Source organism: Anolis sagrei, chromosome 2 (assembly GCF_037176765.1).
Source record: "Anolis sagrei isolate rAnoSag1 chromosome 2, rAnoSag1.mat, whole genome shotgun sequence".
Lineage (NCBI taxonomy): Eukaryota > Metazoa > Chordata > Lepidosauria > Squamata > Dactyloidae > Anolis > Anolis sagrei.
This window is the reverse complement of record NC_090022.1, coordinates 180,419,081-180,995,796: the sequence shown is the minus strand read 5'-3', so window position 1 is coordinate 180,995,796 and position 576,716 is coordinate 180,419,081. Positions and strand designations below refer to the sequence as shown.

The 576,716-nt window shown below is 41.1% G+C and overlaps 4 protein-coding genes and 1 long non-coding RNA gene across 7 annotated transcripts; 4 read left to right on the top strand and 1 right to left on the bottom strand.

Annotated features, from left to right (window-relative positions):
• Nucleotides 1–26,355: 26,355 nt before the first annotated feature.
• Nucleotides 26,356–84,729, top strand: CACNG5 (calcium voltage-gated channel auxiliary subunit gamma 5). The gene is made up of 6 exons (XM_060763077.2): nt 26,356–26,506; nt 63,004–63,242; nt 66,943–67,029; nt 74,493–74,633; nt 76,873–77,018; nt 83,147–84,729. Exons 2-6 carry the CDS (start codon nt 63,035–63,037, stop codon nt 83,402–83,404), a joined length of 840 nt encoding a protein of 279 aa, XP_060619060.1. The 5' UTR covers nt 26,356–26,506; nt 63,004–63,034; the 3' UTR covers nt 83,405–84,729.
• An 88,805-nt stretch (nt 84,730–173,534) lies between these two features.
• Nucleotides 173,535–418,022, top strand: LOC137096110 (uncharacterized). The gene is made up of 2 exons (XR_010909275.1): nt 173,535–173,572; nt 417,352–418,022. It is a non-coding gene; the product is annotated as an uncharacterized lncRNA (long non-coding RNA).
• CACNG4 (calcium voltage-gated channel auxiliary subunit gamma 4) lies at nt 201,656–346,880 on the top strand. Its single transcript, XM_060763095.2, has 4 exons — nt 201,656–202,123; nt 309,379–309,462; nt 332,384–332,524; nt 342,525–346,880. Exons 1-4 carry the CDS (start codon nt 201,892–201,894, stop codon nt 343,061–343,063), a joined length of 996 nt encoding a protein of 331 aa, XP_060619078.1. The 5' UTR covers nt 201,656–201,891; the 3' UTR covers nt 343,064–346,880.
• Nucleotides 380,104–418,022, top strand: CACNG1 (calcium voltage-gated channel auxiliary subunit gamma 1). The gene is made up of 4 exons (XM_060763078.2): nt 380,104–380,689; nt 414,669–414,743; nt 414,930–415,067; nt 415,879–418,022. The coding sequence occupies exons 1-4, from the start codon at nt 380,446–380,448 to the stop codon at nt 416,103–416,105; spliced, it is 684 nt and encodes a 227-aa protein (XP_060619061.2). The 5' UTR covers nt 380,104–380,445; the 3' UTR covers nt 416,106–418,022.
• Nucleotides 418,023–426,438: 8,416 nt separating this feature from the next.
• HELZ (helicase with zinc finger) lies at nt 426,439–561,481 on the bottom strand. 3 transcript variants are annotated; one of them, XM_060763080.2, is made up of 31 exons: nt 561,409–561,481; nt 538,286–538,513; nt 535,292–535,328; nt 533,148–533,272; nt 530,143–530,199; nt 528,961–529,012; nt 525,994–526,069; nt 523,015–523,213; nt 521,154–521,261; nt 519,956–520,253; nt 509,692–509,959; nt 503,808–504,141; nt 496,137–496,267; nt 492,790–492,969; nt 492,230–492,334; nt 486,237–486,415; nt 485,244–485,362; nt 481,964–482,109; nt 476,076–476,223; nt 471,607–471,790; nt 470,466–470,694; nt 467,225–467,429; nt 461,899–461,950; nt 459,817–460,058; nt 453,838–454,045; nt 449,798–449,874; nt 445,634–446,204; nt 443,015–443,249; nt 440,269–440,779; nt 435,331–435,583; nt 426,439–433,933 (listed from the first exon to the last, which is right to left on the bottom strand). In XM_060763080.2, exons 2-31 carry the CDS (start codon nt 538,493–538,495, stop codon nt 433,602–433,604), a joined length of 5,871 nt encoding a protein of 1,956 aa, XP_060619063.2. In that variant the 5' UTR covers nt 538,496–538,513; nt 561,409–561,481; the 3' UTR covers nt 426,439–433,601. The 3 variants fall into 3 exon arrangements, with proteins under 3 accessions (XP_060619063.2, XP_060619064.2, XP_060619065.2); XM_060763081.2 differs by having other exon boundaries at nt 492,230–492,331; XM_060763082.2 differs by lacking the exon at nt 538,286–538,513 and having other exon boundaries at nt 561,409–561,478.
• Nucleotides 561,482–576,716: the final 15,235 nt, after the last annotated feature.

Genomic DNA, 576,716 nt, shown 5'->3' with positions numbered 1-576,716 from the left:
CAATTGAGCACCAGCTATCCTCGTGCACCCGGTGGCCGGGTGGAGCAGGAACGAGAGGGGCTAGGCGAGGCTCAAGGGCCTGGCCCCTTTGGGAAGAGGATCGCCCGGCAGCGAGGCAAGAAAGCCGAGGCTCCCCCCAGCTAGGGCTGTTGTGAGCTGAGGGGGCACTCCTCAAGTGGCAATCAAGGGGCATTCACAGAGACGCCTTTGCGCCCCTGGCAAAAAAAAAGTGTTCTACGACCACTTACTTCGCGTAATGGATGAGCCGCCCCTGCCCATATGGGACCCAAAGTGGCTTACATTACACTATGTACAAAATTTAGGGGAAAAATCTGTTCCAGGTTTGAAAGTATTATGTCCTGTTTAATTGTGTGGTACTTACTTTGAAAGTAGTGGTTGTACTCCAGAAACTTTGTTTTTTTTTGTCGGCCACAAACAATAGTGTTGAATTGATTGAGATATTCATTGAAAAGCTATAGCAAAACATGCTGCAGGATGTTCCACAAAAACAAAGTTTTGGCAGTTTAATCAACTTTCCCCATGTTTTTATGATAGAACCAATTAGGAAGTGACATTTATAACCTAGGAACAAAAATCATGTTACATAGTGTTGTCAGTGTTCTTCAATACCTGATTGGTTCTTTTTATATGACCAGAATTTTCCCCAAAAACTTGGTTAAAATCTTTTTTGTTCTGAGGATGACAAAGTGGACCTCCTAGAAAATACTTTCCATTCAGCCACGGCTTTGAATCCTTTTCAATTTTCTTATCTGAAGGAAATATGCCTCCTAATTTGGGAAATGGGAAGGAGTAATCCAAAAGAAGGGGACCCCCCCCCCGGTGATGCAGCAAGTTAAAGTGCTGAGCTGCAGAACTTGCTGACCAAAAGATCAGCGGTTCAAATCTGGGGAGTGGGTTGAGCTCCTGTTGTTAGCCCCAGCTTCTGCCAACCTAGCAGTTCAAAAACATGCCAATGCCAATGTGAGTAGATAGATACCGTGGGAAAGGTAACGGTGTTACATAGGTAAAACAATCTGTAAAAACATGTGACTCCAGGATCCACAGGGGATGCACTTCTGTGAATAATGACATTTGAATTGAAAGACTTTTGGCCCCAGAATATCATGGAGTTTTGAAAAAATGTATAATGTAGATTTCAAAGTGTGTATGTATGTTTAAAAATGCAATGCTATGTGCCAAGTGTAATTCCTGTGTGGAAAGAGTTAACTGAACCATGAAGAGGATCGGCATTCCTAGAGAGGTCATAAATCTTAGTGCAGAGAGCAATGGACGCAGCATAGTGCATCGTATGCCATACGTCACTCTGGAATGCAGGAGGTGTGGACTAATACTGATAACAGCGTGTTCTGTGTTCGCGACGTAGCAGTCGGATGGAGAAGAAGCAGTTTTATTATGTGCGTAGCTTTTAATGTAAATAGATGTACAATAAATCAGTTAATAGTTTAAAGGAGACTGTGATCAATGTGTTTCCTTGCCTTGCTGTGCAGAGATACCACTGACAATTGGTTATGACTCCCAGCAAGCTTCCGCTGCACCTAATCTGCTATGATCTGCTATGATTGATGGCGTGGGGAAGATAAGCTACCAGAAGTAACCGGACCAGTTCAAGAGTGACTGCCGTGTACCAAACTCCGAAGCATGCTGGAAGACCTAGGACAGTGATTCCTACAGTGGGTGTTACCGCCCCCTGGTGGGTGTTGCAGCGATCTGGGGAGGGGGTGTAATGGCCACAGGAGCATTTGGGGCGATGAATAACTGTAAGGGGGCGGTAAAAGCATAAAGGAAAAAAGAGAAAATTTAGAAAAAATGATTTCCAAATAGGCCAAATACGTTTGGGAACCACTGACCTAGAACATGCCTAGAGGTTACCTATTTTGTTAGATATGGATACATTCAAATTTGGATACCAGTCTCATGAGCATGGGGTACATATTGTATTCTTTTTTTAAAAAAAAAAAAGCATACAATAATAACCTAATTCAATCTAATTAAAATATTATAATATTGTTCTAAGCACATTGAAATCTGTTAAGGACCAGCCCACTGGCTGCACTGGCCCAACTAGTTTAAAGCCAGAGGTATGTTTAAACAAGAAGTTATTTGCCCACGAGTGAAAAGAGAGCAGAGAGGTAGTTTCTTTCGACAGAGAGTTCCACAACCTAATGTGCATTAAGATCCCGCTGCATAAGACTAGTAATTTCATAAACTAGAATAACCCAACTGAACCATATTGAGAACAGTATGAGGAGGAGCCAAACCTTCCCCTACTCTAAATTCCTCTCTGCTCAAGCAGCTTCTTTTCCCAGTGGGATGTCAAGTAGGTTTTTGCGCTCCTGAAGACATATTTGAAGCACTTCAGAGGAGAAACAGCAGCAGTGGGGTTTGTAGTGGGGAAAAGTCAGAAAGTAGGTGGAATTGATTTCTTCACACATCCATTGGGCCCTCCTTTAGGTTGCCATTAGTTCCATTCTCATGCCTCCAGCCTCAGCTGTTGGAGACTCTTCTACCTATTTTTGAAGTACTAAAGTAATCACTCATTGGGTTGTTAGGCATATTCTGTCCAAATTTGGTGTCAATTTGTCCAGTGCTTTTTTAGTTAGGTTAATCCCACAAACAAACATTACATTTTTATTTATATAGACTAGCCACCCGCTGCCACGCGTTGCTGTGGCCGAGTCTGGTGATCTGGAAAATAAAGTAATGGTTTGTAATCTATGTAATTTCTTTATGCTTGTGGGTAAACAGTATTTCTTGCTATTTGTTTGTCAGTGTTGATGTGGAGATTGTCTGTTTTGCCTACTCTGGAATATGCAACATATCATTGTCCTTCTTTAGGGATCTCTTTCAAATCTATGATATTATATCTATGTGTGTGTATGAATCATATATGTCTATCTATATCTATGGCTGGATGGCTCTTCCTCAGGAGGGCTTTGATTACATTTTCTTTCCCTGGTGAAGGGAGTTGGACTGGATGGCCCTTAGTATTTTCTGTTGGTCATGGGGGTTCTGTGTGGGAAATTTGGCCCAATTCTATCGTTGGTGGGGTTCAGAATGCTCTTTGATTGTAGGTGAACTATAAATACCAGTAACTACAACTCCCAAATGTCAAGGTCTATTTTCCTCCAAACTCCATCTGTGTTCGTATTTGGCATATGGAATATTTGTGCCAAGTTTGGTCCAGATCCATCATTGTTTGAGTCCACAGTGCTCTCTGGATGTAGGTGAACTACAACTCCCAAACTCAAGGTCAATGCCCACCAATGCCCATGTTGGTCATGGGAGTTCTTTGTGCCAAGTTTGGTTCAATTCCATTGTTGGTGGGGTTCAGAATGCTCTTTGATTGTAGGTGAACTATAAATCCCAGTAACTACAACTCCCAAATGACAAAGTCAATTTTTTGAGTGAAGGACATACATTGGGTTGTTAGGTGTCTTGTGTCCAAATTTGGTGTCAATTCCCCCAGTGGTTTTTGAGTTCTGTGAATACCATAAACGAACATTACCTTTTTATTTATATAGATGTGGGAAGTCTGGATGATACTTGTCCTTGCAGTACATTGTCATATCTGGAGCCTCCGGTGGCGCAGTGGGTTAAACCTGTGTGCTGGCAGGACTGATGACTTGAAGATTGGGTGAGCGGCACAACTAGTAATGCAACAAGTCACTTTTTCAACATTGTAACAATGGTAACAGGTTACCTCTCAAATACTGGAATGAGTTACTTTTTGAAAAGTAACTTTCTAGACCCTGCCTCTTTGGTTTTCCTTGCTGGGGGGGAAAGTTTTGTGATGGAGGAACCTTTGGGAGTAACCTACAGTCAGTCAGCCTTTGGGAGTAACCTACATAGCCGGGGGGGGGGGGGGGGGCTTGAGGGGCTTCAGCCCCCCCCCCCCCTCTGAAATTCTCATGGTGGTTCGCGAAAAGGCCTTACTGGTGCATTATTTAAACTGTTATGTTTATTCATATCATGATTTGATCACCATACTCAATATATCCCATGTGCATGGGGGTATTGGGGTAATGATACAAAAGGTTTGCTAGGCTAGACCCTCTTTCACTCAGACTCAACCCCCCCTGAAACTCACCCCCCCGAACCCCCCCCTGAAAAAAATTCAGCCCCCCCCCCAAAACAAAATCCTGGCTACGGGCCTGCCCACAGTATAGGCTGCATTTATGCTATAGAATCAATGCGGTTTGACATCACTTTAACTGCCATGGCTCAATGATCTGGAATCATGGGAGTCATAATTTTACAAGATCTTTAGCCTTCTCTACCAAAGAGTCAGTTGTCTCACTGAACTACAAGTCCCATGATTTCGTGGCATTGAGCCACAACAGTAAAAGTATTGTCCAACATTAATTCTACAGTGTGGATTAAGTGCATCTCAACCTGAACACCCCCGTAACTCTCAAAAATAAGTCTCCTATCTTCCAATTTATATTAATGAGACACAGATCGACGTTTTTAGAGGGAGCTCTGCAGCCATCTACATTCAGCCTGAGTCACAAAAACAAAGGAAAGAGTGTGACAGGAAGTCATACCATGCCTTGTTAAAATAGCACACATTTCTCTCATATATTTCACTCATAACAAAGGCACTAGGATGCTAAATTAAGGGTTGGTGCCTCAGCATTTCCGGAAATTGCCTAATATTAAGTGGCTGCATGAGGTGGTACCTGGCTGCTAGAATCGATTTGGAATCAACATGCAATTTTTCTCTGATGACGGCAGACTAACGGAACTAACCAGGCAAACTCAGGCTTCATTTACACTATATGTGAGTCATATATTGCTTCAGTTTGAAACATCTGCAATGTTTATGACCCTCACCATCTAGATTAGCCTTCCTCAACCTGTAGCCTTCCAGATCTGCTGGACCTCTAACTGCGATAGTGTATAGCTATGAACTTCAGGTGAGCACCAGAGCAGCAAACATTCATCTAGGGCAGTGGTCCTCAAAGTGTGCTCCGTGGAGCCCTTGGGTCTCCACAAAGCATACTGAGGGGCTCTGTGGTTCCCTCATCCTTCCCCCTCCCTTTCCTCCTCTTTCCTGTTCCTTTCTCTCCCTGCCTCACCTCCAAAAGCCTTTCCCCCCACCTCCCCCACTGCCCAAACCCCTTTCCCATTATTATTATTATTATTATTATTATTATTATTATTATTATGATCCCTAATCCATCTAAAACACAGACATGTGCCTTTCACCTTAAGAACAGACAAGCATCCCGAGCTCTAAGGATTACCTGGGAAGGAATCCCACTGGAGCATTGCAGCACACCCAAATGCTGGGAGTCACTCTGGACCGTTCTCTGACCTATAAGAAGCACTGCCTGAACATCAAACAAAAAGTGGGTGCTAGAAACAATATCATACGAAAGCTGACTGGCACAACCTGGGGATCACAACCAGATACAGTGAAGACATCTGCCCTTGCGCTATTCTACTCTGCTGCTAAGTACGCATGCCTAGTGTGGAACACATCTCACCACACTAAAACAGTGGATGTGGCTCTTAATGAGACATGCCGCATTATCACAGGGTGTCTGCGCCCTACACCACTGGAGAAATTACACTGCTTAGCTGGTATTGCACCACCTGACATCCGCCAGGAAGTTGCAGCCAATAGTGAAAGGACCAAGGCAGAGACATCTCCAGCTCATCCCTTGTTTGGGTATCAGCCAGAACGTCAATGACTTAAATCAAGAAATAGTTTTCTTAGATCTACAGAGACACTCGCTGGAACACCTCAGCAAGCGAGAGTTCAAAAGTGGCAGGCTCAAACCCAGAACCTCAATCCGTGGGTGATACCAAATGAGAGACTCCCCCCTGGGCACACAGAAGACTGGGCGACTTGGAAGGCACTGAACAGACTGCGCTCTGGCACCATGAGATGCAGAGCCAACTTTCAGAAATGGGGCTACAAAGTTGAATCCACGACATGCGAGTGTGGAGAAGAGCAAACCACTGACCACCTGCTGCAATGCAACCTGAGCCCTGCCACATGCACGATGGAGGACCTTCTTGCGGCAACACCAGAGGCACTCCAAGTGGCCAGATACTGGTCAAAGGACATTTAATCAGCTACCAAGTTTGCAAAATTTGTGTTTTTTTTTTTCATTTTATCTGTTTGTTTATATTGTTCTGTTAGAAATGTAATACAATGTTCTGGTTGCGGATGACACGATAAAAAATAAATAAAAACAAAATAAAAATTATTATTATTATTATTATTATTATTAGAATTTATTTCCTAAAAATATTTTAGAGCTGTGATTGATTGAATCTGTGAATGTAGAACTGTGGATACGGAGGGCGGACTGTCTCTGTGTTTAAGTTCTCAAGTACTCGCAATCACATACATACTGAGATAAACTATTGTATCAAAGTTTTATGTATTCATGTATTTATGTTTTATTCTGACTTTCACAACACTGTATTTCTGAGTGGCTTACATATTTTCAATAAAGCAATACACTGAAACAGCAAGAGACTCAGCAGGTAGAAATTAAAAGAGTTGTTTTATTAATGCCACAAAAAACAAACAAATGTAAGAGTTCAAAATAACTGGCAAGAGTTATCTCCAGCGCATCTAGTTGCTTATACCTCTTTGTTTTAAGACCATTTACAACATTGTTATAGCATAATGATTCAGTAGTATCCCAGAGTGCAATTACACAATGGAATTAAAGCAATTTGATACTACTTTAACTACCATGGCTCAATGCTATGGAATTATGGAAGTGACACTTCGATCTGCATCCACCACAAGCAAAAATTGTTGCCTAATTTTTAATATAATTACTGATTTTGTAAAGTTTTCCAATATTTTACCTACAATATTGTGGTCTGGCCTGGCATGGGATGAGATCATGGGGAGGATTGTTGACGTCATGAGTTACCATATTGGGTGACACCAAGCTTAGTGATGCCATTGATTGACCCCTTCTAAACTGCCATATAAAAACCAGATTATCTGCTTTGAATTGGATTATGTGGCAGTGTGTTTGTTTGTTTGTTTGTTAACAGTTTTTATATTCTGCCCTTCTCACTCTGCAGGGGACTTAGGGTGGATTACAGTGCACATATACATTGCAAACAGTCAATGACATAGATACACAACATATATAGACAAACAGAGGCAATTTAAGCTTCACGAGGGTATACTCGAATTCTAGCCACTGGGGGAGCTATAGCTTCATGGTCAGCTTGTGACACCGAGTCCTTGATGGAGTACTTCCTCATTCTTTCGCCCGCTGCTGGAGATTTTTTTTATGGCGTTGTGAATTAATTAAATTAGCTTCTCCGCATAAGCGGTAGCTAAATTTCCTACTTGGCAGATGCAAATGTCTTTCGGGCTCCAAAGGTCGACAGCAAGCTAGACAAATGGTCGGGAGATTACTCCGACTGGGCTGACTTTGAACGCATGACCTTTCGGTCAGTGGTGATTTAATGTAGCTGACTCTTAGCCAACTGCACCACAACCCAGTGTAGATTCATATAATTCATTTCAAAGCAAACAATGTACATTATCTGTTTTGACAATCTGGATTATATGAAGGGGGCTCAGTCTTCTCTTCTCCTGGCTAATTATATCTATCCCCCTAAATATTCCTCATAGGTATTGGTTTCGAAGCCTTTGATCATTTTTATCGCCCTTCCTTGTTAATATCTTCAATTAACAAACATTATATAACTCTGATATCCAGTGATAATTGGCACACTAAACAACATAGGGAGGGATTCGGTTGACACCTACCAATCACAACAAACTTCATGTAACATTCTTAACCTGCCACGGTAGTGCAGTGGGTTAAACCGCCAGGTGCAGGAAAACTGCTGACTGGAGGGTTAGAAGTTGTGACGGCGTGAGTGGCGCCACCTTTGTGTAGAACTGTTAGTTACAAGATTTTAACTGTTGTATCATGCTTAATCCTGCCTTTTTACCCTGCTTATGTATAGTTGGATTGATTGGTTATTTATAGCTGTTAATCAGTGCTGTTTGCACCAGTTAAATTGCTTTCTCAAGCTCAATTGTTTGGCTCCACCTCTTCCTGGAGGAGGGGAGTGCTTCCCTCTTTTTCATTCTGCCATCAGAGTTTCTATCAGATGGACGTGAGTAAGAGACTTGGCTCTAAAAGCCCCTGCTTAAATTATCTCTCAGCACCAATTCTAAGGTTTTTTACCCTTGGGACTCATGCCTTATGTCCAGATCGTCCTGGACAACATTGAGGAGACCCAAGTGCCTTCATACCGGTTCTTTTGGCACCAGAGGAAGGTCTTGTCCCTTCAACATAGGCCATTGAACTGGGGTTTTGTTTATTCCGATATTCACAGCCATTGAGGAAAGAGGAAACAGGAAAAGCTTCTCAGCTGCAAACTCATTGGACTTCAGAGATTGTAAAGTATATTTCCTTTATCCCTGTTGAAACATCAGGCTTATGCCTGAGAAAGATAACTCATTGTGAACAATAAATACCATTTCGAGTTACCTGTTGTGTTTTGGTCTTTGGGAGTTCCAGTTTCCTATAGGAGGGCAAGAAGCAATCCCCTGGGGAAAGCTGCCATGTCCATGCCTCTTTCACTAAGAGCTATAGCCCCAGGTGCGACGGCACAGAAGTTCAAAGCCATGAATTGAGCTGAGCTCCCAGCTGTCAACACTAGCTTCTGCCTACTAGCAGCTTGAAGGCATGTAATGTGAGTAGATCAATAGACACCACCTCAACAGGGAAGTAAAAGGGTGCCCCATGCAGACATGCCAGCAACGATTGGCTCCTTGGCATGGAAAAATGGAACAAGAGCACCTCCTCATGGCCAGAGTTAAGCATCACCTCCAGGCGCTGGAGATGGATAGGGGGAGACCTTTACCTCTGTCTGTGTATTGTATGTTGTTGTTTACTGTGTAAAAGTGCATTGAATATTTGCCTTATATATGTAAAACTAATCCGCTCTGAGCCCCTCCAGGGAGCTAAAGCGGGATATAAATAAAGTGTATGCATGTATATATCCTTTTCCGAATCTGGCTGGCCAATGAGAAAAGGGCCTGCAAAGTGAAACTCCCCCAGGCCAGCTCCACATCTGCAAGGAATCTGTACACTGAAGCACCAGTGATTTTCCGTAGCACATGCCAGCTGTGGCTTGGTTGCCCACGGTGTTCAAAATCACTGCGCTAAATTGCTGTAATGGTGTATGAAACATATTTAATTTCTTTAGGCAAGTCACCAGGTAGCTTGTCAACTTCTGCAAGGGCACATGGGGAACAATGAAGCAAAAGCATTTTGGCCCATTGTTTGTAATTCAAAGCTTCTGAATTGTCAGATCCAAAGCAAGTGCTCATTATGGCACGTTTTTGTTAAGTTTTTCTATTTAGATATTCTTGTCCTGGGAACTCTCTGTTCAGACAAATTGTATTGAAAACTTAAAACTATATTTAGTTCTCACCACTTCTCCATTTTTCTGTTTAATAAATAAAAGATCTTGCCTACGCCTGGCATGTTGTTGCCAAGGCGGCTGAACTATACGCCTCTGTAGACCTAGTTATTCAGAAATAAGAACATTTTCAAAATGAACGGCTCTGATTTTGGGATAATCATAGACACAGTCCACTCAAAATGCATGCTTATGACAATAATATTTGACAGAACCATCACTCAAGGCTATGCCTCCGCTAGACACTGTTCCTTATTTTCTTCCTTAGAGTTTGGCTGGAGTTTGATTCCACACTCTGTACCCATAACATAGCAATGTTGCCAAATGGGCTGTGGTTATCAAGATCACAGTATTTTATGTTATGGAGTTGGCCTGATATTTTACAGTAGCTCAAAACCTTTCTTTTTTCTTTTATTATTTTTTCCCCAACAGCATATGCAAGTAATCATTTTAAGAACAGTATCTAAGTCAGGAAAGTTGTTGTTGTTCATTCGTTCAGTGGTTTCCGAGTCTTTGTGACTTCATGGACCAGCCCACGTCTTCTAGTACAGCTGTACCAGGAGCTCCAAATTTGTTTGCCTTGCATTGAATGTTTGTTTGTAGTCCACAGGAGACAAGGTATTCCTTTTATTGTTTTATTTTATTGTTATTCATAGAATCATAGAATCAAAGAGTTGGAAGAGACCTCATGGGCCATCCAGTCCAACCCCCTGCCAAGAAGCAGGAATATTTCATTCAAATCACCCCTGACAGATGGCCATCCAGTTTTTGTTTAAAAGCTTCCAAAGAAGGAGCCTCCACCACACTCCGGGGCAGAGAGTTCCACTGCTGAACGGCTCTCACAATCAGGAAGTTCTTCCTCATGTTCAGATGGAATCTCCTCTCTTGTAGTTTGAAGCCATTGTTCCGCGTCCTAGTCTCCAGGGAAGCAGAAAACAAGCTTGCTCCCTCCTCCCTGTGGCTTTCTCTCACATATTTATACATGGCTATCATATCCCCTCTCAGCCTTCTCTTCTTCAGGCTAAACATGCCCAGCTCCTTAAGCCGCTCCTCATAGTGCTTGTTCTCCAGACCTTTTATCATTTTAGTCGCTCTCCTCTGGACACATTCCAGCTTGTCAATATCTCTCTTGAATTGTGGTGTCCAGAATTGGACACAATATTCCAGGTGGGGTCTAACCAAAGCGGAATAAAGGGGTAGCATTACTTCCCTAGATCTAGACACTATGCTCCTATTGATGCAGGCCAAAATCCCATTGGCTTTTTTTGCCACATCACATTGTTGGCTCATGTTTAACTTGTTGTCCACGAGGACTCCAAGATCTTTTTCACACGTACTGCTCTCGAGCCAGGCATTGTCCCCCATTCTGTTTCTTTGCATTTCGTTTTTCCTGCCAAAGTGAAGTATCTTGCATTTGTCACTGTTGAACTTCATTTTGTTAATTTTGGCCCATCTCTCTAATCTGTCAAGATCGTTTTGAATCCTGCTCCTGTCCTCTGGAGTATTGGCTATCCCTCCCAATTTGGTGTCATCTGCAAACTTGATGATCCTGCCTTCTAACCCTTCATCTGAGTCATTAATAAAGATGTTGAACAGGACCAGGCCCAGGAAGGAACCCTGCGGCACTCCACTCGTCACTTCTTTCCAAGATGATGTACTTACTTACTTTACTTACTTACTTAGGCGATCCCTCGTTTTCCGAGTATGATGGTCTTCCAATGTTCTTGTGGGTCCGTAAGTGGCTATGGAGCCCTATTCTTGCTCTGCACCTTCTTCCGCAGTGAGGGCATTGGTTTCCAGGTGGAAGGCGGTCCCGGTCGGGGTTGGCTTGACGCGCCTTCCTCCTAGCACGTTTCTCTCTTTCACCCTCCACTCGTGCCTCCTCGAATTCTGCAGCACTGCTGGTCACAGCCGACCTCCAGCTGGAGCGCTCAAGGGCCAGGGCTTCCCAGTTCTCAGTGTCTATGCCAGAGTTTTTAAGGTTGGCTTTGAGCCCATCTTTAAATCTCTTTTCCTGTCCACCGACATTCCGTTTTCCGTTGATAAGTTCGGAATAGAGCAACTGCTTTGGGAGACGGTGGTCAGGCATCCGGACAACGTGGCCAGCCCAGAGGAGTTGATGTTGGAGGACCATCGCCACAATGCTGGTGGTCTTTGCTTCTTCCAGCACACTGACGTTTGTCCGCTTGTCTTCCCAGGAGATTTGCAGGATTTTCCGGAGGCAGCGCTGATGGAATCGTTCCAGGAGTTGCATGTGACGTCTGTAGACAGTCCACGTCTCACAGGCGTATAGCAGGGTTGGGAGGACAATAGCTTTATAGACAAGCACCTTGGTCTCCCTACGGATGTCCCGGTCCTCAAACATTCTCTGCTTCATTCGGGAAAATGCTGCACTTGCGGAGCTCAGGCGGTGTTGTATTTCAGCGTCGATGTTGACTTTGGTGGAGAGGTGGCTGCCAAGGTAGCGGAAATGGTCCACATTTTCTAATGTTACACCATTAAGCTGTATCTCTGGCATTGGGGAGGAGTTGGCTGGTGACTGCTGGAAGAGCACTTTGGTTTTCTCAATGTTCAGTGACAGGCCAAGCTTCGTGTATGCTTCTGCGAAGGTGTTTAGAGTGGCTTGTAGATCTTCTTCTGTATGCGCACAGACGACATTGTCATCAGCATACTGGAGTTCTATAACAGATGTTGTTGTAACTTTGGTTTTGGCTTTCAGTCTGCTGAGGTTAAACAGCTTGCCATCTGTCCGATAGATGATTTCCACTCCGGTGGGAAGCTTCCCATCAACAAGGTGAAGTATCATTGCGATGAAGATGGAGAATAGAGTTGGGGCAATAACACATCCCTGTTTGACACCCGATTCCACCTTAAATGGGTCACTTTGGGAGCCATTGCTGTCCAAGACTGTTGCCATCATGTCATCGTGGAGGAGCCGCAGGATGTTCACAAATTTGTTAGGGCATCCGATTTTGTGGAGGATGGTCCAGAGAGCGCTGCGATTCACTGTGTCGAATGCCTTTGCAAGGTCGATGAATGCCATGTACAGAGGTTGGTTTTGTTCCCTGCATTTTTCTTGGATCTGTCGTGCAGTGAAGATCATGTCCACGGTTCCTCTGGAGGGGCGGAAGCCGTTCTGGGATTCTGGGAGGGTGTCTTCTGAGAGGGGCAGGAGGCGGTTTGCAAGGATTCTTGCGAGGATTTTCGCAGCGGAGGTTAGAAGGGAGATACCTCGATAGTTTCCGCAGTCTGTTCTTTCCCCTTTTTTGAAGAGGGTGATGATGGTGGCATCCTTGAAGTCTGCTGGGATTTTCTCGGTCACCCACACTTTTTCTATGAGCTGGTGGAGTTGGTGTGTCAGCTCAGGTCCTCCCTCTTTGAAGATTTCAGCAGGGATCCCATCCGGTCCGCTGGCTTTGTTATTCTTCTGCTGGCTGATGGCATTGCTGACTTCTTCCAAACTAGGCGGTGCTGCAAGCTCATCCCTGGTTTGTTGTTGCGGGATTTGTGAGAGGACCTCTTCGGCCACATTGGAGCTGCGGTTCAGGAGGCTTTGGTAGTGTTCTTTCCAACGTAGTGCAATTGAGTTTCTTGGTCCGTAGATGACCTTTGTGGCTTTGAAAAATCCTTGAGCATTATGGGTATCTGCCAGGTGTTGTATTTCTTCAGCCTTCTTTGTCCACCAGATGTTCTTGAGTTCTCTTGTCCTTCTTTGGACCTCGGCTTTTGCACTAGCGTAGATCTTTTTCTTAGCAGCACAGTTGATGTTTCTCTGCCATGTTTGGAAGGCTTTCCTTTTCTTGTCAATTAGCTGTTGGATCTCGATGTCGTTTTCATCAAACCAGTCTTGATGTTTCTTGGCTTGGTATCCAATAGTTTCTTCGCAGGCTTGGATGATGGAGGTCTTCAGTTTGTTCCAATGTTCCTCAACATTTTCGGGGTGTTCTGTGGGTAGATGGTTCTTGAGTGCTGTTTGGAGATGGGCTCGTCTGGAGGGCTCCTGAAGGGCTTGGGTGTTCATTTTGCGCCTTGTCTTTCTGCCTTGGAGTCTGTGCTTGGGAGCGATCTTGATGGCCATCGAGGATCGGATTAGCCTGTGGTCAGTCCAGCAGTCGTCAGCACCTGTCATGGCTCTTGTGAGGAGCACGTCACGGCGGTCTCTGGCACGTGTGATTACATAGTCTAAGAGGTGCCAATGCTTTGACCGGGGGTGCTTCCATGATGTCTTGAACTTGTTTTTCTGGCGGAAGAGCGTGTTGGTGATGACAAGGTTGTGTTCCGCACATTTGGTGAGAAGCAGGATGCCATTCGGGTTGCTGTTTCCAACCCCGTCTTTTCCTATGGTGCCTGGCCACAGGTCGAAGTCTCGCCCAACTCTTGCATTGAAGTCCCCCAGGAGGATGATTTTGTCCTCCTTAGGTATCCCCGATAGGACGGTGTCCAGCTGACAGTAGAATTTTTCCTTGATGTCTTCGTCAGCATCTAGTGTTGGTGCATAGGCACTTATGATGGTTGCCCGTTGGTTTTTGGCAAGATTGATTCGGAGGGTTGAGAGACGTTCGTTGATGCCAGTGGGTGCTTCGGACAGATGTTTCACCAGATCATTTCTGATGGCAAAGCCGACTCCGTGCATTCTTTGGTCTTCTTCAGGCAGTCCCTTCCAGAAGAAGGTGTAGCCTCCTTTTTCTTCCTTCAGCTGTCCCTCCCCTGCTCTCCGGGTCTCCTGAAGGGCTGCTATGTCGATGTTGAAGCGTCCCAGCTCCCTTGCAGTGATGGCAGTTCTGCGTTCGGGGCGTTCACTGCCACTGTTGTCCATCAGAGTCCGTACGTTCCACGTACCAAAGTTCATTTTTCTTTTTTGGCCGCAGGGTGGTGACCCCACTGGACGCGGCAGTCCAGTCAGGGATGAGAGAGGCAGACTATGTTTAGGGCACCTTTTCTAGCCCCCTCCCCATGTGGGGTGAGCAGAGTGGATCCTCAAAAGGGCTGCTCAGTCGCGGATACAGCTGCCGAACTACTCAACTGCCTCGGTCCTTGAGGTAGAACGACTGAGTCCATACCCACCGCCCATGTGCCAGTCTGTGACTAGGGGCTTCCAGATTTCACAGTCCTGCCCCCGTCGCCACTCGCTAATCGCCATGGGACTTTGGTTGGTTGGTTTTTATTTTCTTTGGAAGACGCCTGTGCGTGGGTTTTTTTAATGTGTGGAGGTCAGTGCACAACTGATCAACACACAGTCTTCACAGAGTGAGGTTCCACTGGTGATGTAGTTTAACACAATGACCGTGGCTTCTCAGTCTGTTGCAGCCTTCTTCCGCCTTCGCAGCCGTTGTGACATGGGCCATGTTATCCTCCGCCTGCTCCGCCGTTGAGGTCTTTGGGTCTTCGGACTGTTCTTGGTCTGGGACCTCCCCCGCAGCCACTCCTGGGAGTGCACGACTCCAGTTGCTGTGCCTACAGGTTCATCGGAACACGCAAGCCCCCTCACCATGGCAAGGTGACAGTCCGTCGAGGGGGCCAAGATGATGTAATAAGAAATTCAATGTGCAAATTTGATAAATGTGAATTTAAAATGATGTGTGGGAATGAATGGAAGAATGGAAGGATGTATGGATGGAGCTAATAATTTTGGAATCACCAGTATAATATTAAGGCCTGCAATGACTAACTACCTGCTTGCTGGACTTGCTAATGAGAAACCCTGATAAGAACTGGGACAGGGATAAAGGAAATGTTTGCAACATTCCTTATGTTAAGAAGGAAGTCAACAGAAGATCAACACCAATCAAGAAGATCAACATCTGGCCAGGAAACTGAGATGGATCCAGGATGGAAGACGTCTATCATTAATTTACAACTTTGGGACGACATCAACAGAATTTTCCTATAAAAGACTCAGGCTAATAATGCTCAAATGGTGGCAGACCGAGGAGTCTGATCCACCCGCCATGCTCTGCTCCATGGGAAGGAGAGAGGTGGTGTATTTGGAGAGTGTCAGATATGCTATGGGAAAGCATGATTCTGGACACTTTGGGGCTTCTTTCTCAAGGGAAGAGGAAGAAGTGCGCTTTTGGAGTCTTAGATTTTGTGCAGGGAGTCAGGTTCTGCTGTATGGAAAACAGAGGTCTGGTCCTTGGCACTATTCTTAGGGAAAGAAGTTTTGGCATTTCAGCATTTTGAAGTTATGGCGTTATGGAAGTTTTGGAACTATGCGTTGGCAGGCTGCAGGAAAGCAGGGTCTGGCCTTACAGGTGCTTCTCCAAGGAGGAAGAAAAGGATATGGTAATGTTTGGGTGCATGTGGATGAATGCGTGTACATGTGTGTGAATGCTGAGTGACAATGTAATTCCCCTATGTTTGTTTGTTAACCAATGTAATTGTGAATCCAATGTAGTTGCATAGAATCTGTATGTTTGTATGTCCAATGTCATTCTTTGTCTAAATGTTTTCTGTAATCTGATATACTTTCTCACACTGGAAATTGCAATAAAAAGAACCTATGCTTCAAAGTCATTGATAAGTCATTCATAACAATGAAGAGGAAGCATTGGTGAGCACCCTCTGGGTTCGTCCATTTAACCAATTACAGATCCACCTCACCATAGTTTTGCCTAGCCCACATTGGACTAGTTTCCTTGCCAGAAGGTCATGGGGGACCTTGTCGAAGGCCTTATTGTTCCTTTTATTGTTTCATTTTCTTCTGTATTCTCTTTTTGGGTTATCATCCTCTAAAATTTTGTATATTATCTACCCCCATTATTTGTTGTTCATGTGTTCAGTCGTTTCCAACTCTTTGTGACCTTATGGACCAGCTCACACCAGAGCTCCCTGTCGGCCATCACCACCCCCAGCTCCTTCAAGGTCAATCCAGTCACTTCAAAGATCTCATCCATCCATCTTGCCCTTGGTCGGCCCCTCTTCCTTTTTCCTTCCATTTTCCCCAGCATAACTGTCTTCTCTAAGCTTTCCCATTATACTTACTTCTTGTATCAGTTGTATCAGTTGATCATTTTCTCAATTGTAAACACTTATACCAAGCTATATCCTTTGTTACTAATTGATCTTTAATTCTTTCAGTGTTTATCATCTTTAGATTCCAATCTCTTATTTTCATTTTACTTCTTTTAAACTTTTTCTCTAATTCTTTTTTAAGATTTGTTGAGATCTTTTCTGTCATCAATAAACTACAATAAACTTCAAACGACAAGAAAGGAGATTCTGTCTGAACATTATGAAGAACTTCCTGACTGTGAGAGCTGTTCAGTAGTGGAACTCTCTGCCCCGGAGTGTGGTAGAGGCTCCTTCTTTGGAAGCTTTTAAACAGAGGCTGGATGGCCATCTGTCGGGCGTGCTTTGAATGCAATTTTCCTGCTTCTTGGTGTGTGGGTTGGACTGGATGGCCCACGATGTCTCTTCCAACTCTATGATTCTATATATACTTTTTTATAAGGACGCAGTGATGTACAGTTTTATCTGTTTAATATTATGCTGTTATTTCAGTTATGGTTAGGCATGAAATAATTTGAGGAGAAAATCAGCCAGTGCTTTATAGATTATAGCAAATCCTTTGATTTTGTAGATCATGGAAAACTGGATCCCTTCTAAAGGAAATGCAGTGCAACAATATTTGTGTAATCTATACTCAGGACTGAATATGGAGGAATAGAATAGTTTGCCATTGGCAGGTGGGTGATACAAGGCTTAATTGTATTATCTGTTTCTGCTTCATTTACATCAGCACATATAATAATCAAAAGCATGATTGACTCAAAGGGAAGAAGTGTGAACATTACTTGCAGAAATAATCAATAGTCCAAGTCAATTGGACTGCAATTAGCACCCTCAAACTTGTCATGATTCCCTAACAGAGGGTGGAAAGGTGGCAACCGAAGATATGTGAATTGAACAGTGTGAAGCAGAAGGAATTGAGGAATTGTTAAAAGAAACAGACCACATGACTCAAGTAACTAAGCCAGGCAGTGTACCTCCATGAAGTATGGCAAGTAAACTCTTGACACAATGTAGTGTATGCATTTCGGAGATAAGAAAGGAGAGGAGAAAATGCAGAAGAGGAAATACAGTAGTCGGGATTAAATTCCCTCTGAAATGAAATGATTGCTTCCTTTCACTATCTCAGAGGTCCTGTCATCTCCAAAATGTTTTTGCAATGTCTTAGCTCTAGCCCAGAAGTAAATGTTGATGGGCATTCTAACCCAGGGCGCTTCCAGGCAGTGCTAAATTGCAGATTTTTCGTCAGGGGCAAAAAAACCCCCAAAAAAACAAAACCTGGGGCCTGAGAAGAGGTCTACATAGAGTCCTGTTAGCTCCATTATCCACACTTGCTACTCCCGACTGATGCCTCTGTCATCAGTTGGGAACCCCCGGCACCAACTGCTGCTCTGGGTCAGAGTGAAGACAGAAGGGGGCAGAAAACAGTTCCATCTTGTCTCCTATGCTTTACCAATAATATACTAATCTATATCTATAAAAATGCTCTGTGCATAATGAGTACCTTAAAAACAAAAGAACCAATGAACGAAATCACACCAAATTTGGCAACAAAACGTCCCACAACACAAGGAGTGACCATCACTCAAAAAATTATGATTTTGTCATTTGGGAGTTGTAGTTGCTGGGATTTATAGTTTACTTACAATCAAAGAGCATTCTGAACTCCACCAATGATGGAATTGAACCAAACCTGGCACACAGAACTTCCATGATCAACAGAAAATACTAGAAGGGTTTGGTGGGCATTGACCTTGAGTTTGGGAGTTGTAGTACACCTACATCCAGAGAGCACTTCGGACTCAAAAAATGACAGATCTGGACCAAACTTGGCACAAGCACTCAATATGCCGAAATATGAACACCGATGGAGTTTGGGGGAAATAGACCTTGACATTTTGGGAGTTGTAGTCACTGGGATTCACAGTTCACCTACAATCAAAGAGCATGCTGAACCCCACGAATGACAGAATCGGCGCAAACTTCCCACACAGAACACCGACAACCAACAGAAAATACTTAAGGCCATCCAATCCCAACTCCCTTCATTAGGGCAAGAAAACGTAATCAAAGTCCTCCTGACAAAGAGCAATCCAACCATAGATAGATAGATAGAGATATGATTCACACACAGAGAGATATAGTATCATAGATTTGAAAGGGACCCTTAAAGAAGGACAATTATATCTTGCATGTTCCAAGGTGGGCAAACCAGACACTCTCCACATCAACACTGACAAAGAAACAGCAAGAAATACTGTTTACCCACAAGCATAAAGACATTACATATATTAGAAACCAACACTTTCTCATTACTTTATTTTCCAGATCAACAGACTGGGCCACAGCAATGCGTGGCAGTGGACAGCTAGTAATATATATTTTCCGGCATATAAGACTACTTTTTAACCCAAGAAAATCTTCGTAAAAGTCAGAGGTTGTCATATACGTGGGATCCATCTTATACGTGGGAGTAGTCTTATATGCTGAGTAGTCTTATACGCCGAGAGTCGTCTTATAGAGTGGGTGCTGAAACTTCCAATCCGGATTGGAGAATCTGTGATTGCTGCATATTGTGGGGGGAGCTCAAAAATGGCAGTGGCCACGTCCCTGCCGTATGCAGCGACTGTATGAAAGCATTAAGGGTGATGCTGTACAAGTACGGTAGAAGAAAATCAATTCATCAGGATTCGTGGACTTAATGTGGTTCCGATGGTGAGGTGAAGGGGCGTCTCACCGGGAAGGTGTAAGTGAAGGGCGGAGCAAGCTGCAGGCATCTGGGGTGCCCGGGGCATGGAAAAAAGAGATAGAGTGACTGAGCCCATAAAAACACACCTCTTTTACCTGTCTGGCCCGCCCTTGTATCCTATTACCGTACCTCCTCCTCTGCCTCTCAGATCTCGCTCCTGAAGACTGCAGTGAATTGGTGCAGGTACGCATGTCTGAGATCTGAGAGGCAGAGAGGGAGGGACACTAATAGGAAAATTACCATATTGAAATCAAATCTGATACTTTAAAAAAAATATTTGTTGTGCATTGGAAGAGGGGTAGTCTTATACGGCGAGTATATCCCAAACTCTATATTTTAACTGGAAAAGTTGGGGTGTCGTCTTATACACCCAGTCGTCTTATCTGCGGATAATACAGTAATATAATATAATATAGTATAATATAATATATTGTATATACATATAATATTTCTAATATTATAATGTAATACAATATCATACTATTACTAATAATACAATATTAGAATTATATATTTTATATTACATGTAATATTACTAATAATATTACAATATAATGGTATGGTTTAGGGTGAGAGTATTTTACAGTAGCTCAAACCCTTTCTTTTTTTCTTTTATTATTTTTTCCCAACAGCGTCTACAAGTAAGCATTTTGGAAACAGTATCTAAATCGGGAAAGTACATTCTATTTCTTTTTTTAAAAAAAGAGCGAAATTGTTGATGTCTTCATACAGCTTATACATAAAATCAGAAAATATGTTAACATTTTACATAGTTAAATTAATGTATTGATTCAAGTAACCCAGATGGGGGTGGGAGGGAGGTGGGAAAAGGGTGGTAGGGGGTTTAAAATGGTAATTAATTAAGATATACGGTAAAGGGAGTCACAATTGGAACCTGTATCCTAGACATAAAGATTGTAAGCAGTTTTTATGTTGTAAGCAGTTTTTATGTTATCTTTTAGATGGCTAAGGTTCGTATTGTATTGTTTTGTTATTTGTATGAAGAAATTATTTTTTTAAAAAGAACATTTTACATAGTTGGTAATCTAAAATAACAATGAGCGTGATAATTTATAATATTATAATGTAGTATAATCAGGGGCGGCTCGTCCATTACGCGAAGTAAGCGGTCGTAGAACACTTTTTTTTTGCCAGGGGTGCAGAGGCACCTCTGTGAATGCCCCTCGACTGCCACTTGAGGAGCGCCCCCTCAGCTCACAACAGCCCTAGCAGTCCGGGGGGAGCCTCGGCTTTCTTGTCTCGCTGCTGGGCGATCCTCTTCCCAAAGGGGCCGGACCCTTGAGCCTCGCCTAGCCCCTCTCGATCCTGCTCCACCCGGCCACCGGGTGCATGAGCAGAGCCGGCGCTCAATCGTTCTCTGCATTCGATCCCTTTCCCATGACCGGCTCCCATGACCGGCTCCACCCACCTTCTCTCCTCTCCCCAATCCGCGGGTGGGCCAAGTGGCAGAGCCGCCGCGCCTGGCCCGCTTTGGGTACGGAGGCGTGCCTGAAGACCCTGGCGTGTGCACCAAAAGTCGCCTCTTCTCCTGACTTTCTCTTCAGCTATTGGGACCGAGAGAAAGAGAGAGAGAGAGAGAGAGCCCCTCCGGCTGGAGGTATCTCCCACCTCCGCTCCCTCCTTTGTTTTTGCGCCTACCTTCAGGAAAGGTGGGCATCTCCACCTCTCTCTCTCTCTCTCTCTCTTGGTCCCAATCGATGAGGAGAAAGTTAGGAGAAGAGGTGACTTTTGGTGCATATGCTGGGGTCTTCAGGTACGCCTCCAGACCCAAAGTGGGCCAGGCAAGGGAGCAAGTGTGGCAAGTGTAGTTAATGGGATATATAGTTCACCTACAATCAAAGAGCATTCTGAACTCCACCAATGATGGAATTGAACCAAATATGGCACACAAAACTCCCACAACGAACAGAAAATATATATCAATGATTGGCTGGGGGGGGGGGGGTATACCAGAAATATAATGGTATAGGGTTGGGGCTAGTGTTAGTGTTAGGCTATTTTACAGTAGCTCAAAACCTTTCTTTTTTCTTTTATTATTTTTTCCCAACAGCATCTACAAGTAACCATTTTGGGAACAGTATCTAAATCGGGAAAGTACATTGTATTTCTTTTTTTAAAAAAGAGAGAAATTGTTGATGTCTGAATACAGCTTATACGTAAAATCAGTAAATGTGTTAATGCTTTACATAGTTGCTAATCTAAAACAACAATAAGTGTGATAATTTATAATATTATAATATAATACAATATAATAATACTACTAATAATAATCAATATTATAATTATATATTTTATATTACATGTAATATTACTAATAATATTACAGTATAATGGTATAGTACAATATAGCAATATATAATACTGATACTGTACTATGCTAATAATATAATATAATATATGTACCAGTGTTTGTTATTTTTTTTGTCCCATGATCATTTTATCTGTCATTTTCGTCTTATTTATTTATTTACAGTATTTATATTCTGCTCTTCTCACCCTGAAGGGGTGCGGATCACAGAACACATATATGGCACACATTCAATGTTGTGATACACTGACAAGACAGACAGACAATTGCACATAGATAGAGGAAGCTTTTCCATCTTCGGCATCTTGGCGGCTGTGCTTGGTTCCGACCATGGGGGGTGCTGTCACTCCACTTTCCCTGCTGAAGAGCTTTGTTTGTAAACTTCCTCCTTGATCGAATCCCTGGTATTTTTCTGGCATTTCCTTATGGGCGCCTTAAATACCTCCCTGCTTAAGTGGTACCTATTCATCTACTCACATTGCTGTTTTAGAAACTGCTAGGCAGGCAGAAACTGGGCTAAAGACCAGGAGCTCACCCTGACCTGGACTTCAAACTGTCAGCTTTTTGGTTGGCAAGATTTACTGCAGCTGATGGTTAACCTGCTGTGCTAAAGCCCTGCATCTTGGCTTTCCAAGTGGAGTCACATTACACTACGTAACACCATTTTTGTTCCTAGGTTATAAATGCAATTTCCTAATTGGGTCTATGATAAAAGCATGGATAAAGTTGATTAAATTGCCAAAACTCTGTTTTTGTGGGACATCCTGCAGCACATTTTGCTATAGTTTTTCAATGAATATCTCATCGAGTCTTCTCCACTTCAACATAGTTTGTGGCAGCCACAAAAATGAAGTTTCTGGAATATAACAACTACTTTCAAAGTAAGTACTGCCAATTAAACAGGAAATAACACTTTCAAACCAGGAACAGCAAAGTTTTCAAATTTTGTTATAGATTTGTATGGCAGCATAATAACACTGGCAGTTTTATTTTCAGCCCCCTTTTTAATGATACCTAACATAAAAATCTGCCTAGAGCACAGCTAGGCTACAGTGTTGCCAGGTTTTGGAAAAAAAGCAATAAGAGACCATTCAAATTCATGACACGTAGGCTGGACAAAAAAGAAACAGCTATTACCAAGCAAGTGTTCTACCTAAATTCCAAATGCAAGTATTGATTTCAATCAACCTAGCCATGTATTTCTCTGTAAAATTAACACATGGCCCACATTCATAAACTGCATAATGCACACCTTTCTTTCTTTAGGAGGAACTCAGATCCCAAACCTTGAGATGGGAGCTTCCAATTCTGCCTATGTAAAAGCAAAACCTTTCCAATAAGGGACACCCGACAACCATAAATGTTCACTAGGTTAATATTTGACCCCAAACCCTTTACTAGTTTCTCATTGCTAGCTCGGCCGGGATCAGCATATTGACGATGTTGAACCAGTGTGGGATTGTGGTTTGAGTGCTATGCTGAGGCTTTGAATTCTGGGCATCCTGCACATATCTCTTGGAAACCAGGTAGTACCCTCTCATTTGTGCCAGTCTTGACCCATTGCAGATGGCCATTTAAAAAGTCCTAAGTTTTACAATAATCTTCCAGGGTCAGTGTTTTGGTGGATCTGTAGGTGACTGTGGAGCCCTATTCTTGATCTGCATCTTCTCCTGCAGTGAGGGCATTGGTTTCCAGGTGGAAGGCGGTTTAGGTCAGGGTTGGTTTGACGCGCCTTCCTCTTGGCACGTTTCTCTCTTTCACCTCTTGCCTCTTCAAATTCCACAGCACTGCTGGTCACAGCTGACCTACAGCTGGAACGTTCAAGGGCCAGGGCTTTCCAGTTCTTAGTGTCTATGCCACAGTTTTTAAGGTTGGCTTTGAGCCTATCTTTAAATCTCTTTTCCTGTCCTACAACATTCCATTTTCCATTCTTGAGTTCGGAGACGGTGGTCAGGCATCCGGACAACATGGCCGGTCCAGTGGAGCTGATGGCGGAGGACCATCACTTCAATGCTGGTGGTCTTTGCTTCTTCCAGCATGCTGATGTTTGTCCTGCTGTCTTCCCAAGAGATTTGCAGGATTTTCCGGAGGCAGCACTGATGGAATCGTTCCAGGAGTTGCATGTGACAGTCCATGTCTCGCAGGCATATAGCAGGGTTGGGAGGACAATAGCCTTATAAACAAGCACCTTGGTGTCCCTACGGATGTCCCAGTCCCCAAACACTCTCTGCTTCATTTGGAAAAATGCTCCACTCGCAGAGCTCAGGCGGTGTTGTATTTCAGTGTCAATGTTGACTTTTGTGGAGAGGTGGCTGCCAAGGTAGTGGAAATGGTCAACATTTTCTAATGTTCTACCATTAAGCTGTATCTCTGGCATTGGAAAGGGGTTGGCTGGTGACTGCTGGAACAGCACTTTAGTTTTCTCGATATTCAATGACAGGCCGAGCTTCTCGTATGCTTATTTTACAATATGTATGCATCCAAGAGGAATTCCAGAGCACTGGACTACAGTTCTGGAAAACAGGGTTCAAACCTTTGCTCTGTTGCACTCTTTTGGCCTCAGAAAATCCGACTCTTCGTGACCTAATGGACCAGCCCACGCCAGAGCTCTCTATCGGCCATCACCACCCCCAGGTCCTTTAGAGTCAAGCCAATCACTTCAAGGATGCCATCCATCCATCTTGCCCTTGGTTGGCCCCTCTTCCTTTTTCCTTCCATTTTCCCCAGCATCCTCATCTTCTCAAGCTTTCCTGTCTTCTTGTGATGTGGCCAAAGTACTCCATCTTTGCCAGTAATATCCTTCCTTCCAATGAGCAGTCGGGCTTTATTTCTTGAAGTATGGTTCACCTTTAGCTTAATCATTACTCAGAACAGAGACTGCAATCATGATATTAATGTGAAGGCGAGGTGTTGGAAGGATGGCTTGGAAGGAATTAGGCAAGACCTTGGTGTGTAAAGATGGATCATTGAATACCAGTTAGGGTGGTACATGCCATTTTAGACCCCTTCTACACTCCCATATAATCCAGGTTATCAATCAGATAATCCACATTATCTGCTTTCAATTGGATTATATGAGCCTACACTGCTTTACAATCCCGTTTGTCACAGATAATCTGAATTTTATATGGCAGTATAGAAGGGGCCTGAGTTTTATTCCTACTAGGCATTATTTTTCCTGTGGATATCTTACTGTGTGATCACACCCTAATGATAAATCTACCCTCTGCATGATGGAGTGCATCTACGCTGTTGAATTAATGCAGTTTGATGCCACATTAGTGGCCTTGGCTTAATGCAATGAGATCCTGGATGTTCTAGTTTTACAAGGTTTTCAGCATTCTCTGCCAAAGACGGCTGTTGACTTCCATGATGTCAATGAACTGTGATGTCAAACTGCAGTAACTGCACTGTGTAGATGCAGCCTAGGAGAAAGGCAGAATGCGAAGGAAGAGGAGGAGGAGGAGGGAGATAATGAAAATGAAAAAGACAATAATGAGGAGAAGTAAGGCGGAGGGTGAAAAAAAAAAGAATGAGATTTAAGAAGAGGATAGGGCAGATGAAAAAGATGAAGAGAAGTAAGAAGAAGAGGAGGGGAGGATGAAAAATAAGAAGAGAAGTATGAAGAAGTCAAAAGAAGGGGGAAGATGAAAAAAGAAGAGAAGTATGAGGAGAAGTAAGAAGGAGGGGAAGATGAAAAAGAAGAAGAGGAGAAGTAAGAAGAAGAGGGGTGTGTGAAAAAGACGAAAAAGAAGAATGAGGAGAAGTAAGAAGAGGAGGGGAGTATTAAAAAGAAGAGAAGCATGAGAAGTCAAAAGAAGGGGAAGATGAAAGAGATGAGAAGTAAGAAGAGGAGGACGGGAGGATGAAAAGGAAGAAAAAGAGAAGAATGAGGTGAGGTAATAAGAGGAGGAGGAGGAAGATGAAAAAGAAGAAGAGAAGTATGAGGAGAAGTAAGAAGAAGAGGAGGATGAAGATGAAAAAGAAGAAGAGAAGTATGAAGAAGTCAAAAGAAGGGGAAGATGAAAAAAGAAGAGAAGTATGAGGAGAAGTAAGAAGGAGGGGAAGATGAAAAAGAAGAAGAGGAGAAGTAAGAAGAAGAGGGGGGTGTGAAAAAGAAGAAAAAGAGAAGAATGAGGTGAGGTAATAAGAGGAGGAGGAGGAAGATGAAGAAGAAGAAGAGAAGTATGAGGAGAAGTAAGAAGAAGAGGAGGATGAAGATGAAAAAGAAGAAGAGAAGTATGGAGGTCAAAAGAAGGGGAAGATGAAAAAGAAGAGGAGGAGGGGAGTGAGGAAAAAGAGGAGAAGAAAGACAAAGAAGAAAAGGGGGAAAGGAGTAAGAATAAGAGGGAAGAAGAAAAAGACGAGCAAAGAGAAGGAGATGAAGAAAGTGAAGAAGATTTGCACACCTTTTCCTGCCTGGCAGGAGTTTGGTCTAGATGGCTGGGCTGTGGTCCCTTCCAAGTCTATGTTAGAGGAAGAGGGAGGAGGAGCAAGAAGTAGAAGAGAGAGGAGAAGAGGAGGGGGAAGGAAAGGGACAAGAAGAGGAGGAGGAAGAAGAGGTGGAAGAGAAGTAACGGAGAAGGAGGAAAGGAGGAGGAGGAAAAAGAAAGAGGAGGGGAAAGAGGAGGAGGGGACCCTCTTCACGATCAAGATTGGTGGTGGTGACCTTGAGGGGAGCGGAGACCCAGAGAAGAGCATCCCACTGCTTTGGGATGCTGTAGGCTCCCTCCTTGAGCCAAAGAAGTCTCTCGTGGGGTCTCTGAAGGCTTCTGGAGGAGGAGGGAGGGGTCTTCCTGAGGCTCCACCCTCCCCAGCTTGCCTCCTTCCCTCGCCCCCTCCCCCGGGAGAGAGGGCCAGCCATAAAACCCGGCGGCGGAGGCGCCTTCCACCTTCACTCCACTGCCGCCCTTCCTGCGGTCCGGACCCGGCTCTGCCTGCCTGCCTGCCTGCCTTTGCAGCCTCTCGAGGTGAGAGTCCGCGGAGGGAGAGGGAGAGGGAGAGGGAGGGAGGTTCCCGCTCCGGGTTTTAGTCCGAACTCCAAAGAAGCCAATGGGGCCGGGAGGCTTGGAAAGTTCGGACCCGGAGAAGCAGAGTGGACATCATCACTGTGGTAGGAAGGCAGGTTGACCGCACATCTATCGCTCAACCCTATGGATTCTTGGAAGGCTGGGGTTCCTTCCACACAGATGGATAAAATCCCACATTATCTGCTTTGAACTGGAATATATGGCAGTGTGGACTCAGATCACCCAGTTCAAGGCAGATATTGTGGGGTTTTCTGCCTTGACATTTTGGGATATAGGGCTGTGTGGAAGGGCACAGGATCTAAATGCCCTGATCTTTATCTCACATTATCTGGCAATGGAGACTCTTATAATCCGGTTCAAAGCAGATATTGTGGGGTTTTCTGCCTTGACATTCTGGGAGATAGGGTTGTGTGGAAGGGCCCAGGATCTACAATGCCCTGATCTTTATCCCGGATTATCTGGCAATGGAGACTCAGATCACCCAGTTAAAAGCAGATATTGTGGGGTTTTCTGCCTTGACATTCTGGGATATAGGGCTGTTTGGAAGGGCCCAGGATCTACAATGCCCTGATCTTTATCCCGGATTATCTGGCAATGGAGACTCATATAATCCAGTTCAAAGCAGATATTGTGGGGTTTTCTGCCTTGACATTCTGGGATGTAGGGCTGTGTGGAAGGGCCCAGGATCGCTGAACTTTATCCCAGATTATCTGGCAATGGAGACTCATATGATTCAGTTCAAAGCAGATATTGTGGGGTTTTCTGCCTTGACATTCAGGGATATAGGGCGTTATGGAAGAGCCCAGGATCTACAATGCCCTGATCTAAAGATTATCTGGCAATGGAGACTCATATAATCTGGTTCAAAGCAGATCAGATCCTGGGGGGGCTTCCACATAGCCCTCTATCTCAGAATATCAAGGTAGGGAATCCCACATTATCTGAGTGTGGACTCAGATAACCCAGTACAAGCAGATACTTCGGGATTAGATCTAGCCAAAGTTGTCCAGGTTAGCCTTCTCTGACAAATAGTACTACAAATCCCATGATCCCATAACCTTGAGCCATGACAGATAAAGTGGGCGACTTAGGGCCCTTCCACACAGCCATATAACCCAAAACATCAAGGCAGAAAATCCCACAATATCTACTCTGAACTGGTTTATCTTAGTCCACACTGCCATATATTCAAGTTCTAAGCAGACAATGTGGGATTTTATTCAGCTGTATGGAAAGGGCCTCAGATAACCATGGGCCCTTCCACACAGCCATATGACCTAGAATATCAAGGCAGAGAATCCCACATTTTCTGCTTTGAACTGGGTTATCTGAGTCCACACTGCCATATATCCCAGTTCAAAGCAGAAAATGTGGGATTGTATTCAGCTGTGTGGAAGGGGCCCTAGACTGGATCTACATTGACCTATATCCCAGGATCTGATCCCAGAATATCTTCTTAACCTACATTATCTGGCAGTGTAGACCCATATAATCCAGTTCAAAGCAGATCAGATCCTGGGATATAAAGCCTTAGATGGAGGTGTTGTTGTTGTTGTTGTTGTTGTTGTTGTTGTTGTTGTTGTCAGCAGCCCCCCCCCCCCCCCCCCCCCCCGCTCCCAAGAGTCAATGGGTGCATCTACACTGTGGAGTGAATGCAGTGGTTTGACTTCTTTCACTGCTATGGATCAAGACTATACAATCCAGGGATTTGTAGTTTAGGGAGGCACCAACTCTCTTCAGAGGAGAAGGCTCAAGACCTTCTGAGACAAGAAATGCAATTATTCCATAGATTTTGAACCATGGCAGTGAAAGTGGGCTCAAACTGCCTTTGTTCGACAGTGGAGATGCATCCCAAGGGCACTGGGTAGCTCCACCTCCTGCTGCTGCATGGATGGAGGGTCTTCCCCGGCAATGTGGATGATGGAGACTGGTGTACTTTCCTTGAGGAATGAGTGCCAGAGCTTGCAAGTGTGGCGATGCTTGCTAAGGTTTCAGCAGCGTGGCATGCCTCCAAAGGACAAAAGAGAACGCAGTCATAGCCAACTAGGGTGGTGAAATGTAAGCAAGCACATTGTGTTAGTAAGCATCCTCTATATCTCTGATCTTGCTGATACTGCTGCCTATCTAAAGTCTATGGTTAATAGCACAGGAGATTCCACCTGAACATTAGGAAGAACTTTCCGACTGTAAGAGCTGTTCAGAGCTTGGAGTGTAGTGAAGGCTCCTTCCTTGGAGAGTTTTAAACAGAGGCTGGATGGCCATCTGTTGGGGGTGCTTTGATTGGAATTTCCTGCATGGCAGGGGATTTGACTTGATGGCCCAACTCCATTGTTCTTGTTCTATATTGCATTGAAAAGTCCTACCCTTTCTTTCGGGACACCTCTTTACCAAGCCCCTAAAGTTATGGAGTTCTCCGGAACTTTTCATCAAGCTACACAAGGGCCCCTTCTACACTGCCATATAATCCAGATTATCAAATTAATTTAATTTAATTTATTTGTTTGTTTGTTTATATACCGTCCCTCTCAGCTTGCAGGCGACTCAGGGCAGTTTACAGTTGGTGCTACATAATCTGCTTTGAACCCGATTATATGAGTCTACACTGCCATATAAACCAGTTCAAAGCAGATCATCTGGATTTTATATGGCAGTGTAGAAGGGGCCTCATTGTATTGGGTTTGTGTATTGGGCTGTGACTCTGGAGACCAGTGTTCAAATCTATGCTTGGCCAGGAAAACCTAACGAGGCTCCATCTACACTGACCCTGTGCAAGAAATCTCATTGGTCGCATCAGCGCTCTGTGGGTTTGTGTCATTGCCATCCAAGTCGCAAACTTGGTTCAGGATTTCCTGTGAAATCAGTTGCACGATGAAACTCCTTTTTTTCAATCCCTGTTTGAAATTGTAGGAAATGGTCAGTGTGGGTAGGGCCTGTGTGACCTTGAGCAAGGCACATGCTCAGCTTGGCGGTTCCAATCCAGGAAGTGGGGTGAGCTCCCATCTGTCAGCTCCAACTTCCCATGCAGGGACATGAGAGAAACCTCCCACAGGATGGTAACACATCCGGGCATCTCTTGGGCAACATCCTTGCAGATGGCCATTTCTCTCACACTAGAAGCAACCTGCAGCTTCTCAAGTCGCTTCTGACACATACACACACAAAAAATCTTCAGAAAACGTTGCTATGCATCTGCCTTGAAGGCTCACAACAATACGAACTAAGCTCAGCTTAAGGTTATGGAATGGAAGGAAGGGAAAAAATTGATATTAAAATCATGGGATTGACCTAGAGCAACCTCAGGGCCTTCTCAAAGGTCCACACAATTGTAATATTTTGATATGCTTTACCTGCCTCGACTCTTCCTATGGGATCTGGCCATTTGTAGTTCCTGGAAGCATTTGTCATTCTCACCCAGGCTGGATCTACGATGCCCTATTCCCTAGGTCTGCAAACACTTAGAAACTAATGCAGTCATCGCTAATAGTCAACACGGATTTATCAAAAACAAGTCATGTCAGACTAATCTGATCTCTTTTTTCGATAAACTTACAAGCTGGGTAGATGCAGGGAATGTCATGGATGTAGTGTATCTGGACTTTAGTAAGGCTTTTGACAAGGTCCCCCATGACCGTCTGGCAAAAAAACTAGTCCAATGTGGGCTAGGCAATACTACAATTAGGGGGATCTGTAATTGGTTAAGCAAATGAACCCAGAGGGTACTCATCAATGCTTTCTCTTCATCCTGGAAAGAAGTGATGAGCAGAGTGCCATAAGCAGGGTTCTGTCCTGGGCCCGGTCCTGTTCAACATCTTTTTTAATGACTTGGATGAAAGGTTAGAAGGCATGATCATCGAGTTTGCAGACAACACCAAATTGGGAGGGATAGCTAATACTCCAGAAGACAGGAGCAGAATTCAAAGTGATCTGAACGGATTAGAGACATAATTGGCCAAAATGAGGAAAATTAAGCTCAACAGTGACAAATGCAAGATACTCCACTTAGGCAGAAAAAATGAAATGCAAAGATACAGAATGGGGGACGCTTGGCTCGAGAGTAGTACGTGTGAAAAAGGTCTTGGAGTCCTCGTGGACAACAAGTGAAACATGAGCCAACAATGTAATGGCAAAAAGAGCCAATGGGATTTTGGCCTGCATCAATAGGAGTATAATGTCTAGATCCAGGGAAGCCATGCTACCCCTCTATTCTGCTTTGGTTAGACCACAATTGGAATACTGTGTCCAATTCTGGGCACCACAATTGAAGAGAGTTATTGACAAGCTGGAATGTGTCCGGGGGAGGGCGACTAAAATGATCAAGCGTCTGGAGAACAAGCCCTATGAGGAGTGGCTTAAAGGGCTGGGCATGTTTAACCTGAAGAAGAGAAGGCTGAGAGGAGACATGATAGCCATGTATAAATATGGGAGAGGAAGTCATAGGGAGGAGGGAGCAGGCTTGTTTTCTGCTGCCCTGGAGACTAGGATGCGGAACAATGGCTTCAAACTACAAGAAAGGAGATTCAATCTGAACATTAGGAAGAACTTCCTGACTATGAGCTGTTCAGCAGTGGAACTCTCTGCCCTGGAGTGTGGTGGAGGCTCCTTCTTTGGAGGCTTTTAAACAGAGGCTGGATGGCCATCTGTCGGGGGTGCTTTGAATGCGATTTTCCTGCTTCTTGGCAGGGGGTTGGACTGGATGGCTCATGAGGTCTCTTCCAACTCTATGATTCTATCCAGTTCAAAGCAAGTAATCTGGGATCAGATCCTGGGATACTGTCCAGTGTAGATCCAGCACTAGAGAGCCTTGGATGCAAAGTGGATGTAATGTTGTTGGATGAAAGAGGTGGTGAAGTAGGATGTGGCTTCGGGCATTCAAATGAGACTGTCCAGTGCTTGTGTTTCTGTTTGTGCTATAGTTAATATAATAGAACAGTATTTATTTCTTCCATTTTTAAAGAGTATATGTTGTTATTTGATACTGTCCTTAGCTAGAGGCAAAACGCAAATATAACTTTCTAGGTAGAAAAGAGAAGCTTGAAAGAACTAGGTAGTTTTTGCTGCAAGACGAACAAAGCCACAGATCTAAAACCATTGCCAATGAGGCCTTCCAAAAGGTTTGAGCTCCCAATTCCTATCATCTATTACACTATGTAACCAAATGTGGAAAAAAATCCATTCCTGGTTTGAAAGTGTTGTGTCCTGTTTAATTGTTTGTTACTTACTTTTAAAGTTGTTGCTATACTCCAGAAACCTTGTTTTTGTGTCTGTCACAAACAGTGTTGAATTGGGTTGTTGTAGGTTTTTTCGGGCTATATGGCCATGGTCTAGAGGCATTCTCTCCTGATGTTTCGCCTGCATCTATGGCAAGCATCCTCAGAGGTAATGTTGAATTGGTTGAGACTCAAGAGATTCATTGAAAACTACAGCAAAATGTGTTGCATGATATCTCTTTTCCATGTTTTTATGATAGAATCAATTAAGAAATGACATTTATAACCCAGGAACAAAAATCATATTGCATAGTGATACAAAGGTATTACCGAGGATGGCTATAGAAATTTGCTTTTGCCTGAGGCCCTTTTCATGCTGCCCCTATATCCCAGGATCTAATCCCAGATTATATTTTATCCCAGATTATCTGGCAGTGGAGACTCCTATAATCCAGTTTAAAGCAGATAATTTGAGATCAGATCCTGGGATATAGGGCTTGAGTGTACATGGAAGGGAAACATTTCTCCCCTGTTCTGCTCAACATGTAAACATTCAGTTCCCACATCATTTGTTTATGCATAGTAACACATTCAAAATGTTCCCCCAGGAGAGCCACATGTTAACTTTTTGTTCCATGTTAGGTACCTATATTAATATTTGAGCTGTTGGAACAGGGATACAGAGTGGGGTCTCTTGTCATTACTGCTTGACATGACATATTTTTGTTGTCACAGAGGATGTCATTTTACCAAGTATGTATTAATTTTGGAGGAGGAATTGAAATCCATGCAGGGGAAAGATTTGGAGCTACCACCCATACCAGGCCCGTAGCCAGGCTTTTGATTCGGGGGGGGGGGGGCTGAGTTTAATTTGGGGGGTTGAGTTTGGTTCAGGGGAGCTCAGGATCTACCCTAGCTAACCTTTTGTATCATTATCCCAATAACCCCATGCATATGGGATATATTGAGCTGGTGATCAGATCATGATATAAATAAATGTAACAGTTTAAATAATGTACCAGTAAGGCCTTCTCACGGACCACCCTGAGAATTTCGGTGGGTAGCTGAAGCCCCTCAAGCCCCCCCCCCTCGGCTATGGGCCTGACCCATACATTTAGGTTAGGTGCAGGTAAAACGTCTCTTATCCGGAGTTCTAAAATATTCCAATACTCCAAAATTGTCCATATGAGGGCCCTTCCACACACCCATAATATCAAGGTGGAAAATCCCACAATATCTGTTTTGAACTGGGTTATCTGAGACTACACTATCATATAATCCAGTTCAATGTGGATTTTATACAGCTGTGTGGAAGTGGTCTCAGTGACTGGGATATTAACCCTTTGGCACACTGATATATACTAATTTTGCTTATGCGCAAATGATTATAAATACTGCGTACAGTCACATTTTGTGTAAAGTGTATACGAAATATAAATGGATTTCATGTTTAAAATTAGATCCCACCTCCAAGACAGTTCATTATAGCTAGTCCCCCATATTCACAAATTTTGCATTTACAGATTTGGCTATTCATGGCTTGAAAATATTTTAATTATCCAAAAGACAAATCTTGATTTTGCTATTTTATCGAAAGAACATATTTTATAGAAGGGAATCTGTATAAGGACCAAGTAGCAACAATAAGACCATGGAACAACAGACTGGTTCAAGATTGGGAAAGGCGTATGGCAGGGTTGTATACTCTCACCCAACCTATTCAACTTGTGTGCAGAACACATCATGCAATGTGCAGGGCTTGAGGAATGCAAGGCTGAGGTAAAAAATGCTGGAAGAAACATTAACAACCTTAGATATGCAGATGACACCACTTTGATGGCCGAGGAGGAGCTGAGCCTTCTAACCAAGGAGAAAGAAGAAAGCGCAAAAGCTGGGTTGCAGCTAAACATTAAAAAAAAAACCCCATGATTATGGCAACAAGAATGATTGACAACTGAGAAATAGAGGGAGAAAATGTGGAGGCCATGATAGACTTTATATTTCTAGATGCAAAGATCACTGCAGATGCTTACTTCTTGGGAGGAGAGCAATGTCCAATCTTGGTAACATAGTGAAGAGTAGAGACATCACATTGGCAACAAAGATCCACATAGTTAAAGCAATGGTATTCCCCATAGTCACCTACAGATGTGAGAGCTGGACCATAAGGAAGGCTGAGCGAAGGAAGATAGATGCTTTTGGACTGTGGTGTTGGAGGAGAGTTCTGAGAGTGCCTTGGACCATGAGAAGATCCAACCAGTCCATACTTCAGGAAATAAAGCCCAACTGGAGGGAAGGATATTAGAGGCAAAGATGAAGTACTTTGGCCACATCATGAGAAGAAAGGAAAGCTTGGAGAAGACAATGATGCTGGGGAAAATGGAAGGAAAAAGGGGCTGACCAAGGGCAAGATGGATGGATGGCATCCTTGAAGTGACTGGATTGACCTTGAAGGAGTTGTGGGTGGTGATGGCCGATAGGTAGCTCTGGCGTGGGCTGGTCCATTAGGTCACGCAGAGTCGGAAACGACTGAACGAATGAATAACAAGAAGGGACACCAATGCAGTGTCAAGTCCTGGGATGAAACCCAAGCAACTACCAAGGGCTTACTGTATATCAATAGGTATATACAAATATGTATATTCCAAAATCAGGGGAAAATTTTCAAATTTTAAAAATACTTCTGGAACCAAACATTTCAGATAAAGGATGCTCAACCTGTGATATGTTTCAGAAGTGAGTCCTTTGGGGAGATAGGGCAGGATATAAATAAAGATGATGATGATGATGATGATGTTGATTATGATGATTTGAAACACAACAAGATTAGTACACAGCAAACAAGATCACTATGCTGGCTGTTGTATTGGATCACACGTTGGACACTTCCCAAGTGTGATGTATCGGCAAATAATGTGTGCAGCTCCCAGTAGGGTGGCCCTTTGCAATTGACAGATGGTAATTTGTTGTTTTCATTGTTGTTGTTTTTGCCAGCATGGTTGACATTCAGGGATACTATCAGTTAGCTGCTTTGTTTTTTAAGTACTGGTTCAAAATTAATTTAATATCAATCTGAAATATTAATATTAATTAATAATATTTAATAATATTTAATATTAATTTAATATCAATCTGAAAGTTTGGCCAGGGTATTAGTATCCAAAATATGGGCATCAGCTGTTACATCTGACCTTTGCTGCAAAGAGGGTATACATACACAATTAGGGAAATGTTGTTAGTACATTCCTTTTATATTTCCTCTTATGTGGCTTGTTATTTGTTGATAAGGCCCATTGACCTACATGTCTATTCTTCGCTCAGAAGGTCCCAAGGCAGTGTACGACAATAGCCAACAAATTGCCTGTTTGAAAGGCTGCCCTGGAGGCAACGTATAGAACGCAGACAGAATACAATACCATCTTCCTGAACATGTTTTAAGTGACTGCTATTGAGAGACGTCTGTCTCTGACACAGAAGGAAATCTGTTAGTACTAGGATCCTTAGCCCTACTTATGGCCTTATTGCCCATACATTTGTATTGGAATGAGCATTCCTTCTGCTACCATTTTTTTCTGTTCCATGTTTATTTATTATTTATTTATTTACAGTATTTATATTCCACCCTTCTCACCCTGCAGGGGACTCAGGGCAGATTACAATGTACATGCCAAACATTCAATGCCATAGACACACAACATATATAGACAGACACACAGAGGTTATTTAACATTCCAGCTTTTTGATGAGGGTATTCTGGCCACCAAGGGAGCTGTTGCTCCACCGTCCATTTGTGACACTGATGAAGTACTTCCTCATTCTTTGCATGCTTGCTGGAGATTTTTATGGCATTATTGTTGTGGTTCAGTCTGAGCCTGAGCTTTCTGAGCCTGAGTTTCCTCAGGACAAGGAGGATGATGGGTTACGGATTTCTGTTCCGGTTAGTGAGACAAATGAAGCAGACTGTTGATTCTGAAGAAGAGACAACATTTCTGTTCCCCAGAGAAAGGAATGTGGTTTTAGATAAAGATAGTGGAACTTCGGAGCTCCAGGTGGAAGCTCCTTCTGGGAACTCAGTTCCTCTTGGTTCCCAGGGTGACCAGGCCCTTGCCAACAAACGTGAAGCTAGAGGTTAACGTAGTGCTTTCATGTTGGGAAAACGTATTTAATGATCTGATCGAAGGGCCTTCTTTGTCAGTCCAATGTTGCTTATACCCTGTTAACTTATGTGGAAATACCTTGGCTTTTGTAGAAAGCTTCTGGCTCTTTGGGACTTTGATTTTGATCCTGATTTTTGGAGACCTTGTCTTGCTGCCATGGACTCTTGTTTAACCAATACTGAAGGACTATGCTTTATGTTATTTGCCTCTGGATTTTGGGAACTTTGCCTTTGCATTTAAGACTCTGTTTTGCCTATTGAACTTTTGCATCCTTATTTCTCTGTTTTGATTTTGTTTTCCTCAATAAACTACAAGACCTACAGCCTTGGTGTGTGGTGGTGTCTTGAGCAAGGTGAATCTATCCTGAGTTGCGACAATCGTAAATTAGTTAAATTAGCCTCCTCGCATACGCAGTAACTAAGTTTCCTACTTGAGAGATGTAACTGTCTTTTGGGCTGCAAAGGTCGACAGCAAACTACACAAATTGGTCAGAAGCTCACTCTGATCCAGGCTGGCTTTGAACTCATTACCTTTTATAGTGATCTTAATGCAGCTGACTCCCAGCCAGCTGTGCAACAGTCCCAGTGCCTGGTGTTGCAGCTTCCCTCAGCAGATTTCAAACAAATATAGGAGATTCTCTTCCTATATTCTCTTCCTAGGGATGCCTAGGCTGGACCTGAAGGGAAAGGGAAAATCAGGAGACCTCAATATGTTCTGTTTATGAGCCAACCCTTCAATGTGTGTGCCCACTAGAAACACCTTGCGTACAGCTTGCCAGCTGGCAGATCCACTACCCGCTTTCCCCAATTCCCACAGGCAGCTTTGTGTCTCGCTAAGCGCTGCCCTCTTCTGAGTTGCTCTTCACATCTTAATCACTGATCACAACCTTGTCGTAGTTTCAGCCACAGACCAATTAACTGGAAGCTTTAGAGTATAAAAACGAAATTGTGTCGCTCCAAAGGGCTACACGTTCACTACCGGCAAAGCTTGGTACCTTGGAGTGCTGTTTTCCTCACCAAACCTCTCCAAGTCATTTGACTTTCTACTCTAGATTTGGCCAAAAGCACCATATGGAAGTGTGTCATCCTTAAAAATTTGGCACAAAATGATCTCTTTGTAACTTTAACAAAAAACAGCTACATGAGAAAAGCGAGAACAGAAGGATGACAGGGAAAATGAAAGTCTTATGGCTACTAGCTGCAAAAGAGTCAAGTGATGGCCATGGTTACTGAAACTCCCTAATGGCTGTTGCTGCTATTTCTGCTGCCTTTATGCTCCCAAATTCCTTCTTAGACAAGTTGTGTTGCATGTTTAAAATAGCTGTCACAGATTCAAGCTGCTCTCTATAGCAACCATTTAATATATCTACATTGAGACAGGAGCGGCTAAAGTGGTGGGTGGGAGAAACAGCCTGGCACTCAGCAAGTCTGGGCTTAGAAAGAGGGCCACTCTTCGACATCTATCAAGGTTGGGCAGTTGTCTACCACTTTCCATGCCCACTTAGACTGTGCCATGGACTGCCCAGTAGTCAGTTCTGTACCCATCTAAGCTCCATATTTAATTGAATGTATACACATAGATGCTACAGGTTTGCTGAGTACAGATTGAGCACCCCTTATCTGGCTTTTCCAAACACCCCAAAATCCAACATTGTCATAGGTGGCTAACACCTTGGTTTCCTGATCATTCAGCATACGGAAATTTTAGCTGGATCTACACTGCCCTATATCCTAGGACATGATCCCAGATTATCTTCTTTGAACTGGATTATATGAGTCTACACTGCCAGATAATCTGGGATAAGCAGAGAAGCCCCTCAGATCCTGGATCAGTGCCTGGCCACTGTGTTGGGCTGGATGAGGGCCAACAGGTTGAAATTGAATCCTGACAAGACAGAGGTCCTCCAGGTCAGTCGTTCAGACAAACGGGGTATAGGGTGGCAACCTGTGTTTGACGGGTTTACACTCCCCTTGAAGTCACAGGTCCACAGTCTGGGGGTCCTCCTGGACTCAGCGCTGACACTTGATGCTCAGGTGTCAGCGGTGGCCGGGAGGGCCTTTACACAGTTAAGACTTGTGTGCCAGCAGTGACCATACTTCAAGAAGTCTGACTTGACCATGGTGGTCCATGCCTTAGTTACTTCAAGATTGGACTACTGTAATGCACTCTATGTAGGGCTGCCCTTGAAGAAGGTTCGGAAACTACAGCTGGTTCAAAGATCATCGGCCAGATTGTTAACTGGAGCAAGTTACAGGGAGTGGTCAACCCTCCTGTTTAAACAGCTCCACTAGCTGCCGATAAGTTTCTGGTCCCAATTCAAGGTGCAGGTCATTACCTATAAAGCTCTAAACAGTTCAGGACCTGCCTATCTGTGTGACCGCCTCCTCCCTTACGAGCCCACACGGTCCTTAAGATCTTCTGGGGATGCCCTTCTCTCGCTCCTGCTCCTGTCTCGGGCGCGATTGGTGGGGACGAGGGAGAGGGCATTCTCGGTGGTGGCCCCCTATCTCTGGAACTCCCCCCCCCCCCCAGGGAGATTAGGCAGGCACCCTCCCTAGCCATGTTCTACAAGGAACTAAAGACGTGAATGTTTCGTTGTGCCTTCGACTGATGACCCCTATGACAAACGATTGTACTGTGATCTATTTTCACTATTTATCCTGAATTCCTATATTACATCATTATTCATATATGTATGTTAAACTGAGATGATCCTGTTCCTGTCAAATAGCTCTGTTTCCATGATATCTCCTGTGCCTGTTATATTCCTATCCACCTTATTGAACTACTTACCTTTTAATCATCTTGTATGTTGGCCTCCTTCCCCCCTCCAAAATTTGGGTTGCTGTTGCTTGATGCTTGTTTATTACTGTTATGCTGTTTTGTGTCTTTTTAATTTGTTACTTGCTGTTGTTTTGCTTTTAATTGTATGTTGCCTGGGCTTGGCCCCATGTAAGCTGCCCCGAGTCCCCTTGGGGAGATGGAGGCGGGGTAGAAAAATAAAGTTCTTCTTCTTCTTCTTCTCCTCCTCCTCCTCCTCCTCCTCCTCCTCCTCCTCCTCCTCCTCCTTCTCCTTCTCCTTCTCCTTCTTCTTCTTCTTTTTCTCCTCCTCCTCCTCCTCCTCCTCCTCTTCTCCTTCTCCTTCTTCTGCTGCTTCTTCTTTTTCTCCTCCTCCTCCTCCTCCTCCTCCTCCTCTTCTTCTGCTGCTTCTTCTTCTTCTTCTTCTTCTTCCCACAGTATGGTAACACATCCAGGCATCCCCTGGGCAATGTCCTTGCAAACGGTAAATTCTCTCACACCAGAAGAGACTTGCAGTTTCTCAATTTGCTCCACACAAACTCTCTCTCTCTCTCACACACACACACAGAGCAGATAATGTGGGATCAGATCCTGGGATATAGGGCAGCGTAGATCCAGCCTTTGTTTCATGCATAACATTATTATTGTAGGAAATGACTTTCTGTCTATGTATATAAAGTGTATATGAAACATAAATGAATTTCATATCTATCCCATCACCAAGATATGTATCTCATTATGTATATATACGGGAGTCCAGATATTCCAAAATCCAAACAGTTCTCATCACAGGGATTTCAGATAAGAGATACTCAACTTGAATTGTGAAGTTACATGCTTGCTCTGTTTTCCTTCCTTACACTACACATACACATTTTAAAGATGTCAAGAAGGGAAAGGAACATTTGCAGCCTAACCTACACTGACATTTGGTATATAGTGACCTATGAAGTCCCATCACTTGACATTCCCAAACCCCAGAAGGGAGCCTTTACACTGGGGAGTTCACTGGCTACCAATGAGTGCTGCCATGGGCTCTTTTAGGAGAATAATGGGAATTTGGGTCAGTCAGCCTTATCAACAAATATGTGACCTCATTGTTAAGCGAGGTACATAGAAAATCATGCCATGCACTGGAAAGGCTGGAATCAGTGAACTGAAGCATATTGCACTGCAAATGTTGATTGTGTGTGTGTGTGTGTGTGTATGCACACCTCCAAGCTGTTGTAAATTGTCTAAGGCCACTGTCATAAGCATCCCTTAATTTGGCCAATATGAATAGCACAAAGAGAATTCTGATCTACCTACTCCTCAAGACTGCCATTTCACTTTGGCAGTTGTGGGCACTATTGAAAAATCTTTCCTTTATGGTTAATCTATATAAATAAAAATGTAATGTTCGTTTGTGGGATTAACATAACTCAAAAACCACTGGACGAATTGACATGAAATTTGGACACAACACACCTAACAGTCCAACGAATGTCTATCACCCATAAAACACACACACACACACACACACACACACACCACACACAACCGCAGCAGAACAGACTTTAAAACCCCCAAAAATACACCATATATACATGCACACATACACTCATATACATATGCACATGCACACATTCATATACACACATACGTATATATATATGCACAAACACACACAAATACACACATATACACACATGCACACACATACATATATACATATTCACATGCACACACATGTACATATCCATACATACAAATAGACATATAGACAAGCACACACAAATACACAATATGCATGTACACATATAAACACAAAAACACAAATATATATATATATATATACACACATATGTACACACATATATACACACATATACACAGTATGCATGTACACATATAAACGCACAAATACACATATATACACACACATACACACATATAACACACACAAAACATATACACAGACTGGGCCATAGCAACGAGTGGCAGGGGATGGCTAGTAGTAATAATAATAATAATAATTATTATTATTATTATTTCTTACCCACCTCTCCTTAAGACATGTTACAACATAGCTAAAACATGTAATCATCATAAACATTCTATAAAATGCACATGTTTAAAACTTATTTCTGTAAATACATATTAAAATATACAGAACACTTCCAGCCACAAGAAGCCTAGAATTGCAAAGCAGGCAGCTTCTCTTTCTGGTTTGCCACCTGAAGCATCCATTCAGCAACCTTGGATTCTCCCACTAGTTCCTTTCACCTTGTTCTGCTTCATGGAGTGCACCTACACTGTGGAATTAATGTGGTTTGACCCCATTCCAACCACAATGGCTCAATGCTATGGGATTGCGGGAATTGTAGTTCTGTCAGTTTTCTAGCCTCCTCTGCTGAAGAGGTATGGCTGCCAAACTACAAATCTCAGGATTCTATAGCATTTAGTGTGGCAGTTAATGTGGTGTCAAGCTGCATTAATTCTACAGTGTAAATACACCCGAAGTCTGATCTTCCTTCAAACTAGGCAAAGTGTTGCAGGGGGAAAGTATCCTAGCTCCCTCTGAGCTTCAGGGTATAGCTCCTGTCTCCCTTACATTTGGCTTTTTTTGTGTCTGTGTGTGTCAGGAGCAACTTGAGAAACTGCAAGTCGCTTCTGGTGTGAGAGAATTGGCCATCTGCAAGGACAATGCCCAGGGGACACCTGATGTTTTGATGTTTTACTATCCTTGTGGGAGGCTTCTCTCATGTCCCCACATGGGGAGCTGGAGCTGACAGAGGGAGCTCATCCTTGCTCTTACCAGATTCAATCCTCTGACCTGTCAGTCTTCAGTCCTTCTGGCACAAGATTTTAACCCATTGTGCCATCCATTGTCTAAAATGGTGGGGATGATGGGAGGTCTGGGAGGTGTCAGTTTAGGAAACATGCTCTATTCCAGGGGTCCTCAAACTAAGGCCCGGGGGCCGAATATGGCCCTCTGAGGTAATTTAATTGGCCCTCACTCAGGGTCAACCTAAGTTTGAAACGACTTGAAAGCACGCAACAACAATCCTATTTCATCAGCCAAAAGCAGGTTCACGCTTCCCATTGAAATACGAATAAGTTTATATTTGTTTAAATTGTTCTTCCTTTTAATTATTGTATTGTTTAAATTGTTTGGGTTTTTTTTGCACTACAAATAAGATATTTGTAGTATGCACAGGAATTCATTCATTTTTTCCCCAATTATAATCCGACCCTCCAACAGTTTGAGGGACTGTGACCTGGCCCTCTGTTTAAAACGTTTGAGGACCCCTGCTCTGTACGGTTCTCTCGGGCCCTTTCTACCCTGCCATATAAAATCCAGATTATCTACTTTGAACTGGATTATATGGCAATGTAGACTCATATAATCTAGTTCAAAGCAGAGAATGTGGATTATCTGCTATGATCATCTGGATTTTTTTTTGGTCGTGTCAGGAGCGACTTGAGAAACTGCAAGTCGCTTCTGGTGTGAGAGAATTGGCTGTCTGCAAGGATGTTGCCCAGGGGATGCCCGGATATTTTGATGTTTTATCATCCTTGTGGGGAGACTTCTCTTATGTCCCTGCATGAGGAGCTGGAGCTGATAGAGGGAGCTCATCTGTGCTCTCCCTGGATTTGAGCCTGCGACCTGTCAGTCTTCAGTCCTGCCGGCACAGGGTAAGTTTAACCCACTGGATTATAAGGCAGCGTAGAAGGGGACTCTGTTAGTCCCTCCTTGCCATTTTAAGATGGCTTTTTGGCTTTTTCCTCACCTGGTTCTCCTTCAACACAACCAAAGCTTTCCCATGCAAGCAGTTTGACGCCTGTTAGGATCAGAAGATATTCTTCTCTCCTTTACTAAGCTTACCTCCATCACTAACAGTTTTCACCACCCCTAAACCAAGTCTTGCTGGGGAATGTCTCCTATTAGGAGCTTGGTAGTCATTATGGGACCCAGTGAGTAAGTACATCTGCTGTGAGTACTTCCCCACTTGGCAGGTGTCTTTTGAAAAGCCAAGTGCCTGAGACATTATAAAGGTAAGTATAAGCAGAGCTAATGGTTCCCCTTTCTTTCAGGAAAATCAACAGCTTGCCACCAACAGCACTATTTGTCCAAAGTCTCTTTTGTTTCCATGTTTTTTTTCTCCCTTTGAATTCACATACTTGGGCTAATTTTAGTGACAACTGTGACTCTTTTGTGGGTGGAAATGTTTCACGCTGTTGCATCACGGTTTAAATTAAGTACAAGGCTAACACAGACATGTTGCCTACATTGGTACTAAGACAAGGTTAGGAGAGTGATGGAAGAATTTCGCACCCGATATCTTCTGCTGCATGAAAAGGGTGGCTCTGTGCAGCGTGACTTTGAACCAAATCAACTTGGGAAGATGCTTCTTTGATTTTGCACTACAAAACGTCTCATGGCTTTTTAAGAGACTCACACATTTTTTTATTTGACATAAGCGTTCATACATTGCAGCCCACTTGCATCTAATGCTCCACTGGTTGCCATTTATTTTCCGGTCCCAATTCAAGATACAGGTTATCACCTATAAAGCCCTAAATGGTTTGGGACCTGCCTACCTTCGTGACTGTATCTCACTCCACGCACCAACCCGGGCCCTTCGTTTCTCAGGGGAGGTCCTCCTTTCGCCTCTGCCAATCTCACAAGCTCATCTTGTGGGCACAAGGGAGAGAGCCTTCTCTTCTGTGGCTCCCCGACTTTGGAACTCTTTACCTGGGGAGATCAGGAAATCCCCTTCACTAGAAGCATTGAAAAAGAACCTCAAAACCTGGCTTTTCCACTGTGCCTTTGGTGAGTAGGTGCACAGCATTATATTTTACACCCCCTCAATGTTTTCTGCGAATGGAGTTCGTGCCCTCCAAATAGGATGTTCTGCTTCACAACTCTGTGTGTTTTATGAGTTCCATTTAAACGTCCTGCTCCTATCTTATCTCATCATAGTTGGTTAACTATTTTTATTCGGAATATGTGGCCCACCCATTGTCATCTCTATTGTGATTGTGTTTATTGGAATGTTTATTATTATTATTATTATTATTATTATTATTATTATTATTACTACTATTACTAGCTGTCCCCTGCCATGCATTGCGGTGGCCCAGTCTGTTGATCTAGAAAATAAAGTAATGAGAAAGTGTTGGTTTCTAATATATGTGATGTCTTTATGCTTGTGGGTAAACAGTGTTTCTTGCTGTTTCTTTGTCAGTGTTGATGTGGAGATTGTTTGGTTTGCCCACTCTGGAATATGCAACATACAATTGTCCTTCTTTAAGAGTCCCTTTCGAATCTATGATACTATATCTCTCTCTGTGTGAATCATATATCTATATCTATGGCTGGATGGCTCTTTGTCAGGAGGGCTTTGATTATGTTTTCCTGCCCTAGTGAAGGGAGTTAGATTGGATGTCCTTGAGTATTTCTGTTTGTCATGGGGGTTCTGTGTGGGAAGTTTGCCCCGATTCTATCATTGATGGGGTTCAGAACACTCTTTGATTGTAGGTGAACTATAAATCCCAGTAACTACAAATCCCAAATGTCAAGGTCTATTTCCCCCAAACTCCATCTGTGTTCATATTTGGGCATATGGAATATTCGTGCCAAGTTTGGTCCAGATCCATCATTGTTTGAGTCCATGGTAGTCTCTGGATGTAGGTGAACTACAACTCCCAAACTCAAGGCCAATGCCCACCAAACCCTTCTAGTGTTTTCTGTTGGTCATGGGAGTCCTGTGTGCCACACTTGGTTCAATTCCATCGTTGGTGGAGTTCAGAATGCTCTTTGATTGTAGGTGAACTATAAATCCCAGCAACTACATCTCCCAAATGACAAAATCATATTTTTTTGAGTGATGGTCACTCCTTGTGTTGTGAGACGTTTTGTTGCCCCCCCCCCCCCGGCTACATGCCTGTCCACAGTGAACAAAGTAAACTCAGTTTTGAAGCATTTCTCTTGTCTTGTCTTCTTGACTGTAAGTCTGGAGATACGGAAATGCAGCGCCGACGTGAAAGATAAACAGGGCCGGAGTTGTATACACCATATGGTATCCAGTGGCCTATTCATGATCTATTCAATTTCCCATTCAGTGCATTTCTCTGTATCTAGCGTGGTCAGGGACAGCCCAGCCCCAAAGGAGCAGAGTTCAGACTGGCTTAGGAAGCAAAATATTGTGCACACATACTCTCACACAAAACCTTGAGTTCTTGAGTTGGAAAAGACCCCAAAGCCGCCCAGTCCAACCCCCTTCTGCCATGCAGGAATATCTATTCAAAGCACTCCCGACAAATGGCCATCTAGCCTTTGCTTTAAAACCTCCAGAAAAGGTGTCTCCACTGCATTCCTTTCTCAGGAAATTCTTCCTAATCTGTATAAATAAAAATGTAATGTTCGTTTGTGGGATTAACATAACTCAAAAACAACTGGATGAATTGCCACCAAATTTGGCCACAGACATTTACTAACCCAAGGAGTGACTATCACTCCAAAAAATTGATTTTGTCATTTAGGAGTTGTAGTTTCTGGAATTTATAGTCCACCTACAATCCAAGAGCATTCTGAACTCCACCAATGATGGAATTGAACCCAACGTGGCACACAAGACTCCCATGAAAAACATAAAACACTCAAAGAGTTTGAGGGGCATTGATCTTGAGTTTGGGAATTGTAGTTCACCTACATCCAGAGAGCACTGTGGACTCAAACAATGATGGATCTGGACCAAACTTGGCATGAATACTCAATATGCCTTGGCATTTGGGAGTTGTAGTTACTGGGATTTATAGTTCACTTACAATCAAAGTGCATTCTGAACGCCACCAATGAAAGAATTGGGGCAAACTTCCCAACAAGTGACCATCACAAACACAGCAGAAGAGACTTAAAAAGCCAAAAACCAAAAGAATACATTACAATGAATGCACAAAGCCACATACATATATACACAAACACACATATACACAAATATATACACACATATATACACACATATATACACACACAAAACACATATACACACACTGGGCCACAGCAACACATGGCAGGGGACGGCTAGTGTTTAGATGAAATCTTTTTCCCCTGTAGTTTTAATCCATTGATCCATGTTTTGGGGCTCATCTACTTACTCACTGCCTGTCCCCACAACTTCAGATTGCTCTGAGGTTTGTCTGAATCTTGTCCTTATTAGAATGGATGGAAACTTGGTCTTAGTACAGTGTCTTCTCTGTCCATGTTCAGTAATATTAAGAATTCCAAGAAAGTGTGAGTCCCACTTTCAATATTCTTCTCAATCGCCCTATTTTTCTCCAAAGAAGGAAAGTTCAATGTAGGACAATATATGGCATCGAGAAAGATGAAGAGGTCACCAGGACAACTGTCCCCAATTCTGGTCGCTAAAATATAGAAAGCACTAACTTAGCTCCCTGACAATTCCCAGAAATAGTCCTTGTTTAGCTTTGGGTTTTTGTGCCTTTAGAAAATGTATAAAGATATAGGTAAACTACAACAGGCGCTCCATGCAGTCATACCGGCCACATGACTTTGGAGGTGTCTATGGACAACGCCTGCTCTTCGGCTTAGAAATGGAGATGAGCACCACACCCCAGAGTCAGACATGACTGGACTTAATGTCAGGGGACAACCTTTACCTTTTAAACTACAACTCCCATAATCATCTGTCGTTGCTCCCAAATGCCGGCTCTTTGGATTAGAAATGGAGATGAGCACCACACCCCAGAGTCAGACATGACTGGACTTAATGTCAGGGGACAACCTTTACCTTTTAAACTACAACTCCCATAATCATCTGTCGTTGCTCCCAAATGCCAGCTCTTTGGATTAGAAATGGAGATGAGCACCACACCCCAGAGTCAGACATGACTGGACTTAATGTCGGGACAACCTTTACCTTTTAAACTACAACTCCCATAATCATCTGTCGTTGCTCCCAAATTGCACCGGTAGTTGAAATTGGTCATGACGGATATGTGTGGCCCGTTTGATCCATATCCATCGTTGCTCTCCGGATGTGGGTGAACAACAACTCCTGACATCCAAGGTTGAGCCCCCACAAACCCCACCAGCACTGAAAATTGGTCATGGTGTATGTGTGTGTGCATCAAGTATGGTCCAAATCTAGCATGACTGCATTTTGTAAATGGGTGAATTATAACTCCCATCATCCTCTGTCATTGCCCCACAAACGCTGCCAGTTCTTAAAGTTAGTTATACTGGGGATTTGTGCCAAGTTTGGTTCAAGTCTATTGTTGATGTGATTTCTGGATTTATCAGGGACTTCCAAAAAACCTTTCACAATGTATGATTCTGAGAGAAGGCATCAACTCAACATTTTTTGAAGTGATGCTAGAAATTTAGGACACACATTACTTTTACCCCATTAACAGAAACTTTGAAGGATTTTTTTTTTGTCGTGTCAGGAGCGACTTGAGAAACTGCAAGTTGCTTCTGGTGTGATAGAATTGGCCGTCTGCAAGGACGTTGCCCAGGGGACACCCAGATGATTTGATGTTTTTATCATCCTTCTGGGAGGCTTCTCTCATGTCCCCGCATGAGGAGCTGGAGCTGATAGAGGGAGCTCATCCGCCTCTCCCTGGATTTGAACCTGCGACCTGTCGGTCTTCAGTCCTGCTGGCACGGGGTTTAAGCCACTGCGCCACCGGGGGCTCCTTACTTTGAAGGATCTCTGGGGCCCATGAGGAGCATGAATACAACGTGTAGATTTGGTGGCAGAGTGAATGTTGTGGCACGAAACAAACAGGGAATCCATGAAGAAAGCAAACACATCCATAGCAGCTTCCCAGCTTAGCTTTCCCAGCATCAAGGCAGCCAGCATACCGGAATTGTTCCAAGCTGCTTCTTTTCATTTTCTTTTTTTGCCTGCAAAGCATTCTCATAGTTCTTCTCATCAAGAAGAAGAAGGGCAAGAAGGCTTGCGCTTGCCAAACGTCTGTTCCCCAGCTGGCACCAGGGTCCCTAGCAAAGGAGGTGGCAGATGTTTAAGTGAGAGTTGCGACGCCAGCTCTAATGTGTACTTGGAAAAAGGGGAGACTGCAGGAATGTCATTCTACTTTGGTCCTGGCAATTCACACCTAATTTAATATTCAATGTTAACAGAGGATTAATTTCCATGTATTTTCTCAAGATATAACATTTAAAATATAGATATAAAAAGGGAAGTATCAAAAACAAGGGATTTTTTTAAAGGTCCTGCTGATTTTTATGGTACACAGTGCCCCCTCATCTATTCCAGATTTGCTTTGACAACAACTTCATGGGATGGATTTTTTTTTCATCTCAGGAGTGGCTTGAGAAACTACAAGTCGCTTCAGGTGTGAGAGAATTGGTTGTCTGCAAGAACATTGCCAAGGGGACTCCCAGAAGTTCTACCATCCCTGCATGGGAAGCTGGAGCTGACAGATGGGAGCTCACCCCACTCCCCAGATTCATACCACTGACCTTTCAGTCAGCAGTCCTGCTGGCACAAGGGTTTAACCTGTTGTGCCACCAGGGAATGGATGGGAATGGTCTAGGTAGGGCTGATCCTACCATCATCTAGGTCAGGGGTCCTCAAACTAAGGCCCAGGGGCCAGATGTGCCCCTCCAAGGTCATTTACTCGGCCCTCACTCAGGGTCAACCTAAGTCTGAAACAACTTGAAAGCACACAACAACAACAACAACAACAATCCTATTTCATCAGTCAAAAGCAGGTCCACACTTTCCATTGGAATACTAATAAGTTTATATTTGTTAAAATTGTTCTTCATTTTAATTATTGTTTTGTTTTTACATGGTTTTGCACTTCAAATAAGGTATGAGAGACGACCCTAGATAATTTTCAACGGTAAGCAAACAGTATTTTGGCGCCTCCCCCAAACCAATTACTGAAATATATTTTCTATTCGTCGTGGGATATTTGGTTCAATTTCATCATTGGTGGAGTTCAGAATGCTCTTTGATTGTAGGTGAACTATACATCCCAGTGACTACAACTTGCATATGTCAAGGTCTATTTTCCCCCAAGAGCGCATCAAGAACGCCCCTGGGCAAAATCAACTATACTGCAAATGCTTACTTCGCCTAATGGGTTGAGCTGCCCCTGATCTAGCCATATAGACACAGTGAACTGACTATCCTGAGAGCTTCCAGGAACAGCAATTCACGATTGAAACAGGTTGTGAAGCCCTTCTGTACTGTTAAAAGAACCTCCCATTTCAAAAGCAGAAATGAAATTCGAACCATGTCTTTTGTTGCTTTGTCTCTCCCTTCCCCCCTTAATTAATTGGCATTTTTGACAGTTCGTACAATCCCTCCTACTATAGCTGATGGATATCCTTAAAAAATAAGGTCACCAGAAATGTGGAAATATGTCTGTATTCTGCTCCAGGCATCTAGGTAGCTATTTTCAGCATGGTGGGATAATTTGTAAAAGAGCTCTTTGATGGAAGATGCTGCTGGGTGGAGATGGGGCTTTCAGGAGAGGAGTAGGAAGCCCTGGTGCGTTCACAATCATCGTTGCTGTTCTGTCCTCCAGAGAGAACACTGAAAGGCAAACAGAGAGCTTGCTGGACCCTCCTTCCAAACTCCATAATAAGAATAATAATAGGTCTGTTGGACTGGTAAAATTTTCATTGCACTTTGTGTAATCCCTAGGCTTTGACCTAGATAAGGTTTTGTTACACAGATAATATTTAAGTCATAGTTCACCGGGGGAAAGCAAATTTGCAGGATGCCTGGAGCGGCTCTTTTCTAGAACTAGAACTTGTTCAATATATTATGAATCCAAGAAGAGAAAATACATCCAGAAGGTTTTAATCTGCCATGTTGCATTCAGCTGAATGGCTTGAAGAACATGAAAAATAACTTTTTGTTTTTCTTTTAAAATAATGAGCAGAGCATGGCGTCTTAACATTTAAAAGAAGCAAACTCCAGACGCACTGGCAGTGCAACTCTGTATGTGTCTCTGCAGAGTTCAGTGGGACTTAATCCCAGCTACGTGTGTACAGGATTGGGTTATTCTGAAAGGAATGGCAAAAATATTCTTCAAGGACCTTTGCTTACTTTGAAAAGTTTGATATAATAATAATAATAATAATCATCATCATCATCATCATCTTTGGGTTGTTGTAGGTTTTTCCAGGCTATATGGCCATGTTCTGGAGGCAATTTTTCTCCTCAGGAACAAAATTGCCTCCAGAACATGGCCATATAGCCCGGAAAAACCTACAACAACCCATGGATTCCGGCCATGAAAGCCTTCGACAATACAATAATAATCTTTATTTAATACCCCACCACCTTCTCCCCAATGGGGACTCGGGGTGGCTTACATGAGGCCAAGCCCAACAACATATCCAGCGCGCGGCAGCCATGTTACTAACGGGAGCGGGACGCAGGGAGCACACAACGCCCTTGCTGTACCAGCTCCACTGGCTGCCGATTTGCTACCGGGCCCAATTCAAGGTGCTGGTGTTGGCCTACAAAGCCCTAAACGGTTCCGGCCCAAAATACCTGTCTGACCGCATCTCGGCCTATGAGCCCACGAGGACTTTGAGATCGTCCGGGGAGGCCCTTCTCTCGATCCCGCCCGCCTCTCAGGCACGCCTGGCGGGGACTAGGGATAGGGCCTTCTTGGTGGTGGCCCCCCGGCTGTGGAACACCCTCCCTGTGGACATCAGAGTGGCGCCCTCCCTCATGACGTTCCGCAAGAGACTAAAGACGTGGTTCTTTGAGAAGGCGTTTGTGTAAGTGCTGCAACAATTGGCAATGACGATTAGAACGGAACATGGATAATGAGATTCGGATTGTGATTCAACGATGAGACGTGGCGAATGATTTAGTGTAACTGTATTATTGATAGTGCTGTTGTTTATTGTTGATGTGTAATTGCTTTGTTGAAATTGTACCTGGTTTTATATGTTGTACACTGCCGTGAGTCGCCCTAGGGCTGAGAAGGGCGGTCTACAAATGTAGTAAATAAATAAATAATAAATAACATATTACAATAAAGTAAAACCAAAACACAATAACAACACAGTAAAATACATACAACATATGAGTACAAAAAATGATAAAGCAAAATCATACACAATAAAATAAAATAATAATGAGTGGGCTGCATGTGCAAGATAAAAACTAAGATACTAAAAATACTCAAATCAGGATGAGATAGGGATGGAGAAGATTGTTTGTCGGGGAGAAACTCATAAAAGAACAGGGTCATAAATATAGACCTTCATACAGGTTGGGAAATATACTCTGGGGACAAAAACCGTTGAGGTTTTATTAGTGCTGTAATGTCCAAACATGACTAAAACGTGGTATAGCTGAGCAATGTTGCATGTTGGGACTGTGCTTCTGGAGACCACAGTTCAATCTCTTGGGCTAGGCACATACTCCCAGCCCAAGAAAACTCTGTAATAGGTTCGGTTTCATGTTGCCATCAGTTAGAAATTATTTGAAGACAAACAACAACAAAAACAACATATACATCCATTGGATAGCCGGAGCCCCCAGTGGCGCAGTGGGTTAAACCCCTGTGCCGGCAGGACTGGAGACCGACAGGTCGCAGGTTCGAATCCGGGGAGAGGTGGATAAGCTCCTTTTATCAGCTCCAGCTCCTCATGCGGGGACATGAGAGAAGCCTCCCACAAGGATGATAAAACATCAAATCATCCGGGAGTCCCCTGGGCAATGCCCTTGCAAGCGGCCAATTCTCTCACAACAGAAGTGACTTGCAGTTTCTCAAGTCGCTCCTGACACGACAAAAAATAATAATTGGATAGGTGTGGTGTAGTGGTTTGACAGTTGGGCTCAGGCTCTGGATATCAGGCTTCAAATCCCCACTCAACCATGAAACTCTTTACATGACCTTGGGCAGGTCACATTTTCCCAGTCTCAGAGAGGGTCCTTCAAGACAGACCCTATATCCCAGGATATAATCCCAGGTTTTCTGTTTATCCCAGATTATTTGGCAGTGAGGACTCATATAATCCAGTTTAAAGCAAAAAAAAAAAACATGGCATCCAATCCTGGGCCTGTCTGGAAGGTCCCAGAAATGCAATACAAAAACTTCAACAAGAAAGCTTGCCAAGAAAATCCCATGATAGTTTTCCCTTAGAATTGCCATAGATTGAAAACGACTTGAAGGTACACAACAACAACACAACAGTGAATCCTTCACATGCCATCTTTATGGTAGACTGGACCTGAATATTTTTTTCTTTTTCTGACTAAGTTTGCACAGCCAGTTTAATGTTTTATTTATTTTATTTATTTATTTGATGCATTTGTTAACCGCCATTCTCAGCCCTTTAGGGCGACTCATGGCGGTGTACAACACATATAAAAAGGCAATTTACAAAAAGGCAATTTCAACAACATATTAACAATACAACAATTACAGAGTTACACTAAAAATCCGCTTCGTCTCATAGTAGAATCATAACCAATCTCATATTCCTTGTTCCATTCCAGTCGTCTTTACCACATTGTTATAGCACTTAATTAAATGCCTTCTCGAACAGCCACATCTTCAGGCCCTTACGAAAGGCCATGAGGGAGGGCGCCTGTCTGATGTCAGCAGGGAGGGAGTTCCACAGCCGGGGGGCCACCACCGAGAAGGCCCTCTCTCTCGTCCCCGCCAGACGTGCCTGTGAGGCAGGCGGGATCGAGAGAAGGGCCTCTCCAGACTATCTCAAGGTCCTCGTGGGCTCGTAGGCCAAGATGCGGTCCGAAAGGTATTTTGGGCCGGAGCCGTTTAGGGCTTTGTAGGCCAAAACCAGCACCTTAAATTGGGTCCGGTAGCAAATCGGCAGCCAGTGGAGCTGGGACAACAAGGGCGTTGTGTGCTCCCTGCATCCCGCTCCAGTTAGTAACATGGCTGCCGCGCGCTGAACCAGCTGAAGCTTCCGGGCCGTCTTCAAGGGCAGCCCCACGTAGAGAGCGTTGCAGTAGTCAAGGCGGGATGTGACCAGAGCGTGTACCACCGTGGCCAAGTCAGACTTCCCGAGATACGGGCGCAGCTGGCGCACGAGCCTAAGCTGTGCAAATGCTCCCCTGGTCACCGCTGAAACCTGGGGATCCCGGCTCAACGATGAGTCCAGGGTCACACCCAAGCTGCGAACCTGCGCCTTCAAGGGGAGTGCGACCCCATCCAGCACAGGCTGTAACCCTATATCCCGTTCGGCCTTGCGACTGACCAGGAGTACCTCTGTCTTGTCTGGATTTAGTTTCAGTTTGTTCGCCCTCATCCAGACCGTTACAGCGGCCAGACACCGGTTCAGGACCTCTACAGCCTCCTTAGTAGCAGGTGGAAAGGAGTGACAGAGTTGGACATCATCTGCGTACAGATGACACCGCACCCCGAAACTCCGGATGATCTCACCCAGCGGCTTCATGTAGATATTAAACAGCATGGGGGACAGTATGGAACCCTGTGGAACCCCACAAGTCAAAGGTTGTGGTGTAGAACAGGAGTCCCCCAATAACACCATTTTGTTTCCATTTTAAAAAATACTGTTCTGTTTTGTCTCCCGTGTAAACACATTTCGCACATTCTAATTCTTCAAGTGAAAACACGCAGCAGTAATAGTGTAACATGACAAATGACAACAAAATCAAAACTCAACAACGATAATATCTGTTGCCATCACTAATGCTTTGTTGCGAAAAGGAACACATTATTAAAAAATGAAATCAAATGGCATTTGTAGAATAAACTTCTTGTTTTGAATTTAATGAGGGCTTTAAGTGGACATGTAAAGGATTATAGCTTCTTCTTTTTTATGGGATGCTGCTGATGAGCTATCGAACATTAAATGGAGTAGTAAACTCTAATAAACAGGCTCAATAAAGAGAGCCAATTCAGATGCAGAGAGCACAAATAAAATGTGACACCTGGAAAGTAGGAGTGGGGAATGCATCACTTAGCAAAAGTACTAAAGGAATGTCATAGGAATGGATCTGGAATGATGCAGGTTGTCATCCATCCATCATCCTTCTGACCTTGGAAAACTAGTTTTCAAAGCTCAGTTGACAGACATGTCCCCTCCTTCCCATCCTCTCTTCCATCAGGTCCTTTACCTCTCATCCTCATTCTAGTTTTCTTCATTTGATTTCCTTCCCCTATTCAGTATTCACTTAGCCTAGAGCTGCCATTAGAGGCAAGCACTGGAAAGCCTGGGTAAACACAAAGCACTCAAGGCAAAGTGGGATTGCTAGATCACTAGACTGTAAGCACTTAGAGTATAAACGAAAAAGCTGCCCTAACAGCATGATATACTCTGGCACAGTCCCCCCCCCCCCCAAAAAAATAAAATAAAATAACTTGCTTTAATGTTTTAATTTTGCAATGTGTGACTGAACAAGATGTATTTGGGGAGTAAAGAGTAAAAGTAAGAAAGGACGGAAGTTTTCTGATAAGACTTTCAAAACACTTATTAAAAACTAAATTTGCTGTGTTTGTGTTTGGTATCTGTGTTTTTTTTTAATTCAGCACCCTAAAATACATTAGAAACATCTATACCAGGGGTCCTCAAACTTTTTAAACAGAGGGCGAGGTCACAGTCCCTCAAACTGTTGGAGAGCCAGATTATAATTTGAAAAAAACATGAATGAATTCCTATGCACACTGCACATATCTTATTTGTAGTGCAAAAAAACTCCCACTTAAAAACAATACAATAATTAAAACGAAGAACAATTTTAACAAATATAAACTTATTACTATTTCAGTGGGACGTGTGGGCCTGCTTTTGGCTGATGAGATAGGATTGATGTTGTTGTTATTGTTGTAGTGTGCTTTCAAGTCATTTCAGACTTAGGTTGATCTTGAGCGAGGGCCGGGTAAATGACCTTGGAGGGCGGTATTTGGCCCCTGGGCCTTAGTTTGAGGACCCCTGATGTACAGTATCAAAATAATTTTTTCCATTTGAGGTCTATGATTAGTCATTGAAGCAGACAGCATGATCAAGTAGATTTTTCTTTCTTATGATCTGTATGGCTTCTGCGTATTTAGAGCAACATTTTCTCTAAAATTTACATGTAAATAGTTTTAAAATGTCACGTTGCTTGTCACAACTGGTGGATTTGCAAGTGATGGAGCTGCAAGCTCCTGCTTGGCTAGAGTCAAATGCTAAGAACGGAAAGAAGGCAGAAGTAGAACTGCACTTAATCTGCAACTTCATCAGAGTGCTGAAATGTAATTTTGAATGGCTTGGGTCTTACCCAAGAGTTCTCCTCTTTGATGACTGTATGCCTATCTGGTCTTGTATCATTTTTCTCTTTGTATATGTTTTTTTTATGATTTTCTCATAAAATGCATTCTGTAGATACTCTAGTTCAGTGTTTCTCAACCTGGGGGTCGGGACCACTCGGGGGGTCGTGAGGAGGTGGCAGAGGGGCAGGGGCGGCTCAACTCATTACGCAAAGTAAGCATTTGCAGTATAGTTGATTTTGCCCAGGGGTGCTCTTGAGGTGCTCTTGGGGGAAAATAGACCTTGACATATGTGAGTTGTAGTTACTGGGATGTATAGTTCACATACAATCAAAGAGCATTCTGAACTCCACCAATGATTGAATTGAACCAAATATGGCACACAGAACTCCCACGACGAACAGAAAATATATATCAGTGATTGGTTGGGGGGTGGGGCACCAAAATACTGTTTGCTTACCGTTGAAAATTACCTAGGGCCACCTCTGCAGAGGGGTCACCAAAGACCATCAGAAAATAGTATTCTCTGTTGGTCATGGGGGTCTCTGTGTGGGAATTGAAGGTTTGTATTGTCGTGATTTATTGTACACTGTCTTTCTTTGTTGCTGTTCACCGCCCCGAGTCGCCCTCGGGCTGAGAGGGGCGGTCAATAAATGCAAGAAATAAATAAATAATAAATAAATAAATAAATAATTCTATCGTTGGTGGGGTTCAGAATGCTCTTTAATTGTAGGTGAACGATAACTCCTAGCAACTACAACTCCCAAATGTCAAGGTCTATTTTCCCCAAACTCCACCAGTATTCACATTTGGGCATATTGAGTATCTGTGCCAAGTTTGGTCCAGATCTCTCTACAGTGCTCCCTGGATGTAGGTGAACTACAACTCCCAAACCCTGATCAATGTCCACCAAACCCTTCCAGTATTTTCTGGGAGTTCTGTTTGCCAAGTTTGGTTCAATTCCATCGTTGGTGGAGATTCAGAATACTCTTAGATTGTAGGTGAACTATAAATCCCAGTAACTACAACTCCCAAATGACAAAATTACCCCCCACCCCCCCACCCCAACTCCACCAGTATTCAGATTTGAGCTTATCAGATATTTGTGCCCAATTTGGTCCATTGAATGAAAACACATCTTGCTTATCATATATTTACATTACGATTCATAACAGTAGCAAAACTACAGTTATGAAGTAGCAATGAAAATTGGGGGTCACCACAACATGAGGAACTGTATTAAGGGGTCGCGGCATTAGGAAGGTTGAGAAACACTGCTCTAGTTCATGCACGGACAAACTTTTTTGCCTTGGGGCCTCATTATGGGTATGGTCAAGAGGGCTGGGCCAGGCCGGGAGCTAGGCAAGTGGTGGGTGGGATGGGCCTGGGAGGGGGAGGTCCTGGGTTATCCTCAGGTTGTCCTTTTGGCATAAAGAGGGGGCTGCTCACTCCATCCTTACACCGGGAGAAAAACAAGACATGCGGCAACAACCCCAATCCTCCTTCCCTGATCTTTGGGCTGTCCTCTCGGCATTATGTGGGAGGAGGGCAAGACAGGTGATGGCTGAGAGCACTCCAGAACTGCTCTTAGCTGCTACGTGCTTTCTTCAGGTTGTCCTCTCAGCATAAGGATGGGGCTGCTCACACCATACACATGCCGGGACGAAGGCAAGACACGTGGTGGCTGAGAGTGCTCAAGAGGTCTCTCAGCTGCTGTGTGCCTCCCCCCCCCCCCGTCCTTTCTGCATAAGGATGTGGCAGGATACCGCAACCTTATGCCGAGAGGATAGGGAAAAAGAGGAGGTCCTGAGGTAAGCACACAGTGGTCTGCATCTGGTCCCCGGGCCTTACTTTGCCCATGCCTGCTCTAGTTAAATGGATAGATCCATGGGTGAATTGTATGAAGGAACAATTGCTGCTACTATCAGATCTTAGGGGGAAAACTACTTTCTTGAACTACAGGTCCCAGAATCTCCCAGCCAGCATGATAGCTGGCCATGATAACCAGGGGGACATATATTTCGGAGAATTATGGCACAAAATAATAATGTTTCCAACCTCTAACTAAGATTTTGTTGGTCACTGAGTTGGAACAGAAAATTCTTGAGACTCTGGAACATTAGAATTGTTTTGGGACCTTCCAGATTTGCAAATTTCATAAACAAGGTGTTTGGCAGCAACCAATTCCACCTCCGCCTGCTCTGCGCTTTCAAATTAATCACTTCCCTTCTCTGTTTAGGAATGCGATCCAAGTGTTATCAACTGTCAGTTGATTCTTTGCTGTTTTATTCACGTGTGATTCAAGAACATCTTACATAATGTCATCTCAACTATCCTTCCCTTTGGAATTAGACCCAGATGATGGACGAAAGAGCCCAAGAATTATATCTAGCCTACGATCTTCCTGTCAATTGTGTCATGGCTTCGGCAGCCTGAGGATTCCCTACCAAACAGGCATGGCCTTTGAATTAAGCATACCCACCCCAAACTCCCTTGTTGTAGCATGTCACATCTGCAGTGCTGTTTTGCTATTAATTTAACATTACACTGGAGATGGTTCATCCAATGACCTGATTTGAGATCACCTTTATTTCTCTGCTCCTTGTGGCAGCTGTAATTTGGGTTGAGAACAAGAGTTAACAATTGGTCTTGACCTCCTTACTTTTCTCTTCCCGTATGTTCTGAATTTTGACCTGGGTAAAAAATAAAAAATAACCTCCTAGCATTTAGAAATCTCTTTTTTTTTTATCTGCTTAGAAGCTCTGACAGTACCTTTGTGGAGATGTGAACATTTTTTTTGTTGAGCCTTTCTGCTTCTCAACATGGGTTGCCTTTCCAGTATTCAATTTTCACATTTGTCCCATTTTTGTTCACATTTAAAGATGACCTACTTTAGGCCAGCCAGACTGCTGTTAATTATGTGAATTCAATTAGCTAATAGTTAGACATACTGTATATCCTCGTGTGTAAGTCTAACAATGTCAAAAAAATCAACTGTAAAAATCTAGGTTGATGTATCTATAGCTCAATGGAGCTACTGTAAATTAACTCTTATTTTTTAAAAAGGGAATATCGATTCTCTGAACACAGTAGTAAAGGAGGGAGCTTAGTCCAACCTGGGAAAACCTAAAAGAAGCTACTGTCTCATCCATAGTGCTGTTTCTGGAATTACTAAATGCCTGTGCAGAAAAATATCAATAATGCTGGCACCATGAGGAAGTAGTGGTGCTTTCCCCTCTTTACAGAAAAACCCTCAACTTGTCAACTAGTCATATCAAAATCCATAATTTTGGCCCCAAAACCTTCTCTTGACTTAAACCTGACGTTGACTTCTACGTGAGGTCAATTTATACATGAGGTTGACTTGTATACAAATATGTAGAGTAACTCTTTTTATTCCTTTCTTTTAAAAGTCTCATCTCTGAGGCTGCTATTTCCATTTCTGGGCTGGGAAGCTCCATAAGATAAGTTCACCTGAAATGAAAATGGCAGCTTTTGGGGGAAGGACTTTTGCTCGAGTTGTATCCAGGTGAGAATGAAACATCCCATCCTCCACTTCTACAGTTCTGCTTTCATTTGAGTTTGGCTACTTTTTGTATAACAAAATAATGCCCTATATTGGGTTGTTGTAGGTTTTTTCGGGCTATATGGCCATGTTCTAGAGGCATTTCTCCTGATGTTTTGCCTGCATCTATAGCAAGCATCCTCAGATGTAGTGATGCTTGTCATAGATGCAAGCGATAGATGCAGGCGAAACGTCAGGAGAAATGCCTCTAGAACATGGCCATATGGCCCGAAAAAACCTACAACAACCCAGTGATTCTGGCCATGAAAGCCTTCGACAATATAATGTTAGTTATTTGCTTGAATTCCTCTCTGTTGATTTCCCCCCTTTTCCATTTCTTGTGCATGTCTCTTTCTAATCTTACCTCAGTTAAAAGTTCTTTAATTCTGACTAGAGGTATCTGAAATATATCAGACTAGATGCCAGGCTCTCTTGCATTCTCTTCTCCTTTACACTTTCAGCTTCTATTTCCATTTTTTTCGTTGCCACCCACTGCAGCAGCTGATTCACTACAGCACCTACACCTTCTCCAACTGAGGTTGATTGCTTTTGCTCTTTCCCAGGGAGACACCGAGACAGCTCTGCTGCAAAAGTCAATTTACTCCTAGTTGTGGAGATGAAAGGATAATCTCTGTAGTCTAGACCAGTCATTTGCAGGCATCCTCTCCTCAGGGAATCACTTCCCCACGTGGCATAACTGCCAAGAAATCCCAGCATGTTGCACAGAATTCGGTGACATCATAAGGTGTGTTATCAGGCAGCCGAAACAAATCAACTTCTACAAAAGACAGCAACAGAAAAAATTCCCTTCGCCATGAATGTTGTGGAGTGCCAAACAAGAACGGCGAACAGGGAACAACCAATCTTTCCAGTGAGGCTCCCTAATATGCTCACAGAAACACAATACAGTCAGCCCTCCATGTTTGCTGGTGTTAGTGGTAGAGGATCCTGTGAAATGAAGAAATTTCTTTAAAAAAATTACCAAAGAGAACAGCAGACGTTGAGCATGACTCTGTCCTCAACATCTGCTGGAAGCTGATCACAGAATCACATTGGAGGACCTAATGGTGTTCTCTCTCTGGATCCTCCAATTTGACTGGGAGAGGCTAACCATAAAGTCACACTGAAAGACATCGAGATTCCTACAGATATCATTATAATCGAATCCATGAATGATCAAATTTGCAAAAATCAAACCTGCAAATGTAGAGAGCCAACTGTAGTTTGCTAACTACTTCTGTAGATTGTGATGCTCTCCTCAATTGTACATGCTTTTCAGACATCCCTGGTTTGATGTCTGGGGAGGCCCTGCTCTCGATCCCACCGACATTGCAAATATAACTGGTGGGGATGAGGGACAGGGCCTTCTCATCAGTAGCCCCCCACCTGTGGAACGCTCTACCCAGAGACAGCAGAGTGGCCACCTCCCTCCTGTCTTTTAAAAGGAAAATCAAGACCTGGCTATGGGACCAAGCGTTCGATCAGTGAGCAGCAAGTGAAAGAAGATTTTAGCACTCACGGCAATGATTTGACCCGGACTAGATTTTGGATTCTGTGTTAATCAATTGTTTTAACTACTTTTTTAATATATTTTAAATATTTTTAATATACTGTTGACTTTTTTTTGTGAGGCCGCCCTGAGTCCCCCCTCAGGGGTGAGAAGGGTGAGGTATAAATATAGGAAATAAATAAAATAAATTGATCTAGTCACACTTCCAGTTTGGACTATCATCCTGCTGCTATGGCCATGCTGGCTGGGGAATTCTTGGAGATATGGTCATCAAAAGAATTTTTTTCCAGTTTGTGGATGCATCTCTTCTAGATTACCTAGTCTGCTACTCATGTGCTAGTTTACTTGATGCATTCAGATGCCAAGGAGGTGCCAACAGCTAACACAGAAAGACCCCTGGGTGAGCCAATGGTATGTTGAAGAGTTGCCATGTTTCCAGGTACTCTTTCAGCCTTCCCTTCTTGTTAGCAAGTTACCAGATATTTACTGGTTAGCTTGTCAGCTTACACACACTTACTTGCCCTCCTGTTCTGGGTGTATTCTTTCAGACATTTTGTCCAGAGGAAGGAGCTATTTGAAAACTTGGGTAGCAATTTCAAGCAGGTGGTTTCTGCTTTGTGGTGACCTTGGTACTGTGTCCGCATTAATTTTAATTTCAAACATTTGAGATGAACAAGACGTCTGGTCCTTTTATGGGCTAAGGCAGAATCGTGGTGCCACTGCAGAGGCCGTTCAAAAGTTGTCCTTTGTACAGCACCTTGGTTTTTTAGGTGCTTCATAAATAATGCCGATGATATCATGACGACTCTTTTTCCTCTAGCGTGCATGGCCAGTTCCTTCTAGGGAGAGAATTATGCGTCCTGGCGGAGGAAGGCAGGACAGAGAAGTGGTTCACACACTGCACGTTACCCATGTCCGAGCTTGCAATCATTTTGTGCTTGTCCCTGAGCCAATGCCAACAAAGGGCTAATTGGCTGGAAGTGAAATGATAGGACTCAAAACATTACAAGAAATATAATTTGTTGGCCTTCTTGTACTGCTGAGCCCGACATCTTCTCAATTGCATCAAGAAGCTGCTGAGCAGAGATTTTTCAGAGCCGAAGGCAGCAGACTTTCAAACCTTGTTTGCGACGTGGTGATCTGATTCTGCAGAAACATTTAGTTTTCTGTCTGAAGTAAAGTGCTCGAGACCTCGATGGCTTGCACAATCTCGCAGACAGAATACAGTATGGAATTACACTGTCCATGGGTTCTGCTTTCACCAATTCAACCATTCCAAGCTTGAAAATATTCAATATATATGAAAAATCAAGCTTTGTCTATATATATATATATATATATATATATATATATATATATAGACAAAGCTTGATTTTTCAGTTTCACCATTTTATTAAGTCATGATATATAATTTTTGACCTCCTGTCTAAATCTTATTTCATTTAGCAATTTACAGAAAAATTAAGTCACGAGCTGTTCTTTCTGATGGGAACACTTAATGCCACTTGTCAAAGGGGGCTGTGAAGCTATTCTAATCATTCCTTTTTACCTGCCTTTTCTATGGGCAAAAAAAAAGTATGATGGTGAGAAGGTCAGGACAATTAAAAAAAAGAAGAGAACATAATCTTATGTTCTCTTAAAATTAGGTGAATTTTCAGCAAGGCATTTTACAGGGAAAAGTTACATATGAAAACATGTAGTGGATTATAGTTTGGTTTTTTGTCATGTCAGGAGTGACTTGAGAAACTGCAAGTCACTTCTGGTGTGAGAGAATTGGCCGTCTGCAAGGACGTTGCCCAGGAGATGCCTGGATGTTTCGATATTTTACCATTCTTGTCGGAGGCTTCTCTCATGTCCCCGCATGAGGAGCTGGAGCTGACAGAGGGAGCTCATCTGTGCTCTCCCTGGATTCGAACCTGCGACCTGTCGGTCTTCAGTCCTGCTAGTGCAGGGGTTTAACCCACTGCGCCACTGGGGGCTTCTGTTTTATGGATTATAGTGAGATATGCTCTTTCATAGGCCTTGTTGTCTGAGGGTGCATCTACACTTTAGAATTAATGCAGATTGACACCACAATACCTGTCAAAGCTCAATGCTATGATTCCTGGGAGTTGTAGTTTTGTGGGGCACCAGCATTCTTTGGGAGAGAGAGCTTGCAAAATTCCAATATTTATTTGTCGTGTCAGGAGCGACTTGAGAAACTGCAAGTCGCTTCTGGTGTGAGAGAATGGGCCGCCTGCAAGGACGTTGCCCAGGAGACGCCCGGGTGATTTGATATTTTTATCATCCTTGCTGGAGGCTTCTCTCATGTCCCCACATGAGGAGCTGGAGCTGATAGAGGGAGCTCATCCGCCTCTCTCCGGATTCGAACCTGAGACCTGTCAGTCTTCAGTCCTGCCGGCACAGGGCTTTAACCCACTGCGCCACCAGGGCAAGTCCCATGATTCCTTAGCATTGAGCCATGGCCATTAAAGTACTCTCAAAATCATTCTGCTTGCCATATCTGAAGCCCTCATAGGGACAAAGGATATTTGTCCCAATGCAGACAAATAGATAAATGCAGACAGTCTTGTATAGTATCCTGGCTTTATCAGAGTAAAATATCTGAGGCAGGAAGAGAAGGGGAAGAAAGCTACTCCGTAAACACAGATGTCTCTGCTGGTTTCTACTTCTGGCACAAGGAGACAAGCTGAAATGTAGAAATGCGTCTTAGAAAATGCTGTTCAGGAAGCCCTTGTGAATATCCTTCATGCTTGTCTTGAAGGACATACTAGAGTGTTGCAGTCATTTGTGTTTCCAGTTTATCAGGGGGGGGGGGGGGGGTCTTTTTGTGCTGTTTGCCCAGTGATGCATGTACAGAAGCGGATGGCGCTTTAGCAAACAGCTTTAACAGAGCCCACTTTTTCTGCTAACAGGCTTTTCTTCTTTTCTCTCTCCTCTCTGCTTAGGAGTTCTCTTTTGTCCTCCCATTGGGCCCTGATGCTTTTGGGAATGAGCACTTGTGGCAGGAAAGCCCTGACTCTGCTCAGCAGCGTGTTTGCCGTCTGCAGTTTAGGGCTGCTGGGTATTGCTGTGAGCACCGACTACTGGTTGTATCTGGAAGAAGGGATCATTTTACCCCAAAACCAGAGTACCGAAGTCAAGATGTCTCTGCATTCTGGCCTCTGGAGAGTTTGCTTTTTAGCCGGTATGGCATTTTCTGTTAAAGGAAATCTGGCCTTTCTCTTGCCTTTTAGTTATTCATACTAACAAGTCTTTCTAATGATGTATTAAGACAAAATGTATACACACTGGTTGTTTAAGATATTCCTTCATATATAGATTCATAAAACAAAACTGTTGATAGCCCTTGTTGATCCCATTTTAAAGAGAGGGAAAGTACATCATTTGGAGTAATTTGGGTTGATTCGTGTATGCAGATCTGAATGCTAATTGATGTGGGTTTATATATGTGCTAAGGATAACTAACCCATCTGTTAAGGTCACCATCAAAGAAGAGGCAGCATTAAGATCACCATCAAAGAATAGTCAGTCTCCTTGTGGAGAGAAAAAACAGGGTATATTATTATTATTATTATTATTATTATTATTTATTATTATTACACAATCCAGAGCAGAAGAGAAAACTGGAGAAAGAAGGCTCTCCATGGACAGTTCCTGGGGAAAATTGAGAGCCAAACTGACAAAAGAAAAAGCATGGCTGTGGCTCATAAATGGAACTCTGAAAAAGAAGATGGAGGGCCTGATTCTGGCAGCCCAAGAACAAGCCATTAGAACCAATGCCAGCAAAGCCAGAATTGAAAAGTCGATGACAGATCCCAAGTGTAGACTCTGCATGGAAGCAGATGAAACAATAGATCAAATCCTGGGCTGCTGCAAGAAGATTGCGCAGACAGACTACAAGCAGAGGCATAACACCATTGCTCAGATGATTCATTGGAACTTGTGCCACAAATACCATCTGCCTGTGACAAAGAACTGGTGGGATCACAAGCCGGAAAAAGTTACAGAGAATGAACACATCAAGCTACTCTGGGCCTTCCGGATTCAGACAGACAGAGTTTTGGAGCACAATACTCCTGACCTCACAATCGTGTTAAAAAACAAAGTATGGATTGTTGATGTAGCAATCCCAGGTGACAAGAGGATCGAAGAGAAACAACTGGAAAAGTTGACACAATGTGAGGATTTAAAGATCGAACTGCAAAGACTCTGGCACAAACCAGTAAAGGTGGTCCCAGGGGTGATTGGCACACTGGGTACAGTGCCTAAAGACCTTGGCCTGCACTTAAACACAATCGGTGCTGACAAGATTACCATCTGCCAGCTGCAAAAGGCCACCTTACTGGGATCTGCACGCATTATTCGCCACTACATCACACAGTCCTAGACATTTGAAAAGTGTCTGACGTGTGATCCAATACATCAGCCAGTAGAGTGTCTGCTGTGGATTCATCTTGTTGTATTTCAAATAATAATAATAATAGTAATAATAATAATAATAATAATAATAATAATAATAATAGGGTGCAGTGCTTAAAGATCTTGGCCTGCACTTAAACACAACTGGTACTGACAAAATTGCCATCTTCCAGCTGCAAAAGGCCACTTTACTGGGATTTGCACTCATTATTCACCGATACATCACACAGCCTTAGACACTTGGGAAGTGTCCGACATGTGATCCAATACAACAGCCAGCACAGTCGTCTTGTCTGCTGTGAACTCATCTTGTTGTGCTAATAATAATAATAATAATAATAATAATAATAATAATGAATTGCTCTTCTATTTCTTTTCTTGCCATTGCTTTTATCATGTTAATTAGCTAGCTAGCTGTGATCAGCTTTAGATCCGTCTGGATAAAGGTGATCTGTATGGATTAGCAGGCAAGAAAGCAACATGATCATAGATCCGGTGAAAATTGGAACAAGAGGTGTGCATTTTCCCCCCACCCATCTTGCTCTGAAGTGTAACTTTCCTGTGGAACGCTGAAATCCTCTGTTAAATTTGTCCAAATCTGTTCATTTATGAAACAACAGGCAGAGCAAGTATCGTAAAGCCACACAGGCTGCCAAGGCTAATGGCAATGCAATGTCAATCTAGCCATTAAAACCCAAATCAGTTTTCTGACATTTTAGGATTCAGTTTACTCCATTGAGCACAATGAGAATTACTTTCAAGTAAACAGATGTAATATTTTGCAGTGAGAGCTCATTACACACCATCTTCAGGCTCAAGAGGCATGAGCTGCTGGAATAAATGTGACAAACTTGGCGGGTCATTGAAACAGCCTAATATCCACTTGTTCCCATTGCTCAATGTCAGTCTAAGCCCAAAACAACTGAGCCATAAGAGGCCGAGGAAGCAATCTCGCACTTTTCCCACATCCCTACACGATTCATTATATATTATCCAAACCAAACCCACAACCAAACCCACAATATTTTGCGTATTGTCGAAGGCTTTCATGGCCAGAATCACTGAGTTGTTGTAGGTTTTTTCAGGCTGTATGGTCATGTTCTAGAGGCATTCTCTCCTGATGTTTTGCCTGCATCTATAGCAAGCATCCTCTGAGGTTGTGACCTCACAGCTCTGAGGATGCTTGCCATAGATGCAGGCGAAACATCAGGAGAGAATGGCTCTAGAACAGTGGTTCTCAATCTGTGGGTCCCCAGGTGTTTTGGCCTACAACTCCCAGAAATCCCAGCCAGTTTACTAGCTGTTGGGATTTCTGGGAGTTGAAGGTCAAAACATCTGGGGACCCACAGATTGAGAACCACTGCTCTAGAACATGGCCATACAGCCCGAAAAAACCTACAACAACCCAATTTATTTTGCATTTATGACTTCATCACACGTGTGTTCACAAAAATTCTAGGACACTTGAAGCACACTTCATCTATGGAGCCCCACACCGCCCATTACATGATGCACACTCACTTCCGGTCCCTACTATAGATAAACTGTGCTACAAGCATCCTAGGACACTTCGCCCAGAATACAGGAAAATTCCTGTGTTCTGTAGGCAGCAACAGGGCCAGCACTGGGGGGCCGGGGTGGTGGTGGTGGTTGTGTGGCAATGCTTTTTCATGTGTGATGAGGAGGCATTGCTGTGGGTGATGCTGGCTGTGAGGCGGCGGGATTGCCCCTCTGCCCCATAGATTCGCCATGGGGTCTAGCAAATCCCCCTACTATCCCTCATCAATTTGATGAGGTCAGTTGTCCAGGTATGAATGTTTGTAACCCTCCAGATGCTATTTTGGACTTTGCTTGCTGTCATGACTATGCCTTCTAGGGCTGATAAGAATTTTTGAGGCACAACAACCAGCTGCCTGGTTTAATCCATAGGAGGGAGAGAGATGGGGGGCAGGGCAGAAGATGGAGATTTGGGCAGGATGGTAGCAGTGGCAGTCCTTCATTTTTCCCCATCCCATCCCCTTTCAAGGGCAGTGGGAAGGAGCTAAGCTAGCAGCTCTTGCAGTGGTGGCCCTCCATTCATCCCAGGGACCTGCACATCTCTCTCCCTTCTATGGATTAAACCAGGCAGCAGGCTGTTGTGCTCATTGACAGAAGTAGGAAGGGTTCTTCACTTCTGTTGCTTCCTCTTGTATTCATGATCCACACCTTAAGGATGATAAAGGGCCCCAAAAGCTAACACTACCCCTATCTACTTCTAGAGTGCCAGTCCTGCTTGGGCTCCTGTCTCAGTTGTTACTTACATTTTGTTTGTTTCATTTTGCATCCTCAAACATTTTGGATTTACAGATATCAAAACTGAGTAAGAGGAATTGATTAAAAGTCTGTGAGGTGAAAGAAACATGTCTATTTCATTGAAGCTATCACTTTTTCTAATAAACAATAAAACCTGGCTTTTCTCCATGCAGGTGAAGAACGTGGGAGATGTTTCACCATTGAGTATGTCATGCCAATGAATGTCCAGCTCACATCTGAATCAACAGTCAATGTTTTAAGTAGGTGGTTTCTGTTGTGTGGGTTACGGGGAGGTGGTGGTAGTGGTGTGTTTCAAGCTTCATGTGTATCTTCTAATTTTTGCTTTTCTAAGACTAGGAAAGAAATAAAACAAAAGACTTCATCCATACTTTGGATACTTTTATCAACTACAACACAAGATTGCATGAGCACAGTATGGGGTAGGGCGGGATCAGGGGAAGAGATGGAAAGTCCTTCTAGTAGTCTTCTCCCAATACTACAGAGTTGCTGATTACCAATTACTAATGTGGCATTGCTTCAGTCCACCACAATCTGAGAAGCAAAGCTGACTGCTTGGTTCAACTAAGGCAGAGGTAACTGGTCCATGAGGTCATGAAGAGTTGGAAACAACTGAACAAATGAACAACAACCTTGTCTATTTGAGCCCTAAATGCCAGATTCATCCCAAATGGATTGCTGGCTGACTTCATGACACACAGTGGCTTCCAGTGCGTGTTTGTGGTGTTTTTCAATTTCAGCTGACTTTAGCCCCTTTTACACTGCCATATAAAGAGGGATCTCAAAACCTGTTTTTTTCCGATGCACTTTTGGAGAGTAGCCATATCATCATACACATCAAACCCCTTCAACGGTTTTTGTCCCCAGCGTATATTCCCCACCTGTATGAAGGTCTATATTTATGACCCCGTTCCTTTACGAGTTTCTCCCCCACAAACAATGTGCTCCATCCCTGTCTCATCCTGATTTTAGTATTTTTAGTATGTTAGTGTTTATCTTGCACATGCTCATTGTTATGTTATGTTATTTTATTTTATTTTACTGTGTATGATTTTGCTTTATCGTCTTTGTACTCATATGTTGTATGTATTTTACTGTGTTGTTATTGTGTTTTGGTTTTACTTTATTGTAATATGCTGTTGGGCTTGGCCTCATGTAAGCCGTCCTGGGTCCCCATTGGGGAGATGGTGGCAGGGTATTAAATAAAGATAATAATAATAATAATAATAGTTATTATTATTATTATTATTATTATTATTATTATATAATCCAGATTATCTGCTTTGAACTGGATTTTCTGAGTCTATACTGCCATATGGAAGTGTAGAAGGGGCCATAGCCCTACTTTTAGCAAAACTGTCGGATACTCCAGACTTTGCTGGAAACTTCAGAATATCCTCGGGCTTTGGGGCAGTCTGGACAGCAGGATCTGGTCTGATTCTGACCAATCAACTGTCTAGATGGGCACTGGTGCCATCACATCATTTTCTGTGCTTATCAGTACAGGGAAAGTGGATGGATCATGCCCATATGGTCAGTGTCACCACTCCATATAGTCAGTGTCACCAGGGGGACGTCTGGCCCAAGAGCAGTACGTGTGAAAAAGATCTTGGAGTCCTTGTGGACAGCAAGTTAAACATGAGCCAACAATGTGATGTGGTGGCAAAAAAAGCCAATGGGATTTTGGCCTGCATCAATAGGAGCATAGTGTCTAGATCTAAGGAAGTCATGCTACCCCTCTATTCCGCTTTGGTTTGTCCACACCTGGAATATTGTGTCCAATTCTGGGCATCACAATTCAAGAGAGATATTGACAAGCTGGAATGTGTCCAGAGGAGGGCGACTAAAATGATCAAGGGTCTGGAGAACAAGCCCTATAAGGAATGGCTTAAGGAGCTGGGCATGTTTAGCCTGAAGAAGAGAAGGCTGAGAGGAGATATGATAGCCATGTATAAATATGTGAGAGGAAGCCACAGGGAGGAGGGAGCAAGCTTGTTTTCTGCTTCCCTGGAGACTAGGACGCAGAACAATGGCTTCAAACTACAAGAAAGGAGATTCCATCTGAACATGAGGAAGAACTTCCTGACTATGAGAGCCGTTCAGCAGTGGAACTCTCTGCCCTGGAGTGTGGTGGAGGCTCCTTCTTTGGAAGCTTTTAAACAGAGGCTGGATGGCCATCTGTCAGGGGTGATTTGAATGCAATATTCCTGCTTCTTGGCAGGGGGTTGGACTGGATGGCCCATGAGGTCTCTTCCAACTCTTTGATTCTATGATTCCCAACCTGCATCTTGTGTCCAAGCTTGTAGCTGCCACAAGTGCCTGTGCTGTCGCTAGAGTGGGCTCCTGTACAACCAGCAAGAAGCAAGGACACTCCTTCTAACATCAGCAGAGGAGCCCACAATAGTTAGGGTCTTGAATTGAGCTCCATGGCTGGCTATGTGCAGTGGCAACAGCATGGAGGAGGTCATATACAAGTCATCCCAGTGGAGCAGATGTGGTCTGGATTCCTGCCAAATCTGAGATTTACACACCCTTAGCAAGGATGGCAGATGCCCCTTCACAGTCCATTTCAACCATATTCACAAAATGTATAGTGGTGGAACTTATTAATGGATGAGGAAATAACAGAATGATCCCCACAATCCTAACTTGCCAGATATCCGCTGTATAAAACACAAGCTGGTGTCACTGAAATGAGACTGCTGAGACCTTTCTGCTGCAGAAGCATAGTAGTCTTGAATTCTAATAACCACTTCCTGCAGATGAGGTTTTGCAAGGATTTGCAGAGGTCAAAGCATGTTCCCAAGAATTAGTGGTACAGAAAAATAGAATATGTACATGTCTCCTGATACCTGTGAAGAAGGCATTCCCTGCCAGGTAAATCTTTCAGAGCATACTCCAGCCCATGTGGAGTGTATTGTAATGAAAGATCCTGGAAGCTACTGGAGTATGGATTAGCACAGTGGTTCTCAGCCTGTGGGTCCCCAGGTGTTTTGACCTACATCTCCCAAAAATCCCAGCCAGTTTATCAACTGTTAGGATTTCTGGGAGTTGAAGGTCAAACATCTGAGGACCCACAGATTGAGAACTACTGGATTAGCATATCAGGATCTGCCCATCCAAGGAGAGGAAATCTATATAAATAAAAATGTAATGTTCGTTTGTGGGATTAACAGAACTCAAAAACCACTGGACGAATTGACACCAAATTTGGACACAAGACACCTAACAACCAAATGTATGTCCTTCACTTTAAAAAAATTGATTTTGTCATTTGGGAGTTGTAGTTGCTGGGATTTATAGTTCACCTACAATCAAAGAACATTCTGAACCCCACCAAGGATGGAATTGAACCAAACTTGGCACACAGTTCTCCCATGACCAACAGAAAATATTGGAAGGGTTTGGTGGGCAGTGTCCTTTCATTTTGGAGTTGTAGTTCTCCAACATCCAAAGATCACTGTGGACTCAAACAATGATGGATCTGGACCAAACTCTACACGAATACTCAATATGCCCAAATGTGAACACTGATGGAGTTTGGGGAAAATAGAATCTTGACATTTGGGAGTTGTAGTTGCTGGGATTTATAGTTCACCTACAATCACAGAACACATGTGGCAGGGGACGGCTAGTTTTCTATATGCATTTAAGAAACAGAATGGGCATTCTATGCCCCCTTCTACACTTTCATATAAAATCCAGATTATCTGCTTTGAACTGGATTGTATGGCAGTGTAGACCAGGGGTCCTCAAACCTTTTAAATAGAGGGCCAGGTTTAAATGGAGGGCCGGATTATAATTTGAAATAATCATGATTGAATTCCTATGCACACTGCATATATCTTATTTGTAGTGCAAAAAACACTTTAAAACAACACAATAATTAAAATGAAGAACAATTTTAACAAATATAAACTTCTTAGTATTTATTATTTATTTATTTTGCGTATTTCCACCCCGTCCTTCTCAACCCCCGAGGGGGGACTCAGGGCGGCTTACAAAAGGCACAAAGAACATTCAATGGGAAGCGTGGGCCTGCTTTGGGCTGATGAAATAGGGTTGTTGTTATTGTTGTTGTGTTCAAGTCATTTCAGACTTAGGTTGATCCTGAGCAAGGGCCGGGTAAATGACCTTGGAGGGCTGTATCCGGCCCCCGGGCCTTAGTTTGAGGACCCCTGGTGTAAACTCATATAATCCAATTCAAAGCAGATAATCTGGGTTTTATATAGCAGTGTAGATGTAGTGTATGATTAGAATTAAGCCACAGGAAAGGCTAGGGCAGGGGTCCTCAAACTAAGGCCCGGGGGCCAGATGCGGCCCTCCAAGGTCATTTACCCGGCCCTCGCTCAGGGTCAGCCTACGCATGAAACTACTTGAAAGCACACAATAACAACAACAATCCTATCTCATCAGCCAAAAACAGGCCCACACTTTCCATTGAAATACTAATATGTTTATACTTGTTAAAATTGTTCTTAATTTTAATTATTGTATTGTTTTAAAATGCTTTTTGCACTATAAATAAGACATGTGCAGTGTGCATAGGAATTCATTCATTTTTAAAAATATTATAATATGGCCCGCCAACAGTTTGAGGGACTGTGACATGGCCCTCTGTTTAAAAAGTGTGGACCCCTGGGCTAGGGCATTTGGATTGTGGTGCAGAAGAAGCAGGTTCAAGCCTTTCAGTCCTGAAAATTCACTTGCTTGAACTATAATTTCCAGTGTCCCCTAGCTAGCATAGAATATTCTGGAGCTGTGGGTTTCAAAAAATTAGCCAAGTTTTGTGCAATTCTAATTCAGAGTCTCTCCCACACCAGCTCCTGTTACTCATAGAATGGAAAACATACACAGCCATCTGTTCTTTAGGCTACAAAAATATTTGATCTTATATAACATTTTCCCAAAAAAATGTTTTGTGTAACAAAACACTTCACACCTCCATTGTCAATTTTACAGCATTGATAGATCTAAAATCTTTTGGAATTGTCTAAATATTTGACATGTTGCAGTCAAAGACAATCTGCTCAAACAGTTAAAAAAACACACACACAACTATTCCTTCACCTGGCTCTAAAATCCTGAATTTGACACAAATATTTGAAAGAATTTCAGGAGCATCGACAAAGGCTAGCTACTGTACTTCCTACTTTCTATCTCCGAGAAAGCTTCTTCTGTTGCTATAGCAATCCATGTCTCTGTTTTTGGAAATGCTAGTTTTATATTTAATGCTTACATGAGAGAACAGAGGGATAAATATATATTTTGCATGCATTAGCATTTCATTGCACCTTCATATGCTACAGTCCTCTAATCCCTTGTATGGCAGCCCAGGAATTATAGAATGCATTGACACTGTAGAATTAATGCAGTTTGACACCCCTTTAACTACCATGAATCAATGCTATGGAATCATGGTACAATACTATGTAAAAAGAGATTTAAAGATGGACTCAAATCCAACCTTAAAAACTGTGGCAAGAACTGGGAAGCTTTGAACCTTGAGCGCTCTAGCTGGAGGTCAGCTGTGATCAGCAGTGCTGTACAATTTGAAGAGGCACGAATGGAAGGTGAAAGAGAGAAATGTGCCAAGAGGAAGGCGCGTCAAGCCAACCCCGACCAGTAGCTTCTCTGTGTAGGTGGCACAGGGCATCTTCCTTAGAAACAATAGTCCATAGTCCAAAGCATCTCTCTGTTTTCAGAGTCTAATAAGTCTCTAAGCATACTGTTCCTGCATTGAAGTCTAAAGCATACAAATAGCTTCTACTCTCTCCTAAGAGTCTAATGGCTTCTATCTCCACTGAAGTCTAAAGTAAACACTGATCTAAAATGTAGTCAGAGTCCTGAATACGTCTAGTTTTAACAAATTGAAGTTGAATCCAGACAAGACAGAGGTACTCCTGGTCAGTCGCAAGGCCGAACAGGGCATAGGGTTACAGCCTGTGTTGGATGGGGTCGCACTCCCTCTGAAGACACAGGTTAGCAGCTTGGGTGTGACCCTGGATTCGTCGCTGAGCCTGGAGCCCCAGGTCTCGGCGGTGACCAGGGGAGCATTTGCACAGCTCAGGCTCGTGCGCCAGCTGCGCCTGTATCTTGGGAAGTCTGACTTGGCCACGGTGGTACACGCTCTTGTCACATCCCGCCTAGACTACTGCAACGCTCTGTACGTGGGGCTGCCCCTGAAGATGGCCCGGAAGCTGCAACTAGTCCAACGCGCGGCAGCCATGATTCTAACAGGAGCGGAGCGCAGGGAGCACACAACCCCCCTGTTGCACCAGCTCCACTGGCTGCCGATTTGCTACCGGGCCCAATTCAAGGTGTTGGTACTGGCCTATAAAACCCTAAACGGTTCCGGCCCAAGATACCTATCTGACCGCATCTCGGCCTATGAACCCACCCGGACTTTGAGATCTTCCGGGGAGGCCCTGCTCTCGATCCCGCCAGCCTCTCAAGCACGGTTGGCGGGGACGAGAGATAGGGCCTTCTCGGTGGTGGCTCCTCGGCTGTGGAACGCCCTTCCTATAGAGGTTAGGCTGGCACCATCTCTCATGACATTCCGTAGAAAGTTGAAGACCTGGATGTTCATGCAGGCGTTTGAGTAATTCAGTGCAATTCTGGTAATTTGAACTTAGGAACGGAACAATGGACGACGAATTTGGATCACGTTTGGATGAAGAGGCGATTGTGATTATTGTGTATTGATGATGGTTTATTAGCTAGTAATGTAAATGTGTAATTTAACTGTTTTGCATATTAATTATTGCTGTTTTTATTGTCTTTGCTGTTTGCTGTCTGGAAACCGCTGTGAGTCGCCCTCGGGCTTGAGATACAGCGGTATACAAGAATAGTAAATAAATAAATAATAAATAGTTCTGATCACATGGTCTGCAGCCTCTTCCGCGACAAAGAGGTTAGGTAAAATTGCAAACCAATGTGAACATATAATACAGTTAGCAATTATATACATAACAAATAACTAGTGGAGGCTTGAGAAGGTTGCTGTTTCAAACAGAAGAGGCTTCAAAGTGTAGATCCTGGTCTCCAAGTCAGAAGACTTGGAGTCAATAGGAAGAGTTGATACAGCCAGAAGTGACTCTGATGTTAGTTGGATGGAGGAATTCAGCTCAGTAGCCATGGAATGGGATTGCAGTAGGATATTGAAGAGCACAGCTGCCTTGTTTCCTTTATTTCTTGGTCCAGCCTTGCCTACGGTCCTGTCTGTGCTCTTTAGCAATCATAGGACTGTAATCTTTGTCATCTTGATGAACCCTAAAGCCGAAAATGAACATCTCCTTTTGTGTTAGCAGAAATTGAGTAACATAATTGATGGTTAAAAGCCATGGAAAATAGGGCAAAAGCAGTCTTTCTCTGTATTTTCATATTTTTGTGTGAGAAGTAGAGTGTGATATGTTAAAGGGGGAAAGCCTCCAAAGCCCCATCTATACTGGGATATAATCCAGTTTCAGAATACATCTTTACTGCATTGAACTGGATTATATGGCGGTGTAGACTCATATAATCCAGTTCAATCTGGAGTCTACACTGACTATTGTAATATAGTTCAAATTGCATAATGGGGTAAATTGGGCCAAAGATCAATGCATTACATATGCAGAAAATGCTTTTGCTACTGATAGTGTTGTTTGTTCTTTTCTGACTTGGAAGCACTCATATTTTTTTTTCTCCTCGTTGCCTTCAACAGAGATGATTCGTTCTGCCACTCCATTCCCACTGGTCAGCCTCTTTTTCATGTTTATTGGATTCATCTTGAGCAACATTGGACACATCCGGCCCCACAGAACTATCCTGGCCTTTGTGTCTGGAATCTTTTTCATTTTGTCTGGTAAGTTTTAAGACATATATACACACATTTACCAACTCCCTATACTGAATTTGAAGTCAAATATGGTGCCATTACAGCATTTAGCCCAGATTCAATTGAGAAAGTGCATCTTTAGTGCTCCCCACCGCCATTATGGGACACCTGCTCTACACGCTACGTTTTATCTAGACCAGTGTTTCTTAACCTGGGGGTCGGGACCCCTGGGTGGGTCGCAAGGGGGTGTCAGAGGGGTCACCAAAGACCACCGGGAAAAAGTGTTTTCTGTTGGTTGTGGGGGTTCTGTGTGGGAAGTTTGGACCAATTCTATCGTTGGTGGGGTTCAGAATGCTCACTGATAGCCTATTTTCCCCAAACTCCGCCAGTGTTCATATTTGAGCATATTGAGTTTGGTCCAGATCTCTGGATGTAGCTGAATTACAACTTCAGAACTCAAGGTCAATGCCCACCAAACCCTTCCAGTATTTTCTGTTGGTCATGGGAGCTCTGTGTGCCAAGTTTGGTTCAATTCCATCATTGGTGGTGTTCAGAATGCTCTTTGATTGTAGGTGAACTATATATTCCAGCAACTACAGCTCCCAAATGACAAAATCAATCCCCCGCTCCCCCAACACACATATACAAATTTGGACGTATCGGGTATTTGTGCCAAATTTGATCCAGTGAATGAAAATACATCCTGCATATCAGATATTTACATTACGATTCGTAACAATAGTTAAATTAGAGTTATGAAGTAGCAACGAACATAATTTTATGGTTGGGGGTCACCACAACATGAGGAACTATATTAAGGGGTCGCGGCATTAGGAAGGTTAAGAAACACTGATCTAGACTTTTAGCACCATGTTTAGTTTTATCTTGACTTTTCAAATTTCAATCTTGGGCAACAAATCTTTTCTTTGGTAGGACTTTCAGTGTTGCCCCAGTGTTGCTCCGAGTTGAATTCTAAAGAACCTCTAGGGGGAGGTAATTCCAAATTAAAAGCAGATACTAGCATCTTACTCAACTGCTGAGTATGCCTGCCCTTTTTGGCATAGGTCTGCCCATGCAAAGCAGGTGAACATAGCATTGAATGAAACATGCAGAATAATCACAGGATGTCTTAAACCTACATCTGTTGATAAACTCTACAAGCTAGCTGGCATTGCCCCCCCCCCCCCCCCCCCATGTGTGACGGGAAGTTGCTGCTAAATGAAAGCCATCCACTACATGGCTACGAGCCTCCTCCCAGTAGACTCAAATCAAGGAAAAGCTGTATGAGAACTACCACTCCTTTTGGGGTCCTCCCAGCAACAGCAAGGGTATCCCTCTGGGCAGCTAAAATAGGAAATCCCAACTGGATGGCATCCCATGAGGGTCTTCCTTCAGGGGCAAACTAATAATGGGCAACTTGGAAGTCCCTGAACAGACTCAGAAGTGGAGTGGGCCAACCAAAAGACAACCTGGCTAAATGGCACTACCTAAAAGCATCCCACACTTTGTATGACTGTGGAGCAGAACAGACAACCTCGCATCTGTGTGCTTGTCCACTATGCCCAGAGGAAGAATTGTTGGAGGCTACAGACAATGCCATTACTATTGCCCATTTTTGGTCAACAGATATTTAGCCGCCTGTGCTCCTTCTATTTTTATCAGTTTTATACTAATTTATGCAATGCTTTTGATACGAAATAAATAACTAACTAACGTATAACCAATAGGATAACTTGGTTTGACATTAAAGCAGGACCACTTCAGCTCCATGGAGCTTTAGACCGTGGCTTTTGTGTGTACCAGCGATGGCCTTGAATCGGTGGAGATCTGAGACGTGAGCAAGTTTCCCTATGAGAGGAGAAAACCATGTTTTATTCATAGCATTAAGGGAATATTAAACAACCAAATATGACTGCGGAGCTTAAAAGCTTCTACTTACACTGAGCACTTGGAGTTCAAAAGATTTGCATCGGAGAATATAAATCTTTTGCTTAATTCAGCGCAGGGAGCTCATTTCTCCATGAGTGACTACTGAAACAACTACAGCCTAATGGCTCTTGCGTACCTCACCCCATTCTTCTGGTTTCATGTATCCTTTAAGAACATGGACAGGGAACTTACAACCTTGCAGGCATTGTTGGAATTTTGTTCCCATAAAACCCCCAACAATAAATGGTGATGCAACATGTGGAGAGTCTCAGGTTCTCTGATGTCTTGGTTTTCTGCAATTTCCCCGTCTTTGACCCCAGGGTCCTTTCCTTTCCAGGTTTATCTCTGGTTGTGGGCCTGGTCTTGTACATCTCCAGCATCAATGATGAGATGCTTAACAGAACCAAGGACTCCGAGACTTATTTCACATACAGATATGGATGGTCCTTTGCTTTCTCTGCGATTTCCTTCCTCCTGACTGAGGTAAGATCGGTTATGAGCCTACTGGGCTGCCTCAAGATAATGCGAGCAGAAGGCTATAAATGTCTCCCCCATATGTGAATGTTGGGAAGGAGCAATAAGAGTAGTAGCATCAGCAGCTTGGTCCTATTTAGCATCCGCTCAAGGACAATTAGATAATTTTAGACTTGGGTTAACGATCTTATGAGGGGAGCCCTCCACCCTCTAAGGATGCCTTTGGCTAAATAACAACTCAGATAGGTAACAAAAACAAGGATGTACAAAAATAAGATCATTCTCCAAATGAAAGTGTTCTTTTAGAGCATTGAAGACCTTTCAGAACAGGAAAGCGGGTAGTAGCAGCATCAGGAGGGGGTTATATTTTAACCCCCCTCCGCAATTCTAGCAGATGGTTCTGCTCGAGAAATAATAATAATAATAATAATAATAATAATAATAATAATCCTTTATTTATACCTCGCTAACATCTCCCGAAGGACTCGGTGCGGCTTTCAAGAGGCCGAGGCCCAACACATTAGTAAAATAACAGCAAAGCCCTGAACAGTTTGGGACCACCCTACCTGCGTGACCACATCTCCGTCTATGAACCCACACATTCACTCCGGTCATCTGGAGAGGCCCTGCTCGTGATCCCGCCCGCGTCGCAAGCGCGCTTGGTGGGGACTCAAGACAGGGCCTTTTCTGTGGTGGCTCCCCGACTCTGGAACACCCTCCCAAAAGATCTTAGACAGGCCCCTTCGCTGGCAGTCTTCAGAAAGAATTTGAAGACCTGGCTGTTCCGATGTGCCTTTTCAGATTAGGAACCCCCAATACCAAGTCCTAGAAGCACTTTAGTAGAACTAAGATCACTGCACACCGCACACTGCACTTACTTTATAATCCTACATACCTCCTGCCACATCAGCACTTTTAATCTTGTACCCATTACTCTTGCCTGGCCCAGTTTTATAGTGTCTTGACGTCTCGATGTATTATTATTGCTGTTGTTTATTCTGCTTAACTGTTTTTAATTTGCTCTAGGTATTGTATTGTTGTATTGTGTTTTGTAAGCTGCATCGAGTCCTTCGGGAGATGCTAGCGGGGTACAAATAAAGTAATAATAATAATAATAATAACAAATACAACAATAAATAAACTCATAAAACAAGCAATAAACATTAAAACAATAGCAATAAACATTAGACAATAATACCATGACACATTTAAAACTAAGCCTGGGCCAAATGTAATGATTAAAATTTTAAAATGCTGAACATGACAGATGAGATGGATAGGTTTTTGGAGATAGGTGCGGTGTGCAGACAATCTTAATCTCTAGTAAAGTGCAATTGGGACATGATGCTAGGAGTTTCCTATTCTGGGAAGGCACACTGGAACAACCACGTCTTCAAGCTCTTCCTAAAGACTGCCAATGGGGCTTGTCTGATGTCCTTGGGGAGAGAGTTACAGAGTCGGGGGGGGCACCACGGAGAAGGCCCTGTCCCTCATCCCCACCAATCGTGCTTGCAACGCAGGTGGGATCGTGAGCAGGGCCTCTCCAGATGATCGGAGAGATCGTGTGGGTTCAAATACTCCTGTAGGTGAAAAAGAAGTGATATACAACCCAAAGAAATTATATTTATTAGGGTGCAGCTACACTATGGAATTAACGAAGTTTGACATCATTTCATTGCCACTGCTCATTGCTGTGGAATCCTGGGATTTGTAGTTTGCTACAGCACCCTTTCGCAGAGAAGGCTAAAAACATTGTAAAACCACAACTCCTATGATTTCCCCCCCCCCCCCCAATATTTTTACAAATTTTGTTGTTTATTCGTTCAGTTGCTTCCAACTCCTGTTGACTTTTTGTTGACCATCTATGGCCACCCCCAGCTCCTTCAAGGTCAAGCCACTCCCTTCAAGGATGACATCCATCCACCTTGTATTCTTGGTTGGCCCCTCTTCCTTTTTCCTTTCATTTTCCCCACCATCATTCATATCTCCAAGCTTTTCTGTCTTCTCATGATGTGGGCAAAATACTTCGTTATCAGATCACTACTGACTGAAAGGTCATGAGTTTGAAGCCAGGTCAGAGTGAGCTTCTGGCCAGTGTGTAGCTTGCTGTCGACCTTTGCAGCCCAAAAGACAGTTGCACCTATCAAGTAGGAAAATTAAGTATTGCTTATGCGGGAGGCTAATTTAACTAATTCATGACGCCATAAAAATCCCCAGTAAGCATGCAAAGAATGAGGAAGTACTCCATCATTGTCACAAATGGACAGTGAAGCGACAGCTCCCCTGGTGGCCAGAATACCCTCATGAAAAAGCTGGAATGTTAAATGACCTCTGTGTGTCTGTCTTTATATGTTGTGTGTCTATGGCATTCAATGTTTGCCATGTATATGTACATTGTAATCCACCCTGAGTCCCCTGCGAGGTGAGAAGGGTGGAATATAAATACTGTCAATAAATAAATAAATAGCATCGAGTTATGGCAGTTAAAAAGTAGTGTCAGACTCCATTCTTTAAAGTAAATGCTCCTTAAGTCTCCTTCTATATTGTCTTTCCTGGACCAGCAAGTGACTAAATACCTTTATATTACAATTTCCCTGTCTACTGAGAAGAAACAGCTCTTGGAATGGTTTGGAAGGAAGGTTGAACTACATTTCCCATTGTCCTCCAGCCAACATGGCCAAGTCCCAAACTCTGGTTCTTTCCTGTTTACTTTCAGAAGCTTCCTCTGAAGTTAATGAGATTTCTTTTGCAGGATTCTATAAGAATCTGTAATATTTTAAAGTAATGTGTGTAAGGGTAGTAGCAATAAAGAATTAGGTGTAATAACTTGAATTTAGTGTGGTGTGTCCCCCTCCAGCCCCTCAACCCTCTTCTTCTCCAGCAATATATTAGATATATAGGGAATGGTGGTGATGTTGTTATAAACACAGAGATGGATTAGACCAGGCTGTTCCTTTGCTTGAAGGGGAAGGTTCACCTATTTACCGTTCCTCACTTCAGCCACACTATTACTTACTTTGAGTCCAATGCATCAAAACTCTCAAGAATGCCTTAAACTGTATACATGAGTAGACTAATGGAGCAATGAGCATTCCTAAAGCTAAGCAATCCCCTAGCTCTTTGCTGCACCTCCACGCATTGCAAAATTGCAAAACCTTAGCAGATCCATAAGAATGTCAAGCCAAAATATGAACTGGCTTGATCGTGATGGATTACTTTTCAATTCCATTTCAAATGAACTGCTTTCCGAAATTACATTTAAATCACAAAGGTATGCTTGGTGGCAGAACCTTTGTGTCCCTGGCAAGAGGCACGGCATTGCCAGATCTGAGAAATTGCAGTTAGTACATTGAGGAGGCATTTTGACCATGTCATTCAGCAGAGAGTATCTGCTTATTTATGCACACAGGTCCAGGAGTGGCGGCTTTTTGCCAAGAGCTTAACATGGTACGTGCAGAACAAGATTTTATGGACTGCAGGCAAGCTTGCGCTCCATAAAAGTACATTTTAAGAACACCTCACTTGGCTTCCTTGTTGTTCAGACTTGATGCACTTCACCGTTTCCGGATCTACTGACAAGCTAGGGGTGTGTTGACTTTTCCAGTTTCCAGTAGACTTGTGGTTAGTCTACTGTAAAAGTAGACTGACCAAAGTATGCTCACTACCTTTATGTCACAAGTAAGCTCCCCTTAGTTATGCTTACTTAAGCAAAGAGAACTTTTATCTCAGCCCTCTAGTACAATTCAAGAAGTAATTCAAATAATCCTACAGAAAGACCCCAGTGATTTCTTCCTTTCCACCAATATTGGTGGTTTCTGACAACTGGTGGACACAGTTTGAATGCTTAGATATGGTAGAGGTAGAGCAGTGTTTCTCAACTTGGGGGTCGGGATCCCTGGGGGGGTCGCGAGGGGGTGTCAGAGGGATCACCAAAGAGCATCAGAAAACACAGTATTTTCTGATGGTCATGGAGATTCCATGTGGGAAGTTTGAGCCAATTCTATCGTTGGTGGAGTTCAGAATGTTCTTTGATTGTAATGAACTACAACTCCCAAATGTCAAGATCTATTTTCCCCATACTCCACCAGTGTTCACATTTGGGCATATTGAGTATTCGTGCCAAGTTTGGTCCAGATCCACCATTGCATGAGTCCACAGTGCTCTCTGGATGTAGGTGAACTACAATTCCCAGACTCAAGGTCAATGCCCACCAAACCCTTCCAGGGTTTTCTGTTGGTCATGGGAGTTCTGTGTGCCACGTTTGGTTCAAATCCATCGCTGGCAGAGTTCAGAATGCTCTTTGATTATAGGTGAACTATAAATCCCAGCAACTATAACTCCCAAATGACAAAATCAATCCTCCCCCAACCGCACTATCATTCACATTTGGGCGTCTTGGGTATTTGTGCCCAGTTTGGTCCAGTGAATACATCCTGCATATCAGATATCTACATTATGATTTATAACAGTAGTAAAATGACTGTTATGAAGTAGCAACAAAAACAATGTTATGGTTGGGGGTCACCACAACATGAGGAACTGGATTAAGGGGTCGCGGGATTAGGTGGGTTGAGAACCACTGAGGTAGGGTAAGAATTATGCCCTCCCATTCCAATACTCTTCTTCTGTACAGCCAACTATTACCAACAGTCAGAAGGAAATAAAGTAAAGCCCATAAAATGAGATTATTTATTGTTGTTTAGTCCAGTCAGATTTATTTTATTATTATTTACAACATTTTTACCCCACCCTTTTTAACCCCCAAGGGGGGACTCAGACCGGCTAATTGCCAACAATTCGATGCCGCAATATCAATATAACAATAATATAAAACCACAAATATGCAATAGATTAAAAACAATAATATTAATTATACAGTCATATAGCCGTTTCCATTATCATAACAACTATGGTCCAGTTCAGTGTCCAAAGTGCCGCTGTGCCTGCTATCCGAAAGACTGGTTCCAAAACCACGACTTCAATTTTTTCCTAAAGGAAAGGAGGGAGGACACCGATCTAATCTCATTGGGGAGCGAATTCCACAAGTGGGGGGGTCACCACCGAGAAGGCCCTGTCCCTCGTCCCCACCAGACGCATTTGGGGAGGCTGGTGAGACCGAGAGCAATGCCTCCACAGTGGATCTTAAACTACGAGGCAGAACGTAGAGGGAGATACGTTCGGACAGTAAGCTGGGCCGGAGCCTGCCATGGAATGCCTTGGCATATCTTGTGGGATCAAGGGCTAAGATCCTACATAGGATTTACATAGCATAAATCTCTGCATGCCAAATTAACATGTTACTTGTGCTATGCAACCATCAGCATTATTTTTTAATTATTACATTTGGCCCAGCCATAGGTTTATAAATGTTTGTTGTGCTATTGTTCATGTTTATTACTTATTTTGTTTATGAGATTTATTTAAATTGTTTTGCATTGCTTGTTGTTATTGCTTTTGTTATTGATGTGTTGTGGGCTCAGCCTCATGTAAGCCACATCGAGTCCCTTGGGGAGATGGTAGCGGGGTATAAATAAAGTTTTATTATATGATGATGATGATGATGATGATGATGATGATGACTATTATTATTATTATTATTATTATTATTATGCTACATCAATGGCAACATTGTGCAACTGAAGCAAGATGACAAATTCATATTCAACTGCAGTATGCACCTATGCATAGATGGGCAATGCATGATGTGGATCCAACATTCCTGCATATTCATAGAGAATGTGCATCTGTATGCACAAGGGCACTGCATGTGCTGCTCTGTTTCTGCAGACATCTTACATGGGTCTTTGGACCATAATAAAATGTTGGTGATGTTATAAAACACCAATCAAGGGGTTTAGTCACAACAATCTCATGCTGAAATGTTTTTCTGATGAGTAGATATCTGCAAAATTCTCTCAGCAGCCTCTCCACCAAAACAATTCTCCTTCACCCCCAGGCATAGACCAAGCACATATGTGATTACGCTCTCATGCAAAGGAAAGTGTGGCACTATGTTGGAAATGGAAATGAGGTTGAGGAGAGATGTATCATGGACCACTGACCTGTTTTTCCTGTCACCAGTGACAATTACAGTACTTTCTAATGCCATGAGTTTTTCCTCTCTGTCTCTCCTTCAGAGTGCAGGTGTCATGTCTGTCTATCTGTTCATGAAGCGATACACAGCTGAAGAGATGTACCGGCCTCACCCTGGCTTCTACCGCCCACGGCTCAGCAACTGCTCTGACTACTCGGGCCAGTTCCTCCACCCGGATGCCTGGGTCCGTGGGCGCAGTCCTTCGGACATCTCCAGTGATGCTTCCCTCCAGATGAACAGTAACTACCCTGCTCTGCTGAAGTGTCCTGATTATGACCAGATGTCCTCCTCCCCCTGTTGAAGGACAAAGGACAACCTCTCCATTTAGACATGAAAAAGTTGGCGGAGGATGTTATGTCCTGAATTTTGTACTTTTTTGTTTTTAAAAAAGCCATTCGTACAGGACAGCCCCTCTCTGTTTATAAATTTAGTGAATGATATTATTACTTAGAGGTATGGGGAGGGGGGTGGCGTTCTCCCAGTTGTACCTGCGTGTGCGTCTGGTAAAAGGCAGGACTGGTTTTGATCCTGCAGCTGGTCCATAAGCCCAGATCTCTTGGACGGAGAGAGAGAGAGAAAGATTGCAGGTATGGAAGAGAGACAGGATCATTCTCAGTGGAAGCCCGATGCCAGAACGGCACCAGTAAGAAAACAAATAAGTATCCTGTGATAGGCCACAAAGGTTTGTGGATTAGCATCCTTTTAATGTCAAACATAGAACAAGGAGTAGATGTATATTGCTAACATATAACCATAAGGATGGAATTTTGTTTTAATAGACATCTCTGATCATGGCATTTCAAACCAACATGAACAGCATGGCCCTACTCAGAAATTGCGTTCAGTGGAATTTGCTGGCAGGTAAGCAGGTGTAGGATTGCCTCCTAAGAACCTTTCCCCTTGCCTTCATTTTATTATCATATAAGGCTGGATTTGCTCTCAGAAGCAGACGATAAAGCTCACCAATCATCACTTTCCACCCTGATTCTGCTGGGCCTCCCTCCAATTTGGCAAGTTCACAACTAGGTCAAACCCTCTGCATTACAAATGCAGTCTCGAGGGGGGAAAGTGCCTGACGCTCTGCTACAATAAATGATTTCCTCTCTCTCTCCCAATAGCACATTCAAAATATTATAGATTAGATACTGTAAGAATGGGTTAAAATCCATTCAACTCGTGCCGTGTAGATGGACGTTGAAATCGTCTCATTCAAAACAGCCCGAACAGGATTTATTATACTCATTTATTTATATCCCCCCTGAATCAAGCCCAAATTCTGTGGCATGACTTTTATTAATTTTGCTCTTTCCATTCTTTGAGGCATTTTTCTTTCCAGCAGGACTCTTTGTGTTGTTCGCTTTGTACCTAAGAGGATGGGTCATGTAGCATTCAGCTCTTCTCTTTGTAAGTAAAGTATGCAGAAAAGAAAGACTCATATTTATGGTGTACCCCATGTATATAATAACCTGCCCGAAGAATAAGATTGTTCAGAGAAATGCAGTGTGTGTGTGTGTGTGTGTATGACTATCTATCTATCTATCTATCTATCTATCTATCATCTATCTATCTATCTATCTATCTATCTATCTATCTATCATTATCTATCTATCTGTCCGTCCGTCTGTCCATCCATCTATCTATCTATCTATCTATCTCCTATCTCTATCTATCATCTATCTATCTATCTCTATCTATCTATCTATCTATCTATCTATCTATCTATCTATCATCTCTGTCTATCTATCTATCTATCTATCTATCTATCTATCTATCTATCTATCATCTTTCTCTCCATGAAATACAATGTGTGTATGACTATCTATCTATCTATTTATCTATCTATTAGGGCTGTGCGGTTTCGTTCGTTAATTTCGGAATTCGTTAATAATTCGTATTTAAAGTGGTTTACGATCCGATATTGAACCATTCAGGAGCAACTAAAAATCGAAACGAATTTTTAAAATTTATTTCGTAATTGTTTCGAAATTGTTTCGTAATTGTTTTCGAAATTGTTTCGTTATTATTTCCGTATGTCTGGTGCAAGTTTTATAGTTGTTGTTGTTTTATCAGTGATAAAAAAATAAATTATCACACCAACAGTCAACAACAGAGGGAGAGGGAAGCTTCAGAAGTTCCCCCTGTCCCATTTGGAGGGTTTTTTAGCGTATTGTGCAATCGCGTCCGCCATTAACGAATCGATTCGTTATTGTCTCGAAATTGTTTCGAAATTGTTTTGTAATTTCCGAAATTTCGTAAATATTGAACTTTTTTAAAGAAAAATTTCGGAATTCTTTTAAATAACGAAACGCAAAAAACCCCTAAAAACGAATCGAGTTTAGAAACAAATTTTTCCGTGGTTGCACAGCCCTACTATCTATCTATCTGTCATCTTTCTCTCCATGCATTCACAAACACACACACAATCCAGTCTGCTGATATTTCATTGCTTTGCAAAATACTGCTGTACAAAGCTTTATGTATATTCTTTTTTTTTTTGTCTTCTGGGTTGTAATCAAATGCCGATTTCCGATCTGTTCACAACCTATTTGTATTGTTTCCCATTGTTTCATTTTTTTTTAACACATTAAAGGATCTAAAAGCATTTGGGTCTTTGCAACCAGGATTTCTGTTCTCGCTGAATGTCATATGCAAATGCACAGGTGTATACTTTGATGCATTCTAACCGTATATGAAATACACATGCTTAGTAGTTTCTCACTAGATGTGCCAATTGAGGATGTGTCTTGGATGCGTATGGGATAATGGAACACGTCTTCTCGTTGTATCGCTGCTTAACTTCTAGGATTCTAATTTTAAATTTCAGGTATTGGGTAAAACATGTGATATGTTTTCTAATTAAATCTAAAATATGGAAATAACTGTAGTTTGAATAGATAATATGACATTGGGCACAAAGAAGGATGGCTTACTTCTCTCTCTCTATCTCTCTCTATCCATCTATCTATCTATATATATAGATACACACACACACACACACACACACTCATTTAAGTTAAAGGTGGAGGATTAAACCACTGAGCTGCTGAACTTGCTGGCCGAATGGTCAGCAGTTCAAATCTGGAAAACGGGATGAGCTCCTATTGTTAGCCCCAGCTTCTGACAACCTAGCAGTTCAAAAACTGGGTGGGGGGTCACAAGGGGGGGGTCAGATGTGTCACCAAAGACCAAAAGAAAACACAGTATTTTCTGTTGGTAATGGGGGTCCTGTGTGGGAAGTTTGGCCCAATTCTCTCATTGGTGGGGTTCAGAATGCTCTTTATTTGTAGGTTAACTATAAAAACCAGCAACAATAATTCCCAAATATCAAGGTCTATTTTCCCCTAACTTCACCAGTGTTCACATTTGGGCATTTTGAGTATTCGTGCCAAGTTTGGTCCAGATCTTTCATTGTTTGAGTCCACAATGCTCTCTGGTGAACTACAACTCCCAATGCAAGGTCAATGCCCACCAGACCCTTCCAGTATTTTCTGTTAGTCACAGGAGTTCTGTGTGCTAAGTGTGGTTCAATTCCATTGTTGGTGGAGTTCAGAATGTTCTCTGATCATAGCTGAACCATACATTCCAGCAACTACAACTCCCAAATGACAAAATCGATCCTCTCCCAACCCCATCAGTATTCAAATTTGGGCGTATCGGGTATTTGTGTCAAATTTGGTCCAGTGAATGAAACTACATCCTGCATATCAGATATTTACATTACGATGCATAACAGTAGCGAGATTACAGTTATGATGTAGCAACGGAAATTATTTTATGGTTGGGGGTCACCACAACATGAGGAACTGTATTAAGCGGTCGCAGCATTAGGAAGGTTGAGAAACACTACTCAAGATCCTCTAATGCAATTTTATGTTCACCTTCTAGTAGAAGTCGACTACAGTCATGCTGGAAGACCTAGAAAGTTCTAGCAAGTAAAAAAAATTAGCAATTTCCTTCTTTATGGCTTTTCACTTTCACAGGGGATCCTGTGCCCCTGACACCAGCAAATGTAGAAGGCAGACTGTAATAGTACAGAATATTTTTAAAGCATTCTGTGCCCTCCCATTGGGCTGCATGCTTCTTACCAGCCTCCCATGGAGAACTGCACATGTACTCATACCTAAATCAATACCACCCATTTGGATGACATCTGGGGATTGATGGCATTGGGAGGCTATTCTGCAGCTCAGGAGAGAATGAGGGCACAGCAGGTACGAGACAGATAAGGTTGCAATGTGGGAAGAAGCTGTGAAGTCTGGCAGTGACATGGAGCTTCGCTACGGATGCAGTTCGGGGTTAACCATAGACTGTGAACAGCTATCCAAGTGTTTCTTCCTTCCCTGCATTCATCAATCTAAAGTACTAAGCCAGGTAGGGATATACTCTCAAAGGGCATTCAGAAAAGGTATAGAAAAGAGCTATTTTCACACTCGTCACAAAGCATTAAATAGCTTAATATAAACAGAGGACAAGGGAAGAAAAACTGAGAGAATGTAGACTAATATTTAAAACTAACCTATTTTTGTTTTAGCATGAGCTTTCATAGCTATAAACTCACTCCTTCAAATGAGGAAATATGGAAATAACTGTAGTTTGAGTAGATAACATGACATTGGGCACAAAGAAGGATGGCTTACTTCTCTCTCTGTATCTCTCCCTCTCTCTCTCTCTATCCATCTATCTATCTATATATATAGATACACACACACACACATATACACACACACACACACTCATTTAAGTTAAAGGTGGAGGATTAAACCACTGAGCTGCTGAACTTGCTGGCCGAATGGTCAGCAGTTCAAATCTGGAAAACGGGATGAGCTCCTATTGTTAGCCCCAGCTTCTGACAACCTAGCAGTTCAAAAACTGGGGGGGGGGGGGGGTCACAAGGGGGGGTCAGATGTGTCACCAAAGACCAAAAGAAAACACAGTATTTTCTGTTGGTAATGGGGGTCCTGTGTGGGAAGTTTGGCCCAATTCTCTCATTGGTGGGATTCAGAATGCTCTTTATTTGTAGGTTAACTATAAATACCATGGTTTATATCCATGAAAGCTCATGCTTAAATAAAAATGAATTAGTCCTAAAGATGCTACCATCTCCTTTTATTTTGCTCTCCACATCCCTCTATTTTCAACTGCAATAGCCGAACACAGCTATTTCTTTGCAAACTATTACAATATACTGGATTGTTGTGGGTTTTTCGGGCTTTATGGCCATGTTCTAGAAGTTGGAGTTGGGTGCCATCTCTATGCAGATGACACACAGCTCTACTACTCATTTCCACCCAATTCCAAGGAGGCCTCTCGGGTGCTGGACAAGTGCCTGGCCACTGTGGCTATCTGGATGAGGATGAACAAGCTGAAGATTAATCCTGACAAGACAGAGGTCCTCCTGGTCGATCGTAAACCGGATGAGGGTATAGGGTGGCAACCTGTGCTGGACAGGGTTACACTCCCCCTGAAGTCACAGGTCCGCAGCTTGGGAGTCCTCCTGGATTCATCACTTACGCTTGAGGCTCAGGCGTCGGCGGTGTCCGGGAGGGCTTTTGCACAACTGAGACTCGTGCGTCAGCTGCGACCGTACCTTGCAAAGGCTGATCTGGCCAGGGTGGTCCATGCCTTGGTCACCTCTAAACTGGACTACTGTAATGCGCTCTACATGGGACTGCCCTTGAAAACGGCTCGGAAATTCCAACTAGTCCAGCGAGCGGCGGCCAGGATGTTAACTGGGACTCCTTACAGAGAGAGGTCAACCCTCCTGTTTAAGGAGCTCCATTGGCTACCATTTATTTTCCGAGCCCAATTCAAGGTGCAGGTGCTTACTTACAAAGCCCTAAATGGTTTGGGACCTGCCTACCTGTGTGACCGCATCTCCATCTATGAACCCACGCACTCTCTTCGTTCATCCGGAGAGGCCCTGCTCGCGATCCCACCTGCATCGCAGGCGCGGTTGGTGGGGACGAGGGACAGGACCTTCTCTGTGGTGGCCCCCCGACTTTGGAACATCAGACAGGCCCCCACGATGGCAGTCTTTAGGAAGAATTTGAAGACCTGGCTGTTCCGATGGGCCTTTCCAGAATAGAAAACTCCAGCAAGCACTTTACTAGAGTCCCAGAAGCACTTTATTAGAATTTTAAGATTCTCTGCACACTGCACTTCCTTGAAATCCGATAGATCACCTGTCACACCCAGCACTTTTTAATCTGTACCCATTACTTTGGCCCGGCCCTATTTTTATTGTGTTATTTTATTTTACTGTTGTTGCTTTAATGTTTTGATTTGCTTTGTATTGTATTTGTTATGCTATTGTTTGTTGAGGCCTTGACCTTTGTAAGCTGCATCGAGTCCTTCGGGAGATGCTAGCGGGGTACAAATAAAGATAATAATAATAATAATAATAATAATAATAATAATAATAGAAGCATTCTCTCCTGACGTTTCGCCTGCATCTATGGCAGACATCCTCAGAGGTTGTGAAGTTACAATATATATAGTCGTGCATCTGTGGGCTAATGCACAGAATTGCTAGCTGCTAGGCTATTTATTTGCTCCAAAGCAGGAAAGCAACATTCTCAGAAAACAGTTTAGTCAACTGTATTGGCTCTTTTTCTTCTTTCCTTCCTTTTCTACTAAATAGATAAATATGGCTGCTTCTTTGAAGGATTATTTGAAGCTTGACTCTTTGTTGGATTTTGACCTCTATTGCTCACATCTATCTATGGAAACTCATTTTTGGTAATGATATGTAGATCCCTTCTCCTACCCCATCCGTGAGCCTTCCTAGATATTATCTGCCTCTCTTGCTTTCAGCCAATATGTGGAAGCAAATAGTAGATATCCAAGTGGCTGCATATTGCAGACTGATCTGTATAAAACAGTATACTGTAAAGAGATTTTAAAACCAACTAACCTACGAACAAAATCACGGTGCTGCCAATTCACTACTGGAATTTATTTATTTATTTATTTATTTATTTATTTATTTATAGTATTTATATTCCACCCTTCTCACCCCGAGGACAGATCCAAACGACTGGATCCTTCTGCCTTCAGGAATTATGTAACGAGGGTATTTGAATAGGTATAAATTGTGTGACAAGTTCCATCATCAAGCTTTCCCTTTTATTAACAACTCTTTTCTAATAGTAAACTCCAGAGACAAGCCTTCAACAAGCTCAGGAAACAGGAGTTGATCTCAGCACCTAAATGTAGTCAGACTGGAAACTTGACTTTAAGCATAGAGCAGTTCAAGCATTGCTCCAATTTGTCAACAACCCAAAACATTATGTTTTCTCAGACCTTACTCCTCCATCTCTCTTGTACCAAGATTCTCAGAGGAAAGACCTTGGCAACTCATAGCTCGGTTTTCCTCCCCCACACATCTGCTCATTGCCCCAGGCTGGAAATTTTTAAAAAAACATCCTTTTACCAGCATCACTAGCTGTGCAACACATCCCATCATCCTACATAACAAAGCATACAGAAAAGAAAGACCAGACAGCATGATAAAACCTGTGTCCCTGAGATTTTGGAAGGTATTGCTATTATTCAAAGGCCATAATCAAGAATGTCAGCTAGTAACTATTATTTGCTCGCAGAAAGAGAGAGAGAGAGAGACTTTCTGAGAAAAAGAGAAAAAAGTAGGTCATTGTCTCCCTCGACAAGCTGTGTTCATTTCATGTAAACACATTTATTGCAATTAAAAATGCAACAGATATCTCATTTGCATCACCACAGATAGAAGGCCAATGAAACTGGGTCAAAACAGGCTGGGAAATTTGGGAAACCAGGCTTGCCCTTTTGAAGAAGCTGGGGTTTGCAGCCATTTTTCAAGATGTTATTTCTCGCTCATATTTTCGACTGTGGCTTCAGCATCTTCTCAACTTACAATTAACAAGCAGTGACAGAGCCCAAATGTCTCCTACCCCACCCTCTGTTCAAACAAAACATGATAAAGATAAGCACACACTAGATCTCGGTAAAATGTGGTATCCATATGGTGTTATTCTGTGCTACAAGTTCAAGTGGGATTGTGCTCTATACTACTAAAATAGAGGGCAAAATGTGGCACATAGAAGCCTTGTCAGAGAGCAGTGATTGCGGTATGCTGAATTTCTGCTACTGAAATCTTGCATAGTACCGTACTGAATTTCTATGCCGTCGCGCCTGGGGGCTATAACTCTTAGTGAAAGAGGCATGGACGTGACATCTTTCCCCCAGGGGATTGCTTCTTGCCCTCCTTTAGGAAAACTGGAACTTCCAAGGACCAAAACACTGTAGATAACTCAAAATAGGTTTAATTGTTCACAAAGAGTTATCCCTTTAAGGCAATAAGCTGGAAGTTTCAAAGGGGGTAAAGGAAAATATACATTACAGTCTCTGGTTGTCTTGGGTCCAAGGAGTTTTGCAGCTAAGAAGCTTTTTCAGGTCCCTCTTTCTCAATGGCTCTGAATATCAGAATAATCACAACCCCAATTCCAATGGCCTATATTTTGAAGGCACAAAGCCTTCCTCTGGTGCCAAAGAACTGGTTTGAAGGCACTTGAGATTTCTCAACGTCATCCAGGTTGACCTGAACATGAAGCATAAGTCTCAAGGGTAAGAACCTCAGAATTGGTGCTGAGAGGTAACTTAATCAAGGGCTTCAGAGCCAAGTCTCTTTCTCACGTCCATCTGATAGAAAGTTTGATGGTGGAATGGAAAAGGAAACACTGTCCTGCTCTCTAGGAAGAGGTGGGGTCAAACAATTGAACAGGAGGAGCAATTCAACTGGTGCAAACAACATTGATTGACAGCTATAAATAATCAATCTATACATTTACAGGGTAAAAAGGCAAAATCAGGCATGATACAACAGTTCAAATCCTGCAACTTACAGTTCTACATATAGGTGGTGCTACTCATGCCGTCACAATTTCAGTCTGTTGAGAATAACAGTTTCCTATTGACAAATATTTAGTGAGTTTCATGAGCTGTGCATCTCATAACTTTACAGAAATTAAAACAGTAAAAGCATAATAACTGACCTGATCACTGTGGCACAGTCAAAAGGAGGGGGATTCAAAATTACATTTAGCAATATTGGGACTTGAGAATCATAGAACTGTTGATCACAATCAGTCCTGCTGTTGAGCAGTTCTTATCATCCAGAGGTTTTTCCTAATCATTATTTGGTATCTACTTTCTTGTGCTTTGAATCCATTGGTTTGGAGCAGCCAGAAAAAGAGCCTTCTCCATCTTCCATGTTTGAAGAAAGCTTTACTCCAGACTAAGCATGGTCTTGTTATACAAAAGCACACACAACTGCAGTAGGATCCAGTTTACCCCAGACCAGACTCTATTGACATATTTACTGCAGATACTTTATGCAGCTACCAGGCCTGTAGCCGGGGGGGGGGGGGGGGGGCTTGAGGGGCTTCACCCCCCCCCCCCCAAATTCCCAGGGTGGTCCGCAAGAAGGCCTTACTGGTACATTATTTAAACTATTATGTTTATTTATATCATGATCTGATCACCATGCTCAATATATCCCATATGCATGGAGTATTAGGATAATTATACAAAATGTTTGCTAGGGAAGATCCTGACCCCCCCCTCCCCCCCCCCCGGTATCAAACTCAGCCCCCACCCCCCGAATCAAAATCCTGGCTAAAGGACTGGGTGCTACAATCCAACACTGATTGCTTTGTTCAGTTGATTATTCATGTTAGAACCTGTTGTGTGGTCCCATTTGTTCCTCTGGACCACCATATTCAGTACCTTCAGCCACATCTTTCTGGATTAGCTGGATGAGGATGGGCACCACGGACCATGGTTTTTAGTAGTTCCAGCTCTTTCTGTTGCATTATAGTCTCCACATTCTGTTTTTCCCATTTATTCTGTTATGAGCATTTCTGGCTGCCTGGCACTAATTTTCTTTTTAATTGAACCTTTAAAATGGACAATTTCCTCTCATAACCAGAACACTTTCATTTATTGCTGAGCAGGTACAGTGCCATTTAGAAAGAAAATCAGCTCCCCATTTCATTTATTGCTTTCAGAAAATAAACTGGGGAGAGGAAAAAGAGTAACAGAATAAAGAAGTTCTAGTTTGGAAAGATAATGAAAGGCTTGCCATAAAAGCAACAGATCAATTAAGAGATTGTAGTGCAGGCCGCCTACACATCTTTCCCCTCTGGTGCTTTGTGTGTGTGTGTAAAAGCAAGGATTGTACTTGCTTACAACAGATTGATAAAATAAGAATCTGAGGATCAAGGCATAAATACCCAGAGTTGGTAGATTCCCAAAAAAAGCCATTATATTAGCAGTTCTGTTCTAAAAGGGGATACTCCTCTATCTGATGGGCTCTCCATCTACCTTCTGTCTGCTTCTAGTAGAGGGTGAGCCCTGTGCCTCAACTGGGAGAAATGGAAGAGGTGAATATATAGGACTCCGACTCGAGACTCTTCGTACATCACAAATCAGCTAACCATCCAAATTATAGAAGCCACTGCTCTACTAACTGAGCTGAAAATTTGCACTCATGAGAATGTTCACCCTTGTCTCCCACCTCCTTCAAGATGAACTGAACCACCTCAACTGGGCTCTACAGGCCAATGGATATCCACCTCAGACATCAGAAGAACTGCAAGACCGAGAACAAGCCACGAGAATAAAGATGAAGATCCACCCAGAGGAAAAGTGTTCTTGCCATACATCAAGGGAACCACTGACCGCATAGGGAAGCTGATGAGGAAACACAATATACAAACTATCTACAGACCCACCAAGAAAATCCAACAAATGCTACGTTCAGCGAAGGACAAGAGGGATCCTCTCACCTCTGCAGGAGTCTACCATATACCATGCAGCTGTGGAGAAGTCTACATAGGGACTACCAAACGCAGCATTGCCCAAACACGAATCAAGGAACATGAAAGGCACTGCAAATTACTTCAACCAGAGAAATCAGCCATAGCAGAGCACCTGATGAACCAACCTGGACACAGCATATTATTTGAGAACACAGAAATGCTGGACCACTCTCACAACCACCATGTCAGACTACACAGAGAAGCCATTGAAATCCACAAGCATGTGGACAATTTCAACAGAAAGGAAGAAACCATGAAAATGAACAAAATCTGGCTACCAGTATTTAAAAACTCTAAAATTAGAACAGCACAACAACAGAGAGGAAACAAACAAGGACATCTAATTATTACCTCTCAACAAAAGATTGCTCCAGGCACCGCCAGGCAATCAAATGCTAATCAAGGTGATCAGTTGAAACATTCACACCTAGCTCCAGAAGACAAGAGTTCTTTGTCCCACCCTGGTCATTCCACAGATATATAAACCCATTTTCCTAGTTCCAACAGACCTCACTACCTCTGAGGATGCTTGCCATAGATGCAGGTGAAACGTCAGGAGAGAATGCCTCTAGACCATGGCCATATAGCCCGAAAAAACCTACAACAACCCAAGGTAGGTGTTACCCCAAAAGGGCTGATTTCAAGATCTCTGTGTCATGCCCCTATTTCACTCCTTGGAAACCCATCTTCATGAGACAAATCAGGCATAGAGAGGAGCCACAGCAGATGCTGAATCGCCAGCCAAGTTCCTGCTTCTGTTCTCTAGACCAGCTACCACATAACACTAGAGAATGAACCCACTTTAAATCCGATTGCTGCCTCCTGCAGAATTCTGGGGTTTGTAGTTTAGGGAGGAGGCTTTAACAGCCTCACTTATCTACAAACCCCAGAATTCTACAGGAGGCAGAAACTGGATTTAAAGTGGATTCATACTCTAGTGTGACAAAGTAGTAGGTATTGCTCAGAGCAGAAACATGCTACAGAAGAGAGCCCCCACTATCCCAGAAAAAAAGTGAAGGTTCTAGTATCTGTCCCAAACCCTTCCTCAGAGATGAGTGAGAAGTTCCAATGAAGGCACAGGGTGGAACACTCTCCCTAAATACTGGCTGGGATTTGGGCAGTTACAATATCAGTTACCTGCTCAGACTAACTTTGGCCTTCCTTTTCACACACCAACTGATAAAAATAGGAAAGTACATCCTCTGGACTAAGGACCTCATCACATGGAGGTTCTTAAGTCGGGGGACAGCAGGGGAATGCATCAGGCAGTGAGATAAATCCATGGGGCAGTGGAAGGAAATGCTTAGCAGGGCCATACATTGCCTTCTTAACATCACATGTGGTTTCCCATCTGTCCCTGCCTTGGTTGCACAAACGTGGTTTCCCATCCATCCCATGTTCTCTGGACTGCCTCTTAGTATGCTGCTGCGATGCAGCATGCATGGAGCCAGAATGGAGCCCCACCAGAAGTAGCCTTGCATTGTATGAGGGGCTCCGTTCTGGCTGCATCTTGGCAGCGTCCTGTTGTTCATTCGTTCAGTCATCTCCGACTCTTCATGACCTCATGGACCAGCCCACGCCAGAGCTCCCTGTCAGCCATCACCACCCCCAGCTCCTTCAAGGTCAGTCCAGTCACTTCAAGGATGCCATCCATCCATCTTGCCCTTGGTCGGCCCCTCTTCCTTTTGCCTTCCACTTTCCCCAGCATAATTGTCTTCTCTAGGCTTTGCTGTCTCCTCATGATGTGGCCAAAGTACGTCCTAGGATGGACAAAAAGCCCCATGTGATGAAGTCCTAAGTTACCACAACTCCTTGCAATTCAGATTGTCACTTGATCCCAGATGGTTTGACACTAATTATCCTTTGCTCCTGATGATGGTTACTAGTTTTTACTGATAATTGCTTATAAACTCTGGACCTCTGAACATTGTTTATGGTTAAGAGCAGGGTCCACTGGCTCACTGGAGTATTTATGTCTGGTATTCAGGCAACATAATATTTCTTGTCTGCCTGTCCTTTTTTTTTTTTTTTTTTTTTTTTGAAATTTTGATTGTTACCTTTGCTTTCACACAGATGAAAAAATTGCTCTTTATAAACATATCAATTGTGAATTGGTACCAGCTTTTTAAACATCTTGTTTCTATATACTGTTCTATCTACATGAAGCAACTAGCAACACACAGGGCTTTGGATGAACTACTATTTGTCTCAGCATATCGGCCACAGTTGGATGACTGTACAGCGACTCCTGTCCTGCTCACCCCACACAGTAGCCCACTCAGATGAGCAATCTCTAGTGCAACAGCCAGAAACATAGCTCCCTCTTGCATTGAAGATCACTCGCCAGAGGGATGATGGTAATGTCAGTCAGCTGAAAAACATGGTCCCTTGGACAATCCACTCTTTGCCTCAGCATATTGTTCTTTAAGGGCACCGCTGATTTAAAAAAAAAGATATGCATTGAGGGGAGGGAAAAGGTTATACGAAGGGCTGCTGATAAGTCTTTGGCTTTACGCAGAAAGAAAAGAGATAGGAAGATGAAACTTTACATTTATTCCACATACTCTCCACTGATATTAACACACTTCTTACATCAATATTCCAGGTTCTGTAAGCCTTGCAAAAAGAAGGATTTCAGTTGTGCCTCAAACCAGTCATCCGTAGCAGCCATGGTGTGAAATTTGGTACCCTTGAGGAGTTTCTTCAGGTTTAGAAACAGATGATAGTCAGAGGGAGTTAGATCTGGTGAATAAGGTGGGTGGTCAACCAGCTGGAAGCCTAGCTCCACCAGTTTTGCCATGGTCACTTGTGCAGTGTGAGCGGAGGCGTTGTCTTACAGGAACAGGATTCCTTTGGACAGCTTGTCATGCCTTTTGGCCTTCAGAATTGCTTTCAATTGGTCCAAAAATTCAATTTAATACCTTGCATTGATGGTGGAACCACTTTGAAGGTAGTCCACTAGCAGCACACCCTCGTTATCCCAGAACACAGACACCATCACCTTAGTGGCTGATTTTTGCACCCTGATGAGGAGAATCACTGTGCCTCCACTCTTTTGACTGCTCCTTGGTTTCAGGGTCATATAAATAAATCCAGGTCTCATCTATAGTGGCCAGTAGACCCAGGAAGTTCTTATCAGTATGGAAACACTGACAAATGGACCGGGAAGTTTTCACTCGCATGCTTTCCTGATCTGTTGTCAAACATTTGGGGACCCACTTTGCAGAGAGCTTCTTTATGTTCAAATGTTCATGGATAATGACACGAACAAATTCATGAGAAATCCCCATGATGTCTGCTATCCTGAAATTCGCCGATTCTCCAGGATGAGGTTGTGCACAGCATCCACGATCTCCGCAGCAACCACCACTCTCGGTTGTCCAGGATGTTCCTCATCACTGGTGCTGAAAAGGCCCGTTGTAAATTTGGCAACCCAGTTCTTAACTGTGGAATATGAAGGGCATTGATCCCTCATTGTCTGCAACATATCACCATGAATATCCTTTGCAGACTTTCCTTGCAGAAACAAGAAATGCATCACTCCTCTGCTTTCATTTGCTGTGAATATCGCCTTAGACTCTGCCATTTTATTTTCCCGCATGCCTAGATCACTGTTGCCATAAGCTACAAACACAAAATTTTGAAAACATATATTAGACACATAAGGCTTTCATGTGATGCAACATTCGTTACCATAGAAACAAAACAAGAACACAAAGCCAAAGACTTATCAGCAGCCCCTTATATACAATACTAAGAGTGCAAGAGATGTAGCTGTATATCAAGGAAAGATAAAGACAAGGTAGAAGAAAGGGATTTCTATAGCATTACAAGAAATGAGTTGCTATAGATTGGTATTAAGGATACAGATAAGAATCCAAGAAAGGATCAAGCTTCAAATAGTCCTCAAAGGGACAGATATATTAATCTGTTCACTATAAAAGTAGGGGAGGAAATAAAAGAACCAATACAAACAACCAAAGCTTCTTTTTTTTCTTTTCATATTTTGAGAAAGATATAGAGTTACACTCACAATTTGGAGAGAATTAATAGCCTCACAATTAGCAAATCTGGGTATGATCATTCAAACAAAAACACACACACACACAGAGGTGTTTTCTGTTTGGAAATCAATACAGAAATCTTATGTAAGGCAGTCTTCCCAGATCAATTAGGAGATTATTCCTTCTTCTTTAGAGAGATGGAAAAAGGACCATTTAATCTGTCTAACTCTGGGCTCTTGGTATTTGTTTGGAGTTTGTTTCTAGGACTTCTGTGGGTACACAAATCCATGGATGCTCAAGTCCCATTATATAAAAGGACATAAGTAAAATGCTATCCTATATATAAGAGGGGAAAAACAAAGTTTGCTTTTGGATTTTAAAAACATATTTTTTTCAATATGCTGACAAGGAATAAGGAAAAGGCAGAACTACTTAATGCTTTCTTTGCCTCAGTCTTCTCACAAAAAGAAAGTCATCCGCAACCTCAGCAAGATAGATTGGATGAGGGATTAGGGGAAATCCAACCCCAAATTGGGAAACAAGTCATGCAGGCTATTTTAAACAAATTAAACTCCCCAGGGCCAGATCAACTACACCCAAGAGTATAGAAGGAACTAGTGGAAGTCATTTCGGAACCATTGGCAACCATCTTTGAGAGTTCTTGGAGAACGGTAGAAGTCCCAGCAGATTGGAGGAGGGCCAATGTGGTCCCAATCTTCAAGAAGGGAAAAAAGAATGGCCCAAACAATTACTGTCTGGTCAGCCTCATGTTGATACCAGGCAAGATTTTGGAAAAGATAGTTAAGGAAGTGGTCTGCAAACACTTAAAATCATCGCTAATAGTCAATATGGATTTATGTATGAAAAACCATTCATGCCAGACTAATCTGATTTCTTTTTAAAATAGAGTTACAAGTTGGGTAGATGCAGAGAACACAGTGGATGTAACATATCTGGATTTCAGTAAGGCCTTCGACAAGGTCCCCCATGACCTTCTGGCAAACAAACTAGTCAAATGTGGGCTAGGCAAAACTACGGTTAGGGGGATTTGTAATTGGTTAAGCAAATGAACCCAGAGGGTGCTCACCAATGCTTTCTCTTCATCCTGGAAAGAAGTGACGAGCGGAGTGCCACAGGATTCCATCCTGGGCCCAGTCCTGTTCAACATCTTTATTAATGACTTAGATGAAGGGTTAGAAGGCAGGATCATCAAGTTTGCAGACAATACCAAATTGGGAGGGATGGCTAATACTCCAGAAGACAGGAGCAGAATTCAAAACGATCTGAACAGATTAGAGAAATAATTGGCCAAAACGAAGAAAATGAAGTTCAACAGTGACAAATGCAAGGTACTCCATTTAGGCAGACGAAATGCAAAGATACAGAATGGGGGAGGCATGGCTTGAGAGCATTACGTGTGAAAAAGATCTTGGAGTTCTCGTGGACAACAAGTTAAACATGTGCCAACAATGCCATGTGGCAGTAAAAAAGCCAATGGGATTTTGGCCTGCATAATTAGGAGTATAGTGCTAGATCCAGGGAAGTCATGCTACTCCTCTATTCTGCCTCGGTCAGACCACATCTGGAATACTGTGTCCAATTCTGGGCACCACAATTTAAGAGATGCTGACAAGCTGGAATGTATCCAGAGGAGGATGACTAAAATGATGAAGGATCTGGAGAACAAGCCCTATGAGGAGTGGCTTAAAGAGCTGGGCATGTTTAGCCTGAAGAAGAAAAGGCTGAGAGGAGACATAATGAGGGTCATGTATAAATATGTGAGGGGAAGTTATAGGGAGGAGGGAACAGGCTTGTTTTCTGCTGCCCTGGAGACTTGGACATGGAACAATGGCTTCAAACTACAGGAAAGAAGATTCCACCTGAACATTAGGAAGAACTTCCTGACTGTGAGAGCTGTTCAGCAGTAGAACTCTCTGCCTTGGAGTGTGGTGGAGGCTTCTTCTTTGGAGACTTCTAAGCAGAGGCTGGATGGCCATCTGTCGGGGGTGCTTTGAATGCGATTTTCCTGCTTCTTGGCAGGGGGACGGACTGGATGGCCCACAAGGTCTCTTCCAACTCTATGATTCTATGATTCAAACCATTGAAGCAGAATCCATGGATATGGAGAACTTACTATTTTATTTTATTTACAGTATTTATATTTTGCCCTTCTCACCCCGAAGGGGAATCAAGGCAGATCACAGAACATATATACAGCAAACATTCAATGCTGATTATACAATGACAAGACATACAACAGATATAGGCTTTTCCACATCTTTTGATATCTTTGGAAGCCATGCTCGGTTCCGGCCACAGGAGGGGTGCTGTCACTCCATCTCCTTGCCAAAGTACTCTGTTAATAAACTTTACTTCTTTTTCTGATAAAAATGCTGTGCCTAAAATACTTCCCCGCTTAATGCGGTTCCTATTCATCTACTCACATTACTGTTTTCGATTTGCTAGGTGGGCAGGGCAGCTGGGCTGAAGGTTAGGAGCTCACCCTGACCCGGCTTCGAATGGTCAACATTTTGGTTGGCAAGATTTACTGCAGATGCAGCTGATGATTAACCTGCTGTGCTAAAGATGGCCCATACTTGCTTGTAGCCAGAATATGGATACAGAGCAGAGGTTAAGCCCTCTGGAAGTGGAGGAGGAAGCTAACTAAATAAATACATCGATCTGCAAGATAGTCTTTGCAAGTTGCAATAGGAGAGCAGTGACTATAACAAATTGTAGCCAGTTACCTGTTTATGATCTGCCCTGGACATTTTGACGCAGAAGACATCTGTCTGAAAAGGGGTTGGACTAGATTACTCTATGATTCTATGATCCCTTGATGTTTTGAAGCAGAGGCTGAATGGCCATCTGTTGGGAGGGCTTTGATTGGATCTTCCTGCCTGGCTGAAAGGGGGTTGGACTAGATGACCTCTGGGGTCTCTCCCAAGTCTATGATTCTATGACTTCTTCCTAGGATGTTTTGAAGCAGAAGTTGGATGGCCATCTGTTGGGAGGGCTTTGATTGAATCTTCCTGTCTGGCTGAAAGAGGGTTGGACTAGATAACCTCTGGGGTCTCACCCAGCTGTATGAGTTAGAGATCTGCACAAAGCCCTTTTCTTTTACCTGGAGTTGAGCCCACAAAACTAGAAAATTTGAGCCCCCTTCTCCCATGAAAACTGGAAACCTAGGGCCATGTATTAACACGTGCAAACTCTAGATACACAACAGATGTGATTGAACTCCAGGTCTCATAATCCCTCAATATAACCCATGTTGACAAAGGTTGCACCAAGATTTACAGACTAATGACAGTTGGAAACTACAAAGTGTACTAAACACAATCCACACCCACATTTTAACACCAAATGTGCTCTTTCTCCTTTAGGGATCTTCACCAATGGGCATGAGGAGGAACGTTGAGGTTGGAAAGAAATAATATTTGTTTTTGCAGCAGTTACTATGATAGCCTCACAAAGCCTAACTTCCAGAGATGCTCAAAGTTAGGATACCTTGGTACTTCTAGGCATGGAGATTACCTGCCTTTTCAGTGTGCCCGCTGTGCCGCTTGTTGGCAGGAAAGGTTTTGGATAAAATATTCATGACCCAATAAGGGCCTGTACATTCTTAAAAAGATTGCTTTGCTATCTTGCCAAAGGATGACATTTATGAGCCAAGAGTCCTTTGCAATCTTTGACACATCTAAGTAGGGTGGCGGTGGGTGATGGGGAAGATGAGTATCGTAAAAACGGATGATTGAAGCATTAAAAATAGACCAGCCAAAATATAAATCAGACATCATGTGGAGGTAATCCTCGTTTCTCAAGAAGATGACTGTAGCAATGTAGGACTTTCAGCCTTTGGGCTCTCTGAAGCACTAATACTGAAATGCGGAAAGATAGGAAACTGTTTTAATTCAGATGATGGCATCCCATTTAGTAATGTTGGCCCTTCCTGGTGCAACTTTCTTGCTTTTTAGAAAATAATCTTTCCTAGCCTTTTGCTGGAATTGAAGCCAGGATCTTTTGTTTGTTGAGCATAAGCCTTACCACTGAGCTCAGACCCTTTCCTGATGTCATTGTGATCTCTGATGTCACATGAACTTGCATCCAGCTTTCTGTAGAAAGCTGACACACTCATAACAAGGATTTTATGAGTATGGGAGCAAATGCATTATGACTTCTTTCTGTGTAACATTAGAATAATAGAATCAGATATCATGACTAATGGATGAGAAAATCTAGTAATTGCTCCATATTCATGATTCCTACTGAATCACAATTGTGACACGATTGGCACTGTCATAAGTCCATCCCCAAACTTTATCAGGTGAAGGAAGTACATTCTTTCAGCAAAAGGAATGTGGGTTAAAAATATTTCAATTCATCACATAGGCTATCAATTGTCTTGGTGGTGGATTCGCAAATGACTGTAGAGACCTATTCTGATCTGCGTGGTCTTTTGCAGTGAGGACATACATTTCCAGAAGGAAGGAGGTCTGAGTAAAGGTTTTCTTGATGTGCTTTCCTCTTGGCACATTTCTCCTTTTCATTCTTTATTTGTGCCTCTTCAAAATCCACAGCACTGTTGGTAACAGCTGACCTCCAGTTAGATCGCTCAAGGGCCAAGGGTTCCCAGTTCTTGGTTCTCGATGTTTATGTCTCAAGTGGAAGGTGTCTAGCCAGAAGTTACTTAAACATTCATAACCTTATTTCAACAAGACAATTCTGTTTTCCTGTTTTGAAAACTAGAGACAAACCTTTGAATATCTCTGACTTTTATTCTGAGTTGCTGATACAGGATTCTAGCAGAAATGTATGAATTATAAGATAATACATAACAACAAGTTCAGAAATTGGAAGTACATTTTACTATACATTTAAACCTAACATGATCTGTGTAATCATTGAAACTACTTGATAAAGTTGGTCCTCTATCAGGTGAGTGCATTGGCCATAACATATAAGCACATACTTTTAATAATAATAATAATAATAATAATAATAATAATAATCACAAACTCCTCTGTGACTTACGGATTCTGACAGACAGAATTTTGGAGCATAATACTCCTGACCCCCCAATCGTGTTAAAAAACAAAGTATGGATCGTCAATGTCGCAATCCCAGGTGACAGCAGGATTGTAGAGAAACAACTGGAAAAGCTGACATGATATGAGGACAGGCATGTAGCCGGGGGGCAAAAAGGCGGGTGGTTCGCAAAAAGGCCTTACTGGTGCATTATTTAAACTGTTATGTTTATTCATATCATGATCTGATCACCATACTCAATATATCCCATATGCATGGGGGTATTGGGGTAATGATACAAAAGGTTTGCTAGGCTAGGCCCTCTTTCACTCAGATAGCCCCCCTTCCGAAACCCAGCCCCCCCGAAACCCCCCCTGAATTTTTTTTAGCCCCCCCTCCCCCGAAACGAAATCCTGGCTACGGGCCTGTATGAGGATTTAAAGATTGAACTGCAAAGATTCTGGCACAAGCCAGTAAAGGTGGTCACAGTGGTGATCGGCACACTGGGTGCAGTGCCTAAAGACCTTGGCCTGCACTAAAACACAATTGGCACTGACAAAATTACCATCTGTCAACTGCAGAAGGCCACCTTACTGGGATCTGCACGCATTATTCGCCGATACATCACACAGTCCTAGACACTTGGGAAGTGTCCGATGTGTGACCCATTTCAACAGCCAGCAGAGGGTCTGCTGCGGACTCATCTTGTTGTGTTTATAATAATAATAAACTTTATTTATAACCCTTCACCCTCTCCCCAAAGGGGTACTGCACATGCTATGCACATTACATACTACACATGCTATGCACATTGTCCAGAAAAGAAATCTATTGTCAAAATATAGAAAACCTTATTTCAACAAGACAATCTGTTTTCCTGTTTTGAAAACTAGAGACAAACCTTTGAATATCTCTGACTTTTATTCACAGAGACATGTAAAGATTGAAAGATTAATTTCAGAGGCTGCACCTGGTTTAACCACTGTTTTTTGCAATTTTAAGGTCTTCAATTGATTTTTCTGCAAAAATCCTCAGGCAAGCTTTCTGCCTACACCATTGTTTTTGGTGGGGTTGATGGGTCTTTTCGTCCAGATTGCACACACACAGGGAGGGAGAATGTTAGTCCTTTCCACAGTGAAGTCAAGAGAGGACCTCCCTCCCCAATTCCCAATATAAAAATATTTTAAATTCCTTTATGGATGTTTTTTTTTTGCAAGCCACATAGTTCATACATTTTATATAATTAGTCCTTTATGGTCCCCTTTGGTTTGTATGGATACCAGAACTAGCCATCAAAGGCATCTTCTGAATCAAACTTTGAAGGATACAATTCACCTAAATGACATGGTGGTGCTGGGGATCCTTTTCTATTCTGAATGCTGTTTCGGTTATTTCCCCTCTTGAACAATCTCTTGGAAGTGTATTTTCTCCCTTGTGCTTGTTTTACAGCACCACCACCTGTGCCAGAACAGCAACAGCACATTGCAAATTGTAACATCCTTTCTAGAATTGCCTTCAACACATATCCATCTGTTTTTATATCTGTGCTATTATAGAACAAAGAGAGTTAACCTAAGATTTCAGAATTAACTTTTATTGCTTAGCATACAGTTAATTTCAAAATGTTTTCTAAGGGCAGCACATTTGGGGAAAATTGAATGGGAAGAGTTGAATTATTATTACTTGAAACACAACAAGATTAGTACACAGCACACAAGGTCACTATGTTGGCTGTTGTATTGGATCACACGTTGGACACTTCCCAAGCTATTATTATTACTATTGCTGTTACTATTATTATTAGTAGTAGTAGTAGTAGTAGTATTAGACATCACACTGGCAACAAAGATCCGCATAGTCAAAGCCATGGTATTCCCTTTAGTAACCTACGGATGTGAGAGCTGGACCTTAGGGAAGGCTGAGCGAAGGAAGATCAATGCTTTTGAACTGTGGTGTTGGAGGAAAGTGCTGACTGTGGCCAGGAAATCAGGAGACACTTACTTCTTGGGAGGAGAGCAATGTCCAATCTCGATAAAATAGTAAAGAGTAGAGACATCACACTGGCAACAAAGATCCGCATAGTCAAAGCCATGGTATTCCCTGTAGTAACCTACGGATGTGAGAGCTGGACCTGAGGGAAGGCTGAGCGAAGGAAGATAGATGCTTTTGAGCTGTGGTGTTGGAGGAAAGTTCTGAGAGTGCCTTGGACTGCAAGAAGATCCAACCAGTCCATACTCCAGGAAATAAAGCCCGACTGCTCATTGGAGGGAAGGATACTAGAGACAAAGTTGAAGTACTTTGGCCACATCATGAGGAGACAGCAAAGCCTAGAGAAGACAATTATGCTGGGGAAAGTGGAAGGCAAAAGGAAGAGGGGCCGACCAAAGGCAAGATGGATGGATGGCATCCTTGAAGTGACTGGACTGACCTTGAAGGAGCTGGGGGTGGTGACGGCCGACAGGGAGCTCTGGCATGGGCTGGTCCATGAGGTCATGAAGAGTCGGAGACGACTGAACGAATGAACAACAAAGTAGTATTAGTATTGGTATTATTATTATTATTATTATTATTATTATTATTATTAGCTACCTTGGCAGCCACCTCTCCACCAAAGTCAACATCGACTAAGAATGTTAAAATTTAGAAGCAGCACTCTTTATAAATATGTTAAAATTAGAAGCAGTACTCTTTATAAATATGCTTATCCAAACATACTTATTTAGAGAATAAGGAGAAATTGCAGACCCTCCTATAGGGTTCAGATAAAAACTCTATTTTAAAATTGACCCTTTTTACGCAAAAAGCGCTGGCCATCTGCAAGCAGAGAGAGGTGACCTTGTTGCCATCAACAAAATTCAAACTTAAAAATTTAATATGGATATGCCATTAGTTTTACCTACCCGCGCTCCAGCCCAAACCCCACTTTAAGGAATTAATCAATTTTTAATCTTTTAATCTTTTTATCTTGTAGTTGAACAATCATTTAGGAGTGGGTCGACAGGCCAGCAGGCCGGGATGCCTTGTATTCTTATATGGTTTTACTGTATGTATGGGCAAGTGTGTATGTTTTGTATGTTTTGCATGTTTTGATATGGTCAAAATTGACTAATCAATAAAGAATCATTTGTTTGCTATCCAAAAATGCAAATTTCATACATAGCAGTGGGAGAGAATCCTTCTCCCCTTACTTTGCATCTTGTTGGGGGGGGGGGGGGTATTTAAAGGTGAACAATTTAGCATGCACCTTACATCCACTCACCTTTAACCATAAATACATAGTACAGTGGGAAATTCTTGGTGACATTTAGATTTCAGGTGTTAGAGTCTAGCTGTCAGATGCTATTATTTAGTGCTCTGTTGAACCCAGATGCTCATGATACGGGGATCTTATTTTTATGCTGTTGCAGAAGTGGAATTGCACTAAGGTCTGAGCTGAGGAAACCTTATAGAATCATAGAATCATAGAATCAAAGAGTTGGAAGAGACCTCATGGGCCATCCAGTCCAACCCCCTGCCAAGAAGCAGGAATATTGCATTCAAATCACCCCTGACAGATGGCCATCCAGCCTCTGTTTAAAAGCTTCCAAAGAAGGAGCCTCCACTGCTGAACGACTCTCACAGTCAGGAAGTTCTCCCTCATGTTCAGGTGGAATCTCCTCTCTTGTAGTTTGAAGCCATTGTTCCGCGTCCTAGTCTCCAGGGAAGCAGAAAACAAGCTTGCTCCCTCCTCCCTGTGGCTTCCTCTCACATATTTATACATGGCTATCATATCCCCTCTCAGCCTTCTCTTCTTCAGGCTAAACATGCCCAGCTCCTTAAGCCGCTCCTCATAGGGCTTGTTCTCCAGACCTTTTATCATTTTAGTCGCTCTCCTCTGGACACATTCCAGCTTGTCAATATCTCTCTTGAATTGTGGTCCCCAGAATTGAACACAATTTTTTTTGTTCTTTTGAACCACAATTTGACATGCTGGCTGGGAGACTCTGGGAGTTGTAGTCCAAAAATGTAACTTTTCTCAGTTCTATGCTGAATCACCAAAGACATGTTTTAAGGTTTCAAAGCAAATAGCTGATGCTGGTCCTCTCTTGTTTGCGGATGGAAAGCTTCTAATCATTAGTGGGCTGGTCCATGAGGTCACAAAGAGTTGGAAGTGACTGAATGAATAAACAACAACAATGCTGATCATAAATCTCATGCTTTAAATGAGACCATTAAGAGAATTCTAGTGATTAAAGTAAATATTCATGTGATGAAGCTGTTGCGTTTTCTGCACAATTTTGGCATAGCAGACTTATCTCCAGAGTCCTCCATTGTATAAGGAGACATCACTTTAATACATCTTAGAAGAACATTGAAATGTTCTTCTAAGATGTATTGAAATGTTCTTCTAAGATGTATTGAAATGTTCTTCTAAGATGTTGATATAGCATGTGGGGATTTTCAGCTTCGTTTCCTTGCTCCCCACTACCACCAAGTAAAGAAAAGTCACCATAGGAACAAAGGCAACTGTTCCCAGATCCCCCAAAACATAGATCTTCCCTTACTAAAAGTACAATATCCTTCAAAGCAACATCACCCTATCACTTCCAACAATGACTGGGCCATAAATTGTTGCATGAAAACAACTGCAAGTAGTTTTTCAATTAAGTAATTGCTTTTTTATATGTTATCTTTTCCCCAAGACAGGAAATCAAGGTGGCTTCCATATTCTAGATCAACTACAAAGTTAAAATATGCAATATAACCTTATCAAACAGAGGTCCATAAGGCAAGGGATGGCAGGGGAACCCATGGAGCAGTGGGACGAATCCATGGGGCAGTGGGAGAAACCATTATCCAGTGCACCACATTGCCCCCTTATCATCCCATAGCGTTTTTCATCCGCTCCGGCTTTATCCCGCACTATCCCTGGCTTAGTCAATGGGAACATAGGTAGTCACCTGTGGGCAGCCTCTGAACACGTTGCCAAAACAGTGCTGAGATGGAGCCCCACTGTAAGTAACCCTATGTCATGTACTGGGCTCCATCCTGGCTGCATCTTGGCAGTGTCGTAGGACAGGAAAAAAGCTCTGCATGATGAGGTTGTAGGTAAAATCTCCTGGCCTGATACATGCCCCCTCTGCCTGACCTAGCAGCCAGGAATTGAATTGGGTGAAGGAGATCTGAGGCTTGGGATGCAAGGAGGATGAAATTTCTGGTACCCTCTTACCAGTAAGTGAGGCTACAACAAGGAATAATGATCCTTCTTTTGAATATTACAGTCTCATTCATTCATAAGAAAGGTCCAGGAACATCCTCCTCCTTGCACCTCAATTAGCAGCTGGAAGGTTCTCCTCTGCCCAGGCATGTAGCCGGGGGGGGGGGGGGCTTGAGGGGCTTCAGCCCCCCCCCCCCGAAATTCTCAAAGAAAGTAGCACACAATTAAACAGGAAATAACACTTTCACATCAGAAACGTATTTTTTTCAAATTTGTTAGATAGTGTTATTCCATGTTCTGTTGTCTGCAGTAAATGATATTATTGTCTTTATTTAATGCCACATGATTTGTCTTCTGATGGTGCAACTATGTTTGGATGAACAATTTTGTTCAATGTGAAACAAACTGTGATTCATCAATTTAGCTAAGAGCAAGAGAGTCTCCATGTCATTTTCTATTGCTGCGATGAGCATGTTGTACACTCCTGTCTCCATTCTTCCCTTGAAGGAAACTCCTTCCTTTGTCAACAAACCAAGAGTATAATGATTGTTAGCACATACACAGCTTGTTTTTCAGTAGAGACCACATGCCAGATGCGGCAGATCCTTTCTCTGTCCAGTTGGGTTTGCAAATTATAACTGAAAGGTTGAAGGTTCTCCACTTCCTCCCAAAGGCATTGATCTAGACTGTGGGTTTCACTGGTTTCTAAGCAGCTGTAATACTGGGAGGTGCAGCGAATTCTCCAGTATATACTCCACAGGCTCTACTACAGTGTTTCTCAACCTGGGGCTCGGGACCCCTCTGGGGGTCGTGAGGGAGTGTCAGAGGGGTTGCCAAAGACCATCAGAAAACAGTATTTTCTGTTGGTCATGGGGGTTCTGTGTGGGAAGTTTGGCCCAATTCTATCCTTGGTGGAGAACAGAATACTCTGATTGGAGGTGAACTATAAATCCCAACAACTACAACTCCCAAATGTCAAGTTCTATATTCCCCAAAACTCCACTCGTATTCACATTTGGGCATATTGAGTATTTGTGCCAAGTTTGGTCCAGATCCATCATTGTTTGAGTGCACAGTGCTCTCTAGATGTAGCTGAACTACAACTCCAAAACTCAAGGTCAATGCCCAGCAAACCCTTCCCATATTTTCTGTTGGTCATGGGAGGTCTGTGTTCCAAATTTGGTTCAATTCCATTGTTGGTGGATTTCAGAATGCTCTTTGATTGGAGGTGAACTATACATCCCAGCAACTACAACACCCAAATGACAAAATCAATCCTCTCCACAATCCCACCAGTATTCAAATTTGGTTGTATTATTGGATATTTGTGCCTAGTTTGGTCCCGTGAATGCAAATATATCCTGCATATCCGATGTTTACATTACGATTCATAATAGGAGCACAATTACAGTTGTGAAGTAGCAACAAAAATAATGTGATGGTTGGGGGTCACCACAACATAAGGAACAGTATTAAGGAGTTGTGGCATTAGGAGGGTTGAGAAACACTCTACTACTAAGTAGAATGAGGCAGATATGGGATAGTATGGAAGGGGACACAGGCCCCTGAGTATTCTCTTCAGTTAGAGGGCAGAACAGTATGTCCCATAAGCCTGCCTTGCATGCAGGAGCAGTTGGTAGCTTCCATCACTGGGATCCCTTCCACACAGCTGAATAAAATCCCACATTCTCCGCTTTGAACTGGAATATATGGCAGTGTGGACTCAGATAACCCAGTTCAAAGCAGATATTGTGGGTTATTTTGCCTTGATATTCTGTGTGGAAGGGCCCTGGGATGATGAATTTGTTCCAGATTTTAATATTAAGCTCAAAACAGCTGTCCTTGGTGCTGATCCCTATTTAGTTAGTTAGTTAATTAGTGTATATACCGCCTTTCTCAGCCCTGGGGGGACTCAAGGCAGTTTACAACATAGTAGTAGCAAAAATTCAATGCCAACGTACAGTAACACAAACAAATCATAATAACTAATTACTATAATAATAATAATAATAATAATAATAATAAACAACCTTTATTTCGATACCGGTCTATCTCCCTGAGGGGACTCAGGGTGGTTTCCAGCATGGTAAAATATTGCAATGACCAACATAAAAACATACAAAAAGTCATTATAAAAAGTATATAGTACTATATAACAATCGTACATATTTAAAACTAAAAAGTGAGTTCAGTACTAATTACATTGGGCAGCTCAGCTTCCAGTGGCCAAGATTCCATAGCGGGCCTTGACAACTATGAGCGGGCTGGGCTAGTACAACAGACTAGGGCCTGGGGAGTGGGTAAAGTGCAAGCATGGCCTACCCGATGGTCAGGGTAGGACCTGGAGCTATTTATTGCCAAGATCTGCTGCATAACCACAAGAAGACTGGGCCAGCAGGGAAAACATAGGCCCGGAGAAGTGGATAAAGTGTATGACAAGGCCCTAACTAATGGCCAGGGAGGTGCCTGGGGCTCGTCATTTCCAGGACCTCCTGAATAGCTATAGTAGGGCTGGACTAGGGCTCGTAGCAAGGCTGGGGAAGTTTGTGGAGTACAGAGTGGGACCTAACTGTTAGCCAGGAGAGGAGCCTGGGATTAATCATTTTCAAAAGGCTGCTGGAACCACCAGATTTTCAGGTCCTTGCGGAAGGAGGCAAGCGACGGTGCTTGTCTTATACTATATATAACTTTGACTTAAAATCATTAAAACCAAAACATTAAAATCATTCTAGTAGGTAAAGGTTGTCCACTGACATGTAGTCCAGTCGTGTCCGACTCTGGGATGTGGTGCTCAATTTCTAAGTCAAAGAGCTGGCGTTGTCTGTAGACAGCTCCAAGGTCATGTGGCTGGCATGACTGCATGGAGCGCCATTACCTTCCCGCCGGAGCAGTACCTATTGATCTACTCACATTTGCATGTTTTCTTTGATGCTATTATGTTTACTATATTTGTGTTGAATTTTCTACTGTTAGCCGGCCTGAGTCTCTCTTCGGAGGTTGAGAAGACCAGGTTATAAAAGCTCTAAATAAATAAATAATAAATGTTTTCGAACTGCTAGGTTGGCAGAAGCTGGGGCTGACAGCAGAAGCTCACCGCACTCCCCAGATTCAAACCTGCGACCTTTTGGTCAACAAGCTCAGCAGCTCAACGCTTTAGCCCACTGCAGCACAGGGGGCTCCTAGTATCATCCTAGTATAAATAATTAAATCACATAATCTGAAAAAAAATGTACACCATAGCCATTCCAATTGTCATGGCACATGTTCCTTAATTTTTCTTTGTACTGTGTTATTTTACTAGCCAAAGGCTTGATCCCACAATCACATCTTTCTTCTTAACTTTTGCCCTACATATTGAAGAGCAGCAAATGGCAGCCCATGGTTGTAACCACAACAGCAACAACCACCCAGCATGACTATTCCACGCAGGGTTGCCAGGTGTCCCAGATTCACCTTGGATTGCTCCTATAAACCTTGGGAATTCAAATTATGTACTATACTCCAAAGAGGATTCCCTGCCTCTTTGACATGGAGTATCTTAGGGTGTATCTCCTAAGTTTGTTTATTACCCTCAAGTGTGATGAAGGATGTTTTTCCACTGCGAGTAAGATACAATGGCAGGAAAAAAGACAGTGGATGAGTGGAGAAATCATGTTCTCTGAAAAACAATTTCATTCTATGGACAGAAGGTGGCAGAAGACATCACGCTGAAAAAGCAGAAACTGCAGGCAAAAATGCTATCTGGAGTTTGAAATATATTCCCCGCCTCGCCAAATAAAATGAGCACAGTCTCTTTGTACTGACAGTTCAGTGCTCTCTCTTCAAAAAGCATTAATCTCAGGGGTTTATGAGTTTTTATTCTTGGGTCTCCAGCAGCAACAGTGAAAAGATCATCTATGCAGTTGATGCACTCGGTAAAATATTCCAAAACTGTTCCCACCGCCTGTGAAGCTATTTGGTTAAGCTGGTTTCCTGGTAATCATGTGAAAATGTTCAGGTTGCAAAAATGCTCAGTAGTGGGAGTCCTTCTCCATGTAGACAGCTTCAATCAAAGGTGGGTTTCATTTAAAGAGAGCATCAGAGAAGGGAAGGGTGTCACCATTTCAGATTTCTTCTGATGGCTTACCTACTTGACCAACTCAACAGATCTATACCTTGAGTGACAACTATTATTGTTCATGCTTCTATTAAAGCCCTAAGAAGTGGCTTTCTTCTATTTTAATTTTGTTATTAAAATGATTGCAAGATGAGATCTACAGATAGATGAGATTTAAACACTCTTAAAATATGCTGATTATTTTGCGATTTATTAAATCTTTGAATTTTGCAAGATCTGGGGTGGATCCACATTGCAGTTATACCAGCTTGACGCTACTTTAGCTGCCATGCTCTGTCCTTAGCAATTCTAAGATTTATAATTTGGTGAGGTACCATATATTCCAGCAAATAAGATGACTGGGCGTATAAGATGAACCCCAACTTTTCCAACTGCCCCCGGTGGTGCAGTGGGTTAAACCCCTGTGCCGGCAGGACTGAAGACCGACAGGTCACAGGTTCGAATCCGGGGAGAGGTGGATGAGCTCCCTCTACCAGCTCCAGCTCCTCATGCGGAGACATGAGAGAAGCCTTTCACAAGGATGATAAAAACATCAAATCATCCAGGCGTCCCCTGGGCAACGTCCTTGCAGACAGCCAATTCTCTCACACCTGGAGTCACTCTTGACACGACAAAAAAAAACCCTTTTCCAATTAAAATATAGAGTTTGGGATATACTCACCATATAAGACTATCCCTCTTCCAACACACACCAAATAAAAATTTTAAAAGCATCAGATTTGATTTCAATATGGTAATTTTCCTATTACTGTACCTACTTCTCTGCCTCTCAAATATTGCACATGTGCACCTGCACTACTTCACTGCAGTCTTCAGGAGCGAGATCTGAGAGGCAGAGGAGGAGGTAGAAGAGGAGGTACGGTAATAGGATACCAGAGCTACTCCTTTTTTCAATGCCCCGAATACCTGCAGCTTGCTCTGCCCTTCACTTACATCTTCCCGGTGAGGCGCCCCTTCACCTAACCATTGGGACCGCATTACGTCCACAAATCCCGATGAATGGATTTTCTTCTACCATACTTGTACAGTGTTGCCCTTGATGCTTTCATACAGTCACTGCTAGGCCTGGGCGGTTTCGTTTCGTTAATTCGTAATTCGTTAATAATTCGTTAATTTTTCCAATTACAAAACGATAACGAACCATTCTGGAGCAATCATTAAAAAAAACGAATTTTTAAACACGTTTTGTAAATGCTTCGTATTTCGTTATTGTATTCGTTTCATTATTGTTCTGAGGTCATTTCGTTATTATTTCCGCATGTCTGGGCCAGTTTTATGGTTTAATTAGTGAAAAAAAATTATAATATCACACCAACAGTCAAGAACAGAGGGAGAGGGAAGCTTCAGAAGTTTTTGGAGGTTTTTTAGCGTATTTCGCGGTCGCGTCCGCCATTAACGAATCGATTCGTTATTGTTTTGGAAATTGATTCGTTAATTTTTTACCATTTACGAAATTTTGTAAATATCAAACTTTTTAAAAGGAAAATTTTGTAATTATTTTAAATATCGAAACAAAAAACCCCCCCAAATACAAATTGATTTTAGAAACAAATTTTTGCGTTGTTACCCAGGCCTAGTCACTGCATATGGCAGGGACGTGGCCACTGCCATTTTTGAGCTCCCCCCCCCCCCCACACACACACACAATATGCAGCAACCACAGATTCTCCAATCCGGATTGGAAGTTTCAGCACCCACTCTATAAAATGACTCCCAGTGTATAAGACGAATCCAGCATATAAGACAACTCCCATGCATAAAGCTACTCCCGCGTATAAGACGACTCCCATATATAAGACCACCCCTGACTTTTGAGACGATTTTCTTAGGTTAAAAAGTAGTCTTATACGCCAGGATATATGGTACTTAGAATTCTTCAATGCTCTGGTACACAGAGTGGCACCATGAGTTGCCTCACGAGGTGACACCAACCCTAGCATGCTACTACCTTCTCTCCCTCAGATTTTGGGAATTGCTAAGGATCACCTTACCCTGTTCTAATACTATCCCAACAAAATGGCTGTAGTACTGAAATGAAGGAGCCCCCGGTGACGCAGTGGGTTAAAGTACTGAGCTGCTGAGCTTGTTGATTGAAAGGTCGCAGGTTCGATTCCGGGGAGCGGCGTGAGCTTCTGCTGTCAGCCCTAGCTTCTGCCAACCTAGCAGTTCGAAAACATGCAAATGTGAGTAGATCAATAGGTACCGCTCCGGCGGGAAGGTAACGGTGCTCCATGCAGTCATGCCAGCCACATGACCTTGGAGGTGTCTACGGACAACGCTGGCTCTTCGGCTTAGAAATGGAGATGAGCACCACACCCCAGAGTCAGACATGACTGGACTTAATGTCAGGGGACTACCTTTACCTTTTACTGAAATGAAGGTGTTTTGAATCTGGCATGAGTTGCCTTCTTCCTTACTCTCCTTTTTTCTCTGAGATCCTCCAGCACAATTTACTTCTGAATGGATACACAGGGTACTGCTTTGTTTGGTAGACGGGGTTTGGTCTAGTTTCTGTGGTGGTACAGTATTTCAAATGGAACACAAAGGCACCATGATTTTCCTCAATCTAGACACTAGACTCCTTTTGATGCAGCCCAGAATCCCATTGGCTTTTTTAGCTGCTGCATCACACTATTGGCTCATGCTCAACTTCTTGTCCCCGAAGACTCCAAGATCTTTCTTACATGGACTGTTGTCGAGCCAGGTATCACCCATTCTGTATCTTTGCATTTCATTTTTTTTCTATTAGGAAAATGATTGCTGGAATCCTGCTACTGACAGATGTCCACATACTTTGGGGTTGTGTGTATATGCCTGTTTTTGCACATTGCACAGGAGCGAGTCACTAGTTCCTCTTGCAATATGCAAGCCTCCTTTCAAGGCATCTGTCAATCCTGCTATCTGTGACTGCTATGGCCAGACAGAGTAAGGAGACAGGTAACTGAAAAGTCCCAGGCCTGGCTTCGGTTTTGTAGCTTGGAGAGCAGAAATAAAGTTTTGTTTTTTGTTTTTTGTCATGTCAGGAGCGACTTGAGAAACTGCAAGTCGCTTCTGGTGTGAGAGAATTGGCCGTCTGCAAGGACGTTGCCCAGGGGACGCCCAGATGAATTGATGTTTTTATCATCCTTGTGGGAGGCTTCTCTCATGTCCCCGCATGAGGAGCTGGAGCTGATAGAGGGAGCTCATCCGCCTCTCCCCGGATTCGAACTTGCGACCTGTCGGTCTTCAGTCCTGCTGGCACAGGGGTTTAACCCGCTGCGCCACCAGGTGACTTGCCGGAATCCTGTGATTGACAGCTGAGAGCTATCTGGTCACCTCCCTGCTCCCAGCAAGTTAATGGTCACAGCTGTGCCTTCAAAGCTGCTTTGTGGCGGTGGTGGTGGACACAGAGTTCCAAATCTACAGTGTTATGTTGTCCATACTTCACTTGAAGACATTGGCCAAATAGTATCACCCACATATCTGTAGGGGATGCCTTGTTGAACTTCACATGAATATGCAAAAACTCCAGATTGTAGCTAAATCTATTGAAATGAAAGAGCTTTGGCCAAAGAATACCACAGTCATGCCAGATGACCTAGAAAAGGTCTAAAGAGGAAAACATTGTCAGATGTGGATTTATTGATTTATTTATTTACAGTATTTATATACCGCTTTTCTCACCCCTAGGGTGAATGAAACTGTAGGTACCAACAAAGAAAACTCCCTCACATGTTGTATTATTATTTGATGGATCAACTTCTTTGAGTTCTCTGTCAATCCACCCCAGTTTTGTTAGAAAAAGGCAAAGCTTCCTGAGCAAACCAAATAAAAAGCTACTCTGATGGCAACTCCAAATTTTCACTGTTTACTAGCTATTAGACTGACAGGTGAATGACACCCAAGGAAATTTCTGGTTTTCTGCAAGTGAAAAGGGTTTTCTCCTCCCACTCCTTGACTGCTAGCTGATAACCAATTGATGTGTATTTCTATCAGAAGATTGCAGCCTCTGGGCTGTAAGCACAGTGGGAACCAACGTTCTGCCAGCCTTCATTATAAGGCTTTCAAACATTAAAAAGATGTTAGACAACAAAGATGCAGAACTGGGAGTTGTGCCACCATTTCAATAAACCTTTCTGCTCCCTAATTATATATGTATTTCAAGACTGGGCTTGCAAAGCTTATGCATGTGTGCATCTGTACACGAACTCTCTGGACACAATCAAGAAAGGCAACAGATCTCCTTCCCTTTGCATACATTTCTCTGATGCGCCCGAGTATGGCTGTGTTTTTAAAAAATACAAACACATAATTTCCCCCTTTACTATAGTCTCCATTTTGACACTATCAGGTCAAATCTCAGGAAGATGCAATGTGCTGTATATTCATTATTGACTCAAACTTCCTGCTCCTTTGCTTGTAAAATTTCATCTCCTAATAATTTTTCTCTCCCCATATTAGATGCATTTTTCTTCAAATAGGTAGGGCATATATAATAGGGGAGCAATACTGTTTATTAGATTTGGCTGAACTACAAAATTCAGACAGAAGCAGGGAGCTTTGGGGCTGAACGGAAAGCTTCTTGGGTCAAAGGAGGCTCAACCACAGTGCACTCACCTGTTGGAGCATGCAAGGAATCTGTGTGTGTGTGTGTGTGTGTGTGTGTCAAATGCAAAGATACAGAATGGGGGGTGCCTGGCTTGAGAGCAGTACGAGTGAAAAAGATCTTGGAGTCCTCGTGGACAACAAGTTAAACATGAGCCAACAATTTGATGTGGTGGCAAAAAAAGCCAATGGGATTTTGGCCTGCATTAATAGGAGCGTAGTGTCTAGGTCCAGGGAAGTAATGCTACCCCTCTATTCTGCTTTGGTTAGACCACACCTGGAATATTGTGTCCAATTCTGGGCACCACAATTCAAGAGAGATATTGACAAGCTGGAATGTGTCCAGAGGAGAGCGACTAAAATGATCAAGGGTCTGGAGAACAAACCCTATGAGGAGCGGCTTAAGGAGCTGGGCATGTTTAGCCTGAAGAAGAGAAGGCTGAGAGGAGATATGATAGCCATGTATAAATATGTGAGAGGAAGCCACAGGGAGGAGGGAGCAAGCTTGTTTTCTGCTTCCCTGGAGACTAGGACGTGGAACAATGGCTTCAAACTACAAGAGAGGAGATTCTATCTGAACATGAGGAAGAACTTTCTGACTGTGAGAGCCGTTCAACAGTGGAACTCTCTGGCCGGATTGTGGTGGAGGCTCCTTCTTTGGAAGCTTTTAAACAGAGGCTGGATGGCCATCTGTCAGGGTGATTTGAATGCAATTTTCCTGCTTCTTGGCAGGGGGTTGGACTGGATGTCCCATGAGGTCTCTTCCAACTCTTTGATTCTATGATTCTATGATTCTAACTGTAAAATAAAATGCATGAAGCTGATTGGTCAGGCAATGCCCAGGGAGATGGCTGAGCCTGGAACATTTGGTTATTGTTACATTTTTGTTCAGGCTTGAGCTGTGCAGGTGGTTAGAGACAGAGAGAAGAGAGAAGCAGAGAGAGACGGAGTTTGGAGTGTCCTCTCGGTTCATGAGCTGTTGAAGGAATTTATCTACATGGACATTTTAAATCTCTCATAAAAGGACATTGTGTGAGTTGATGCAACTGATCACATTGTACATATGTTATTCTGAACTATGAAGAGTAAACTACTTGTTCTTCACTGTTCACCTGCATGGCATATTTTCTTTCTCTGGCAGGGCAGTATGTGGCTGATCAAACGTGAACTACATGTGGTTTATTTTACATTATGCCACATAACCCACCAAAGGGAACATGTTCTCTATGGGAGATACCTGGGCATGAGAAAAGTGGGAAGAGAATGAATAAGGCTGGGTGATTGGCTAATTGACTGGTCAGCTTTCTAATCTTTGGACATGTTTTATCAGGGGTTGTAAATGTTTTGGGAAAGATTATGACTTAATAAAATATTTGGGAGCTGTCTTTCCTCTCTGTTCATTACGTTGTAGCAGTAAGAAATGTTTTAGTGTGGGGTGAGGTTGACATTGGATGGTGTGGTGTGGTATGGCCTTAGCTTCTGTTCTTTCTTTGTTGTGTGTAGAATGCATTTTTTTCAGTCAGTGACTCCATTTCCTCTTCAGTAGGAATATATATATATATATGCCTGTGTTATTATTATTATTATTATTATTAACTTTATTTGTACCCCGCTAGCATCTCCCGAAGGACTCGATGCGGTTTACACAGGCCGAAGCCACAAAACAACAATACAATAGAGAGCATAACATCACAATAGCAAGCAAATCAGCAATAAACAAAATAGCATAACACCACAATAACTAAGCAAATCAAACAATAAGCAAAATAACAACAATAGCAGTACATCAAGACATTATTAAAACTGGTTCGGCCGGCGCACTGGGGTACAAGGGTTAAAAGTGCTGAAATGGCAGGAGGCACGTGGGATTAAAAGTGCAGTGTGCAGCGACAATTAGTTATGCTAAGGTGCTACTAGGACTTGGGGTGGGGATTCCTAGTCTGAGAAGGCACAACGGAACAGCCAAGTTTTTAAATTCCTTCTGAAAACGGCTAGAGTGGGGGCCTGTCTGAGATCTTTTGGGAGGGCGTTCCAAAGTCGGGGGGCCGCCACAGAAAAGGCCCTGTCCCGTGTCCCCACCAAGCGCGCTTGCGGCGTGGGTGGGATCACGAGCAGGGCCTCTCCAGATGACCGAAGCGAGCGTGTGGGTTCGTAGATGGTGATGCGGTCACGCAGGTAGGGTGGTCCCAAACCGTTTAGGGCTTTGTAGGTAAGCACCTGCACCTTGAATTGGGCTCGGAAAATAAATGGCAGCCAGTGGAGCTCCTTGAACAGAGGGGTAGACCTCTCTTGATAATGAGCCCCGGTTAGCATCCTGTGTTCTATTGAATAGAATTTTATCAAAATGACTGTATATTACACTACATGGTGAAGTGGTTTAAGTGTTGGACTACCAGTGTTCTCCTCCAAAAAAACGGGTGTCCTAATAAATTTGTGAACATCCTGCGGCTTCTCCATGATGACATGATGGCAACAGTCTTGGACAGAATGGCTCCCAAAGTGACCCATTTAAAGTGGAATCAGGTGTCAAACAAGGATGTGTTATTGCCTCTACCTTATTTTCCATCTTCATCGCTATGATACTTCATCTTGTTGACTTCCACCAGAGTGGAAATCATCTATTGGACAGATGGCAAGCTGTTTAACCTCAGCAGACTTAAAACCAAAACCAAGGTTACAACAACATCTGTTATAGAACTCCAGTATGCTGATGACAATGATGTCTGTGCGCATTCAGAAGAAGATCTACAAGCCAGTCTAAACACCTTCACAGAAGCATACGAGAAGCTCAGCCTGTCATTGAATATTGAGAAAACCAAAGTGCTGTTCCAGCAGTCACCAGGCAACCCCTTTCCAATGCCAGAGATACAGCTTAATGGTGTAACATTAGAAAATGTTGACCATTTCCGCTACCTTGGCAGTCACTTCTCTACCAAAGTCAACATCGACACTGAAATACAACACTGCCTGAGCTCTGTGAGTGCAGCATTTTTCCTAATGAAGCACAGAGTGTTTGAGGACTGGGACATCCATAGGGATACCAAGGTGCTTGTTTATAAAGCTGTTGTCCTCCCAACCCTGCTATATGCCTGTGAGACACGGACTGTCTACAGACATCACATGCAACTCCTGGAACGATTCCATCAGTGCTGCCTCCGGAAAATCCTGCAAATCTCTTGGGAAGACAAGCGGACAAACGTCAGCATGCTGGAAGAAGCAAAGACCGCCAGCACTGAAGCAATGGTCCTCCGCCATCAACTCCGCTGGACCGGCTATGTTGTTCAAATGCCTGTCCACTGTCCCCCAAAACAGTTGCTCTACTCTGAACTCAAGAATGGAAAATGGAATGTTGGAGGACAGGAAAAGAGATTTAAAGATGGGCTCAAAGCCAACCTTAAAAACTCTGGCGTAGACACTGAGAACTGGGAAGCCCTGGCCCTTGAGTGCTCCAGCTGGAGGTCAGCTGTGATCAGCAGTGCTGCAGAATTTGAAGAGGCACGAATTGAGGGCGAAAGAGAGAAATGTGCCAAGAGGAAGACGCGCCAAGCCAACCCCGACCGAGACCGTCTTCCATCTGGAAACCGATGCCCTCACTGCGGGAGAAGATGCAGATCAAGAATAGGGCTCCACAGTCACCTATGGATACACAAGAATACTGATCCTGGGAGACTATCCTACTTGGCCAATGAGGGATCGCCTAAGTAAGTAAGTGACTAGTGTTCAAATCCTCACTTGGTCACGGGAATCTATTGGGTGACCTTGGGCAAGCCACATTCTCATAGCTTTAGAGGAAGGCAGAGGCAAACTTCCTCTAAACAAATATTGCCAAGAAAAGCCCATAGTTGGTTCACCTTAGAGTTGACGTAAGTCAGAAATGACTTGAAGGCACACAACAACAACCATTAACAGTTGCAAAATATTCTTTACCTTTGTATTTGTTACTTGTATAGTCCTCTCCTAAAGAGATATTAAACCTACCCATTTCAGGTCGTTCAGACTGAGAGAAAGCATTATATCAATTTAGATAGCTATTGATAGCCAATATGAGTCACAACTTAAGAGTCAGTTCTTGAGCTGAAATTGACTGTCTTCAAATTGGCCTGAGCAGAAGAACTAAAGTATAAAACGAATATGCAGGTTCATGCACATCCCTGTGTGGGAAGATAGGGGTTAGGGACTAGATTGGGATGTGTCTTCTGCTCCCATTGGTTGTGCCCCTCCTGGTACAAAAGTAGCTATGCCAAAATATGAAGGCCACTTTTTTTCTAATAATTGCTACATCTGATGCACGATTGTACCATTTCTTAGTTCAAACAATCCACCCAAGATTGCTCTCTCTACGTATCACAATGGCCCAAGTTTACTATAATTTGTAGGAAGAACTTTGAGAGGAAGGAGAGCAGCAGGAACTCAATCCTTTCATCACTGGCCATTTTCTGACTTCAAAATACTTCCCAGAAAGCTTTTTCATCCCAGCATATAAACACCTAAATGGAATACTCCACACCCTTGAATATTAAGCCCTTGCTTTACACCAGACTTTCTAGTTCTCCATGACTACCAATGGATTAAGTGGTGTTTTGGGTGTCTGAATTATGCTTGCAGAGTAACCTTCCACCATCCAAGGTCTATGTTTTCCATCAGCTCCTGCCAGCATGGCTCATGCCCAGGGATTTTGAAAGTTATGTTCCAAACCATTTGGGGGCCACAAGCAGAGGCGGCCCTAGGTAATTTTCAACGGTAAGCAAACAGTATTTTGGTGCCCCTCCCCCCACAACCAATCATTGATATATATTTTCTGTTCGTCGTGGGAGTTCTGTGTGCCATATTTGGTTCAATTCCATCATTGGTGGAGTTCAGAATGCTCTTTGATTGTAGGTGAACTATACATCCCAGTAACTACACTTGCCACACTTGCTCCCTTGCCTGGCCTGCTTTGGGTCCAGAGGTGTGCCTGAAGACCCCAGCATGTGCACCAAAAGTCACCTCTTCTCCTGACTTTCTCCTCAGCCATTGGGACCAAGAGAGAGAGACAGAGAGAGAAAGAAAGGTGGAGATGCCCACCTTTCCTGAAGGTAGTCACAAAAACAAAGGAGGGAGCGGAGGTGGAAGATACCTCCAGCCTCTCTCTCTCTCTCTCTCTTGGTCCCAATGGCTGAAGAGAAAGTCAGGAGAAGAGGCGACTTTTGGTGCATACGCTGGAGTCTTCAGACACGCCTCTGGACCTGAAGAGGGCCAGGCACGGGGGCTCCGCCCCTTGGCCCACCCACGGATTGGGGAGAGGAGAGGAGGTGGGTGGAGCGCCGGGGGATCAGGAAAGGGAGCCGGTCATGGGGAAGGGATCGAACGCGGAGAACGATTGAGCGCCAACTCTGCTCGCGCACCCGGGGGCCGGGTGGAGCAGGAACGAGAGGAGCTAGGCGAGGCTCAAGGGCCCGGCCCCTTTGGGAATAGGATCGCCCGGCAGCGAGGCAAGAAAACTGAGGCTTCCTCCGGACTGCTAGGGCTGTTGTGAGCTGAGGGGGCGCTCCTCAAGTGGCGGTCGAGGGGCATTTACAGAAGCGCCTCTGCGCCCCTGGCAAAAAAAAAAAAGTGTTCTGCGACCGCTTACTTCGCGTAATGGATGAGCCGCCCCTGGCCACAAGGATGCTTGTTGGTTTTATAGCAATGTTTGATGATAACAACTGATGATAATTAAGGACTCCATCACATGCACACACCCCCCCCCCCCCCTGTCTCTCAAGACAAACTATCTTGGAGCCCATCACATTACGTAGACAGACTTACAACTGTGATCCATGGGGTTTTGTCAGTGAATTGTGGAGAAATGGAAGGGAACTAAAGCTGGAGATAATTCATCTTCTGAGCTTCTGATGTGCACAGAAATGGGAGGAAGCACTTCAAAACACATGGAAGGTCAGATTTGCCCAAGTTAAATAGCTTCAGTGACATGAAGAAATGGTTCCTTTGGGCAGTCTCCTATGTTCCACATCTTTTACAAAGTGCTTCTGCATGAGCTTGGAACAGCAATTTTTTAAAAAAATTAATGTAATCCTAAGAAATAGAGCAATTTTAAGATATTACCACTTTACTTCTGGTACATTTTCTCCTTCATACTTGCCAGCTTTTTAACTTTTTTGTTCCTTTTTTATAACCAACTATAGGAAGCAACAAGTTCAAATTACAGAAAAGGATATTCCACCTGAACATTAGGAAGAACTTCCTGACCGTACGAGCTGTTCAACAGTGAAACTCTCTGCCTCAGGGTGTGGTGGAAGCTCCTTCCTAGGAAACTTTTGAACCAGTGGTTCCTAACCTGTGGGCCATGGACCACTAGTGGGCCATGAGGATGAAAATCTGGTCCGCGAGCCTCCTTTGCCTTTATTTATTTATTTATTTATTTTATTACTGCCCCTTTCACACTGCCTGCCACTCCTTCCTTGTCGCTGACAATGGCATATGTTCTGTATCAGAAACCAGAGGTGATATAGTCTATCCAATGCAATTTTCTGAATCAGCACCCCAAACCAAATCTAAAGTTGATCAAAAACTGATTCATAACTCTTTTGGTACTAATGTTGGAGAATGGTCTCTAGTCAAAGTGGTCCCAGGTTAAAGTGGTCCCTGGCCAGGTGGCTCTTGGTTTAAAAAAAAAGGTTGGAAACCTGTTTTAAGAAGAGGCTGGATGGCCACCTGTCAGGGAAACTTTGATTGTGCTTTTTCTGCATAGCAGGGGGTTGGACTGGATGGCCTATGTGGTCTCTTCCAATTCTACTTGGGTCTCCTCTAGAGTAACAGGATTGGCAGGACAAGTAAAGGGACCCATAGAAGTGGTGTCTTAAGTAGGCCTGGGTAACAACGCAAAAATTTGTTTCTAAAATCGATTTGTAATTGGGGGGTTTTTTTGTTTCGATATTTAAAATAATTACAAAATTTTCCCTTAAAAAAGTTCGGTATTAACGAAATTTCGTTAATATTTACAAAACATTTTGTAAAGATGGCGCCCTTTTTTTTTCAATATTTTTTAAATATTTTTTTAATTTAATTATTAATTTAGTAGAATAGGGAGGAGAAATTAAAATTATTATTAAGGAGGGAAGGCAGGCACTCACTCTGGCGGGCCCTCTCGCTCGCCGCTCGCTCGCCGCTCGCCCTCTCGCTCGCCGCTCGCCCCTCTCGCTCGCCGCTCGCCCTCTCGCTCGCCGCTCGCCCCTCTCGCTCGCCGCTCGCCCCTCTCGCTCGCCGCTCGCCCCTCTCCCTCGCCGCTCGCCCCTCTCGCTCGCCCCTCTCGCTCGCCGCTCGCCCCTCTCGCTCGCCGCTCGCCCCTCTCGCTCGCCGCTCGCCCCTCTCGCTCGCCGCTCACCCCTCTCGCTCGCCGCTCGCCCTCTCGCTCACTGCTCGGCCCTCTCGCTCGCCCCTCTTGCTCACCGCTCGCCCCTCTCGCTCGCCCTCTCGCTCGCTTGCTCAGCCGGCGCCAAGAGAGGAGAGCTCTCCAGCAAGCATCGCCAGGTGGCCATCTTACGTATTTCCGAAATGGACGGAAATACAAAAATTTTTGGCGCCTGCCGTTTCGATATTTAAAAACACTTCCGGGTTTAAAAATAAGTTTTGTAATCGTTTTGTAATTGCTAAAATTAACGAATATTTAACGAATTACAAAATTAACGAACGAAACCGCCCAGGCCTAGTCTTAAGAATGGTAGCTTGGGTCTCCTCTGTGTGATTGGGATAAGTAAATTCTCCATTTTCTTTTAAGATGGAATCCCAGACAAAAAAGATGATGCCATACACAAAGAAGATGATTTACCCCACTTTTCCCTGCTTTCCCCAGCTCTGTCTGATGAAGTCCTAAAACAGATTGCTCATGTTCTTCAGAAATCTGGAGCCAGAGGAGTTGACCTCATGACATCTCTTATGTCATTTACAAAATACTGATAAAATAACTGTGCTCTATTCTGATGTTATTACTCATTTAATCTGCAGACTTCAGGCACCAAGGAGGTACACTTTGGATCCAAACACTGACTGAAACAAAGAGGCATTTTCTAAATGGAAGCATGAATAACTTGTTCTGTCAGGCAGGCTCAGCACACCTAGCAGGGAAGGCTGCTTATTGAGGAGGCTAGCTGGGAAATGAGTGCAAAAACCCTGGTTGTTTGTGGGGATGATTATCTCAGAACAGACAGGTGAGTAATGCTGCTAATTCTGCAAGGCTAGGTTGCTGTAGCCCTTTCGCTAAAGTAATTGCCTTACTGGATTCAGAGGCCACTTACACACAAATACACAGAGATTTCTGAATTATAGCCATGTTTTTCATCCTGCCTTTATGTCTATACTATTGTAAATATTAAAATCTGAGATTCATTTTAAATTGTGTTGTATATTTATGTACATCTCTCTCTTGCTTACTTGCTCGCGCATTATAAGGCAGCTAAAGGCAAAATTTCAAAGGGGAGAAAAAGAACCATTGTGGTTGTGGAAGACACTTCAGAGGTTCTCAACCTGTGGGTCCCCAGATATTTTGGCCTTCAACTCGCAGAAATCCTAACAGCTCGTAAACTGGTTGGAATGTCTGGGAGTTGTAAGCCAAAACACCTGGGGACCCACAGGTTGGGATGCTCGGGAGTTGTGGGCCAAAACTGGTTGGGATGTCATGGAGTTGTAGGTCAAAACATCTGGAGACCCACAGGTTGGGGTGCTCGAGAGTTGTGGGCCAAAACTGATTGGGATGTCATGGAGTTGTAGGTCAAAACATCTGGGGACCCACAGGTTGGGATGTCTGGGAGTTGTAGGCCAAAAAAACACCTGGGGACCCACATGTTGAGAACCACTGCACTCAATGCTACTGGGGTATTGCATGTAATATTGTCAGTTGATGATGGTTGTGTTCTGGAAGTATTTAACAATACTCACTATGTGATCCACTATTTTTATCTCATGATGACGAAGATAGTAGTGATGATGATTGTGGTGATGGTAATGGCAGTGATGGTAGATGTTCTAGTTGTGATGATGGTAAGGTAAAGGTTTTCCCCTGACATTAAGTCTCGTCATGTCCGACTCTGGGCTGCTTTCCTTCCTAAGCCCGTAAGCTTCCTAAGTGCTGGCTTTGGCCTATAAAGCCCTAAACCAGTGGTTCTCAACCTGTGGGTCCCCAGGTGTTTTGGCCTACAATTCCCAGAAATCCCAGCTAATTTACCAGCTGTTAGGATTTCTGGGAGTTGGAGGCCAAAACATCTGGGGACCCACAGGTTGAGAACCACTGCCCTAAACTGTTCTGGCCCAACTTACCTGTCCGAACATGTCTCCCCTTACGAACCATTGAGGACTCTAAGATTGTCTGGGGAGGCCCTGCTCTCAGTCCCGCCATCATCTCAAGTACATTTGGCAGGGACGAGAGACAGGGCCTTCTCAGTGGTGGCCCTTCGGCTATGGAACACCCTCCCTAGGGACATCCCTCCCTCTTAATGTTTCGGAGGCAAGTTAAAACATGGCTGTTTGAGCAAGCGTTTACAAATGCAGAGTAGCTAATATAGGAAATCGAACAATTTGACAATGGAACTGGACAATGCTTGGTAATAATGAGACGCTAATGATGTTGTTTTTATTACTTTTGTGGTGTTTTATATTGTTTAATGTTTTAATCTGTATTATGTTTTTATATGTACTGATTTGTTGAAAACCTCCTTGAGTTGCCGATTGGCTGAGAAAGGCAGTGTACAAATACAGTAAGTAAATAAATAAATAAATAAGCCCCGTTCTTAAGACATTTCTGTGGGCTGCTTTCCTTCCCAAGCCCCATTCTTAAGACACTTCCCTGAGCTATTTTCCTTCCCAGACCCCAACCTTTAAATGTACATGAAGTGTTCTATGATGGGGGGAAACCTCAATGTGATGAGGTCCTAAATAAAAGGTGATAGAGCTGAAGTCACCATGGTTAACCTGGGAAGTGATACTTGGATCATGACAGATCCAATGAAGACATCAATGTAGTATGCAGCATCTGAGAAAAAGGCAAATTCCATGCTAAGCATTAATTATTTCGAGGGGGATATAAAAATTTTAAAACCCAGCCTTGTCTTGCCTTTATACAAATCTAGGGGAGGGGGATACAGCTCAGTAGCAGGGCTCCAGTGGAGTGACCTGAATCCACAGAGAACTGCAACCAGACAAAGTAAGCAGTGTTTCTCCAGCTATGGGCTAAGAACTACCAGTTGACTTCAGTCTCATTTCAGCTCCTTTTCAGAAATATATGGAAAAAGTTACTTTCCAAAACAGCAATTGTGACAGTCATGAAATACTTTGTAATATGCTGTTGAAGGCTTTCATGGTCAGAATCACTGGGTTGCTGTGAGTTTTCAGGGGTCTGTGACCATGCTCCAGAAGCAGGCAAGTAGCCGGGGGGGGGGGGGGGGGGGGGCTTGAGAGGATTCAGCCCCCCCCCCCCCAAAATTCTGATGGTGGTCCGCGAAAAGGCCTTACTGGTGCATTATTTAAACATTCATGATCTGATCACCATACTCAATATATCCCATATGCATGGGGGTATTGGGGTAACGATACAAAAGGTTTGCTAGGGTAGACCCTCTTTCACTCAGACTCAGCCCCCCCCCCCCTGAAACAAACTCAGCCCCCCCCCCCCAATCGAAATCCTGGCTACGGGCCTGTCCAGAAGTACTTTGTAATGGCAATGGACTACTTGGGGAGATTTGATTTGATACTTAGCTAACTCATAATTTTTAAAGTAATTTTTCCAGTTCTGTTCCAAGCAAACACATTTGGTTCACGCAAGCCTTTTTAGTGGCCAAACAGTGTGAAAAGGTAATTCTTCACCCCAATATGAACAACAGAAGAAGAGGTGTTGGGCCAGATGGGCAAAGACAGATGGGAGGGAGTTAAGAGACAGCCAGACAAGTGTAAGGCATATGGCACAGTTTTCTGGTTCTACATGCCAATTGTAAGCTCTTTGGCACACCTCCTTTATATGCCATCTGTACATTCTGCAGACATATTTCATCCCATATCCAGACGTTTTGAGTTCACCTGATAGTTGTCTGTGTGCCTTACAGCTGGTACTTTCTGGTGGAGCCTTCCTTTGGTCCTGCCCTTTTCACAGGCATAACTGGTGGGGATGTCATAAAGGACCTACATGGTGCCTCCTCTCAGGCCAGGCATGTAGCCGGGGGGGGGGGGGGGCTCGGGGGGCTTCAGCCCCCCCCCCCTGAAATTTTCATGGTGATTCGCGAAAAGGCCTTAATGGTGCATTATTTAAACTGTTATGTTTATTCATATCATGATCTGATCACCATACTCAATATATCCCATATGCATGGGGGTATTGGGGTAATGATACAAAAGGTTTGCTAGGCTAGACCCTCTTTCACTCAGACTCACCCCCCCCCCCCCCGAAACGAAATCCTGGCTACAGGCCTGTCTCAGGCTCTGGCACTTGTTTCTACACTGACCATTTAATGTGGCTTCAATCCAGCATTGAACAACATGGTTACACTATGCAAATTATTATACAGGAAATCCTGAAACCAGTCTGAGTCCCAGATGGTGATGACACAAACCACACAGTGCACTGAAATGGCGTTCTTTCACAGACTTCTGTGAAAGTTTGTTGTCTAGCTTCTACAGTTTGAAACTGCATTAAATGGTGAGACTGGGTCAATGAATTTTGTTTCATCAGGTCCATTTACAATGAAAGGGTTTCTAATAAAGTGCTATTTCTCAGAAATTTGGAGAACTAAAAATTGTCAAACCTGCTTGATACAATCATATTTTGCCCCATCACATAGCACTAATTCAGTAAAAGTTTTAACCCATTGTGCCAGCGATGGGAGAGCTGTAGCAAATCTTATCATTCAATAAGGAAATAACAACGCAAATATCTTTTTTTAAATCATTTTTTTTCAAATGAATATAAATAAACAATGCTGAAATATGATTGAATGGTAGATTCCCCATATTTTTGAGCACATGTAGAGTGGCATTTCTTAACAATATTACTGGTTATGAGAAACAGAACCATGTGAGAGCAGTGACTGCAGACAGATTTATGTTTCAGAAAAATGCAATAGTTGTGTCACAAATGTTTGCTACTTGCTTGGTCCCCTTTGAAATAATTGTTGGTGCCCTACCATATTATTTATTTATTTACAGCATTTATATTCTGCCCTTCTCACCCCACAGGGGACTCAGGGCGGATTACAATGTACACATATATGGCAAACATTCAATGCCAATTAGACATACAACATATATAGACATACACAGAGGCTATTTAACTTTTTCTGGCCACCAGGGGAGCTGTCGCTTTCATTGTCCACCTGCGACACTGATGAAATACTTCCGCATTCCCCGCATGCTTTACTGGTGTGCTTTTTGCTGGAGTCTTTTTATGGCCTCATAAATTAGTTAATTAGCCATATTAGTAAAGCTAAAGGTTTTCCCCTGACATCAAGTCCATTTGTGTCTGATTCTCGGGGTTGGTGCTCATCTCCATTTCTAAGCTGAAGAGCTGGCGTCGTCCGTAGACACCTCCATGGTAATGTGGCCAGCATGACTGCATGGAGCGCTGCTACCTTCCCACTGGAGCGGTATCTATTGATCTACTCACATTTGCATGTTTTCGAACTGTTAGATTGACAGAAGCTGGGGCGGACAGTGGAAGTTCACACCGCTTCCCGGATTTGAACCTATGATCTTTCGGTCAACAACTTTAGTAGCTCAATGGTTTAACCCACTGCGCCACCGGGGGCTCCTACCATATTACCTCTTGGTTTATTATAACTTTTCAATGTACTGATTCATTCCATGGAATCCAAAAAAATCCATTGTCCAAGAGTCAGATACAGGAGGGCTTCTGGCTCCAAATAACAACTTGCCCGCTTCTGTATCTGAGCAGCTAATGGCTAATGCAGCTGGTGCAGCTGATGAGGAACTTCAATGGGATGAGACATCTGCCCTTGCACTATGCTGCTGAGTACGCATGCCTAGTTTGGAACACATCTCACCACACTAAAACAGTAGTTGTGGCTCTTAATGAGACATGCCGCATTATCACAGGGTGTCTGCACCCTACAACACTGGAGAAATTACACTGCTTAGCTGGAATTGTACCACCTGACATCCGCCGGGAAGTAGCAGCCAGTAGTGAAAGGACCAAGGCAGAGACGTCTCCAGCTCATCCCTTGTTTGGGTATCAGCCAACACATCGACTTAAATCTAGAAATAGTTTTCTAAGATCTACAGACACTCGCTGGAACACCTCAGCAAGCGAGAGTCCAAAAGTGGCAGGCTCAAACCCAGAATCTCAACCAATGGCTGATACCAAATGAGAGACTCCCCCCTGGGCACACAGAAAACTGGGTGACTTGGAAGGGGCTGAACAGACTGCACTCTGACACCACGAGATGCAGAGCCAAACTCAAGAAATGGGGCCACAAAGTGGAATCCATGATATGCGAGTGTGGAGAAGAGTAAACCACTGAACACCTGCTGCAATGCACCCTGAGCCCTGCCACATGCACAATGGAGGACCTTCTTGCAGCAACACCAGAAGCACTCCAAGTGGCCAGCTACTGGTCAAAGGATATTTAATCAACTACCAAACTCGCAAATTTTGTATTTTGTCTGTTTGTTTGTTATGTTCTGTTACAAATGTAATATAATTGTTTGGGTGCCCTGACACGACAGATAAAATAAATGGGATGAGCTCCTTCTTCAGCCAGAGCTGAGGAACAATAGGGAAGTACACTCATTTTTTCTGGAACAAGACTGTGGCAATAAACAGCAATGGAGGAGCCAGTGCCTCCAATATAAGAAACTCATTTTCTAGTTAGCTATAAACCCCAGAGCTGCTGCTGGAACTTTTTGATGTTCACAACTCTTTGTTGTCCTTTCTGCTTGTGGCTCTCTGGATTCTCAATCTCTGCAGTTGCTTATTGTATCTTCCCTTTGTGACATTACTTATCAAAACTGTCTCAGAGTGAAGTAGGCTTCCTTGAAGTGTGGTAGTCTCTGTTTCTGTAGGATGCTGGATGGCCATTTGTTGGGAGTGTTTTGATTGTGTTCCTGCATAGCACAATGGGGTTGAATGGCCCTTATGTTCTCCCCCAACCCAAGAAAGCTACGATGTTATGGTTCTATGGCTTCTGGATTCTGGAATGGCTGAGACCTTGGTATTACATTTCCTTTCATCCTTGGTAAACCCCCATGGCTACTGTTGGCCAGGACTGGTAGGGGAAAATTATAACTGACAACTGGAAAATAGAGGGAGAAATTGTGGAGGCCATGACAGACTTTGTATTTCTAGGTGCAAAGATTACTGCAGATGCAGACTGTGGCCAGGAAATCAGAAGATGCTTACTTCTTGGGAGGAGAGCAATGTCCAATCTCGATAAAATAGTAAAGAGTAGAGACATCACACTGGCAACAAAGATCCGCCTAGTCAAAGCCATGGTATTCCCTGTGGTAACCTACGGATGTGAGAGCTGGACCTGAGAGAAGGCTGAGCGAAGGAAGATAGATGCTTTTGAGCTGTGGTGTTGGAGGAAAGTTCTGAGAGTGCCTTGGACTGCGAGAAGATCCAACCAGTCCATCCTCCAGGAAATAAAGCCCAACTGCTCATTGGAGGGAAGGATACTAGAGACAAAGTTGAAGTACTTTGGCCACATCATGAGGAGACAGCAAAGCCTAGAGAAGACAATTATGCTGGGGAAAGTGGAAGGTAAAAGGAGGAGGGGCCGACCAAGGGCAAGATGGATGGATGGCATCCTTGAAGTGACTGGACTGACCTTGAAGGAGCTGGGGGTGGTGACGGCCGACAGGGAGCTCTGGCGTGGGCTGATCCATGAGGTCACGAAGAGTCGGAGACGACTGAACGAATGAACAACTCCCCTGCTGTAGCCTGTTTTTCTTGTCCCTTCCTTCCTGTAAGCTCAGGAATCTTAAGGGCAATTTCCTAAGGACAGATTGAAATATCAAGAGCAGCTAAGGCTCGCATTGCATTAATTCATATGGGCCCTGGCAATGAATTGCTAGAATTATTATAGTCTGCTTCTGCTAACTGATCATTTCTGCCCAGAATCCTCAGCTTCTCTGTGAGCTGCTTAGTTAAAAAACAGACACGGCAGGCTTGGGGATGAATTGTGCTTCCAATACTTTTAGGCATTTGACATCCTATAGCCAGCTCATTTGTTGCTCTCCCTTTTGGTCTATGAGTGTATGATTAAACTAGTCATATTTAATGCACTCTGACGGGCTTATCTGTTGATGGAGCTAGAAGGTAAATGCGTATGATTGATGTATTGCTGCAGAAAACCTCCCAGCAGCCTGTTCTCTTTGGATTTGTGATAAATTATAAATCAAGACAGAGACTTCCTCTATCTTGTAAAGTTGCTTTGTACAGACAGAGGCAACTCGGAGATCAAGGTGTGGTTGTACAGGAACTATAAATGCTAGGTTGAATCAAGCACACCTAGTTTGCCGTGTGTTATTTCTAAGTTCTTGTCTGAATATGAATGACAGGAAGTTGCAGCAGAGCAATGAGGAGTATCTGCCTTCCGATGGTGGAACTGGGAAAGCTGTTAGCAAAGGATCATTATTTATGCTAGCTCGATTGATGGCATCCTTTTTTCAGGCTCAAATTCCTCAGGTGCCATTCATCAGGGTCTCTAACATTAAATTTCACTTTGGGTCATGACAGATCAAAAAATACTTCTATGAAATTACTAAGGATAAAAACTTTAAGTAGTGGCTGAGGGAACATTTAAGTGTTGGCTGAGGTAGGATTGCTGCAGAGACTGCCCTTGAGATCATGGATGCAGATCTCAAGAGCACCCCACACCTGCAAGGATTCTTATTGAAAGGCCCAGATCTTTTTATGTGTTTTTAAATCCAGAGTAAATATGGAAATCCAGGTTTATTTATTTATTTTAAAGATTTATATTCTGCCTTTCTCACCCCGAAGGGGACTCAGGGCGGAGCACAGCATATACACGGCAAAAATTCAATGCCGGAACACAAATCCACATACAATACATAAACACTAAAAAACATTTATCAAAATATTAAAATACACCATACAAAACCATCCCAGTCATCCGCATCAAATCTAATATTTTGGCCTGGTCATCTTTCCTATTGCCGCTTTATTGCCCTGTCCCGAAAGCTTGGTCTCACAGTCAAGTTTTTATCATCCTTCTAAAGGACAGGAAAGAAGGGGCCAACCTGATCTCACCAGGAAGGGAGTTCCATAGCCGGGGAGCAATCACCGAGAAGGCCCTGTCTCTCGTCCCCACCAATCGTGCCTGTGACAATGGCAGGGCGGAAAACAGGGCCTCCCCGGAGGATCTTAATCTCCGTGATGGTTCATAGGGGGAGATGCGTTCGGACAAGTAATTTGGGCTGGGGCCGTTTAGGGATTTATAGGCCAAAGCCAGCACTTTACTCCAGGTTAAACCAGATTAGCCTGAAGCATTATTTGGATGCTTCAGACTAATCTAGAAAAAGAACACAAGCTTTAGGCCTATATAGATGCAGGCATGTAGCGGGGGGGGGGGGGGGGGGGGGTTGAGAGGCTTCACCCCCCCCCCCCCCAAATTCTCATGGTGGTTCGCGAAAAGGCCTTACTGGTGCATTATTTAAACAGTTATGTTTATTCATATCGTGATCTGATCACCATACTCAATATATCCCATATGCATGGGGGTATTGGGGTAATGATACAAAAGGTTTGCTAGGGTAGACTCTCACTCAGACTCAGCCCCCCCCCCAACTCAGCCCCCCCAACCCCCCCCCAAAAAAACTCAGCCCCCCCCCCAATCGAAATCCTGGCTACGGGCCTGTATAGATGGGGTCAGAGTTGTTCTTCCTAAGTGGAAGGGCTAGAGCCAGTGAACTTGTTATTTTTAATGATGCCTTTGGAAAGAGGGCTGTCCCCAGTCACCATTCCAAGCAAAATGCTTTGGAGAGCTAGGAGGATCTTCTGTAGGCTTGTGCATTTCAGCTGAATCTCTGCTGGCTGAATTTCAGGAAACCCTCGGATCTGTTTTTGGGCACCTCCTGAAAATAGGAGGGTAACCGAATAGCCGTTTCCAGTCTGCAGCCAAAAAATGTGACTAGATCTGGCCCATTGATGGCAATAGGGGGGCTTCCCGGGCTCCCCTTCCTGTCATTTTTAGGGCTATCAGGAAGAAAATGCCCACACTTTGAGGACATCTACCACTGTTAGCCCACCAAGTTTCATAACATTTGGGTCATCCCCTCATTTTTAGGAATTTCTTTTCTTTTTAGAAGTAAAATCTTTAAAAATTCCCCAAAAGGTAAGCTCCGCTGGCCCCACTCTGTAACTTCTCCAAGAGCAGCAACAGGGAGGGCACCATTACTTCCTACTAAATGTCAAAAGTGCACTTCCACATCATACAGCCCAGTGCCCCACGATTACACTTTCTTCTTTACTAATAAAAAAACAACAACAAGCAACATCTTCCAAAGCCTTCGCATTTCTTGTTTGCACTTTCCCAACTTCCAGTCCCACTAAAAAGAATCAAGAAAATCAAGGAAAATAAAAAAAGATTCAATGCCAGAGAGAAGCCAAGCCAAACCAAAAAATAAAGCTAAGAGCGAGCAGCAAGGCAATCAGACTGAAGCACATTTCTGGAGCCAGGACACAACTGAGAGCAATGGAGGCTCTCACCCCATTAAATAGACACAACTTGGGTAATACATGTCATGGTGTTCTTCTATTCTATTTGGCTCAACAGCCAAGGCTCACAGAGGAACCCTGTGTGGACTCGTAACAGCGTCTTCACATGCTGTGTGATGCCGAATAGGAGAGGAGAAGCTATGACCAGCTGCTACGTGGCCTGTTTCAGCTAAAAATACATGGTGGCTGAATCCTTACCATTACGGCCAGCCAAACAAGCCAGATTGGCTGAAAGGAACCAACCAAACGAAATCCGTGCACAAGCCTAATCTTCCAGGTTCATCCTGCCCCTATCAGTGTTCCAGAAGGGTCACTCACTTGTCCAAAGCAGCTTTTCAGTGGGTGTAGAGCAGTGTTTCTCAACCTGGGGGTCAGGACCCCTGGGAGGGTTGCGAGGAGGTATCAGAGGGGTCGCCACAGACCATCAGAAATTACAATATTTTCTGTTGGTCGTGAGGGTTCTGAGTGGGGAGTTTGGCCAAATTCTATCGTTGGTGAGGTTTAGAATGCTCTTTGATTGTAGGTGAACTATAAATCCCACTAAATACAACTCCCAAATGTCAAAGTCCCCCCCACCCACCCCAAATTCCATCTGTGTTCATATTTGGGCACATGGAATATTCATGCCAAGTTTGGTCCAGATCCATCATCTCTGGATGTAGATGAACTACAACTCCAAAACTTGAGGTCAATGCCCACCAAACCCTTCCAGTATTTTATGTTGGTTGTGGGAGTTCGGTGTGCCAAGTTGGGTTCAATTCCATCATTGGTGGAGCTCAGAATGCTCTTTGATTGTAGGTGAACTATAAATCCCAGCAACTACAACTCTCAAATGTCAAGATTTATTTTCCCCAAACTCGACCAGTGTTTAAATTGGGGCATATTGAGTATTCGTGCCAAGTTTGGTCCAGATCCATCATTGTTTGAGTCCACAGTGCTCTCTGGATGTAGGTGAACTGCAACTCCCAAGCTCAGGGTCAGTGCCCACCAAACCCAGTATTTTCTGAGTTCTGTGTGCCACGTTGGGTTCAATCCCATCATTGGTGGAGTTCGGAATGCTCTTTGATTGTAGGTGAACTATAAATCCCAGCAACTACAACTCCCAAATGACAAAATCAACCCCCCTCCCCGCAAAACTCCACCAGTATTCAAATTTGGGCATACTGAGTATTTGTGCCAAATTTGGTCCAGTGAATGAAAATACATCCTGCATATCAGATATTTACATTACAATTCATAACAGTAGCAAAATACGGATATGAAGCAACAACGAAAACAATGTTATGTTTGTGGGTCACCACAACATGAGGAACTGTGTTAAGGGGTCACGGCATTAGGAAGGTTGAGAAACACTGGTGTAGAGGGTTCGAACTAACTTTAAATCTGCTGTGATTGCCACTATCCCTGACATTAAGGCAGATTTCCCATATCCATTTGCAGCACTGAACCAGGCAGCCTTGACATTTGCAGATATTGTGGATTTTTAATAGGGTTTTTCGCTTGTGTGAGCAAATTACACTTCCTTTTTAAATAATGCATTCTGGCCTGTGTCTGAATGCTGCTAATTACTCACGTACTGGCTGATTCGAAACTTCATTGAGACAAGCTCATAAAGTTTCATTAAAAATTCTTAATGTTGATGTTATTCCATTGTTCCATTTTGGTTGTTTTTTCACAAGCCCAAAACTGCTTTCAAGTAAAAAAAAAAGTCTAACCTGGTCACAAAAAATAATTTTTCACTAAACTAATTATTGGAGTGGAAGATGCTAAGCTTTTGCCAACTGTGTCTCCTCTGCTGGCATGCAGAAGGGTCATGGCTGTTTGGAAAGGCTTTGCTTCTCTGTCAGCAGAAAGAATGTAGATCTCTACTCTGCTGACCCCTATTTATTCTTTTTCTGCAGAACAACTAATGACCTCCTGCTAGTTAGTTAGTTTCTCTTGTATTGGGAAGATCAAAACTCTGGTTTTATTTTGCAAGGAAGAAAACTCTACTCAGCACATGAAATAGTTTGCCTGTCTCCAGTTCACCCATCTTTAAAAAGTGCATCATACATAGCACAAATTCTATTCTTTTGTTCTTTATTCGTTCAGTCGCTTCCAATTCTTCGTGACCTCATGGACCAGCCCACGCCAGAGCTCCTTGTCGGCCATCACCACCCCCAGCTCCTTCAGAGTCAAGCCAGTCACTTCAAGGATGCCATCCATCCATCTTGCCCTTGGTTGGCCCCTCTTCCTTTTTCCTTCTATTTTCCTCAGCATAATTATCTTTTCCAAGCTTTCCTATCTTCTCATTATGTGGCCAAGTACTTCATCTTGGCCTCTAATATCCTCCCTCCAATGAGCAGACGGGCTTTATTTCCAGAAGTATGGACTGGTTGGATCTTCTCGCAGTCCAAGGCAATCTCAGAACTTTCCTCCAACAGCACAGTTCAAAAGCTGTCAATGAATATAATTTGCAGATCCCAGTAAAGTGGCCTTCTGCAGCTGGCAGATGGCAATTTTGTCAGTGCCAAATGTGTTTAAGTGCAGGCCAAGGTCTTTAGGCATTGCACTCAGTGTGCCGATCATCACTGGGACCACCTTTACTGGCTTGTGCCAGAGTCTTTGAAGTTCGATCTTTAAATCCTCATATCGTGTCAGCTTTTCCTGTTGTTTCTCTGCAATCCTGCTGTCACCTGGGATTGCGACATCAATGATCCATACTTTGTTTTTTAACATTATTATTATTATTATTATTATTATTATTATTACTACAAAGGCTGGATGGCCATCTGCTAGGGGTGCTCTGATTGTGCTTTTCTGGCAGGGCAGAAGAGGGTTGGACTGGAGGGCTCCTGGGGTCTTGCACTGAAATACTGTTAAGTATATTGTATTGTTCTTTATTTCTTGATTTCTATTTTACACTGTAAATTCCTATGCAGTGTGCCTAGGAATTTGTTCATGTTTTTTTTCAATTAGTTTACACAAACATTCTCCATCCATCTGCCTCTGGCCCGGCCCATGTGTCAAATTTTAAAATACAATGCAGTCCCTGTGTCCAAAGGTTTTCCTATGCCTGAAATACATACATTATATATTATATATCATACATTATATATTATATAAACATTATTGGGAGCTCCACAATAAACTACTGTTTCAACAAGGGCACCGCAGTGGAAAAAGTTTGAGAACCCCTGCTCTGGACTTTAAAGAGGCACATACACCAAACAAAGGAAATAGTCTAATGCTTATTAACAGATTATACAAAAGCACCAGAACAGTGGTGCAGTGGATTTAGGGCTTCAGTTAGCCAGCTCTCCCAGGTTCACTTGTTTCCCCCAAGTGGACTGGTATTATTCCTACTAGGATGAGTAGTCTAAATATTTATTTAACACCCCATGTCATACTGCCACTATAAATATTTGCCATCTGTATGCACGCCTCCTCTATTAGCATGAGATCTAGAATCAGGCACCATATTTAATTTTGAGTTACTGCATCTTTAAAATATGTTTAATTGAAACAAAGCAAATGTCCACAGCTGAAATTTCAGAAATGGTTGGGGAAGGAGGACTTCAGATAGTTGGGTAGTACAGAGTAGATTCCATGCTTTCACATCTCTGCATCAAAACCAAAAGCTCCTAGGTCACATTCCCCTTTTATAGCCCTTGTTATTCTTTGTTGCTGTGTTGTAATTGTGTGCCCTCAAGCTGTTTCTAACCCCAAGGGGAGCCTATCACAGATTTGTTCGAATTCCACAGCACTGTTGGTCACAGCTGATCTCCAGTTAGAGCACTCAAGAGTCAAGGCTTCCCAGTTCTCAGTGTCTATGCCAGTTTTTAAGGTTAGCTTTAAGCCCATCTTTAATTACTTCTTCTGACCACAACATTATGTTTTGCATTCTTGAGTTGAGAGTAGAGTAACTGCTTTGGGCGATGGTTGCTATCGTTTTTTGTTTCATCCCATTTTTCCAAAGAGGATTTGAGACTATAGGGGAAAAAAACATCCAGAAGCAATAGCAAATGTGGTCAGTTCTGTAATGGTCTTCCAAGTATTTGGGACTTCAACTCCCACAAAACCCCAGCCAGGGCCCACCCACCTTCTTTCCTTCCTTCCTTTGCCTTCCTTCCCTCCCTGCTTCCTCTCTCTGCTTCTCCTCTGACCAGGTGCTGCTACCACTACCAAGGAGGAGGAGCTGCTAAGAGCAGCTCACAAAGTCCAGCCTGGATCACAAAACCCCACTCTTATTCCTCCTTGCTCTCCTCCTAGGAGTGGAAGCGCCTTCCTTGCTTCCACTGCTCAAGGGGTGCTTTGATTGTGCTTTTACTGCAGCCAGGTCCACCCCTGCCAGGTCCACCCACCTTCTTTCCTTCCTTCCTTCCTTTGTCTTCCTTCCCTCCACTGAAATACTGTTAAGTTTATGTTGGTTAAAATTGTTCCTCATTTTACATATTATAATGTTTCTTTCTTTCTTTCTTTCTTTCTTTCTTTCTTTCTTTCTTTCACACTATAAACAAGAAATGTGCAGTGTGCCTTGGAATTTCTTCATGTTTTTTTTCAATTAGTTCACACAAACACTCTCCATCCATCTGACTCTGGCCCAACCTGTCTATCAAATTTTAAAGCGTGATGTGGCCCCTGTGTCCAAATGTTTGCCATTGCCTGATATATATACATGATATAATATATAAACATTTCTTGGGGGATACACAAGAATTTTTTTGCTTCAAGAAGGGCTCCACAATTGAAAAAGTTTGAGAAACCCTTCTCTTGAGCACCAAAGTTTGGGAATCATTATTTTAAGGAAACCACATTATATCTTTTGGGAGGAAAACAAAATCTCCAGTATATTCATACCGTTTATAAAATTAGGAGATCAGACCATTTGTCTCTCTAGCCATAGTATGATCAACAATAGCTGAACACATAATTGCAGACAGGATTATTTCCTGATGCTGTTTTTTTATGATCTTCTACCTAAGTACTAACCAGGCCTAGTACCACCAAGGATCTAAATTCGGATGAGTTTGGGAGATTCAGGTGATGGGAAGTAACAATTAGGTGTTATAATGGCACAATTAAGTATTCACTGAGAACCATCCGAAAACCTGTTTCTTTTGGAATTTGCAAGTAGAACGCCACATCCCCAAATGCAGCATTTTATATGAACTTGGCAAAGCAAGAGGGTAGTATGGGAAATAATAACTTTTAACTTTGTCTTGTAGCCCCGAAGTTTCTTTGAAGTACAGCCTTAATTGACTCTCGAACAGATGTGAATGGGTATGAGAGAATTGCATATGAGGCTCATGAAAAGTACCTCCAAATGTGCATCTTACATTTTAACTATAAATCAACAGACAAAGTTACACACAAAACAGGGAAATGTATACTCATGAGCACATCTCTGTTTCAAGGTGACGTGGGCACAAAACAGTTTATGAAACTCTCTAAATTCAAATGGCAGTTAGATACAGCAGAAAGCCATGCATTGCATTACGTAACTAGCTGATTAGGCCAAGAGAAAAGCTACATGCATAATTTTAAGAGAGTCAAAGAGAGAGAGAATATGCAGAACAGCTTAAATTATAGCTTGAGGTTTGATGTAGAAGAGACCACATATCTTGCTCAAGAAAACGTGGGTTCCCTACTTATATGTCATAAACCCCTTTTTGAAGATGATAGAATATAAATCCGGATGAGTGTTCATCACATAGCTTATCTCAGTAAGAGCCACCATATCAATATATACTTACTGGAACGCTGTATAGCAAAACTTCTTTTTCTCAGAACTAGTCACACAGCGCAGAAAATGCTGAAGCCCTTTGCATAAAATCCTTCTGAATATTAATATCGGAGTGGAATTTCTCACATACATCACACATTCACAGCAGCTTAGCAGTTACATTGTCTACCACTGTTGAATCATCAGATCTGGATGCGGCTGCGGGAGATCTTTTGGATGCCCAATTCTTATTAATATTAATGGAGACATAAAATCATAAAAGCGCCCATCCAAAATCCAGGGTGAGACTGACACTCAAAACTATCTTGTCACTTGAATGCTCACTTTGCTGCTCTACAACTTCCTATAGTGTTCTTGTCATGCACTGTGTCCCATTATTACTTGCCACATGGACATGGGCACATGTCAACCAAAGAGAACCCTTCATGCTTTTCATGGGAAAGGCTACTCACCAAATTCTTCTGCTACCAAAAAGAACCCCAGAACTCTTTTATCATTAAAATGCTACAAGACTGTTGTGACTAACATTCATTTCCATTTGTTCAAACCAAGGTCTTTCCAGACAGGCCCTATATCCCATGATCAATCAATGGGTACAGATGCCCAACCACCATCTCCCAAAGCAGTTGCTCTACTCCGAACTCAAGAACGGAAAACGGAATGTTGGTGGACAGGAAAAGAGATTTAAAGATGGGCTCAAAGTCAACCTTAAAAACTCTGGCATAGACACTGAGAACTGGGAAGCCTTGGCCCACTCCAGCTGGAGGTCAGCTGTGACCAGCAGTGCTGCAGAATTTGAAGAGGCATGAATGGAGGGCGAAAGAGAAATATGTGCCAAGAGGAAGGCATGTCAAGCCAACCCCGACCGTGACCGCCTTCCACCTGGAAACCAATGCCCTCCCTGTGGGAGGAGATGCAGATCAAGAATAGGGCTTCACAGTCACCTATAGACCCACCAGAACACTGATCCTGGAAGATTATCCTACTCGGCCAATGAGGGATCGCCTAAAACTCAGGTGGCTTCCCTTGGTTTGCAATTATAGGGCCAATAACCTGTCTATCACTGTTAAGTTTTGGTTCCGCCTCTTTTTTTAGGGCTCCGGGAGGGAAAGGGAACCATTTTTAGTTCAGTCTTATAGTGAAAGTTTAGCTACAGGATGTGGATCAGCTCTATCTGTAGACAAGCTTCGTTTCTCACAGCATCTGGGGAAAACAGAAGCATCCGGGGGAAACAGCTCCACATCTTCCGTGGAAAAGATCCAAAAGAACTCCAGCTGGAGAATCTACAAAACCTTGACTGGTAGGTCTACTCGGGTAACCAGAAGCAATTGGAGCTGGGAGTAGAGCCCACGCCAGCAAGCATAGAAAGTAGATTGCCTGGGAGGAGTTAAAAAAAGTTTTCCTTTTAAAGAAAAGAAACAGTTCATGAAGCCAGTTACCTGTCCATTTGGGCAAGTTAAGAAGCATTTGTTTGACTTGTTGAAGATCTAAGCAATAATAAAGGACTTTGTTAAACTTTTCAAACATCTAAAGACTTTTGTATAGGAAAATCCTTAGGGCCTCTCAGCCAAGGCAACCCGGCTTCCCACTGGGCACAAAGAGCACGTCCTGTTCAAAAGACAATTATTATAGGCCTAGCGCGTGACAGCACATCTACCCTTCCTTTTCTTGTATTTGGTACTTTTTGGAAGGAAACCACAAGTTTGTTCTCAATTCTGTGTCCTTTGATACACAAAGTAATCGACACACTATAATTACAAAGTTTTGAGGTGAGGAGGGCTTAGCTTGTATGTGGACGCATTATGGGAGAAAATTGTGCAGTTCGAAAGGTGATATGTTTGCAACTGGAAAATGCCAGGAAAATCTGAGATACAATGTTTATTGAAAATATAGAGAGAGAACGGAAATGTGTGACAGCAGAATCTTAAATGAATAGTGGTTGTCTAGTGAACAAGAACTGGTGACCCCAGTAGCAACTGCCACTGGTACAAATGTAAGCAAAAAGGAAAACAATGAACTTAGTACCTTTGGAATTTTAAAAATTGTGATGTGTATGATAAGGCATATATGGAGTTGAAAATTCTGCCTTTTTTAAAAAAAAACCCAAAACCAGACTATTATTGATCTAAAGGTTTATTGTGATTGACCTTCTATGCACATTCAAGTGATAGTTGTCTCAGAACAGCTGCTGCCATTGCTTTTTGTATGTAGGTAATTATATCCTATTACAAAATACTTAAAGAGTACAGAAGTTGTAAAGTGCACATTCATGTAGAGACCATGTTTTGACAGTTAAATCCTTTGCACTTTCAAATCCATTCTATTTCAGGTAGAAAGATCGCACAACTGGAAAGCAGCTACATCCAGCCTCCATATCAATGGATTCATATCTACGGATGAAACCATCCATGGCTTAAAAATATTCCACAAAAAACCCACAAAAAGCAAACCTTGCCCTCACTATTTATATAAAGAACTAGCTGTACCCGGCCACGCGCTGCTGTGGCCCATTGTGGAGAACTGGGAAAGAAAGAAAAGAGGAAGAGCTGGTTTCTAAGCCATCAATACACAACTGAAGTGGCAAAGTGTCAACCTAATATAGGCCCATTTCAGTCTTCTCGACTGCAATGGGTTATATGGATGTGTGGAAGGCCCTTGGGTTGCGTGAGTCCGCACTGCCATATATCCCAGTTCAAAGATATTATGTAGGTACTATTAGTATTGTTGTTATTATAGACATATAGATATTATTATTATTATAGACACAAATATTATTATTAAAGGTATATAGGTATTATTATTATTATTATAGATGTTATTTATTTATTTTGTATCAAAATTATTGCATAAATTAGCATAAAACTGATAAAAATAGAAGGAGCACAGGGCTAAATAGCTTTCAAACAAAAACGGGCAACATATGTATGGATATTATTACAGACCTAAAGATATTATTATAGACATATAGATATTATTATTATTATTATAGATACTATATAGCTGTTATTATTACCGATGTATACATATTTTTTGTGTTGTGTCAGGAGTGACTCCTGGTGTGAGAGAATTAGCCGTCTGCAAGGACGTTGCCCAGGGGACGCCTGGATGATTTTTTAAAATGTTTTTATCGTCCTTCTGGGAGGCTTCTCTCATGTCCCCGCATGAGGAGCTGGAGCTGATGGAGGGAGCTCATCCGCCTCTCCCCGGATTCGAACCTGCGACCTGTCGGTCTTCAGTCCTGCCGGCACAGGGGTTTAACCCACTGCGCCACCGGGGGCTCCTATGTATACATATGATACGTATATAGATATTATTATTATTATTATTATTATTATTGACATAGATATTATAGACATATAGGTATTATTATTATAGATGTATAGATATTATTGGCAGACAGATATTATTATAGGCATGTGGATATTATTACAGACCTATAGATATTATTATAGGCATATACACATTATTATTACAGACATACAGATATTATTATAGACATGTAGATATTATTGTTATAGACAAATAGATATCATAGACATATATATTATTATAGACTTATAGATATTATTATGATAGATATATAGATATTATTATTGTAGATATTATAGCCCAGGGTTGCTATAAAGTAGAAATGGATGGCCATCTTTCGGGAGTGTTTTGATTGTGCCTTCCTGGACAGCCTTTCCTAACTCATAGAGCATGCATTTTTGGTTTTTGTCCTTTCTTTGAATACTGGACTTCATTCCCCAGAATTCCTTCCCATAACTCAGTATGGGTGAGCTTTCTGGGTACACACACAGACACAGAATCCCTCCTGTGTGAGCTCCCAGCAGAGGCACCTCCATGCTGCCAACAGTGGGTAAAGAAAGGAAAGGAAAGGAGGGGGAGGGTGGATTTGGAGGAGGGTGTCCCCCCTCTCTCTCCCTTCCTCCCTCTCTCTCAATCTTTTGGGAAGAGAGAGACAGGGGGTAGTGAGAGGTATATATGGGCCACCTTTCCCTCCCTCTCTTAAGACGCCTCTCTCAGCTGTTGGTTTTTTCTTTCCCCTGTGCAGAAGGGAGGGGCAGGGGGTGTTGTTTTAATGCATGCTCTGTATAGTCATTTAGCTTTGTAGGGGGTTTAAGTTCTTTCTGGTTAATTTTTCTTGGGTCTTTTTGAGTGAAGGACATAGATTGCTTTGGCTGGTGTCTTGTGTCCAAATTTGGTGTCAATTCGCCCAGTGATTTTTGAGTTCTGTTAATCCCACAAATGAACATTACCTTTGTATTTATATAGATATCATTTGAATACACAATCTATCTATATAAAAAAATGCTCTGTGCATAATGAGTACCTTAAAAACAAAAGAACCAATGAACGAAATCACACCAAATTTGGCAACAAAACGTCTCACTACACAAGGAGTGACCATCACTCAGAAAATTATGATTTTGTCATTTGGGAATTGTAGTTGCTGGGATTTATAGTTCACCTATAATCAAAGAGCATTCTGAACTCCACTAACAATGGAATTGAACCAAACTGGGCACACAGAACTACCATGACCAATATAAAACACTAGAAGGGTTTGGTGGGCATTGACCTTGGGTTTTGGAGTTGTAGTTCACCTACATCTAGAGAGCACTGTGGACTCAAACAATGATGGATCTTGACCAAACTTGGCATGAATACTCAATATGCCCAAATATGAACACAGATGGAATTTGGGGGAAATAGACCTTGACATTTGGGAGTTGTAGTTACTGGGATTTATAGTTCACCTACAATCAAGGAGCATTATGAACCTCACCAACAATGGAATTGGGCCAAACATCCCACACAGAACCCCCATGACCAACAGAAAATTCTGTGTTTTCTGATCTTTGCTGACCTTTCTGACATCCCCCTTGGTGACCCTCCCCTGAAGTCTTGACTTTCCAGGTTGCGAAATTCTGCCTTAAGGCCACCCATTCAAACTCCCTTCACCAGGGCAAGAAAGCATAATCAAAGCCCTCCTGACAAAGGGCCATCCAGCCATTCACACACACACACACACATATGTATATGACAGATGCAGTATCATAGATTTGAAAGGGACCCCTAAAGAAGGACAATGATATGTTGCATGTTCCAGAGTAGGCAAACCAGACAATCTCCACATCAACACTGGCAAAAAAACAGCAAGAAATACTGTTTACCCACAAGGTTCTGTTCATTTTTAGTGACATCATAACGCAAAAACCACTGGACGAATTGCCACCAAATTTGGACACAAGACATCTACTAAACCAAGAAGTGACCATCACTCAAAAACACCAGAAAAAGCAAAAGGGACTTTTAAACCCCCAAATAAAAATACATTACAACTCATGCATAAATCCCCCCACCCCCATGTGAAGGAAAACCATCACATAGAATCTTTTCTGTGCTTCTCTGCACTGGTGGCACGTTACTGTCACAGAATCCCCCAGAGCCCATCAAATCACACAGGGATATTTCCAGTAGGGCTCTGTGCTAGCAGCATGCTGACAGTGCCATGTACACCCGATTCCAGGTAGAAGAAGCCAGGGAGGATACAGGAGGAAGCCAGGGACAGTGGGGAAATGTCATGGAAAGGGATCCCACAACTAACGACAGTAACAGCAGAAAGCGATACGCTTCCCCACTGTTTCCCCCCCCCCCCCCCCCCACTGTCTCCTGACTTCTGGACCACAATGTGATGAGGTCCTCTATCAGGATCAGTATACAGAACTGTATATTACAGTGTGGGATGTTACTATGCTGTAGGATTTTCTGAGTTCGATTTTTTAAAAGATCACTCTACTCATTAGAGTCATTTGCAAGTTTTCATTCATAACAGACCACGTCATCAAATGATAGGTAAGAAGCACTGTAAAGATTACAAAGAGGTTGAATAGCAACAGCACAATAGAAGCACAGCATGCCTTTATATCCACTCATAATGTTCTTCTCTGTTAGAGAGCAGCTATTAAGCACAGAGAAAGAGCAGCTAACTTCCAAAGCTACTCTCTCACAGCATTGAGTTCATTTTTGGATTGGGGTATATTCTGCCACATTATGTTAGATCAAGTGACATGCTATGATAGAGGCTAATGCACCATGCTAGAGATGTGAATGTAAAACAATAAACCATTTGTCATTTGGTTCATTAATCACAGTGGCTGTTTCCAAGAATAGAAATGACATTTGGGGAGATGAGAAGCTGCATTAGGTAGTTTGCCACAGAATCAGTTTTAAAATGAGCACTCATTCATTTCATTGCCCTATGGCTGGCGCCATCATCCAAGACCAGGCTTCAGCATCTTTGCTTCTTCTGAAACCCAGTCTTGGTTGCTAATGATGTGGCTTCCTTCTTCTTCAGGCCCACTGACAACCAAGAAAGTTCTCGCCCATTCTTAACACAAGTAATTAACCTCTTATAATTTCTCACAGACTTAACTAGACTTTTAAGGTTCTTATACATTTAGCTAATCCATGAATTTCAGGTTCTGACTACTGTCTTCCAGTTGACAGAAGAATGGGAGAAAGTATTCTCACCTTAAAGTGTATACCAGGGGTCCTCAAACTATGGCCCAGGGGCTGCATACGGCCCTACAAGGTCATTTATCCAGCCCTCACTCAGGGTCAACCTAAGTCTGAAATGACTTGAAAGCAAACAACAACAACAACAACAACAATCCTATCTCATCAGCCAAAAGCAGGCCAACACTTCCCTCTGAAATACTAATAAGTTTATATTTGTTAAAATTGTTCTTCATTTTAATTATTGTATTGTTTTAAAGTGTTTTTTGCACTAGAAATAAGATATGCGCAGTGCGCATAGGAATACATTCATGCTTTTTTCAAATTATAATCCGGCCCTCCAACAGTTTGAGGGACTGTAAACTGGCCCTCTGTTTAAAAAGTTTGAGGACCCCTGATCTAGATAGTCAGAGCATCAAGGGGACAGGAAAGCTGTGCATCTAGACCAGGGGTTGTCCAGACGTGAACACAATGATGGACAGGGTATAGGGATATTATCTTTGAAGATCCCCACCGCTGTCACCAATTGTACAGTTATGCACGAACCAATTGTACAGGTGTGGATGATTATGGAGGGAATTAACTCAGGCCTCAATTGTGTATAAGAATATATTATAGAGGAGGCCAAATATTACTTGTGAATTAAGGTAACTGCCACCAACGTGAGGTATTTGAGGTACCACCGATGAAATCTGGCTTCACAGATGCAGATTAATTGAGATGAGACGGTCTTCAACAAAAGATAACAAGTTTATTGTGTACAAAGCGTATGGTTGCAGGCTGTTAAATAACGTATAGAACTTCGAATATCACTTGGTTTGTAATACAGTCCACTCTTCCAAATAACACAGCTCATGGCTAACTTTTACTGAGGTGAAGCTCTTTAGTGAACAACGTTTCCTGCTATGAATAGCCTTCCAATTTGATCTTTCCTTGATCAAATCTCTGATCTCTAGCCCTTCCTTGACAAACATCTTAACAAACTTCCTTTAGTCTTCCTTGACTAAAGAAACTGGCCAGGTTTTTCTCTTCAGCCCTCCTAGACTAAAAAAACACCAGCCGCTCACACCCAAGCCTCTTTCTCAGGCCTTTTCAAGCCTCAACTCTGCTGCTTTTTAAAACGCACATAACTTTTTCTTGCTTGGCTCCGCCCCCTTCTCCCTCCATGAGCTAGTCAGCCTCGTCTCCTTGGCAACGCTCACTGTGGATTCAAACCAGATGACTCCAGTTTTAGCTACTGTTACAAACACAAATATACACTCTAACAGTTAAACACAAACATAGTATCAATTACTTCTGCACAGGGTCCTCAAACTAAGGCCTGGGGGCTGGATACGGTCATTTACCTGACCCTCACTCAGAGTCAACCTAAGTTTGAAATGACTTGAAAGCACACAACAACAACAACAACAACAACAACAACAACAATCCTATCTCATCAGCCAAAGGCAGGCCCACACTTCCCATTGAAATACTAATAAGTTTATATTTGTTAAAATTGTTCTTCATTATAATTATTGTATTTTTAAAGTGTTTTTTTGCACTACAAATAAGATATGTGCAGTGTGCATAGGAATTCATTCATTTTATTTCAAATTATAATCCGGCCCTCCAACAGTTTGAGGGACAGTGACCTGACCCTCTGTTTAAAACGTTTGAGGACCCCTGGTGTATACCATATATTGCAAGGTGTCCTTCTTTTTTCCAGACTCTGCATTAAACAGAAAAGAATGAAACTTTTTCCATCTTTGCAAGTCACAGACCATATGTCACACCAAAGGAGCCCCCAGTGGCGCAGTGGGTTAAACACTTGTGCAGAGAGAAGAATACAAATCTCAACACTCTTTACTTCTCAGCTCATAATTGCTTTATTCATAAGAGGCTTTCCAATGGCAAACTGATGTGTTGCTTGCATGCACTTGTAGGAAATGTACCTCTCAGTCCTTATGCGTATCTTAAATGCACATCAGCTATTATCAGACTTGATGTTTGTGTGCCAGCATCTAACGGTTGCCAATTGTGAGCTGCCCTGAGTCCCTCTTTGGGGGTTGAGAAGGACAGGGTATAAATGTCCAAAATAAATAAATAAATGATGTCAAGACACTCCTGAGAATTTTTGATGGAATCCATTTAGGCCCTATTCACAGGCCTACACACTCACACATATGTTCAAACCTGAGCCCTGCTACATGCACAATGGAGGACCTTCTTGCGTCAACACCAGAGGCACTCCAAGTGGCCAGATACTAGTCAAAGGACATTTAATCAACTACCAAGTTTGCAAACTTTGTGTTTTTTATCTGTTTGTTTGTTTGTTTTGCTCTGTTAGAAATGTAATACAATGGGCTGGTTGCCCCTGACACGATAAATAAAAATAAAGAAATGTTCAAATATTGCCAACTGTGTGAACTCACCATATAAACAGCTGTACATTGGTTTCTATTAACCAACAATTTGCCTCAAAATTGGAAATAATGGTATGAATTCAATTTTTGATGCACAAACTAATAGGTTCACTTGCTTAGCAGTAGCCACACAGCTGTGATGATAAACTATGGGTTAGGCAGATATTTGGAAAGGTTACTTTGGAAATGCAACTTCCAAGATCCCTCCACCACTGGCCATGCTTGCTGGAATAGTCTAGAAAATGTAGTCCAAAAAACTATTTTTCCCATTTTTATTGTATCAAACAATGGAAGAGAGATAAATATCTATGCAGCTAAGAAACAAAGCACCTTTTTTGTTTATAACTGATCATCTTTCTGGATCTTCATCTTGGACATTTCATAAATGATTTCATTTGTCTTTCTTGGACATGCCAACTGGAGAGTTCATATCTGACTCAGGCCCCTGAATAAAATCCCACATGTTCTGCTTTGAACTGGAATATATGGCAGTGTGGACTCTGATAACCTAGTTCAAAGCCAATATTGTGGGATTTTCTGCCTTGATGTTCTGGGTTATATGGCTTTGTGGAAGGGCCCTCAGTAGCACATCCATTCACACATTTGGTGTGACTGCAGCAACCACAGCCAGCTCCTATTATTTGTATCTTTGCCCTCTCAATATTGTCTGTGAGTATTTGAAATAGGGGGCTTGATCGTTAATTAATATTGACTGACTTACATAGCAACTGACTTAGCAACAGCATGCCAGCTAACAGCAATTAGCGGGTTTTAACAGATATTCCACATTAAGCCGAGTTGTGTGAGAAAGAGAAGATGTCAGTTGGAATGGTTTTTTCCAGTACCCTTTCCATTGTTTTGATACTATAGGAATAACTGCAAGAGGGACAAGTGTTCATAGTAATAGTCATGTTTACAATCTCATCTATGGGTCGTTCCACACAGCCCTATATCCCAGAATATCAAGAAAGAAAATCCCACAATATCTATTTTGAACTGTGTTATCTGAGGCCACACTCAGATAATGTGGGATTTTCTGTCTTGATATTCTGGGATATAGGACTGTGTGGAAGTGCCCTACATTTACCAAAGGAGCATGTGTGTCTATATGAGTAAATAATTGTTATATATCACTGAAAAAATTAATATGCACACATAAAGTCACATGCATAAAGTTTCACAACTCAAATACACCGTATAGTTAGTCTGATACCACTTTAACTCTTTTTGTTTCATCCTATGGAATTCTTGGATATGTAGTTTAGATAGAAAGTGAGACTCGGGGCCCTTCCACACAGCCATATAACCCTAAATGTCAAAGTAGAAAATCCCACACGATTTACTTTGAATTGGAATATCTGAGTCCACACTACCATATATCCCAGTTCAAAGCAGATAATGTGAGATTTTATTTAGCTGTGTGGAAGAGGCCACAGACTCTTTCCAGTGCTCCCATCAGATGTACAGAGAGAATTCAAAGTTTCTATCACTATCTGAAAGCAAAGATGTCACTATTGCAACCACCCATGTGAACACTTTCTGGGTTTTGGAGTATTTAGGATTTTGAAATTCTGGATTAGGGATGCTCGCTCAGCTTGCAAGTATTCCAGCTGCCAGACTGAAAACTGGAGAGGGCTTGTGTAGAAGAGGGGATTTCAGCAGATGTAGCTTTTTACCTGGTTGCATGTCAAGCACTACCTGCTGAAATTTCCTCTTCCACACCATCATTAAAGTATGGAAATCTCTCTAATTTTCCAACTGGCAACTATATTGTTACAGTAAGTCAGGGGTCCTCAAACTTTTTAAACAGAGAGCCAAGTCACAATCCCTCAAACTGTTGGAGGGCCGGATTATAATTTGAAAAAAAAATGAATGAATTCCTATGCACATATCTTATTTGTAGTGAAAAAGACACATAAAAACAATGCAATAATTAAAATGAAGAACAATTTTAACAAATATAAACTTATTAGTATTTCAATGGGAAGTGTGGGCCTACTTTTGGCTGATGAGATAGGATTGTTGTTGTTGTTGTTGTTGTGTGCTTTCAAGTCATTTCAGACTTAGGTTGACACTGAGCGAGGGTTGGGTAAATGACCTTGGAGGGCCGCATCTGGCCCCCGGGCCTTAGTTTGAGGACCCCTGCAGTAAGTCGTAGTAGGATCAAGTGTGTGTTAAAGAAAAACCTTATGATGTTAATTATTATGTACAGCTGGTAATGTAGGTCAGCCAGCATGTTTGAGCTGCACACGGTAGGGTATAACTGTATGGATTTGAGAATACAGTTTGGAGAAGCAATACACTACTCTGCAGAGAAACAATATGCTGTAGTGCTGCTATGCTCTAATAGCGATGTTCTTTGCTATGGTGGAATAGCTATTTACTAGGCTTGGGCGGTTTCGTTCATTAATTTCGTAATTCGTTATTAATTCGTATTTAAATTAGCTTACAATCCAATATTGAACCATGCAGGAATAGTGTGAGGAGTAAATTAGATTCGAAACATTTTTGTCAATTTATTTCGTAATTATTTCGTAATTATTTCAAAATTATTTCATAATTATTTTGTAATTATTTCGTCATTATTTCGTAATTATTTCGTAATTATTTCGTAATTATTTTCGCATGTCTGGTGCAAGTTTTATAGTTGTTGTTTGTTTTATCACACCAACAGTCAACAACAGAGGGAGAGGGAAGCTTCAGAAGTTCCCCCTGTCCCATTTGGAGGTTTTTTTAGCATATTACGCAATCGCGTCCGCCATTAACGAATCGATTCGTAATTTTACAAAATTTCGTATATTTCGAAATTTTTAAAAGGAAAAATTCGGAATTATTTAAAAAAACGAAACGCAAGGGCCCCCTAAAAACAAAACTAGTTTAGAACCAAATTTTTCCATGGTTACCCAAACCTATTTTACTCAAGGTTTATGTTTTGCTCTCTCATTTGAATGAAGATGAAGAAGCCTTATTCTGTGTTACTTACAAGGCAGAAGCGGCCCTAGGTAATTTTCAACTGTAAGCAAACAGTATTTTGCCCCCCTCCCCCCAAACCAATCACTGATATATATTTTCTGTTCGTTGTGGGAGTTCTGTGTGCCATATTTGGTTCAATTCCATCAATGGTGGAGTTCGAAATGCTCTTTGATTTTAGGTGAACTATATATCCCAGTAACTACAACTCACATATGTCAAGGTCTATTTTCCCCCAAGAGCGCCTCAAGAGCGCCCTTGGGCAAAATCAACAATACTGCGAATGCTTACTTTGCGTAATGGGTTGAGCCGTCCCTGTTACAAGGACTATGTAAGTTTGTTGCACCGTTTGATTTTGTATGCAACATTGCAAGTTTATGCCTCTGCTGGTAAGAGTAAAGTTTTTCTGTTCCTTCTTTCCTCTTGTTTGTGTGTCTTTTGAATGGGACTTAGCTAAAACATGCTTTGCACAACATACATGATGTCAGAGAATCACATAGTTGGACCTTCTTTCGGCTGATACCATTGGCACGCACTGGGTGTTTTGACAGCAGCCTCACATCTGCACAAGCTTGGCCCAATGGGCCCTTGCCTCCACTGCCAATTTGTTGTGAGCCTTGGTAGAAAGGGCATAGAGACTTTTCCCTACTGAGTGATGCTTTTACTGCTCACCTCACTCCACTAACCTTTGCTGCAAACAAGAACTCTCAGAATTATATTCTAGCTGGTTATGAAATATTTAGAACGTGCATTTTTGTTCTACTGTGAGGATGTGTAAAAATGTACCTTTAAAAAGTATTATTAATTAATCAGGGGCATGATCCAACTACTTAAAAATCCTTGCATCCCATGGAGAGCTTTATGGACTTAAATCTTCACGAGTGAAATCATTGGGACTCAAAAGATCTTTGGCTGGATCGTGCCAGAAATAAATGGGCACAAGCATGACATGCATGGATAATTTATAGCAAACTTACGCCCTACATGCATGCACACGCACATTTTGTCCCTGTTCTCATTAGCGAGAGAAAAATTGTGCATAAAGCATTTTCAGAATCAGTATAATAATAGGAAACGGTATTAGGGATATTGATACATTATTGTCTACTATGTCAAAATGAAAAATCAGATCAAGACATATGAAAAACAATACATCATATTGTCAGGTTACTTACTCAGCATGGCTCTTTGAGACAATACACACAATGCATCAAAAAGTGTATGAAATTAAAAATGATACCGATTTGTATCTCAGTCATAGAGATAAAAGGGGGACGCACATCATCATCATTGATGCCATTTCATCAGAAATTGCTTGGGCAATTTACTGGCATCTTTTCCTATAATTACATGTTTCTCAGAGAAGAACCAGGGAATATATTTTAATGCCAGTGATACTGAAGGCTAGCCATGCCCTGCCACGCGTTGCTATGGTCCACATGGGGGTTCTGTGTGGGAGGTTTGGCCCAATTTTATCGTTGGTGGGGTTCAGAATACTCTGTGATTGTAGATGAACTATAAATCCCAGCAACTACAACTCCCAAATGTCAAGATTCTATTTTCCCCAAACTCCACCAGTGTTCACATTTGGGCATATTGAGTATTCTTGTAGAGTTTGGTCCAGATCCATAATTGTTTGAGTCCACAGTGATCTCTGGATGTAGGTGAACTACAACTCCAAAACCAAAGACCACTGCCCACCAAACCCTTCCAGTATTTTCTCTTAGTCATGGGAGAACTGTGTGCCAAGTTTGGTTCAATTCCATCATTGGTGGGGTTCAGAATGCTCTTTGATTGTAGGAGAACTATAAATCCCAGCAACTGCAACTCCAAAATGACCAAATCAATTTTTTGAGTGAAGGACATATATTGAGTTGTTAGGTGTCTTGTGTCCAAATTTGGTGTCAATTCATCCAGTGGTTTATGAGTTCTGTTAATCCCACAAATGAATATTACATTTTTATTTATATAGACTAGCTGTCCCCTGCCATGTGTTGCTGTGGCCCAGTCTGGTGATCTGGAAAATAAAGTAATGAGAAAGTGTTGGTTTCTAATATATGTAATTTCTTTATGCTTGTGTTGATGTAGAGATTGTCTGGTTGGCCTACTCTGGAGCATGCAACATAGAATTGTCCTTTTTTAGGGATCCCTTTCAAATCTATGACACTATATCTGTGTGTGTGAGAGTCATATATATATATCTATATCTATGGCTGGATGGCTCTTTGTCAGGAGGGCTTTGATTACATTTTCTTGCCCTGGTGAAGGGAGTTGGACTGGATAGCCTTAAGTATTTTCTGTTGGTCATGGGGGTTCTGCGTGGGAAGTTTGTCCCAATTCTCTCGTTTGTGGGGTTCAGAACGCTCTTTGATTGTAGGTGAACTATAAATCCCAGTAACTACAACTCCCAAATGTCAAGGTCTATTTTTCCCAAACTCAATCTGTGTTAATATTTGAGCATATGGAATATTCGTGCCAAGTTTGGTCCTGATCCATCATTGTTTTGATGAGGAGATATTGGAAAAATTGATATTTATTGATTGATTTATAAATTGTATGTATTTCACAATGCTGAAATGCATAGGATTTTCAAGTTCTCTGTGTAAGAAACCCAAGCTGACAAGCAGGCTACATCCCAGGCACTCACTTCCAGAAGAGAGATAAGACACAGGCTGGTACGAAAGGCCCAGTGTCTTCCTTAAGCCTCTTGACAAGTCAGAGAGGGCCCCTTTGTTTGATGAATGTAAGCACAGCCAAGAAGAAGGGGAAACATTTCTATGCTTGCTCTTCAGCAAGACACAGAGACATGCTTTTTGCATGTAGAAGTTAGAACCTGATATTCTTATGATGCTCAGATGATGTAGGGATGATGCTGATTGTATGACGATGTATGTACTAGCATGTTTCTTTGTTTGCCTGGACCTGGCATCTATAAAAGGGCAGTCCGTGCCTGTTTCATTGCTCTGGTTTTGCTTGGACGCGAGTCCCACCAGAGTCATCAGCTGGAAATAAAGCCGTACCTTTTCTTAATCTCCAGAAAGGATGTCTCTTGGTATTATCTCTCCTTTCCTCAAAAACCTATTTCTCTGCCATTTCAGTTTGAGTCCATGGTAGTCCCTGGATGTAGGTGAACTACAACTCCCAAACTCAAGGTCAATGCCCACCAAACCCTTCTTGTGTTTTCTATTAGTTATGTGAGTCCGTTTGGTTCAATTCCATCACTGGTGGAGTTCAGAATACTCTTTTATTGTAGGTGAACTATAAATCCCAGCAACTACAACTCCCAAATGACAAAATCTTTTTTTTTTAGTGAAGGACATACATTGGGTTGTTAGGTGTCTTATGTCCAAATTTGGTGTCAATTCGTCCAGTGGTTTTTGAGTTCTGCTAATCCCACAAACGAACATTACATTTTTATTTATATAGATTCTTGTTCTAGTTCTCCAACTCAGAGTTTCCCTGGTTAATGCCAAGACCTGTAGGGAAAAATATTTACTTTCTATCTCACCATCCCATTTACAGGAAAAGGTCAGGGGTGTCAGGATGGTTAAGGCTTTAAAGAAGATGGGAGATTGTGTGCTTCAGGAGAATACATGGAAGAGATGCCGTTTTCTGCACACAACCAGAAGGCTGCCGATATGTCTTCAGAGCCTTCAGGGCGAGCTTTGCTTCTTTTTCAATTGCCAGAACTTGAAATTGAAAGACAGATGGTTTCTTTGTTCTTTTTTTCCTTTTTTAGAAGGGGGAATACTTGAAGAATTGCAATGGGAAGCAGAGCTTCTGCTCCTCAATACAATACATCCCACTCTTACAGGAATAGGAGTCTAGTTCTGGCAGTTTCCAATTACTTCATTTCATGTATGAATGCTTAGGATAACATATTTTACTCTTCTGGCATGATATTTTCGGATTAGAAACACAAATAAAACTTACAAATGGGATTATATTCAGATTTATGTCAAAATATTTAATAATACAATATTGTAAACCCTTCGTGTTCTTGGGTGTTGGTAACATTAGCACATAGAGCAGCAAAGTATCTGTATAACAAACAGTACGGGTTGTGCTTACTGTGGAGCCCCCGGTGGTGCAGTGAGTTAAACTGCTGAGTTGCTGAACTTGCTTACCAAAAAGTCACAGGTTCAAATCCGGGGAGCGGTGTGAGCTCCCGCTGTTAGCCCCAGATTCTGCCAACCTAGTAGTTAGAAAACATGCAAATGTGAGTAGATCAATAGGTACAGCTTCTGCGGGAAGGTAGCAGTGCTCCATAAAGTCACGATGGCGACAAGATCTTGGAAGTGTCTATGGACAACACTGGCTCTTCGGCATAGAAATTGAGATGAGAACCACCCCCCAGAATCGGACACGACTAGACTTAATGTCAAGGGGAAACCTTTACCTTTGTTGGGGGTTGTAAATGTAAATAAACAGAAGCTTTTCCATAGTTACTGAACCAAAATATACCCTGCAATATAATAATGTGTCACTCAGATTTGTGTAACGAGTAACAGTAACTTTACTTCAGTTCAAAATGTTAAACGGACCCTACCAAACCTTCCCCCCTCCCCCTGATTACCACATTTTACTCAAAGATATGTCGATTGACACCCTCTTGATGTATATCCTATTCAAAAGCTTTAATTAAAATTATTTTTTTAAAGGTCAAACAGAGCAACAATATATACAGCAGTCTCTCTGAATTCTTACGGAGAACAGAGGGAATAAACAGTTCTTTTCCAATAGTCTTTAAAATAAGTGTCATGCCTTAGAAATGATCAGGCTTCAAAGAGTTGGCAGCCATTTCCTTCCTGGCTGTTCCCAGTCAGTGCTCTCTTCACTCTCCAGGTGAAAATTGCAGTTAAATCCGTTTGTCTCAGCAGCAAGCTAGAGATAGTGGCCAATCAGAATTCTAGCTCCTGACATGCTCAGCCGATCAGCTGCTGACACATGCTTTCCAGTCAACCCATTACATCATGGTGTCTTTTACAAATCCCCACAAACTTTACCTATGTTCTCACTTGTTTACAGTTGTTTATTGTTTTCTTGCACTTTAGGGCCACTTTGGTTGTACATCCCCCAGGGAGAGAGGGTGGGAAGGCAACAGCACTCCATGCAGTCATGCCGGGCATGTGACCTTGGAGATGTCTATGGACAACGCTGGCTCTTTGGCTTAAAAATGGAGATGAGTACCAACCCCCAGAGTCAGACACAACTTGACTTAATGTCAGGTGAAACCCTTTACCTTTTAAGGGTTGTGTATCTCACTGTGTTCATTTTGTGGCACAGTATAAATAGATTAATAATCACAATGACAGTTCTGAGAAATGTAAGTACTATCTTAGAACTATACACAGAGCTGACCTTACTAATAGGTAAGGTCAGGAAACAGAAGGACAGTTTATGGGAAATGACTGTTTACCCTAAAGAACTCTGTAGCACGCTATCTACTACCAAGGTTCAAGGGAGGTTCAATTACTAATCCAGATAGCTACTATACATTATATGGAGAGGCACTCTCTTGTCCTTTGCATCTGGAACTGGCCCTGACTATTTATTTCCAAAGAGAGTATTTAGCATAGCCTAGGTCAATATTTCTCAACCTTTCTAATGCCGCGAGCCCTTAATATAGTTCCTTATGTTGTGGTGACCCCCAACTATAATATTATTTTCGTTGCTACTTCATAACTGTAATTTTGCTACTGTTATGAATCATAATGTAAATATCTGATATGCAGGATGTATTTTCATTCACTAGACAAATTTAGCACAAATACCTGATATGCCACAATTTGAATATTGGTAGGGATTGATTCTGTCATTTAGGAATTGTAGTTGCTGAGATTTATAGTTCACCTACAATCAAAAAGCATTCAGAACACCACCAAGGATGGAATTGAACCAAACTTGACACACAGAACTTCCGTCACCAAGAGAAAATACTGTAGGGTTTGGTGGGCACTGACCTTGAGTTTGGGAATTGAAGTTCATAAGACACCTAACAACCCAATGTATGTCCTTCACTCAAAAAAATGATGTTGTCATTTGGGAGTTGTAGTTGCAGGGATTTATAGTTCACCTATATTCAAAGAGCATTCTGGACCCCACCAACGATGGAATTGAACCAAACTTGGCACACAGTTCTTCCATGACCAACAGAAAATACTGCAAGGGTTTGCTGGGCAGTGTCCTTTGGTTTTGGAGTTGTAGTTCACCTACATCCAGAGAGTACTGTGGACTCAAACAATGATGGATCTGGACCAAACTTGGCAGGAATACTCAATATGCCCAAATGTGAACACTGGTGGAGTTTGGGGGAAATAGACCTTGACATTTGGAAGTTGTAGTGGCTGAGATGTATAGTTCACCTACAATCAAAGAGCATTCTGAACTTCACCAATGATAGAATTGGGCCAGACTTCCCACGCAGAACCCCCATGACCAAGAGCAAATATTGTGTTTTCTAATGGTCTTTGGCAACCCCTCTGACACCCCCTCGTGACATTCCGCAGGGGTCCTGACCCCCAGGTAGAGAAACACTGAACTAGGTGATCATAATTTCTCTGGCATTTGCCTTGTTTTATCTAGATCCTCCCAGTTCTCCTTTATGTTAATTAACAGATGGCCATTACAGTTGATTTCCTCTCCATATTTACAGAGTTTAGGAAGTGCAAAACATGTGGATATCACGGCCTCCCTCCCCACTTCATGATTACTATAGGCTCTTTGTCAGCTGCCTTGACTTGCTACTCCATTTTCAACTTTCCTAGTAGAAGGACTAAAGGGCTAAAAGGACTGGCATGTGATGAGGTCCTAGTCCAGTAGTTCTCAACCTGGGGTCCCCAGATGTTTTTGGCCTACAACTCCCAGAAATCCCAGCCAGTTTACCAACTCCCAGAACTTCTGGGAGTTGTAGGCCAAAAACATCTGGGGACCCCAGGTTGAGAACCACTGTCCTAGTCTAACATTTGGGGTGCAGTGGGTTTCTAATAATAGGCATCAGTGAGTTTTATACTTCTAATGACCCAAAGATTGTTGCTGAAGAAGGAACCTGCATCCTGAAGTATGTAGTATGTTTGGTATAAATCTCCAAAGTTGACACATTTGGGAATAGGCTTTTGTTTTCTCTTTCGTCTTTTGACTTCAAAATAGAATGCCCTTTTTGGATATTTTTGCTTGGTTTTTTCTCATTTAAAAAAAAACACTCTAAAAGGTTCTCATGCAACCTAAATTCACCTTTTCCCAAATGTGCTACTATGTGTAAATGCCTAGTTTTGAGAAGACTAGCTATATCAACTTTGAATCTTTCACCCATTACCATAAACTTTTTTGTATTTGTAGACCTGTGGTAACAGGGATGCTGTACAGCAGCCAGACGCCCCTGCAAATTAAATGCTGCTTTGAACATTTTGCAGTGTGTTCTGATGAGGTGCCCAGTTTTGCCTCGAGACAGTCTCACACATGCAAAATATAGTAAATAAAACAGTGCTATCTGTCTAAACACACAAAAAAACTCACACGCAATTAGTGTCTCTCAGAATGAAAACAGTTCCTGGCAATCTCCTTTGCAAGCCCACAGCTCCGTGTAATTGTTGAGCCACAGCATCAGCCAATACTCATTAAAAGAAACTTTCCTACCTATCCAGCCCTATTTGGCTTGTCTAACCCACTAAACTGCATCCCATGATTCTGAAGACTGAAAAGCTTGAGTGTGCTCTCATTACTTTTGGAGTTTGGCCTCCAGAAAAAGATTGTAATCCATTTTGTACAGTACAGTCATCAGAGCATGCCAATAACCATTTCACAAGTGTCCATTAAGCCCAGTGTTTGTGAAAGTCTAATGAGGATTTGCATAGTGGGAAATGACCAACAAAGAAAACGAGTGCTATCAGTTGTCACCCACGAGTCTCCAGAGGCTGTATTTGTGCCAGGGATGTTGTAGTAGATTCTGGTAGAATTTGGAGTGGGATAAAAAAAGATTGAGCTTCGCAATCTCAATAATGCATCACCTTAATTAAAGCTTTATCACCACCATTTGAGAAATCAGAAAAAGACTTAGAAAGGCAGCTATGAAGGTGACATCGAGAAATCAGATGCTAAATTATGAATTATATGAAGTGTATAAATAATAATATGTGACTCCATTGGGACATACAGCAAGCACATACACCTTTGACCTACAGTAACCACTCTAATGAATTGTCTGAAGAAACAATCCCTCCAGTTTCCAGAGAGACTTGAAAGGAGCACACAATGAATTTGTGTCAGAGCTCCCGGGTTTATTTCCTGTTCCTTCCTGATACGAACAGGGCTATCTGTGGGAACAATCCATCTCCCATGCCCTGAGCCAGCCTCACCCTTATAGCACCCATTGAAATGATCATCACCTTCAACATCCATTATGTACTTTGGACTAACCTTATTGTGTCCACCGGAGCCCAACCATTAAGCCTATCATAGACCTATTGTTGATTGCCACACCACATTTATTTCCGATTTTTAAAAATGGACTAACACTTCAAATGCTCCAATTGTATTAAATTTCCCACTAACATGGAGACCCAACCAGTGATGACATCATATGGAGTCCTGAACCACTCAGGATATGGATCCTAGCTGGGCAGTTTCTCAACTAATCAAAAGCTGGCATGGGTTCCTTGAATAGCTGTCAAACGAAATTAAATGAAATGCTCTGTATTTGCAGTTGGGGTGTGTCACTACTTTGGAGTGTATTGTACTCTGCCTTTTGCCATTGAGGATAAAAACCTCTACTTTTGCCTTCTAGGAATGGAGCTGTGAGCAGTATCTCAGCAAGCTCACTGAACACTGAGACATCTCTGTGGGCTAATCAATCACATATAGTTGAGAAATACTTTTTCAGAAAGGAAAAGGACAGATGCAAAACCCTCAAGACTCAAAAGATCTCACCTTCCTCACTGAAACAAGCGAAGAGAAGAGGGGGAGATGGAGACGAAAGCAGCTCCAATTCACTTCTTAAAATACCATATTTACACAAGGCTGAAAAAAAGAAAAGAAGATGCCCTTAAATCTGCCATACATTTACCAACTTCATTGACAAAAAACATCTCTGGAAGGTAAACTGCATTTTTTTCCTTAATTGGATTTTTTAAAAATCTAATTAAAGGTACTATTTAAAAAAATTCTAAGTCCACCTGATGAAACTATCTGGTGAGATGAATTACAAAGGGTGAAAGTTGATTAATTTGTTAAATATTATGCTATAACTACTGTGGGAATTAATTTTTTTAACATATCTAAGAACTTGATAGCCATAACATCCTGGGACCATATAGAGCTTCTGGACTGAGTCCAAACAGAAAGTGACCATAGAAATGAATCATAGAGATTAATCATAGAGACAAAACAATAGAGAAAATCATAAAGAAAAACATAGAGCTAGAGATACAGCTTAAAATACAGAAAGCACAGAAACAATTAAATGGTAAAATAATTTAAAAGTAAAATAATTTCTTTTGCAATGGATATTTTGCACATGCTTAGAGGCACTATGTCCCTAAAAATACAGAAACTGGTTCACTTGTTCATGCTTCTTAATGCAACTCTTCAACATGCATTTCTTTTGCTCTACTGAGCACTCCCTTTGCTTTTTTTGCAAAGCATAGCCACTCCCTCCATGACCTGGATAGTAGAGTTTGTGGATTTCGAATAATACAGATAAAATGGAACCGTCTTCAGTGAAATTATCTACTCCTTTCATGAAAATATCAGTGCCTATACACAATGTATAGTGCATCTGAATACTGTTTCTGAATGCAAAGATCAATCATTCTTTTCTTCTGCATGACTATTCACACGGAGAAAGAACAAAATCAATGGCAAGGCTTTACCTTTTGAGCTCTCTTCCCTGGGGAATTTGCAACACATTTTAAAGTGTACAATTTGCCATTGTCTGCTACAGCCTTTGTTTCAGTTCATTCTTTTATAACACGTTGACACCACTGTCTGATTTCCTATTATGTGAATAGTCTTCATGAGTATAAGAAGGAGTCACAGTGCTATCATTATTATTATTAGCAGATCATTTCATTGACAATGAAATGCTGGACAGTAAAGTCCATAAAATCCATCCAATTTTATGTTGCCGGAATAGAAACAACAGCTTTATCTTCATGCTTTTGCAAGATTCCTGCACAACATGGACTAAGTCATGAATTGTTCATTGCAGCAGGAGGCATTCATACTGGGCAATTTGTTTATTGTGGCAAGAAAGCTCAACTCAACATTGGCAATGTCTTGCTTGTTGATACTATGCCTGAAGGCACCATTGTCTGCTGCCTTGAAGAGAAGCCTGCAGATCGTGGCAAACTAGTGCGTGCTTCTGGAAACTATGCCATAGCTATCTCCCACAATCCTGAAACCAAAAAAACAAAAAAAACAACCCAGGATGAAACTGCCTTCTGGTTCTAAGAAGGTGATCTCCTCTGCAAACAGAGCAGTTGTTGGTATTATTGCTGGTGGTGGCCATATTGACAAGCCAATCTTGAAAGATGGACATGCGTACTAGGCCTGGGCGGTTTCGTTTCGTTAATTCGTAATTCGTTAATAATTCGTTAATTTTTTCAATCACAAAACGATAACGAACCATTCTGGAGCAATTATTAAAAAAATGAATTTTTAAATACGTTTTGCAAATGCTTCGTATTTCGTTATTGTATTCGTTTCGTTATTGTTCTGAGGTCGTTTCGTTATTATTTCCGCATGTCTGGGCCAGTTTTATGGTTTAATTAGTGAAAAAAAAATATAATATCACACCAACAGTCAAGAACAGAGGGAGAGGGAAGCTTCAGAAGTTTTTGGAGGTTTTTTAGCATATTTCGCGGTCGCGTCCGCCATTAACGAATCGATTTGTTATTGTTTCGGAAATCGATTCGTTAATTTTTTACCATTTACGAAATTTCGTAAATATCGAACTTTTTAAAAGGAAAATTTTGTAATTATTTTAAATAACGAAACGCAAAAACCCCCAAAAATGAATCGATTTTAGAAACAAATTTTTCCATTGTTACCCAGGCCTAATGTGTACCACAAATACAAGGCAAAGAGGAACTGCTGGCCATGTGTCCGTGGTGTAGCTATGAACCCTGTTGAACATCCCTTTGGTGGGGGAATCCACCAACATATTGTCAAGCCTTCAACCATCAGGAGGGATGCTCCAGACAAGGTCGGTCTCATTGTGGCCCGGCGTATGGGCAGACTGCATGGAACCAAGACTGTCCAAGAGAAGGAGAATTAAACCTCCAGTTCAATATATTCATACTGAAATAAATGTCATCTTTTGTGTAAGACTGAAAGAAAGAAAAACACGGACTAAATCACAACAGTTTGCTTGCTTCCTTCTTCAAACACAGCATGTTTGTTTGCTCATTTCATTACAACAACAATTCTTTATTGATTAGTCAATTTTGACCATATCAAAACATACAAAACATACACATACAGTAAAACCATATATGAATACAAGGCATCATGGCCTACTGGCCTGTTGACCCACTCCTAAATAATTGAGGAATTACAAGATAAAGAGGTTAAAAGATTAAAATTTGATTAATTCCTTAAAATAGGGTTATTTCATTAGAATTATATATCGACTCAAATACTTTGAGGGGGGACTCTACTTTGTATACAAATCATTCCTCTAGAATACTGGTTTCTAGCCTTTTGGCCCTTCAGGTGATTTGGACTTCAGCTTCCACAATTCCTAACATCTGGTAACCTGACTAAGATTTCTGGATGTTGAGTCCAAAACACCTGGGGGACCAAAGGTTGGGGACCACTGCTTTAGACTGAGGCAGTGGTTCTCAACCTGGGGTCCCCAGATGTTTTTGGCCTTCAACTCCCAGAAATCCTAACAGCTGGTAAACTGGCTGGGAGTTCTGGGAGATGTAGGCCAAAAACATCTGGGGACCCCAGGTTGAGAACCACTGGACTAAGGCAATTAGTTTTCCATATCCATGGATTCTGTATCAACCACCCACATCTTGAAAAAAATTCAAAAAGAAATCCAAAAAGTACTTCTTGATTTTACCATTTTATATAAGGGGCACAATTTTGCTATACCATTGTATATATAGAATATGGGCAGTCCTGGAATCAAACACCAGTAGATATCAAGAATCTACTGTACTTTTTTGAGCTAGAGCCTTTGGGAACCACAAAATATGACCTGGGAGACTGAATTGATGTAGTTTGCAGGTAAATCCTTGCCCTAAAGCTTTAAAAATATAGGGTGGTTCTACACAGGTAAAAATATGGCCCCAAACTGGTATGAAACAGAGGTTTGGGACCACATTAGGGCAAGATGGAGCACTGCCCACTGCCCTCACAGCAAGACAACAGCCCCACACCACAGTTGTTCTGAAACAAGTTTGGCATGGCTGGGGATGGGGTCAGATTCTAACATTCCCCCTCCCAAGTACCACAATCCCTCCTCATCCCCAAGACAAAAAATCAGTACTTGTCTGAGCTCTGGGATGATGACTTTCTGGTCCCTTTCCATATGACTGAGCACAGAAACTTTGGAGAATGAGTCCTCAAAGTATGGCCCACAGGCTGGATGTGGTCCTCCAAGGTCATTTACCCAGACCCCACTCTAAACTTGATACTTAGGGTCATCCTAAGTCTGAAATGCCTTGAAGGCACACCAACAATAATCCTAATTAACTTGACTATCTCATCAGCCTGAAAAAGTGGGATGGCAATGGGCATTGGCCTTCAGCATTGTGGCAGGTGGTCTCAAAAGTCAATTGCCACAATCCCAACACCTCAATAGTAAGATCCAGATCTGTTGAGGTGTTTTTTTAATCCAGATTAAACTCGAAAATCCTGGGAAATCCCAGTTTACTTCACATTTATCTAGATTAACCCGAGACATCATTTGGACACCTCAGGTTAATCTGCAACCCATCAAGGTTTTGGACCTGCATGGAAGGGTCCTGTAATAATACATAATAAAACTTTATTTATCTACCATTCTACTCTCCAAAGAGACTGTATCAGCTTGTAAAATCTATTCACTCTTTTAATGTTGTAGCAAATAGCAAAGACTTATCAAGAAGACAGGACAGAGCAGAATTTCCTTGTAAGTTATCTCAAAATGCTTATTGGCCTAATAGGCAGTAAACACTCCAATGATCATTGACTTGCTTCAGTCCTCTAACTAGTGATGACAATCTTCAGATGAGAGAACACAGTCATGTGTTCCACACTGGCATCCTATTTACTTCCTAGTTTTAAAAAAGACCTCTGCAGCCTAAAACATCCCCCCAAGTGGAGAGAAAACCAATAATGTTGGAATGCTGGGATGTGCTGTTCAGGGAGGGTCATTCAGCCAGAGAACTCCTCCTGTGCCTCTGGTTCTATGGACATTAAAGCAGAATCATTGTGTATTGTCGAAGGCTTTCATGGCCGGAATCACTGGGTTGTTGTAGGTTTTTTTGGGCTATATGGCCATGTTATAGAGGCATTTTCTCCTGATGTTTCGCCTGCATCTATGGCAAGCATCCTCAGAGGTAGTGAGAATCATTGTTTGTTTCTTGTGTAGTGTGAAAGAGGTCCAGCACAGAAGTAGCCCTTCCACTGCACTTGCTGCTGTGCCATTAATGTTTCAACAGTTCTCTGATTATTACAGAAGCAAAAGGAGGCTATTCAGTGGAAAATGTGTCTGCTTGCTATTGTCTGGCATGTTCCAAGATCTTGGGAATAAGTACATGAGCCCCAAACCCTTTCTGATCAGTGCAGACCTGTGTTGGGATATGACATGATTTCTGGATGCTCCCATGATGTCCCCTTATTCCCAATGAACATCATAGGCATACTTGGAAGTGTTTTGAAAACTCCAAGGTCTCCTATGGCTTCAAGGAAGTCTGGAAAATGGGACTGGGTCTGATTTGGACAGGTCCACTGTCTTATCAGCTCAGGGAAATGGGGATGGATCCTGCCTGTGTTGCCACTGTTGCAGCTCCCAGCCTCATACAGATGTCCAGCTGAGTTCCTGGTCATCATGGACAACCCATTTTGACATCAACAATAACAGAAGCAGCTGCCCGACCAGGAGGAAGGTGGGGAGATAACACACATTTATGCTCTGTACTGGCTAAAGATTTAGTGGTCAGTATACACTTGCTCTGTAGGAATCAACAGGAATTTCAATTCATCTCCACACTAATAAAATTATTTGAAGTTTTTCCTGTATATTTATCTTGCTATGTTCCATCCACACAGGCAAGCATGAGTTGAGAATAGAAGAGCACTCGGCAGGAAAGGCTGGATTTACCTGAGCAGCAATCTGAATGACAAAAACATTCATGCTATCTCTATTTTTTAGGCACCAAGTGGCATTCACTTGTTTTTTCATTGTGTGCCTCCCTGTGTTCTCATATTTTGAACCTGTTCAGGCTTCTTTTTTAGTAAACACATGCATAATTAATAGTTCTTGGGTAGTTTGCTTTCCTAATTCAACGGGCAAAGAGCTTATATAGCTTTTCAGATAAATAGACCTGGCTGTTCCTTCGAGAGTACATTTCACTGCTAGGAAAGGAAACTAGTGAAATCCCCAACCTAAGTCTTCACGTCTCCCAAACTTTAGTAGTCTACCTATCCAAAAGTTACTTGTATTGAAAGAAAAAAGGGACATTCCCACTCAAACAAGATTTCTCTCCCTCATTAAGTGTCCCTTCAGTCCTCCAATTTCTAGCATTGCAGACAGAGACACTGAAAATAATTTTACACCTATGGCTCTTCTACTTTTGGTGTGAAAATTTCCTTGGTAACTTTCTTCTCTTTTCTTCAGATGCCTGGCTATATTTCTAATTGATCAACTGAAACTTTAATGCTTGAAATTTGGGGACTGAAGGAAGGGAGAATTTTTATAGGGCAAGTCTTCATTTTGCCTCACTTCCATAGCTACTCACTCGTCTGCCTGCATGTCATACTGGACTTTTCTGGCCAGTGACTACAGCCAATTGGGATAAGGATTTGGTGGAGTTTGGGCATTTTCAACACCTCCACAGAGGAAGCAAATGGGTAAGAAACACAGTACTGACCTCCTTCAGTGTGTGTGTGTGTGTGGCAATACGGTGATAGAAGATTGCCATCACCTCTATAATGAATCCACTGAAGTAACAAGGAAGCTAGGTTTGGCCGTTTTATTATTATTTTACTGACAAAAACACAATATGTCACAGCAAATGAGATATATATTCTTGATTTCGTATCACAAAATCACAAATTGAACACTTCCCAAGTATCTAGGACTGTGTGATGTATTTTCAAATGATTTGTGCAGATCCAAGTAAGGTGGCCTTTTGCAGTTGACAGATCATGACTATTTCAATGTTTATTGTTTCCAAATGCCGGCTGAGATCTTTTGGCACAGCACCCAGTGTGCCGATGACCCTGGGACCACCCGTACTGGTTTATGCCAGAGGCTTTGCAATTCGATTTTGAGGTCCTGATAACGACTGAGTTTTTCCTGTTGTTTTTCGTCAATTCGGCTGTCACCTGGTATGGTGACATGAATAATCCAAACCTTTTTCTTTTCCACAATCGGGATGTCTGGTGTATTGTGTTCCAAAACTTTGTCAGTCTGGATTTGAAAGTCCCACAGTATTTTTGCGTGTTTATTTTCCACTACCTTTGATTATGTATATATATATAGTTATAGTTATAGTTTGTTTTTGTTTTTTTTGTCATGTCAGGAGCGACTTGAAAAACTGCAAGTCGCTTCTGGTGTGAGAGAATTGGCCGTCTGCAAGGACGTTGCCCAGGGGATGCCCGGATGATTTTTGATGTGTTTATCATCCTTGTGGGAGGCTTCTCTCATGTCCCCGCATGAGGAGCTGGAGTTGATAGAGGGAGCTCATCCGCCTCTCCCCGGATTCGAACCTGCGACCTGTCGGTCTTCAGTCCTGCCGGCACAGGGGTTTAACCCACTGCGCCACCGGGGGCTCCTATAGTTATAGTTATAGTCATAGTCATAGTCATAGTCATAGTCATAGTCATAGTCATAGTTATTTATACCCCGCTTTATCTCCCCCAAAAGGGACTCAAAGCAGCTTAACATAAAATAATAATCATAACCATTTAAAATATACAAATATACAAACATTAAAAGGGAATAAATATAGACAGTATCAAAAATTCTCAGTTAAAAACCATTAAAATAAATTCAAAGTTAAAAACCCCAGCACTCCCTCAATTGATCTTCTTTAAATGCCCTTTTGAAGATGTTGTTGTGTCAAATGTGGTATTTCAGCCTATTTTTTTCCTCCTCTCTTTGAAGTTTGGTCCTGTTTTAAAATCACTATCTAGGGATGGGATGTGTGTGAATGCTCCCATCTCCACATCCTTTCATTCTGGCTTTTATGTTAATGTGTTTGCCTCAATTCCCTTTGCAATGGCACTGGACCTTTGGAGAATGTGGTGGCATCCATTTCTGCAATGCAGGTGGCTGATTACTCTGGATTTTAAAAGTCTGCTTTTCTGTGTTGCTGAGAGGATGCCATTGTGAAGATGATTACTATCATTCCACTCACACGCCCCCACACTTTGCTTTGCAGGCATGATCTTTAAGTTCACATGCCTTGATTTTTTTTCTTTCCATGCAAGGCATTGCTGGATGCTGTAGATTCAAATCATGATTACTCGTCTGTGTTGTTTTGAGGCTGTCATCCCTATTATTCAGAAGCTCCAATTGTAATCATTATCTGCCTAGATTGACTGCTTGATTGTCTTCAGTGCCCCTTGGCCTCTGCCTCACTAGCCCTAGTAGATACTAACTCACACAGGCATTACTCCAGAGCAAAGTGAATCTTTTAGAGAACGATAGTGGGGTTTAAAAGCTGAAGTTTAGAATAACAGCCAGTCCTCCACATTTGTGCATTGCGCACAGATTTGATTAAAATTGTCAACTACGTATCCTGCTTTGAAGCTAGTTTGAAAATGGGCCAAGGAAGTGTGACATCCAAAACTACCTAGATCTGGATGGCAACTGCCTTCTAATACAACTATTTAAAATAGGGATCCTCAAACTATGGCCCACGGGCCGGATACAACCCTCCAAGGTCATTTACCCGGCCCTCCCTCAGGGTCAACCTAAGTCTGAAACAACTTGAAAGCACACAACAACAACAACAACAACAACAACAACAACAATCCTATCTCATCAGTCAAAAGCAGGCCCACACTTCCCACTGAAATATTAATAAGTTTATATTTGTTAAAATTGTTCTTCATTTTAATTTTTATATTGTTTTAAAGTGTTTTTGCACTACAAATAAGATATGTGCAGTGTGCATAGGAATTCATTCTTTTTTTCCCTTCAAATTATATCCAGCCCTCCAACAGTTTGAGGGACTGTGACCTGGCCCTCTGTTTAAAAAGTTTGAGGACCCCTGATTTAAAACATATTATAAACTAGCTTAGGTACCCAGCGATGCCTGGGTTAGGTCTTTTGTAACATTATTTATTTATCAGAATAGTAATTGTTTGGTTTATGGTTTTATGAATGGACCCATTAGAAAAGGCATAAGGATGTGGGTAAATTACAACTCCTATCATCATCTGTCATTGCCCACAAACTGCACCAGCAGTTAAATTTGGTATTGATGGGTATGTATGTCAAGTTTGGTCCAGATCCATCATTGGTAGACTTCACCAACTTTCTTAAAGTTCTCCGTAGATGATCTGCATTTCCTATCATCCAGAGTCAATAACTCCCAAATTCCTCCGGTACTTTCTATTGGTCATGGCAAGACTGTGTGCAAAGTTTGATCCAGATCCATTGTTTGCGGGAGTCATATGGCTCTCTGGAAGTGGAAGCCATATTGGAAAATACCTATTTATTTATTTATTTATTTAAAACATTTATATTCCACCCTTCTCACCCCGCAGGGGACTCAGGGCGGAGCACAACATATATACGGCAAACATTCAATGCCGGGACATAAAACCATAAATATATACAAACATTAAAATCACTTATATCTACATTAAAATCAGTTGCTTAAAAACCATCTCAGGACACCATTTTGCCTCATTGGACTGCACCAAAGGCTTGGTCTCACAGCCAGGTCTTCGCCATCCTTCTGAAGGATAGGAGGGAGGGGGCTGATCTAATATTGCCAGGAAGGGAGTTCCATAAATGGAGGGCAATCACTGAGAAGGCCCTGTCTCTCGTCCCCGCCAAACGCGCCAGTGATGGTGGAAGGACTGAAAGCAGGGCCTCCCCAGAAGATCTTAGTTTTCACAATAAAGAGACATGCGTTCAGGCCTACACAGACACAAACATATTTTCACCTGTATCGATGGATGGATAGATAGATAGATAGATAGATAGATAGATAGATAGATAGATCACTCTTTCAGTCCTTTCACAGTAGATAGATTTCGGGTCTATTTTAATCAAAACCTTTTAATGTGTGCCTTAACATTGTTTCCAACTTATGGTGACCTCAAGGCAAACCTGTCATGGGGTTTTCCTGGTAAGATTTGTTCAGAGGGGTTGTCATTTGCCTTCCTCTGAGGCTGAGAGAATGTGATTTGCCCAAAATCACCCAATGAGTTTCCATGGCTGAGTGGGTAATTCAAAATCTGGTACAGAGCTACCTCATTAGATGGGCCAATTTGCTTGACGTACACTGCTTCCCCTTCATTTTTGGCTTAAAGCCCTTCATACAGGTTCTGGCCCAACTTACCTGACTGAATGTATCTCCCCTTACGAATCACTGAGGACTTTAAGAACATCTGGGGAGGCCCTGCTCTCGCTCCCGCCTTTGTCACAAACATGTTTGGCGGGGATGAGAGACAGGGCCTTCTCAGTGGTGGCCCCTCAGCTATGGAATGCCCTCCCTAGGGAGATCAGATCTGCTCCCTCCCTCTTGACGTTTCAGAGGCAAGTTAAAACGTGGCTATTCGAGCAAGTGTTTACAAATACAGGGTAACTAATATAGGAAATCGAATGACCTGACAATGGAATTGGACAATGCTTGAGAATAATGAGACGCTGATGATGTTGCTTTTATTGCTTTTGTGATGTCTTATACTGTTTAATGTTTTTTAATCTATATTATGTTTTATGTATACTGATTTGTTGGACACCGCCTTGAGTCGCCAATTGGCTGAGAAAGGTTGTATACAAATACAGTAAATACATAAATAAATAAATAAATAAATACAATGTACAAGCACTTCTGGTTGCACTCTTTGCCAAAAAGGGAGAGGAAGCAGCACACGCTACCGCTGCAGCAACACGAGAGCCTTCCCAGCAATGGGTGGAAGCTGGGCTGCAACGCTTCCCCCCATGTGATGAGGAGGAAGGTAAGGCAGGCAATGCAGGGCATGGAGTAGCGGTTTCTCCATGCCTCCACCAATGCAGGGTAAATCCATGAGCCTTTTTGATGAGGTCCCTAGGGTTATGGTACAATATTCAGACCACTATCTTTATAACGATTAGAAACAGTTCAGTCAGGTGATTCCTTTTGTAGTTTATATGAATCGAATAACTTCTTTTCCAAACTGCAAAAAAACCCTTTCTTTTACAGAAGATATTTTTTAAAAGGAAGAATAACAAAAGGATATGAAAAGCTCTAATGCTGCTTTGTTTGTACTCATAATGGAAGACTATTTTCACTTAAGATGATGATGATAAGTAGGATGATGATCAGTAGGATGCTTAAGCATCATGAGCTGATTTTTGTCCTCTATCATCCCCGAAAAAGAGCTTAGCAGAAAGAGGATTTGTTGTCATATGCCTTCAAATTGTGTCATTGTTAATTCAGCATAAAGTTACACTTGGGAGTTCACTATCATCTGATTTGCATTTAATGGGAGGTAAATGGCGGGGGAGGAAATCAGGAAACATCATGAAAAATACAGATAGCTATCTGGTGTTTCATTAGTTAGCCCTAGTTAGGACTTGGGTGGAAGGCAGCCAACAAATCCAGTTACTGCAGGCCAGGCCCGTAGCCAGGATTTCGTTTTTTTTTTTTTCAGGGGGGGTTTCAGGGGGGGCTGAGTTTCGGCGGGGGCTGAGTCTGAGTGAAAGAGGGTCTAGCTTAGCAAACCTTTTGTATCATTACCCCAATACCCCCATGCATATGTGATATATTGAGTATGGTGATCAGATCATGATATGAATAAACATGACAGCCTAAATAATGCACCAGTAAAGCCTTTTCGCGAACCACCATGAGAATTTCGGGGGGGGGGGGGGCTGAAGCCCCTCGAGGCCCCCCCCCCCCCCCCCGGCTACATGCCTGCTGTAGGCTATATTTCAAAGGAAGGAACTGGCAAAATCACTTCTGAGTATTTCTGGCTGTGAAGAAATCCTATGAAATTCATGGGGCTGCCATAAGTCAACAGGTGACTTGAAGGCACATATTCACTCAAATGGGTTTCTGTGCAACATTCAAAGCCACATGCATTAGCTTTCTTATTTTCCTATTTTGTTATTTGAATGTGTCAATCTGCATTTCCCTACCACAGCTTTTGTACTGACTTCAGTCTCTGATCTTTCCCCAGAAGCTATGGATGCAATGTAATACGTAAATGTCCAGCTGGTGCACATGGCTTTCAAAGCGACAGAGAAACACAAGTTTGTGTACAGGTGTGCCTTCAAGTCATTTGTTGACTCATAGCAACTGCACGATTTCTTAAGCAAGGAGGTGATTTTGCCAGTTCCTTCCTCTGAAATACAGCTTGCAGCAACAATTGGCTGCCTCACATCCAAACAACAAAAAGGGCTGACTATAAAACACTATCTATCTGTCTGCATCCTTCATGGTGCTTCCTATTTTTCTTTTTTCTTTTAACCCCTGTTAATTGCAAATCAGATGATAATTAACTCCCAAAGGTAACTAATGTTGCACTTACAGCACTGCAGCCCCTTTTTGCTCTATTAACCTTTTCCACTGAGACAACAAATAAGGCAACAGTGACGTGATAGAAGAATATTTTACATTTAGGCTCTTGTTTTCCATTCTGATTCTGGAAAGTCTGAAAAAGATGTTTTAATATTCCTAAAATCCCACAGCCATGCCCCATCTTTCAAAATGTCTCATTATCTAATTTGAGCAGGCTATTAATTATTATAATTTAGATCTACATATTTAGCTGTTTCTCTCCTAATTTTGTTTCACCCATTGAACCATTTAAACCTAAGAGGTGATTCCTCTCTTTCTACAGCCCCAACATCCCTACCATATTGTCTTGTTATAATATAAATGCCCCAAAACACACCCTTGTGCAAAAGACAAAAAGAGATAGTTGCAATAATAATAATAATAATAATAATAATAATAATAATAATAAATGGTGTTGTAACAACAATAAAAAAACTGCTCCTCTTGGTCATTGATGATCTCTACACCTCACCCCCAAAAACAGGTTTGTGCAAAAAAAGGGAGGGGGTGATCCTAATGTGTATAATGGCTACCATTTGGATGGTGTGCCATCCTGGGACTTAGGAATCTTCTACTGATAGCTAAGGAAATTTAGATGGTCATTATGTGTAGTCACACTTCATTCTTAAATGAAGCTGTCAAGTAAAAATGTTCACTCTATTGCAGAGCATACACATGGGGCTGAAGGAATAGGCTGCAGTGAGAGACAAGATGTAGGGCTAAGGGACACTTAGGACAATGGGAATATAAAATATCTAAGTGAAATCAGTGGCCATGCTCCTTGCTCACAGACATTTATTGTCTACTAGCCATCCCCTGCCACACATTGCTGTGGCCCAGTCTGTTGATATGGAAAATAAAGAAATGGTTTCTAATCTATGTAATTTATTTATGCTTGTGGGTAAACAGTATTTATTGTTGTCTCTTTGTCAGTATTAATGTGGAGATTGTTTGGTTTGCCTACTCTGGAATATGCAATATATCATTGTACTTCTTTAGGGGTCCCTTTCAAATCTATGATATTATATCGGTGCGTGTGTGAATCATATATATCTATCTATATCAATGGCTGGATGGCTCTTTGTCAGGAGGGCTTTGATTAGATTTTCTTGCCCTGGTGAAGAGAGTTGGACTGGATGGCCTTAAGTACTTTCTGTTGGTGATGGGGTTCAGCGTGAGAAATTTGCCCCAATTCTGTCATTTGTGGGGTTCAGAATGCTCTTTGATTGTAGGTGAACTATAAATCCCAGTAACTACAACTCCTAAATGTCAAAGTCTATTTCCCCAAACTCCATCTGTGTTGATATTTAGGCATATGGAATATTTGTGCCAAGTTTGGTCCTGATCCATCATTGTTTGATGGATGTAGGTGAACTACAACTCCCCAACTCAAGGTCAATGCCCACCAAACCCTTCTAGTCTTTTCTGTTGGTCATGGGAGTCCTGTGTGTCACCTTTGGTGGAGTTCAGAATGCTCTTTGATTGTAGGTGAACTATAAATCCCAAGAACTACAACTCCCAAATGACAAAATTAAAAAAAATGAGTGAAGGACATATATTGGGTTGTTAGGTGTATGCTGTCCAAATTTGGTGCCAATTCCCCCAGTGGTTTTTGAGTTCTGTGAATATCACAAACGAACATTACATTTTTATTTATATAGATGATGATGGAGAGTGGGAGGAATTGGACCAATCAGTGGCATTCAAAATCGACACAATCTGGAAAACCTGCTGTAAAGAGGCGTTAATCCCACCGCTTGTCAACCAAAAATGTAAAGAAGCAGCGCTAATCTCACTAGATGCCACCAAAATTATGTGAGGAAGCTTCTTTTAAATATCAATTAAGCTGCCACCAATATGTTTAGAGACGCTGGATTATGTCTCTGTTTATCTTTAGTTGTGTTGTGAGGTGACTTTGGTAGTGTGGAATGCACCAAGCATAAAAGCAATGGAGGAGGCAGGTTTGAAATACAAAGAGAACAAGATTTATTGTTAACAGAACGTAATTGTTGCAGTTTTGAGAATTTGAACTTGGCACAAGGCTTGATGTTACAAAATGGCTGGTTTGAGATACATGCTTCTGATGATACAATTCTACAAATTTCTTCTTTAGTGAAGTGCTTATACTACTTCAGAGTTCCCTATTGTGAATATCCACACGGTTTGCCCTATACTCGGAACAAACCACTGATCACCAGTCTTTCCTTACTGGCAATCCTGAAAACCCCCTCTGTTAGATTCTTTTAACCTAAGCAATCTAACAAGGTAACACCTTCAGCTCTCTTGCTGAAGAAATATTCACAAATTCTAGGAACTACTGAATTCTCACAGCTTCACAACAGAGCCCTAACTGGCTCTCCTCTTCCCCGGGTCTCATCCACCGGACTGGAGCTTAACTGCCACTTTCAAACCTTTTCCTCCTTAAGCTCCGCCCACCTCCTCTTCTGCCTTGTCTTGTCACCATGGCAACCTATCCCTCACAGCTAGGCCATGGCAATAAATGTAATACATAAATGCAGTTTAAACACAGTACATTAAACACTCTATAATAAACATTTCTCTACACCTTCCCCCCCAGAAAAATATTTTTGCACATTTCTTAATCCTAGAATAGCAAAAATAATCCTACATAACATTTAACAATAAATATACATATACATCAATTCTGAAAGGGAAACATATTAGGGTTAAATACATTTCAATTATACATATATACAAACCTTTAACCTATGGAATCCTTGATAAGGCGTCCGCAACTACATTTTGTTTACCTGAAACATGTTTTATGTCAAATATGAAATCTTGTAAACCCAAACTCCATCTTAACAGTTTGTTATTGGTACCTTTTACATTATCTAGCCATCGTAAGGGAGCATGGTCTGTTTGCAAAGTAAATTTCCTACCCCACAAATACGGTTTCAGTTTCTTGACTGACCAGATAATGGCATAGCATTCTTTCTCAATTGTTGACATACTATACTCATTAGAATGCCATTTTTTACTTAAGAACAATAGGGGTCTGTCTTCTCCTTCTACATCCAATTGGCTTAGGACAGCTCCAAGCCCAGTATCTGAAGCATCACACGTCAAAATAAAGGGCTTGTCAAAATCTGGTGCCATTAGGACAGAATCTGAAGTAATGGATTTCTTCAATTGATCCATGGCAGTCTGACAATTTGGAGTCCAAATTACCTGGTTCGGGTTCTTCTTTTTAGTAAGATCCGAAAGAGGGGCTGCCAGATTACTAAAGGATGGGATAAATTTTCGATAGTAACCCGCCAATCCAAGGAATGCCCTAACCTGTTTTTTCGTTTTGGGCACTGGCCACTGGTGTATAACTGCCACTTTAGTAGGATCAGGTCGAATATGACCTCCTCCCACTAAATGTCCTAAATATTTGGTAACCTTATATCCTATCCTACACTTGGAAGCTTTAACGGTTAACCCTGCTTCCCTCAACCTGTTTAGCACCAGATCTAAATGATTAAGGTGATCTCTCCATGAATTACTAAAAATCCCTATATCATCAATATAGGCTACACAGAAAGACCCCAGTCCACTCAAAACACTGTCCACTAATCTTTGAAATGTGGCCGGGCTATTTTTTAGGCCAAAAGGAAGGACATAAAATTCAAATAATCGATTTTGGGTCCGGAAAGCGGTCTTGTGACGGTCTTGTGGTGCCATGGGCACTTGCCAAAACCCCTTGGTCAAATCAATGCTACTAATAAAGTTGGCCTTCCCCATCCTTTCCAGTAGATCGTCTAAACGTGGCATAGGATAGGTGTCCGTCTGGGTCACTTTATTTAACCTCCTATAGTCTACACAAAACCTAATTGTTTTGTCAGGCTTCTGCACTAAAACTATAGGTGAAGCCCAAGAGCTAACCAATGGAGCAATAATCCCTAGGTCCAACATTTCCCTAATTTCTTTTTCAATACATTCATTAATTCTCCCCGTAACCCTGTAGGGTGGAGATACAATAGGAGTAGCATCACCGGTGTTTATTCGATGCTGGACTCCTTGGACCTTTCCTGGCAAGTCCGAAAATATGTCCCTATATTTATTTAAAACCTCTACAACCTCTCTTTTCTGAGGTAGGGACAATTCTACATTCACATCTACCCGATCTAAATTCCTGTACTGTTCACGATCACCATCCCAAAAAGAAAAGGGACCGGATTCCTCTTCTGAAACAACAAAACATACATTTGCAGATCTTACAACATAAGGCTTCAACATATTTACATGGACTCTTCTCTCTACATTGGATTGTTCATCAAAAATATCATAGTTTATGTGGTTGTGTCTTCTGATGACCTTCCATGGTCCAGACCAATCCAATTGAAGCTTGTTGGCCTTGTTGGGAGATAAAAATAAAACTTCATCTCCGATGTCGAAGACCTTTGGCTTAGCAGTAGAGTCATAATAGTCTTTCTGTTTCTGCTGAGCCGCAAGCAAATGTTCTTGAGCTATGTCTCTAGCCAGCTGCATTGTTGCTTGAAGATCTCTTAAATACTCCGTCACTGGAACAGGATCCTTCGCCGGACTTTCTTCCCAATATTCTCTTAACAGATCTAACGGACCATGAGCTTTCCTTCCATACAGCAATTCAAATGGACTGTAGCCGGTGCTGTCATGAGGGACGGTCCTGTAGGCGAACAGCAGTTGTTGTAACTTGACGTCCCAGTCATAAGGCCTTTCCTGACTGTAAGACTTTATCATTTTGACTAAAGTCTTGTTCATATTCTCAACCAGTCCATTTGTTTGCGGATGATATGCTGTGGAAGTCAGGTGTCTAATTCCACATAACTCCAGCAACTTCGACAGAAGCTTGGAAGTAAACTGGGTTCCCAAGTCCGAGACCAGTTCTCTGGGATATCCAGTTCTTCCCCAAATGGACAGCAGGGCATTTGCAATTGTAGTTGTTTCGATGTTAGTCAGAGCTACAGCCTCTGGATATCTTGTGGCGTAGTCAATCATGGTTAAAATGTAACGGTAACCACGTCTGCTTGGTTTACAGAGAGGACCTACAATGTCAATGCCTACTCTGTAAAATGGTTCTCCAATTATTGGCATAGGGATCAATGGAGCTTTAACTTTATCCCTTCCAGTGCTCAATCTCTGGCAGATGTCACAGGATTGGCAAAACTCTTTGATCCTCTGGAACATGCCAGGCCAATAAAAGTTTTTAGTGATCCTTTTCGTGGTTTTTCTTATGCCTAAATGTCCACCTTGAGGGTTTTCGTGTGCCACCCTCATCAGCTGTTCTCTAAAACCTTGAGGCACTACAATTTGACTACATGTCACTGATCTTTCTGTCGAGTTTACACTTTTGGATTCTCTATATAGGACACCATTCTTCAGTATAAACTCGGAGGGCTGTTCTTCTGGCAATACTGTGGGGTTTTGAGCTAAAGCAAATAGAGGCTTCAGAGATCCATCGGCTCTCTGTTCCTGCCGAATCTCCTCAACTCCTCCCGTCTTCTTAACAAGCTCAGCCACTGTAGCGCTGGTTTCTGGACTCTCGTCCCCATCTTGTTGTATGGCAAAACACAGGGCTTTCTGTTCAGGGCTTTCATTGTTACATTCTTTCTCCCTACACGCCATCTTACAGAATTTAATCTCCTCAGCCAAATCATTTCCAATTAAACATTGATATGGTATGTCAGGATTGACTGCAAAATCCCACATACCCTTCCATCCTTTATATTCTATCAGCAAAGTCACCACGGGTGTTGGGATCGCGGGACCTAAACCTTTTAATTTTATTTCAGAGGTTGGCTGTTGAAATTTCTGAGGTATTATTTCAGGGTGCGCTATGCATACTTCGGAACCTGTATCTCTGAGTCCTTTCCTGCCTTTGTGATCAATAGAAATGGTTTCTAAGTAGTCCTTAGATGGGCTGCCTGACAGGATGAACAGACATTGTTTCTCTTGAGGCTCTGAGCTTGAACTCTCCTTTGCAACAGTAACCGGTTCTGCCTTTGGTGTTTCTTTCATTTTATTCACAAAGAGGGTTGTTTTCTCTTTCCTTAACAAGGGACATTGATATTTTAAATGATTCCATTCTCCACATTGAAAGCACCGTCGTTTTACCTCAGGAGCAGTTGGTCTTATTACACTCTGCCTCCTACAGGTGGTGTCTTCTAAGTCAGCACCCTTTTCTTGCTGTGGGCGCTTTTGTTGTGAATAAAATGGCTGCCTGTTTGTTCTTTTGTCCCCTGGCAGATCTTCCCTTTTAAATCCTTCTTTCAAGGTTGTTATTTGATCTGCCATACCCGCTGCCTCTACAATCGTGGATGGCTTGCGATCTTGAATCACCCAACGAATTTCATAAGGAACTAATTGGAAAAATTGTTCCAATTTCAAAAGTTCCCTCAGCTGTTGATAATCTTCTACCTCAGACGTCTTTATCCAACTATCGAACAGTTGAGACAATCTAGAGGCCACCTGAGCAAAACTTTGTGTTTTATCTTTCTTCAACGTCCTGAACTTAAATCTATAATATTCAGGAGTCAATCTATATTCCTGTTGAACCTGTTTCTTAAACAGATCATAGTCTCTACAAGACTCCTCCGGCATCTGTCCATAAATCTGCAAAAGTTTCCCACTTATCTGTGGCCTAAGGTATGTCATCCATTTTTCCTTAGCCACTCCAAAATCACGACAACATCTTTCAAAAGATATTAGGAATTTCTCTGGACAATCCTCCTTGGTATATTTTGGGAATTTCTTCATCACATCTGGGGTATCCCCTCCAGATCTCCCTTCCTGAACATCACTGGATGTTTGAGACAAAGCCAATCTTTGTTTCTCTAGCTCAAACTCCATTCTCTTCAATTCTAACTCCTGTTCTAATTCTTTTGCCTCCATTTCCAATCGTTTCATCTCCAATTTGTACTTAAAAGCCATTTCTGTCATAGGCACTGGCTCTGTCTCTGACCCAGAGCTCGAACTTTCTCCTTGGTCTCCCTCTCTTTCCTCAGCCAGCTTTCTCTGCCGCCTGGTAGCCATGTTTTCAACAACTTTTACCTCACAACTTATTTTAAAATTAAACTTAAGGCACTCGATTAGTTGTTACACGAATCCCGTCATCTGCCACCAAAAATGTAAAGAGGCGTTAATCCCACCGCTTGTCAACCAAAAATGTAAAGAAGCAGCGCTAATCTCACTAGATGCCACCAAAATTATGTGAGGAAGCTTCTTTTAAATATCAATTAAGCTGCCACCAATATGTTTAGAGACGCTGGATTATGTCTCTGTTTATCTTTAGTTGTGTTGTGAGGTGACTTTGGTAGTGTGGAATGCACCAAGCATAAAAGCAATGGAGGAGGCAGGTTTGAAATACAAAGAGAACAAGATTTATTGTTAACAGAATGTAATTGTTGCAGTTTTGAGAATTTGAACTTGGCACAAGGCTTGATGTTACAAAATGGCTGGTTTGAGATACATGCTTCTGATGATACAATTCTACAAATTTCTTCTTTAGTGAAGTGCTTATACTACTTCAGAGTTCCCTATTGTGAATATCCACACGGTTTGCCCTATACTCGGAACAAACCACTGATCACCAGTCTTTCCTTACTGGCAATCCTGAAAACCCCCTCTGTTAGATTCTTTTAACCTAAGCAATCTAACAAGGTAACACCTTCAGCTCTCTTGCTGAAGAAATATTCACAAATTCTAGGAACTACTGAATTCTCACAGCTTCACAACAGAGCCCTAACTGGCTCTCCTCTTCCCCGGGTCTCATCCACCGGACTGGAGCTTAACTGCCACTTTCAAACCTTTTCCTCCTTAAGCTCCGCCCACCTCCTCTTCTGCCTTGTCTTGTCACCATGGCAACCTATCCCTCACAGCTAGGCCATGGCAATAAATGTAATACATAAATGCAGTTTAAACACAGTACATTAAACACTCTATAATAAACATTTCTCTACACCTGCCTATAGGTGAGGAGTATAATTGTCCTGTTTCTTCATATTTTCTCTGCTCTATACATTTTCGACTATGCTGCTGAAGAATGAAGGAGCTTCTCCCAGAGGGTCTTGCAGTGCCCCAGATGACCAGCCTGAAAAACCTGTTCCTCCCCAACAAGGATGATGAAATGAGCATGAGGAGGTGTCATACCCCGCTGTGAAATCCAACTATGCACAGAAAGGATGCTATCTACCCTCTCTGCATGTTTAGAAAAGCTTAATGGGTGGGAAACCTGTTGCTAGTGGTTGGCTATGGTGGATTGAAGTTGGGAAGATATGATAACCCAGCCTGCAATAGAAGTTGGGTTGGGATCAGTCCCTTCCTCTTTCCTGGTCATGTGGTTGTCTCTGCTGATCTCTAAACAGGGTGCCTGCAATGGTCAGGAGCTCAAACAGAGGTCACTGACCAGTTGAGGACAGTTATAGCAACATGAAAGGTGAGATGACACTTCAAGAGGGTTTGTGCCATCTCAGTCCAGCTGGACCATGTGGACACCAACCCATTACTTCAGCAGCTTTGGCAGGGTTCATATGACTGCCTTTGGGACCATCCAGAGGATTTCTGATCTGCACCAGCTGCAAATGTACTAGTAATGTAGACCCATCCTTTGTGTTCCTCCCCTTGACACTGCTATACCTGTGAGAAGCACCTCAAATAGTGTAGGGGACCAACAGGTTCTTGCCATTGTAGAATCCCATAGGCAGCATGGCCAGTGAAACAGCTGGGATATTTAATCTCAAGCTCAGATGGTTTTGAGAGTTTGAGAGGTGTATTGCTTCAAGTCTTTCAGGTCTATGGCAACCTTAAGATAAGCCTAACCCAGTATTTTCTTGACAAGTGTTGTTCAGAAGAGGTTTGCCATTATCCTCCTCTGATGCTGAAAGAGTGTGGCATGCCCAAGGTCACAAGAGGGGAATACAAATATTTATGCCATTTACTTCAAACATTTTGCCAGCTATCTCTTCTCAAGATGCTTCTTTTACTCCTTCAATTCAAAGGTGAGATTTCCAGAAAATGTCCTTGTGTGTGGCATCAAAATAAAAGTGTTGTTTGAATTTACCACTCTGTTCAATTAAAAACAATTGTTCCATCCAGCAAAGCTTTAGATATAGATATATTCTGACAACCACCATAACTAAGATCATATTTCCAGCTCTCCAAGCCCTTTCCAAGCTTTTAGCTGTATGTGTCCACTCTATCTTGCTCTGTGCCCATGTGTAAATTAGTCATCTAAAGAAGACCCTAAAGCTATCAGCACATGAGTGTAACTGATTGTTGTCATTTCCTTCAGGCTTTGATATCTTTCCGATCTAATTTTATGCCAGTTATTAGGAAATAAATCATCCTTAAACACTTCTTTCTAATTATAGTTAGAATAAAGAGATGAGAAATGTATTTTATGTCTCACAGACAGTACATTCTGCAGTGCTAGGCTGGACTCCTTTCATTTCTGTCAATGCTAATGGGAAAAGGAGGTTACTCCCAAATAGCAAAGGTTTTGTACAGAAGGAAATTAAGGAAAGGTTTTCTTTAAAAAATAAATAAATTCCTAAGCCAGCAATTAAAATCAAGAGAAAAATCCTGAGATCTTTAAAAATCATATAAAACCCTAAACCGAAGAGATCACAGCCTGTCAAAGAGAAGTGGTTACTCAGAACCCAAAAAAGCTCAGATGTTAAACCGAACATGGTGGAAAAAGTAGTGTTTGTCAACATGTTTACAAATGACTTAGATGACAGAAAAGAGGTGTGGCAACAGTACAGATGAAAGCGATCTAAAAGTCTCTGGAGAATAACACATAAATCTCTAAAAATGAATCTAGTATTGCAAACCAATCTCTGGTTTCATCTGGGGCATACCAGGATACCCTCTCATTTTATTACACATATCCCAAGCTCTTGAAGAAACCAGCAAGCATGTTTAGCTTGCCACATCTGCTGGGACTTGTCAATGTGCTACCCATTTGTTCATGCCCCACAAGCTGAACATTCTGGTCCAGGTTACCTGTCCGAACGTATCTCCTGCTATGAACCATCACGAAGCTTAAGATCATCAGGAGAGGCCCTCTTGAACCCACCTCCTTCGCAAATGCGGTTGGTGGGGACGAGAGACACGTCCTTCTCGGCAGTGGCACCCTGTCTGTGAAACTTCCTCCTTAAGGATATCAGGTTGGCCACGTCCCTCCTGTCCTTTAGGAAACAACTGAAGACCTGGCTCTGAAACTGGGCGTTTGACTAGAGGGGAGCAGCAATATGAAAGAAAATTTTGGACATTGCGGCAATGGATTCTCCAGGCTTAGTTTTGGTGTATTGGCACATTAATTTATTGTTAAATACTTTATTTGTTGAATCTGTATAATGTTTTAAATGGATTTTATTTTTTTAATTGTAATTTTCTGGTGTATATGTTGACAGCATCATCGGATGCTTATGTAAGGCCGCCCTGAGTCCCCTTGTGGGAGAATGTCGGGATAGAAATGTAATAAATAAATAAATGTAATAAACATGAGTCAAGAGTGTGCTGTAGCAGTTTTAAAAAAACCAATGGGAGTCAAGGCGCCCCCGGTGGCGCAGTGGTTAAAGCCCTGTGCCAGCAGGACTGAAGACCAACAGATCGCAGGTTCGAATCTGGGGAGAGGCGGATGAGCTCCCTCTATCAGCTCCAGCTCCTCATGCGGGGACATGAGAGAAGCCTCCCAAAAGGATGATAAAACATCAAAATCATCCGGGCGTCCCCTGGGCAACGTCCTTGCAGACGGCCAATTCTCTCACAACAGGATGCTCCTGACACGACCAAAAAAACAAAACAAAAGGCTGCATATAGAAGTATTGTGTCTAAGCTGAGGAAAGTAATAGTCCCATTCTATTTTGCTTTGCTCATACCTGATTTGGAATAGTGTGCCTGGTTCTGGGCACCACAATTCAAGAAGGTTATTGACAAGTTAGATTGTGTCCAGAGAAGGACAACCCAATGAAAGACTTAGGGCCCTTCCACACAGCTATATAACCCAAAATATCAAGGCAGGAAATCCCACATTATCTGCTTTGAACTGGAATATATGGCAGTGTGGACTCAGATAACCCAGTTCAAAGCAGATATTCTGGGATTTCCTGCCTTGATATTCTGGGTTATATGGCTGTGTGGAAGGGCCCTTAGGGAGCTGGATATGTTTAGCTTGGAGAAGAGAAGGTTACAAGGAGACATGATAGCCATGTTTAAACATCTGAAAGAATTCCATATTGAGGTCTCAAGCTTGTTTTGTGCCCTGGAAACTGGGGAGCTCGTCACATGAAGCATTTTCCCCATCATAGGACACTTTATCTCCATTTCAAGTGTCTACTCTCTGGCATAGACACTGAGAACTGGGAAGCCCTGACCCTTGAGCGCTCCAGCTGGAGGTCAGCTATGACCAGTAGTGCTGTAGAATTTGAAGAGGTACAAATAGAGGGTGAAAGAGAAAAATGTGCCAAGAGGAAGGCGTGTCAAGCCAACCCCAACCGGGACTGCCTTCCACCTGGAAACCGATGCCCTTACTGTGGGAGAAGATGCAGATCAAGAACAGGGCTCCACAGTCACCTACAGACCCACCGTCAGGACACTACACTTGGAGGACCATCATCCTTGGGCTACGAGGGATCGCCTAAGTAAGTAAATAAGGCACAGAGCCCATCACATGATGTTTGTCTACTTCTGGTTGTCATCTGTTGCCCTTCATCCTTGAAGTGGAGAGGAAACACGCGGAAAGGACGGAGCTCAGAACATGAATAATGGGGTTCTGAGCCCCTGGCATGAGCCAGCACCGTCGGTAACTTGAAAAATCACATGTGATGGGGTATGACAGAAACATTTCAGTGATGTGCAGGAATGGGCATTCCTTATCACTTTGCTACCACTGCATTTTCTATTTCATAGCAATCTAGGCTCAAAAAGGCTAGCTTTTAAACATAACACTGGTCTAATGGAGAGAAGGAAACCCTAGAAGGAGGAGATCATGGCAAAGTGGTTTGTGATTACACTAATCTAATGAAGGGAAGCACAGCTTTGCAAGATGGGATGGTTGCAAAGGGTTTAAGATTACACTGGTCTAAGGGAAGGAAGGCATGGGAAAGACTTATCAAGCCAAAGGGTTTTTTAATTCCTCCCCCCATGGGGTGCGCTCCATATTAATCTTGGCTTTTGATGTTGAAATTTTCCCTGAGGATTCTCCATGTGACAGTTCAAGCGCAGGCAACAACTGGGGAAAATGGGGGGAAATGGAAGAATTTGAAATTGGATGATTGGGGATTGAAAGGTATGATATTCTTCACAAAGCAGATGGTCTCCCACATTTCTCAAGGTCCATGGGTTCAAACTAAAGGAAAAGAAATTCCACCTAAACATCTGGGGAAAAAATCTTGATGTAATAGCTGTTTGATAGTGGAATCTGCTGCCTCTGAGAGTGGTGAAGTTTCCTTCTTCGAAGGTTTTTAAACAGAGGGTGGATGACCATCTGTTAGACCAGTGGTTCTCAACCTGAGGTCTCCAGATGTTTTTGGTCTTCAACTCCCAGAAATCCCAACAGCTGGTAAACTGGCTGGGATTTCTGGGAGTTGTAGGCCAAAAACATCTGGGGACACCAGATTGAGAACCACTGTGTTAGAGGCACTTTAATGCGTATTCCTGCATTAAAGGAATACTAGAAGACTGGATGGTATTTCTAGTCTCCTTCAGCTCCAAGATTCTATGAGACTTCCACTAGGAGAGCCACCACGAAACCTCATACAATGGGTTGTGTAGTCGTCCATCCATCCATCCGTCCCCCCCGGGCCTCTCCATTCTGGCAATGCAGAATGGAGGTCAAATAGACTGAAGTGTTTGGAAAACTGCATACTGTACTTCGAGTGCTAATATTTTTCAAGTTTCTCCAGAATCCAAGTGGAATTAAATTTAGGAGGGCCAACCAAACAATAGGAACATTGGGTTGCTGTAAGTTTTTTGGGCTGTATGGCCATGTTCCAGAAGCATTCTGTCCTGGCATTTCACCTGCATCTATGGCAGGCATCCTCAGTGGTTGTGAGATCTGTTGGAAACTAGGAAAATGGGGTTTATAAGTGCCAGTGTTACAGCCTGAAAAACTTAAAGCAACCCAGTGATTCCAGCCATGAAAGCCTTCGACATCACAGTAGGAACATTAGTGGAGCAGAAGAAGGAATTTACCTTAATCTTCAGCTCCCTAATTTGACTCACATGGGAAATCCTGCCTTCCAGGCAACAAATTGCCTTCTGGTACATGCAGACTATTCAATTCCACTTGCTCCCATTTACTGTCATGAGCAGCTACAATTCATTGAAAAATAAGACATCCCCTGAAAATAAGACCTAGCACATCTTTGGGAGCAAAAATGAATATAAGACACTGTCTTATTTCAGGGGAAACAGGGTATGAGAGACCTCCAAGAGCCCTGGACATCAACTACTCTGCTCAGGTCTTTCAACCTCAGGGCTGTTGGGCATTCTTCCTCTTTTCCTATGGCCTTCCACTGTATCAAACGTATTTTTCATCTTATATTTCCAAAGTACAACAGACTCAGTTTAGTTTAGTTACAAAATCTGTAGAAGGAAGGCATTCTCTGTTATCATTGTGTGAAATAAGATTGCTCACTGCCATGTCTTTGTATTTGAGCACAAGATTCCACACAGCTCTAGATGCCTATTCAAAGTGTTCTGTGTTAAATGGGAAAAATGTTTTTCAAAGGTCAACTGTTTTAGCAAAAGAAAAAGACATCATTAAGCTGAAACCCTGAATATCTTTCTGCTGTTTGGCTTTTTAAAAAGAATCTGTTGCAGTCTACTATACAGACAACAGAATTGTTCCCGAAGGAGCTGCAGCAGCAGCCTTCCTACTCCCTGATTCAGATTCTGAACTGGCAAGTCACCATAGTCACGCCATCCAAATATTGACCAATCTGAAATACATTCCATTCATATGATTTCTAATTCAGAGGAAAGTTGTAGCAGATTTATTAATTTATTATGCTAAGACCTTAGACAAGAAAAGGGGGAGAAAACAGAACAATGGCTGGAAGTTCAATCCAAGGTGATGCTGGGAAGAGGAGAGATTCTGTCTTTTCATGACTGATGCCCTCAAAGATATTCTCAGGTCTCTTCTACACTACAATCCATACTATCAAATCAGATAATCCACATGATCAGGATCCAGTTCAAAGCAGATAATTTGGATTTTATATGGCTTACTTATGTTGACTTTGGTGGACAGATGTTGACTTTGGTGGAGAGGTGGCTGCCAAGGTAGCGGAAATGGTCAACATTTTCTAATGTTACACCATTAAGCTGTATCTCTGGCATTGGAAAAGGGTTGGCTGGTGACTGCTGTAACAGCACTTTGGTTTTCTCAATGCCATCTGTCCAATAGATGATTTCCACTCTGGTGGGAAGCTTCCCATCAACAAGATGAAGTATCATAGTGATGAAGATGGAGAATAAAGTTGGGGCAATAACACATCCCTGTTTGACACCTGATTCCACCTTAAATGGGTCACTTTGGGAGCCATTGCTGTCCAAGGCAGTGTAGAAGGGGCCCCAGAAAGCTTCTTTGATCACCAACCCTTGGCTGATAAAAAAATCAACCCTTTTCTGTTCAATAGTCAACTGTGAGAATTTTGAGATGTCTCATACATATGTCAAGTAATCAATCTGAAATTGTATCTGCCAGGGCACTTAGACTGAAATCTATTTTAAGGAAAAAAACTTTGCTGCTGCTTCTAACAATTTTACTATTCAAGAAGGTAGTTGTAAGTAGAAGAAGACCCACTGTACTCTTCTTTCCTGCCAAGTCCCCTGCTTTCACGCCTTCTAACATGCAAACAAAACCTTGGAGAACAGGGTTGGGGGCATTTTTGTGAGGGAGGCCAAGGGTCCCGTGACACTACCTTTGTAGGGTGACTGAACATGAATAGTGAGAAATTTGCTGCAGTGATTTGCAACATCTTTCTTTACTTGCCTGCAGGTTGCAGGAAATGAAACCTGGTTGGACTGTTGGAAGTGAAGGTAGAACAACATGAGGCCTCCATGTCCACACGGACCACTTCATCTCATTGAAGCAGGGAAGTGTCAGGCAGAGTATATTACAGAATGTGCTTATGTATGCTATGTTTTTACAAGGATCATTGCCTGTATGGGTGCGTGTTGAGGAAGAACACCTGGACAATCAAGCAATTAAGCTTGAGCCACTTCCTGAAAGGAGTATATCATGAGGAGTGCTTCATGGTGTATTCAGATGGACATGGTGATCAGATGATCAGGAAGAGACTGGATGGGATTTCTATACTACAGGACTTGCTGAAGATCCTGAACAATTTACTACAAGACTCCTTGCACCTATGAAGAAGAAGAGAATGCATGTTTTTAATGCATTGGACTTTTGTGTGAGTTATTTTGCTGCAATGGACTAAGTTTATTTTCAAGGCTGGTTATTTTGTAAAGCTGCATATTTATCTCTGACTACTCAAGAGTAAATTTTGTTTTTCCTTTTACTCTGACTCTGTGTGATTCAACTAGATGGCTGGGGCTGGGAAGACTACTGGATAGTGGATAGCTTTCGCATAGACTGATAAACCGCAACAGAGTAGAGCTCAGTCATACTTCATATGGAAATGAAACGATAATTTCCCTACCTTCATCACACTGTTAAATTTAAACAATGTGGCTCAGTTGTACTCGGTATTCTTTCAGTTCATTTGCCAACACACTGTAGAGATTTGGCCCTGCTCACAGTGTAGACTAAGATAATCCAGTTCAAATCAGATCATGTGGATTTTCTACTTTGATAACCTTAATTACCTGGCAGATTAGAAGAGGCCTGAGAAAGTGATGATATCCGTTAAAACTGAACTATCTGCATCTGATGAAACGAACCACAAAAGCTTATTCCTGCTAAACCTTGTTAGTATTTATGGTGCCACAAAATATTTGTATATCTTTAAGCAATCCTTGGCACTTCTAAATTTTACATTCAGAATGTATTAAGCAGCTGTAACATTGCTCTGTTCATTTTCCAAAGACTGAGTTGTCTCCCAAATTATTATTTCATGATGGTACATTGTCTTCTGACTAAGGAGCCTACCCTTCCAAGTTCTTATTTGCTTCCAGCTGAATGATGAGCATTCACTTCTAGTCTGTGCAGTTTTCTCCCTCTCTCTTTTTCTCTCCCTCTCCAAACAATCACACAAGTCCCCAAATGACAAACAAGCCACTATATGACAAGTGAGCATGAGCAAACCTGACAAGTCTAGGAATACAAGAGAAGTAAAGAATGTTTGCCACTCATTTATTATTCTGCGAACAGAGAATTAGTCCCTGTTTCTCTGAATAATAAGGTGAACAATAAGAACCCCCAACTGTTCCCCATGTCTTCTGAACCTCTGTCTCTGCCTCTCTCTCTCCCTCCCTCCCTCTCCCCCTCTCACATGCATTGCTACTGCTGCTAGTCTTTATTCCACGAGAGTGTAGGCTGCCATCCTAAATGGATTTCCTTGGGATTCAGTCCCACTGAAATGGAACCTACTTCAGCAAACTTGATCGAGATTCTGTGATTGATCTTTCCATCTATATATATAAATTTGTTAGGGGCATCCAACGAGGAAACAAAACTCAAAAAAAACCCAACGAAACTTAACCAAAATTCCTATGCCCATAACACAACCCACAAGGTACAAACATATCTACTCAAAATGAAAAACAACACAACAACACACTCACAAAACGGCAAAACAACAAAACTCAAAAATCCCCCAACGAAACTTAACCAAAATTTCCATGCCCATAACACAACCCACAAGGTACAAACATATCTACTGAAAATGAAAAACAACACAACAACACACTCACAAAACGGCAAAACAACAAAACTCAAAAATCCCCCAACAAAACTTAACCAAACTTCTCATGCGCATAACACAACCCACAAGGTACAAACATATCTACTCAAAATGAAAAACAACACAACAACACACTCACAAAACGGCAAAACAACAAAACTCAAAAATCCCCCAACGAAACTTAACCAAAATTCCCATGCCCATAACACAACCCACAAGGTACAAACATATCTACTCAAAATGAAAAACAACACAACACACTCACAAAACGGCAAAACAACAAAACTCAAAAATCCCCCAACGAAACTTAACCAAAATTCCCATGCCCATAACACAACCCACAAGGTACAAACATATCTACTCAAAATGAAAAACAACTCACTCCAAGCCCCGTCGCGCCACTTCCCGCACACACACACCCCCTGCCGCACACACACACACAACCCCACACTCCATCACTCCCCCCGCCGCCGCACGCACACACGCAACCCCACTCCCCCCGCCGCCGCACACACACACACGCAACCCCACGCTCCATCACTCCCCGCCGCCGCACGCACACACGCAACCCCACTCCCCCGCCGCCGCACACACACACGCAACCCCACGCTCCATCACTCCCCCCGCCGCCGCACACACACACGCAACCCCACACTCCATCACTCCCCCACCCCAATCTTACCTCCTTTTACTTCACGCCACCTCCAAACCCCACCCTGCCCCTTCCCGCCCTGTCAAAATCTAGGAAAGACAGGAAGGAAGGAAAGAAGGAAGAAAGAGAAAGGGAGGTAAAGAAAAAGGGGGAAGGAAGGAAAGTTAGAGAAAGAAGGAAGAAGAAAAGGAAAGAAAAGGAAAGATGGAAGGAAAGAAAAGAGAGACAGCAGAAAAGAAAGAAAAAGGGGGAAGGAAGGAAAGAGATAGAGAAAGAAGAGGAGAAGGAAAGATGGGAGGGAAGGAAGGAAGGAAGGAGGGAAAGAAGGAGAGAAAGAGGGAAGATTGGCCACAGCAACACGTGGCGGGTAAAGGTTGTTATTTCTATTATTATTATTATTATGCTATTGTTCCTATGAGACCCTTTTAGGGGGAATGGGAGAGGTGTCAGGTCCCAGAGGCAATGTATTGCATTATTGTTATTGTTATGATGGTGGTAAAATAAAAGGAAATAAAAAGTGAAAGAAGGAAGCAAACAGGGAGGGAAGAAAGGCAAAGGAAGAAAGGGGGAGGGAATGAAGGAAAGAGAGAAGGATGAAACCAAGTAGTGAAAGAAGGAAAGAAAGAAAGAGGTAGAGAAGGAAGAAAGGAGAGAAAGGGGGAGGAAAAGGGGGAAGGAATAGGTAGGGACCTCTCTTTCATAATAGTCCAGATATCTACCTCAACTTTGATAAGTTTTACTATAGGCCACAGCAACGCGTGGCAGGGCACAGCTAGTCCTATATATAGGGAATTCTCTTGTGACCTGTCCCTCGTTTTCCTCTAAAAATCTTAAGTCTCTCTTGAAAGGATCTAAATGCCCTAAATACAATTGATCTGGGATACTAAGTAAAGTCAGCCCTACTTATTTATTTGTGACATTTCTACCCTGCCTTTCTCAACCTCGGAGTGGACTCCAGGCAGCTCAAGAACATTAAGCAACTATTCAATACCTTTGAAAACAATGTAAAATTAAAATAAACATTTAAAATAGGATTATAAATACATCAAAACATTTAAACCAATATCACCACTGTTAAATCACACTGTTCATAATCGTAATACGGGCCATTCAAGTAGCCCTTACACTTAATTCTCCAAAGGCATGATCAAAGGGCCACTTATTTATTGAAGTTCAGGAGGAAGGAAGCTGATCTAATATCCCTGAGAGGGAGTTCCACAGCCAAGGGGCCACCACTGAGAAGGCCCTGTCTCTTGTCCCTGCCAGTCCCACCTACGACGAAAGCGGGACCAAGAGCAGGGCCTCCCCAGATGATCTTAAACTCCGAGATAGTTCATAGGGGGAGATCCGTTCAGACAGGTAAGTAGGGCTTTATAAGCTAAAGCCAGCACTTGGAATTGTGCTCGGTAGCAAACTGGCAGTCAGTGGAGCTGACGCAACAAGGGGGTTGTGTGCTTCCTGTACGCCGCTCAGGTGATCAATCTGGCTGCTGCCCATTGGACCATTTGAAGCTTCTGAACAGTCTTCAAAGGCAACCCCACATAGAGCGTATTGCAGTAATCTATTCACGATGTAACCAAAGCGTGGACTACCATGGCCAAGTCTGACTTCCCAAGGTACAGACACAGCTGGTGCACAAGTTTTAATTGTGCGAATGCTCCCTTGGCCACCACTGAGACCTGGGGTTCCAGGCTCAGCAATGAATCCAGGATAACTCTCAAGTCATGAACCTCCATCTTCAGGGGGAGTATAACCCCATTCAATATGTCCACTTTCCATTCCCCCCCCCCCCCCCCCGCCGCCTGTTTTCTGTTCTTGAGTTGGGAGTAGAGTAATTGCTTTGGGAGACAGTGATCGGGCACTCAGACAATGTGGCCAGTCCAGTGGAGTTGATGGCAGAGGACCATCACTTCAGTGCTGGTCAAATAATAGAATGTACCTCTATTTCCTGTGCTGGTCAATGACCGAAATAAATGATTTGATTTGATTAATAGAATGTACCTTTACTCCTCTAGTAAGATTCATTTTTAAGGCCACTAATGGAAAACTCAATCTATTTATTTATTTATTTATTTATTTATTTTGGGCTTTTATATCCCATCCTATCTCAACCTCCGAAGAGGGACTCAGGACGGCTAACAAATCGGCACCCCAAGGCGCCCACATCAGAAAAACATAAATATACAATTTAACAGTAGGATAATAATAACAGTATAAAACAGTATAAAACAATATAAAACAGTATAAAAACAATCAAGCAGTCAGCGGTTACCAGTTTGAATCAACATCCAAGAGGCAGTTAGTCAGTTCTATATAAGTTGTCATGTCAGCCAGTCAGCCGAATATACAACTGATCCCATAGCCAGGATTTTATTTGTTTCCGGAAGGTCAAGAGTGATGCATCAAATCTAATTTGACTTGGGAGGGAGTTCCATAGCTGAGGGGCCACCACAGAAAAGGCCCTGTCCCTTGTCCCTGCCAGACACGACTGCGACAGTGGGGGAACAATGAGCAGGGTCTCCCCAGATGATCTTAGGGCCCTAGGTGGATCGTAGCAGGAGATAAGTTCGGAAAAGTAAACTGGGCCAGAACCGTTAAGGGCTTTATAGGCCAAAGCCAGCACTTTGAATTGTGCTCGGAAGCTGATAGGCAGCCAGTGGAGCTGGCGTAACAATGGTGTTGTGTGCTCCCTGTACCCAGCCCTGGTGAGCAACCTGGCTGCCGAGCGTTGGATTGGCTGAAGCTTCCGGGTAGTCTTCAGAGGCAACCCCACGTAGAGTGCATTGCAGTAGTCTATTCGGGATGTAACAAGAGTGTGGACTACCATAATACTGCTGTATTTAAAAATATACCAAGCTGATTAAAATGACATTTTACATCTTCCAGAAATATTGTTGCTGCTCAGCAAATGAGATTGTGGGGGGGGGGGGGGGACACTTAATCATCCCATGGGGGGAATGTACATTTGTATGCACCTTTACAGGCTTTCAGACTATACAAAGAAACTAGGTTGTTGTAGGATTTTTCGGGCTATATGGCCATGTTCTAGAGGCATTTTCTCCTGACATTTCGCCTGCATCTATGGCAAGCATCCTCAGAGGTAGTGAGGATGCTTGCCATAGATGCAGGCGAAACGTCAGGAGAAAATGCCTCTAGAACATAGCCATATAGCCTGAAAATACCTACAACAACCTAGTGATTCCGGCCATGAAAGCCTTCGACAATACATTATACAAAGAAAACAAATTGGGTATCTGAGTGAAGGCCTGGCAGCTGAAAGAAGCAGAAAATTTAGAGAAGATAACCAGGCCACTGAGACAGAAGGAAAGGGGGCTGATCAAATGGGAGGTCAAGGGAAAAGGCATGAAGTCAAGAGAGGGCAATGATATATAAAGAGGATGTACTCACTACTGTGCTCAAGAAGAAAAAAACACAAGTGTGAGTGACATCATACTTCAATCAACGCCCTCTCTTTCTGTGGTTGCAAAGGGGTTTTTTTTTCTTTTTACAACTTTGCTTCCGCCTACTTCATGACATACTTTATGAACTATTTTATTGGCCTGGCTTCCCCTTTTCCTTGGCTTTCTGCTCTTTCTCTAGGAAAATTATCGCTTCCCAGGTTATACACCCTCCTCCAACAAAAACCTTTTCTTTCCAGGATTGCGACTATAGAGGGATGTCTGCTCCTGATCACATTTTTCGCACCCTCACCAAGTATTCTTATATGTTTGCATTTCCTACCGCATTTTTCTAGCTATACTATTTCACAAGTCACTTTGTGTCTAGGAGTCATACCTTCCCCATTCCCCCTCTTACAGAATGCAGTTTTTTTCCAAATGTCCACCCTCATCCCATAGGAGATAACACTTGTTTCAAGAAAAGGGACACACTTTAGGATGTACTACTGATGAAGGCAGGACAAAATGCGGACACAGATTTTATCTTCATTATCCCAAATTCTAGCATTGTAGTTAAACATTTAGTAAGGAAACTACGTATGCAGTTTTGCTTGATTTGTGCCCAGGGGAAAATGGTCTCTTTAGGTATTTTGTAGGTCCTCCGGGTGTTTTGATGTATGTACTGGAGGATCGAGCCAATTTCTGGGGGAATCTATAGGTCGGTGGTTCTCAAACTGGGGTCCCCAGATGTTTTTGGCCTTCAACTCCCAGAAATCCTAACAGCTGGTAATCTGGCTGGGATTTCTGGGAGTTGTAGGTCAGAAATATCTGGGTACCCCAGGTTGAGAACCACTGCTATAGGTTCTACAATGCAACACCATGATTTGCTAGGATCAGAAATAAGGCAATTTTATGGCTTGAGTTATATCATATAACTGTGGTCTGGCTGGGAATGTACCTCCCCGCTTCCCAATGGATATGGGGCTCTAACTGTAGTGACTGGGATCCTGTTGGGAACTGGTGTCTATAGAAATAAGAACTGGCATGTCCCATAACATTCACATCCAGTAAAGGGCTACCGCTAAATCACTATGTAGAGGACACAGCGGGTTAAACTGCTGAGCTGCTGAATTTGCTAATCAAAAGGTCGGCAGTTCAAATGCAGGGAGCGGGGTGAGCTCCCGCTATTAGCCCCAGCTTCTGCCAACCTAGCAGTTCAAAAACATACACGAGTAGATCAATAGTATTTATTTTTATTTATTTACTTTATTTCTATACCGCTTTTATCAGACCTTAGGCGACTCTGGGGGGGAAGGTAGTAATGATCCATGCAGTCATGCCAGCCACATGACCTTGGAGGTGTCTACGGACAATGCCGGAGAGGAGCACCACACTCCAGAGTCGGGCACAACCAGACTTAATGTCAAGGGTAAACCTTTATCTTTTAGAGGACCAAGGAATTGACTGAGGTACACTGGGTTTTCTCTGTACCAAGTTTGGAAAGTCCAGTTAGTTCAAAACACAGTGGAGAGATTGGTTTTGGAAACATCCAGGCGTAAGCATATCACACCTATATTAAAGTCACTGCCAATTAGTTTCTGGGCAAAGTACAAACTATTGGTTTTGACCTTTAAAGCTGCAAGGGCAGGGGGGATCAGGTTACCTACAGGATCGCCTTCTCCTGTACAATCTATGGCTCCTTAAGACTTCCTTAGGAAAGAAGGCAAATGTAAACTTTAACACCTTTCCTTCAAGAAACAACTAAAAACCTACTTTTGTACGTTAGCCGGTGGAGAGAAAAAATAGTTAACTATTGATCCTACCTCATCTAACAATGTTGACAACAATTATTTCAAAGATATTGTAACTGTTCAATGTGTAATTTATGATTCTTGACTGATTTATATGTTTTAGACAAGGTGTTTATTTTTAACCCTGTTTTAATGTTTTATTGTACATGGCATTGAATGTTTACCATTTTTCACCTTTGGAAGCCACCCTGAGTCCCTCCAGGGAGAGAGAGTCGGTTAAAAATAAAGTTTATTATTATTATTTAAAACACAACAAGATGAGTCCACAGCAGACAAGATCACTCTGCTGGCTGTTGTATTAGATCACACATCAGACACTTCCCAAGTGCCTAGGACTGTGTGATGTATTGGTGAATAATGCGTGCAGATCACAGTAAGATGGCCTTCTGCAGCTGGCAGAAGGTAATTTTGTCAACGCCGATTGTGTTTAAGTGCAGGCCAAGGTCTTTAGGCACTGCACCGAGTGTGCCGATCACCACTGGGACCACCTTGATTGGCTTGTGCCAGAGTCTTTGCAGTTTGATCTTTAAATCCTCACATTGTGTCAGCTTTTCCAGTTGTTTCTCTTCAATCCTGCTGTCACCTGGGATTGCAACATCAACAATCCGTACTTTGTTTTTTAACACGATCATGAGGTCAGGAGTATTGTGCTCCAAAACTCTGTCTGTCTGAATCTGGAAGTCCCAGAGTAGCTTGACATGTTCATTCTCTGTAACTTTTTCTGGCTTGTGATCCCACCAGTTCTTTATCACAGGCAGATGGTATTTGTGGCATAAGTTCCAATGAATCGTCTGAGCAAAGGTGTTATGCCTCTGCTTGTAGTCTATTGTTTCTATGTGATCTATTGTTTCATTTGCTTCCTTGCAGATATTATTATTATTATTATTATTATTATTATTATTACAGCAAGGATAACTTATTAATATAAAGATAAGGGTAGGTTATTTTAATGAGATATTATTAAGGGTAGAGGGAGGGGTGGGTTTGGTGGACAAATGTATACATTTGGTGGACAAATGTATTTGTATTATGTATATTTGATTTTTCCCCTTGCTTTTGCATTTTCTATACCACATTTACACACATATACACCATTAAAACAATAACATAAATTAAACAGTCATAGTACTTAGGCAATCCTTCGTAGTCCAAGGATGATGGTCCTCCAAGGTCGGTGTTCTGGTAGTGGGTCCGTAAGTGACCGTGGAGCCCTATTCTTGATCTACATCTTCTCCCGCAGTGAGGGCATTGGTTTCCAGGTGGAAGATGGTCCTGGTCAGGGTTGGCTTGGCATGCCTTCCTCTTGGCACGTTTCTCTTTCGCCCTCCATTCATGCCTCTTCAAATTCTACAGCACTGCTGGTCACAGCCAACCTCCAGCTGGAGCGCTCAAGGCCAGGGCTTCCCAGTTCTCAGTGTCTATGCCACAGTTTTTAAGGTTGGCTTTGAGACCATCTTTAAATCTCTTTTCCTGCCCACCAACATTACGTTTTCCATTCTTGAGTTCAGAGTAGAGCAACTGCTTTGGGAAACGGTGGTTGGGCATCTGGACAACGTGGCCGGTCCAGCTGAGTTGATGGTGGAGGACCATCACTTCAATGCTGGTGTTCTTTGCTTCTTCCAGCACGCTGACATTTGTCCGCTTGTCTTTCCAAAGGTATGCAGGATTTTTCAGAGGCAGTGCTGATGGAATCGTTCCAGGAGTTGCATGTGATGTCTGTAGACAGTCCACGTCTCGCAGGCGTATAGCAGGGTTGGGAGGACTTTATAAACAAGCTCCTTTGTATCCCTATGGATGTCCCAGTCCTCAAACACTCTCTGCTTCATTCAGAAAAATGCTGCACTCGCAGAGCTCAGGCGGTGTTGAATTTCAGTGTCAATGTTGACTTTTTTGGAGAGGTGGCTGCCAAGGTAGCGGAAATGGTCAACATTTTCTAATGTTATACCATTAAGCTGTATTTCGGGCATTAGAGAGGGGTTGGCTGGTAACTGCTGGAAGAGCACTTTATTTTTCCTGATGTTTAATGACAAGCTGAGCATCTTGTATGCTTCTGCGAAGGTGTGTAGAGTGGCTTGTAGGTCTTCTTCTGAATGCGCACAGACAACGTTGTCATCAGCATACTGGAGTTCTATAACAGATGTAACCTTGACTCTGGTTTTCAGTCTGCTGAGGTTAAATAGCTTGCCATTTGTCTGATAGATGATTTCCACTCCGGTGGGAAGCTTCCCATCAACAAAGTGAAGTATCATAACAATGAAGATGGAGAATAAAGTTGGGGCAATAACACATCCCTGTTTGACACCTGATTTCACCTTAAATGGGTCACTTTGGGAGCCACTGCTGTCCAGGACTGTTGCCATCATGTCATCATGGAAGAGCCGCAGGATGTTCACAAATTTGTTAGGGCACCTGATTTTTTGGAGGATGGTCCAGAGAGCATTGCGATTCATGGTAAGTAGCCCTTTCCATGATCATAACAATCATCACATGGTCCAATTCAATGTCCAAAGTGCCGGCTAGCCAAAAGCCTGGTTCCAAAACCATGATTTCAGTTTTTTTCCTAAAGAAAAGGAGAGAGGGCACACAGTTTACACCCATGTTTACAATTGAAAAGCAGGTGGGATGGGAACCATCACTGTTCTGTTGCCGCTGGACCTGAAATGAAGTGCTTTTAAGAGAGGATGTATGGCTTGGATCCAGCGGAAAGCCAGGGGGCCCAAAAAGAAGCCTTTAAAGAAATTTCCCTTAGTAAACAGTCTTTATGAGGCTTGAGCTTAAATATAAAAGTCTTTTATTGATGAACAAACAGGAATTGTAAAACTTTCTTAACAATCTCTTGGCTCTTGCAATCTTGTTCACAGGGAACAGGCACTATCCTCAAAAACCTTGTTTAAAGGAAAATTCCCCTTTCTAGCTCCTCCTAGGGTGCTGTGAACCTAAACCTGACTGATTTGAATCCACTACCGGCTGAACTGCGTCTCAGAACCGAGCAGACGTACCAGCAGGCCTGTAGTCACTTAGCTGCTTCGATGGTTAGAGCTGTTGTTCCCTCCGGAATTCCTCAGGGCTATAAGGCTGTTTCCCCGGAAGCTTTGGGAATCTTCAGAGGCTCTCAAGACTGTTCTCCCCCGGAAAGTCTTAAGGGACGAAGCCTTTGCACAGGAGGACGTCTGTATACATCCTCTGCATTGACTTCCTTTGCTGAGACTAACTGAAAAATGGCCCTTCCCTCCAAAAAACCAGAGAGGGGCGGGACCAGGGATCCTAACTGTTATTGACAGGTAGCTTGCCCTATGAATGCAGCCAAAGGAAGCCACCTATCTGCAAAGTCCCTGCAACTTAGGACTATGAACAAACACTCAGTGCAAAGCACAAAATTGGAACCCCTGGAACAGCCGTTCCAGAACAATCACAGTTTCCTGTCCTGTTTCATTGCCGAACCATTAGCAATGGTTTTAACCTGGATCACTGCCTCTTGTTTCCTATGGCAGTGGTTCTCAACCTTCCTAAGGCTGTGACCCCTTAATGCAGTTCCTCATGTTGTGGTGACCCCCAAACACAACATTTTTTTTTGCGACTTCATAACTGTAATTTTGCTACTGTTGTGAATAGTAACGTAAATATCTGATATGTAGGATGTATTTTCATTCACTGGACCAAATTTGGCACAAATACCCAATACGCCCAAATTTGAATACTGGTGGGGTTGTGGGAGGTAATTGATGTGGTCATTTGGGAGATGTAGTTGCGGTGATTTATGGTTCATTTAAATTCAAAGAGCATTCCGAACTCCACCAATGAGGCAATTGAACTGGACTTGACACACATAACTCTCATGACCAACAGAACACACTGGAAGGGTTTGGTGGCCATTGACCTTGAGTTTGGGAGCTGTAGTTCACCTACATCCAGAGAGCACTGTGAACTCAAACAATGATGTATCTGGACCAAACTTGGCACGGATGCTCAATATACCCAAATATGAACATTGGGGGAGTTTGAGGAAAATAGACCTTGACATTTGGGAGTTGTCGTTGCTGGAATTTATAGTTCACTTGCAGTCAAAGAGCATTCTGAAGCCCAGCATTTACACAATTCGGCCAAACTTCCCCCACAGAACCCCTATGGCCAACAAAATATACTGTGTTTTCTGATGGTCTTTGGCGACCCCTCTAACACCCCCTCACGACCCCCCCCCCCCAGGGGTCCGGACCCCCAGGTTGAGAAACACTGTCCTATGGGCTTTGATGCAGAACTCTCGGATTCCATGGAAAGCAATGGTTTTAGCCTGGATCACTTCCCCTTGAATCCTATGGGCTCTGATGCAGAAGCATGGGATCTCATGGAAAGCAATGGTTTTAAACCTTTGCCAGGCTCCTTAAACAGCTTTCAGATACTGTTGTTTCTCCGGGTGAAAAACAACAAAATCATTGTGATGAATGTAAAAGAGGAAGGTATTGCCAGCTCCTAAGTTCCCAGGTGTGAGTGGGATGGGGAGGGAGAAGGCGAAAGGGGAGCTGCTGGCGCTCGAAGAGGGGCGCTTCCCTCCTCTCCCCATGCTTTCCTCCCCTGTCAATGGGAAGGCACAGAGGGGGGAGTGTCTCGAAGCGCGCGCTTCCTTCGCGCGGATGAGGCGAGGTGCGCCTCCGGGGAGGAGGAGGAGGAAGGCGGCGGCGGGGTGCGGGAGAGGAACCCCAAACGCCCTTTCCCCCTTTTTTTGGATTCATCCGCCTCGTCTCGGGCGAGGGGCGGGGCCGGGAGGGGCGGGGGTCGGCGGCGGCTGCTGCTGCTCCTCGAAGCCCCTCTCCGAGAGGCGCCCCGCCCACCGCCTCGCCTTCCTGTCTCGCCTTCCTCCCCTCAGCCCTCCGCCTGAGACGAGGCGGCGGGAGAGAGGCGCCCCTTTGGAGAGAGGGGCGTGGGGGGGAGGAGGAGGAGGAGGGGAAGGAGAAGAAGGAAGGGAATAAAGAGAAGAAGCAGAAGAGGAGAAGGAGGAGGGGGAAAAGAGGAGGAGAAGGGAAGGGAAAGGAGAGGAGGAAGGGAAGAAGAGAAGGAGGAGGGGAAGGAAAGGAGGAGGGAAAGAAGAGAAAGAGAAGAGGAGGAGGGAGAGGAGAAGAAGAGGAGGAGGAAGAGGAGGAGAAGGGAAGGCGAAGGAGAAGAAGGGGAAGAAGGAAGAGGAGGAGAAAGGGAAGAAGAGAAAGAATAGAAGGGGAAGGAGAGGAGGAAAAGAAGAGAAAGAGGAGGAGGAGAAGAAGAGGAGGAGAAAAGGAGGAAGAAGAGGGGGGAAGAAGAAGAAGGAGAGGAGGAGGGGAAGAAGAGGAAGAAAAGAAGAGGAGGAGGGAGAGAAGAGGAGGCAGGGAAGGAGAGGAGGAGGAGGGGAAGCAGAGGTGGAGGGGGAAAAGAGGAGGAGGTGGAGAGGAGGAAAAGGAGGGGAAGAAGAATAAGGAGAGGAGGAGAAAGGAAGGGGAAGGAGAGGAGGAGGAAGAGAAGAAGAGGGAGGAGGGGGGAAGTAGAAGAGGAGGGAAAGAAGAGAAGGAGAAGAGGAGGGGAAGGATTAGGAGAAAGAGAAAGGGAGGAAGAGGAGGAGGTGGAGAAGAGGAGGAAGAGAAGAAGAAGAGAAGAGGCAGAGGAGAAGAGGAGGGGAAGGAGGAAAAGGAGAAGAGGAGGAGGAAGAAGGAAAGAAAAGGAGGAGGGGAAGAAGAGAGGGGAAGGTGGGGAAGAAGAAGAGGAGGAGCAGAGGAAGAAGAGGAGGAGGGGAAGGAGAGGAGGAGAAGAGGCGGAGGAGAAGAGGAGAAGGAGGAAGGCGACTGGCTTCTCTGCTTGGCCCCTTTGCCTCTCTCTCTCTCCCGCCCCTCCCTTCCTCGCAGCCCCTTTCTTTCCCGCCTCTTTCCTTCCTTCCTCTCCCTTTCTCCTGCCTGATGGAAGGGAAGCGCTGTCCTCGGGCTTCCCTCTCTCGCTCCCTTCTTCCTCCTCCTGCTTCCTCCCGGAGCCGGCCGTGTGGAGCATGAAGCACCATGGTGTGGTGCGACCGTGGGGTCCAGATGCTGCTGACCACGGCGGGCGCCTTCGCCGCCTTCAGCCTCATGACCATCGCCATCGGGACGGACTACTGGCTCTACTCCAGCGCCAACATCTGCAACGGGACCAACGTCACCGCCCCAGACGAGAGCAGCGCCCAGGCCCAGCCCAAGAAGCCCAAGGGGGACCTCACCCACTCGGGACTCTGGAGGGTCTGCTGCATCGAAGGTAGGCTTGGGCAAAGAGCCACAAAAGCGGGGGACGGGGGTAGCAACAAAGAAGGGGGAAAGCAAGGCGCGGAACAAGTGTCTCAACTTCCTCCACCGCTGGGGAAACAATGAAAGTCTTTGGCGGCTCGAGCGTTGCTTCGAGGGGTGTGTGTATGTTTCTATCTGTGTTTGTTTGTGTGCTGGAGGATGCCCCCCCCCTCTTTCTCTCTCTCTGAGCGCCCCCTCCCCTTTTGTGCCTCCACATCCCCGCGCACACGCCCTCCTCGCCAGATGCAGCGGAGTTGTTGGTCCCTCTGATCTGATGCTGTCTTAGGCGGGAGGATGGGGTTGCCATAGCAACCGGTGTCTCTCTCATTGCTATGGGAACCGGAGGGAGGGAGGGGATGCTTCGCCCAAGGTGGAGGATGCTCTACTGCTGCTGCTCTTCTTCATCTTCTCCAGCCCTTGCCCTTTTCCCTAGGCGCCTTGCTCAGGCTCTGAGTTTCTTTATCTCTCTTTCTCTCTCTCTCCTGGGGGAATGGAAGGAGATCTGGCTCCTGCTTTTGTTTCAAAGGGGAACTCATTCCTGCGCTCCCGAAAGTAGAGCTGTCACTTTTTATCTACGAATTGTGCATTCCCTCGCATGAGACAGAGCGCCGTTTTGCTTTTTCTTGTAGGGTGACATATCTGGGACTTGGAAAAAGGGGTGTGTGGTTTTGAATCCAGGAATCGGTCTGATAATGGGGTTGAAACACTCTTCCCTGGTGTTTCAAAAGTGACTAATAATAATAATGCCTAAAGACCATGGCCTGCACTTAATCACAATCAGTGCTGGCAAGATTATTTATTTATTTATTTCTTGCACTTCTACCCCGCCCTTCTCAACCCCCGAGGGGGGACTCAGGACGGCTTACAAAAGGCACAATTCGATGCCGGCACACAACAAGGTAAAAATAAACATATGTAAACAGTAATTGAGCCCCCCGGTGGTGCAGTGGGTTAAAGCACTGATCTGCTGAGCTTGTTGATCGAAAGGTCGCAGGTTCAATTCCGGGGAGTGGTGTGAGTTTCCTCTGTCAGCCCTAGCTTCTGCCAACCTAGCAGTTCGAAAACATGCAAATGTGAGTAGATCAATAGGTACCGCTCCGGCGGGAAGGTAACGGCGCTCCATGCAGTCATGCCAGCCACATGACCTTGGAGGTGTCTACGGACAATGCCGGCTCTTCAGCTTAGAAATGGAGATGAGCACCACACCCCAGAGTCAGACATGACTGGACTTAATGTCAGGGGACTACCTTTACCTTTAAACTGTAATTAAAACAATTAAAACAGTCCATTATACATCACACATCAAAAACATCACATCATCAAAATCTATAAAACGAAACCAATGCACAGCGTTTGCCAACTCAGAGTTCATAAATTCAGTTCCACACAGTCAAGTCCATCAGTTGTCGTCACTAGTTCTTTGTCTATCTGCCAGCTTACCCAAAGGCCTGGTCCCAGATCCATGTTTTTAATTTCCTTCTAAATGAGAGGAGGGATGAAGATGACCTAATTTCCCCGGGGAACGAATTCCACAGGTGAGGGGCCACCACTGAGAAGGCCCTGCTCCTCGTCCCCACCAACCTCACTTGTGATAGAGGTGGGGCCGAGAGCAGGGCCCCCATCTGCCAGATCCATTACTGGGATCTGCACATATTATTCACTGATACATCACACAGTCCTAGACACTTGGGAAGTGTCCGACGTGTAATCCAATACAACAGCCAGCAGAGTGATCTTGTCTGCTGTGGAATCATCTTGTTGTGTTTCAAATAATAATAATCAACTTTATTTCTATCCCATTCTCTCTCCCCGTGGGGACTCAGGGTGGTTTTCAATACAAAGCGGCAAATATTCGATGTCCTAAAGTGCAGGGAAATAATAAACAACCGTAAACAGGTGAGAACATAGGTAAAGGTAAAGGTTTCCCCTTGATATTAAGTCTAGTTGTGTCCGACTCAGTGAGTTGGTGCTCATCTCAATTTCGATGCTGAAGAGCCAGCGTTGTCGATATACACTTCCTAGGTCATGTGGCCAGCATAAATGCATGGATTGCCACTACCTTTCCACAAAAGAGAGGTGGAGAGGAAAAGAAGGAGAAAAGAAGGAAGAGAAGAGGAGGAAGAGAAGAGGGGGAAGAAGAGGGGAAGGAGAAAAGGAGGAAGAGGAGGAGGGGAAAAGAATCATAGAATCATAGAATCAAAGAGTCATCCAGTCCAACCCCCTGCCAAGAAGCAGGAATATTGCATTCAAATCACCCCTGACAGATGGCCATCCAGAGAAAAGGAGGAAGAGAAGACGAGGAGGAGAGAAGGAGAAGGAAAAAAGGAGGAAGAGGGTTACCTATTGATCTACTCACATTTGCATGTTTTCGAAGTGCTAGGTTGGCAGAAACTGGGGCTAACAATGGGAGCTCACCCCATCCGTGGATTAGAACTGCCGACCTTCCTGTCAACAAGTTCTGCAACTGAGAACATATTAAACAGCAGTATCAAATAGTAATAGAACCAGACGGTAAACAAACATTACTAACATGCACAATTAGGCAATATGCAATCAAAACAGGATTCAATAACTAAAACTATTAATAGTTAAAATAATAATAATGTTTAAGTCATTATAACAAACCGTTTCCATATTCCAATTCCATTTTGCTTTGCCAGATGTGTTTATAACATTTGAGTAAGGGCATATAAAACAATAATTTGGTCTTAATATGAAGACAGTTATTACCAAGGCACTGTGAGTCCCCATCGGGGGAGATAAAGCAGGGTACAAATAAATACTGAGGAGATATTATTGGGGCAAAATAATAATAATAATAATAATAATAATGGGACTCAAAGTGGCTTAACATAAAACCATTAGTGTACAATGTAAAATATACAAATATACAAACATTAAAACAGAACTAAACACAAACTGCACTAAAAAAATTCACAGTTAAAATCCATCCAACCCAGTTGTGGATTTATGGGGGAGGGGGCAGGGCAACTGGGAATACGACTTTCAGTGGGTCCCCTATCTTCCTCATCTGTCCAACCTAAATAAATCTGTCTCCTCTACACAACACACCCCAAAATTCAGCTGCTTTGGGCTGGTATATGGGCCAGGTGGCAAAATGTGTGCTTTTCCCCTTTCTGGAACAATGTGGAGAATTGCCCAAAAAGGGGGAAAGGGATGGTGAGGGAGTGAGGGAGTGAGGGAGTGAAGGAAGGAAGGAAGGAAGGAAGGAAGGAAGGAAGGAAGAAAGGAAGGAAGGAAGGAAGGATGTTTCTCTCTGGATAACATTCATCAGAGTGAGAGCAAAGGGCCCTAAATAGGTTCATGCAAGGACAAAGAGCATCCTTCTACTCATTCAGCTGTGCTGCTTTCCAGTGTGTGTGTGAGAGGGGAAGGGGGGCATTGCTGGGGTTTCATGGTTGCTGACTAAAAGAAACAGAGAAGGACATGCAAGTTGAGGTTGTGACCACTCCTCCGAGGAGTGTCCTCTTGATTGCTTTGAGCAACAGTATGGGTGGCTTAGACAATTGCCCGAGGGTGCATCTACACTGTAGAATTAATGCAGTTTGACACCATTTTAACTGCTATGGAATCCAGGAATTTGGGGTTTGGTGAGACTCTTCGGCAGAGGACTGACTTACTTAGGCGATCCCTCATAGTCCGAGGATGATAGTCCTCCAAGTGTAGTATCCTGGGGATGGGTCCATAGGTGACTGTGAAGTCCTATTCTTGATCTGCATCTTCTCCCACAGTGAGGGCATCGGTTTCCAGGTCCCGGTCGGGGTTGGCTTGACGCGCCTTCCTCTTGGCATGTTTCTCTCTTTCACTCTCCATTCGTGCCTCTTCAAATCCTGCAGCATTGCTGGTCACAGCTGACCTCCAGCTGGAGTGCTCACAGGCCAGGGCTTCCCAGTTCTCAGTGTCTATGCCAGAGTTTTTAAGGTTGGCTTTGAGCCCGTCTTTAAATCTCTTTTCCTGTCCTCCAACATTCTGTTTTCCGTTGAGTTCGGAGTAGAGCAACTCCTCTGAGAGATGGTGGTCGGGAATCTGGACAATGTGGCCAGTCCAGCAGAGTTGATGGCAGAGGACCATCGCTTCAATGCTGGTGGTCTTTGCCTCTTCCAGCACGCTGACATTTGTCCGCTTGTCTTCCCAAGAGATTTGCAGGATGTTTTGGAGGCACCGCAGATGGAATCGTTCCAGGAGTTGCATGTGACATCTGTAGACAGTCCACATTTAACAGGCATATAGCAGGGTTGGGAGGACCATAGCTTTATAAACAAGCACCTTGGTATCCCTATGGATGTCCCGGTCCTCAAACACACTCTTCTTCATTTGGAAAAATGCTGCACTCGCAGAGCTCAGGCGGTGTTGGATTTCAGTGTCAGTGTTGACTTTTGTGGAGAGGTGGCTGCAATTGTAAATTGCAAATTGTCAATTGTAAAGTTACAATTGACGTGATCCCATAACCTTGAGCCATGGCAATTAAAGTGGTGTAAAACTGCCTTTTAATTCTACAGCATAGATCAGGCCAGAAGCAGAGACTAAAAAGAGGACTCTTTTTGTATGGTACAATGGAAACCGAGCATTATTTGATGAGAAGCAACCAACTTGCTTGTTACAATATATCTTCCCCTCTCCTTGTGGCAACAGTTCAGGTGGGTTGGGCCCATTTTGTGTTGCAACAAGTGAACATTAGATTCTTGTGACTGCCATTGACTTGTCTTCTTTCATAGATAGAGAGTAGCAACACTTCCTACTACCTAAATTGTGAGTGGGAAGAGAAGGCAGTGGAGAAGAGCAAGTGTGCATATGACACAGCAAGAGGACATAAGGTTGTCTCTCTCCACCCTTCAGTCCAGAATAAAGGAATGGGATCCTGCATCTCGGGAGTACCTATAACACAGTGGTTCTCAACCTGTGGGTCCCCAGATGTTTCGGCCTACAACTCCCAGAAATCCCAGCCAGTTTGCCAGCTGTTAGGATTTCTGGGAGTTGAAGGCCAAAACATCTGGGGACCCACAGGTTGAGAACTACTGCTGTAACAGAAGCTCAAAGCTTAGAAATAATTACTTTTTGGACTACAACTCCCAGAATGCATTAGCCAGCATGACCAACATTTGTGCTTGGTGGTGGATTCTGGAAACTTCGGTCCATACAATAACATCTTTACCAAGGTCTCAGTGTCTGCCCAGCATCGTCCCCACAAGGATCTTAATCCATTTTGGGTTTTAAGGGAGACACCAGCTGTACTGAAGCTCTTTTGTGGACAGGATTCGGTATTTTGATTAGTTTTTTTTTTAAAAAAACTCAACTCACTGATAGAGACCACTGCCAAGTTTGCTGGTATTGAGATCAACTAGAAAGCACAGGACAAGGAAGTACATGGGGTGCTGAGAAAATGCAGCAAGACACACTCTGTGAGTCCTGTAGAAGGGAAGCAGTGTCTTCTGGCCAAATTCATGACCCGGACACCTGGCTCTCTGGCAAATAAATCCATCACAGTAAATGCTCCTCACACATCCCTATCAAAGAGTCACTCGGGTCCTCAGCAGCACTTGTTCCAGCTTCAATGGTTAGTATTCCTCCCATGTTAAGAGAGTCAATAGGGACTCTGTGATGAAGGCAGATAAGAGAGAAGCTTGGAGGGGAGAAAGTGTTGACTTTCTGCTTCACTTTGGCTGCTTGGGTTGAGGCAAGCCTGGTTGATGGGGGTGTGTGTGCACATTTTTCTTTTTATATTAACGAATGCACTTGGCTTATCAGCTTCAGTGCACTTAATTCAATCATCACAACTTAGCACACACAAACTTTGCTAACCAGGTTTTCGAGCTTATTCTAAATGACAGTTGGTGCAGAAGTAGCACAAACAAAACCAGGAATAATTCAGAGACCTTCCTTTATTTTAGAAGGTTATAAAATTTCAAATTTGGTTATTAAAAGGCAGCAATTGAAAAACACAGACCAGGGTTAAATGTATTTATTTAGCATTAAATGTGGCTTCATTCAATTGGACTGTTATTGGAGTAAGTATGCACAGGAATGTAATCTTAATGTAAAGAAGAAATCATTATTTTTCAGGTCATTTAAGCCTGAAAAATAATGATGTTTCAGGTCATTTAGGCAGGAGCCCCCAATGGGTTAAACCCATGTGCTGGCAGGACTGAAGACTGACAGGTTGGAGGTTCGAATCCGGGGAGAGCATGGATGAGCTCCCTCTGTCTGCTCCAGCTCCCATTGCAGGGATATGAGAGAAGCCTCTCACAAGGCTGGCAAAACATCAAAACATCTGGGTGTCCACTGGGCAATGTCCTTGCAGATGGCCAATTATCTCACACCAGAAGCAACTTGCAGTTTCTCAAGTTGCTCCTGACTTGAAAAAAAATGGTAATTTAGGCCAGAATGCCTGCAGTTTATTAAAGAATACAATACAAGTAGTCCCCAAGTTAAACACATCTGACTTAGAAATAACTCATGGTTAAGAATGGGGGTGAAACAACAGGAAGTGAGAGAAATCTACCCCTTGAAAGGGAAATTCACTCTTGAAAGAGTTATCAAGGGAAAAAGTGAAGCTTTCTTGCCAATCCTTGTTTCCACAACATGCCAATTTTTTCAAAATCCAATTATCACAGAGACAGAAAGTGAGGTGAAATCTTCTAAATGGGCACAGACAGCAAAACAAACCCCACAAGGATGCCCACTCTTCCCTATGCTATCAAAATCACACACACACACACATGTATGGCTGGAGTTACATTTTTAAAATGTACCTGTTACAACTTACAAACAAATTCGGCTTAAGAATAAACGTAGTCATTATTTGTAACTTGGAGATTGCCTGAACACGTATTTTAATTTAAAGTAGGAGTGGGTGAATTTCCTCTGATTCACTTCATAATTTGCCTAGTTTTTCCAAGCTTTCCTCATTCCAAGAGATATCACAGGAAGATCCGGTCCAAGTGAACTCAGCTCCCCTGTCATGGACACCTTGGAAAGTAAGGATGAGGAGATGCTAGTGGAAGGCTCAGCTGCCAAGCTAGAGCCCAGCAGCTCCCTCAGCCTAGGTTTGAAGCTGCCACCCATGGAATGAGGTACTTCTTCTCAGCCTGCAGGACAAATGAAAGCAAGTTCCTCTGAGCAGGCTGAGAAAGAGTTGATTGTTCCAGCTTTTGTGGATCTGCGAAAAGAGGTCTCAGTTGTGCAGGTCCTTGAGATTAGCTGAGAAGAGAGCCAGCAACAGGTAACAACTGTGGATTTAGGCTTTTAGGAGCTCAGGGTGCTAAAAACCCTGAGCTCCTAAATTGCTGGTTGCCATGTTAGTTCTAAAAGCTACAACCTTGGACTCTTGCTATCTTGTGTTCCTGAAGTCTGGACTTACCTATGGACCTTGACTTATGGATTTTGATTGGACCTTGTACTCTGGACACTTTGATATTTGCCTTATGTCATTAGAATGGACATTCAGCTCCTCTATTGTGTTATTGTGCTAATGTTTGCATCTCTGTTGGTCCATCACAGTGGTTCCCAATCTGTGGTCCATGGACCACTAGTGGTCCCCAAGACCTAAAATATGGTCTGTGGCCTCACCGTTACTACAGCATTGCAATGAGAGAGACTGGTGTCACGAAACCCTCTTATAGTGCTGAGGCAATGAGGATGTTGGTAGGGGAGAGGCTGACTACCCACAGCAAGCCTCCTGACTGCTGCTTCCCCTCCTCCTCGCTCCGTCAGAGCGGAGCTGTTCCTTGTAGTGCCTGGAAGCGGGGGCGCCTTTGTATCTTCATTTTTAGGCCTGTTCCTGGGGTTATTTGGGGTGCTGATTCAGAAAATTGCATTGGATACACCACATCAACTCTAGATTATTAGATATGGTTTTCTGTGGGTGAGCAGATGGTGACAACTGGGTGGCATATGTTCTGTATCAGAAACTAGAGATGATGTGGTCTATCCAATGCAATTTTCTGAATCAGTACCCCAAATAACCAAATCTAAAGTTGACCAAAAACTGATTCGTAACCCTTTTGGTACTAATGTTGGAGAGTAGTCCCTGGTCAAAGTGGTCCCTGGTCAAAAAAAGGTTGGGAACCACTGGTCTATTGGTTTGACTTTGGACAGCTAGTATTGGGGGTTGAGGCATCTGACATCCCCAGTCAAACTTCATTTAATATACTTCCCCTGAAAAAAGGAAATAGCAGCAGGAAGGTTTATCTGGAGGGAAATTATCTCAAAGACATTCTTGCCCTGCAGCAATTGATACTGGAAGTAAAAAATGTATTCTTGGGTCAATTGAGCATCTGTTGGCTCTAGAAGGCACTGGAAACTGCATCTCACTATGGCCTTGAAAGAAGCCACTTGTAATTGCAGAACATCGACCCTGAGCCATCCTTTGATAGGACAGATTTGAAGCTGTTTTTGATCTCCAATGGCAATTGTGGGATGGAGAACTACCTAACATCAAGAACATTTAGGATCAAGGATTTAAAGTGGACACACACATACATCTGTTTGAAACCATTTGTTCATTGTGAGCCAAACATTCACATGTCTAGCATCATTTATAGCTATTAAAACCTGTCTAATCTTCAAAAGTTTTGGACTCAGCTCAAAATAGCTCATTGGTCACACATTGAGATGGACAGTCACTTCCAGATATTTAATAACTTAAAGAGTTAAAAGAAATGAGTGCGTGGGGTTAAATCTTGAAGAACCAGATGTTTGGCTATTCATTCAGTTATGTCTAGAAGGTGTGAAGATGAGATGCCAAACATCTTTCAAAAATGGGTGTGATCTCCATGAATTCCAAGTAGCAATGGAACTAAGTTCCATCTTCCTTTGTGAAATCAGAATCTCAGGAGTTTTTCTTCAGTTTATTATAATGTTTATTTAAAAAAGTATTCAATATCTTTTGCAGAATTAGTTTCTGCATCTCTTGTGTAAAGCTCCAGGAATTTTAATAGTAAAATTACAGGTAATTCCATAGAGACCAGGTTTCTCTTCATCTTGCAAGGCTATAAACCAAGCACCAAGTGAAAAGTAGTTTTACTGCATTTTAGCAGAGATGATTCCATTATAGCTAAGATACACTCAGAAACAAACGTAGTATTAACGTTCTACAGTTGCAGCTCTCCTAGGAGAACCTAGAAGAGCTTCCAAAGATACTTAATACTGATGTGACAGAGAGTCATGATACATCCCTTATAGTATACAACTGCATAAAATGTTTATTTGCAGCTCATTTTTCCAAAAGAAGTTGATGGGAATGTTTTAAAAGTATGACCTGGATTGATTGTCTGCTTTCTCCACTGATTCTAAAATGAAGGGTGGTCTGATTAAGCGTCAGGTAGAAGTCTTGTGTATTGCTCCTTCCATAAGAGCCTGCCAGAAATTTAAGATCTTCAGAGGAAACCCTGCTGTGTGTCCAAACACCTCATAGAGTTGGGTTGGTGGATACACATAACAGAGCTTTCTCTATAGCATCATTTTGATTGTCCTTATTCGGGTAGGGTACGCTGGCCCCATCTCCTCTAATATTCCTTCTACACTGCCATGTAATCCAGATTATCAAAGTAGACCAGGGATCCTCAAACTTTTTAAACAGAGGTTCAGGTCACAGCCCCTCTAATTGTTAGAGGGCCAAATTATAATTTGAAAAAACATGAATGAATTCCTATGCACACTGCACATATCTTATTTGTAGTGCAAAAAAACAACAACACAATAATTAAAATGAAGAACACTTTTAACAATACAAACTTATTAGTATTTCAATGGAAAGTGTGGGTCTGCTTTTGGCTGATGAGATAGGATTGTTGTTGTTGTTGTTGTGTGCTTTCAAGTCGTTTCAAACTTAGGTTGATCCTGAGCAAGGGCTGGGTAAAGGACCTTGGAAGGCCGTATCCAGCCCACGGGCCTTAGTTTGAGGACCCCTGAAGTAGGCAATCCACATTTTCTGCTTTGAACTGGATTATATGAGTCCACACTGCCATATAATCCAGTTCAAAGCAGAAAATCTCGATTTTATATGGCAATATAAAAGGGGCCTAAGTTTCTAGCAGGCAGCCAGAACAATGCTATTCTGTATGGCCTTCGCCTTTTGCTTTTGCTCTTTGCCTGTCCTTAACTACTTGAAGAGTTTCACTAGTCATTGACAAAGGCATCATTCTTTTAGGCTCCATACAGAGAATTCTTAATGGAATGTTACCTATTGGTTTTGAGTGTTTGTGTGTGATAGATACATGCATTAAAGTCAATTCAGTAGTTCAAATCTTAGTGAAAAGTGTATCAGCAGAAGAGTTTTTTCTTAAATTTATTTTGGAACTCTGATTTCTCAAACACTAGGAAGTGTTTGAAATATGGATTTGAGAAATGCTTTCAACATACATGTAAGGTTTCTGGTTGTAAAGGGACTTGCTGTTGAGTATGTATGCTTAGGATTGTAAAATGGATCTAAAGAAAATAAGGAAAACATCATTTAAAGGCTGAAAATTTCTCAGATTGCATGTTAAATCGATATTGACTTGAACAACAGCAGGAAATGTAAGTTCATTTCAGGACAACTGACATGCTGTGTTTAAGTGCTTCGCATCCTCATTTATAAAATATTGGTTTGAAAACTGTTGTAGGAAATTAAAAAAGGATTGCCAAATGTTTTATATGACATTCATATAAAATTCTAATTCTGTTCTCTACTATCCAACTTTGCGGGTTTTACTCAGGCATAAAAATTAAATGAGCATGATAGCCTTATTTACTTTCCATTCAGGCTGAATTGAAAGCTATGTATTAGATGACACACCACATTTAATTTTGTAAAAATTCAAATTCTGTATTGTCGAAGGCTTTCGTGGCTGGAATCACTGGGTTGTTGTAGGTTTTTTCGGGTTATATGGCCATGTTCTAGAGGCATTTTCTCCTGACGTTTCGCCTGCATCTATGGCAAGCATCCTCAGAGGTAGTGAGGTCTCTCACAACCACCATGTCAGACTACACAGAGAAGCCATTGAAATCCACAAGCTTGTGGACAATTTCAACAGAAAGGAAGAAACCATGAAAATGAAGAAAATCTGGCTACCAATATTAAAAAACTCAAAAATTACAATAGCAAAACAACAGAGAGTAAACAATCAGGCACATCTAATCACCCCAGGCACTGCCAAGCCATCAAATGCTAATTAAGGTGGTCAGTTGAAACATTCATACCTAGCTCCAGCAGACAAGAGTCCTTTGTCTCACCCTGGTCATTCCACAGATATATAAACCCATTTGCCTACTTCCAACAGACCTCACTGCCTCTGAGGATGCTTGCCATAGATGCAGGCGAAACGTCAGGAGAAAATGCCTCCAGAACATGGGCATATAACCCGGAAAAACCTACAACAACCCAATTCAAATTCTACCTTTTCTCAATGCACCACTTGTCTACTTTCTGTCTACTTTTGGTGCCTGGTATTGGGGAGAGGGGTCCCCAAAAATGGAAATGAAAAAGAGACGGGACCTTTTTTAATGGTAAATTATTTTTGTTTATAATTGCTGCTTTTTCAAAATAATGAAGGCTTTCACCATTTGCTGTTTATTGTACTAAACTTAATTATTTCACAAGCACATAGCCATAGACAACATTTAACATATTACCCTTTCATTTAGTGAAATAGCAATGAATAAAGAAATACATAATACAAAGTAATTACAGCAGTAAGAAATGTATTCCAAAGGCAAAGGATCTGATGCGACATCTCATCAGTGCTAGCAAAATGTGACCACCAGAGCAGAGAAGTAGGAGTTGTAGGCTTACTCTCAGTAGTTTTCTCCAAATTAACACTACTGCTATTAAGGCAGTGAATGTTATTCGGATCATGTAGTAGTCCCCAGATATGCGCCTTAGCTAATGCTACCTTTTACTGGTTAACATATCCCGCTCCCCTTTGAAGAATGCTTTAGGAAAAACATAAAAGTAACTGTCCATGGTGTCCCCAGATGCATTATGATCTTATGTACTCTTTTCAGCAGCTTTTCACTGCTCTGTGTATCCCCAAAGTGAATGCCATGCTAATTTGATGTATTCATTGCTACTTATTCAGGGGGAGACAAGTGCAATCCCTTGGTTTGGAGTTTTCCAGTATCTTTCACATACTTACCTGGCAACTCCCTTATTCATCTAACATAAACAATACATAGACTTGAATTAAGAACAATTTTGATTTAACTCTAAAATTATCTATGTGTTTATGTTAATCAGATGAGAAATACTCTAAAGAAACCAAATCCTGTCTAATCTTGAATGCTAAGCAGGGTCAATTCTGGTTAGCTCTTGAATGAGAGGCTGTCAAAAATTACCAAGAGCTCCAGGCTATATTACAGAGGAAGGAACTGGCAAAACTGAGTATTTTTGCCTAAGAAAACCTTATGAAATTGCCATAAATCAACAGGCAACTTGAGGCATATATAAACAGAGAGAGAATGCTGTTTTGGAATGGATTATATTCCATTTATACAGCTTCCTCGAGTTTCTTTTACATTTACAGTTGCAATAAGCGGAATAATTTACAGCTGGTAAGCAGCTCATGCGTCCACTGATTTTTTTTTATTCCAAGCTAAATAAAAAATGTGCCATGCCAATTCTTGCTATTTATCATCTACTAAACACATTGAAAATATATGCAGCAGTAACTCACAAACCAAGTAACAGGATGAAGCTGTAGGATAAAATAATGGAACACTGTTATATGATCCTAAGACTTGATTTACTGCCAAGTCATCCAAGTAATATAACAGCCACTTGATTTTGACTTGTTTTCAGATCTTGTTTTCAAGAGTAAAATAGGTTGGTACCTTTGCAGGACTGAAGAACATTTGACCCTCTAGATCAGGGGTCCTCAAACTTTTTATACAGAGGGCCAGATCACAGTCCCTCAAACTGTTGGAGGGCCGGATTATAATTTGAAAAAAATGTGAATGAATTCCTATGCACACTGCACATATCTTATTTGTAGTGCAAAAAACACTTTAAAACAATACAATAATTAAAATGAAGAATGATTTTAACAGATATAATCTTATTAGAATTTCAATAGGAAGTGTGGGCCTGCTTTTGGCAATGAGAAAGTTTTGTTGTTGTTGTTGTGTGCTTGCAAGTCATTTCAGACTTAGGTTGACTCTCAGCGAGGGCCGGGTAAGTGACCTTGGAGGGCCGTATCCGGTCCCTGGGCCTTAGTTTGAGGACCCCTGCTTTAGATCAACATTTCTCAACCAGGGGGTTGGGGCCCCTGTGGGGGGTTTATGTGGGGTGTGTCAAAGAGGTTGCCAAAGACCATCAGAAAACATGGTATTTTTGTTGGTCATGGGGGTTCTGTGTGGGAAGTTTAGTGGGGTTCAGAATGCTCTTTGATTGTAGGTGAACTATTAATCCTGGCAACTACAACTGTCAATGTCTATTTCCCCCAAACTCCACCATATTGGTTGTTTGAGTCAACAGTGCTGTCTGGATATAGGTGAACCATAATTCCAAAACTCAAAGTCAATGCCCACCAAACCCTTCCAGTATTTTCTCTTGGTCCTGGAGTTCTGTCTGCCAAGTCTGATTCAATTCCATCATTGGTGGAGTTCAGAAGACTCTTTAATTGTAGGTGAACTATACATCCCAACAAACTACAACTCCCAAATGACAAAATCAATCCCCGCCCAACCCAACCAGTATTCAAATTTGGGCATATGGGGATATTTGAGCCAAATTTGGTCTAGTGAATGAAAATATATCCTGCATATCAGATATTTACATTACGATTCATGACAGTAGCAAAATTACAGTTATGAAGTAGCACCAAAAATAATTTTATGGTTAGAGGTTACCACAACATGAGGAACCATACTAAGGGGTTGCAGCATTAGGAAGGTTGGGAACCACTTCTCTAGATGTTGCTAAATTTCAATCCTCAGCTCCAGTCAGTTTGGTGAGTTGTGAAAAGTTCATAAAAATACTGAAGGTTGAAGGTTCCTTTCTTCTGTTTTACAGCAAACGCAATTGTCCATAGCTATGTAATTGTATGATGTGTGGATCTGTTGTTTATTTCAGTGATATCCTGTCTCTCTTCCAAGAAACTCAAGATAATTTGTGTTTCTTTCTGCACTGTAATTTTATTCTCATAATGCAACCCTCTAATGTAAGTTATCCTGAGAATGGGTGGCTGATACAAGGATGGCAGTCAGCTTTATGGCTGAGCAAAATATGAATGTTCAATCTCTCCTCTCCCAGTCTAAGCATGGTGCTTTGGTGCATCTTTGTTCACACAGTACAGAAAGGGATTGAGATGATATGTGATCTGGACTCGACAAGGAAGAAGAAAAAGGCTCATGTGTTTGTAGGATTATATGTATTTCTATAGTGATCACATGATGATCTACCTACCTTGAGGCCAAATGATGATCTACATATCTTGAGGCCAAAGAATGTGAACATAGTCTAAGTCTTAAGTGCAAGGTAATTGTTCTTGAAAGCCCTTGTGGTTTGGGAGAGTTGCAAGTGGTCAACCTCTAAACTGGATTGGCAGTTTTGTGAGGAGGTTAAGAACTTTTTCCCCACCACCAACCTCTCCCAGTTCTCATTTGGTCTTGAACTGTAGTACTACAAAAGAATTACCGCTGGCATGCTACTCCTGCAGCAAAGAACACAGGTTGATGGTGTTCACTTGTTGATGGTTGATGGTGTTCACATCTTTGCAAAGCTGCTCAATTTTTATAAAATTGACAATTTTACTAATTCATTTCTTTAATCCATGCAACAGATTCAGTAATCTTTCCAGATGTTGCTCATTCCTTGTCTGCTCATTCCTTGTCCAACACATTTTGACCAATCCTTGGTCTCATCTACACTGGCTGGTTAATCTGGAATAGGCCTGTAAATGCACCAGATTGGCCCTGGAGGCAGCTATGTGCATTGTCTTGAACCCACAACAGCAGTGAATCAGAGTCAAGTCAGTGCAGAACCACATCCCCATTGGACTGTTACCTTACCGCCCATGCTGCCATCTCCACTTCCAGATGTCTGCAGAGTCCTGTGTGAACTCCTAGCTGCTGCAGATGCCTCATGCTGAGAGGTGCCCACACAACGTTGTGTGGATCCCTCTGCTGATGCCAACATAGGACATTTGCAACAGCCAGGAGCTCATGTGGCACTCTGTGGCCATCTGATAAGCTCAGGAAAGCGGGGGGTGATAGCAATGCCCATGTAGATAGGGAACCTTTCAGAATTAGAGCTGATCCTGCTGTCCTTGCTGCTGAAGCTGTAGGGTTGCTTGAGAGTTTCAGGAAAACCTTGGAGCATCCCTCAACTTCTCTCAACACATAGCTAAAATTGTTTATCCTAGGTCTCTTCCATACTGCCCTATATCCCAGAATATCAAGGCAGTGTGGACTCTGATAACCCAGTCCAAAGCAGATTTGGGATTTTTTGCCTTGAAATTATGGGATATAGGGCTGTGTGAAAGGGCACCTGGGTTACCCTACTGCAGTGATTCCCAACCTATGGATCCCCATATGTTTTGGCCTTCAACACCCAGAAATCCTAACAGCTGGTAGTTGTAGGCCAAGACACCTGGGGACCCACAGGTTTAGAACCACTGCCCTACTGTATGTACCAGAAATTAAAGAATGTTTAGATGGCAGCCGGGATCAAACTAATGGTGAGTATAGGTTATTATGTTTGTGTAGCTGAACTCTATGTAAAGACAAGTTATAAACTAAGTTAATGTGTTAAATACTTCTTCACTTGTAGCATGTTCCAACAAGGACATGATTAGTAAGGCTTCAAAAATATTTCTCCCGTGCTCATATCTAACATTGTTTACTTTGTTTATTATGTGTGTGCTTTTGTCCAGATGTACAGCAATATAGGAGGCTATGTAAATTATTTCAAATAGCTCATCCTACATGTTGGCTGACAAAATATTAATTTGCTTTGTAATTATGACATCTGACAAAGGTTTTAGGGAAAGGTCATTGCCAGCTTTCTTGTTGATCAAGGCAGAAATCATGATTTTTGCTGCAGGTAATAAGAGTTCAAATACTATGTGTGGTTTTTCAGGTTTTGTTATTAGGAGCGAAACTTCAAATCAAGCTTTCACTGTGTCTTCATTGTTACAGCTACCAGCAGTCTTTTCAAGAATTTCCTTACTTTCCCAAAGCTCTGCTCCTTACTTCTGAAAGGAAAAGATGCTCTTTTTGGCATGTTTTTATCAAGATGTCTTAGCAATTTTGGGCTGACGTTTCAAGGCTTTGTTGGACAATACATTGTAACATACCAGACAGAAACCTAGTCCTAGGGCTCTTCCACACAGCCCTATATCCCAGAATATCAAGGCAGAACATCCCACATTATCTGAGTGTGGACTCAGATAACTCAATTCAATAATGTGGAATTTTCTGCCAGGATATAGGGCTGTGTAGAAGGGCCCCCAATCTACACTGCCATATATTCCAGTTCAAAGCAGAAAATGTGGGGTTTTATTCAGGAGCTTCATATAATATAGTTGAAAGCAGATGATCTGGGATCAGATCCTGGGATTTAGGGAAGTGTATATCCAGCCTCAGTCTCAAAATGCAAATTAAGTGGTTATGTACAAGGGGCTGCTGATAAGTCTTTGGCTTAAACCCAGAAAGAAACAAGATAGGACGATGAAATTTTACATTTATTCCCCATCCTCTCCCCTGATATCAACACACTTCTTACATCAATATTCCAAGTTCTGTAAGCATTGCAAAAAGAAGGTTTTCGGTTGTGCCTCAAACCAGTCATCCGTAGCAGCCATGTCATCAGAAATAGTGTGAAATTTGCTACCTTTGAGGTGTTTCTTCAGGTTTAGAAACAGATGATAGTCAGAGGGAGATAGATCCGGCGAATAAGATGGGTGGTCAACCAACTGAAAGCCTAGCTCCACCAGTTTTGCCATTGTCGCTTGTGCAGTGTGAGTGGAGGCATTGTCTTGCAGGAACAAGATTCCTTTGGACAGCTTGTCAGGCCTTTTGGACTTTAGAACTGCCTTCAATTGGTACAAAAGTTCAGTGTAATACCTTGCATTGATGGTGGAACCATTTTGAAGGTAGTCCACTAGCAGCACGCCCTCTTTATCCCAAAACACAGATGCCATCACCTTAGTGGCTGATTTTTGCACCCTGAACTTCTTTGGACGAAGAGAACCACTGTGCCTCCACTCTTTTGACTGTTCCTTGGTTTCAGGGTCATACAGATAAATCCAGGTCTCATCCATAGTGACCAGTCGATCCAGAAAGTTCTTATCAGTCCGGAATCGCTGGCAAATAAACTGAGAAGTTTTCACTCGCATGCTTTTCTGATCTGTTGTCAAACATTTGGGGGACCTACTTTGCAGAGAGTTTCTTCATGTTTAAATGTTCATGGATAATGGCAAAAAAACCAAAAACAAAACACATTCATGAGAAATCCTCATGATGTCTGCTATTCCTTTAGCCGAAATTCGCTGATAATCCAGCATGAGGTTGTGCACAGCATTGACAATCTCTGGAACAACAACCACTCTCGGTCATCCAGGACGTTCCTCATCATTGGTGCTGAAGTGGCCCATTTAAAATTTGGCAACCCAGTTCTTAACTGTAGAATATGAAGGACATTGATCCCCCAATGTCTGCGACATATCACCATGAATATTCTTCGCGGACTTTCCACGTAGAAACAAGAATTTTATCACTCCTTTGCTCTCATTTGCTATGAATATCGCCTTAGACTCTGCCATTTTGTTTTCCTGTGTGCCTAGCTCACTGTTGCCATAAGCTACAAACACAAAATTTTGAAAACATATATTAGACACATAAGGCTTTCATGTGATGTAACATTTGTTACCATAAAAACAAAACAAGAACACAAAGCCGAAGACTTATCAGCAGCCCTTCGTATCTATCAGTCTATACTCAGCACTCTATATACTTACTAAGAGCATGCCTATATTAAATATTAACTGGAGGTTGCTACTACTTTAACTTTCATGGTTCCATTGTGCAGAATTCGCTGCTTGAGAGAAAACTAGTCAGCTTCCCTTGCACTGGTAGAACTCTCTAGAGGAACAACACAACAAAACTATACAGGCAGTCCCCAAGTTATGAACAAGCTAGGTTCTGTAGGTTCTTTCTGAAGTTGAATTTGTATGTAAGTTGAAACAGATACATTTTAAAGCGTAACTCCAGCCATATCCATCCATCCATCTCACTTTAGATAGTATAGGGAAGGGTCAACACCCCTGTGGTGTTTGTTTTGCTACCTGTGCTTATGTTCAGCAGATTTCACCTCACTTTCTGTCTATGTGATAATTGGATCTTGAAAAATTTGGCTTGTTTAGAAACAGGGATTGGTGAGAAAGCTTCAGTGGACACACCTTTTCCTTATAACTCTTTCAGGAATGAATTTCCCTTCCAAGTGTTAGATTTCTCTCATTTCCTGTTCCTGAGTAGTTTGTAAGTCGAATATTTGTAACTTGGGGGCTGCTTGTACATCCCAGGATTCTTTAGGATAGAATCACAACAACTATAGTGACACGATACTGCTGTAACTGGCAGTAGTAGGTACACTGTACACTGTAACCAGCCTCTCAGCTTCATTTCACACAACAGAAAGCTTGGTTGTAACTCAAATCTGTCCATACCTCATGATTTTGCCATTTGTTTACATTAAAGAGAAGCAGTCTAAATATACTATTTTACAGAGTATTAGCCAAGGTGTTATGTGTTTTGTTTCTAAGAAGGTAATACTACAGTGATGGTGAAATGTAGATGTAAACACAAATTAAATAGTTATAATACAAATAGAGAGTTGGTAACCTTCACAATTTAGCAATAACGCTGGCACACAGGTGCATGTTTGGCTTGCAGTGGCATGGCAATTTTTGTATGCATGTGAATAATTGCTGCTACGAGAGAGCAAGGTAGGTATTGGCAAAACATTCGGCTTTCACAGATGTTCTAGTTAACCGAAAGTAATTGCTTGAACAAATGTTTGTGACAAGCTAATGAAATGGAATGAGCAATTAAAGTGATGCCATCAAAGAAAGCTTGTGAGTTTGTTTAACCAAATAAGTTCTGAAAACCTACACCTCGTAGATATAAACTTATGCATACTTATAAGACTAGCAACGAAAGAGCAATTGAAGTAAAAGACATTTGGCTAAATGGCATAAGCAGCTTGGTCTTAATTTTAACTACTATTTAAATTGTGTTCTCCTCCATCCACCTGTTATATTCTCATAGAAACCCTATGAGGTAGATTAGTCTGAGGCCCCTTTCACACAGCTGAATAAAATCCACATTGAACTTGATTATATGGCAGTGTGGACTCAAATAATCCAGTTCAAAGTAGATGCTGGTATTATCTACCTTGATATTCTGGGTTATATGACTGTGTGGACGGGCTCTGACATACAATAGTTGTTAACCCATTCAATCAATTGTTAACCCATGGAATTAATTGTTCAGTGGTGAGTCAACACATAAGCAAATCTGGTTGATTCAATGTCTCTGTTTTGGTCAGAACCAGCAATACGATACAGACCATTAATTGGTACTGTATTGCCCAATGAGTTTTTGGTTTAATGGGCATTTAAACCTAGAACATCCTCATCCTAATCACAGTGGCATTCTGGGAACAAAGGGTACATTGTTGTTGTTGTTGTTATTTGCAGGTTTTTTTCTATTTATGCTTTTAAAAAATTATACATAACCATAATTACCACGCTTTTTTCCCCTTTTTCATTTCCTTGTCCCTCCCCACCCCCACCCCTCCCTCTTCCCTGTTGACAATGTAATCCTTTTGTTTCCCATTACATTAGTTTATTTTGATTCTATCCAATTTTTTCTTCTAGCTTTCATCATCTGGTTTAACAACCAGTAACCAAATGGAGTCCAAATTTCTTTAATTTTCTTCTGTTTGTCTGACCATTTTTTTTGCTTCTTATAATGTCCATAATATCCAGTTGTATTTGGTCCCACACATATTCATATCATTTTTCAAGTGTCCACTTCTTTTTATCTTTCCACTCTCAAGCCATTATTGCGTGTACTGCTCTAAACATCATCATCATTCATTCTTGGTCCTTAACTCTTCTATCACCATATATCCCTATTAACAAAATTTGCATGTTTATATCCAATTTTATTTTAGTGTGTAATTCTACCTGGTTTAGAATTTGATTCCAGAATTTTTGTATCTCTTCACACTCCCACCATACAAAGGGTACATTATGACATCATAAGTCTGACAGAGAATATAATTTTGGAATGTGGAAGTTCATAAGAAACCCTCTTTGAGTTATTTACGAGCAATGATAGTGGAACCAGGGTGGACTAATGGGCCACTGATGTCCTGGTCTATGCCATCATTTGCCACCACCATCAACCATCCTAGTTTCCTAAAGATTCCTCAACCTCTGAGGATGCCTGCCATAGATGTGGGTTAAATGTCAGGAGAGAATGCTTCTGGAATATTGTCATACATCCCGGAAAACTCACAGCAACCCAATATCATAATAGCTTACCAACAGTCAGGCCCGTAGCCAGGATTTTGTTTCGGGGGGGGGGGCTGAGTTTGAGTCGGGGGGGGGGGGGGCTGAGTGTGAGTGAAAGAGGGTCTACCCTAGCAAACCTTTTGTATCATTACCCCAATACCCTCATGCATATGGGATATATTGAGCATGGTGATCAGATAATGATATGAATAAACATAACAGTTTAAACAATGTACCACTAAGGCCTTCTCGCAGACCACCATGAGAATTTCGAGGGGGCTGAAGCCCCCCAAGCCCCCCCCCCCCCCCGCTACATGCCTGCCAGCAGTGATCCTTGTGACTCCTTTTCATTCCAAAGCAAATTTCCTCCTGTTAAAGTGAGGCCTCTGGCAGATAGTACTGGGTTGGGGTGATGGAATACTTTTCTCGAAAATGCCTATATACAGGGTTAGTCAAAATGCATAGGCCAATAAGCCATTCAATTGAATGGCTTATTGGCCTATGCATTTTGACTAACCCTGTATTGTCACAAAGATGTGTTGGAATGCTATTTCCACAATCTTTTGAGTGACAAATTCAGCCTGGAAGTTTTCGGGGGGGGGGGGGTTCTATTTATTAGAGAATCCACTCCTCCAGGAGCAAGGGAGAGACAACTCATTCTCCTGGGGTTTTCCAGACATTCACACTATTTCAAGATACCATTGGTTGGTTTTCCAATTCTAAAAGATAGAATTACCTCCCCTCGGGCTTAATTACTGTCAGAAATGGAGTGGGCAGATCAAAAGACAACCTGGCAAAATGGCACTACCTAAAAGAATCCCACAACTTATGTGACTGTGGAGCAGAACAGACAACTCCGCATCTGCATGCTTGTCCACTATGCCCTGCCTCATGTACAGAGGAAGAATTGTTGGAGGCTACAGACAATGCTATTGCTGTTGCCCGTTTTTGGTCAAAAGATATTTAGCCATCTGTGCTCCTTCTATTTTTATCGTTTTTATACTAATTTATGCAATGCTTTTGATACGAAATAAAAAATAAAGTAAGAGCAATAAGCAAAAATACGGTGGTTATTTTGGTCCAACCTTTTCATCTTTGGCTCTGTCCACCACACTTCTTTATTATTATTGTTGTTGTTGTTGTTATTATTATTATTAGTATTAACTTTATTTGTACCCCGCTAGCATTTCCCGAAGGACTCGATGCGGCTTACATAGGCCAAGGCCTCAAAAAATACTTCTTTCTAGGCATAATGTTGATCACGCCATCTGTGCTGGTATAAGCTGTAAGAGCATTGCCAGTAGGATAAAATATTCAATCTGAAAATCTGAGGAAGGCACTTTGCATGTAACTGTGTGACCTTTAAAAAACTGTTACCTTAGGCCAGGCACCCCCAGTTTAATGCTGTCCAGTTATTTTAACCATAACACTCATTAGTCCAGATAGCATGGCTAATATCATGGCTACCAGCCGCAGGATACACAGAAGAGCATTCCAGGTCTTTCCCCTAATTTTTCCTCGAGAAGAAATCATTTTTTTCTGCATGTGAACTGCAGAATGCATGCAGTTTGGCACCTCATTAATTACCATGTCTCAGCACTATGGAATAATGAGAATTGTAGTTTTGAAAGGTTTCTAGCTTTCTCTACCAAAGACTATTGGTGCTTCACCAAACTCTAACTCCCAGGATCCCATAGCATTGAGCCATGGCAAATTAAAGTGGTGTCAGACTGGATTTCTACAGTTTAGGTGCACCCCAAGTAATGCTCTAGGTCCCCGGCATTACTAGCAGAGGAAAACCCTAAGAAAAGATGAAGCCTTGCCCTTTGAAGTGCCTTGGACATTTATCACAGCAGGTGTTCTCAGTCCAGTCCAATAAGCTTGCTGCCACTGAGAACAGTGCTGTCAAACAAGGCTTTGAAGACTTAATGACAGAGCAGAATAAGACCTTTTAAAGCCTTTGACTTCTCTTTCTACCTTACACACAGGTGTGTGTGTCTATATATATAGATAGATAGAGAGAGAGAGAGAGAGAGAGAGAGAATATATCCATAGTAAGCCTTGTTCTCACCTCTTTTTGGTCAGGCTCATGCCCACAGTCTGCAGCTTATGAACTCTAGCTGTCGTCTGGCTTGCCCGTAAATCATAAATCTTCAGTAAGCTATGCAGCATTACAGGCACCACAGCATCAGATCATCCCCTCTGATCTTGGAAGTTAAACTAAGCCCTGGTTAGTACTTGGATGTGAGACTGCCAACTAATCCCAGGTGCCATGGGCTATATTTCAGAGGAAGGAATTAGCAAATTACTTTTGAGTATTCCTTGCTTAAGAAAGCCCTGGGGGGAAAAATTCCTAAGTCGACAGGCAGGCCCGTAGCCAGGATCTACCCTAGCAAACCTTTTGTATCTATCCCAATACCCCCATGTATATAGGATATATTGAGCATGGTGATCAGATCATGAGATGAATAAACATAACAGTTTAAATAATGTACCGGTAAGGCCTTCTCACGGACCACCCTGAGAATTTCAGGGGGGAGGCTGAAGCCCCTCAAGCCCCCCCCCCCCGACTACATGCCTGTCAACAGGTGACTTGAAGGCAGATACATGCGTGCACACAATTTCCTACTTCACCTTTTTTTCTAGATCAAGGCTTCAACAGGATCACTAGCTCTATTTCCCCACCGTTCAAACATTCATCCAATTTCACAATTCCCTGGGAGCAGACCACCTTAAATAGCTTCAGCCATGTTGGGAAGGGTCTCCTATGTTGAGTCCAAGCTTAGTAAGGAAATTATTTGATCCAGGCACAAACTTTTCTCGCTGCAAAAGGATGTCAACACATTATGAAACATTGTGAGATATTTCACATTTTTTGGATTTTCTGCAAAACAGGGGCATGAGTAGCAATAAGTGTTGGTTTCCATAGGAAATCAACTGGGAACAATGTATTTGCCCAGACACACACACTTTTCCACTGCCTACACAAAAATAATGGCATTTATGTATGTTCAGATTTCCCAGAAATAGAAAGAATCATTAAAATGAGCAAAACCTCTTGTAATGTTGCCCAGTAGAAAAATGGGGAATCAGATATTTCATTCTTAGTTGCAACAATGGAAAAAAACTAAGATTTATTTACATCCATACCTTGAATAAGAGAAAATCCATCGTCAAGATCAATGTTCAAAGTCCTAGTGAATACTTGCTACTAGAAGATTGCTCCTTCTAACAATCTTTTAATCACTGAGTCTTTTTATTATTATTTTGCTTATTGTTCTTGATGCTTTAAATAGCACTTTGTCTTCATTTACATTTTCTTGGAAATGATTTACCCATGCTTTTAAATAGTGTTATTTAGTAATTATTCATCCTTAAAAAACAGGAACCAAAGAAGGTTTTGAAGAAATTGTGGGGATAAAGGAGGGAGGTAAAATGCTCCTTTTGTGTCTGAAAACTGATGTATTATACCTGAAATATAGGTTTGCATCTAGAAATGAAAGATTACCCTGTTAAGATGTTGTTCGCTATAAGGAAATCTGAAATAAATTATTAGATGAATGGAGCAGCATGAGGCACTTCCAGCTTCATGGGGATGCATAGCCAAAATGTCCTTTGGAAATATCATATCAGCAGAATTTGACACATATGCAAGGAGTTTTACTTTCAATACGTCTGGATAATCCTAGAGATTACAGGGAAATGAAATGTTTCCTATCTCCTTTTTGTTAAAAGGCATTCATCCAGGCTCCACTTATATCAAGAGTGGCAAGCTGATCTGAGAAGTGCTTGGGAACATTTATTTTTCAAAAATACAGCTCCCAGAATCCCACATGTTGGCTGGGAATTCTGGAAGTTGTCCAAAAAATGTAACTTGTGTTTTGTAGCTGTCAGGGAGATGACATCAACAAAATGCAAAAGTGTTGTGGTGAAAGATACAATAATCAGATGACCATTGTTTTCATCCCAGAGTCATAAATGCCCTTCCAAAAGATCTCCGACAGGCCCCTACTTTAGCAGTTTTCAGAAGGAACCTAAAAACCTGGCTGTTCCGATGTGCCTTCCCAGATTAGGAATTTCCCCCTTCCCAAGTCCTAGAAGCACTTTAGCACAACCGATGTTACTGCACACCGCACCTTTTAATCCATGTTCCTCCAGCCATCTCAGCATTTTAACCCCTGTACCCCATTGCGCCGGCCGAACCAGTTTTAATTGTGTCCTGAGGTAGTTATTGTTGTTATTTTGCTTGATTGTTTTGATTTGCTTTGTTTATTATTGTGTTATGTTCTATTGTATTGTGTTTTGAGGCTCTGGCCTGTGTAAGCCGCATCGAGTCCTGCGGGAGATGCTAGCGGGGTACAAATAAAGTTAATAATAATAATAAAATAATAATAATAAAGGCCTGGAGCAGGGCATTTAAGCAATTATAACTTCAGTTTCAAGTCAGATACTGATCCTCAAATCCCATGTTCAGGAGAGAGGATTTTTTTAAAAGACTCTTCAGATTCCTCAGACAGGAACTCCCCAAAACCCTCTCTAGTGATTAAAATGAAGATTTCCTTGCTGTTTTGAAAATGGGGATCCTGGGGGACAGGCAGGGATTGACATCCCACCTCCCCAGGCTTCTGAGCCTTGGGAGTATAGGATGACTATGGGGACACCGTGTCTTGGATAACTAGGACAGTGAATAAGAGAACCCATGCCTGGTGAGCGTATGCTATACCAGAAAGGCCAAGACAGAGAAACCAACTAACCAGGTTGAAGACAAGCCACTGGTTTATTATGGTTTGGCCAAAACCCATGCAAGTACAGTAATTTGCTTCAAGCATAAGCATACAGAGAAATACAAAAATCTTATACAGTTCTGAAAGCTATTCAGACTTCCCACCCCCTCCCCTGTGTGGCCAGAAAAGAGGCTGCCTAGGATCCATGTCCGGATTGCCTGGGAGGGAGAATAGTAGGCAGGGATTGGTTAGAGCAAAGGATCAATCAGCTGCAGACTGGCCCGTAGCCAGGATTTCATTTTGGGGGGGGGGCTGAATTTTTTTTCAGGGGGGTTTGGGGGGGCTGAGTTTCGGGGGGGGCTGAGTCTGAGTGAAAGAGGGTCTAGCCTAGCAAACCTTTTGTATCATTACCCCAATACCCCCATGCATATGGGATATATTGAGTATGGTGATCAGATCATGATATGAATAAACATAACAGTTTAAATAATGCACCAATAAGGCCTTTTCGCGAACCACCATGAAAATTTCGGGGGGGGGGGGGCTGAAGCCCCCCGAGCCCCCCCCCCCCCCCAGCTACATGCCTGGCTGCAGAGATGCCCCCTGGGAGGGCACATCTCTGCAGCTGATGTGCATATGTTGATGGGCTTTAGATTAGCTTAGATGTCCAGTTCTGTGTCAAACAAAGGTATGGATCTTAGGAAACAAAAGTGCAAAATGCAAGGGACAAAGGTGCTGATCTTGGGTAATCAAGGGCTTGGCTATCAATAAATGAGGTTTAACAAATACACATACTCTGGTCTTCTGTTTCTATGGGCAGCAATCTCTCAGCTTCAAATGAACCATGGCCCTTTCTACACAGTTGAATAAAATCCTACATTTTCTGCTTTGAACTGGAATATATGGTAGTGTGGACTCAGATAACCCAGTTCAAAACAGATATTGTGGGTTTTCTTCCTTGATATTCTGGGTTATATGGCTGTGTGAAAGGACCCCTTCTGACCAGACAAACAGGTTTGGGTTTATCTGGGCTGACAGAGAAATCACCCATCTCTGCAAATACATGAACAATGGGTTTTGATTGTTGCCTGGCTGGGAAATAGCTAGAGGGATTTGCCCAACATTCTTGTTCTCAGGAAATTTCTCAGGAGGGTTAGGAAGAGGTGATTGTCTCTGGGCTTTTCAGGTTACATTTTGGTAAAGTAGTTTATACATTTTATATATAAGAAATAGATACAGTACACTGAAAGATACAAGTTATACAAAATGTCATGAGAAATAGATACAATTAATTAAAGGGTTAGATATATAGTTTAAAGATTTACAGCAGCAGCTGGTTCAGTTTTGATCTTCTGATGCTTTGAACTTGGACAAGTTCAGAAAGGGTCTTTTAAAACAAAATAATTATATATTTATTTCTGAGCCCTTGGTGGACTATAATAATGGTAAACCTGAAGGTCAATAACACCTTGATCCCACATAGGGATCTGGGATGGCTATCTCCACTGCCTCAACATGGGAAGATCCTAATCCTACTGCAGGTGTTTTTTTTTTAACCCAGTGTTCAGTTGCATTAAGTGACTTACTCTGGGTTAAATCATATTAACCTGTGTCTGTTGTATGGATATACTAGGCCAATGTGATTACCACACTACATAATATGATTTGACTCATAGATAAATCTTGCCAGATTGTTTTGTCTTGATTTTCTGACTAAAAATTCTAAACATATACATGAGTCTGTATAGTGCATTATTTGTTGAAATCCTTCAGAAGTCTACACAGGTCTGTGATGATGATATATAGCCTATGGCAATAAGGACATGGCCATCCATTTTTCCAGTACCCACAGTCTACTCTCAACCTACCATAGAATGGCCATTATGGAAAGGGGCAGGGGCTTAAACTACTAAAATGTGGGTCCAGACAGAGCTTTGGCCATTGCAAAAGATGGTAAAGAATACCATCCTCCATCCCACACAAAGCCACACTCCTGCATTAAGTGGATATTTCTGTATATGGTCCTAACATGGTGCTAGCCATAATGCATACTTGTATACTCCTTGTGTGTCAGAGATTTTGCCTTGACTCTGACAGTGAGTGTAGCTTAGCCGTACATTGGCAATGCAAGGTACCACATGGAGATACATAGAACAGTTTAGCAAGAGTGTATGCACTTGTGAGAGATGGTTCACTCTAGTGCAGAGTTTCTCAACCTGTGCGTCCCCAGATATTTTGCCCTTCACCTCCCAGAAATCCTAACAGCTGGTAAACTGGCTGGGATTTCTGGGAGTTGTAGGCCAAAACACCTAAGGACCCACAGGTTGAGAAACACTGCTCTAATGTTTCTCTATGGGTTTGGTAACAAGTTAATCATAATTTGAGTAACTGCTCATCTGCCTCCCATCAGATCACAAATGTTCTTATTTATGTTAAATCTGTATTTTCCTTTGTCCCTGCTGTAGTATATATGGATTGATGTCTCCATTTCCCAGGTTTCCTTGGCTGCTACATATGTTGGCCTGCATTTTACCCTGTTTTCCCAAAATACACCTGTTTATTTCTGCTTGACAAAAGAATAAAAAGCAAGCAGATGGCTATGATCAGTGTTTTTAATTCAGAATGGCACTCTGAATCATATCAAGTGACTACTGCTGGTCTACTCAGAACCCAAGGAATGTATGAATAGATGTTTATTGTTCCTTCCCTATATGGTTCTCTATATGATGGTTTCCTGCTGGCCACAGAAGCCTTTGGATTAAATGAATCAAAGTCAATGAAGATATATATATATATATATATATATATATATATATATATATATATCACACTTATGTTGACCTAATTGCCATGCAGTCAGTTCTCAGAATACATTTTCTTTTGTTGTTCCATTTTGACATCATTTCTGACATTCTGTCCCATTCAGTAACAGGCTTTTGGGATGAAAACCATGGACCTAGGATTTCATTAACATAGATTCCACCCATTGTGGTCTCCCATTTTACCCCACATATTACATGCCCTGCCAATCCTGTCTATTATTGTGTGCCAGAAACTGAACTGGTGATTGAGGCTTCTACTTGTATGGCTGTATTGATGACTTACATTGCCTGGAAAACATCTTGGTCGGTCAATGATGCCTAGATAGGAATGCTTCCATGAGTGCCACATTGCCTTTTGTTCAATCCTAAAACGTTATTTTAAATTATTGTGCCAGTTAATAATGTGAAAGTATGGTTGTGAAATGCTTGTGGATGCAAGACAGCTAAAAAACAAAATGAAGTTATCTACCATTCTGGAATTGATTGGAATTCCAGATGTCTTCTTCAGACTTTAAAAGATTATTATATTGCAGTGCAATACCCTTATCCATCGTTTTGATATTCATAGTTTCACTAACCCACATTTCAAAATATATACCCCCCCCCCCAACTCTTCCTAAGTGTTTGTGGACCTCTCTACATTTTCCAGGATATTCTGCGGTATACCCCCTAGGCAAGTATAGTCAAAATAAGGTTCAACGTTATCTACAGTTTCAGATGAACATGGAGGGTTTTGGAACATATCACCTGCAGATACAGGGCTGTGCTGTATTGTAGTTGGTTCCATAAAACCAATGATGTTTATGACACTGTTTAAAAATTTAATATCTTCCTAACCTTGGTGGCATAAATCTGCCTTCTGTTTCAAATGGCTCTGGTGTATACAGCTTTTGCATTCTAGTCACATGTTGTCCCTCTACATTTGCTGTTTTCACTTTTGAATATTTGATTATGCATGACTAAAAAAACTATCTCTAGGGATCTCTAGGTCCTCCAATGTGACTCTCCAATTATGCTGGATTATCTAGAGATTTCTAGAAAGAACACCTCTTTAGGGACCTCATCAGACACAGGAACCCCCCCCCCCCCCATTTCTATACACAGTTTGGAGTCCCATGGAGCTCATCATATGACGCAAAGCTACTTCCACCAGTTGTCCATGGAACTCCATCTTAAAATGTGTTTGAAGTGTGTAGAAACAGAGGTTTTTGGAGTTGGGGAGCAGTTGTATTCAGAGTGCATGATTCATGCAGAAACAGCTAAAGGCACATATTTTAACATGGGATGGGAACTATCAGAGCGCCCTACATTTGATTGTTATAGTGATGGAAAAGACTGGGCATTCCTGTGGGTGGTCTCAAAATGTGACTCAGTGCTAACTTTTCTCACCAGTAATCCTCTTGCAAGAAACTTTTACAGTATTTTTTTAAATCTCTAGGAGTTGTGCAATGTTGATATATCACCAGTTTGCTGTAGCTATGTTTTTCCTTTTCTTAAAATCTTGGAGTTCCAACTGTTAGCATAGCATGTCAATTATGCTTTCCCCCTTTTATATTACAAATAATTGGAAAAGCCAGGGACATGCTTCCTGAAAGCTCTCAAAAATTTGTAAGTATGTAATTGGACTTTAATTTGTTTGCATTTTTTATGTATAGTTGTAGATACAGGTCCCTTTATTTTCATATACAGTTGAGAAATTTCCTATCTATCTATCTATCTATCTAGCTATATGAATGTGGAATGGGCATGAACTATACTCATCTATGTGATAGTTCAGAATGCAGAAGAAATGGACAAAAGTACATGACGTGTGATGGGGTAAATATATTATCCATTTTCCTTATAAACAGAATGCAACACTACAGTAAAAAGACAGTTCTCCCTGCTTCCCACCCCTTCTGGGACGAGGTCCTAGGAATCTCTGGGACTTGTTACGATTCTGTAGTTAGCTTCCAGTAGAAGTTGACCACAGAGCTGGAAGACCTAGAAATTCCTAGGGCCCTTCCACACAGCCCTATATCCCAGACTATCAAGGCAGAAAATCCCACAATATCTGCTTTGAACTGGGTTTATCTGAGTCCACACTCAGATAATGTGGGATTTTCTGCCTTGATAGTCTGGGATATAGGGCTGTGTAGAAGGGCCCCTAGAGAAATGTTCTCTCAGGTTAAAAATGCATTTATTTGCATAATTTATTTATTTGCATTTTTTCACTTTCATGGTTTTTCACTTTTGCAATGAATATGGAGCACTATATAGCAACACGATATATACGGTACACACACAGAAACATGGTTTTCACTAGGTGTAGATCAATCAGGGTGGTGTCGATTAAAACAAGCTTTGGGAGGTTTGAAGAATCTACATGAAGAATATATTTGTCTTTCATCTAGTAGTGGGATGATTTTACTTTGCAACTATTCTACATATCCAGTTCTAGAATTTACAATTCATAGAGATGCAAGCAATTATGTTCACATTTAGCCACTGTTTTCTAATGACAATTTTCTGACCCTTTTAGGTTCAATCAAATAAAGAATATTTAATATGTGAGAGTTTTTCACTTTAATCTGAAAAATTATGGCATTCCAGATGTTTTTAAAAAACCCAAAAGTGTCAAATTCCTCATTGTCAAGATAACTTTTTTATAAGACAACTGGGCCACATTGTTTTTGATCTTCAGTTGAAAAATATTCTTTTCTATACCTGTAGGTATTCTAGTTTGCTTTGTTCCTGTTCCAGTTTAAATACATCCATCCTGAACATAGACCCAGTAAAACGCATTCCCTGAGGTTTTGTGAAGATTGAAATATGGTCAAAAAGTAGTTTTCATTTCATTTCTCTGAAGGATGGTGTGAATTTTGTTTGACAGTTTGCCTCATCAATTCAGGATAATCTCAAGTGTGTCTTAAAGAGAAGGGATATGATTCTAATCTTGTTAATAAGTATGATACCCCCCTTGCCCCAGATTAAATAATTGGATGCTAAATCATATGCACATTTAGCTCGGAATAAGCACTGCTCACTAACTTATGTGGAAAATTACGTAGGATTGAATTTATGGAAACTGATTTTGTGCACGCATCTTCATAGCGAAATGAATTTCAGCCTCTGTGTCTTCTAATGAAGAAGAAATAAAGAAGAGTAGATGGGAAAGACATGTGAAGGAAGAAAGGAAATGTTCACTTTCTGTCAAGATCTCTGGTACTCTACTTAATTTACATTTTTAAACATTTCATTCAGCTATGCCCTTTGAATTTTTCCCATTTATTTGGTCTTATTACATTGGTAGTAAGGGGCATTTCAGAGATGCTCAGCAGAAGCTAGTGTCTGCATTTCAAGTCATTCTCCTTCAATTGTTTATAGTTGACCAATAATAATGACAATTTCTGATCTGCTCTTTTGTGTTCATAGGGCTTAAATAAAACATTTTGCTAAACATACAGATGGTTGAACATTTGCTCTTGTCCCAAATTGTAACATTCAGCAAAGTTAAGATAGCATTGATGTCATCTTGGATTCCCAAAGGCATAACCATGTATTACTGACTTATCTAACAGATACTGTGCCTTATACTGTAACACTTAAGATGCTAGACAAGATATTGAACTCAGAGGTAATCCTGAAATTAAATCTAACATGAACTGCACCACATGCATGTTTTATGGCACAATGAAAGATGCTTTGGGAACATCTAGACCAGTGGTTCTCAACCTGTGGGTCCCCAGATGTTTTGGCCTTCTGCTCCCAGAAATCCTAACAGGTGGTAAACTGGCTGGGATTTCTGGGAGTTGTAGGTCAAAACACCTGGGGACCCACAGGTTGAGAACCACTGATTTAGGCTGACCAATTTCCCCAAAAGTGGGGGCTCATTCGCTTCATGGTGGCTGGAATTGATTCAGATTAACACACCATTCAGCCATGTTAACAAAAGTCACTGGTTGCTCTGAATTCTTCCCGAATTAAAATTAAAAACTCCACATGATGATTCCTACAGATTTCTATTGGGGAAAGGCATCTGTTGGAGTTTGATAATGTCTGAAGCAGTTCAAAGGCTGAATTCTCATATTTGATTAAAACACTGAATCGCCATTTTCCCCTCCAATCCCTGACCATTGGCCAAAACTGCTGAGACTAGTGGGAGTTGTAGATCATCAACATTTAACAGGTTCAGTTCTTGTGGGTTTTTTCGGGCTATATGGCCATGTTCTAGAGGCATTTCTCCTGACGTTTCGCCTGCATCTATGGCAAGCATCCTCAGAGGTGAGGTCTGCTTACAAAAGCCCTTTGTCTCACCCTGGTCATTCCACAGATATATAAACCCCTTTTTCCCCATTTCCAGCAGACCTCACCTCTGAGGATGCTTGCCATAGATGCAGGTGAAACGTCAGGAGAAATGCCTCTAGAACATGGCCATATAGCCCGAAAAAACCCACAAGAACTGAGTGATTCCAGCCATGAAAGCCTTCGACAATACATTTAACAGGTTGCCTACTTTGATGCATGGAAGTCTCTTATGGTTTTCTTTCTCTTTTGTCTGTTGTTGGTTATATGACTGAGATGTTGAGAGATCTGTGAATGATTTGTCATCTTCCTGAGGAGAGCATAGTCAGATTGTCATCTATTTGTGATCACAAATAATCTGATCCATTGCCGTCTCACCCCTTGGTTTTAGTATTAGTATTTTATTCTGTACATGCGGCCCACCTACTGTTCTGTGTCATGAATGATTTTATCACAATTTTATATTGGTTGCTATACTCTTGTGGTATATGTTTTATGTAATTTATTATGTTGTTATTTGTGTTGATTTCATTTATTGTATTGCGTTGTTGGGCTTGGCCTCATGTAAGCTGCCCCGAGTCCCCATTGGGGAGATGGTGGCGGGGTACAAATACAGTCTATCTATCTATATAAAAATGCTCTGTGCATAATGAGTACCTTAAAAACAAAAGAACCAATGAATGAAATCACACCAAATTTGGCAACAAAATGTCTCAAAACACAAGGAGTGACCATCACTCAAAAAAATATGCTTTTGTCATTTCGGAGTTGTAGTTGCTGGGATTTATAATCAAAAAGCATTCTGAACTCCATCAATGATGGAATTGGACCAAACTTGGCACACAGAACTCCCATGACCAATAGCAAATACTGGAAGGGTTTGGTGGGCATTGATCTTGAGTTTGGGAGTTGTAGTTCACCTACATCCAGAGAGCAAGGTGGTCTCAAACAGTGATGGATCTGGACCAAACTTGGCACAAGTACTCAATACGCCCAAATATGAACACAGATGGAGTTTGGTAGAAATAGACCTTGACATTTGGGAGTTGTAGTCACTGGGATTCACAGTTCACATACAATCAAAGAGCATTCTGAACCCCACGAACAACAGAATCAGGGCAAACTTCCCACACAGAACCCCCATGACAACAGAAAATACTTAAGGCCATCCAACCCAACTCCCTTCACCAGGGCAAGAAAACGTAATCAAAGTCTTCCTGACAAAGAGCCATCCAGCCATAAATATAGAGATATATATTTGATTCACACACACAGAGATACAGTATCATAGATTTGAAAGGGATCCTTAAAGAAGGAAAATGATATGTTGCATGTTCCAAGGTGGGCAAACAGACACTCTCCACATCAACATGGACAAAGAAACAGCAAGAAATACTTTTTTACCCACAAGCATAAAGAAATTACATATATTGGAAACCAACATTTTCTCATTACTTTATTTTACAGATCACCAGACTGGGCCACAGCAACACGTGGCAGGGGACAGCTAGTTATTATTAAAGTAACTGCAATGTTTCAGAAGCGAAACCATTCTCTTTAAAAGCATTTATTTGGTCAAAGTCCAAACGAGAAACCGTTTATTCACATGCAATCCCATTGCAGTACTTTCTGGTCCATATATGCTTTCCTGAAATCAAGTGTTGTATTTTAATATTGTGGAAGGATCAAAAAATTAGTGCCATCAGTGCCACCTTGAGCAAGTTCAGAGTCAAAGTGAACACAGGCCCAACTGGCTTTTAAACTCCCTCTGGACTTACTTCCCTTCCCCTCTGGTAGCTTAGCATTTTTGGCAAGGTTTTAAGTGTGTGCTTAACTCTGGTGCATGCAAATAACTCCCATGAAAGGTTTGCATGTGCTTGGTTTTGGCATGGATAATATCAGCAGAAAAAACAACACTGCAATCATAGCTGCCAAGTCCTCTCCCAGCCTCCCTGAAGACTTGAGGATTTATGTAGGGGTACATACTCTCTTGGGTCTATTTTGCAGCTGGAGGCGGAGAGGAAATGTGTATATGACGATCAAAGGACGTTTCCAGCACAAATCACACCCACTAGCTATTTCTGATGTTGCTGTGGATGAGAAATATGCACCAAGCTACAGCAGACCAGGATATGGACTAGTGCATGTTGGCAATAGCCTACCTGTGTTGGCGGCCAGCAGCTAGTGAATTCCAATCAAAAGTTGGCTTTAAATCCCTCTGTTAAAATAAGCATTATATTCAGCTTGCATCAAATACACCATTAAGCACCTGCAGGATAATGAACATAATGACTCCCCGATAGTAAGTTAATAACCCCTTTTAAAAAGAAACATATGTGTGCGCGAAATGGACTAAGAACCTAGCAAGGGTACTATGGCACCGGTTTATAATTAAAATGTAGTGCTTGAAACTGAATGTATTGTAAGCTTCAATTAGCCAGCATGACCCTGCTTCCGGCTTTACTCCCCACTGAAAAGCAACGATAACAAGCTCACATTTATGATCAGAGTGGATTCTCCATTCACCACCCCCTCTTCCCACTGGAGCAGCGCACTGAAACATGCTCACATCTGAGCCCTTTCACTTGAGACAGTTTTTCGCTTCAGCAGCTTGGCATGCTGTACAAAGGCTTCTCTGATTTTTAGCAATGTTCACCTCCTCTGACATAAAAATCATTTCTGTTTCACTATACAGGCATATTTTTGTGGTGGTGCCCAGGTGCATGGGATACCCAAACACTAAATGGGTCATTAGCTGCTTTTATTACAGTCTAATAAGCAGGGTTTTCTTACCAAATTGTGCATTATATAATCAACAGAAATACCTGTAATACGAAGGAAATCATTGCCAAAATACAGGGAAATAAATGCCTTGCATAAAGTCCTTTCATTCCACAATTTGCAGAGAAAATTATGATCCACAGTTACAAGAAATGCTAACCGTTATTCTCCCTCCTTAGCCTTTGAGCCTATATTCAGTATAAATTATCTATAGATCTTGGCCTTCTTCATTTCTCTGCCCAATTATTTTAACTTTTTTTCTTATCTTCCATTATCTATTATTATTAGATATTATGGGTCACCATAAATCGGTAGGTGACCTGAAAGAACATATATGCACAAAGAGAGAGGGCTAGAGAGTTGTATGTTAGTCTTTGCTTCTGCAAAAAAAAGTCTTCTGGCACCTTAAAGACCTTTATTTGGTGAAATCCTTTTGAATTGTTTAGATGCATGGTTAATTCATTCACCTATTTGCAGATTACACAGGGCAACAGACATTTGGTGCCCAAAATGTTAGCCCTGTTCCTGAGTATATTTGGCCTTCTGATTCTAAAATAGTGCCAGTTTCCCCCTATGAGTCCCCATTGGGGAGATAGGGTTGGATAGAAATAAAGTTATTATTATTATTGACAAAAAAGCACAGTACGTAACAGCAAACTAGATCTATATGCTAGATTTTGTATCACAAAATCACAAGTCAAACACTTCCCAAGCGTCTAGGACTGTGATGTATTTTCAAATGATGCACGCAGATCCAAGTAAGGTGGCCTTTTGCAGTTGACAGATTGTGATTTTATCGATGTTTATTGTTTCCAAATGCCGGCTGAGAGCTTTTGGCACAGCACCCAGTGTGCCGATGACCACTGGGACCACCTGTGCTGGTTTATGCAGTTTGATTTTGAGGTCTTGATAGCGGCTGAGTTTTTCCTGTTGTTTTTCCTCAATGCGACTGTCACCTGGTATGGCAACATCAATAATCCAGACTTTTTTCTTTTTCACAATCGTGATGTGGTGTGTTGTGTTCCAAAACTTTGTCAGTCTGTATTATTATTATTATTATTATTATTATTATTATTATTGGAGCCATGCTGGTGCAATGGGTTAAACCCTTGTGCGGGCTGAACTGCAGGGGCATGAGAGAAACCTCCCACAGGATGGCAACACTTCCGGGCATCCCCTGGGCAACATCTCTGCAGACAGCCAATTCTCTCACATCAGAAGCGACTTGCAGTTTCTCAGGTCGCTTCCGACATGATAACGATGATGATGATGATGATGATGAGTTCTAGTTTTTGAGATACAGAACATATGCTCACCCATAGAAAACCATGATAATCATATCTAAGAAACTATAGCTGATGTGGCCTATCTAGTGCAATTTTCTGAATCAGTGCCTCAAATAACCCCAGGAACAGGGCTAAAAGCCAAGACACCAATAATTTTTTTTGTTGGGTTGTGCATACATTCTTAAGTTGATGTGTGCATCAGTGTGAGATTATTATCAGAGATATGAGAGGGAAATCAACTCTAAAATGTCATTTACCCAGCCCTCACTCAGCCCTAAGTCTGAAATGACTTTAAAGCACACAACAACAACAACAACAACAACAACAACAACAACAATCCTATCTTATCAGCCAAAAGCAGGCCCACACTTCCCATTGAAATACCAATGAGTTTATATTTGTTAAAATTGTTCATCATTTTAATTACTGTATTGTTTTTAAGGGGTTTTCGCACTACAAATAAGATATATGCAGTGTGCATAGGAATTCATTAATTATTTTTTTCAAATTGTAATCCAGCCCTCCAACAGTTTGAGGGACTGTGACCTGGCCCTCTGTTTAAAAAGTCTGAGGGCCCCTGCTATTGCTCTCCCATTTGTTAGTTGATTGGACTGTTATTTATTGTGTTAATTCTACTGTGTAAATGCATCCTTAGTCTTCCTAAAGCAGTGGTTCTCAACCTGTGAGTCCCCAGATGTTTCGGCCTTCAACTCTGAGAAATCCCAATAGCTAGTAAACTGGCTGGGATTTCTGGGAGTTGTAGGCCAAAACATCTGGGGACCCACAGGTTGAGAACCATTGCCTTAAAGAGACAGTGTCAATGACCAAGAAGTTCTCTCTGTGTCTGCCAAACATGCCTGTGAATGTGGTGGGACTGAGAGGAAGGTTTCCCTTTGGAACAGGGGAAACCTTCCTCTGTTGGAACAGGGAAATTGGTAAACTCAAATAGGGACATATGGTCCTTTGAATATGTTGGATCCTGTGTAAGAGCCAACTTTACTCAACAGCCAACTGAATGTGACACTTGCTTATGGAAACAGCTAGAGATCATCCCAAGTAGCATTGCGTGTCCCATATTTTAAGCAGCAGACTGCTCTTTAATGCAGAGGGACGCTGCTGTAACCTTTAAGGTTTAAACTTTTAGAAGTGACTTGTCTTCCTATTCTTAGTTCAAGAAGTGACAAACGGCATGAGTTAAAGCTGGGGATATGCTGTGTTTCATTTGTGTTCTATTTCCGAAGGAGAGGAGGATGACCTCTATGGCACATGCCAAGCAGCAGTCGTTTCTCTTGACTGCATTTATTAACTAACCATGGAGAAAATTACACTTAACAGAAAAGGCCAAATTCATCCTTGGCTTAACCTCAGTGACGCTGGTAAAATTAAACTCAAGAACTCAGCCAGCAGCTCTTCCTCCAAGAAAGCCCAGCGGGTGGTCTTTTTTTTAAAAAAAATCTGCCTGTAGTGCTCCCCACATACACACACGCACACACTTATTAGCCAAGTATTTATTTTGTGTTTTTGTACACGGACTACAGATAAAGTGCCGTGAGGTGATCATTAAATATTTATACAGCATCACGTTGGCACATTCCCTCTAATCATAACTTCCTTTCTATTATTCCAAAAGAATCATCTTTATTTTCCTCCCTGCATTGTCTTATATGATCTGCTCTGTATTTATCCTAGCTAGAGAACTTTTATATGCGCACACAGATACATACTATGGAACAATGAAGATGTCAAAATGATGCTCAAAGGCATTGTGGAAATCTAATTCTTGAAACACCGCTGCTGTTGCTATGGAGGGAATGCACTCAATAGAGCACTGTGCCTCTTTGCAAAGCAACAGGATTAAAGGACCCTTATCTCCCCCTTAATAGGCCACATCAATACATCAGGGCAGCAGTAAACTGATGCTGTTTAATTTAATTAACCATGGTTCATATTTTCAGGGCAAGGTGCATCTGTGCAGGCATGCAGAGATCTGGAATACACTACTGACTGGAAATTTCAGTTCTGCATAATAAAGACAGAAAGAAGAATTAATGTTGGTTTAATCCACTAATTTATGATACAGATGTTCAAGCTGGGTTTAGAAAAGGCAGAGGAACGAGAGACCAGATTGCCAATATCCGCTGGATAATGGAGAAAGGCAGGGAGTTTCAGAAAAACATCTACTTCTGCTTCATTGACTATTCTAAAGCCTTTGACTGTGTGGATCATAATAAATTGTGGCAAGTTCTTGGTGGTATGGGGATACCAAGTCACCTTGTCTCTCTCCTGAGGAATCTGTACAAGGACCAAGTAGCAACAGTCAGAACTGACCACGGAACAACAGACTGGTTCAAGATTGGGAAAGGCGTACGGCAAGGCTGCATCCTCTCACCCAACCTTTTTAACTTGTATGCAGAACACATCATGCGATGTGCGGGGCTGGATGAATGCAAAGCTGGGGTGAAAATTGCTGGAAGAAACATTAACAACCTCAGATATGCAGATGACACCACCCTGATGGCCGAAAGCAAGGAGGAGCTGAGGAGCCTTCTAATCAAGGTGAAAGAAGAAAGTGCAAAAGCCGGGTTGCAGCTAAACGTCAAAAAAACCAAGATTATGGCAACAAGAATGATTGACAACTGGAAAATAGAGGGAGAAACCGTGGAGGCTGTGACAGACTTTGTATTTCTAGGTGCAAAGATTAGTGCAGATGCAGACTGTGGCCAGGAAATCAGAAGACGCTTACTTCTTGGGAGGAGAGCAATGTCCAGTCTCGATAAAATAGTGAAGAGTAGAGACATCAGACTGGCAACAAAGATCCGCCTAGTCAAAGCCATGGTATTCCCTGTAGTCACCTACGGATGTGAGAGCTGGACCTTAGGGAAGGCTGAGCGAAGGAAGATCGATGCTTTTGAGCTGTGGTGTTGGAGGAAAGTGCTGAGAGTGCCTTGGACTGCGAGAAGATCCAACCAGTCCATCCTCCAGGAAATAAAGCCTGACTGCTCACTGGAGGGAAAGATACTAGAGACAAAGTTGAAGTACTTTGGCCACATCATGAGGAGACAGGAAAGCCTAGAGAAGACAATTATGCTGGGGAAAGTGGAAGGCAAAAGGAAGAGGGGCCAACCAAGGGCAAGATGGATGGATGGCATCCTTGAAGTGACTGGACTGACCTTGAGGGAGCTGGGGGTGGTAACGGCCGACAGGGAGCTCTGGCGTGGGCTGGTCCATGAGGTCACGAAGAGTCGGAGACGACTGAACGAATGAACAACAACATGATACAGATGAGCATTAATACAGTTCATGTCAATCAATCAATCAATCAAATCATTTATTTCGGTCATTGACCAGCACAGGAAATAGAAGTCACATTTTCATGCAAACTTGGTATGTTTGGTACATTAAAAATATAAAAAAAACAACTGAAGCACAGTATGGGTGAGGGAGTAGAAGGGGGAAACAGGGTAAAAACATACAATGCACAGATCCATCACCAAATTGTAGATTCAGGGAAGAAGATTACTGGACACATAGTTAACTTTTGGGACAAGTCATCCCCTGACGGATTTTGTATGCTGCTGCACAGGACTTTGCAATATTGTAGGTTGTAGCCGAATTAGTATCTGCAAGTATCATGGAGGTATAAAATTGTCCTGACTGGCCTGGGTGCTTGTATATCAGAGGTAAGATAAGCCTGGCACGGATATCCCTGTAGAACGGGCACTGGAGGAGCACATGTTCTATTGTTTCTACATGACCCGAGTCACAGGGGCAAAGTCTCTCTGGGAAAGGGATCTTCCGGTAGCGACCTTCGAGTACAGCTGATGGGAGAGTGTGGCATCGAGCCAGCGTGAAAGCCCTTCGATGAAGAGGAACCTCTAAGTTTGGGTTGTTGTAGGTTTTTCTGGGCTATATGGCCATGTTCTGGAGGCAATTTTTCTCCTGACATTTCGCCTGCATCTATGGCAAGCATCCTCAGAGGTAATGAGGTCTGTTGGAACTAGGAAAAATAGGTTTATATATCTGTGGAATGACCAGGGTGAGACAAAGGACTTTTGTTTGCTGGGGCTAGCTGTGAATGTTTCAGCTGATCACCTTGATTTGCATTCAATGGCTTGGAAGCGCCTGGGGGGAATCTTTTGTTGAGAGTGATTTCATGTGCCTGTTTGTTTCCCCTCTGTTGTTTTGCTGCTGTAATTTTTGAGTTTTTTTTAATACTGGTAGCCAGATTTTGTTCATTTTCATGGTTTCTTCCTTTCTGTTGAAATTGTCCACATGTTTGTGGATTTCAGTGGCTTCTCTGTGTAGTCTGACATGGTGGTTGTGAGAGTGGTCCAGCACTTCTGTGTTCTCAAATAATATGCTGTGTCCAGGTTGGTTCACGTGCTCTGCTATAGCTGATTTCTCTGGTTGGAGTAGTTTGCAGTGCCTTTCATGTTCCTTGATGCGTGTCTGGGCGCTGCGTTTGGTGGTCCCTATGTAGACTTGTCCACAGCTGCATGGTACACGGTAGACCCCTGCAGAGGTGAGTGGATCCCTCTAAGTTTGTTAAATATGCCATGGGGGGGGGGGGGGCAAGATATCTGCTGCCTTCATTGATAAGGAAGGCTGGAACCGAGGCTAGATCTAGTTGGCGCTCTGTGTCTGTGATACGTTGTTTAATAAGTGTTTGGCTTGAATGTAATCCATAGCAAATAGTAGACCTGAAGAAAATCCCAATGAGGAGATTTTGGATGCTACCACCTGCTTCCATATGGATTGGAAGTCATCCTCCATGGTTAGTGGGGCAAGACCAAAGGGTGCACGGGATAGTCACAGTTCATGTCATATCCCTCCATTAAGACTCATGCCTTTGATGCTTTCATTGATTGAAATGGAAATCTATCAATGCTATTTCTTTTTTTAAAAAAAACCACTTTGCATCCCAGTTTGCAAAACCCTTGTGAGGCTATTTGATAGTTCTTACATTTTGAGCGAGATGCCAGGGTAGAGGAGAAGGAAAGAGTGGATGTTAGGAGTAGAAAAAGAAAGAAATACAATATGTCATCTCTCTGACCTTTTAAGAAGTGTTTTTAAAATGCTTTTGTTGCATTATTTATGTATAAAGTGCCCAAAGCTCCCTTTCTCATGGAAAAGGGATGAGAAAGAGGGTTGTTTCTATGGAAAATAGATTTTGTAAACACATCCTGATGGTTTAAAAAATGCAGAATACAGAAGTAAGAGAGTTCAAAGATTTCAGATGGGTTTGAGACTAATCCTTAATATATAAAATTTGGTTGCCCAAAGGTTAGCATTGGATCTATTTCCCCATGAACTCAAATAGGGAAAGAGGTTCTATATTCCTTCCTGTGTGCTGCAACGAACTGTAAGTTATGAAGCTGCAGGGAGCCTTGTGGCTGGAGGTTATTGCTGGCAAGGCTTGAGCTCCAGAGAGCAATCAGGGAGAGTTTCCACATGTCAAGAACTGAAAATGATATCAAAAGAAGAGGAAATTACATCATATCAACAGACAACTTATTTTTGCCATTATATGAGGCAGCCTGCCTGCCTAGACTAAAATTAATCATTCTTGAACTGCCCCTCTGCTTTCTTCCCTGCAGTGGTGAGGTAGCCCAGATTTTGTCCAATTACAGAGGGTCCTAAGTATCTGCACTGTTTTTCAACTGTCCAACATGAATGGACACATGCATTATCTGCAGATTTGTTGCCATCATAGATGTGTGGGTATTGTGATTTATTTATTTATTGTGTCAGGAGCAAACCAAACAGTTGTATTGCATTTTAACAAACAAACATACAAACAAAACACAAAGTTTGCAAGCTTCGTAGTTGATTATATGTCCTTTGACCAGTAGCTGTCCACTTGGAGTGCCTCTGGTGTTACTATAAGAAGGTCCTCCATTGTGCATGTAGCAGGGCTCAGGTTGCATTGCAGCAGATGGTCTGTAGTTTGCTCTTCTCTACACTCGCATGTCGTGGATTCCACATTGTAGCCCCATTTCTTAAGGTTGGCTCTGCATCTCGTGGTACCAGAGCGCAGTCTATTCAGCGCCTTCCAAGACACCCAGTTTTCTGTGTGCCCAGGGGGGAGTCTTTCATTTGGTATCAGCCATTGATTGAGGTTCTGGGTTTGAGCCTGCCGCTTTTGGACTCTCGCTTGCTGAGGTGTTCCAGCGAGTGTCTCTGTAGATCTTAGAAAACTATTTCTTGATTTAAGTCGTTGGCATGCTGGCTGATACCCAAACAGGGGATGAGCTGGAGATGTCACTGCCTTGGTCCTTTCACTATTGGTTGCTACTTCCCGGTGGATGTCAGGTGGTGCAATACCAGCTAAACAGTGTAATTTCTCCAGTGGTGTAGGGCGCAGACACCCCGTGATAATGCGGCATGTCTCATTAAGAGCCACATCTACCATTTTAGTGTGGTGAGATGTGTTCCACACTGGGTATGCGTACTCAGCAGCAGAGTAGCAAAGCTCAAGGGCAGATGTCTTCACTGTGTCTGGTTGTGATCCCCAGGTTGTGCCAGATATTGTGATAAACAGATGGAAGACAATGGTATTTGGCATTCTTTAGACATCAGTTGCACCACTTATGAATAATTTGCTAAAGCAGTGGTTCTCAACCTGTGGTTCCCCAGGTGTTTTGGGCCACAACTCCCAGAAGACCCAGCTAGTTTACCAGCAGTTAGGATTTCTGGGAGTTAAAGGCCAAAACATCTGGGGACCCACAAGTTGAGAGTCACTGCATTAGAGCTATTAGTAAGGATAGTCTGGGGAATGTTATGATCCTTACTTTTGCTACTTTCCAGATGCTATTCATTTGTGACAGATTAACCCTGGTGTAATCCCAGTGATCCGTAATCCCAGTGCATCACCCCATGGTGTTTGTAAGCTTTGACAAACACATATTTGATATCTTGAACAAGAATCTTGTAGCTGCTTAAAGACTGCTGAGTTTTATTTGGGGTAAGATTTTTTGAACATCACAGGTAGTTCCTAAAAACAGTTATCAAGACTTATTGGTCTTTACAGTGTCACAACAGTCTTGCTTTTTTAAACTAACTTGATTCCCACCACCCCACCCCAATCTTTGGAAACTTTGGCCATGTAGCAAAATATAACACAACCAACATAACTGGTTGGCAATGGAAACCCGTATCCTTGGGATTTTCAGCCACTACTACATAACACATAGGATTGTGCCACTGATACTGTTTCAGATTAAGCATACCCAATGAGGAATGTATGAAGAAATGATGTCCTAACTAAGCCTGCAGATGCTGCGGGTCTTCCCTCCACAGCAGTGGTTCTCATCCTGTGGGTCCCCAAATGTTTTGATCTACAACTCCCAAAAATCCCAGCCAGTTTTCCAGCTGTAAGGATTTCTGGGAGTTGAAGACCAAAATATCTGGGGACCCACAGGCTGAGAACCACTGCTATACAGCAATCCTCTACTGTGGCTTCATGCAGCTGTTGACAGATTAATTTGCATTTGAAGGACTGGCTTTTGTAAAATATGCAATAACTTCTTTTATAGTTCTAGCCATGTTGAGAAACTATTCAAGTCTGTGAACTTCAGCTAGGATTAATTTGGCCCAGTGGGAGTTGTATACCAAGTCAAAGCTCCCTGCCGTTCCTACAGGTGGAGAGAAGACTCCCAAGAAGTGTACAGTGTTGGTGCTTGAAGATTTTCTCTCTTGTGCAGCACTTGTTCAAGAGCATGTTTCTCTCTTTGGCAGCCTTTTAAAAGATAACATTCCTTTACAGAAACCACAGCCAACAAAGAGGATGGAATAGAAATTAAAAGACATGTGGTTGATAGCAAGTATTTTGTATTGCAGTAGATTGTTCAGCTTGAACTGGAGAAGAACGGCTTCGGGGTCCCATTCAGCCATGTAAATTGTGTGGCCTTGTGCAAAACACTTCCTCTTAGTGTCTACCTGAGTCAAAGCAGGTTGACAAGACTGTATACCTAGCATAGCTACTTACGATATATGTAAATTAATTTACAGAAAATATGCTGAATATTACTAGTCCATCATCTCAGGGCCAAGTCTGACAAGACATTAAGATCATTCACATTCAAGGCTGTGCTTAAATAGTTCATGGCTATTTGTCATGAATATGTTGTTATTGTTTATTCGTTCAGTCGCTTCCAACTCTTCGTGACCTCATGAACCAGCTCATGCCTCAGCTCCCTGTCAGCTGTGGCCACCCCCAGCTCCTTCAAAGTCAATTCAGTCACTTCAAGGATACCATCCATCCATCTTGCCCTTGGTCAGCCCCTCTTCCTTTTTCCTTCAATTTTCCCCAGCATCATTGTCTTCTCCAGGCTTTCCTGTATTCTCATTATGTGGCTGCTCACTGGAGGAAAGGATATTAGAGGCAAAGATGAAGTACTTTGGCCACAACATGAGAAGGCAGGAAAGCTTAGAGAAGACAATGGTGCTGGGGGAAATGGAAGGAAAAGGGAAGAGGGGCCGACCAAGGACAAGATGGATGGGTGATATCCTTGAAGTGACTGGCTTGACTTTGAAGGAGCTGCGGGTGGCCACAGCTGACAGGGAGCTCTTGTGTGGGCTGATCCATGAGGTCACAAAGAGTTGGAAGCGACTGAAGAAATAAACAACAACAAAAAGTTTGGTCCCAAACCACGTTTTCAGTTTTTTTCCCCCCCTAAAGGTTAGGAGGGAGGGGGCTGATCTGACATCACTGGGGAGGGAGTTCCACAACCAAAGAGCCACCACTGAGAAGGCACTGTCCCTTGTCCCCACCAACCGCACCTGCAAAGGAGGTGGGACCAAGAGCAGGGCCTCCCCAGATGATCTTAATTTCTGAGATGGTTCATAGAGGGAGATAACTTTAGATAGATAAATAGTATAATATATCTTTTCAAAAGCGCTGAAATTAAAATTCATGGTTAGATATTATGAAATTCTGTAAACATGTTCTCACTTATTGCAATCAAATAAAATCCCCAGCCACTTTCATTTAATTTATATTTATATAGAATCGAACTGTTAAAGTACTTAAACTTACTTAAATCAATTATATTGACTACAATATTGACTGTTCCATTTGACTATAGTGAATTTAGCTCTTTTTCCTGTTGACAATGGCACTTGTAGCAGGGTTAGTTGGTTTATTTTGTGAGGACGTCTTTCAGATGCAAGCCGTACTTTTAATTAAACAAAATCCTAAGACTCCCTGACAGAAAGGGCTTGGAGGACTGCATTTTGGCCACCCTGGGTTAGTGGTAAGGATTAGACTGAATCCTAAGCTCAATAATACCTGACAAATACATAATTATATCTTACTTAGTGAAAATGAAAAACCTGTGTTCTTACACACAGTAGCCTCAACCAAACCGAAATTTTCATGAATTTTGCCATTTTTGGATGCACTCAATGCTGTCTAAAGTGTTGCTAACTCGAAATTTTGGGTTCTTAAAAAAATGCTAAATTTGTCTTGTGAACATATTGCCTTCGCCTTACTCCATGTAGCCCTTGGCTTCATCTCAAAAACTGTCTGCTAACAATTCAGTTCAACCCTTTGACAAGAGCAATCTGTCCTTCTGCCAAGCAATTTACTGAGCCAGAGGGGAAGGCGGGAGAGATAAATTAAAAACAGAGAGAGATAAAACGGGCTGCCACCTCCCACTTTGCTTCTGTGCCCACCCACCATTGGCTTCAGCCTCACCCACCATATAGCCCACCAAGGGAACCCAGCCTTCCCCTTCTGAAGGAGAAAAAAGGCTGTCCCATCTCTGTCCTATCAGAAGAGCCATTGGAAAAAAATTGGCAGGTCTGTTGATGAAGAATTCCCTGGCCCTTCTCCAAGTGATGAATGTCTTCAAATCACCTGTTAAGGCAGCATTTCTCAACCTGGGGGTCGGGACCCCGGGGGGGGGGGGTCACCAAAGACCATCAGAAAACACAGTATTTTCTGTTGGTCATGGGAGTTCTGTGTGGCAGAACTCCCATGGTTCAGTTTCATAATTGGTGGAGTTCGGAATGTTCTTTGATTGTAGGTGAACTATAAATCCCAGCAACTACAACTCCCAAATGTCAAGGTCTATTTTCCCCAAACTCCACCAGTATTCACATTTGGGCACATTGAGTATTCATGTCTGGTGCAAACCGGGCGCTACTGTAACATCCCAAGAAGTGAGAGATTCTGCGTCTGGGGAGAACAAACTGTGGAAGATATTGAACATTTCTTAATTGACTGTCCAGCATATACCGAACTGCGAGGCAGATATTTACATCCAATATTATCCAACTGCAGGTCCCCCAACAGAAATGATATTCTGACATCCCTCTTGCAAGGGCAGGAAAGATCCAGCATAATCAGAGTAAGCCTTTTTATTCTGAAAGCTATTAAGAAAAGAGCAGATTTCCTAAAAGAAGAACCAGGAAAATAAGATTCTGACTATAAATAGAAGGTCAGCTGCTGTCCTTAGCTTTTTGCCTTGTTTTTTTACTCGTGTTCTATTTTGAAATGGTCATATGACTGATCAAATAAATAATAATAATAATAATAATTATTATTATTATTATTATTATTATGTCAGGTTTGGTCCAGATCCATCATTGTTTGAGTCTGCAGTGCGCTCTGGATGTAGTTGAATTACAGCTCCCAAACTCAATGTCCTCAAAACCCTTCCAATTTTTTCTGTTGGTCATGGGAGTTCTGTATGCCAAGTTTTGTTCAATTCTATCATTGGTGGAGTTCAGAATGCTCTTTGATTGCAGGTGAACTATAAATCCCAGCAACTAAAACTCCCAAATGACAAAATCAGCCCAATTTGGACATATCGAGTATTCATGACAAATTTGGTCCAGTGAATGAAAATGTAACCTGCATAATAATAATAATAATAATAATAATAATAATAATTTATTTATTTATTTATTTATTTATTTATATACCGCTCTATCTCAGAGCGGGACTCAGAGCGGTTCCCAGGTAAAAAACACAGAACATACAAAGTATCAGATATTTACATTATGATTCCTAACAGTAGCAAAATTACAGTTACGAAGTAGCAACAAAAATAATTTTATGGTTGGGGTCACCACAACATGAAGAACTGTATTTAGGGGTCACGGCATTAAAAAGATTGAGAATCACAGTTGCATGAATTTCACAGGGCTAAAAATACACAGGAATGACTTGCCATTGTCTTTCTCTGACATACAGCCTGCAACATCTGGCTTCCCATATCAGTCTCCTTTTCAAGTCCTAATGAGACCTGACCCTCCTTTGCTTCTGATATCAGGTGGAATCCAAAGCCTTCAAGGTGTTTAGACTTTCTGCCTAAATCATATCGGACATTGCTTGGGTGGGGTGGCAGCTGCTGAGAGGCTGATCAGATCTTTATTAGAGTCTTCTTGATCTATGAAGCAGTCTGACGTTCTTTGTGTCCAAATCCATTTGAAGTGAGTCAGAACTACTCACAGGTTTAGCTGAACATTCTCCGTGGTGTTGAAACATCACCACTGTGACCACTCAGTGGTATTTCACACTTCTAACAGAATTTTTCACTTGCATTGCCCTCTCTTGCTCTCACTTTCCATGGCCTTGCATAACTTTTATAGCAAAATCTGGTTGCAGTGAAGTATGCCAACATAACAAGAGATGATGCGCTTGCTTTGGCTCAGAACAGTGACATGTGAGATACAAAAGACCGAGTCCTGACGAAATCTACCACCCTTTTCTAGGCAGTCAGAGCTGAGATTTTACCATTCAACTGAAAATGCTGGCTGTGTCAAATAAATCCCAAGGAAGTGTTTCTATGCTCTGCATGGGCACCACATAGAAGTGGCCAAGTTGGCGATTGTGGGGGGAGTATCAAAAGGAGAAGGGTATCTTCCTATGATGAACAGATGTCACACTCAACAGACTTGTTAAATTTTTTTGGATATTTTTATTAGTGAGATTTTAAGGTAAAAGAAATGGAAATAGAAAGCAAGGGTCTTGCTCCAAGTGTTATGGAATTCCCTCCCTCTGGAGACCAGCATGAAAATCAATCACTTAGGCACCATATACACTGCCATATAAAATCCAAATTATCTGTTTTGAAATGGGCTATATGGCAATGTATAGGATACAAATAAATTATTATTATTATTATTATTATTATTATTATTATTATTATTTGACACAACAAGATGAGTCCACAGCAAACAAGATCACATAATGGACACTTCCCAAGTGTCTAGGACTGTGTGGTGTATCAGCGAATAATTCATGCAAATCCCAGTAAGGTGGTCTTTTGCAGCTGGCAGATGGCAATTTTGTCAATGCCGATTGTGTTTAAGTGCAGGCCAAGGTCTTTAGGCACTGCATGCAGTGTGCCAATCACCACTGAGACCACCTTTACTGGCTTGTGCCAGAGTCTTTGCAGTTGGATCTTTAAATCCTCATATCATGTCAGCTTTTCCAGTTGTTTCTCTTCAATCCTGTGTCGTTTGGAATTGCAATATTGACGATCCATACTTTGTTTTTTAACACGATCATGAGGTCAAGAGTATTGTGCTCCAAAACTCTGTCTGTCTGAGTTCAGAAGTCCCAGAGTAGTTTGATGTGTTCATTTTCTGTAACTTTTTCCGGCTTGTTATCCCACCAGTTCTTTGTCGCAGGCAGATGGTATTTGAGGCACAGGTTCCAATGAATAAGTAGAGCAACGGTGTTATGCCTCTGCTTGTAGCCTGTCTACGTTATCTTCTTTCAGCAGCTGAGGATGTGATCTATTGTTTAATCTGCTTCCTTGCAGAGTCTACACTTGAGATCTGTCGTCAACTTTTCAATTATGGCATTGATGGCACTGGTTCTAATGGCTTGTTCTTGGCCTGCCAGGATCAGGCCCTCCATTTCCTTTTTCAAAGTTCCACTTATGGGCCACATCCATGTTTTTGTTTGTTTGGTTTTTTTGTTTGTTTTGGGGTTTGTTTTTGGTTTTGTTTTTTGTTTTTTTTTTTGTGGTCAATTTGGCTCTCAATTTTCCCCAGGAACTGTCCATGAAGAGCCTTCTGTCACCAGTTTTCTCTTCTGCTCTACATTGTGGTTGTATAGTATTCACTCTTTGTCTTTTGCACTTGAAGCAGTTTACTACTATTCACTTCCTTCAATGTTGGTTCTTGGCTGCCTTTCACATAATCTGCGAGTGCATGTTTCTCATCTTCGACCATTTATTTCACTTGCAGTAGCCCTCTGCATCCTGATTTTCTGATTTTCTGATTTACTATTATTATTATTATTATTATTATTATTATTATTCATACAATCCAGTTCAAAACAGATAATCTGGATTATCCAATTTGATAGTCTGGATTACATGGCAGTGTAGATTCAGCCTTACTCATGCTCCAGAAAATACTCTCTTTCCAGGTTCTCTAGTGATTCAATTGTATATTTCCAGTCCAAGTATAGGCAAAATATAGGGTTCACCATTCTCCATGGAAGTTTTGGAATATGTCCCCCATGGGTACGGAGATCATATTGGATCTGCCTTTGAGTTCTGTATTCTCTTGGATGACAACGCATGATAAATTGAACTGGTTTAATTGCCCCTTTCCTTTCCCAGAAGCTAAACCATTTACTTACTCTTTTTTTCAAAAACTGTAACCAATGGAATCAACTAGTCATTGGACCATGGTTAAGAGGCTTCACTTCAAGTGCTGCATTTTACTTCACCTGGCCTCTAAAACATTTAAAAAGAGAAATAAATGACAGTTCTTTTACAAAAGATGCTACTGCTTCAATATTTCAGTCAGCCAAAGAAAGCGGGCCTACAAATTCTACAGCACATGGGGGAAATTACACTTAAAGAACCTTCAGCCTGTCATAATCACATGTTTTATATTTTTTTATTTTCTCCTATTCTCTCAGCATTTGCAAAACTATCAACAAATCACAGTGTCCAACTGAGCTTTGCAGTGAGCCCATAAAAGCCTGAAAATGCATAATTAAGGATGCCATTTCAACCTTTCTTTCATTGTACTTCTAAATATTAACACTATATTCTTCCTTTAATAGGTTCTGGGCACCATGCCAACCACATCATAGCAATAATGTCAAGCCATTTGCATGCTGGCACTGCTGAGATCAGCATCTGGTGCTGTAATGTGGAAATTCTTGAATGTGTCACTGATCTTTTTTCATTGGACTGCATGAAAAATACAGTTTGTGGCTAGACAGGGTGGTTAACTGCCTGCTTTTCTTAAAGACATGGGTCTTCAGCTGAGAAAAACAACTTGAATTGTTAAAAGTGCCAGATGTTCTTCGAATGATATTTCTTAAAATAATAATAACGACATCTCTTGGTAGTTACCTTGTATGGAATCTCAGACTGTTGATCCATTCAGTCCAGCGGTGTCTATATTGACAGGTAGCCTCTATCTGGGATTCTAGACTGTCTCTCAGCTGTGCCTATGGTGAAGGATTGAACCTTCTGCTCGCAAAGCATATTGTTCTACCAATAATAATAATAATAATAATAATAATAATAATAATAATAATCCTTTATTTATACGCCGCTACCATCTCCCGGAGGACTCGGTGCGGCTTACAAGAGGCCAAGCCCAAATACATCAATAAAACAACACAGCAATACAGACAATAAATAAACTCATAAACAAAGCAATAAACAATAACAGTAACACCACGACGCATTAAAAACCTATGGCAGGGCCAAATGTAATGATTAAACATTTTAAAATACTGGGCATGACAAGGTGTCATATAACTAGGATAGGTATTTGGAGGAAGTGGAGCGAGCAGACAATCCTAGATCATTAGTAAAGTGCGATTAGGGACATGTTGCTTAGGGTTCCTTATTCTGGGAAAGCACACTGGAACAACCACATTTTCAGGCTCCTCTTAAAGACTGCCAGAGTTGGGGCATGTCTAATGTCCTTGGGGAGCGAGTTCCAGAGTCGAGGGGCCACCACCGAGAAGGCCCTATCCCTCGTCCCCACCAGTCGCGCTTGCGATGGAGGTGGGATCGTGAGCAGGGCCTCTCCAGATGAACGAAGCGATCGTGTGGGTTTGTACACAGACCTTATCAAATGCAGTCTTCTTTGCATCTTTTTCCTGTTTCGCTACATTGTCAAAATGGAGTTCCACAGAACTCATCACATTCAGGACAACTTCTGACAGGACTCTGTGGGACTTCGTTTTGTCAACATGGAGAAATGGAGAAGATGCCTATGAAAGAATCAGGTAACACTCTCACTGGAGAACATGAGAGGAACTGCGAGGCAATCCCAGAAGACAGGGAAAGATAGTAGGAACCAAAGAAGGATGGTTCCCTCTACTTTCACCCTCTTTCCCCCTGCCTGTCTGATGAGGTCCTTAGTGGCACCTATTCACATCTCCTAGGCCACAATTCTCTTACTGAAGTTTTCTCAGTAATATCATTCAGTGTGCTTGTTCCACATTGCCTATGCAGTCTACCTTGTGCTTGGCATGCGAAAAGCTACAGTTTTCTCCTATTAGAAATCTCTCAGGTTGTTAAGAAGATATGGACATGAAATGAACGGATACAATGAAATCCTATGATTTAGCCTATCGGGAGACTAGTAGTTCTGCTCTGTAGAACACGGGCTTACATACACAATCTGTATTGGAGGTGATGATTATGGGGTACAGTGTGTAGGAAGGGGAAGGTTACTGAACATCCATTCAAACTGTCCCCTGCTCGCCCTCATGTCACAGTGGTCTCCAGCCACAACACAGGATCTATCTCTCTCCTATTATATTCCTGAGTGATTGACACTGAGGGAGAAGAGGAATTTCCCCTTCCGTTCTCCCCTTGCTCCCTAGTGTTCCCTACAACACTGACTGATGTGAAGGCAAATGATGGGGAAAAGTAGATCATGTGTTGTGGCTGGAGACCATTGTGACATGGGAGACAGAGGGAGGAGATTGCCATTCCATGTCCCTGGGCATCAGTTTGGGGAATGCACAAGCTGAGTGAGAAGAGTTCACCATCAAGGCTTTTGAAGAAGTCCCTGTAAAGACACAATATAGGCTTGATCCAGTGTTCAGAATGTTGGGTTGGGCCTGTATCAGCCGTCGGCGTAGAAGGGCGCTGAAGTTTTTGTTTCCTCGTGAGCTCAGTGAAGAAGATAGACTACTATGGCCCCACATACACTGCCACATAATCTAGTTTCTGAATCCAGATTACCTGCTTTGAACTGGATAATATGACAGTGTAGACTCATATAATACAGTTATAATCTAGATTCAGAAAGTGGATTATATATCAGTGTAGATCAAGCCTTGATGGATCCCTTCTCCATGGACCTCTTCACACAGGCCGCTGGAATCGGCATGCATCATAGCGAATCTGGTGGTGCCCTTTGTGGGGAACTCATTGCCCCACGTCTCGCATCGCCCAATTCAACAGTTGCCATTTCCTACAGGAGGGGGGAAGCGTCGCACACCTGACTTTTCCCCCATTGTCTCAAAGGCAACTCAGGAAGCCTTGCCACCAATGCATGCCACTGATGCATCCTGTCAAAACCAAGCCTGTCTGAAGAAGTCACATCTATGTAGATAAAGAGCAGCATTTTTTAGATTCTTGCCCCCAAATGTTGAATTTAACCTGCTTTTCAGTGAAGTGGCAAACTTGCAGCTTAGTTGGACTACCTTGAATGGAGCCACAAGGAGTGTTCCACACTTGCCTTTACCCTAACATTTTTATTTCTATCTACAGGATTTATCTGTTTGAAACGTTTCAGGAGATGGAATATGTAAGAGCGTATGTTGATATGGTGCCTATGCTTGTCCGTTAACTATTCAAAGAGCCCAGATGCAGATGAAGCGCCTTATGCCATGGTGCTGAACCATAATTTAATGGGACATTGATAGGACAAAACTTAAATGAAGTGCATTGATTCTACTGTAGCTGGAACAAATGATTGGATTTAGCGCAAACCGAAAACTCAGTTTAGTGTTACACACAAACCAGACCAAAAAAGCATTGTCCTTTGCTTGTCAAAACTGGTAGGCAGTGACTGATTCCAGCCGGCATCTTTTTCTTGCTCTTAGAGAACGATGCAGCGAGCCTTGCTTGAGACAAGCTTGATTTTTCATTTCAGTACAAATCCCTCCAGACAGCAGAATTTTGCCTTGGGGCTCAAGACTTAAGCCAAAGTTTGTCATCCTTAATTGTGGCCGTGAGGATAAAGGAGAGGTGGTCAAAGCAGTGAATGCCATTTTCTGACCATTCATATGATCCTCCCAGTGCCTACGAGCTATATTTCTAGTGTTGTGTAGAGAACATGGAATAGGCAGCCTTTTATCACCTAGATGAACATACAACTTGTATTTTCCTAATCTCATTTATGTGTTGTTGCTATGTGCCTTCCTGTCGACTCCAGCTTATCGCAACCTTTTCTTAGGGCTGTATTGGCAAGATTTATTTGAGGAGACTTTCTGCTGCCTTCCTCTTAGGATGAACAAGCATGACCCGCCCAAGATGATTCAGTGGGTTTCCATGGCTGAGCAAGGATTCAAACCCTAGTTTCCCAAAGTCTTAGTTAGACATTCAAACCAAATATGTGTGCTGTCTATTTGCTAGCAGCCAGTGAACTATCTGATAAAACTTCATTGAAGTGTGAGCTGTAGAACTGGGCTTGTGAGATCAATTGAGGAGAATGCTGCATAGTTACCATAAACCCCTGTAAGGGTTACATTATAATTGTTAGGCATATGGAATAAGACAGCTTATGCTGTTCAGGTTATAAGCATTTTTTCTAAAGTGTCGCTGTTGAAAAATCGTATAGTATTTGTTCTAATAATCATAATGTGGAATGGACCAGCAATGGAAAAAGCAAACTACAAGAAGGGAGATTCCATCTGAATATTAGGAAGAACTTCCTGACTGTGAGAGCTGTTCAGCAGTAGAACTCTCTGTCCCGGAGTGTGGTAGAGGCCATCTGTCGAGGGTGCTTTGAATGCAATAGTCCTGCTTCTTGGCAAGGTGTTGGACTGGATGGCCCATGAGGTCTCCTCCAACCCTATGATTCTATGGTTCTATGGATTGGGCTTCTAACACCTTTGCTTCCTTTCTCAAGAGCTTCCCCTCCTCTGCCCCTTCCTCCCTTCCTTCCTTCCTTCCTTCCTTCCTTCTTTCCTTCCTTCCTTTTGAAAGCTTGTGTGGACTTGCTCTCATGCAACGGGGTGAGAAAACGTTGATAGGGAAAGTAAGCACACTTCTGTGTCTTCCTAGTAGGACACAACCTCTTTTCTTACAGAAGCAACTGCACACAGAAAGAGACACAGGCTCGGACTGGGCTGTGGCACAGCTGGCTAGGAGTCAGCTGCATTAAAATCACTGCTAACCAAAAGGCCAGCCCAGGTTGGAGTAAGATCCCCACCATTTGTCTAGCTTGCTGTCGACCTTTGCAGCCCAAAAGACAGTTGCACCTGTCAAGTAGGAAATTTAGGTACTGCTTTATGTGGGGAGGCTACTTTAGCTAATTTACAACACCATAAAAAATCTCCAGCAGATTTTGCAAAAGAATGAGGAAGTACTCCATCAGTGTCACAAGTGGATGGTGGAGTGACAGCTCCCCCAGTGGCCGGAATATCCTCATGTAGCTGGAATGTTAAATAGCCTCTGTGTGTCTGTCTATACATGTTGTGTGTCTATGGCATTGAATGTTTGCCATGTATATGTGCATTGTAATCCACCGAGGGCCAGGTCACAGTCCCTCAAACTGTTGGAGGGCCAGATTATAATTTGAAAAAGACATGAATGAATTCCTGTGCACACTTCACATATCTTATTTCTAGAGCAAAAAACACTTTAAAACAATACAATAATTAAAAAGAAGAACAATTTTAACAAATATAAGTTTATGAGTATTTCAATGGGAAGTGTGGACCTGCTTTTGGCTGATCAGATAGGATTGTTGTTGTTGTGTTCTTTCAAGTAATTTCAAACTTAGGTTGACCCTGAGCAAGGGCCGGGTAAATGACCTTGGAGGGCCGTATCCGGCCCTCGGGCCTTAGTTTGAGGACCCTTGCTGTAAATAAATAAATAAATATAAAACAGGGGGGAAACTGAGTGCTAAATCTGAGTAGGAACCTAGAATATGGTTACCCATTTTTCATTTGAGCCAGCCATATATCATCTCAGAAGTTTGATTCTCCTCTGTCTGTATTTAGACTCCCACCTCCTTTTTAAACTGTGCCTACTTTTTCAAAAAAAAAAAAACTCAATGTGTGTAAGGAGAAGGACAATACTTCTGAAAATAAGTATTTTATTTAAAGCTTCTGGAGAAAACTTTTAAAAGTCCAAAATTAATATCTTTTTACTGCCAATAAAGCTTTTAAGAGGTTAGAATTCATTTTGGAAAACTTCACAAGGAATCTCAGTTTTAACTACTGTGCGTATCTCAGTCTTTTGGACTTGGAAACTGAAATGTTAAATCGTGACAGGGGTCAAGCAATTTTTAAAGGGCATTGAAACAAACTCTCCAGAGCAATGCCTGGTGTTCAATAGGAGAGTGAGGCCAACTGAATATTAAGTAAAGCAAACACTTGATATTGGAGGGCTGCAAAAAGACAGACTAGAACTTTATGGAGTGGTTTTGACACATGCAGTATTTCCTGCAATAATTGACTGCTTCATAAATAGCAGCGCCAGTTTGATTCATCACAAGGAACTCACAGGGAAACTCAGCCATGTATGTATTACATGGGTTTGTTGGAAGGAATCCATTTTCATTAAAAACAGGCTCGCACACCTTGTTGTCACCTGCCCAAACTTGCTATATCAGCAAAGCACTGTCTGCTGTGTTGATTCTGTGACTTAGGCCTTATCCGCACAGAACTGTAGTAGTTTGATACCACATTAATTACCATGCTCAACTGCTATGAAATTCTGTGATTTCTAATTTTGTGACAGATGTCCCTTTCTTGTTAAAGAACTCTGGTTGCCACCACAAACTCTAAATCCCATGATTCCATAGGGTGCAGCTATGACAATTAAAGTGATGTCAAGTTGCTGCGATTCTGCAGTGTGGATGGGAAATTAGTCTAGAGCAGTGGTGTTCTGTCGCCGCTGGGCTTAAAATGAAGTGCTTTTAAAACAGGATGTGCAACTTGAGCCCAACGGGAAGCCAGGGGGCCCAAAGAGAAGCCCTTAGAGAATTTTCCTCCATAAACAGTCTTTAGAGGGCTTGAGCTTAAATACAACAAAGTCTTTTATTGATTGAACAATCAAACAGAAACTTCTTTTGTCTTCAAAGGTTAAACAAATGCTTCCAGGCTTCAAGCAACTGGTGGCTTCTAACTGTTTCTTTGCTTTAAAGGAAAATCCCTTTCCAAACTTCTCCCAGGCTAACTGTGAACCTAAACCTAGCTGATGTGGATCCACTACCGGGCTGAATTGCATCTCAAAACCGATTGGACCTACCAGTAGGCCTGTAGTCACTTAGCTGGAGTTCTTGATGTTTAAAGCTGTTATTCCCTCCAAAATTCCTCAGGGCTGTAAGGCTGTTTCCCTGGAACCTTTGGGAATCTTTAGATGCTCTTAAGACCGTTCTCCCCCGGGAAGTCTTAAGGGTTGAAGTCTTTGTACAGGAGAAAGTCTGTACACATCCTGTACATTAGCTATTCTTGCAGAGACTAACTAAAAATGGCTCCCTTCCCTTCTCTAAACCCAAAAAGGGGGCGGGACTAGAGAATCTAATGATGATGAACAGGTGGCCTGCCCTATGACTGCAAACTTTAACAAGGAGCCACCCTGCTGCAGAATCCCAAGCCTAGGATTGCAAGCAAACATTTAATACAAAGCAAATAAAGTGCGAGCTTCTGGTACAGCTGTACCAGCACAAGAGGTTCCCAAACTGATTTAGCCTACTGCCCCCTTTCCAGAAAAAATATTACTCAGCGCCCCCAGAAATTTTTTTTATTTGAGATTCGAATCCATGAATAGCATGGATGAGCTCCCTTTGTCAGCTCCAGCTCCCCATGCATGGACATGAGAGAAGCCTCCCACAAGGATGGTAAAACATCAAAACATCTGGGCATCTCCTGGGCAATCTTGCTGATGGCTAATTCCCTTTGCTGATGGCTAATTCTCTCACAACAGAAGTGACTTGCAATTTCTCAAGTTGCTCCTGACACAAAAAAAATTTGGAGCAGTGTGTTTTACTGGGATATCCGCTTGAAAAAACCACAATATTTTGGGGGACTAAATCTCCCAGATCTTATACCCATTGCTAGACAGCTGTGGGCCAAACAAGTAACATTTCCAAACTCCAAGATGAATGTACTTGTGGTGTGTGAGTATGTATGAGTGCACCATTACAAAGAATGTTACATGAAATATGAGATCAAATGATTGCAACTCAGGGCACTGAGTCCCAAGTCCCTTCTACACTGTCATATAAAATCCATATTGAACTGGATTATATGGCACTGCAGAAGGGACCCTAGTTAACCACCTGAAAACACTATTGAAACCAATGCAAACCCATACAGAATGCCCGATAAAAGGCCATTGAGTTATCTGGTGATGAACAACATATACATATGCATGTTCCTTTAAGGGTGATAATTCTACTGGAGAGAATTAGAGTGGAAATCATACACTTCTCAACATATAATTGTCGGAACCCAGAAGCCTTAAAGAGCCAAACACAATAATGTAAACAAATCAACAGTTTGTTAAATCAAAACAAACAAGACTCAGAGACACTTCCTTCAGTGTCTCAGGCCAAAACTCAAAGTTTGCAGCAATTTGCATCTTAAAAAACAAACTAAGCAAATAAACTGGATTAAACTGGCAAATAATCCGGATTAAACAAGAGTTCAAGCAAAATGCACCAAAATCACACAGTTCAAAGATAAAGCCAAAACAAAACGCTGTGAAGAGAAGCTGTTGTCCAAAAGCAGTCCAAGGTCGAAGAAGTCCCAGTTGAAGATATTAAAGTCCAAAAAGCAGCGTCATCGTCAGAAACAGTCCGTGGTCAAGGAGAGGGGAAATCCGCATTTACAAGAGCCCAAGCCAGTCAGCACACAAAGAATACAGCAACCTGCAGTTCCAGGACCCAAGCCCAACAAGAGAAGCGACAGAAACAAAGCCCAAGGCACGTATCCAACACTTTGCCTACTGCAAAGTTCCAAACTTTCAGTGCCTTCCTTTATCCTACAACTCATCATCCGTTGATGAGCTGCCCTCCGCCCTCTCTTCATTACCGTCAGCTGTCTTACCCATTACAGCTGAGCGCCAACACCCATCTCTCCAACTCTTCCACCTCTTATCAAGACTTAAATCTCCCCATGAATCTCTGGTATCCTCAGACTTCCAATTCCCAGAAAAGCCCTCAAACGTATCACTGGATGTGAGTTGCATGCACACATTCCTGACTTCTTGCACTTGAGTCCAATCCAATGGTTCCCCTTCATCCTCACTACTCCCAGACCCATTACTTCCAGCAAAGCCCATGAAATCCTCATCTTCAGTGGGAGCACTATGTATGTCCCGGATCCTTTTCCTCTAACGTTCTTCATTTGACTCCTGCTCTCGAGTAATCCATTTGACATCTACTCTCATCTCCCTCCTCCTCCTCACACATTTCACTCTCTGAAAAATCTTTGAAAGAGTCTTCATCTGTGGGAGACATAAGTATCTCCTGGATACGCTTCCTTTGTTGTTCTTCCTCAGGCACTTGAGCACCTCATTTGCCTCCTCTACTACTCCCACTAGTAGTAGTATCATTGCCAGCAGACTCTACTACAACAATAATAGTTTGGACAGTAGTGCTGTCATTTCTCACCATTGGCTAAATCCAACTTTAATTGTATCTTGTATAAAACCATCAAAATTAATGGAATTTAAGCTAATTTTGAATAACTGGTGCTATTTGTTTCACTGGGTCAGGATAGAAGTAATATTGGATTTCACCTCTTTTTCTGAGATTTTTTCCCCTGAGAAATTGCTTTAGGAGACAGGGCACAGAAGCTGCTTGACACTCAGGCTTCTTAGCTCAACCTGTTGCTGACAGTTACGACTCTATTTGTAATTTATTGAGTCTCCTGGTTCTTACTTGTTACTGGAACTATAACAAAGAAAATGTTCTTCAAAAACCAGGATTACTTGAGGAAGATAACTGGATTCTCTAGGGTTATTTTGTCAGTTCCCATTAATTGTCAGGCAGTACCTGAATGTGTATGGTTTATTTTGTGGGCTTAATTACATCTGTAGCATTCCTTTCCAGTCCCAAATAAATGCTAGGGGACACATTGCTTAGGTCACTTGCCCTGCTTAGCATCTATCGTGTGGCATCTGGCTGCATGGGTCTGTTTTTGAGATCTCTAGGCCCACTCAATAGACCTCCAAACATTTTTGCCCTATATAATACAACCCCTATATTCGTGTGGGATATATTTTTGGGCTTCACCTGAATACACAAAACCAAGAATAATATCAAAGACTATTGAAAGGATGGCCTGCCAGGTCAAGAGTACCACAGATATAGAGGACCTAAAAATGCTTAGAGAAGACATTTTATTGGGTGTGATCCCCTAACTTCCAGTTTAGTTTCTTGTTAGAAGAAGGCCTCTCTCCCTGGACTTGGAAGGCCAGAGGAGCCACCAACACGCAGTAGTTTTTTTTGCAGAATTTTAACCCTCCTCTCAACCCATGTTTCCTTATGAGGTTTTGTCAGTATAAGACTGAGTTGACACTGCCATATAATCTAGTTTCTGAATCCTGATTATGTGCTTTGAATTGCATTATGTGGCAGTGTAGACTCATCTAATTCAGTTCAGAGCAGAAAATCTGGATTCAGAAACTGGATTATGTAGCAGTCGAAATGCAGCCTTAGAAGTAATTTATAAACTACTTGTTGTCCTTGTGGACAACAAGTTAAACATGAGCCAACAATGTGATGTGGCGGCAAAAAAAACACCAATGGGATTTTGGCTTGCATCAATAGGTGCATAGTGTCTAGATCTAGAGAAGTAATGCTACCCTTCTATTCTGCTTTGGTTAGACCCCACCTGGAATATTTTGTCCAATTCTGGGCACCACAATTCAAGAGAGATATTGACAAGCTGGAATGTGTCCAGAGGAGGGCAACTAAAATGATTAAGGGTCTGGAGAACAAGCCCTATGAGGAGCGGCTTAAGGAGCTGGGCATGTTTAGCCTGAAGAAGAGAAGGCTGAGAGGAGATATGATAGCCATGTATAAATATGTGAGAGGAAGCCACAGGGAGGAGGGAGCAAGCTTGTTTTCTGCTTCCTTGGAGACTAGGACGCGGAACAATAGCTTCAAACTACAAGAGAGGAGATTCCATCTGAACATGAGGAAGAACTTCCTGTGAGAGCCGTTCAGCAGTGGAACTCTCTGCCCTGGAGTGTGGTGGAGGCTCTTTGGAAGCTTTTAAACAGAGGCTGGGTGGCCATCTGTCAGGGGTGATTTGAATGCAATATTCCTGCTTCTTGGCAGGGGGTTGGGCTGGATGGCCCATGAGGTCTCTTCCAACTCTTTGATTCTATTATTCTACGAATCCTTCCTTTTGCACAGTACAGCTGCTGTTACTGGAGACCCCATCCACATTGCCATTATAATGCAGATTGAACTGGATTATATACTCACATAATCCAGTTCAATGCAGTTCAGTCTGCGTTATATGAATCTGGACCAGGCTGTGGTGCAGCTAGTTAGGAGCCAGCTGCATTAAATCAATACTAACCGAGAGGTCATGAATTTGAAGCCATCCTGGGTTGGAGTGAGCTTCTGACCATTAATAGTGTAGCTTGCAGACCTATGCAGCCTGAACGACAGTTGCATCTGTCAATGTGCCGTCGCGCCTGGGGGTATTATTCTTAATAAAGGAGGGATGGACGTGGCATCTTTCCCCCAGGGGATTGCTTCTTGCACTCCTATAGGAAACTGGAACTCCCAAAAACCCAAAACGCTGTAAATAGCTCAAAATAAGTTTTATTTATCACAAAGTCATTTCTTCAAAGCAATGAGCTGGAAAACTTTAGAGAGGTGAAGGAAAACATACTTTACAGTCTCAATTAGTCCTGGGTCCAAGGGGTTTGAAGCTGAGAAGCCTCACCAAGTTTCCTTTTTCCTCAATGGCTGTGAATGCCGGAGCAAACCACAACCCCAGTTCAGATGGCCTATGTTTTGAAGATTCAGGATCTTCCTTTGGTGCCAAAAGAACCAGCTTGAAGGCGTCTGGGTTTCCTCAATAATTGTCCAGGACGATCTGGACATAAAGCATGAGTCCCAGGGGTAAAAAACCTCAGAACTGGTGCTAAGAGGTAACTTAAATCAGGGTCCTTTAGAGTCAGGTCTCTTACTCACGTCCATCTGGTACGAACTCTGAAGGCAGAATGAAGAGAAAAAGGAAGTTCTCCCCTCTTGCAGGAAGAGGTGGAGCCAAACAGTACTGATTGACAGCTACAAGCAACCAATCCATACAACAATACCTAAGCAGGGTAAAAAGGGGCAGGATTAAGCATGATACAACAGTTTAAATCTCACAACTAACAATTCTATACATAGGTGGCGCCACTCGCGCCGTCACAGTCTAACCCTAACCCTAACCCTAAAAACAATAATTTTTAGTCACAGTCACTATGTGGGGAGGTTAATTTAACTAATTTTCAATACCATAAGTGGACAGTGAAGTGGCAGCTCCCCCTGTGGCCGGAACTGAGCATACCCTCATGAAGCCAGAAAGCTGGAATGTTAAATTACCTCTGTGTCTGTCTGTATATGTTGTATGTCTTATGGCACTGAGTGTTTGCCGTGTATGTATGCATTGTAATCCAGCCAGTGTCCCCTGCGGGGTGAGAAGGGCAGAATATAAATACTGTAAGTAAGTAAGTAAGTAAGTACGTACGTACACAGACCATATAATGCAGTTCAAACTACATTATATGACAGTGTACATGAGGCCTGAGAGAGTCTCCAACTACTGCTGCTGCCTAGTAGCCTTTTGGCACATTTTGTATGGGTCCTATGTTCATAGCCTCTTGTCCCATAAGAGCATGCAAAGTCAACACCACCGTGCAAAAAAGTCCTTTTTAATGGAGGTGGTATGTCTGACCCACAAAGTTCTCCTTGGGGCAAAGGCAGCTCCCCAATTCCTGGCCATTGTCCACACTGATCTACCTTATTGGCACACAACACAGAAGCTCCACTTATTTTGTGCATGTATTTAAATATTAAAAAATGGATTAACCTCATTTTTTCTCAAGTTGTATTCAGGTGTTGATACAGAAGTGTGTACACACACACGCACACATACTGCACTTCTGAGAAAAGGGAGCAGAATATGTTAGAAAAACAGAGCCTTTATAAAATTCAATATGAAGGCACACTTTTAAATTGCTTTGTCTCAGTGGAATAGTGAGGCCTTTTGAATAAATTGCTGCAACATGTTAAAATAGATTCTGCTGAAAACATTTATACAGGGGGGGAAATAGGCAAATTTTCAGTACAGCAATTTCTTCACCGTCACCTTTTCTGAACAAGGATAGTTACTTATTCATGTACATACATGTCATCACTGCAGGGGTTTGAGGGGTACAAATTCCAGTAGAAATTCCGTTTTCTTTTTGACCTACTGTACATCAGCACATCCCAACACTGAATTCTCAATATGTTTTGGACCTCAGCTTCCAGAGCAACTCCTGAAGCTGGCTGGGACTTCTGAAGTCAAAAATACACCGAGGAGCGAAGGTTGGGTACCACTGACCTACATAATAGCCAATTCCACACATAATTTGAATGCCTGAAGACAAGAGTCTGTTCTTCCCAACACAACTGACTTTCTACAGATTTTTTTAGTCATGTTAGAAATCCTCTGGCAAAGATGACAAGGCATCCACATATGTAAATAAGTGGAAGACAATGGATTCATGCTAGAAGCCCTCCTGATCAGTAGGCGGCTACATGTGCGAGAAAATGATTAAAAAATTATTAAAAACTGATTAAAAACTTGGATGAGATAAAAGGAGAAGCAGGTTAATTGCAGAGAGGGGTTCATTAAAATGAGGATTGTGGATAAATGATAACCCCCCCCCCTTCCCACTATAGCCTTTAAAAACAAAAGAAATGCCCCCATAAGAGCCAGGAGGCTTGCCTTACCTTCATGGAGATTGAAAATTAAGCCAGAGCTTTAATTTCATTTTCTGAACCCAGGTAGATAAGGCAATGCTTTTGTCTCCTAGGGGAGCTTTTGTTTTGTTTTAAGGGCTGAATGGGGTGCAGTGAGGGGAGACTGACATTGCCATCCAGCTTATAGGTTATTACCTATAAAGCCCTAAATAAACCAGTGTTTTTCAACCTGGGGGTCGGGACCCCTGAGGGGGTCGCAAGGGGGTGTCAGAGGGGTCACTGAAGACAATCAGAAAACAGTATTTTCTGTTGGTCTTGGGGGTTCTGTGTAGAAAGTTTGGCCCATTTCTATTGTTGGTGGGGTTCAGAACGCTCTGATTGTAGGTGAACTATAAATCTCAACTCCCAAATGTCAAGGTCTATTTTCCCCAAACTCCACCAGTGTTCACATTTTGACATGTTGAGTATTCATGCCAAGTTTGGTCCAGATCCATCATGGTTTGAGTCCACAGTGCTCTCTGGATGTAGGTGAATGACAACTCCCAAACTCAAGGTCAATGGCCACCAAACCCTTCCAGTATTTTCTGTTGGCCGTGGGAGTTCTGTGTGCCAAGTTTGGTTCAATTCCATTGTCGGTGGAGTTCAGAATGCTCTTTGATTGTAGGTGAACTATAAATCCTAGAAACTACAACTCCCAAATTACAAAATCAACCCCCTCCCAAGCCCACCAATATTCAAATGTGGGCGTATTGGGTATTTGTGCCCAATTTGGTCCAGTGAATGAAAATACATCCTGCATTTCAGATATTTACATGACGTTTCATAACAGTAGCAAAATGACAGTTATGACAAAAATAATTTTATGGTTGGGGGTCACCACAACCTGAGGAACTGTATTAAGGGGTCGTGGGATTGGAAAGATTGAGAACCACTGCCCTAAACGGTGCTGGACCTGCTTATCTTCGTGACCGCATCTTCCCCTATGAACCAACAGTCTCTAAGATTTTCTGGGCAGGCTTTCTCTTGCTCCCATCCCCATCACAGACATGGTTGGTGGGATGAGAGAGAGGGTATTTTTGGTGGTAGCCCCCTGGCTCTGGAACTTCCCTGCCATGGAGATAAGACTAGCACCCACCCTGTCTACCTTCCGCAAAGATCTAAAGATGTGGGTCAACTAACCACCTTGATTAGCATTTGATGGCCTGGCAGTGCCTGGGGCAATCTTTTGTTGAGAGGTGATTAGATGTCCCTGATTGTTTCCCCTCTGCTGCTTTGCTGTTGTAATTTTTAGTTTTATTTAAATACTGGTAGCCAGATTTTGTTCATTTTCATGGTTTCCTCCTTTATATATTGAAATTGTCCACGTGCTTATGGATTTTAATGGCTTCTTTGTGCAGTCTGACATGGTGGTTGTGAGAGTGGTCCAGCATTTCTGTGTTCTCAAATAAAATGCTGTGTCCAGGTTGGTTCATCAGGTGCTCTGCTATGGCTGACTTCTCTGGCTGGAGTAGTCTGCAGTGCTTTTCACGTTCCTTGATTCGTGTTTGGGCAATGCTGCATTTGAAGAATTGTTGAAGAATTGTTGAGGAAGAATTGTTGGAGGCTACAGACAATGCCGTTGCTGTTGCCCGTTTTTGGTCAAAAGATATTTAGCCACCTGTGCTCCTTCTATCTTTATCAATTTTATACTAATTTATGCAATGCTTTTTGACATAAACAAATAAAATAAGCGCCTGAAATAAATCTAAAGAACTTGTGTCATTGCTAATCTCTAAAGTCTGAAAGGGATAGAGACAGGGACCCAACTTTTCTTTCAATTGGTGTCAACAGCGCAAGCCTTTTGACATTAATTCCAAACATTTTTGATGATTTTTGCAAATGAAATTTAATAATTGATTTGCACAGTTTTACAGCTTTTGCTGCCTGCTCCCAATATTAATGATAATGATAATGATAGTAGTGGTGGTGAGCCAGTGTGTTTTTCATTGTTTTAACTATATTGGGACACCACTCTAGTCTTTGTGAAAGGGAGTTTTGAAATTCATAATATATATATTTCTGGTTCTCAAATTCATCTTTGATGTCTGTTCGTAATGAGGTCTAATTCACAAATATGTAAATTATATCTTTAAAAATAAAGCAAAGCAGCACCCTGAATTATTTCAGAAGTTTCTGCCCACAGAGCCATTTGCATCCTCAAGAGATTTTCATCCAAAAGGCTGGTTTCACTCGCCAGATGAGCTACTTACATCAGATCTTAGAAGGGGATCGAAGGGAATGCAGCTACATTCAGCTGCTCGCTCTACCTTCTGGGAAATTCTGACCTGAAAAACATTAGAGATCTTAGGATGAATAGAAAGGGTTTTTCACAAGCTTGTTCTTTAGAGACCAGAGGCAGAGGCCTTTCTAGCTCAGCAGGTGAGGAGGCAAAGAGGACTTTGTGGCTTAAATAAGTTTATATTTCTTTAGAGCTCAGCATTCTGAAAGCCACCCTATGGTGTAGGATGAGTTTTTAAAACTTGCGTTTTCACTGACCTTTGGACCTGGATTTTTTAAAATTCTGATTGAAATCCAAATATTCTCTCAGGGGAAAAAAGGGTTTTGAAGCTGATGAGAAGACTTTCATATGCATTCTGTCTTTACCAAATATGCTAAGATTCACCAGGAAGACCATATGGGAAGGGGGAGATGAGAGTTTGTGTAGAGCTAAGATGGGAATCCAGCTCCCTCCAGATTTTTTTCATAGGCCCCTTCCACACAGCTATATAAAATTCATATTATCTGCTTTGAACTGGATTATATGGCAGTGTGGACTCAGGCTGTGAAACAGCGACCAAATTGGTCACTTTGGTGGATGACTGGACAGGGGGATTTGTCCCTCTTGGTTCTGCTGGACCTTTTGGTGGCTTTTAATATTATCAACCATGATAATATCTTCTAAGCCACCTCTCGAGAATGGGACTTGGGGGCAGTATTCTGCAGTGCTTTCGAAGGGGCAAACTGAGGCCCCTTGTACACCTGTATAAAATCCACATTACCTGCTTTGAACTGGATTTGAATCATAGAATCAAAGAGTTGGAAGAGACCTCATGTGCTATCCAGTTCAACCCCCTGCCAAGAAGCAGGAATATTGCATTCAAATCACCCCTGACAGATGGCCATCCAGCCTCTGTTTAAAAGTTTCCGAAGAAGGAGCCTCCACCACACTCCGGGGCAGAGAGTTCCACTGCTGAATGGCTTTCACAGTCAGGAAGTTCTTCCTCATGTTCAGATGGAATCTCCTTTCTTGTAGTTTGAAGCCATTGTTCCTTGTCCTAATCTCCATGGAAGCAGTAAACAAGCTTGCTCCCTCCTCCCTGTGGCTTCCTCTCACATATTTATACATGGCTATCATATCTCCTCTCATCCTTCTCTTCTTCAGGCTAAACATGTCCAGCTCCTTAAGCCGCTCCTCATAGGGCTTGTTCTCCAGACCCTTGATCATTTTAGTCGCCCTCCTCTGGACACATTCCACCTTGCCAATATCTCTCTTGAATTGTGGTGCCCAGAATTGGACACAATATTCCAGGATTATATGGCAGTGTGCACTCAAATAATCCAGTTCAAATCATATAATGTGGATTATCTGCCTTGATATTCTGGATTATATGGCAGCATAGAAGGGGCCTTTGACTACAAGTCCTAGCAGCCCAAGACAGCATAACTAAAAGTGAGGTATGTTGGGAATTGCAACCCAACATGATTTGAAGGATTGTATCATTCCCATCTCTCTCCAACAGCATGTTTCCCCCAACATAGACAACATTTTTATTCATACAAGTGCTTGACAATCCTTTCTATGTCAAATCTCCTACTTTAAAAAGCAAAGGAGAAAGAGAAGGGACATTGGAGCGTATCTGCTCTTTAGCTGCAACATTGTGCATATAAAAATATTTTCTACAAAATCCTTTTTCCTGTCCAAAAAAATGCATTCTATACAAACACAGTCTTATTTCTTGCACAAATGAATTTTCTCAACAAATCCTAAAATGTGAACATACACATTTCACCAGTTTCCTCATAGGGTGTCTTGTGGTATTGAGAGAGCCTTTCTTCTAGTTTTCTTAAAAGATGGTGTGGGATCATCACACACACACAAAGAGGTTTCATGTGCATTGCTTTTCACAGTGCAGAAGTGTAATATCTCTAATATAGCCTGAAATGGTTATTTAACAAAAAAAAAAATAACAATTAAAAAAATCCTTCGGGGAACAAGCATATTATTTTGTTTTTCTTTTTGCAATTATTTTTGTACAGGCTTGTGCTTTGGCACCACAAGAGTCTCACTGAATACAGAATCAGTGTATTATTTAGGTGCAAATTACAGTACTAGCATATTAAATATTAAACTTCTTTGCATGCTGAAACAGCATGAGATAAGGTATCTTCTTCTGGCCATGAAAACAATTATTCTGGTTTGGTTTGGCTTGGCTTTTTTCTTCTACAAAAAATGGAAACACATGAAAGACCAGTTTAATTTTGAATTTGTTTATGACAAATAATTGAAAGCTCAAGCGTTCCTGGGGAAAGCCTACATACCCTTTCCATAACTCTTTTTGTGTGTGTGTGTGTAAGGAGTGACTTAAGAGACTGCATGTCACTTCTGGTGTGAGAGAATTGGCTGTCTGCGAGGATATTGCCCAATGGACACACAGATGTTTTGATGTTTTACCATCCTTGTGAGAGGTTTCTCTCATGTCCCTGCATGGGGAATTGGAGCTGACAGAGGGAGCTCATCCGTGCTCTCTCCAGATTCAAACCTCCAACCTGTCGGTCTTCAATCCTGCAGGCACAAGGGTTTAACTCAATGGTTCTCAACCTGGGGTCCCCAGATGTTTTTGGCCTACAACTCCCAGAAATCCCAGCCAGTTTACCAGCTATTAGGATTTCTGGGAGTTGAAGGCCAAAAACATCTGTGGACCCACAAGATGAGAACCACTGGTTTAACCCATTGTGCTACTGGGGGGGGGGGGTACTCATAAAAATAGGCCTCCTAGATTAAACCATAGATCAGTCTATTCCAGGGGTCCCACAAACTATTTAAACAGAGGGCCAGGTCACAGTCCCTCAAACTGTCGGAGGGCCGGATTATAATGTGAAAAAAACATGAATGAATTCCTAAGCACACTGCACATATCATTTGTAGTGCAAAAAACACTTAAAACAATACAATAATTAAAATGAAGAACAATTTTGACAAATATAAACTTATTAGTATTTCAATGGGAAGTGTGAGTCTGCTTTTGGCTGATGAGATAGGATTGTTGATGTTGTTGTGTGCTTTCAAGTCATTTCAGACTTAGGTTGACCCTGAGTGAGGGCCGGGTAAATGACCTTGGAGGGCTGTGTCCGGCCCTCGGGCCTTAGTTTGAGGACCCCTGGTCTATTCCAACCACTTGGACTAAACTTCCCAGATGTTTCCGATTTGGCTGCTGTTGGAAATAAAAGAGTTAACCAGATTGGTGTATTTTTATTCTTCTGTTTTAGTCTGTGCTTTGTTGTTTTGCATTGTATTCTTAGTTTGTTTCATATATCCACACATAAATCATCCAAGGGATTATTACTTTATTTTGAAAAGGAGAAATGATGACCTTTTGCCTGAAACCTGTGTCCATAAAATACTGACAGGGCCTAATTGAGTACCAATAGCCCAACTGCTTGAAAATCGTGTCTCCTTTGAGTGGGCTGGGGATCTGGAAGCCTGCCCTTCTGGTGACTGTTCCCAGTAAGACTGTCTGTCAAGGCAATTACTCAATGACAAAGTGAGGGAGATGTGCCTCGGAATAGTATTCATGCTGCTCTTAGTCTCAGCATGTTGAAACCTGAAGGACCCGGTTGCTCACAGCCTTTCTCTCAGAGCAAGACAAATTAGATGTGCATGAAAATAGCAGGGCTGCAAACTTCAAGGAAGGCTTGGAGGAGGAATGATCCACACTTCTACTTCCGGTGCACAGCTTTCTTTCTGCCCCTTTGCCCTGTCTTCTGCTGATTAGAACAAGAAGCTTTACCTGGGAGGAAATCAGTGGCGCAATGTGGTCTGAACACACTTTAGAAAAAGGTGCCATTATTGATTCTGAAATGACATTCTGCATAAATTGAGGTGGACTACAAATGATTTAAATTGGGAAACGTCTGCAAAACCCCTTGAGGAATTTGATTGGGTTTTTCTTCTGAAAAGGAATTAGTTGTCTTGTCCTTTTCCAGAGATCCAAGGACAACCTGGTTCTTTTTAAATTAAGGAGCAATAACAGAATTGTGGTGGAGGCTGGATCTATGCAATGGTTATGCTGGGATTCAGTGTTTATATAGTAGCTGTTATCTATATAAATAAAAATGTAATGTTCGTTTGTGGGATTAACAGAACTCAAAAACCACTAGGTGAATTGACACCAAATTTGGACACAATACACCTAACAACCCAGTGCTTGTCCTTCACTCAAAAAGAACTGATTTTGTCATTTGGGAGTTGTAGTTCCTGGGATTTATCAAAGAGCATTCTGAATCCCACCAATGATGGAATTGAACCAAACTTGGCACACAGTTCTCAGGAGAAAATACTGGAAGGATTTGGTGGGCAGTGTCCTTTGGTTTGGGAGTTGTAGTTCACCTACATCCAGAGATCACTGTGGACTCAAACAATGATGGATCTGGACCAAATTCTACAAGAATACTCAATTTGCCCAAATGTGAACACTGGTGGAGTTTGGGGAAAATAGAATCTAGACATTTGGGAGTTGTAGTTGCTGGGTTTTATAGTTCACCTACAATCACAGAGCATTCTGAACCCCACCAATGATAGAATGAGGTCAAACCTCCCACACAGAACCCCCATGTGGGGTACAGCAACACATGGCAGGGGACGGCTAGTGTGTGTGTGTGTGTGTGTGTGTGTGTGTGTGTATATATATATATATATATATATATATATATATATCCAGTAACAAGTCAGTAACATAACTCTGTATCCATAAAGTTACCTTTATCATTTCATGTGCAAAGGTTAGCTTCCAGTAAGACCAAATGCTATCATTTTGAATGAAATAATGAGGAATACACCGTATAACTGAGAAGTCAGGAAAGCTTAGAGAAGACAATGATGCTGGGGAAAATGGAAGGAAAAGGGAAGAGGGGTCAACCAAGGGCAAGGTGGATGGATGGTATCCTTGAAGTGACTGGCTTGACCTTGAAGAAGCTGGGAGTGGTGATGGCCAACAGGGAGCTTTTGCGTGGGCTGGTCCATGAAGAGTCGGAAGCGACTGAACGAATGAACAACAACACACCGTATAACATCTTTTACTCTGTTCATATACAGTAGTTACTAGATTAGGATCACCATATAGTCACCACATCTGTCATTACATCTCTCTGAGTACTCTGACCTCATACATACCTAGGAAATCTTAGGCAATCTATCAGTCTGGTTTTAGCTGTTCTAACAAGGAATCTGTTTAGTTTTCTTGCATTTCCCCATAGCTTGGGCGGGGGGGGGGGGGGGGGTTAATTCTAAAAAGAGAGGAAAAGTTTGTTGATTGTTATGTTTTAAAGCTATACATTATTTGAAATGCAACAACACTTTCCACTGATGTGTGAATAATGCCACAAAGAATTAGTTTGAGTGACCTGAATATCCTCCCTCTACCTATCCTAACCCATCTGTGATCTGAACTGATAGCCTTGGGGAATGTTTCTTCACCTCCTCTTATTCCTATGAGTCCTCTCTCAACCTTCCAAAGGCCCTTCTACACAACAGAAAATGTGCTGAGTTTAATCCTCTAGTTTTCTGTGCATTTGCTAATGACACAGGGGACCAAAACCTCACCTTTTTGATGAAAGAGTGGTTAGATACCCATCTATGCTCAACCAGCATAGGCACAGGCAGAGAAAGCCAAGACCTCTGACCTCCTTCACCCTCTTTTTAACCTTTAGAAGATTAAAAAAGGGGCTCCTTACCAAACCTGGAAGCTTCTAAGGCAGACATGGGCAAAATTTTTAACTTGGAGGCCACATGATGGGCTGGGGCAGAGTGGGCAAGCTGGAAGGGAGGGGGTTCTCCCCAAGTCCCCTCTCTGCCATGCCCTTTCCTCCCCTTCCTCTTCTCTTTCAGAGGCAGAAAGTCGAGGAAAGACAGGAAACATTTGGATCCTAAAAGGTTTGGCCTTGGTCAAGATGAGATACTGGTGTATCCATTAGACCCCATATTGCCTACTCCTTATATAGAACCCTAGAACTGGAAGAGGTCCCCAAGGGTCATCCAGTCCAACCCCCTGCCATGCAAGAAGGCACGATCAAAGCACTCCCAATAGTCAGCCTCCGTGGGAAAGCTTCCAGAGAAGGAGACTCCACCACACTCCCAGGCAGCTTATGCCACTCTCCAACAGTTCTTACTCTCAGGAAGTTCTTCCTAATCTTTTCAGTTGAATCTCTTTTCCTGCCATTTGAATTCATTGTTCCCTTGTGCCCTGGTTCTCTAGAGCAGCAGAAAGTCAGATCCTCTCCCCCCAACCCAAAAAATGGGACACCTTTTTAAATTTTGAAACATGGTTCTCATGTTCCCTCTCTACCTTCTCTTCTCCGGGCTAAACATCCCCTAGGAAGAAAGGAGGAAGGAAAAAAAGAAGGAAGGAAGAGTGGAAAAGAAGGGAATGGAGGGAGGGAGAAGGAAGGAAAGACAAAAGGAGAGGGAGGAAGGAGAGAGGGAAGGAGGGAGAAAAAAGGGAAGGATGAAAGGGTGGAAGAGAAGGAAGTATGGAAGGAGAAAGAGGGAGGTAAGAAAGGGAGGGTGGGGGGAAAGAGAAGGGAGGAAGGAAGGAAAGAAAGAAGGATAGCCTGGTGTGAGAGAGGAGGGCCTGAAAAAAGAGTCCAAGGGGCTGCATCTGGCCCCTGGGCCTGGGTTTGCCCAAATATGTTCTGAGGGTTCTGTTTTGCATCTAGAGAAGATCTGGAACTTAGTGAAAGGTCTCTCAAAGTCTCCCAACCCTCCATTTTGTAAAAAAATTATATGTTGGAAGTTTAGGAGCAATTTATACAGAAAACCCTCCAACTGCATGAAGGATACAAATTCCCCTCATACCCCAGAATATCATATCATGTACCCAATATCACTGTTTTCCTGGTTGCCATGTTGATATGTTTGCAGAAAAACAAAGGAGTTGATGTGTTTCCTGGTAGTCTGTAGGAGATTCCGGCGGGAAATTAGCCTCTCTTTCCCAAACCCAAATAGACCAGCAATGTGATTCAACAACAACTGTTATAGTTTCTAGTGACTGATAATATTGAAAAAAAGAAGTCCACTACAGATGCCTTTATGTTTGCTTCCTTTATATGGGACAGGCTGGAATATGTGCTATGCTACTCAGCTGCTGAGTATGCATGCCCAGTGTGGAACACATCTCACCATGCTAAAACAGTGGATGTGGCTCTTAATGAGACATGCCGCATTATCACGGGGTGCCTGCGCCCTACACCACTGGAGAAATTACACTGTTTAGCCAGTTGCTAATCTGACATCCGCCGGGAAGTAGCAGCCAATAGTGAAAGGACCAAGGCAGTGACATCTCCGGCCAGGCCCGTAGCCAGGATTTTGATTCGGGGAGGGGGCTGAGTTTGATTCGGGTGGGCTGAGTCTGAGTGAAAGAGGGTCTACCCTAGGAAACCTTTTGTATCATTACCCCAATACCCCCATGCATATGAGATATATTGAGCATAGTGATCAGATATGAATAAACATAACAGTTTAAATAATGTACCAATAAGGCCTTTTCGCAAACCACCATGAGAATTTCGGGGGGGGGGGGCTGAAGCCCCCCAAGTCCCCCCCCCCAACCCGGCTACATGCCTGTCTCCGGCCCATTCTCTGTTTGGATATCAGCCAGCACGCTAACTACTTAAATCAAGAAATAGTTTTCTAAGATCTACAGAGACTCGCTAGAACACCTCAGCAAGCGAGAGACCAAAAGTGGCAGGCTCAAACCCAGAACCTCAATCAATGGCTGATACCAAATGAGAGACTCCCTCCTGGGCACACAGAAAACTGGCCGACTTGGAAGGTGCCGAACAGACTGTGCTCTGGCACCACGAGATGCAGAGCCAACCTTAAGAAACGGGGCTACAAAGTGGAATCCACGACATGCAAGTGTGGAGAAGAGCAAACTACAGAACACCTACTGCAATGCAACCTGAGCCCTGCCACATGCACAATGGAGGACCTTCTTGCAGCAACACCAGAGGCACTCCAAGTGGCCAGATACTGGTCAAAGGACATTTAATGAATACCAAGTCTGCAAATTTTGTGTTTTGTTTGTTTGTCTGTCTGGTTTTTAATGGAATACAACTGGTTTGGTTCGCTCCTGACATGATAAATAAATAAATAAAGGCTGGAATATGGGAGAGATTTGTTTTGTTTTTAATCTGAAGTGTCGAAATGATACAAAGGAAGCTCAGAATGTCTCTGAGTTGCCATTTTAATTCAAAGTATGTCAATAAAATATCGTCCTAGTTCCTTTGCCTCTTTTCACTTTGGATACATTTGATAGTTGAAAACAATGCCTAGGAATGTCAGGAGGGAGAAACATCCATCCATCTCTGATTTTAGGCCTGCGATGTAAATTCACATTTCTTTTCATGTGCCACTTACTTGCAACTAACTCAGATGGATTATATTGTTTCAGAGGCATTAGCTGTAACTGGAAGGGCTTCTGCAAATACAATTAGATTCCTGTGTACTGTTTCATTTCTTCGATGGTTAGCACAAACCAACACGCTGACCCAGAAGCAGTATGGTTAAAAGCAATGCTCTGAATCTCTGCAGGAAAAGGAAAATGAACTCATCCGATGAATAATTAAAGCTAAAAGGGCACATGCTGCTTTTTTTGCTGTCTTTTGTTCCTATATGGAGCATCGGAGCTTGTATTAAAGGCAGCATTTCATACCAAGGATTCCAGTGTATGCTATTTCACAAAGAAGGACCTGTTGGCACCGTGTGGTCAACTGTTGTTTCACTTGTTAGCTTTAATGGTTTAATTTAACTGTCAGGCATGGGGAATTAAATGCTTCATTCTCAGACTGTTAATTAGCAGTGAAACAGTAATACAGCCAGTTATATGTAGTGATTCATGGCACTGTGAGAACAGAGAAAGGAATGATTGCTGAACAGCGGTGGGAAATATTTGAGCAAATTGCCATACACACATGCATGTCACAGGGGGAGGCTGGATAAGGAGAAACCCAGGGACCAGAGGTTGCCATCTGATGCTCTTTCCACAGGCACTGTTTCATGCCATGTTGTCGCTCTCCATACCCCATCATGAGCTTTTCCCTTAGATTTTACCCAGAGGATCCTGGTGCATATATGAACATTGATTACACAACCTGTTAAATACAGAGTGAGCAACACAAAGACTAACAACCCAGGATAAACACTGTGCTTCATTCCTATCTTGAAGGTGTTTTGCAACAATCCAATTGTTAATTTTTAATTTTTTGCATTCTTGACAGATTGAGAACTTTTGTAGTAGTTTTTTTTGTTTTGTTTTGTTTGTTTTTTTGTCTTTTTTGTCGTGTCAGGAGCGTCCTGTTGTGAGAGAATTGGCCGTCTGCAAGGACGTTGCCCAGGGGATGCCCGGATGATTTTTGATGTTTTTCATAGTAGTAGATACACAGATAATTTTAAAATAGACATCTGTTAGAAAGGCGCCGATTGCTGGTTCAGTTACTTCTGAACAAGTCTTCCTAAACAAGTCAGATTACATACAGGTGGCAGAGAGACAACGGTCCGACACCAGGTTGTTTTAGGTTTTTCAGGCTGTATGGCAATGTTCTAGAAGCATTTTCTCCTGACATTTCGCCTGCATCTGCGGCAAGCATCCTCAGAGGTTGTGAGGTTTGTTGGAAACTGGAAAATTGGGTTTATATATCTGTGGAAGGTCCAGGGTGGGAGAAAGAACTCTTGTCTGTTGGAGTTAGGGGTGAATATTTCAATTGGTCACCTTGATTTGCATTTGATGGCCTGGCAGTTTTTAGGTTTGGCTTGTTACTGCCTGAGAAAATCCTTTCTTGAGAGGTGATAAAGTGTTCCTGATTATTTCTTGTCTAAAGTGCCCCTGTGTTTGAGTTTTGTTTTTTATTTACTGTTATAGTTTTAGAGTTTTTTTAGTACTAGTAGCCAGATTTTGTTCATTCTCATGGTTTCCTCCTTTCTGTGAAATTGTCCACATGCTTGTGTGTTTCAATGGCTTCTTTGTGTAGTCTGACATGGTGGTTGTGAGAGTGGTCCAGCATTTCTGTGTTCTCAAATAATATGCTGTGTCCAGGTTGGTTCATCAGGTGCTCTGCTATGGCTGACTTCTCTGGTTGAAGTAGTCTGCAATGCCTTTCATGATCCTTGATTCATGTTTGGGCAATGTTGCGTTTGGTGGTCCCTATGTAGACTTGTCCACAGCTGCATGGTATACGGTAGACTCCTGCAGATGTGAGAGGATCCCTCTTGTCCTTTGCTGAATGTAGCATTTGTTGGATTTTCTTAGTGGACCTGTAGATAGTTTGTATGTTGTGTTTCCTCAAGGAACATGAAAGGCACTGCAGACTACTTCCAGGATGTGTAAAGGGCTCCAGCAGTCTCCATCCTGGCTCCTCCGTCCTGGAAGCATCATAGGATGGAGCAAGAAGTCAGTGTGATGAAGTCATAACAGTTACTTCTTTGAAATCCCAAAGATGGTGAATGGAGAATCAGAATCAGATTGATGGGGAAATATTAGGCTTATATTAGGACTACATCTATCACCATACTGCTTGGGACCAGTAGGAGTTGTAGGCCAAACCATCCAGAGGAACAAAGTTGAGAAGATTATTCTGTAGTGTAAGTACTATGGGATAAAATTATTGGTTTCACTTACCCTGTTCACTAATGAGACCAGTGGTTAGACAGTAACACCAATGGGTTGCTGTAGGTTTTTTTGGGCTATATGGCCATGTTCTAGAGGCATTCTCTCCTGACATTTCACCTGCATCTATAGCAAGCATCCTCAGAGGTTGTGAGGTCTGTTGGAACTAGAAAAAAGGGTTTATATATCTGTGGAATGACCAGGGTGACCAGATATATAAACCAATTTTCCTAGTTCCAACAGACCTCACAAACTCTGAGGATGCTTGCCATAGATGCAGGCGAAACGTCAGGAGAGAATGCCTCTAGAACATGGCCAAAACCTACAGCAACCCAGTGATTCTGGCCATGAAAGCCTTCGACAATACATAATAACACCACTTATAAAGCAACCATTTGTTTGAGGCATTCAGTTAGCATGGTTGACACCCTTGGGTGCTTCTAATTTTTAGGACACTTTATGTATAGACACCTTATTTTCTGTATTTAGTCACTGCAAGCCACACTAAAAAAAGATTCTGCAGTATTTAGCTCAATTTATGAGAACAGACAAATAGGAGGCAGATATAACTGCTCAGGCCAGAACTTAATAAAGGTCAAGGATCAGATCTGAGTTTTCCTATCAGCCTTTGCATTTTAAATTCCTTACCCTTCGTTTAACAGAAAGCATGGAAACAGAGGAAATGCCCCATCAATCTAATTAGTCTTTATTTCACTATTTTCTAAGTTATCGTCTAGAGTTCATGCTTTAACTCCAGTCCAGGGCACGTCAGAGACCAGCCTTAGGCCATGCCTTCTTTTTTAATCTGCAATACATTTACACAAATCTTTCAGGAATTAAATTAATGAATAACCCTCAGATCCATAGCTTGCAGTATAAGAAAAAAGGGTATTTCTCAAAAGTTTCCTCTTGAGCTGCAGGGAAGGCCACGATGATGTGAGATTTAAATCCCACTGACCTTCGTTGGTTAGTGCTGTATCCCTTCCTTTATTTTTATTTTATTTTATTTTCCTGCAGAACATCTTATGTCAGCAATCCTTAAAGGATGTACCAACCGGAAGCTATAGAAACAGGGGGGATGGGCCAAAATCAAGGTCATTCCTTTATTAATCCAGACAGCATATTGAAGGCATTTCTTTCAATTAAAATGATTTATGGTTTGACAACTTCCTATAACTTCTCAAGTGAAATAACCCTTTCAAATAGTGCTGATATCTGGTGATGGATTGCCCAACAGGAGAGAAGTTTCAGAGGAACACGTTCCTAATCTGGTGATAAATGTGCTTATGTATAACAGTGTCTTATATTTAGTAGACTACTATATACCTAACATCTAACATATACCGTAAATACTTGAGTATAAGATGATCAGAATATAAGCCGGGGCACCTAATTTTACCACATTAAAAAAAGATAAGTGGGAAAACTTATTGACTTGAGTATAAGCCGAGGGCAGGAAATGCAGCAGCCACTGGTAAATTTCAAAAATAAAAATTGATACCAATAAAATTACATTAATTGTGGCATCATAAAATTGCATAAAATATTTGCATAAAATTGTAATTTAAAATACGACTCTCCAACTATGATTAAATCATTATTCTAATCTTTAATGTAAATGTGCTTATGTATCCTTCCAGTAATCACCAGAGTTTATTTTAACTATACATTGTGGAGACAGTGCTTTGTGTACATGAATAAGGAAAAGTGGGAAAAACTGGCACCGAGAGAGAAGGAGAGGAAGGTGCACGCTGCACCGAGAGAGGAGGAGAGGAAGGAGAGCTGAGTTGCCGTGCGGAGAGGTGAAGGTCCTGGCAAGAAGGCTTGGGGCTGAAAGAAGCCCTTCTTTCAGCCCCAGGTCTTCCTGTCAGGACCCTCAATCGAGGATAAGCTGAGGGGGCTTTTTCAGCCTTAAACAAGGATGAAAAACTAGGCTTATATTCAAGCATATACAGTATGGGGTGTTGTAGGTTTTTTCAGGCTTCGACAATACATATACAGGTTCTGGCCCAAGTTACCTATCCGAACGCATCTCCGCCTATGAACCCACTAGGACTTTAAGATCTTCTGGGGAGGCCCTGCTCTCGATGCCGCCTGCAACTCAGGCACAGTTGGCGAGGACGAGGGACAGGGCCTTCTCGGTGGTGGCCCCTCAGCTGTGGAACGCCCTACCTACAGACATCAGATCAGCTCCCTCATTAATGGCATTTCGGAAGAAAGTGAAAACCTGGTTATTTGAACAGGTGTTTGAATAGGCAGTGCAATGAATTACAATGAATATAGGAAATCGGAACAGCGGATGACAAGCTTGGATTATGATTTTAGTTATGAGACGCTAGTGAGTTGTTTATTGATGTTTATTGATGGTTATTGATGTTAATTGCTTAGTGTATTATTGTGTTAATTGTTTTTTAAATGGCTGTATGATGTTTGCATTGAATTTTTGCCGCTGCTTGTTGTTAACCGCTCTGAGTCGCCTAATGGCTGAGAAGAGCGGTATACAAATAAAGTAAATAATAATAATATACAGTATGTTTGTATTTTATGTCAAAAGTTCCCATATCTTAAACTTAAAAATATAACCACCTCGTTTAAATGATCGCACACAAACTACTATGGATATACTTAATAACTGGGAGCCCCCAGTGGCGCAGCGGGTTAAAGCACTGAGCAGCCGAGCTTGTTGATCGAAAAGTTGCAGGTTCAAATCCAGGGAACGGCGTGAGCTTCCTCTGTCAGCCCAGCTTCTGCCAACTTCGCAGTTCGAAAACATGCAAATGTGAGTAGATCAAGGTACCGCTTCCACCAGCCACATGACCTTGGAAGTGTCTATGGACAATGCCGGCTCTTCGGCTTAGAAATAGAGATGAGCACCACACCCCAGAGTCGGACACAATTGGACTTCATGTCAGGGGAAAACCTTTACCTACTTAATAACTATTCTTTTTTATTGAATTTTTTTTTTATCCTAGGCCTTATCTACACTGCCACATAATCCAATTCAAAACAAATAATCCAGATTTTATATGGCAGTGTAGATGGGGCCTTAAAGTAGATGTCATCATACTGGTAACTGAAGAGAGGTAGAATACCCATCCCCATAACCATTCCATTACTTGCCAGAAGGAAGTTCGATAATGACAGCAAAATCTATCAGGGATTTATTAAGAAGACAGATCATAGAAGCATAGCGTTGGAAGAAACTGCAAGTACCAGTCAGCCAGATCCCATTCTGTCATGCAGATACACATAATCAAAGTACTCCTGACAGCTGGCCATCCAACTTCTGCTTTAAAATCTCCGAAGACGGAGATTCCATGACACGCCAATATTCATATTCCACTGTCAAAAAGGTAGAAACTTTGTTTCCTGCAATTTGAATCCATTACTCCATGCCCTGGTCTCTGGAACAGCACAAAGCAAGCCTGTTCCATCTGCGGTATGATCAAAATGGTAATCATGTGCCCTCTTAACCATATTTTCTCCAAGTTAAACACACCCAGGGCAGAAGAGAAGCTCTACTATTGTGGGAAGTGGCTCTGGGAAACATTACTAGCTATTCCAAAGAAAAAAAAGGTTTGCAGTCCTCCAGAACAGACTGACAAGGAAGCCTGTCACTATGTTTACTATAACCGATATTAATGTAGTAGAGGTATATGAGCTGTTGTACACAGTTTTCTATCATATTGCTGTAGAAGTGGATTAAAACCCAGTTCTTTTGGAAGTTAAGTAGAGCCAGCCCTGATTAGTACTTGGATAGGAGGCCACCAACATATAACAGGTGCTGTAGCTATATTTCAGAAGAAGGAACTGGCAAAATCACATCTGATATTGACTAAGAAACCCATGTGAGATCCAAATGGTTGCCATAACTTGACAGATGGCTTGAAGGCACATACATGAATACCTTGGTCATTTTAAACTTTGGGGACATTGGGTTGTTGTAGGTTTTTTCGGGCTATATGGCCATGTTCTAGAGCAGTGGTTCACAGCCTTCCTAATGCTGCGACCCCTTAATGCAGTTCCTCATGTTGTGGTGACCCCCCCCCCAACCACAACATTATTTTTGTTGCGACTTCATAACTGTAATTTTGCTAATGTTATGAATCATAATGTAAATATCTGATATGTAGAATGTATTTTCATTCACTGGACCAAATTTGGCACAAATACTCAATACGCCTAAATTTGAATACTGGTGGGATTGGGGAGGGGATTGATTTTATCATTTGGGAGTTGTGGTTGCTGGGATTTATGGTTCAGTTAAATTAAAAGAGCATTCTGAACTCCACCAATGATGCAATTGAACCAGACTTGGCACACATAACTCTCATGACCAACAGAAAATACTGGGAGGGTTTGGTGGACATTGACCTTGAGTTTGGGAGCTGTAGTTCACCTACATCCAGAGAGCACTGTGAACTCAAAAAATGATGTATCTGGACCAAATTTGGCACAAATACTCAATATGCCCAAATGTGATCACTGGTAGAGTTTGGGGAAAATAGACTTTGACATTTGGGAGTTGTAGTTGCTGGAATTTATAGTTCACCTGCAATCAAAGAGCATTCTGAAGCCCACCAATGATACAATTCAGCCAAGCTTCCTGCACAGAACCCCCATGGCCAACAGAAAGGACTGTGTTTTCTGATGGTCTTTGGCGACCCCTCTGACACCCCCTCGCGACCCCCCCCCAGGGGTCCCGACCCCCAGGTTGAGAAACACTGTTCTAGAGGCATTCTCTCCTGACATTTTGCCTGCATCTATGGCAAGGATTGCCATAGATGCAAGCGAAACGTCAGGAGAGAATGCCTCTAGAACATGCCTCTAGAACATGGCCATATAGCCCAAAAAACCCTACAACAACCCAGTGATTCCAGCCATGCAAGCCTTCGACAATACATTTGGGGACATTGACAGACAGTAGTAACATGGTCCTGTTTAGAACATGCTGCTGGACAAAAAAATAAATGTGCTGAATATTTTCCAGAGGCCACCATGAAATGCAAGGGTCATGTGAGCTGAAGAGGAGGAGTAAAGACAGTTGGCTTCATGCATGAAAATAAAAGCAGCAAGGAAACTTGAAAATAACTACATGCTCAAGGTCTTTCAGAAGTGGCAAACTAGGAACCTATTGCCTAACTGGTGTCTGAGTATACCAAAAAAAGACCTTTTGGAATGGCATGTCTGTCAATTCATTCATCTTTTCTCTTGATGGCTTTTGATAGCAGCTGAAGAGATGGGCCCATCAAATCTTGGGTGATCACCATATTAATGAGAGAATGGATAGTAGAAACCAAAAGGATGACAGTCCACCCCGAAGGGAGACACAGTACTGGCATTGCTGTCTCAGTGGACACTTTGACAACATGAAAATAAACATGGATTGTCACTTGGAGCACAACAGTGCCTCATCCAGCAGGGTGACTACCCACTTGCATGAGTTTCATCAAACAAAGTTGGATGTTTCCTGATTTTCGTATATCAAATAGACTGACAGAAACTCATGTGTTTTTTTCTACAGAGGAGACATGTCCTGATAGCCATCGTGACTAATGATGAGACACAAAGAAATAAAAAAGGGTTTGATTAGAAAGGCCTATGGTGTGCTGGGTCCTCACTGTGAACTTGGGCAACTTGCACTCTTAGCCTTAGAGAAGTGGTTCCCAAAGTTTTTTTTGACCAGGGACCTCTTTGACCAGGGACCACTCTCCAACATTAGTACCAATAGGGTTACAAATCAATTTTTGGTCTACTTTAGTTTGGTAATTTGGGGTGCTGATTCAGAAAATTGCTTTGAATAGACCCCATCAGCTCTAGTTCCTGATACAGAACATAGGCCATCCAGTAGTCGCCGTCAGCTCGCCCACAGAAATCTGTATTTTATAAACCTCAGCACTATAAGGGGGTTTCACGAGACCAGTCACTCTTGTTGCAATGGTGTAGTAACGGTGAGGCCGTGCACCATATTTTAGTTCTTACAGATCACTAGTGTTCCATGGACCATAGATTGGGAACCACTGCCTTAGAGGAAGGCAATAGCAAACCCCCTTTGAACAAATCTTGCTAAGGAAACCCCATTAAAGTTTCAATTCAGTTAGGCGATCCCTCGTTGACTGAGTAGGATAATCCTCCAGGGTTGGTCCGCAGGTGACTATGGAGCCCTTGGTTTGTTTTATTTTCCCTTGGAATACGCCTGTGTGTAAATTTTTTAAATGTGTGGAGATCAGTGCACAACTGATCAACACACAGTCTTCATAGAGTGAGGTTCCACGGGTGGCATAGTTTAACAAGACGGCCGTGGCTTCTCAATCTGTTGCAGCCTTCTTCCACCTTCACAGCCGTTGTAACATGTACCATGTTATCCTCCGCCTGCTCCACCATTGAGGTCTTTGGGTCTTCGAACTGTGCTTGGTCTGGAACCTCCCCCGCGGCCACTCCTGGGAGTGCACGACTCCAGTCGTTGTGCCCGCAGGTTCATTGGAACACACAAGCCCCCTCACCATGACAAGGTGACAGTCCATCGAGGGGGACCATACGTTTAAAATAATTTGAACGCACACAACTGCAACATTTTCAGATAAACATTTATACACGTTTGCAAACATATATTTAGTAAATGTTACTTTTTACTGTAAATATTTGATCCACGTGCAAAACAATATATGAGTGCAAACTGGATATCAGCAGAGGCTGTGTCCAGAACCCGATGTGAAACCATTTCAGTCTCACGAGGCTTAAAAATTAGAGCTAATGAATTCATGCTAATGAAAATGAAATACAAATTAGCCAAATGCAAATGTGAAGTTCAGTCCAATTCATCTTTACTCCTCTTTATTCCAGTAAGATTTTCCTAAAAGAAAATAATAAAGACTCTTTCAAGAGTAATCTTAAAAATATATGGCATCTCTCTGGCCATTATTGTTGTGCCCACAGAAACGAATGCAGTGATTTCCATGGTAGTTTTTTTCCCAGTATACAGAAATGATATTGTTCAGGCAGTGTTATCTGGTAGCTTTTACATCAGTGAGGCTGACAAATTCTCTCTGGGTTTTAGCATAAACTTTCAATGAGTTCTCAAAGGTATTGTTGGAGAGATGAATCCTGTAAAGCAAATTCCCCAATCCACCGGCAAAAAAGCCATCAACTGCCACTGTTTGGGGGGAAATTATAGCCAGTGACCCTTTCTAGCTGGGGAATTCTGAGAGCGATGGTCCAAAAAAAGAATGTTTTGAGCACTATTTTTTCCCAAGTGAGCATGTGTAAGATTTTGGTCATAGCCTCTACTCACAACTTCGAAAGAGTGTATTCAAGATATTGGACACACAGCACTTGAAAAATACAGTGTAACCTTTTTGCATTCTACAGCCTACATCCAATTGCCTGCTCCAACTAGAGTAGACCCACTGAATCTGGTTCATGCAGTAATTCATGATTTATGAGAGCCGAGTCTACTCTGGATGTGACTGGTAATCAAATGTCAGTCTCAAATACGTGACAATTGCATTAAGATCTAAAATAAGCACCATGAAATATAAGTAAAAGTGTTGGGTTAATTTATTTAAAAACCAGTCTGCCCTGTAAAAGGGAAGCTGTTTTAACTTGGAGAGCTTTGCCAGTTGCATTAGAGTTCTCCCTATAAAGAAACTACAGGGATTATGGAAGTACTTTTTATGTAATTAGAAGTGGTTTTACCATAGGGTTGTTGTAAGTTTTTCGGGCTGTATGACGATGTTCCAGAAGCATTCCCTCCTAACGTTACACCTGCATCTATGGTAGGCATCCTCTGCAGAGAATGCTTTTGGAACATGAACAAACAGCCCGAAAAACTTACAACAACCCAGTGATTCCAGCCATGAAAGCCTTCGACGATACATTGAACATCTCTATAGTTTTATCATACACTGTAATTTGTCACAGGGTGAACAACAAGACCTCTTGACCAGGGCTGGATCTACACTGCCCTATATTCCAGGATCAGAACCCATATTATTTGCTTTGAACTGGATTATATGAGTCTACACTCATATAACTGGATTATATGAGTCTACACTCCGATAATCTGGGATAAGAAGATAATCTGGGATCCAATCCTGGGATACAGGGCAGTGTAGATTCACCCCAAATGGTAATTTAGCTGGTTAAGGTATTTTTACCCAGTATCAATTACAAACCATGATAGATTAGTACCAGGTGATTCTCACCAACCTATTTTCCCTGTAAACCTCCCTGGCTAATGATGGGGAAGGAAGGAAGAAGTTTCACCATTCACCCCATTTCTCCCTCTCTTTCTTTCTCTCACTGTTTCCTCTTGGGAAATATAATATGGATGTTGCATTTACGATCTTTGAAGAAATTTTTCAGCTCTCTCTTTTTTTTCCTTGTCGATATCACTATTTGTACCCTATGACATATTGCTATGAGGTGAACCATCCTAGTTCACTCAGAGGTCCCTTCTACACTGTCACATGATCCAGATTTTCAAATCACATAATCCATATTATCTGCTTTGGATTATATGAGTCCGAACCATCAAGATTGTTAAGATCTTCTGGAGGGGCCCTGCTCTTGGTCCCACCACATTCGCAATCGCATCTGGTGGGGACGAGAGACAGGGCCTTCTCTCTGGTGACTGACCCCTCGGCTGTGGAACTCTCTCCTGATGGAGATCAGATCTGCCCCTTCCCTCCTGACCTTCAGAAAGCTAGTGAAATCCTGGCTCTGGAACAAAACATTCTCAGAATAATTGGTTGAGTGCAGCAATAACCTAATAATTACTGACCACATTTGCAGACTGAGTTGAACTTGGCGATTTGGCTTATATGTATTTATTCTGTCTGTATTTTAACTTTTATGATGTTTTTAATTGTAATTATGCATTGAATTTCTGCTGTTAGCCGGTCTGAATTCCTCCACAGTGGTAGAGAAGATCGGGATATAAAAGTTTTAAATAATAATAAATATAAATGCACTGCCATAGATTGGCAGTGGGAGTCCCCGGTGGCACAGTAGGTTAAACCGCTGAGCTGCTAAGTTTGTTCACTGAAAGCTCGCGTGTTCTAATCCGAAGAGTAGCGTGAGCTCCCGCTGTCAGCCCCAGCTTCTGCCAACCTAGCAGTTCAAAAACATGCAAATGTGAGTAGATCAGTAGGTACCGCTCCGGTAGGAAGGTAATAGCGCTCCATGCAGTCATGACCTTGGAGGTGTCTACGGACAACGCCGGCTCTTCGGTTTAGAAATGGAGATGAGCACCAACCCCCAGAATCGGACACAACTGGACTTAATGTCAGGGGAAAACCTTTACCTTTAACTTAAACTGCTTTGAGTCCCCCTCGGGGTGAGAAAAGCAGTATATAAATACTGTAAATAAATAAATAAATAAATAAATAAATAATTTACACTGCCATATAATCCAGTTCAAAGCAGATATTTTGGATTTTATATAGCAGAGTAGAAGGAGCCTGAGTTTAATGGGTCATAAAGGATCCTGCTCAAAGAGGTAAAACGGTGTTTGGGGGAAAATAGATTTAGACTGAGCAGAGAGACTGAAGGAAAGAGCTCCTAGCAAAGAACACAAGCTAAGAGATGTACAGAAAAATGGAGTAGTGTTTACCCCCTGCTAGCATCAGCTAATTTGCAGTTTGGAAAGCTGAGGTGGGGGGATGACAAGCAGGTGTAAGCCTATATGCAGAGAAAAAGACATCTTGAAGTCCTGTTTCATCATCCTGTAATGCAAACAGTATAGACAAAGTCAAAGCAAGGTGTTAAAAAGTGTTTGAAGTGTATGGGTATTATAAAAAGGGAAGGAAGCTAGAGGGAACAGGAATAAAGATGAAACAGATGCTGTCTATGAGGCCAGGCTGCAGGAAAGGCTCGGAGGAAGATTTCATTCTAGAAAACGAGAGGACACTTCCTTCCCACCCCTTTCCCAAAGATCTGATAGATTCGGCGAATAAAGCATCTCAGAAGGGAACATTTCAGAATTAGTAATGGGCATACAAGGCAGGTCATGGCAGTTTGGGGTCAGAATTCCAGCGTTAAAAGAAAAACATACTTTTTGAGAAAGGAAAGAACGTAGAGAGAAGTTCCAGCAATATTGTCAGGTTCTCAATTAAGACCTTGAATTTTATAAAATGAGGTGGAAAGGGAATACAGCCAATTCCATATTATTGGCAAAAAGGTTATTATGAGGGTGTGATTTACTATGGCAATTATATTACAGCATCACAGAAGCATTTGCAACCATACTATACTAATCATTTGGGCCCTGTTCATAATATAACTCAAAACAACACACAGAGTGGAAAGTGCTCACAATGGCTACAGCAGCTTTATACTTACTTACTTACTTACTTATTTACTTAGGCGATCCCTCGTAGCCTGAGAATGATGGTCATCCAAGTCTGGTGTCTTGGTGGTGGGTTTGTAGGTGGCTGTGGAGCCCTATTCTTGATCCACATGTTCTCCCAACATCCGTGGTCCTGGTCAGGGTTGGCTTGATGCGCCTTCCACTTTGCATGTTTATTCCTCATGCCTTTTTGAATTCCGCAGCACTCCTGGTCACAGCTGACCTCCAGTTAGAGCGCTCAAGGGCCAGGGCTTCTCAGCTTTTGGTGTCAACACCACTTTGTAATAGCAGCTTTATACCCACTACAAGCACACACAAAAAATACTGCAACAGCTCCTAAGACCACCCAGGGCTTGTGAGTCATAATGAATGACTAATGTCTTTTCAGCTATCCCTTTCATTGCTATATTACATTTTGTAAAGGCTAAACGGCCTAAAGACACCTGATCTCATCCGATCTTGGAAGTTAAGTAGGGCCAACTCTGGTTAATACTGGCAGGGAGAATGCCAATGAATACCAGACTTTGTGGGCTATACTTCAGAGGAAGGAACTGGCAAAACCACCTCTGAGTATTTCTTGCTTAAGAAAACCTTATTGACTCCATGGAGTCACAATGAGTCAACAAACAACTTGAAGGCACATATACACATTTGTAGTTTATGACACCCTATATTCAAAGAAACTGTAGGTTTTGAAATCATTTCTGTGGTTAAAGGAATTTGAATGTAGTGAATTACTAGAGGCAGAAAACTACATGGCTTAGGCCCTCATCACATGGAGATCCTTGATGTGGGGGAAAGCTTGAGAATTCATAAGGCAGTATAGCGAATCCATCGCCCAACACCCTCCGTGGCTTGTATCACCTGCTTGTCCATCACATGCCAGAAAGCCTCCTTTCTGGCATACTCCTACACTGTTCCCATGATTTTCAGTCTGAATACAGGTAGTCTCCTGTATTCAGAATTCCCCATCTTAGAAGACTTCACCAATGCAGCCATCACAGAGCTCCACCAGAAGTAGCTGGCATGGTGGGCTCTGTGCCAGTTGCATTGGCAAAGTGTTCTAGGACAGGGAATTTGCCAAAATGTGTTGAGGTCCTTAAATGGTGGTTTGTCCTAATGATTACTTATGTTGTAGTTACCTAAATAACTATCAAGTGGATGGAAAGAGATACAAAAACAAGGCATGCATACTAAGCATGTTGTCATGAAAGAGAGCATCACTGCTCTATGTAGTGATTGATACTGTTCTACATCTGATTCTGGAGCATAATCTGTAGTCCTCGTGCCCACTAGCCACTGAGATAGCTTGTCAACAATAACAATATCTTGTGGTGGTGCGAAATCCCATCTTTAAGTGCTGTGCAAAGAAGTACTTCCCTGTGTCTATACTTCATCTCCTAACATTTAACTTTGCTGGATGAATACCTCCCGATCAAGCTCCTCCATGCATACCTGTAGGCACTTTTTCCTGTCCCCTTTTCCCCATGCCAGATCTTTCCTCATAGTAAAGTTTGGAGTAATATTTATGCCATTTTCCTTCTCTTTTTCCAACTATGCTATATATCCTTCTGGTGCTTTATTGTCCAGAATGATACCCCCCTAGTTCAAGTGTGATTGAACCACAACTATTATACGTTCAAGTGTGGCTGCGCTACCATTACTATCAGGGTGCCATGATTGTGGCCATTTTAGCTTCAGTTTCCCTAGTAATGATTCCCAACGTGGTAATTGGCCTTTTTACAACTTCTGCACGCCCATAGATCTCTGTCTGATCCATCAGTACCATCTTAAATACCATCAGTATATCTGTGAACCTAGGATATTATGCTTTTAGGGTTTTTATCGCCATCATAAGGCCTGCTATGAGTCCACAGGATGCACAGCTGTTAATTCATGTCAGCATAACATGGGATTTATTCTGGAACTTCCTGGAAGCTCCAGGCTGATCCTGCAGTTTCAGAGTTGTGAACAGCAGTATCGTGCTATACCTGGCTCGATCTGTCATCCACTCTGCCAATGGACCCGTCGTTATGTCATTGCCAGCAAGCAGCACTCTCCCAGATAATTGCTAGTGATGTCACATTTCTGTTGATGTCATGTTGGATGCTAGGCCATGTGACCAGAAATGCATAATTGACAGCACGCCTCTGGGATGTACCCTTCAGTGTACCCTTGGATCAGCCAGCCATGTGGATGGCCAAAGGGCTCTAGGGGTGCACAACCAGGAGGGCCTTTGCACAACTTAAACTTGTGCATCAGATGTGACCATACCTCCTGAAGTCTGACTTGGCCAGCATGGTCCACACCTTGGTTACATCCAGATTGGACTATTGCAATGCGCTCTACGTAGGGCTGCCCTTGAAGACAGCCCGGAAGCTCCAACTAGTACAACGGGCAGCAGCCAGGCTCCCTACTGGAGCAAGCCATGAGGAGCATACAACACCCCTTTTAAAACAGCTTCACTGGCTGCCGATAAGTTGCCGAGCCAAATTCAAGATGCAAGTTATTACCTATAAAGTCCTAAACGGTTCGGACCCCGCCTATCTTCGCGATCGCATCTCCCTCTATGAACTGGTGCAAACTTTAAGATTTTCCGGGGAGGCCCTCCTTTTGCTCCCACCACCGTCACAAGCACAGTTGGTGGGGACGAGTGAGAGGACCTTCCCGGTGGTGGCCCCCTGTCTCTGGAACACCCTCCCTGGAGAAAGAAGACAGGCCCCATCCCTCCCCTGATTTCGTAAGAGCCTGAAGACCTGGTGGTTTAAACAAACCTTTGAGAACGACTAGTTCTAGCTCTGCCTCAGATACTGTTGAAATTGGCCATATCTGTTTCTACCAATTACCTAGATCACTGGATTTTTTCAATTATGCATAGACACACTCTTTGTCAGTACATTTAGTGTCATCAGCCACCTTTTGCAAACTCCTTAATTTGCTTCTTTTTCTTTTCTTTTGTAAAGAAAAATTCAGAAAGACATTAAGAGGACTGGAGGTATAGTGCTGTAAGTAAAAATTACAAAATAACTACAGGAGACATGCTCAATTTTAAGACTAGGGATGTGGACAGTATTCTGAAGCCATGCAATGGGCCTTGGATGACTATTTCATAGAATCCATAGTTTCATGATATGTGTTCTCCAAATAGAAAACCAGGAATTATGCTGGCCTGTTGATGAAGCCATATATTCACAGTATATTGCCACAAATAGATTTCATAGAATTGAAAGATTTCTTGAAATGTGAGGGATCTTTCAGAAAGTCCCAAATTTGCTCATTGCTTGAGAGCAGCCAAAGATGATGATGCGGATGAATACAAAATGAAGTAGATTGCATGTGAAAGGGACCAGTTCATTCAGAAGAGCACACATTCTTAATTCAAGATTTCAAGGATGAGTAAGTGCTAGATGGATATAATGATCCTTTCTCCTTTTCCCATTCAAAGACACAGTGGGTTTTTTTTCCAGGAGAGCATTAGAACCTGTAATTGGTTTGACTAGTGAAATAATAGGGAAGCTTTAGGTCTTCTATACTCAATAACCAACAAAGTACTTCTCCAATGATCTGTTAAAGCTGCCACGTAGATGGCAGCTACCCAATAATTAAGGTAAATCAGCCTCTAATTTGAAGCTATAAAGTAAGTGCTTTAGCATAGTTATTATTGAAAATTCTGAATTATATGGATTGATGTGAACTTGTCAGTTTCTTCATGATAGGAGGATTGATAGGATCAGCTTAAAGATGGTGACTTCAGTTCTCCAAGTGACAGCTTGTACGTGTGCAAGGACGTTGCCCAGGGGACGCCTAGATGTTTTGATGTTTTACCATCCTTGTGGGAGGCTTCTCCCATGTCCCCACATGGGGAGCTGAAGCTGACAGAGGGAGCTCATCCACACTCTCCCCAGATTCGAATCTCAAACCTGTCGGTCTTCAGTCCTGCCGGCAAAAGAGTTTAATCCACTGTGCCACCTTGGGCTCCAGCTTGTATGTAAGTCTTATTATAGCTGAAATGGTAAACCCAATAGGAAGGTAGTGGCTAACTTGGTCGAGCATTGAGATTTATAGGAGTTTAAATCTTTTTCAAAGAATTATGCTGGAAAGCACCCCATCAGAAGAAGCCCAGTGAGGATGAAGCATGCCCAGTTCCTACAAAATATTGATGATTGATGAAGGAGTACACAATGGAAAGGAAAGATTGAGCGGGAAGGGCAATATTTGAGCTGCAAGAGGTTTCCCCTCATCCTGAAAAACAAGGTTTTGCAACTGATGTTTGGAGTGGATTATTAGTGATAAGGTACCCAAAATGGTACCTTACCATGAACAGCGGGCGGGGGTAGAAGCACCCAATACTTGCAGAAATCCACAAAATATTGAGGGGTGGACTCTGAAAGGGAGCATCCAAAAGGTCTGATTGTCAGAGAAGATAGAAAATCAGATGGGAGAATTGAACAAGGTATCCTTGGAAATGGGGTGGCTAGCTGAAGAAACACTTAGTCTACATCACTATGTTTCCTTAAACACCCCCACATTTTGGAGAGCTTGGACACTGTTTTTGCTTTCACCAGGAGGAGCTCTATTTTATTTTGCTATGGGTCATATTTTGTTTCTGTTGTAATAGGTCTTAGCAGTTTTCAGGTTTCATAAATCAGTTTATGAAAATATACGCACAAGCCTGTAAGCTCAGGGCATTGCATAGATATTTGTTTATCATTTCTCTGCTGCCTGATGGCAGGAACCTCAGCAAGAGGAGGTATAGCAGGTTAACATGTGCCGCCACTATGAATAATTGTGTGTTCACATGCACACAAACCACATAATTCATGGTAATTTGGTTGGCAAATGCCATGCTTTTATTGAGAAAAGGGTAAGAGAGAAAAACAAGGATGTGTATTTGGAAATCCATGTGTTAAAACTGTTGATAGAAGATGCAGTATGACAACTGTGTACTTGGAACAATGAAATCTAATTGTTTGTGACATGCCAGTGTTGCATTGTCCGTGTTTTGAAAGGGCATTCCTTTGCATTGGAGTACTTGCTTTAAATTTTGTTATTCTTGTAGCTTGTGAAATTGCCACAAGGACTGGGAACAATAACAAAGCTAGACTACAAAGGCTCAGATCTGAGTGATGGGACAAAGGAAGGTGTCACTGAGCCACTTGTATTTATAAAAAGGTTATCAGACATCCAAATTGTGTAAACTCAAGTTATACAGGCTGGGAGGGAGGAAAGCACTGTGTATTTTTAAAAGATTTGTTACACCAGAGTGATAGGTCCACTACTAATTTCACTTCAGGCAAAGAAGTCTCATACTGTTGAGTTAGGAAAGTGGCTCTATGTCATCTAGTGCTCCTAGAAGAGACCAGTGGAAATTGCCTTAACCCAGTGTTTCTCAACCTTCCTAATGCCGAGACCCCTTAATCCAGTTCCTCATATCGTGGTGACCCCCAACCATAAAATTATTTTCCTTGCTACTTCACAACTGTAATTTTTCCACTGTTATGGATCGTAATGTAAATAACTGATATGGAGGATGTATATTTTCATTCACTCAACCAAGTTTGGCACAAATACCCAATATGCCCAAATTTGAATACTGGTGAGTTGGGGGGGGGGGGGGTTATTTTGTCATTTGAGAGTTGTAGTTGCTGGGATTTATAGTTCACCTACAATCAAAGAGCATTCTGAACACCACCAATGATGAAATTGAACCAAACTTGGCACACAGAACTCCCATGACTAAGAGAAAAACACTGGATGTGGTGGACATTGACCTTGAATTTTTGGAGCTGTAGTTCACCTACATCCAGAGAGCACTGTGGACTCAAACAATGATGGATCTGGGCCAAACTTGGCATGAATACTCAATATGCTGAAATGTGAACACTGGTGGAGTTTGCAGAAAATAGACCTTGACATTTGGGAGTTGTAGTTGGTTGGATTTATAGTTCACCTACAATCAAAGAGCATTCTGAACCCTACCAAGGATAGAATTGGGCCAAACTTCCTACTATTCTGTTTTCCGATGGTCTTGGGTGGCCCCTCTGACATCCCCTCGCAGCACACCCAGGGGTCCCGACCCCCAGGTTGAGAAACACTGCCTTAACCTAACATAAGCAATCAAGTGCACAAAGTGAGACCAGGTTTACAATATTGTTTCAGGGTACAAAAGTATGAAACCCCATATACTAGGAAAGTATAAGGCAGTAATGGCAACCTTTCTAGAGACTGAGTGCCCAAATGGGGAAGAGCTCAGGTGGTGGCAAGCAAGAGAGGCAAATGGGGAGCGTGGGGAGGGGAAAGCAGGTAAGCGGGAGGCAGGATGACAAGTAGGATTGGGCGATGGTGCATGTGCCATGAGAGAGGGTGTTGCGTGCCCCATAGGTTCGCTACCATTGATATAGGATATACCCTGATCACACAAGCTAATGTATTTGCCTGTGTATACCTGTGGAACTCTCTCCCCAGCAAAATTAGGTCAACTGCTTCCCTCCTATCCTTCAGGAAAAAGTTGAAAACGTGGCTATGGGACCAGTCATTTGGATAGTAGGTTGATAAATGATGACAATGCTGTGGTAAATGGATTAAGGACAGGCTTCGGACTAAGTTGTTGATTGTAGAACTCAGATTTAGATTTGGCCAACCAATTCAATTTGCATTATTTTCAATTGTTTTAATTTAAATTAATGTTTTATCTATTTTGTAACTGCTGTTTTATCTGTTTGTGTATGGGAGGCATCAAATTGTTGCCAGCTGTAAGCCGCCCTGAGTCCCCCTTCGGGGGTAGAGAACGGCGGGGTACAAATATTTGAAATAAATAAATAAATAAATAAGTCAACCTAGGTCCAGGGAAGTCATGCTACCCCACTATTCTGCCTTGGTTAGACCACACCTGGAATATTGTGTCCAATTCTGGGCACCACAATTAAAGAAATATATTGACAAGCTGGAATATGTCCAGAGGAGGGCGACTAAAATGATCAAGGGTCTGGAGAACAAGCCCTATGAGGAGCGGCTTAAAGAGCTGAGCATGTTTAGCCTGAAGAAGAGAAGGCTGAGAGAAGATATGTGAGATAGCCATGTATAAATATGTGAGAGGAAGTCACAGGGAGGAGGGAGCAAGATTGTTTTCTGCTTCCCTGGAGACTAGGATACAGAACAATGGCTTCAAACTACAAGAAAGGAGATTCCATCTGAATATTAAGAAGAACTTCCTGACTGTGAGAGCTGTTCAGCAGTGGAACTCTCTACCATGGAGTGTGGTGGAGGCTCCTTCTTTGGAAGCTTTTAAACAGAGGCTGGATGGTCATCTGTCAGAGGTGCTCTGAATGCAATATTTCTGCTTCCTGGCAAGGGTTTGGACTGGACGGCCCATGAGGTCTCTTCCAACTCTATGATTCTATTATTCTTGAATAAGATGAGGGCAGGTTTGGGGACCAAAATTATTTTCATCTGATCTGTGACTTAATGACGTCATCAGATGGTCTTTGGGCACTGTTTCCTTGTGCTACGGAAACAAAGCCCCACAGGAGTCCCACAGAGGCCATCAGACGACGTAACGGTACTTCTAGTGGGGCTTCATTTTCACAGCACATTGAAACAAAGCCTGAAGACCATGTTACCCAACTCCTGAATGTGAAGGAAAGCGAGGGAAAGATGGGGTGAGACACAAAAAGGACATGGAATGGCTTATACATAAGAATATGCAGAAATGGTTGCAAATCTTTCCAAAAGCGATGCTTCTTGTATAGACATTCTGGCCACTACATCTGAATACCCAAAGTATTCAGAATTGTGACACTACAAAGCATGTGAGAGCCACTGATGAAGTCCTGGGATCTCCTATCCACTCACCTCACCAGTTAAATGAGGACCAGGGGATATATTATTATTTCACTGCTGCCAAAAGTAGAGAGGAAGTAGTTTTCTCAATAGGAGTTCACTGAAGTAACTGGTTGTAGTAGTAATAGTAGTAGTAGTAAGAATTTTATTGATTAGCCCTTAGGCCATATCATAATATCAAACAAAACAACAAAGCTTGATATGACTTGATTGCACTCTGTGGTAAGTTAAAATAAGACACTTATAACAATACAGTAAGTCAGTGGTTCTCAACCTGGGGTCCCCAGATGTTTTTAGCCTACAACTCCCAGAAATCCCAGCCAGTTTATCAGCCGTTAGGATTTCTGGGAGTTGAAGGCCAACTCCCAGAAACCAACTGGGGACCCTAGGTTGAGAACCACTGGAGTAAGTAAATATGGTGAGATATGATAAAACTGAGTATGTACATCATATTTCCTTATCACCCCTACAAGATGAAGTACTTTGGCCACATCATGAGAAGAAAGGAAAGCTTAGAGAAGACAATTATGCTGGAGAAAAAGGAAGAGGGGCCAACCAAGGGCAAGATGGATGGATGGCATCCTTGAAGTGACTGGCTTGACCTTGAAGGAGCTGGGGATGGTGACGGCTGACAGGGAGCTCTGGCGTGGGCGGGTCCATAAGGTCTCGAAGAGTGGGAAACGACTAAACGAATGAACAACAACAAACCCTACAATTTACCCCGATCAGCCCCACATAGTAACTGGTTGTACTCACACCCTTTTCCGCGCACTTGGCTGATCACCTTTTCCTGTTACAATTGATAGTGAATCACTGTTTCCTTACTGCTAAAAAGAAGCAGACATTCATGCCATCACACACCCTTCCCATTGAAGAGATGTTTTTTAAAAACCTTTTATTAATTTCTTTCCATAATTACTTAGCTTTCGGTCCAATAAAGTCTAAACATTTTTACAAGCAGCACCAAATTCTAACTTAACTGTAGACCAAGAGCTTTGCAAACGCACTCACATTCACAACTGAAACACATCAATGGAAATAGTTTTTAAGTTCCCTGGAGATTTTTTTTTTCTTCCAGGCTGCTGGCAGGAGCAGGAAGGAAAGACTCAATTGGCCAAATAGCTCTTTAATTCCAGATCTTTTATCTTTTGGATCAGACCTTTTTAAATTTCTATTTGGGGGCAGGTTGTGATGTAGCTTTGGCTCAGATCTGTCATTTTGAGAAATCTTTTACATTTGGCTGACATTTTGTTCCTGCGGTAACAGGATCAGTAGTTGCTCTTTCCCAATTATAAAATGAACAAGCTGCATATATATATTTCCTTACGGCTGGTGTGTCAAAGTCAAAATGAAAATAGGCACAGCTCTGCAAAATCAAGCATTACTCTCTTCAGAACAACGTAAAATAAATTTTCCATAAAAAATATTTACAGAATAATTATGTACCGTATATACTTGTGTATAAGTCAACCTTATGTATAAGTCAAGAGCAGGTTCGGAGGCCAAAGTTATGGATTTTTGTATGACCCATGGGTAAGTCAAGGGTCATTTCTCAGAGATGGAAAAGCACCAATGTTAATTGATGGGGCCAACTACTTGTGGCTATCACCATTTTTCTTCCCAGGTGGAGAGAGTAAAGGGAATAAGTGCTTCTTTTGGGGTCTCCCAGGACACATTAAAGTCTTGCTTTGCATCACTCTGTTCAGATAAGGGGATGGTTCCTTTTAAAATGAAAGTTTATTTTTTATTTACTACTAGCTTGGGGACCGGGCGCTGCCCGGGTTATTTGAGAAAGTGGATAATGGCGGTTCTGTATGGCAAGCTTGGTCTTTATTGGTCAATGGATGATGGTTGCATTGTTTTCAGGAAGTGAGTGAAGGTATTTGAAGTCCCATCATCCATGGTCCATCCTCCTCCAAACTGCAGCAGGATGTAGAGTGGGTCATGGGCAGGGGCGGCTCATCCATTGCGCGAAGTAAGTGGTCGCAGAACACGTTTTTTGCCAGGGGCGCAGAGGCGCCTCTGTAAATGCCCCTCGACCGCCACTTGAGGAGCGCCCCCTCAGCTCACAACAGCTCTAGCATTCCAAGGGAAGCCTCGGCTTTCTTGCCTCGCTGCTGGGCGATCCTCTTCCCAAAGGGGTCGGGTCCTTGAGCCTTGCCTAGCCCCTCTCGTTCCTGCTCCACTTGGCCACCGGGTGCGTGAGCAGAGCCGGCGCTCAATCGTTCTCTATGTTTGATCCCTTCCCCATGACTGGCTCCCTTTCCTGATCCCCCGGCATTCTCCTCTCCTCTGCTTCGGGTCCGGAGCTGTGTCTGAAGACCCCAGCGTGCGCACCAAAAGTCACCTCTTCTCCTGACTTTCTCTTCAGCCATTGGGACCAAGAGAGAGAGAGAGCACGAGCCCCTCCGGCTGGAGGTATCTCCCACCTCCACTCCCTCCTTTGTTTTTCTGCCTACCTTCAGGAAAGGTGGGCATCTCCACCTCTGTCTCTCTCCCTCTCTCTCTGTCTCTTGGTCCCAATGGCTGAGGAGAAAGTCAGGAGAAAAGGTGACTTTTGGTGCACACGCCGGGGTCTTCAGACACGCCTCCGGACCCAAAGCGGGCCAGGCAAGGGAGCAAGTGCGGCAAGTGTAGTTACTGGGATGTATAGTTCACCTACAATCAAAGAGCATTCTGAAAACCAATGATGGAATTGAACCAAATATGGCACACAGAACTCCCACGACGAACAGAAAATATATATCAATGATTGGGTGGGTGGGGGGCACCAAAATACTGTTTGCTTACTGTTGAAAATTACCTAGGGCCGCCTCTGGTCATGGCTCTGTGTGCCAAGTTTGGTCTTGATCAGTCATTGGATGAGGGTCGCAGTGGTTTCAGTAAGTGAGTGAAGGTACTGCAAATCCCATCATCCATGGTCCATCCCCCTTAGAACTGCATCAGGATATTTATACCCTGCTCTTCTTACCCCAAAGGGGACTCAGAGCAGCTTACAGATCATGGCAAAAATTCATTGCCACACTATAGAGTTCATCACATTATAGAAAAAATCCACTTAAAATACGTTTTTTGCCTCCTGATGAATTCTGGGGTTTGTAGTTTAGTGAGGCTGTTAAAGGCTCCTCTCTAAACTACAAACCCCAGAATTCCACAGGAGGCAGAAACTGGATTTTTTTCTCTCTAGTGTGATAAGGCCCATGGTATACAAAGCATAATAAATACAGCATATCAATTTAGAAAATAATTAAAACACATAAATACAATAAAACAAATTAAAATATACATAGTGCTGAGTCCTGATTTTCCATACATCTTGATTTTCCCATAGTAATTTTCAGACTGTTACATTAAGGTAGAACTCCATATGAGCGTATAGTGTACACATTGACCTGTGGATGGGTCAGCCCAGTTTTGCTGGATTTTTAAACTAAAAGTTCTAGACTTATACATGAGTATATTAGTATGCTGCGGTTTGGAGGAGGGTGGACCATGGATGATGGGACTTCAAATACCTTCACCCACTTCCTGAAAACAATGCAGCCATCATCCATTGACCAATAAGAATAACAAGATAGGACTGCTTTGCTTTCTTGGGGCTTTAGGGACCTAGGAAGACTACCAAGCAAAACACCAGAATGACCAGTTCAGGTCTACTTTTAACATGCCTATTTTGGCCAAGATAGGGAAAGATGCATCCTGAACCAATTCTTCTTCCAAAGAGGATCTTGCAGGATGTAGCAATTACTGCATTGAACTGATGTATAAATCTATATTTAAAAAAAGGCACCCCAAAAAATCTGGACATACCCACATTTGTGAATACAGTATTTTAACTCTTATATATAAAAAAGCAAACATCTCAGAGATGTTTGCTTTTTTAAAGATGAGAGCTTAATCAGACCCGAGAAACTGGAAAAGAAGAACTGACCCATCTATTCTCTCTACTGTGGTGCCACTTCTGACCTTTTTGAATGCCTGAAAGGGGAAATGGCTGTGGAGGCCAGGGGCATTCCCTTCTCCATAGAATGATCCTTGACTTATGTACAGGCCATATCAAATCCATAAGTTTAGCCCCAAAACACACCCTCAAGTCAACTTATTCATGCATGTTTACAGTAGCTTTCTCAAATCCACTATATCCATGGTGGGTATAGTGCTCTTTTTTGCAACAGCCACCAGTTCAGATTATTGTCATATTTAAATGGCTCCTCACATACACAACATTTGATTTATTTATTTATTTGTGTCAGGAGCAAGCCAAACAGTTGTTTTGCATTTTTAACAAACAAACAAACAAAACACAAAGTTTACAAGCTTGGTAGTTGATTAAATGTCCTTTGACCAGTAGCTGGCCACTTGGAGTGCCTCTGGTGTTACTATAAGAAGGTCCTCCATTGTGCATGTAGCAGGGCTCAGGTTGCATCACAGCAGATGGTCTGTAGTTTGCTCTTCTCCACACTTGCATGTCGTGGATTCCACTTTGTGGCCCCATTTCTCAAGGTTGGCTCTGCATCTCCTGGTGCCAGAGTGCAGTCTGTTCATCGCCTTCCAAGTCGCCCAGTTTTCTGTGTGCCCAGGGGGGAGTCTCTCATTTGGTATCAGCCATTGATTGAGGTTCTGGGTTTGAGCCTGCCACTTTTGGACTCTTGCTTGTTGAGGTGTTCCAGCGAGTGTCTCTGTAGATCTTAGAAAACAATTTCTTGATTTAAGTCCTTGACATGCTGGCTGATACCCATTTGACTGAAGGTAGAGATCTTGTAGAACAGGTTTACTACAGTGTAATAATGCTTCAGCTTCCTCGGATGGAATAAAAACACCAAGACTAAATCCAATTGCTTGTCTGAATTAGAGTAGACCATAGTTAAGATCAATCATGGGCAGGAGTTGGAATGCAAGCTACACTGTGGTAAACTAAAAATAAATACCTCTGCTATTCCTTGTAGCCATGATGGAGGAGGAGAGACACATTCAGATTTACAACAAATCATAACGTATCACCAGTATAGTCCTCACTACCTCTGAGGATGCTTGCCAAAGATGCAGGCAAAACGTCAGGAGAGAATGCCTCTAGAACATGGCCATATAGCCCGAAAAAACCTACAACAACTCAGTGATTCCTGCAATGAAAGCCTTCGACAATACATATCACCAATATTGGTGTTATTTTCTGGTAAAATACAAACTTCTGTAAATATACCTCAAAAGAAAATGTGTGGACAGGCACATTTGTAAGAGTCTCAACTTCCAGGGTGCCAAACGTCAAGTGCCAACCACTTACAGTTTGTGTATTTTTCCTCAAGGAAACTTTATTACTTGCCTTAGTCAGAAACCACCTGCTCTCAAAAATGTTGAGACAAGATCGATGTGCATTTTACCTCCTGATGTTTCCTTTTCCCTCTGTCTCCTCTTCCTATTTCTAGACACTTGTCTCCCTAATTGCCACCCTGTCGTAATGGCAGCATTACATATCTCCGGACAGAGTCTCTCAAAACTAATACTTAGTCTAGACACTTAAATGAAAGCCTATGTTAAATAATATCAGGAAAGTAACAGCCTACCTCCACATGGGGTAGGCAGGGAGACAAGCAACCTGAAGGAGACCTGCTGTTGTTGTCAACTGAGATTGTGGATGCCACGCAATGCAGAGAAAAACCAAGTGGGTTGTTGTAGGTTTTTTCAGGCTATATGGCCATGTTCTAGAGGTAGTGAGGTCTGTTGGAACTAGGAAAATGGGTTTATATATCTGTGGAATGACCAGGCTGGGACAAAGAACTCTTGTCTGCTGGAGCTAGGTGTGAATGTTTCAACTGACCACCTTGATTAGCATTTGATGGCCTGGCAGTTGTTGGGTGTGGCTTGTTGGTGCCTGGGGCAATCTTTTGTTAAGAGGTGATTAGCTGTCCCTGATAGTTTCCCCTCTGTTGTTTTGCTGTTGTAATTTTAGAGTTTTTTAATATTGGTAGCCAGATTTTGTTCATTTTCATGGTTTCCTCCTTTCTGTTGAAATTGTCCACATGCTTGTGGATTTCAATGGCCCCAAAAAACCTACAACAACCCAGTGATTCCGGCCATGAAAGCCTTCGACAATGCATGAAGCAAAGATTAGAGCTTGTCATTCTGTAATGGACATTCAGTAATTAACACTACCGTGAAAGCTTAGTCAAGATAAACTGCTTGTCACTCTCTAGCTCCTCATCACTATTGCAACCACACTAACATACAAAAATGCACAATGCATTACATGATGACGAGACACAGTGCATTACATTACAATATGTGAATACAAAATGTAACATTATTATCACAGATTCAAGAAGCTAGTTGAAGAAAAATCACCCAAGCATGTCAGCATCATTTCCCCAGAGCACATCCTGGAATGCAGTTTTTAAAAATCCAGAATTCGATGAGGGACACCTTATACTAAATCCAATTGCTTGTCGCAATTGCTTGTCCCTTGTGCGATGAGGGACACCTTATACTAAATCCGATTGCTTGTCCCTTGTGCGTACACATTCCCTTTTCAGGTGTTAGGAGGGTAGTTTTCTCTCTCTTCCCACTACACCTTCCAAGCCCTCCCCTGCCCTCTGTTACTGAAAATCTCTGAAGCCATGCAGCCTCATCCATTCCATTCTTTGAGAGAAGCTTGGAGAAGCATATGATTACATCCCCATAGCCAGATGCAAATTGATTGTGCTGGGATCTGCCAGGTTCCTCCAGAGTCTTAATGATGCTTTGATCACTTTGTATCTGGCTATATCGTCATAACCAGATGTTTCTCTTAAGACCCTTCCACACACCCCTATATCCCAGAATATCAAGGCAGAAAATCCTACAATATCGGAGTCCACACCCAGACAATGTGGGATTTCCTGCCTTGATGTTCAGGGATATATAGGACTGTGTGGAAGTCTGCTTGTTGACAACAAATTAGGGAATGGCCATGCAAGGTAGCTTTAGGGGTTTATCAGTAAGTTTGGGACAGTACATTCAACCTTCTCTGTGCCCTTCCACACAACCATATAACCCAGAATATCAAGGCAGAAAATCCCATAATATCTGCTTTGAACTGGGTTATCTGAGTCCACACTGCCATATATTCCATGTAGGATTTTATCCAGCTGTGTGGAAGGGGCCTCAGTCCACAGGTTCTTCACCCATGGATTCAACCAACCATTGATCATAACTATTGCAAGAAAAATACGCCCCTCCCAAAAAATGATTTTGTTCCATACTTACGTGTAGGCATGCCCTGCTGTAGTTCTCCACCATTTCACAATTCATAGGCTCTTTCTGACATTCATTTTAGTTTGTACTAGCCATCCCCTGCCACGCGTTGCTGTGGCCCAGTCTGTGTATATGTGTTTTGTGTGTGTGTATATATATGTGTGTGTGTTTGTGTATATATGTGTAGGTTTGTGCATGCATTGTAATGTATTTTTTGTTTTTTGGCTTTTTCGGTCCCTTCTGCTGTGTTTTTCGGTGTTTTTATGAGTGATGGTCACTCATTGGCCTGATAGGTGTATTGTGTCCAAATCTGGTGTCATTCCGTCCAGTGGTTTTTGAGTTATATTAATCCCACAAACGAACACTACATTTTTATTTATATAGATTGTCGAAGGCTTCCATGGCCGGAATTACTGGGGTGTTGTAGGTTTTTCAGGCTGTATGGCTATGTTCTAGAAGTATTCTCTCCTAATTCTTCTAGAACATGGCCATACAGCCCGAAAAACCTACAACAACCCATTCATTTTAGTTGTCTGCCATTTTATATAAAGAATGCCATTTGTATGTAAAGAGACTTGAGCATCCACAAATGTTGATATTCACATAGGATTCTGGAACCGAACCTCAGTGGATAACAGGGGTCCATTGCCTACATGTATATAGTTCAGTGTTGCCTAGATCCATATGCAGATATTTAGGACAAATCAGGTGGTGTAGGCACAATCCTACGAAGTTCATGTACTGTGATGTTCTGCATGGTTGGAGCACTCAGTGTGAGAATGCCATTTCAGTAGCAACATTGTGCCTCTCATAATTTGAAGACCATAGTAGGGAGTAAAAAATAGTTAAAGCAATGGTATTCCCCATAGTAAAACATGAATGTGAGAGCTGGACCATAGGGAAGGCTGAGTGAAAGAAGATAGATGCTTTTGAACTGTGGTGTTGGAGGAAAATTCTGAGAGTGCCTTGGACCGCCAGAAGGTCCAACCAGTCCATACTTCAGGAAATAAAGCCTGACTGCTAATTGGAGGGAAGAATATTAGAGGTCAAGATGAAGTACTTTGGCCACATAATGAGAAGACAGGAAATCTTAGAGAAGACAATGATGCATGGGGAAATGGAAGGGAAAAGGAAGAGGGGCCGACCAAGGGTAAGATGGATGGATGGCATCCTTGAAGTGACTGGATTGACCTTGAAGGAGCTGGGGGTGGTGATGGCAGACAGGGAGCTCTGGCGTGGGCTGGTCCATTAGGTCACGAAGAATCGGAAGCGACTTAACGAATAAACAATAAGTAGGGAGTATTTGGCACCCCAAAGGTTTTGGGTTACACTTCTCTCATAATCTTTTACTGCTGACCATACTGACTAGTCACTAGAGCCTCTGGGAGCTGGAAATGATAATATTTGAAGGCCAAATGTATCATGTATAGTTACAGTACATGATTAAGCTGCTTAAATTGTAAATGTTTATGTAATCTAACAAAACACGCAATTCCCTTGTTTCAATTCCACTGGCTACTAGTCTGTTTCCAACTCAGTTCAGAGTGTTGTTTATGACCTGTAAAGCTCTATGTGGTTCAAGTTAAGGCTATCAAGGACTGTATTCTTCCTTACAGATTTTGATATCTTCAAGGAGGATCTATCCCTCTATTCATCCACCTTCACAAAAATAATTAGATTTGCAAAGAACACTCCAAAATGTTGTGATGGTTTCTCACCTGTGGAAATAGCATGCTAAGGGATGACTGGGAACAGTTATGAGGCAGTATTTTTGTCTGAATAAGGAATGAACATAGAAACGTGAACATGGAAGAAAGCCTATTAACATGTTCGACATAGATTTTCATGCACACAATCAGCTTCAGTAATGGAAAGCTCTTTATATGTACCTTGAATTTATACTTCAGACTGTTCAACTGCAGAACCCATTACATCCCTTAAATATTAGTCCACACCAGGACCTCAGGGGGGTGTTGCAAAATTGTGCCCTTCGTGCCTCCTAGAAGGCATTTGGGGCAAATCAGGATTTTGCAGATTATGGAAGGCTCCATTTACACTGCCATATAGTACAGTTTCAAACTGCATTATCTGGCATTGTAGATGGAACCAGAGACAGAAGCCAAAAATCCTGTGATTCAATCCTAGCTCTGTTCATTTGTGCTCCATTTACTGCATTTTGTGTCAATCCCCAGGACCTCATTTTAGACACCCTACTGGTATCACTCGGCTACCAGCATTTGCTATTTTATGTATATCGTGTGGCAGTAAAACATGGCCATGAATAAAGCCTGGCAGCACCAGAGCTAAAACAGCCCCATGCCAATCTCAGCGTTGTGTTTAGTAAGCCCACAAAGGATTCTGGAAATCCTTGGGATTAGCATCTTCTCACAGCTATTATTGCAAGCAGTAAAGTAAATCCACAAGCTATAGCCTGACCATGTGCACCTAAAGCCCACATAAGGCAGCACTGCGTTGATTGAGTTCACGTCTTCTTAAGCTAGAACTGAAAGTGCTAAACGCATGAAAGCTACCAGAGAAACAGTTGACACTGGGAAATAAAATGAATTCCAATATTGGATTTTCATCTTTTATAACTTTTTTCAATAGTTGTGAAAAAGAAAGGGGGGGGAGATAAAATGTTAGGTCTCCATTGTGGATTCATGTGCAATATTCCATGATGGGAGCCTCATGATTCTAAGGACCTCATCACATTGAGGTCCCCGATCTGGGCAATAGTGGGGGGAATCACCAGAGATTGTGGCAAATCTGGCAGGGAGTGAAGGGAAATCAATATCATGTGATGTGATCCGGTGGGCTCCCCACCTGAATAGAGGTCCAAGTGTCATAGGACAGGCACTTTTTCCCATCTGATGAAGTCCTTGATCCAGGTGTGACTCTAACATTAGACTGAGTGGGGCAACTCTTTGTGGCAGCAGATGATGAATGGGGTAGGAGTGCCTCCCTTCTAAGTCAGCCTTAAATACAATGGGGATATTATGCCATTTTCAGTAGTGAAATTGTACTGTTGATTCATGTTCAAAGATTACTATGCAAGGAAAAGGATGACAAATTTCATCCATCTCTGTTTTAGACTAAGGACCTCATCACGCTGACCAATTTAACATGTGTTATAGTCCTAACACCAAAAAAAAATCTATCTACAGAAAGAGAGAACAGTTTACTAACACTTTAGCTTCCATAGCTAGTGCCTACAGAGTCCTGGGATTTGTAGTAATTTCTAAGTGTGACAGACAAATGTGAGTGAAAGGAACTTTCTAATTTTCTAAGAATCTCACCAAACCTCCCAACCCAAGATTTCATGAGGCAGAACCATGACTGTTAAAGTGCTGTCAAATTGCTGTAACAATGTAAATATATCTCATAGATCAGTGTTTCTCAACCTGGGGGTCGGGACACCTGGAGGGGTCATGAGGGGGTGTCAGAGGGATCACCAAAGACCATTCTGATGGTCTTAGGAACCCCTTTGGCAGAGAAGGCTAAAGATCTCTCCACCTGCCCTTCTCTTCCTTTCTGGTGTTGGTGAACTACAACTCCCAGAATTCAAAAACACCCCCCCCCCCCATGCCATCAGTATTCAATGTTGGCAATGTTGATAGTGTGCCAAGTTTGGTGCAGATCCATTGTAGGCTGGGTTCAGAGGGCTCTTTGATTACAGGCTCATTATAAATTCCAGCAATTACAACTCCCAAATATCAAGGTCGATTTTTCCCAAACTCCACCATATTGGGCATATTGAGTATTCATACCAAGTTTGGTCCAGATCCATCATTGTTTGAGTCCAGAGTGCTCACTGGATGTAGGTGAACTACAACTCCAAAATTCAAGATCATTGCCCACCAAATCCTTCCAGTACTTTCTGTTGATTATGGGTTCTGTGTGCCAAGTTTGGTTCAATTCCATCGTTGGTGTAGTTTAGAATGCTCTTCAATTGTAAGTGAACAATACATCCCAGCAACTACAACTCCCAAATGACCAAATCAGCCAAATTTGGATGTATCGAGTATTTTAGCCAAATTTGATTCAGTGAATACATCCTGCATATCAGATATTTACATGGCAATTCATAACAGTAGCGAAATTACTGTTATGAAGTTGCAACGAAAATAATTTTATGGTCGAGGGTCACCACAACATGCGGAACTGTATTAAGGGGTCACAGCATTAGGAACGTTGAGAACCACTGCTATAGATCCTACAGAATTCTGCTGCCTTAGCTGAGAATACCAGTCATGCAACCCTCTATATATCATCTACTAACATAAGGAGCTGGAAATGGGCTTCAGCTTTCTCTCACTGAGTTTTCCCTCAACAGGAAGGACTACCTTCAGCAAATGAAATGTATATTTTAAGTACTGGTCTCTTAAAATTGATGAGTCGAACCATCAAGTGTAGTTTGAAGAAAACTAAAGGAAGATATGGGGCTACTTTCATGCAAAGGGCATCAGCTGATGTTCATTTGGTGACTTGGTGCATTGTTTCCTCTCTTATTTGTGGCACTAGAAAGTGAGGTGCTGCTTTGAGGGGTTGGCTCAAGATGCAAAATATATACCCGTATATTCTGGTGTATAAGACTAGTTTTTAACCCAAGAAGATCTTCTCAAAAGTCAGGGGTCGTCTTATACGTGGGAGTCATCTTATGCACGGGAGTAGTCTTATACACGAGGGATCGTCTTATACGCTGGAGTAGCCTTATGCGTGGGAGTCATCTTATATGCGGGCGTAGTCTTATACGCCAGGAGTCGTCTTATAGAGCGGGTGCTGAAACTTCCAATCTGGATTGGAGAATCTGTGGTTGCTGCATATTGTAGGGGGAGCTCAAAAATGGCAGTGGCCGTGTCCCTGCCATATGCTGCGACTGTATGAAAGCATTAAGGGTGATGCTGTACAAGTATGGTAAAAGAAAATCCATTCATCAGGATTCGTGGACTTAATGCGGTCCCGATCGTGAGGTGAAGGGGTGCCTCACCGGGAAGGTGTAAGTGAAGGGTGGAGCAAGCTGCAGGCATCCGGGGTGCCCGGGGTATGGAAAAAAGAGATAGAGTGGCTCTGGGCCCAGAAAAACACAACTCTTTTACCTGTCTGGCCCGCCCTTGTATCTTATTACCATACCTCCTCCTCTGCCTTGAAGTATCAAGGGAGATGCAATCCAACAATGCTTGGAAGTTCACGTGTTCTCCATTGCTGCTTTAATAAGAGAAGCCAAGGATCTCTGCCAGAAGAAAGCATTTTGTGCAACCTTTGGCTCCTGCTTGCTCTCCCCTTAATAAAGATGAAAGAACTGACAAATCTTCATTGTTTCATATCAGAAAGGCTTTCCCCCCAAGCATTCTAACCTGGTGTTTGTATTCCTTTCCAGGGATATATAGAGGACATTGTTTTCGGATCAACCACTTTCCTGAAGACAATGACTACGACCATGATAGCTCAGAATATCTTCTCCGTAAGTAAAACCATCAGATACATCCTTAAGCAAGCATTGGAGGCAGAGGCGGGAATTGCTTACTATTTATCTCTTTTTGGAATGAATCTGTTGGATGTGACACTTGGATTTAACAAACTTGTTATATATAAATAAAAATGTAATATTCATTTGTGGGATTAATGTAACTCAAAAACCACTGACCCAATTGACACCAAACTTGGACACAATACACCTATCAGGCCAACAAGTGACCATCACTCATAAAAACACTGAAAAACACAGCAGAAGAGACTTTAAAAGCAAAAAATAATAATAAAATTATAACTTATGAGCAATACCACATATTATTTATTTATTTATTTATTTACGACATTTATATGCCGCCCTTCTCAGAGCGGCTTACAAGTAAAAAGTAAATACAATATATTATATAATTACAATAGCACAATATTAATATTATATATTACATTGTACTATAACGTACTGTAATATTATTAGTAACTAGCCGTCCCCTGCCATGCGTTGCTGTGGTCCACATGGGGGTTCTGTGTGGGAGGTTTGGCCCAATTCTGTTGTTGGTGGGGTTCAGAATGCTCTGTGATTGTAGGTGAACTACAAATCCCAGCAACTACAACTCCCAAATGTCAAGATTCTATTTTCCCCAAACTCCACCAGTGTTCACATTTGGGCATATTGAGTATTCGTGTAGAGTTTGGTCCAGATCCATCATTGTTTGAGTCCACAGTGATCTCTGGATGTAGGTGAACTACAACTCCAAAACCAAAGGACACTGCCTACCAAACCCTTCCAGTATTTTACGTTGGTCATGGGAGAACTGTGTGCCAAGTTTGGTTCAATTCCATCGCTGGTCGTGTTCAGAATGCTCTTTGATTGTAGGTCAACTATAAATTCCAGCAACTACAACTCCCAAATGACAAAATCAATTCTTTTTGAGTGAAGGACATACATTGGGTTGTTAGGTGTCTTGTGTCCAAATTTGGTGTCAATTTGTCCAGTGGTTTTTTAGTTCTGTTAATCCCACAAACATTTTTATTTATATAGATATTACATTTAATATAAAATATATTATTATAATATATTATTAGTAGTAGTATATTGTATGACATTATAATATTATCAATATTATATGTATATGCAATATATTATATTGTATTGTATTGTATTGTATTGTATTATAAGCACAGTGCAAGAGACAAGATGGAACTGCCTTCCTGGCCCCTCTCTTCATTCTGATCTCAGAGCAGCAGTTGGTGCTGGAGGGGAGGGCGGCTCCCAACTGATGACACTGGAGGCAACATATACACAAATATATACACAAACAAAATACATATACACAGACTGGGCCACAGCAATGCGTAGCAGGGGATGGCTAGTACTAGATAAATTGCCCCTGGTGACCCAGTGGGCTAAACCCTTGTGCTGGCAGGACTGAAGACTGACAAGTTGGAAGTTGGGAATCCGGGAAAAGTGCAGATGAGCTCCCTCTGTCAGCTCCAGCTCCCCATGCGGGGACATGAGAGAAGCCACCTACAACGATGATAAAATACCTGGGTGTCCCTTGGGCAATGTCCTTGCAGATGGCCAATTCTCTCACATCAGAAGCGACTTGCATTTTCTCAAGTCGCTCCTGACATGGGAAAAAAATCTAATTCTCAAAATCTGGATCCAACAGGCTTTGAGATTCTAATTTAGACTTCAAAATTCCAACAATCTGAATTGGTCCTGAAAATACATAAAAGGGTAGATCAAAAGGTTTTGGAATTTTCGTCCTTTCATGAGAGTTCATTTATACCAGTGGAGAATAAAAAAAAAACTGGAAGGTGAGTTGTTGTAGGTTTTTTCGGGCTATATGGCCATGTTCTAGAGGCATTCTCTCCTGACGTTTCGCCTGCATCTATGGCAAGCAGCACTACCTCTGAGGATGCTTGCCATAGATGCAGGCGAAACGTCAGGAGAGAATGCCTCTAGAACATGGCCATATAGCCCGAAAAAACCTACAACAACCCAGTGATTCCGGCCATGAAAGCCTTTGACAATACATCAAAACTGGAATATGTTCAGGATAACTCTAATTTGAATATTAAATTTGGGACAATTACAGATATGTCATCTGGCTTATAAAGGCCAATAACCCATCCCATCTTCTTTAAGTGCTTGGAATTATTGCCTTATCTCTCACCATTTACATGTAACTCACGAAAGCACAATTTTAATTAACAGTATTGTGTTTTATTGAAAATACACATTTCCATGATAGAAACTGTATTCTGTCTTGATACAGGTCTTATGAATATTTCAGCACTGTATGCAGGCAATGGCATGAACACAATAACATGCTGTGTCACAATATTGAGGATATTGTGCTGATGAAACATAGTACAGAGATTAGCAACCAGTTCCGCCTTAGGCCATGTTATGAATGCTTAAAAACAGAACCACGTGCCTTTCTCGTGCTCTCAACCCTTCAGGATTCAAGATTAAGGGGTAGAGGAAAATGTAATTTAAGTGGGATGAAGAAGAGAATAGATTCTCTTGCCTCTGGACACAGTGATAAGCCTTACACATCCCACTCAACAATGGCAGTGAGAATTATGGAATCTGCCTGCCGTTTATTCACAATTGAATGTGAGGCAGAAAACAACATTTATAAAATTAGACTTTCCGTGACTTCGATATCCCATTCTCGAGCAATGAGTTCCAATTGCCAATGGATAATAGTGCTCATTTTTCACGCATTGAGACTGCAGTCAGATAGATATTAGGTTAGCATAGAGTAGTTGGGGCTTTCATGTCAACACAAGGGGGGGGGGACTGAAAAATCAAATTATCAAATTCTGATTACACCATATGATAATATCTCTCTCTAACAAAGAGGTAAATATCCCACTACAGTCAGTGAGAAGAACTGGATGTTACACTCAGCACAAGGCGGCTGCTCAAAATCAAAATCTTGTATAGTGTTGTCCACATATCTTTTTAGCATCCCCATATTGTGTTGTTGAAGGATTTCATGGCCGGAATCACTGGGTTGTTGCGAGTTTTCAGGGCTGTATGGCCGTGTTCCAGAAGCATTCTGTGCTGGTACGGCTGTACCAAAAGCTTTAACTTCCTTTTCTTTCTTTGAGTGTTTGCATGTATTCCAAAGTTCCATGCATTTTGCAATAAGGTGGCTTCCCTTGGTTTGCAATTATAGGGCCAATGACCCATCAATCATTGTTAAGTTTTGGTTCCGCCCCTTTCCCCAGGGCTCTGGGAGGAGTGGGAGCCATTTTAGGTCAGTCTTGCATTAGAAAGCTTAGCTACAGGACGTGGATTACAGCATCCGGGGGCGGGGGGGGGGGGGATAGTTCCAAAGGACTCCAGCTGGAGAATCTACAAAGTCTTGACTGGTAGGTCTACTCAGGACCCAAGAAGCAGTTTGGAGCTGGGAGTAGAGCCCACACCAGCAAAGTTTAGAAAGTAGATTGCCCAAGGAGGGGTTAAAAAGGGTTTTCCTCCTAAAGAAAAGAAACAGTTCACGAAGCCAGTTGCCTGTCCTTGTGGACAAGATTAAGAAAGCCACCAGTTGATTCAAAGCCTTGAAGCATTTGTTTCATTTGTTGAAGATCTAAGAAGTATTTGATTGTTTGTTGAAGACTTAAGCAATAATAAAGGACTTTGTTAAACCTTTCAAGCTTCTAAAGACTCTGTCTAGGAAAATACTTAGGGCCTCTCACTTGAGGCACCTCGGGTTCCCGCTGGGCACAAAGAGCACGTCCTGTTCAAAAGCCAACTGCTATAGGCCCAGTGCGTGACTGCCATAGGTGTGTTTCACCCACATCTATGGCAGGCATCCTCAGAGGTTTTGAGGTCAGAACTCACAACCTCTGAGGATGCCTGCGATAGAAGTGGGCAACACGTCAGGAGAGAATGCTTCTGGAACATAGCCATATAGCCCAGAAAACTCACAACCTCCCCATATTGGCTTCCTAACACTGCCTACATCAGTCAGTCATTTAGTTTGGAGAGCACAGGAGAGTACAGTCAGCCCACCAAATTCACTTTGAATTAAAAGCAGAGAGCCCTGGCAAAAAGGATTTTTAAAAACACTTTTTTAAACCTGAGAGAACATCTCTCTATCTCTCTAGGAATCTATAGTCGTCCCCCCCCCCCCCCTCCCAGTGCAGCTTTTTTGTTAACTTCTGTCAGAAGTTAGCCATAGAAATAAATAATAATCTATATAAATAAAAATGCAATGTTCGTTTGTGGGATTAACATAACACAAAAACCACTAGACAAATTGACACCAAATTTGGACACAAGATGCCTATCAGGCCAATGAGATACCATCACTCATAAAAACACTGAAAAACACAGCAGAAAAGACTTTAAAAGCCAAAAACCAAAAAATACATTACAACACATGTGCAAAACCACATATATACACAAACACACAGATATACACATATTCACAAATATATGCACACACATATACACATATAAAACACACAGACACAGACTGGGCCACAGCAACATGTGGCAGGGAGCGGCTAGTAGTAGTAGTAGTAGTAGTAGTAATAATAATAATAATAATAATAGTAATAATAATAATAATAATAATAATAATAAACATTATTTCTATCCCACCCTATCTCTCCAGTGGTGACTCAGGGCAGTTCACAACATAGAGTAGCAAACATTCAATGCCATAAAGTGCGACCAAAAAAGCAAATAAACAAACCATATATTAAATAATAACATGTTAGACATCAACATCAAACAATAGTGGTACAATACAACAAATTAGGCATCACACAACTGAAAATTCATGTTGTGACAAATAAACATTTAAAACAAAATATAAAATTTGAGACTAATAACAGTTAAACGTTAAAATTTAAAAGCCAGAGTAACAAGCCATTTCCATATTCCATGTGCCATAATGCACTGGAGGACCTGCAAATGCCTAGAGAAGTGTTCTCTTGAGCAGTTTCTAGGTTTTATGGTTAACCTCTTCCAGACGGTGACCGTAGAGTTGCAGTTGAGGACCTCAAGATTCCTAGAGAGAGAGATTGTAATTAATAAAATCTGCAAAAGTGAAACCTGCAAATGTGGAGGACCAACTGCATTATGATAATGTCATGACATTTATGAGTTATCTGCAAACATTATAGGTCAAAAAATTGAGGCATTTCATTATATTAACATCTAGTTCCATCTAGCATTTACAGATTTCCCAGTATTTTGTAACATACCAAAAAAATATATATGAAATTTTCATAGAAAAGGAGAAACTGGGAGATAAAAGAAATGCATGTGAATACTATGGGGAACAATGAATCTTTCTGTCTGTTTTTCTTTCTCGAACTTGTAAGAACTCTTGTCTCTCCCTCGCTGTACTTACAATAATGAGAGTCAGTAAGAGCATCTAGAGAGGTAAGATGATGTTCAAGTGCATACTTGGGGCAGAGTTAAGGGAGTGAAGGGACCATGTTTACAGGTGATCCTTTCAGCATGGAAGAAACACAAGAGGACGGTGAGGGTTCCTCAAGGAGTTCTTCAAACAAAAGCCTCGCTACATGGTGCTCTAAAATGTGCCCGTCAGCTATGTTTTTCTCCAACATAATGCAAAGTTAAATGTGCAGAACCCAATCCACATTGGCTCTCTGGTAGGAAGGCATGGGGTTGGATGTAAACAATTTGACCTCCATATGTGGCCCTGATCTAAATCAGATTTGTTGCACCTGCATTTTGCATTGCCAAAACCAGTCTTCTTCCTTTGCACAGGGGCCCCTTCTACACTGCCATATAATCCAGATTATCAAAGCAGATAATCCACATTATCCACTTTGCACTGGATTATGTGAGTATACACTGCCATATAATCCAGTACAAAACAGATAATGTGGATTTTATTTGGCAGTGCAGAAGAGACCAGGGACCTGTTTTTTAGGGTCGAGTGCCTTGGTAATACAAATAGGAGGTCCTGATCCAGATTCAACCACAGAAGAAGGCAAAATGTTTTTTTTTACTATGTTTATTATAATTTTGCTTACAAATATTTTAAAAGTAGAAAGAAGATCGCAATGGGGGAGGGTGATTGGGCAGGGTTAGGTATAAGGGTGTGCAGGGATGGGTTAGGGATGTATTGGGGAGTGGGGGGAGAAAAAGTCGAAGATAAAGGAGAAAAAGAAGGGAAGGAGGAGGAAGGAAAAGAAAAAGAAAAAAGAGAGAAAAATATATAACAAGTAAAATTCAGGTTTGAAGTAGGTTCTATTCGTTGACTTCCACCTTTATCTTCCCTGGGTAGTTTTAGTTTTCACACTGGTGCCGTACTTTTGTTTGATGTTGGTCACTTCTTTTTTGGATTTTTCAAATCTCTATTTTCTTGTTTTCAATTATATAACTCGTACTCACTCAGGAGAATCAAGTCTTCGTGGGCTTCATTGTAATTCCTTATAATATTTATAAAGGGTCCAGTCTGTTGGATTTATAGATTTGCCCTCCGGGTCTTTTAGGTAGTATGTCAATAGGTCCATATCCATAATTTCGGATACCTTAGTTTCCCATTCTTCTTTGGTTGGCAGTTCCTTTAGTTTCCACTTCTTAGCATATATTATCCTTGCAGCAGTTGTCAGGTAGGTGAATAGTTTGTCCTTATTTTTTTTAAGCGCAATGTCTTCATCCGTAATGCCGAGAAGGAAGTATTCTGGTTTTAATTGTATTGTTGTTTGTAGTATCTTCTGAGAGGCTTCCTGTATTGTTTTCCAGTATTTTCTAGCTCTGATGCATGTCCACCACATGTGGTAGAATGTCCCCACATGTGTTCGGCACTTCCAGCATTTATTTTGGATATTTTTATACATTAGACCCAGCTTCTGTGGGGTCATGAGCCATCGAAAGAACATTTTGTACCAGTTCTCCTTCAGATCAGTTGAATATGTGTTTATTAGTTTCAATTTCCATAATTGTTCCCATTCTCTTAAATTTATCGGTCTTCCAATATTTCTGGCCCATTTGATCATGCATTCTTTTATTAGTTCGGTCTCGGTGGACCAAAGAAGGCAGAATGTTAAATCCCTTCTCCCTCCTCCCTCCCAACCATTAGTATTTGGTTAAGATGCCCATGTTAACTTTTGAGTAAAGAAGAAAAGATATAACTTTAAAGACTACCTTTTGATCCAGGGCAATTAAATGCAAAATCAGGCTGAGTGTAGTGAGAGTAAAGCAACATAGTTATTTATTATTTATTTATTTAAAACATTTATATTCCGCCCTTCTCACCCCAAAGGGGACTCAGGGCGGAGCACAGCATATCTACGGCAAACATTCAATGCCGGGACACAAATTCATATACACATACATAAACATTAAAAACATTTATCTCAATGTTAAAATAAACCATTTAAAACCGTACTTGAAAACAAAAGACAGAATTATGTTGACGTGTTACACCAGTATAGTCCTTTTCCTAGGCATTGTGCATAGTCATATCCAGTACCTTTCTCTACGATAGTTTTGATTTAGCTAGATAACCAAAAAACAAATGGCTTTCAGGTTTCTTTTGGGTAGAAAAGACTATTCATAGAATCATAGAGTTGGAAGAGACCTCATGAGCCATCCAGTCCAACCCCCTGCCAAGAAGCAGGAAAATCACATTCAAAGCACACCCAACAGATGGCCATCCAGCCTCTGTTTTAAAGCCTCCAAAGAAGGAGCCTCCATCACACTCCGGGGCAGAGAGTTCTACTGCTGAACAGCTCTCGCAGTCAGGAAGTTCTTCCTCATGTTCAGATAGAATCTCCTTTCTTGTAGTTTGAAGCCATCGTTCCACGTCCTAGTCTCCAGGGCAGCAAAAAACAAGCTTGTTCCCTTCACCCTATGCTTTCCTCTCAACTATTTATACATGGCTATCATGTCTCCTCTCAGCCTTCTATTCTTCAGGCTAAACATGCTCAGCTCTTTAAGCTGCTCCTCATAGGGCTTGTTCTCCAGACCCTCGATCATTTAAGTCACCCTCTTCTGGACACATTCCAGCTTGTCAATATCTCTCTTCAATTGTGGTGCCCAGAATTGGACACAGTATTCCAGGTGTAGTCTAACCAAGGCCAAATAGAGCATGGGTAGCATGACTTCCCTAGATCTAGAGACACTATACTCCTATTGATGCAGGCCAAAATCCCATTGGTTTTTTTTTTTTTTTTTGGCCACCGAATCACATTGTTGGCTCATGTTTAACTTGTCCACGAGGACTCCAAGATCTTTCTCACATGTATGGCTCTCGAGCCAGGCATCCACCATTCTGTATCTTTGCATTTTGTTTTTTCTGCCTTGTTTATTTGTTTGCCTGAATATCAAGCAAAAAGTGGGCGCTAGAAACGATATCATACGAAAGCTGACTGGCACAACCTGGGAATCACAACCAGTGAAGCCCTTGTGCTTTGCTACTCTGCTGCTGAGTATGCATGCCCAGTGTGGAACACATCTCACAATGCTAAAACAGTAGATGTGGCTCTTAATGAGACATGCCGCATTATCATGGGGTATCTGCGCCCTACACTGGAGAATTTCATTGTTTAGCCGGTATTGCACCACCTGACATCCGCCGGGAAGTTGCAGCCCGTAGTGAAAGGACCAAGGCAGTGACATCTCCAGCTCATCCTCTGGGTATCAGCCAGCATGTCAACGACTTAAATCAAGAAATAGTTTTCTAAAATCTACAGAAACACTCGCTGGAACACCTCAGCAAGTAAGAGTCCAAAAGTGGCAGGCTCAAACCCAGAACCTCAATCAATGGCTGATACCAAATGAAAGTCTCCCTCCTGGGCACACAGAAAACTGGGTGACTTGGAGGGTGCTGAACAGACTGCGTTCTGGCACCATGAGATGCAGAGCCAACCTTAAGAAATGGGGCTACAAACTGGAAACCATGACATGCGAGTGTAGAGAAGAGCAAACTACAGACCACCTGCTGCAATGCAACCTGAGCCCTGCCACATGCACAATGGAGGACCTTCTTGCGGTAACACCAGAGGCACTCCAAGTGGCCAGATACTGGTCAAAGGACATTTAATCAACTACCAAGCTTGCAAACTTTGTGGTTTGTTTGTTTGTTTGTTTGTTAAATAATGCAATAATGTTTGGTTTGCTCCTGACACAATTTAAAAAAAACTCTACATAACATTTGCTTTTACTTGACACAGTAACACCAAATCAAGGCCTACAAAGCAGTGTTGTAAGACTTTGTAGATTCAATGAACTGCATCATTAATGTATGGAATGCATGCACTATAAATGGAAAAACATGATTTGAACTACCTGGGAATGTTGTCAAAATCTACTTAAGCAATAGACACTGATCTGCAGGGCTGCAGATGATGTTTCGTTGCTTGAGGCAGCTTACATCCAGAAAATTCAAGATGCACAGTACCCAAAGCAAGCCAGGTTACCTCACCATTTTAAGGTAAAAAATAATAGACACATACTTATCCCCATTCTAGGTAGTAAAAAATAATAATTAGACAGCAATAACAAATGGAATGGTCTAAAATTGCTGTCCTTGTGTGCCAAGCAGAATGGGGTGGCCAAGGTGGATACCTCATTCTGCCTGGTGGTAATTCTAGATTCACTTTCCATATGATTTCTATTCTGTCTTTTTCTACTCCTATACGTACTGTATTTTGGAAACAAAATGTTCTGGTTAAGGCTTTGAGTAGTCTTCCCTTTTTACCATCTATGCGTCTAGCTACATCAGCCACAAATGACATATGTGGCCATTCTTCCTCTTCAGTATGGTCTATTCCATCTTGCATGGTAACAGTATGCTCTGTGATCTTTACTGCACACACACACACAAACTATCACCATCTTCCCTTGCCTGCACAAAGCCTCAACTGGCATTAGATCACTTATTACCATCCCGAAATGTATTCATTAGTCTGCAAAATGATTTCAGAGGCAGCCAAAGTGAAAGAGCTGCTGCTGGACATCATGAAAAGAGAATCCAATTTCTCATTTTGATTGTAGCAGGTGCAACTATACTAGAAGCAATCTCCTTTTGCTTGTGATGTTGGCTGTATCCAGTGTCTGTTGTTAGATTATGTCACTTGCATGTCTTGGTGGATCGAGTAAATGGCAAGCTTTAGCCACACATCTGCTGTAGTCTGGAAGGAAACAGAATGTTTGAATGAGATTTTCCTGCTTCTTGGATGTCCTACGGGGTCTCTTCCAACTCCATGATTCTATGATTTTAAGAACATTCAGCTGCCACGTTCTGCCACAGATTTGTAGTGTGTCCCTTCAATGGGACCTTTACTGGGGAAGGATTTGCCCACACTCCTTGTTTGCCAACCAATCCTGCATAGACTTTTTAGCAGAAGCTGGTGGTGGCTGGATTACATCTCGTGGGGGGGGGGGGGGGGTGGTCATGTCAGGAGCGACTTGAGAAACTGCAAGTCGCTTCTGGTGTGAGAGAATTGGCCATCTGCAAGGACGTTGCCCAGGGGACGACTGGATGTTTCGATGTTTTATCATCCTTGTGGGAGGCTTCTCTCGTGTCCCCGCATGAGGAGCTGGAGCTGATAGAGGGAGCTCATCCGCACTCTCCCCAGATTTGAACCTGCAACCTGTTGGTCTTCAGTCCTGCTGGCACAGGGGTTTAACCCACTGCACCACCGGGGACTCCCATTTCAGTGGGTACAGAATAGGGAAAACATATGGCTTCTGGAATTGCTCCTGTTTGTCTCATGGTAATGGGCCACATGGCTGTAGTCTTCCTCATGAAAGTATTTATTTGTTTGTTTCAAGCATTCGTACCACGCCCTTCTCAACCCCCAGAGGGGGGGCTCAGGGCGGCACAACTGGATGCCACTACATAACAAATAATACATACAGCAATTACCTATGAATAAATTGGTTTAAAATTTGTTTAAATATAAAAAGTACAATGATAAAAGTACAATAATACTGGCTGTCTAGCCTTATCTAGAAACAAATTCAGCGAACACAACACAATTGGAAGCCTATCCATAGTCCATTTTCCATAGCCTTATCATCATTGTCATTGTCAATCATCTGCAAGCTACCCAAAATCCTAGTCCCATAACCATGTCTTCAATTTCCTCCTGAGTGAGTTCCACAGGTGGGGGCCACCACCAAGAAGGCCCTGTCCCTTGTCCCCGCCAAGCATGTTTGCGCCAGAGGTGGGACCGAGAGCAGGGCCTCCCCAGAAGATCTTAAACTTTGAGGTGGGACATAGAGGGAAATACATTCAGACAGGTAAGCTGGGCCAGAGCCATATAGAGCTTTATAGGTTAAAACCAGCATTTTCAATTGTGCTCGGAATTGGACCAGCAGCCAGTGGAGCTGACATAACAGAGGGGTGGTATGTTCCCTGTATGATGCTCCGGTGAGTAATCTAGCTGCCACCCGTTGGACTAGTTGGAGTTTCTGAGCAGTCTTCAAAGGCAGCCCCACGTACAGTAGTCTATTTGAGATATAACCAAAGCGTGGACCACTGTGGCCAGATCAGGCTTCCCAAGATACCGGCACAGCTAGCGCACAAGTTTTGGTCCTTAAACCCAGGGATCACCTTCAGGGAAGAAATCTAGCTCCATCCTGCTAAATCCTCATTGCTAGAACTTCCCATTATGATTATTTATAAAGTACCTACACGTCTTAGGTGCTATACAAAGATTAAAATGAAAAGAAAGAGCTTGCCTGCAGGCTCATGATCCATTTCTTATGCAAATGTTTTGACAGCAGTCTTAATACTTTGGGGGCACTCGGTTGTATTCTTTAATATAATTTGGTCATGACAGGAATATTACACACAGCAGAGCCCTTGTTTTACAGATTTCTAACAAACTTAAACAGTAAAGCAACCAATACTGGTAGTAGAAGGAAACAGGGTGCCATACAGGGAAAATTTGCTCCCTCCGCCCCATTTTGTTAACACTTTTATAATATTGAGGATGAGGACGGAGCCTTTAGCTCCAACATATGTATTCCCAATACCATGAAACTTGACTTACAAGTGATAAGAAAAAATATCACAGAAGGGATTACGCTTTTCCCCTTATGAATAAGATGGCTAAGTAAACTCAGTTTGATAGAAAATCCAGTAGATTGCATTTAAAATCTAAACACATCAGATTTATTTATGTATGTATTTATGGTGTCAGGAGTGAACCAAACAGTTGTATTGTATTTAAAACACACACACACACAAAGTTTGCAAACTTGGCAATCTATTAAATGTCCTTTGACCAGTAGCTGGCCACTTGGTGTGCCTCTGGTGTTGCTATAAGAAGGTCCTCCATTGTGCATGTGGCAGGGCTCAGGTTGCATGAGAGTAGGTGGTTTGTGGTTTGTTCTTCTCCACATTCGCATGTCATGGACTCCACTTTGTAGTCCCATTTCTTAAGGTTGGCTCTGCATCTCGTGGTGCCAAAGCACAGTCTTCCAAGTCGCCCAGTTTTCTGTGTGCCCAGGGGGGAGTTTCTCATTTCGTATCAGCCATTGATTGAGATTCTGAGTTTTACCCTGCCACTTTTAGACTCTCGCTTGCTGAGGTGTTCCAGTGAGTGTCTCTGTAGATCGTAGAAAACTATTTCTTGATTTAAGTCGTTGGCGTGCTGGCTGATATCCAAACAGGGGGTGGCTTGGAGAAGTCACTGCCTTCGTCCTTTCACTACTGGTTGCTACTTCAGATGATACCTTAGGATTATTTACAATATTTTCCTCAGCCTTCAACAACCTGGTTTCTTAGTGCCTTGAAATGCATTTCCCATCATATCCAAATAGCAGGATCACAAGGAATGGTGCAAGCTATACAACAATAAGGACGTTCTCACATTATCTTCTGGATTTGCCATGCATTGTGACAAATATATGAGTTCCTGTCAGAAGACATGGGAAACCCTTCACTTGACTTGCCTGGGATCCCATCCCATGGAGGGAAGCTTCTGCCATCCGCCCCTCGCCACCGCCATTGTTTTAAAAGCAACATGGGAAGCCTCCCATGTTGCTGCCATGATGGCATGCACCACTTACTCTCCCCTTTCACCACAGAACCCGGCTGGAAGTACACATGCATTGTGTAATGGGGTCCATGGCAAAAGGGGAGAACAAGCAGCATACAACAGGCAAAGTAGCCTGTCTGATTGGGTTGTATGTCTAGAGCATTGGTTCTCAATCAGTGGGTTCCCAGATGTTTTGACCTTCAACTCCCAGAAATTCTAACAGCTGCTAAACTGACTGGGATTTCTGGGAGTTGTAGACCAAAACATCTGGGGACCCACTGGTTGAGAACCACTGGTCTAGAGGGCAACATATTGGAGAAAGTGGATCTTCAGTACAGGCCTGAATCCAAATATTTTCCCCAAAAAGAAAGTATATTACAAGTAGAATAAGCACATCTCCATTGGTGGTATTTTGCAGATTAAGAATTGAATATACATTTTAAATGTGCGAGCCTTCAGCATAATTTAGTGCATTATGTTGCTACTAGGAGGTGTGAGAATGTTATCTCTGCCTAAGGCAGAAGATCCCATCTGATCATGGAAACTAAGCAAGGTCAGGATGGGAGACTGCTTATGAATTTCAGTTTTATGGCCTCATCAGATGGGCAAAATTGACATCATAATTGACGGCTTGTGGCACAGAGCCCACCCCATGACGTAGCTCTACTTCCGCCAGGGGTGCAAGTGAAGAGGGAGCATTGTAAGCCACAAGTGAAGAGGGAACATTGTAAGCCACCACCACAGCAATATGGGAGGCTTCCAGTGTTGTATAGGCAACAATGGGGGAAACCTGGACGGACGACTTAAGCCTGATTTCTTGTAAGCACTTTCCTTAGAATTTGTAAAATTGATCACAGTAGGCATTACATGTAAGCAAAGGTGAACAGGATTGTACTGTAGAGCCAGGAAGGCTTTCAAACACTTTGTAATGTGATTACACACATGCCATCTCTGTGATGCCTACAGGGTACGGAATTCTTGCAATACAGGATTTTGGTCTCTTTCTCTTCTTGAAACACGTTCATTCATCCTGAGATAAATTCCTCCTCAGATCTGAGATCTACTTCAGAGTATTCATCTTTCTAGCCACAATGTTTGCTTTCATTGAAGCTTTTCACACAGCCGGTATTGGCCCAAATTCAGGTCAGTTGTGGGTCCTCTCTATTTTTGGTAGACTTCAGGCACTATTGGTAGAAAAGGCTTTTATACATGGCTTAAACGCAAACATGAGAGGTAAAGGGAACAGTGCTCTACTTGGATGAAACAATATGGCCTGGATATCTCTCAGCAGTAAAGCATGGAGGCATTCTCTTTGCATGCCAAAAGGTCCAAGCTCTCTGTGATAGAGAAAGGAAAAACTCCCATCTGAGACCTAAGGGAGCCACTGTCAGTACTGAGCTAAATGGGCCAGTGCATGGATGGCTGGTAGCTTTGCTGCTCTAGCAGTGACAAATCCACTAGTGCAGTGGTACTCAACCTTCCTGATGTTGCAACCCCTTAATATGGTTCCTCATGTTGTGGTGACCCCCAACCATAACACTATTATTGTTGCTACTTCATAACTGTTATGAATCGTAATGTAAATACCTGATATGCAGGATGTCTTTTCGTTCACTGGAGCAAATGTGGCACAAATTCCTGATTTTGTCATTTGGGAGTTGTAGTTGCTGGGATCTATAGTTCACCTACAATCAAAAAGCATTCTTTTTTTTTTTTTTTTTTTTTTATAAATATTCTTTATTGAAATTTTCATAAAGCATAAAAACATAGCGAGGGGAAAAAAAAAAAGGGGGAAGGGAAAAAAAACCAAAAAAAAACAAAAAGGAATGAGAAAGAAAAAAAAAAAGGTAAAAATATAAAAATAAAGGCAGGCCACGGGAACTGGACGAAAACTATAAAGAAAGGGAGAAAAAAGAAAAAAAAGAAAAAAAAATTAAAATTTGACCTCCTGGTATCTTCGGAAGATCTTATCAGCCTTCTTGCTGTTTATGTCCTTGAGTTTTCTTCTTTCCCTCTTTTTGGCGTAATTCAGTCTATTTTTGTATTTCTTATAATACTATTTCTTTTTTCTTCTTTTTCAGATATTCTGTAACATCACTCCAATCCGTTTCTTTCCTTTTGGTTTCTTTATTCTTTAACAGTAGAAAAGTTAGCTTGTCTAGGTTTCTTATATCCAATATTTTTGTTACCCAATCATTTATCTCTGGTATCTCTTCTTGCTTCCATACTTTGGCGTAGCACATCCTTGCTGCTGTTAATATCAAGAATAGTATTTTATCTTTATTCTCATCTAAATTTCTATTATACATCCCTAACAAAAAGATCTCTGGTTTCAATGGCAATTGTATTTTCATCATAGATTGAGTTTCTTTGTGTATTTCCCTCCAGAATTTTCTCGCTTTGTCGCACGTCCACCATGCATGGAAAAAGGACCCTTCTTTATTTTTACATTTCCAGCAGGTCGTGCTCGTGTTATTATATATTCTGCCCAATTTCTTCGGTGTCAAATACCACCTTTGCGATATTTTTACCCAATTCTCTCTTAGTTCTATTGCATATGTAAATTTTAGTCTTTTTTCCAAATTACCTTCCATTCTTCTTTTCTAATATTTCTTTGAATATTTTCGTTCCATCTTCTCATGTAATTTTTCTCCTCATTTTTTTCCAGATGCCATTCTAGTAGTTTTTTGTATAATTTGGTTATTAATTTTCTTTCTGTTTTCATGATGGTATCCCAGAATTCGTCTCCTTGTGCGAATCCTAATTTCCTATCCAGTTTAAATTTTTCTTTAATTTGCCAGTATTGGAACCATGATATATTTTTGTCGATTTGGACTAGTTCTTGTTGTTCTTTTATTTCTATTTCCCCTTGTTTAGTTTTTAGTATTTCTTTGTAAACAGGCCAGTCATTCCACCCCAGACACCTTCTTTGCGTTGCCTCCAGAGGTGATATCCAAATTGGTGTTTTATTATACAGTTTTAATTTATATTTCTCCCACACTTTTAGAATTGCAGACCTTATAAAATGATTCCCGAAGTTTTTTTCTTTTTCTTTCCCTTTATACCAAATATAATGGTGCCACCCTGCTCTTAGATCTATCCCCTCTAATGTTAATAATTTCTTTTTCTTTAACATGGTCCAGTCTCTGGCCCATGTTAGAGCACAGGCTTCAAAGTATGTTTTTAGGTCCGGTGCAGCCAATCCTCCTTTTTCTTTTTGTTCTATTAAATTTTTATAATGTATCCTTGGTTTTTTATCATTCCAAATGAATTTAGAGATATCCCTGTTCCATTTTTTAATCTCATTCATGTTCCTGATTATGGGCAAATTTTGAAATAGGAATATCATTTTTGGTAAGACTTTCAATTTAATCGAGGCAATCCTTCCCATTAATGATAAATTTGATTTTTTCCACTTTTTCATATCCTCTTTAATTTCCCTCCATTTATTTAAATAATTATTTTGTAAAAGATGTAGATTTTTTGCTGTTATCTGGATCCCTAAATATTTTATTTTTGGGACAATGTGCACATTCCATTTCTTTTGTATCTCTTCCTTTTCTCTTTCTCCAATATTTTTTGTTATTGCTTTAGTTTTTTCCAAATTTATTTTAAATCCTGCTACTTCCCCATAGTTTTTAATTTCTTCCAGCCAATTTCCTGTTTTTTCTTTTGGGTTCTCTATAATACAAATTATATCGTCGGCGAACGCTTTGTATTTATAGTCCAGTCCTTGTATTCTAGCACCCTCTAGGGTCTTTTCTTCTCTTATTCTTTTTAGCAGTACTTCTAATGATAGGACAAATATTAACGGTGATAAGGGGCAGCCCTGTCTAGTTCCTTTTTCTATCTGAATCTTGTCTGTTTCCTGTCCATTAATTATAATTTTGGCCTCTTGTTCTTCATAAATTGCTTCCACTGAATTTTGGAAATAGTACCCCATATCAATCTCCCTCATTAAAAATTTGAAAAAATCCCAATTGACATTATCAAATGCCTTCTCGGCATCCACGGCCATAAACATTACTTTCTTTTGGTGGTAAATTTCATAATACTCGATCAAATCTATTACTGTCCTCACGTTATCTTTTTGTTGTCTATTGGGTAGGAAGCCCGCTTGATCTTCCTCTATATATGTTTCCAAAATTATTTTTAATCTTTCCGCTAGGATACTGGAAAAGATCTTATAATCTACATTAAGTAGCGATATGGGGCGATAATTTTTAACCTCTTCCGGGTCCGAATTTTCCTTGTGTATTACAGATATATTTGCCTGTCTCCAGGAATTTGGTATTTCTTTATACATTCTTATATTATTCATTATTTTCTTCAGATATGGTGTGAGTTCTTGTTGGAAAATTTTGTAGTAGCCCGATGACAGCCCATCTGGGCCTGGAGCTTTATTTGGTTTTAGATTTTTTATCGCCGTTTTTATCTCTTGTTCGGATATTTCCTTATTAAGTGTTTCCCTTTGTTCGTCTGAGATTTTTTGTATTTTTTGTTTTCCTAAATATTGGTATATCTTTTCCCTATCTATCTTCTCATTCTGATATAATTTCTTATAAAAATTAAAGAATTGATTTCTGATCTCCTTTTCTTGAGTGTATATTTTATCTTCGTCTCTTATTTTGGTTATGTGTATTTTCTCTCTTTTTTTTCGTAGCTTATTCGCTAACCATTTTCCTGATTTATTTGCATTCATAAAGTAATTTTGTCTTAAATATTTTAATTGTTTTTCTTTTTCTTCTAATTCCAATAGGTCCAATTGTTTACGTAAATTTTCTAATTTACTATTTATTTCTCTATTTTTTGGGCTTTTTTTGAGGTTCTGTTCCTCTTTTTCCAATTCTTTCTTGATCCCATTCATCTTTTCCATTTTTTGTTTATTTCTGGCTATTTTTTGCTGTATAAAATGGCCCCGCATTACTGCTTTACTTGCTTCCCACAGATTTAGTGTATTTGTTTCCATATTATCATTTAGTTCAAAATATTCTTTTAGTTTATTTCTAATTCTTTCTATGTCTTCCTCTCTTTTTATCAAATTTTCATCTAGTCTCCATCTTCTTATTTTGTCCCCTAGCTCTATCCTAGCTAGGGGACAAATCAAAAAGCATTCTGAATGCCACCAATGATAAAATTGGGCCAAACTTGGCACACAGAACTCCCATGACCAACAGAAAATACTGGAAGGGTTTAGTGGGCATTGACCTTGAGTTTTAGAGTTGTAGTTCACCTACATCCAGAGTTCATCTACATCCAGAGAGCACTGTGGACTCAAACAATGATGGATCTGGACCAAACTTGGCACGAATACTCAATATGCCAAAATGTGAACACTGGTGGAGTTTGGGGAAAATAGACCTTGTCATCTGGGAGTTGTAGTTGCTGGGATTTATAGTTCACCTACAATCGAAGTGAATTCAGAACTCCACCAATGATGGAATTGAACCAAACTTGGCACTCAGAACTCCCATGACCCACAGAAAATACTGGGAGGGTTTGGTGGGCATTGACCTTGAGTTTTGGAGTTGTAGTTCAGCTACACCCAGATAGTGGAAGGAGGGCTTTTGGTGGGAGGATTGGCCGTTCGTTTCCAAAAAGGAAGAGAAAGATAGGCGGAGAGATCTTCATCGTTCTCTGCCAAAGGGGTTCCTGGACCATCAGAAATATATGTTTTCGGAAGGTCTTTGGAGACCCCTCTGAAACCCCCCTTGTGACCCCCTTAGGGGCCCCAACCCTCAGGTTGAGAAACACTGCACTAGTGGCTTTATGCTGCTGCTTTTGCAGTTGCCCCAAGTAATTCAGCCTCCTGGTAATTGTGATAGACCGAGGGCCATCAAAGGTTTGGCAAATTTCAGAGCTCTCATGCAAAACCAGGACAGTTGTGAAGGGAAAAGCAATAAGATCCAACGTGGATTCACTGCCCGTGCAGATTCACTACATTTCCCAAACCACTGGTCTTACTCTCTATGATCATATTCCTACTGAAACAGTTTTGAAGTGAAGGGGAGAAAGGATCTGATAGAGCCTTTTAAACTTACTGAGATTATTAAAATGGAGAGAAAGGGGTGTTTGAAATGTAAATAGAAATGCAAAACGTGCTATATGTTGATGGAGTGACAAGTATAGTCTTGATTATAGTAATGAATACTAGTTCAAAGGCAAACATGGATGATTGGTTTTGCTTACCAGCATATATAAGCAGGTGAACTCATATCCAGTAAAGAGAAGTCTTGATAAGTTATTGAGACAAGGTGGTGGACCCTTGGTTTGGTACCATAAGAGAATAGAGAAGGCATAAAATAGTCTCTTTGTCAAGTTAGTTTTTGGCAGTGTTTCTCAACCTAGGGGGGTCGCGAGGGAGTGTCAGAGGGGTTGCCAAAGACCATCAGAAAACATAGTATTTTCTGTTGGTCATGGGGGTTCTGTGTGGAAAGTTTGGTCCAATTCTATCATTGGTGGGGTTCAGAATGCTATTTCATTGTGGGTGAACTATAAATCCCAACAACTACAACTCCCAAATGGCAAGGTCTATTTTCTCCAAACTCTACCAGTGTTCACATTTGGGCATACTGAGTATTTGTGCCAAGTTTGATCCAGATCCATCATTACATGAGTCTACAGTCTGGATATAGGTGAACTACAACTCCAAAAACTCAAGGTCAATGTCCACCAGATCTTCCCAATATTTTTTCTTGGTCATGGGAATTCTGTGTGCCATGTTTGATTCAATTCCATCATTGATGGAGTTGGAGCCCCCGGTGGCGCAGTGGGTTAAACCCCTGTGCCGGCAGGACTAAAGACCGACAGGTCGCAGGTTTGAATCCGGGGAGAGGCGGATGAGCTCCCTCTATCAGCTCTAGCTCCTTATGTGGGGACATGAGAGAAGCCTCCCACAAGGATGATAAAAACATCAAAATCATCCGGGCGTCCCCTGGGCAACGTCCTTGCAGATGGCCAATTCTCTAACACCAGAAGCAACTTGCAGTTTTTCAAGTCACTCCTGACACAACAAAAAAAATTGATGGAGTTCAGAAGGCTCTTTGATTTAAGGTGAACTATAAATCCCAGCAACTCCAGCATTACCAAATGACAAATTCAATCACCCCCAACCCCACCAGTATTCAAATTTTGGGCGTATTGGGTATTTGTGCCAAATTTGGTCCAGTGACTGAAAATACATCCTGCATATCAGATATTTACATTACAATTCATAACAGTATCAAAATTACAGTTATGAAGTAGCAACGAAAATAACGTTATGGTTGGGGGTCACCACAACATGAGGACCTGTGCTAAAGGGTTACGGCATTAGGAAAGTTGAGAACCACTGGTCTATGGTAATATTGGCCATTTGAAAACACCCCTTGGCCTTGTTACACAGTTTATTTAACCTGTAAATCTTTTTTAGCTTGTAGGAGGCCTTCTCACGAGCCCTGGACTGGGGCAATTTTCTTGAGAAACATTAAGCCTTTATGGAGCGATTGCAATATATCCTTTAGGGTAGCAAAGAAAACGGTGCCAATTAAAATCCGCCAAAAAGAAACCAAGAACAAGCAAGTGAAGATCAGACCATTGATCTCTTGTGCTATTGTCGATTTTCTAGGCTTTAGTTTTTGTGTGATCTCTTTCTTCAAAGCCTGGTGTGTTGCCCTCTTCTGGGCTTTCCGGCATCAATGGTCCTTTCTTGTTCTTATCTTTGGCTGTACCCATGGTCTTGGTCTCCTTCGATCGCCTCCATTCTTGTTGGCTTCCCCATGCCCTTTCTGTTGCTTCCTCCCTTGTGCCCCCACAACTCCATTGTTGAATTCACCGAGGAGGAAGGGGGAGCTGGTGTATAGAAAGAAAGACGTGAAGGCTGGGTTGAATTCTGTGGGCGAGAACAACAGGATTCGGTATCAGTCATCCAATTCTGCAAGCGAATGAGGGACAAAAGATTCTTAAGTGCTGCTCACAAAGGGGGTGGAGGTGGAATCAAATGCTCCTTATAACTGCCTTGTAAACATCTTTCTTCTTAAAAGACAGGGTGAATGTTCCACATGTCTAAGAGATGAGTAAGTGGGGTGGGGCAGATTCCAGGATCCCTGTCATAGAGGTATTGGGCTTAATTATCCACATTTGCATATATCAGGGGGCTGCTTGTAATGCTGCTTGTGTGGCATTACACAGCCAGTCGCCATCTCATACATTTTTCATTGCTTTTCCCTGCATTAATTTGTGGGTTATTCTTCATAACCTCTTCAGCTGGTAGCTTGTCAGAATATGTTTCCACACACAGTGGCTTTGGAAAGCTGATTATGCTAATAACCCCACATTTCCAGGCAGAAATTGTGAAACACATACGGAAAGCAAATGGACGCCATATTGCTTTTGTGCCTCATTTTAATTTTTTGTTACACTCGTTACTTGGGGGTTCTCTGCTCCAAGCGTTTCTCCAAATATAAGTATTATTTTTCGTGCTGATTTCGTAACTTTGCCGTTGTTGCTCATTTCAATGCATTTGTTGTTATGGTGTTTTTAATATTTTATTCTAAGCTGTCCTAGTAATGTACGTGAGGGGCTCAGTGTTAAGTCACAACAAATAAATTGTCACCTTGTATATTTATTTATTTCTCGCATTTCTATCCCGTCCTTATCAACCCCCGAAGGGGGGACTCAGGACGGCTTACAATGGGCCCCATTCCGAAGCCATTACATAACAAATGACAAAATTAAAACCACAATTAAACATAAAAGCATAATTAATAATACATTGTATTGTCGAAGGCTTTCATGGCCGGAATCACTGGGTTGTTGTAGGTTTTTCCGGGCTATATGGCCATGTTCTGGAGGCATTTTTTTCTGAACTGAACCACCTAAACTGGGCTCTACAGGCCAATGGATACTCCACCTCAGACATCAGAAGAGCTACAAAACTGAGAACAAGCTACGAGAGTAAAGATGAAGATCCACCCAGAGGAAAAGTGTTCTTGCCATACATCAAGGGAACCACTGACTGCATAGGGAAACTGATGAGGAAACACAACATACAAACCACTTACAGACCCACCAAGAAAATCCAACAAATGCTACGTTCAGCAAAGGACAAGAGGGATCCTCTCACCTCTGCAGGAGTCCACCGTGTACCATGCAGCTGTGGACAAGTCTACATAGGGACCACCAAACGCAGCATTGCCCAGACACGCATCAAGGAACATGAAAGGCACTGCAGACTACTCCAACCAGAGAAATCAGCCATAGCAGAGCACCTGATGAACCAACCTGGACACAGCATATTATTTGAGAACACAGAAGTGCTGGACCACTCTCACAACCACCATGTCAGACTACACAGAGAAGCCATTGAAAACCACAAGCATGTGGACAATTTCAACAGAAAGGAAGAAACGATGAAAATGAACAAAATCTGGCTACCAATATTTTTTAAAAAACTCTAAAATTAAAACAGCAAAACAACAGAGAGCAAACAATCAGGCACATCTAATTACCTCTCAACAAAAGATTCCCCCGGGCACTGCCAAGCCATCAAATGCTAATTAAGGTGGTCAGTTGGAACATTCACACCTAGCTCCAGCAGACAAGAGTCCTTTGTCCCACCCTGGTCATTCCACAGATATATAAGCCCTATTTTCCTAGTACCAACAGACCTCACTACCTCTGGGGATGCTTGCCATAGATGCAGGCGAAATGTCAGGAGAAAATGTCTCTAGAACATGGCCATATAGCCCGGAAAAACCTACAACAACCCAGTGATTCCGGCCATGAAAGCCTTCGACAATACACTAACAATACATTGTTAGGATGGTGACAATAGGCTTTGTATTGGCCAGAAAATTACATTTAATAAAAGGTTTAGAGAACTAATTGTAAGGTTGCCCAGGCCTTTTTCTAGCTTTCCCTCTCTTTCTCTCTCCCAGGCATTGTCCGTGCCTCCAGTGTATTTCCTATCCTAAGCACAATATTACTCTTACTTGGAGGGCTCTGCATTGGAGCTGGCAGGATTTACAGCAGCAAGAACAACATCATCCTCAGCGCTGGGATCCTTTTTGTTGCAGCAGGTGAGTGATCTCTTGCAATCCTCCTTTTCATCATTAATTTTCAAACTGATGTTCATGGGTGGAGGGAGGGGAGCTGATGATCCAGAAATAGTACCAGCAAATAATGGATTATTATAGGAATTCTGTCAGCAGTAAAGGAAGTAGATGCAGTGGTACTTCTCTCCAATACCATCAACACTCCTTCCCAGTCTGGTTTTGTGGCACTGGGGTCTGTGGAAGAAAGAGTAGAGGAAAGGAAATAATTGATCCATAACTTTTACTGGATCTCAGCTCTTTCCTCATACGGCATTCTGATTGTGAAGGGAAAGAGTTCTGTCTAATCATGTATTTTATCAAGAAGCTTGAGCCCCCGGTGGCGCAGTGGGTTAAACTTTTGTGCCAGCAGGACTGAAGACCAATAGGTCTCAGGTTCAAATCTGGGGAGAGTGCAGATGAGCTCCCTCTATCAGCTCCAGCTCCTCATGCGGGGACGTGAGAGAAGCCTCCCACAAGGATGGTAAAACATCAAAACATCCAGGCGTCCCCTGGGCAATGTCCTTGCAGACAGCCAATTCTCTCACACCAGAAACGACTTGCAGTTTCTCAAGCCACTCCTGACACGCAAAAAGAAATAATCAAGAAGTTCAATACCCCATGCTCAATCACATTGGGCTACTATCTTTTGACATAACAGCTAACATAACATTTTACACATGTAGTGCATTATAACCCACATACACACAGGGATATGTCCCAAGATAACATACATGTAGATACCCAAAACTGTGGACCTATATTTTGACTATACTTGGGTCAGAAGCATACCATAGAATCATACTGGTAAACCTAGAGAAGCCCATAAACACTTCTGGGGTGCAGATATTTTTTGGAATGTGGGTAAGTGGATAAGGAAAGGCATGTAAGACTCCACAATAGAGACTGTGGTCGGGTTAAAGAACATTGATGGAGTCCATCTGGTTTAAACACTACAATAGAGTCACCTCAAGGGCCTTTCAAGGATTTCTCAGGGTTCCCCGAGGATGATGGACACAGGGTAAAAAGAGGAAAATAGCCAGACACTTTTCTGCTGCTTTCCTTGGTATCTTCTAGTCTATAAATGGACACCTTGGTCAGTTTTTGCATTAAAAAGTAAGTCATTGGTAGACAGAATATTTAAAAATATTGGTGAATTGATCAAAAACCTGTTGTTTTGAACTCTGACTAGACGAATCCGGGGCTGACAATAATCTCTGCAGTTCAGGACTTATTCTGCACAAAGTACACACATGGCTGTTTTTGTGCAAAAACAGCCTTTTCACAGGAAGTAATCAATACATTATAGCAAAAATAATGATGGTTCCAGATTTAGATCAGAGCTTGGAATAATTACTTCTTGGATTCTAATTCCAAGCGATCATGCACACTGGAAGAATCTGTGATTTGTTGATCCAAAAAAGAAATTTCCAAGTTCTGGTGCAGACATTTATTTATAAATGTCTGCATGTGGAGCTGCTGTTTATTTATAAATGTCATTAAATGCAAATGGAAGGAAAGCTTCTGATTTCCTCCTTCCAGCTGTGCCAGAAAGAAAGAGTGCGCACACCTAAAGTTCACTATGGGTTGTTCCAGTCACAATAAATCTTGGTTTGTCATGATGTCCAAGTATAAACAATGTACTTTTCAGTTATATGACTACTTTAATTGTGTGGTTGTGTCTCCTAACCTGATTCTCCCCTTCCCCCAACCTACTTTATCTGGCATCAGTCACAAGCATAAAAGTTGGTTCATTCTCCTGAAGATTGGGATGTGGATGAATGACACCTCCATCCCCTTTGTTGCATTCTGGCCTGGAAGCACCTCTGCGCCACACAATGCATCACACAAGACTCCAGGATTTCTAACTAAATAGTTTAAAAGCAAAAAAGTATCAAAAGCAATGTCCAAAAAAAGCAATAGAAGAAAAGGGTATTAATAGGCAATAGTCCACACATAAGAGTTCCAAAAAGACAAGATACATGAAGAAATCAGAATTCAAAACATAGGCATAAATCCATGAACTGTAATCCAAATCACAGGTAAAAATCCATGAATAGTAATCCAAATAGTATGTATGAATTCATAAACATGAAAACCAAGACTTGACTTAGGCAAAAATACAAGAGACAAGATTCATGAACATGACAGCTAGCCTAGGAACTTGACGGTATTATTTATTTATTTATTTAGAGGTTTTCTATACCGGCCTTCTCAACCTCGACGAGGGACTCAGGTCGGTTTACAGCATATATAAAGTACAATCATATAAAAGAACAACAAGTACAAATCATTACATATTAAAATAGTACAACACAGTACAATAAAAACTTCATCATCACATCATTACGGTAAAGGAATATTGCCTGCTCTAACTCCTTGAGTAAACAATGCTTTAACTTAAAGAACACAAAGCCATGAAGTCATGCCTTTGGCATTTGCTTTGTTGTTTCAGGGATTTCTCACTCTGTTGTTTCTCATGAATTCTCTGTGATCTCCATAATCTGGCTCCCTCCCCCCCGGAGGTCAAGCTTAAACTGCAACTGACTATAGGTGTGTTCCCAGGGGGAAGATCCTTTTCCTCCAGTTCCTTATCACCCATTGCCAAGGAACGACTAGGGAAAAAGTTGTCCCTATCTTCTGTTGTCTCAATAATTCTATCCCCGCTCTACTCTGAAGCCGTTTCTCTCTGATCACAGACACATGTTCCCAGTCAAAATTGTGATCCTCATTTTCCACACTGGCAAGCCCATTAGTCCCCTCACCCTCATCCTCTGGCTGAACCACAACACCCGGCCAGTGAGGCAGCAACAAGGAATCCTGCTTCTGATCATCATAGGGCCCTCCCAGACAGGCCCTTAGAAGTGAGAGCTCCTGCTTCTTCAAAAGGCGCGTCCAGATGACGTCCCAGAGAAAAGCAAGTGCATGCAGCACAAGGAGGAAAACTCTCCTTTGTCCTGAGATTATTTTTTTGCTGGAAAGACACGGGTCTTTCAAAAGAACCAGTCTTTCCAGTTTTGGGAGCTGTGTGGATTGGGCCCGGGGAATGCGTCTCAATCCACACAACTGTCTCAGGATTTTTGGGCTGCTGAAGTCCAAGAAACCCAAAACAGCCCCCATCCCCTCCCCTTTAAAAGCCTTTTAAAAAACAAAATAACTCACCAGGCCTCCATTGTCCCTTCTCTGACCCTCTCCTGGGTCATACCAATGACACTCCTGGAAAAGGGGGATGAGGAGAAAAATCGCTCTCCCTCCCCTCCCCCCTTTTCTAGGCCCGTCATTGATACAACCCAGAAGAGGGCCGAAGAAGAGAAAATTGAGACCTGGTGAGTTATTTTGGTTTTTAAAAGGCTTTTAAAATGTGTTTTATTTTCTATCCAGGTGCCCTGCTGGAAAGCCCAGCAGGGCATCTGCACACCCACCCCAGAAACATGCACTTTCAGATGAGGGGGTGGACTAGAAACCAGGAACTTGCATGTTTTTAAAACATGATTGTTCCCGGTTTATCCTGCTGTCCGGAACTGCCCATAATCTCAGGGCCCTTGCAGACAGGGCTAAATCCTGGGAGGAACTGAGATATTCAACCCTCCCATGTAGCCAGTACTGCCTCCTCACCTCCTGATGTGTCATTTGGACACGTCAGAAGCTGTCTTTGAGTGGGTCTGCACATGCATCCAGGCACCTCTGGTAAGTTTTGGGGGCAAAATGGAGGGCTGGCAGAGGACGATGGGGGTGCCACCCCGCTCCTTCAATCATGAATATTTAGGGATTATATGATTAAAGATCTACTGTGGGTTTGTAACACCAAAATACGTATCCATAGGTCTGGTCCTGAATGCCAGCCAGTATCTTTATGAAATCTTTCCCCTTGTCACTACAGATTTTACTGGTTTAAAGGCGCTATCCAGGCTACTAAGTCCTATCCTCAATATCCTAACTGGGATATCTCTTTTTAAGTTAAGCTAAAACCCAAAATAGCCTCACTAGAGTGACAGGGAAGTCACCAGCCACTACTCTATTTTGAATGACAGACTGAATGCAAAATTGATTTTGAGTCTGAGTTCTAGTAAGCCCTGGGTGAAGTTTCTGAATTCTGCAAGCAAATGGCACATGCTTTTTAACGATTGATACCTCAGAGCTAGGGCAAAGCCTGTGGCCATTCACTAACTCATGCACTCTTCGTTGGTAGCTTTATGAGCATAATTTTAGCCTCAGGAACGTTCTGGCCCCAAATTATTTTTGTATGAGCTTTCCTGTCAGAGTGCTAACACGTCACCCACGGAAAATCCCCAAAAGCATGAATGGAGTTTTGTCAGATGAAAACACACAAGAAGCCTGAATTAATTGCATCAGCTCATAAGTGTTGACTTGCCATTTAGCAATTGACTGAGTGGGGATACGCTCACTCAGATTAGCAACTGGATTAAGCCAAAGACATGCAGATTCCTAACGCTAGTAGGCCATGTTTTTGTTTGTGTGTCCTTGCTCTGCAGAATGTACTGAGCACATCGGAAGCCCTAGTCACACTTACCCGTTGCCTCTTTTGGAGCCATTTGCCTCTGGCTCTATTGGATGCACCCACAAAACTTCTATATTCACTCAGTTGTGAGTGAAGTGTGAGGAGATGCTGGCAAGAAGTCAAACCTGCACTGGTGCTACATGGTAATGTGCATGGAGCACTTCAGACAAAAAAATCATCTTCACCAGTTTTGCAACTAAGTTGCATGTCTTTTGGTGATTCAGTGTTCCCGCACCTTATCCACATTCATTCATTGTGAATGTCAGCTCGGAGACATTCCTGGTGTTGAAGTGATAGAGAAAACCCTTGTGTGTCCAGTAGCTTCACAATCCACTTACACACATTGTTCACAAGCAAGGGATAGCTGGATAGGGGACAGGTATCTTGATTTGTTGCTGTTCATTCATTCAGTCATTTCCGACTCTTCGTGACTTCATGGACCAGTCGGTCGTCACCACCCCCAGCTCCTTCAAGGTCAATCCAGTCACTTCAAGGATCCCATCCATCCATCTTGCCCTTGGTCGGCCACTGTTCCTTTTTTCCTTCCATTTTCCCCAGCATAATTGTCTTCTCTAAGCTTTCCTTTCTTCTCATGATGTGGCCAAAGTACTTCATCTTGGCCTCTACTATCCTTCCCTCCAATGAGCAGCTGGGCTTTATTTCCTGGAAGATGGACTGGTTGGATCTTCTCGCTGTCCAAAGCACTCTCAGAACTTTCCTCCAACACCACAGTTCAAAAGCATCTATCTTCCTTTGCTCAGCCCTCCCCATGGTCCAGCTTTCACATCCATAGGTGACTACGGGGAATACCATTGCTTTTACTATGTGGATCTTTGTTGCCAGTATGATGTCTCTACTCTTCACTATTTTATCAAGATTTGTCATTGCTTTCCTCCCAAGAAGTAAGCGTCTCCTGATTTCCTGGCTGCAGTCTGCATCTGCAGTAATCTTTGCACCTAGAAATGCAAAGTCTGTCACTGCCTCCATGTTTTCTCCCTCTATTTCCCAGTTGTCAATCATTCTTGTTGCCATAATCTTGGTGTTTTTTTATGCTTAGCTGCAACCCAGCTTTTGCGCTTTCTTCTTTCACCTTGATTAGAAGGCTCCTCAGCTCCTCCTCACTTTCGGCCATCAAAGTGGTGTCATCTGCATATCTAAGGTTGTTAATGTTTTCACCCCAGTCTTGCATTCCTCAAGCCCCGCATATCGCATGATGTGTTCTGCATACAAATTGAATAGGATGGGTGAGAGTATACAACCCTGCTGTACACCTTTTCCAATCTTGAACCAGTCTGTTGTTCCATGATCAGTTCTTACTGTCACTACTTGGTCCTTATACAGATTCCTCAGGAGAGAGATAAGGTAATTTGGTATGCCCATCTTGATATCTTGGTATCTTGATTGCTATTGCATAATATATGATAACAGTCTTTTCCGACCTCATACCATCCAGTTGTCGTAGGTTATAGTTCCCATAATTCCCAGCCAGCATGAACTTGTTGTATCTATTTATTTATTTAAAACATTTATATTCCGCCCTTCTCACCCTGCTGGGCACTTAAGTCGGAGAACAATATATATACAGCAAACATTCAATACTGGGACATAAAACCATAAATATATGCAAACATTAAAATCACTTATATCCACTTTAAAATCAGTTTCTTAAAAACCATCTCATGATTCCATTCTATTATTGCTTCACTGCTCTTCCCCAAAGGCTTGGTCCCACAGCCAGGTCTTCACTATCCTTCTGAAGCACAGGAGGGAGGGTGCTAATCTAATATTGCCAGAAAGGGAGGTCCATAACAGGGGGGCAATCACTGAGAAGGCCCTGTCTCTCATCCCCACCAATAGAGAGAGAAAACCAGGTTGGGATAGTTGCATACTCACATACTTTCTCACATGCACACTTTTAATACTCTGACTCTCAAAAGCGAGAAGCTTAAATATATTTGAGGGCATCTAAACTATGGAATTAATGCAGTTTATCACCACTTTAATTACTATGTCTCAATGCTATGGAATCTGGCATTGGTAATTTGGTGAGCCCCAGCACTCTTTGATGGAGAAGGCTCAAGGCTTTGTAAAACTACAACTCCCGTGATTCTATAAAATTCAACCATAGCAGTTAAATTAATGTCATAACTGTGTCCATTCTACAGTATAGGTGCCTACCCAGTTGGGAGAAAAGAACTCAGTGAAGAGCAAAAGTATAATTAATACATATCATATGTGAATGACTTGTCTGCCACCGTCCCTCTTCTGAAAGTTCAACAGTGACAAATGCAAGACACTCCACTTAGGCAGAAAAAATGAAATGCAAAGATACAGAATTGGCTCGCGAGTAGTACATGTGAAAAAGACCCTGGAGTCCTTGTGGACAACAAGTTAAACATGAGCCAACAATGTATTGTAGCGGCAAACAAAGCCAATGGGATTTTGGCCTGCATCAATAGGAGCATAGTGTCTAGATCTAGGGAAGTAATGCTCCCCCTCTATTCTGCCTTGGTTAGACCACACCTGGAATATTGTGTCCAATTCTGGGCACCACAATTCAAGAGAGATATTGACAAGTTAGAATGTGTCCAGAGGAGGGCAACTAAAATGATCAAGGGTCTGGAGAACAAGTCCTATGAGGAGCGGCTTAAAGAGCTGGGCATGTTTAGCCTGAAGAAGAGAAGGCTGAGGGGAGACATGATAGCCATGTATAAATATGTGAGAGGAAGTCACAGGGAGGAGGGAGCGAACTTGTTTTCTGCTTCCCTGGAGACTAGGACACGGAACAATGGCTTCAAACTACAAGAAGGAAGATTCCATCTGAACATTAGGAAGAACTTCCTGACTGTGAGAGCTGTTCAGCAGTGGAACTCTCTGCCCCGGAGTGTGGTGGAGGCTCCTTCTTTGGAAGCTTTTAAACAGAGGCTGGATGGCCATCTGTCAGGGGAGCTTTGAATGCAATTTTCCTGCTTCTTGGCAGGGGGTTGGACTGGATGGTCCATGGGGTCTCTTCCAACTCTTTGATTCTGTGATTCTATGATTCTGTGTGGGGATGAGAAGGAAAATTCCCCAGATGCCAGGAGATTTGAATTCAATCCTCGAAGCACTAAGTATTTGTTACACCAAGGAGACCAGAGCCCCCAGTGGCGCAGTGGGTTATACCCCTGGGCCAGCAGGACTGAAGACCGACAGGTCACAGGTTCGAATCCGGGGAGAGGCAGATGAGCTCCCTCTATCAACTCCAGCTCCTCATGTGGGGACGTGAGAGAAGCCTCCCACAAGGATGATAAAAACATCAAATCATCCGGGCATCCCCTGGGCAACGTCCTTGCAGATGACCAATTCTCTCACACCAGAAGCGACTTGCAGTTTCTCAAGTCGCTCCTGACACGACAAAAAAAACCAAGGAGACTACGACAGTTCCATTTTGCAGACAGCCTGACAATAAAACATGCACCACACATGCTAGAAGTGACCCTAGATACCAAGGTGCTTATTATTCTAGGAATATATTAGTGGATTATTTTGCTTTCCAAAGCACAGGGCTGCTTACAAACATCGCGTGGGTGTAAGAGCTTCGCCTTCAGTGCCAGGGGCTTCAGAAATCTCCCTGGATAATTATGTAACTCCTAGCTCTTCAGCAGCATTTACTGATACACACACAAAAGGGGGAAAGTGTTACTCCTTGTCATTCCCCGACAAGGTGCCTGTGCGTCTGGGCTTGGCTTTCCCCTCTGTGATTTACCGCAGCACACTTTTCAAATGGAGCAGATGGCTCGCTGTTTAGAAGACAATCTTATATATTGTTATGGATTTGACTTGCTTGATCCACCAGTACTGCCTCCCGTTTTTTTCTTTGCTTTGCATTTTCTGCTTTCTAATTTGGAAAGCTGGTGTTCTGCATCTTCCTCTTAGGGTCCGAATATCTTGCTGGTCTTCCCCTAGGCTGTCTTCATCATCCTCTTACAGAAGGCATGAGTGAACAGGATGCAGCCAATGCTCCATACATAAACAAAAAAAAGCCATTGAGGATTTCTGCCAGGAAGCTTCTTTTGTATTGGCACCACGGTGCACCTCAGAGCCAGCAACACTTTGTTCTCAGGAAAGTCTTAGAAGGCATAAAAAAAGGTTTGGGACAGCAGGTAGAGGATTTAGGCAGAGGGAATTGTTTACCACTTTGCTTGCATTGATACACTCTACAGCAACATTCTTTAAACCATTTTCCTTACAGAAAAATTTAAATCAAGGATCAGAGTATTATGTATCGGAATCTGTAATACTCTCCCCAGAGAAATTTACAACATTAACATAATTTGAGTGTTAACCAGTAGTGGGTGCTGGCTTCTGTGTCGTTGACATGGTAAATCCACTCTGGGTTTTATTTTAAACTTTAGAGGGGCTATACAATATGAAAAAAATGTACTGGACATTTCACTTAAAGTTTGGACTAAAAAGTGGAACAAACTCATATCAATCAACATGGAAGCTATGAGCTGAGACTGCTATTGACCTTTTCCTGGTCTTTTTCTATTAAATTTGAATCATAATCCGGGTCAGAGAAGTGGAGCAAAAAATTGCAGGATCTAATAGCAAGCCCAAACACAGACCTGCCCTCGGTAAATGGTCCCCCCACCATACTGACATCTTTGTTTGTAACATATTTTAGACATCCACAAGATAGCCGGGGGACATACGCTGGGAGTTTACTTAATTTTTTAAAATTTACTCTCTGAGGTTCCCTGGGCCTTATAGGCGCTAATGCTGATATTTAAATGTACACACAAGCAGATTTCTTATTATCTCTCTGTACCTTACTGTAAATTCAAGCTCTGTTTAATTTCATAAACATCAAAACAAAGGAATGATTTTGGAGAGTTTTCATGGGAATTGCTTTCCAATTGTGATTCCATTTAGCCACCTGTGTGGCCATGGTTCCATTTAAAATGCAGACATGCATTATAGCAATCCAAACGAGCATATAGGAATGGAGTCCAGTGTTTTCCTTAACTGTAGGGACATACAATCATGCAAATGTGCTAATTTTTTTGGCCGAAATTGGGTTTTAAGCACCCATTTTTAACACATGTTTTTCAGCTATTAATCCAAATAATCTTGCATTTTACTTAACCATCATTTAGCCACACACACATCCTTTTATCCTCATTTCTTCCACATTTTAGGGCCTGTGTAGAAGGGGCTCCAGTTCTTTGTCCCAGCTAGAACAAAAGCATTGATTTAGTGGGAATCACACATAATGTTTGTGAAACAATTGATTTGGTTTGGCAGTTGGATTTATTGCTGGAGTGAAGGACCAAGCTTGCTCTTTCCCAGCATAATACCTGAATTATCACAAATGGTCATTCCATGTCACTTGAGGGTAAAGTATATCTGCTCCAAACTTGAGAGTGATGATTATTGTTCATTGAAATGATTCCCCTAACTGAACTATTTTTATCCCTTACTTTCCAGGTTTAAGTAACATAATTGGGATAATCGTCTACATATCCAGCAACGCAGGTGATCCTAGCGACAAACGGGATGAGGACAAAAAGAACCAATACAATTACGGCTGGTCTTTTTATTTTGGAGCGTTGTCTTTCATTGTGGCAGAAACAGTTGGAGTTCTAGCTGTGAACATTTATATTGAAAAAAACAAGGAACTGCGGTTTAAAACCAAGAGGGAATTCCTCAAGACTTCTTCTTCTTCTCCATATGCCAGAATGCCAAGCTATAGGTATAGGAGGAGGAGGTCCAGATCAAGTTCTCGGTCCACGGAGCCTTCTCCATCCAGGGATGTTTCTCCACTGGGCCTGAAAATGGCCGGCTCCATCCCCATGAATGAATTCTCCATGTACACCCTCTCCAGGGAACCCTTAAAAGTTACCACTGCTCCAAGTTACAATATGGAACAAGATGCTGGTTTTCTTCAAGTCCACAATTTCCTTCAAAAGGAATTCAAGGAAGGACTTCATATCAACATGGTCAACAGGAGAACCACGCCCGTTTGAAGAGATTGGCTGCCTCTTTAATTAAAAAATGACACAAAATTCAGATCTTTTATATATGACGAGGGGGAGGGCTGAAAAACAATCTTGCATACCTCAAGATAAAATCACAGCAAGAGGTTGCAAACAGAGATACTGAAATAGTGAAATAACCTAACACTGCTGAACTATACATTTCTAGCTGGTTTTTATAAACTCTTTTGAAAATTTGTTTAATTCAGATTCTCAGTGTCTCACATACGCATATACAAGAAATTGAAATCAGCAGCTCATATCCCAGCACTTTTGTAGTACGTGTAGTGTAACGTGTGACAATGGAAACATTTTAGCTGAGGTAGGTTTTTAAAATTTTCAATGTGGGCTTTTTCTTTCATCTTTTCTTTCTTTCTATAATGCTGTCCCTTGATGCAAACCCAAACCAGTCACATGCGTTCCTTTGAGCTGAACAAAGAGGGAGTAGACCTTTCTGTAGAAACAACCACCTCTTCTTAAAGAAAAAAGCAAACTATCGGGAATGGTAGTGGATCATTTCGTTCTGGAAGACTCGCTATCTGCAGACTCTTGGAATGGAATCAGGAAAGCAATGATTTGCGTGAATCATGGTTCTACTATTGGGACTTGTGCACACTGTAAAGAGACATATAGTCTGGGTACTTAATGAAACTGTTTATCTCTATATGGAATCCTTGTTTAGTGAGAGACCCAAGTGATGTTTGACTCAGTTGTTCTGTTACGGGGAACATTTTGCTCTCCTGCCCCATAAGCCTGTTCAGTGTCATTACATTTTGAATAATACTTTGGTCTGTATACCACTTGAGTAAATAACATTTTAAGATAAAAGAATGTGATGCAAATAGACCCCCTTCTTCAAAAATAGGGAATAGACAATTTGACTTACGACCTCATCACATGGGGGATAAATCAGCAGCATGCACCAGTGCCTTCTCCTTTCAAATGGAACCCGTTGGTTTCCATTATACAATGTATTGCGGGGCTCCATCTTAAAGGAGAAGGCAAACCGGTGCATGTTGCCACAGCAGCAGCATAGGAGGCTTCCTGTGTTGACTTGGATCAATGGGGGAAGCCAAGCAGCAGATGCTTCCGTCTGTGAGATGAGAACATGGGTGAGTCAACCGATGCGGGTTGTGGGGCAAGGGGTTCCCCACACCGCCGGATGTGAACTCCTGGAATTGCCATGATCTGTGGCAATTCCACAGTACGTGTGAAGAGGTCATTAATTTGAAGAGCCAGGAAAAGATACTACATATCTCAAAACATCATTCAACAATAAATCTATCAGCGCCTCATTACACATTTCAAGTATTTGCAGGAGAAGACAACGAGAATCCCATAAAGTTCGTGGAATTGAAATATAACCATTCTGATTCTTCCTAAACCAAATGACATCACCAGCCTATTGACTTTCCTGGTGCCTTGGACAGAGATTTTTCCCAGCCCGGTTTCCTGAAATTCTTTATCCAGAATTGTTTCCTCCAGATGTTGGACTCCAAATCCCAAAAATTGGCCATGCCAATTTGAGTTTAATGGGAATTTAAATCCAACATTTAGAAGAGCCATGTTTGGAAACTGTAATGGAAAGCTATAGGACCACCCTAAAATGTGGTGTAATGAACACAATCAGAAAATATAACTCAATGGATTATGTAATAACTGAAGATTTAGAGCACCTTTTTCCCCACCGATATGTGGGGGAAATGTCAACCAGAAGCAACTATTTGAAACAATCAAACTATACATATACACTCTTAATTGTATTATAAATACCACCAAAAATAAAGATGTAATGCCTGAGATGATAATGCTGGGGCATTGCCAGTTCCAGAAACTCTGACTCCTTGGATTGGGTTTTCCAGACTAAAAGGAACACAACTGTCCCAAGTGAAACAACATATTGCCTACTCCTTCCATCAGGAAGTATTGTCTCCCATGTATAGGAAGGTTGATCACTCCTCCTGGAAAAATAACTGCTCTCATTGCCAGTCATTCCTTCCTTTGAGAGTAGCTATTTCCAGAAAAGTCTGGGAAGGTGAAGCTAGATCTACACTCCCATATAATCCAGATCACCAAAGTAGATAATCCATTTTATCTGCTTTGAACTGGATTATATGAGTCTGGAGTGCCACATAATCCAGTTCAAATCAGATAATCTGGATTTTATATGGCAGTGTAGAAGGGGCCTAACACAGCTACTTGTTTGAAATCTCAAAGATAGTGATTGGAGAATCAGAATCAGATTGATGAGGACATCTGGGCTTCTACACTGCCGTATAAAATCCAGATTATCTGCTTTGAACTAGATTATATAGCAGTCTAGGCCCCTTCTACACCGTAATATAAAATCCAATTTATCTACTTTGGATTATATGGTAGTGTAGACCCGTATAATTATCAAGGCAAATAAAGTGGGTTATCTGTTTTGAGAATCTAGATTATATGGCAGTGAGGGAGCCTACACTGCCATATAATCCAATTCAAAGCAGATAATCTGGATTTTATGTGGCAGTGTAGAAGGGGCCTAGGACTCCTTCAATTCTCTCACACTGAGTTCAATTTCTAGTTCACAATGTGAGCTGACCTTAAAAGAGACAATTTTAGAAACTTTCACGGTGCTTGTGCTCTTTTGTCAGCTCAGAGATGCTTTCCGGAAAGAAGGAAGGAAGGAAGGAAGGAAGGAGGGAGGGAGGGAGGGAGGGAGGGAGGGAGGAAGGAAGGAAGGAAGGAAGGAAGGAAGGAAGGAAGGAAGGAAGGAAGGAAGGAAGGAAGGGAAACAAATTCTGACAGTACTGGATGTCAGAGTAGTTTTAATGCATCTTACGAACATGAAAAACAGAGATGGAGGGGTTGGGATGGAATTGACTACAGCTCACAAAATTCCCTAGGTTGATGATACTGGGAGTTGTGGGCCAAAAGAGTAAATATTTTATGCTGAGAGAAAAATGCCTTGCCAAAATTCATTGGCTCCATCCTTCTTGTCCTTGGTACAAACTGGAAATGCCAGACCCAACGAATATAGCAATCCCCTGTTGTTTTCCACAAAGTGATCCATCTACTAATAACCATTGATTCAGAGTCCTATCCTCTGGGATGGCGTAAAAACATATCATTTTCCATGACTTTTGTCCTTTTTATAAGCCATCTCAGCTGGTGGTCAGTATCACATTGAATTATAATTATATTTTAATTCCCCAGGCTCTTATCCTTTATGCCAAGAGTACTTTTCTGGTCTGCCCTTTTCTGTCTTCCTGATTGAAACTAAGTCCCTTTTCTTCTTTTTCATTTTTGAAAGAAACGAAAAGTGTATTTCAAGATTTGCTAAAAATGCGAAGTCGTTTGTGTGTGCACACGCACTCACGCACACACACCTGTGTATGTGTTTATGTTTTCACAAATAAATGTCTTTCTTTCTTTGGGAGGCTTCCTTAAAAGTTAAAGTAATATACTGTGATGCGGAGTAGGAGCGTACATTACAGAGTCAACTTTGTGTGTCATACTTAAAAGTGCTTACTATTTTATACCTCTTGTCACTGTATTTTCAAGTGCGATTTTCATGAATTATTATTATTATTATTTTTTATCCTCCTTTTGTGTTAGTTATAGCTAACAGGTAGAATTGAACCCTCATTTGTAGTTGTTGTAATTAAAAGATCCATAGCTATAGATATTGTTCCCTTTTCCGAGCAAAATCTTGATGTAGAGTTACCTTTCTAAGAATTTTCTGCATTGAAATGAATGCTATCTTGTGAAATTTGAATTTGTTGGATTTTTTTAAAAGGAAATATACAGAACGTATTCCTCCGGTGGCAGTGTTTCTGTTACTATTAGAGTCGAATTTGCCAACACTTGTCTGTATCTCTGTACCATTTTTTGTTTGCGCTGATGTCTAGTGGAAATCATGACCATTGTGGGGTAGGCTGCAATTTCCATAGCTATGAAACAAATGTTTGTTGCTCCGAAATTCAAAAGATTCTCCTCCCTCAATCAAAACATCTACCCAACAAAGCACCCAACAATACAACTATCTATATATAAATAAAAATGTAATGTTCATTTGTGGGATTAACAGAACTCAAAAACCAGTGGGCCAATTGACACCAACTTTGGACAGCATACACCTAACAACCCAATGTATGTCCTTCACTCAAATTTTTTTTTTGATTTTGTCAGTTGAGAGTTGTAGTTGCTGGGATTTGTAGTTCACCAACAATCAAAGAGCATTCTGAACTCCACCAATGATGGAATTGAACCAAACATGGCACACAGGACTCCCATGACCAACAGAAAACACTAGAACGGTTTGACCTTGAGTTTGGGAGTTGTAGTTCACCTACATCCAGAGAGCACTGTGGACCCAAATAATGATGGATCTGGACCAAACTTGGCACAAATATTCCATATGCCCAAATATGAACACAGCTTGACATTTGGGATTTGTATTACTGAGATTTGTAGTTCACCTGCAATCAAAGAGCATTCTGAACCCCACAAACGACAGAATTGGGGCAAACTTCCCACACAGAACCCCCATGACCAACAGAAAATACTTAAGGCCATCCAATCCAACTTCCTTCACCAGGGCAAGAAAATGTAATCAAAAAGCCCTCCTGACAAAGAGCCGTTCAGTCATAAAGATAGATAGAAAGATAGATAGATATGATTCACACGCACACAGATATAGTATCATAGATTTGAAAGGGACCCCTAAAGAAGGACAATTATATGTTGCATGTTCCAGAGTAGGCAAACCAGACACTCTCCACATCAACACTGACAAAGAAACAAGAAATACTGTTTACCCACAAGCATAAAGAAATTACATATATTGGAAACCAACATTTTCTCATTACTTTATTTTCCAGATCACCAGACTGGGCCACAGCAACGCGTGGCAGGGGACGGCTAGTATAACATATTTTCACATAAACGTACTTGAGCACAATGTGTCAGGAGCCCCCGGTGGTGCAGTGGGTTAAACCCCTGTGCTGGCAAGACTGAAGACCGACAGGTTGCAGGTTCGAATCCAGGGAGAGTGCGGATGAGCTCCCTCTGTCAGCTCCAGCTCTCCACGCGGAGACATGAGAGAAGCTTCCCACAAGGGTGGTAAAACATCAAAACATCCTTGCGTCCCCTGGTAACATCCTTGCAGACGGCCAATTCTCTCACACCAGAAGCCACTTGCAGTTTCTCAAGTCACTCCTGACATGACCAAAAAAAAAAAAAAAGCACAGTGTGTCAACTCAATAAGATCTGTTTAATGCAGTAAATTCACTACCAGGTAAATGAATATAATAGTGCAGCTTTGCTCATTTTTTTCCAAGTAAGTATAATGTTTCTTTTTCAGCCACCATGAAAAGGAATCATTAAAGCTTCTCACAGTTGGTTTTGTTACTCTTCCCTAGTATTGCATATTGCCAGGACTTCATCCCATAGTCTTCGGGCTTCATTTCCATGCACTTGGGAAGCAGAGCCCCATAGGAGTCCCCTGGACGACTTCTGCCAGGAGTTGGATGTCAATCGACTCCTGATAGAGAAAGATGGGCTAAAGCATAGGAAAGATGGGGGAATGTGAGGTAAGTAAATGAGATGGTTGGCCATCCCTAAAGACAGGGCAGGTGGGAAGGAAAGATGTAAGACGGTTCCCTCTGCTTTTCCCTGCTTTCCCCCACTTTCCTGGCACTAAAAAAGGGTTGTATTTGGGAAGAATCTGAAAATTGGAATGAGTGTCATGGGGAAGTCAAACCCTTGGATCTTCAAAGTTACAATCCCAAGACAAAGTAAGTTCTGTATGAGTTACTTCTGAATACTGTGCCACTTTCTCCTACCTGGTGATCTTCAGATGTATGAGACTATCCCTAGCTAGCATGAACATTGGTAGGAGTTGGAGATCAATAAATCTATAACATAACTGGTCAGGAAAGGATTCACTATCTAGATCTAGGGAAGTAATGCTATCCCTCTATTCTGCTTTGGTTAGACCACACCTGGAATATTGTGTCCAATTCTGGGCACCACAATTCAAGAGAGATATTGACAAGTTGGAATGTGTCCAGAGGAGGGCAACTAAAATGATCAAGGGTCTGGAGAACAAGCCCTATGAGGAGCGGCTTAAGGAGCTGGGCATGTTTAGCCTGAAGAAGAGAAGGCTGAGAGGAGATATGATAGCCATGTATAAATATGTGAGAGGAAGCCACAGGGAGGAGGGAGCAAGCTTGTTTTCTGCTTCCATGGAGACTAGGACATAAAACAATGGCTTCAAACTACAAGAAAGGAGATTCCATCTGAACATGAGGAAGAACTTCCTGACTGTGAGAGCCGTTCAGCAGTGGAACTCTCTACCCTAGAGTGTGGTGGAGGCTCCTTCTTTGGAAGCTTTTAAACAGAGGCTGGATGGCCAACTGTCAGGGGTGATTTGAATGCAATATTCCTGCTTCTTGGCAGGGGGTTGGACTGGATGGCCCATGAGGTCTCTTCCAACTCTATGATTCTATGACATCCCAGGAAGAAAGCGGATAACAGAAGGAACTGTCTTACTCTGTTCCCCCCCGTCGAGGTTCGTCTTCTGAGATGGCCAGTCATCCACATATATTTCTCATCTAGATCCAGGTTTCCCCTGCTTTCCCCCATTTGGAGACAGGAAGCACCTCAAAACTCCCCAAAATGCATTCTGGGCAACGTTTCCATACGCTGTGGAAATTGAATCCCACCAGAAGTGCCCCTACATCATGTGAAGGCCTCTATGGGACTTCTATGCGACTCTGCTTCTTAAAAGCATGAAAACAGCCCAGAGTCCATGGATGAGGTCCTTAGTCATAGCCCAAAGTGTGGCATTTCAGATGTTGGACTGCAGCTCCCACCAACCCTTTCTAGCAAAGTCAATAGTGAAGATTGTTCTGTCGTGCGCTGGGCCTGTAAAGAAGTTCCTTTAGAACAGGATGTGCAACCTTTGCCCAGCGGGAAGCCAGGGGGCCTAAAGAGAAGTTCTCAGAGGTTTCCACCACAAACAGTCTTTAGATGGCTTGAGAAGTACAACAAAGTCTTTTATTAATGAACAATCAAACAGAAACTTCTCTTGTCTTCAGTGAAGTTAAGCAAATGATTCCAAGCTTTCAGGCAACTGGTGAATTCCTAATCTTGCCCACGAAGGACAGGCAACTGTCTTCAATAACTTCTTCTTTAAAGGAAAATCCCCTTTTTAACTTCTCCCAGGCTGACTGTAATCTAACCCTTACTGATGTGGGCTCCGCTACCAGGTCGAACTGCGTCTTCAACGCCGAGTGGACCTACCAGCAAGGCAGTAGATGTTCTTCAGCTGGAGTTCTTTGGTCTTTAGGGCTGTTTTCCTGGAAATTCTTTCCCTGGAAATTCTTAGGGGTTGAAGCTTTTGTACAGGGGAAGCTTACACACGTCCTGTACATTGGCTTTCCTTGCTGAGACTAACTAAAAAATGAGTCCCTTCCCTTCCCAATTGCCCTGAGCAAGGGATGGGACCAAAACTTAACGATGATGGACAGGTGACTTGCCCTATGACTGCAACCAAAAGAAGCCACCTATCTGCAGAGTCCCTGAAACCTAGGACTGCAAGCAAACATTTACTACAAAGCAAATAAAGGTGGAGCTCCTGGTACAGCTGTACCAGAACAAAGATACTGGGAGTTGCAGTCCACTGGCAACTGAGGACTTTGCGCATCTCTGTGGTCATCCAAGAACAGTGGGGGGGGGGGTGAAAAAAAATCCAAATGTGAAAGAAATGTCAAATACCACCTTATTTTTTAAAAGAAAACTATTAAATACAATTGTTTTGGAAATGTCATCTCTCTCAACAAAAGTGTTGATGGGCAGAGCGGTTGTCTTTGGAAACATCTGCAGTTTGAAGCTCTCTATGTTTTTCTAGTTATGTTTTGCGACAATCTCTATCCAATCCAGTCCTTGAAATAGATACCCACGGGAAACACCAGTTTAGCCAACCAGTGGTCTTTTAGCAAGTGGCCCCACTCCCATCAGAAAATATGTTCATCTATTAAATAAATAACAAAGTGAGTTAGAAGCACATGTTTAGTCTCTGCTATATTTTTCATTCTTAACAGCATCCATCTTATTAGTGATTAACTCCCAAAGAAATAATAATAATAATAATAATAATAATAATAATAATAATAATTTAAAAACTTTATTTATACCCCGCCACCATCTCCCCAAGGGGACTCGGGGCGGCTTACATGAGGCCAAGCCCGAGGAGATTCCATCTGAACATTAGGAAGAACTTCCTGACTGTGAGAGCCGTTCAGCAGTGGAACTCTCTGCCCCGGAGTGTGGTGGAGGCTCCCTCTTTGGAAGCTTTTAAGCAGAGGCTGGATGGCCATCTGTCAGGGGTGATTTGAATGCAATATTCCTGCTTCTTGGCAGGGGGTTGGACTGGATGGCCCATGAGGTCTCTTCCAACTCTTTGATTCTATGATTCTATGATTCTATGAATACATACATCAGTAAATCAATACAGCAAAAAAAATCAGGTAAAATAAAAAATAAAACACAACACAAAACCATTATAAATAACATATCAGGAATAAAATAAAACATTTAAAGCATAAGGATCCAACACTATGGGCAGGGCCAAATCTAATAGATTAAAAATTTAAAACACTGGGTGTAAACAGCAGTAAAATGAATCTAAGCAGGGTTTTTAGAGGGTAAGGTAGGGTTGATCGACCCAACGGTAGAATAAAATGCTTTAGAGGACATTTTGCAGAGAATTGGTCAGGACAGGGAATTATTATTTATTCAGGGAAGGCAAATTGGAACAAGTTTTCAAACTCCTCCTAAAGACTGCCAATGTGGGGGCTTGCCTGATGTCCTTGGGGAGTGAGTTCCAGAGTCGGGGGATCACCATAGAGAAGGCCCTGAAATATTTAAGATAAAAACAGACACTGTTACCTAGTAAGGTTGTGATTTTACCCCACTGGAAATGTCTTTCCTCCCCCCTCCCCCTGCCTCTCATGTACATACCATAAGACTTACAGTGTTACTCTAACATGAGAGCTCAGGAAGAGTTGTATCTTCATTGGGAAGAAGTAGAATAAGAGGACAATTAATTGGGAGTTAAGTGACCAGACTCTTAAATGATGGATCAACTCCTTCTATGTCCCACCACGGAGTTTAAGATCTTCTGGGGAGGCCCTGCTCTCGGCCCCACCTTTATCACAAGTGAGGCTGGTGGGGACGAGGGACAGGGCCTTCTCAGTGGTGGCCCCTCACCTGTGGAATTCACTCCCCGGGGAAATAAAGTCATCAACATCTCACCTCTCCTTCAGAAGGAAGCTGAAGACATGGATATGGGACCAGGCATTTGGGTAATCTGGCAGACTAACAAGGTAATGATGACTAGAGTTGGAAAGGACTATGGTAATGCTAAATGGATTGACGGATTTTAGAACTCGATAAACGCAGGCTGTAGATCGGCTTTTTAGTTGATATTGTATTAATTGTATGTTTTAACTATTGTTTCTATTGTTATTGCAATTGTTGGCATCGAATTGTGCCGGATGTAAGCCGCCCTGAGTCCCCCCTAGGGAGTGAGAAGGGCAGGGTAGAAATATCCGAAACAAATAAATAAATAAATTGAAGTAAGAGAGCTTACATATGGATAGGCCATGGGATACTGCATAAAGAATGCGTGGTGAATGTGCCTAATGGAAAGTGGAGTATCTACTTGTGATCCTGTTGTTGAGGATGGTCATGAGACCTCAAAAAATTATATTGGACACATTTAGTAGATAGCAAAGTTGTTACCAGGTAGTCCCACAAAGCTCTTTAGATAAGTTGCTCTTCAAAGCTTTGACTTGCGTGCTCATCTCCAAGCAAATCCTATAGTCCTTGTCTTGCATTTCAGATGAAGACCAATTATGGCACATGCTCCTTTGAAGACAGCCAGCACTTTGGAGTGAGGTGTTATTGTTTTTTGCACTTTGCTTAGTAACATATTAATTGCTCTTTGGCACGTTTATTAATTATTATTATTGCTGTAAAATATTGTGTATATTTCAGAAGTGTATTTAAAACTGTGGAGAAGTGGTCTGAGCATTGGACTATGACTCTGGCGACCAGGGTTTGGATCCCCACTCAGCCTTGGAAACTTATTGGGTGAACTTTGGGCAAGTCAGGCTCTCTTTTTCGGCCTTAAAGGAAAGCAAAAGCAAATGCCTTCTGAGAAAATCTTGCCAAGAAAATCCCATGACAGGTTCCCCTTAGTGTCACCAGAAGTCGGAAATGACATAAAGGCACACAACAATTCTTTTTCTGTTAGACATGGCAACTCAGCCTGGAGTGTTTGCCTGGGGTCAGATCTTGCAAATGTGAAGGCCATTATAAATAGGATGTACTTTTGTGCCGGCATTTCAATGATCTTCTTTTTGATGACCGGCACCTCCCTTGCCTTCAGATTTTAGAAACACACTTCAAAAGGACACAAAAATAGCAGGCTTGATTTTTGTCATGAGAGTTAAAAGAGGTTTTCACATTGAATGGGTATAGTCTGTTAAATGTGGAAATTGCTGAGATGTACACAGGTCAATTTTAAATGGATGGTGCAGAATAAAAACAAAGCATTTACTAGCCCACTAGAATCCATACATACACCTCCGCACACTGAATATCATGATCAGTCTATCATTGAACCCTTGACAGGCTCCACTCACTTCTGAATACTCAGAATACCCATATAAACCATTAAGATTTATGTTCTGATTGCGTGTCACATCTCGCAACATGCTGTGTTCTCTGGTGGGAATCACAGGGATGTTACTCCTCATGGCATGCAAGCACCACCCAGTACATCAGCCAGCTTGAATATTTGAATCACTAAATGTTTCATGAGAAGAAAGGAAAAATTAGAGAAGACAATTATGCTGGGGAAAATGGAAGGAAAAAGGAAGAGGGACCGACCAAGGGGATGATGGATGGATGGCATCCTTGAAGTGCCTGGCTTGACCTTGAAGGAGCTGGGGGTGGTGACGGCCGACAGGGAGCTCTGGCGTGTGCTGGTCCATGAGGTCACGAAGAGTCGGAAACGACAGAACGAATGAACAACAACAACAAAATGTTTCCACCTTCACTGATCCACCTTCTTGTTTGCTCAGATTTAAGACAGAATTGGAAAGGGGGTATCTGGTATTAGAAAGGTCAGAGGCAAGTGAATCTTTCTGTTCGGGACAGGTACATTGCATACGCTTGTTCATTAGTCCTATAAACAAATCATCTGTTTACTTGATATTATGTTTTATGTATTCACGATCCAAGGAGAAAAAGAAAACTTTTTGTGATTGTCCCCATCCTAAACCTGGGGTGGGTAAGTGTGGATGGCTAAGGAGCTGCATTAGTCTCCTTAGACCCTAAGGTCACATCCACCCCACCCCCCGACCTAATACATTGCAACCACTTTAGCAAATTATCTTTTGCTACCCAAACGCCCTCTAGCAGACACTTGAACAGGCTTTTGGCCTTTCCAGGTCTCTAAAGGTCAGTCTGGCTCATTTGGAATAATTTTTTAAAATTAAAAAAAATTACAATTACAAAACGATTAATAAGGTTTTAATCGGGGGAGCCCTAAACATACTACGATTGTGCCCACACCTCCTAGAGGTCAGGGACATTCCAGAGCAAAAATAATTTAGGGAGAATATTTGCTCTCCAATTTTGTTGACTTCTGAGTGGCACTGGGGAAGCACAAAAACAGCCCTGGGGGCACATGTGGCCTGGAGTCCATCCTTGTTCCAGACTATTCAGGAAAGAGTAGGGATATATCACCTGCCGGGCTGGATCCAAACACTAGCCAGTCCATTAAAATAGATTCACCACAGCCAGCACGTTGGAATAGGGCTAGGTGACCTCGATTCAATGCCTCATTTGTCAACAAAACTCCCTGAGAGACTCTGAGCCAGTCATCACCACTCAGCTTGTTGTGAGGATGAATATGGTGATAGAAGAACCACCTGGAATTTCTTGGTGGAAAGCTGGGATCAGGCCTGTAGCCAGGATATTGATTCGGGGGGGGGGGGGGGGGCTAAGTTTGATTTGGGGGGACTCAGTTTCATTCAGGAGGGGCTGAGTTTGATTCGGGGAGGGGGGGGGGAACGAAGATCTACCCTAGCAAATATTTTGTATCATTATCCCATATACTGAGGATATATTGAGCATGGTGATCAGATCATGATATGAATAAACATAACAGTTTAAATAATGTACCAGTAAGGCCTTCGCGCGGGCCACCCTGAAAATTTGGGGGGCCTGAAGCCCCCCCCCTCCCAGCTACATGCCTGGCTGGGAAGGAAAGAAAGAAAGAAAGAAAGAAAGAAAGAAAGAAAGAAAGAAAGAAAGAAAGAAAAAAGGAAGGAAGGAAGGAAGGAAGGAAGGAAGGAAGGAAGGAAGGAAGGAAGGAAGGAAGGAAGGAAAGGCTCATCACAACTCTCTTGTGTCAATTTGGTACCTAAGTGGATCAACTTTTTCTTGATTCAACCCCGTAATATATTTATCTATATATATATTCTGCATAAAGGTAGTTTCTACGTAGTAATGCATATTTGCTGTGGTGCTTGAAGCATCATCTGATAGGAAGACGATGTGCCATTCTTGAGATCCTGTGATATATATGTGTTTTCCTAAGCGAAGGTAATTTGATATGTTGGAGAGGGGGGAGTCACATGCGAAGCAGGCTTAAGGGCCCTGTTACCGGTGGGTCACTTTACGAGGAAGGAGGGTCTGATGCTCTCACAGACAGCACTTCTATGTGGAGGTGGTTGCAACTGCAGAGGGAACAAGCTCACTGCTGTTAGAAACCGGCTCTACACTGAAGAATTAATGCAGTTTGAGACCACTCAAATTGCCATGGCTCAATGCTCAATGCTGGAGCCCCCGGTGGCACAATGGGTTAAACCCCTGTGCCAGCAGGACTGAAGACCGACAGGTCGCAGGTTCGAATCTGAGGAGAGGCGGATAAGCTCCCTCTACCAGCTCCAGCTCCTCATGTGGGGACATGAGAGAAGCCTCCCACAAGGATGATAAAACATCAAATCATCCAGGCATCCCCTGGGCAACATCCTTGTAGACGGCCAATTCTCTCACACCAGAAGTGACTCCTGACACAAGTCTCTTCTGACATGACCAAAAAAATGCTATGGCACCCTGGGATATATATTTGGGTGAGACACTGGCACTCTTAGGCAGAAAAGGGTAGAGAACCTGGAAAACCACAGCCTTCATGATCCCATAGCATTGAGTCATGGCAATTCCAGTGGTGTCAAACTGCATTAATTCTACAGAGTAGATGCACCCAGCATGAGGATGCCAAAGGAGCCTTCCCACCTCAGTTCAAATTGTGGCACCTCACAGCAGAGAGAACCAGCCTCGTGCCACACCGGCGCAGCCAAATACTGATGGCATCGTGTTTTGCCATTTTGTTTTGCATCAGATGATTTGTGAGATTCGTGTGCCGCTCTGTCATATTATCCACAATCAGTTTCTTCCCTTAAGGCTGACAGTCTTCTCCAAGTTTCTAGTACGTGTGGTTTCCAATGTGTTTCAGTTTTTCCCCATATATTTGCAAAGTGTATCCTGTACTTATTATAAAATTAAAAAAAAATTTAAATGCATCTGTCTGTGTCTATGTACCGGAAACGCCTGGTGTCGAAAGAGCAGTATTGGATGGAAAATGGCCAGACCCATGTTGCATGAAATTGTTGGTGGACCTATGCCCTTTAATTGCCTTTTCCAGGGATTCTTTAAGAAGTTGTTTTGGTTTTTTTAGCCACTTGTGTCTAATCGGTTCCAGTCAAAAGGGCAATCCAGAACAAATCTGATTTTCAGCTTGTCAAGCCATGGAAATTAAGATGAAGGGTTTTCTCCTCCATGGTTCAGCAGCTTCTACTAAACAAACAGTTAACTATTTTAAGTTTTGGGGAAAGTGTAATTCTTCCTCCACCGCCTTCTGCAAGCAAAGCCAAAGACAGAGGAACTCCAGACCTTGTAGTAGTCCCAGACCTAGAGCACTATCTCACCTTGAAGTTCATCTTGACTGGTAGCATCCGGTCAATAACACTATGTAACAAAATTTGGGGGGGGGGGGGAATCTGTTCCTGGTTTGAAAGTGGTATTATCTGTTTCATTATGTGCTACTTATTTTGAAAGTAGTTGTTCTACTCCAGAAATTTCGTTTTTGTGGCTGCCACAAACTATGTTGAATTGGTTGAGACTTGATGAGATATTCACAAATGCGTCTGGTGGGGACGAGGAGCAGGGCCTTCTCGGCTGTAGGATGTATCTAAGCAGGAGGGTTTTAAAGGATAATGTAGGGAGACCAACCCAACAGGTAGTAAAGTGCTTCTGAGGACAATTGCAGAGAATTGATCAGAGCAGGGTATTGTTTCCTTATTCAAGGGAACAGCCACATTTTCAGGCTCCTCCTAAAGACTGCCAATGTGGGGGCTTGTCTGATATCCTTGGGGAGTGAGTTCCAGAGTCAGGGGGCCACCACAGAGAAGGCCGTCTCCCTCATCCCCACCAATCGTGCCTGCGAAAGGGGTGGGAGCGAGAGCAGGGCCTCTCCAGATGATCGAAGAGATCGCGTGGGTTCGTACATAGAAATGCGGTCATGCAGGTAGGCAGGTCCCAAACCATTCAGGGCTTTGTAGGTAAGAACCTGCACCTTGAATTGGGACCAGAAAATGAAAGGCAGTCAATGGAGTTCCTTAAACAGGGGGCATTGGCCGCTCCCTGTAAGTTGCTCCAGTTAGTAACCTGTCTACCGCCCGTTGTACCAATTTAAATTCCCAAGCCATCTTCAAGGGCAGCCCCACGTAGAGTGCATTACAGTAATCCAATCTGGAGGTGACTAAGGCGTGGACCACCCTGGCCAGATCCGACTTCACGAGGTACGATCGCAGCTGGAGCACGAGTTTTAATTGTGAGAAGGCCCTCTCAGCCACTGCCGACACCTGGGCTTCAAGCGTTAGCGATAAGTCCAGGAGGACACCCAAGTTGCGGACCTGTGACTTCAGAGGGAGTGCAACCCCATTGTTCTGTTGCGTGCTGGGCCTGTAAAGAATTGTCTTTAAATTAGGACGTGCAGCTTGAGCCCAGCGAGAAGCCAGGAGCCCCCAAAGAGAAGCTCTCAGGGATTTTCCACCACAAATAGTCTTTAGATGGCTTTGTGAAGAATAACAAAGTCCTTTATTACTGAACAATCAAACAGAAACTTTTCTTGTCTTCAATAAAGTTAAACAAATGCTTCCAGGTTTTTATGCAACCGGTGGCTTCCTAATCTTGTCCACGAAGGACAGGCAATTGTCTTCAGTAACTTTACTTTTTAACTTCTCCCAGGCTGACTGTAATCTAATCCTTACTGGTGTGGGCTCCGCTACCGGGTCGATCTGCTTCTCGAACACTGAGTGGACCTACAAGTAAGGCTAGTAGATTCTCCAGCTGGAGCTTTGTGGTCTTCCAAACCGTTTGCCCTCCGAAATTCCTCAAGGAATTTAAAACTGTTTCCCTGGAAATCTCTGGAGATCTTTGGATGCTCTTAAGACTGTTCTCCCGCGGAAAGTCTTAAGGGTTGAAGCTTTTGTACAGGGGAAGCTTGCACACGTCCTGTACATTAGCTTTCCTTGCTGAGACTAACTAAAAATGGCTCCCTTCCCTTCCCAATTGCCCTGAGCAAGGGGCGGGACCAAAACGTAACGATGATGGACAGGTGACTTGCCCTTTGACTGCAACCAAAAGAAGCCACCTGTCTGCAGAGTCCCTGAAACCCAGGACTGCAACCAAACATTTAATACAAAGCAAATAAAATTGGAGCTCCTGGTACAGCCGTACCAGCACACCCATCAAGCACAGGTTGCCACCCTATACTCTGATCCGGCTTACGATTGACCAGGAGGACCTCTGTCTTGTCAGGATTGATCCTCAGCTTATTCATCCTCATCCAGACAGCCACAACGGCCAGGCATTCGTCCAATACCCGAGGGGCTTCCTTGGAATTAGGTGGGAAAGAGTAGTAGAGTTGCGTAGAGATGGCATCCAACTCCAAAACTCTGGAATTTCTCTGGTTCCAGTCTAATCATGCTATCCTGTATGCACACACTTCGAAGTAAAATCCATTGTGTTCAACTGGCCTTTTAAAAATCCCCATTAAATGCATGGAGTTTCCATACGTCAGCAGACAACTTGAAGGAACATACACACAGAAATGCAGGTAGGACTATAGCCAGATATTGGAGCATCCAAGTTGTTTACTTGGAAAAGTTCCAGAATAAGTGGATTGCTGATTGCTCTCTTGGACTGGCACTTGTCGTTCAGCATGTGTTTAAGCCTTTTAATGAATTGGACCTGTCTAGAAGAATATTTGCAAATACTGAGCAAACAGCACTGCAGGTCATTAATTTAGTGAAAGCGAGAGCAAAGGAGCACGGATTTGGCCTAAGACGTCTCATTTAGCTCTTACTCCAGGAGAGAAACATAATTGCATGTCACACAAACAGCTGCTAAAGTTCAACTAATTATGCCCCCTTCTGTGCTTCCCAACAGGTACTCATTAATTGTATGTTTATATTTCACAAGGTATTGTTTTGTTTTGATTTTTTTTCATGCAAACAGATTTGCCTACAGGAGAAAAAGTAAGGACTGGAACCATTAGCAATTATTTGCTTGCAAAGGACTTCTATGAGGATTGGGAGCTAACATTTTCTCCTTTTTTCTGCTCTCTCACCCCAAATCTGTATACTTCAGAATACAAAGCCTTGGTATAGGTATTCAAATCATAGTAGAAGATTTGAAGAAAGTACCTTGATCTCCATAAAGGAAGTTCTCTGCCTTTGGTGAATGGATGAAGTGTTCTCATTCTGCTCCTCTCCAGATGTTGTAGACTACAACTCCCATCACTCAATGGTCTTGGCAACAAGGTTGATGGTCTGGAAGGGGCCAAGCGGAGAAGACTGCTATCATGGTAGAATGGTGACAACCTCTCCAGACAAAAAAAAAATCCACTTTCTATTGGAAGCCCCTCCTAGGAAGATGGAAGCATTAGGACCAGGCTGTGGTGCAGCCAGGGGCAGCTCAACCCATTATGCAAAGTAAGCATTTGCAGTATAGTTGATTTTGCCCAGGGGCGCTCTTGAAGCGCTCTTGGGGGAAAATAGACTTTGACATATGCGAGTTGTAGTTACTGAGATGTTTAGTTCACCTACAATCAAAGAGCATTCTGAACTCCACCAATGATGGAATTGAACCAAATATGGCACACTGAACTCCCACGACAAACAGAAAATATATCAGTGATTGGTTGGGGGGGGGGGGGGGGGATACTGTTTGCTTACCGTTGAAAATTACCTAGGGCGGCCTCTGGGTGCAGCTAGTTAGTAAGCAGTTGCATTAAGTCACTTCTGACTGAGAAGTCATGAGTTCGAAGCCAGCCCAGGTCAGAGTAAGCTCCTGACTATTAATAGTCTAGCTTGCTGTTGACCTATGCAGCCCGAAAGACAGTTGAATCTGCCAAGTAGGAAATATAGATTTCGCTTTATGTGTGGAGGCTAACTTAACTAATTTATGACACCATAAAACCTTCCAGCAGCGTGCAGAAGAATGAGGAAGTACTCCATCAAAGGACTCGGTGTCACAAGTGGACAGTGAAGCGGCAGCTCCCCCTGTGGCCAGAATCGAGCATACACTCATGAAGTCGGAAAAGCTGGAACATTAAGTGCCTCTGTGTCAGGCATATAGCCGGGGGGGGGGGGGCTTGGGGGGCTTCAGCCCCCCCCCCCTGAAATTCTCTTGGTGGTCCATGAGAAGGCCTTACTGGTGCATCATTTAAACTGTTATGTTTATTCATATCATGATCTGATCACCATGCTTAATATATCCCATATGCATGGGGGTATTGGGGTAATGGTATTGGGGTTTGCTAGGCTAGACCCTCTTTCACTCAGACTCAGCCCCCACCCCCCGAAACAAACTCAGCCCCCACCCCACCCCAAAACAAAATCCTGGCTACAGGCCTGCTCTGTGTCTATCTATATAGGTTGTATGTCTAAATGGCATTGAATGTTTGCCATGTATATGTGCATTGTAATCTGCCCTGAGTCCCCTGCGGGGTGAGAAGGATGTAATATAAATACTGTAAATATATATATATATATATATATATATATATATATATATATGCTCTGTGTATAATAAGTACCTTAAAAACAAAAGAACCAATGAACGAAATCACACCAAAATTGGCAACAACACCTCTCACAACACAAGGAGTGACCATCGCTCCAAAAATTATGATTTTGTCATTTGGGAGTTGTAGTTGCTGGGATTTATAGTTCACCTACAATCAAAGAGCATTCTGAACTCCATCAACGATGGAATAGAACAAAACTTGGCACACAGGACTCCCATGACCAAGAGAAAACACTAGAAGGGTTTGGTGGGCATTGATCTCACTACCTCTGAGGATGCTTGCCATAGATGCAGGCGAAACATCAGGAGAAATGCCTCTAGAACATGGCCCTATAGCCCGAAAAAACCCACAAGAACCTAGTGATTCCAGCCATGAAAGCCTTCAACAATACATTGATCTTGAGTTTGGGAGTTGTAGTTCACCTACATCCAGGAGCACTGTGGACTCAAACAATGATGGATCTGGACCAAACTTGGCACAAGCACTCAATACGCCCAAATATGAACACACATGGAGTTTGGGGGAAATAGACCTTGATGTTTGGGAGTTGTAGTCACTGGGATTCACAGTTCACCTACAATCAAAGAGCATTCTGAACCTCACCAACGACAGAATCGGGGCAAACTTCCCACACAGAACCCCCATGACCAACAGAAAATACTTAAGGTCATCCAATCAATCTCCCTTCACCAGGGCAAGAAAACGTAATCAAAGCCCTCCTGACAAAGAGCCATCCAGCCATAGATATAGATAGATACATATGATTCACACACAGATACAGTATCATAGTTTTGGAAGGGACCCTTAAAGAAGCACAATGATATGTTGCATGTTCCAGGGTGGGCAAACCAGACAATCTCCACATCAACACTGACAAAGAAACAGCAAGAAATACTGTTTATCCACAAGCATAAAGAAATTACATATATTAGAAACCACCACTTTCTCGTTACTTTATTTCCAGATCACTAGACTGGGCCACAGCAGCACGTGGCAGGGGACAGCTAGTAAATAAATAAATTTAAAAAATATTGCACTGAGGACTTGTCCTCCTCACTATATGGCCAGTGGGGAACAAACTACACATGGTGAGGGGGGGGGGGGGGGGAATCTATGTAAGACAGTCTATCCTAGGCAAAGTGCAGCTATCCAGATGATATTAGGCTGCACCTCTGAGCATTGTCTTAAACAGAGGGGAGTTGCAGTCTAACATATTTCCACTCCTCCTCTAGCCTAAATCCATCTGCTAATTGTAGGTAGAACAGATCCATTGAATCAATAGATGGGTAATACATCAATACCTCTAGTGGCGTCTGGCAGCTGGATTTAGGTATCTTAATCTTTAAGCTAATGGAAAGCTGAAATGTACACATTTTATTGATTTCCAAAACTGCCCATAACTTCTATGGATATTCAATGCTCCAGCTGCTTTAAGTACAGTTCATTGGGTCTTTGATATCCACTGACACTTTGTTCCAGGACTCTCTGTGAATACCAAAATCTGTGAGTTCTTACCCTCCATTATATACAACGAGGCAGTAAAATTGTATCCCTTATATACAATAGTAAAATCAAGATTTTGATTTTAAAAAAATTCAAGCTGTGTATAATTGAAACTATGGATATGGAGGGCAAAATGTAAATAGTGGGTTGCTGTAAGTTTTCCTGGCTCTATGGTCATGTTCCAGAAGCATTCTCCTGACGTTTTGCTCACAGCTATGGCAGGCATCCTCAGAGGTTGTGAGGTCTGACAGAAACTAGGCAAGTTAATGTGGAATGTCCAGGTTGGGAGAAAAAACTCTTGTCTGTTGTATTTGGTCACCTTGATTAGCATTTAATGGGTTTGAAGCTTCAAAGCCTCGCTGGTTGCTGCCTGGGGGAATCCTTTGTTGGGAAGTGTTGGCTGGCCTTGATTGTTTCCTGTCTGAAATTCCCCTGGTTTTTTGTATGTTGTTCTTTATTTACTGACTTAATGTTAGAGGTTTTTTTTTTAATATTGGTAGCCAGATTCCGTTCATTTTCATGGTTTCCTGCTTTCTGTTGAAATTGTCTTCATGTTTGTGAATTTCAATGGCTTCTCTGTGTAATCTGACATGATGGTTGTGAGAGTGGTCCAGTATTTCTAAAAGTATTTATAGAAATCTCTTGAAGACACTGAATGAGATCAGGGATCTAGCCAGCTTGTTATTGTCAACTCCAACCAGCAGGAGCCCTACCAGGTCTTCGTCCAGGCAAACACCTTGAGTTCCTGTAACTGGAAGTACTAAGGAATGATCTCAGGAACTTCTCTTATTTCTTTCTAAGCCTTCTTATTATAGGGCAAGAAACAATATATTTTTGTATATCAGCAGAAATTATAATAGAGAGGCATTTCTGGTGGAGAAGATTTATAATACACAGACAGTGCTTCATTATTTTGCTTGTGATACTAACTCCAAAATGTATATGTCTATGTTTTTTTAATGAAAATTTGGTACCAAGTTCCTTTCTTCTAGGACCTTGTTGCATAATTATCATAAAAATGGTTGCCCAAGATAATTTGTTTAGCTGTAATATCACTTTAGTCTCACTCCATGAAGTTGCATTGGCTGAATTGCCCACCATTTGCCAAGTTAAAAGGGAGCCGCACAAATTCTCATGGCAATTGTAACATGTGCAGATTGGCAGCTGATGGGCCAAATACAACAGCAATCATCCCATGAGTAGATGAATTATTTACTAGTTTTCCAAAGATTTCAAAGCAGCATACAACTTACAAACAAGCTGAGTGCTGCTTACGTAACCCACTCTTCCATTCTGTATCAAAGCTGCATGTTAATACAGCTTCCTACATGCTGTAAGAAAGCCTATATCCTTACATCTTGATTTGTGTATTGTTCATTTGTGGATCCAAGGGTAAATGTTGAATACACATAGACACTATAATGGCAATGTTCCATAAGCATTTTCTCCTGACACTCCACCTGGATCTATGGCAGGCATCCTCAGAGGTTGTGAGGATGCCTGCCATAGATGCAGATGAAGTATATTACAATAAGTCGTAACAGGATCAAGTATGTGTGTGTGTTAAAGAAAACTTTATACTGTTGATTGTGTAGCTGCTAATGTAGGTCAACTAGTAAGTTTGGACCACACCCGGTGGGGTATAACTGTATGGATTTTAGAATACAGTTCAGCTTTTGCTCTGAGGAGCCTTTCCTCAGGCATTTTGCTCAACCATTTCTACTGCTCTCTCATTTGGATGAAGATGAAGAAGCCTTATTCTGTATTGCTTTCAAATCTATGATACTATGTGTGTGTGTTTGGATCATATATATCTAACTATAGCTATACCTGGATGACTCTTTGTCAGGAGGGCTTTAATTACATTTTCTTACCCTGGTGAAGTTGGACTGAATGGCCGTAAGTATTTACTGTTGGTCATGGGGGTTCTGTGTGGGAAGTTTGGCCCAGTTCTATCGTTGGTGGAGTTCAGAATGCTCATTGATTATAAGAGAACTATAAATCCCAGCAACTACAACTCCCAAATGTCAAGGCCTATTATCCCTGAACTCCACCGATGTTCACATTTGGGCATATGGAGTATTCGTGTAGAGTTTGGTCCAGATCCATCATTGTTTGAGTCCACAGTGCTCTCTGGATGCAGGTGAACTACAACTCCCAAACTCAAGGTCAATGCCCACCAAACCCTTCTAGTGTTTTCTGTTGTTTACGGGAGTCCTGTGTGCCACATCTGGTTCAATTCCATTGTTGGTGGAGTTCAGAATACTCTTTGATTGTAGGTGAACTATAAATCCCAGCAACTACAACTCCCAGATGACAAAATAAAAGAAATTTGAGTGAAGGACATACATTGGCTTGTTAGGTGTACGCTGTACAAATTTGGTGTCAATTCGTCCAGTGGTTTTTGAGTTATGTTAATCCCACAAAAGAACATTACATTTTTATTTATATAGACTAGCTGTACCTGCCACGGGTTGCTGTGGCCAACCTTCCCTCTTTCCTTCTTTCCCTCCTTCCTTCACTCCCTCTTTCCTTCCTTCCTGTCTTTCCTTCTCTTCTTCCTTCTCTCTTTCCTTCCTTCCCCTTTTTCTTTCTCTTCTGCTGTCTCTCTTTTCTTCCTTCTCTCTTTCCTTTCCTTCCCTCCCTCTTTCTCTACATCTTCCCCCCTTCCTTTGTTCCCTCTTTCCTTCCTTCTTTCCCTTTTTTCTTCCCTTCTCTCCTTCCTTCTTTCTCTAACTTTTCTTCCTTCCTCCTTTTTTCTTTCCCTCCCTCTTTCTCTCATTTTTTCCTTCTCTACCTCCTTCCTTCTTTCCTTCCTTCCTTCCTTCCTTCCTTCCTTCCTTCCTTCCTTCCTTCCTTCTGTCTTTGCTTCCATGCTTCTCCCTTTCCTTCCTTCCTTCCTTCCTTCCTTCCTTCCTTCCTTCTTTCTTTCTTTCTTTCTTTCTTTCTTTCCCTCTTTCCCTCCTTCTTTCCTTCTTTGTTTCCCCCCCCTTCCCTCCATCTTTCTTCTCTTTTTTTCTGTATTGTCATTTAGCTTTTAATCATTTACCTTTTGGGGAAATTTTAAGTCCCTTCTGCTGTGTTTTTCAGTGTTTTTTGAGTGGACATACATTGGGTTGTTAGGTGTCTTGTGTCCAAATTTGGTGTCGATTCCCCCAGTGGTTTTTGAGTTCTGTTAATCCCACAAACGAACATTACAATTTTATTTATATAGATAGCACTAGAAAGCTCAGTATTACATCAGTTCAGATTAATTTCAAAAGAAGCAAAAGTAATAACTGAGTTAAACCAAAATTGAATTAATTCCATACATATGGCAGGCCCCATTTCTCCCCTTCTCTGATGCAGGGCAGCGAATCCTGGGGTTTTCTTTCTACCGCACCAAATAAGGCTGCCAAGCCCATGGAGATGGCAAGATCTCATCCGAAGCTGCTAGCATGATGGTTTGTCAAGTAAAGGAGAAGGCGCTGACACCAACCACAGCTGGAAGAAATAACTAATGGCTTCACAGCAACTGTTGCCTGGTACGATGCAATTAAACTAAAAGCAAAGCAGCTGACAGTCTGTTTTGTCAAGTGGTGAAAGCTTGTTTGGTGAACCCACGATTGCAAATACACATTAACCCAAGTAGATCTGGCTTGCAAGGAACCTGTGGCATTTCCAGCATCGAGGGGAGTAAAAGCAAAGCAGGGATGTGCTTCATAAAACCAACTCATACCTAGGAGAGAGAAAAAGAACAAGAGGCCACTTCAGAAGGAGACGTTATTAAATCTTTAATGCGTTCTTAGTCTGTTTCAGACTCTGCTTTTTTCCCCCTCCAGCCTTCATAAAATCTCTTAGCAGCAGTTAAAGGAGGGTGGGGTTCGAGAGAAACAGCAATGTAAACTGCTATAATATCTCTCTTTGTGTATCTGACATGATTCCATTTTTATGCCTCAAAAGGCATGGGGCTGTTCAGCCATTGGAAACATCATTTTGTTCGCTGGAGGGAAGGGATTAGATATGCTGCATACATCGCCATCCAGGGAATAAAGGCTAAACTGAATATAATTAAGGGGCCCTTTTACCTCTGGTAAAACCAAAGGTTTGCTACAAACGGACACAGAAGAAGTCCGCTGCCCCGAGAGCCTATTAGGATCAAGACTAACAACAAGTGATGGCAGCTCAATTGCACCTCTTGTCCATGAATGTTGTCGACAGCTCTGCAAAAAGAAACGTCCCCTCTACAAAGAGGTCAAAACAGAACGATGGTCCCAAATTTACACAGGGAGAAAAAAAAGATTTGTAATAAATGAATACTTTTTCCTTGGGGCCACATGAACACATTTGTTAAATTAGTCTGGGAAAAAGTACGGCGAGGGGTAAAAGATGACATTTTCATAGGCCATGTTGCATGAGCCAGGCACATTTATTCCTGCGGGAGGAAGAGGGGGAGGAAACATCTCTTAGAAGGAAAACACGATAGTAGGTTCTTGTGGGTTTTTTTCGGGCTATAGGGCCATGTTCTAGAGGCATTTCTCCTGACGTTTCGCCTGCATCTATGGCATGCATCCTCAGAGGTAGTGAGGTCTGTTGGAATTAGGACAATGGGTTTATATATCTGTGGAATGGCTGGGGTGGGGCAAGGAGCTCTTTCCTGCTGGAGCTAGGTGTGAATGTTTCAACTGATCACCTTCATTAGCATATGAAGGCCTGGCTGAGCCTGGGAAAATCCCCTGTTGAGAGGTGTTAAGATGAAGGTGATCAGTTTTTTTTCGGGCTATAGGGCCATGTTCTAGAGGCATTTCTCCTGACGTTTCGCCTGCATCTATGCAAGCATCCTCAGAGGTAGTGAGGTCTGTTGGAATTAGGACAATGGGTTTATATATCTGTGGAATGGCTGGGGTGGGGCAAGGAGCTCTTTCCTGCTGGAGCTAGGTGTGAATGTTTCAACTGATCACCTTCATTAGCATATGAAGGCCTGGCTGAGCCTGGGAAAATCCCCTGTTGAGAGGTGTTAAGATGAAGGTGATCAGTTGAAACATTCACACCTAGCTGCAGCAGGGAAGAGCTCCTTGCCCCACCCCAGCCATTCCACAGATATATAAACCCATTGTCCTAATTCCAACAGACCTCACTACCTCTGAGGATGCTTGCCATAGATGCAGGCGAAACGTCAGGAGAAATGCCTCTAGAACATGGCCTTATAGCCCGAAAAAAACCCACAAAAACCTAGTGATTCCAGCCATGAAAGCCTTCGACAATACAAACACGATAGTGTTACTGCAAAGGCAAAACTGCTTTTGACTCCAGCACAGAAGCCTTAAATCAACCTACATGTTGGGCTGATCAGGGTAAATTGTAGGGGTGATAAGGAAATATGATTAATTGTTTTGTCACGCGCTGGGCCTGTAAAGAATTGTCTTTAGAACAGGATGTGCAACCTTTGCCCAGCGGGAAGCCAGGAGGCCCAAAGAGAAGTTCTTAGGAATTTTCCACCACAAACAGTCTTTAGAGGGCTTGTGAAATATAACAAAGTCTTTTATTGAGGAACAATCAAACAGAAACTTCTCTTGTCTTCAAAAGGTTAAACAAATGCTTCCAGGCTTTTGTGCAACTGGTGGCTACTAACTGTTACTTTACTTTAAAGGAAAATCCCTTTCTAACTTCTCCCAGGCTGACGGTGAACCTAAACCTAACTGATGTGGGCTCCACTACCGGGTTGAACTGCGTCTCAAAGCACTGAGTGGACCTACCAGCAAGGCCTGTAGTCTCTTCAGCTGGAGTTCTTTGATATTCAAAGCTGTTTTTCCCTCCGAAATTCCTCAGAGCTTTAGGGCTGTTTCCCTGGGAATCTTTGGGGATCTTTGGATGCTCTTAAGACTGTTTCCCCCCGGAAAGTCTTAAGGGTTGAAGCTTTTGTACAGGGGAAGCTTGCACACGTCCTGTACATTAGCTTTCCTTGCTGAGACTAACTAAAAAATGGCTCCCTTCCGTTCCCAATTGCCCTGAGCAAGGGGCGGGACCAAAACTTAACGATGATGGACAGGTGACTTGCCCTATGACTGCAACCAAAAGAAGCCACCTATCTGCAGAGTCCCTGAAACCCAGGACTGCAACCAAACATTTAATACAAAGCAAATAAAGTTGGAGCTCCTGGTACAGCTGTACCAGAACATGTATATACTCAGTTTTTCTGTTCTATCATATCTTATATTTATTTACTGTATTGTTATAAGCGCCTTATTTTAACTTACTACACAGAGTGCAAGCAAGTCTTATCAAGCCTTATCAAGCTTAGATACTTCCTACCTCTGTTCACACCCAGTATTTATTTTAAAATTTTAAACTATTACATCTGGCCCGGCCATAGGTTTTTATTGCCTATATGTGTTGCACTCCAGAGCAGGAAACAGGGCCCTCTTGTCATTAATACACCACACCTTGGTTTCAGGAAAAATACAATGATAAGAATAATCAACAAATTCATTAAAACAAAACATTAAATAAACAGTTGTTGAAACACGCCAATTAAAATCCGGGTCCGGGTCAATTCATTGTCACTTTGAACAAGCCGCTGTTCAATGGTCAAATGCAAGGTCCCACAGCCAAGTCTTGAGTTTCCTTCTAAAGGACAGGAAGGAGGTGGCCAGTCTGATGTCTTTGGGGAGGAAATTCCACAGATGGGGAGCCACTGTTGAGAAGGTCCTGTCTCTCATCTCCACCAATCGCGTTTGTGACAGCAGTGGGATCGAGAGCAGGGCCTTTCCAGGTGATCTTAAACTTTGTGATGATTCATAGTAGGAGATACATTCGGACATGTATTCTGGGCCAGAACCGTTTAGAGCTTTAAAGGTTAAAACCAATACCACAAATGTGCTCGTAGGTCCGTAGCCAGGATTTTGATTCACTGGGGGGAGGGGCTGGGTTTGATTTGGGGGGGGGGTGAGTTTGATTCGGGAGGGAGGGGCTCAGGATCTATCCTAGCCAACCTTTTGTATCATTATCCCAATACCCCCATGCATATGGGATATATTGAGCATGGTGATCAGATCATGATATGAATAAACATAGCAGTTTAAATAATGTACCAGTAAGGCCTTCTCGTGGACCACCCTGAGAATTTGGGGGGGGGGGGGCGAAGCCCCTCAAACCCCCCCACCCCCACCCCACCCAAGCTACAGGCCTGTGCTCAGGAGTAAACCCCTTTCAGTAGAGTTGGGCTTACTCTCAAGCAAGGTTGTAAGCAAAGTTACTTCAGTGTAGGACATGACTGGATAAGGGTTTTCAAAGCCATTAGTAGCCAAATTTCCAATTCTTCTCCACAGGAAATATCTCACCACCACGCCACTACTACCCCACTCCGGCTTCCATTCAAATACTGTTGTGGAGAAAGAGATAACTTCAATCAGGGTGTTTCACAGAATCATTTAGAGAGCTGGCATTCCTTCAGCTCCTGCTGGGACTGCTGTGAGAGAATGAGTACTCCTTGCCAAACTATGCTGGATGTTTTGACAGTTCTTTGATAGTTTCTTCTGCTATTATTAACAAATTGATCCAAATTGACATGGTGCAAACTGAAGAACTTGGCTCTTAGACTACTTGGTCTCCATGAAAGGTTGTTTGGAGTAAGCTATTTATTATTATTTTAAGTAACTTGTTTCAGTTTTTTAAAAGGAGATCATTCTTTAAGTTCCTCATTAAATCATTCTCCTAGGACATCATCCCATGAGCCGGGAAAGCAGGGGGGAATCATCTTCTTGTCGTGACATTTGTTTCCGTTCTGTTTGTAAGGAAGAGGAATAATATTTTCAACTGCATCACATGCGATGCATTTTGACTATTTCTACTACAATCCTCTGCTTTCTGAGCTATCACATGGGTGAGTGTACTCCATGCCTATTCAACATTCATCATCATCATGATTATTATTGTTGTTGTTTATTTGTTCAGTCATTTTTGACTCTTCATGACCTCATGGACCAGCCCACACCAGAGCTCCCTGTTAGCCATCACCACCCCCAGCTCCTTCAAGGTCAATCCAGTCACTTCAAGGATAACATCCATCCATCTTGCCCTTGGTTGGCCCCTGTGGTGAAGTATGGGGTTTAATCTACAGTTATGTATAGTAATAGATAGGTGTTTATAAGGGTAAGTATTTAAACTAGCATAACTGGGGGGGATGGTAGCCAGCTCAGCTGGGTTGCCATGGAAAAAGGGGTGGAGCGAACAGCCATTTTAAAACAGTTAGTCTGTAGTCAGTGAACTACAGAGAAGGCTGGTTCTGTTGTGTGTTTCCGTTCTGTTTGTAAGGAAGAGGAATAATATTTTCAACTGCATCACATTTGAAAATATGGTTGAGAACCAGTAAGGTAGTCTGTAGTCTAAGAACTACAGGGAAAGGCTGATTCTACTGTGTTAAGAATCAGGAAGGTTTTGGCTTTTAGCCTGTGTAGTTTAGATAGGTCGAGTTGACTTATTTATCTTATTAGTCAGTGTATGAATAAAAGGGGGAGAGAACCCTAATAAGAATCTTTACTGCAACAGAAATAACATAAGGAAAGAATAAGCTGTACCTGAAGTAATCTGTTAAAGAAAGAAACACATTTTGAAGGAAAATAAGTTTGAAACCTGTTTAGTAGAAGGAATAGTCCTCTTAAGAGTTGTTTTATGAAAAGTTATAAATGTAACCTCTGAAGATATGTGCCTCTTAAGAGTTAAGAAACATTTAAACCATCAAGCTTCTTCTACACTTCAATAAACTTGTTACAGTTTCTTCTAAAGCCAAGTCTCTGTTACAAATACTTTCAAGTTAAGCCACGGTACACATTGAAGAAAGCACAAATCAATATTAAAAGCCATTAGTTGTGTTATCAATTTGTTAAGTCCTTACAAAGTGGTGGCTCTTTTACAAACATTTACAAATTGGTGCCTTCTTTACAAATTGGTGGCCTTCCTCACAAATTGGTGGCCCTCTTCACAGCCCCTCTTCCTTTTACCTTCCATTTTCCCCAGCATCATTCTCTTCTCCAAGCTTTCCTGTCTGTCTTCTCATTATGTGGCAAAAGTACTTTATCTTCATTATTATTTATACCCCGCATACAATTTAAAATATGCAAATATGCAAACATTAAATATAAACAGTATTAAAAATTCCCAATTAAAAACCATTACTTCTGAACTGTGAGAGCCGTTCAGCAGTGGAACTCTCTGCCCCGGAGTGTGGTGAAGGCTCCTTCTTTGGAGGCTTTTAAGCAGAGGCTGAATGGCCATCTGTCGAGGGTGCTTTGAATGCAATATTCCTGCTTCTTGGCAGGGGGTTGGACTGGATGGCCCATGAGGTCTCTTCCAACTCAATGATTCTATGATTCTGTTAAAACATATTCAAAGTTAAAAACCACAGCACCTCCAACTTGATCTTTAAAACCTTAATCTTTCAAAGCCTGCCTGGATAAAAAGGTTTTTCTTCTGCTTTTTAGAGGGAAAAAATAGGTTTCCCCAAAAAAATTCTGGTGAGAAAAGGAACATTGAGGCTCATTTCGAGACCACTCAAAGAAACACCTACTCTAAACATTACTAAAACAAACTAAAACGGGCAAATCTGACAGTTCCCATCTCCTGTGTAAATAAGTTGTTTCTGCGTGCACTGTGAGCTCTGAAGACTATTGTTCGCTGACTCCAGAATCCTCCGTCTCCAAACACATCTGAAACAGTTTATAGATGGGAGTCCCACAGGGTGAATGGTGGAAATAGTTTTGTGTTGTATGATGGGCTCCTTGGGACTCCGTCTGTAAACTGTTTAGACAGTGCATAGAAATTGGGAGTACCCTGTGTTTGATGAGTCCTTAGTGTCTTTCATGAAAGGCAACCTTCCAATCTTGGAAATGCCAACCCGAATTCCTTTCCATGTATGCTTGAATTTTTCCCACCTTTTGGACTTCCACTGGAAGGAGAAGGAGAATTCTTGTTATTACCTACTAAGGAAAGTCCTGCATAGCCAGCCTTTTTGGGTTTCAGAAGTTGGCTTAAAATATTGAGCAAACTTGTCTGAAGCAGCAGGCATGCTGAAAATCAGTTGCCAGCCAAATGGAAAATGTCTAAGTTATTTAAAATCTAGAAAATGAGGATTGATGAAAAGTCTTTCCTAACTAAAGTTTAGCAATGGCAGCAATGCCGAGATCACTATCAGAAAAATGAAGTATTGGGAGATGGTAAATTGCAGGAGGTAAAAGGAACACTCCCCCAAATTTATGTTAATCCTTAGACAATTGATGATCGTATCAACTGTTAGAGCCAAATTAAGCAGCTCTACTGTTAAGCTCTGCACCCTTAGCAGATACCTCAAATAGAAAAGATCAGAGTGTGGTGCGCACATTTTATCCTAACGAAAATATTACCAGCCCCCGTCTGCTCTTCAGAATATAAATGGAAAAAAACCACAAGGCAAATAACCATCACTAGAGGACCCTGAAGGCCTTGTCCCATTTCTTCCATTAATCACTCAGATGTCTACAAACATCAAGTGAGAAATATATTGTATTGAAAGAGAGTTGTGTATTTGCTGAGAATAGCCCAAGAGACCATATATCTGAACTCTCTGACACACACATTCGGTATTTCATATGGCACAGAGCAGAGCCTCAAAGCATGGTGTTGATGGGCCTCTAGGAGAAACCAGCAGAACTAATATCCCCAAATGACTTATGCCAGTGACCCAAGAGATAGGCAGCTCACTGGGAGAAGGTGGAAAACCCCCAAGGTTATTGCTCAATCCAGTTTGAGGGAAATGGCTTTTCTGACCTTAAAGTCAGTCATAGCTTAAGCATGAGTAAGATCCACCTACTGACCATTCCTGAGGAAATGTGGGATGGACCTTCCTTCTTAAAACTGGATTTAGCGATCCATAAAAAGGAGAGCAGAAGAACCCATTGGGAGTAATGGAGCCCTGCCTTAAGACCGATGACACCTGTCTCCTTGGGAGTGAGGGAGATCAGAAGACCCTATGGAGAGAAATGGGGTCTGCCTTAACTACACTCACTCATGTGATAAATCTGATAATGGATAATTTTGGGAGAAAAGGCAAGAAACAACACTTTGTGATGGGTACCAATATATTATACTACAGTAGAGTTTGGCTTATCCAACCTTCACTCATCCAACATTCTGTATTATCCAACACAGTTTGCCTCCCACCCGGATCAACAGCTGTTTCAATACATTGTGATGTTTTGGCGCTAAATTTGTAAATACAGTAATTACTACATAATGTTGTTGTGTATTGAACTGCTTTTTCTGATGATTTGTTGTAACATGATGTTTTGGTGCTTAATTTGTAAAATCATAACATACCTTTCTGGACCCCAATGGTCACTTGCCCAAGCTTGGAACGAGAAGAAGCCCCTTACTGCTTTATGCAGATGATGCTGCCATCATCTCACGCTCCAAGGCAGGTCTAAACTACCTACTAAGGAAAGTCCTGAACTACTGTTCCCAGAATGACCTAAAAATCAACTATGCGAAATCTAAAATTCTGGTATTTGAAAAAATATTTCCCCCTGCTGCTGGTCTCTTGATGGGCATACCCTAGAACAGGTCAGAAGTTTCCAATATCTGGGGCTTTTTTTTTCACCACCGACTGTCCTGGTCTACTCATATTGCTTCCATTACCCTCAAGGCTCAAGAAAGCAGTTCTGCCATTCTGCTTTTTACTGCTACTGAAGCGGGGAGGTTCATACCTTCAGCAACTAAAGTATTTAATGCTAAGATAGCTTCCCAGCTGCTGTATGCTTCCAGCATCTGGATTGGGGGCCTAACATCAAAAATAGACTAACAGCAAGCAAAGTTCTTGTGGGCCATTTTCCATCTCCCCAAATGTGTGCTATCCTGTGTCTTACTACTTGATGCACCCCTGTCAATAAAAGCCTGGTGGAGGGCACTTAAATATTGGATCGAGATCAGAGTTTTTAGTTTAGGGTCCGGTTTGATGCATCACTTAGCTCAGGATAAGTATATAAGCAGTCAATCTAAGAAAGCCGCCTCCATTGGCCTTTCCATATCCCTCCTAACTCATTTGGGTTTTGACATGGCTCTCAAATCAATCAAACAGAGACTGTGTGACATTGCCTTTTGTAAGCTGCACTCCTGCTCCTATGTATCCTGCTCTCCTAGTGTCCTGTCCATACATTATGTTGGGCCTTTTCATGCAGAAAACTATCTAACAGTAGCTAAACATCGCTGCCTATTTTCCAAAGCTAGGTGCAATGTGCTCCCGTCTGAATTGCTGTGTGGCAGATTTTCAGGTACTCCATACAATGAAGTATGGCCGAAAGCGAGGAGGAGCTGAGGAGTCTTCTAATCAAGGTGAAAGAAGAAAGAGCAAACGCTGGGTTGCAGCTAAACATAAAAAAACAAAATTATGGCAACAAGAATGATTGACAACTGGGAAATAGAGGGAGAAAACGTGGAGGCAGTGATAGACTTTGTATTTCTATGTGCAAAGAAATACAAATGCAGACACAGACTGCAGCCAGGAAATCAGGAGACGCTTAATTCTTGGGAGGAGAGCAATGTCCAATCTCAATACAATAGTGAAGAGAAGAGACATCGCACTGGTAACGAAGATCCGCATAGTTATAGCAATGGTATTTCCCATAGTCACCTAGGGATGTGAGAGCTGGACTATAGGGAAGGCTGAGTGAAGGAAGATAGATGCTTTTGAACTGTAGTGCTGGAGGAATGTTCTGGAGTGCCTTGGTCTGCGAGAAGATCAAACCAGTCCATACTTCAGGAAATAAAACCCGGCTGCTCATTGGAGGGAAGGATAGTTGAGGCAAAGATGAAGTACTTTGGCCACAACATGAGAAGAAAGGAAAGCTTAGAGAAGGCAATGATGCTGGGGGAAATGGAATTGAAAAGGAAGAGGGGCCGACCAAGGGCAAGATGGATGGATGGTATCCTTGAAATGACTGGATTGACTTTGAAGGAGCTGGAGGTGGTGATGGCCGACAGGGAGCTCTGCCGTGGGCTGGCCTATGAGGTCACGAAGAGTCGGAAACGACTGAACGAAACAACAACAACATACATACAATGAAAGACTCTGCCCATGTAACAAACAGGAAGTAGAGTGCATCTACCACATTCTACTGTCGTGTAGTTTCTATGAGCAGGCCCGAGCAGACATAATCAACCCCTTCTAAGGAATTTACCAGCAAGTTCAGTGAAACTTAATGTAAAGTTTCTACTTAGTGACAACCTTCCCCCATGTTATTCTGATGGTATACATCTCAGTTACTCCTGAGTGTAATGACCAGGAATTGCTTGCAAGGCTATTTGAAGATGGGAAGCCACTCTTAAGTAGGGCGGAATGCCTTCCCTGGGATGGACCATTGAAGCACACTCGGGAACTGGAATTTGAAAACGGGGAGTGGTATCATATCTGTCTCGCCGGAATCTCTTAGAACTGTAGATGCCAATCATCAAGGCATTTTGATTTCTGTGAGGGATACGTGTGTGTGGAGTGGGGGGGGGACGGGACTATTTGCTATAATTGAGCTACTTCTTTTTCTTACTGCTTTTTCTTCCTTTTATCTGAAATCATAGTCACCTCGGGTGACACTCTCCACTTTCCTTTGTGAATGCAGAGCGCAGTGCAATTGAAATGAAAGACCTGAGTCAGAAGCGCCCTAGTTCCTTTTGACAGCCGTCTTGGTTGTTTGGGAATCATATGAGGTTTGTTGAAAATTGGTCTGCCAAGCCCTAGTGGAAAGGAAAGTAACTAGGAGTGCATCCCCACTGAAGGATTAAGGCAGTTGGATTCCATTTTAACTATGCTATGGAATCCTGGGATTTGTGGTTGGGTAAGACATCAGCACTCTTTGGCAGAGAAGTCTAAAGACACTGAAAAATTACAATTGTCATGATTCCATAGCACTGCACCATGGTAGTTAAAGTGGTGCCAGACTACATTAATTCTACCAAAGCCAACCTTAAAAACTCTAGCATAGGCACTGAGAACTGGGAAGCCCTGGCCCTAGAGCGCTCCAGCTGGAAGTCAGCTATGACCAACAATGCTGAAGAATTTGAAGTGGCACAAATGGAGGGTGAAATAGAGAAACATGCCTAGACGAAGGCGCGTCAAACCAACCCCGACTGAAACTGCCTTCCACCTGGAAACCAATGCCCTCACTGCGGGAGAAGATGCAGATCAAGAATAGGGCTCCACAATCACCTACGGACCCACCAGCACACTGATCCCAGAAGACTATCCTACTCGGCCAATGAGGGATCGCCTAAGTACGTAAGTAAGTAATTCTATCAGTGGTTCTCAACCTGTGGGCCCCCAGGTGTTTTGGCCTACAGTTCCCAGAAATCTTAGCCAGTTTATAAGCTGTTAGGATTTCTGGGAGTTGAAGGCCAAAACATCTGGGGACCCACTGGTTGAGAACCACTGACACCCTAAGTTATGATTAGAACAATCCTCCCATGAAGTAGTAATGATTGCATCAGAAGTAGAAAGAGAAGGATAAGAAGAAAAATCCTCTGAGGGTGGATCCAGACAGGTCTTTATCCCAGGAGAATCCGCATTTTTAAAATGTGGATTTTTCTGGGGGCCTATCCACTCCCACCCCAGAAAACGCACACTTTCTGGGATGGGTGTCCATCTGGAGGCACTACCCCCCTCCCCCAATGCTCTCAGACCCCTCTGAAAAGTAAAATAAACTTACCCAGCCTCCAGTGCACTCTTGGAGCAGCTCTCCTGGTGCATAGTAATGACATGCCAGGAAAGCGGGAGGGGGGGTTTCCTCCTCCCCCCTCTCCTGATGTGTCATTTCTACGCCCCTCTTTGGGGGAAAGGGGTGGGTATTTCCACAGTTTTCCGGACTAATTTAGTCCAGAAAACCGTGGAATGATGTCTGGACTGCAATCCAGACACCAGAAATAGTGGGTTTATCCCTCGCCTTCCAAGAAGGCATGGAGTAAATCTATTATCTAATTAATTCGCTACAAACCAGGGTTTTCATGGTTTGTAGTGAATTAATTCGAAGCTGTCCAAAGCGTTGTCTGGACAGCCCCTTCTTTATAAAAGTACTGTGTGGACGGGTCCTGAAATGCAAAAATACTATTGGGGTTACCAAAATATGCATGGATTTCTGAGAACCAGAAAGGTAACAAACATTTCTTATTCCTTTAATTTGATCTACTTCTGGTAACAAGGAAGTTTATGAAGTGTTTATGAAGCGTTGTGGTTTTTTTACAACTGTTTCTCAAACAGAAATAAGGTGTCATACCACTCCAGAGGAGTGACTTTTGTCTGTGGCACAGCATGGAAATGTTACATTCTGGATTTCAACTTGGGATGTCTGTTAGGGAGTCCTGGGAAATTATAGTCAAAAATGTAACTTTTCTGAACTCTGTTCAAGGCAAGAGAAGCACCCAAAACTTAACAGACTTACTGTAGCAGACCCTTTTGGGAATGAAAGTGCCTTCAGTTCTTGAAAGCTTATGGTACAATAGATCTGTTCATTTTCAAGGTACCATAAGGCTCTTTGGCACATTCCTGAGGCATGAGTGTAAGAAAGGATCAACAGGAATGCCATAAGAATAAACCTTACATTGCTTCCTCTGGTAGCTCACACTATCCTTGCAGCTTAACCTGTGTACATTTTCCAACTTTAAATAAGCTTGGGTTGTTGTACGTTTTTTCAGTCTATATGGCCATGTTCTAGAGGCATTCTCTCCTGACGTTTTGCTTGCATCTATATTGTATGTTCTTGTATTATTTTGCATATGTGGAAACCGCTCTGAGTCCCCTAGGGGAGATAGGGTGGTGTATAAATAAATTATTATTATTATTATTATTATTATTATTATTATTATTATTATTAAAGCACTTTCCTGTCATGTAATATAAAAAAAACCCACTTTACCATGACTGAGTCTGCATTCACCTCCTTCATAGTTATTTTTTATTATTTCAAAAACAATGGGGGAGGGGGGGGGGGACTAGAATTGGGAGGACTATGTAGAAAAGGATCTGTCACTACTTCTGTCCACTGAAGTGAACAGCAGATTTCCTTCAAGGACTGCGGGTAGGGAAGGGTTGTTACTGCAGTCTGAAATTGGGGAAGAACTAGACTTCCTTCCTAGTATAGTGTGGTCCTTGTTTTGAGTCCTGCTGTATTGCTTTTGAGCTGTGGTGTTGGAGGAAAGTTCTGAGAGTGCCTTGGACTGCGAGAAGATCCAACCAGTCCATCCTCCAGGAAATAAAGCCCGGCTGCTCATTGGAGGGAAGGATACTAGAGACAAAGTTGAAGTACTTTGGCCACATCATGAGGAGACAGCAAAGCCTGGAGAAGACAATTATGCTGGGGAAAGTAGAAGGTAAAAGGAAGAGGGGCCGACCAAGGGCATGATGGATGGATGGCATCCTTGAAGTGACTGGACTGACCTTGAAGGAGCTGGGGATGGTGACAGCTGACAGGGAGCTCTGGCGTGGGCTGGTCCATGAGGTCACGAAGACTCGGAGATGACTGAACAAATGAACAACAATAGCCCTGGGTTCTTATATCAGTTACAAAGCCATCTTTACCATCTTGGTTTATGCACAATCAGGCCCGTAGCCGGGGGGGGGGGGGGGACAACTTGAGGGGCTTCACCCCCCACCACCACCCCCAAATTCTCAGGGTAGTCCGCGAGAAGGCCTTACTGGTACATTATTTAAACTGTTATGTTTATGGGTTGTTGTAGGGTTTTTAGGGCTATATGGCCATGTTCTAGAGGCATTCTCTCCTGACGTTTCGCCTGCATCTATGGCAAGCATCCTCAGAGGTAATGAAGTGTGTTGGAACTAGGAAAATGGGTTTATAGGTCTGTGTTATGTTTATTCATATCATGATCTGATCACCATGCTCAATATATCCCATATGCATGGGGGTATTGGGATAGTGATACAAAAGGTTTGTTAGGGTAGATCCTCATCCCCCCCCCCCCCCCCGAATCAAACTCAGCCTTCCCCCCGAATCAAAATCCTGGCTACGGGCTTGTGCACAATGTATGGGGGAGAACCCCATGTGGTAACCAGGGGATTTCCAATACCATTCATTACTCTTAGTCCCTCCCTATGAATAGCAATAGCAAAATAAATTGTGTAACAAGAAGTGTGCACACCCAAACACACAAGCACAGATTGCTGAATTCAACCTTTTCTATTGCCTTATTTGGTCTGCTTGCACAGAGGTTTCCAGCATATGTGTTAGTATTTATAGCTTTCAGTTCATACATCTACACAACCCCCAGCCTGGTGCTTGCTATAGGGGTGGTTATTCATTCCCTTAAGTCCATTTTGCTCCAAGACAGCCTTTGGAATTCCCAGAGCAAATCCCGGCAGCCGTAATCTGAGCAGCCTATTCCTTCGCCCAAACTGTGCATTAATAGAAGCCTCACTCACAGCCCGACTGGTCATCTGATACATCTCAACAGCTGTAAGTGCTGCTGCTTGCCTCCCCCAACCCTCTCCTCGCTACTCCTCTTTGCCACTGCAGGGCTGACATTTGAACATGCTTAGATACGCCAAGACTTTGGAAGACAACTCAGATGACTTGCAGTGTTCCTTGTCACCAGCAGATTAATCCAGAACCGGCCTGCACTACTGCGTCTTGGCCTAAGCCTCCCAGCCATGACCGAAGGCAAGGCTTTGAAAGTCCGGGTGACTTTTACCATCATTTTGATAGGCATCGTCTTAATGTTCACAGCGGTGGTGACGGACCACTGGGCCGTGCTGAGTCCTAAGGTAGAAGAGTACAACGCTACCTGCGAGATGGCCCACTTTGGACTCTGGCGGATCTGTATAAAACGGATCTTCATGAAAGAAAATGAGACGGACAAAGAGCAGGGTTGTGGGCCATTAAGCCTGCCAGGAGGTAGGTGTCCCCATATAACCGCCTGACAATGCGCTGCAGAATACCTTAAAACAGCAAGGCAGCTTGAATGTGAGAGGGCATGCTGGGAGAATGGAAATGTCACTACCAATGCTGCTTTTGAGCTAGCCCAAAGCGATGTTCTTTTTTCACACTTCCCTGAGGATCTTTCTGCTTCCTTGGCATGTATTGTGTTAATGTTTGGTGCTGTCCTACTCTGAAGGGAAATGATGGGGGGAGGTGAAAAGCAAAGAGGAGACAGAAGACGAAATATGCTTTCTCTGGAGCCTTTGATCACAGGAGTGTCAACGAACCCCGCCTTGCCAAGTCTGACATAAATCTTTATCCGAATGGCAAGGGTGGGGGGAGATTGGCTTATATAACCCCTACAGTTTCAGATCACGTACTGCCAGCATTTCCATTAAATAGTGCTCCTGATTTGGATAATTATGTAAGCGGGGAGAAGAGGGGGGATACATCAAAATATAAAACTAGTTTATGGCCAAAAGCTACTCTGAAGAACTTTTAATTGCTTAAGATAATAGAGGACTGTCGGCAATGAGCCATTTCACTGCAACTAAAACATCTACAGGTACATCATAGCTAGAAGTAATCACATCTATGTACATCGTCATGTATGACAGTAGAAAGCAACACAGATAACAAAATCCCAGGAGTTGCTTACATGAGGAGTGCTGTAGTGATCTGGCATGTCTACTGTTGTTGCTTGACCTAGGACCAGGGGCGGCTCAACCATTACGCAAAGTAAGCCTTTGCAGTATAGTTGATTTTGCCCAGGGGCGCTCTTGAGGCGCTCTTGGGGGAAAATAGACCTTGACATATGCGAGTTGTAGTTACTGGGATATATAGTTCACCTACAATCAAAGAGCATTCTGAACTCCACCAATGATGGAATTGAACCAAATATGGCACACAGAACTCCCACAACAAACAGAAAATATATATCAGTGATTGGTTTTGGTTTTTTTTTGGGGGGGGGGGCAAAATACTGTTTGCTCACCGTTGAAAATTACCTAGGGCTGCCTCTGCCTAGGACCTCAACTTTATTACGCAGAGCCCCTCTTCAAGTAATGAAGTGATCAGATCAATAGGTCTGGGTGGTGGAGGTAGACTGTGGTTGTAAAAGCTGATTTTCTTGTTGCCTCTGTGCATTGGTTCAAGGTTTGAGTTGATCATGCACATGCATGTAGAAGTGACTGGCTCATATAGGCATATCGGTTCCACTCAGACTATTGATAAAGGCACATGTGTATGGGATAGTGTTGATCAACATACTCTCCCATCCTCTACCACAGTGGTTCTCAACCTGTGGGTCCCCAGGTGTTTTGGTCTACAACTCCCAGAAATCCTAGCCAGTTTACCAAAATAGCCAAGGCCAAAATAGCTGGTAAACTGGCTAGGATTTCTGGGAGTTCTAGACCAAAACATCTGGGGAGCCACAGATTGAGAACCATTGCTCTACCATGTGCTTTTCCTAACTTCTGTGCATTTAGGTTCCTGGGTTGGTCTCTGACAGGACTCTTCTGCTCCACTAGATCTGAACAGAGATATCCAGGCAGGTTGAATTGGGCTCCTTCCACACAGCTGTATAAAACCCACATTTAACTGATTATATGGCAGTATGGACTCAGATAACCCACTTCAAAGCAGATATTGTGGATTATCTGCCTTGATATTCTGGATTATATGGCTAGGTGGAAGGGTTCTAAGATATCTCAGGCCTCATGGGTTCTGGACTCTGGGGTTACCCAACAACTCTTCTTCTTCTTATGGGCTTTGAGAACTGGTGACAACCCATACCACACTATGGGGTGGAGTTTATAATGGAATAACCTGGACATGAGGAAGGCAATGGCTCTTTGCACGTTAGAAAGGAGTAGAGGGGATATTCCCAGAAAGGATGGCACAGCTTTTGTCCTCTGGAGATTTGTATTTAGGACCTTTATATTTTTTTTATATGGGAGCAAAACTATAGGTGGGAATTGTGTTTATTGGTTTACTTTATTTACTTTATGATTATCCTTCATTTCTCCCAATATAGAGACTCTAGGCAGCTAGTGTGTATGTGACTATGTACATCTATGTAAATAAAAAATGTAATGTTCATTTGTGGGATTAATATAACTCAAAAACCACTGGGTGAACTGACACGAAATTTGGACACAACACACCTGTGAGGCCAACAAGTGACCATCACTCATAAAAAACACTGAAAAACAAGGCGGAAGGGACTTCAAAAGCCAAAAAAGCAAAACGACACTACAGCACATGCACAAAAATAACCCTCCCTAGCAAACAAAACACAGAATAGCACATCCACACTCTCTTCAGGACTATAGCTCCCAGCATTCTCTAGACCAGGACCTTTAGGAGAGGACCATGATCCAAATGCACTGCTTCCAAGAGGAAAGCTTGCTTCTCCTTGGATTTCTTTGAGAGCATCCCAATCCCTGCATATTTCCTATTCCTGGACTGCAACTCCCAGCAATCCTCCAGATAGATAAGATAGATGGATTAGATAGAGATAGATAGGTATGTAAATAGATCAATTGATCAGGAGAACTGTTGGGAGTTACAGTCCAAGAATAGGTAGAGAAGGAAGAAAGGAGAGAAAGGAAAAGGGAAACATAAAGGGAGGTGAAGGAAGGAAAGAGGTAGAGAAGGAAGGAAGGAAAGAAAAAGAGAAGGAAGAAAGGAGAGAAAGAAAGGAGAGAAAGGGGGAGGGAAGTTTGGCCACAGCAACGCGTTGCGGGTCTTTGCAGAAAGCTCCCAACACAACATCAAGGTTGTCATATTCTACTTCCTCAAGTCTGGGCATTTGAGATTGACTGTGTTATCACACTAGAGCTGAAAAAGTAGGCAAAGAGTATGCATCTCATCTGAAATCCTCCTACAGAAGTCTAAGACATATAGTTCAACGAGACTCAGGAACTCTTTGGTTGAGAATTTTGAAGGCCCCTCCTCTGAACTTCAAGCTTCGGAATTCTGCAGAAGATAACCACAGGATTTCAGATGGGATGCACACTCTTTCAGCTCCAGTCTCATACCAAATATCTGCAAAATAATTTGTCCTTACCTCATGCACATAGTGTTTCTCTGTTTTCAAAATGAAAATGCCGTTTTTGACCTTTAATTCATTTAAAAAACCTTTTGATCCTCAGTTTTCAGGGAGGGGGATTTTGAGGTATTTTTGTTACATGTGTCTTGCACCCCTAATCAGATCCAGGGAACATGATGGGGAGTTGAGTTTGGAGGGTTGGGACAGGTTTGGTTGTCTGGGTCTGGCAAGTGTGATGTCTCCATTACCTTTTAAAAAAAAAACATTTGGTGGGAAATAGGCAAAGTTCATGGTGGAAAGAGGCATATCTGAGATCTCAGATTATTAAATATGTATTGTTTTATTAAATTTTGTTAAATGCAGCCATCCTTCTTCCTGTTGTTGAGTGAGAAGCAAAATTCTAGCCCTGTAGCATATGATTTCATCCACCATCTTCTCCACAAGAGCAGCTGAATCTACACTAAGGAATTGAAGGAAAAGAAAAAGGGACTGAGTAGAATCTGTGGGTGCTAACCTTGGACAGGGGAAGAGGAAGGAGCAGGAAAAAGGAGGGTAAACTTGGAGGAGGGGGTAGGGGTAGGGAACCACAAAGCCCCCAGTATGCTTTGCAGAGTCCCAGGGGCTCCACGGAGCACACTTTGAGAACCACTGGTCTAGATGGACCAAAGGGAGAGAGACGGCGAGATTGGATTGGATTGTCTTCATCCAGCACAGTGGTTCCAAAACCTGTGGTCTGTGGACCACCAGTGGTCTGCAAGAACTAAAATATGGTTCGTGGCCTCACCGTTAAAATGAGAGTGTCTGGTCCTGTGAAACCCTCTTATAGTGCCGAGGCAATGGGGATCAGGATGGGAAAGACTGACTATGCATGAAAGACTGACAACAAGCCTCCTGACTACTGTTGCTTCTCCTCCTCCTCCTCCTTCCCCCTGAGCAGAGGGGCACCTGGAAGCATAGGAGCCTTAGTGTCTTTGTTTTTAGTCCTATTCCTGTAGGTATTTGGGGTGTTGATTCACAAAATTGCATTGGATAGACCACATCAGCTCTAGATATGAGCCATGGGCTCAAAGCCAACCTTAAAAACTCTGGCATAGACACTGAGAAGTGGGAAGCCCTGGCTTGTGAGCGCTCCAGCTGGAGGTCAGCTGTGACCAGCAGTGCTACAGAATTTGAAGAGGCATGAATGGAGAGCGAAAGAGAGAAACATGCCAAGAGGAAGGCGCGTCAAGCCAACGCCGACCAGGACCACCTTCCACCTGGAAACCAATGCCCTCACTGCGGGAGACGGTGCAGATCAGGAATAGGGCTCCACAGTCATTATCCTACTTGGACAACGAGGGATCGCCTAAGATAGAGTAGAGAGAGAGCGGAGCCCCCGGTGGCACAATGGGTTAAACCCTTGTGCCAACAGGACTGCTGACCGAAAGGTTAGCTATTTCAAATATGGTGAGCTCCTGTCTGTCAACTCTAGCAGCTCATGCAAGGACATGAAAGAAGCCTCCCATAGGATGGTAAAACATCAGGGATCCCCTGGGCAACATCTTTGCAGATGGCCAATTCTCTCACACGAGAAGCGACTTGCAGTTGCTCCTGACACTAAAAAAAATCAGCTCAATATTATTAAATATGGTTTTCTATGGGCGAGCAGACTACTGGATGGCATATGTTCTGTATCAGAAACTAGGGTTGATGTGATCTATCCAATGCAATTTTCTGAACCAGCACCCCAAATAACCAAACCGAATTTAAAGTTGACAGAAAACTGATTTGTAACCCTTTTGGTACTAATGTTGGAGAGTGGTCAAAGTGATCCTTGGTAGAAAAAAAAAGGTTGGGAACCACTGATCCAGCAGAACCACCTTTTCCCTGCACTATACTCAGCACTGCTGTAGCTACAATCCAGCTTAAAGTTGTTGTGTGCAAAAAAAATCCAAACTTTCCAACAGCTCAAAAGAAAGGTATAAAGTAATGGAGAGATGGGTGGGAGCACCCTCTGTCTTGTGTGTGTGTGTTTGTTGCACCTCTTTATTTAGTTTATGGCCAGAACCTTTAAACTGTTCTTTTCACTCCTTCACTCAGGGCAGGAAGAGAGAGCTCGGGAGACATGCAACGGGAATGCAAGGGACAGGAAAACAAGGATATCAATCAATGGGTTTTTGCATGCCAAGTGGGAAAGTAGCAACTGTAACACCCACAGGTGTTACAGTTGTGTGACCTAAAACATTCTGATAAAGTAAACACACAATGATGCCAGAAATGCCCTTTTGTTTCGAGGTGGCTTCAAGCAGCATGTGAACTATATAGCTTTCAAGACCAATTTTAATTTGGACTAAGACAAGTGAGTGTTTAATGAGATCAACCCCAAGCAGGATAACACTATTTGGAGCTGGAACACAGTCCTTGCGTGAATTCAATCTGATTTGCACGTTTTGCAAATTAGTCTAGTGATGGAAATTTCATTTACTGTCCATAACTGTAGATTTAGCGTGTTAACTGTTGTTAATTGTTGCATGTTTTCCCCATTATATTTAAATTTTCAATTTTTTTCCTATATTTACAATTGATCTGAGCCCCTTCCACATATTGAACTGGATTATATGTCTGAATGGACTCAGATAACCCAGTTCAAAGCAGATATTGTAGGTTATCTGCCTTGATATTCTGGGTTATATGGCTGTGTAGAAGGGCCCTAAGAGAACTAGTACAGATAATAATAATAATAATAATAATAATAATAATAATAACTTTATTTGTATCTCGCTACCATCTCCCCAAGGGACTTGGTGTGGCTTACATGAGGCCGAGCCCACAGTACATCAGCAAAAACAACAACAACAACAGCAATACAAAACAATAAAATGAAACTCATAATCAAAAACAAGCAGTAAACATTAACAATAGCACAACAATGCTTAAAAACCTATGGCTGGGCCAAATGTAATAATTAAAAATTTAAAAAATAATGCTGAGCATGACCAGGTGAAATATATAACTAGGATAGAATTTCGGAGAGGAAAGGGCGTGCAGACAATCCCAGATCATTGATAAAGTGCATTTAGGGACATATTGCTGGGAGTTTCCTTATTCTGGGAAGGCACACTGGAACAACCATGTTTTCAGGCTCCTCCTGAAGACTGCCAGAGTTGGGGCATGCCTGATGTCCTTGGGGAATGAGTTCCAGAGTCGAGGGGCCACCACCGAGAAGGCCCTTTCCCTCGTCCCCACCAATCGTGCCTGCGATGGAGGTGGGAACGCGAGCAGGGCCTCTCCAGATGATCGAAGAGATCGTGTGGGTTCATATACAGAAATGCGGTCAGATTAATATTCAAAGTTCTGGATTTGCAATAGGGAGGCAGAAATCTCTGCTTCGTCAGAAAATCTGCCATGTGACCCTGATCTTCACTGCTTCTCAGCAAACTTGCCTTTTTGGGTTCCATCATCCACATCAATCAGCAAACTCTGATTCCCATTGCTCCCTGTACTACCTCGCCTCACACTTGCAATGTATCTCTTCCTTGCTTCTTGCATGCCACAGATCAAACGGCCCTGTTTCCTACTTTCCCACTCTCTTCTTCATCGCATGTTGCAATCTCACAATGTATGGGTTGCATTTCCCCAAAGGCACCTCTCTCTCTCTCTTCCTTTGATTCAGAAAGGTAGGGGTGGGCTTGCTTCTTGCCAATCAATTTGACAGAAGGGGAGACCCACCTTGTGTCCTATATCTTGGTTTTTACAAGAGCTAGCAACATATCTTTTTTTAAAAAAAAAAATCGAATTCAGGGCAAAAGACAATCCAAGCAATTGCCAGGTGATATGGCAAGAACCTGGGTAAAACTGGGCCAACTGTCTGGTATGGCACTAGGCAGGCATGTAGCCGGGGGGGGGGGGGGGCTTCACGGGCTTCAGCCCCCCCCCCCCCCTCCAAAATTGTCAGGGTGGTCCGCAAGAAGGCCTTTCTGGTTCATTATTTAAACTGTTATGTTTATTCGTATCATGATGTGATCACCATACCCAATGTATCCCATATGCATGGGGGTATTGGGGTAACAATACAAAAGGTTTGCTAGGGTAGACTCAGACTCAGCCCCCCCTCCCCGAATCAAACTCAGCCCCCCCCCCCCGAATCAAAATCCTGGCTATGGGCCTGGCACTAGGAATACATAAAAACTCCCCATTAATTAGTCAATGGGAAATTTTTGCCCGACTATCAACTATTTTTACTGTTGATTGTTATATTATGTTGTAAACCGCGTTGAGTCGCCGGCTAGGCTGAGAAACGGCGGTATATAAATATAGCAAATAAATAAATAAATAAATACCATTCAGTGATTTCTGTGTTTGATCTATCTTCCTGCCCCAGGATGCCAATATTTATTTATTTATTTACAGTATTTATATTTCGCCCTTCTCACACCACAGAGGACTCAGGGCCAATTACAATGTACATATACATTATTATTATTATTATTATTATTATTATTATTATTATTATTTACATGGCAAACATTCAATGCCAGTTAGATATACAACACATATAGACAGACACAGAGGCAATGTAATATTCCAGCTGTGCCCAAGCTTTTCTGGCTTCATGAGGCTCAATTCTGGCTCAATTCCGGCCATAGGGTGAGCTGCCGCTTCACTGTCCATTGTGACAATGAGTCCTTTGGTGGAGTAATTTGTCATTCTTCTGCACACTGCTGGAAGGTTTTATGGTGCTGTAAATTAGTTAAATTAGCCTTCCCGCATAAAGTGGTACCAAATTTGGCACAAATACCCAATACATCCAAATTTGAATACTGGTGGGATGGGAGGGATTGATTTTGTCATTGGGAGTTACAGTTGCTGGGATTTATAGATCACCTACCTACAATCAAAGAGCATTCTGAATTCCACCAGTGATGGAATTGAACCAAACTTGGCACACAGAACTCCCATGCTGAACAGAAAATACTGGAAGGGTTTGGTGGGCATTGACCTTGAGTTTTAGAGTTGTAGTTCACCTACATCCAGAGATCACTGTGGACTCCAACAATGATGGATCTGGACCAAAATTGGCATGAATACTCATTATGCCCAAAAGTAAATACTGGTGGAGTTTGGGGAAAATAGACCTTGACATCTGGGAGTTGTAGTTGCTGAGATTTATAGTTCACCTACAAACAATGAACATTATGAACCCCACCAATGATAAACTTGGGCCAAACTTCCCACACTGAACCCACACACAGAAGACATTGTGTCGTCTTATGATCTTTGGTGACTCCTCTGACATCCCCTTGCGACCCCCACAGGGTCGCGACCCCCAGGCTAAGAAACGCTTGTGTAAGACATTCAACAGCAAGGTGGGCTGGTCACAAGGAGGACTGAAGTTGCTTTCAATACCAGTCAGGACACACTAGCCTTCTTTTATCAAGCTGATTCAGCTCCTGCTAGTACCATGTAATGAATCCCTTACCTTAGCTGGCTGCCTGAAGCCTGGGGGAGTGGGCCTGGCAAAGCCACGGCATCCATTTTGGAAGGGGGAGACAGGGAGAAACCATTTTGGTTGGGTTTGCCTTGAGGGGGCGTGTTCAAATCTTAGAGGGAAAATAAGAAGGCTAGGATTGGCTAGAAAGATGGGAGCGGAGCCTAAGTGTTCTAAAGGGAAAAGGTGTCCTTTTAAACAGAGGCTTGAAGTCCCAGTTAGTCATTTGGGTTTTGGGTGTTAGAGAGAGAAGAAGAGTTGGTGTTAGTGAGAGCAAGTTTGGGTTTGGAGAAGAAGATTGGATTAGTCTTTTGTGAAGTATTCAGGGTAGCTATTGAGTAGATAGCTAGAATACTGTGGAGGAGCACTACCTAGTTAGTGGTCTGTTCAATTCCTAAGGAAGTCTAGATCAGGGTATTTTTGGCTAGATTCCTCAGGGACATTTTTGGGAGTTACTTTCAGAGATTCATTTCCTGAAGTAATTTTCTGTGGTGGAACTTTGAAAACTTGTAACCCAGAAGTTTTTAAGATTTTGACTCTAATGCAACCACAAGCTTTTTATGCCAGTATTTTACTGAAACCATTAAGCATTTGTACCTGAATATTTCAAGCCTGTTCAATAAACATTCTAATTCTTTTATCAACTTATACCAGCCTCAGTGTGTGTACCTTTGGGGTCAAAGTATTACTAAAAGTCCGCTTCACAGCAGCCTCTAAGAAACTATAGTGGCACAGTGTGTGTTACAGAACAAACTCTCAATATTACCTCAGCTTGATTATTATTGGATTGGTGGCAGCGGAATTCATTTGAAGAAATATTTTAAATCTCTCAGTTCTAGTGTTTCCCAATTCCTAAATTTTAAATATACAGTTGGTTCAGCAACCATACTCCCTCTTCCTTTTGATGGATTCATATTTTTGGTGAACAGCACATTCATATATATTTTTAGGAGGTGCCTGTGTGTGTTTTGTGCGCCTTTGTGTGGGTGTGTTATATACCACATTTCAAATAAAGAGCCTTGTATGGGATCCCCTTAGTTGTCCATGGGCAACCAGCTAGCTAACCTACCAGGCTACCTTGTAGAGAATCATGTAAAACTCAACTGCATGTTAAGAGTCCATTAGCAGATCTCTTCCCGTACAAAAAAAAAAAACAGATCGAGAATCTTCCTTCCTTTCATTATCCCAAAACACTAGGTATCAATCATTAATATTATCACACCATCGGTAAGAAAGATATGACACCAACAATTCCATTCACACTTAGTTCCTCGCCCTAATTGCCAGTTAGGAAGCAGCAGCAAAGATAACTCCAGCAAGATGTGTTTTGCTAAAGCTGAGTAAACAGAGTAGAAAGAGCTGTCATGCATTAATACATAAATCAAAGTGGAGATTAACCATTTCATTGTGCCTTAATAAAGGAGCAACGAGATCAACAAACAAGAGATTCTTTTTAAAAAATGAACCTTTTACCTAAAATTATGTGACAGCCATGGGCTGTAATTCTGTGAACGTTTTTAAACGGCAGCTTTGGAGATAATTGGAGTGGGTTCATTTGGGTATTCAGTGTTTAACCAGGGTCTTTCCCACTTTTGGCGTGCCTGTGATTAGGAGGTGAAAGCTCGCCAGAAGACAAATGGAAAGCTTTCAATTTGTTAAGAGAAACATTAGCAGATGATTGCAAAGCTTCCGCACTTTAATTTCGTATTGTGTACAGCCCTGCACAGCCCTAGATGTCTTGAGAGCCCTATAAAAATAATAAAAGATAATTGCTGGGCATAGTAAATTACAATATCTGCCATTCAAAAGAAATGTGAGGATTTACGAGAGTCTCGGATGACAGGAAGCTGAGGGAGGGAGAAAAAACCACCCAGAGATGTTATTTACAAGGCAGTTGGATAAAATTCCAAGAATGCTCAGCAAACCCGCTCTATAGACTAACCCTTCCACTCTCACTTACCCACTCCCTCGGACGGGTGCCATAAATTTGAGTTACACTTCTCTGCCTTGACTCACAATCTCTATAATTGCCTATTTGTTTACTGTGCACATTTGCAGGAGAGGGGCGTGGAGGGCTCAGCTATGTTCCATCCATGCAGGCACATGCTGACATCCATCAAGGGCGGCGAATACACTTTAGTTTCATGGGTTATGAATCTGTTTTATTGAGACAGCTGGGTGTTTATGGGCTTCAGATGGATTTCAGCAACATACAGGGGTAGGCAGATTTCTGCATTTCACCCACATTCACCCATAAAGAGAACTCAGTCGCCCATACACAAATAGGAGGTGTTTGTGCACATCATACACGTACACACACATGTGGCGGTTGATATAGTGTCATACTTAGCTATTCCAAGAACTAATGCATCAAATAGACAAGGCCTCCCCTCTATTTTCAATATCGAAAGTGGTCAGAGCAGCGACAAATAACCCTCTTGGAAGCCCGGTTAACAATGACATCATTTTGGTGCCAAGCTGAAATATGGCTCTTTACCAAAGAAAGTCTTTGGGGTCGAAGCATCTCAGCTTGATTGAATTGTTGTGTTCAGTGCTAGGATATGATTCTCAGCTTTTCTAAATCATATGAAGTCTTTGATATGCTTTCGACGGTTTTAAATTGTTTTAAATTGCTCTAAATCTTTTTAATGTTCTCTTTTTAATGTTTTAAATAGTTTGAATCTTATAATATAGGGCAGGATAATAATAATAATAATAATAATAATAATAATAATAATAATAATGCAGGTACAACTGCACCAGGATCTCCAATTCTGTTTGCTTTGCATTAAATGTTTGTTTGCAATCCCAGGTTTGGAATTTTGCAGCAGGGTGGCTTCCTGTTATAGTTTGCAATCATAGGGCAAGCCACCTGTCAATTATCATTGGGTTCAACCTTTAAGAGCTCCAGGGAAAGAACGCCAGGGAAGCATTCCCACAGCTTTAAGGGTCTCCTAAGAACTCCAGGGATTCCTTCCTACAGCCTTGGGAGTTTCCAGGAAGACAGCCTTAAACTCTAAAGAACATTCATTGCCTGTCTGGTAGGTCCTCTCGGTGTTTCGAGAAGCAGTTCGGCCTGGCAGAGGAGCCCACACCAGTGAGGGTTGGATTTTAGTTAGCCTTGGGAGAAGTTAAAAAGGAGAATTTTCCTTTGAAGAAAGTTATTGAAGACAGTGCCTGTTCCCTGTGGACAAGTTTGAGAGAACTGATGCCAAGAAAGCTTTACAATTCCTGTTGGATTCATTAGTAAAAGACTTTTAAGCCACTTGAAGATTCCTTTTGTAAAGGAAGCCTCTGAGAACTTTTCCTAGGGCCCCTGGCTTCCCGCTGGGTAAAGGTTACACATCCTATATCTAAAGTCAACTAGCTATAGGCCCAGCGGCGACAGAATAATAATAATAATAATAATAATAATAATAATAATAATTTATTTATACCCCACCACCATCTCCCCAAGGGACTCGGAGCAGCTTACATGAGGCCAAGACCAACAACCCATCAATAAAAACAACAAGCAATAAACAAATAAACAATGCAATTAATATAACTCACATATATACAAAGCACATAGAGATTTAAAAACCTTTGACCGGGCCAAATGTAATAGTTAAAACATTAAAAATAAACGCTGGGCATGAACAGAGGTAGGATGTATGTAGTAGGAGGGTTTTAAATGAAAAGTAGGGGGAGCAACCCAACAGGTAATTAGAATAATAGAATCAAAGAGTTGGAAGAGACCTCATGGGCCATCCAGTCCAACCCCCTGCCAAGAAGCAGGAATATTGCATTCAAATCACCCCTGACAGATGGCCATCCAACCTCTGTTTAAAAGCTTCCAAAGAAGAAGCCTCCACCACACTCCGGGGCAGAGAGTTCCACTGCTGAACGGCTCTCACAGTCAGGAAGTTCTTCCTCATGTTCAGAAAGATAGAAACAACCCTTCTTTCTACACTGCCATATAATCCTGATTATCGAAGAAGATAATTCACATTATCTGCTTTGAACTGGGTTGTATGAGTCTACACTGCCACATAATCCTGTTCAAAGCAGATGCTCTGGATTATATATGAGAGTTCCACTGCTGAACGGCTCTCACAGTCAGGAAGTTCTTCCTCATGTTCAGATGGAATCTCCTTTCTTGTAGTTTGAAGCCATTGTTCCTTGTCCTAATCTCCATGGAAGCAGTAAACAAGCTTGCTCCCTCCTCCCTGTGGCTTCCTCTCACATATTTATACATGGCTATCATATCTCCTCTCATACTTCTCTTCTTCAGGCTAAACATGCCCAGCTCCTTAAGCCGCTCCTCATAGGGCTTGTTTTATTGTTTAAAGTGCTTCTCAGGATATTTTGCAGGGGATTATGTTCTTTATTCAGGGAAGGCACACTGGAACAGCCATGTTTTCAGGCTCCTCCTAAAGACTGCCAATGTGGGGGCTTGTCTGATATCCTTGAGGAGCGAGTTCCAGAGTCGGGGGGCCACCATAGAGAAGGCCCTCTCCCTCGTCCCCACCAATTGCACCTGCAAAAGAGGTGGGAGCGAGAGCAGGGCCTCTCCAGATGAACAAAGAGATCGTGTGGGTTCGTACACAGAAATGCGGTCATGCAGGTAGGCGGGTCCCAAACCGTTCAGGGTTTTGTAGGAGTATTTATCATTTCAAATTAGCAAGTTAATACATAAATACTATAGAAACATGAATTTGGGGATAGGAAATTGGCATATCTGGCACTGATTCTTCCCCACTTGGAAACCTCCACAGGTTATAGAGCACTATCAAATATGCCCAAATACAGAAACAGTAAAATAGAAGGATCCAGAAGTAGATAGGGCTAGCAAGCTATGTGAGAAGTGAAATCGCACTGACAGGGGCTTCCAGAAGAGGCAATCCACACACCTGTTGTTTTGGGGAGGAGACCAAAAAGTGCAGCCTGGATTACTGGATTTTGCTCACTCTGCTTTAATAGGGTCAAGGCAACAGGATGATGACATACATTTTGTACCTAGATAAATGATGTGGAAAGTACTTATAGTGGTACAACTAGTTGGTATAATTTGTAAAATAACATGGAAACACAGTCAAATGTTCAGCTCATTCCACCTTGGGTTTTGTTTGTTTCTTTGTTTTTTAAAGGATTGATTCCCTGTCTATGATAAATTCAAAATTAGTTTTTGTTTATAATGCGGTAGCTCTCACTGGAAGCCAAAGTGAGGGGGGGGGGACATAATGCTTCAAAATGCTAAAATACAAACATTAAAGAATATGTAAAGGGTCACTGCAAGTTGTGAACCATGCCATAATAAATGAGTGCTAGCATTCAGTCAGTAAGAACTGACAATGGAACAACAGACTGGTTCAAGATTGAGAAAGGCCTACAGCAGGGTTGTATACTCTCCCCCAACCTATTCAACTTGTATGCAGAACACATCATGCGATGTGCAGGGCTTGAGGAATGCAAGGCTGAGGTAAAAATTGCTGGAAGAAACATTAACAACCTTAGATATGCAGATGACACCTACTTTGATGGCAGAAAGTGAGGAGGAGCTGAGGAGCCTTCTAATCAAGGTGAAAGAAGAAAGCGCAAAAGCTGGTTTGCAGTTAAACATAAAAGAAAACAAGATTATGACAACAAGAATGATTGACAACTGGGTAACAGAGAGAGAAAAAGTGGAGGCAGTGAAAAACTTTGTATTTCTAGGTGCAAAGATTAGTGCAGACACAGACTGCATCCAGGAAATCAGGAGACACTTACTTCTTGGGAGGAGAGCAATGACCAATTTTGATAAAATAGTAAAGAGTAGAGACATCACACTGGCAACAAAGATCTGCGTAGTAAAAGCAATGGTATTCCCTGTAGTCACTACGGATGTGAGAGCTGGACCATAAGGAAGACTGAGCGAAGGAAGATAGATGCTTTTGAACTGTGGTGTTGGGCAAGATGAATGGATGGTATCCTTGAAGTGACTGGACTGAACTTGAAGGAGCTGTGGGTGGTGACGACTGACAGGGAGCTCTGGAATGGGCTGGTCCATGAAGTCATGAAGAGTCGGAAACGACTGAACAGCAAAGCATTTGGTCACCATGCCACTTTGAATGCTCTCCACTCCGTCTGATTTCAGTAACCCAAGACAAGTCAGTCCTGGCTAATCTTGGGTGGGAGAATACTCCAGGTAGGGCTAGGAAACAAACATAAATTAATCCCTGAAAAGCCACTGCTAATACTTGAAGCCTGAGGAATGAAGTTGCATGGGCCTTAAGAAGCATTGCTAACAACAAGGAAGCAGGAGACGATGGGATCCCAGCTGAACTGTTTAAAATCTTGAAAGATGATGCTGTCAAGGTGATGCATGCCATATGCCAGCGAATATGGAAAATACAAGAATGGCCATCAGACTGGAAAAAATCAACTTATATCCCCATACCAAAAAAGGGAAATGCTAAAGACTGCTTAAACTTCTATACAGTGGCCCTTATTTCTCATGCCAGTAAGGTAATGCTCAAGATCCTGCAAGGAAGACTCCAGCAATACATGGAGAGAGAGTTGCCAGATGTTCAAGCTGGGTTTAGAAAAGGCAGAGGAACAAGAGACCAAATTGCCAATATCTTCTGGATAATGGAGGAAGGCAGGGAGTTTCAGAAAAACATCTATTTCTGTTTTATTGACTAAAGCCTTTGACTGTGTGGATCATAAAAAATTGTGCCAAGTTCTTGGTGGTATGGGCATACCAAATCACCTTGTCTGTCTCCTGAAGAATCTGTATAACAGTGGTTCTCAACCTGTGGGTCCCCAGGTGTTTTGGCCTACAACTCCCCGGAATCCCAGCCAGTTTACCCTGCTGTTAGGATTTCTGGGAGTTGAAGGCCAAAACATCTGGAGACTCACAGGTTGAGAACCACTATTGTAGAAGGACCAAGTAGCAACAGTAAGAACTGACCATGGAACAACAGACTGGTTCAAGATTGGGAAAGGCGTATGGCAGGGCTGTATACTCTCACTCAACCTATTCAACTTGTATGCAGAACACATCATGTGATTTGCGGGGCTTGACAAATGCAAGGCTGGGGTAAAAATTGCTGGAAAAAACATTAACAACCTTAGATATGCAGATGATACCACTTTGATGGCCGGAAGTGAGGAGGAGCTGAGGAGCCTTCTAATCAAGGTGAAAGAAGAAAGCGCAAAAGCTGGGTTGCAGTTAAACATAAAAAAACAAGATTATGGAAACTAGACTAATTGATAACTGGCAAATAGAGGGAGAAAATGTGGAGGCAGTGAGAGACTTTGTATTTCTAGGTGCAAAGATTACTGCAGACACAGACTGCATCCAGGAAATCAGGAGACACTTATTTCTTGGGAGGAGAGCAATGTCCAGTCTCGATAAAATAGTGAAGAGTAGAGACATCACATTGGCAATGAAGATCCGTATAGTTAAAGCAATGGTGTTCCCCGTAGTAACCTACGGATGTGAGAGCTGGACCATAGGGAAGGCTGAGCGAAGGAAGATAGATGCTTTTGAGCTGTGGTGCTGGAGGAAAGTGCTGAGAGCGCCTTGGACTGCGAGAAGATCCAACCAGTCCATCCTCCAGGAAATAAAGCCCGACTGTTCACTGGAGGGAAGGATAGTTAGGGGCAAAGTTTAAGTACTTTGGCCACATCATGAGGAGAGAGGAAAGCTTAGAGAAGACAATGGTGCTTGGGAAAATGGAAGGAAAAAGGAAGAGGGGCTGACCAAGGGCAAGATGGATGGATGACATCTTTGAAGTGACTGGCTTGACCTTGAAGGAGCTGGGGGTGGTGACGACCAACAGGGCGCTCTGGTGTGGGCTGGTCCATGAGGTCACGAAGAGTCAGAAGTGGCTGAACGAATAAACAACAACGACAACAATACTTGAAGCGGACCAATGCTCTGGTTCAGTATCTTAGGATGACCATCTTTAGAAAGCATTTTGTAAAGTTGTGCATCTGTTTTTTTCATTACTTTCATTACCTTTGGGAGCACGTAATGGGAAGCCTTTACCCAGTACAAAAATCAGCTCAACACGAAAGCAACCAGGAGCCGATCCCAGTTCCTTGTCTGCTTTTCATGAGCAGCTTCCTTACCTCTGAATGAGAGCATGTGTGGCACGCAGGCCCAGAAAGTGCACACACCTGCCTGCAGCTAAACGCCTCTCCTTTAGAGTAGAGAAACACATAAGAGAAGCCTCCTTAAAGCGCACGCCTGCAAACTGAGTGCGTATCCTCTAGAGTTGAAACAGTTTAATTGCCTAAAATGGTGAGAAGGGGAACTGGAAACTTGTAACATGAGTTTATGCAGAGAAGACAGGGAGGCAACTAAGGAAGTAAACTGCCTTCCATCTCCATTGCAAGTGCCTCTCCCTGGGACCTCCATGTCTATGAATGGAGCTTAGAAGCATAATGTCGAGAGAAAGGGACATTGTATGTCCCAAAAAGGATATATGCTTATAAATCCCAGGCAGGGGCGGCTCAACCATTACGCAAAGTAAGCATTTGCAGTATAGTTGATTTTGCCCAGGGGCGCTCTTGGGGGAAAATAGACCTTGACATACGCAAGTTATAGTTATTGGGATGTATAGTTCACCTACAATCAAAGAGCATTCTGAACTCCACCAATGATGGAATTGAACCAAATATGGCACACAGAACTCCCATGACGAACAGAAAATATATATCAGTAATTGGTTGGGGGGGGGGGTGCCAAAATAGTGTTTGCTTATCGTTGAAAATTACCTAGGGCCGCCTCTGATCCCAGGTTGCCCCGGGTAACATAGGAATAGCCCACCAAAATGATTCTGGTCAGCGATAGGCTCACAGTTCTAAAGATAGAAATAACCCTTCTGGAGCTCTTTCTACACTGCCATATAATCCCGATTATCGAAGCAGATAATCCACATTATCTGCTTTGAACTGGGTTGTATGAGTCTACACTGCCACATAATCCAGTTTAAAGCAGATGTTCTGGATTTTATATGGCCATGTAGAAGGGGCCTGAGTCTTCTGATTTTTTTAAAAAGCAAGCAATGAGGCAACAACTTGTGTTGTTGAGATGCTAAGTTGTTAAGTTGCACACATTATGTTCCTATCAATGCCAAAAGGAAATATTTTGCTGTCTCAGAAGTGAAGAGAAAAAAATATTATGGTTTCCTGTTCTCACGAAGAAGAACAACTCAAATGGGGATTAAAATCCCGAAAGTAAACACAACAATTTTACAGTAAATCATACACCAAGATAGCAGCTTGATTCAAAAGGGTCAGGTTCTTGCCACATTAACATACACTGTACACAATCATCCTTGCTCCATAAGGTCAGCTCTCAATTTGTTTGAGAGGCATAAACATGTATAACTCACCACCTGGCAATTAAAGACTGTAATATATAGCAGTTTTTCATGAATTAAGAATAAGCATTCCTGACTTAGAATGCAAGACAGCAAGTTTAAAAAATCACAACATTGTTTTTAGGATTTGTATGAAATTAACTGTCTTTGTTCTGCTGAGCAATAAGGGATCCTGCTCGGGAAAGTACTCCCGGGTGCAGAACTGAGTCATGCCTGAAACCACCTTTAAACACTAATGTTTTAATCTTAAATAGGTGCATTGTAGAGTATTGTTTTGCTCGTTTCATCACAATGTATTCAAATCCCCAACAATCCTTCTGGTTCTTATAGTACACAAGTGCCTCCCCAACCTATTTTGTGATGCTGTACTTCACTATGGAAGTTAGCAAGGATGCCAACAGCATAGCAGTGCAGGAAGCGGATCAGGAGGCACTGTAACTAAAGAGGTCTTATAAACCCATCTTGGGCCTTGCAATTCCTCTTTGGCACCTTCTACGCTGCCATATAAAATCCAGATTATCTGCTTTGGACTGGATTATATGGCAGTGTAGACTACATAATGCAGATTAATTTGGATTATTTGCTTTGATAATCTGGATTATATGGCAGTGGAGAAGGGGAATGACTTCCCTGTGCTAGTGATCCACTACAGTCGAGACCAGGGGTCCTCAAACTAAGGCCCGAGGGCTGGATGCGGCCCTCCAAGGTCATTTACCCGGCCCTCGCTCAGGGTCAACCTAAGTCTGAAATGACTTGAAAGCACACAACAACAACAACAACAACAACAACAACAACCCTATCTCATCAGCCAAAAGCAGGACCACACTTCCCATTGAAATACTGATAAGCTTATATTTGTTAAAATTGTTCTTCATTTTAATTATTGTATTGTTTTAAAGTATTTTTTTGCACTACAAATAAGGTATGTGCAGTGTGCATTGGAATTCATTCATGTTTTTTTTCAAATTACAATCCGGCCCTCCAACACTTTGAGGGACTGTGACCTGGCCCTCTGTTTAAAAAGTTTGAGGACCCCTGGTCTAGACCACTGCTTCTTAAACAATGAGTCCTGACTCCATATGGGATCCCCTTAGCTCACTGTTCTGTTAGATACAACATGACATAGACAACCCGTTCACCATCTATATAAATAAAAATGTAATGTTCCTTTGTGGGATTAACACAACTCAAAAACCACTGGACGAATTAACACCAAATTTGGACACTATACCCTTAACAGACCAATAAGTGACCAACACTCATAAAACCTCTCCAAAAAACAGCAGAAAGGACTTAAAAACCCAAAAGTTAAATGACGAAAAGCTAAATGACAATACAAGGGAAGAGGGAGGGAAGGAAGGGGAGAAAGAAAGAAAGAAAGAAAGAAAGAAAGAAAGAAAGAAGGGAGGGAGGGAGGGAGGGAAAGAAAGATGGATGGATGGGAGCAAAGAGCACAGGAAGGAAGAAAAGAGGTAGAGAAGGAAGAAAGGAGAGAAAGAAAGAAATAAGGAGAGAAAGAGAGACGGCATGAAAGAAGGAAAGAGAAAAGGAAGGAGAGAAAGTAGGAAAAGAAAAGGGGGGAAGGAAGGAAAGAGAAGAGGAAGGAAGGAGAGAAAGAAAGAAAAAGGGAAGGAAGGAAAGAGGGAGCGAAGGAAGGAGAAAAAGGGAGGGAAGGAAGAAAGGAGAGAAAGAGGGAGGAAAAGAAAAAGGGGGAGGAAGGAAAGAGGTAGAAAAGGAAAGAAGAAAAAGGAAGGAAGGAAAGGAAGCAAAGGAAGGAGGGAAAGAAGGAAAGAAAGAGGGAGGGAAGGTTGGACACAGCAACACATAGCAGGTACGGCTAGTCTATTATAATTCAGAAGTTCAGATATTTTGAGCAATCTTTCTTTTTAAGGCTGAAGAGGAAAACTGTCAAATATTGTTGAAAAGAATATTATATTGCTCTGTTAAATACTAGTCCAGATAATACACTTGACTTTACTTAATTAATTTATAACCCATCATTTTCTCATCTTGGTCTCCAAGGCAGTATGCTATGTTTTTAAAGTATCATATAACTTTAAAACTCTTAATACAAAAAGCCTGCTATTAGATCCAAAGAAGCCCAGACTACAAACACCTTACATTATATATACTCCTTGATGAGTCAGAAAATAAATGACTAAAAACTGCCCCCTCAAAAAATGGTTCAAATTGACTGAAATGCTGAAATAGGAAGCCTACATGAAAATAAAGGTGATAGGTTCTCTTTTATAGGGGAATTTTCTGCCTTAATATTCTAGGTTATATGACTGAGTTGGTTATACGGCTCTTCCGCTCAGCCATATAACCCAGAATATCAAGGCAGAAAATCCCACAATATCTGCTTTGAACTGGGTTATCTGAGTCCACACTGCCATATAATCTAGTTCAATGTGGATTTTATACAGCTGTGTGAAAGGAGCCTTACTTAAACCAGAGACAGAAAAGTAGCCTTTCCTCCTTTGCTTTCTTTATTAGACTGAGCAGAGTTTACCAATAACGTGGCGGAGTCATTTTGGTCATTTGATGTGGAATGGCCATTTCTAATGAAAACATAAAACTTTCTGCAGAGAGACTGTAATAGTCATTTTTAATAGGGTTAAGACCTGAGCATGGCTGGGTTGACAGTGGAGAAAAACAATATTTTGAGTAATTCTGGACCCAAGCAATAAAGGGAAACTGTGCCTGGAAAGAAGGCATTAGCTTGTGCAGTGATTGCCATAAGGGATTGTGTCTTTTATTAAGTTGGTCCCAGTTAACTTTCTGGGTGCAGATTTTTGGATCAGGGGAAGTATTTGTTCTTCACAGGCAATACTGCATAAAGTAATAACAAACAGAGTATAACTGAGGGCCATGCCATACAACTATATAAACCAGAATATCAAGGCAGAAAATCCCACAATATCTGCTTTGAACTGGGTTATCTGAGTCCACGCTGCCTTATATCCCAGTTCAAAGCAGATAATGTGGGATTTGATTCAGCTGTGTGGAAGGGGCTAAGGCTGATCTGATATCTCTAGAAACAGGCAGAGCTGATGCATTATTTGTAACTGAAAATTGCGACCAGAAAATTGCTGATTCTTCCAAATGCTACAACATGTAACATATATTTGGGGCAGTCTTAGACAAAGCAAACTGAGATGACATTTTTGAAGAGTACTGTTTGTTTGCCTGGTTGTTGCAATTGCATATACTGAATTGTATGCAATTTACCTTCCCAAACTCATTAGGTTTAAATGTGCCTTAGCTAACTTGATCTCACTGTCTTTAGTTGTGTGTATTTGCATCAAATGAAGAGGAAATTACTGTGCTTAGAGTGTTACTGTGCTGTTTTACTTAAGCAAAGCTATTAAGAGACAATGTCAAAAGTGTTCCTGATCTTTTACAGCCAGGAGCTGAAATGAAGCTATTTACAGTGCAATGCTAGGTGTACCTACTCAGAAGCAATCCTCATTCAGTTCAATAGGGTCTTTGAAGGACTACAACATTCAGGTCACATAACTTCTTTTTGCTTGAGCCAAAATAGTTGTTTTGTTCATCACCACCACCTTTGAATAACAGACCCATACATACTGCTGTGGTACATCACCAATTGCTTTGGAAATGTCCTATTTCAAACCAAACATGCTTTGTCACAGCCATCTTTAACCTGCTGCTGCCTTTTGGTTGTACTGTACTACCTCCATTATTCCAAGTCATTTCCGTTCCATGTGGGGTGATATGAGATGTATTCCAATAGTTTAGAAAGTGACAAGTTGACAGCTCCCCCACCCCCGCCTCTCTGTCTCTCTTGACTTCATCCCAATGGAGAGAGAAAGCGGATAGAATCATCTACTTTGCTTGGCATTTCATGGGGTTTAAAGAAAACGGAGAATTGACTCCCCCCCACCCATCACACAAGATCACCTCCTCCCCTTTCTAACTCAACCAATTTAAGGATACCAGCACACTTTCTAAAATAGTCTCCTTTTTTAAACACCACTTTCCATGGGGTCATTCCTCTAAAGCCCCAACACTAAAGAAGTCAGGCATGCTTTTTAAACACTTGTTTCAATAGGACCCACAATGTCTTTCAACCCCTAATGCAATGGTTCTCAACCTGTGGGTTGGCCTTCAACTCCCAGAAATCCTAACAGCTGTTAAACTGGCTGAGATTTCTGGGGGTTGTAGTTTTTTTTTTCAAAGCCACAACAGTCATCTATGGAAACCATGGTATACAGCCTCTACACTCATCAGATGGAACCAAATTTCTGAAGGCCAAAATTTCAATTGCACTACACTGGAAAGAACACTACCAAAGCCAACTGAATCACAGCTCCAATGTGGCTGAAGAGGTTCTCTCACAAATCCCGCAACAACAAACAGGGATGAGCTTGCAGCACTGCCTAGTTTGGAAGAAGTCAGCAATGCCATCAGCCAACAAAAAATAACAAAGCCAGTGGACCTGACGGGATCCCTGCAGAAATCTTTAAAGAGGGAGGATATGAGCTGACACAACAACTCCACCAGCTCATTGAAAAAGTGTAGGTGACCGAGAAAATCCAAGCAGATTTCAAGGATGCCACCATCATCACCCTCTTCAAAAAAGGGAAAAGAACAGACTGCGGAAACTATTGAGGTATCTCCCTTCTAACCTCCGCTGGGAAAATCTTCGCAAGAATCCTTGTAAATTGCCTTCTACCCCTCTCAGAAGACACCCTCCCAGAATCCCAGAATTGCTTCTGGCCCTCCAGAGGAACAGTGGACATGATCTTCATTGCACGACAGCTCCAAAAAAAATGCAGGGAACAAAATCAACCTCTGTGCATGGCATTCATTGACCTTGCAAAGGCATCTGACACAGTGAATCGCAGTGCTCTCTGGACCATCCTCCAAAAAATCAGGCGCCCCAACAAATTTGTGAACATCCTGCGGCTCCTCTGCCAACTTAGCAATTTGGAAACATGCAAATGTGAGTAGATCAATAAGTACCACCTTGGTGTGAAGGTAATGTCACTCCATTCATCATACCGGCCACATGGCCTTGGAGATGTCTACAGACATTGCTGGCTCTTGGGCTTAGAAATGGAGATTAGCACCAACCCCCATAGTCGGTCACAACTAGACTTAATGTCAGGGAAAAACTTTACCTTTACCTATGTGCAGAGAAAGGAATGGAGTCGATGTCTGCTTGTCTTTGAAATTCTCCTGTTTCTACACACTGTGAAGACAAAGTCCCAGGAGCAACCACAGGAAGCAGTTCTGCATTGTTTGATAGGCTCTGTGGGAGTCCATTTTTGAAGTGTCTAGAAACAGAGGAAACTGGCGAAGTCCTCTCCCTCTCTCTCTCTCTCTCTCACTATATATATATATATATATATATATATATATATATATATATCACTATATATATATATATATATATATATCACTATATATATATATATATATATATATATATATATATATATATTGTCCCCTTCCACGCGTTGCTGTGGCCCAGTCTGTGTATATGTGCTTTGTGTGTGTATATATGTGTATATGTGTGTATATGTGTATATATGTGGTTTTGCGCATGTGTTGTAATTGGTGGGTTTTTTTGCTTTTTAAGTCCCTTCTGCTGTGTTTTTCAGTGTTTTTATGAGTGATGGTCACTCGTTGGCCAGACAGGTGTCTTGTGTCCAAATTTGGTGTTAATTCATCCAGTGGTTTTTGAGTTATGTTAATCCCACAAATTAACATTACATTTTTAGACAGACAGACAGACAGACAGATAGACAGACAGACAGACACCATTTTAATTGGGAGACAACAAGGCTAATAATATGTCTTGAGACAGAAATAAGACAGAAAAACCCACAAGTACTTTTTCCAATTTCTGCCAACAAAAATATAATGATAACACATATTTAATAACGAACAACGTGAAGGTTTTTCTTACATGCTGTGCCTTCTACCTGAGGCATCTGCCTTAACCTGTCTAGTAGTAAGGCCCGTCCGACACTACACTGATTTCTTTCAATTCTGTTCATCTTATTGCTCCCCCACCCAGGTCATTTTCTCTTAACCTATAAGCCACCACTTCCTCATAGGAGCAGGATTCAAAATTTTCTTGACAGATTAGAGAGATGGGCTAAAACTAACAAAATGAAGTTCAACAGTGACAAATACAAGATACTCCACTTTGGCAGGAAAAACACAATGCAAAGATACAGAATGGGGGATGCGTGGCTCGAGAGCAGTACGTGTGAAAAAGATCTTAGAGTCCTCGTGGACAACAAGTTAAACATGAGCCAACAATGTCATGTGGCGGCAAAAAAAGCCAATGGGATTTTGGCCTGCATCAATAGGAGCATAGTGTCTAGATCTAGGGAAGTAATGCTACCCCTCTATTCTGCTTTGGTTAGACCAAACCTGGAATATTGTGTCCAATTCTGGGTACCACAATTCAAGAGAGATATTGACAAGCTGGAATGTGTCCAGAGGAGGGCGACTAAAATGATCAAGGGCCTGGAGAACAAGCCCCAGGAAGAGCGGCTTAAAGAGCTGGGCATGTTTAGCCTGAAGAAGTGAAGGCTGAGAGAAGACATGATATACATGTATAAATATGTGAGTGGAAGTCACAGGGATGAGGGAGCAAGCTTGTTTTCTGCTTCCCTGGAGACTAGGATGCGGAACAATGGCTTCAAACTACAAGAAAGGAGATTCCATCTGAACATGAGGAAGAACTTTCTGACTGTGATAGCTGTTCAGCAGTGGAACTCCCTGCCCTGGAGTGTGGTGGAGGCTCCTTCTTTGGAGGCTTTTAAACAGAGGCTGGATGGCCATCTGTCAGGGGTGCTTTGAATGCAATATTCCTGCTTCTTGGCAGGGGGTTGGACTGGATGGCCCATGAGGTCTCTTCCAACTCTATGATTCTATGATTCTATATATTGAAATAAAAGTATTTGTCCCAGGGCAAGAGGAAGATGAGCTGCTTCTTTCAACACTTATTTTATTCTCAGGCTAATTAGGAATACAGTGCAACTGAAAAAGAATACATAAGTCAATTGTCTAAGCCAGAACGGCATGTATTATATCAAGGTTCCCATGCCTGTTTTCCTGACATTAGTGCTATTCACTTACTATAAACAAGTAGTACAGAAGCATAAATAATGTGCTAAGGAGCAGCATTAAACAATAACTATCAGGCCACACAAGCATGAAGGCACACACAGCAGAAAGCCTCAAACATTTTCTCCTTCATTCCGCACTAGCAATTTAGTAGAGTGTTTAAAATGCTATTGATCCATAAACCAGTTGACAGAATATTCTTGATGTAAGTTGCCCCGGGGGGAATTCTGAGCAGGCTCGAGTCCTCTGCTGCAGATGTTGCTTTCTTTCCTTCTCCCCCTTCTCACTTTGCTCTCCCAGTGCCATCCGCAGTTGCCTATGCCTTTAGATACTCAGAACCCTAAATGGGCAGAAATGACATTGAACAGGTCGGGTGGGCAGGCGGGCAGGCGGGCAGAAACTAGAACACTCCTGGAAAGAATGGGGAAAGCTGTGTTATGATAAGGCTCTCCCCACATCTCAACTGCCACTTCCCTGGCATCCAGAATAAGGGAAGAAAAAGCAGGCATATTTCCATCATGCCCAGGACCAGAAGAAGGTGAAGGGATTCCTGGATGAGGTTGATGAAATAGATATAGCTCTGGCTGCCTTAGTGGGTGATTTATGAGAGATTGACAGGGAGAGGGTGACCCTGCTAACTCTCCTGGACCTCTCAGCGGATTTCAATATCAAACGGTTCGGGCCCCGCCTATCTCCGCGATTGCATTTCCTTCTATGAACCGGCACAAGCTCTAAGATCTTCCGGGGAGGCCCTCCTCTCGGTCCCACTACCATATCAAGCGCGGTTGGAGGGGACTAGAGAGAGGGCCTTCTCAGTGGTGACCCCCTGTCTCTGGAACATCCTTCCAAGGGAAATAAGACAGGCCCCATTCCACCCCTCCTTTCATAAGAGTTTGAAGACCTGGTGGTTTCAACAAGCCTTTGAAAATGACCATTTCTAACTCAGCCCTACACATTGTCGAATACGGCCTTATTCTTCCTACCAATTACCCAGATTATTTCCTCTAATTGGCCCCAGAATGAACAGCCACAGACCCGTACCTAATATTATTGTTGCCTGCCATAGCATTGCACTTAATTCCCGGGCCCAATAGAATTTTGGGGCTTGCACAAATCTTGGCCCGGCTTTTAAAATTTTTAAATTGCCTTGAACAGGCAGGATTACTTTTAATATATGTGTGTTATGGCGACAATTTTTATGCTTGTATTTTGTTTTGTTAATCTTATGGTTATGTTGTTTTCACTTTGTATGTTTTGTGATGTTACCTGGGAACTGCTCTGAGTCCCCTCGGGGAGTTGGAGCGGTAAATAAATAAAGTTTTATTATTATTATCATGGTATCCTTCTGGGAAGGCTTGAGCAGATGGGGCTAGGAGGCAGTGTGCTATAGTGGTTCTGGTCCTTCCTCGCGGACCGGTCCCAGAATCTAGTATTGGAGGAGTCCTGCTTGACCAAGGCTGTGGGATCCCACAGGCAGGGGCGGCTCAACCCATTACGCAAAGTAAGCATTTGCAGTATAGTTGATTTTGCCCAGGGGCGCTCTTGAGGCAATCTTGGGGGGAAATAGACCTTGACATATGCGAGTTGTAGTTACTGGGATGTAAAGTTCACCTACAATCAAAGAGCATTCTGAACTCCACCAATGATGGAATTGAACCAAATATGGCACAAAGAACTCCCACGACAAACAGAATATATATATATCAGTGATTGGTTGGGGGGGGGGGGGCGGCAAAATACTGTTTGCTTACAGTTGAAAATTACCTAGGGCCGCCTCTGCCCACAGGACTCATCCCCAGTGTTACTCATCCAGTTCAAAGCTGACAATATGTATTTTTATGGCAGTGTAGATGGGGCCTTAGGGCCCTTCCACACAGCCCTATATCCCAGAATATCAAGGCAGGAAATCCCACATTATCAAAGTGTGGACTCAAGCAACTCAGTTCAAAGCAGATATTGTGGGATTTTGTGCCTTGATATTCTGGGTTATAGGGCTGTTTGGAAGGATCCTTAGTCTAAATTTCAAAAGAGCTCTCCAAGGTGCTAAAAAAATTGAGGCATGGCTTCCTATCTGGGAGGGTATGAAAGAACCAGCTGCATTCCCCAGGCAATTGGAGTCTGTGATCGATGATTTGTAGGCTGTGGAATCACAGAATGGAAAAGGTTAGAACAGGGGTTCTCAAACTTTTTAAGCAGAGGGCCAGGTCACAGTCCCTCAAACTGTTGGAGGGCCGGATTATAATTTGGAAAAAAAAAAAAGAATGAATTCCTATGCACACTGCACATATATTTGTAGTGCAAAAAAACCCACTTTAAAACAATACAATAATTAAAATGAATAAATTTTAGAAATATAAATGAAGTATTTCAATGGGAAGTGTGGGTCTGCTTTTGACTGATGAGATAAGATTGTTGTTGTGGTTGTGGTTGTTGTTGTTGTTGTTGTTGTTGTTGTTGTGTGCTTTCAAGTCATTTCAGACTTAGGTTGACCCTGAGCGAGGGCCGGGTAAATGACCTTGGAGGGCCGTATCTGGCCCTCGGGCCTTAGTTTGAGGATCCCTGGGTTAGAAGAATGTCTACTTGCTTCTACTGAAAGTCTTCACTTCCACATAGCTAGTGAATTGGGGCAAGTGCTGCCTGCAGGCCACACAACACTCCCTGGGTCTATTTTGAGGGGCCCAAGGGTCTCCACTACATTCTAGCATGGAAGAGCAGCTGTTTCCATCTCCCCTTTCCCTATCTGTTTCTATGGCTTCCCATCTCTGGGGCTCTTAAACCTGACAGTGAGTTTTTATAGCTTAGCTATTGCCTTTCTTGGAGGACTGGCCTTGGAAATCTGCCCTACTGCAACCATCTTTCCTTTCTCCAACTTGGGTCTCCTACTTCTGGCTTATTTATTGGATAATCTGTTCGATTAAAGATATTTTGGGGCAATGCTTCGCTAATTGTTTTAGCTCTGGGCAGAGATACAGAGACTGGTGGGAGTGAAAGTGGAATGGAAAGGAAGCTAAACGGGATGATTCAAACATCTGACCTACGCCTATTTGGAGTACGAGGTTCCTGGGAGGGCTTAAACCAACTCTTGTGGGTGTAGTTCTATACATATCTACTACCAGACGTAGATCCCATTGAGTCCATTTAACCAAGTATAGGATTTCAGCCTCAAGGAGTTGAGAGTCTCAGATCGAGAGTCTTATTTTAACTTCTATGACTCACCCTATTCCCTCTAACAACCGCCCCTCCCACACACACACACACACACACACATAATACTGAGTGGACAAGACGAAAACAGGCTGAATTCTATGTCCTTTCACCCATTAAGTAGAGTGCCGAGTTTGCTTTCGTGTTGCCTCATGTCTACATTTGCAGGGCCTGGTTGTGGAAAGCCCAGATGGCAAAGTTAGCCGGCTGATCCCACTGACCCAATTGTCATATTATTTCCTTTCAATAAAGTTGTGGCCTGTTTGAAATTCAGTGATGCTGAAATCCCTCCTGCTTTCTCCCTGAAAGGATTAACTGGTATAGAGTTACCTGCACCGGATTGCAGAATACAACAGAGATTAGTTGTTTAGACTTTCATTCGTAGAATCCTTCAAGCAGCTTGGTCCCTAGTTTTTTATCACAGAAAGGTAACTTTCCTCATCTCTGATTGATGCTGCAGTCGTATTCGTGTCTTTTTTTGGCAAGGATGCACACAATGAGTTCAATGGGAAAGGCTTTTGGGTATTTGAATAGATTCTAGGACCTGAATTATCCCTAAAAGCCGAGATGACTAAACTGAGGTTATATTGTGTACTAGCCATCCCCTGCCACACATTGCTGTGGCCCAGTCTGATGATCTGGAAAATAAGGTAATGAGAAAGTATTGGTTTCTAATATAAGTAATTTCATTATGCTTGTGGGTAAAGAGTATTTCTTCCTGTTTCTTTGTCAGTGTTGATGTGGAGATTGTCTAGTTTGCCTACTCTGGAACATGCAACATATAATTGTCCTTCTTTAGGGGTCCCTTTCAAATCTATGATACTATATCTGTGTGTGTGTGTGTATGTGTGAATCATATATATCTATATCTCTGGCCAGATGGCTCTTTGTCAGGAGGGCTTTGATTGCGTTTTCTTGCCCTGGTGAAGGGAGTTGGACTGGATGGCCTTAAGTATGGGGGTTCTGTGTGGGCAGTTTGCCCCAATTCTGTTGTCAGTGGGGTTCAGAATGCTCTTTGATTGTAGGTGAACTATAAATCCCAGTAACTACAACTCCCAAATGTCAAGGTCTATTTCCCCCAAACTCCATCTGTGTTCATACTGGGGCATAAGGAATATTCGTGCCAAGTTTGGTCCATACCCATCATTTTTTGAGTCTACAGTGCTCTCTGGATGTAGGTGAACTACAACTCCCAAACTCAAGGCCAATACCCACCAATCCCTTCCAGTGTTTTCTGTTGGTCATGGGAGTCCTGCGTGCCGGGTTTGGTTCAATTCCATTATTGGTGGAGTTCAGAATTCTCTTTGATTGTAGGTGAACTATAAATCTCAGAAACTACTACTTCCAAATGACAAAAATCAATTTTTTGAGTGATGGTCACTCCTTGGGTTAGTAGGTGTCCTGTGACCAAATTTAGTGAAAATTCATCCAGTAGTTTTTGAGTTATGTTAATCACACAAACGAACATTGCATTTTTATTTATATAGATGATAAGGTAAAGGTTTTCCCCTGACATTAAGTCTATTTGAGTCTGACTCTGAGGTGTGGTGCTCCTCTCCATTCCCAAGCCGAAGAGCCAGCGTTGTCCATAGACACCTCCAAGGTCATGTGGCTGGCATGACTACATGGAGCACTGTTATCTTCCCACCAGAGCTACTCACATTTGCATGATTTCAAACTGCTAGGTTGGCAGAAGCTGGGGCTGACAGCAGAAGCTCACGCTGCTCCCCAGATTTGAATCTGCAACCTTTTGGTCAACAAGCTCAGCAGCTCAGCAGTTTAACCCACTGCACCACCGGGGGCTCCATTATGTATGATATAAATGTATTACATCTTTGGAAGATATAATGATTCACTAGAAAACGATAATGCTTAGTAAAGTGAAGTGCAGTATCCACATTCCAAGTGGATACACTCAATCAAGAAAGTCATGGCCCTGAGGCCCCTTCTACATGGCTATACAATCCAGATTATCAAGAAGATAATCCACATTCTCTGCTTTGGATTATATGAGTCTACATTGCTATAAAATCCAGTTCAAAGCAGATAATATGGATTTTATATAGATGGGACCTAAGTCTGTAAGATCTGAGCAGAGCTACTGATAATAGGATGACTAGGGGCCCTTTCAGACGGGCTCTATATTCCAGGATCTGATCCCAGGTTTTCTGTTTATCTGGCAGTGCGGACTCATATAATCCAGTTTAAAGCAGAAAACGTGGGATCCGATCCTGGAATATACGGCCTGTCTGGAAGGGCCCTGGGAGTTCTCTCATTCTTATTGTCAGCTTCAGTCAAATTGACTTGAATGTAATTAACAACTTTTTATATGATCGTTCCAGCAGATGTATAGTTACATTTGATTACAGATTTTTATATTATCTTCCTCAAAAAAAAGAAAAAAAAAGAATGGTGGATCCAGAATCCATATAGATCTGTGTATCTTCTGTTTGGCCAGCCTTTTGACAGGTGACTTGAAAGCACATACACACAAATGTGGATGGTGCTTTTTGGTAATCAAAGGGAGGTGAATTTGGCCCAGTGTATTGTTGGTCCACATGCAGATATTTATGCTATGTTGCAGGACTTAGTTCCAGAACTTAATTTATGATGCATATATTTTTCTCCACCATTTTAAGATTATTATTTTTCTATTTATATAGAAAGGATCACAGGACAAAAGACCATTCCCAGTTAAGCTTTGTTTGAGAGACCTCACTGTATGTGCAACATCCCTCCAAATTAGGGTTGACACATCAGAACATGGTCTGCTAAATCTCTATGCATGTGACTCATTCCCACTTACTTTCCCCCTTTTCTCTAAGAGTTTACACACTCCAGATAGAGTACTGCCCACAACCATTCAGCCAGGCATTATGAGCCATTCATCTGCTAAAATGGAAAGTGTTTGGATGGCTTGGCCTCTGTTTATACTTACTCTTCTTATGCTAACAGTGATTCCATGTGGTTGCCTGCAATATTATGGTCTTGGTCAAAAGATTTTTGTAGAAGAGCTGTAGCTCAATAGCAGAGACACGACCAAAAAAAATAGCAGAGGCATGCTTTCCACATACAAGCTCTGAGGCCCAACTCCTGGTGTCTTGTGGAGTCCCACAGGGTTCAGTATTGTCCCCAATGTTATTTAATATCTACATGAGGCCGCTGGGGGAGATCATTCGGAGTTTTGGAGTAAGATGCTATTTGTACGCAGATGACATCCAAATCTGTCACTCCTTCACACCTGTTACTAAGGAAGCTGTCCAGACTTTGAATCGGTGCTTGGCTGCTGTGTCGGACTGGATGAGGGCTAACAAATTGAAACTGAATCCTGACAAGACAGAGGTCCTCCTGGTCAGTCAAAAGGCTGAACAGGGCATAGGGTTACAGCCTGTGTTGGATGGGGTTACACTCCCCCTGAAGACGCAGGTTCACAGCTTGGGAGTGATCCTGGATTCATCACTGAGCTTGGAACCCCAGGTTTTGGCGGTCGCTAGGGGAGCTTTTGCACAGTTAAGACTTGTGCGCCAGCAGCGCCCATTCCTTGGGAAGTCTGATCTAGCCATGCTCTTGTCACATCCCAAATAGATTACTGCAACGCACTCTATGTGGGGCTGCCTTGGAAGACGGTTTGGAAACTGCAGTTAGTCCAATGGTCGGCAGCCAGATTACTAACAGGAGCTACATACAGGGAGCATACCACCCCCTTGTTGTGTCAGCTCCACTAGCTGCCTGTCCACTTCCAAGCTCAATTTAAAATGCTGGTTTTGACCTATAAAGCTCTATACCAAGGGTCCACCATCCTTTTAAACAGAGGGCCAGGTCACAGTCCCTCAAACTGTTGGAGGGCCGGATTATAATTGAAAAAAATGAATGAATTCCTATGCACACTGCACATATCTTACTTGTAGTGCAAATAAACACTTAAAAACAACAGAATAATTAAAATGAAGAACAATTTTATCAAATATAAACTTATTAATATTTCAATGGGAAGTGTGGGCCTGCTTTTAGCTGATGAGATAGGATTGCTGCTGCTGCTGCTGCTGTTGTTATTGTTGTGTGCTTTCAAGTCATTTCAGACTTAGGTTGACCCCGAGTGAGAGCCGGATAAATGACCTTGGAGGCCCCTGGGCCTTAGTTTGAGGACCCCTGCTCTATACAGTTCTGGCCCAGCTTACTTGTCCGAACGCATCTGCCTCTACGTCCCACCTCGTAACTTAAGATCATCCGGGGAGGCCCTGCTCTCACTCCTGCCAACATCATAAATGCGGCTGGTGGGGATGAGAGACAGGGCCTTCTTGCCCATGGAACGCACTTCCAAATGAAATACGATCGACCCCATCCCTCCTGGCGTTCAGGAAGAAATTAAAATCTTGGTTTTGGGACCAGGCTTTTGGACAATAAACATAAAGCAGCACTTGGACTGGAAATGGATTGGCAAGACGATATATATGAGGATACGGTTTTATTGTTCTATCAATGGGTTTGTAGACTGAGTATTGTTTTAATGATTGTTATGATAATTTGGTTATAATTAATTGCTATTGCTTTAACTCTGTATGTATTTATGGTTTTATACTGTGTTATTGATTTGTGGCATCGAATTGTTGCCTTTGTTAGCTGCTCTGAGTCTCCCCCCCCCCCCGGGGGGTTGAAAAGGGCGGGGTAAAAATGCTGTAAATAAATAAATAAATAAATGGTAGGAAGAATCCTGCCCAAAACCCCAAAGAGCTGTTTACAGTCATTGCCAAGAGCATTTGTGTAGGGCAGTGATTCTCAACCTGTGGTCCGTGGACCACCAGTGATTCGCAAGAATGAAAATATGGTCCGCGACCTCACCATGACTGCACCCTTGCCTTGAAATCGCATGGCAATGAGAGTGACTAGTCTCATGAAACCCTCTTATAGTACCAAGGCAACGAGGATATCAAGAGGTGAGATGTTGACTACCCACAAAAGATTTCTACTACCATATCAGCTCTAGATTATTAAATATGGTTTTCTGTGGGTGAGCAGATGGTGACTACTCGATGGCATATGTTCTGTACCAGAACTAAAACCGATGTCTATCAAATGCAATTTTCTGAATCAGCATCACAAATAACCAAACTGAATCTACAGCTGACCAAAAACCGATTCGTAACCCTTTTGGTACTAATGTTGGAGCGTGGTGCCTGGTCAAAGTGGTCCCTGGTCAAAAAAAGGTTGGGAACCACTGGTATAGGCAGACCAGTAGCATGAAAACAGTAGACAACATCTCCTGTGTTCCTATATATAACCAGTATATAGAAGGAGTCAAGAAAGAGTCCAGATTGCTTCCTTTCTTTTACAGGTAGTCCCATAGTCCAGTATCCAAACAGGCACTTAGTATATATAAATCCCTCATATGTAGTATCTTATATTGAAGTTACTTTTCTTGGATTACATGGGAAAGTTACTTTTCTTGGATTACATGTTTCACAATCATATGTAGCATATATCATTCTGTCTGAGGACCCTTCATTGGCTAGGAGTTGTCCACATAACATTACCTTTCCACATTCTGAAGAAGAGAAATGAATGAGCAAACAATGCTTTAAAATTGCAAAATTATGCCTGTTTACTTAGACAATGTAACTGCGTGAATTAACTTCTGAGAAAACATACATCCATTGGATGTTGCAGTGTATTTTTCAAGCCCCCACTCTGTTTTAACTCACAGCCAAGAACGAAATAATGAAGGAAATCGGCTAACATTTTGCCTTCATCTCTGCTTGTTTTTTTTTCCAGAACGCAACTGTTCATATTTCACACACTTTGTCTCAGGAGAGAGCACGGAAATATTTGAAGTATCAACTCAAAGAGGTAAGACGCAATTTTCTTTGTTTTGGTTGTCATGCACTGTACGAACCCAGTCGACGGAGAAAAAGGCCATTCCAAGAGCAACAATAGGAAGCATTTCCTGGAATTCCATCAGGTGACATTTCTAGGGAATGAGATCTTGCATATCCTTCAGAGTACTGACTCAAATCTGCTGTATTCTCTTGCCAGAATACAGCATTTCTGCAGCTGCCATTGCCATCTTCAGTGTCGTCTTTTCCATCATTGGAACGATTCTTGTCCTGCTATCCTTCAGGAAAAAGATGGATTATCTCCAGAGGCCAGCTTCCATGTTTTATACATTTTCAGGTAGGCCATCCTGTGCAGATATTGCAACATTAATGTCATGGTACGCATCACATTTGAAAATGGATGGGAATGACCAAAGAGGAAAACTGGACAGGTTTCCCAACAAAGATACAGTTACTTTCTTCACCCCTATTAATGTGTCAGGGGAGGGTATGACTCCAGTTGTGAAATTACCTTGTTGGTTCTGTGTGTTGCAGCAGGACACATCTTCAATGGATTGCCATGGTTCATTTCATTCTCTGGGAGTTATTAGCCAGGCATAAGAAAAGTTAGTTTGCAGAAATATATAATTGGGATTGTGTGTTCCTCTAAAAGAAAGGCAGCACAAGTTGGTTGCTAATACCTCTCCGAGACCACGTTCAGTGCATTGGGCAACAGTAAACTACCCAGTACTTAAGTGTAGCTCTTTTTGGTACTGTTCCATTATCTGGGTGGAGGACACTAGAGGGCACTATAAAGAGAGAAATAGTCAATTTTACAAAGAGGGGGTTGAAGGAGGAAAACCATTTCCCCCATTTTTGCTCAATATCCCACCTCCCCCTTCTCATGTCATACACAAGGGTTGTTTCCACAATGACAACATGGGGGGGGGGGGGACGGAAAAAATAGGGGGAAATGCCTGTTGACTTTATGTCCAGTAAGTGAACCTTCCATTGGAATGGTAGACTAGATCCGCCATGGTGCTATACCATCCCAGCAATGCAAATCAGTCAGGAAAGAAACCTGGGATTTAGGTAAATCACGAAACCTAAGGTAGTGATTCTGAGATACCTTTTTTCAGCCATACTTTTTTTTATTTTTCACCCTCCAGGCTTGTGTATTATTGTATCTGTGGAAGTCATGAGGCAATCTGTGAAGAAGATGGTGGACAGCGATGATACTGCCTGGATTGAGTACTACTACTCCTGGTCTTTTGTCTGTGCCTGTACTTCTTTCATCCTGCTCTTTCTCTGTGGAGTTGCTCTCCTCATCATCTCCTTGCCTCGCATGCCTCGGAACCCATGGGAGACTTGTATGGATGCTGAGCCAGAGCATTAAGCCACGGCAACTCCTATTGCCACTTAAGTAACATCATATCCTCCTTGATTGCCAGAAGGTCAGCTATATATAGATATTTGAACAGACCTCTGGACTCAGTGTTCAGTGCCTGAAACATTTTGGGGTAATACCTGTTTATAGAATCAAACCAGAGTTTAACGCGAAGATATTTTCTAATGTGTTAAAATTGCCAGCTGTAACAACTTTTATAAATAATTGTGCTCTTAGGCATCACCAGTTTGTAATGCTGACCCCTGAATGTAGTTGAAGACAGGGCGATGTTATTCTCCAGCCAAGAGGGAGATGCATTTTGTCCACCCACTCTTGGCAAAGTATATGTGGAAGTGAGATGTGTAATCCATATTCTGGCCACCATGTAGACGATTTATTTCATCTGGCGAGGGGACAACTCAATGAGTGAACATCTGTAAATAATGCTACTACCAGTTGGTGGAACATGTGACATGTGATGTATTTGAGTGCATTATAAATAATAATAATAATAATAATAATAATAATAATAATAATATGTTCTTGAAAGCTTTCATGACCAGAATCACTGGGTTGCTGTAAGTTTTTCGGGCTGTATGGCCATGTTCCAGAAGCATTCTCTCCTGATCTCACAACCTACATGCACAATGGAGGACCTTTTCATAGTAATACCAGAGGCAGAGGCACCCCTAGGTAATTTTCAATGGTAAGCAAACAGTATTTTGGCGTGCCCTCCCCCACAATCAATCATTGATATATATTTTCTGATCGTTGTGGGAGTTCTGTGTGCCATATTTGGTTCAGTTCCATCATTGGTGGAGTTCAGAATGCTCTTTGATTTTAGGTTAACTAAACATCTCAATAACTACAACTCGCATATGTCAAGGTCTGTTTTTCCCCAAGAGCACCTCAAGAGCGCCCCTGGGCAAATCAACTATACTTCAAATGCTTACTTTGCGTAATGGGTTGAGCCGCCCCTGACCAGAGGCACTCCCAGTGGCCAGCTAATGGTTAAAGGACATTTAATCAACTACCAAGCTTGCAAACTTTGTGTTTTGTTTGTTTGTTAAAAAATGCAATACAACTGTTTGGTTTGCTCCTGATACGATAAATAAATAACCTCTGAGGTTGCCTGCCATAGATGCAGGCGAAACAACAGGAGAGAATGCTTCTGGAACATGGCAATACACCCTGAAAAACTTACAACAACCCAACGATTAATAATAATAATAATAATAATAATAATAATAATAAGTCAAGGCTTTGGATAACACTGGGATGGAAAAGTTCTCTTCGACACATTGCAATGTTCTGCTACTTTGTGCCCACTTTTATGACCTACTTCTTGTGTCCATTGAGTCCATTGAGATATCACAGTACAAGGAAATGCTGACGGTGGTGAAATTATACTGCTCAATATGCCATTATTTTTTAGCAGTATCAATATATGCCAGGGTAGGTGTGCTGGATCCTATACTTGCAAAGAGGGCACTGCAAACATTGTGTGATTTCTGGTTGGTTCCCCATGTTCCAAGTCAAAAGGGATGGAGGATAGTGGGGTGTGTGCTTACCAAATGACTTGCTGCATTGAAGAAGGCATTTGAGCAACATCAAGAGAAATGATTCAACTGCACCTACGCAAGGCTCTAGCTACTTCTCTAGTTGAAACACTGCCGCCTCCTCAAAGTCTCATTTTTCTAAAGCGCATGCTGAGCAGCAATGGAGAATATTTGGGCCTCCAAATTTTGTTGAACTGTAATTCCCATTATCTCTCATAATTGGTTATGATGATTAAGGATGTCAGAAGTTGTGTTTCTGTCTGTAAAATTATACCTCCCCCATTCTTTATTTACCAGGGGCAACTACAAAGTTGACATTAGCTTGGGGAAATATTTCATCTTTTATTAAAGTAGTTGGATATCGCCACTCAGCCTGCCAGAACCTCTCTTACAATCAGAAGAAAATTCCACTATTTTAAGACTTAATACTATTTGTGACTTAAAAAAAAATAAAGTGTGTGGGCACGTAACTGCTTAGGGCTACTTGGGTGTGGGATCGTGGCTCTGAGACCAGCAAACAGGGTTGGACTTCAGACAAGCTGGCAAAAAGGACTATTTGGAAGGCTTTCTGAAGACAGAGATACCACAAATCATTTGGTGCATGTACAACATAGACACCTGCACAGATGACGTGGGAGACACCACGGGGCTGAGAAAAGTGGGGCATCAATTAAGCAAATAAATACATATTTTTCTACTGTATGCCTAATTGGCAGATGACACCCTCACATGTCAGAGCATCAGGGGTGTTGTGATGTCACTTCTGACTGCCAATTTGGCCAGTTTTCAGCCAAGTTTACAATCACTTTGATGTTCGGGGAAGTTTGGGGGCTTTAGAGAATCAAGAGAAGCACGTCACAGAAGTCTGGACAATTATTGTGTAGTTTTCAGGCAAATAAAAATCCCCATGAAACACTAGTCTGTGGATTTGGAGAACTTTGAAAGAGCCTCATGCCTGCACTTAGGGGTCCCAAGGACTACATGTTGCCACATTTGAGGTGCAGGATGACAGGTGTTAAATCATGTTTGGTGTTGTTCATTCGCTCAGTCATTTCCGACTCTTTGTGACCTCATGAACCAGCCCATGCCAGAGCTCCCTGTTGGTCATCACCACCCCCAGCTCCTTCAAGGGCAATCCAATCACTTCAAGGATCCCATCCATCCATCTTGCCCTTGGTCTGCCCCACTTCCTTTTTCCTTCCATTTTCCCCAGCATTATTGTCTTCTCTAAGCTTTCCTGTCTCTTCATGATGTGGCCAAAGTACTTCATCTTTGCCTCTAATTTCCTTCCCTCCAGTGAGCAGTCGGGCTTTATTTCCTGAAGTATGGACTGGTTAGATCTCGCAATCCAAGGCACATGTTTGGTAGTTTGGGCATAACCAGGGCATTCAGAATATTCCCAAAAGACAAAATTGTGGTGGGAGATTTTGTGTCTCATTATGGGAGGAGTAATAATAACTTATGTGATATTTCTTGCTCTCTGGATCCAATTTAGAGTGCAAAGCATATTAATGAGGCAGGAATTAAATGATCAGCATTACTGTAATGCAATATATGACCTAAAAAGAATTTAACAATAGAATACCTTGAAAAGTCTGCTGTGTAATTGTATGTTCAGCCCAATTTTAGTGCACTCTCTGTGATCTCCACTAATTGGCTGCATACATAGTGCCTCTTTCCAAAAAACATAATGCAGTGCATATTAATCTAACAATGCTATAGTTGCACAAAGGGCTAAAGTTTCCCTTCTTGAGATTAATTCACAGAAACTCGTTGTTGATTCTGGAAGCCTTGCCTGCCCAGTCAAGGCCTAAAAGGTTATCTTTAAGTGGGAGACCCAATTTACAGGCAACTGAAGTCTAGGTTATAAAATAAGTGTCTGTATGCAGCGATAGACAGCTTGATACACAGAAAATGCAAATTGAAGACCTAACATAAATACATACAACAGGTTCCAAAATTGGTTGGTATTTTGAGTTCTGAGAATATTAAGGTCTCTTCATCTTGAGCTGAGTTTTGTGGCTTTTGTTGCATTTACCAAGAGTTTCCTTTTGTATTTACACATTTTGGTTTGCATCACACAAAGAATATATTTCTGGTTTTTTTCCGTTGACATACCATACTAAGAATCGCTGGGTCCTGGACAGGTTCTGGCACCTTAACAGTGCTGCCAATGGCATAAATGCTCTGCAATGCCAACTCTCACATTTTTAGCATACATTACTAGCAATCCACTATTCCCACTTTCAGAATTCTGTTGAACAAATCAAAAAATGATTTTTTTCAGCTGACACCCTAGGCTGGAATCCGTTACAGCAGTGTAATTGGGAGTTGTATTTGCATAAGTACTTCTTTGGATGTTGCACAAGTTGGTCGGTAATACCGCTCTGAAGACTAGGGGGCGCTGGTGCTTAGCTTTTACGGTGTTGCTAAAGTTCTGGTAGTGAAAATTTCAGAACTCTAACAAAACTTTCAAAATTTCATTATAAATGGCAGTTCCTAATTGGTTCTGTCATAAAAATCATCAATAAATAATAATTAAATTTTGAAAGTTTTGTTAGAGTTCTGAAATTTTCACCACCAGAACTTCAGCAACACTGTAGAAGCAAAGCACCAGCACCCCCTAGTTTTGTAAGTACTTTAGAACCATTTAGAACCATGGATTGCCCATGCCTATTAACTATCCAGTACTTAAGTGCAGCTCTTTTTAGTACTATTCCATTATCTGGGTGGAGGCCACTAGGGGGTGCTAGAGAGAGAGAGAGAGAGAGAGAGAGAGAGAAATAGTCAATTTTACAAAGAGGGAGTTGAAGGAGGAAAACCATTTCCCCCATTTTTGCTAGTTATTCCCCCTCCCCCCTTGCCATATCATAAACAAGAGTTGTTTCCACCATGATGACATGGGTGGTGGGAATAACAGAAAAACGGGGGGGGGGGGGGTTACTTCAACTCACCCTCCACCTCCCATAAAATGGACCATCCTTCTCTGTCTAATGCCCCCTAGTGGTCTCTGCCCAGATGATGAAACAGTATGCTCTGGTTGGCTACAACATACTCTCCAACTGTCCTGCTTTGGCATGGTCAGCCCAATTTAAACCTGTCTTCCCACTTTTTAAGCTGCTTTTCAAATGTCCACATTTGTCTCTCCTCCTCCCCGCTTTCACCCTTTGTCCTCAGTTTATCTGTTGTTGCAAACTGAAATCCAAGTGCAGAACTGGAGAAGTGAAATCTGTCCCTTCCCAGTAGCCTCAGGCAAAGGAAAACTGCTGAAACTTCTCCTAGTTTGTGCATTCATCTGCATTCATAACTTTTGCCACCATGACCTCTCTCATGTTACTTGGCCATATGTTTCCTGGTTTTCTTCTGTGAGATATTAGGGGATATGCTCAAGCACTTTGCTTTCCAAAATCTTTAGCAGAAATGTCTGGGTAGGCTTGAACATGCTATTAGCCTTAAGCGGGATTTGGGCCCTACCTCTCCATCACACTCATGATTCTTAAGGATGGCAGACGAAATATGAACAAATCAGTACAAGTTGAGCATTCCTTACCCAGAATCCCAGAATCCAAAACACTCTAAAATCTGAAATTGTCTCCATGAGTGGTTGAGATCATGAAACCTTTGCTTTCTGATCGTTCAGTGTACAACTAAATTATTAAAAAGATTGTGTATAAAATTACCTTCAGGTTAAGTGTATAAGATATATATAAAATTTAAGTAATTTCCATGCCTAGTCTTGGGTCCCTATCTTCAAGGTATCTTGTTATGCACAAATATGTAAATACAAGTACTCTAAAATCCCAAAAAAACAAAAACAAAACCTAAATCCATAACATTCTGGTCCCCTGCATTTCAGATAAGGGATACTCAGCCTGTATATACATGGACCCATTTTATTTCTTTCGTTTGACGGAAGCATGAATTCATTTTCTGGACACTGAAGGTCATACACAGAATTTGGTTAAAAAATAAAAATAATTAATCAAGTACAGTCATCCTTTCATATTTGCAGCTTTGACTTTTATGGATTACTCAGGTTTGATTAAAACATTCAGTGTGATTCTGTGGTCAACTTCCTCCAGTCATGCTGGAGGACCTAGAGATTTCTAGACGGAATGCTTCTCTAGGAATCTCTAGGTCCTCCAGTGCATTTCTGTGGTCAGCTTGCAATGGAATTCCACCATAAAGTCAGGCTGGAAGACCTGAAAATTCCTGGAGAAGGGTTCAATATGGTAAAAAAGTAGTAATTTAGGTATTCAGTTTTTTCACTTTCATGGGACCCCTGTGTTCCTAACTGCAGTGAATGTGGATGACTGTACATCTGAACACAGTGTGGAAAAAAGTAGCTACACATTTTACAATCAAATCAAATCATGTCACCAGAAACAATGGCAAGCTTAGCAGAACAATCTAGTCTTCATGATCCATCTAAAAACAGAACAAAATGGCAAGTTTGGGGCTACTCTGTCCACAGCCTGTTTCCTTACACCGAGATCTTGTTGCATCAAAAAATCCTGTGGCATCCTTACCTTAAATGGCTTTCCCATTCGCTTCTATAAAGTCTTACTCTGTTGGACACATAAAGAAGCCAACACAAAAGGTTCTTCCCTGTTGTGGAGAATGGATGCTGACGTGCATATTGGGATCACGCTATGCTTTCAGCCAAGGGAATGCTTTGTAGCATGTATGCCTATTTTGAAAAGAAGTCTTCCTATTGAAGGCACTATAACATCAATATTTACTGAGATGGGAAGGCAGTGGGGAAGATGATCACCAAGGCAAGGGTCTTTTCCATGGGATTCTGAATGCCTTTGATTGCGGTATTTTTCAATAAATTGCCATAATACTGAGAAGGAGCTCACTTCTGGAGGCAGTAGGAGACATTTCTTAAAGTCCACTGCAATAGCCGCTGTATGTTTAGTTCTGCCAAATGAATGTCCTGACATTCCCGATGGGGATATATATTGGAGAAATGTTAATGAAAGCAAACTGGTCTCAGTAAATAGAACCTAAAATATTATGCCTGGAGGAAAGTAAACGTAACACCAACTGCAACGAGAAGTATCTTTACGTAACAACTGAGGTGAAAATAAAATCTGTCTGCTGAAGAACATGGAGGAACATCCAAGGCAAAGCATATATGGAAACACATTATTTGGCATGTGCTGTTCGGCAACGGGTTGGACTGGGTTACCCTTGTGGTCTTTTCCAACTCTACAGTTCTATGATCCCTCATACAATGATACAGTTAATTTACTTATTTCCCTGCTTTTCTTCCAAAACCAGGACTCAAAGCAGTTATTGTTGGGGTTCCTTAACAACCATGGCAGCCTTCTATGGAATTCTGTTGTTGTTTTTAGTTTGTGCGGCACTAAAGAAGGTCTCTGACATAGAATTTATCCGGCTCTAATGTGTCAATCCCAGGACTTCACAGGATGAAATTATGGCTGTTATGGGGGAATCACAGTACAATAATTGTGTAGTGTGAAAAGGCCCTAGGCTTCTGTCACCAATGCAAGGTCAAGATTAAATGTCTCAAGGAATGGATGAAAGTCACTAGCATCAGAGAGTTTATTACTTGCTTGTCCTCACTGGGCAACCACTACCCCCTCTGAGAGTATCTGAGGTCTTTGGGGGGGGGGGTGCCCTTAGTGTTGTTGAAGTGGGGAGAAAGGTCTTCCTGACATAACTTACTGCTCAATTCTGTGCTACCACCAGGATGCAAGAAGTTTTTTTAGGGTAATGGTGTAGACCAGTGGTTTTCAACCTGTGGATCTCCAGGTGTTCTGGCCTACAACTACCAGAAATCCCAACCAGTTTACCATCTGTTCGGAGTTGAAGGCCAAAACTTCTAGGGACGCACAAGTTGAGAACCACTGGTGTAGACAGAGATCTATTTATAGGTTTCAGACATCTATGTATCTGAACATAACGTACAGTAAGTATTTTAGAAATCGTACATTATAAGCTATCCAGAAACAGGTTACTTTAGGTCAAGCACTTGGGAGGCAATCCATATATACACATATTGAGGAGCTGAGAATAAAACAATGGACAATGGAATTTCATGATGCCATATTCTGCATAGCAAAAATTTATATCTGCTATACATCTTTGCTACTTTGCTTGACAAGTTAATTTTTTAAAATACAAATTTCAAAGGGAAAATTGCAGCCCACCTTTTGAAATTCACGCAACGAAGTGCTTTTTGGTAAGATAATGGGATATAGCACTTACTGCTAATTCTCTGAAAAAAAATTGGCATTATGACATATTTGAGTTTATGGTGAAAGCAAAGGCGTTTCTTGCTTCACAGCAACTATTAAATACTTCCCACAGAGGCCCCAATCCAGTGGAAGTTCTGCCACAAAAAAAGAGTTGCATGTGAAATAGAGGTATGAATAGACATTGCCTTTACTCCCCAAATGTATAGAGGACATTGCATAAGGGATCTGAATCTCCATTAAGTAAAACAGAGCCACTAGTAGTCTTTACCTAATTTATACACAAAGAAAGCATGCTATACTCACGGGGTCAGTCATATCTTCTCTTTGGTGCCACAACAATCCCAGATTGTCACAATTACTGCATTTCCATGTACAATTAGTATACTTCAGTTAAGGAGAAAGATGATTCAGAGTTTCTTCTTGATTTTCAGTTTGTTTACCTATTAAACCTATGTGGATTTGGAACTCAAGGTTGTCAATGTAGATTTTTCAACATGCATATCTCTGATAGTCATCTGCCTTTAGAGGGAAAGTGAAGTTGTACTTTGTGTATGATTTGCCTCAGCCTTTATTATTTACTAAAACTCCATATGGAACTTTTCTTCTTTGGGTGAGAAATGAAACGTCTTGCGTCAACAAGGAAAACATAGCACTTTAGAAGACAGCCACTCTTAGTCTGTGACAGACATTCACTGCCTGTGTGCTGCCTGAAAGACAGACTTGTTTACATCCCCAAGGCACCAGGAGACAAGAAATAAGCTATAATTAACATGGTTGATGCAACCATGTATCCCTTGGTAGCAATTGGGATGATTTTTGAAATTACTTTAAATGAAAGTGAAGGGTTACTTTTCCTTAAGAAAGGACATAACAGGAGAAGAAATTAGATTCAACGAGAGAGAGAAATCCAGTGACAATATACTAACGTCCTGGATGTTCTGCACTTGCATTTATATAGATCGGAATGTATCTGAGGTCATTATACCTCTGGGGAAAAACATTCTTAACAACCATTCCTACTATGTTCAATAATGTGTTGGGTGGACGCTACATAGTGTACTTGGAATCATTATAGCAATACGTTAGGAATACATTGCAGATTATATTCTGGTAAATCAGCATTTTGGCACCACATGTTTACCTGTCAGAGAACCATGGCCAATCCCAACTCTGAGGTGAGTGAACCTTTGACAAACATTTGTGGTATTTATACATTACAGTTTTCATTTGCATACAAAAATATTCAATCATGATGCACTTAAAAAGAGAACTGCCAGTATGTGAATTGACCTCAGATGTTTTATTACAATGGGAAACATGTTTACACTACAGTGTATTGTACTTGCAACCATCCATCCATTCGCTGTTTAGGGTTGTTTTCCTAATAATGGCATCATAGTGCATATATTTGAGAGCCAATGTGGTGTAGTGGTTGAAGACTGGATGAAGATTCTGGGAGACCAAGGTATGAATATCTGCTCAGCTTTGGAAACCCACTGGCAAGCCATACTCTCTCTTCCCCAACTGCAAATCCCCTCTGACCAAACCTTGCCAAGGATTTCCTTAGGGTTGGCATAGGTTGGATACAATGTGAAGCCACACAATGATGAATGCATGTGTATGTTTGGCTATTACATTTGACTGCTAAGCATCAGACTCAGAGTAAACATTTTGAAGCAAACAATGCTAGCTTTGCCCTATTTCCAAACCACAATCCGGTCTTGGGCCAGCAGCCAACAAACCAGTATAATTTCTTGTTCGATCTCCCCTTCCCAAATTATCAGAGTATGGAAAAATGTATGTGTTCAGAAAATCCATTAAAGGCCACTCCGAGGGGGGATATACAGCATTCCAAAAGACAAGAGTAAGGAATAGGCTTCTACTTCCAGTTAAGTGAATGGTGAGAAAAAACCAACCAAGATTACAGCGAAGAGTGCTGCCAACATCTCAAATTCATAGAGCTCTGTGGCAGTTCAATTGGTTTTCGGGATATGTCATTCCCAGTTATGGCCTTGCTAACCATATCCATGCTCCACCCAAAGATGAAGCTTCAGGATGAAGTACAAAACTCTTTTCCAACCTATGGCTCCAAGCACAGTCCTTCATTGCTCAACATTTTTATCCCTAGGCACACCTTCTTTGACAACAGAAATACTGTGAAGAGCAACACTAGGAATATCTGTTGTCAAAATGTTGCTGCTTTTAATAAGCAGTAACATATTTAGTCATGCACATGTTTATGCCTTGGTTGTGAAACAAATGTTTGTGCCATTCTTGAATGCTAGTACACTAGACTTTTAGACAGAATTGTTAAACTTGCATGTCAACAAACTCCTGAAAGATACATGAAACTGGTTTCACGTTAGATGAAAGACCAAACATTGATGGAACTATTTTGGCCAAGGACAACTGAATGGGCCACTCTCAAATGTAGTTCAGTGTGTCTTTCCAGCTTTTAAAAACTTATTTCAAACTAGTGCTGAACCCCAACATGTGTTGTGCTTCTGAGCTTTTGAAGACCATCCTTCACCATATACTGCAAACATAATGCACTGGTAAATTGCAATAGTATTTATTAAAAAGGCATCTTTATTATAAATACATCTTAAATGTAGCAGTAAAATACATTTTGTGTTACCATTAATTTTTAAAAATAAAGAGTGCACCAAGACAATCATTACACTTGAAGATAGATACTGTTAAGACTCCAATCCTCAACGCAGTTTACAAGAAATCACAAAGGTTGTTGAAACAATTGAAAAGCACCTTCTGGATTTAGCAATCTGGACCACTAGTAGACAATTAATTCAATTTCATTGGTGAAAGAGTTAGACCACTCTTGGTGCTTTGCAGCTCTTCTGAACTACATTCAGGAGTTTCTGCTAATACTAGAAGTACTGACTTTAATATATAAGGCCATTTTCTTTTCTAACTTAACCTATGGTATTGTTTCAAACACAACAGTTTCATTTCTGTTAGCAAGGATGTAGTCTTGCCTCTGAAATAATGGGATTTTAGAGATTTGTATAACGACTTTAAAACAGACCATTTGCACTAACTTTTTTTATTTTATTAATAGATCCACACAACATTAAAGGTGAATTTCACCACACAATCATACGCAGATCTTAGTTCAAGTTGTTCCTTCTCACCCATAGTTTCACAGTTACAAGCACTTGTGTCTCATTAAAATCAATGGGGTTTACCTTTGCATAATTGTACATCGGGGCCACACACTGCAGGTCCAACCTTTCCATTTTTTCCTGGTTAGAGCAATAGTTTGTGGGTGGCAGAAATTTGGCTTTGGGAGCAAAAAGAATAAGTAGAGTGAACTTTTGGGTGTGTTACTCAAGGCAGATTATTATGCGGGCAAAGCACAAGTTACTTAGAATGCAGGACACTGCAATAAATGGGATGGCGGATCAATCACAGACCTGGATAACATATAGGAGAAGCTGGGAAAACACACCGGAGACATAAGCAATCCCATAGGATCACTCCAGGATGGACATTTTAAAGCAAGTTGTGCTGATACAGCACAACTTGATACTAACAGTTCGAATATGGATGATGATCCTTACAAGTCCAAGGGGTAGGTAGGAATCAAAGGGTCTGTGTATATGGCAACTCACAGGCCAATATCTGTTGGGCAACATAAACACAACTTTGAGCTAAAAGCTATCTTTCTTTTGTGGTAGCTTCTCTCACACTCTAAGTTCAGAATTCAACTTACGGTGGAAATTGCCATCTGGATAGACACAATGCCTTTTAGAAGGACATCTGGAGCTTTAAGATATACTTATGTCCATATTTGCATCCAATTTTTTTCAAGCAGGACGTTTTGTTCCCACATGACAACCTGTAGATGTATGTATGAGTTTACAAGCTGCTGGGAGACGTATGGAGGCACCGCTTGCATAAAGTGCTAGGGCCTATATATGTTTCAGTCATAGTTAGTTTCTTCGGAGTCGTAATTGTAGTGCAAATCACAGTGTCCATGTGCATAGGACCCACATGGCACCTCCACCTGATATATGCTAGGTAGCTAAATTCTTTAGCAACTTTGTGCCCGTCCACAAATGATCACATTGAATCCTGCTGATTGTTGAAACTGGGCTATAGTTTTGCACATTAGCCCTGGGTTGCATGCAATAACAGGTTTCAAATGGCTTTTATATGATAATCATAGGGACAGCCTAATGCTCAAGTACTGACTTCTAATGGCAGACTCTTGTGTAGACATTTTTATCTGCCTCCAATGTCCATAGATCATTAAAAATCAGTTCCATTTTAACAAAGGCTGACTCCAGAGGTAGAACAATTATTATTGGGTAGATCACTAAAAGTTTATATTTAACACTGGGCAAAAACACCCAGGATGTATTGTGGCAAAAGAGAAATTTTGCCTCTTAAAAATATCCCAGGGCAGTTGGCGATGGTATGTTTCAAGAAGAGAAATGGACAATTTTTAAAAAATCAACAACACATAAAATGTGATATTATGTGATGTCTAAGTATCAGAAGAAGAAAAAATTGTGAGCATTTCCACATCGGACTAACAATGGCCATTATCAGATAGATATGGAAAGATGAATAGGCAGTACGCATGAACAGAATAGTGCAAAAGCAAGATGAATCACCCTGAAACAATGACTAATAAAATAAAACTGGTAAGATATCAATTCTGCATGAAAAAAGAAATGCAATGCCCATCTAGAGGGAATGACCTGTCTGAATGGAAAATTTCTACTCATCTGAATAGGACATGAAGCAGATCCAAAATTCACCTTATCACTCAAATCTATCCTTTACTTATTCATTAATTTTAATCAATTTAAAGCTGGATCCTAAGAGAAACCAATATTGTATAAAGATGGATCAACAGTCAAGTGACTCTACTAAAGCTATAGTGCTGTGCCAGTTAACAAAGTTTTTCACATATATCAAATGCATATACATTTTGTGATGGATACACTATTAGATCCAGAACTATTAGCACACGTTCTCACAAATTCACGTTATTTATTTAGTTAAAGCAACTTGGGGCCTTCATAACCAGGAATTTATAGCAGTATAATGCTTGGGGTATAAGACTACAAGGAAAATCTGATGCTCCCAAGTGTCGCCTGTTTTGTTCATAGTTGTTTAGTTAGTGATGCAACACAAACACATACAGTACACTGATTAGAATCTGATATTGGCCAGCTTCTCCAACCACACACTGCTTCCCTGCTCATATTTTGGGGCATGGGGTAAGGTTGGGATTTGCAGGCTTTGGTGCAATAATACAGGCTAGCTAAGAAACCCAGCACTGTGCAAAATATGAAATGGGTGAAAGTAAGGAAAGTTATGGCTAGTGATGTTTCAATACTGTGTTCTCTATACTTCCTCTGGCAAATGACCAAAGAGTAGAAGCAAATGTTAAAGGAGAAGATGTGTGCAGCTATTTGAGTCCTACAACCATCCAACTTCTACTGAAACTTTTCAGATGTGCCTTAAATAGCTCAGAGTTCTGACAGAGTGTGTGTACGTAAGTAAAATTCATTATAGGAATACACACACATACATCCTTAGAATAAATGTTAGGACTATACAAAACATTGGGCATATTAGTTGAGAAGTTCTATATTTTTTTCCCGTGGCTTTCTCTGTGCTCCAGACTTTGAATCTCTTAAAATCTAGGGTCATTTGTTACACAATTTCCATAAAATATGATGAATCCCTCTATCTATTCCCAATATGTGCATATAACACCACTGGGCTACAGCTCTCCTCAGCACAGCCAATGATCATGGAAAGTGGGAGTTGAAGTCCCAAAGACCTGGACAACAGCATGTTGGGGAAGGCTGCATTAAGTGATGAACTGCCATACACACATTTAGGATCTGAGATCACAGTGGTAATGTACCACTAAGAGTGTTTCCATACCTGAAAGTACATTCTAATTTACTGAGGATAAATCGCAACAAAAATGGAAATTCTGTACCATCTGGGATGTCCTTCATGAAGGTATGGCGAGCACTTAATGCGAAAACCTTTCGTCAGTCCAACAAGTCTTGTATTGGGATTCTCAATCACTGGCAAAAACATTTTAAGAAGTGAGCAAAGGGGAAGTTGACTGAAAAATGATCTGGCAAGGTATACTGTTAAATTTAGATCAGTTAAGTCACCAAAGGGAAATTTCATCATTAGCTAACTAGTACACAGCTACTGGGCAAGGAAACAGAGGTAGAAAAAAATGAGGCATGGAGAATCCAGTGTGTACCCAACACCATAATACAATTAAATGAGGTTCACAAGTTAAATTGTCCTAGCATCAGGAACCATCTAGTTTTCTAGGTTCATGTCACAGTATGCAGAATTTCTCAGTTACATCATTCTAAAATTTACAAGACTGAATGCTCCTTCAGCTACAAGAAAAGAAAAAAAATATTCTAGCTAAGATATTCATTATAAGGACAACCAACATGGTTCACATGTCAAAGACAAAGTAGCCTTTTCTTTCAAACATTACTGACTTTGAGCAGGTTATGCCTTCTAGCTTCAGTAATGTATCCTCTTTAAATGCATTGATCGATGACATGAATGCTTGTTCCCATGAAAATAATATATTTCGTTCCTGAAAACATGAAATGAAATAACGATGGAAAATCTTATTACTTTTGAGGAGATGTGGAACATTAAAACTATATTATAAATTTGGCATAAACAAGGCCCACATTTTAAGTATGTACCAGCTCCAACAATTGAGTTGTAAAAATGGAGTATTATTTTACAGTCATTCACAACACATTAATAAAGCCTTTATTAATAGAACAATCCACTGACGATGGCAATTCCACCATGACGGAAATCAATGAAAAGGTTGTGATTTGATTATAAGAAAAAAAAATCCCTAGTGTAAGTATAATTACATACTAGCAGTTTGAAAACAGGGCAATAAAACTAAGGTCTAACGTGAATGGAGAAACAAACGGAAATGTGGAGCTTTTCTTCCCATGCAAAATCAACTCTACTTCTGAAGCTGTCAATTCTCTAATGTTTCTAGAGAGAGAGAAAAATATTTTAAACCTCAAAAAACCAATCTGCTAAATCCACAATATGTCTGTTTAAATCCATCATGGATTGAAGACTACATCATCTTCCTCATCTTACTGAAACCTTACTTTAATTGCTGAATTCTGAAAAGATAATAATTCTTCCAAATGGAGGCGTATGCATCTAACTTCACTTACTGATGAGATAAAAGACATGCTTCAACAATGGTAATAGAAGAGGTGGAAAGAGAAAAAAAAGGAACAATGTGCTTTAACGTTTTTAGGAAGTTGTTTCTGCAATGAAAATACTAGTGTGTGATAGTTTAAAAGCAATGCAGTTGGATATGAATGACTGTTCTTCAACTCACAGAATAAAATAAATGAACATGTAGTTTTAATTTTTAGTTTAATGTTTAAATGACATGAACAAATTTTGTGTGATTTTGAAACTCCTAAAGTGAGAGTACTGACTTGACCAACAGCTTCTGAGCTCTAACTAACATGTCATCTTAATTTTGCACAGGCTACTAATATTTCTTTCTTGTGCCCCCATAAAAGAGACCTGAACGGCATTCCTGCCATAAGTTATGTCTACGTAGCTCTCACTGCCTTCAATACTCTTCTTTTACCACGCTGTAATGAGAAGGATTTCATCTTAGAACTTTAGGATAATAACTATCAGAAACAGCTTATTTCAGAGGGATCCAAGAAGCATGTTATTCTTAGACCATTATCTTGTTATTGGTGACAGCAAAGGTCTACTGAAAATCCCTTGGCCTTCAGCTCTTATGCCAAATGCTCAAATGAGAGGCAAAACTGAACTGGACCTTTCTCCTTCACTTTGGCTGGGTTTAACCCTATAGCTATGCATCTTTACCCTGAACTTCTGAGCCATGCCTCCTATAGCCATGAAATATTACAGGGTGCACTGATCTTGTAGAGAGAAAAAACATTTAAGTGAAATCCTGACCTATTTAGGATCAAAAGAAAAATGACATTGATTTCAGCCAAGCTGAGATTTTCACCATCACGATTTTGCAAGACCCAACAGGAATAAATGGATTGTAACAAGAGCAAACATCGGATTGAATACAGCAGCAAGTACAGTAGCTCAGCAAAAGGCTGTGCATCGATCCCAATGATTTCAAAGCTGTGGGGAGAATGAACGATACTACCTTTTCAAAATAGTACTCTTGACTCTTACAATGGGAAATCAAAATAAATAAATGGGTGATAGTAATGAATGTCCCCTATCAAAGAGATCTTTTCAAGTGTAAAGGAGGACAAGTGCCTTTATAGAAGCTATAAAAGATACATCCCTTACTTCAAAAGTATGAACAGTGTACAAGACCACAACCTGAAAGGTAAACATTACCCTATTTTTTTCCAAAATTTTCTTACATATTGCTGTATAATTCTTTATAGATTTCAATATATAGTGGTAAAAGACCAGGCTTGTGGAAAACCTCAGCAGAACATACAAAGATAAAAACAACCATGTCAGAGCACATCTCCTTCCCCCTCCCTCCCCCACAATGTTACTCCCCCAAAATTTGGATTAATTTGGATACAGCTTTGACAAACATAAAAATCTTCTTTAATGAAGTTCCTCAAACAAAACAATTAGCAAAATAGTTGAATATCTGTGTATAATGTCACATTTAATGTAAACATCAAATAATATACCAAAAGGATACGGGGGGTGGGGAGGATTTAAAACGGCACAGTTCTTTATACCACTAAAGAAACCAGAGGGGGAGAAACCAGATTACAAGCGATTTACACATGCATAGTTGGGAGCAGGATCCAAATATTTTACTAAAATCACTCAGTTTTTTTAAAATAGTTATTAAACTACAAAGCACCCAACATAACAAAAATGGGTTTTAATTTCATGATTCTTGTTTATAAACCTATCAATTCCACATTTCTAACAAGCTAAAATTAGCAGCTTGTCCAAAAATAAGATGTGTAGGTTTTTTTTTTAATTGACCACTGTTTTTCCATTTTACTTTGAAATTTTAACAGTGGCGTCTGGATCTGCAAAGAAGGTCTTCACTTTATCCTACAATCAAAGGAGATTACTATGCCACGCCATACAGTTTCTAAAACTATGAAAGTCTTAGAATGCAGCATCCCTTCACAGAAAGCTGATAAAAGTGAAAGTAATTAGAAGCTGCTGCACTTTTATTTAAAAAAAATAAACAATTTAAGCAGACATAACATACATTTGTACATCGACTGGCCATTTCTGGTACAGAAACCCAGCACAGTATGCTAAATGTTATTGAATAAATGTAAATGCTACTTACATTTCTTTTTAAATACAATTTAGACAACTTTTTTTAAATTTTTGTATATTTTTTTTAAAGTTGCACAATCAACTTTCCAGCTGCTAGCTTTAATGCAACACATATATAAAGTTACATAATTTTTTTAAGAGTGTGTTTTTCTAGAGATTTTTTTTTCAAACTTCTGACCCACATCAAAAAGGAAAAAAAATTAAGATAATGGAACATAACTTAAAAAGGTTAGATTCAAGTCTAGCAGCAAAGCAATTAAACCAAGGTATGTTTACTAATATAAACAAAGACAAATGGTGGCAACTGCAGATGAAGCCCCGACTACCCTAAATCTACAGACACAAATAGAAACTAAAATTTCTCTACAAAAATATTCTGATTATTTAAAATAGGAGTAAAAGCCATTGCTACCTGATGAACTACCTAGACTAAGTTCCTGAAATAAAGACAAAGGATCACTATTCTTTTTTGCCTGCTCAGGAGGGGCTTTGGGCTTTGGGGGAGCCCGCAGAGCACTTGCGTACGACATGGCAGGTTTGTTGACGCCAGCGCTTGGCTGGCTGCTGCTGTTGGACTCAGCAATCTGCTTGTTGGGCATGAGGGGAGGGAACTGGCCAAGATGTTGGAGCACGTTGTAATTAAAAGAAGGGGACAACTGGATGTTTTCAACCTTCAGCTGTTCCTCGGGGGATTTGGCAGTCTTCGATGGAACTAGATGGAACAAAAAAAGAAACCATGTTCACTCAGTTATCCAAACAGAGAAAAGACCAAGTGGGTGAGAAAGATATCTATTAGGTTCACCTTCTTCAAGCCTAGGTGAGTGAAATAGGAGGAAATGACAAGACATTTTATCCCATGGAAACTCTAAAGTCAAATCACAGTACATTTTTGAAAAACTGGATATCTTGACAATCTCAAATTATCTAAGAGACATCTTAGAGAACAGCTCAAATAATGAGTAAGATCCAACCATACAAAAACTAAAACCACAAATATCATAAAATAACATTCACCTCCCTTCACATATCAGCACAACACTACCATGGGGCAATACCTCAGGGAACTTCTAACAGCAGAAATGAAAATGTGGGTGATTCTTTTGCTTGGAAGCAGGGAGTGTATATTGTTCTACACACACATGTGCAACTTTGGATCCTAGGTTACAGTCAAATTGATTCTAACTAGATTATTCTGGACTAAGTTGACCTGCAGCTTCATTTACCCATCTTCACTCTGAAGTAGGAACATGGGTTTTCTCATCAGACACAACAAGAATGGCTAAAAGTAAGGGATTTTGAAGAGTCACAACTCAACAAAATCCGAGGTGGGTGGAACAGTTTCCCACCCATGCACTGAGGTCTCCTCTAAGATTGAATGTCAGCTTCTTTAGGAGTATAATAATTTCAGTAGCAAGAAACTTGACAATGACATGCATGCATGATTCATTCAACCTCCCTTTAGTAGCAGCAACCCCTGAAGAAGAAAGCACTCAGTACGCAAAGGAGGTATATTTTGTACGTTTTCAGACTCACTTGGAATTTCATCTATTAGTTTTAAGAGTCTGATCCCCCTCCCGCCCCCCTTATTTTCATCTTTAGTTGTTCCTCAAATTCCTATCAGTTTGGGGGGGAAATCCAACAAAGATTTTTTTAATAAAAAGCTTATAAAGCTTTGCTTTATTCAGGGTGCCCTACATTACAGAACAACCTTCGTTACCAATGGTTGTCCACTATGCGCATGCAGCAGTGTCTGGAATCATTTGAAAGCAACATTTACTACTTGTAGGTTTATAGATCTCATATTGTACAGAATGGTCTGAAGGGACAATAGACTAAATCTTGCATTGTGCGGATCCAGAAGATACAAGCTACGTATTTATGCTCTCCCCACTGTGACTGCATCCATAGATGGACTTGACAAAAGTCATTTTTTCCAAAGTACAGTTTCTTTATAATCCAGGTTGCTAAACATGTGTGAGCTACCTCTTCAACTGGAAGGTCATAACTGATCAAAGCTAAAGGAAAAGAAATCTATAAATGCTAGAAACAAAGCAATGAAAATTGACCAATCAGCAACTGGGGCAAAGACAACAAGCAAGTACCACTTACCTAACAACTCTCTTGGTTGGCCTGCTCTATTGGATCCATTACATGGAATGTTCTGATATGGGGCTGATGAAGTGGAGTTTACCCACATTTCAGGTGATGAATAATTGAAAGAGGGTGGGTTACTGTGGTCCTGAAGCTCTTTACACTGTCCAAGGCCATCTTGAGGAGTGTTTAAATCTTCAGAACAAGCCTGGGCTGAACTAGATGAAATTCTTCTTTGGTACAATGGCCTGCCTGGTCCTCTTGGTTCATACTATATAAAAGAAAAGAATAGGCAAGGAAAGACATTGCTTTGCTAAATGATACTTCTAGCCTCAGTTTGTTTTGCAACTGTAAGTAATGTATTACATTTAACTGTCTCCCCCTTTTACAATGATCTCTTGCTTTCTAATTTGTCACTTTGTCTTCTCTCTTAACTTCTCCCTGGAGTGCAAATGTACAAGACTTTAAGACACTGGTATATTTGTTATACTTTCATGGTAGATTTAGCTTAGCCATATTAATTTAATTCATCTTTTGGAAATAATTTCTAGATAGCATACAGCCCATGATCAAATTAAATCTGTTATTTTGTTTAGCAAACATTACCACCGCAATGTTTTAATACTACTACGACTTTGTTCTAAAAATCAAAGACAAAAAAGAAAGCGAATAGAATATGGATAAATAGCAAAGTTGAATTCAAAACCTGTCATGATCTGAGCAAACATTAGCAACACATTTGGGAACAGGGCATGTACCCTGCAATATGGAAACTGTTTATCTAATGCCATACTGAATCCACATGAGGGATATATCCAGCTCCAATGCACAATATCCTATTCTGTCTTGACTCTGTTACATCCACAATGAACTCAAAATGTTCTTGAAAGCCACACAGTTCACACCCCTGAAGTCAACTTGGAATCAAAGAGATTTCGGGCATGTTCATGAGATCAATGTACCGGGGAACCTCTCAGAATACATGCAAATATATGTATATATGTATATATATGTATTATCCACATATCCATAGCAATAGTCTTTCTTGTTTTCCTTTCAATCTTACCACTCACCTGCACTCCCACTGAATCGCTCCCTCACTCCACTTTTACCTCTGTAACCCCATTATGTGTGTTGGGAGAATTAAATGCCTCCTTGCTCAGTTTAGGCCATGTCTTTAAGTTTCCTCAGACACTCAAATAAGGAGAGAGGATGGGGATGGGGTGGGTGGATGTCAATTACACTTCGTAGTACGAATTTGTTCTTTACATTGTCTTTGAATTCTACAGGGATGTTCTTCACCTTGTGCCATATGTAGGTATAATTTAGTATAATCCTTTGTCTTTGCTTTTTGGAAATTAGCAGTTCATGACGAGTGTCACACTCCATGGTTTTTGCTTCTCTATCAGATGCGTCTAATTATGTATTCTATTTGATTTCTGTATTGGCCATACAGTGACATTTACATATATAGCCACCAGTTTGGCTGCCAGAAGAACATGTTTGCAATGAATAACTGTTGGCCTCACAAAATTCTATAAGTCAATTCTTCTGCTTCATTGCTCACATCTCCTAAAATGCCAAATTCCCCTAAAATGTTGATTATGCTCTTTTTCTTTCTTTTGTGTTCCAACCACACATGCCTATCAACACGTCCTACTGTGGTGTGACTGGTTTCCTCCTGGACCCCTGCACAGAATCCTATGATTTCTTCTTCTCATGTTAAGAATGCAATTATAATGATGGGTTTCCCATGAAGTGTAATTGATATTATTTAGGCAACTTCACATTATAACCCAACTAATTTTGCTAGATTTTGCCTTCCCATGACTGTCAAATAACTTTTTGTTAGATTGTCATTTCCAGAGCAAAACAGTGATTTAAACTGTTCTATTCCTATACACTATAACTCACTCACACAAAGCATTGCTAATGCATTTTATTTCTTATTTTATGATTCCTAGCTTTCCCTGATTCATGCTTCCTGCGCTTCACATCTCTCTTCTATTTGTTGTGAAATTGCAGACTTTCCTTTCAAATATAAGCATGTCAGCATTTGAACACTGTTTCGGCTTAAGTCCACTTGCATCATCAGTCACAGCGCTGACTTCTCCTTTGCTCTTCCTTAGCAAGTTTCCACTTGCAATCTGGCACATTTTCCAGCACTACCTCTTACTTATGGATTGTGAACAACTTATGGAGGGTTCATCCTAACAACATTTTCAGAAGAGATGTACCAATGAATTAAAGTATCACTTCCATTGTTGAGGGAGTCCACAAGTGTCACACCAAATAACTCCAACCACTACTCATTAGCTTAAACCATCGACATCTTTAACTTCACATCATGTCTCCTTTCATTGTTTCTATGCACACACGCATACTGCCAGCTCTCTCTATCTTCTTTCTGCTTTATATCATTCTTTTACATTCTACTTTCTGAAGCTATCATTAAATTTTAAAAATGCAATTGTGCCCTGGTGCTGCCATTTTAGTTTAATGTTCAACCATCACTGACTAAATTACATTAGAGACATGGCTTCTGAAGAATAAAATACTATCAATTTAGCAAAAGTGATATTTCACAGCTTGAATATAATGTGCTACAAATAATGATTTTACCCATATAATACTAAAGCTTGAGGTGGCGATGGTCTATATTATATTTGAAAAATAATGTAGCAATCATTTTATAACCTCTAAAATATTGGAAATGAGGAGGTCCGTTGGGGAGTATTTTAACATTTTTTGTACTTTGAATATATATTTGTAACCATCGTCATCATGTTAAAATTAACATGTTTGCAACTCAATTGCTAACATGGCCCTCTAAAAATAAAGAACTAGTTAATTTTTCAAAAGCAGAATTTTAACATGAAACATTACATTTAAAAATTGTAGTCCAAGGTCTGTGATGTGTTTAATACATATAGTAATATTAAGTGCTCAACACCACCATGGTTTAACTTATAAAATAGCAACATCATCACTTAACAAACAGACCACTAGTAACCAATGCAGGCCTTGAGATCTGCTGGGGAGGCCCTTCACTCGGTCCCACCACCATCATAGGTGTGGTTGGTGAGGATGAGAGAGAGGGCCTTCTCGGTGGTGGCTCCCCGGATATGGAATTCCCTTCCGTAGGGAGATTAGGTTAGCCCCAAATCTCCAAATCTTTCGTTTGAGCCTAAAAACATGGCTATTTACACGGGCCTTTGATCTGAAGTAATGTACTATGGTCATGTAATGACATTGACCATTGTTATTTGGCACTTTAGTTCGTGTTTGAAAAAACCCAATGACCCACAAGTATGACTGTGTTTTAGAATTTTAATTTTTTTAAAATTGTATCAATTGACATTGTCCATTGTTTGTATTCAGTCAAATTGTGTATTGTTTTGATGATATGTAATTCTATTTTATGTGTGACACCTTGAGTGCTTTGTTAGCTGCCCCGAGTCCCTTCGGGGAGATGGTGGTGGGGCACAAATAAAGTTTTATTATTATTTATTATTAGGAATTGATAGTATATATTATATTTTCCTGTATCATTTTAGGTGGTTGATGAATCACTTCAAATAGTTCAGTGAGAAATTAAATGGCTATGTTCTTTTACATTCAAGAGCTAGTAAACTCAAAAATATATTAATTTTATATTTCATACTGAAAAAATATAGATGTACAGCATATAAGCAAAGCCTAATTTCAGTGTGTTGATCTTGTATCAAGAATCTATTATAAACCACTGAGTCTAGTTTTCAAGAAAGCAAAATAAAACCAGGGATATAGGGGCTTTGGGGTGCTGACAAGAAACAAACAAGAAAACATAAAAACAAAGATTTGCTGAATGCATTTTCCTGTGTCTGTCACAGCAATTTTCCAATTCCCAACTGTGTTTCTGAAAAAAGCCTGAAATTATCAGCCTTCATTGTTCTTGTTTTCTCAGTTAGCCCAGTTCAGTCTACTTTTAGGTCTCCCCCCCCCCCCCATTTATTGCTAATGACCAAATGTAAAAGCCATCATAATAATGTTGTCATTCTTGACAACGGAATAGAACTATTAGATATGGCAGAATAGTCATTGATAGAGATGCAAGCTGTGCTTCTGACCGTCATATCATTTGGCTGTAATCAGTACATTAATTAATCGTAATGTCACTGCATAGGATTCTACATGTATTCCTACATGGCAGAATGGGGTTGGTCTGAATTGCCCTTGTGGTCTCTTCCAACTCTATAATACTATAATATATTCTCTTCTATGATTCTACATATCTGAGTTTAGGAGACAATGGAGAAGCCCTGCACATACGTAATTCCTAGAGACAAAGACGTTCAGAATATACTGTCGTTCAGAATATCCTGTGGCTCTCAGTTCTCTTCTAAACAGGGACAGATAGCAACCATAAGTTAGGCTAACAACTTTGTTCTCCCTAATAGTCTCTAAGGTACTACAAGATATTCCAGATTCACATTCACAAGGAACTATCTCGATACTAAGACACTACCTAAAGAAGCATGATATTGTTTTGATTTATTTAAATTAGCTAACTGCACAAATATCACTATGAAATCAATTATAAATCATACTATAATTTTAAAGACTACAGAACAATCAACCTGCTATTTCTGACAAGCTTTTCTTCATTAAAAGTTATGTTTAAAATCAACAGTGTAAATAGCAAACAAGCTCACACCCTACTCCATACTTGTGGGGCTGTTTTTTCTGTAACTAAAAATATTAATCAATACATCAGTCGGAAATACAATTACACACATAATATCTGATACGAATCCAGCAACAGTACAACTATAACAATTAGAAAGGGTCTGGGCAAAAGCTACCTACTGTGTTAAGCAGCTTGAATTTGGTACCATAAAATGTTTAATCAATAAGCACATAACTATTAACTCAAAATCAAAACGAACATATATACAAAGGATGAAACCCACATACCTCTTCTAAGCTGTGTAACGAAGAAGCAGACACTGCTCGCGAAGTGAGGGAGTGAAATGGTTCCTGACCAACCGTGTGCTGATGGTTCTGCATTTGTATAAAAGGGTTCTGTTGTGATCTATGAGGCAATGGAGGTATACCATAATGAAAACCTTGCCCCATTAGATGACTCTGGTGTAGATTAGCGTAGGTCCATGATCCATCAGGCTGCAGATATTTCAGGGGAGGTGGGGCTATGTGTTCAGACGGCATGGTAAAGGGTGGATTATACATTTGAGGCATATGCTGCTGAAAAGCTGGGTTGTTGGATACTTCAATGTCCCTGTTCTCAGAGAAGTTAGGAAAATGGTTGCTGTGGCTTGAGTTGCATGAAGGCAAGGGGAGTGCTGGCGGGCTTCTGGCCTGCACTTGTCTGTATTGCAAAAGTCTTGACTGAGGTGGTGGCATTTCAACTAGGTCCCTGCTTTCATTTTGATCACGGTGTGACAGTTCTCGAAGCAAATCTTGGAACCTATAATAAAACATAAAACATAATGTCCAGGTGAGAAACAAAGTATACAATTTGAACCTGTTCACAAAAAAATCCTAAAATTCAAGGAATCACAGTACACACAACATGCAAGATATATTTTAAAGAATGATCCAGGGCATGTATTATGCCACCTTAATATACATCCATTATAGTTTTATAAGTCTTGAGTTCATAAATTCTCAATACTTAAGACTTTAAGAATAAGTAACAATAAAACTTTATTTATATACCGCTCCATCTCCCCGAGGGGACTTGGAGCGGTTCCCAGGTAACATCACAAAACATACAAAGTAAAAACAACATAACCATAAGATTAACAAAACAAAATATAAGCATAAAATGTCACCATAAAACACATATATTAAAAGTAATCCTGCCTGTTCAGGGCAATTTAAACATTTAAAAGGCCAGGCCAAGATTTGTGCAAGCCCAACAATTCTAGGGGGGCCGGGAATTAAGTGCAATGCTATAGCAGGCCACAATAATATTAAGTACGGATCTGTGGCTGTTCATTCCGGGGCCAGTTAGAGGAAGGAATCTGGGTAATTGGTAGGAAGAATAAGGCCGTATTCGACAATGTGTAGGGCTAAGTTAGAACTGGTCATTTACTCTATATTTGAAACCAGGGGTACCTAAACGAAGGCCTGCAGGCCAGATGCAAGGTCACTTACCCTGCCCCCACCCTAAACATAAGCCTTAGGGTTGCCCTAAATCTGAAACGACTTGAAGGCACACAGCAATAGCAACAACCTAATTAACTTGACTATCTCATGAGCCAAAGGCAGGCCCACATTTTCTATTAAAATGCTGGCAACTTTATGTTGTTTAAAACTGTTCTTCATTTTAAATATTGTATTTTTGTGTGTTTTTGCACTACAAATAAGATATGTCTAGTGTGCTTAGGAATTTGTTCATTATATTATATATATATATATATATATATATATATATATATATAAAAGAGAGAGAGAGAGAGCATATTATATATATATATATATATATATATATATATATATATAATGAACAAATTCCTAAGCACACTAGACATATCTTATTTGTAGTGCAAAAACACACAAAAATACAATAGTCTGCCCCCCCCCCCCAATAATCTGAGGGACTGTGAAGCGGCCCTCTGTTTAAAAAGTTTGAGGTCCCCTGTTTTAAACTAATTTATGATATGTTAAAAGGCAGTTATGTGCAGCTATGTTGACGAAATGATTGCCTGAAGGGAACCTAAATCATCTTAAACCTAAATCAGCAATTCACCAGTAAGTGTATGTACAGTAATGATCAATCAGAAACATAAAAGAAGCTAAGCCATTAGAAAAAGTACAATATGACATGTGTTACAGACAACCTCCATTTTCCTACAAAATCCATTGAAACACATAACAGGTTTCTGATGTAGTCTTTTCTATAAGATAAGCTTCCCCATTTTTTTCCTAAAATGGATCTGACTGATCCTCACAGCAAGCTTCAAATGGAGAATATAAACCACAAAAATATCTGTGAACTGGGCCAACTGTGCTTATAGATAAAAATCCTTTTCAGCATTGTGAAGCTGCTACTGCATGAAATCCACAAACTAAAGTTAGATGGATAGTAGAGATCTGTCTTAACACTGGGGATGATCATCAGGAAACAGTCAGTTAAATACAAAGATGAGAGTGGGATATTGCTCCCTAAGGCTTGTCTTCCATAGTCTTGTGTTTCCAGCCCAACAATGCGGACTTTTTGAGAAGGAGCTCCAGATAGGCAGCTCTCTCAGCAGCTAAAGTTTTTTCTCTCCCTTTCTCACAGATTATAGATGAAAGTATCTCGGTTTGCTCAAGAAATTACCTTCAGAAATGTTTTGTTTTGCCTTTGTTTGTTTATGTGTATGGCTCATTCATTTCATTGTTAGTTTTCTTAAAATGAACAGCATATTATAACTTAATTCCACTCCATTGTTGATACAATTGATATTGTATATGTTCAACTGTCCGGCCGATATATCTTAAACTTTTGGTGCATTTAAAATGAAATGCTATGACATAAATACAACAATGTCCATGTATCGTAACTAAAATGTCTTGTTTTTGTTTACTTTCTAAAACATAGTATGAGAAATCAGGAAGGCAAATAAGCTTAACTGACTATGACATTGCAATGACAGAGAAATGCACTCCATGTCTATCCAAATGTAACCGTTTTGAGAATTAATTCCACAATTACCTTGAATATGTTGCCTCAGATTCATCTTCTGCATTGTTGGCAAATTTCCAGTTTGCCCTAACTGGCTGCTGATGCAATCCAATTGGCTGCTGAGAAAGGTGGGATAAGTGAGGGTGGTGATGGTGAGAATAAGGAATATTGCCCTGACTGAGATAGGCGTTATGCTCATTCCATTGCTGTAGTCTTGCTTGCTGTTGCCTTAAGGTTTCCAAAGCTAAATTTCCATGAATACGATCTGTAAAACACGTTTGGGGGAAAAATTACCCAGCTTCTGTATTTAAAATGTTTATGTCAGAAAATTGTATTTCGCAATATCACACGGCACCTATGAACAAGGGTCACGTTCTTTTCCTTTTTGTGACTGTGAGGTGATACTGTCCTAAATATGTATCAGCAATTATGGGTCTGTATAATAAAAAAAGGTCTGCAAATCTAATAATAGCAATTTTAAAGGTGCCATTATTAATCAATTTGTTAACTTTTTAATATTTTAACACATCCTCATAGGACATTTCAAACCCAAACATCTTGCTTTAAAATTCTTTGTCTTTTAAACCAGGAACAAGCCAAAAGCTTTCTTCTTTTTGACATGGACCACTTGGTCCTTGTCCATAAGAAGGGTTAGCTGGTCAATGCATGATCACTTTCATGTTCATCCAGGTAGATGAACAAACATTCTTTCATTCAGTGCCTTAATCTGGAATGTTATCCACTCAAACCCTACATAATAATTTCATTCACAGTTTTGTGGTTGAAAAAAACAATGTTATTCTATAATAACCAAACACCAAGAATAAGAAAATATATATTCACATGAAATGGAAAAATTGTTTTAAGAAGCTCTTAGCTCCTCTAGTGGGCAAAAAAAGGGGGAACCAATAAAAAGGCTATAGATATTTACTCCAGCTATTTCTGTTTGGTAGAAGAGGAGGAGGAGGAGGAGGAGGAGGAGGAGGAGGAGGAGGCAGTGGAGGAGGAGAGGTTGGTGGTGGTACTCATGGAAAGTGGCTTAAATTCTGAAAGTTTGATTACAATTACTCAGATGATAATGTTGATAGGTTTAGGTCTGAAACAAAACATAACTGTTGACAACTAACATTTCCCGTTGTGCCTGGATGAAGGTAAAAACACAGTTCCTTATTGAATGAAAAATAAAAGGGAGAGGCTGAGGGTTGTGGCTTAATACGTATGACCTTAATCCATGACCTTAAAACCAAATGTCCTCATTAATAAACTGATATGAAACCACACTTGCACTTGAAATCCAACAACAAACTGTTTACTCTAATTCTCAGCAATGTTATATTCTTTCAGACTGTTCTCTCAACTTAGACAGGAAGAGTAATCATATGGAAAGACAAAATACTGGGATGAGTCGAGCACATGGATAAGAGCAAGCATAAAAGGACCATTCCAAATAAGACCAAAGTGGGGGCTAAGCAGTTGGTGGCCTTCACAGGGTTTACAATTATATCAGGGTTTCTCAATCAGGGTTTCCTGGGACTTTAGAGTGCTATAAGAGGTTGCAAAGTGTTCCACAAAAAAGCTTATTGGAAAAATATTTTTCTAAAACTGTAAATATAATAATATGCAGGGGTTCCTCAAGGCCTGAACCTTATTCCAAGGTATCCTCCAAGCTAAAAAGATTGAGAAAGGCTGGATTACACCTTCTATTACATTTGAGCTTTGACTGGGACTTCATTAATAGGACTTCATCTGGAAGGGTAAAGATTCACCAGCTCTCAGCCAATCCAAGCAGAAGGCCATCTATCCAAAATTGAAAAAGGGGAATATACACACTGTGCCTTAACAGCACAATGGACAGCAGCAGCAGCTGTTTCCCAGATCAGCAGGAGACAGCCCCTAAAGGGCAGTGGTTTGTGATTAATGCAGGTAAGATTTGCTTACGAAGTGCTTAGAGTTTAACCCTTGAATGTTTGTGTTGAAAGAAGACTGTTAGAGGTGTACGACTCCTCAAAGCAATGAGACTGTCATACACAACTGCTTGGGTGTAAAACTGTTACGAATGTGAGAAGGGACAAGATTGCAAATATGTGAAAGTCTTTACATATTGTCTATATATTTGAAAATGTGTATATACAAATCACCTGCATAATTCAGAAGACACTATGGAAAATAATGTGACTAGGGAGAACCTAAATGGGAAAGAATCTTGATTTTAAAAAATACAAATATGTTTTTCTTGTTATTAATCATGCCAAAAAGGGAGCAACCATTTCCACCCAAAAATCCTAAAAAGAAAGATTTTGATCACCCTGCAGAAGGCCATTAGATATGGATGGAGGGTCTCAAGCATTTTTAGAAGGGAAATCCAGAACACAGGAACGAACAGCACAAAGATATTCTAGTCTACTTTCCTGCAACTTCTCTCAGAGCTTTGCAAAAATCTACCCAACACAGAAAACACTTTCTGTAATTCAAAAGCATTACTGGATTCCACAAAAAAAGAGGGTTTCTTTCTTTCTTTCTTTCTTTCTTAGAATTACTTACAAATTTGATTTTGAAACTCTCCAGCTTATCAAACCTGAGGTGAGAACACTTTTCAGTCTGGGACAACTGTATTTCATTCCCATTATAAAATGTGGCACAGATACTTACCTAATGGTTCTCCTATAGGCATTCCTGGAGGATTTTCTTCAATGAAGTGGTTCATATGGGGTGCCATCATTGGGTTATGCTGTGCAATGGGCCTCAGAGGGTTACTGACATCTTGTAAAAGGGATGGAGGGTGGTGCTCGGAAACCACAGCATCTACACCAGGAGAATGAGGTCTGTGTGGAACTGGGTTTTTAAAGAATGATTGGTTGGGGCCTGTTTGATAGGCAGGGGAAAGCTGTGAAGGTTGCTGTTGTGGTTGTTGATTTAAATGGTTATGCTGCTGTACTATGTGATTTTGTTGTGGGTGCATTTGGTTTTGCTGTTCGGACAAATGGTTTTGTTGCTGACTTAAGAGGTTTTGCTGCTGTTGTACAGGGTATGGCTGTCTCGGGACTTGGGGAATTTGCGGGAAGGGACGATTAGGAACAGCGTACTGAGCATGAGGAGGGGTGAGGTGAAGATTCAGCTGCCTGGGGTTAATGTTATCTTTGCGATGAAATTTAGAATTAGGATAAGCAGCGCTGGAACGTGACTCCGGGCTTCTATTTTGGGAATTTGCTTCTAAATCAACCTGGAGGAAATTATACAAATTATGTCAGTTAAAAATAATTTAAGAACACAAAGTCAATAAAATCACCGTAAGCTATGCATTTCCCATGAAAACTGCTTCAATACTGAACCAAACATACAACAGCTAAAGGTGAAAAAAAAATCACAAGTTAAGAAAAGTTACTGTAAATTTTAGACACATTTTCTTTTGCCCAGTAGCTGTAAACTTAATTTAACTGGTCATTCTTGCTTTATCTCTGTAACCACAAATTGCCCAGGAATTAAACTCTCACCCTTTGAAAGGATGAACGACACTAAGAGTTTAAATTGATTACCACCAAATAACCTCTTCCAGTACACAAAGAGCCCTAACCTCAGTCGTTTTTCAAGATGGAGACCCCGAAACATAATGCCTAATAAGACATTCTCCATTTAAAGAGCTGTTTTTTAAAGATTTGTTACTGTCTCAAAATGTTTAGTAAAACTTTGATAACTTGATAATTTGTTAAACCGTTTGTAACTTTCTGAGTAATTGTAACATGTTGCCATTGTGAAATATACTGCTTGGAAATTGGGTCCATCATTTTGAAACACCCTATAGTTTTCAATTTGAATAGTTTTCTAGCCAAAATAACTATAAAAATGGGTTGTTGTAGGTTTTTCCGGGATATATGGCCATGTTCTGGAGGCAATTTTTCTCCTACATTGAACTATAAAAATATTTGAAGAAATTAGAAATAAGGAAGGGTGCCTCTAATACTGTAGTATTAGTGTAGTTCAACACCACTTTAATTGTTATGGCTTAATGCTATGGAATCCCAGCAGGTGTAGTTTTATAAAGTTTTAGCCTTCTCTGCCAAAGAGCGCTGATGCCTCACCAAACTACAACTCCCTGGATTCCATAGCACTGAGCCATACCTAGTTAAAGTGATGTCAAACTGCATTAATTCTACAATGTAGATGCACCTAAAAACTACTGTCAAATATTATTTTAAATCTCTATTCTTAAATTTAAACTCACACTTTCTCATCAGTGGAATTCATTTCAGCAACTACTGTTACAGCTGCTTCCCTGTGGCCATACTCTATTTTGTTATAGATACACAACTATTGTGATTGCCTTGCTTCTTGGAGGGGGTTGGACTGGATGGCCCATGAGGTCTCTTCCAACTCTATGATTCTAACTATCAAGCACACAGCTATTCACTTTCCCATCAAAACAAAGGCATTCCATATTTAATGAATATCGCTTTATTTGCAAGGCATCAGCTCCCTTGGGGTTGCTGCCCTTAGCTGGTGACTCATTCTTTGTAATTTCTGCCATCACGTTCATTTGAAAACATTCCTCCTTATGATGTGCAGGCATACTTTAATTTTTCACATCAGTGTAGGTGTTTATTTTCTATACACCCTGAAAGGTGAATGGAAACATATAAAACAAAACTGAAATCAGCAACAATACGCTATCCAGTTTTCACAGATGGCAAAAGCAAATAAGAGAATCTTGGAGCTGAAAGGAAGCTCGAGGGCCATCTAGTCCAACACTGTGCCATGCGACAAAGGCGTAACTGAAACATGCCTATCTTGCAGACTTTTCTTTAGAAAGGGACTTCAATGCTTAACATCGCAAAATGAATATATAATCTAATTTCAATTGACCAAGTGAAGCAAAACTATAGAACAAAACAAAGAACAGAGAAAAGACTAAGCGTGTCGATTCAGGAATGCCATCCTTCCATTTTTTGATCCCATTAACTGTTTCTTTCTTCTTCCCTTCATAGTCAAACAACAGTCATCAATTCAGTTCTAGCAAGTTCTAAAGACCTTTCTACTTAGACATGGTAAGGTGAAATCATGACATACCTGAAGTAAACTCTAAAGGGCACATGTCTATGAAATAATACTCCTGCCATCTATTTAAGCATATTCAAACTGATGAACTATGCTACATGATATGTATTACAGAAGATCTCCATTGACACTGACTCTTCAAGAAAATTCCTGAAAATTCCCAAATTGCTCAGGCACAGCTTTCCCTCCTGGAGGACATGCAGGAGTCCATGAACATCCTCCTGGCCCAGCAGGAGAGGAACAACATTGTAGCTACCCGACCCCGGTAGCTACAATGGGTGCCTCCGTCTGGCTCCGAAGCCAATCCGGATCATACCCCGATCCCCTCTTTCTTATGGCACCGCAATGTACAGTCTCCCTATATGAGCATCGCCCCCAATAAATGCAGTTGTGGTCGGAAAAGAAAAATCCTGAATTGACAGAGTGTCAACCTACTACTGTGGGTATAGTGGTTTCAGTGCTGGCTTACGACTCTGGGAAACCAGGGTTTTAATCCCCATTTGGCTAAAACAACCCCCTTCTGGACCAATCTTACCAAGAAAAACTCTATGCTTTAGGGTCACCACACATTGGAAATGATTTGAAAGCACCCAACAACAAATCACCACCCTGAGTCCCTTCGTTGAGATAGGCCGAGTTAGATAAAGTTTTATTATACTATTATTATTAAATCAAGGTCAGAACTACTGGGAAGTTCATGATGGGCTGAACTGTAAGAAGCGCCTATAACTGTTAAGCGCCAATATTGGCTATAGCCACATGAGCCTTGAAGTTCTCCCAGTGCTGGAGCCTAGAAGGCTGTGATTAGCACTTGCTCTTTAAATTTCTTCATAATGCATCAAGGGTCACAAAAAGAGAATGCACAAGAGTGATTCTACTTCAGGGAGTCGCAGGTATTGCAGGCAAATGAAAACTGTGGGTACAAAAGAAGCAGAAGAAAGGCAAGCATGCACGATTGTAATGTCTTACGTAGGAAACAACACTGTTGGCAACTCAGAAGAGGGCTGCTCTAAGAGCTTTGCCAAACTTGGCACTGATCAAGTGACAGTCATTCCCTGAGTCTTTGCAGGCTATGACTTGAATTCCTATAGTCTTAATTTCAACCATCTATGGCAGGGGTCCACAAACTTTTTAAACCAAGGGTCACAGTCCCTCAAACTGTTGGAGGGCCGGATTATAATTTGAAAAAAACATGAATGAATTTCTATGCACACTGCACATATCTTATTTGTAGTGCAAAAAACACTTAAATGCAATACAACAATTAAAATGAAGAACAATGTTAACAAATATAAACTGATTAGTATTTCAATGGGAAGTGTGGGCCTGCTTTTGGCTTGTGAGATGGGATTGTTGTTGTTGTGTGCTTTCAAGTTGTTTTAGACTTAGGTTGACCTTGGAGGGCCGTATCTGGCCCCCGGGCCTTAGTTTGAGGACCCCTGATCTATGGTATTTGCGTCCCTTTCTTTAGATGTGGAATCTTAGTAAAATACTTTGTGATTTGGATTGCAGTGAGTTTTCTAAGCTGTATGGCCATGTTCCAGAAGCATTCTCTCCTGACATTTCACCCACATCTATGGCAGGCTTCCTCAGAGATTGTGAGGTCTGTTGGAAATGAGGCCTAGTTTCCAAAGTGGCCAACTGCAACATTCATACTGCCTCAAACAGACAAGAGTTCTTTCTCCCACCCTGGACATTCCACAGATATATAAACCTCACTTGCCTAGCTATATAAAAAGAAAGAAATGAACAAGGAACATATACCTGTTTGGTTTCTATAGGCTTTTTCTCTGGTGTCCGGATTTTATTCATTTCAGGTCCAGTGCCAGATTCATTTTTGCCTAAATATATAAAAAGCACAAAATATATACATAGAACAAAAAGAAATATCACCTATTTTCCATGCTCATCTTAAAGGATATCCCCCATAAACACAATTATGGGTTTAACAAAGACAGTGTTTTATCTTCTGCTGATGAACATTTGTAGCATAGTCACCTTTTTAATGAAATTCTATAGCTTCTTCTGTTTAAACTAATAATCAGGAAGCAACGCCTCAATAGAGAACATTATATGAATTATAATATTGGATGGTGCAAGATTTCAGTGCCTTGGACTGATAGTAAAGTGACAATTCTCAAAATTACACATTTTCAATTGAAATTCTATAAAGAAGAGGCAGATTGTAGAAGTCAGGGGACCATTTTCTTATCATAAAATGTTTTTAAATTTCACACCCTAGAAATTAAAATAATGCAGATAACTTTAAAGAGCTACTCTTACTCATATTTTAAAATGCAAAGCACTTCTGTTTTATAAGATAATATAGGTGAGGAAGAACACTGAAACTTTTTTTTCAGAGTTGATACTTTTAAAAAGAGAAATCCAAGAAGGCCTTTAGAATCATGGGTAAATAATTAGATTATTAAAAAGTAACTAGGAATCATGGCAAAGCATGTACAAATACTTGTCATTAGCATCTGAAAATAGAACAGTCTTTTAAATTTACATGATCGCACTCAAATATGAATAGCATCCTTTTTCTTTTTAATTGCCTGCTTTGAAGGATCAAATCTTGGCTTAATAAAGCAAGATATGCAAGAATCTCTTGGATGTTATGTCATTAATTTTTCCTTTGCACAAGCAGCAACACAAGATAACAGGACAAATGTATCCATAGCTTCCTTTTACGTATGAAATGGGAAACTATGTTTAAGTGTCTTAACTGAGTCCTAGTATGAAGATATGGTTTAAAGATGGCTGTCATATTTAAGCTTGTTTAGAAGCCCTGAGACCATAGTTCAGATGTAACAAGAGGATCATTAGCTGTAGCTCCATGGCTTCTTCATTAACTGCCTAGATCCCATATTGGGAGAAAGAAGGCATTTAAAATATATATAAATAAGGTGAAAAGTGCCAATTAGACACATCTCAAGTTATTGAGCTAAAAATTTGATTATCTCAAAGCAGTCATTGACGTCAGTAGTTGTTGTTCTATAAAACTACAGATCTAAAGAGAACATTATTTAAGACAAATATGCAGTGCCAAGGCACCATGACGTGTTTTTTAGTTTTTTATATAAAACTGGTGAAAAAGAAAAATAATAATAATTAATTATATAGTAATAAATTTTCCTGGTTAATTGGGAACACTTCTCAATGGTCATGAATAATACAAAATATTATCCAAGACATGAGAACTTATTACTAGAACAGCTACATAGAAAAATAAGAAAACAAAGGCAAGGAAACAATTTCAATTGCTCATTCCAGTTATTATAAACGATGTAAACACACACACGTGGTTGGGGGGGGGGGGTTTGGAAAATTATCACATAATTTATCGTAAAAGAAAGATATATAAACAGTTACACACTACTCGGCCAATGCCATCCACTCTTGCTTTCAGTAATATATAGCAGCTCCATATTGCCTTAGCTACAAGGTATATGATATCAATGAAAGAAGGACATTACAGATTGTTTTGCTCTTGTATCACCAGAAAATGACCAATTACTGTGCCAAGTTTATTCCTCTCCAGAAAATACTGGCAAACCAGACAAAGTGGGCCCCAAGCATGCCAAACTATAAAGTCCACCTAAATTGAGTCCCCACAGGGAGAAAGATGAAGTATAATAATAATAATAATTATTATTTGAAACACAACAAGATGAGTCCACAGCAGACAAGATCACTCTGCTGGCTGTTGTATTGGATCACACGTCGGACATAATAATAATAACAATAATAACAATAATAATAATAATAATAATTGTCAGATGATTCTTATTTTACAAATTAAATCTAAGTTGTTTGAAAGTAAATTTTAAAAGAATATATATTAAAGATATTTAGCAGTTCTTTTATTGGAAAACCCTAATAGCTATACTTTTCTTCAGAGACACAGGAGTTTATGTTCAGTGAATTTCACAAGATTGCACTTATTCAGTTCCACTGTTAAAAATTTAGGAAACGGAACTCCCCTATCCAATTTGTTTCCTACTCTCTTCCACCACAGGGATTACAATGGCAGAAATTAAGGATGGCATGTCATATTTGCTTCTGGAATTATCTCAGCTTTCATGAATTTAAATAAGTTTCTTCATGCGGCTATATCCATGAACTAGTTAAGACTTCAATTAAGTTTTGAATAACAACATCGTCTGGCATTGTACTGTGACAACTCATATATCTACAATGTTGGGAAACACAGGAAGCTTCTCATATATGCACCCCGGCACTTCAAGCTCTCAACACACAGATAACTCTGCTTTTCAGGGAGTTAATGAGGCAGATTTTGGAGCTGCATAGTTTATGGGAAGTCATTCTAACAGCACAAATGGAATCAAAGCAATTTCAATTTTGATACAGTAGTCAGTCCTTCACATTAAAAAGCTGGCTTGCTCTGAAATAGATTTTATGCTAATGATATTATGGAGCTCTATGCGCATTGTTTCATAAGGATCCATCAGATTTGTTTTCCAATTTAAGCCAAAGCCTACTTATTGAAAGGCAATGGAGCTACCAATATCAGTGCAGTAAGTACAATTTGTCGTTTTTATTTAAAAATTGTTGCTTTATGTAACAATGAAGCTATTATGGGGTGCACATGGCCCAAAGGACAGCTATATGTGCAAAGGCCATTCTTTTCTCTTCCAGTATTAGGGAATATCCTGCATGCCCAGGATCCTATGACCCAGATGACGTATTCTCCAATTCAAAATCAGAAAGTCAAACAAACTATGCAGGCATAACCCTTACTTTTTTCTTGCATCTATGCAGATATCAGGTGCTGTAGGTTATATTTCAGAGGAAGGAACTGGCAAAATCATCTCTTGAGTTTTCCTTGCCTAAGAAAACCCTATTATGGGATCACCATCAGTCCACAGGTAACTTGAAGGCACATACCCATATTTCTGAGAAAAGGATGCTTTGAACTTCAACCTTGGGTGGTTGGTAATCACTGGGTCTTGTCTACCAGAGGTAATTTTTCTCTCTTTTTATTTATTATTATTTATTTAAAACATTTATACCTTGTCCTTCTCATGGAGGGACTCAGAACGGCTTCCAAACAGGCAACAATTGATGCCAAACATAAAATAAAACACATAATAAATACATCCAAAAATTAAAATGATTCTAAAAATACATTAAGAACCCATTCGCCAGATTAAAATCACCAGAATTAAAATTGTCATCCAAAGCGGTCCAAGTCCGGTCCAATATATCTTGTCTTTTCCAGAAAACAAACTATTATTTCACCTTTCCATGTTATCAGCGGGAAAGGGATCTAGCTAACTTGTGGATGCATTATTTTTTCCTTAAAATAATCCACATCATCTTAGTATTTATTTATTCTTTTGTCTATACAAGGAGTATCGCAGTTTCTGGACAAACAGTAGTCGCTTCCTGCTGAGCATATCAATCTTTTTTTAACTCAGAGAAACGACAGGAAGACGTATTTACATGTCCATGTTTTTGTCTGACAGCTCTATAAAACTTCCATCCAAAACATTGCTTCTTTCAATAATGAAGCAAAACATAATATACTATTGCTCTACTCTGTATGCCAGTGGAGGACATAGAGAATAACCTCATCTTCTCAATAAAGAATATGCCAGCGACAGAACAAAGAGAGCTGGGAGATTAAGAAAGGGTGTCTAAATTATTGCAACCAAGAAGCATGGAACATGACATGTTCCAGCTAGCTTTCTCATAATACAGTGTACTGATTTTCAATAGACAAAACAAATAAATTAAATTTCTGAGCCATGCCAGGAATATGTAGAGATATAACCACTCACTGGTACGATTTTGTTCAAGTTGTTCTTTGTCTGAATTCTGCAGCTGCTGCTGTCCTATACTGACTGGTGAATGATGTCCAAGACCATAGGGTATAGGAGATCCACGTCCATGGGCTTGTAACAAATTCACATTATATGCCATGGCTGCTTGATGAGTAATGATTCGAGGATCAACAGCAAACCTACTTTGATAGCCTGTCCATGGGACCTATGTAACAAAAAATATGAACAATGTTTACAGTTTGGTAAGTATGCACATTTTTAAAAAATACAGTGCCAGTGAAAACAGAATCGACAGTATTCTGCAAGGCCACAAAACAACTGTAAAAAACAAGGAGGCGTGAGGATACTTTCAGAAACAAAGAATATTAGTATACAAAAGGGTTTCAAAGTTAGAAATTCACTAATGAACTGAGCAAAATTCATCATCCCTCAGCCTAGAATACTTTACTGGGTTGTTGTGAGATTAATAAGGTACAAATGATAAAACTCTTCATATACCAGTATGAGCATTTTCAAAACTATTTCAAAATGTTTAAGAACAGGGATATAAATAGCATTATGACTGTGGGAATCCACTTGTCTATAAAAAGGCTAGAAATCATTAGTGCAAGAAGATGAATCAAAAACAGGCAGGAGGGCAGGTAAAGACACAACTTGGTTTCAGGTTTCACCATGTTGCTTTCTGAGAAGACAACTTAATATATTTCAAAAATGAATGGAGGTTGTTTCTACTACAGAAACCAAAGAACAGCATGTGTGTTACTAGAAAAATATAAAGCACAATAGTAAAAGGAGGGTAAAAGGAACAGATGTTTCAATACATCTTTTCATCATTTTAGTGTCTCAATTCCATGACACTCCACTGAATTTACAAAGAAACATGACAGAAAAGTATGCGGATTAATGAATCTACTCACACTCCAGGATTAGGGCCTAAGGTTAAATATTTAAGGAAAGCCATAACATTAAATAATGAGAAATTACACTAAACATCATCATAGGCAGTCAACTTTTTATGGTTAGACACATCCTTACATTACTATGATAAAGATAACTTTTTAGTAATTGCAATGCTTCTGTAGCATAGAATATTTATCTCTTAAGGGAAACAATTTATCTCTTGAATGTCACAAAGACAAAAATTGCTACACTTGAAATATTCTGATGTTTCTTATACAATAAAAAACATATAGCCTACATGTCTTTACTATACAGGTAGAAAAGAGAAGGAAAGAACATGGAAATGTTCCAATTAATTAAAAAGTTCATATTAGAAAAAATATTTTTTTTTTCTTTTCCCATAAGTAATGATTATTTGTGTCAAACTATTAAATTGTCGCATGGAAGTGTGGCATATCATCATTGTTAGCCATGTAAAAAAATTATGAACTCGTTTAAAAAAACAACACTAAATCAATTGTTTTTTTTAAAAATCAGTAAATGCAGGACAAGTCTTAGACCTCTGTCCCATTGAACAAATGCCACTTAAATGCCTATATCCCTACCAACTCCACTTATCCTAACACAATCAAGGATATCCTTGCTGGCACTTTTCTTTCTATTGATCCTTCTCTGCGGGTAAATAGAATTTTTTTTTGCACTGCTAGCCCCACCTTTTATTCTATCCTAGTACCCCTTCCCTCTACACCCAGGACAGACAACATGTGGCCCATAAGGAGGTCTCCCAGACCCCACAGTCATGAAACAGCATTAAAATGTAATGCTTTAAAGTAAATCAGTGCATACATGGTTTTATCTTTTTAAATCTGTTACCTTGTTTCAACTTGTTACATTATGTTTTAGCCTGTCTTATTCTTTAATCCTTTTAAATTTGAAATTGTTTTAAATAGTCCATGCTGTTTGACTTGCATGGCACCTTGCAATCCCACAATATAGGTTAGAGATTTATGAGCAATGACAACCTGGAAGATAGTGCCCTACACTAAACAATATTTCAGGTTGCTTTAAAAATAATTACAATTAGTTTTAATTATAGCTCATGTTGTTGTTGTCCCACTACTTAGTTGTACTTTAGTAAAAAAAAAATATAGGAGGGTTTCTAGAAGAGAGATATTGCTTGTGTTTTTGTTTTTTTACTTTTTTTAATGGGATTAGCAAATGGGAATTTAATAATTGTAGTATTTAGTTCTATTTTAATATTTATATTTTGCTGGTTTTTAAATTGTATTTTTTTAATGTTGTGAGCTGATTTGAGTCTAAGGGAAAAGTGGGATAGAAATAAATAGAAGAAAGAGAAGAAGGAAGAGGAGCAGCGGCATAAGTAACAACAGCATATCTCCCATGAACAAGTATTCAACTTAAGTTCCAAATGTTTGAATAAAGGTTTATATGCCTTGTAATAAAAAGGTATCAGAGTCTATCCTCTCTTAGCAAGAAGTTTCAGAGTCTGTGATCCATCCAAAAAATTAGAGAACAATAGGGTTGGAAAGAATTCAAGAAGAGTCATAAAGGCATAAAATCCACAGCAGGAGTATGCCTAATAGTGGGCCATTCAATCTTTGGGTTTCTTTTTTGTGTCAGGAGTGACTTGAGAAACTGCAAGTTGCTTCTGGAGTGAGAGAATTGGCTGTCTGCAAAGACGTTGCCCAGGGGACGCCTGGATGTTTTACCATCTTGTGGGAGGCTTCTCTCATGTCCCTGCATGTGAAGCTGGAGCTGACAGGCAGAAGCTCATCACGCTCTCTGGATTCGAACTGCCGATCTTTTGGTCAGCAGTCCTGCCGGCACAAGGGTTTAACCCATTGCACCATTGGGAGCTCCAGCTCTTAAATCTTTGGTTAAGACACTCCAACTAGAGAAAATTCTTCCATTTTCCAAGGAAGTCCCTTCTATTATATACACATTCAGCATGTCTTAAAGGCTGAGAGCAATAGGGAAACCCCCCAAACAATCTTAAAACCAAATCGGGTTCATAAGATAAAAAAACAATGAAAGGGATCTAAAGTTTTAGGGCTTTTATAGAGACAAATGAATCACTCATGAATCTGTTTTAACAAAGGATTCACATGGTCCCTGTACATGGCCTCACTCAAAACTCCAGATGCATCATTTTGGACAAGTTGAAGTGTTACAACTACCCTCAGCCAAAATGATAGGAAACACTTTTTACCAATGATTTCTTTTCAATGTTTTTTTTAGTTTAAATAAACTACCTAAAACAATCATTATGTTGTTTTCAAAACAGCCCCTTTACACCAATTTAAACATTTCAGACTAATCTGGTGGACTTTAGCTTTGAGCCATCTGGTTCCTGAGATAAAAATTTGTATAATCACAAACAATTGTGCATATATTTCTTTTTATAACATCTCATTAACTATAAAGGATCAGGTACTAATTACATATAAGCTTATTCCCCACAGGAATAAAAATAGCTTTTCTTACATTACAATTATATGAGTAAACAAGTATTTACATTATTTGGGTATGTTAACAGAAAGCAAGCCATCATTACAAAGATACAGCTGCTAAGCAACATGTTTCATTTCACTGTATCCATTAAATTATGCCTCTTGGTAACCTAATTAGTAAAAAAAAGTTTTTAGAAAACCACTAAAATAAATGGAAGCCAAAGGTTTCACTACATTAGCAAAAAAGGTGCCATATGGACTGAATGGGAATAACTCCAAGTAGATGTTAGTAAGATAAGTCCAAAAATAAAACAAAATGGTGATATATAAGAATATCAAATTTATCAGCCTCGATATACTGATCCCTTCTGAAATTAGTGTTTTGTAAACAGTGTGCCAGACCTTTCTGTGAGGTCATGGAAAGCCTAGGGAATGAGATCACAAATGTGAAAAAGTGGGAAATGTCACAAGGGCTGGGTCCCATTAATACCCTTAATATAGAGAGATGAAACAGGAACTGAATGTTTTAACAGGATCAACTGAGGTAAAGCTGGGTGCTAAATTAGTGGAAAATGCATCAGACCACACACGATTAATTCCAGTGGTTGACATGGTAATCTACAATAAGAAAGAACACAACTAAATGCTAAAAAGTGTCTACTGTGGAATGAAAGAAGGACATCCTAACAAACATACAAGCACTGGAAAACACTTACCATATATACTCGAGTATAAGCCTAGTTTATCAGCCCCCTTTTTAGGCTGAAAAAAATCCCCTCTGCTTATACTCGAGTCAAGGTTATTTATTATTTGCTATTAGTATTATTTTATTACATTTATTATTTTTCTCTATTATTACTACATTTACATTATTTTACTGTATTATATTATTTATTGCATTTATTATTTTACTCTATTGTTATTAATGCATTTATTACTTTATTATTATTATTATTATTATTATTATTACTATTATTATTAAATTTCCACTATTTACTCTATTATTATTTTTATTACATGTTATTACATTTATTATTTTATTCTATCATTATAGGTAATAGGTAAGCACAATTACATTGAAGGAGGTTAGAATAATGTTGAAAACAGAGTTGGGCAGTCTTATCTTAAATTACAGTTTTGTGTAAATACTCAAAAACATTTAATTTACCGACAATTACCAGTAGCAGCTACATTTCTCACCCTCAGCTTATACCCTCAGTTTTTCCAGTTTTTTGTGGTAAAATTAGGTCCCTTGGCTCATATTCGGGTCGGCTTATACTCAAGTATAAGGGATTTTAAATTTTACGAGGTAAGATTTAACCTTTAAATAAATATCCTGTGTATACATTACCCTAAACTAATTATTATTACCTTATTCAGCCCATAACCTGACTGTTAATGATCCTTAGCAATTGGGCAGGATCCACTGCAATGGCTGACCACTGTCAACAAGTGTTTGAATAAACTGCAATATTGCTGTAAAAGAAAACTTTCTTTCCTCCTGTTTCTGAAAGGATGTTCTAGGGAAAGGGCTATGGAGGGCTTTATAATACAGAAGAGCAATTTGGCAGAGAGAGCCAATTTTGGCAACAACTGAGGTGCTAGGAGGAAATTGTTCAAGGACATCTGTTTTCAGATATCTCCAAGGAACCGTAGTGAGTTGTGTGATGGCCAATGCACTAGACCATTACCAACATGTTGCCCAGTTCCCGGAAACCGCCTCCATCCCTTCCCTATGGTCCCAACAGGAGGAGCACTTGCTTGAGGTAAATAAGGCCAGAGAGAGGTAGAGAGAGGCAAAAAAAGATGGGAAAGGCTTTTCTAGGTTTCTCCTCCAAAAGACGGCCCCACTGGGAACTCACTTTCCCAGCAGCACTTTGCAGTGAAGGAGCCTCTGCGTTTCCTCCAAGGACATAATGAGAACTGAGGTTTTTCTCTGTTTCTCACGTTTCTTTCTCAGCCAATTAGAGACCTAGTTGACTGTGTCCATTCTCCTCCCCTCTTGTGGCACGCACTGGTTGGGACTTCAATTCCCAGAACCCCCTCTTGTGTGTGTGTGTGTTTTTAAAAAATGTTATGGTAAAAACTTTTTTAAAATTCCCAAACACCAATGGATTGAAACATTCTGAAACTTGGCCGTCATACATGTGGCCTACAAGTGAGGCAATTTTCATCCTGATAGGTCTAAAAATGGCAGACAAACGAGTCTCTAAAGTCTCCCCATTGGCACCAATGGACCAAATCTTATTGAAACAAAAATGGCACCCCGTTCCAGATTTTGGGAATTTCTTGGGAAATGGAACTGGGGGTGGGGGGAAGGAGAGAGAGAAAGCTGAAAACTGTATAGTTTTTGGGCTTTGTGCACACTTCTATACCCTAGCATTTCCCAATCTTCCCCTAAGTAATATGGAGAGATTTATTTGTCATGTCAGGGCAACCAGTCAATTATATTACATTTCTAACAGAAACAAAGCAACACCAGAAGCACTCAAAGTGGCCAGCTACTGGTCAAAGGACATATGGAGAGATGATCACATTTTAAGCATAGCAACAAGAAATGGTTTCAGGGTGAAGAGGCTGCCATTAGGTAGAAATGTATACTTACTGGCAAAGGCACAGACATGACCATATTTCCTCCATAAACGGCAGGAACATAAAGAATGCTTGTCCCAGTATGGGGATCTATTCTTTGAACAGGACTAGGTGATTTTCCAAGGTTGGGAAGAGGCCCAGGAGGAGGAGGAGGTGGTGGTGGTGGTGGAGGTGGAGGAGGAGGCGGCGGTGGTGGAGGTGGAGGTGTGTATGCTCTGATAGGATTTCCAATTAAGACAGAAGGATTAGGCTGAACTGGAAAATAAACAAGAAAACCAAAAAAAAAGATGTGAAAGTCATTGTATGACAGTCCTAAACTCCACAGTAAAACTCTTATTTTCTAAACACTTCACACAGTAAAATGATTAAAAATGAGATTCTGTCTGAAACAAAATCAATATGTCAATGTGGTCTATATTTCCTCATATGTATAAGGAGCACTATTCCATTATTCCACTATTATATATAGCAGGCTTTTACAATAAAGCCTTACTTAGATCACCAGCAGATAACATGTGGCACATTAAATGTCGGCCTATAATTCCCATTCACTCTAAAAAAACATAGCTTATGGTGAGGGATAATGAGAGTAACTGTTGCAAAATTAATTCATCTTCCACCTTCATCCTACCAAAATGGACTCAAAGCAACTTGCAAATTAACATATGTACAATACATCAAAACCCACAGAAAAGATGAACAGTAAAATAGATTCCCAAAGCCTAGGAGTAATTACCGAAAAGGCCCTATCTTGTGTCTCTACCTGCCATAGTTTTATAGGTGATAGAGCTCAGAAAATTGCATCTTCTGACAATCTCAGGCTCCAGCTCATATGGGGATGTAACTTGGACTGAAGATGTATAGTGCTTTATAGATCATAACCAGCACTGTAGGGTTTCTGTACAAAATACGTTGTATGATTCCTGTAATCAGCAGTACTTAACTGAGGCTCTTTGTACCAACAGAAATTTCTGAACACTTTTCAGGTATACCCAAATAAAGCACTTTGCAACAATCAAAATAGCATGTAACTATAGCATATATAATCATCAGATCTAGGATCACCACCACTAGCACACTGATTTTATGTGAGCAGTAATGAACTCCTTGCCACTGCAGAACTCTAGGCATCCCAAATCAAGGCTGAGTACACTCAAACTGCAAAACTGCATCTTCATGGGGAGTAACCCCAATCAAAACAGTTTGAATCCCTATCCTCTGGCATACTTTGCGACACCCGACAAAATAAGCGCATTTATGTCTCTTGTGGATTAAATGTTAGTTTGATATCTGTCATTCAGTGCATTGATGATACCAGACACCAGTTTAGAATCAAAATATCTTCTTTGGAGTTTGGCAGAAAAGAGAAACAGAGTTCAGTATTATCAGCATACTTAGGCTTCTGGGCAACCTTTCCCAGTGGTCTGTTGAATAACAAAACAGAACCCCAAGGGACAGCATAAGCCACTAGTTAAAAAGCTGAACAAGGACCCTCCAGCATTGCCTTTTGGTCATCCCCTTTCCAGCAGAAGCAAAGCCAACATAGAACAATATCTCCAAGACTCATCCCAGAGAGCTCGTTCAGCAGATCCCCACAGTTGATTGTATTAAAAACTGAACTGAGAGGTCCAGCAGAACTAACAGGAATATATTTATCAATCAAATTTCCAGCACAGGCCATCCTATATGACCAGAGATGCTTCCATCTCATAACCAACCATGAAGACAGACTGAAATGCATCTAGATAACCCATCTCATCAAGGAACCCTAGAGGAATGAGGCAACTATACAATCAAATATCTTGTCCAAATATAGAACTTATACGTAACAGAATGAGTCAAAGAATGCTTTTTCAACAGAGTCATTACAACTGCCTCATTTGGATGTTCTGGAATCCTACATTGATGTAAAAAGGCACTGATGATCTCCTTTACCCACTTGGTCAATCCTCCCCTGTCCTACATAATAACCTGAGAAGGGCAATTTCTTTTTCCTGAAAACCCACTGCTTACTTTCATTGAGAAAGTAAGCAAATGTCAAATCAATCATAAGAACTGATTTGCATCAACAATAAATACATTGCTCGACACTTACCAATTCCGTCGTTCTGGAAATGGTCATTCTGGTTATGATGATGGCCTTTCACCTTTTAAAAAGAAGTGAACCAGAGTTAAAGAAATACAACTTGCATATTTATTTAATATCAAGTGAGGCTAAATAAACTCAAGTATAGCACAGATGTTCTTCTTAATACACACACATATATAATTTCTCATTTAATTGTGTTGGCCACACCATCAAAAATTCCTAGCTACTGACCTTTCCCCTTGTTTACACCCAACATTCTGTGCTGTTATGCAATTGTGACTTTTAGCATTAAACAGCAATAACCAGGGAGAAGCGGAAAGTAGTCAGGAAGATTAAGGCCTTCTTGAGGCCTGTTTTTCATTATGTTGTTAGGCACTAAATTGTATAAATCACTGATGTTTAAGAACATAGCTTCCCCCCAAGGAAAAGATCTATGCAGTTTTCCAAAGTCACACCACATTAATCTGTGGTCAATACTGGTCAATATATAAAATGGATATATTAAAATTGATATATAAAATTGATTAAGACAAATTCCCTACTGTTTAACTAACTATAACAAGAAGATACAAAATTGCCTTCTAAAGTTTATAAGCAAAGAAAACAAATGATATATCAAGTGTAGAACCTAAAATATTCTTTAACCTTGAACCTTCGTATCTTTTATATTTTTACAAGTACATAAGAGAGAAGCCCTCAAACTTGCTTTTGTCATTTATCATATTTGCTTTAAAATAACCATTTAAATTTAAGCAGGCAGCCTTTGAACAAAAGGATCTGCAAAGTTGTCTTGTTCATATCTTTTACCTGACCCTAACCTAACACTGTACCACCAGAAAAAGGCAACACCAGAGGCACTCCAAGTGGCCAGATACTGGTCAAAGGACATTTAATCAGCTACCAAGCCTGCAAAATGTGTGGGTTTTTTTATTTTTTTTTATCTGTTTGTTTGTTTTGTTCTGTTAGAAATGTAATACAATGTTCTGGTTGCGGATGACACGATAAATAAATAACCAGAAAAAGGGGAGGTAATAATATTTTCAACCTTCTTTTTTCCTTTTACAATGCCATTTTGCTCTTTAAAATAGTTTTGTGGAGTTCAATGCCTGTAGTCACTCGTTGATTTCTAGATCAAGCGGACTTGTATTAAAAGTTATAAAAGAAATGTTTTTTAACTCCAATCTGTCAAAGCTTTAGTTGATAACATTAAACTAGATTCATTCTGGCTTTGCTGATAAACAGCTACCAAAAAAATTATTTTAAGGTAACTTCTTTTTGCATTTCTTATTGGAAGAACTGCATTCACTTTCGCAATGTCTTTATAAATAGGTCACATTACTTTTTTCCCCTGGCACCTGTCTGATACCTCACCGTGACAATCATCAAGGAATTAGCTTGTATCCAAAGGTATGTTTCCAGCAACAAAGAAGTGGGAACTCAGAGCCTACTATTATTTCATAATCCCCCTCTTTCCTTTTGAAAAGGCAACCAAAATCTGTCACCTTACCTCACTGGGAAAAGTAAGATTAATATAACAGCTTCCATGGTAGCTGTCACTTCACAGTTAACTAGACATATTGAAATAGCAGTTTCTGGATAATTTGTGATGTCTTCACTTTCCCCAGGTATAGAGAGCCAGACTGAGCCATTACCTTGCTTAGTGCTCCTTGAGATAATGGCTCAATTGAAAGCAATAGGTTGAAGGCAGTCCTGGAGCCTTTAAATGGTGCCTCCAGAAGGATAAATTCCTTCCTCACATTTATAAGACAGCTCGGTGAGAACATACATATTTGTTGGGGGGGGGGGGGGAGAGGGATTATGACATAGTAGGCTCTGAGTTCCTACTTCTTTGTTGCTGGAAACATATCTTATGTTGTAGGTTGTTTGTGCATTAGAAACGGCTGTCGACCTTTGCAGCCCGAAAGACAGTTGCACCTGTCAAGTAGGAAATTTAGGCACCACTTATAAAAATCTCCAACAAGCATGCAAAGAATGAGGAAGTACTTCATCAGTGTCACAAATGGATGGTGAAGCGACAGCTCCCCTGGTGGCCAGAATACCCCATGAAAAAGCTGGAATGTTAAATAGCCTCTGTGTGTCTGTCTATATATGTTATGTGTTTATGGCATTGAATGTTTGCATGTATATGTACATTGTAATCTGCCCTGAGTCACCTACAGGGTGAGAAGGGTAGAATTTAAATACTGTCAATAAGTAAATAAATAATCTTGTGGTAACTCTATGATCCACCCATTCAAGGGATAAGGGTTTTATTCCTGGGTGGTTTATGGTTGCAGAGATCGAGTGATTTCAAATCGGGTCCATCTATTTGACACATCCTATATTTTGGGGTGTTGTGTGGTTTCCGGGCTATGTGACCATGTTCTAGCAGCATTTTCTCCTGACATTTCACCTGCATCTGTGGCTGGCATTTTCAGAGGACCATCTGAAGATACCAGCCACAGATGCAGCAGAAATGTCAGGAGAAAATGCTGCAAGAAAATGGCCACAAAGCTCGGAGACTACACAACACCCCATGAAGGCCTTCCACAGCACATCCTATATTTTCCCCTTCTATACACAGACTCTTGACATCCCAGCCGCTGTTTTATTAAGGAGGTATTCTTTTATTCCCTTTATCCTACAAGCAGGGAGGTTTACTTCAACATTGCTTTAGTTGTAAAGAAAAGTGCTTGAACAGACGTTTTGCAAATATAGTTCATATATGTGTATATATGTGTGTTTGTGTATATATGTGGTTTTGCGCATGCATTGTAATTTTTTTCGGGGGGTTTTTTTGGCCTTTTAAGTCTCTTCTGTTGTGTTTTTCAGTGTTTTTATGAGTGATGGTCACTTGTTGGCCTGAGAGGTGTAGTGTGTCCAAATTTGGTGTCAATTCATCCAGTGGTTTTTGAGTTATGTTAATCCCACCAACGAACATTACATTTTTATTCATATAGATATAGAAATCTAGTGGCATATTTAGCACCATTACCATTAAACCATAGCTCTAACATACTGGTTGTGTTTGGATATTTCTCCCAGACTTCATAAGCAATCATGTATGGAGTTATAAAAGAAGCACTAAAACCCTGCACTCTTTCCTCAGATCCTAGGTTGAAATTCAAATGTGCTGGCCACTTGAAAGTTGGCCACTGAACATGTATTTATCAATTCTTTTATTGCTGTGTCAATGAGATAAGAAAGAAAATAAGTCTTTGGGAAGACTGTAGGTTTCAACTGGAATTTTATGATCAATCCCTTTAACATAATTCCGTTAAGTCTCAATTTTTTTTTCTATTATGCTAAAATGCATGTCAGAATATTATGCATTTCTAATTACTAATTAAAAACCAAGAGGACAAACTTTCTGACTCCAAAGTGCACACCATTTAAAAACCCTCTTTTGAAATGGGGATGTTATTAATATATGGATCTTGAAAGTGAAAAGTAATTTTGAGGCAAGCCATTTCCTAAAAGCCTAACATTTCAATGCATCATCAAGACTTTTTAAAAGCTTCACTGCAGAAGGCAATGAATTTTGATAAACTAAATTAATTTTTCCAATTATGAGAACTCTTCTGCCAAACGACAGCCAAGGAAAAAGCTTTTTCTTTCTTTTCTGTCAAGTAAAATCTGAAAAATGTGAATCAAAATATCATTAATTTGAAAAACTGATATAGAGGATAACTTGAAAAAAGCTATTTTTTAAAAAAGGAGATGGGGGGGGGGTGCTTCCTAGAGGATTGAAGCCAACCCCTTTTAGTTAAAACTGAAAACATGATCAATTAAAGTAATATATCTTCTTTACTAATGTCCCCGGTTAACTAAATGTAAGAGCTCAACATTATTATTCCCAAACACATTGGAGGGGGCACTGCAAACTTTTCATCATTCCTGCCACTATTAATTCCCTTAGGAACAGTTTATCACCACTTTGTAAAAGAAAGATGTTTGGCATCCTGAAGATCCCTATATTAGCACCACAATGAGTAAAAGGGAAATACCGACAGTCCCCAAGTCCCTATATTAGCACCACAATGAGTAAAAGGGAACTATAGACAGTCCCCAAGTTAGAGACAAGATAGGTTCTGTAGGTTTGTTTCTGAGTATGTATAACAGGATAGAGAGGTGATGTTGAATATTTTGGTGAACATGCCTAAAAACTATACAGGCAGTCCCCAAGTTATAGACAAGATGATTCCAAAGGTTTGCTCTTAAGAGGAATTTGTATGTAAGTCAAAACAGGTACATTTTCTAAGTGTTACTCCACACACACACACACACACACACACACACACGTGTGTGTGTGTTTGATATTTGTATTGGTGACAAAACATCAGTGGAGACGTGGTTTTCTCCATGATAACTTTTCCAGAGTGATTTTTCCTTCCTAGAGATAGATTTCTCTCACTTCCTGTTGTCTCACCCCCATTCTTAACTATGAGTAATTTGTAAGTCGAATGTATGTAACTTGGGGACTGCCTCTACATCAGTAGAATCATAGAAGTTGGAAGAGATCACATGAGCCATCCAATCCACCCCACTGCCATGCAGGAAAAGAACAACCAAAGTACCCTGATATTCTCCTGCAAAATGTAAGATAGTAACTATCATTTCATATATCCATTTTAACAGCTGTTGGCTGGATTACTGCAATTACGTCTTTAGCCAACTTTCTCACTTTCGTTGACCATCAAGCTTTTCCTGGCACTCATTTGCGTCATTTGCCATTCTATATAGGGGACAACATATTACTAAAGGTAAAAGGTAAAGGTTTCCCATGACATTAAGTCTAGTTGACTCCAACTTGGGGGGAGGATGCTCATCTCCATCTCCAAGACCAGTGTTGTCCATAAACACCTCCAAGATCATGTGACTGGCATGACTGCATGGAACACTGTTACCTTCCCACAGAAGCAGTACCTATAGATCTACTCACATTTTCATGTTTTTGAACTGCTAGGTTGGCAGAAGCTGGATCTAAAAGCTGGACCTCACCCCGCTACCTGGATTCAAACTGCCAACCTTTTGGTCAGCAAGTTCAGCAGCTCAATGTTTTAATTTCCTGCACCACCAAGGGGCCCCTAACGTATTACTACATAACTGTATATAATGGGACACGAGGACTCACAAATGTTGGTATCCAAAATCTGTGGAACTAACCCCAGCACACTGTACATTCTACTGCATTACATCACAATGTGATCTTGGAGTCCAGTGATGTTCCTACAGTATGTTATTGCAAAGAAACAATAGAATCGATATGTTCATTTTATTCTTGACAGATACTTGATTGCTCTCAACAACTTCATCATAGCGGACACATTACCTTGGGGGGAGATTGCAGTAGTTTACTGGTGTTAGATGAATGCTGCTGTCGCAGAGCTCGTGGAATGAATTCAGGAGCCAGTGGGTTCAATACATAGGTTTTCTTTAATTCCAAAGCTTCCAGCTGAGCTTTGATCTGGTCAAACGTGATGCCGTGAAGACTTTCATTATCATGGCACAGGGCGATAAACCTTTCCCAAAATTTCCTAAAAGAAGCCAGTACAAAATGGGATAGACTTGTTTGCTACATGCACATTTCCCAAATTTAGTCTTTGAATAGAACATTATACAATATTTCAGTATATCCCTCTGAACCATTTTATTTGGAGACAAGTGCTGATTGCAAAAATACGAAATAAAATAAACATCAATATTCAGGCATTAGGAAAGTTTATTGACAGTTGCCTACAGTGTATTAATATAGCCATCAAGCTTAGTATCAGAACTCCAGAAAACTATGCATATTTGCTTTGCACAACACCCCAGGCAGCTTCTTCACTCATAACACACTTACAATAGAATTGTAAGGAGAAAGAAGCGAAAATCTGTCAGCTCTGCTATGCAATATACACTATTTTTAAGTTTTGTTTAATCTAGCACATCAAAAGAACTTTGGCCTAGGCATATTATTGCTGCAGATTATTTTTATTTACAGTACTCTGACAGATTTTAGAACATTTATGAAAGCCAAATTTTTATTGTTCTTTTTATCAGAGCAAGTGGAATTTCCCATATGAAAACAGCATCGTGCTAAAAACAACACACACGATCTGCAACTCAGAAATTGATGAAAACTGAGCATGACTTCGAAAGTATGGCCTTTATACAAGAAGTACAACTCAGTTGAATTGTTTATTTGAGTAAAAAGGACACAAGTGGAACAGATTCTGCTTTAAGCATTTTGCTTATAAAACATGAACCATCTGTTTTATGGTGGCTTTTGCTTACATATATTCCAATACACACATCCCCACACATACAACAAATATGAAATCACAGCATATTCCCATATTTTTCTATTTAGTATAAGAATATTATGCTGAGGTATTAATGAATTCCCCCTGCCTATGTTTTCGCACCAACTCAACATTGAAAATGATGACACAGGACAGGCTTCTCATCCACAGATTCAATATCCATGATTTCACTTATCCACGCTCCAATTTTTTTTCTCCACTCCAGTCATTTGTGGGTCTCTTTAGTTTCCCCAGGACAATTCTGAGGTATGTCCTCAATCAAAGTATATCCATGAGGGGTCCTGGAATAAATCCCCTAGGGATACAGGGGTTGTACTGTGATTTTAAACTTATATCAGAATCAAATGTATCTATTTATTCTGTATCCCTTTTTTCTCTCAACGTTTCTAAAAGATAAACATGTAAAAGACACAAAATCATGCAGTTAAGCATCTCTTGATCACACTTTCATATTATGTGACCAAGAAAAAGTGTTCTTTGTCCTGCCTGCCACATAGGAAATTCTCATCCAGGACATGACATTTCGTGTACTTTAGAAGGAATGCCTACTCCACATTCTTATTAAAAGGGTCATAACCATGAAAAACTACACTCAAAATATTCTAGATTACTGAAACCACGTCACATTTTTCACCTTCTCATTTGCTTAAACCAAAACACAGATCAGGAACCCAAGTGGCGTCACAACAAAGGTCATGTTTTGATTCTTCAAAAATAAAATGCTGTGCCTGGGATGAAAAAGATATCATATGGATGATGTCATCTAATTTTGGTCAATGATGCTATTTACTTGGTAAAGGCTGCACACAATAACATCCTGTAGAAACTTACTGGAAGTGCATGGGGTGCAGACCCAAAACAATAAGATTATCAGCCCTGAAGCTGTCTTGTTCAACTGCTGAATATGCCTGCTCTGTTTGGCACAAGTCTGCCCAAGCGAAGCAGGTGAATATAGCACTGAACAAAACATGTAGAATAATCACAGGATGTCTCAAACCTATACCTGTTCATAGACTCTATAACCTATCTGGCATTTGCCCCCCCCCCCCCCCCCCGGGATGTGCGATGGGAAGTTGCTGGCAACTGCAAGAGAAAAAAGGTTGAACACTGTGAAAGCCACTCACTGTATGCTATCAGCTTCCTCCCAGTAGACTCAAATCAAGGAAAAGCTTCATGAGAAGCATCACTTCTATTAATGTTTCCCCAGCAACAGCAAGAGTATCCCTCTGGGCAGCTAAACCAGGAAATCCCAACTGGATGCCCCTCTCCCCCCCCCCCTCCCATGAGAGTGTTTCTCCAGGGGCAAGACCAAGAATGGGCAACTTGAAAGTCCCCATACAGACTTAGAAGTGAAGTAGGCAGATCAAAAGACAACCTGGCTAAATAACACTACCTAGAAACAGCCTCCATGTCATGTGACTGTGGAGCAGAACAAAGAACTCCACATCTGTATGCTTGCCTGCAATGCCCTGCCTCATGCACAGAGGAAGAATTGTTGAAAGCTACAGACAATGTGGTTGTTGCCCGTTTTGGATCTAAAATTATTTAACCACTTGTGCTCCCCCTATTTTATCAGTTTTATACTTGTTTATTTATGCAATGCTTTTGACACAAAATAAAAAATGGGTAAAAGTTGGAAACTGATCTGAATATGATATAAAAACATGTGAAGCATCTTTTCCTCAACGGCATGATTTCTGACTGGTTTCTGTGTACATAAGGCAACACACTCAAAAGCTCCTTCCTCACACACTGCACTTACACACATATACACAAAAAGCCAGCAAGTCAGAAGAAAAGTTAGTTGAGAATGCTTCTCTGTGATATGCTATTTTTCTTATTAGCAAGAAAGCTTTTTTCATGAAAAGACATTAAAACATGACATTTCTACACTATAAAACTGAGGGAGAATATACATACATACACACATACACACACACACACAGAGAGAGAGAGAGAGAGAGAGGCAAGTAGACTAAGAGACTGCTGCTAGAGCATAATTTTAGCTTTACCTGATAAATCAAAAAAGGATTCAGATCTTTAAGAAAGATCTTAGCATCAGTAAAGGGTACAAGGACATATATTGTTTTGCTTCTAAAGCTCTACATTGATCACAAACTAATTGAAAAAGACAAAGACTCAATGTCGGCAGAGCACTATACATTGACATGAATTACTTTCTGAATAATGAACTCTCAATTACTAAATATAAAATATTTTCATCACTACTATTTACTGGTTGCTCATACCACATGTTTGGTGTACCTGCATCTTCCAATGGAACATAAAGCAATAGGATCTCCAACCACAGCTACTAGGGATTGTGCTCTCGTGATGGCTGTGTTGAGAAGTTTATAATTGGACAGAAAACCATAATCCAAATCTTCTGTTGAATCTTCCAATAAATGCTCCTTTCGTTTTATTGGTGTTTGCTTATGTTTGCATGTATGCCGTGTTCGTACTGTGCTGAGAAATAACACCCGAAATTGTTTTCCTGAAGAAAAAGGGAAAGTATAGAACTATTTGAGCTATATATATATTTGCACATATAGGCATCTAATGGTTTCACAGACTGACTTAATTAATATATGTAATTATGGCAAGAGTATAGCTATTCCTCACTTACAGAGCGCTGTGTTCAGAGGATAAAAATAAAGACACATTTACAGGTGAGGTTTTCATCATTTCTCTTTTATCAGAAATATATTTAGGTTGTGCAAGATATATTTCTTTCAATTCTCATCTACCCATACATAGTCATATACATGTAAAATGGAACCGCATATTTTGCTAACTTGTTATAAGACAAAGTGCCTCATTGCAAGAATCAGAATGCTATGAAAGAGATTCAGTAGGGGGAGAGAGATAAGAATCCAGTTTCAAGGTACATCCTTTTTGCTGATATAGACAATACAAGTATGGATGTATTATCTAAATTAGATTAACAACACAATGGTTAAAAAGAAGGCATGAGATGGAGAAAGCCACACAAAATGAATAGGGATATGTCACTCAAAGTGGGGGTCCATGAGACCAGAAGCCATCAGGTGCCAATCTCTGGTGTTTTCGGGAAAGAAAGAAACATTGTAACCAATATGGTACTGGTTCATGATATACTGGAAAAAAATAATATGTATGCCGTATAATGTATGAGGAAATGAACTACAAACAAGGGGAAAAGGTGCTTCTATAACTCTGGCTTTTATACTTATAACCATGCCTATATTCCACGTATTACTTAAGTTACCACAAAATACAAACTCAACGAAAAAACTCTTTGTAATCATGTTCTTTTACAATTGGATCCTGAATAAACTACTAAACACAGAAAGCAGCTGATACTGTGGGAATGCTTTCAAATTCTCAGCTCGGTTCACAGAACCACAGGTGTTCATGTGCTACTTACCCTGAACATTTAGCACTCTTTCAACACTGACTTCAGACAATCGCTTTTTCCGAAGCTCTGCCCGAATTCGGAACACTTGATCAGCATATGGTGTTACAACACCTATACTGCCATCATCCAATTTTCCCCAGGCAACTGGCCACTTTCTCCTCAATTCTTCAACACGTTCCACCACTTCAAACACCTTGAAAGGAGAAATTCATATCATACTAAGAAGAATCAAGAATAGAATTTTAAAAGGCTGGTTTTATTCCTTTGGATAAAAAGTAATGTTTCAAAAGAAGATGTAAGAGAAGCATATTATGTAAGCATTTTTACAATATTAATTCATCTACAAATAAACTACCCCACTTCCAGACATTTACAACATAGCTTTTAGGCATGTTTACCACAATACCCAATATCACCCATGCATTCTGTTATACATAATCAGAAAGATTTGAAATCAGTGCGCACTTAAGACAATTAAAACAAAGTAGAAACAATTGCAACTTCCATTGTTAAACTAGATGGAATTAATGTATATTTATGGGAGATTATACATTCTGATTAAATGTGTCTTCTCTTTATTCAAAGACTTGAAAGAATACAAAGCATTCACCATAGAACTGGGTGATACAGAATTCTGCAGCTCATCAGTCAACAAAACTATATTCATTTAGCTTTTTTTATGTCAGAAGTGACTTGAGAATCTGCAAGTCGCTTCTGGTGTGAGAGAATTAACTGTCTGCAAGGACATTGCCCAGGGGACGTCCAGATGGTTGATGTTTTACCATCCTGTGAGAGGCTTCTCTCATGTCCCCGCATGAGAAGCTAGAGTTCGACAGACTGCAGTTTATCCTGCTGCCCGGATTCAAACCACCAACCTGTCGGTCGACCAGGGACTCCGATTTATTTAGCTGAAAAAACTTTAAACTGCCATTTCACTAGGGTGGTGGGATGGGAGAATGTGCATCCTTTTAGATGCTGGAATACCATAGTTGCTATAGAGGAGCATGTCTGCTATGAGATGTCATGTACTGTGATGATGCAATATTGTAAAATATTGATCTGCAATATTTTTGTAGATCAATATTTTAATAATTGTAAAATATTGATCTGCAATATTGTGCTCCTCATATACTCTCAGGTGCCACTGCACAAGATGAGTTCTACTATACTCCGGCCACCATGAGGCAGGTCAGACACTAAAACAGATTGAAAACTAGCAACACCACTTCAATTCCTGCAACCTCTTCCAAAATAGCAAATATTTCAGATTGAACAACAATATTTGCACATTAAAAAAAAAAACAAGCTGTACATCATAAAGACAGAGGGAAGTGCCGATATTGTAAATAATACTCTTCTTCTCCATAATGAAATTTTAAAATCTACATAACAGAACTTTGAAAATGACCATATGCACTGCTAACACTCCACGAGATCAGAATAAATTATAAACCTTCTATTGTATGTATAATCTCTCACCATAACCATACTTGACATTTTTGTAAATAGCTGGCTAGAGAGGCACCTTGGACAACTGAGAAGGGCAACTCAAAAATGAATAAAAAGTATTAAACTTTCCAGATTTTTTTTAAAAAAAACTTCCTACCTGGAATCCTGAAAGCTGCTGTAAGTCGGTAAAACATTGAGCAACATAGACTGATGATTTGACTTGGTTTAAAGCAGCTGCTAATGCTCATGGGTTTTATAGGGAAACACTCAATTCAAAGACAATGTCTATTACACATCTGCCTTAGTCAAGACTATGCACAACCAAGGAACATTCTGCCATTGTGTTTAAGTCATCAGATCAGAGCAAACCCTTAATACGGTATAATGGAGAGTGGGAGGAAATGTTGGCATTATTGAGGTGGATCGAGCAGACAAACCCTTAAGGGGGTATAATGAGGTGGGAATATTAGCATTATTGGGGAAGGAGAATCCTTTGCCAGATTCACAACTTCTTTGCTATCAGGCTTTGATGCAATGTTATGGTTGAGTTAATCTAGCTGGCAAATCTGTGAAATTTGTTTTTAAAATGTATTCCAACAGAAGAGAAAACTAGATCCATTTTCTCTGCACACATATTGTGTTCAGTTTTTGGGAGAAGGAACAAGGGGTCAAGATTTAATCATACATTCTTTAAAAAACAGTAGTTGCTGTCATATCTAGATGGAGAACTAATTGAAGGGGAGTCTATATTGAAGAAATATGGGTTCAGCATCTTTTCTAATATGCAAATTTTTTCTCCACATGATAAATAATAATCTGTCGACGGGCTGCGCATTATCTGGTGCAGACACAGTTGCTGTCATCTTCCAAAATCAAAGGACTTCTCTACGCTGCATATAGTCCAGATTATCAAAGCAGATAATCAACTTTATCTGCTTTGAATTGGATTATGAGTCTTCACTACCATATAATCCAGGTCAAAACAGATAATCTGGATTATATAGGGCAGTGTAGAAGGTGCCTGTGGCTAAAACTCCTAAAAGGAAAATAAGACACCAACAGAGCTGCAGAAGAGAGGGAGACGAGCTGGAGCTACAATGATCTATATCGCAGGATCTGATCCCAGATTATCTGCTTTAAACTGCATTATATGAGTCTAAACTACCAGACAATCTACGATAAGAAGATAGATCCTGGAATATAGGGCAGTGTGGAAGGGGGCCCAGTCTTCATCATGCCTTTTACAAAATGTTCTGTGCATTCTTCTAGATCAGTGTAGTTCTCAATCTGTGGGCCCCTAGATGTTTTGGCCTTCAACTTTCAGAAATCCTAAAAGCTGGTAAACTGCTGAGATTTCTGGAAGTTGTAGGCCAAAACACCTGGGGACCCACAGGCTGAGAACCACTGTTCTATCTAGATTGTTTCTAGCACATTATAGCAATATGGGACCCAAAAAAGCCTAGCATTTGAGTTAAGAGAGGCTTTGGCTTTCCAACATGTTTCTGTAATGAATGTTCTTAGTTCTTGGGTTCCATTTAATGGAAGTAGCATAGGACTTTCTCGAAGCAACATACACATTTGAAAGCAGCAGTAGAAAGGAGCTCATATATCAATATTTATTGGCATCTGGCTTTGACTACACATGACTCATCCAAAGGGACACAAATGTGTAGAGATGTCAATCAATGTTGATATATGAGCTGCTCGCCAATGGCCAAAAGGAGAATAGCTGATGTAATAGCGAATGGTACCTGACATGATCTTGAGCAAAATGTAATTATCACATGAATAGAAAATTCAAATTTACTCCAAAATATAACAAATGGATGAAAGGCACATTTCCTCTGTTTCTAGTTGATCACAATAATGGTCCTGCAGAAGTTAGTAGCTGAAAGGAGCAGCATCCTTTGGAAGAAAGATGTGTGTGTGTGTGTGTTTATGTTTGTGTGAAGAAGAGAGAGGGAAGGAGGAGAGAAGCACAACTGTGTTCATGGGGTTTTTGTGTCTCGTGGGAAAAAACAGATAAGAAACTTCAAAAGAATATAAAATAATGATCATGACACTGCTCCAAAGAAGAAGAAAAACTCAGAAAACCTAGGAAAGCAGGCTTTTTTAAAAGCTGCTTTTAAAACACAGGGATCAGACAGACTTTTAAAAGCTGGTTTGTAAGTTCCCAGCAGTTCAAAGATGTGTCTTAAATCAAAGGGAAAGGTATTGACAAAAAAACAGCAGGGTGCAAAAAGCCTGCCAAAGGAAGATGGCAAGGCGCCTCTAGATTTTTAGGTTTTGGACATGACTAGGCAGCTGTATGATCTGTGGAAATGCTGCCCATCTGATTTAGCATGATGTTGAAAGCAATGATAATACAAAATATGGCTGAATGTTGTTGATGGAAAATTATAAGAGAAAGGACTGCTAAGTAACAGAATTTCTGAGATGTTATGATGCACATGTATTTTCAGGAAATCAAAATAGCCAAGACAATAAAAAAGTGGCTGTTCCAATATATAGAAACAAACAACAAAATTATATTGTTCAAATTACTCTATGTTTTACCAAAAAAAACAAACCAATTTTCTATTAGTCCAATGGGATTTAGAGCTTTATTATTTCAAGTGTTTTAAGAATAAATTTTGTTTTCTTTTTGTCAAGAACAGAACTGTGAAAAATTGAATGGCAGTGGGGTTCTTGGGGCCTGCATACTGCTTTACAATCAGCCAGCTTGAAGGGCTATCTAATTCTTCCACTTACAAGACTACTTTATATTTAGAAGCCACAATTCGTATTGTCAATATTATTTTGCCAAAGAGTAATACAGCTGAAATACAAAACTGCGGCAGCTAATATTAAAGCAGTCATGTGAAAAGGCTTTTGACAAATCATACTAATTTCCAAATTAACATTTTTAAGATCATCATCTAAAACACTGAAGGCATAAAATAAAAGCTTTCTGGGAGAGCTAAGTTAATGACATGCAGCAAAAATTACAATGATCAAGAAAGCAATTAAAGGTGAAACCCAAGTGCTACCTCAGCATTGTTGTAAAAAGCAGTACTGTTTTTTTCTTGCACATCTTCTCCTCGTGCTGTGAAGAAAGTGAGTGGGTAGAAATCCTTGTGTGCTGGCTGTTTTCCACTTGCCATCAATTTGCCCTCATAGAAAAGTTCAGAAGTATAACTGCAGTGAAGAAAACATTATAACTTTAAAACTCAATGCCAAATAAAATTTAAAAGTGTTGCGCCGCAGTGACACAACAAGTTAAACCACTGAACTGTTGAATCTGCTGACCTCAAAGTTGGCAGCTCAAAGCCACAGGTTGGGGCGAGCTCCCACTATTAGCCCTAGCTTCTGCCAACCTAGCAGTTCGAAAACATGCAAATGTAAGAAGATTAATAGGTACCGTTTTGGAGGGAAGGTAATAAAGGTGCCCATGCAGCCATGCCACCAACACAACCAGGAGATGTCTATGGACAACAGGCTCCTCAGCTTGGAAATGGAACAAGAGAACCTCCCTATGGCCAGAGTTGAGAACTGCCTCCAGAAAGCAGGAAATGAAAGGGGAAGCCTTTACCTTTGTTCTGTGTGTTAGTATGTCATTGTCATTCCACTGTATTAAAGGCATTAAATTTTTGCATATCTGTGTATGTTGTAATCCGCTCTTAGTCCCCTCAGGGAAATAGAGCAGAATATAAATAAAGTATTGTTGTTGCTGCTGTTATTGTTATTGTTGTTGTTATCATCAATGTGTAAGATCTCCAGCTGATCCACACAGAGACAGTGGAAGTGAGATGGAAACAGATACACACAGAGGTAAGAGGATGAGAAAGGCACTAAAATGCTAGTCCCACAGACAGGCATGTAGCTGGGGGGGGGGGGGGGCTTGAGGGGCTTCAGCCCCCCCCCCCCCCCCCCCGAAATTCTCATGGTGGTTCGCGAAAAGGCCTTACTGGTGCATTATTTAAACTGTTATGTTTTTTCATATCATGATCTGATCACCATACTCAATATATCCCATATGCATGGGGGTATTGGGGTAATGATACAAAGGGTTTGCTAGGCTAGACACTCTTTCACTCAGACTCAGCCCCTCCCCCCGAAACTCAGCCCCCCTGACCCCCCCCTAAAAAAATTCACACACACACCCCCCCCGAAATGAAATCCTGGCTACGGGCCTGCCCACATAAACAGAAGGCAAACATTCTTCAGCCTGCATTCGGTTTCTCTCCCTAACCCACAGACTGGAAGAGCAGCTTCCTCCTCCTTCGGTTCCAGTAGGAAATATCCTAAAACTTAGTTTAGGTATTTATGGCTGGAGAACGAAAAGAGAAATAGCCAGTCATGACACTTGCATGTCTGCATTTCCTTTTCATACCAACAAAGACAAGAACAACAATAAGAAGAAAGGAATTTCTGCAGAACTCAGTGCTGTTCAGGACCAAGGACGGTGCATATTGCCAAGCAGTGCTACCCAGGCTGATTTGAGTTTTGTGACACTTCTGCACTTAAATTAGGGTGAATACGTCATGGTGAGAAAAATTACTGTTATCTGAGATACAATATTAAAGCACATTCTGAATATAAAACAGCTGAGAACAGAGAGAGTTTTGAAATGATGCCACAAAAAGCTAGAGAACAAAAGACAAGGGCAACAAAAATATATTGAAGGGTACTTGATATTCTCACATAAAAGAGATATAACATTTAAAATAACTAAGTGGGACAGGTGAGGAAAAGGAAAAGTGCATATGCGCACACACACACACACCTCTGAAGCTGAGGTGAAAGTCTGTAACATGGCCTAGATCAGGGATCCTCAAACTAAGGCCCAGGGGCTGGATACGGCCGTCCAAGGTCATCTACCTGGCCCTTGCTCAGGGTCAACCTAAGTCTGAAACTAATTGAAAGCACACAACAACAACAATAATCCTAGATCATCAGCCAAATGCAGGTCTACACTTCCCATTGAAATACTAAGTTTATATTTGTTAAAATTGTTCTTCATTTTAATTATTTATTGCTTTTAAGTGTTTTTTGCACTACAAATAAGATATGTGCAATGTGCATAGGAGTTCATTCATGTTGTTTTTCAAATTATAATTCGGCCCTCCAACAGTTGGAGGGACTGTGACCTGGCCCTCTATTTAAAAAGTTTGAGGACCCCTGGCCTAGAGACTGAAAATCCCACTGGACAGACTATTCTCCGAGGGCATAGCTACACTGGCTTTTTTGATCCAGGCCAAAAATGAAACAAGAAAACATAATTATTCAGAACAAAACAAGTCAACAGTTAGACTCCGAGCTAAACCGCCTCCAAGATGGTGATTGTTCTGTTGCCAATTCAATTGTGAACGGAAAAGCTTTGAGAGGAAATGTTTCCAGCAACGAAGCTTCTTGGATGCCTGTGCACAGCAGCACAAGTGCAGAGGAACAAATGAAGCAGGACAACTTGATTTCAATCACCATCCTGAACCCTATCCAGGTATTTTTGGCTACAAATGTGACCTGGAAGTCACCTTTTCAATTAAACCACCCATTTTTCCAACCTCATTTCTGTCCAGTTTGGCGATTACAGAGGGTTGGCAGTTGTTTTGAGGCATATTCCACATATTCCATACAAACAAGAGGAAAGGAGTATTTGTCCCACAGGCCACTCTTACCTCCAGGAAAACAAATATATTTTGTCTAGTCCTTCAAATGCACCTCATTGCAGCTGTTTCATCCTGTGCCAACCACACACACATGCACAAAGTCCATAGTCCTGCTGCATTATGAGTAGTTTCCTCATTTTCAATTTTTAGAAAATAAATAGGATATGGAGGCTTAATGGCCAGGGAGGAACTTGGGCCACAAACAGGTTGAGGCCACACGTCATTTGCCCTAACCCTGCAGTAATAAGTCCAGTACTCCACATGCTCCCTTACAAAGGCTTTTCAGTAAACATATGTAACTTTTTTCATCTTCTGAATCACGTAGACCAGGGGTGTGCAAACTTTCAAAACAGAGGCCCAGTTCATGGTCCCTCAGGCTGTTGGGAGGCCAGACTATAGTTTGAAAAAAACATGGACACATTCCTACATACACTGCATATGTCTTATTTGTAATGCCAAAAAATGCCCATGAAAAAACAACACAATACATAAAACGAAGAAAATTTTTAACCAACATAAACATACCAGTCTTTCAATGGGAATGGTAGTTAATTAGGATTGTTGTTGTATTTATTTATTATTTATTTATTTACAGTATTTATATTCCGTCTTTCTCACCCCACAGGGGACTCAGGGCGGATTACAATGCACAGATACATGGCAATATTCAATATACAGACAGACACAGAGGCAATTTAACATTCAAGCTTTCCGGCACCATGAAGGTAATTCTCGATTCCAGCCACAGGGGGAGCTGTCACTTCACCGTCCACTTGTGACACCAAGATCTTGATGGAGTACTTCCTCATTCTATTGCATGCTGCTGGAAGGTTTTATGGTGTTGTAAATAAGTTAAAATAGCCTCCCTGCATAAAGCTTTACCTAAATTTCATACTTGACAGATGCAACTGTCTTTCGGGCTACATGGTTGGGAGCTTACTCCGACCCGGGCTAGCTTCGAACTCATGATCTCTTGGTCAGTAGTGATTTAATGCAGCTGGCTACTAACTAGCTGCACCGCAGCCCAGTCCAGTATGTTTTCAGTGCCATAACCTGCCTCAGAGTCTGGTGGGATCTCCTTCACAGGAGATTTTTCAGCAGAGGTGGCATGGCCATCTGTCGGGAGGCTTTTGATTGTGGAAAGGGCGGCTTATAGTTGCTGCCTGGCTCTTCCCTTTTCTTCCCATGGGAGGAGCCACAGGGAAGGGCAGCTTTTTTGGAAAACACAGTGACTGCAACATGGGATGTAGGCAGGGTGGAGAGGAGAAGAAGGGAGGGAGGGAAGCCAGGCAGGCACTTGACCTCTGTGGCCTATCCTTCCCAGCCATGCAGCAGCAGAAACGGCAACACAGCAGCAGCAGTGAGCACCTGGGGCAATCAGGACAACTGGGGAGTCTTCCTTTGCAAATAAATAAAGAAAACGTTGTGGGGCAAGAGGGAGAGAGACAAGGAGCCACTGGAATGGGGTGCCCAAGGCTGGAACCACGTAATTGGGGTGAAGGAATGCACGAGGTCATTATCTCTCTCTCCTCCTGAGGAACCACCTTTTCAGAGACTCTGATGCCCAAGAAGGAAGGGAGGGAGGCTCAAGAAAGGGAAGAAGGAATGAAGCAAGAGAGGGAGGGGGAGGCCTGGAGAGAGAGAGCCACTGGAATTTTGAACAGGAGCCACAATTGGCCCCTGGGCCGGACTTTGGACATGCCTGACATAGACTATGCATGTATCTCTCAATATGTACACACACACACACACACACACATCAACAAATAATAATAGCTACTTTCATTTTTACTGATTTTTGGATGACTGGGTGCTGCAGTCTGTCATGGGATCACTGGGAGCCCTTCCACACAGCCATATAACCCATAATATCAAGACAGAAAATCCCACAATATCTGCTTTGAACTGAGTCCATACTGCCATATATCCCAGTTCAAAGCAGAAGATGTGGGATTTTATTCAGTTATGTGGAAGGGGCCTGGGTTGAAAACTTGCTCCCATACTTTCACAGTTGCCCAGCTATTTTTAGATAAATGTATTCATTCTCTAGTACTTCAGGATCTACATGTTTTTTAAAAAAGAAAAAATGGCTTACTTTTTATGCTTGTACTGATACTAATGGGTTTATTCCAAATCATTTCCAGGGATTCAGCAATACAATAAGCCTGCAGAGTATGACTAGATAACACATCAAAGAAGGGGAGACCACACATTCTTGTGATCTGCTCCTAATAATTTAATCATGGCTGAATTATTATTAGCTTTCTAATCTGTCAGTAGAAAAGCTTCAAGAATAGAGAAGATCCTAAATAAAAAATAACGCTGTAACTTGTCTTCTCGTTATTCAACATAAGCAGTGTCATTTTCTGTCCCCATTAAGCTTCATGTTTATCCATGAATAGTAAGCAGGTAAAAATGTTGTCACTCTCACACAGTGCCTAGCCAAAAAACTATTGGTCTGCTATACTGGCAATAATAATGCTAACATGGAGAGAACCGGGGAAGGGGGTGGTGTACGGATGTAGCGCCATAAAACAAGAACACTACTGTAGAAATTGGCCGCTGAAAGCTGGCTGATTTTGTGTCTTCTGAGAATGGCTGCATTTCTCTGCATTTTGGTAGCACACTGCACTAATACTAATCTATCCTTTGCCTCTTTTCAGCACTCACCAGATCCACCTTTATTCCTGTCGATCTCCTGCACCTTTAATATGCTTTTGCCTTAGACCCCTGGCACATTAGATACACTGCTTATCACATGTTATCACATGACATCTAGATATAAGGACTTCAGTCTCAAAGGATTAACACCCTTCCAGTTGACACAAAACATGATTTATTCTAAACACCCAACCAATCCGGATGTTCCCCACTGGTCAGCAGGTTCCATTTGGGGGGGGGGGGGGGGGGCACATAACAAAACTATGCTACCTTCCAAGAAGAGGTATTATTTTTTCAGCAGGCTCACAAGAGTGAGAATGGAGACATGAGTTAGGAACCAATTAAATCAACATTAGATCTCATAAAAAGAATATGTCAGCCAGACGACCACAATGCTCTTTACAATAAGCTTTCCCAGTCACACGGCAAAATAATGTTCGTAGATATTACTGTTCAAAATAAAGAAACAGTGCCGCTTTATTCTAATACAGGTTTTATGTGATTAAACTTCTTCTCTTTCCAATTATAGCAAATAATTTTTGAACGCTCTACAAGATACTTGCAAGAGCCAAGCAAAACTGTGATACAGTGAAAAAGTTCACACCTACTTGATGATAGCTTCATGGGAGCGATAGTTCTCACACAGCAAAATTCTGCATGGAAATTCTGCAGGGTAATGTTCATATAACCGATCAAGTAGCGAGACGTGAAGATTTCTCTCTCTGGCAAATTCACTATAGACAAATGGACTAAGCTGAAATAGAGAGGGGGGAGGGCAAAAGATGGTGTTGTTTATTTAACCTGATCACTGAATATCTAGAAAATTATCTCATGCTGTGTTGTAAAATAGCAGGAACGCTAATGGCAAACAATATTAAGCGCTACTGTTTATCTATGCTACTCTTCTGATTTTGTGATTTATGTTGTTTCACACTTTTTCACTTATTGACCCAAATTAGAGTAGACTTGTTCATTTGAACTTAATTTATGGCACTTTCAGTTAGCAGGACATATTCGTTTTGATCGCCCTATAGATAGAACTGTTAGATGTAGCTTAGTGCCTTTACCACTTTCTCATTTCTTTTCATTTGATATTTGTACCTCTCCCCTCCATTTTCTAATTTATCAATCTCTGTTTGACAGTTGTATTTGTCACCAACTACTCTCACTTATTCCACCTGATCTTCAATTACAGTTAGTTTTGATCTTCATTTCCTACTCTTGGAATGATTTTAACATGCATGCTAATTGTATTGCTGATTTAAGTACACAGCATTTTCATGACAGGCTCTTTCTGCTTCGCCTTTAGACAAATGATCTTATTCAGTTATTGATATCTAAATCATCTTAGATGACTTAAATCTTTAAAGTTTTTAACCCCAGCAGAGGTTAAGCTTTTCCATTTGAATTTCAACTGGCATGTGTTATCTATACGAGACTCCAGATATAACAGTACAGACTTCTTGAGAAATTCAAAGTTCTCTGCCTAAGAAAGGAGCAATGAGCTCTACACAGGACAACATTTGCCTAGATCGCAATAGAAGTTTCTTTGCTGATTATTATTATTATTATTATTATTATTATTATTATTATATTTAAACCCCACTTTATCTCCCTAAAGGGGACTCAAAGAGGCTTGACACAAAAGCATTGGTATCCAATTTAAAATATACAAATAAACAAACATTAAAACAGAATTAAACACAAACAACATTTTAAAATTCAGTTAAAATCCATCAAAACATATTCAAATTTAAAAACCATAGCATCCCCCGACTAGATCTTAAAACACCATCTTTAAATGCGTGTTTGCATAAAAAGATTTTAGCGTGCTGCCAGAAGGTCAGAAGGGAGGGGGCCATTGTGACTTCCCGGGGCAGGGAGTTCCAGAGTTGAGAGGCATCCACCGAGAAAGAAGGCCCGCTCTCTCATTCCCACTGAGATTGTGATAGAGGTGGGACCAAGAGAAGGACCTCTCCTGAAGATCTCAAGGGCCCAGGCAGATTCGTACATGGGAATGCACTCAGTCAAATCGCTGGACCTGTACTGTCTAGGGCTTTAAAGGTCATAACCAGCATTTTGAATTATACTTGGCAACAAACTGGCAGCCAGTGGAGCTGCTGCAACAGAGGTTATTCACTCCCTGTAGGCAGTCCCAGTGAGCAACCTGGCTGCAGCTCTTTGGACCGGCTGAAGCTTCCAAGCACTCTTCAGAGGCAGCCCTACATAAAGCGCATTACAGTAATCCAGACGGGATGTAACTAAGGCAAGTACCACGGTGGCCAGATCTGGCTTCTTAAGGAACGGACACAGATGGCACACAAGTTTTAATTGTGCAAAGGCCCTCCTGGCCACCGATGATACCTGGGCCTCCAGGTTCAGCGCTGAGTCCAGGAGAAACTCCAAACTGTGGACCTGTGTCTTCAGGGGTGAGTGCGACCCCATCTAGCACAGGCTGAATTCCCATTCCCTGATCTACCTTCTGGCTACCTTGTCTGGATTAAATTTCTTCTTTTTTTTTTTTTTTTTTTTGCCCTCATCCATCTATTAGAATCATAGAATCATAGAATCATAGAATCAAAGAGTTGGAAGAGACCTGATGAGACACTGGATTTGAAATTTGCCTGTGTTTGACTACTCTTTGTCCATGGTCCCCATATGACCAAGAAAAAGAGTGGCCTTCACCTATATTGATATCTCTCAAGACCAGTTTTCCAAACTGTGTCTCACAACATCTGAGTATGTCAGCTACAGTGTGCAGGTATGTTGCCTGAACGTACAAGAAATGACAAAAGTCTTGGAACTCTATATTATCTTACAAATCATATGTTTAAAAAAATATAAATGAGACATTTTTATGTGATATGTTATGTCCCCATATATTTCATTATTACAGTTTAGGTCTGTATCTTTTATAAGGGGTTGGCTTAACTTCTAGTTTGCTAATAAAATTGAATGATTATATCACCAAGTGATGCATGTCTAAAAAGTGTGTCACCAACATGAAAAACCTGGAAAGCTCTATCCTAGAGTTTTCCATGTTGTGACAACAAAAACATAAGCCTGTGTTTAATGTTGTCACATGTCTTCTTCTGTACGATTTTTAACATGTCTTCCCAATGAAGAAGCCAGTGAAGTCTCAAAAATCTGCATTATTATGTTGTGGGGTTTTTTTGGTTGGCCCAATAAGAGTATCACTGTTTTGTAGACTTTGGATTTGGGTACATCATTCACCACCAGTGAACACAATCTGAATTTATTTCTCTATTTCCCTTTTGGCTCTATCCATCAATATTCTATTTAAATATTTCCATCTCTTCTTATATTCATTCTGATCATTTTCTCATATTATTCGTTGGACAACAATCTTTAACTTTCTTCAAACATATGTTTATTTATGTATTTATCATTTTGAATTTCATTCTACATTATCCCAGAAGTATCCTATCAGATTATGTATGTTAGAGAAGAATTAATTTTAAATGTAGATGGCAACTTAGTCAGGGGTTGCTGTGTTTTTAGTTTGAATATGTATTTACAATTTTAACTGCATTTTAATACCAATGATATTTAATTCTGTTTTAATCTTTATATTTGCAGATTTTAAATTGTATTGAAATGCTTTTAATGTAAGCCGCTTTGAATCTCCTTATGAAGAGAAAAAGCAGGGTATAAACCAACATAATAATAATAATAATAATAATAATAATAATAATAATCTAAAACAGTAAAAGAATGGCTTGTCAAATGCTAACTATTGGATTATGTTTCATTTCCTTACCTACTATGTCATACTGCATGTCTAAGAATGTAGTGCAGAGCTTTGCAGGTTGTGAATATAGATTACACTTCTTTGGTTATCTTATATAAGCTAAGTTCAAGACTTACTTGCATATGATCTCCAGCCAAGACGATTCTTGTGTATTTATTTGCTAGTGCTAGAGGCATGATAGTCTCGCACTCCATTGCCTGTGCAGCTTCATCTAACAGTATATGTGTAAAAAACCCTACAAAATCAGACAAAATCAGACAAAATGTTAATTACAAAGTGATCGAAGTGGTGACAATCCTACGAAAACAACTAGATTCAGTTCTGTGAATCCAGGTGAAAACTAATTAACAACAATAACATATGCTGTAAAATGGGTGGATTAGCAAGTCATTTTTCGTTAATAAAGAGCAAGAAGTAACAGCTTTTTCTTGCCATCCAAGATGAGATCAGCAAAGCTTCAATATTAAAATATTCCCTAAAACAGAATATAGCTCCTGATAATTTTTTTCCACACAGATTTTCCAAACCCTGCTGGAAATTATTAAAAAGTAAGGCAAGATCTGTGTGTTCTGTCAACATGTATACAACAAGTCCTGAAAGACTTGGCCAAAAACACCCATCCATTTCAAATTCATACAGTGAAATAAATCCAGACTTCTCACACACAATGACATACAATGTATGTGATTTTCCTGTATGAACATGGGTCTAATTCAATTTGACTTGGAAAGAGAATTCACAAAACCACTGATCTGGAATTATTACACTACCATTTGACAATTATTCTATAGTGCTGCCCCCCCCCCCCCCCCCCCAATGCTGATGAACACGTATATGCAAACACTGTGGCATCAAACATCTGGGCATCCTCTGGGCAATTTCCTTGTAGATGGCTAATTCTCTCACACAGAAGCGACTTGCAGTTTCCCAAGTCGCTCCTGACATGCAAAAAAAACCAAAACACTGTGGCAGCTTAACTGGAAATGTGGACTGAGGTGTTACCAGTTAACAAATCTACTTAACCACTTTGGATAAAAAAAATGAGATTTCAAAATGTATGACTTTCAAAGAAAGAAACAGAGAAACATTTATTATGCACATTTCCTCACCTGGCTCAAGATCCAGCTGACACAGATATTGCGAAGTATTCAAAGTAACCACTACAACTCGCTGCTTAAGAATGTCTTCCTTTTGGGGCATTAGAAAGGTGGAATGTGTGCTTGAAATCAAACAGTATTGATGCACCACTGGGTGGACAGTTTTTACCCAGCGATTTCGAAAATACACCCTGGAAAAGAGGAGAAGCTCTTACTTTGTGACGAAACACACATGTAATTAACTTTCAACTTTTTATGTTATCTACTTCTAATACCATCTAATGCATTATAAATTGTGTTCTCTAATGCACATTCCACATTCATTTAAATTATGTTTTAATATAGGTTATCCCATAACAAGCCATACCATTTTAGCCTGAAACTTCCAAGTATTCACAATGTATTTTGGATACCTACTTCTGTAATATGTTAAAATATTGTCACAGTGATCAACTATAATCATGCTATTAGTAGAGGTGATGGCTAGAACTTATAGTTGTGAAATTAAAAACAAAACAAAATATGTACAGACTGAAACTACCATACTTTATTTCAGTGGTGTCAAATTTGTGGCACACTGAGTTCCTAGCTATTGGACAAGCTGGGAAGGGCTTCTGGGAGTTGGAGCCCCAAATCCCTTGCCTTTATAGCCACTCCTTCATCAACAGAATTACAGTAGAGTCTTGTCTATCCAACATAAATGGGCCAGCGGAACATTGGATAAGCAAAAATGTTGGATAATAAGGAGGAATTAAGGAAAAGCCTATTAAATGTCAAATTACGTTATGATTTTACAAATTAAGTATCAAAACATCATGTTTTACAACAAATCAACAGAAAAGGCTGTTCAATATATGGTAACGTTATGTAGTAATTACTGTATTTACAAATTTAGCATCAAAACATCGCAATATATTGAAATAGCTGTGGATCTGGGCTGGAGACAGACTGCGTTGGATAATAGGGAACATTGGATGAGCGAAGGTTGGATAAGCGAGGCTCTACTGTATCTCTGAACAAAAAAAGCATATACAAGCACTATGGGCTACTGGGAACATGTGTTCAAAATCATTTAAGACGTTAACAATGAGACCAGAAGAACAGAAAACCTGGTAGAATGCATTTGTGCAAACACTCCAACTGTCATAAGGATGCAGGGCCTAAGATATCCCAAAAGACCATCTAGGTATGAATTGTAAAAACTGATTGTCATTCATAGCCTAGCTGTGTATCTGCTCTATGAGGACAGGGCGCTGGCTGTCTCCAGCAAGAGAAGTTGATCCTATTGTTTAGGATGCATATATAAAACCCAGCAGTATGCCCTACATGTCTTAGGCCCTATTTTCTGACTGGCCCATTTTTCTACTAGCTTTGATGGATGAGATTCTCTTTGAAAATGACTCCAATAAGCTGCTTCTGGCACTGAAGGATGTCTCGAGACCACTAAGTTTAGCAATTGTATTGCTGTGGGCATCATTTAGCCTTAGATAAGATGCTCCTATTTCACCATACTGAAATACATTCTTGCTTTTCCATTGTTAAGCCTTAGTAAGAACTATTAGTAGACTTTAACATTTTCTTATCTTGTAAAAAAAAAAAGGAATACTTAAATATACTTTATTATGTAAATGCAATGCTGCAAGCTGCTTTACCATGGGAAAACAACACTGATGGATTTCATAAAGACCAGAATATATCAACATTTTACTATTGAAAACTGGACTTCAAAATGATGAACCCCATAGTCCGTAGCCCAATAGGGATGAATTAGGGTTATTTTCATTCAACTCCCTGGAGCACTGCACAGACACTCTACGCACATCAGACTACAGGATATGGCGACACCTTAGTTAACATAATCCCCTCACAATACCCCAAGAAGACATATGAAACATATAATCAGCTTATGCAAGAGCCTCTGGGTCTTTTCCTGTTTTTTCCTGACATGATCTGGTTTATTCTTGGGAATGTTATCTCTCTCAACAAATCAGACCCCCCCCCCCTTTTCTGGGGTTCCAACTGAAATTATCAATATCCTGAATATCTTTTGTTTACTTGGCTGGCAGCCATTGTATTAATTGGAGCTGGAACATCAAAACTCATTTTAGGCCATTATCATATCTCCTACCTTACTGCATTCCTTTTTGCTCTCACCCCTCTCATGGGTGGATCAATAAATGAACACAAATCTTCTATAGGATAACTATTTAATATGGCAAGACTTCAGAACCTTGGACCTATCAGGAAGTGGATCCTTGCCGACACCATTTCAGACTAATCAGGAGCCAGCGCGATAGACTTAAAAGGCTATGGAAGTACTATAAATAATTCTGTACATCAGTTCCTTTGGAGTGCTATATCTGCTGACATCCTCTTTGGCCATTCAGAATAAAGCCTGAAAAAGTTTAGCCTATTTTCATGTTGGCCTTTACCTACTGCCAAATTGTGCAGGTCTAAGCTAAATGATCCCCCCCCCCCCCAAGTCTAGCATAGTTATGTCTCAAAACTGTAGTCAAACAATTATCTGAGTGTATCCTTTTGAGCACCACCCCCCCCCCCGTGGCACAGTGGGTTAAACCACTGAGATGTTGAACTTGCTAACCATAAGGTTGCCGGTTCGAATCCGAGGAGCAGAGTGAGCTCCCACTGTTAGATTCAGCTTGTCAACCTTGGAAATGTGAGTAGATCAATAGGCACTGCTTCTACAAGGTAATGGCACTCAATGCAGTCATGCTGGCCGCATGACCTTGGAGGCTTTCCATGACCTTGGAGGCGTCTATGGACAACACCGGCTCTTCGGCTTAGAAATGGAGATGAGCACCAGAATTGAATGCGACTAGGCGTAATGTCAGGGGAAACCTTTACCTTTATCTTTTTGAGAGTTCAGAAATTAATAGATTCCATCCCATAGCTTAAAATTGTGTTTAATTAAAAATACTCCTTTAAACCATGCATACCCATACCCATATGTATATATATATATCTAACGAGAAATCCAAAAAGGAAGGAAACTCTCTACATTAACTCAACATAACTCAGAACATATGCTGAAAACAGTCAAGACTTTGTGATAATTATAGTCCAACTGTAAGGTCATATCTAAAAAGCTATTTGAGTATTTCCCATTTTAGGTTGCATTCAACCTCATTCTTACTGTTTGATTCTTTTGGTTCTCAGTGATCACAGAGTTTCTTGCTCTTCAAGACTTTCTTGCCTTCCTTTTAAGAGCACACAGTTTGAGCCTATTATTCAGATTTACTGTTAGATCACTGTCACTTTTTTCTTTAAAATGTCTGTCTGTGTTATCCTGCCACATTCCCCTCTCAACTCATTTCCTCTTCACTTTCAATGCTAAGAGTTTCTTCCAAGCCCTCTTTTTGATGAGTCCTTTGTTGATCTAGATTTGTGTCTCTGCCCTTTTTCTCAGTTCTCTCTTTGTATTTAACTTTCCTTCGGGTTTCTCTCTTTCTGTTTATTAACCTTCCTTGCCACATCAGCCAGGTCAATTTCTTGGTATCCAGCTTCCTCCTTGCTAGCCAAAGTGCTATACACAGGGTCCTAAGAGCAAAGACTGCTTTTCTCCCTAAATAGCTGGATTTTCCAGACCATTGTACAATGTTAAGACAGATTCTCAGATGAGAAGATTTACTAAAACAAGTGAAATACTTTACGGACTGAAGCAAACATGTAGTAATCTTTTAAATTATTTCTTTAATTTACAGGAGAAAGAAAAGTTGGATTATCTTTTTAATACAGATTATGTATTTACTTCTGCACATTTTCCAAATATACTCCATCTAATTCAAGGCTTAAAACTAGGCCCAGTAGTGTGCACTTAAAAATCTGCAATACTATCCTCTTTTGAGGCTACTATCACTGGAAGGCAACAGCAAACCCTCTCTGAATAAAACTTGCCAAGACAAATCCAATATAGGTTTATTTTAGGGTAATAATTAAGTCGGAAATGACCTTAAGACACACAACAACAACAACAACAACAACAACAACAAACAAAACCCATTTCTCTTGGAATGGCATTAAAAGATGAAATGCATTCATCATATTGACTCTAGAGCAGGGGTTCTCAAACTAAGGCCCGAGGGTCAGATACAGCCCTCCAAGATCATTTACCCGGCTCTCGCTCGGGATCAACCTAAGTCTGAAATGACTTGAGAGCACAAAACAACAACAATCCTATCTCATCAGCCAAAAGCAGGCCCACATTTCCCATTGAAATACTAATAAATTTATATTTGTTAAAATTGTTCTTCATTTTAATTTTGTATTGTTTTAAAGTGTTTTTTGCACTACAAATAAGATATGTTCAGTGTGTATAGGAATCTCTTCATGTTTTTTTTTCAAATTATAATCCCGCCCTCCTACAGTTTGAGGGACTATGACCTGGCTCTCTGTTTATAAAGTTTAAGGACCCCTGCTCTAGAGGATAGGAAGAGCATTTTCCACTGTTATTAATAAACAGATTTGCCCCTTCCACACAGCTGAATAAAATCCCTCATTATCTGCTTTGAACTGGAATATTTGGCAGTGTGGACTCAGATAACCCAATTGAAAGCAGATATTGTGGGATTTTTCTGCCTTGATATTCTGGATTATATGGCTGCATGGAAGGGCCCTTAAAGGACATTTATTGATCTGAAATACTCCCCATCAGTGTAAAACAAAATTTGATGCTCTAAAGATCAACTGCCACTATAAAATTATATCTGATCATGTGGCAAGAAACACTCTAAGAAGAATTCCAGTTTCTCAGAAAGAGAGCCCTTAATGGCTCTGTTTTCCCAGTAGGCTACAGATGAGGCAGGGATTCTGATTCTAAGGTATTCTTAAAGCAGAAGATGGCATACTTTGCTAGGGATCCAATACTGCCCTGAGTGTATGTAAAATTATGCCAGTGTACTAATGATACATGTTTGCTTCACTCCCAAAGCAACACAACTAGCAGGCAATAGGGCATATTCCAACAGTGGAGCAGAAGTATAGCTAGAAAACAGGAGATGGATATCTGGAAGTAAGGTGGCTGTTTCTTTCTCAATGCTGTATAACTTACAGACAGATACTGCCCAGGTGAGGGCTGCGTCAACTACTACTTGGTCATGGAAACGCACATCCAGTGCTGTCATATTGCAGTTGCATGGAAGAGGCTTGTGTAAGAAGGCAATGTATATCTTACTCAATAACATCCCTGAACATAAGCTCTGATTATGCCAACACATACCACACTATCCTGGCTAAATAGCAATGTAGCATCCGTCATTACCAAAAGAATGAATACTACTATCACTTCCAATGGAATTCTGTCTTTTAAAAAATATATACTTTTCTAAAATCAGGACAGTGGCATAGCATGTTTAATCAAACTTAACAGGAGGATTGTCAAGTAAATGAACTCTGATCTTAAATTCAACATTTGCCTATTATGAAATTAAATTTTACATATTCTAGATATACATAAATATGTAGCAGGGGAACGGAATCATTTCTGGCTCGCAAAGGAAGGAATTAAACTCTCCTCTGTGATTTCCCCCTTAATTCCCCTAATACCCAAGGCAACTTCACTTAAATACATAAATAGCTTCATATAAATTTGCATTCTTCTCTAAATATATAACAACTCTGACAATCATTTTCCCCAGATTGACATTTTCCCCTGATTTAAGAAACATATTTTCCAAAAACAAAATGCAATTGCTATCAGATTTCTTGTAAAAACTGGAGCTTTTTAGAGGATAATAATTCACTTTCTTCAGTTAGAAAAGCTCATATATCCACATTAGAAAGGCTTAAAAAAGGATGTCTTTATCTTTAATGCATGAAAAACATACACACTAAAATTGTTCTGTTTTGCATTTTTGTCTCCAAGTTATGCAAACAAACTGTTTTTAAATGCCAAAAAGCTTGAAAATGCTGAGGCTTTTCAACACTATTCTGAGTAGACACCTTTTCTTAAGATAGTGTAGAGATACATAATAAACCTTAAAAAATACCTGAGAGGTCTTGCCTCGGGATTGCCTGCTTCTACATATGGATGTAAATAATCCTTTATGTAGAGATCAGCAGCACTATTAGAATGGGTGCAAATGAGAATCCTGCTGGAATAAATGGTGCAAATAAAAAAGCAATGAAGAAACAGAAATCATTAAAAGCAGTAAAAATACAAAAAATAGTGACAAACCCCCCATTCCAGTCAAATTAATCTGACAATTTTATGGGTAAAAGACCACTTTTAATTTCTGTGGGAAATTTCAACACAGCTTTAAAACTCACTTTACATTTCGAGTGGTTTTAAAATACTCTATATTGTTGTAACTTTATATAAGGCACAACTTTCTAAATAAAACATTATACAGTTGTTCCACTAGTCTCCAATTTTAATTCATTTTTCCAAGAGGAGACTACTCCTTCAGACTATTGAATTCTTCCCTCAATATCTACACAAAACAATGAAGGATGGAATTTTTTAAAGCTGGATGGAGATTCTGTACTGCTACTTCCCCCTTAAGTATAGAGTATCAATTATTTCCAGTTAAATACCACCCCATCTCACCTAGTCTCATGCTGCTGGAGTATGTGTTTGACTGCCTGAGCCAAAGTGAAGGTTTTGCCTGTCCCGTAGGGACCGATGATAAGAACAGGAGGCAACTGTATTGTGAGTGGAGTTGTGATTGCCAAAACAGCCTCTTTTTGCTTGGCATTGAGCCTAGGATCCAATTGTTCATCCCACTGTCTGCACAAAAGAAAGTAGAACACTTTGTAATATAAAAATGCGATACATTAAGAAAAAACAACTTCCTATATAGGTTGAGTATCTCTTGTCCGAAATACTTGGGACCATAAGTACTTTGGATTCTGTAACAATTGATTCAACCATCTGTGTCTTGGAGGATGGGGAGAACATTTAAAAAAAAAACTCTGACTTTGCCGTTTTTCCTATGCCATTGTGTATAATGGGACATTCCTAGATTTCGAGCATTCCTGGATTTTGGTATCCACATGTGGCTCTGGAACCAATTCCCAGGAAATATCAAGAGTGCACTTTATTTGAATGTGTGTACATAAAAAGATATCTTGGAGATGGGTTCTATGTCTCAACACAAAATGTTTCATGTATACATTGCTCACATAGTCTGTACACAGTTTTATACATTATTGTTTTAATAATTTATGTTATGAAACAAACTTTGTGGGCATTGAACCATCTATCACAGTGGTTCTCAACCTGTGAGTCCCCAGATGTTTTGGCCTTCAACTCCCAAAAATCCTAACAGCTGATAAACTGGCTGGGTTTTCTGGGAGTTGTATGCCAAAACACCTGGGACTCCCAGGTTGAGAACCACTAATCTATCAGAAAGCAAAGGTTTCACTAAACAATTTTGGAGGATTCCAGATTTCCAGATAAGCATGCTCAATTTGTATCAAGCAGAGATGCATCTGAATCAAAACTATTCCAACACATTCCCATTCCATTATTATTATTATTATTATTATTATTATTCTGAAGCAAAAACACAGTATGATACAGCAAATGAGATATATATGCTGGATTTCATATCACAAAATCACATGTTTATGGGATAACTATTTAAATACAGCAAGCTAGCTTTTATATGTGTACTAGGAAGATGAGTATTTTTTTTAAAGACTGGCACTTTCCTCCACAGAATGACTTCTGACTTACTTATTGGTCACATCAAAATTCACACTTTGGGCTCCCAAATGTGCTCTTTATTAATATGTGAGGTCAACTTATATATAGGCATATACGGTAAATTCCATACATGCTAGTGTTCAGACATGACACTAAAAAAAAGAAAGTAAAGAAGCTACCACCCATTAACATGCATATCACTACAATATGAAGTCTGCAATAATTTTATGTGAGTCTTTCTGTATAATCCCTGGAAGCTACTCATTTTCATTTCTCCTGAATCCCTTTTATGCCTCTCCAAGACCTTTATTGGAAGACAGGAATATGGATTATCCTTTTTATAGAAGGACCACTAGCAGTGCCTTCTCTTGTCTCATGTGAAAAACTAAGCAATTTAATGCTGCAAAAGCATAGCAAACACAATTGTTTTGGCTGTGGCATTGTTCAAACCAATTTACTTATTACAGGACCAGCTCTTGCCAAGTAGGCCTTATATTATCTATTATGTGTGCACATATAAACGGCATAAAATAGCATAGAAATTATTCATAAGTAATCACCCTGTTAGGTGCTTGCTAATTTATCCTGCTTAATGAACATATTTTCTGGAACTGGGTCATCCCAGTATACAACTTATTAAATAAAGTTGCTAACAACAAGAAAAGCAACAATAATAGCCAGGTGATCTGGTTCCATCCAGGTGTAATAGGCTGAAAAGGTGTTCTTTTCGTAATTAACTTTCAAGACTTTTCTTCCAATATTTTCTAATTGCACTAAAATCAGAGTCTCCCACTTAAAAAAATACCTGGGAAACAATACAGGCTTTAATTATGATAATTTTATGTGGCAGATCTTACATTATGAATGAATGTCCACTAGTTAACAAGACTATCTCTTCTCCCCGCAGCTCCCTATGCTTTATTAAAACCTTTCTGGATGATCCCCAAACATCTGGAACAGATTTTGAAGGAGTGTGCAGGACTGCAGTCGAGAGTGGGGATCCCCACCTCTGTACTAGAAGTCATACTGAAAACAGGAGGAAATTAATGAATTCTATAGTATATTTTTCCCATCCATTTATTTCTCTGGATTACACAGTTTTACCCCATGTAAGTTTATTTTGGGCAGAGCCCAATGCAGACATGAGCATGAACCCAGGGAGGCCTGTTTACATGTCTATCTAGGAAAAATGTCATGTTCTGGGAGAAAACACCATTCCCTCTCACATTTTTGTTAGTTTTTTGAATGATGTTCTTATTTTACTTTAACACCTGATTACTCACATCTCAGAATTGCTTACGTTTATTATTCTAGACAAAATACTTGCACATTAAATATATATATACACTAAAAGCTTTCAGCAATTGTTAAAATTCAGGAGTTGTTAAATTTGCTGTCCTATATCAATTGAATTGAAGTTAAAATGAGCTAAATTGGACACTTTTCTTTACAGCTTGTTCCTTTTTGTTCTGCCAGGATTTGTTTGTTAGGGCTTGTAGTTCTTTGACATCCTTGTTTTGCTCTGGTTGTTTTTCTACTTGTCAAGAAACACTCCACATGGTAAGTGGCTGAAACTGTTTGTAATGTTCAGGTGACAGTACTGCAGCAGTGCGTGGGGGGAAAATGACCAAAATGTGGCTTTGGGGGACTAGAATGTCCCATGCCAATGTGTGAGAATGACATTTCTTTCTGCCTCCACCAATTAAGTATCTGAGCTTACAAAGTAAACATGATGTGGCACTGATTAAAAATAATTCTGTGAGGCTCACTACATCCTAAATTGGAGAATGCATGACTAGATCAGTTAGATGATTAGCCATAAGATGCACCTATCTCCACCAATTCAGTCTGTCATTATTCTTCCAGTTTAAACAGATTGAGATGCCAGTCTGTTTGACTAGACTGTCATAACAACAATACGCCCTTGAGATAAGACAAACATGCAAAGGTAATTATATATGTAGACATTATTTGCAATGTGATATGGAAAGGTGAATGCATTTTCTAAAGCAGCTTCACTCATAAAGGTTGTAATTAATTGCAACTTCCTTTTCATAAGAATAGAAGAAAAAGATTTCATGAGTCTAAGGTTCATAGGCTAACTCAGACTTAATGTTGACAGTCTTTTTTGTTACAGGAGAAGAGTGTCATATACCACAGAAGCATGCATGAGCCATCTGCTACTATGAATGCAGAATAGTATCGATTTACCACCTTCCAGTATTAAAGCATTCTCATGTTTGTACCTGTTGGGGCTCCAAGGTATTGTGGGAGTCATGCTGATATCTGGAAAGAGAATACTGTTGTCCTTGATCCTATCCAAAGCATAATGCATTTCACAGAGGGGTAAGCGGTTTAACTGAAACTGAAGTTCAACCTACAGTGCATAAAAATTAAAAAAAGAATGAATGAGAGCTGTGCCAGAAAACAGGCAATTGCAAAGTGTAATGGTGAGAACTTGGTTCAATAAAACTACTGCAATTACCTATGCCAATATATTCATGAAAATTATGGGCAAAATTGGGGGTGGGATCCTTATTGGTTTTTTTATAAAATTTTCAGTTATGAGAACATTATTGTGTGGCTTTCTTTAACTAATAGAATCTATTTAGCTCTTTTATAACTCAGCAATGTATATTATCATACAGAAAACACCCTTCTCAGGGAAAAAACACATTCAGAACACTTACAGAGTCAAAACCCGATTACTCACAAACTCAAAACATTCTTTAAAAATGATTCAATGCAATAAAACTTATCAACAACATGATTCAGTGTACCTCTGCAAAACAATTAATTTTTTACAAGGTAAAGGTAAAGGTCTTCCCCTGACATTATGTCCAGTCGTATCCGGCTCTGGGGGTTGGTGCTCATCTAAGAGCCAGTATTGTCTTTAGACACCTCCTAAGTCATGTGGCCAGCATGACTGCATGGAGCAGCGTTACCTTCCCACCTATTGATCTACTACCATTTGCATGTTTTCGAACTGCAGAACCTGGCGCTAATCCCCAGATTCGAACCTGCGACATTTGGGTCAGCAAGTTCATGAGCTCGACACTTTAAGTCACTATGCCACCAGGGGCTCCAAAGTGACTTTTGCAAAGTCACAACTAAATGGGAAAATATTTTTGAAGGGCAATAAATACAATAAAAAAATTTTTTTTGCATCCATGTAGGAATTTGGACCTACGGGAAATATTTAATGAGATTAGAATAATGAAAGCTGGAAATAGAAATTAAAAATAAAATAAAATTACTTATAACCTAGACCAGGGGTCCTCAAACTATGGCCCGGGGGCCGGATATGGCCCTCCAAGGTCATTTACCCGGCCCTCGCTCAGGGTCAACCTAAGTCTGAAATGACTTGAAAGCACACAACGATGACAACAACAATTCTATCTCATCAGCCAAAAGCAGGCCTACATTTCCCATTGAAATACTTTTAAGTTTATATTTATTAAAATTGTTCTTCATTTTAATTATTGTATTGTTTTGAAGTGTTTTTGAACTACAAATAAGATATGTGCAGTGTGCATAGGAATTTGTTCATGTTTTTTTAAATTATAATCCAGCCCTCCAACAGTTTGAGGGACTGTGACCTGGCCCTCTGTTTAAAAAGTTTGAGTACCCCTGACCTAGACGGTCTTTCTGGCATAGATTACAGTTTATATAAATAGTTAATGTCACTGTAAATATAAAGAAGTGGTTATGACTTAATTATAACAAATAAGTATCCAAGAGAAAAAACACATTTCCAGAAATATTACAACTTACAGAAATACTAACATTTTAAAAACAAAATTTAAAATGAATTTGGAAATTAATTCAAACCACTATATTGCTAACAAACTGAAGAAACACAATTTCTTTGAGAAATTCAGTAAAAACACAGTGATTGTTCATAAAAGTTTGAAATGAACATAGCATTAATTTTACATTATTACGTAAAAAGACAAATTTTCGCAATCAAGTACTGAATGAAAAGTTCCCTCTGAAACAGAAAAGTGTAAACACTGATAGTCAGTTTTAGAAATATTGTGAATAGACTTAGTAATTATTTCTCTAGACTTAGTAGTTATTACTACAGCCACAATTTAATTTTACACAATTAAGCAAAGAATTACAACCAATATTTTGGGTATTCTGCTGATGCACGGAGTGTTACCCTTAATTGATAATTCATTAGATTGGAGTACAAGGAGATGTTTAAAGGGTTTTTTTCCTGGTACACTATGGAAAAAATCCCACATGTCTGTATTATTTATCTGTGATCTAATTAACTTATAACAATCTTTTGTTTAACCATAAAGTGTTTGGGTTGCTGTGTTGCCTTGTTCCATTTTTCCATACAGCCAGAAAAACTCACAGTAACCCAGTGATTCCGGAAAGGAAAGCCTTCGACAACATAAAGTGTTTATCCACAATTGCCAAAGTGCCAATAAAAGAATGTGTCATAGGTCATTGTTAAATCAAGCCAAAGTAATTTTAGGATAACAAGAAGCAGAAGCCTCTATTAGATGAACTCATCACAAAAATCAATGTTATTTTCAGTCCTCATTACTATCGAAATATTTGATAACAGCATTAAAACAATCATTTTAAAATAGGCAACACTGAAGTAGGCTATGAAATCTTGAAAAGAAAAAAAATAATATAGATCAAGGTCAGAGTTCTTTTGAATGCAGTATTTTAAAAATGAATGTCCTTTCCAATGCAATCCCGCAGAATTATAATAAGTGTAATAAGGTACCACAGAAAGATGTCTCAGTTTGGGGCAACACAATCCCTTTAAAATATACTGCCAAATTTGAAAAAGAAAGTAGGTTAACTCCTTACATAAAAACACCTCCAAACAGAAACTATTTATTAACAGAAAGGAGCACACACCTCAAACTGTCCCTTACATTTCTAATTCTATTAGTGTTACTTTTCATTTTTTCTCACTGCAAAAGTGCACCTGGCCTACCTTATCCCAAACCCTTAAACAGACAGAAAGCTAGAAAGGCGTGGGCATCTGTGGGAGAAGATTCACAGTGTGTTCTAGAAAAATATGCTGGAGAGACTTTTAAGTGGAAGGAATTTGGTAGCCCAAATTCGTTGATCAACTAACCTGAACTAGAAGAAGGTACATATGTAATTCACTTACCAGCAATAATGTCTCACAAATATATCCAAAAGCTATCATGCTGTCAAGATCCAGTGATCTACAGGGATAACTATAGTTATGGACTAGACAATTTAGAAATTTGGCTACTACATGCAGGGACAGCAAAGAATTTAATAAAGAAACCAGCCACAGAGGACATTGTGCATATTTTGTTTGATAGTTGTACATATGCCAAGCTGAGAGCTCAATATTTACAATCGCTTTTGGTCAGAACAACCAACTGGGACCTAAATGTCAAACTGTCTTATTATCTTTCTGGGAAGAAGAATAATACACTTTAATTTTCAGGGGAGAATCTACATTTAGTACATTGCATAGCTAAATTCATTATAAAAGCCGCCCACGTCAGATTTCTTTAGCTCACAATAGGGTCTCTTGTCATGGTGATGAACTTACTTAAAATCTCTGACTGACTCTTTTATACTCATAACTCTACTACCCTTGGTTCCTCGTAATTTAATCACATTTTGCCAAACTTATTATTTAATCAAGTTTTATTGTGTTTTAATGTATTTTAGTTCACTATTACAGGCGTTTCAGCATAGTGATTAGTGTCTATTTGTGTATTATTTTTTTCTTTTATTAATGGTATGGTCAGTGGATTAATCAATAAAATAGATTGATTAACCAAGTGTTTTTATTATTTAAAATATGGAGGACTACATTTTTCTATGCTTTGAAACATAGTGCTCATTACATCTGTCTGGTTTCTATTAACAAAACACAGGAACACCATCAAGAAGTTGAATTTCACAGTAACTATTTACAATAAGAAAAAAAACCTCTCAAATAATAATATAAATGAGTTCATTTCATGCTGTAGTCCACTGACACTTCCTGACACAGTGAATTAGTCATCTTTGTTGTTGTTTTAGCAAATACACACAACTCTTCTGCCAGGGCCAAACTGACAAGTTGTACAAAAACCGGACCCTATTGCTATTTTTTCCTGGTCTGCTCTGCTTTATATATTATGACATCTAGCAATCAGACAAAATGCATTCACACAGAATTTGTTTCTTACAAATCACTTTTCCATCTATGCACACTATAGCTAACATAAATAATGTTTTATTAAAATAGATGGATTGTCCTAATTTGGTCACCTGTAGACAATATTTTGAAGGAACTCAACATATGGCATTTACTGAAACATATCATGAAATCATATCTCAATTGAAAGATTAAAGTTTAGCAATGTAATTAATTGCATTTACTTCCTAACACATTCCTTCAATGGAACTTTAGAAAGGCTTACAAAATCTTTACAACAATTCTGTAACAGCTGGCTGTTAAAAGTATAGTCACTGTACCTATAAAACAATAAAAGCACAGAACAGAAAGATTAAAAGTTCAATTTAAAATAGCATCTGTTCCTCCTCCAAAAGGCCTGCTGGAATAAGATCTCCATTAATTTCTAAAAGCAGAATGTGAGAACGGAAATAGCAGTAAAGATAGAAAAAGAAGAAATTCCAAAGAGCGATACTATAACTGAAAGGGTCATATACTCATTGATGATGAAATGATAAGACTTCTCCTTATCATAATATAAAGGTTAGAAAACATATATCCCTCAACTAACCAGGGCCAAGGTCAATTTGGGATTTTACAAGGTCAAAATCGGTAGATTCAGTCTACTTAGAAAAAGGCTGGCAGGAGTATTTAGGAATAGTGAAACAACTCAGTTAATGTTCATACACACCAAATTTAAATGGAAAACTTCAATTTGAATTAATTGACATTTCCAGCCATGCATCAAAGATCTACCTTTCCTTTAAAGAATACATACACAAAGTCAAACAACTCACTGGTGATTTTGTGTTCATGTTTCTATAGAGAATAACATGTAACCTATCATAGTGTTGAGTAAGATTTAAAACCATCTTGGTATAATACTTCTTGAACCCAAAAAAAAAAATCCAAGGAGACATTAAACACACTGAAAGTCACTAAGAATCTGTGATGATAAACAGTTTCATCCTGAAGTTCTTGGTTTGTTGTGCTACTATGCATTTGATCACTTTTTCTCCTCGACACAAATGGTAAGGTCATAAACTGACAGGTAATTCTTCAGGTCAAATTCACCTAAATAATTTTCGACCAAGGACAGTAAATTGTTTCTTTCAAAAGAGCAGGATCTATCCCTTGCTTTAAAATATTTCTTTGGGGAGGGAGGGAGAGCAGGGAGGAAAAGTCATGTTAACAACAATAAAAACCCAACAACGTTGTTGAGAACTTCAACATAATAGGTAGGACTTTTCCTTAATCGCGTGAATCCATTAATATATAATACTGTTCTGTATATCAACAGAAATTCTTTTCTCAGGTTGAAATATTATTGGGGCTTTACAGCAGTGTTTCTATGCCTAGTTAGATGGCACCAGCTGGATGAAAAATAGCCAGTGGGCAGAAAACAGATACTAGAGAAAGAAATGAGGAAATTTTGTTTACTTTTCCTGGGTATCACAGTATGATCTGGGAAAAGTACAACCACTAACACTGCCCAACAACAGAAGTTGAGCCTTACTCCACAGAATCCAAGGTGTCTACAAAAAAAAAATCCCAGGAAAAAAAAAGATTTAACATCATGAAAACCTATTTCATTTTGCTTTTCTAAAAGATAGTATCAATGGTACTGAATGGGAAATTATCGAAGCCAACAAGGTATTCTGAACCACAGCCCCCAAGTTGTTCAAATAATCTAAAAATATAATAATAACATAACTAGCACAATATTTGTGATATTTTTCTTTTCTTTATTTTTTCATTTTGAAGATAATTAATTTTTAAAAGTATTGTTTTACTGGAATTTCATTCATTTTCAGGGCCAAATATTATCCTAGGAAGTCCTGAATCCTTTGAGCCAAACTAATACAAGGATCACCACCTTCTGTATATAGATGACAGATCATATCTTCCTCTTTTGAGACCTTCAGATGTCCCTCTCCAATGAAATGAGGTGGCTGGCCACCTAAAAATTCCTTTTCGGATTTGACAGGCTGCTCATAGAATTATCCCCTCAGACTACAGCAACTCACCCAGCACTTTCCTGTGGTCTTTCTAGTGCCAAATGAAGAACTTTATTTTCACAAAGTTTTTTGTTGAATGCTTTTCAAGTTTTTTGTACTATGGTTGTCTGTTTCTGGTTATAGTCTAGTTGTTTTAAATGTTCTAGATTTTATTTCTTTTTTTTCTATTTTAGAATTACAATTTTTATTTTTGAACCAGTGAGGAAACATTTGATGATGGATGGCATCAAAATGTGTGCAAAAAAGAAAGAAAGAAAACTGTAAGCATAGAATAACTACAGGACAAATGAGTGTCCATAACACTCCATGGTGGATTAACAATCCTGGAGCCATGATACTGTAAGTTACTACAGGAGTCTCTCTCACTATGCTCCCTATTTTTTTAAAAAATAATGTGTAACATTATAACATTACCATCCCATTGTTGCACAATAATATCCACCTTTTCAATTGGTGGTAGAAGATTTGTGCAATAATATGGGCGATAATATAGAATGCTCCCTTTAGTTATGGTGTGATAATCGCTCTCCAGTGAACTCACCCTTAGCATAGAAGAGGTTGTTAGACACATAGGTTAGAGCAGTTTCAATCAGTGGAGATGACTGAAGCCAGATTTGTGGGGGTCAAAAAGAGTTGGTGAGGATAGGTCACAGCCACAGGAACAGACAGCATATTTAGTGATTTGGGAAATAAAAAGGAAAGAGGGAAACAGAAAGAATTTGGCTTTAACAAGAGCCCAGAATGCATGCTTCTTACAGATTTACAGAAACAAAGCTAGTGGCTCCACAGTCCATTACAATTTTCCTATGATCATTAAAAATTGGGGGAAAATGGGTTTTGCTGGCAAAGTACTGATGCTCAAAGGCCTGAGGAAGCAGAGGCACACATATATCAATATCAGACAGGTTTTAATTTAGAAACAAAACTCTGTAAGATGCAGTATTCTTTTATTATTATTTTTTTAAAACTATGTATATATTGGTATAGAAAAAGGTTTAAAACATTACATTTTGTTATGTACAAAAGCAGAAAATACTAAAGAAGATTATCATCAATGTTACAAAAAAAACTTTAAGAACTCTTCTTCATTTTATTTACACATACACAAGATCTGTATTGTACTTACAGGCAAAATTGTTAAACTTATATGCAAAAGGAAAAGCAATGCTTGCAACTATTTCCACTACCATAGCTACTACAATGTCTGATCCTGGCTAATCATATTAGAGCCATCCAGTTGTTCACACAACCTAGCATTTTCACCTAAAGTCCCCTGACAGTGTTGTCAGTTTTCACCAATGCCATGCAGACCACTGCCTTGCTCTCTGTCCCTGGCCACAGCAACTGCAGAAGTGCAAGAAGTTGCTTTCCAGGCTGCTCCCACTGTACTGTACAAAATAGAACTGATGGAAATGGATCCTGGATCTCATTTTGCAATACTCCACTGTATCAGCAGAAAGAGCTGACAATGTGCTTCCATCAACATATGGAGTCTAAATAGAGAAATATAACTTCTTTGCTCCATCACAAATTCATTACGCTGTGCAACATGGTGCAAACCATTTAACTGCTCTTTAGGTCTTCTATTTTTAAAAAGTATTTTGTGCCATATTTCCTGTCATCATTTAGTCATACGCTATGACTGTCGTATGATGAGATAACAATAAAGAGAGCAAAATGTAATGGAAGGAGGTACATAGGACATTTCTTTTCAAGCATACCTGCATTTCACAATCTGCTCGAAGATTAAGTTCTTCACAGCATTCCCTGGATACTCTCAAAAAGATATAATCTTTTGTTTTTTCTTCAATAGCTGCTTCATACACCTTCTCTTTGGTTCCTTGGGTCAGTACTGATTTCTCTTTAGTTACCGGTAATAAATAAACAGCATTGACTTTGGTCATCACCAGTCGCCCTGCCAAAGTGTCTTCAGAAAGTGTTTCTGTGAGCTTAAATCGTCCAAATAGTTGTCCATTTTGGGCATACTTTGCACCTCCAGAAACACCGGTGAGCATGAAGTTTGCTACAATCTGCAATTGCACTTTTATGTTGAACCTAAATCAGAAAGCATACAGTTAATTCTGTTAAAGAAAAACCCTGACTTTGGTATTAAGCAAAAACATTAAAACAAAAACTGAAAACAAAAGTCAGAGACGATATGGAAGATGAGTAGACACTAAATACATCATGGTACCTAAGTTATTTTTGAACCCAATATTGAGCTAAGAGAGATCCCATTTTGGGGTCAAGAGTCACAGTTTAAGAAGCAGTGGATTAGGTAACCAATTTCTTAAATGAGTTGCAGTTGTTTAAACAACAACAACAACAACAATATTCTCATACTCCGCCACATCTCCCCAAAGGGACTTCGGGCAGCTTACATAAAAGCAAAACAATCCATTGAAACAAAAACAATTAAAATACAGCATAGTAAAATATAACAATCCAGAGAAAAACATAATAATAAAAGTACAAATGTGTGCTAAAACACTCAAAAAGGTTTTGTAAAAATGCAATTAAACTGTCCTGTGAATTGAAACCATTTAAAATAAATCAATTTAAGGTCAAAAGACAAGCAGTAGTAGAATACACACGATTAAAAATGCTTGTAAACTATCTCTGAAAAGCTTTTTAAAATAGAAAAAGTTTCATTTCCCCCAGATCTTGATTATTATGAACTTGATAAGTAAAAGTGATAACTGGTGTCTTTCTGAACATCTGGTGAAAAGATGGTCACTGCTAATCATCCTATGATCATTAAAAATTGGGAAAAAAAGCTTTAACCCAGAAGTTAATTCATAAACAGATGAGCCCTAACCACTGCGTTCACCGCTTGTGGAAATCAGCCGTTTTATATGACAAAAACATTCTCAGAGACTCTGAAGTTATGTAATGTTCCAATCAAAAGTCTCTTCCCAACAAATAATCACAAATCTTCTAATGTTTACTTTGCTAAGAAACATGAAATAATTTCATTGCTTTACAGAACACTTAACTCTTGTCACGCTGACACTTTCAAGTCTGTTATTCAGTATGATCCCTCCTGCCATCCACCTTAAAAGTATTTTGCAAGGAGAAAGGAAGGGATTGTTCCTGCCTGCTATAGATCTCCTTCTTTAATGTGCGCATTGTCACAATTTAAAGGGTGAATATTTTATCCCTGTTCTTGTGCTATATTCTACTGAAATACCAGGGTAGGGGTGGCTATTTGGCAAATCTAAAAGGCCTGACTCAATTACAAGTCAGTCACATATTCAATAAGTTTTACAACAAACGGTTTTCCTGCATGTAGTACTTTACTCAATTCCACCTTCTCGTGTCCCAAATGCTCCTTAGAACTATGTACAGAGTGAAGTAGAGAAGTGCATTTAAAAGATTGTGCATGTCTGTATAGTTTTAGAGGGATTGTTGTACCTATGCAATTTACAGATTTACTTCTCTTTGCTAGATCATCACCTTGTCATGGTGAGAGGGCTTGTGCATTCCAGTGAACCTGTGAGCAAAGCCATCAGGAGTCAGGTACTCCCAGTGGGGCCACTCATCCCAGCAAGATCACAGGAGAGGAACGAGACCAAACACAACCTGAAGACCTCAATGTCAGGCAAATGAAAACATGGTACGTGTTACAATGGCTGTGACTGTGGATGTAGGCTGCAACAGATGAAGGGCCAACAATTGTTGTGTTAAACATGCCATTGGATCAGAACCTCTTTCTGTGTATTGGTCGCTGTGCAACTATCTCCACATATAAAACAAATGTGTGCACCAGTGCCTTCCAAGACAAACCAAAACCATCAAAAGTCCCATGGCAATCAGCATGTAGCAACAGAGCCATCCGGAAGACACTAACCATGGACTAGTACATGGTGGTAGATATGGATTCAGTTGTTCGAACTCATGGTCCATTCAACAGCTGTATCCAAGACTGAGCAGTCCTATTCTTGATCCACTTTACTCACTCCACACAGGGAGGAGGCTAGAAAGGTGACCCAAACATAGTTTGCCTCTTTTATCTATCCTTGACTGGACTACTGCATCCAGAGGGGTCACCACCTTGCAGTCAAAAAGGACAAATGAACTGTGGAACAATTATCCTCCTGGATAATTTTAATACAAGAGTTGGGCAAGATTTCGACTTGTGGCCAAGGACTATAGGGAAAGATGGGGTTGGAAACAGCAACACAAACGGCATGCTAGTCATAACTAAATGTTGGAACCCAGCCTTGTCAGCACCAACAACCATTTCCACCAAAAATATAAGTTTTAAGACATAATGGAAGCACCTCTAATAAAAGCATTGGCACCCCTTAGACTATATAATTATACGTACCAGAGACTGCTGCAATGCACTTCTCACAAGAACCAGAACAAATGCTGATGACTGCTAGACAGACCACTGAAAATTCAATCCACAATGGCTATCAAGACTGCACCCAAATGAACACCCACGCTCTTCAAGAACCCTCTAAATCTATTCACAGAACACCCTGAAAATGTTGAGGGACATTGGATAAACTGAAGACCTCTATCATTTCAGCCTGTGAACAAGCAATTTGACAATAAACTAAAAAACATCAAGACAAGTTTGACGAGAATTAAAACGAGATTCAACTGATAATCGATAAGAAAAAGAAAGGCTTCCAAGCACAGCAAAGAAATATCAACTTTGTTGCTAAGAAAAAAAATGCTAGTGCAAAAGCTGAGGTCCACAAAATACCAGAAAATTAAAAAAAATCTGCTGGACTAAAAAGGCATAAAGACCAACAAATCATGGCATATACCTTCTAAGTTCATCAGATGGAACTAAACTTACAAAGGGCAAAAATATTTTACTATATTGGAAACAGCATTATCTCAACCTCCTTAACCATAGTTCTAATGTGGCTGAAGAGGTTTTCTCGCAAATCCCGCAACAACAAACCAGGGATGAGCTTGCAGCACTGACTACTTGGAGAAAGTCAGTAAAGCCATCAACTAACTAAAAAAATAACAAAGCCATCAGACCTGATAAAATCTTTAAAGAAGACAGGCCCGAGCTGACACAACAACTTAACAAGCTCAGTGGAGTTCAAGCACATCATTATCATGAAGCTTTTAAAAAAGGAAGAACAAACTGAGGAAACTATCAAGGTACCCTTTAACCACAGCTGGAAAAACCCTCACAGGAATATTTGCAAACTACCTTCTACCTATCTCAGAAGACATCCTCTCGGAATCCCAGGGGAAAAGTGGACATGGTTTTCACTGCACAACAGTTTCAAGAAAAATGCAGGGAACAAAATCAATATTTCTACATGGCATTCATCGGCGTTACAAAGGCCTTTAGCACTATGAATAGTAATAGTTTCTAGAGCATCCTTTTAAAAAATGCCCTGATAAACTTGTGAACATTCTGCTGCTGCTTCACAATGACATGGAATGTCGATGGACAACAAAAGAGATTTAAAGATAGGCTTAAAGCTAACCCTAAAAATGTGGCAAACACTGAAAAGGGGAAATTCCTGGCACTTGACCATTCTAGCTGGTGGGGAGAAATGTGCCAAAAGGAAGGCACGGCAAGCAAACCCTTGTCCTGACTTCCTTACCTGGAAGGAAGTCAGGAAACACATGTCTTCATAGTGACAGACCATGTGGATCTAGAATAGGTCTGTAAAGTCACTTATGGACCCACTGCCAAGACTTCACCCTTGGAAGACAATCATATTCAGCCATAAAGGATTGCCTATAGTAACAGTATAGTATAAGTTTACTTACTGTGCTTTTAAACAGCTTGACAACAAACATTATAAAAAATATTTACAAAACCTTATAAAATATCAAATATAAACACATAAATATGTACAGGGGGAACACAATAAAGCCAAGATTTTGAAAGTTACAACAGTAAAAAATGCTTTCGCATATAAAAACCAAGCAAAAATAGCTGCAAATGTAAATATTAACTCAAAGCAGCAGCAGTGAACCCATTTATCTTTGTAGTCAAGTGGGCATCATGTTGAGTTAGAGGAATTTACGATTTGCTACCAGGCAGATGCTTAACAATAAGGCTTGGAAAACCTTTCTCTTGCTTAAAGTATCAAGAATCCAATGATTATGAAACAATGAACTGAGGTGGAGGTTGCTGTAGATCACTGCATCTCAACTTAGCTAATGTGGGGGTACAGCAGGTTTTCTCCCTGCAATAGACCAGGGACCTGCACCATATCTGTTCCTGTTAGCTAAACTGCTTCTTTGCTGTAAACTCACTTTAAACCAACACCAGCCCATAAACTATCATGTTGATCATCAGTACTACCTTTGATGATAAGACATGTAAAAGAGAAAAACTATTAATGTCATTTATGATCAGTATATAAAATCACTTACAAGAACTACTGACTCCAAGAGCTACACACATTTTTAAAAAAGGGTTACTGTCTGGGCTTGATTTTAGAAGATTAGAATAGTTTCTAGATTTCCTTTCATCTAATGTTGTATTTCATTAGGAGAAAACAAAGAAAAACAATATATATCTAGGCAAAAGGAATGGGGGGCTAGAGCCATAGTGTGGAAGCAAATCAGGCCTGTAGCGAGGGGGTGGTTTTAGGGGTTCAACCCCCCCCCCCCCGAAATGTTTCAGATTTTTTTTAAAAAACCTGGTTTACTTATGAATTTTAACTGGTTAACCAAATCCCCATGCTAAGTCTATGAGATGCAAAAAATTAAGAGTCCCTCCAGAACTGCAAGCACTATCTCAAGCAAATATTGACAATTTATTCACACTGTCATTACTTGCAGCAATAGCCGATGTAGTGAAGCAACCAAGTTGGGGTGTGTGTGTTGAATGCTCTCATTAAGGAGGCCAGACTTGGTGGAGGTGGTTGACAGGGTCAGAGCTACAGGCTATGGAAGGCTGCTTTGCTCCCTGCTGTGCTCTTTGCTTCAGCGTGAGCTAGGAGGCAGGTTTCAACCCCCCCCCCCCCGAAATTTTCAACTCTCCCCGAAATTTTCGACCCCCCCCCCCCCGAAATTGTCAACCCTCCCCAAAAAAATTTTCTGGCTACGGCCCTGAAGCAAACAATCATTTAGACAATGATGTCTTTAAAAGAGTCTCTGGGAGATCTTCTGGAAGAACCTATGTTGTTGGTGACCAGGGTGAATGAAGGGATGGTTATAGTAGGAGAAAGAAGTAGACAGATAAAGTGTTGCCTGTACAAAATGACTTTGCCTAATTTTTACCCTTCACAATGCACTGCCTTGTATAGTCTACCCAGAGTTATAAAAACAGTTTACCACACTGCAAAGGAGAAATGGTTAAGCATCATTGCGCAAATGGTCTTTTCATTCAAACATTTTTGGATCCAATCCAGTGCAGTCCTAAAACTAAAATTAAACACAGACTGCTAGATAATCATTTATTAAAAACTACACCCGAATAATTAATTTAAGACAACAGTATTCTTGTATCAAGAATAGGGCTCCACAGTCACCTACGGATCCACCGCCAGGATACTACACTTGGAGGACCATCATCCTCGGACTATGAGGGATTGTCTAAGTAAGTAATTTCAAATCCCACAGCAGGATTAGTATGTGAAGGAAATCTTCAACAGAAACAATACTTACTTGCTGACTTCTTTATATTGTGCGATTTCTTCAATATAAAGGAGATCATGCAGTCTTGACTGATAGTTACTCTTGGTCAATGACTTATCCAAGACAGACTGTGTAAATAGCTGGTCAGCAGACAGAGGAATTTGGTATCTGATCAGAAGGCTCTTATCCAATTCAGTAGTCTCATTTGGCTCAAATTCTACAATAGTCTTAGAAGTGGAATCCCAACGCTTGGCTGTAGTGAAAAGCTGTTGTCGTGCATTCATTCGATATTCAAGATCTAAATGCCAGTAGGTAAATATGAAGAAGAATCAGACACATGTTTTCTTAAAATACAATAAAAATTGCTTTGATTACATTTATGACACTTTCAAAAAACCTATGTAAGCTAAAATGGAAAAAATGAGATAGCTAAATGATGTGACCTGTCTCTTCAATATGTACCAGGAACTAAAGTGACTTGAGTTCACTACCTTCAAGCAGCAGATATAACTTGGACAGTTTCAAAGAAAGTTCCACACTTACTGCTCTACATTTCTGAAGCAAATTACAACATATTATACTGATGGCACTTGGAGGTAGCATACAGATCTGGAAAGCAAAGATACAGTAACGCTGTGGCTTCCATTGCAAATGGGTATCCCATAAACTGTTTTTAATGTGTCACATTCTGCATATTACTTATTCTCATTCAATCTAACAGGAATGAAATTACAGAAACTAAGTGATAGGAACTATTTTTGTTTTAGGAAGAAATTTGATCATAAACATAGGTGAATTGTATTTAAAGTAAACTGGAATAAGTAAAGAAATACAATTAGAATAGTACCAAGTATGAAGACAATTGTTTTTTTTTGGAGATGTTTGTTCAATTTTTTTTTAGATTTTATGAAGACCTCCATAAAATTGTTTGAGTCTAACTGATCTCTTCAAGAACTGGAAGTGGAAGCATTGGTTAGGGGCACTTTTGTCCATGAAGGTTATGGTTAGTATATCATTGTGTGTATTCGTTCTGGTAATTTTCTTCTCAATTGATACATTTTAGTCAGCTCTGGCTTATGTGGCAGTCTTGCCTTTTCTAGTATGCACGCTAAATAAATTAGGAAACAGATTGTTCAATATTGCTAGTTTGTAAGTCCAAACAAGTCAAGAATGGTCAACTAGTAACAAATCCTGGTTTGCAATTCTGGATTGTAAACCACAAGACAAGTTTTGAACAATGAACTAAACAAACCTTTCCTAGTCTGTTTTAGTAGTTGCGTAATCAGGGAAGATTAAAACAAGCCCAAAAAAAAGCTATGTGGACTAGCATAGTCATAATTATCTAGAACTCTACCTATACAGACACCTTCTGTTTCCAAGCAACACTAACAAATGTCATTAATGTTCAGTATATAAAACAATAAACTAGATTTCAAATACTACTAGAGATTGCACTTTTCTTTAAACACATATTCCTACACCTTGTGCTGCAGTGGATGCCTTTATTTATTTATTTATTTACCCTTGAGCTCTTTAAGTAATCAGCGCTAAGAACACTTGGTTGCTGAATTCGAAGACTTAGATGTTTCTGAAGATGAATCAGTTCAATCACGGAAACAAACTATAGGATATTTTTTGGTTTTCAACACTATTAAAACAGAAACATGAGGCTTCTCAAGCAGTATGCACTATTTATCAATGCAATGTCTCTAATTAGCCACATTTCAGATAAGATAAACAAAAGCCACAATCATCCCACTAAACAATATTTCCATTTCTTGTTAAGCTGTACTTTGCATTGCAACAATAATACAACAAAAACCGTCTCCTTGCTTTAGGCTACAACAATTCACATAATCTGGAAAGAGCAGTTCATGAACTGTGGCATTTGCTTTACATCGTTTGTTCTGTCAGTGCTGAAAATGTAAATCTGTTCTACATAACTAAAGAATAGGATGAGAAAGAAAGTACCTGCAGTTCTAACCAACCCAGTTTCAGAATACACAAGGTTTTATTCTACTGCAGAAATATTAGTTCTTTTAAGTCACCACAAAGATCAAAGTGAGTGCAGTGTGCTACAAAACTGGCCACAGCTTAATACTATAAGGACAAAAATACCACTCAGTGACAAGCAAGCATTAAAGCATTAAATCAAGCATTAAAGCATTAAATCAGTCATATTTGCATTCATATCTTTGTCATACAATGTGAAACTGTATTGTACTGTACTGAGTTTACTTACACTACAAAGCCATTTACGATTTTTAAATGGAAAAAATACACAAAGGAGCTTCATATTGAGATTTTATCACGGAGACAAAAAGCACAATGAAAAGGGATCTTGTAGCACCTTTGAGACTAATTAGTGCTAACCCTTTTCATACTGATCCAGAATAGCATGGCTATGTCTTTTAATTCTTCAAAACAAACACAAGTAAAATCTACTCATAATAGCACTGAAATAAATATCAGTATGCATGCATCTTAAATCACATATCCAACTATATCAAATTCATTAAATCAGGGTTAATGGAGCTTAATTACACATTTACTAACAAAGCTCACACTGACACACAGTGTCTAATGTTGGGATTAACAACTGAATATAGGTCACAGTAGTTTATCAACATTATTGATTTGGATACTGATATTGTACCCATTCATTCAACTTTTTTCTTCTAAATCTAGATCCTCTTAGTCATGGCTCCTAGAGAAGATGACTTGTGTTTCAACTTCCAACTACCTCAACCTGCCAAGGAAGCTACAGTGGACGAACAGGCAGGACCAACCAATACGGTAGCCAGCATTCCTTTAGAGGCAACAGGCATTTATCTGCACTATACTTCCTGTAAATGAGACTATATGACATTAACCCTTGTTTATGTTAACAGCTGCGCAATATTTCAAGATGGTTAAGTTAAGTTAATAGCTGTTGTTATAATGTTAGGGAACGCTAAATGATAAATCAAATGTGAACAGATCATGGGCTAAATCCTGTTGCTAGTTCTGACTCTCTCATGGGCAATCACTTTGACTAGAGTAAACCCACTGAACGTGCTGACTCATAATTTAATGATTGACTGAATAGATCTATTTCTATTTGAGAATAACCAACAGGATTCCTGCCATGGGTTACTTGTGTCAATTAATTCTGTGTATGTTCTAATGAAAAATGGGGACAAGGCTACAATCTGAATAATGTCACAAAAGGTGTCTAAAAATAATAATAATAAAACTTTATTTATACCCCGCTACCATCTCCCCAAGGAACTCGGTGAGGCTTACATGAGGCCAAGCCCACAGTACATAATAACAAAAGTAATAACTAAAACAATCAATACAACACAATTAATATAAATCACATAAACAATAAACAGTAAACAATAACACATAAGCATTTAAAAACCTATGGCCCGGCCAAATGTAATAGATTAAAGATTTAAAAAAATAACACTGGCATGAACAAGGTAGGATATGACTGTATAGAGCTTCCAAGGAGAGATGAGGGAATGCAGTCCGTCCTAAATCAGTGGTAAAGTGCATTTAGAGGGCATATTACTGAGAGCTTTCCTGATTCTGGGAAGGCACACTGGAACAACCAAGTATTCAGGCTCCTCCTAAAGACTGCCAGAGTTGGGGCATGTCTAATGTCCTTGGGGAGCGAGTTCCAGAGTCAGGGGGCCACCACTGAAAAGGCCGTCTACCTCGTCCCCACCAATCGCGCCTGCGAAGGAGGTGTGAGTGCGAGAAGGGCCTCTCCAGATGATCGAAGAGATTGTGTGGATTCGTACACACAAATGCGGTCACGCAGGTAGGTGGGTCCCAAACCATTCAGGGTTTTGTAGGTAACAACCTGCACCTTGAATTGGGACCAGAAAATGAACGGCTGCCAGTGGAGCTCCTTAAATAGGAGGGTTGACAGCTCTCTTTAAGTCGCACCAGTTAGTATCCTGGCTGCCGCCCGTTGTACCAATTGAAATTTCCAGGCCATTTTCAAGGGCATTACAGTAATCCAATCTCAATAATGAGAACCTCTCTCAATAATGAGAACCTTCAAGTTGGATCAGGTACCCATCCAACTGAATAGGAATAGGAAGAAGGGGATGCTTCAGTCATTGCACACCACATGTATGTGGATAATATGTTGTTAAGCCATGTGCAGATGTAACGGGTTCTAAGTCAGAGTTCTGTAGCTCACTAGTAGCACTGTGAAACTATCCATCTCACTACTCATCTCTGAAGATGCAAAAGGATCTGAAAGGTAAAAACTTTCTTCAGAAAAATATCATATTCAGACTAGACATCAATGTACTCATGATCACTTTCTTCTATACTTGGCAATGAATTTGACCTTATTGAGGGGCTTAAAATAATCCTGATGCTTGCATCCATCCAAACAGTAAAAGGGTATTTATTTCACTGTTGGATAGTATACAATATGCTGCTGCTATGCAGTGACAGTTCATGATAATTTCAGGATGTTGATCTTTAACTTAACAATATGGCAACATGGTGGATGGGAAAGGAGTGCGGGGCAAATAGAAAAGGATAAAAGTTGTAAGATGTCAATTGAAATCCAAGAAAGTTAAAAGTAATATGGGCAATAAAAGTTTTTTAATGATGCCAAGCAAACTTTTCCCACATCTCAGAAATATTTTATTGGAGTACCCGGCATCCTACACTCTTTGGAAAAGTTATCCCAGTAAAATAACAATGAGGATGAGAAAAGTATATCAGCAAAGCTATGGCAACAGGCCTCAATTTTATAGCATAAAATTCCGTTGTTTTGTTTTTTTAAATGAACTTTTATCAGCACAATTCTGTGAACTGCTAAAGCTCTAAAAGTATCATTTTATGTATTTGTAAAGAACATTATAAGGAAAAGGAAATGATGCAAAGACATAACAAAAAAACTAATTATTAACACTTCAATTAATTTAAGATACTTGATTGCTTTCATAAGTTCCAAACAAAAAGGTCCCAGCTGTAACAAGAGATGTAATCAGCATTGAGTTCTAAAATTCATAGACTTATGCTAGGATGTGCCAGTAAATGGGCTTCATCTTCATTATTCATTCTTTTCGTAGTCAGCTTAGTCAGTGTTTTACTTGTTCACTGTCTGTTGTATCTCATTTTTCTTTTCTGATTGAAAGAGGGAGTTCCTTGGATATGGTCCATCATGTTTCTGCAGTGTTTGAGTTTTGTGTGGAACAGTACAGCTGGTTGTATGTCTAGTCTACACCCTGTGAAAGAGATGTCTAGACAGTGGTCCTCAATGTTTATGAGTTCATACACAAAGAAGGATGTGTGCATGTCTAATCCTGTTGACATAAAAATGAGGGCAGGTGAAGTTGTCACTGCTCCATCCTGCCTTTGCTCTGCAGACTATCTGCCCACATCTGACTCAACTGCAAGCTTGTGGTATTGCTGCATCAATACAACAGTTCAATCCACAGTTACAGAACAAACCCTTATCTTGGGCCACCACAGTGAGACAAAGGTCCCATTAATAGATCATGGTAATTACATTTTACCAGTCGCCATAGATATATATCCTGCCTTCTTTACATAGTTTTTTTTAATCTCTCTCTCTCTCTCTCTCTCTCTCTCTCTCTCTCTATATATATATATATATATATATATACACAATATACAATTACCTTACCATTTCTACCCTTGTACTGAAAATTTCTGCTAAGTAGCAGGTTTTGCATTATATTGTTTTCATAAAATGGAAATATTCCTTTCTTATACATTTTCTTCCTTCTCCTGAAGACATACACATTTGTTGACAACTGTCTCATAACAAGGAAGAATTTGAAGTCTTGCCTTGTTATTTACAATGAGGTCTGCATATAGCCATATTCTACAAGGAATATGATAATGTGATATCCATGGAAACATATAGTTCAACAGCAACTTGTGTCAAACAGATAGTTTGTTTGTGTGTGGGGGGGGGGGGAGGGGTTTCATAACACTTAATGACTAAAATCTCAATTTTCTTTCTTTACTTTTTTTACGCTGCACCAATTTTTCCCCAAGAATGCAAATCAAAGTTGAATATAATAAAATTAAATAAAGCAAATCCTGTACAATTAAAATATAACCTAAATGCAAGTGTAACAAATTTAAAACACAAGAAAACAGAGCATCAATCAATTCAAAAGCAAGATCAGTAAATATATACCTTGCAAAGTAATAAGTGTTTCCTGTCCTATGCAGGCAAACATATGGCTTTTTAAACAATGTTGATGTTTTTAAAACCTTTTATTTACAACTACACTTGTAGTCAATTCGAAATTCAAATGCTATTAAAGTAAAAAAGAAATCCAGTATTTCACTGCTTGCTAGTCACATTTTAATACTTTTGGGGGAGAAAGAGAGGGAATGCAAAGAAAAAAATTATTGAGCCCTCTGAGGAAGCCTGCCACAGGTGCAGACGAAACATCAGGAAAGAATGCTATAACATGGTCATACCAGTCCAAAAAACTCACAGCAACACAGTGATTCCAGTCATGAAAGCTTTCAATAACACAAAAAGGTGCCTTAAGTTTGCTGGTTTCTGGTTTGTTTGTTTTTTGTTTTGTTTTTTTTTTAAGGAAAAAAACCTGTCTTAAGTCTGAGAAATAGTAAGACAGGGTTTTTTAAACAACAACAACAACAATAAACCGGAGACTGAGGAGGGAGAACTCCCCAGCTAGCTTCAGTTTTTTTGGTGTTGTTTTTTTTTTTTAATTAAAGAACTTTTTTTCTTCTGAGGAGGGAGAGCCTCAGCCCTAGCCAGTTTTGCTGCAACAATTATATATAGAAGGCAAAGAAAAAAGAAAAAAAACCCACCCCATTCTGGAACCTGAAATGAATGTGGGCAACGATTACATAGGGAAACAATGCATTTGAATCTTATAACGTAATTGTGTTTAAAATCTAATATTGGTTAAATTTGGAGAACAATTTAGTTATATTATTCAAAGAACTGAATTGTGTTTCAAAAGATCATGAAGATTAGATTATTACAACCTTTTTGAGGTATCTGTAAAAGAAAAAATATTCTCAGGATGTATAGAATTTGACTTCATTCTTTCTGTCTTTTCAGCAGTCAAGTTCTTTTGCTTGACGCAGCGTAATAGAGGATTGGAGATGGTGGAATTTCAGCACAATGCATTTGGAGAGCCACAAGTTGGTAAAGTCTGCCTAAGTAAATGGAGATTTTAAAAACATTCCCAGCTTCCTAATAGCATCTGAAAAGGCCTTGTGGTCAGCATATTTTGCCTGTTGCCATAGGCGAGAACAGAAAGCCAAACTATAATTATGATTCTTATTCTTATTCTTATGTTTATGTTTATTTATACCCTGCTTATCTCTCCACAAAGGAGACTCAAAGCAAGTCAATGCAATCATTTGCAATAGCGGCTCAAATACCTACTTTACAACTTTCAAGCACATTCACTGCTGGCAATTTGCAATGCAGAAATTATGAATGGAAATCATGAATGGAAACCTGCCTTTGTCCATCCATTTATCCCTAAAGGTGTTTTTCTTCCACCATGATTGCTTGTTTGTCTCACATGGGCATGAGTATGGACTTCCACAGGAAACAGAACAAGTAAGAAAAATTACTTTCTTCTGCTGCAAAATTGTCCTCCTATAATCTTTATTATGGTTTTCCACACATAGTTTAATTAATAGAAATAGAAAGCAAAGAGGAAAATAGGAAAGAAAAAACAAAAGGAAAAAAGGAACTAAGACAAAACAAAAACTAACCAAAAAAAGGAGAGAGAGAAAATAAAAATAGTTGTGTGACGTTCGGTCATCATTGATGCAGTTTAATCTTTCAACTTCTTTTCTTCCTTCTTTGCACTATTTCTCCCCTCCTTTTCACTCTATATCCGGGGGAGGGTTTTTTCCCTGTTATTTGTTTCTTCTTGCTGTATCATTTACTTCTTATTTTCTTTTGTCATATAATCATGTATTAGACTCCAATCTGTTTCTTTTTGTAATTTCCCTTGATGCTTTGACATTAGGTATGTCAATCTGTCTATGCTTTTATCTCTGATATTTTGACCATCCGTTGTTCTGTTGTGGAGATTTCATTTTGTCTCCAAACTTTGCCATAGATAATCCTCACAGCTGTTATCATGAAGTTCAGATTTTTTTCCCCACATTTTTTTTCTAATTTCTGATCTGTCATTCCAAGCAGCTATATTTCCAGCTATATCTGGAATTTTATGTTCAATATTTTTTGCGTCTTTTTGTGTATGCTTTTCCAATATTCTCTGCTTTTTTCCATAACCACCACATGTGATAAAATGTCCCTTCATGTTTCCCGCATTTCCAACACTTTGTTATGTACCATCTGTGCATCATCTTTAGCCAATTCTCTTTTAAATCACATGCATGTATTTTAGTTTTCTGTTCCAAATTTCTTCCCAGTCCTCTATTTGTATTGTTCTTCCAAAATTTTCCTCCTAAATGTATAGAGTCATGAAGAATAATTGGCCTAACATTACACGTGGTCAGAATGTAATGTGCAGCTTGTCTCGCATGTCTAGGTCTTTTACTGGACGCCAGTGGACTGGTACAACTTAATTCCTCAAAATACGTAGTTAAAACTGCTAAGCCCGGATTTGACAAGCATTTAGTTTTGCAGTTTGTAATTTGCAATTGTTGAATGTGATATTATTTTCTGCAATTCATTATTCTGATTTGATTGTAAGTCTCTGATTTTATTTTATAATGCTTTTATGTGGATGAGAACATCTTTAACAACTGAGATGGGCATGAAAAGCTCACACATGGCCCTCAGCACACAGAATGGGGCACTACTATCTCTCAGCCTACTGGGACTCCCAAAAAAATGCCGCAAATAAAGTCCAGCTAAAACAAGTATTATTCAAATACAGACAAAAATTGTAAAAATACTTTGTAAAAACACATATCGACAAGAATCAAGCCAGCAGCTCAAGAGGAACAGAGCTAGCCTAATGTCCTTTGTATGTCAAAATCAAAATCTTGAAATAAACTTGGAAATACACTTGAAGCCATTGTACTTGGTACAGAACTGGCAATTTGGGGTCTCCAGGTACACAAGGATGCTTTTTTGTGCAACTAACATTCTTGCCTTCAGACTAATGGCCAAGATCCGATTTGACGCTGTCAGCATCCTTGTACACACATAGACCACGTATCACCAGCCTTGTACCAACTGCAATTGCTCAAGGTTTTGTTTTTTTTTTACAATTGCTGTGTAAACTAAGGAGCAAAAAATTAAACACTGCACTTATACAGCAACCAGAAGGAAAACTTTCAATCACTATTTAAACAACAGTAACAGGGTTTGGGGATTAGAGTTATGTATCACTTGATCTGTTGGTTTATCCTTATTTCTTTCTTACTCTTCTTTCCTTTATATGCTCAGCAAGGGTTTAGAATAATCAAAGTAATTTAAAAAATTACAATCTCATTATGCAGCCTTCTCGCATCAGACAGAGGTTAAAGAAATTATTTTTCTTATCACAATGATATAGCAAAAGTATTTCTGTTTTAAACATGACTATAATAAATTACAATGAAACTACAACTTGGTTTTTAAAAAACAAAATTTGTCTTATCAGAAGTCCCTATGAATTTTCAGAGCTAGGAACATGAAAACTACTATTATGCAAAGATAGTCTCAGGTTACGAACAAGATATGTTTGTTCTTCACTTGAATTTGTATGTAAGTCAGAACAGGTACATTTTTAAGTTAATGCCAGCCAAAAAAAATATTTTTAAGTTTTGGATGGCATAGGGAAGGGTTAACATCCCTGTAATGTTTATTTTGCTGTCTGTGGCACTATTCAGAAAATCACTTTCTTTCCCTGCGACAATTGGATTTTGAATGTTTTGAATTGTCGTGGAAGCAAGGACTGGTGATAAAGCTAAAGTGAAGACATTTTCCCCATGATAACTCTTCAGGAGTGAATTTCCCTTCCTAAGGATAGTTTTCCTCTCACATAATAATAATAATAATAATAATAACAACAACAACAACAACAACAACAACAACAACAACAACAAAACTTCATTTATACCCTGCCACCATCTCCCAAAAAGGACTCAGAGTGGCTTACAGAAGCACACACTTCCCGTTTGTCTCACTCCCATTTGTAACGAAGAGTCATATATAACTTCAATGTTTGAAACTTGAGGAGTGTCGGCATAAGAATAAAACAACATACTGGAGACAACTTATAACAAAACAAGCAATGTAATACAGGCAGCAAGCATATTCACTGAAAAAACGCATAAACAGTACCTTCCGTTGAAGCAGCATCAATCATTACTCGTTGCATCAAAACTGGTTCAGTCCCAAAATCGAATACCACAGTTTGGCGAAATGTCCCAAAAATTTCTGTTCTAAAGGCTATGTTGATTTTGTACACAGAGTGATCTATTCCATTTTGGGCCATATTTCCTCCTATCCACTCCTGGCAATTTGCTGGAACTTCTTGAGATACCTGGGTGGTGCTATCTCCAGCAGATATTGCTGTGATACTGAAATGAGGACGATGGGCATCATAGAGCAATGCCACCCGATACAACATTCGTGCAGGCTAGGGGGAAAAAAACACTGTAAATAACCATGTGGCATTGAATGGGTTTTCTTTCATCCAAACTATTAGACCAACACATCCAACATGGAATGTGAATATTCTTAATAACTGATGGGCCAGGTATAAGATCATTACATCTGCTGCAAAGATGAAAGGTTTGCACAAAACATGCTTGTGGATTCAAGATCTGCATAAAATTTGATAACAAGCTCACCATATTAGATGCTAAATTCCACCATTTTATAAAGCTTAATTCTTCATCTATGATTCTCTATAATTCATAGCCAAACATTTGAATCCTGAGACAGGGTAGCAATACCATTTTCTACAATTGGTATAAAGCATAAATATGCTATCACTGCTTTCATATTCACACACTTCTCTTAATTTCTACCAGTAACAGTATGTGGATATAAATACTTGTGAATTTTCATTTCCCTCTTGAAAGAGAAAGGCATTCTTATATTTGCAGAAGTCTTCACATTCCATGAACCATTTCCATTGGCAGAAGATGGCACAATTTCTATTAATATGAATATGCCTTCCATTCCAGTTTGTCTCTGAGAATGTTATAAGGAAGTGGAAGACACCTTGGAACAATGGAGGAAGGATACTGGTGGCTTCAGAAGTCAGTGAAAATTGTTTTCTTCTCTTCCATTTGCAGGAGTTTTCTCAGTGGTATACCATTCAAAGGATGCATCCCTGGCATCTTTTGAATGGTTTACTGGAACTAACCATCTAAACTTGGCATATTCCATCCTTATGATCATATGAATTCCAAAAACCAAAAATGCTCCTAATGTAAAATGCAAACACTTGTAGTTTCACAATTCCAGCAATATAATAAATGATAAATTGCTTTTTTAAAAAGAACAAAAATCTTTTAAAAGGTAATCTTACCTTACATGTAAGAGCAAATGTCCACATCTGTTGTGATTTTTTGGTAGTGACAGTAAGTGATAGTTCAGGGTTATGTTCAACTCTCACACCATCTAGGCATTCACTAAGCTACAGGAGGGAAAATCAGTGTTAGGAATTCTATATAGGAACAACAGAGTTGAAGGAATAACTCGACACTATCCATAATAAAAAACGAACCATGTCTGAGCAGGACAAATACTATAGAATGTGCATTTTGTCTAAATCAACAAAATGTACACAAGAAAAATAATCAAGCTAATTGTATCCATTATTACTTTGTCTATATGCGTAGATAATTCAGGTAGAAGTCATACAAAAGCAAAACAAAGCAAAAAGCAAAGTTTCAGTGATATTTGAATCTGGGGTAGTAAACAACCACTTTATATCTTGTACTGCAAAGTATACCTAAGAGCTGAAGTCAACTTTAATACAGGAAAATTAAGTTACGGGTAGTCCTGAAGTTATGAACAGGGTAGGTTCTGTAGGTTTGTTCTTAAGCTGAATTTGTGTGTAAGTTGGAACAGGTACATTTTAAGTGTAACTCCAACCATATATATTAGCTTTGAGCAGCTTTTGAATGAAACTCTTACCACTTGAAAGGATGAAGCATAGAGTTTCAAAGGATTACTACTAGATGCCTCTCCCAGAGAACAAACAGCTCCTAACCTCAGTCACTCGCAAGACGGCAACCCTCACAACATAAAGCATGTTGTTTTCTACAGTTCAAGAAGACTGAATCCATAATTGACGTGCAGCATGTATTTCAGTGGCTTTTTGGAATTGATCTACCAATGCCAAAGAGCATTTGTCATAGGTAACATTTTATGTAATTGTAACATGTTGCCAGAAACAATTACACTGTAATTCTTCTAAGCATTTCTTCTTCCAGATAGTCCTTGTTTATTATATATACAAGGCATGGGCAGAATGAGATTAGTCAGGAAAGAAGAAAGTTACCGGGCCACCTACTAATCCAATTTGACGCAGGCTGTATACCTGATGTCCTAAATAAATGCACATATGATTGTCCCTACTATGAAAGAGGAGGAAGTTGAATGAAGAACATGGTGGTGATACTGACATCTCATAATCTAGCAGATATCCTCAAACTGCAGCTTTCCAGCTGTTTGGGCCACCAACCCCCAGAAGTCCTAGCTAGCTTGTTAAATCCTCAGGAATTCTGGGAGTTGGAGGCCCAAAAAGCTGGAGGGCTGCCATTTTTACAATGCCTGGTCTAGCAGCTCCACTCACATTCTGACCATTGCTTCAAATTCCTGAGAAGATAGAGACATTCAGAACAATAACTGGGTTATGTATTATTCCCACTTCCTTTCCTCTTAGCAGTGTGTAAACAGAGCTCTTGCAGTCATTACTTCCACCGTCTTCCCTCTACCTTATTCCATGGCAAAGAGACTGCAGGCAGTAGTAGATGTGTACATTTATGTGTGCATTTGGAGGATCTTTCCCAGGACTGAAGAGCTGATATAATGGCTGCTTTTAAAATAGTCAATAGGTGGGCCGACTTTCTTGATGTGCTGGAGGAACCATTGTCTACTTTTTGTTCCTAGTACACTAACTCCTAAGTTTCACTACTGATCCAAGAGGTAGTTATCCAAGGAGACCCTGAGTTATTTAGCTATTTTGGCAAGTGCTCAAAATCAGGATGAAATCTATCAAAATCTTCCACAGAAGTCAGGTTTGATTGGTGAATGAGAGACACACATTTTAACTGGTAATTTGAGATTAAATACTTTGATCAAATGTAGTGTAGAGTGCCAAATTAGGCTATCTGCTAGTGTCATATACAAATATTGTAAGAAGTAGTTTCATGTTGTCTTACCACTTTCTCAGGAGATAAAGAATTCATCCATTTTTCAATCAAGGATTCCATGTAACTTCCTAAACATTGTTTGTTTTCCTTCTGCTGTTTTAACCTTATCAAGCGGGATGCATATCGTTTCTGCCATTCTGTTAGCTCTTCCTGGGAATGTGCTGAAGTACACTGTGCACCGTACCTGCAGATTCCTTGCTCTAAAAATCTATACAACGTAAGAAAGATAATTACCTTTTATTGCTTCCAACTGCAAATATTTCCCAGATAACAGTTTTTTGAAGAATTTAAGCCCTCTGTTTAGAATTTTCCAACTACTGTTTCTTAAGTGCAGCTAATGCTGTATGCCCAAAGAGGCTCTGAATTTGGCATCCCGAATTCAGCATTGTTTTGAAACCTGATAAGCGTTCCAAAGTAATTTGTGATATGACATAAGAAACTGCATATCTAAAGTAGCTCTTTGCTACATTATCATTTAAGCCAAATATGCTCTGAATATTTTAGAACATCTGGGAAACATAATAAGAAATAAATTATTTGTATTTCAAATGTACCAAGACATATTTATTATTATTAATAATATTATTATAGAAATAATTCAAATAGACATATTTTAAACACATAGTCTAACAGCAAGACAAATTTAACAAAAGGACATATCACTTTCTCCCTATATAAATTCTACGTAGATATAGATCAACATGATTTTTTCAATTTTTCTAGAGTGATAGTGACACCATGTGGTCATTTCTGTTTACTTCAGGTTTATATTAATACAACAGAGATATCTTCCAGATCACAAATCAGCTGTCCAGAACTATGAAATGATTGTATATATCCAGTGGCTCTCTGACTCTTTTTGCAAAAATCCACAAAAACAATTCTGTGGGATTACAGTGTTGCATGACTCCAAAATAGCAGCTACTTCTTAACAGTTAACCTTCAACCAGGCATTTGGAAAGTAACCAACTCTGTGTGGTGGTGTCTCCTTTGTGCAAAACTAGAGGGTGTAGGAGGAAGAGAAAGCTCACCATGAGTTGGTGAAGTGGGTCAAGGGAAACAGTCACCATTAGATGGTCTACATTAGCAGCATAACTTCCAAGAGTGAATCCCTTTCATAGAATCACAGAATCATAGAGTTGGAAGAGATCTTGTGGGCCATCCAGTCCAACCCCCACCATCACCACCACCAAGCAGGAAAATCACATTCAAAGCACCCTCGACAGATGGCCATCCAGCCTCTGTTTAAAAGCCTCCAAAGAAGGAGCCTCCACCACACTCTGGGGCAGAAAGTTCCACTGCTGAACAGCTCTCACAGTCAGGAAGTTCTTCCTCATGTTCAGGTGGAATCTCCTTTCCTGTAGTTTGAAGCCATTGTTCCACATCCTAGTCTCCAGAGAAGCAGAAAACAAGCCTGCTCCCTCCTCCCTATGTCTTCCCCTCACATATTTATACATGGCCCTCATCATGCCTCCTCTCAGCCTCCTCTTCTGCAGGCTAAACATGCCCAGCTCTTTAAGCTGCTCCTCATAGGGATTGTTCTCCAGACCCTTGATCATTTTAGTCACCCTCCTCTGGACACATTGTCAACATCTCCCTTCAATTGTGGTGCCCAGAATTGGATACTATTCCAGATGTAGTCTGACCAAGGCAGAATGGAGGGGTAGCATGACTTCCCTGGACCTAGACACTATGCTCCTATTTATGCAGGCCAAAGTCCTATTGGCTTTTTAAGCTGCCGCATGACATTGTCAGTTCATTGTTGTCCATGAGGACTCCAAGATCGTTTTCACACGTACTGCTGTCAAGCCAGTCATCCCGCATTCTGTATCTATGCATTTCATTTTTTCTGCCTAAGTGGAGTATCTTGCATTTGTCTCTGTTAAACTTTATTTTGTTAGTTTTGACCCATTTCTCTAATCTGTTAAGATGGTTTTGAATTCTGCTCCTGTCTTCTGGAGTATTGGCTATCCCTCCCAATTTATCTGCCAACTTGATGATCATGCCTTCTAACCTTTCGTCTAAGTCATTAATAAAGATGTTGAACAGAATCGGGCCCAGGACGGAACCCTGCAGCACTCCACTTGTCCCTTCTCTCCAGGATGAAGAGGAAGCATTGGTCAGCACGCTCTGGGTTTATTCACTTAACCAATTACAGATCCACCTAACTGTAGTTTTGCCTAGCCCACATCACTAGTTGGTTTGCCAGAAGGTCATGGGGGACCTTGTCAAAGGCTTTACTGAAACCCACCATTCAAACCACTACATCATGATGATTCCCTCTCAAATGCCTGAGGCTAAATACCAGGTTCTTACTATTTTCACCATCCAGAAACCATCTTCTAGCACAGAAATCAACAAATTATTTCCTTCTTCAGATCTCTCCTAGAACTATAGTAAGCCATTAAACCACAGAACATGCTTTTTTAAAAAATATATTATTCATTTAAAGTGTGCCATATTAGATACTATACTTTTTAGAAAATATGTGTATGGTCTGAATCGAATGGCTAGTTCCAATTAGAACAGTATATTTCATAATCCCTTGGTAACAATATGGAATATGGTATTCACACTATAGTACAAAGGTAAAATAGAGAACAAGAATTCTCTGGAAGTGTAAAATAAAATTGTCACAAGCTGTTTTTCATCAGAACAATCTCTGGTACTTAAGAGGCAGTCTATGTATCTGCAAGTTCTCCAATATTGTCTTTCTTTCTCAAACATAAACATACATACACTCTAGATCAGTGGTTCTCAACCTGTGGGTCCCCAGGTGTTTTGGCCTACAACTCCCAGAAATCCCAGCTAGTTTACCATCTGTTAGGATTTTTGGGAGTTGAAGGCCAAAACATCTGGGGACCCACAGGATGAGAAGCACTGCTCTAGATAGAGATAGATAGATAGATAGATAGATAGATAGATAGATAGACAGATAGATGAATTTACCAATCAACACTGGGAAATAAAGACAAGATACTACTTTACCTTTTGCATAATGTGTACTCTTCACTACTTGTAACTCCCCTGGGTGGGGGGCGAAACTGCCAGCCATCCTGAGATCCTGAAAGGGAATTATAATGTTAAATTCTGTTCTGGATGGAGTCGCACTTCCCCTGAAGTCACAGGTCCACAGTTTGGGGGTCCTCCTAGACTCAGCATTGAACATGGAGGCCCAGGTATCAGCGGTGGACAGGAGGTCCTTTGCACATTTAAAACGTGTGCACCAGCAGCATCTGTTCCTTGAGAGCCAGATCTTGCCACCATGGAACATGCCTTAGTTACATCCCATCTGGATTACTGTAACACACTCTATGTGGGGCTGCCTCTGAAAAGTGCTTGGAAACTTCAGCTGGTCCAAAGAGCTGCAGGCAGTTTGCTCACTAGAGCTGGCTACAGGGAGCAGACAATCCCCTGTTGAAGCAGTTCCATTGGTTGCCAGTCTGTTATTAGGCACAATTCAAAGTGCTGGTTATGACCTTTAAAGGCCTAAACAGTTCAGGTTCAGGCTATTTGGCTGACCGCATCCCCTTGTGTGAACCTTCCCAGGCCCTGAGGTCTTCAGGAGAGGCTCTTCTCTCGGTACCACCTCCATCTTGAGCTCAATTGGTGGGAACAAGAGAGAGCGCCTTCTTGGTGGATGCCCCTCAACTCTGGAAGTCCCTTCTTTCCAGGGAAGCCAGAATGGTCCCCTCCCTGCTATCCCTCAGGTGACAGGTTAACACCTTTTTTATTCAGGCAGGCTTTTAAAGAAGGTTATTAAGATCATCAGGGGCTGCTGTGATTTTATATGCTCTTAATGATGTTCAATATTGTTTTAATATTTGTATAATATAAGTTGTTTTGCCATGCTTTTACTTGTGAGCCGTTTTGAGACTCTGTATGGGAAGAAAAACGGGCTATAAATAAACAACAACATCATCATCATCACTATTCTACAATCCTTAATAACAGATACTTGTTTGATTTCAAGTGTTGAATAAAGCCAAATACCGTCAAATCAAAACATTTATTTCGGTCATTGACCAGCACAGGAAATAGTGTCACGTTTCCATACAAACCTGGCATGTTTGGTACATTAAAAATATAAATACAACTACTAAAAACACAATATGAGTGAGGGAGCAGAAGGGGAAACAGGGTAAAAACATACAATGCCCAGATCCATCACCAAATTGTAGATTCAGGAAAGACGATTACTGGACACACAGTTGACTTTTGGAACTAGTCATTCCCTGGCGGATTTTGTATGCTGCTGCACAGAACTTTGCGACATTGTAGGTTGTAGCTGAATTAGTATCCGCAAGTAGCAGGGAGGTATAAAATTGTCCTGAATGGCCTGGGTGCTTGTCTATCAAGGGTAAGATAAGCCTGGCACGGGTATCCCTGTAGAACGGGCACTGAAGGAGCACATGTTCTATTGTTTCTACATGACCCGAGTCACAGGGGCAGAGTCTCTCTGGGAAAGGGATCTTCCGGTAGCGGCCCTCGAGTACAACTGATGGGAGAGCGTGGCATCGGGCCAGGGTGAAAGCCCTCCGATGAATAGGAACCTCTAAGTATGTTAAATATGTCCTGAGATATTTAAGAATGGCAATTGAGCTCCCCTGCGCGGACCAAATACCGTATTTACGTGAAATTTAAGGCACACCTTTTTGGCTAAATGGCCACGCCAAAATTGGGGTGCGCATTACATTCATGTACTATGGCAAAGTGCAAGTGGGCTGGTGCACATGGATACAGGAGAGGCAGCAGAAGCATGCACTAGACTCCCTGCTTGCCCTAAATTGCTGCTGTCTCCTCCACTACCAGGGCCCACCACCTCACCAGGGTTGCCCCACCAGCTCTACATCACGTTCGCCCTCCTAAAGCAGCATAGGCGGGGAGAGGATGGCGCCCATCAAGGCACAGTTGAGGCTGATGCAAGGAAGGGGGGATCATCAGCATCAGAAAGAGGCACCCCGAGTCTTTTTGTCCTTCCCACCTTCCCTCCCTTTTATTTCTTTCTTTCTTTCTTTCCTTCCTTCTCTTTTTTCTCTCTCCCTTCCATCCTTCCCTAGTATCCTCTTTTCATCCATCCTCCCTTGTATCCTCTTTTCATCCATCTCTCCCTCTTCCTCTTCCTTTTTCTTTCCTTCCTATTTCTTTCCTAAGCAGCCAGAAAATGTAATGGCCAAATGACAAAGAGTGCACTTTTTACTGAGAATTAAATTCGGCACCAAATATTTATTTTGGTTTTCAGGGTTTTGAAAACTGAGGTAAACATTAGATTTCATGGCACACTAGATTCAAGTAAATCCTGATCTCTCACCTCAACAGAAGCATTTGTCAAGTGAGATCTAGCGCAAAGTGTCTAAATTTAGAAAGTAGAGTATTCCAATCCAGAACCACTTCATATTATAATCTAGAGCCACAAAATTCAATGCCAATGTTGTCTCGTGAGAGAAGAGGCGCTTCTCGCAAGGCCTGACCAGGAAGAAGGAGAGCAGCCTGAGCAATGGTGGTTTCTTTTACCAAGTGTTGTCTCGCGGGAGAAGAGGCGCTTCTCGTGAGGCTTGGCAGGGCTGGGAGGCAGAGGCACGATGGTGGTGGAGTGGGGCCAGGAAGAAGGAGACCGGTGCCAAGAAGAAGGAGAGTGGCCTGAGCAGCACGGGAGGCCCTTCCGGAGGCAGCGCAGGAAGCAGCCCAGGGGCAACCACACACCAGGCATAGAGGAGAGGAAAAAGAAACCACCTGGCTGGAATGTGGAGTCGTCTTAAACGGCGAGTATATCCCTAACTCTCTATTTTGTGTTTAAAAGTTGGGGGGGTCGTCTTATAGCCCCAGTTGCCTTGCACTCCAGAATATACGGTAATTAAAAATAGTTTGGTCATCTCCTGAAAATGACTTAAATTCCTTCATACAAAACATTTAAAAATCCATTTTTAATCTCTTTATGAAATATTTTTAATTTACCTTCTTCGAACTCTTCAGCATGGTATACTGAGGGTACTTTAGCAGCAGCTGCCTGCAATTATAAAGCGAATCATTTGCACATCGTTCAATACAAGATTTTAAAACAATTAAACATTTATAATATTGAGGTGAAATGCTTCTTTGGTCTTTTAAAAGACAACGTACAGTATGTCAAATTTTAACGTTATTTTCAGAAGGTATCATATATTTTCCATCTCCAGTATTCTTTTTTTCAGGAGAGTCAGCAAATTTTAGAAAATTACTGTAAATAATATGGTCTATGACCACTAACAAACTATAAAGAAATACATCTTTGCCCAACACAGAAACATATAAGGATAGTTGCCAACAGTGACAGATCCCTATTGCCAGGTTGGCTCTAAAGTTCCAAATTTTGTGATCTCGCTCTTCCCTTGCTCCCCACCTAATCCTTTTCTGGACGGATTCCCTGGGCCTCGGTGTCACCAGTTATCTGTTTTGGTGATTTTGCATGATAGGTGTGACCTGACTCGAACACAGGCTTGATGGCCAGAGACAGTTTTTAAAAAACCTAGAAGAATGTGTTCATAAAACATAGTAGAACACTACAATTAACCCTTGATATTTTTAGTGCTATATTGTTTTAACCTTGTTGTAAGGCACCTTGATTCCCATGTCATGAGAAAAGCCAAATATTAGAGAGAGGGATGAGTGAGAGAGATAAAGTGCCAGGAGGATGTCCTCCAAGGATGCTCTTAGCACACAAACTGGTTGATATAGAGGTAACTTAATTTAAACAACTCTGTTTGCTAGACATAAAGTGATAATTATGAATTTTAAACTTTTATGGGGTTACCACAAATATTTGTCACTTTGATAGTAATAGGGGTTGGTCTCATTAAATAACAGAAGAACTGGACTGTGTTCCATTCACGTGATTATTTTTGATACTAAAAGGAACAAAAAAGAAATATCCTAATTACATGTGAGACGAAAAATAGTATTTTCAAAAAATGTAACAGCAGTGAATGAGTTGCCTGATCTGTAGCTACAGTAATTCTTTTTTTTACACACTTTCTGTGTTCTTTTGCTATGATTTTTTAAAATCCTTCGATTAAAAATATACTCCTTTATTAGGCCCTGGCACAAAACAAAAAGAGGTTATGCCAGGGATTTTTTTTTCAGTACTGTGCTTATTCTTACCTCTGTTTCAACAAGAAGTGTTTTGAGTCTTGTCAGATCTTTCGTTACCATCCCGTTCTGCAAAGAAAAAAATGTAATCATACCTGTTAACTTTTGGTAAAAAGCAAGCTCTTTTTCCTATTTTTCCCTGACAAAGTTAATAAAATAGCTTCCTGGAGATGTAATATATTCTTCTCAGTAGTATACTTTTAAACTCAGAACTTAGCTGCATACTTGTCTGGTATCACAACAATATGACAAATTTCTGTGCAATGCATTTATGGTCTATTCCATTCATTATAGTCTGTTTTGCTACAAATTGTTCTTTTATTCCTAATAAAATGCTTCTCCCAGGCACTGAGATACCTTAGAAAAACTGATAACACAATGTTCAAGAACATGTGAAAACTTCAAACTTGGGCCCTCTCAGACAAACATTACTTGGTAAACCTTGAAAGAAAGGAGTGAGCCTTGAGCTCAAATACAGCTCCACCCTGGGTGATCCTTTTAATTGCTGTATTTGATGCAACCAAAGAAAACTATTTGATGCAGCCAATGTGAACACATGGATCAAATGAATTGTCATACAATCAGAGTAGATATTTCCAGTAGGGACATATCACTTAATACCAGAGGAAACATTTCTGGTAGGGACACATTATTCATCCAACTCTAGAGGGGGATTTCTACAAGTTATATTGTTACCCACATAAAATATAACAATTCATGTTGCATTTAGACTTGCTCCCTGATAACATTTGTTTAGCACAGTTGAAATATTACATATGATATAAATAAATCCTTTGAGCTGATATAAGTAAATCCTTTGAGCTTACGTACAATGACAATGGAACAATATACAGGGTGAGGCAGCATAACTTCCTTTTTTAAAATGCGCGCCATTCAGCCGGTTGAAGACGTAGCGGAGCGCTAGTGGTCTCGTTTGAGAGGCGGGAGTATAAAGTTTTGTTCTGACACAGTTCAGTTGCCATCGTGCGTTGGAACAGTGAGGAGCATGCTTTTGCCGTTGAGACCTACTTTTCGAGCGGATTTGGCTGGCCCGCTCTCCAGATTTGGCCCCTTGTGATTTTTTTTCTATGGGGCTTTTTGAAATCCCGTGTTTATGTGAACCGTCCAAGGACCCTACAAGATTTGAAGACCAATATCCAGGAAGAAATTGCCAACCTAATGCCTGCTATGCTGGCAAGAATCAAGACAAATGCCAGAAATCAGTTTACTCAGTGTATGGAGAATGGAGAATGGGGGACGTCACCTACCTAATTTGATCTTCAAAACTACGTAAAACAAAACTTTAGGTATGCACTTACATTATAAAAAAATTAAAAAATTCTGATTCATACAATGGCTTTTATTAAGTTTTGAAAAAAGGAAGTTATGCTGACTCACCCTGTTAAATAACTTCACTTCCATATTACTGTATGTAAAAATATACTATCAAGCTTTAGCATTAAAAGCAAAGTGTCTTTATTTGACAAGAAACGTATTCTGAATCTGCATGCAATTAATGTCTTCTCATAAACATCAGTCAAAGGACAAGACATTTCTAGTTCTTAGAATAATATATAAACTGATATGTTCTAGCCACAGAGGACAAATTTTAAACCCCAAGAATATGACGAAAATGCAAATCTAATACACAGCTTGCATGAACATCTTAAATATTTCAAATATAAAGAATGTAATAAAGTGTTACATGATTTAGTTCACACCCTAAAGTGTTTTTCAAGTAGTAGAATTAATATTTTAGGATTGTTGGTTGCTTCCAGAGCTAAGGGAAAGTGGCTCCACTTGCACAAGACAATTTCCATAATTCCTTCCAAAATAAGACGCCTGCCATCTATACCTGGGACAACCCAGGGCAGCATGAGGAAACCTGAAAAATTTATTAGAACTACCCTGTACAAAAGTAAATGTACGATGATCATGTGTGGGACTAAAGCTGTGTTTTTACCTTTTGAAGAATCCTTTGCAAATTAAAATGGTGGCTGTGGGCAATTTCCATATCCAGGTGTGATGAATCCACTTTGGATTTTATTCTGCACTTTAAGGAACCATTCAAAATATTGAACCCTATCCCCAAATTAGTCCAGCACCTTCAAAGTTTAGAATAAAAGCTAAAGTAGATTCACAACACTCCTGAAACAGAAGCCTGAAAACACAGCCTTGAACATTAAAAGAGAATTAAGCTTTCATGTTCAGCTACTTGTCAGAAAAAAAATCATCTTTTATGTTTTTCTGTGATGAAGTTCTTTGATGATAACATACTTAACATCACCTTTCAGAGTATTAATCCTGTACCAACACATGTGATGCTATATAATGAATATAAAGAGAATTCCTGGTAGGTCCTGTATCTAAAGATACTAAGCTTTTCTTCAGTATACCTCAAACCAAAACCAATTCAAGGTTACAGCCACTCTATAATCACTATATTAGATTAGTATGTCAAACTCAGATTTAAAGTAGTAGAAGTCCCAGCAATAGGGATAAAAAACTTCAGAAAGAAAAATAGTTTGACCTTTCTAAACAATACCAAAAAGGAGTAGGCTATAAACCTTACATCATTAATCAGCAGCAGTTGCTGAAGAAAGACATCTCAGGTATACCTAGTATACAGGCAAGTGGATAAGGAGGTCCTTCCTAATCAGTTGACTCAGGTAATGTATTCATATGCTATAAACATTCCATCTCAGATATGATAAATATAGTATTAAAAACAGAAATAAACATGTCTCAGGTATTAGCTATTTTTGCAACTTGATGGAAATAACCAATGTTTGAAATTCAAGCATTTCTTATGTAAAACATCTGCCAGTCTGCTGCCTCAGTCATGGATGAAGCTGAAAGTCATGTTTCTCTTTCCCTATAAATATCTGGCTATTTTAATTTGCCAATATCTCTGAAAGCTCAGGATACAACAAGTGGTATAGACCTGACACCTGCTGATAGAGCCATATTATTAAAGTATATGAATACTTAAGGAGGCAGAATCAATTGTGACTTACCAGTGATTCACCCATCAGTGATTTAGAAAGAGCATTCGATACAACCTGCAGCTTTCCTTTAAGATGCATGCAGCAAAGCACTGCACGGAAAGTGTCTCCTTCCCTGTCCAGACCTTCTCCCAATACTGCAAACAAAAGAGGCAATACAAGAAATATTTAATTCAAACCACCCAAGTTTGCCTTAATGCACAGATATACCATGAAGTGTATATAGACATTTTTCCAGGTATAAGACCCACTGAACTCAATGAAGCATATTTCTGAGTAGACATGAACGTGACAATGACATGTCTCCTTCCCTCCTGAAAAAAGAAGTACTGTACATTCCAGCATATAAGACGACTGGGCATATAAGACGACCCCAACTTTTCCAATAAAAATATAGAGTTTGGGATATACTCGTTGTACAAGACTACCCCTCTTCCAACGCACACCAAATAAAAATTTTAAAAGCATCAGATTTGATTTCAATATAGTAATTTTCCTATTACTGTGCCTCCTTCTTTGCCTCTCAGACCTCGCACCTGCGCACCTGCACCACTTCACTGCAGTCTTCAGGCGCGAGATCTTAGAGCCAGAGGAGGAGGTACGGTAATAGGATACAAGGGAGGGCCAGACAGGTAAAAGAGTTGTGTTTTTCTGGGCCCAGAGCCACTCTAACTCTTTTTTCCATACCCCGGGCGCCCCAGACGCCTGCAGCTTGCTCCGTCCTTCACTTACACCTTCCCGATGAGGCGTCCCTTCACCTCACCATCGGGACCACATTAAGTCCACAAATCCTGATGAATTGATTTCCTTCTACCATACTTGTACAGCATCGCCCTTAATGCTTTCATACAGTCGCTGCATACGGCAGCCACTGCCAATTTTTAGCTCCCCCTCAATATGCAGCAACCACAGATTCTCCAATCCAGATTGGAAGTTTCAGCACCCGCTCTATAAGACGACTCCCAGCTATAAGACGATTCCTGTGCATAAGACTATTCCCACATATAAGACAACTCCCGCTTGTAAGACGACCCCTGACTTTTAAGAAGATTTTCTTGGGTTAAAAAATAGTCTTATATGCCAGAATATACGGTACTATAAAATGTCTTCTTCCAAACTCTAGTTTATTCCAGTTTCTTTTCTCTCATTTGTTTATCACGTTTCATTTTCTATACCTCATTCAATCTGAAATATTATCCTAATCAGAGAAGTGAATATCTGATTTGAAAACTGATGTACTGATAAATGTCAGAAATCAAGAGATGGTGGTGTTGTCTGGTTCTAGCATACAACCAGAAACCACACAACACCTCAGTGATTCCAGCTGTGAAAACCTTCGACAAATCAAGAGATTAATTAATTGCCACAGAAATTAATATCATTTATAACCATGTATAAGTCAACCTTGTGTATGAATTGAGGGAAAATTTTAGGACCCGAGTTATCGATTTTGATATGATCCACGGATAAGCCAAGGGTCATTCTGTGGAGAACTGAAAGTATCGGTTACTCCTGGCCACCATTTTTCCACCCAGACATTTAAAAAGGCCCAAAGTAGTGCCAGGAAATGAGAGTTTGGGGGGGGGGGGGGTAGGGCTTGTTTTTTAAAAAACACCAGGGGATTGTCTTTTGCTACTCCAAGAAGGAGATTAACTCTTTTTTGCTGTAAGAGTTAACTTAACCATGAATTAACTTGGGTAAGTTGACCCAGATTTGGAGAATTGAAAAAAACAATGAGAAGCATTACTATGAGGCTGACAAAAACCACTCAATGTGAAATAAAAGTGGCAAATGAAATACCTAATCTAGCAACCACCAGGTAAGAAAACAGGTGGAAAGGGCAGTTGGGGAGGCTGACAAGGATGAGATTGCCTAAATAATTTAAGGTCCGGTAACTATTGGAGCTATGATCTTAACCATGCTCCAACTGCTTCCAGGAAGCTGCCACTGATGCGACTGAGCTGTTATTGACACTACTAATCAGTCTAGACCAGACATGGGCAAACTTCAACCCTCCAGGTGTTTTGGACTTCCAACTCCCACAATTCCTAACAGCCTTGAACAATTATGTGATATACTGCCTGAGTGTTTTCATAATTTCAAAGATCTGTCACACTGCCACAAATTTATTAAACAATTAAATTAAATCTGCATACCATGCCTACAGTCTTCATCTGCTTTCCCATAGTTTTTCTGCACAAAGAAAAAAAGTGATGGTTAGCTACAACAGCCACTAAAAATACATCTTTGCTTCTTAAGTGCTTAAACAGAAATTACAACAAATTGGTAGAAAATATTATGCATTCTGCAATAAACTTACTGTAATTCTAAGTACAGTATGAAAACCACGCTGATTTCAATGGGATTTGAAATGCACACTTGGACATGCACAAAATTACAGATGGTAAATTAAACTAGAGGTTTAATCCCATTACATTCAGTGATTTCATCCTCATGTAGCCAAAAATGTACCTTTCACAAAGAAGGAAAATTTGTTTGCCTGAGGGAACTCCATGATTTGCATAGAAGGGATCTTGGTGGTGAAGGGAGTAATACAAGAACATATCAAAATGTTAAATGAAATCTAATTATGTTGATGGGGGTTGAACTAATCAGATGACTGATTAGTGTGCCCTACACTTTTATTCTGTTGCAGGCCCCCACCTATCCAGATCTAAAATAAAAGCAGGAAAATGCTTTTCATTCAGTTAAAATGTGCTAGAAACAAAGACATGTGTGTGAGTAAACTCTATAAAATTAAAATGTATTGCTTGATAATTACCTGACCACTGTGCAAATTACATCCCTCTGCAGCAATATAACATTCCTAATGGGTTAAATTCAGAACTTAGAAAGTTACTAATTGGAACTACATTTCCCAAAATCCCATAGCCTATACAGCTACATGTAGAAGTCTGGGAATTGTACTGTGAAAAAGTAACTCTGATGGTATCAATGCAGTTCTTACATCTGATTCAAATAAAATTCTGGTATAAAAACTGGTGTATAAAATCTACATTAAGAATTTGTATTATCTTTATATGTTTAATAAATGCTATTTCGAGTATTTAATCTGAAGAATATCCCACCAAGAAAATATTTAGTAACATATTTCCCAATTATCATATATACTTGTGTACAAGTAGACTTTGTGTACAAGTTGAGGGTGGGGTTTGGGGCTAAAATTATGGATATAAAATGGCCCTTGGATATGTAAAGGGTCATTCCTGGAATGGAGGAAAAAGTCAGCACTGCCCCTGGCCACTGAAATGGCCATTTTCTTACCCAGGCATACAGAAAGGTCTATTTTGAGAATGGTATGGTTCCTTTTTGATAAAAGATAAAGTACAGTATTAATTCTTATCAACAAAAGGAACTATTCCCTTCTATAAGTAGAGTGGTGTTAGTCCATCCTGAAAGAACCTTAAAAAAGAACTGGCTTCTCTCTACTTTATCTGTCACAGTGCCACACTGACCTTTTCGAATGCCTATGCAAAAAAATTGCAGTGGGCACTTTTTTGTGTATTTTCTCAAACACAGCACCAAGAGAGTAAAGGTGGTACTCAGAGGATGGTTCCTCTTTTTTTTTTTTATAAAGGTGAAAGTGCAGTACTTACAGTGCTTACACCACTCCGCTGTTATGCCAGCTCCACTGGCTGCCAATTAGCTTCCGAGCACAATTCAAAGTGCTGGTGTTGACCTATAAAGCCCTAAACGACTCCGGCCCTGTTTACCTCTCCGAACGTATTCTCCCCTACGAACCATCAAGATTACTAAGATCATCTGGAGAGGCCCTGCTCTCGGTCCCACCAGCCTCGCAAGCGCGGCTGGTGGGGACGAGGGACAGGGCCTTCTCGGTGGTGGCCCCACGACTCTGGAACTCTCTCCCTCTGGAGGCCAGAACCGCCCCATCCATCCTAACATTTAGGAAACGGGTGAAGACATGGCTGTGGAGTCAGGCCTTCGAGGAATGAGACAACACCATAGGACTCTGGATGGAAGTGGATATAGATCCATCTTATTAGGACGACTGACCACTGTAGTTTTATATTTAGTGTTTTTAAAGTTGTTTTGTAATTTGTGATATATGATATTTTAATGAATGTATATGTTTTTATGGCTGTAAACCGGGCTGAGTCCCTCAACGAGGTTGAGAAGCTCGGTATACAAAACTGTGAAATAAATAAATAAATAAATACAGTGCCCCATGGGTAACTCAACCCAGTTTTGGGAGATTGGTTTTTTGACTAAAATTTCTACACTTACACATGAGCATATACTGTAGTGCTTTTATGATAGTTCTTAAAATCAGTTCTGCACCAGAACATTATCTCCTGAAATATTTATAATTATTATTTTATTACAACACTAACCTGCAAAGTGCTTGTTTTTCAACATTTTCAAATATTGATTAATTTACTAGATAAGTGCTAGATGCTTAAAACGTTTTCTTCTATCATGAGTTCAGATCAAATCTACACTTGCAGCAAACATTCCACCTGAACATTAGGAAGAACTTCCTGACTGTAAGAGCTGATCAGAGGTGGAACTCTTTGCCCCAGAGCATGGTGGAAGCTCCTTTCTTGGAGGCTTTTAAAAACAGCGACTGAATGACCATCTGTCAGGGGTAATTTGATTGTTTATGGCCTATGTGGTCTCTTCCAACTCTATTATGCTATGATTCTATGTTCTGCACAAGCAATTATTTTTCTATCAGATGTACACTATCTTCTACTATCTCCATCCGATACCTAACTAGAATGCCCAATCTGTTTTCCAACCTTCATCTCTCCTGTTTTGAAGTAATCATTATAACAACTACAATGCAAATGGATCCACCTCATCTTTACTCTCTTAAATTAGTTTTATTCCCATGAAGGCACAACACACCCATTATTTTAAATCAGGAATGCTGAACAATACAGATTAGAAGGTTTTTCATTCTCCATACAGGACTGTATCATATGGTATATGCCCACAAGATGTAAGCATAGCATTCACTTCAACTACACAGCCAAGCAGGTCAAGGCACAAAGAACTGCTTCCTCAGAATTACTTAGCAGTGTGATGTCAAAAAATTCATTAAGTTCCCATTTTTTGCTCATACAATACATATTTTCACTCGATTCCACTGAAAGAATCACACTCACGAGTTGTAAAGAAGAAGCGATTCTATAGAGAAGACTCTCTATTTTGATGCGGTCGATTTCAGCCTGACATGCTTCTGGGAAATAAGTAGGAGGGTACTGGCTCAGGGAAAAAAGGGCCTCCGTGCAGTGCTTCACCGCCACCTCGTAATCCTGCTGTCTGAGGGATTCACATGCTTGTTCACATGACTTCTCTGGTCTTCTGTCTGCCATGACTCAGCGACAGAAATCCTAGTATGAATCAGGAGGGGTTTCAAATGAAGGTTAGCTGAAACATGAAAATGGTCTTCTAAAGTACAGCTACATTTCCACATGTAGCCACCTGGTCCCCATCTATCCCATTCCTCTTAAAATTATGCTTATGCCTTTGTTACATGTCAAAGCCTTTTTGTCCCAGTTTTTCTCTCTAAACCATACATATATTTTAAAATACAGCTATTTCTACAAAACCTCTGAAACAAGAGACATTTACTCTTTTTCAAAATATCTGCAAAACTGGGTACTACTCGTATGTGTATGTACTTTGAAATCACCAATAAACTCATGGCACCCCATGAACTTCATAGGGTTTTCTTAGGCAGGAAATACTCAGAGGTGGTCTTATCAGTTCCCTCGTCTGAACCAAACAAAAACTACATTCTATTCATTTGTGGTCTCCTATCCTAGTGCTAATCCCTTTCTACATGGCAACAGATTGGACTCAATAGCCCTTGTGGTCTCTTCCAATTCAATGATTTTTGGAACTAAGCTAAGATTATTATTATTATTATTATTATTATTATTATTATTATTTGGTCATGTCAGGAGCAACTTAAGAAATGGCAAGTCGCTTCTGGTGTGAGAGAATTGGCTGTATGCAAGGACGTTGCCCAGGGGACACCTGGATGTTTTGATGTTTTACCATCCTTGTGGGAGACTTCTCTCATGTCCCCACATGTGGAGCTGATAGAGGGAGCTCATCCGCGCTCTCCCCAGATTCGAACCTCCGACCTGTCTGTCTTCAGTCCTGCCAGTACAGGGGTTTAACCCACTGCGCCACCAGGGGTTTAAATTAGTTCCAAAAATAAGACATGATGTAGGGAATTTCTATCATTCAATAAAACAAAGCTTTCATTCACAGTTAGCAGGAATAGCTATCTTTAACCATTTTTCTTTTCTTATCCGTTTTCCTAATTACAATAGAGTAATTTCTTTTACAGTAACACAGCTGGAACCAAAACATAATGTGGATACCCCTAATGCTAGTACTTGCCTATTAAAGTTGGGTCCCAAACAAATTAATTAATTTGCCCATTAAACTTTGCACCTTTTAAAATTTCTACTTCTGCTAGAAGTGCTCGTATAACATCCTTTTAAAATATACAGTATTCTGTTCTCAGTCTTCTCAGAAATACAGTAGATTCTGATCTGAAAATCATTCTTAAAATGTACTTTCCAACCAAGTCTAACAGACAAGATTCATGTCACAGGATCATAGGTGACCTCCACTCATAATTTTGCTTATGCCTTCATCAAGATAAGAAGGCTTAGTCAGAGATCACCACTATGTTCAACAAAGCTTGTTTCCAGGTTATGATTGCATATAGGTATTGCCCTCCAGATCCTTTGGACTAGCAATTCCCATCAGCTTTCACCATCATAATTATGCTCCAAATTCTGGAACTGTAGGATAATCTAAGGGCAGGCATGTTCAAAGTTCGGCTTGGGGGCCAATTGTAGCCCCAGTTCAAATTTCCACCAGCCCTCTCTCCAGGCCTCCCTCCCTTCGTTAAGGTGGTGGCCCCAATTAAGCATCGCCTTCTCCTTGGGCATCCTGTTCCAGTGGTCCCATGTCTCTCTCTTCCCATACAACTTTTCATTTATCTGCAAAGGAAGAATCCCCAATTGCCCTGTTTGCCCCAGATGCTCACTGCTGCCACCATCACTGATGATGCATGGCTGTGAAGGGTAGACCCTGGAGGCAGAGAGCCTGCCTGGCTTGCCTCCTTCCCTTTCTTTTCCGCTCTGCCTTCGTCCTGCATCACCACCCTGAGTTTTCCAAAAAGGCTGCCTTTCTTGGGAAGAAAAAAGGATCACCAAGCAGCAATTATAAGCCCCCCCCCCCTCCACTCCAGCCACAATCAAAAGCCCTCCCGGCAAATGGCCCATGCCACCTCTCCTGAAAAACCTCCAGAGAAGGAGACTCCACCAGACACTGACACATTGTCTGAAATGACTAGAAGACACAACAACAATCCTAATTAATTTGACTCTCTCATCAGCTAAAAGCAGGCCCATATTTCCCATTGAAAGACTGATATGTTTATATTGGTTAAAAATGTTCAGTTATACTATAGAGTCTTGCTTATCCAACCTTCGCTCATCCAGTGTTCTGTATTATGCAATGCAGTGCCTTCCTTCTGGATCCACAACTGTTTCAATACATTGAAATGTTTTGGTGCTAAAATCGTAAATACAGAATTACTACATAATGTTACCATGTATTGAACTGTTTTTCTGATGATTTCTTGCAAATTGTGATTTTTGGTGCTTAATTTGTAAAATCAAAACATAATTTGACATTTAATAGGCTTTTCCTTAATCTCTCCTTATTTCCAGCATTTTCGCTTATCCAACGTTCTGCCAGTCCATTTATGTTGGATAAGCGAGACTCTACTGTATATTATACTGTTATTTTATGGTTTTTTGCACTACAAATAAGACACCCAGAATAATAAATACATTCATGGGTTTGTTTGTTTTTTCAAACAATAGTCTGCCCCCCCCCCCCCCAAACTGGCTGAGGGACCATGAACTGGCCCTCAGCGTTAAAAGTTTGGAAACTTTTAAAGGTTATCAAGGTTAGGGAAGAATGTTTGCAACAGTTCATAGTTAAACATATAATTATTTTAAAGACCATTACTAAGCATAAACATACGGAGTGATGGGGTACATCTGTTACTCTATCTATATCCATGCAAGTTATGGCACAAGGTGAAAGGTATTCTTCCCCTTTCCCATTCATCCCAGCCTCTCAATAACACAATATAGGATCTTCCCCCTTTCAATGGTTAGAAAAGGAAGGAATCACACTATACTAGCTCTGTGTTCACATGAGTGCATGTTCAATCATGGTCTCACCTATCCCTGAAGCTCCCAACTTTGGGCCTTACTTACAAGTCAAAAATATGTATATGTCATTTCCCCCTCAATAAGTCTGCAAATGACTTTTCTCCACATAGCAACAGATGAGCATTACCCTCTTTCATTTATTTTAGTGTCAGAAGTATTCTTTATTTACTTCAACTATACAAATACTGTACCTTCAGAAAACAGTGCATATAATGTCTCTTTATATAACCAATTGTACACCGTTTTATTACATCAAAAATAACATATCTATTCATGGAAAAAATTCCTGAACATTTTATATGAATGTTTTATAGTCATAGACATATCACCTGTCACATCAGCACTTTTAATTCTGTACCCATTACTCTGGTCCGGCCCAGTTTTATTGTGTCTTGGTGTATTGTTTATTGCTCGTTGTTTAATATTGCTTTAATTGTTTTTAATTTGCTTTAGGTTTTGTATTTTTATGTTGTGTTTTGAGGCCTTGGCCTCTGTAAGCTGCATCGAGTCCTTCGGGAGATGCTAGTGGGGTACAAATAAAGTTTAATAATAATAATAATAATAATAATAATAATAAAAAATAGGACTGGAAGATAAAAAAAATAATTATTTACAAAAGTAACATTATGTATATTTTCAGAGCTGTAGTATGTATAGCCCAAAAACTACCTTTTTATAACAAGTAACAGGCAACTAATTCTTGATGGCTGACAAATACACTCCTTATAGTTTTTAAAGCCATTTTCAAAATATCCAATTAACATCTTCCATTATGCAAATATAAAATTTCAAATAACCTGGTTGTGTCATATACGTAAGCCCAATACAAATATCATACAATGTTCTTATTCTACCAAATAATGAGATTTATCTGAAAACAGTGCTTACTCAAGTCTTTTTCTACAGTAAATATGCTAACTGACAATATGGGGTCCACTAAAACAGCTTGAAAATGAACATTCAACACTCCTGAGGAAAAGTAATGAAAACTCTTCCTGGAAGAAACACTGACAATTCCAGAAGAACCAAAACACCTAAATCACTTTCTAGATGCTGAACAAAGCATGAATATATTAAATTGACTAGAAATTAATCTCAGCTAGAGTTTCAAATACAATATGGAAACCGTTATAGGAAATCCATTGGTCTTTCTCATATTAAGGCTTAATGATATCTTACGGCCTGCCCTGGATGTGATACAGATTTCTATTTCAACATTATTGAAGTAACTATTCACTGTTAATTTATAACTTGCCAATTTATTATCTCTTTAATTTAAAACACAGTGTTCAATCAAAATAAATTGGAAGGAAAAAAAACACATCTTCCACAGTAAATATTTGTGACAGAGCTGGAAGTAACCCCAGTTTTTTCCATATTAAACTGGAAAAACCCAAAGGAAGGAAACAGGTGAAACAACAGGATTTGTGGTTCATCTACTGGAGGGTTCAAATTAATAACCATTTACATTTGTATACTGTTTAATATTGCAGGACACGCATTCTCTCAAAAGAACAAATCTCCTTCTTACCACTGTCTTTATAGCTTTTTACTCTCTGGTGTGTTTGTTTCCTAATTGCCTAATATAATTGCACGAATAAAGAGGTAAACTACCAAAGGTTATATCCTGCAAAGAGCAACCTTATATAGCTACCACAGCAGTTTAGAACTAAATTTATTATCAAGGACCATTATGGTCACTGTACAGTTGTTGCGTCATGTCAAAAATAAGTTGGAAATTACACTCAGCAACTTTCAAGGGCTCTCCCACTTTTCATGTTGGTACTATGTACAAGGTAGCCAAAAGAGCCATTTTATTTTTGTCACCTACTGAACAGCAGGCTTCAGCCTTGTTGTTTCAGCTGTCAAAGGATAAGCCACCCTTCATACCCAAGGAAAAGATACCTAAATTGTAAAACACAAGGTTTTTCTTCTCATAAACAATATTCTGGGGGACATAATGAAAGCTTTAGCTAATAACTAATTTATATCAGGTAGTGTTGGGACACACATAGCAAGGCACAGTTAGGGAAGAAAAATGCAAACATAAACAGCTATTATTTTAGTTTGGTCAACTGGGATAATGTGGTACTATGAACCCTGTGAATCCATTTTTTTTGTTCTAGATTTGAAACTGATGCACGTAGAGCAAGAACTTCACAGATGTCAATTAAAAATGATCTACAGGTCTGAATGTCAATGCAAGTAAGGCCCCATTTACAAGATTTATGGCAGAATATCTCTTTGCTGAATTTCAGGCCATACACATACAGCAAAGACCTCAGTGGTCGCAATCTCTTAGAGTAGAGTTTCCAAACTTTCCATGTTAATGAAATGCTTTTTAGACATGCCTCTTTCATGGCATAGTAATTCAGTGTTACTAGAAAACTGGCATTTAAACAAACCCTTTATAAAAGTTTCTTACTACACACACACACACACACATATACACACACATACACACACTTCTTTACTGTATAAATGAGGTTTGGAAATATTTCCTTTACACTTCTTATGTATTACAGTTGATTCTTGTGTAGTTTCCTCTATAGCCACTCAATGTGCTTCATCACAAACATCATTGTCAACGGATTTTCTCTTCTTAAGTGGATGTTTTTAAACAGAGGCTTGGTGACCATCCAGGAATGCTTTGACTGTGCATTGCTGCTTGGCTGAAGGGATTGGATTAGATGCCTTCTGGGGGTTTCTTCCAACTTTAAGGAAGTATAGAATGCTTGGGAGGTTTATGAACCGAGGCTGCATGGCCATCTGTTGAGGAGGCTTTGGCTGTGTTTTCCTGCTTGGCTGAAGGGGACTGGACTAGATGTTTTCTGGGGGTTTTTTCCAACTCTAGTGAAGTACAGAATGCTTGGAAGCCCTTTTCTGGAGGTTGCTGAACAGCTGTCTGCTGGGAGGGCTTTGACTGTGTCTTTCTGCCTGCCAGAAGGGGGTTGGGCTGGATACCTCTTCTAATTCCCTTCCCACTACTCTCCCTACCCAGCTCACCCTCGCTCTCCTCTCCCCCCCCCCCCCTCAAAATGCTGTGGCCACTGTTGGGGCAACTGCCATCTGTGGCGAGGCAAAGGTCAGGCTGGGCATTGATGGCAAGGAGGAAAAGGATAGTGAGACCTTGGGCTTGGCACTGCCCAAGCGGCCAACACGCTCCCTGCAGGGAGCCTTTGCTTCTGGGTGTGGGGCGGGAGTATTTTTCATGCAGACCAAGGGACTACAAGCGATATACAGTCTGGGAAGCTCTGCCCTAGAGTTTTGAAGAGGGTACGAAAGACTGGGGGTGGCGGGGGGAGGGAGATGGGTTGTACACCTTGTTTTCATCTGTGTAGTTACAAGACCAATCTATTATTTCGTTGCTGCAGCATCTGTTATCATATAATTGTACAAGAACTGCATTCATGGCTCTGTATAACTTGGAAACTTTCATGGTAAATACAGCTTGCTAGGTTATGAATGCCAGTCTCTTAGAGGGACTGAAAAACTACAATTTTTCCCTCTAGAATTGATAAGTACCCTTCAGGTCACTCACTACATGGCAAGTTGCACATGCAAAAGACTTCAGGATAGCCTCCCCAACCAGGTGTTCAACAGATATTTTGGACCATAACTCTCATCAGGGATTATGGGTCTGTAGCCAAAATCTGTCAGGATGGCACCAGGTTGACAAAATGTGCCCTGACAGCTAACATACAAGTTAAAATGTGTTTGTAAGTTACAGTTTAGAAACATAACTTTTTAAACACCCCTGAGAGCATGTAATGAGTACACAGCCAGGTTATGATCTATGGCTGCTATTGCAAAAATTGAGCAGTAGCAGTAGGATGGCTCTGCCTCTTTTTCTCTCGCAACTAATGGAACTGAGGACACAGTAAAAACCGTTCAAGGAGCAGCTGGAAGAAAAAGTCACCTGACAAGTGAGTACTCCAGGAACTGAAACAGCCCTGAGAAATGCAAATTCAGATTTTCAATTATATTGTATACAACTGCGGCAAGGCAAACAAACAAAAATAGTCTGAAAGCTACTAAAACAGCAAGCATCCAATAACAACGTCATTTCTGTCACTTCTCAAAAGGCAGAGAGCATACAGGGAATTGAGAGAGTTGATAGTTGAAGACGAAGAGGCATAAAATCAACAAAAGAATCTAGATCACTTAGTAGAATATAAAGATCAAGTCTTCTTGACACACAAGAAGCTGTGAAAGAATCATTTCATGGTTGAACAAGTGGCTCAGCAACAAGCAAAAAATATACATGTAAAAGGGAATGTGAATAGGGGTGCGGGGATGAAAGTTTATCATTTGGGAATCGGTCCACAATGATGCCCATCCAAAACATATTAGAGCACTGAAGCAAGTAGTTAAAGTGGATTCATTCTACTGCATAGATGCACCCCAAGGTTTTCTTTTCCATTGCTGGAAACTTTGATGTTCCTTTTTTGAAAAAAAAAAAAAAAAAGAATTCCAAGCAGGCAGCAAATATAATGACCAAATTAGAAAAGGTGTACTTTTTGCTGATGAGCATTACATTCAGCAGCAAATACTTTTTTTGATTTCTGGGTTTTGAAAATTGAGGTGCGCATTAGATTTGATGGCACATTAGACTTGAGTAAATACGGTATTTTAACCTCTTATATTTGTATGGTTCTAATGTGATGTTTGTAGGGAAATACTGTTCTGCTTTTCTTTTTTTTACTATTTCATTTTCTTTTAATGGGTCTTCTCAATTCATACAAGTTAATCCAATTTCACATGTTGATACAATATAAAATAAAAAAATCTCTACACAGAAGTATTAAGTACTAAGATAGGGATTTATATATATTACTTCAAATTTTCTGCAATTGATCATTAAAGTTCAATAGTCAAAAAGGAGTACGGGGCTTACAAAATAAATATGCAAATATAACCTCTTGATATTCTCTCTAAAAAGATCCCTTTTAGCAGACTAGACAAACAAACAAAGAATAGAAGATGACAAACTCTTACTAATGTGTTTATATAAAGAAGTAACATGGTTGGACTGATATTTTATTGCTCTGCTTTTCTTTTCTCAACAGAAAATCACACAATGAGCAACATTCACTGGTCTTTTTACATAATACACTCACAAATCCTATCTCTTTTATTATCGAGATAGAGGCTGTTTGCTAACCTTTCTTCCTGAAGCTTTTTACATGCACCACAGACTGTTCTTAGATGTCATAAGGTTAAAAAGAAGGGGAGCTTCTTTACAACCTTATTATTTCTAATATGAGTAAAGCTTGACTGGCATCACCTGAGACTAAGAAAATACATTTTGAATCCTCACACTTTTCAAAATATTGTTTTCAGTTCTTTTGGTGAGATAGCCGAGTACTAATCAATGCACAACAGGATCCAGTAAGTTTTTTCAATATTTGTGAAGATGGCTCTTGGACATTCATTTTAGAAAACTCAACATCATGCCCCCTTTAATGTTTAAGGCCGCATAATTATTTAGGTAATTGCAGGTAAAATATAACAGCAAAAGATTACTACCCAAAATCATGATAGTTCTTTCAAAGTTAAGGTTTTTGAATCAAAAACCTTTAATAATGAAAAATAATTTGGGAGAAACCGCCCTATGGAAAATTAAATACACTATCAAAATCAAATATTCGGCAAACAGTAACGATCAGCCTCATATTTTGAAAATATTGCCTTAAAAAGGTTATGGCCAAATAAATAATAAAGAAGCCCATGGGACTTGATTCATACTAAAACAAACAAACTCAAGCGATTCAACCATTATCATTGCATGCTCCTATAAAAGTACTCCCTGCTAGCAGCCATCATGGAGGCCAGGACATTTCAGCTATTTTCTGTGTTAGAAGCCAATTTTGATTGGAAAGGCAGACTCAGATTTGATAGGTTCTTGGAATGGCAGTGGCATATGTATAACATAACATGACTTCTGACCTGGGCATAACAAAGATAGATGTACAGAGGGATCCATGACTCAATATGTGATTATTGCATTTGCAATGTTCTAGAAAAACTACCTGTTTTCAGTCTTCAAAGATACACATTGTGACTGATGAAGAAAATTGGACAGCTGCAAGAAGAAAACACACTCTAGGGAGATTCTAACATGGATATAGTGTCAGCTGTAACTCTGGGATGCAGAAATCTGTGGCCCTCTTGATGTTATGGGGTTGCAAAGCCAGTAAGCCCAGCCAATGTTGAGAGATTATGGGAACTGCAGTCCAACAATAAGTACAGGGTAAAATGCTCCCCATCCCTGCTCCAAGTCTTTTTGCCAAGTCACACCCATACTACTCCGTCAGCAATAGTTCCTATGCTGTAGCATGACAAAAACAGAAGTACTGTACTTGAAAGCAAAAGTTCTATCACGCGTGGTATGCCTACCTGACAATGAAATTCCACAGACATATTGTCTGGGCAGTAATAGAATACTTGCTAGGTACAAAGGTTTACCATTTATTCCTTTCCATATCTTACGTGTAGATGCAAAGGATATACTGTTTGTTTAATCACGATGCTATTCAGGAGCCTTCAAATCTCTTCAAAACACCTTAGCATATCTCCTTTATACAAGTCCATTAAATGAAACCTCTCATTCAAGACAGTTTTGAATTGCCCCCCTCTCCTTTACATGTTTACACAACTAGATAATTTTGGTGTTGTTGTTTGACTTCTAATTGTTTATGACGTAAGACAATCCTAAAGCAAATATATCATAGAGTTTGCTTGGCAAGATTTGTTCAGAGGGAGTTTACACTTGCCTTCCACTGATGTTGTGATTTGTCTTAGAGTCGGTTTCCATGCCCAAGCAGGGATTTGAACCCTGATTTTCCACAGTCAGAGTCCAACTCTCATGACTGTACCACACAGGACTGGTACTTTTTTTCTACCTGGGTGCACATTACGCAAAACAACAATAAAAGCAGGCCAATTATTTTACTAAGGGACATACAGTACCTGAAGCATTTCATTCTAATGAATGACATTACCGTTTGTAAAAGGAGACAGAACAGTATATGCCAACTAAAATAAATACGATTTGAGTATTTACATAAACACTGGGTATTTATGTGCTAAATACCCAGATAAGAAAACAGATTTCCAAAATTTTACTTAACATGTGCAGGCAATTCCCTATAAATCCTTTGACAAGTCATGTTTTTACAAAAAGGATATATCTGACACTTGAAATATGCTTTATGAGCTCTGGTCCACTAATTTCATTAGCTGTTCCCCAAACTGGCAGGCCAAGTCCAGAAATTTCAGACACATTTTGTACCACTGAGACTCCTGTTCTAACATACAGCTAGATTATTTTGATATAATTACAGTGAATGGGGAGGGAAAAGTAGTGCAAAATCAATAGAATATTTAGTACCTGAATAGATGGTATAAAACTACAACATGACTGAGTACTCTCAAGCCAGAAACACTAAAGCATGAATAAGGCTGCTACTTAAAAGAAAATAGGCAACATATTACTGAGCTGAAACTACTTAGCCACAGGATCATGCCCTCTTTTAACTCTGAGATTAAAATTAACATATCAGTTATTCCCATTTCAAGGATAAACACCTAACTAGACAAATCCCTTTGCTCAATCAAATAAAATCTGTATCTCAGATGACACATTCTGACCAAAGGCAAAGATGGAACTTTTCATTTCAAGGAGGGGACGCTACATTATACGTCACAAGAATGAACCATGGTTAATCTTCTCATGAATAATTTGGGAAGGGGGAGATAACAATCCCATCCCATTTCATGTTATCCTCATTTAAAATTATTACAGTGCATTTACGGGTAACTAGCTCATTGATCCCCACTCCCTCAAGATTGCCAAACATCCTATTCAGTCTTCCACATATTGGCACTCTGAAGATGTTCTGCTATCAGTAGCTTTCAGATTCAGTGAACAGGATCAAGAGTTAGGTATTCTGAGAGTTCTAGTCCAAAAGAGCTAACAAACACTAGGTGAAGAAGACTGACCCAGTCAATATGGATTAAACAAAAACTAGGAATATTAGCAAGATACTAAACTTCAGAAATTGGAAAATACTCACTAGCATACATACCATTGGAAACCATTTAATTTGTACATAATTGTTAATTAGCTCACCAATTAAAGCTTTGGCATGGGACCAGAACATGGGATTTAGAGAGAATAGCATAGATTCTATCATTCTGGACCTTTGGGAAAGATAATTTGGTTCTGGTTTCTTGTAGTTCTTTTGAACCTAGTTCCAATCTGGAAATTTTCCTCTTATCGACTACAATGCCAATAAGTTTCAAATTTCTAACTCCTGGTACTGTAGCAATACAGGGTGAGCATCTCTTATTCTAATTTCCAAAATACTCCAAAATCCAAAATGGCCCACATGGATGACTGAAGTACCAGCCCTTTTGCTTCTGATGGTTCAATGTACACAAACATGATTTCATCCATAGAATTATTTTTAGAACTATAAATTTACCTTCCGGCTATTTGTATAAGTTATATGTGAAAAATAAATGAATTTGTGTTTAGACTTCACATTTCATTATGTATGTTTATACAAACACAAGTATTCCAAAATCTGGAAAAAAAAATCAGAAATTCAAAGCACTTCCGATCTCTAGCTTTTTTGGATGAGAGATGTCTATCAATGGAGGTGACCTGTTCAAGTAATACCTCTTCCGAAAGCAAATATGGTGGGAGGATAGTAACCTACTAATGCTGCTCTCTCTCAAAAAAATGAAGATTAAGTTTTTAAAACATTTTATAAATCAGCCAAATGTATCCACTGTCCTTTTGTACTTACATTCTGCCAGTGACAACATTGCCTTCCTTCTCACTGGATGGTGAATTGTTTGTGGATTTAGAATAATAGAATCATAGAGCTGGAAGAGACCTCATGGGCCATCCAGTCCAACCCCCTGCCAAGAAGCAGGAAAATTGCATTCAAAGCACCCCCGACAGATGGCTAACCAGCCTCTGTTTAAAAGCTTCCAAAGAAGGAGCCTCCACCACAGTCCAGAGCAGACAGTTCCACTGCTGAAAGGCTCTCACAGTCAGGAAGTTCTTCCTAATGTTCAGATGGCATCTCCTTTCTTGTAGTTTGAAGCCTTTAAAGTTAATTGAAACTTTAAAGAACTACCCAAGGTGTTTAATAATCTCTCTAATATAGTATATAGTATCATAAAAAATATGAAAGCTCACGCTAAAGCCCAAAGTATGTCTACTACCAAATAACATAGAAAACGCCATCTTTATTTCTAAGCCAAAGAACCAGCGTTGTCCAAAGACACCCCCAAGGTCATGTGGCCAGCATGACTGTATGGGGCACCATTAACTTCCCACCAGAGAGATACCTATTGATCTACTCATATTTGCATGTTTTCGAACTGCTAGGTTGGCAGAAACTGGGGCTAACAGCAGGAGCTCACCCCGCTCCCCGGATTTGAACCAGCAAACTTTCATTCAGCAAGTTCAGCGGTTTAACCCACTTTGCTGCCTATTTATTATTGCGGCAACCCCAGAGGCACTCCAAGTGGCCAGATACTGGTCAAAGGACATTTAACCAAATACCAAATTTACAAAATCTGTGTGGTTTTTTTTCCCGTTTTTTTTTTCTTTTTCTTTTTAATCTCTGTGTTTGTTTTGCTCTGTTAGAATTGTAATACAATGGTTGCTGATGACACGATAAATAAATAATAGGAAGGATAGATAGATAGATACGTTTTATTGATTGGCCTATTGGCCGTATCAAAAGGAAGGAGTAAACTTACTGGGCCTTGCCTTTGTGACTATCAGGAAAACTGGATTGACCAAGCCAAAAAACATGTGATACACTTCTTTCTGTAATCAGTCTTTCTTTATTTTTGTTGTTTCTAAAGATGCACCATTTTGATTTTACTGACCAACACAGTTCAACAGAAAAAATATTTTTAGTTAAATATATTTGTACTCTTTTAGGGTAATAGCCAAAATTTGCAAGAAAATATATGGTTAACGGCTGAGGCTACCAGCTTTCATTTTAGATGGACCTCATACATCAGACGTGTGTCTCCAAGTTCTGAAAATATAAATATAGCATTGCCAATGTGTGAGAAACCTAAAACTAAGACAAGGTGTGACCTGAATGCAGATATAGCCAACTGATGATTGTCCTTCTACTGTACCTCTGGTATAAATAGTTCCAAACTTACTTCCTATAAATTTCATCTTTATACTTTTGACTTCTCAACACAAACAAGCATTTGGATTAACTATTCTTGTCCCAAAGATTATAAAACACTCAACTATTTCAGTCTGTCAGAAGTCATAGTATTTCTGGAGACTGTACATTAGAATTAAACCATGGTAGGAATTGCCTGACCAACTTGAACCATGTTAAATGAAAGTCCTCTTTTGTAGTCTGGTTAATATTGTGATCAGAAAACGTTTTGTAGCTCTCAGTACTAATCTGATTTATATACCAGTCCAGTCTCTCTCAACATTTTTACACTGTATGAACTCAAAATAATTTTCAGATCTCAAGGAGTGCTGCATAAAAATATTATATATATACTATTTTTTCAACCATGATCTCTTGCAGAACTCCTAGTCATTTCTTGCAGAATCATGGTGTTGCACTCTAGCACTGAAACACCTTTTCACCCAGCACCACACCAGAGTCCAGTAATTCTACGTAAAAATGTTTATTAAAGAAAGTAGATTAAAAGGGCAATTCCAAAAGGGTCAATATAATACAAAATACAAAATAGCAGTAATCCAAAAATGACAAAGAACATAAAGCCAAGGAAACCAAAATCCACAGCAGTACTTCACACATAAATCAATTAACATGAAAACAGGAACTTTCCCAAGGTACACTCTCCAAGGGAAAAAAAGGCATGAACAAGAACAGGAAACTTGAGAATACTTGAACCAAGAACTTGAGAGCAGAGACAGGAGAGTAATCTCCTATAGCAACATTGTCTCCTCTGAGAGGCTTGAAACCAAACCATTTAATTTAAGCTCTCTAAGACACCCATGACAACATGCCTGACACACCTGGACTTCAAGGTCTTATTTCTGAGCCTCTGAGAATATCTAGTTTGCCTGTTTTTCACTCCCTGTGTTCTCATGTCTAATCTAGTTGCCCTGGAAAACTCTCCATCTGCCCAAGGCATTTTCTCAATGGAACTGGAACTTTCATTTTCCCATGTTGCCAGAAACAAGCACAAGGATCCAAAATATCAAAAACATGGTTCTCCTCATCCTCTGAATCTGCAGAAAAAATCTTCTGATGCTTAGCTGACTACAACACATATAGCTCCAAAGAAACATGGTTGAGAAATCCAGTATGATTCTCTACACATCAATCCAATATTTGATTCAGAGATCTCGTAAAATCTCTCATCCAATCCAGGATTCTGAGATCAATGTTCATCTCTGCCTCTTTCCTCTAAAATCAGTTGTGAAACCTGAAATTCTTTGTGCAAGATCTTTGGAAAGGCATTACTTACATTTCTGAGTGGTAACTGAAGGGCTTCACAATGCATCCATAATTTGGGTCTAAATCTTAATGAAATCAATACAATGTACTTCTAAAAAAAACTGCTTTAAGGATGTAGTAATATATAGAACTCCTGTGGAAGAAACATTACTTTATTTTAGCTCTTCCATCAGGAAATTATGCTATTATTAGTGGAAGAGCAATGTATCATGAATACTGAAGTGGAAAACAGTTAATACCATATGGTTTGGGCATGGATACCCTAAACTCTTTTAACAGAAAATATGTCACTAAAAAGTCAAAACTTCAGAACATGTGACCGTATTGCTATCAATTTCAAGAGACATTGTGTTTTAATCCAATAAACATAACAACAGCAACCTGTTTCTGGTGCTTCTGTAGACAGAGAACACCAAAAAGAAACCACATTCTTCCAGGATCCCCACAAATTACATCTTTTACACTTCTAAAAAACAAGCTGATAAATTTCATTCCAGATGTTAAGGGGGAAAACTTCCAATGACTCTAAAGTGCTCGGACAATAAAGGATGCTCAGAATACCCTGCTCACCCTATTTACTTTCCTATGCAGCTATTTGTATTTGAGCAAACATAAGGGTTTTTAATGCTAAACTAAGTTCAATGTGAACTTTTAAAATGGCACGGTCTATTTTAACAAACTATATTTTAACTGAAGGAGAAGAGATTGCTTTGTTTTTTTTAAGACCAGCTAGATTAGCTGTCAACAATAGTAAAGAATGTCAGAATCACAAGATTGGTTCCCAGCTCTGCTTTTAACCTATTTAATACATTTTGACACAAAATCCCTTATCATTACTTGGCTAGTCAAGTTCACATTCCCTCCACAAATTGCATGTCTCTGAGAAGTTGTCTTTTTTTCTAGATTGTTGTTAAGTTTGTGTAGTAGCTTGTTAAACTTGTTACTGAAATAATAATATGAAGAAAGAATATCCTGGGAGAACACAGGACTAGGGATGACATTAAAATTGGAAAGTTTCTTCTGACGTCTTTCCTTGAAATACTATTTCAAGGACGGACATGCCCTGAGTAAAGCAGGAGCCCTGAGAAAATTATTAATGCCTATTTGTTTTTTTAAGTAAACGTATGTATAAAATGCCAAAGGAGTCAAGCAATGATTGGCTAGCAGCTGCTCACAAACAACTACAGTGTCTCCTCCTAATCCCAGTCACTGTAAGAAACCGAAAAGGGGAAAAAAGTGTGACTTACCACATCCCACTGTATCTTTGGGTCAGAAAAGATCATGTGTTTTCACTAACATAAGCATCCTGATATAAAAAATAAACTAACTGAAGAAGTGTTGACCAGAGCACAATCTACCAACAGAAGACCAAAGATACAGAAATTACAAGAGCAGAAAAATACAATTTCCTTAGGACATTTCACAGTTCACAATGATTTTAAGAAATAAGACACAAAGAATACATACTTACATTCTGTAAGATAAGGAATGACAAAGAAATGGAAGCTAGCAAGTATGCAAACTTTAACAGCCATTTGATCATTTTAATAAGTAGTAGTAATTTTATTGATTAGCCCTTAGGCCATATCACAATACATTTTAATAAGTGATTCACAGGGTCATTAATGGAATTGATCCTAACTGGATGGCCAGAATATAGCTTTTGAACACAAACAGTTCCATATTTAATAATAAGAGACTGAGCAACAAGCCAATCAGTTAATATTGCACCTACACAAATTGTCATTTCCACCTACAGGTGAACATTAGTCACATGGCAGATATTTTATGCACACTCTAAAATTGAGCTTTTGGCCACTCCGTATACAGTATTTTGTAGCATGGACTAAAAGTTATGTTTCCCTTTTTTTCTCATATGAAAGTAAATGAAATAATCCATCTCTGTTCTGCAGAATGACAGAAAAGAACCTTGTGAATAACAGATTAGCTTTGTCAACAGACAAAGTTTCTTTTTATAAAATATTTTTGCACCCATCCAGACCACCCCTTTCCTCTTTAACCTCCATCCAGATGGAAGATCATAGAAACAACAGCATTAAGAGAATAGTGAAGGATGGAGAAACTCAGACTTCGAGTTGTAGGACGCAATGATGTGTCTACAGTAAATAATGCAGTACAGCTTGAACTGAGAAAGAATGGGATGTATTCGAGCCGTATACTACTGTAGTAGTCATAAGAAAAGTGGAGGCTGGTGAAATAAAATGTAATTCTTAGAGGGATTTTAGAAGAAGCCTTCATGTAGGGATGTCTAACAATGAGATATCAGATCATGTAGGCCCTGTAGATGTTTGGTATCAAAATACACTGGGCACTTAATAGCCTTTGCTCTAATAAACTGCCCACTTTGAGGCTTGTGTCTCTCTTCATTCGTAGTTCATTTGTTGTATTCAGGATTTTATTTTCTCACTCCCAGCGACAAGGTGAGATCTCCCTAAAACTGGATGAGTATCCCTTACACAAAATGTTGGGGACTAGAACTGTTTTTGACTTCAGATGCTTTTAGATTTGGAAACAATTGCATTTGCTTATTGAAATATTTTGCAGATGGGACCCAGGTATAAACATAAAATTCATAAATTTATATATTTATTATTTATTTATTTATTTATTATTTGCACTTGTTAACCGCCACTCTCAGCCCGAGGGCGACTCGTGGCGGTGTACAGAACATGGAACATAGAAAAGACAACAGTTTACAATAGATCAAGACCATAACACAACATCTTACTAATACACAACTAATTAAACTAAAAATCCGCTTCGTCTTGTTTGGGGTCATAATCAATCTCATAGTCATAGTCCATTCCGGTGGTCATTCCAAAAAACATAGCATTTAGTTGAAGGCCTTTTCGAAGAGCCAGGTTTTCAGGCCCTTGCGGAAGGCCATGAGGGAAGGCGCCTGTCTGATTTCAGCAGGGAGGGAGTTCCATAGCCGGGGGGCCACCACCGAGAAGGCCCCCCGGCTTGTCCCCGCCAGGCGTGCCTGTGAGGCAGGCGGGACCGAGAGAAGGGCCTCCCCAGATGATCTCAAGGTCCTCGTGGGCTCGTAGGCCGAGATGCGGTTCTCAAGGTATTTTGGGCCGGAACCGTTTAGGGCTTTGTAGGATAACACCAGCACCTTAAATTGGGCCCGGTAGCAGATCGGCAGCCAGTGGAGCTGGGACAGCAAGGGCGTTGTGTGCTCCCTGCGTCCCGCTCCGGTTAACAACATGAACCTTATATACATAGCTGGGGAGGTCATTTTATACAATATTTTAAATAATTTCATGCAGGAAACAAAGTTTGTGCACACTGAACCATTAAAAATAAAGATGATGTTATCTCAGTTATCCATGTAGATAATTTTAGATTTTGGAATACAGTTGTCCCTCCACATCTGCAGTTCAGATTTTGGAGGATTTCAAATTTTGGAATTTGCAATAAGGGAATGTACTGCCACTTCAGTGGCACAGCTAGTATCATTCAAACTGTCACCATATTTCCTCACACTGAAGAAAATAACTGGCAATTAAATAAGTAACTTTTGTTATTCACTTGTATTTGTTCAAAGAAGTTCATAGGTGTTATCTCATGAATCCTTACATACATTCCATAAAGTCAGAATTATTGTAGTTACATCACAAACAGAGCACAGAGGGCGTTGATCAGTTAAAGCTAAGGCAGCATGTTGGCATACCCACCAAGTGAATGTATGCTGAGAGGTGAATTTAGTTATTTATTAGTATTTTATTGGCTACAAGCCCCTTCAATTGCCCTAAAACAACATAAAACTTCCTGGTTCACAGTTCATCAACCACTGTCTACTCCCACTCTTTAAAATTTATTTATATATTGTGTGTTGTTATTCCCCCCTCTCCCATTACAAACCTAAATCAATTTTATTGCAAATGAAGTCTTATTTATGCAACCAGCTCTGCCAGGAGTAAGGCCTTCACTCCACATAACATTTTAAGTTAGCAGTACTGCAATAAAGCTGACAAATAGGAGGATGCATGGAAGATTTATGGGAGGGTTACTAGGTTATCAGTAACAAAAATGTAGCCATAGCAAAATTACCCAAGGATGAGACATGTACGTGACTCATACACAACAAAGGAATTCCCTTAGTAGTCTCCTTGGTTTTAAGTTCGAATACTATTACAACAGTAATTTGGTCTAGGTCAGGTTTTTTAAAAGCCAATTACAAATGTGAGCAAATGAAATGTACAACTTTGGAATGTTCTTTCTTCTTAAGTCTTTATTTCAAAATACAGGAAGTTCCCGGATTACAGACAAGTTAGATTCCCAGGTTACATACAAGATTTGTTCTTAAATTGAATATGTATGTTAAGACATGTACATTTTTAAAATGTTAACTCCAGCCCTATATATAGGGAGAGGGAGAGAGAGCTAGGGAAGGGTTAACACTCCTGAGACATTTGTTTTGCTGTTTATGCCCTTGTTCAGAAGATTTCACCTCGCATTTCTATCGCTGCAAGAATTGGATTTTGAACAATTGGCATGTTGTGAAAACAAGGATTGGTGAGAAAGTTTGGTGGAGACACCTTTTTCCCATAACGTTTTCAGGACTGAATTTCCCTTTCCAGGGATAGATTTCTCTCACTTCCTGTTGTTTCACCTTCATTCTTAACTATGAGTTGCATGTAAATCGGATGTCTGTATTAATTTATTATCTAAAAATTAGCTTTTGCCTTTAAATTGGAATATATGAGAATGGAGAATGAGAAAATTTATAAGCACATATTTTACAGTAAAGCTATTTGGATAAGCTGCCATCTTCCACCCCAATCATGCAAAGTGTTTATGATTTGCATTTGTACTAAATAAATAAATAAATCACTGTAGTCATTTGGCTCATACACTGTGACATCCTTTGGGCTTAATCCAAAAAGAGTATCTCAACTATATTTGCAGTATAGTCCTATACCTGTTTATCATAAGTAGCTTTTACTGAGTTCAATGGGGCATTCCCATATAAATCTGAATTGAATTCCTAAAATAGAAATCTAAACTAATTTGGCTTATGCTACCAAAGCATAAGAGTTGACAATAGCCTCAGTTTTTATTAAGGATATTAAAATAAATCTGATGTAATAATACTATTAAGTTACATAACAACTGTGCCTTCCACTTACATTACTGAAAGACTTGTTTGTTCTCATTTGCACTACACATGTAACATTTCTTCTTGCTCAAATAATCCCAATAGCATAATCTTAAATTTCAAATCACACTTAAGAAAGCTGTGCCTGTTTGCTTCCCTGTCTTAAAAAACATTTCCTTATTTCTGGTGGTAAAACTGAGTCAGTGTGGTGCAGTGGTTTGAGAATTTGACTAGGACTTTGGAGACCAAGTTTCAAATCCGCACTCAGCGATGGAAATCTTCTGAGTGTTTTTGACAAGACATATTTTCTCAGCCTTAGAGGAAGGCATTGGCCAAAAACCTCTTGGAAGGGTTGCCTTTTGATTGACATATGTCGCAAATGGATGCAAGCACATAACAACAAAATTTTATATATAAATCTTTACAAGCCTTCCGTCTATTTTTTTATCATTTTGAAGGAGAAGGCTTTTTATAAGCTATCAAACTCAAGAAGTTACAATTATATTTTTAGCTTAGTTTTTACAAAATGTAATAACCGCTCAACATAAAAGTTTTATGGAAAAACAAAGGTTTGCTGTACAAATATGTTTGAAAGCTTGTGAATCAACAGTGTTGAAATTATCCTGCCAAAAACAGAAGCCCCCATGCAGTGATTCAATAGGAAAACTCATTTGTTTCTCTATCAATACTTCACATTTATTGTGTGCTGGACAAACTAAGACCCCACCTAGGCCCCTTCCACACAGCTGTATAAAATCTGCATTGAACTGGATAACAGTGTAGACTCAGATAATCCAGTTGAAAGCAGATATTGCGGATTATCTACCTTAAATTCTGGATTATATGGTTTTGCAGATTATGGCCCCTTCCACGCTGCCATATAAAATCCATATTATCAAAGCAGGCAATCCACATAAGTCTACACTGCAATATAATCCAGTTCAAAGTAGAAAATCTGGATTTTATATGGCAGTGTAAGATCCTTCCACACCGCCATGTAACCCAGAATTTCAAGTCAGATAATCAACAATATCTTTCAATTTGATTATCTGAGTTGACACTGCTATATAATCTAGTTCAATATGGATTTTATACAGCTGTGTGGAAGGGGTCATAGAAGGGGGCTCATATAATCCACTTCAAAACAGATAATGTGGATTATCTGATTTGATAATCTGGTTATATGGCAATGTAGAAGGGGCCTAAGGCCCCTTCCACACAACTGAATAAAATTCCACATTTTCTGTTTTGAACTGGAAAATATGGCAGTGTGGACTCAGATAACCCAGTTCAAAGCAGATGTTGTAGGATTTTTGCCTTGATATTCTGGGTTATATGGCTGTGTGGAAGGGCCCTAGAGCACAGTTCACCAGTTTTCCTTTCTCACCAAGGTTTAACATGCCTTTTCTCTTACGACTCATGCAATCCCTTTCAAACATTAACTTTCCAAACTGTTTTCATTCACCTATAAAGGAGCTGATTCTCTGGCAAGGCTAAGTGATCGATCCAAAACCATTGTTCCTCTCTATCATTCAGCAATAGTTCATGAATCATCTTGTGAAATGCTGTGTAGCCACTTAATAAAATAAATAAAAATAAAATAAGACTTGCTTTTTGAAAGGCGAAACAGTGGGCGTATTTGCAGGAGAAAAGCCTTCCAGAGAAAGGTTGGCAGTTGTTGTTTCCCACCCCAGTTACACAAAGACTTAACCTAGGGCCCTTCCACACAGCCATATAACCCATAATATGAAGGCAATAATTCCCCCAATATCTGCTCTGAACTGGGTTTTCTGAGGGCCCTTCCACACAGCCATCTATCCCAGAAAATCAAGACAGAAAATTCCAAATATCTGTTTTGAATTGGGTTATCTGAGGGCCATTCCTAACAGCCATATAACCAAGGACGTCAAGGCAGAAAATCCCCAATATCTGCTTTGAACTGGATTACCTGAGGGCCCTTCCACACAGCCATCTAACCCTGAAAGTCAAGACAGAAAAACCTGAATATCTGATTCGAATTGGGTTATCTGAGGGCCCTTCCAAACAGCCATATAACCAGGGGCGGCTCAACCCATTACGAAAAGTAAGCATTTGCAGTATAGTTGATTTTGCCCAGGGGCGCTCTTGAGGCGGTCTTGGGGGAAAATAGACCTTGACATATGCGAGTTGTAGTTACTGGGATGTATAGTTCACCTACAATCTAAGAGCATTTTGAACTCCACCAGTGATGGAATTGAACCAAATATGGCACACAGAACTCCCATGACGAACAGAAAATATATATCAGTGATTGGTTGGGGGGAGGGGGGCGCCAAAATACTTTTTGCTGACCGTTGAAAATTACCTAGGGCCGCCTCTGCATATAACCCAGAATATCAAGGCAGAAAATCCCCAATATCTGCTTTGAACTGGGTTACCTGAGGGACCTTCCACACAGCCATATAACCCAGAATATCAAGGCAGAAAATCCCCAATATCTGCTTTGAACTGGGTTATCTGAGGGCCCTTCCACACAGCCCTATAACCCAGAATATCAAGGCAGAAAATCCCCAATATCTGCTTTGAACTGGGTTATCTGAGGGCCCTTCCACACAGCCATCTAACCCTGAAAGTCAAGACAGAAAAACCTGAATATCTGTTTCGAATTGGGTTATCTGAGGGCCCTTCCACACAGCCATATAACCCAGAATATCAAGGCAGAAAATCCCCAATATCTGCTTTGAACTGGGTTATCTGCGGGCCCTTCCACACAGCTATATAATCCAGAATATCAAGGCAGAAAATCCCCAAAATCTGCTTTGAACTGGGTTATCCGAGTCTAGTTCAAAGCAGAAAATGTGGGATTTAATTCAGCTGTGTGGAAAGGGCCCACAGGATCCTTTCTTCAAAGCACTTCGGATCCCCGCCCTTCGAGGAGCTTCCTCATTCGCCTGGCTGGTGAGGCGCATAGATCTGTATGCTAGAAAACACACCCCACCCCTTCCTTCAGTGTGGGTTTGGTGCCTTCCTAGAGAGCCGTTAGAGCCGCCCTCCGCCGTCGAGGCTGAGCGGCCTGAAGCCTTCCCCGCCCTCAGCCGGGCCTCTGAAGGCCAAGCCGGTGCTCCTCGGGCCCTGTGAGTGAGCACAGGAGCAGCCCCTTCCCCTCGCCCTGCCTCCCTGCCTCCCTGCCCTCTTGCGATGGCTGCCTCCGCCGCTCCTCCTGCAGGCCCCTCGGCAGACCACAGGGCCCTCTCCGCCGGCGCCGCGCCTCCTCCGCCGCCTCCTCCGCGGAACCACGCGGGCCCCCCTATCCCCCCAGGGCCCCCTTGGCCTCGAAGGCCTCCTCGCAGCCCAGCCGCCCTGCCCCCGCTCGCCCTTTGCCCTCCCGGCCCGGAGACGGGCAAGTCCTGACTTACCTGTCATTACTTTCTACGCCATCTTGGATCCACTTGTCAACGTCCGCGCAAAGCATTGTGGGCGCGGAGAGGGAAGCGGGCCCTCCTCCTCCTCCTCCTCCCCCCTCCCTCCAGGCATTGCTCTTCGCCCAGCAGGGAAAAGTTGGGCCGCTGAGGGAGGGAGAGAGGGAGGAGGGCTTGCCTTCTTTGCTTCATGGTTGCCAGGCCTCAGAGGCAGCCAAGCGGGGCCTAGCAGTATTCCAGCTCCCGAAGACTACTCTTCTTTCTGTTGAGACTCCATACTGTCGAATGAAAGGCAGTTGGATAGCCACTTTGTCTGGCCTTTCTAACAGGCCCTCTTTGGCAGAGAAGCCTAAGTCTGGGGGCCCTTCCATACAGCTGAATAACATCCCACACTGAAACGGATTATATGGCAGTGTGGACTCAAGGCCCTTTCAGGCAGCCTTTTAACACTGGCCCTTTCCACTCAGCTGAATAAAATCCCACATTTTCTGCTTTGTACTGGAATATATGGTGGTGTGGACTCACTTCTTGGGAGGAGAGCAATGACCAAGCTCGATAAAAGACGCCTAGAGCATCTTGGATGGAGGGCGATTAATAAGTAATTAGATGATGATGATGATGATAAAATAGTGAAGAGTAGAGACATCACATTGGCAACAAAGATCGGCATAGTTTTTTGTTTTGTTTTGTTTTTTTGTCGTGTCATGAGTGACTTCAGAAACTGCAAGTCGCTTCTGGTGTGAGAGAATTGGCCGTCTGCAAGGACGTTGCCCAGGGGACGCCCAGATGTTTTGATGTTTTACCATCCATGTAGGAGGCTTCTCTCATGTTCCCGCATGAGGAGCTGTAGCTGATAGAGAGAGCTCATCCACACTCTCCCCAGATTGGAACCTGCGACCTGCTGGTCTTCAGTCCTGCCGGCACGGGTTTAACCCACTGCGCCACCGGGGGCTCCAATTCTAACTATGAGGTTCTATCATACACCATGGCTGCATCTACAGTAGTCTTCAAACCCAGGGGATGCCAGGATGTGTGTGTTTTTTGTTTTGTTTTACCATCCTTGTGGGAGGGTTCTCTCATGTTCCCGCATGAGGAGCTGGAGCTGATAGAGGGAGCTCATCCACACTCTCCCCAGATTCAAACCTGCGACTTGCTGGTCTTCAGTCCTGCCGGCATAGGGTTTAACCTACTGCGCCACCGGGGGCTCCAATTGTAACTATGAGGTTCTATCATACACCATGGCTGCATCTACAGGAGTCTTCAAAACCAGGGGACGCCAGGATGTGTTTTTTTATGTTTTACCATCCTTGTGTAAGGCTTTTTTCATGTCCCCGCATGAGGACCTGAAGCTGATAGAGGGAACTCATCATCCTCTCCCCAGATTCCAACCTGCCACCTGTTGGTCTTCAGTCCTGCCAGCACAGGGGTTTAACCCACTGGAGGCTCCATCTGCATAGTCAAAGCAATGGTATTCCCCGTAGTCACCTACGGATGTGAGAGCTGGATCATAAGGAAGGCTGAGCAAAGGAAGATAGATGCTTTTGAACTGTGGTGTTGGAGAAAAGTTCTGAGAGTGCCTTGGACTGCGAGAAGATCCAACCAGTCCATACTTCAGGAAATAAAGCCTGACTGCTCATTGGAGGGAAGGATAGTAGAGGCCAAGATGAAGTACTTTGGCCACATCATGAGGAGAAAGGAAAGCTTAGAGAAGACAATTATGTTGGGGAAAATGGAAGGAAAAAGGAAGAGGGGCCGACCAAGGGCAAGATGGATGGATGGCATCCTTGAAGTGACTGGCTTGACCTTGAAGGAGCTGAGGGTGGTGATGGCCGACAGGGAGCTCTGGCGTTGGCTGGTCCATGAGGTCACAAAGAGTCAGAAACGTCTGAACGAATGAACAACAACAAAGTTCAAAACAGGTATCACAATCAGATACAGTGAAGACATCTGCCCTTGCGCTGTGCTACTCACAAAGTAGGGAACTTATTCTGGGAAATATTTATTTGACAATAAAAATCCCCCCCCCCCCCCCCCAAAAAAAACCTGATATGATATACAGAAAAGCTAGCAACTCTCTGCCTGGCCGAATACAAAACCCTTTTGAAAGATCACCAGCACACACCCACTCCATAGTGCTGCTAAGCCCTTGGCTTATATGAGGTGAAAGAGTGTGATTGTGTCAGCCCTAAGGCTTGTGTTCCCTTTTAAAGCTGTTTCTTTAAAGGTACGCTGTAACCATTAGTTTCTTCAACACTGCTTAAAGTTACTTTGGAAATCTTCAAGCATAGAGGCACACTTGAGTCAGGTTTTGATGAACAAAAATCAACAAGGTTTATTATTTAGAACAGGAACAAATGCAGTTATTATTTTGGCTGTTACAGAAAGTTGTGTCTTAAAAGCGTGATGGTTACACGAATGGTTCTATCTTTGTTACTTAAGAGAATCTTCTCTCCCTCCAAAACAAAACAAGAAACTAACAGGACAGTGTCTCTGCTAGAGATTCTTCAGTAGCCCAGATAGATCTAACCTGATACTATCCTGCTATTACCCAGCTAATCTATTAGCTGCAAGTCTGCTTCAGCTACCTTGCTAGCAAACTTCTGGCCAGACTTAGGCCTTTACTTCTAACACCACTCCACTCCTAAACACCCTTTCTCTTCAAACTCCAATTCCTCCAGGGATCTCAAAAACCTCCTAAAAAGCAAGTTTTTCTCCTCTTTGCAAGCCAGGCTCCGCCTCCTCTGACTTGGCTAATCACATCCCTCTCTCATTTTCCCTCCAAAGACTGATTTAAATACACATGCCCCCTCCTGGAAAATGAGCCATCAAAATGGAGTCCCTCGGCACCTTCTTCTAAGATGGCTGCCGACTCCTTGGGTCTACCATTCTAGACCTAAAATAGGCCTGACTGGAAGTAGATTCACTACACATGCCCAGTGTGGAACACATCTCACCATGCTAAAACAGTGGATGTGGCTCTTAATGAGACATGCTGCATTATCACGGGGTGTCTGCGCCCTACACCACTGGAGAAATTACACTGTTTAGCCAATATTGCACCACCTGACATCCGCCAGGGTGTAGCAACCAATAGTGAAAGGACCAAGGCAGTGACATCTCTGGCCCACCCGTTTGGGTATCAGTCAGCACGCCAACGACGTAAATCAAGAAATAGTTTTCTAAGATCTACAGAGACACTCGCTGGAACACCTCAGCAAGTGAGAGTCCAAAAGTGGCAGGCTCAAACCCAGAACCTCAATCAATGGCTGATACCAAATGAGAGACTCCCTCCTGGGCACACAGAAAACTGGGCAACTTGGAAGGCGCTGAACAGACTGCACTCTGGCACCACGAGTTGCAGAGCCAACCTTTAGAAATGGCGCTACAAAGTGGAGTCCATGACAGGCGAATGTGGATAAGAGCAAACCACAGACCACCTGCTGCAATGCAACCTGATCCCTGCCACATGCACAATGGGGGACCTTCTTGCAGCAACACCAGAGGCACTCCAAGTGGCCAGCTACTGGTCAAAGGACATTTAATAGAATACCAAGTCTGCAAACTTTGTGTTTTGATTGTTTGTTTGTTTTTAATGCAATACAACTGTTTTGGTTTGCTCCTGACACGATAAATAAACAGGTATTGTGGGATTTCCTGCCTTGGTATTCTGAGTTATATAGCTGTGTTGAAGGGCCCCGAGAATATAGAATATCAAGGCAGATAAACCACAATATCTACTTTGAACTGAGTTATCTGAGTCCACACTGCCAGTTTTGAGCAGATAATGTGGGATTTTATACAACTGCGTGGAAAGAGCCTCTGGCCCCTTCTGCACTACAGTACAGATCACCAAAGCAGATAATCCACATTGCCTGCTTTGATCTAGTTAATCTAGTTCAAAGCAGATCATGTAGATCATCTGCTTTGATCATCTGGATTATATGGCAGTGTAGAAGGGCCCTGGCAGTGTAGACTCATAATCCAGTTCAAAGCAGATAATCCGGGGACCCTTCCACACAGCTACATAAAATCTACATTTAACTGGATTTTATTTATTTATCTGAAACATTTATATTCCACCCTTCTCACCCCGAAGGGGACTCAGGGCGGAGCACAACATATATATGGCAAGTATTCCATGCCGGAACATAAAATAACTATAAATATACACAAACACTAAAATCAGTTATATTTACTTTAAAATCAGTTGTTTAAAACCATCTATATGGCAGTGTGGACTCAGATAATCCAGTTCAAAGCATATATAGTGGATTATCAAGGTTGATATTCTGATTCAGATGAATGTGGAAGGGCCCTGGGATTAGATCCTGAGATACAGGGCAGTGTAGATCCAGCCTCTGTGTGTTGGCTGCAATGGGTGGGTGTGTTAACAAAATGTAATGAGAAATGACAATGTTTTAAAATATATGTTATCTTACTATATATGTGAGGAGCCCCCAGTGGTGCAGTGGGTTAAACCGCTGTGCTGGCAGGACTGAAGACCGACAGGTTGCAGGTTCGAATCCGGGGAGAGCACGGATGAGCTCTCTCTATCAGCTCCAGCTCCTCATGCGGGGACATGAGAGAAGCCTCCCACAAGGATGGTAAAACATCAAAACATCCGAGCGTCCCCAGGCAGCATCCTTGCAGATGGCCAATTCTCCACACCAGAAGCGACTTGCAGTTTCTTAAGTCGCTCCTGACACGACAAAAAAAAAAAAAAACCAACTATATGTGTGCATGTGTAAAAGGTTTTCATGAGATAAGATTTCAGCTCCAAAATGCCAAATAATATTTTAACTGAATACAGCTGCATTTAGTAGCATATATTCAGTGCAGATTGCATTTTAGGTAAGTTAATCTAATCAAAATTGACAGCAGCTCTACGTATCACTTGGGTCCTTTCTACACTGCCATATAAAATCCAGATTGTCTGCTTTGAACTGGATTATATGGCAGTGTAGACTCATATAATCCAGTTCCAATCAGATAATGTAGATTATCTGCTTTGATAACTTGGATTATAGATTATCTGGGTTATCAAATTAGAAGTGGGGGGCTTTGTGCTCACACATCCCAGTTCTTACTGATGGACTTCCCCCTTTCCAGCATGCCTTTAAAATTGTGTTCCCACTTCTTGACCATAAGAAAAGAAACAATTAACAGGATACACTTCATTTCCACATAAGTCCCAAAGATAAATTATGGTCAACGTTGTACCTAGTCGCTGTTGTTTCTGATTTATGGTGACCTTAAGACAAAACTATCAAAACATGGTTTTGGCAAGATTTATTTGGAGAGGTGTGCCATTGTCTTCCTTTGAGGCTGAGAGAATGTGAGTTGGCCAAGGTTGGCTCTACACACTATTTTAACCATCATGATTCAATGCTATGGAATCCTGGACGTTGTAGTTTGGTGAGGCACCAGAACACTCTAGCAGAGAAGACTTAAAATCTGTACAACTACAACACTCTTGATTCGGTAATATTGAACCATGGCAATTAAAGTGGAGTCAAACTGCATTCATTCGACAGTGGAGATGCACCCTGAGTTTGTCCAGTGGGTTTCTTGGCCAAGTAGGGATTTAACAGAATTGTGGTAAACCCAGTATAACTAACTCACTCCCCATTCCACCTGAGAAAATAGCATTTGAAATTCTGCAGTCATTACGTTTCCAGTTCCATTAGGTAATTGCTCCATTAAGATGATGATACATTGCAGCTCATTAAAAGCCCAGGGACACGGCCTCCTGATGAATCAACTGCCCACCATGTGCTGCTTCTCCTGTTCATCTGTATGCATTTATGTTGGTTGGTTGGTCCGTTTGTACCACAGCAGTTCCTAAATGACTTGATGGATCTGAACCGAACTTGGCACATATGCCTTTCTTATACAACTTAAAATAATTGATGTCTTTGAACTAAAAGAACCACCCCATTTTGGGCCCAGAGCAGAGGGAAAGAAAAGGGTGGAAGTGAAGTGGTTGTGGCTAGGAGATAGATTGGCTGTAGCTAGGTGAAGTTGGACCTCTATGATGTCACTGAGAAAGAAAGGAGTAAAGTGACTTGACTGCTGGCATGTGACATGTGAAAGAGGGGAAGGAAGGAAGGAAAGAAAAGGAAGGAAAGGGAAGGAGAAGAGAGGGAGTGGGAGAAAGAAAAAGGAGAGAAGGGAGTGAGGAAGAGAGGAACGGGGAAATGTGTGAGGGATGGGAAGACTAGAAAGAGAAAGAAGGGAAGAGGAAGGAAGGGTAAGAAATAAGATGAAAGTGTGTAAGGAAGAGCAATGTAAAAAGGAAGGAAGGCAGGAAGGAGAAAGAGTACCGTACATTGGAAACAGAGAAAGAAAGAGCTACAAAGAGAGCCTGCCCAAAGAGAATTACCAGAGCGCTCTCATGGAGACATTATGGGGTAGACCTTCTCAGAGCTGGAGAAGGGAGAAGGCAGGTGAGCAGTGGTGTCTCTGATACCTGGGCAATGGCAGGTATACTAGTTTATGCATATATTAAACCACAATATACTAAATCACATTACTGCCACAGCTCATTGATTACCAGTTACTCTAACTGGTGGTGGCTATGTGGAGGAAGCCCTTCCTGAGCCATCCTGAAGTTCTGTAAGTAGAGAAACAGGCTGGACACTATGTACTGGTTATAGCTTTGAACATTGAGCTATAACCACATGATGTCACAAGATTTAGAATCATTGGCTTAAATAGTAAAGTATAGTATAGAGAAAATCCTTGGGTGTAAAAATAAAATGAAATACAGTCAGCCCTCCATATCTGTGGATGCTGACACAGATTCAGCCAATTACTCATCAAAAATATTCTGAGGAAAAGATCCAAAAAGCAAACCTTCATGCCTAGCACTACACTGAGGTGTAGGCATATGCTCCCATCATTTCACAGATTCTTGGACTCTCTCTGGCACTCGCATGAGTTGTTTGTCATTTTATATAAGGAATATGGTTTTAGTACGGGGCTTCTATGGATTTTCGTATCCATGGGAGTCCTGGAACCAAACCCCTGAAGACACCAAGGATACACCGTAATAAAAGGCTGAAATTCTGAAAGATCATTTACTGAAATCAATACGACTTTCTCCTAGTGTAATGTGTTTTGAACTGAAACATGAGCACATGTGGCCCTGTGCAATATTTGGCTGCAATCTTCTCACTGTTCCACTTCCACTAACTCTTATTGATTTACTTGGGACCTGAGCCAGTGCACTGGGCAGAGATTAAGGCAAACATTAATTATTAAATGGGAGCATAAATAAATAATGTTGAGACTTCTATGGATAGTAAAGCCATTCACTCTTGCATGGATAGGTATTATTACCAAAAGATAAGGTATTTCCTTAGTATTCTATTTAACAATCAGGAAGATCTTCCAATAGCTTAAAGATACAATTCAAGCTATGTTCCAGAAATTAGAATAAAGGAATAAATTGTAGTATTTCACTTATTCTGGTTCTAGAATCAGTATGATCAGGCTATGTGTACAAGGTGTATGTGTGAAACATAAATGAATTTTGTGTTTAGATTTGCATCCCGTCCAGAAGGTACCTCATTAAATGCAATATTGGGGGTAGGGTGGGGTCCAAAACATTTTGGATAAGACACTCATCCTGTATTGGAAAATGTTTTCTTGGTCTTTAACTTGTTAAGAATTTCATTTTTTGACATTCAGAGTTCAATATCTGGGCACAGTTAATTCATACAAATCTATCTTTAGAACAAAAAATACTGATATCTGAAATGGTTGTTTGCGAGATAACAAAAAAAGCCCATGTATTATTTCCAATGCCCCACTGGAACCCAGAGTTGGTTAATGTTTTCCTAGATCAGAGGTTCCCAAACTTTTCCCAAATATTTGAAGCAAAGATTTATTGTGGAGTCCCAAGAAATGCGTGCATGTGCGTATCTGTGTTTCTGTGTGTGTATCTCATATCTCATAGGCATGGCAATCTTTTTGACACATTGTGTTTAAAAATTTGACAGATAGGTCGTGCCAGTGATGGATGGAGAGAGTTTGTGTGAACTAATTGAAAAGACTTGAATAAATTCCTATGCACCAGGGGTCCTCACACTTTTTAAACAAAGGGCCAGGTCACTATCCCTCAAACTGTTCGAGGGCCAGATTATAATTTGAAGAAAAAAATGAATTCCTATGCACACTGCACATATCTAATTTGTAGTGCAAAAAAAGAAAAGAATGAACAATACAATATTTAAAAGGAAGAACAAATTTAACCAACATAAACTTAACAGTATTACAGTGGAAGACCCCAGAGACCATCCAGTCCAACCCCCATCTGCCATGCAGGAAAAACACAATCAAAGCACACGCCGAACGGTGGGAAGGAAATTGTGTTTTGGAAAGAAGCAAGATGAGGGGTAATGGATCTGGACGGCAAAGGAGGTGGGGATGGAAGATTTTTGGGTATGAGGAAGGCAGTGAAAAAAGCTTTTGGGTGTGAGGAGGCCGAGGCAAAAACACTCTTGGGGAGGGGGGGGGGCAGGAAAGAGGAGGGAACCATGGAGCTCATTAGTATGCTTCTTGGAGGGCCAAAGGCTCCACAGAGCACATTTTGAGAACCAGTGTTCTAGATTATGCCAATTCATATGCCATGTTCTACAACAGAGAAAAGGGAACATGTGGCCTTCAAATGCGGTTGGCCTGAGCCTCAAGCTTTATAGCGAATTTTTATGTTGAACTCAAATACCTGAAGGGTCATGCATTTCTCACTATCATTCTTCAACCTCTTTTTCTTTTAAAACTATTATTATAATCTATTCTGTCATCTGCCAAACTAAGTTTAATAAGACTTACTCCAAGGTAAACATCACTTTTTGGAATACATCTGGTGGGGGCACAAAAGACATTTTTCTTGGATGCTCCTGAGCACAGGAATTCCTTTTTGAGGAAACAACAGATCTACTCCTTCCCTGTTGTTCTTCTGTCAGCTGCCAAAAGACTTTTTATTCAGTAACTGATCTTGGCTGCTGCAGAAAGAACTTTTATCAAGGTCGCTGTTGTTTTCTTTCATTCATGAGCTTTCAATTGCATTTTAATATGTTTGAATGTGTTGCAAGATACAGACAGTCTCCAAGTTACGAACAGGATAGGTTATGTAGGTTTATTCTTAAGTGGAATTTGTCAGAACAGGTACATTTTAAAGTGTAACTCCAGCCATATATATATATATAAAAAAGCTTTGAATAACATAGGGCAATGTTAACACCCCTGAGACATTTGTTTTGCTGCCTGTGCTCCTGTTCAGAAGATTTTACCACATGTTATGTCCCTATGATCATAGGATTTTGAAAAATGTGGCTTACTGTGGAAACAAGGATTAGAATAAAGCTTCAGCGGAGACACCTTTTCCCCATGATAACTCTTCCAGGAGTGAATTTCCTTTCCTAGGGGTAGATTTATCTCATTTCCTGTTGTTTCGCCCCTGTTCTTAATAATGACTACAGCGTTAAAGACTGTAACCTCAAGATTTCTTCACTATCTATGACACTTGGCTCAAGGGCAGTAGGTTGTAAGAGATTACAAATTGACATAGAAGTTTATGAAGAGACCAGTGTGTGATACATATGTAATATAAGGTCACAACTGACTATAGGTATAGGACAACAGGACGATTCAAAGTCCCCAGAGCTCATTAATTTTTATTTTTTGTAGAAGCATAGCTCAGAAAATTACTGCTGCTACTAATCTGTAGATGTCACTTGACAATTTTCACAGTGGAAGCCAAGAGATAATAGAATAAGTAAAAGAAAAATGCCAGTTCTCCACAACAAAAAAGGGCACATATTACTTCTTATGTTAAGAAAGAGATATTGTAGGATGGAGAGATCCTCTGGTATTCCAATCAAGTTGCATTCATTTTGAAAATCCAACAAGTAATTCCTCCTATAATATATCTCCACTGAATTAATGATTTAAATAAGCACTGATTCACCATTTATCATTGTTTTATGATACGTTTTTAACTATGTTGTGCTGATCTCAATCTATAAGGAGAGGCAGGTATGAAATAAGGGCTCAGGAGGAAGAAGCTCAGGACATGGGGAAGTGCTAGCAGTACCATTTCTGGCACACCAATTTACTTCTTATAAAATTGACAATTCTAATTTATGTAAGGCTTGTTTTTGTTTTTCTGGTATTATCTTCGCAACTAGAGCTTCTAAATGTATACAGAGCAATGACACCAAGACAGTAAGATTTCCATAGTTCGTGCTACAAGTCCGGTAAGCTTTCAGATATTGCTCATGTTTTGCCCAATACATGTCATGAGATGCTATAGTTTCAGCAGTTAAATACTGCTTTAACTGTAATGTGTACCAATGAAATAAACAACAAGTAATGTCGAAGGCTTTCATGGCCGGAATCACTGGGTTGTTGTAGGTTTTTTCGGGCTATATGGCCATGGTCTAGAGGCATTCTCTCCTGACGTTTCGCCTGCATCTATGGCAAGCATCCTCAGAGGTAGTGAGCCTTATTGCCTCACTACCTCTGAGGATGCTTGCCATCGATGCAGGTGAAAAGTCAGGAGAGAATGCCTCTAGAACATGGCCATATAGCCCGAAAAAACCTACAACAATCCAAACAAGTATTTTAAAATATTTAACTCGTGCTCATATCTAACACAGCACCATAAGGTCTCTTTATTATGTCTGTGATTTTGTACAGTTTAAAACAAAATAGGGGACATCCAGATTCTTTCTAATAACTGTTTCTTCATGGCTGAAACTGTTGAGTCACTTCTTAACTTTACCATTTGATCAATAAAGAGACGATTTCGGCAGCAGGTAATTATAAGTTCTTTAATTATTTTGTGCAGTTTTATTTTATTTTAATTTTTTTTGCTATTAGTTTAGAAATTTCAAATGAGTCCCTCATTGCCTTTTATTTGCTACTACTTACAATTAAAAAAACAATTTTCTTATTTCCCCAAATCTCCTGCTACTTAGTTTTGATAAAATCAATGCTCTTTGTGACATGTTTTTTTTTTCTATTCACTGTAGAAATATCTTTACAATGTTGATTATTTCATGGTCTTTTTGGACACTACATCAAAGTATAACACACTGTGGTAGTTGCTTTTCTTCCAGGCCTGCACATGTGAAGCCACTCAACAGATATTATTTGCAACACTTTTTAAGGATGCTTTATTTTGCTTTAAATAGAATGCACCTTCATCAAAATCAACAGTACTTTTGTGTTTCTGATTCAGCTATTGTGAACTATCCTAAGATTCAACCAAAATGAAATTCATCACAGTAACACTGAAAGGTTAATTTTTGTTTTGCTGCACGGTCATGGTTCTCCCTGGATATGTTTCATGTGAGTGTAAGAAGGAAGGAATGCCAAGAACGAGTTAGTAAAGTAAGCCAGTCTTCAAAGGAATGAAGTAACTGTTCAAAGCATTCAGAAACAGGTAAATGTGCTTCAGGGTTTCTTACAAGAAGTATAGTGTTCCAACATGTTTCCTATTCCTTTTATCAACCCAGGGCAATAAAAATATAGATTAATGTTAAAAATACGGCTGATCTTGCCATCTGTTCCAATACTTCGTTTTCTTGCGAAACTGTGCATGAAGTGAGAACACACAACACCATAATTAAGGTGAATTGTTTAAAAAAAATTAGGATGTTACTAAAGAAACAGCTTGCAATATATCCTTTTATAGAAAGTGCAGTGTTCATGTTTAATTCCCATCTGTTTTCTCCACTCCTTTTTGCTCTCACTCAAATGATCAAGTACTATAGAATGCACAATGTTCTTTTCCAGCTCTAATTACAGATCAACTCATTAATGATTTCTTTCCACACTGAGATCCATCTTTATTTAATATTATCATCTTAGGTGCAAAGGGGTTTTGAGTACATGTTCTGGGTCACATAAGATTTATTTATTTAAATCAACTATTCATTCTACTTTGATTTGATGCCCCAATGTAAATATTGACCATTGTTACCTTTTGGCAATTTGTACTAGACCCACAAACAATTAATATCCAGTTCTTGTAGAATTCGGAAAATGCAAATGTATGAAACCTAAGTAGGAAAAACAATACTACGAATTATATTGTTTGTTGAAAAGCTCCTTGACAAAGCAGTGACTTTGATTGTCACATTGACTTTAAAAGAGTATCTTTGCCTCATATGATTGTTCCAATGTTATTATTTTGATCGGACTAGAAAAGTAGAATTTCTAATCCTTGTACTGAACAGACTGACAACTCACCCCATGACTTATACATAACAAAAATAACAGACTAGTAATAGCAGCTTGCCGCACTGAAGATACAGGTGACACCCAGTCCAAGAATACAGTAGAATAGCAATCGGCTTGATTCCCCATCATGTCACACCTATAATTATTAAACAATATACAAAAAAGTCCAGAATTCACCTGAATTCCTCCATGCCAAAGGCACAGAATTTCGAGGCGATTTGATGCTGCAAGCATACCTTAGTCAACAAAGCCTCAGAATAAGAAGCTTGTGCCTCCCAAGCCCATGCCTGCCCTTTTCTCTGTCTAGATCAGTGATGGTGAACCTATGACATGCGTGTCAGCACTGACACACATGGCTATTTTTGATGACACGCGGCCACATGTGGCCGAATACAGAGAAGTACACCTTATAAGAGCCAATCTAATTCCATCCTTAAATTTGTAAAAGACTCTACAAATTTAACATCTGCCCGTTGGAACATTGTTCACTCCATAACTCAGCATGGAATATATATTTTTCTTATTTAAACTATAAATATTGTAAAATTATGTTTGTTTGTTTTCTCGAAGTTGACACCCCACCCAAGTTATGCTCTGGTTTTTGGCAAATTTTGACACACCAAGCTCAAAAGGTTGCCCATCACTGGTCTAGATGGAAGATTTCAACAGTACTGGAATTGGGAGTTTGAGGAAGGAAGGCTGGAGAAACGCAGACATTTGGTACTGGGTTCCAACAGCATATCTGCAGTAAACATTTCAATCAAGCTTTTAGCTGGGAAATATTGGGATTCTAGTTGCTCATTCTGCAGCTTTATCTGCCTTCCTACAACTAGAAAGTAAACAGCATTTGCTTCTGGTCTTTGACGAAGCATGAATGAAAACCAGAGAAAAAAAGGGAGACACACCTGCCTTACCAGCTACCTCCAGCATATTAAAAAAAAATACAGAGATATGTCTGGCCATCAAAATGGAAATAATCAGAAAAGTGGAGGCTAGTGAAAAAAAGTTAACCCTGAAGAAACCTTCAGGTTGTCCCTAGAAGGTTGAAAATGATTTTATTTCCTTTATAACCCTTATGGAAGGCATACCTTTCGTGATTATTTGTTTTCAAAGGTGCAACTTGTCAGTTTTGGATAAGTCTACTGAAACCTGCTGGACAGTTTTTTTGTTGTTGTTTTGTGGTGATGCAGGGATCTATCCTTATTCTTCCCATGTTATTTCTGCCTTTGGTACCACATTTTTGGCTGAACAAGTAACATCCAGGAACCCACTGGATGGTTTCATTCGACCAACAAAGTATTTGAGATTCTATTTTTCCAAGTACCAATGCAGGGAAATGATACTGTCCATAGATCTCCACTCCAGGTTCATCCTTAGAAGGATATCCCTAGTATGCTCCATAAAAATGATGCCAGTTCATACATTCCAAAATGTATTTAGCCCCAGACTATAACACATGGGTCAAAATATGAGCTAAATTGAGCTATGGAACAGAAACGTAGTCCTCTAACAGCTAAAAGGGGAGAGGTTTCCTCTTAAGACTATGTTGTAAGCAAGAATGGTAATGAGAATTGGTGAACATTTCATTCAGGACATGAAACAAATCAGTTAGAGGGGACTGTTTCAAATATTGAGTCTATCTTAAATTTAAAATCAGACTTCTGTTTAATTTCCCAAGATTATTGCGTTTCTGAAATTGGAAATGAGTTTAAATATTCTCATTGGAAATGCTAACTGGAATAGATTTCATCAGCTTCATGAAGAAAGACATTCAGTTTCAGTTTGACTCATTCAGTTACATGGGTTTTGGTAACCATAAATGTTTCCTGAAGCAGCACCTTATGTCAGAGAGACAGAGGGAGAAATCGCATGTTCAACCACTTGAGAAGGAAAGGCTTTACTAAAGCTGCTCACACAGTACAACTTAATCCAGTTTCCAGATATCAGAGAGAGGATAAACAACCATTGCAGAACACTGAAGTCATGGTCTTACCATGGGAAATCCTGCTTAGCATCACTTAGGCTTCACATGTTATTAGCACAAACTTTGCAGGACCTACAGGTTGGATCCCAAAGTACCTTCCTGTTGACAAGAATGTGTATTTAACACCTCAGACAACAGAGTTGTACAAGACTGAAACTAGATCTTAGGACACTGCTCAGCTTGTTCTCAGTGTTGACAAACCTGTAAGGAGTCCTTTAATTAAGACCAAATAATCTTAGCCTTCTTAATAGAGACAAATATATATATATAACATATATATGTGCAGTCGCTGGGTTATGAAGATAGGTTCTGCAGGTTTGTTCTTGAGTTGAATTTGTGTGCAAGTCAGAACATAAAATGTAACTTCAGTCAGATATATATACTAGCCTCCCCCTGCCACGCGTTGCTGTGGCCCAGTCTGTGTATGTTTTGCATGTGTATATATGTAGTTTTGCGCATGTGCTGTAGCGTCTTTTTGCTTTTTTGGCTTTTTAAGTCTCTTCCGCTATGTTTTTCAGTGTTTTAATGAGTGATGGTCACTCGTTGGCCTAATAGGTGTATTGTGTCCAAATTTGGTGTCAATTCGTTCAGTGGTTTTTGAGTTATGTTAATCCCACAAACGAACATTACATTTTTATTTATATAGATATAGATATATATATATATAGAGAGAGAGAGAGAGCACACTTTGGATCTCATCACACAGGCTTAACACCGCTGTGATGTTTGTTTTGCTGTCTGTGCCCCTTGTTCAGAGGATTCCACCTCACCTTTCTGTACCTGTGATAATTGTATATTGAAAATTTTGTGGAAAGAAGGGTTGGCGTTGAAGCTTCAGTGGAGCTACCTTTTCCCAACAACATTCAGGAGTGAATTTCCCTTCCTAGGGGTAGATTTCTCTCACTTCCTGTTATCTCACCCGTTCTTAACTATGAAAGTCAAATGTTTGTAACTCAGGAACTGCCTGTAGTAATGTTAAGGCAGCCTTTTTATTTACAGGGAGGAATCTGATTAAACTAAGGGTCCCACTGGTTCAAAGCTGATGACGTTTCACTTTTTCTGATTTAGT

Excerpts from the sequence above, each read along its gene's own strand:
- CACNG1 (XM_060763078.2), top strand. The coding sequence starts at position 380,446 with ATGACCGAAGGCAAGGCTTTGAAAGTCCGGGTGACTTTTACCATCATT. Across the intron at positions 380,690-414,668 it reads GCCATTAAGCCTGCCAGGAG|AACGCAACTGTTCATATTTC; the intron begins GTAGGTGTCCCC and ends TTTTTTTTCCAG. Across the intron at positions 415,068-415,878 it reads CATGTTTTATACATTTTCAG|GCTTGTGTATTATTGTATCT; the intron begins GTAGGCCATCCT and ends TTCACCCTCCAG.
- HELZ (XM_060763080.2), bottom strand. The coding sequence starts at position 538,495 with ATGGCAGACAGAAGACCAGAGAAGTCATGTGAACAAGCATGTGAATCC. Across the intron at positions 530,200-533,147 it reads CACTGATGGGTGAATCACTG|AACGGGATGGTAACGAAAGA; the intron begins GTAAGTCACAAT and ends TTTTCTTTGCAG. Across the intron at positions 485,363-486,236 it reads TCAGCTGGATCTTGAGCCAG|GGTTTTTTACACATATACTG; the intron begins GTGAGGAAATGT and ends CTGATTTTGTAG.
- CACNG4 (XM_060763095.2), top strand. The coding sequence starts at position 201,892 with ATGGTGTGGTGCGACCGTGGGGTCCAGATGCTGCTGACCACGGCGGGC. Across the intron at positions 202,124-309,378 it reads GAGGGTCTGCTGCATCGAAG|GGATATATAGAGGACATTGT; the intron begins GTAGGCTTGGGC and ends ATTCCTTTCCAG. Across the intron at positions 332,525-342,524 it reads GATCCTTTTTGTTGCAGCAG|GTTTAAGTAACATAATTGGG; the intron begins GTGAGTGATCTC and ends CTTACTTTCCAG.
- CACNG5 (XM_060763077.2), top strand. The coding sequence starts at position 63,035 with ATGCTTTTGGGAATGAGCACTTGTGGCAGGAAAGCCCTGACTCTGCTC. Across the intron at positions 67,030-74,492 it reads ATCAACAGTCAATGTTTTAA|AGATGATTCGTTCTGCCACT; the intron begins GTAGGTGGTTTC and ends TGCCTTCAACAG. Across the intron at positions 74,634-76,872 it reads AATCTTTTTCATTTTGTCTG|GTTTATCTCTGGTTGTGGGC; the intron begins GTAAGTTTTAAG and ends TTTCCTTTCCAG.